Below are 439793 nucleotides of genomic sequence, written 5' to 3'. Positions count from 1 at the left end.
AAAAAGTAAAGCAAAGAAAGTTTGGATGAGGTTGGTGAGACGATATCTCAAACTCACATGTCCTCTGGCATTCAGGGGCCTCAAACTCACAAAGCTCGACCAATTAGGAGCACATTGCATCAAGCTTGAGATGGAAACGAGGAGTGTGGGAAAAAGAAAAAGGAAAAAATGGAGAGGTACAGTGAGTGATGCCCATATGAGCAATTACTACACGTTTAAATTGAATTGATTTGTGATCCAGGTAGTCCTGTGAAAGCAAGAGTTGTGTGAAATCAATTTCAACCAGAAAATGTATTTACTATATAAAATGTTGCTGAAAGCTGAAATTTATCTGGTGCATTGCTGAAAAAGCTGGAAGCTAAAATGTAACAGCAGCAGAGATGGAAGCTGAAGTGTGTTGCCTGAAGAAGCTAAAAACTGAAATGCTTTGCTGGTAAAGACGAGAGCTGGAACCTGAAATCAACTGCCTGAAAATGCTGAGTAAAAACACTGGGCATGAAAAGCAGGCAGGTGAACTGCATTTCTGAATGCTTTGGAACTCACAATGCATTGCCCTAAAGACAGAGCTGAAATGTTTGGTCTGAGAAGCAAAGAACTGAAGAGAAAGCTGCAGGATGAAATGCATTAATCACCAGCATGTTACAATAAAGAAAATACAGAAAGTATTGAAGGAGATGAAATAAGATGAAAAAGCAGAACGATCAGTTGAAGAGTAAACAGTGACAGGCATCGAAATTGTATTTGGATTATAAGAACAATACAGATATGACCTGTAGTTCACTGGTTGAACTTTCAGCTGAAGTGTACAAATGTGCAAAATAAAGTGTAACAAATACAATTAAAATCCCAAATCCTGTAGTTTTGAGTTGTGAATGAAACCTGAAACAGCTGAGGTTTTGAATTTATGAACAGATAAAGGAGAGAGAGAGAGAGAGAGAGAGAGAGAGAGAGAGAGAGAGGTCCCAACTGCTGAAAGGTACTTAACAGTAATGGAGCAGAAACAGCAGCAGAATCTGCTGGAGTGTTATCAGCCAATCAAAATCAGAAAAGGAGAAAAGTAGAGAAGAGGTAGAGGTGGACAGGTATAGACACAGAGATGTTTAAAGAAACAGTTAATTAACTCAGTTGGAGCCAATCAACTCAATTTATGTGTGTGTGAGAGAGTGAATGAAATCTGAAGCAGCTGAAATTATTGATAATGAAAATGGAGAGAGGTCTGATTTGACAGATGTTTGTGTATCTGGAGCTGACATCATCACTGCTGGGTCCTGCCTTAAGAAGATCCAACAGTCTGTATACTGAAGGTCATTTAACAACAATATTACTTTTCACTAGCTGGCAGTCACAAAGCCCAGGAACAATGTTCTACATTATTATTACATTCTAAATGTCCAACACCTACAGTGTATTCATCATGGTTTGTCTTTTTTTTACTGTTGATCAGAGAGACCAACGGACTCCTCTGAGTAACTGTGTTCATATCAGAAGAAAGGAGGATTTGTGGAAATTTTAAACCTTAATGGAATGTATGCTGACAGCTAAATGCAAATGAGCAAATATGTCTAAATAACTTAATTTGATGGGAGGAAGTGGTAAGAGTGAGATCAAAATATAAAAAAGAATATTTGGTTGACATAAACCATTACCAAATCTCAGTATTATTTATAAAATATTTTTTTCTCTCTTCTTTGGAAAAAATCCATTATTGAAATTCTGATTAAAACGCTTCAACAGTGACACCTGCAGAGCAAGAGGAGAAAGAGCAGTCTGTGTGAAGTGGTGGTGGGGGGCAGTGGGGGGGAGTGGGGGACGGAGGAGGACGGTGCCTGCTGTCCTCCGCAGGGCGGGATCTCCTACACTGATTTAATGTACTTCATTTTTTTTCATGCTAATCTGTGATTGGCCAAGACACGTAAAATGACGCTTCAAGGGAGGACGTCCTCCCTAACCAATCAACAACCAGAATGCAATATTGACATCACGTTGGTCCAATGATAGTTTCCAGATTTCATATTCAATTCTCTACCAGTGTAACATACGTGAGTGTGACAAACTGTTAAGAGAAGAAGACCAGTAAGATATAGATAAATCACGTTACATTTCTTTTATCGAGCTGTAGATAGCTCCTTGCGTTAGCCAACAGTTAGTTTGTTGTAACAGCCTGAAGGACTCTTTATACATTTATTGAAGGATTGTTAAGGACTGTTGTTAAGCTAATGGGAGAATGGATTTGGACAGGACGCCACCATGGAGGCTGGAGAGAGAAGCAACCGGAGAAACAACCAGGACAGTTAGCTTGTTTGTCATTGTTGCTAATGATATCAGACTGGTTAACCAGCAGCCACAAAGTTCTGTTAACTAACAAACAAGATGACTAACAGCCACAAATGGACGTTATGACATGGATACTTCATCTCCATGATAGAAAGAAGAAGACGTCAGATAACGTGAGTCAGATACAGCTTCTCTCTCTTTCTGTGTCTGTGGTCGCTAATTTCTTCTCTGATGGTTAAATGTCTCTGAGGCTTTTTTGTGAATTTATCTCCTTAACAAGAACGCAGCAGAGATCATATAATGTGCTGTAGGTAACTTAGTTTGCTTGTTGAAGTTACAGTGAGCTGTCTGGACTCACTCATTCATTTGGAATTGACCCAGTTTTTAATTAAGTGGTTGTTCAGTCACCTGTTGATGTTGTGTGATTAGTGAATGAGTGTGCAGGAAGTCTGGCTGCTTGTTGAGACAGTTTCTTCAGTTCGTTTTGAAGCTGAGTCATATATCCAGTAATAGGCTTAAAGTAATTAGAATAATAAGTGTTAACATGTCAGCTTTGTAGACTATATTTTTTCTATAGATAAGAGTGTGTAAGTCATGTATTTGATACATGCATTAATACTTTTTTAGATCTATGAATGTTTTTAGTGTTCAGTCTTTCTAGTGTTCAGCACTGATCTGAACCTGTATCACATTATAAGCTTTGTGGTACTTTATATATTTCTGTACTAAAAAAATATACAGGAAACACGTATAAATCATGTGATATTGTCTGTTTTTGATGAGAACATAAATTTGTTGTCACAATAGAACAATACTATAAATTTGAATTTCACTTTGTTGGTAAAATGACACATTCTGAACCACTCCACGGCTAAAATGAACACTTATTTGTTTAGAAACAATATGTATATGCTAAATGTCTTTAAATAAGCAGCCTTTTCACCACTCAGGGGTTTTTATTTTTGAAAGCAAATTGTTTTATTGGCATATAAAATTGCCCCCCACCCCACCGATTTCATCAGGTGGGGGACAATGATATAGTTTGATGCAGTTTGTTGTAAGATTCCATGTTGGTTTTCCTCCTGTCCTCCCCAATCTTTTGAGTTGTATGTTCAAAGAATACATCAACATTCACAAACTATAGGTTGTATTGCTGAAAAAATCACTATGAACATCAGACGACTTTCCTAAAGATGCTGATGTTCCATTTGTGCAGATCAAGTTGAAAATGATGTTGAGAAATCACAGGTTAGAAATCCACACAAAACCACAACAGCCATGGTTCAGTTCTGGCAGCGGATTTTTGTTGCACGCCATTCTGAGTCTCATTCTGTCATCTCTCAACTGTCACTGTCCAGTAAAGACAATAAATGCACTTTGCTTAAACGGGGACACTGTGTGAAGGAGGACACACTTGTCTACATCTTTATGTATAAATGCTGTATGAGAAGTGAATGTTGTGGGTGGAATAGGATTTTATTGAAAGCAGAACAGGGGAAGATGATCATGTGACACGCTCTCAGCAGCACAATGCACACACATTATAAGAGCAATAAAGGACTGAAAAAAGCATAAAACTAAAACCATGAAAGTTCCCGATCTGTTGTCAGATCAGGAAGTTGTCAAAAAGCTGAATATAAATTTTACAGCTAAAAGTATTTTTACCCATTTATAGTTCAAATGAAGTCTGTGACTGAAATTATGTCGAAATACTAGAAGTTCAAAATCTAGAAGGTTTGAGAGGATTTGAAGATTACTCCCATTCACTGCCATTATATAGAAATAATGAAACAAGCACGTCTTTAAATGTATAAGAGGAAGAAAAACGTTGAATAGAAGCAATAGCTTAACAGCTTATCTGACTGCTACAGTTATGAGTTATTTTGCAGATTAAGATTTTACATACAAAACATATGATTAACTTATAAAATATCATGCACTGTTATACAGTAGATTCAATTACACTGTAAAACATCAAACCCTGGTTCACCATAAAAAACATTATGTTTCCCTGCTGCCTTATAAATGTGAGTTAACTGAACAGAATAGATCAAAGTCCTGAATTTAGTGAGTTAAGTTCACTGAACTTGCAGAAACATGATGATGATGATACTTCTGTTTACATTTTATCAGTTTAAAGGATAAAACTGCTGATTTTCTATAAGGTCAGGTAACATCCCAGACACCAGCACAACTTTTATTTTGAAACAATTTTCAACCATTACAAGATGTCTTGAAGGGACGTTCAAAAAAGAGTTATACAACGTCTCAGTGTTTGCTGGTGTCCGATCTGGTGACCGTTGCTGTATGATGCGGTTGAAAGCTCCGGGAAAAGCTACTAAGTGGACCTTGAGTTGGGATTGTTTAGTTAAAGAATATTCATATTCTTTGTATGAATGAGATTTAAAATGTTTAAATACAGCTAAAGCAAGCAGTTTTGTGGCTGCATTGGGTTTGGGTCTATTTAAACTCTGACTCTCTAAACATTGTCAAAGAAAAACCAAATCAGCTTCACAAAGGTGATGCTTGTTGCATGATATTGAAGTGGACTGACTCTACTGGTGTTCACTGTATTGTGTCCACCCCCTGTGTGTGTGCCTCCTGTCTTCTGTCATCATGCTTGAGCTCTCTGTGGAATTTGATCCAATTCCACACTGTGGAGGTTTAATTGACTGGATTGAACAGAGTTAGAGAGCTCTGTATGAGATCCTACAGTTCACAGTGCCTGTCTGAGCAAAAACCACTTCATGAATACTAAAGACCTCCAGATGGACCTCAGGGAGAGGGGGGGGGGGGGGGGGGGGGGGGGGGGGGACTGTAATGAGACACATCCAGGGATTGGTTTTTATAATAAAATGTTGATAAAAGTTTCCAGAATCACTGTGAGCTCTATACTGTAATGAATTTGGTAGTGACACGACCCCTCTAGATGTGCATCTCTGCAGATCTGTTAGGGTTACAACTCCTATCAGCCAGATAAGACCACAACCAGGAAAGACACGTACCAGTGAGGGCAGAGGATGCTGAATGAGAATGTTAACAAGACCTAAATCTGCTGCTGCGTAGAGGTCATTGTTGCCTTGATTGAGACAGTGCCGGGCTCTAAAACCAGACTGTAGGGACTCATAAAGCTCATGGTTGGTCACATGCTGCTGGAGTTGATGGGCTCACTGCAGGGAAAGGAAAGGGATGATGGAAATGTGACAGAAGTTATTTAGATTATCCAGGTTTAGTGCTTACTTTTTAAAAATGGCTGTAACAGCATGTGCGTCTGTTGTTAGATTATTCAGCCTGATCAGGGTTGAATCAAGGACAGATGACGCCGTGCAAGATCAGACAAAAGATGTTGTTTGAGAGGAATTTGTTCGAGTTGGACCTCAAACTAAGGCTGCTGTACTGTGCTAAATGCTAACGTCAGAATGCTAACACAAATTACAGCTGAGGATGATGGGAATGTCAGTAGTTTTGCATACATTTGGTCATAAAATATAAAATAATAAAAAGTATTGGACAAATTTCAAGCAGATGATGGTGTTACAGGAAAAGTCAGATGATCCCTAAAGTCAGAAGGGTTTATCCTCTCAGGATCATGAATGTGTGGACAAAGTTTCATGTTAATCCGTCCAACACTGAGATATTTCAACTGACTGACAGATGTTGCCATCTCTAAAAAAGCTATGGAAAAAATGTGTCTAATAAGACTTTTTAATGTACAATAATATGGTTATTATTTGAATATGATAATGATGTGGCCTCTGCTTTGTTCTTCTCTTTTCAGTGCTTTGGTATTTTTACATTACTATACACAGTAACACTGTAATCTCAGAGTTTCCATGTCCTGAGTGTCAAAGGCAACCTGCTCATCAGAGGAACACCTTTGATTCTTTTACCATCACAGTCATTAGTTGAAACATGCTTGACCTAAATGATCCGCTGGCTCTGCTGCTGCAGTCAGCAGCTCCGTTGGCTTCAGAATCAGAAGTGACAGAAACAAGGAAAACATGTATGTGGGGTTCACTTGCAAGAAGATGACTCAGTGACCAGAAGAAAAAATCTGCCCCTGCAGGAGTGAGCTCTCTCTTTCCATTTGCCTGTGTGTCACTTCATAAGCAGGTGCATGCAACAACTCCATTTCCACACTCGCTTTGCATGTGAGCAGATTAAAGAGAAGGAGCTTAAAGCGTGTTATGAACGACCATGTGATCATGCGTGTCAGGAGAACGGTTGGAGCATCAACAACACCGCGGAGCTCCTGGCCTTCCAAAAATATCATCTCAAAGCTGAGCATACTATATGATAGCATAAACTTAAACTGAGATAAAATTGAGTCTCTTAATGATTTATAAACACACTGATCATGACAGAAAAATACACAACGTTTTACACTGCAAGTACAAGACGCAGTGCAAAGCAGTAGATCTCGGGTGCACAGACTGCTGTGGTTGATGTCTGTGGGCTGACGATGAGGGTGAATATAGATCAGAGGGTGTGGTGATTCATAAATACACTCTCTGCCAGTCACATCTCTTTTCATAACTTTGAAACAGCTGAGCCAATCGCAGTCTGGCAAGAGAAATGACACCACAAATCTACAGCTAAAGGCAGATGGTTGCTGTTATAGTTAGTTTGAGACAATGACAATAAAAATTAAAGATAGAATAACAATAATAGCTAGTTGAAGCCATTCGTATGACCAATTCCATCTGACAGTATTTCAAATATCACTTTTTGCCAGTAAAGTCGGAAAGGAAGCCACGAGACACAGGATTGATGAGCCCTGCAATCCAACGTCTCCCACCTAAACCAGCAGAATATCGAGCTCTAACCGTCTGATGTGTGTGGAGGTGTGTGTGGTTATTCTGTAGCAGCCTGGTGTGGTTTTCAAGTGATTTAACGTAGGTAAACAGTGTAAACAGCGCAAAAGGCTGCAGATCTATCAACACATGTGTCCTGCTGCCTTCAGATGACTGCAGAGTTTTAATGAAATGAAAGAAAAATGTTTCATATGGCATTATCAGTTCGGGGTGTAAAGATGAAAGCTCTTTCTTTTTTTCTATACAAGATAAATGTAATACTTTGGTCTGCTTACTCACTAACTTGTATGACATTCTTATAATAGCCCTATGGACTTAGAGCAATATTACTGACAGTTCAATATTTTAAATTCATAATTTAAATGATTATTACAGTAACTAGTGATATATTTCAGTCATCAGTTTGTATTTATTCCTATACTATTATATAGTACCATAGTTGTGTTGTAGCTCAGCGGTGAGTTAATTAATGGGACTTGTCCTGATTCCCTCCAGATAACAGAAACGATTTGTCAGCCAGTTGTTTGTCAGAGGTGCTGATACACAAAGTGTAACACTGGCAACAAACCCACATCAGGGACGATACAATCTCCTCCACTGATGTGACATAATTAGGCTGTGAGGGCTTAATATCAGTCGCAAAAGAATTTATTTATATCCTCATGTCCCACTTGTTCCGAACCCATTATACCGCTTCACAATTCTAAAAATGACTACATGAGGTCCTGTTACTGCATAAGTATCTGGAATGAATTTATCTTACTTTGCACAGAGCTGAACATTGTAGGCAGGATTTTGATGATACCCTTACATCAGGATCATCAGTGGGCTCCTCTCCTCCTTTCTCTGATTTCAGCTGCCATCCTTCATTTGAATGCAATTAATACAATTATTAATTAGTAATACATTTGAATACATTTGAATATTAGTTAGGTTTGTTGATTATGAACCTGTAATACAGCAAATGTACACTGTTGTCAATCTGCATAGATTTGTCTCCACTAATGTGAAATAAAAGACATTTATAATGACACCTCTCTTTTAATAGACAAGAGCAATGTGTAAAACCCAAAAAATAAAAGACAAACTGAAAACTAATTAAAGGTCAATTAAAAATAATAAAAGGTCATATAATATGCAGTGCAGTCTTTGTAGACCTAAATGAGGCTTGCTTATCTGTGTGGTGTTTGGATAATGGCTCCTCTTTTTGTACAAACATCGCTGACCTCTGCGATAGTGCATCAGTTTGTCTTTACAGGGAAATCTTTGTTTCCTTGTTGAAGGGACTGAAACAGCTCAGAGCAGTCAAACTGCATTAAGGCTTTGGCAGTTTGGTAAATTAGAGCCAGCTGTCTGTGAAATAAGTGTGTTTCCACCTGCTTTCTTTGTTTGTCCTTAATGTCTTCTTAGAGGCATTCACCCACCTTGGGAAGCAATCCACCGGGTGTCAAAGCACCATTCATAAATATTAAGTACAGAGGCTGAAGAAGAAGACAAGGGATGTATAAAACCAACCTTTAGTGGAAAAGTTTCACTTCTCTTAGTTCAGTCTGGAGCCTGATGCATGATCTTCTGGGAACCAAAGAAATCCACATTTCATGGAATTCCATATAAATTTGAGCATCAGTATTTGAGATACCTTGGACCAAAACATTGATTTAGGGGAACTTAAAATCTGCTGTGGTGATATGGCTAGTCAAAGTTGAACACTAATCAAAGTCTGTATGAGTCATCCTCTGGGAAACATGAATATCCACACCGACTTTCATACTAATCTGGACAGTAGGAGGGAAACCAGCTCACAGCATCATGTTATTTTACACTAGTTGGCTACTTATCTCTACTTTCTTATGTTCAAGTTATGTTATGTTCTTATGTTCAAATGCAGGGCTGTGCAGAGATCTTTAGAGGGGCAAAGTTAAAAAGGGGCAGATGGAACAAGATTTCAAAACACCATACACCAACATAATTTATAGCATAACCAGTTGAATTACAGCAACCCATAATCAAACAGAATGTAACATGGAATATTACAACAAATCGCATCATACTATATATTTGTATACTATATAATCTAAAACAATTTGTTTTCAAAAACAAAAACCCCTGAATGGGGAATGGTTCATAATGTGTCATTTTACCAATAAAGTCATATTTATAGTATATAGTATAGTAACAGTTTTATGTTCTAATTGAAAAACAAACAACATATCACATGATTTACACATGTTTCTTATGTATTTTCTTAGTGTACAGAAATACATAAAGTACCACAAAGCTTATAATGTGATACAGGTTCAGATCAGTGTTGAATACTAGAAGGACTGAACACTAAGGTCTGTGGATTATCTTGAGTAACCGGGTCATGATTTCTGGAAAGAGACATTGCTGTTGAGTTTTTCAAATGTATTTTTTGTCATGTCATCATATCATGACTGTTTTAATCATAAACGGTCCTTAACAGTCTTTCAAGGCTGCTACAACAAGCTAGCTGTTGGCTAACGGAAGTAGTATCTACTGCCTGTTAAATCTGAAAACAGGAAATTTGGACGCTGTTAAAAAAAGTAAAATGTAATTTTTTAGTGATGAATTTAAAAGTGGTTCACAATTTGCACATTACACATGCACATGTATTTTCTAATGCATTATGCTATTGTATGAATCTATCGTTCTACTGCATACAGTGGTAGAGAATTGAAGATGAAGTTTGGAAACTGTCATTGGACCAACGCGATGTCAACATTGTATTCTGATGATTGTTGATTGGTTGGGAGGATGTCCTCCGTTAAAGTGTCATTTTACATGTTTTGGCCAATAACAGATTCATTTGAAAAAAAAAGAAGAACATTAAGAGATCCCGTCCTAAAGAGGACAGCAGGAGTCCGTCCTCCTCTGCTCTCCTTTCAACCCAAGCGGGTAGCTCCTGGTCTGAAAAGTGAGGGATTTTGGCAGTGTGGACACTACTGGGCATATTACTGCCCTCCACAGGACAAAAGTTTAACTGACACAATCACACTTCATATTTTCATATATAACCCTGAGTTATGTTTTTGTGATCAGCTAATGGTTCTCATTTTGGCCCAAAAAGAAGTCTGATTGTATGGAAGTCTATGAGAAAGTGACCCTACTTCACACTTGATTTATTACCTCAGTAAACACTTTCCTAATGAGTTCATGGTCTATATCGCTAGTTTTAAGTCTTCTTGAATGCATCATGACGTTCATTTTGTAACTTATGGTCCCATTTAGAGTAAAATAGTCGATAAGGCAGGGTATGCTTTAGGGCGTGGTTGCCTTGTGATTGACAAGTCGCTACCACGGCGACAACGTTGATTATGTAACATAACCATGGTGTAACCCCAGATTCACAGAGTATTGGCATAGCTGGCGCTATTTCACAGTGTGTTTTCAGTTCATGAAAATTAATTCTAACATTTTGGTCATCTGAAAAAGTCTTGTTCAACGTTTGGTTGTACTAGAAGACCCTCGAAGGAGTCAGCTGTTCAGTTTTTCAGGTAAGTACATTTTGTTTTAAACGTTTTAAGCCTGTTTTTTGCTAACAAAAATTAGCATTAGCATTATCACAGTGAACCATCACTTTATGTAAAGCAAGGAATCTCTGTCTGTATGTATGATTGTCCTTCACATATCTCAAGAACTGTTCATCCGATCTACTTCACACTTGGTGGGTGTATTGTTAAGAAAACAAGGGAGTGCACTGTTGAAATTCAGTGCAATTTGGACATGTAACATGTTTTATAATAATAATCTTGGAACAAACAAGTGAACAGCAAGCTGCTCAGCTATGCAGCAGTGGGGCGGGGCTTATGGCCTCTGCTACTGCATGTCATGATCAGAGCTGTACAACCTTGCAATGAGAGACAGGAGGGGACCACATCTCTCTTTGGTTGGTAACGTTAAAAGTTAGGCTTTGTTGTGTGTTTTCTGACTCATTTCAGACAAGAGAAAAAGAGAGAGAGAGGGCAAGCAAGCTGAGAGCACAAGCCAGCTACAGAGAGACAGGCTGGAAAGCTTTCTCTGAGAGAGAGAAAGCCTGTGGGTGACAGGAATATGTTTTTTTCTGATTATTTTATGGTGGTTACGTTCTTAAGCACAAATAAATAATCATTACTTGACACGTTTAATATTAACAAACTTTGAATAAACAAGCGAACAGCAAGCTGCTCAGCTCCATGTCTGAGCACAGCGGAGGCTGTTTGATATAAATACTGTCACATCACAGCAGGACGGGACTTCTGGGCTCTAACTTGCTGAGCGGGACAAAGGCACACACCCTGCTCAGTTAAACTGTCTGAGAGAGAAGAACGAGCATACACAGGAGGAAAAAACAGAGGTGGAGGCAGTAAAACTAGCCAATAGGAGCATAGACACATTTGATTGGCAGTAGAATCTACCAATGGAAGGCTGTAAACTGCCTCTATGGTTCAACCACTGGTGAAGTTTCCGTCTGGATTTAAACCATTTAATTTATTAAGTCCATGTTGTTTTAATTGATACGATTGTCAATTTATACATATACAGATGGGTTCCAGGTACTTTCAGGTGTTGGTGGCTGTGCTGCTGATTGTGATTGGTCAAGCATGTGGAGTAAATGGAAAAACTAGAAATGGTTTGACTGGATTTTATTTTGAGCCACCAACAGGCGCCAGCAAGGCCCTGGATTCTCCATCAACATCTGTATCACATGTTTAAATATCTTTGAAAGAAAATCAATAACAACACCACTTCTTCTACTGTCTCATACACACACCTGTGACAATACGATCTGGCCAAATATGGACCCAACAGACAGTCACCAGGGGCCTAATTTATAACCGTTAGGTAAGCACAAAATGGGGCTTGAAGGATATGTATGTCTCTTCCCACAAAAAAATTGGAATTTATAAAAACACAATCCACAAAGGTGGAGATAGTACGTAATCTCTGACCCATGTGTATGAACATTTCGGAGACAGGGGAAAGTGGCGATGCAGATGGTGAGGTGGTGAATTGAAACCAGATTGTATAATGATTCCTCTCACACATATATTTTCACTTAATATCAAACATTAATTATAGATCCACTTTATCATAAACATTTAAACTGGCAGTCATGCATGTGTACAGTAGATGCTTAACAAATACCAAGGTTTGAGCTTCAGTATCCCTGTCCCTCCACAAGTCCATATATTGACAGTGTGCAGCAATGTGCTTCTTGGCATCCACCTCCATGTCTGACCACTTTGTTTAATTTCGGGAATTGTTTTGTTTGTTGCACCGACTGCATTACCAGCTGCTGCAGCCGTCAGCCTCTCAAACTGTCTTCTGTTACTGCTGCTGCTCTCCACAGGAACAGCATGTACATCAATATTCATGAGGGCTTTTGCATTGGCCAGTGATGGTTAATTGTTGCTCAGTCCTCAGATATCGCTACAGTGAGAGTGCTCCTCACACAACTTAGTTTTAATTGATAATTCTAATCTTTTCTGGAAGCGTCCGTCCTTTTTTAACAGAGATGGCATTCACCTCAGTCCACAGGGCACCTGTGCCCCAGCTGCAAACATTTTTTCATGCTGTCTCCACTGCTACAGACGCATGTCAAAATTCTTCCTGTAGCACATCTGGACACAGCACTGGTCACTGGACAGAACTCTTCTTCACTGCCACTGACACTCTCCATTTCGCTCACTAGCTCCACCCTCCGGCGTATAAAGCACACACTTTCACTCACAGCCTCTAGCATTCCTGTTAAGATTACTACCAGATTGAATATTAAATATCACAAGCGTTCTGTACTATCATCAGAATTAATAGCAATCCCCCTCTGTCCCACTGTCTCCATGCTTCCTGAGTTTGTACCCACTTCAAACTGCCTTTATAATCCCCATTCACTTAAATACAGGAATGATTTGGTATTCCCTCATCTAGATATTAGAAGCTTACTCCAGCCACAGAAACTAGATTAGCTGAATATACTAGTTTTGCAGGCAGACCCTGATATTTTAGTATTAACTGAAACATGGCTAAAGAGGACTATCAATGACTCTGATGTATCTCTGAACTGTTTCAATCTGTACAGGATGGATAGATCTGGAAGGAGAGGTGGAGTAGCAATTTATGTAAAATATTGGTTTTCATCCATGATACTATATGCTGCTACTATTCCAAAATGTTTTGAATGTTTCGCTCTGAAAATCAACATAGGCTCTAACAATTCAATCACTGTAGTGGGAGTGTACAGCCTCCCCTCCGCAGATCTCTCTGACATAGATAAATAGGCTCAACTGATTTCTCAATTCTGTAACTCAGATTTGCTCATTTTGGGTGACCTCAACCTAAACTGTTCGACTAACGTATCCGACCAACTGAAAGATGTGTGCAATAACCTTAATTTAACACAAGTGATTATTGATCCTACAAGGCTAAATCTGAAAGACCACACAGAAATCGACCCTAATAGATTTAATCCTCTCCAATAGAGATGATAAATTGCTGCCTCTGGTGTATTTGCACTGGGTATCAGCAATCATTGCCTGACAGCTTGTGAAAGAAACACAAAACTGAAAAGAATACAATCTTGAGTAGTCACTAAGAGAATTTTTAAAAACTTTTCACAAACAAGCCTTTTCAAATGGCCTATTTTATGGTGATATTCACCATATTTTTTATTCCATATGTCAAACTATCTCTGGATTACTTCAGGAAAACCTTCCTCTCCATTATCAATAAACATACACCTTTTAAAAGAATTATAATAAAAATTAGACTAAGCCCTTGCTTTTCCTCTGATTTATCAGCTCACTTTAAGGAAAGGAATGAGGCCTGTTCACTAGCCAGAGGTACAGGGGATCAAATCCATTGGACGTCATTTAGACGTCTAAGAAACAAGTGTACAGCTGTAGTTAGGGCTGCCAAGTCAACATACTATTTGGACTTAATTACAAACTTCTATTCAGACCTGTCCAAATTCTGTAAAGGAGTCAAAAAGAACAAAGCCACTACTCTTCTTCCCCCAAGTCTCAAATTTTTGACAGTTGTTTAGTGTCAGGACCGAATGATGTCTGTTCAGCTTTTAATTAACATTTTGCTGCTACTGCCCACTTATTTGAGGATAGACATATAGCAGTGGAGGCTGGTCCATAGAGGCAGAGGAGGTTGCTCCTCCTCTATATTTTGAGAGGCAAGAGGGAGATCAAAATACAAAAAAAGAATATTTGGTTGAAATAAACCATTACCATATCTCAGCATTATTTATAAAATATTTTTCTCTCTTCTTTGGAAAAAATCCATTATTCAAATTCTGATTAAAATGCTACAACAGCAACACCTGCAGGGCAAGAGGAGAAAGAGCAGTCTGTGTGAAGTGGTGGTGGGGGGCAGCGGGGGGAGTGGGGGACAGAGGAGGACAGGTGCCTGCTGTCCTCCTCAGGGCAATCTCCTACATTGATTTAATGTACTTCATTTTTTTTCATGCTAATCTGTGATTGGCCAAGACACGTAAAATGACGCTTCAAGGGAGGACGTCCTTCCTAACCAATCAACAACCAGAATGCAATATTGACATCACGTTGGTCCAATGATAGTTTCCAGATTTCATATTCAATTCTCTACCAGTGTAACATACGTGAGTGTGACAAACTGTTAAGAGAAGAAGACCAGTAAGATATAGATAAATCACGTTACATTTCTTTTATCGAGCTGTAGATAGCTCCTTGCGTTAGCCAACAGTTAGTTTGTTGTAGCAGCCTGAAGGACTCTTTATACATTTATGGAAGGATTGTTAAGGACTGTTGTTAAGCTAATGGGAGAATGGATTTGGACAGGACGCCACCATGGAGGCTGGAGAGAGAAGCAACCGGAGAAACAACCAGGACAGTTAGCTTGTTTGTCATTGTTGCTAATGATATCAGACTGGTTAACCAGCAGCCACAAAGTTCTGTTAACTAACAAACAAGATGACCAACAGCCACAAATGGACGTTATGACATGGATACTTCATCTTCATGAAGGAAAGAAGAAGACGTCAGATAACGTGAGTCAGATACAGCTTCTCTCTCTTTCTGTGTCTGTGGTCGCTAATTTCTTCTCTGATGGTTAAATGTCTCTGTGGCTTTTTTGTGAATTTATCCCCTTAACAAGAATGCAGTAGAGATCATATGATGTGCTGTAGGTAGTTTGCTTGTTGAAGTTACAGTGAGCTGTCTGGACTCACTCATTCATTTGGAATCGATCCCGTTTTTAAGTGGTTGTTCAGTCACCTGTTGATGATTTGTGATTAGTGAATGAGTGTGCAGGAGGTCTGGCTGCTTGTTGTGACAGTTTCTTCATTGTTGGTTTTTAAGCTGAGTCATATAATGAGTAATAAGCTTAAAGTAACTAGAATAACAAGTGTTAACATGTCAGCTTTGTAGACTATATTTTATATGTCGCACATATAGATAAGAGTGTGTAAGTCATGTATTTGATACATGCATTAATGCTTTCTGATGTGAACCTACACTTTTAGATCTGTGAATGTTTTTAGTGTTCAGTCTTTCTAGTGTTCAGCACTGATCTGTACCTGTATCACATTATAAGTTTTATGGTACTTTATATATTTTGGTATACTGAGAAAATACATAGGAAACATGTGTAAATCATGTGATGATTTTGTCTGTTTTTGATAAGAACATAAATCTGTCTAAATGTATTTAAAGAAGCAGCCTTTTCTCCACTCAGGGGTTTTTGTTTTTGAAAGCAAATTGTTTAATTGGCATATAAAATTGCCCCCCACCCCTCCGATTTCATCAGGTGGGGGACGATGATATAGTTTGATGCGGTTTGTTGTAAGATTCCATGTTGGTTCTCCTCCTGTCCTCCCCAATTTTTGGAGTCACCAGCCGCCACTGGTCTATAGATCACTTCCGCAATTAATGATTGCGTGTATACGGCTAGCTCAGAGTCCCGGTTCTTCATTCAGCCTTTCCCTGTTGATCTTGTTCTGGAAGCACTGCAGGCCATCGATATTAGGAAGTTAGTTGTTGAGGGTAATTTGGATCCTTTTTTCTTAAGATTGTCTGCACCTCTTATTAAGGAGCACATCACATATATATTCCAACTTTCTATCTCATCAGGCATAGTTCCCAGCATTGGAAATTGGCCCACGTGGTCCCTATGCACAAAGGTGGAGATATTAATAATGTCAACAACTATTGCCCAATTTCAAAATTGCTGTCTCTCAAAAATCCTGGAATCATTAGTGAATAACCAGCTGAAATCATTTCTCTCAGAACACTCTGTTCTAAGTCCACATCAATCTGGTTTTAGAGCTAATCACAGCACCACCTCAGCTGTCACACTAGTATTAAACAATTTGATTACCTGTTTAAACAGCAGGAAACATTGTGCTGCTATATTCGTAGATTTATTGAAAACATTTGATACAGTTGACCATTCTCTACTTATAGAAAGATTACTCATCACTGGCTTTGATAGAGATGCTTGCAGCTGGTTTCAGAATTACTTATGTGATAGAAATCAGTGTGTGAGGATGGGGGGAGCCCAGTCTGGATTCCTGCTGGTTACAATGGGCATGCCGCAGGGATCCATTCTGGGCCCTGTCCTGTTCACCATTTATATCGATGAAATTCATCTTCCCTGCATGGTTGCCAAATTCATCTTTACGCAGACGATACTATTTTGTACTGTATTGCTGATTCTGTTCAATTAGCCATAGTGAAACTGCAACTCTCCTTTCATGCATTGCAATATTCTCTTACTAATCTTAAATGGATACTTCATGCTAATAAAATGAAATTCCTGGTTTTCTCAAGATCCAAAAACATAGACCACTGTAATCTGCATATTTCTACTGCCAATGGTTCAAATATTGAAAGAGTTACAGAATACTAGTATCTTGGCATCTGACTCGAGGACAAATTTACATTTAAATACCACATCAGGAACCTTGTTGGCAAAAATGGCCAGCTTTCCTTTGTTTTGTAGGAATAGGATTGGTGAATCAGCTTTCCTATCAATTCTGGATTATGGGGATGTAATTTACACTGCTGCTTCCACACTTAGGCCCTTAGATTCTGTTTATTACTCTGAGATTTATGACTGATGATAGCTACAATACTCACCACTGTATCCTCTATGATAAGGTTGGTTGGTCTTCTCTGACTGAGAGGTGCAATAATAATTCGTGTCTGTATATCTATAATGCCCAGATCAGAAAATTACCATCATACATCACATCTATGTTGCACTGGAACCCTGGTCCACTTTTAATTCGCTGCAGTGACCAGCTGGTTCTTCAGGTGCTTCGTGCCAGAACTAATATTGGAAGGATTGCTTTTAGTATTAGTGCAGCAGACTCATGAAATGTCTTGCAATGTGACCTAAAACTGAATACTCTCAGACCTCTTGGATACTTTAGGAATGTAGTTAATAACCGTTCATTACCTGTCTGTAACTGCTTTAACTGAATTTTTATGTCGATTTTGTTTGTATTTTCCATGGTGTAATCTCTGCATCATTGTAAATGAGGGTCACACTCAGTGAATGCTCCGAGGGATATGAAGTTTGTTCACATGCACACCTTTTCAAGTTGATTGTGATCTATAAAGGGAAAAATGTATGCCTTCATGCATGCACACAGTTTTATGAATCTGATTATTTTTTGGTGCAAGCCATTTTCAGCTTTTATTTACACGCATACTTTTATTATTAATGTTACGCACTGTTTTATAAATGAGGCCCCAGCTCAGCCTAATTTTTTCCTGGGAGAATTCTGCTGTCTCCGAAGACATATTCCTTAATGAAGAGCCAGGCTTCCTGAATCTCCTCACTACCATCTGGAAGTGGGACCTTGAGTTTGCTCAAGAAGTGGCATTCTTCAGGGGCAAGTTTTATGCTAGCCCTACTCCAGATCCTGTTTCTTCTGAGCCTGTCATTCTAGCTTCCCCTGCATCTTTTGGTTCCTGCTCACAGACCTCCAGTGCTTCCGTGGACTCTCCCAGCACCTCCCTAGCGGTTCACTAGCCTTCTGCTTGATTCGATGCTGGCTAGCCACAAGCGTGTTTCTCTGCTCTTCCTGCTCCATCGGTCTCAAGTCTCGAGTCTGCCTGTCTGAACTCTCCTGTCCTGCTGGCCCCTGCCTGAGGTGTCACTGCTGTCAGTTACCGTTGTCAGTTACCCGGCTGATCATCTGAGTTTTCCTGCCCTGCTGGTATTCAGCATCCTGGCAACTCGTCTCTTTTGTTCTTCCCTCTGAATCCCACCTCCAGACCCCTTCCAGCTGCCCTATTCAGTATCGACTTCTCTGTTTGCACTGTCCAGCATCCTGACTGGACATCTGGAAGCCATCCCCCATCCCTCTGCCTCTGTCCTTGCCTTTAGCCACAGTCTGACTTCATTGACTCCCTTCATTTCCAAAAAACCTTCAATTAACTGCTATCCACCACATGACCACCAGATGCTCTCTGGCTTCCCCACCTGTCCCACTCATCTGATTTCCACACCCACCTGATTACCTGTTTCTCTTTCTCCAATCACCCTTTACCTGCCTCAGTCACCACCTGATTGTGATCTGCCTGCACACCTGCCCCTCATTCCCTGTCACGCATGCCAGATTGTCATGTCAGTGTTGTGCACTTGTGTTACAGCCATCTGTCCGTGTTTTGACCTGCTTCCTGATTATGACCTGCCTGCCTGATTGCTTTGCCCTTCTGGATTTGTTTGCCTGTTTGGACTGCCTTCTCAAGCCTGACTGTAAGCCTGTATGAACTGTTGAATTGAATTTGAAAAGTCCTCTTTACAAGACCTATTCTGCCTTCAGTGCGTTTGGGTCCTCAATTCTATTGCCTTGTACATGCACATATGACACTTCAGTTGCTGTCTGTCCCACAATGACTTACTTATGTGAATTGTGAATTATGAATTATGACATCAGTCCTGCCCTTGCCCTTTAATGATATATACCTGTCCCATTGTAAAATCATTGGAATTTAGTTTGTGGTGCTCACACGGTATTGGCAAAAAAAAGCCTCTTAAAATGACCCATGTTTAGGGTAAAGCTACTCTGGATAATCACAAGATTACATTCTTTATGCTGTGAGCTCCACACAATTTTTTTTTTTTTTAACTGCATCTGCATGGCTATACCATTTAGGAAATGTGTTTTTGTAATTTGGGTGAACAGACTCTTTGATGTATTTATGGAGCCTTACTTTGATAGAGCACCTTTCTATATCAAATATCACATTTCATTTTATGTTTCAGCCAGAACACTTTCACTGCCTTTGAGATTTTTCCTGATGTTTCCCCCAATGTTGTCATGAAGAATGTGTTTGCCCCCAAACTGGAGAAAATACCCCCCCTCTTGATCTTAGAATGACAAGCTGAAAAATGACGAGGATAGTATTTTTACAGAAAAATTCAAGACTAGTTTTTTGTTTGTTTGTATTCTTTGGTTCTTTTGTATGTAAATACTTTTTGAAATTATTTAATTGTTCGTACTGTTTCAGTGTTTGCCTAGGAGGCCTATTTTTAATCCTTTTGTGTAAGCGCTCTGGGCCGCATCAGTTCATATATGTAGGGTGAAGTCAGGTAACATGGGACATCAGGTAACATGGGACAAATAAGGTTTTACATGTTGGGCTCTTTAAATATTAGCAGCCAATCACCAAACATGGTATTGCATTGTTACTACAAATGTCCTTTACATGAAACAATCATTTTGATTAGTCTGAGGCTGTGGTCGAATAGTCTTTTTTGCTTAGGAAGGTTCCTAACTGAGTGAAATGACTCGGAAGTATCGAAGTGGCAGCCATGATGAGAGCTGGTCGAATTCTGTAACTGCTAAGGAAAGGTGCTCCAATGCTTCCTTTCTAATCTCCTTTAGCATAGGTTACACTTGACCATACTTTACGAAAGGAAAGTGATTCATGTGTTTTTCCCGTTTTTGTCTTCAAATCGGCAATTGGAATAGAAATTAAATCAAAACCAGAAAACTGTTTTTTCACTTTTATGTTATATCTATATTATCTGCCCCTACTGCATCTCTACAAAAACACTGTCATTGACTATGCTTGCGATAGATAGATAGATAGATAGATAGATAGATAGATAGATAATCAATGAAGTTACGTTAGCTGTGCCTCGCACGTATATACATACAGCTTCTGTCTTATTGGGGAAACGCACTTATTGTTTCTACTTTATAAAATACTTGCAGGGATCACCCCACATTAAGAGAGACGTACACATTTACTCACCAGGCACAGCAGCCTAACTTTATTTTTTAAATCTCCAGACACGCCGTTTCTTCACACAAAAATCTGCAACAAAACAATGCGTTGAATATTTGTTTATCATAATAATACCTGTTATCAAACAAGTTGAAAAGAGCTTTGGATGGAGGGGAAATGGACCCACAGCCTGTATCAACCAGAACAACTTTAAAGCACAATCAAATCAACATTTCAAGGTGTTTGGGTTTGTATGTGGTGGTTCTTAAACTATTATATGCATTATAGGCTAATAACAGATTACAATCGGTATATGAACCATAACACAGAAATCTGTCTTTCAAGAAAAAGGGATATGAGACATTTTTAGTCAGATGGTGTTTTCAATTCATCATGTTTGAAACTTAAGACCGATGATTATGTACAGTAGTAGATTTGTAGGCCTAACATGTTATGTCATACATTTAACATTTATTTTCATACAATAATTGGGATTAGGGAGGGTGAGTCTGAGCAAGCATTCTCAATGTGACAATTTTGTTTCAGTTTTGTGACTGACAGGCTATATTCCTTTTTTAAATTCGATTTGACCTTTGTAATGAAGTTATTTTTCAGAGTGTTGCGCACATTTATATAGCCTGCATGAAACAACACGGTAAGAACAACCGGGGCAAATTGTGTAAGATGTGCTTTTTGTAGTCCATCTTCAGAACATTGTAGTTTCACCACGGCAGACCTACGTCAATAACATCCGCCGTCACATAATTACGTGGCCCAGTGTAAGTGGAGTCGGATTCTCTCAGCACCGCAGTTGTCTTTCATTAAGTCCTTATGACTTCTCCTTCACATCTTTCCTTGACCTTGTGATGTTTTCCATCGAGGTCAAAGAAAAGTGGTTAGGAAAAGACGATAGGAAGGACTTTTCGACCGCAGCCTGAGATAACTGGGATGGGTTGAGCAAAGATTTAAAAAATCACTGGTCCCAGAACTTGCAAGATAGCCTAAACCATGTGGCATGATGATTTTCTCTTTTTGGTAATAAAAGTACTGCAGTTAAAACAATAAAGGTATAACACCAAAAATGATTGTAGGATGTTGCATTTTATTCACTGTTTGACTTCAATCAAAATAGTTTCACAATACACTTTACTTTTTATGGGAAAGGGTTTTGAGTGACTATCCCATTTTACCTGAATGCAATAGGTAAAATGGGACAAAAAATTAAGCTAAAATTTTTCTGAAGTGAAATTGGCATGTTTCTAAGCTACCAGGTGCTATAAAATCATGAAAATACTAGCCTATACTGAACTGATAAAAGGATTTAACCATTTAAAAACAAACAAACGTGAAATACAATTGTTCTTCAATGAACTTGAAATGTTTGGGTGTCCTCCATCGGTGACTATTCCATTTTACTTGAACATGTCATCGGACTGAGGTAGGGGTTCTCGATGTGTTTTTTACTTGGCAACACGTTTTCTTTATATAAATATAGCGGAGATCTATAACAAGTTCTACAAGTAACACTTAAAGTAGTCTTCAGAATTTTCGGTGGTTTTCTTGGTAATCTACCAAAAAGTGTCCTAAATTACCAGTCTTCACCTTATGCTGTACTATACGAATTTAAGTTATTACTATTTTTTATGAATAAAAATCTTTGTGTTTGTGTTTGGCCGTGTTCGTAACAAAAATATAACGCGGATTATGCCAGGATACCATTTTGTTGTTGTTGTTGTTGTGACAATCAGATAGTAACGTAAACTTGAGAATTGCACTTCGTCATGCTTCGTCATTAATAATGTCCGTTAAGAGTTAAATACGACATATGTTATTACAAATTGTCAACAAAAACTGCAGTCAACATGCGTTGGTCAGTAACTGCAGCATCACACACTGGTCTACAGCTGATCTACAGTTTGTACAACGCATCTCTCCTTTCAAAATGCCCAGCAGGTCCTCATTAGTTTTCCCACAATGCAATGCGCATCTGTCATGGCTGCTCACTGATGCCACTTGCAGCACATGGGTGGGAACAAACATTTAATATCTGTCTGAGAAAAACGACTTGGCTCATTAATAACGCGACTAATCGCCGGCTTTGACCTGGGACCGTCCTGACTGAAGACAGCAGGCTCAGAGGCGTTCAGTCATGCTGCTGGACGCGCAGATCGGCGTCCTGCGGGGCTTTCTAACAGCCAGCCAGGCAGCGGAGTGGAAGCAGACTGTTTTCACGGCTGCAGGTGAGACACCAGCCTGTCTTTTACTTATTTCACCACATAGCTGTTAACCCAGTGACGAGCAGGTTATGTTATGTGAAATGTGCAAAGCGAAGCGACATGTAAGCGCCGCGGTGTGAATCTTCCCCCGCTGAGGAAACTCACTCACGGTTTTACGTTAACTGCAAAGTCAGTGTTTTAATGTCATGCCGATGAAAGCTACAGCCACAGTTAACATAAACCCACATGGATTCATTAACTGTGTTGAAAGCTGTTTTGTTGTTTGTGTGTGTGTGTGTTAAGCGAGCTGTTAGCCGGTCCCTGTCGTGTGTGGATCTCACGCCAGACCGCATTCAATATCTGTCTGATATTAAGTCATCCTGCTTTATGACCTGAGTAGATACTTTATTAAGTAATACTTGATAGCGGTTTATTACTGTTGTGATGAGCTTTGCTATTCGGCACACATGCCATATATGGATTTATGCTAATTAAAAGAAAATGTCAACTTTTGTTATTGATGTAAGCTAATATTAGCTTGAGTTCGCCCAGTTTTCTCAAGCTTCTCTCAGGATGATAGCGCGGTGGAGTCTTGGGTGTAATTCCGACTGAGCTTTTGCTAACTGAGGTTTAGACAGAGAGCTAGCTGAATGGAAAATCTTCCGTCCTTGTGCCGTCGTTTTGTACATGTGCTGACAAGCAGGCGACTTGATTTTTCACACGGACTTTATAATATCGGAGTATGGCGTGACGTCTTCATTCTATAAATCTGTCAGCATCTGTAACAGTGGACCCGAGCACTGAGCCGGAGCTGCCTGGCATGGCTGCAGACACACACACACACACACACACACACACACACACACACACACACACACACACACACGATAGTCTACAGTACAGGTTACTGCTTTCTGTGTGTTGTGTGACCCGCTTTCATCGCCTCGGTGCCTCTTCTGTCAGGCTGTCAGCTCAGAATAGCCAGACTGATGCTTAGACAGATGGAGGAAAACTTCAGTTATGGCTGAACAGCAGCAGAGCCATTCAACAATAGCTCACAAGACTACCATCCTTTATGTAAAAATATTAGGTATCAGCTAGTCATTATACAGCAATAATGAGATGGTGTCAGTCTGTAAAACCTGAAATGAAATTTGTCTAATTGAATCTTTATTTTTTCTGGGGTTTTCATTCTAATGAGACTTTATTTGAAGTAATATTTTTCATGCTGAAATGGCCAGATTGTCAAATATTTAATTTTGAAAACACATTGATTGGAAAAATACTCAAATAGCTGTGGTTTTAGACACCTTATTGTACTGCGAGGCTGAAGTTGTGTGATATATGGAGGGAGATGAGCACACACACACACACACACACACACACACCATCAGAGCTCTGCAGGCTGTACCACATTAAGGGCTGCGACTAACCATTATTATCATTATCAATTAATCTATCATTCATTTTCTTGATTAATCAATTAGTTGTTTGGTCTTTAAAAAGTCAGAAAATTGTGAAAAATGTTTGACTGTTTCCCATAAACCAAGATGCAACCTTTCATGTTTTGTCCTGACCAACAACCCAAAGATAATCAGTTTACTGTCATAGAGGACTAAATAAACCAGAAAATGTTCATATTTAAGAAGCTGGAATCAGAGAATTATAACATTTTTTCTTAAAAAAGACTCTGAACAATGAATCAACCATCAAAATAGTTGGCCATTAATTTTCTGTCCATTGACTAATTGATTAATCAACTAATCATTGCAGTTCTAACCACGTGTGATTGTAAGTGAGGCAGATTGGTTGCATGTTTGAAAATGAAATTTTCACTCCTCTCACAGCTCAGAATGAGTGACTCTGCTGTTGCTCCTGGTCTGTAAATGCTCCACTGACTCTGGATGATCATGTCAACCTCAAACTGAAGTTAAGCTGCTGCCTCGGTTTGATTCTCAGAAGAAACTATTAGTGGCTGTCATTACCTCCCCCTCAACATCAGCAGCATCCTTTGCTTGTACATTAACAACTCTTTGTAGCTGTAGAAATAAGGCAGCCATGTTGTGTGAGGATATAGTTACCTGCCAGTGGTTTACACTGTTGCTTCAGAAAAGATGGTTTCTTGTTTGAGTCTTGGTTCTGTTTTTTTTTTTTTAACCTGACAAATCATGATGCTTCATCATTTTGATTCCAAAGTCCTCTAAATCCAATACTGAAGTTAATATACTGTAGGGTAATATTGGTTAGTAAGCAGTAGTAATAGTATTATCATAAAACAGCCCTGCTCAGTGATTTGAAACACTGTCATTTGATCATCGTGGGTGTACAAAAAAAAAGGGGGGGGGGGGGGGGGGGGGTGGAGAGCCATAATTGTTAGACAGGCAGTTTCATTTTGGATCTGGTTCCTGGATGAAGTACAGTCGGCCACTGATGTTACGTCAGTGTGTCAGATACACAGGCTGTGTGGCGGTTGTGGTCAGGAGGTAGAGCGGGTCGTCCATGGCGGTTCGATTCCTGGCTCCTCCAGTCTGCATGTCCTTGGGCAAGATACTGAACCCCAAATTGCTCCCAATGGCTGTGCTAGCACCCTGCGTCATGGTAGCTTGCCGCCATTGTGTGTGTGTGTGTGTGTGTGTGTGTGTGTGTGTGTGTGTGTGTGTGTGAATAGGTGAATGTGGCTTGTAGTGTAAAAGTGTTTTGAGTGGTCGGAAGACTAGAAAGACACTATATAAATGCATTTACCATTTACACACAGGTTGTAACATAAATCAGGCTGCAGTGTTTCTGCCTTCTCAGCCAAAATAAAAAAAGCTGATTAGACATCTTTGAGTTGTAGTTCTTTTATTCTTTAGCTACTTGCAAATGTTCAAATGTTAAGCTAATATGTTTTGGTAAGGGATTTGAAAGGATTCAGATTCGATAAAATTCTATCGAACCGAACTACAAATGAATCTAAATGAATTACAAACACACGTGTTAAAACACACAGTATATCATCACTGGTGCAGCCACCTGGTTTTAAAAATTGCATGTCCTAAATGATCAGTTATTGTTTTCTCTATCTCAACTGCAGAGAGAACCAGGCCTTTATTTTATGTTGCATTATATTATTTCCTGTTCCTTGTCTAATGCAAACTCAACACAAACTTGCACCAGCACTAATTCCATAAGTACAACAGTTATGTCATACTTACTGCTCTATTGCTCTGAGTTTCTCTTCTTTAACATTAATAGTGTTTTTATTGACTTTTTTCCTACTCACCTCCATTCAGCTGTTTTTGACTGATATGATATGTCGACAAACCACTTCCTTGCACATATATTTCACATTAAAAGTCTTCCATTGGCTCAGTAGGCATCATTTCCTTTTCTGGGAAGCTGTTAATGTGAAAAATGTGCAGGAAGTGTCAAGTTCCTTTGATGGTAGCTTAACTGCATTTGAAAAAAAAAAAGATAAATTGGAAGAGATTGGAAATAATCATTGAATGAAAACATATCTGTTTAAAAACAGAAAACATGACTGTTTTATACTTTCTAATTATAATACAGATAATTCCACCCCCCTCAGTGGTTTTCAGTCAGACTATATTTCTTGATTTACAGTAATACATTAGATGGAGATCACTTGTGCCTAACCAAGGCGTGATACAATGTTATCACAGAAACACCTAATCCTACCATCATGTCAACCTAGAGGCAAAATGGAGTGGCATGCAGAGAGGAAAGGCCTCTAAACAGCCTGTGATCACAGGACAATAAAACTCTGAATGAATCCCACACTAATGACATTGATTCAGGTGTAATGCAGCTCATCAAGGCTGTGTCACACTGTGGCTCTGTGCAGTTTGCAGTTGAAAGCTAGCTTGTACACAGTAAAGAAACGGCCTTTCTGAGATATTCCTGATCATTCATCTTGGATCTATGTTGCTGCTCAGACCTGTACGCTTTTGCAAATTCTATTCACCATCGCCTTATTAACTGCAGCTCATTGCCTGAACCTTTATGAATTATGGACTAATTTCAGGACCTCTGCCTTGTTTTCCATAATTGCTGCCATTTCATCGGCAGACCTGAAGAGTAGCTGAAATGTCATTAAACATGTGGCCATACCTCAGGCTTTCATTTTCCTCCTCATAAAGCCAGAGCCCTTCCTCCTCCTCCTCATCCTCTCCCTCCCCTCTGACTGTGCTATTATGGCAGCCCCTGGGTTTCATTAGATCAGCAGTGAGATGAAAATCTCCACACCTCCTTTACAACACCAGTCACACTGTGATTGCTTATTAAAGCCAAGGGTACAGTTGACAGATCACGTGACTGACCTGGAGGTGTGCGTAAGTGGGCCAGGAGACCGGGTTCATGTCACATGTATGTGACCCGGTCTTTGACAGCGCATGAAGGCAGGAGTTTGGGGTGCACAGCGTGGTTATGTAAGGTTGACATCAAACAAACAAAAGCGAAGCATGATGATGATAATGATAATAATTGATGATGATGATAATAATAATAATTAGTAATAAGGCACAGTTTAGGCTTTAAAGGAAATGCTAATGCCAGCATGCTAACATGCTCACAACGACAATGTTTGATGTTTAGCAGGCACCATATGTTCGTGCTAACATTTGCATGAAATACAGCTGATGCTGATGAGACTGTCAAAATGTAGGTTTGGTCATAAAACAAAGTTGTTTTTTTTTACCTGCTAATTGCACAAAATGAAAAGTCAGGGAATCATCGAGTGAATACAATTAGGGCTGCAACTAATGATTGTTTTCATTATCAATTAATTTGTCAATTATTTTCTCAATTAATTGAGTAGTTGTTTGGTCCATAAAGTGTCAGAAAATGGTTAGAAATGTCAAACACTGTGTCCCAAAGCCCAAAGAGACGTCCCGTTCAGTTTACTGTCATAGAAGACTAAAGGTGGGGAGAAGCTGGAATCAGAGAATTTGGACTTTTTTTTTTTCCTTGAAAAAAAGACTCAAAACAATTAAAATAGTTAGTTATTATCAAAATAGTTTGTGATTAATTTAACAGTTTAAAACTAATGGATTAATCAACTAATCACTGCAGCTTTAAATCCAGCTCATCTTGTGGGGAACATGAATGTCTGACAGTCCATCCAGTAGTTGTGGAGACAGTTAACTAGATCATTTCTGGTGGCTCTAGATAAACAGTCGGGATCACCAAAGCCAGTAGGATTCATTCTCTGGGGACCATGAATGTTTGTAACTATGTAATGTTTATTTGTTGAGGAAATGATGATTTGATTACCACAGCGATAGAGCAGCTTGAATGACATTTGAGTCGCGATTAAATCACTGGGTTATTTCTCCTGGTTCCGTTGTTGCTGAGCTGTCTGGAGACCGGCTGGATGTTGGATGTGAAGGGCTGGTACTTAGCAGAGGAAAGACAATCCTTGAGACAAAAGGTGTGTCTGGTGTTTGTCAGTACTCGGCTTTATTTTGTGTAAATGTAAAAAAAGATTGTCATAGAGACAATTTGGGCTGTTTGTCAGGCGTCATTATACAGCTCAGAACAGAAGCTACTTCCCTCCTCTCCCTCTGTTCTCTCCCTCTTTCTCTCCCTCTGTCTCTCCCTCTGTCTCTCCCTCTGTCTCTCCACCAGGGGAACACAAAGCAATCAATGCTAATGAGCTAAGCCAGTTTTTCCTCCTCATATAAAAAGCTAATGAAAGGCGGGGAGATGTTGAACCAAGCACACCAGCAACACAATTATTTCTGGTTGGGAAACTGTGGCTCTTCAGCCGCCCCGCGTCTTTTCATAAATCAACATTTTTCACATCTCATCATCAGCCTCTTCAGCTGGTCCTCCTCACCACACAGTGTATGCTGGACTATTAACTCACCAAACACTCACACACACTGTGAGCCTTATCTTAGGGGAATGGTTCAATACGCTCATTGACTTAATGAGAATATGGAGTTAGATTAAAAATCTCTGCAAAACATTATCAGACAAATGAGGGAGGGGAGGGATTGTTGGAGTGTCAAGTTGGCAAGAGGTTTGGGGCGGAGTGTGTGCTCAGTTCTCTCAACCCTGGCTTCCAGTTTGTGTCAGGAGGCTGCAGGGGAAATGAGATAAAATATATTAGCAGCAGTTTTCTCAGTGCTCTCTATTAAAAACTAACACCACCACTGTCCACTTGGGCTTTATCATTGTTTTGACACAGAGCCTTGTCCCAGTTCACATTATTATACAGCTTTATGTTTATAATGTATAATTTATATTCATATACAGTTGGGTCCAAAAGTCTGAGACCACTTTCCCATTCAAGTGAATGGGGGGGGGGGGGGGGGGAGCATGCTGGTCTTGTTTGTGCTCTCTGTTGCAGTTCCTCAGTGTTATGCAGAATTAACTGAAGATGAGCATCAGTTATGACAGTGGAAAAAGGCCAAGAGTTAGCAGGTTTAATTTCACCAAGCGTCCACATTCTGCCCGGGCAAATAACAAGTCAAGTTTCCCTCCAAATGTAGAGCAGATTTAAAGCTAATTTTGAGAAAATCGGTAAAAGGAAAATGCTAATGAATGCACGTTTTCCATCCACTACTGTTATGTGAAGATTAGGAGTCAGTTCATCAAGATAAACAGCAAGTGGTGCTAATTCTCCAGTCACTGCCATTAAACCATCGCAGAAGAACAGGACACAACGAGATGACGTCATTAAAAGAGCAGCAGTCAAAGCTCAAATGATGGAAAACCATGTGGACGTTGTGATGGAAATATGACATTTCTGTTTGTCCATGTATTAATTTGAGGAAGGTTACAGTCTCCTCTTCGCTCCACACAGATCTGATGTTTTCGTCTCTTTAGTGGAAGCTTGAGTGATGATTAAGTAGCATGTTTCTCAACCAAGTGTAAAAACCAATTACACATACTGATAAAACTGTTAGGTTTTAAGTTCAGTCTTAAAGTCACAGTGAAATAAAAAATACATTTAATCAAATTTGAAGGATTTGATTTAAATCCCTCTTGTAATTGTACATCGCTCACGTATTCCGTTTCACTGAGAAATACAGTACATCACATGGTACAGTAGTCATGGATGTATTAAGAGAGCTGGATACGCTGCAGTCACTCAGCCTTATTGCCAATTTCTCCCAGTGGCCACTCGCAGTATTGCCTAAAAAGCATTTTCCCCATAGACCTCTATTATAAAAGAAAGTTCTATTATAAAAAGTTGGCACGACACCTCAAACTGCAAATGAGGTCAGTTATTGGGTGTGTATTCTTTTATTATGATTTTTTTTTTTTTTGTGACATCATCTCATGGGCTGAGCGGGATCTCGTGGGCGGGGCCAGTGGGAGGAACACTACTGTGCATATTCAGTGTGCCACACAACGCGGAAGCAAACCAGGAAGCTAGAAACGTTTTTTTAGCTCATGCGCCAGATGAGCAATTTTCATCTGATTGAATGGGCACCATCTTTGAGTCCAGTGTCCAGTTCCTATAATACATCTATGCTCACAGTGCAGAAGCTAAAGACACTTGACTTTCAAGCGTCTATTACTTGAGATTACAGTTGCAAGACTTCCATTTCCAGGTATCTTTGTGTGGTTATCAGCTGCCACTGTGTTTGCCATTGTTCTTTTGTTATCACTTGAATTGAACTGAATGAGTAAATTCTGAGTTAACGATTTAAAAAGTCAAACATGAAAAATGAATGTGAAGTCACTCTAATCTGTGTTGTTCTAGAGTCGGGCTCTCTGCTGGAGTCTTTGATGGATGGAGACTTTGAGGCAGTTCTGCTGAGCCCCCAGGTCTTAGATCTGCTCTCTGGAGACGGCAGCTGCAATGAAGGGGAGGACGTCGAGGCCTACCTGGAGAGACGGGTCCTGCAATACCTGACTGGTGGCACTAATGATGATCAGAGCAACAGGTAATAGAGCCAGTTCTTCAGAACAATACCAATTTGCTAAAAGTTAAGTCATCATGGTGATGTGTTCATGAGTTTGAGTGGACACTTAATTCCTGTTATCTCTTTGATTCTGATTGTTATATTATATTAAAAGGCATCAGCCTGAGGCGGCGTTCAGACTGAAAAGAGCCCCGTGTTAAAACAGTACAAGGGACTGCGTTGGTGTGGGTGTGTTGTTTTAAGATAACAAGACAATGAAATACGATTCAGGAAGTTGAGTTGGAGTTACAGATGAATGCATTTAAAGGGGACGTATTATGCTTTTCCTTATTTTCAGACATATATGTAATGTCACAATGTCGGATGTTCATGTTAAAACTGGCCGACGTGTCAAATAACGATTAAACGTATGTAGCAGTAATCCCTGTGAGCAAAAAGCAGCAGCTTCAAACTGCTCTGAACGCTCGGTTTCCAATGATTTTTTCTACTTTCGACCCAAGCTGCCGTCAGTTCGTGACGGGTTTCTTTATATGGACATCTGCTACGTGCATGGCATGTAAGTTCACTGCTCCGCTCCGGGAGTAGTTGCGCCAAGCCACGACGCCATTACACAGCACACCAAAGTAAAATAAATAGTTTACCTGTAGGAGGTGTGCTGCTTGTCTGCAGCTCTTCATAAAACATTTCACTGTGGCTGTTTCTGCTTGTACTCTTCCTCCCTGCGTTACTTCTAACTGATCCACTGAACAAATAGTTCCAAATAGCTCCATATGTTGTTGTTTCAACTGGTTTTTAGCGCCGCTAACGAAGCTCCGCTAATTTAGTGAGGAACACGTTTAAAGTCTCCCATTAGTTAGTCATTGAAAAGCTTTTAATTTGAAGCAGTAAAGCAGGAAATGTTTGGTTTGCATTGATGGTAAAGTTACACAACGTAAAGCTGGCCAATAAGAACAGAGTGGGCTCATGGGGAGGGGGGCCTTAAAGAGACAGGAGCTAAAACAGACTGTAAGAGAAACTGTGTATATTGAGGGGCTGCATAAAGGGCCAGTATGAGATAAATAATGAGTTTTTTGAAGTGTGACTCATCCCAAGCCACTCTAGTGGAGTCCAAAAATAAAAATTTACAGCTGAAATGAGCATAATAGGTCCTCTTTAAAGACTCATCAGATGCCAAAACACTGCAATGGTTTGTTATTCTCACAGACAGGATTTTACAACTCTGGAAAGTTATCACAGTGGCCGCTGTTTTATCTTTGATTGTGACAATTGTGAGAAATAGTTGAATACTAATCCACCAGAAATGTGCACTTGCATGTATGTCATTGACCAACACAGCGCCTCACTTGATGATGTCACATTGTGCTGTGGCAAAAGTTGGGCTCAGTTCACTATTTTTGTCAGACAACCGCTGTGGTGTGTTTGGTCCCAGGTGTCTGTGGTGGCACCCCCGCTGCGTCAAACACACTGCCCCCATTCAAATGAATGACAGAGCTGTGTTTTTTTTCCATGCAGAGCTGATGTCGGTCTGAACGCCCCCTAAAAGATCACACATTGGGTCACATCTGCACAGCTCACAGAGAGAAAAGCTTCTCTCCCGGTGCAGGAAAAATGACTGAAATCATTAATTGATTCTCAAAATAGTTACTGATTTTATTTTTTTGTTGATCGATTATTCCTCGCAGCTCTACTTGCATGTATATGATTTGCCAATGCAGTGCCTTGCTGTGCGCAGCAAAAGTTCAGCTCGGTTCAACCGACCCTGCGTTCTTTTGCTGGAGCTGTCTGTGTTGGCCCCCCCGCTGTGCTGCTGGACTGGCCTCATTCAGATGAATGAGAGGGCCACACAGGGCTGATGTCAGTCTGAACGCTGCACAAGCACAACCCAAATTAACTTTCCAGTTAAGGTCTTCTTATTATCTAACAGACCAGTATGGACATGTCTTGTCCTCCACCTCAGTTTCCAAACTATTATTCAATGGGGGGAAAGTGCACAGCTGCTAAAATCAGTTGGTAAGCAAGGTCGCTAGTTAGCTAGTTAGCTAGTTAGCTGTAGCACATTGAACAGTTTAAATTTCCTGCTAATGTCATTTTGGTCAATTTAGTTGTTGAATGGTGCGGTTGTTATTCGTTAATAACACTGATAACAGGATGATATGTGTCCACAGTTGCATTCTCAGCTGTAAACCAAACATGTGCATTTAGAGGATTAGAGATTAAAGGAGAATTTCTTTGTATTTCTTCCTTTCGCACATAAAAGAAATATTAACTGTAATACCATAAATCACTTAGACATGATTGTTGTACTACAAAAAGGGATAACTAAGTGTGTTTTCATTTATATTTTGTTAATAATAAGTTAATAAAAAATGACTTAATTAACTTAATTGCACACTTTGCTGTGATTAATTGTGATTAATGGCATTTGTTCTTCTTAATTTTGAAGCTTGTAATAATGGATATTAAAATGTAAAATCACGGAATCAATGTAGACTCAACACGCAGGAAGTATATTTAAATTCAAATACTATTGTTTAATATCATCTTTTTAACTTTGAGCACAGATTGTCTCCTGTGAACTACAGATTTCCAATTAAACCATCAAGTCCATTTACTGTCAGCTTGAGAGGCAGATTTCTTCTATACACCAACAGAAATAAGAAGAAAACCCAGGCCTGTATGTGAAAGTGCCAGTTGAATTTCAAAACCATCAAGGCCATAGAAGGAAATAATTTCTTATATGCACTAATATAAATAATAATTAAGAACAATAAATGTGTTCCATATTCAAGAATTTTAGTCTAGCTTTGGAGCATTATTTAGCCCCTTCCCAACAAGCTAGCATGACATGGTTGGTACTAGTGGATGTCTTCCGTCATCTAGTTTGATATATCATCTTCATCTCTAGCTTTAAAACTGAGACTGCTACAGCCTCTGAAATACAGTAATGCATAAATTGGATTTTTTTTTTAAAAACACATTAAATATTTCAAATTAATTCAAAAATGAATGCATTAATTTTGACAGCACTAATAATAACCATAATGAGATAAATAAAATGGTATGATTGTGACTTGCTTAAGTGAGCCCTCTAATTAAAATCTCCACCACGTTGACCTGATGAGGTAGGTTTGGGGGTGGAAGTAGTTGAGCGTAGCACAAAGCTGTTCTCCAGAGTGTTTGTTCTTTCTCCTTTCACCGCCTCTGTTCCTTTTGTCATGAATTATTAATTTTTAATAAGGACAGCTTAACATCTCCCTTCTCTCTCTCTCAGGGGAAAACTGTCCATGAGTAAATGTTGAATGCAGGACATATTGCGCCCCCCTCTCCCCTCATCACGATTGGATCCGTTTCCTCTTTTCTATCACCTTCCATCACTTTCTCAGCCTAATAGAAAGGTAGCAAAGCATGTCGCTGCTCGCCGCCTGCTTTTAAAACAACGTAATTGCTCATAGACGGAGGCGGCAGCTAGAAAAGACTGTTGTCACTAAGCCTTTCTGGAAAGTTGTATGTGCACCTGTCAAAACCCTAGAATGATATTACTCAGTTCTTTTGATATAATCCTCTTCTCTCCAGTGTTTTTTTTCCATTAAGTGCAGTGTGTGTCTTGTCCGTCCTGCTCCAGGGAGCTGGCAGTGATGACCCTGGCTGCCTCCTGCCTCCACATGTTTGCCCAGAGTAACTGGACTGGTCCTCCGGTCTCCATCCATATCTCTGACCTGCTGCCCTCGGCTCTGCTCTCCTCTCAGGTATGATACCATCTCATTACTCTCCACTGCTTTTGTGTCATACTGGGTCCTGCAGTAGTTTTATATTGGCTAGTTTACTGAAAAGTTAAACTAACTTCTGAGAAGTGTTGATTTTTATATGGACAAATTTACCATTATAGCATCACTAGTGTAAAAATATATTAAATTCAATCCATTGACTGAAATCATCATGATTAACTGACATGTTTCCATTTTTTGTCAACTTTGGAAACGTTTCAGGATGCCAACTGTACAGCTTTGACAAGTCATATGTATTCTGTCATGTTCACTCTGTGACTCCTGACATAATGAATATAAACTTAGCACAAAAAGTGAGGAAATTTGTGTTTGGTAGATTATTTCTTTGTTATAACAATGCTTCTTGGCAATAAATCTTATACCGTTGGAAAGCCTGTTTTTTTCCCTTTTAAATGGTGCCACATTTGTAAGGAACATGCATGCAGCTCTGCTGCTCATCCCACAAATGCATGTTCCCTACAAATGTGGCACCATTTAAAAGGGAAATAAACAGGCTTACTTTTTGTGCTATGTTTAGTAAGTGAATGGAGGACTGGAGAAATACATTTCTGCTCCATAAAGTTTTCAGTAGCCACATAATGTCAATGTGATTATCACTCCTAGAGTTAATATGATGATCAGGTCTAGATACATTCATAGAGTATCAGCAGTACAGCTGCAATGTTTAATAGGTCTGAATAATTACTATTCATAATAGATTTTATCGAAACTGCAATATAGCCTACCGCAATGTTCAAATTGCAGGAAGCACAATATTTGTTAAAGGTGAAATGTGTGTCAAAATAGCATTTTAGATTAAATATTGTGGTGCTGCAGAGATGTCCTGGCTACACATTATATTCTACAGACTTAAGAAAACATCACACATTATCATTTTAATATGTTTTTCCATGAAAATGAGAATAATAATGTAAAAATGATCGTTCCCTCTAATATTGCAAATAATATCGCAACTACAATATCAGTCAAAATAATCACAAAAATCGTTCAGCCCTAAAGTTTAGTTGATTGATTAGTTGATCAACAGAAAATGAATCAGCAACTATTTTGATAATCAATTAATCGTTTAGAGTTGCTCTTTAAGGAAAAATGCCTAAATTCTCTAATTTCAGCTTCTCAAATGTGAATATTATCTGGTTTCTCTAGTCCTCCATGATAGTGAGTTGAATATCTTTGGGTTGAGGACTGTTGGTTGGAACAAAAGAAGATATTTTAGGTTCCATCTTGGGCTTTGTGAAACAGTCATCAACATTTTTCACCATTTTCTGACATTTTATAGAGCAAACAACTAATCTGTTAATTGAGAAAATAATTGACAGAACAATCGACAATGAAAATAATTATTTGCAACTCTAATCAGCAGTGTTGTGAACAACACTTATCCTAGTTAGCAAGCCAGCTTGCTAGGAGAGCTTCTTTTTCTGAGGACACGTGGAAGAACTTTGCTGTATCACTTCGTGGTGTGATCTGGCCTTAAGGCAGAATATTTGGCTTCTAACCCACAGCTGACCAAAAGCTTATATTAGCAGAGAACTGGAAGCTGTAAACCTGTACCAAGTGAGATCCTGCTGCACTGGTTAACAAGTGGGATACAATGGCGCTTCATCCGTGATCCATCGACTACTGTATTATTGTATCGTTCAAATGTACAGTATTTACCATAGCCCTTATTATGAAAAGCAGCATAAATGCTTAAACTGTATTTTTTGGCTTCCTAAATTATGCTCATTTATGCTTTCATTTAGGTCTAACAAAGATGTAAATGTCATTGTGGCATCCTTTCAACTCACTAATGAATATTTGCTGTGAGCTCATCTTAGTTTGAAATGATGTAAATGTGTTTCCTGCGTTTTAATGATTGTATCGATTGTATATTTTATTATATTGGAAACATTACAGCATATTGAAACCTGGCCTTTGAGTGTGGCAGCTTTAATTCTGTGTTGGTATGAAGTGAACCGAGCCAGAGCAGAACCAGAGAGAGCTGTAGACAGGCACGGTGCAGGAGAAGTGCCCAGTAATGAAGCATCTCTGGGGTCCTAATTACACCGGGTTGAGAAGATTGCTTCCTCTTGGCACTGCGGCTCTGAGAGCAGAATAGTGCATTTCACACCGCTATTACACCAGAAGAGAGGGGCCGGTTCTTTTATCGAAGTAATTCCTTTGGCATCAGTGATTTATCTGCGCTGTCACACCAAGGAGCCTGTGTTATAAAGCAGGTTGTCCATACATGCATGGCAGCACAGGTGAAAGGGAGGACAAACATGGCACAGTGTTATGTGGATTTAATTCATCTAGGGACAAGAGAAAAGTGAAATGTACTCGAACTTAATTCACATGGAAGTATTTCCAAATTAAGTGAAAGTTGCCTATTATCATCAGACCAGACTTTAATGATCACCATGGTGAAACTGACTCATTATGACAGATACAGCAAATAAAATTGAATATATATACTGTAAATCTAGCAAATGTGCTCTGAAACACACATTAATAAGATCTGTATTACAGCATAAAGGTGTGCAGATTTGCGGACATGTATATGAGAATATGTATTAAATATGTATATTCTGTGTAAATGATGATATATGTACTCTAATATGCAGTAGCAATGAAGAGGATAAATGCAACTATTTGAAAAACAAAGTGAAATAGCATACAGTATGCATACTGAATATACACTACCTATATACTTCAACTACTACCCTAACAATGCAGCATTCTCAAATATTGATTTATAACTAGGGACAACATGCAAACAACCTGAAGGTGTTTGTTACTCATGCAAAGGCTTCTATAGTTCTGAGGTCAGACTAGAAGTTATCAGCATTCATTCTTTGGAGAGACTGTGCTGCTACTGTGTATGAAGAGATAAATGAGACATCTGGGAGGTTGTCCAAGGTAAGGTGCCAAGATCCAATGACCACATCTTCCATTCTGTCAGTAGCTCTTTAGTTGCACTAATTAATGCTTGTTTCCTTTGTGTAGAGAGATAGTATAGTAATCAGAGCATTGTAGGAGAGATTAAGAACGGGGATGTCATATTTCTACATAGCTTACAAGCTCCCTACTAGCATGATAGTGGCCATAAACATGGAGACAAGCGCGGACGAGATTGATGCAGCTGTACAGGTCTTATATTGGCAAAGTTCTTTGATTATTATGAAGAATGTTCAGTACTGCAGTTTCCATGTCAACTGAAAATGACATTGGTGGGATTGATACTTCACTTGCTACTGATTGATTAGAGTAAAACAAAACAGAAGGTCTGCTAAACCCACTGTGTTGTACCTGCCCAGCACCAAACAGCAGACAGACAAAATTAGCGAGTAGCTTAAACGTCTCTCTGACCTACAAACTCTGCTCTCATCAGGATCGTGTATTTTTAAAGCTGCACTAATCAATATTTTTATACTATCAATGGAACAAATGTGCAGTGTGATATGCATTGCTTGTGGTGAAGAACATACAGAGATTTGTCTGTGCAGTTCCCCTCAGCACTACAGAGCGTTTTATCATCTTTCAGCTCAATGTTTTGGTTTTTATGGCCCACAACTTAAATGTTTTAGTTCAGTCTCACTGCTCTCATCAGCCTTGTTTCCTGCAGCAACAGCCGCACACACTAGAACTCATCTTCACAAAAGGCAGTGTTTGCAAGCATTTTTTGATTCAATGAGTAAATTACCTTTTTACAAGATGAACGTGAACATTAGCAGAGCAGTGAACTCCAGCAGTAACAAACAAGACCATCCGACCAACACACGCTGCAGATTTAAACGAGTTAAACCAACTCCGAGGTGAAGAAAATAACTCTGTGTTCAGTCTGTTTCACCTCAAAGACCCTGCACCTGCTCAGCATGCTGGACAGCGATGTCTTTCCTCCGAGCTAATGGTGCAGCAGAGACGCTGCTCTCCACTGCTGGAGACATGACGTTAATAACACAGCGGAGCACTCTGCCTCCTCCTCGTTTTGTTATTCTCAACCAAGCAGCAGACTGTAAGATGCTTTCACATTAATTCATTAATGCAGTTAACTTTTTAAAATAAAAAGGTTGCAGTCCATTTATCTGCCAGTTATGTTTTATACTGTATTTCAGTGGACTAAGGACAGCAGTGAATGGTTTGGCACACAGTGTACTGGAGCAAGAGACTGAAAATAGTCCCCCCTCCTTTTCTATTCATTCAATCAAGAATCAATTTTGAATTGAATTGATCACCAAAGAATCGGAATTGAATCGAATCATGAGATTCCCAAAGATTCCCACCCCTAGTATAGTATAGTAGATTAAACTTAAATTAATCAGGTGGAGAGAAATACAACTCCTAATAAAAAAATGAGCAGCTGTGAGACTACACAGTCATACTGAATTTTTAACTGTGTAATAGTTTGAAGTCGGTTGGTTGGTGTTCTGCTCATGGCTGCTTGTGTTTTCTGTAGACCGTCTAGCCTCCTCTGTTTGTGGTTCACTTCTGTTAGTGTTTGCAGCTGCTATTTGTTAGAAAAATGCAAACAATATAGATAAATAAAGATAGATAAATAAAGATAGAAATATTTCTAAGCTGAGGCTGAGCAGCAGAGGCAAAAAAAATCCTGTTTAATCTCTTTTTCTATGATATGGATATGATAAACATATACTATATTATGGTATATATCACAGCAAGTGATGGTAAGATGGAGCACAAGATCAACATCAGCCTGGAATCCACTGTCATGATCTTTCACTTTAGATATCTTGACATGTCACAGTAGTGACAGCTGAATTCCGTTTTAGGGTTCTGGTATCGCACATGCTGGCTCACTATCATACATGTCATGGTTTACCGGGACACATTGTTAATGTTACCAGTAACACCTGTGCTTTCCCTACTATGGAAAAACACAAAGTCAAAATGTGTGCTATGAAAGTCTTATTATACTGGATCGTTGTGGAGAAGAGGAAGCTGTTTTCGATTTACTAGTGGATCTGTCCTCTAAGCCTCATTTATGAGTGTGAGATTTTGGTAGTGACAGAAAGGATAGGATCATGAATACAAGCAGCTCATTACATGTCTGGCTTCACAATTCATGATAACATGACATGATACTTGCTGGATGCCTCCCTGTGCAGGTGTGCTTGGCACAGTCGCCTGAGAGGAGAACCTGGGTCATCATCAGAACACAGTAGGGGGGGGGGGGGGGATTATATATCCAGTCTGGCCTGGGAACACCTGGTCAGACACAGACACCATGACGAAAGAAGGAAGCGCCGTAGTATCGACATTAGGAGGAGCGGTGGAAAATAAAGTCAGGCTTTTGCTGTTGGCTTCTCAACTCGTTTGAAGAGAGCGAGAAAGGAGAGAGAGAGAGAGAGCACGAGCGAGCAAGAAGGAGATGGAACTAGTGGAGAGCTAGTGAATAAATAAGAGAGTGGGAGCATTTTCGAGTGCACTAGTATGGGAACGAAAGCGATGTTGAGAGAACAAAGTGAATGAAGGGGAGGAATAAAACATTAGCTGATAGTTTGATGGCGGTTAAGTTCTAAAGCTGAAATAATCAAACACTCAGCAGATCGTCTAATGTGGAGAAAGAGTTTTCAGTCTCTCTTTTCACACGTCTCTCTTTCATTTATTCATTACAAAACATCAAACATCAGTCATACAACAACACTGTCACTCTGTTGTTTTCTCTTGTGTGAAAATGATGTCTCTTAAGTCGCTGTTGTTCTTTAATCTGTCATGGGTCTAATTTGTGTAATCTATGCATTTAATATGCAGTGGTAATGCAAAAGGGACTTTTGATTCCTACTTTAGTACCTGAGATTAGTTCCTCTGGTTCTATATTTCCTGGAACTTTTGGGTTAAAAGGGCTGTTAGACCACTATTGGATGGTTGTGACTTGTCCAGATGGTTAAAGGTTAAAATGATTGGAGAGGCTTCTGTCTTTTTCCAAACTCAAAACTTGTCTCAGCATATTTTTTTTCTTCCATAACCCTGGATCCCTAATAATAATAGACACTTTTACCCACCTAATTCCTAATCCCTGCACTTACTGTATACATTCTCAGAAAGCTGTAGAAATGGTTCATTACAGTAGGATTGATTTAAATCAAACGTTCATCTCTTTGTCAGACCCAGACCCTGGATGAGACTATCCACTCCTGTCTGCTCCTGGATGGAGAGTCCGTGTACAGCCTGGTGGCCAACCCCTTCCTCCTCCTGCTGGCCAGGGTTATTCTCACCAAATGCTCCTCCAAGATGGACAGCCTTCAGGTAAGACTGTCTCTGTTACAACCACCTCTTATTGAATTATACAAGATCATTCTATTAAATGGTAACTAAATCCTTAAAGAAACATTTCACCATTTATAACGCTGATACTATTTAATAAGGTAATTTTAGTCCTTTGTATTTACAACCACAGAGAGAAGGCTTCATGGTGCCTCTAGTTATCTGTATGCATAGTGCATGAGCTGTTCACTGACATTTCATCAGGCCAGCCCAGCTCAAAGACTGCAATGTGTTATCAAGGCTGTATAGTGGATAGTATAGGGCCTAGTAGAGCTATATATATATATATATATACGTTAAGTCTTTCTCATACAAAGTACTTCAAGTTTTAATTTGTTCGAATTTGGCAAGTGGAAGTGGAATCTCCACAGAGTGAGAGGACATGCTCTGTTTGTAAGGGACAACAGTTCAGCTGAACTCTAGTGATTACACTTCAACACAACTTTCTACTTGCCATGTGACCAAATAATCTTAACTCACAGGTCAACATACTAGCCTTTTCTACACTCTCAACCCCATCCTGTGTGATTCCATCAACAGTTAGACTTGTTATCCTCACTGTAATATTATATACAATAAAATTAAATTTTATTATAATATGTCACTCTGCCTCTTTTCATTTCTTAATTTGTATATATCAAAAAAGAGCCAAAAATACACAGCAACCTAATATTCACCTTCGGCCAAACCAACGACACGTTTAATATAAATGAACTTTTGAATAAAGAAGTGAACAGCGAGCCATTCAGCTCCGTGTCTGAGTGCAGCGGGGGCTGTTTGATATAAATACCGTCACATCACAGCAGGACGGGACTCCTGGTCGCTGACTGGCTGAGCGGGACAAAGGCACGTGCCCCACTCAGTTAAACTGGAGAAAAAAACAGAGACAGAGGCAGTAAAACTAGCCAATAGGAGCACAGACACTTTTGATTGGCAGCAGAATCAACCAATGGAAGGCCACAAACTGCTTCTACAGTTCAACCTCAGTTTAGTCTCACTGATGAAGTTTCTGTCTGGATTCAAACTATGTAATTTATTAATTCTTTATCATTTTAATTGTTATGTTTGTCAATTGATACAATAATGTATGAAATAATAAGCAATCAGCCCGTTCCAAACAGGCACGTTTTGAACGGGCATCGCGCTAGTGTATCTTAAAAAGGAAATATAACTCATCTTTAGATCATCAGAGACATGAGATCCAGAAAATTATTAAAGATTGCTCCTCCCAGGATGATCATAGATGTTGTCTTGTATGGTTTTAGGGTATTTACATCTCCAAAAATATTGGAACAAATTTTTTACATTACATTACATTTTGAAGAATTGACTGAATCTAAATGATTAATTTCTTGCCTGAAAAGAACTTTAAACTACATTTGGTGACACAGTAACAGTTGTAGAACATATTACATTAAAACAGATGTAGGTTCGTCTCATGTCTTCCACCTTTGCTGCTGGTTGATGTCAAATGCATACTGGGATACTTAGTTCACAGCTGTTGAAGCATTCTTGATAAAATGGGCAAGTAAAAACACTTCTGGGTCAAATCCATGAGAAATGAGAACACAAGTACAGACAAGAAGACAGATTGAGAGAAGCCAGTTTATAACTGAGGAGTGGCTGGACTTCTACCACCAGGCCAGCTAACAGCTAACGTAGCCAGAGAGGCTCATCATCTGTCTCTCAGTGAGTTTCCAGCAGCAGACTGCTGGTTGCTGGAAGGCGTGTTTTTTATTAAAGAAAAGCCACTTAACAAGCTCTGTTTCTCAGCTCATCCTTCACATTTACTGTCTTTTTTTTTTTTTTTTTTTTTTTTTTAATCATTCCTCCAATCTTTCCTGTATACTTAAAAGCAAAAATAAGTAAGAAGAAGAAGTAAACTATGGCAGTCATTCTCTTGGCTCAGCTCTCCTGCATTGCCTCTGAAAGAGCAAATCAACATGAAGTCACATGTCACAGAAAATCATTGCTGCGCTGATGTCAGAGGACGTGTTTTGCATTAGCTGTCAAAGGCCCCGCTCTAACAGCTCCAGCAGGGGATGTCGGCACAAATGCAACAGTACTTTTCTACCATAGGTGATTTATTGTTAATTTGCTCTTTTAAATGCTAATGACGGATAGGGGAATTAATTACCAGCACTGTTCTCCACCAAGCATCAGGGAGTTGGGACAGACTAGCTTTAAGTGCTAGGTTTAAGTGCATAACCTCAGCACCACTCCCCCCAGATGTTTTCCACCCGTCCCTGCCGTAGCCAACTCTGTTCATCCATATTCCTCTCCCCTCTGGCAGCCGCTCACAGCCTATTGCACAACAGTAAACACGGAGGGAGAAAGGGAAGCTCTGCTGCCCAGGAGACAGGTGTACATGTGTATTCTGACATGATGAATATATGTGCGAACACGCTTAGCGAGAAGGTGTGTGTGTGTGTGCTGGAGGATATTGATTCAGTGAGACAGACAATTAAACCTCCATATAACCATGCAACAGAGGATTGGGTCATCTTGCATTGGCAATGAGGCAGGAGATATCCTCCCTGACACACAAATAAGCTTTTTACATGGTTCACTTGCACTCTCCCAGTGCCAAACGAGAACAGGAGGGTAGAGAGAGGGTGATGGGGTTTCGGTGTAAGAAGAAATATAGCACTCACATGGCTGCAAGACATTCCTTTTTTTTTTTTTTTTTTTTTTTTTCCCCTGCCGCTTTGAGTTCTGGTCAGAAGCAAAAAGCAAAGGAGTTGGCTTTTTTTAATGCGTTGTCAGCACTTAGCTCCAGCATACAGCACTTAGATGTTGGTGTGTTATTTGTGCTAAAGGGGCTTCAAGAGCAGCATTTTCTGTATTTATTTATTGAAACTAAACATGTACTTTCTGAGCTTAAAATATGTATTATTAAAATCACAGTGAAATGAAAAACTAAATGTTTTTAAGCAAATTACCATTTTATTTAACAGCAAATGCTAATAAGAATTATTTTCTTGCATTTTCTAATAAAATAACCACAATTGAACTCCAAGCCTGCATTTTTGGTTTACTTAGTTTTAAACAAGATACCAAACGTAATCACAAACTTGTCTTGTTTGTCCATGAAGAGAATCAGATAAAATAATGACTTGTTTGTGAGCTTGAGCATTACTCAATACTGATACAGATACTGTAATGATGTTCAAAAGTGGGGGTATGTGTGTTACTAACTGCTACATCCTGACCTATTTATGGTAACAGTGACAAACTGCTGATTTGGACAAGTGTGTATGTTGTTTAATGATGGAATAAAATGTGGCTTCTGGGGTGCTCAAGTTGTGCAGTGTTTAAGGCGTGTACCATATAACTGCAACGTTCAATTCTAACTGGGGACCTTTGTTGTATCTCTCTCTGTCAACCTTGTTTGTGTGCCTCTATACCAGGTGCCAAAAAATGTATAAAAAAACTAAATGTAACTGACAACCCTTAATAATACGCTTGACAACTTTGCACTTTAGCTGCTTAAGCTAATGTTAACGTTAGCCTCACAGCCTTGAATCCTGGAGGTGTCAGTTCAGAGCTTTTAAAGTGATGAGCTTGAACAACAATATCATGTGCTTGAAAGTTTAACTGGGAAATTCCAAGAAATCTGTTCACCAACTGTCTGTCATTAATACGTGACAACTACTGAGGTAGATGCTAGCTACCTGTCTGAAACTGACCTGAGGAATGGTGAGTCTCCTGACAAAAGCATCTTTTGCCGAGCATAAATAGTAAGACAGCAGCACACAGAGAGCATTATAACCATGAAACAGCTGAGTTTCATTTTTGTTATTCGGTCAACTCACAGAATTAATATTAATAAACTACAGCTGAGTAAATTTGCCAGTGACAATTGTCATTATAGCCCGGTGAGATCAGTGGTCGCCAACAAAAGCATTAACCTCTCAGCTTGTAATCATGCTTTTTGTGTTTTTCTGTCATTTTTATACTGTTATTATGTCAGATGTGTGTTAAACATGGTCAGAGTTCTAAAACATGAGGTGAATGTATGTTCAAGTCAAAAGCCAGGGTTTCAGCCTGTGCTGAACGCTTCATTTGCAAAGTTACCTCTACTTCCCCATCAAACTGATGTCAGATCATCCAAACATGTATGGCTGTATTTGAGTAGTTTATATTTTGAGTAAAGACCAAGAAAAAGAAGCAAAATCCGACTATTGGCAAACCAATCAGAACAGAGTGGGCTCATTGGGAGGCGGGCTTAAAGAGACCTGATCTAAAACAGCCTGTTTCAGACAGAGGCTGAACTGAGGGGCTGCATAAAGGGTCAGTAGGAGATAAATAATTAATTTTTTGAACTGTAAATCATACAAAGATATTCCAGTAGAGCCCCAGAATAAAAATTTAATTAACTGTGTTAACGAGGACATATTATGCACACTTCCAGGTCTATAGTTATATCTTCTAATCAAAATCATTACTTTTGAGATTTTAAAATTGCAGTTTCTAATTGCAATTTTTCAATATATAGTCTTCAGCAACAGCCTATGTGTGTACCAGTACATAGTTAAATTCTAGCCAGATACATAACTACATCTTTTTGGGCCGTGTTGCCCTTTCTCAATGCCCATCAATTAAACCTGCCCCCCCCCCCTACTGATATTCAACTGGTTGAACTGGTCAAACTGTTCTTCCTCACTTTAAGGTGAAATTCTGATTTATTGCCATACTGATCCCATTTTTTGTATTATCATCCTTATCAGTAATAATAACATTGTAAAAAAAATTGCTGAGGTTTGTTTCCATTACAAACAATGTGTGGACTCACATAATAGCAATGTGGCTAAACTTTGTTTCTTGCCTTATGACAGTGTTTTCATAACTGATTAAAAGATAGCTGAAGATACAAAAATAAAACCCAAATTGTAACTAGCCAAAATCTAACATTTCCACACCTTTTATCAGATCATAGCTTTCAGGTAATGGAAACTGATATACAAAACATCAGCTGATGGATGTTGAAGTGTCAGACTGACCCATGAAAAGAGCTGCTGTATAGTCTGTGCCTACTTTCCCCATCACCTTTCCTTTATAAACAATCATTTAATTTCATGTCTGAAATGTATGAATTGAAAGGGTTTGTAATTTATCCTCACATATGTTTTATTTTATCATATGTATGTGTAGCTGCTCCCCTGGTGGACCCTGCGCTACATCAACCTGCACCAGCAAATCCTAGAGGCACGTTCTCCACAGCTCCTCAACTTGGCCCAAAGCAGCATGGACCAAGGTCAGTAAACATGTCCAAACTAATGGATCAGACTGTACAGTGTGAAAGCAGAACCATAGTTGTTTATGTCTATGGCAACATTGAAATGCTACCATCAGTGTGTAGGCTGTGAACAAGTAAGCCAGATGAAGATGGTGGTTTCACTGTTGATCTCTGACATCTGAAAGTTGATGCAGCTGCCTTATTTAACAACATCTGGGTAGCACATGATGGTAGCACTACATAGCACATATATTTACAGTTAGAAATCAGAAACTCAAATTAAATGGATTTAATTAAGTGCAAAAAAGGGAGCTATTTCGGACACAGCCTACACAGTAATAAGAATGATAAATGTGTAGATCATACTTATGTAACAGGTGCAACAAAACTAACAGAAGGTTGAAGGAGGTGTCAGTCAAGCACCCCCACACAATCCTGAGGATAAAGTAAGTGAAAACACCTGTGTGGGTGTGCTGGGGGTGCTTGTTGGCTTTAAAAGTTTTAATCATCTGGACTGGCTTAAAACAGCTGTGTGTTTGGTTTGGCTTTACTAATGTTAATGGCTCTGCAGTGTAGACATTCTTCACAGCTGAATTGTTCTGCATTAAGAGAAGAAAATGCCATAGCTTTCCAGAAATAGTGTTTTGTGTATTTTTTTAATAATACATTTGTGTACTTTTGGTCAGCATTTTGTTTGTTTTTTTGGTTGGATTGTTATATTCACCCGTTGTCACCGTACTGCTGATAAAGTATTTAATTTCCAGAGCTTCCATGCATTATTTTCACGTATTATCAGTGGAAATTTACATAAAGCTAAACCTTTCTCAACTCCTCCATCTCATGCTGCAGGGAGACTTTTGAGTGTTGAATTGTGGAGGGGAGTAGTCAGGATGCTATTTACAGGATCCACTCACCATGAATGGCAGCCTGTAGTATCATGGGTTACTGTATGCTTCATCAGAAGTGCTTGTTGGATGGTCAAATAGCTTTGTAACTTTCTGAAACTGACAATCATTCACACCCACTTTGCACTGTGATTGGACAATTGTGTGAGAAAGGAGCCTGGGTTTGAACTTCTATCTCTGTTTTTGTTTGCTACACAACTATTTCTATCACTGTTTTCAAGATTTATATCCCATTTCAAAACTATTATTATTCCATTCTTTAAATAGATTTTAAGTTTTACATTTTTCATTTAATTTTAGTACTACTTTGTTTATTTTATTATTATTATTATTCTTGTTCTATTTTTATTCTATGTTGTGTTCGTGGGAGCAAACGCCAAGACACATTCTCTGTATGTTTGTATACTTGGCTAATAAACAGATTCTGATCAGATGGTACGTTACATTCATTACCAAACAGGAGATTTATGAAAAATATTTATGCACACTATAAAAAAAATGCTTTCACTGTGAGAATAGGATTGGAAGGCTGGATTTAGCCCACGGGTCACAATTTGATGACCAGTGTTTCCACAGAGCTCACAGTCACATTTGTCTTCTCGCATGTGAAGCATGAAGTAGACATTAGTTTCATACAGTAGCCTTTTACTTTGAAAAGCCTGGGCTCACTCTTCCTTGGGTACTTACTTAAACTGTGGCATTGGGCCATAACACACTGAAGAAATGGAATTTATTCAGAAGCTATTGTTTACTTTCATTAAAATAATGGCGTTTGATTAATTGGTTTAGAGAATATTTTTTTGCCTCAGTATGTGAATTTACTCCCCTCTTCATAAAGCAAAGCTAATTTCCTCTTTTTATTGTTGGAACCAACCAGCAGGGCTGTTATCAGAGGACATTTAAGATGATTGTTCAAATATTATTGGCTTTTTCCAAATCTTTGGAACATTGCTTGCTGGAGTTTATTGTTGAAAGGCATAGGGTGTGTTTGTTGGAGTGCAATCTGTTGTGTGATGGTTAACAGAGTGTGAAGGGTGAGCAGTATGTGCAGGCTACAAAACAGCCCAATCCATATTCCAGACGAGCAGTTGGCCACACAATCCTTTTACAAGTGACGTGAGGAGAGAGGTGAGGGGGATGCTGTGAAAAGCATGCAGATCTGTTTCCCCCCCCCCCCCACCACCACCACCACCACCACCACGCTACACAGCTCTGTGGAGGTGCCCCCATAATGTTTGGTTTGGTTCGGTTCAGTTCAGTCTGGGTGAGATTTAATTTTATTTTTTTATTCCGAGTGCTTATTAACAGTTTGACAGCTTTAATTAACAATAGGCAGTCAGGACTACACTCACTGACTTATTTTCTTTGTTCTAGCTTTCACATTGGCTGAATCTAATTTTCGCCAGCATTCAAGGGATTGTTTTAATTACTCAGACTGGGACTAACTCATGAATGCCTTTTGTGCCTGCATACTGTTTGAAGGTTCTGAAAGAAAGAGTCTGTCCACTGGGTCTGGCCTAACATCTCAATTGTTCTATTACAATATATTTGTTGGATCAAGGTAGAAAAAACTCATTTCTAATATCTCCAAATGTAGATGGTTTGTACAAAGCTTGTAATTTATATTTTTCAAGTTGCCAGTTTTACTATGAAAGGAAAAGACTGATGTTATTCTCTTTTCTTGTCAACAACTCTCTTAAAGACCAAAACCAACAGTCAGTCTGTCAAACTTTCTGACTTTCCTACTCTATCTGTGGCACTCAGCCCCAAGCCCATTGGTTCCAACTGAAGACATAAATCTTTGAAAATGGCTCACAAATATAAAGTTTTATTTTGAAAAATGGCTGCATAGTTTCATTTAACAGCTGGTCACTGTAGTTTTTAGCACACATTACTCAAACAGGAGGAAATAGTGCATTTGTTGGGGACTACTTTCAGCGGCATTGTCAGCATAGTGACATTCTCATGGTGACAATGCTAACATGCTAATGTCAAGCAGCTATACTGTTTGCCATGTTCACCATCTTAGTTTGGCACGCAAGAATGCTAACATGCTAGCAAATTAGCACTAAACACAAAGTACAGCTGTGGCTGATGGGGATGTCATTAGTTCTGCAGGTATTTGGTCATAAAGTTGGACAAATTTTGACCTGAGGATGGCACTAGACGAAAAGTCAGAGGGTCATCAAAGTTATTACATTGCATCCTCTGGGCACCATGGATATATGTACAACATATTATGGCCATCCATACAGTAGTTGTTGATGCATTTCAGTCTGGACCGACTGAACTCAGTTCCATACAAGTTTTTAAACCACTGTTGATATGCTTCTTTAAGAAGCGAAAAAAGTCAGTGGCTCGATCCCCAGCTCATCCAGTCCATATGTCTAAGTGTCCTTGGGTAAGATGAGGAACCCCAAATTGAGCATGGGTGTGAATGGGTGAGTGAGCATTAAAAACATTGTAAAGCGCCTTGAATAAAAAGTGCTATATCACTCCTGATGAGCAAGTTGGCACTTTGCATTGCAGTCATCAGTGTATGAATGTGTGTGTGAATGGGTGAAATGTGGGCATGTGTTGTGAAGCGCTTTGAATGGTCGGTAGACTAGAAAAGCGTTATATAAATGCAGTCCATTTACCATTTATTTCCAGTGTTTGGAGCATCTCTACCTGATGAGTTTAGATTTTAACCAAAAGCTTGAAATAGCAAAGGTACTTCTGTCATTCGGCTAGAGCAACTATACTTTTAAGTTGTAAATATTAGTGAATCTCCTGGTTAGTCCACATTTGGTGATCTAGTGAGCAGGATGGTGTTTGTGGAATTGAGTCAAAATAAATTACAGTGTGTGTGTTCATGGTAATGAAGGAACATGTCACCCAGTGCAACAGTGTGACTGATGTGTTTTTAATAGTTTCTGGACAACAGTGGACCTGTATGACACAGAGGAATAAGCTATATCAGGCTTTGATACACACACAATACTTGTAAGTAGATTAGTTCATTGTTGGTTTGGCTCTGTACATGAGATTTGTTGACAACAAGTAAACTATAGACTAGTATACTACTAGTTAGTAGATCAACTCATTGTTGGTTATGGTCTTTTCATGACATAACAAAATGGGAAATATAGAATATCACCAGCTTTATCCATCAACAAAGAAACTATGTGAATCAAACTACAGTATTCCCAAACAATAATGTAATAGTTACAGTTTTTTATGAATTACTTATAAAATGTTGAGAAATAAAGAAAGCCTCTACATTAAGTCTAACTCTGGATTAATAGGTAAAATATTACAATTACATAAAATCCAAACTGCCGCTTTAGAAGTTAGATAATTCTGAAATCTGGCTTTCAGTGTGTTTTCCATCCCTTCACTCGACAGCTCACACAACCACCAGAGAGTCATTTTCCTGCAGTGTGAAATCGCTGGTGCTAAAGGTGACACAGACGTGTTGCATGTAGATCTCCTCTCTCTCTCTCTCCTTGCTTGCTCTGGGCGACATCGGCACCGGTGTCACTCCATTAATGATGAATGGGGATGAAAGTGTATGATTTCTGATCATGAATTATACACCTCCTCTCAGCCGGGAATAATCTCTCTCTCCGTGACAGGGCCTTCATCGAGGCCGAATTAATAATCAGATCAGATGGAAAGAAAGAGAAGGAGCCACGCAGCTCAGAGAATGAGACGAGACAGAGCTTTCATCCTCCCTCGCCATCACCTCCACGCTCTGTTTGTCTTTTTAATGTGTCACCTCAAGGCCTGAGTTCTTTGGGCTGGGACTGTGAAGAGTGCAGCTGCACTCACTTCACATGGATGGTGCTTAAGGGAGAACTTGGGCGTTCCTTATTACTCCTGAATTTCAAACATGCCCATGAGCTTCTCAAAACTGCATGTTTACATTGCAGACTGCTTGATTAACAGGATTGATTGTATCTATGCAGGAGGGTTTTTTTTATCTGATTGTAATTATCTCTCTGTAAAGCACTTTGGTCAACATTTTGTTGTTTTCAAATTTGCTCTATAAATAAGTTGTTTAAGAATGGCCGGGACCACTTATGAATAAAAATGTCATGAAATGGTTGTTGGAAAATGTGTTTGTTCTGCTACCTGTTCATATCCTTAGTATAACTTGTTATGAACTGACTCCTTTGCCAATTTAACAACCCACAACTAGACAGCCAAGTCTGTGTTTAACTGAAAGGAAGAGTAAGACTTAGTTAAGTGTTATGCTAACACTTGCTAGTTAGCGCTAAATACAAAATATAGATGAGGGGAATGTTATTAGTTCTGCAGGTATTGATCATGAACCAATGTACTGAAAATGTTGAAATGTAGACCTAATGATGGTATCACATGAACATTTGAGGATCACTTAAGATATTTAGATTAATTCTCTGGCAGCCACATACGTCTACCAGATTTCTCAGCAGTCAGTCCAATAGTTGTCGACCAACATTGCCATCCTTAGAGCCACACTGCTAAAAATAAGAGAGCACTAAGGAAGCATCAGACAGTGATATGGATGTCACCCACCCTGAGTCAACCTTGATTTTTCTCTATACTTTTGTGGTGCAGTCAAGAATGGCGTGAACTACAGTGTTTACATGAGCATAATAAGAAGTCATATTTCACACTATATGACCATACTAGTTATATATCCAAACTAGAGGTCCTGAGCTGATCCGAAGAATAAGTATCTTGGGCAGATCCAGACATATTGTTAAGGATTGGTATGGGCTGAAATAAAGTGGATCAAATGCAGCTCCTGTCATTACTGTACCTTGTTTTGTTCACCTCAACCTGCTAGTGCTGCTCTGCTACAACAACAACAGCAGCCTACATGCAGCATTTCACTCTTATATGTGAATGTGAAAAATATTTTGGGCACACTGGGGTGAGTGATTCAGAATTCTGACTTCTTGTTTGGAAGAATACAGATTCACTAAACTGACTCTAACTTGTTTTTATTTGCAAAAAGTAGCAACATATAAAACATTCAACTAGCAGCAGCAGATCATTGGCTGTAGCTAATCAATGTTAATTCTGTGTATTACTTGATGCCTGGCCAAATTTAAACTTGGCTGTTATTGATTTGCATGTTCTCTACAGCCAGTGTCTGTACTCCAAAGATCTTTTGTGAAGAAAGAAGCTCCACTCTGTAACAGTAACATGGTTCTGTTTTTCCAACAACTCCAAACAGTGTGATGCATCTTATCTCTAGAGGTTTGCATTACGTTAATTTCAGGAGTCACACTTTCCGGTTAATCTTTTCATGGCAGATCATTAATTTAAGCTTTAATAGTTTTGAATCAGGACCCTCAGTATTTGGATCAAGAATCTCATTAAAAAGTGCCAGATAAATATTAAATCAACATTGCATATCTTCTCCTGCCATGTAAATATAAGAATTGGATCAGACTCGATATTGGCAGATACCCAATATCAAAGAACCTGGATCGGGTTAAGGGCCAGAAAAACTTGACTGGGATATCCCTAATTCAAGCTGCATTATCCAAAATTAAGTAACCTATGTTTACCTATGTCTAAACTTTACAACACTAGTTTAGCAGACATACATTGTTCCAAAACTTCCAACAAATAGGAAAAGTTTACCAGCAACATTCCAAAAACTCAATGTTCTAGCAGCTATGGGTTCAACACAGATGTTTTACAATTTTTACACAGGTCCTTGGCAACCATGCACACAATCCTGTAGAAAGATAACTATTCTTTCAAGAAAAAACAAGGTAGCATGCTTGTGCGTCATAGCCTGTCATACATACACTTGGGATTTTCTGGCCTCAGTAATTGGCAAAGATGGTGTTGAGTGGTAAACTGAAATCTAAGCCCCCTCAGAGACATATAGTGTAGGTGAAATCATATTCATCATACAGTTGAGTGTTTTCATGTAACAATATTGAAAATCTGAAAATGTTTAAGGTGAAGCAGAAGTAATTTGAGTGGCTGTTTTCAACTGATAACCATGAAAAACTTGATTGTGGTTAACTGGGGTAAGAAGCTTGTTGACAATCCACACATGTTGCTCTCTTCTCCTTTTCTCTATCAGAATAAAATACTTTTGGAGACTGGATTGTTGTTAGTGGTGAAGAAGTTAGAATTAGAAATGAGTTTTTCTCTGTCCTCTTTTCACAGTGCTGAAATGCAAGTCTTTGTTCTTGGAGCACAGAAACCTGGCTATCCAGTTCCACTTGGAGTGTGTCTACACTAATCTGACCTACTATGAATATCAGCCAGCCAAGGAACACATCAACGCGGCCCAGGAACTCTCAAAGCTGAATATCAACATGACTGGTACGTAGAATGCAGCAATACCTTGTCTTGGAGAATTGGATAACTGATTGACTTGTCAAAAATGGCAGAGAAACATAGGGGGAGGTACCATACATACCCACTGACTCACCAAAAATGTCCCATTTAAGTAACTGCCTCATTTTAAGACCAAGTACGACTTAGTGGTTTGTCAAATATGCCCCAGACTAAAGGCTTCTCCAAATGTGTCTAAGAAATGTGGCCTCCTTTTGCTAAACTCAAAATTCAGTTCAGTTCTATGTGGGGATAGCAGTGAAACCATAGACTGTAAAAAATACGGACCTAGTCACTGGGACTTCACCCATTGGTTTGACCATTTGACCTTCGCCATCTTTGACTTTTGGAGCCAGAAGAGACCATAATTGGACGAGAGGGGGGAGCTGACCCTAGCACTAGCTTCTAGCTTGGTTAGCACTGGTTAGCACCATGGATGTATTATAAAAGCTGGATAGGGCACTGCCGCTCAGCATTGCAGCCAATTTTTACTAGTAGTCACTCACGGTATTGCAGTAAAAAATCCCCCTGCCGCCCAAAAAGCATTTCTCTCAATAGACAACCACTGGAAAAGAGACATCTGTAAAACTGTTGACAGGACACCTCTTGAGCTGCAAACATGGTCAATTACAACTCTTTCTATTATGATTTTTTGATACATGGAGTTTTTATATTTGTAAAACTTTCCTTGAGCTGAGAAAAGCAATTTAAAAATTTGTGACATCATCACAATATAATGTCTATGGGCTGAGCAGGAACTTGTGGGCGGGGCCAGCAGGAGAAACACTACTGTGCATATTCAGTAGGCTGCACAATGCGGAAGCAAACCCAGAAGCTAGAAACTTTTATTTTGGTGTAGGCGCCTGCTGAGCAATTCTCATTGGATTGAATTGGTGCCATTTTTGGTCTGGTATCCAGCTCTTATAATACATCCATGGTTAGCACGGTTCATTTACAGCATTAATTGTGATAATGCTAATGCTAATTTACACTACTGTAAAACAGGCTTAAAACCATTAAAACAAAATGTACTTACTGGAAAAACCGAACAACCGACTCCTTGGAGGGTCTTGTAGTACAACCAAATGCTGAACAAGACTATTTTAGGTGAACAAAATGTTTCAATTAACTTTCATGAACTGAAAACACACTGTGAAATAGTGGCAGCTACGCCTATACTCTGTGAATCTGGGGTTATGCCTTGGTTACGTTACGTAATCAACGTTTTCACCGTGGTAGTGACTTGTCAATCACAAGGTAGCCACGCCCTAAAGCATACCCTTCTTTATCATCTATTTTACTCTAAATGGGACTTTTAATTTACAAAATGAACATCATGCTGTATTGAAGAAGACTTGAAACTAATGAGAAGTACGGTCATTCCCTCATAGACTTCCATACAATCAGACTTCTTTTTGCAACCAGTGGAGTCGGCCTCTGCCAGCCATTAGAAAGAATGCAGGTTTAAGGCACTTCCGCATTGGCTTGACTTTTCAGACCAGTTCCACTTGGTTGGAACTGGAGATAATGATGTGGTGAATCCTCAATAGATCATGCCATTTAGAGAGGAGGTGCAGGTTTAGCCTAGACCAGTGATGGAGGAAGTATTCAGATCCTTTACTAAGGTAAAAGCACTGGTACAGCAACGCAAAAACACTCCATTAGAAGTAAAAGTGCTTGAAAAATCCAACTTTAGTAAAAGTATTATCAGCTTGATGTATTTTTAAAGTATTGCAGTAAAAGTACATAAGTATTATGAACTTGATGTAGTTAAAGTATTGCAGTAAAAGTAGTGGTTTGGTCCCTCTGACTGATATATTATTATATATGACATTAGATTATTAACACTGCAAGCATCAGTGTTAGAGCAGCATGTTACTGTTGTAGCTGCTGGAGGTGGAGCTAGTTTGAAATATTTTCTATACAGTTATGTAGTTTAGTCCAGTGGTTCCCAACCTAGGGGTCGGGCCCCTCCAAAGGGTTACCAGATATTTTTAAACTTTGGATGGAGCCAAGCTAGCCGTTTCCCACTGTTTCCAGTCTTATGCTAAGCTAGGCTAACTAACACCAGTTCCGTACTTAATGCGCAGACATGCGGTTGATATCAACCTTCTAACCTCACTCTCCATATGAAAAAGCATCTTTCCCAAAATGCTTAAGTATTCATTTAAAAATGCTGAGTATTGTCTATGAAACTCATATTGAATAAGATCAAGATACATTTGAACAGTGAGTGTAAATGGATTGAATGTAACAACTGTTTGCATCTGCTCATTCAAGGTGCCCTTGGCAAACGTACCCGTTTTCAGCAGAAGTATTTGGCTCAGCTCATCCTTGAGGTCAAGAGAATGCAAGACCAACCGAGCCAGACAGACACTGAAGCGACTCCTGTCCCCACACCTCAAGCAATGCTGCCCAAGGTATGAGCCTCTGTTGTCTTCTTTCCAACTAACTGGTCACAATATTTACCACTTGTCCATTATGTATGGATGTTAAAGCGAGAAACTGTGACTTGCTGAACAGTGGCAGCACTGTGACCAAGTGGTTTTTACCAGATAATAGTAAATACTGTAACAAAGCATCAACAAAGTATCAGTAGCATAGAAGAGAGTAGAGAACAGTTACTTGGTTACTTAGTTACCCAACAATATATACCTAAAGTTTGCCAAAGTTCTGTTCTCAATTGATCCATTAGTGTTTTGGTTCGTAAAATGTCAGGAAATGGTGAAAAATGTCCATCACTGTTTCCCAGAGCCCAAGATGCAACCAAAAATGTTGTCCCTAACCCAACTAACAGTCCACAACCCGATGAAATTCAGTTTACTGTTACAGTGGACTAACAAAACAAAAAATATTCACATTGAGGAAGCTGGAATTTGGGAATTTTTTCCCCCAAAAATGACTCAAATTGATTAAAATAGCTGGCAATTCAGTTGATCGACTAATTGATTAATTGACTAATTGTTACAGCTCTCGTATTGAATTAAGCTGTGTTTCATCGTTTATAAATTCAACTTTTAATTTGTAAAAGGAAGAATATGTTAGTCTTGCTTAAAAAAATCTCACCATGAACTCTGGTGTTGTGAAAATTTTCCCAGTTTACCATTGGAACTTTCATTGGTATTTAATCTTTAAACATGGTTACATTTTTAACATGATCATTTTTGACATGATCTCCTACTTGCTTGATGGACTTTCAGTATGTAAAAGAATATGAACACTTCATTTAATGTATTATATTGGCAGGTAGGAGGACCTACAAATGCATTTCACTGGTAAGATTTGGATTCCCTGGATGCTGAGGTTAATTCAGTTTGATAGTGCACGATTAAAAGGCATCCATCTGTTGTGACTTGTCTTTAACAGCAGGAGGGATAACTGGCTGATATAAAAACATCATATGAAGATTTGATTCAAGAATAATTAATCTAAACTCTCTCTAAAGATGAAGCTCCTGTTGTAGCATTGGTTTATCCAAATATTCAAAATAACAATTAGGTGCCAGACTGGAGAATAATCATAATTCTAAACTTCTTGCATTAAAACACAAATAAATAGATTTGATAACCCAGATAGCTTCGCCACTAAATTACACAACAGAATGATAAGAAAAAACACAATTCATCAATTCATTTTCTTCAATGATGAAATATTATCATAATGAAATAAATACAATGTAATTAGATTAAATAAGTGTGATGCTTATTGATCAAACACAAAGTCTTTCACTTGTTCAGTCCATTAAATCAAAAGAAGTAGGTGGGTGAAGGTCCGACCAAGGAGGTAATGAGCAGGGTAAGGTGTGCAAAATAGATTGAAGCCTGGAGAGATGTAGGTAGAGAGACTTAACTTCCTGTTTGTTGGTCCAACAAAGACAAAGTTTTAAGATATGTCTGAGTAGGTTGACGAGACAATAGGAAAAGATTCATTCAAATCCACTCCTTTCAAGGTTGTAAATTGCCATTCTGCACTTTTTCTTTTCCCTTATTCTGCTACATTGTTGGTTCTCTCTGATTGACTGAATTGGCTGCTCTCTTTCCATCTTTGGTCAGTCAGGGATGTCCTTGCCCAGATGCTGCTGTTTAGGATCACGTTAGCCTTTTCTGCTGCCCAGAATGTACAACAGGGGCAAATCATTTGTAATACCAAACATCATCAGCAGAGGGAGATGTTCAACTCTGGACCCTTAATGCCATATGAAGCCTGTTGCTACTGTTAGCCCAATGGCGTCCACATGCACTTCACTCCTCCTTCCTCTTGTCTGTTTGGTTCAGTGTTCAGATTAAGACTGGTGTCCCTTAGGTCCACCAACTGATTATAGATTTTTGTTGATAAATGAAACTAAAGAGCACCTTGGTTTCAAAACACAGTGTTCAAACAGGCTTCCACACATACAGACTGATGTCACAATAGTAAGCCTAATTCACAAAAACTATTCTTGGATCCAACATTTAGCTTTGGACATTCCATTAACTAAAGACAAATGAACGTCCAAGCCAAAGTGTGTCATACTGACATGTCACTCATAAAACGTTTTAAGGCCATTCAAAATCCAAAACATTGGCAAAAAACGGCAAAGATTGTGACGAGTGGTCAAAAAGTTTGGCATATTCCACATTAAATAACGCTTGTCAACTGGATTAGACAACTTCTCCATTTAGACTGTTCTTTGTTCTTTTACTTTAACACCGCCTATTTTCAAAACTTTTATGTCAAACATGTTAAACATTTAATGTTATTATGAAAATGTATCATTTAGCCTCATGGAAAACAGAAATGTGGGGACTCATACATGAATGATACATTTTATTATTTGATTTGGTCTTTAAGTTAAAATAGATAATAATACAAACTGAAAACAGATTAAACAGCTGCAAAATAATGAAATTATAGCAATAACCAAAAAGATTACATTACACACATACAGATATACATATATATAGTCATATACATATAAATACATTATTACACATATACATGCATGCATACCTGCACGTATACAGTATACACACACCCACTGGTGCACTGTATCAGCACAGTGAATAACAAAGCTAAACTGATCATGTACACAAAACACGCAAAGCATTTTTAAATGGCTAGTTCAATATTCAGAGATGCAAATTTATAGGCATGTCAACGTGTTAACACGTGCAAATTATCATGTTACATCGTTAGAAAGAAGACGAAGAATAAATAAATTCAGATCACTCAAATTTCCTTCCTAGTTCAGTCATTGTGTGCACTATGTCCCCTTTTGTGTTATGTTAGACTGTGGCAACCCATTTGTCATGTTTTATATGAAAAAGGAAAAAGCAGTTTGTTGCTCTTCATTGGCATTTTGCACAGCTGCATGGTTATAGCACCAGCACCCAGACCAGAGTGTCAGTCACATCGTGATGAAGTGCTGGTCAAAAGCCCACTATAGTTGACACACACACACACACACACACACACACACACACACACACACACACACACACACACACACATACACACTCGCATCAAAATACCAGCTAGCAAAAAAAGAAGAATGGCCACAGACTAAATGTTTCATCATGCTCTTTGGGCTCCAGGGAGACAAGAGGAATAAATGTGTTTTTGAAGGGTCTTTAAAGAACACAATTTTGTACAATCCCACACACACTCACAGTGCTATGATTGTCTTATTTTCTTCTGTCATACCTCATAAGTCTCCCATTCATCCCTACTGTGCATTTCCTCACTCTACACAGGTTCTTTCCTGTGCAGTCAATCACTCTCTTGCTGACTCGCTGTCCCTCTCGCTTACAGTGTGTGCTGATATCCAGCAGGTTCATTTACCTTCCACTGCTTGCTGCTGCCATGCTAGTTTAGTACCAAGCATCACATTTCAGAAGAGCAGACTTCTGGTCTGAGAGAGATTTCTAGGCTTTATCATTCCCACTGGCTTTTCTTCATACTTTTAATATTTTGGTTAGTATGGCTGACACATGTATTGAATTGCATTCTATGTGGTAATTTAAAAGGTCTTAAGAAATCTTAATTTCAACTCGGTGAACCCTGCAGAAATCCTGTTAACAGCCACCATAGCCCACAAACACCTCCACCTTCAGAAAACCTCATCAACATGAAATCCAAGAGAAGAAAACCACAACTTCGATTCATAAAAATATCAATCAAAGAGCGCATACTTCCACCAAGGCTGCACAATCCTAAAAATGTAAATAATGTCCAGATCAATTATGCAAAATTTAAGCAAATCCTACACATGGTCAATTTAATAGCCACTTAAATTTCTCATGTGGTTATAGAACTATCTGTGGGTGAATTGCCATAAAATTTTGCTAGATGCTCAGATGTAATGTGCATGTCCATGTTTTATCTAAATCTCACTGCAGTTGCACAGTGAATTCAAGAATTACAAGAATTTATGTCAAACAGGGCACATTGGAAGAATTTGGCAGCTGATTGATTATAGAAAAAGGTATGGCATTAAAAATAAAGGAAATCAAGAAAATATCTTCTTTTGGTAGGTTTTTTTTATCGACCAAATTAGTTTAGGACTGGATATTTTCTAGGCTGAGATAAGAAAACATGGCATGGCTTATTGTATAAAATTGCGATTACCTTTGGTATGTATATAATGATATATATATATATATATATATATATATATACGGTTTATACAAGGCCACATGGTGGCACTCTTTTCACGACAAAGCAATCAGTTCTTCCTTAGTCCATGTCCTAACATTTCACCAAATTTCACTGAAATCTGTTCAGCAGTTTTTGTAATATCCTGCTAACAAAAAATGAAAAAAGCAAACATTGATGCCGGACGGAAATCATAACCTTCTTGGTAGCAATAGAGGAACTCGAGCCTTGATAAGTTAGTGCTAAAGAACTCAGGAATGAGACATTGGTTCCCTCCTTGTATATTTTCTGATCTCTCAAACCTTTGCTGGAGTGGGTCCATGGAGCTCTCAGTCTCGTGGCCATGGCCCAGCTCCAGTTCCTTGTGCTGTGCTCAGACCACTAATGCCCTCATTACTGGAGGAGGGGGAGTAAATGGGCTCAATCAAGGCTGTCATTAACCAGAGCTCACTGACTTCCTATCTAGAATGGATAGAAGGAAAGAAGAGAGGGACGAAGAAGGAACCCTTCATCACTGGCCAATCAAAACCACTGCCAGTAGGGATATTGGGCCATATCTGTCGCTGTGGGTCTGACTGGACTTGGCACTCTTGTGTTATTCTAATGAAAGCAAGTCCGATCCAGAGTTCGTGTTGCAGGTGCCAAACCACATTGTCGCAATGTAGGATTTGGATTGAATTTTCTCTTTTTTTTCAAGATTGGACAAGAATAATGCACTTGACTGCATTGACCAAGTGTCATGCATTGTTCAACCCTAAAGCTCTGAATGCCTCACATAAGGATTTTCCTGAGAAGATTTGAGTGTTGTTTTCTAAGAATTACAAAGCATACTGTAAGTGGGAAGCAGTAGCTTAGGTGGTTGAGTGGTTGTCCATTGATCACAGGGTTAGTGGTTTGATCCCCCTGTCCACATATCTTGGTGTGCTTGTTCAAAACACCGAACCACAAACTGCTCCTGATGACTGTGTGCACATGGGTGAATGTGAGACATCGTGAAGTGCTTTGCTTTACTCTCAGGTTTAACGTGGTGCACCTGTGAAGTCCATTCTTCATTTAACTAGTTGTCCAGTCCCTCATAACCAACCAAGTTGGTTGTTGGGTATACGTCATCCTTGTCTTCCTGAACCAAATTTCAGTCTAGATCACCAAAGTGCTGTGTAGGTGAGCACATCTTTGGGATCTAAGTGCTAGATTTATATACATGAATGTTGGGCTGTACCTTTCATTGTGTTTTCTCACAATCTGTGAATTTAACATCTGATATACTATGACCTCATCTAAAGCAGTCAGTAGAGATATCAAAGTACACACTATCCATGGTTAGGTACAAATCTCAGTTTTAGGGTAATTTAGTTATAGGCTCCATTGTTACTACAACAGACTCTAACCTACATAGAGATGCATTCAAGTAACAAGATTCCTTAAATATTTCTCTCAGCTACAATTGAGAAAAATTACTCCAGCATGTGGTGGACCCCAACAAGTGAAGGAGTTGACCCAGATAGAGTTCCAGCTCTGACTAAAACAGGTGAAAGATGTGATAGGGCCAATCACTTATTAGAATCTCATGGTATAACAGCAGCTGAATGCACACTTAGTGCAGTCACCTCGGTGCAGTCGCAGCTCAGTGAACTTCAAGTTAAGGTAGCATGTGGTCATAACTCTATGATTTGTCTGAGATTACTTTTCAGTGTAATTGTGTATTGTTACCTCTCAAATTATGCGAGTGAATCACAAGACATGCAAAGAGTAAAATGGACATGTATCTTTAGGTAAAATAGTCACCTTTGTTTGTCAGGTCTTTGTTACTGTAAATTGTAACCAAAAGCTTTTTTATTTGATATCTTGCATCTAGTAATTCTTCATAAAGCTGACTGTCTGCAGTTGGCTGCAATTTTGAACTATTTCCAGCTTATCAGTAAATGTTAGATAAAACACCATCAACACCATCAGGTACCCACTCTCCATTACCCATTTTCAAGAAATTACCCACTAAGCAGCAGCATGCATGAGGAATACAGTCTTATAGTTGTGTGTCTCACAGGTGTAGTTTTAAAAGTTGTGGCTGCAAGTAGTTTCTCAAAAATATGTAATGCTTAATCCAAAAAAGAATGCTGGCTCACTTGGTGGTGCTTTGTTCTTTTCATGTGCCATGTTTTATGACTGCTGCATATGTGTACACATCTGACTCCATGTGTTTCCATGCTTACAGGACTGCAGTCTGGGTGATGACACCGTGTTGGATAAGATCAATTTAGCAGAGCCAGATCAGTATGAGCTGCCTGACCTCAGCGCTGAGGAGCAGGCCGTCATCCTGGGCATTTGGTAAGTCCACTACCAAAGTTCTCAATCAAATCAGTTGATTTAAGCTTAAAATGTGACAATAAATGCTGTATGCATTCAGTTCTTCACAAGGAACATACTTGTATGTCATGCTTATCTATCAATTGTGTGACCTGAACTTCAGGAAAAACTTTAGATGGTCTTATAAAAATTTGAGGATTATATGTTTATCTGTCACACCTCAGGAGAAATTGCCTCCAAAGCCTGAAGACTGAAATCATTTCCCACCATCCTGCACATCAATTTAGAGCTAATGAACCACTCGGTTCAATCTGCCTGAGCATAAATAAATCCCATATTCATAACTGCTTTTATCTTACATGTCATTCTGACTTTGATAACATCTTGTAAAAGAGTGAATACTCTATTTTATCAATGCTGTAACCTTTTTAGATGGTCATATCACGAGACCACTTTCCCATTCAATTGAATGACTTTTGGACCCCACTGTATCTGTTCACTGGATTATTTTTGGACAAACTTAACAACCTAGTTATAGACAGCTGGTCTGATTTTGTCTCCCTTCCCCTTTTTTCCCTTTTTGTTATTTTTACTTGTTAGAACAGAAAGCCTGCTGTGTAGTAGCCTCACCTGTAGAAGTCAACATGGAGCTGAATTAAGCTAAATCCTCTTTATATAGACAGACAGATGGACTTTTTATATAGACAAAGTGCATCTGTGTGAGAACAGTAAATAGCAGGCTAGTCAATGGCCTTTGAAATTCTAGAATAGAATTGTGGGATAAAGATCTCATTATGCTTCAACCACACTAAGTGTTAATACCTGTTTGGAATAGCTGCACTTGAAGTTGGGATGAAAAGCCTGCTGTATTAGGGTCGGTTTATGCTTGATTAGAACCACCTTGTAGGCGAAGTGAAAAGTCGGCTGTCATTGAGAGGGTGAGTCCGTTGAGTTGCCAGTTGGCCAATCACAGTGTGAAGTGGGTGTGGGTAAAGTAATGCAGTAATGGTCAGACACAGCCCCCCTAATCTGCCCACGAAAACATATTGAGGGAGGGGGTTTCCCATGGTATTCGACCATCTGACAAGCACTTCTAAAGAAGCAAACTGGCAGCTTTAGTCTCCTCCTGGTTTTGTAAAGTTACAGGATTGTCAGATGCAGCCTCCCTCCAATTCCCCTGTCACAAAGAGGGTAAGAGATGCTGTTAAGCTTCATTTATAGTTTTGTGTTAAGGTGTTATGCTTAAGCTACAAAGCCTACCCATATAGGAACGCTGTACTGCACTTCCTCAAAGTTTAACTCCACATCGGGGCTATGGAGATACCACATGGGGACAGCAAGAACTGTGCTTGCTGCTTGTGTTTTCCACTTTCTGATGTCAGTAGAGATTGTTTATAGTGATGCAAGTTGAAAAAGGGCCGGTTATTGTCTCTCTTTCAGTAACACACATCTAGCAAAGACATGACATATCACAGTTAAACTATTTAAGTATCACAACAGCTTGGAAATAGTCTCATATTCAGTAATGAAACAGGAGCACAGAAGTTAATTTTGCATCACTTTTACCTTGAGAAAGTCATGTCATTGAATAAAATTTGCTGCTTTTTCCCTTCCTGTTTTTTGCAGACCTCATTTTATATTTTGTTTTGTTTTATTTTCCTCTGGATTTATGATGCACCACTATGGCTACTGTAAATTGTGAACTTGTTTGTAGTGGTGGTTTCATCCAGAAAAAGGGTGAACAGAAGACATTCAACATGATATAAAATTAGTTAGCTTCACAGCGAGTCAGTGATGAATTCCCATGCTGCTGCTGGGACTGGAAGGGTCAAGTGAAGGTCAATGGAGCAGTCATTGAGATTGCTAGGAGATGATTGATGAGCTGCTGGTCTGTCTAAATTAATGGGAGATCTGCACACCTGCATACTGCTCCAAGACAATGTCAAATCCTGTACCTCGAGTTTTCCAAAGAGTAATGTGAAAATTTAAATGGGTAATTGTTGTTACTTGATCCATGGAAAACACCTTGAGAAAATATATTTTCTCCACTAAAGTGACATTTATCATCACCTTGTTGATACATGGTGTTGGCTTAGCACAGTTTGGATGGAACTGTGGGGAAAACTGTAAATGTACAGGTATGCTCATATACTGATGCCAAGAAAGGTAAAATTATCAGTGGACACTGTACACATATTGCTGGATGAACCACTGTTACTGGATCTCTTGAGTCACAGTGCTGCTGTGAACTGTTTGACAGAGGTTACAGCCCAGTTCATAATCAGTTACTTGAACCTAAAAAAGACACTGGATAGCAGTTATGCACAAAGAGGACCAATGAGAAGTGGGATCCTTTACGCAGCTAGTGTGAACACCAGCACAGGTTAAAATGGAAACATATTTCTTCCATCATATAAACGAGATAAAGATGTGTAGACGGTGTTAGTGAAACTGTTGCTGACACTTAAAAGTCACTGGGTTACACAGTCTAAAGTAAGTGGTCAGTTTGACCAGATGCACTGTGCTATCAAGTATTTTAATTGCCTCTTCAATGTCAGAGCTTCTTGTGTTAATGAGAGCACATCCCAGAATGTGATTACCTTTTATTAGATTTTAGCCAAGGGCTTAAAAAATTGAAGAGTCCCTAGTCAGGAGGATCTGAGAACTGAGTTCTCCTCAGCCGTTCAAACTCTCAGGAATTTGACCTTGTTTGGATTCTCTTCTCTCCATTTGTGGATGTGTTGGGCACTTGGCCGATCTTATATTTACCTTGTAGGTCAGGTACATTTAAAAAGCTCATATCGGATTCTGTACTTGACATGGAATATAGAAACCATTTGTGTTAACATGTGATATGTATCTGGATAAGGAAAACTGCGTGTAAATGCACCCAGAACATTTTGCAATCAGAATATGATTGGTTTAGTCAGACCACATCTGGAGGTGGTCTTCCATTGTAATCGAATCTAAGTCAGGTGTAAATGATATGTGTACAGTTTGATCTCATTTTTAAGGACAAATTGTGGCCAACAAGTTGAAAGGTCAGTTACCTTCAGCTTTTCCTGCTGTCTCAAACTTCCTTATCAAAAAGCAACAGAGGACTTCCTCAGCAAAGGACAAATAAGTAGAGCCCAAACAGCAGCATCACTTCAGGAAACTCTGCTACAATGTGTAAGACAGGCTTGCTAGCAAACCTCTCCACAGTATAAGGAGTGTTTGACTTGTTAGCAAGGTCACTGAAGAGTAGCCAACACATGTCTTTGGTTGTCTTTGCGTGTCATGTACATGTTGAGATCTGATCAAAATGGAAAAATGGAGATAACAAAAACTTACAACAGGTATAAAAGCAGAGGCCTGGTGATCAGATGTCATTAACTAGATAATATATCCAGATACAGATTGCATGTAAACACCAGCTGTAAATTAGGTGTAATTGTTCTTCCTAAACTCAAAGACTTTATGGATAATGCAGTGTGAAATCTAATAAAGGACCTGACGTGGGAAAGGGGTCCTGTCAGTCAGTCAGTGAACACATTTCAGTAGTAAAGAATTAGTAACTTTGGCCTCAGGCTACACCAGTTTTTTCTCCCTGTCCATTACTGTATCTTGGCAAGGTGCCAGGTGTCAGTTACAATTAGCTTTTGTATCCTCTGTCATGAAGACAACACTGGGGAGTTTAGTATATCTCACTCTGTTTCCCTGCAGACCCTGCAGCTCTTAATCCCTAAGTTCTCTGCAAGCCAAGCCTAATAAAGATTTAAGTTCATGATAAACACTGGCTGGCTTTTAAGGTCGAGCAAGTAAATAAATTCAAAACAAACTATTGGGATCAGTCTCCTTCAGCAAACTATTTGATTTATTTAAATCACATAAGCTAACCCAAGTTCACAACTTGGCAAAAGTAGAAGTAAACTTACTTGATTTGTGTGTTGTGATTGTAATGAAATGGGAGGTAACCACAATAAATCTTTAAAGGGAATTAAATTTGTTTGGTTTGTCAGAATTTGCAGTTTATCATATGGAAGATTTGTCTGTAATGATGACTGTGCCTACCCAGGATCAGCATAGTGTGCCAAGAGAAACCTGGCAAACCTAGAAAAATATGTGGGTTTCCCACCAAACGCACTTTAACTTCAGATCACTTTCTTTCATCACATAAAGGCCATCCTCTGAAGATCTGATTTATAAAAGCTTATATAGATTTATTAGATTTGGTCACTTTGTTCAGACAAAATCTCCATATTGGCCTCTGTAAGATTGACTTCTCCAGAATTCCTCTCCACAGCTGTACCTTTAGGCCTCTTTGGCCTTCTGTCCACTGTCTGTCTTTCCATGCTAATGTATTGATCACTGCCTCTGAATCAGGGCTGCCTGGAGTATTGAATGCAAAGGGGATAAGTGTGAATAGTGGTAAAGGACTTGGTAAACTCCTTGTATTGTATTAACCTGACAGATTTTTTAACACTGTTGGAAAAAAAGAAAAAAAAGCCCACTGGTAATTATTGCACCTAATCTCTCTGAAATTCAAATCCTTTGCTCTGGATAGAAGTCATCTTCTCTCAGCCAAGGCATGTCTTTCTGGCACCACCTGCACTTTAACTTAACAGGAAACTTCAACAGTGATTCCATCAAATTTGTTTCATTTTGATGCACTTTTTAAGCAATGCTAGTGGAGAAATGTTAATGTTGGTCAGTCACTCATTTGGTCCACTGCTTTGGTCAACACTACAATCAAACATCAGATCGCTTGACATCCAATTTGCCAATTTGGTACAATTATTAATGATCCTGATATGAAATCAGTAATAGCTTTTTTATAATGATTACTTGATTATATTGAACACTGTAAAAGTCTGTAATTACTCCTTAGTGAATAGCTTAGGTCTATGGATGGCAATGTTTCAGACTGAAATATATCAACAACCATCAGATGGATTGGCATAATCTTTTTACAGACATTAATGGTCCCCTGAATATGAATCCTAATGATTTAAGTGTTCCTCTGACTTTTCCTCTTGTGCCACCAGTGGGTCAAACTTTTCACTTATCTAGTAAATTAATCTATTTGATGGATTTACCTGAAACTTTGTACAGACTTGTATAGTTCCAAGACAATGAAACCCGAAGACGGTGATTCCTTGACTTCCTCTAGTTAACATGGATGGATTGCCATGAAATTTTGTACAATCATTCATGGATCCCCTAAGGATGAAGTGTAATCCCTTTAGTGATCTGCTGACTTTTCCACCTGGTGCCATCATCAGGACAAAATTTTAATTTGTCCAGGGCTTTGGTTTGCAGAGATAATGGTATTCCTATTGGCCTCAGCTGTACTTTGTGTTTAGTGCTAACTAGTAAATGTTAACATCCTAACACACCAATCTACGATGGTGAACATGGTAAACATTATAACTGCTTAACATCAGCATGTTAATATTTTCTCTATGAGCATGCTAGCATGTTGACCTTAGTACCTAAATAGAACCTCTCAGAGCCGTGGGCAAGGCTGTAGACTGTGTCTTGACCAAGAGTGTTGTCTTGCAGCACTGACTTCCAGAAGAACAATCCTGTCCACAAACTGACAGAAGAGGAACTCCTGGCCTTCACATCTGTAAGTCATTTTTATTTGTGTTTTTATGTTCGCCATTTTTAATGCTTTTAACAATTTGATCATATAGACGTTGTTATTTTTGCTTGGTTGGTATCCTATTGCCTATAAAATCAATTCAGAAATATTGAGTAAGATGGACTTCCACTCTTTTACACTTGAAGGTTTTGTCTTATTTAACCCAACAGCAATACACAAGAGACTAATAATGTTGTCTAAAGAGTGTAGGTCAGATCAATTTCCAGTGACCATGTCCTGCATCGTCAATTTCTTGCTGTAATAGCGGTGGCTGTTGGTTTGAATGAAACCTGCTCATGATATGAACAAGCTCAACAAATGCTGAAAGATTTCCATGGCAAAGATATGCACAGCCACAATCTCAATCAGTGCCTAAAAAGGCTTGAATGAATATGTCCCAGTTACTCCCAAACATTGCTCTTCTTCTGGGCACAGACCCTCTGGGTATCACACAAGCTTTTAGACATTTCTGTTTTGAATGGTAAATAAAGAATGGTAAAGTAAAGAATGGTGTACCAAATAGACACCACAAACGTATCAAACAGGATATCTATCCTAGTCAATCTGCTTTAATGAGGGACTCTACCGATTTAACACAGAGTTCAGTTGACACATCGTGAGCGATATTACTCAGCCTGTGAAAACAGTTGTATAATGTCTTCCTTGGCTCTGCAGGTAGTTTGAAAAAATAACCCTGATGATGACGTCATCAATTATTCATCAGGATCCAGCTTTTTTGGAGCTTGACCCATACTGAGGACTAAAAGTCAAGATATCTCAGCCTGCTGCTTCATTTTTCACCATTCTTTTTATAATCTGTCTGTCACAAGTGCCCCAACTTTATGGAAACGCAATACTAAATCACCAGAGTAACTCTTTAAGCTTGTTAAGCAATACTTTATTGATTTTATTTCATAAATCAGACTGAAACCTAATTAATTATCATAGTCCTCCTGTTCATATTGAGTTATCACTTCCATGCTGTAGTTCTCAACAATCTGGGGGACAGGGTGCAAAAAATTTGGACAGCTTTTACATTTTACTGACATATTTATATTTTGCTCATAATTATTAACACACTAGATCCCTTAGATGTTGATCATTATGTAGATCTGAATTGCAGTTTAGTACAAATTTTATTACATATTAGTCCAAAATGTACATTTTAGTACAAAAGTACAAATAATGACATGATCGTACATGAGTTTCTAAATGTATTGAATTGGTTTCAAATGTTTCTGGGTTGGCTCACAATCATGGCCACATTGGATTTCAATATCAATGATTTATTGGTGTATCCTCTATATCTGACCTGGCGGTTTAATTCTACTACTCCAGCTTTTTCTTAGCAGTGTCACCAAGATGGTTGTTAAGAAATATGATCTTAATTCTGAAGCTGTGGAGAATTTTACTAAGCATATGAATCATTTATGAACACTTTTCCTTTGCCAGCAGTATAAGTCAACAACTCCAATACTAAGCTAAAGGCTATCAACCGTTAATAGTGTTGCACCAGCAAACTGAAAAAGACTACATCCAAACACAAACCACTGTACAGGACTGATGAAATGACTCACCTAAAGGAGAACTGCAAGAAAGCTGAGCACAAGTGGAGAAAAACAAAACCATAAATCCATGTTGACAACCCCAAATACCACCTCACTATTTTTATTAAAGCAGTTAGAATTTCCTGACAAGCTTAAAACTGCTTGTCAGGTACTTCTTCAGTGCCAGTGAAACATTATTTATCATGGAACACTTATCTACTATCCTTTGCTGTTGTTAAGGCTTGGCCGAACTTTTCTTTCCCAGTCTTTGGTTCACTCTGGAATAATTGTACTCCCCAAGCTACAGCTTCAGAATGTATTTGCCATCACAATCAGAGCTCCATTAATTATTTCTCCAGCAAAAGTACAGGCACCTCTAGAGTACCTGAATACAGCATGATAATTGTGTTCTTAGGAAGAGGTGTCCATAAAGTAGAATTGAAATTTGAATTTCCTCACTTCTTCTGTAAGGAAATGCAAACTAATTATACTATAGCTATTGTGCATGTTTTACACTTTTCAAAAGATGATAAAAAACATTTTTGGATGAATTTGTGGAAACAGTGTCTAAGGGACTGATCACACCATAAAGTGGCACAACAAAATTAATCTGCATGTCTTTGCAAAATATTTGGTTCTAGAAGCTTGGTGATCAGATTTGCGTGATGAAACTTACTGCTAACATGCATGCCAACGAGGAACATGTTAATGCTAGTCGGGACATAATATATATAACAAAAATAGAGTTATATTCAGCTGCATCTCTCCATTGAGAGACGCTGCATGCACTTGCGCACGAGACACAGCAGCATAACTTCATTGATTATTTAAACCTCCTGACATGCTGATGGACAGGATTGGTCAGGATCTAGTGCTCATTAAAGATCTGTGTTCTTCTACACATCCACAAGTTGGCTATTACTCAGACAGTTCAGGTTGAACTTGACAGGACAGAAGAAACTATCCTATCTAATTGTCAAATTGAAGAGGAAAATGAGTTAGGGGAACAGGAAAAACAGGAAAAAACGAGAGGTGGATCATGTTCTTTTAATTCACATGAAAAATGTAAAAACAAAATAACGCATTTCTTCATCCTGTCATCAAACAAGTTGAACACAGGAGGCAGCAGTTCAATTCCTGTGCCTTGTCTGCAGGAAAATAGAGGACGTCAGTTGAGAAGGCGGTCTTTCAGTGCAGCCCAGGACACATTGTGTTTACACTGCTAAATAAATGTGGCCACATGCAGCCCAGACCACCTCTAAATGTGGTCTGAGTGATCAGATCTCAATGCGTCCTCAATGCATCTTTTGCCAATGCGTTTTTTGCACAGAAGTTTGTCCTTTTTAAATCTAATATGAAGAGGCTTTAAGCTTCAAGCTTCAGGGTGGGCATTTCCCATTACATCAGCAGACTGACAACATTGCTAGGAGACGCTCTGACAACCTTTGTGGTGTGCTACTAAGTGGAGAACTTTATAGCCCTATATAGCCTGTGTTTGTTCTTCTTTTCACATTTTGTTGGCTATCAACCATTAGCAATTTAATCTGTATGTCCCTTTACAACAATCAATATTTTGGAGAACTCATTGTATTTCACCCAAGCAAGCAAGCTAGGCTAACTATCTTCTTTGGGTAACTACAATTTTGACCAACTAAGTGCACAAGTCAAAACAAATGCCAACAATATTTAGGAAAATGAATTTCAGTTGACGTTAACCTTTGAGTCCAGATATGGTGTCGAGTTTTCAAGAGAAGAATCTTTTAAGGGATCGATGCATCAATCTCTGTATCTGCTTTAAAAAACTTTAAATCAGACAGTGTTACTGTATCTCAGCATCCAGCGCGCGAACCCATTACCCTCAGACACAGGTGAATGTAAGGTCATCTTGTTGCGATGAGAGGAGTTCCTGATCCACACAGTTATTATCCCAAGTGCCACATGAGAGAGCAGGGCTGGGTACATTTTGACGCAGCTGTTCTTTCCCATCACTGCAACTTTGAAACCTAAGCCAAAATTGCTAAACATTGTAAGACAAGCCAGACACCTTTTTTCAACAGCTATGAGCTTGTTTGGAGACGCTCCCTTACTCCAGAGACGTCATAGCACAGTAATGGGATAGCTTACTTGGCCGATTCAGTGAGTATCCTCTGAAAGCACTGTGAGGGTTAGGTCCATTCAGGCTGATGAGAATGCTTGGCAGAAGGAATTTGACGGGACAGGAAATTAAAATAAAAAACCAGCAAATCTCTGGAGGCTAACCCCAGGGCTGGTATTGTCTTGTGCCAAAAGGTTCTGTTGCCTATAAAATAGTAAAAAATAGTCTCTCTTAAAAAATAATCACATTATAGCTTCCTTTTGCTTTTCAGTGGCATCTGTACCCCAGGCAAGTTTGCAGGCTGGCTCTTTGTGCTTTTATTACATGAACCTTTGAATATCTTTCTTCCCATTAACAGCAAACACATTTTCCCTAATTTTGCTGTTATCATGCAGGTAAAATGATGTAGCTCAGATCTATTGATGGGACATAAAGACTTAATGATAATAACCAGTTACTGTGGGCATTTTTCATGACATTTAATAGTGAAGGCAATGTATAAAGTTGAATGACAAGACATGACAAGTTCGGATACAGAAGCAGAATCACATTGTCTGAGATTTTCATGCCTATGGTATCATTTCATGATATATGGACTGAAGGCATGTATGCATATGTTGGCATGCTGGTGTCTGACTGTGTATGTGTGAGTTTCATTGTTGAACACACAATAATTTAAGTATAGTACTTTACAGAAAAGAAATGCCATTCAGACACTACAGGTCCCACACATACATACATTCTGCTCTGATTAGCGTTTTGAAGACAAGTGTCATGACACAAGTCCAGGAGATTTGCCAAGGTTTTCTGGCTGTACCAGCTGCTTACAGGCCACAACATAAACTGAATGCCTCTGGTTCCCACACATCCTGGAGAACTCAGCCCACTTTCCTCTGTCAGTCCACCACAGCGTAGGTATAGGCGAACCTCCTCTTGGGTCAAGAGCTGAGCACTGAGCTCACGTTGGTTTCAGTTCATTTAGGATCACAGATAAACACGGAGAGAAACACTCATGCATCGTGTCTCTGTTCCCTCTTTTCAAGTCAGGGTTAGGGTTATCCCAACAGTGGAAAAAGAGAGGAAATTCAGAATTCCCTGGGGGTGTATCTATTTCTTTAGCTGGTCGTTGCTTTTGTGCTAACTGTTTTTGTGGAGGAGGCAAGGTGGAAGGAAAATTAAATGATGGCCTAATCATGCTAGCGTTTCTGCTCAAAATTAACCCCAGGAGATGCCCATCTTTATCTTACCAAAACAATAACATCAAGCCACTGTATATGGAAAGAATACAAGTTGTACACATTGTATTACTTCAAATTATTGATACTGTTGATGTTGTTAGAGGTCCTGTCTTCTCTATATAACAGCCTCTATAACCTCTCTATAGCAAGAGTATAACAGTAAAATTATTTTGAATCACACTATGAACATATTCCATCACAACTAGTAATTCTTTGTCTTTGCTTTTTGGTCCTTTGAATCCGTGAGTTAATTTTTATGCAGTGGTGCCTGTGTTTCACTGAAAGATTGACCCAATCTCACATAACAGTTTCAGCCAACCAAAGTTTAACTCGTGTTTCTTATCTTCTTTTGATTCAGGATGACTTCTGTAGGTCTTGGACAGTGGGGACAAAATTTGGGTTGTCTGTATGTAAGCAATGCTACTAAAAAGTTCTCATTACTTAAAGTTAAACTGTGAGCCTTGATCGAAGTTTTCAACATGTAGAAAGTTGCATAACACATCCTGATCTGGGAACAGAAGGGTGTCTCTCCGGTGAGATGGACAAGTCGTGGACACCTGGAACTCTCCAGAAACAGATCAAAAAGAGCAGTCGGTGTGGATTTTAAAAGAAAAGGAATATAGTTGACTCATATTTTTGACGTTAATCAGAGGAAAAGAATATTAAATTAACAAAATAAATAATGCACCAATCAAATCCCTGCTTATTAAGATATGTACTTATCTGCTTCTTCGGTACTCTTGAAAGTGCTGTGACAATTTCCTTTTGAAAGATTCAAAGTAAGCCCACAGTGCTGCAGCTTTGGGCTAGTTGTATCTATCATGTCTTTTCTTTGTGTAGTTGGGGGTAAAGCAGAGATTCTGGCTGCCAAATGTTAACACAGCCATTCTAGAGAGTTGAAATCTAAATGTGATGAAAGTTAATCAGTTAATCTCAACACAACAAAAGTAATTATCTTCTTCAGATTCAGTAAGCACTGCCACATTGCCTAAGGTAACGCATACTGGAGGCCACTGTCGATTCAGAAGTTTGAAAGAGATCACTTGCTGCTTTGCAAATGAGTTTGGCATTTGCAAAATGTTGAATTTGATGATTGACGAATTATAAGAATAGAGAACTTGGAATCACTACTTCACCACCAGATTACTATATACTATGATTTTCTGAAGAAAAAATGTTCCAGCCTTGATTCACCTGCTACTTATAGTGTCACCCAGAACACATTGTAATGCATAAAAACTGTCAATGCATTCCTGGTCCACCACTTGGGTCCAGACTTCAACATATATGATATCTCGACAAATGTTGGCTGGATTGTGATGAAATTCGGTTCAGATATTTATATATTGGCCTCTATAAGATTGAATTATCCAGAATTCCCCTCCGCTGCTGCAGCTGTAGGCCTCTTTGGCCTTCTTTTGTTCAGAAGAAGGAGGACTTTCCAGTCAATTTCATCTTACAAGCATGAAAGCGTGACGACTGAAATAAAAAAATACCTGAGTTTTGCCAAATAGGGAAGCTTCATAAAGTTCACATTGCGTTTCTTTGAACTTGCCTTTTACGTGTTAATGTCAGTTGTTGCTCTGCAACAGGGCTGGAATTATTATGTTAAAATATTTATCCTCATTGTTTTTGTACATAACAAAATTCAATACCTCCCCTATTAAAATATCTTCAATGAAGATATTTTGAGACATTTTTGAGCCTTGAATTACAAAAAAATCTATTTTAAGACTTTTAAAGGATCCACGGGGACCCTGATTTTGACGGAGATGGCTGTCTTCAAGAAAAACCCTGGTATTGATGAGTGCCTGAAGGATTCAGTGTAAAGGGGATAAGTGTGAATACTTTTAAAGGACTTGGTAAACTCCTTGTATTATATCAACCTGGCAGAATTTTCAACACTGTTTAAAAAGGAAAAAATGTAAAAGCACACTGGTAATTATTGCACCTAATCTCCCTGAAATCCAAATCCTTCACGCTGGACAGAAGTCATCCTCTTTAAGCCAAATCCTGCTTTTCTTACAGGAAACTTCAACAGTGATTCCATCAGAGCTTTTTATGTTTCATCTTGGTGCACTTTTTAGCCATGCTAGTAGTGTTATCTTTAAGGGTGGCAGTGTCTGTTGGTCAGTCTGCTGCAGTGATCCATACATCTTTATAGACATTCCTGGTCCCTAGAGGATGAAGCCTAATAGCTTTGGTGATCCTCTGACTGTAGTGCCACTATTGCAAGTTTGACATGTTTGTTTTTGCGTAAAATATCCCTTCAACTGTTTGATGGATTACCATGAGATTTGGTAGAGATATTCATGTTTCTTGAGGGAATAAATTGTAATGACTTTGATGATCCCCTGACTATTCCTGTATTGCCACTTGACATTTTTGGTGTCTCATCAAATCTCATCAAATATTAGAGATATTCCAGGTAGAGATATTCCAGGGCTCAGGATCTCAGAGACTGAACTTACATTATTCTTATCGATGATGTATTTCCTGTTATTGACCCTTTTTTAACCAGCTATGTCTCTACATTATATTTTCTATTACTGCTGGAGTAATAATGGTGGACTGTGACAGCCTTGGACCCCATTTGTTTGCGTGCTGCTTCTGTGGTCTGAATCCACTTAAACTGCCCACAATCCTTGATCTCATTGGACACATGCACACTCACAGTATATACAACCCTATACTGCAGTGTGGAGAGGTCGTTTTTCCTTAATAGACCTGTGTCAGAGGTTTGAGATTTTTGGAGGTGGTTACACCTTACTTGCTGTTAAAACATTATTGTGGTGCCATTTTTTATTTTTTATTTTTTAAATGTTTTATTTAAATGTATTTATTTGAAAAATTTAACCAGTTATTTTAGCTCAACCTTGGGTGTCTGGAATACAGACTGTCTGAAAGGGATATTTTAAATGGTAAAATCTCAGTAGTCTTGATGTGGACAGAAATAAAAGGCTCTAAACTCTGACTATCCTCGACCCAACTTTGTGAAATGGCAGTTTTCTCCTGAAGGAAGGTGTTGTCGGTTGTAATGCGCTCTATTCTTTGGCAGTTTTTCTTTTCTGTCCTGCTAAGGCAAATATTTTCTCCATCTCTTGCCTGGCTACTCCCACCCTTTGCCAGACACAAGTCAGTTAATTAAAGAGGAAGGAGGTGAAGGAGAGTGAGAGGAGATAAAGACACTAATTGAAAGGTGTGAGTCTCTCCTCTCGCTCTACTTTCTACACACAGTGACTTCTTTTCACATGTTAAAGAATATGTGAACAAATCTCATATTCAGAACAAACCAACAATGAATTGATCTACTTACAAGTATTGTGTGTATATCCAAAGCCTGATATATCTTATTCCTCTGTGCTGTACACTTCCATCACTGAGCCACACTGTTTTTATGGGTGACATGTTCCTTGGCCTGGATGACTGTTAGTTTGTTTAGGAACTGCTCCAAAGACTAATGGCAGTGATTATGTTTTCAGTGAGAGTAGTTCAACTTCAGGCAGACACTGTGCATTCACAGGAAAGCTGTTCTGTGTCCGTTTTTGCTAGCTTGTTGTGCTACTTATCACAACCTTGACTTTAAACTTAAATTATGTACATTGTACAATGTTAGACACGCTGCCAAAATCTTAAAACTTCAAGTCAACTGAAATTAGATTGCATGTTTTTGTCTGCTACAGCAAACCAAACCAAACCAAAAGGGAGAAATTTTAATATGGGGGGCACTGTCATGAGGTTTTGTTTTCATGATGGTGCCTTCTATATTTGCATTAATTAAACAGAATACTGTGAGTGATCTATCTACGTAGATGGAGAGCTTGTTTCCATACAGCCAACAATACTTGAATTTTCAATACCACTGCTAATGATACAGTCTGCCCATGACTTGTAGTTACAGCAGGTCTGTCATTCCTGTGCTGGAGCTCAGCCTGCCAGCTGCTGCCAATCAAACAGATACCGACCCGCCCCTCCAGCCACTGAGAAGAAAAGGCCTTTTTTTTCTTTTAATAAAAAAATAATAATGATAAAATTTTAAAAACACAAAAAAAAGTGTTTTCAGTTAGACTTTCAGACTTGATAAAAGCTGACTTACAACCTGAGTTTGATTTTGACTCCACTGACTTGTGAAGTTTTGGCTCAGAAAGGTTTTAAAATTCTGTTGTTAGAACAGATATACTTCAATCAATCCAACAGCTGCCAGAGAATAAGCTGTTTGGCAATGCAGGCCAGCAGACAGACAACATATGATACCAGATTTAAAGACTTTTGCATGTTGTTGTCTATTTTTGTTAACACAGCAAACATTATATTTACAATTTATTGTAATTTTGCAAAAGGAAGGAATAATGTACCAAAAGCACACCTGATCATTTTGCATTCAGATTTTATGAAGTTAATTTGAAAGCAATACATACATATATACATACATACATCAAAGGAATCAATGTGCATGTATGATCATGCACATTGATTTTTTTGAAAATAAACTGTAAAATACATTTTTGCTCATCTCAGAACCTTATTTGAATTCCTTTGCTCTGGTTTCTGGTCAGAAAATCCAACATACATCTAATCATCCATATTTTATCTAATGCTGCTATCCAAATGATACTTTGGGTTGAAAAATACATTTTTGTGGGTACAGTTTTGACATGTAGTATTCAGCCTATTTTGTGCTCACTACTTTATCCAAAGTTGGACTGTGGGTTGTCATCCATCCATCCATCCAGCTGTGAGCTCAGTTTGAACAATGAGCTGGCAACATATGTTGTATTGTCACTGCGTGGGATTGGAGTGCTGCAGGCAGCTGCTGGCTCTGTGAGCAGGCATCTTCCCAGCCTACATGTAGATCCAGGAATCTGCAGGCTGGTTAGATGGTTGTCACATGTCTGGCTGTCTTCATCAATACCCGACTTGTGCCGCCTTCCTGAAGGACCATCTGGACGTAGCGCTGATGTCAGTTATTATGCAGGCTTTCCTTGAAGGCTTTTCACCCACATACAGCAGCAGTCACTTTGCAGGCACTATCTACCAATATGAATCAGGTTATGTCATCTCCGAGAGGGGAAAGCTGCCTGACTGCCAAGACCTTTTGGATTCTATCCACATCTTGTAGAGAAGAGGTTCAGAGGTTCCGTCAGCAAAGGCAGTGGGTTGATCCAGCTCATCAACATACCAACAGCTGCTGGAAGTCAAACAAAGAGGCTTTAGGCATCTGACTTGCGTCCAGGTCTATCTGTCTGATTGTCTGTCTGATCCAGACTATTGTACTGCTCATAAGTGGCTCATAATTCAGCACTGGGCTGAAGGAACACGTCCATTTTGAAAGACAAATATTGATTTTGGATATCCAGCGTCAGAGAGAAAGTATAAGTAGCTGTGGAGGTTAATTTATTGTCCTGGAGTTGTTATGGCGGTCATACCATAGATCTCTGGACATCCCAGCTCACTGCTACTATCATGTACAGAACATTATTTATACATATCATGTGTATGATATAGATAAATTAAAATTAGTTTTAGAAGTTTCAAGTGAAATCTATTAGAACATTATTATCAATCTTAAATTGTCCTTAATGCTCAAGCAAGAACTAAAACAATTAATAGCAGAGTCTTAAATTTGCAGGCATCAGTGTAAACAAATACAGGTCAGTCGTTACAAGTGCTGTGTAAAACCATTGAGGATAGTGGAATAACCTATACTGTGATCACATGACAGATCACACATCAGTCATGTCATACTCACTAATCCGTTGCTCTCAGTTTCTCTCTGTAACAATTATACTCTTTTTATCCACTGAATACTTCTTATTGGTTCCATCTTGCTGTTTTTTGCAGTTGCTGTAAAGATACTGTCAATGAAATCCAACATTTCCTGCAAATATTTCAAATTAAAAGCCAACAAACAAGGAAAGGGAGGGATTATGCTCTCTGAGCCACTGGAAGGCTTTTCATGTGAAACGTCTGTCAAAATGTGTTCTTCAATGATAACTTAACAGGGATCAAAAAACTATAAAGTAGAAGCGAGTGGAAATAATGAGTGAATGAAAACAGTATTTCTGAAACTCAGAGCAGAAGAGCGGTTAGCATAACATGACTCTGTTATTGTACTGAAGGATTTAGTTATGTGGAAATGTAAATTATACTGACAACAGCAAATTAAAATGGGATAAAATACACATTTAAAACAGGAGAAATTAGAAATTAAGACCTGGTTTTCTCTCTAGTTTTGGAAAATGAAGACCCGGCCACTATTTGAGAATTTACGGTCTTCTGCACTTAATGACAAATTAATAGACTGTACATCATCTCTATATTCCACTGAAAAATCACAGCCAAGTCACAAATTTCAGTGTCGCTCCCATCTGACACAGCTTGCCATGTCTCCTCTGTCACATCTGAATGTATTTATACAGCTCAGTGCACACTATGCAGCCCGTCCCAGAAGGTTCAGTCTGGATGCCTTTCACGTCTGCTCAGTTTTGATCACCATACCCAGCACCTCAAAACAAATTATTCCTCACTCTGCCAAGCCAAGTCTGCTACCAAACAAAACAGTGTCTCCTCTAAACTGAGTCACATCATAGTTGAGAGAGGTGCTTTGGGTATTGAAATGCGTCCTTGTCTCTTAAAATTAGACACTCAAATGAGGCTCGCAGACACTGAAGATGACGGTCTGAATTCTGGAGACTTTTTTTTTTTGGTGCTTTAAGACTACTAAGTAGCTGTAATCTTCATAAGACTCAGACAAAACCTCATTGAAGTTGGTGATCTTATATTTTTTTAATTCCAGTCATTGTAACTTGGGTCTTATTTCTATAGTTTTGGTTATTGCTGTCAGTAATTCCATTGCATACCAAATTAATTACTGGAGATCTGGGAATGTGGTGACATTACTAAAAAGAAGTCATGTTGGGATAGGACCACAGGCAGTCAGACAATCAGAAATGCAGGGGTTGGCAGGGGCACCAGAGCCTAAAGACGTCACCACAGAGTTTTGCCAGAGTTTTCTCTTCTTTGTGCACCATGGAAGTAGATGAAATTGTGCCAAAAATCTGTCTCTACTCAAACATCAGCATGTTAGCATTTTCATTAAGCTACCTGAGTGTTGTAGTTGTAATAGTTCCAACATCATCAACAATGATAAGTCTGGTTTAGTAAAATGATCTACCTAATCACATCATGTTAACTTCAGGAGTCACATTCTTTCAGTTAAACTTATTCATACCATATCAATAACTAAATTATAAACTATATAACAATAACTTAACTTAATAGTGTTGAACAAGGATCCTTAGTTTTAGATCCAGTAACTAAAATAAGGTGTGCCATATTTGGTTAAGCTGCACCTGCATTTCAGTGTTCAGTATACATATTTAACCCACTGGGCATCTATCTAATTTTTCTCTCTTGTCTCATTTTTTCAGATTATAGCTTGAGTGTGCACCAGGTAGTTATGTAAATTAGGTAAATATAAGTGTCAGATCAGACTTGGTGTTAAATGTCTTGGATCAGAGCCCAAAAAACTTGATGGGGACATACTTTAAAAAAAATCTCTGTATTTAGTGAGGCAAATATTTTGAGCTTTTATTCTGATAATATCAAACAACGCAGCATATACAATATGTCATAATCAATGTACTTTATTTTAACGGAGGCTGATGATCAGTGCAACAAACTGAGTGTTTAAAGCTGGTCATTCCTGTCGTTTTCCAACATGTCTGGTCATGTCATGTTAGGAGAAATGAATTCCAAATGAATTTGATCTCATGAAAAGTTTTTTTATATGTTAGTGTGATAATAACTTAACTCTCATTGCTTTTGAGAAGCGCTTATTGCTCATTTGTGTTAATAGTCGCGTGACAAATGCTTAGCCTGCCTTATCATTTGATTTTAATTGCTCTATGATTGATTTTGCTAGAGGAATAACTGCATAATTAGGACAATTTACTGTTGCACTAATGACTCCAGCAAGAGTCGCTAAGCATCCACAAACATCATTAGTGTTTGTTCATCTCACCTAAAACCATGTATCACTTTCATTGCATATTTCCATTGTCATCAATATACTGAATGCATAAAGTCATTATTGTATAACTTGTTCTCATTAAAGTCATGCCAAAACCTGAGTAGAGATAAAATAGTAGTCATCCTCCCTGCTGTCTACCTGCCAGTGTATCTGCTGGATATCCCTCTCCCCTGTCTCTTTAATCAGCTCATCTAAAGCTGCACCACTAAGCTGCCACAGCTATTATACAGCAGATTATCACCACAGCACACAGATAAAGACTTTCAGGCTGTAATAGGTTTTAATAATTAGGTGTTCTCACTGAAGCTGGTTGCTTGACTTCTCACTGCAGAGCACGCAGACAGCTGAGCCCTGTGTTGCTTTAGATGTGGAGAAGGAGAGGATAAGGGAAGTTAGGTCTTATGTATTGTAATTGTTTTCCTACCAGGTTGTGTGTTATCGATCTCTGCAGTACCTCACTGTTTCTCTGTGATTTTTTTTTCCATTTAAAGAGGGCTAAGAAATGGTAGTAAGCAACAGCTGTGGAAGCTTGTAACAACTTTTTAAATGAGCTCCTCTCATGCAGTAGAGTGAGGTTCTGGGACACTGTTGAGACTCTTAGTTAGTTTCAATAGGATGTTACTTGGCAGCTGATCCCCCAGTTCACAGTTCTCAAGGGTGAAATCTGAGGCTATGAAGATATACTTAGGTAGCTAGTCTTAAAGAGGGTACTGAAATAAATGCTGTGCATTCAGATTGCATCATAGCACTTTACTGTTGAATATGTACCCTGCAAGCTATGTGACTTTGAGCTTTGGTTTTACAGTGCCATTTTTGGAAAAACATTTTTGTATATCACAAAAAAATTCTCAAAATGAAACCAACTCTGGTACACCAACCCTTAATGTGCTCCAGATATACCAAGCCAGTTTTGGTGCAAACGCAACATGTGGCACTCATTTTTGAATATTTAAGTCACCAATACATTCTTCAAATGGCAATAAATGTGTAATGCACACTAGGTATATGCTCCAGATTTTTCATACTAAATTTGTTCAGTTGGCTACAACACAAATTTTCTCTTGGATCACATTGTACATTGTTCAGATGTTGCCAAATTTGGGATTCAGATGTGTCATGGCACAAGGAGTACTGGTAAACTGATTTGTTTTAGGTCAAGGGGACTGAATCAATTTGAAGGAAAAATTGCTCTTGCTCTCACATGCAGTTTGCCACTCTCATGCATCCATGTCTCACATTTAAAAAAACAAACAAACAAACAAACAAAAAACTCATAACATTACTCAGCCTTCCATTGTCTCATGGTTGTACCCTGTGCCCTGACCAAACAGATAAAACTATGGGTTGTAGAATTATAATTGATAAGTAATTGATATAACTGATAAATAATCTACAATTTGGAGGAAGATTTTGGCCTTATGTGTCCAGAGCAGACCAGGACTCTTAGAAGACTATACTCTGACATCATGTAAACAAGCCAAACCTGACTTCTGTTAAATCACTAGAATTGGACAAACCTGTATTCTCACATCATGATTTGTTTTGCATCTCCAATGATTTAATACTGACTAAAATATGTTGTTTCTCTTTGTGTCTTTCTGCAGTGTATACTGTCTCAACCTAAATTCTGGGCTGTACAGGTCACAGCGCTCTGCCTCAGGGCCAAACTGGAAAGAGGGAAATCTCGGTGTATTGAGAGAGCCATGATGCAAACCCAGGTAAGGAGATATGTGTGAGGGTTGTGTTTATAGATTCATCAAGAGTCCAAGCATCAGGAGCATTTGAAACCTTTTTTTAACATGTAAAATCAATCTGCATTTTCTACTTATAGATTGTGTTTTTATAAAGACAGAAAAATGAGCTACAGTCTGAGCTACTGGGGGAAAACTTTGGCCTGTACGTGCCTACCATATGGAGAGAGTATTTTCTAAACCAAAACAGGTTATTGTAGAATTCATTTTCTGATATACTGTATGTTTCATGTGCCCACAAATGAAGCCAGCATATGGGAAGCAGATTTTGAGTTGCTTCTTCCCACAAAGCAACATGACAGGATAATAACCAGCCTTAAACACCTGTCCAGTGGAGATGTTAGGCAACCATTATGAATTAGGCAGTGAAAAAATTATGACTTTTAGTTATTCTCTACACCTGGTTTATGATACATTTTTCAGTGTGCTTACTGAAACATAACCCCAGCAAAGCTACTTGTTTACATATAAACAAATGAACAAGCTAATTTATTCTACTGAGAGTCCAATGCTTTCAAATTCTCCTGCCTACTTGGCTTTTATATCAATTTTTGTATTTTGTGAAGTAAAACACTAAAGTTATTAGCCTACATCCAAATATTTTGGAGGGATAGTGAGAAATAAATAAAACCCAGCCACTGGGGATGCACAAGCCAGTGCATTCTTAGTGCCGGTCCCAAGCCTGGATAAATGGAGAGGGTTGCGTCAGGAAAGGCATCCGGCGTAAAACCTATGCCAAATCAAATATGCAGATCATAAATCAGATTTCCATACCGGATCGGTCGAGGCCCGGGTTACAAATGGCTGCCGCCGGTATTGATCAGCAGGGTGCCAGTGGAAACTATGCTACTGTTGGGCGAAGGAGGAGAGTTGGAAAGCATGTCAGGAGGCGGAGGAAGAGGAGGAAGGGTAGGAGTGTGGAGGTGAGAGTCGGAACTTTGAATGTCGGCACTATGACTAGTAAAGGGAGAGAGCTAGCTGATATGATGGAGAGAAGGAAGGTAGATACTGTTGTATGTAAAAGTTTGGGGATCCTTTGACAAATAATAATTTGGTGATTTTTTTTTTTTTTAATTGAAAAGATGTAAACACAGCCTCCATATGGAAAAAAACATAATATTTTCTACAAACATTAATGCATAGTTACTTTTTATGTCATACATTGACAAAAAAATCATTGTGGCATGTGCAAAGGTTTGGGCATCATAAGTGTTCTGAAGTCTCAGATTCTTTTTAGAAGGTCTCAGACCTTAATCAGCTTTACAAATACTCTGACTCTTCAAACTTTGTGCGAACACTCAGCAACTATGGATTCCTCTAAGCAGCTGTGAAAGACTCTGAAAATGAAAGTTATTGTTGCCCACAATGCAGGGGAAGGCTACAAGAAGATAACAAAGCGTCAGCTTGCAGTTTCCACAGTGTGAAATGTAATTAATAGATGGCAGTTTAGGGCAACTGTGGAGGTCAAGATGAGATCTGGAAGACCTAGAAAACTCTAGGAGAGAACTGTTGGTATGCTGGTCAGAAAGGCAAATCAAATCCCCCATTTGACTGCAAAAATCCTGTAAGATGGTTTAGCAGACTCGGGAGTGGTGGTGCACTGTTCCACCTTGCAGTGATGTGTGCACAAACAGGACCTTCATGGAAGAGTGAGTAGAAGAAAACCTTACCTGCATCATCATAAAATCCAACGTCAGAAGTATGCAATGGAATATCTACAGAAGCCTGATGCATTTTGCAAACAAGTGCTGTGGACTGATGAAGTTAAAATAGAACTCTTTGGCCACAATCAGCAAAGGTATGTTTGGAGAAAAAAAGGAGCAGCATTTCATGAAAAGAACACCTCGCCAACTTTTAAACATGGGGGTGGATCTGTCATGCTTTGGGGTTGTGTTGCAGCCAGAGGCAAAGGAAACATTGCATGGGTGGAGGGAAGAATGGATTCCACTAAATACCAGCAAATTCTGGAAGCAAAATCATACCATCTGTGAAAAAGCTGAAGCTGAAAAGAGGATAGCTTCTACAACCAGATAATGATTCTAAACATACTTTGAAATCCACCATGGACTACCTCAAGAGACGCAAGCTGAAGATTTGGAATGGCACTCACAGTCCCCAGACTTAAACATAATTAAAAATCTGTGGGTAGATCGTAAAAGAGCTGTGCATGCAAGACGGCCCAAGAATATTGCAGAACTAGAAGCCTTTTGCAAGGAAGAATGGGAGAAAATCCCAAATACAAGAACTGAAAGACTTTTAGCTGGCTACAAAAAGTGTTTGCAAGCTGTGATATCTGCCAGAGGGGGTGGAAGGAAAGATGGTGGTGGATTTTGCAAAAAGGATGCAAATGGCTGTGGTGAATACATTTTTCAAGAAGAGGGAGGAGCACAGAGTGACATATAAAGCTGAAATTATAGTTTCCACTAGGGTCCATGTGACATAAATTTCGTCATCAGAGGGTGTACGTGTAGGCTCTGTGCAGACATCCGTGTACCTGCAATTTGTTTTGTCCGTGTGGTCACAACACTGTCTCCCTGTAGATGCCAAAATATACTGCGCATGTGTGGAACACATCCCCCAAGCGGACCCCAGAAAGAAGTATAAAGAGAACAACTACCTGTCTGTGGTGTCCACAACTGTCCGTGTGCACGTCCACTCCAGAGTATAAATGAAGCTTAAGATTGGAGCAAGGTGCACACAGGTGGACTATGTCTTATGCAGGAGATGTAATCTGAAAGAGATTAGAGACTGCAACGTCGACTTTGGGGAAAAGAGGGAAGGCCGAGCCAAGGATCAAATGGTGGAATTTGAAGAAGTAAGATGGTTGTGTGGAGTTCAGGGAGGAGTTAAGACAAGTTCTGGTGGTAGTGAAGAGTTGCTTGGTATGTCATCTGGACAGAGATAGGAAGACAAGGAGTCTTGGTGGTGGAATGAGGAAGTGCAGGAAAGTATATGAAGGAGGAGGTTGGCAGAGAAGAAGTGGGATAGCCAGAGAGATGAAGAAAATACAAGAAGATGCTGCATAAGGTGAAGAGGGAGGTGGTGAAGGCTAAGGGAAAGGTATATGGTAAGTTGTATGAGAGGTTGGACACTAAGGAAGGAGAAAAGGACTTGTACAGATTGGCTAGACAGGGACCAAGATGGGAAGGATGTGCAGCAGGTTAGGGAGATGAAGGATAGAGATGGAAATGTCCTGACTAGTGAGTCTCCACACACAAATAATATAGCTACAATATTGTCTCCATAGATTTGCCCCATTTTACACATTATGTACATCCATTATCTACACTACGAACAAAGGGCGTATTCCTTTTATTACACTAAATTAATACTCAGCACTGGGTCTTATTCTCAGTGCAAACAGTTTAAAAGCCTCAGTTTTATTCTTGTTAAATGTATTTCCATGAGTAATCCCAGTTTATCTGCACGTGTGGATGTTTTAGACTTTACTTCCCAGAACAAGATTACTAGTGAGTCCATTAACAAAGTTAAAAGAGCTGCAGAGCTCGATTCGGATCACACTGCCAGTGAGTTATTGAGTAACCTTGTTCTCCTTTTCAGAACAGCCCAGAGAACAAACAAAACCATTAATCCACCTCAGCTCTAAATGTTATTTTGGATGTTGATCAATAACATCCTTGAAAGACGGAACACAGGCGGCATTATGGGATTTTGAAAAAGCCAGTGAAGAAGCTATAAGACTCAAACACCTGGCAGGAAAAGGAGTCGCTGTGGTCATGCTGAAAGAAATAAAACAAGGATTGTTCTTTTTTTTTCTCTGAACATTTTTAGGCTTGAGGCTGGGCACTGGAGAGTACAATTGTAAACCCTAAATGTCATTTTCTTAGATGTACTTTATGTAGTTGTGCTTTCCTAGAAATGGTCCAGACTGAACAAGTGAAACACACTCCATCCTTCTTTTCTCTGCACAAACTGGAAATAACCTGTACTTTTGAAATATATCATAAATCAACATAATGCTGTATTAAGTAATGAAAACATTTGAAAAGGGTTAATGTGTTTAGAGATTATACGGTAAGTTTTTTTTTTTTTTTCCTTTTTCCTGGTGGTATATGAATATATGACCTCTTTTTTAGGTTCAGAAGAAGCTATTATGGCCATTAAGTTGTGAGTGGTGTGAAAAGCAGTTTTTAAAATTTCTTAAGTAAATAATAAACATGATACCTTGTGATTTGTGAGCTTTTGCTTTATGCTTGCGTTGTCTCAGTTATTGGTTAGTCTGGGTCACTTTACCACCCCAATGAAGAAATGTCCCATTAAAATACTCCCTGAAAACATGTCACTGAGCCATTTGTCTAGACATTTAACAGTTTGTTAACATGAGCAAGCCGAACTTGGTCTAGTTTAGCCAACTAAGATGTACAGTATGTCAGTAAGCTTATGCCCTAGGCCATGTTCAGACCAATCAATGCAGCAGGATGCTAACAAAAGGACTGCGGGGAAAAAATGTTGCCAAGTGTTGGCCAATCAAAAACATGCAGGCGCACATTCCTGGTAGATTACTTTGTAACGTGAATGCTGTATTTCTGCTCTTTTATAAAATAACAGGTAGTATTTGTGAACTCTGATTAAATCATAATTTCTTACTTGTTGTTTGACAACAGAAACGGAAAAATATGCAAATGAGAACAACTATATTGCATTAAAACACGGTATATGTGATCACAGAGAGCAGGAGGAGACTGAACGGAGGTTTAACAGGCTGGACATCAGCTTCCTCCCTCCCCCTTTTGCTTTTCTCTCTTTCATGCAAATTTACATACACCAAGTAACAAATGAAATGTGTCATTAAATATTAATTCAAAGTCAATTGCCTACAAATGTAGGCATTTACATATATCACAAGTAAATTTTATGCATCAGAAACGTGAGATGCTCCACTCATGGAGCCGGTGGACATTGCCACACTGACTAAAAGAAGTCGATCATCTGCAGCAGCCCCTGCATAGCTGGTTCTCGAGTACATTGTCTCCAGTGTAGGTTCACATTGATTCTATTGTAATTTTATGACTCAGATGTTTTTTGCAATTGTAATTTTGCAACAGTGGACGGGTACATAAGAGGGAGCTAGAGAATAACTGAGAATCTATCAACAAGGTGAGAGCTGACTTTTGAAAATAAGCCTCAGTTTGAAAATCTGTTTTTGGCTTATTTTAAGACAACATATTGAAAAACTAATATCACAAATACCATTTCAGTTGTACTGGAAATCATCTGATCGCCTTTAAAGATTTACATCTTGATCAGTGAAGAGCTCCCATCACATCAGCAGTGAATGCACAAATGTAATTTAATGGTCTTTATTTGACAAATGCATCTGCAAACTGGTATATTGATTTCACTGTAAATGTACACTATAATCACTGTGAAATATGGTACTAGTCATTTAGTGGAATGATTCTCAGCTGCATTAGTTCCCCACATTGCACTGTCACAGTGTGTACCCTTGTGTATAATAAGTATGTTCTTTGTATGTTCACTGCTGGTTTACCTGAATTTCTTAAATGGCACATTGTGTTTATACTGTGCATGTAACATTAAGAAAAAAAACCAGCTGCACTAGATAGATTCATGTTAATCCCCCAAATGAGTAATCCTCATTGTCCCCTGTTCCATTTACTTGCAAACAGCTTGTCATGGAGGCTTTTATCTCACACAGGAGTCAAATATATGCAAGTTCAGCCAAAATTTGTGGATAAACTGTATATTTCTTGTCTCTCCACACTCAGAAATGTGCTCTACATTGACTGAGATGCAATACCTGCAGTTAGCAATATGTGATTGACATATCCGATATTTTTGAAAGGTAGGAGGAGCTACAGAAGAAACATTTTAAGTGTCAGAAAGCGTTCTCCTTTTCAATCTTGACAGCTGATCAGTTTTAGCTTTGTGAGAAGGATGTTAACCTGCTGCAAAGATCATGGGAGAAGGAAATGGCAAAGAAGCATCTGTTTCTTCCTTCTGTCATGTTTTTACAGGGAATTAGTGTCCCACTTGGTATGGAAGAATATGTGTATCGCTGATATTCTAGGAGACTATAACAGCTGAACAGCTGTGGGCAATTTGACAAGGCAGCCTCACAAAAGAGTTGTGTTCACTGTTTGCTCTTTGTCTCAGTGAACGTTCCCTGTCGTCGGCCATTTAGTACCTAATGACCCCTGTGTTCATCCTGTAACCCTGTCAATACTCAGAGGCCGATCACAGCATATATCAGACATGAGCAGTACGAGTTGATAGAGGAGGCTGGTATTGTATTTGCTATAATCACATCTCAGTTGAAAGTGAGTTTCAAAGTCATTTTGTGACATGAGGTGACTGAATCTGCTATTGAAAAAAAATCACTGTGGTGTGGTGAAATAATTGTTGCTCTGCTGCATGTAGTACATTTTGTGGACTCAATCTCTCATCTCATTTTTCTCTTCTAGGCGATAGTAGACCACTTTGAAGACAAGAACTGTCCCGTGACTGAGCGCCTCAAGGTCTTCTACTGCTGCCATGCTCAACCCAGATGGGTTGTCCAGGTATTAAACAACGTTCAGTTATTTGTCTGATTCAGTTAAGTGTTCCTTAACTGCAACACATAAAACACACCACATATTTTAATTGACCAGGCAAAATTCAATTCAATTTTATTTATATAGCGTCAAATTACAAAAGAAGTGTTCTCAGAGCACTTTTTACATAGAGCAGGTCTAGAACGTACTCTTTAATTTATAGAGACCCAACATTCCCCCATGAGCAAGCACTTGGTGACAGCAGCAAGGGAAAAATCCCCTTTAACAGGAAGAAACCTCAAGCAGAACCAGGCTTTAGGTGGGCAGCCATCTGCCTTGACCTATTTACTAAATAGTGTACTATATTTTCTGTCTGTGCTGATGGCTCTAGAGCAAAAGTCAGGGGATCAGCAGTCTTCCGCTGGGGACCTTGAATATATTTACCAAACTTCATGGCAATAGTTGTCGAGATATTTCACTGAAAACCATAAATGTCAACCTGCTGGTGACGCTTGAGGAAAAGGATCACCAGAATCAGTAGAACCTTTGAAATTTTTATGGCCATCTATCCAATAAATATTTCAGTCTGGACAAAAATGTTGGACTGAACAACATTGCTATTCCTTGAGCCACGCGGCTAGCATTGCTAATTATAATAAGAAATTGCTGAAGGCTTAATTATTGCAGACACAAATACTGACCACAAAGTCATGATATTTGCTGTGGATATTCCTCACAAGATGATACCTCATGATTTTGGTGACTTTTTGTCTTACGCAACCATCATGTCAAACTTTCCTCTTGGTCCAATGTACACTGTAAAATTTACACAAGACATATTAAAATGTAATGGACAGTTTGCAATTCAGTTGACTGTGTACATTAATGCCTCTCGGAGGGCAACCCCTTTCCATTTTGTACATTTGTTTGTTGTCAATATGCACTTAAGATATCTCATAATCTAAAAGGCAGATTACATTCATAGCCCCGCTACTGAGAAGACATAATATAAGATCAGCTAAAACCATTGGTATGTTATCAATTCTGTCCTTTTGTATTGTGAGTAAAATGAACAGTGCAGTGATGGGGTTCATGGCTGTTAGTGAAGAAGTTTTTTTTCTACACATATCCATTTTCTCTTCTTCTCAGGGGCTCAGAAATGACAGCTCTTTGGCTGGTCAGACCTAGGGCATTCAACATAGCTCTCAAGATCTCCAGGGTTCTTTAGCTATTTAGAAATGTATAAAATGAAACCTACTGTGTGATAACGTTACTTCAGACTGCATTCAGAGTTCTGCCACTATTTATCTGCATTTCTAATGGAATTACAACTCGCTGAAGAACCTCAGCTGCTCTCAATCGAAATTCTTTGACCATCTCAAGACCAGGCTTGGTTTTTGCCAGGCCTCTGTAAATATGCATCTGTTCTCCACTGACCTGCTCAATGGAGTGAAGAGGGCACTTGTAGCATTTATTTATTAATGAACTGGTGCCAAGACATTGATGAATGGTACTTCAGTTTGATTACAAAAAACAACTGACCCTTTGCTAAGCCCCCCTTCAGTTACTGTTGCTACACTTGTCAAGCTTACTAATCTAGCACCACACATATGCAGCTTACAATAACAGTGGTTTACCACTTGAAATACATATTTATTGTAAAACAATGAGTTCTTGATACCTTGATGCTTATAAAAATAAATATGTATTTAATGGCTCCATACATTATAAAATGGCAACTCATCATGTTATGATGCAAAAAATAGGGATAAAGCTTAAAGGCTAAAGCTTACATGTCCCAGGTAAAGTCAGCATCAACACCAGTTGATGTATTTAGGAGACATGGAAGAAAATAGCCAAATTGTTTTTGAATTTCAGGGAAGGGACAGTTAGCCCTGCAAGTTCACCATAATAGGAATATAGATGTTTCCTGTAGAAATACGTTTATTAAGTGAATATGCAACACAAGGGTTAGATTTAGGCTTTATTGTATTTTCAAACTATGTGTTTCAGTTTAACATGGCTTTGAGGATAAGGTAAGGACAAACCAAGGTCATCTCATTTCCCCAAATCCAGTACAGAGCAGAACGAATTAAAAAGAGTCACTAAAGGTGCCCAAAACTTGATTATACAGTAGTGGCATCTGAGATGTTGAGATGTGTTCAGACAGAAAGCAAAGCTCAATTTTAGCCTAATCCTAAGAATTGTTTGTAGCGCATTACGTGACGCAAATGTGATATGTAAAGGTCTCACAGGGGCTGTAGAAAACTGCATTAATAAGAATTTGTGACACATTTGCTGAACCACAAAGCATCATAAGATCTATGAAGACAAACATTACACACTGTAACACAGCCCAGGATAGGGAGGAGAATGAAATGGAAAGAGCAGTAAGTAGAATTATCAGTAATAGAAAGATTTAGACTTGTCCAAGAGATTGAAGGGGGAGGAGTGTTGGAGAGGAGGAGAGATCAGATTGGGAGGAGACATCACCCAGGCGGCGCGTAATAACTGATAACAGCAATAAAGCTGGAATTGAAGAGTCCCTATTGCTGCCTGGGGACTTGAAAGTGGGTTGAGGCAGAGGATTGCAGCAGGCATTGTGATGCATTTTCTCCATACTAGAGAGTCAAGGCCTGCATGTAACAAAGGACTGAAGGCCTTTTTATAGCTGGGGTGGCTTTATATTTGTGTGTTGTGCTTTGTTTTCATGTGAAACTATTTCATTTTTACACCCTCTGGAGTGAGGGCATTTTTATTGTTTACATAATGTTGGTTTGGCACAGTTCAGGCCAATAACTACACATCACGTACAGTATATTTTACATTCCTGCTGACCATTATCTAAAGCATGGTGTAAATGTTTTTAACTGATTTCCTACCTTCCAGTCAGCCTTTCGTTTCCATTCATTTCACAGTGGTATAAAAATTAACTTAAAGTGATTTTAAACATACATTACTACAGAAAGGTAATCATCAGAATGAAAGTCCTTGTCAGAATTTTTAGCCATTCTTGTGACATGGCTCTAGGGACAGCAAGGTCAGCTGGTCAGTCCACCACTTTGGTCCAACATTTCACAAGATATTTGATTGATTGCTGTAAGATTTTGTAGACATTGAAGATTCCCAGAGGATGAATCCCACTGATCCCCTGACTTTTCAAGCGCTATCATCAGGTCAAAATGTAATTTTTTTCCGTATTTGAACACAGATAATGGTTACATGAAAAAATACTTGCAAACCAATGACATTCCAAGTAGCCTCAGCTGTACTTTGTGTTTTGTGCTAATTAGCACATGTTAGTATGCTAACACACTAAACTAAGATGGTGACCATGGTAAACATCGCCATGTTAGCATTTTCATTTTGAGCATACTTAGCATACTGACAGCTTCAGAGAGCCACTGGTGTGACTGTAGCCTCTTAGGATATCCAGATACAGATCGCATGTTAATATAAGGTGTAAATACACTCAGAACGCATCTGGACCACATCACATTGTGATCAGATCTCAGCCAGGTGTAAATGCAGTCTGTGCAGCATGACCACATTCTTAAGAAGAAATCCACTCAAAAAGTTGAAAGCTCACCTAACTCCAATTCTTCCTGCTGGCTTAAGCAAGCGTGGCAAAAGCTAGAAGTAGTACTGCTTGCTGTAGCTATTCCCTTGTGAAAAAATGAATGACGCCCATCTACAGCATTGTTTATATTGACCTAGGATGCAACATGTTTGTTGACATGTCTGCCAGCCCCGCCTAACTAATTTACAAATTGAGATCTGATCAAAATGTTGGTAGAATCAAGATAACAAAAGAGCTTATTTATAGCAGGTGTAAATCCAAAGGCTCACAGATCGGATGTCATTATCCAGATAATATATGAGATACAGATCACATGTTAATCCAGTGGAAATTGGGCCTCAGTCTTGTTCCCTCCTCTACAGAAACAGCTGGCCAGCCTGCTGACAGACCTCGGCTGCACCAGTTCAGCTCTGCTTATGTATGAAAAGCTGGAGCTCTGGGAGGATGCAGTGATCTGCTATGAGAGGCTGGGCCAACATGGCAAGGTATATGCACACACACACACACACACACGGGTTTACTTAAGTCACTTTTGGGGTACATAGACTTACATTAATTTCCTGGAGACTTACCCTAACCATAACCACTACTTGCCTAAACCTAAACCTAACCCTTATCCTAACCTTAACCTAACCCTAAGCTTAACCACTGACCCAAAAATCAGTGTTTTACCAATTGGGACACAGATGTTGGGTATCACAGGTTGACCACATGTTTCAACACTCTAAGAAACAAAGGGAGTTCTTAAGAAACTCAGTTTCCCAGAGTCCTTGATTGTTCACACCCAAGTGTGAACTCCGCCCGCAGACCCAAGCTAACAAAATTAGAGGTTCCCCTCTTCTCTGTCTATTTTTCTCCTCACGGCTCAGCCTGCAGCAGAGTTGTTGCAGCAGGGCTCCAACCCTCCTCTCTCTCTGCCAATGCTCTTACCTGCATGAGCTACTCCTGCAGCCTGTAGCTCCCTGACCAGTGTGGTCTGCTCCAAGCAGACACACACAGAACTCTCCTGAACAAGCAGCGACACGAGAGCCTGATTAGATTTAGATTTTTTTATTTGCACAGAGGATACAATAAAGATATTAAATAGTAAAAAGTTTTATTAAACTGTGCAGGAGAGGAAGGCAGCCCAAAGGGCTTATACAAAGTCCTCCCCTTCATTTCAACAAATCATAAATTATACTCATTGTACGTATAGAGTCATAAAACAATATAACATCAAATAGACAAAGACATGTTTATTGCAAAAAACAAGAGAAAAAGATTCAGTAACAAAGGCAAGTTAGCATCGAGCTGCTAACTCTGACAACAGAGGGACAATCAGAGACCTCCTCAGCGACATGGGCCCTCTGACCTGCACAACTGGAGTACCCACTACCCAGCAAAGCCAGCATCATTCAGCCTTGGAGCCAAACTCTTCTCAGCCTGACTCACCCACTCACCCAGCTAAGAAGCAGCACACCACAAAGCATCTCTCGTTCCATTCGGTAACATACAGGGCATATAGCATAGCATAGCACGGCTAAGCATAGACTGATCTTGTGGATGTACATGTACTGATTTTGGTTTAACATTGTCCACTGAGTTTTATTGTTGTGATGCATTTCCATTGTTAAGCTATTGATTAGCCATACTGCCAAGTTAAGTAGAGCTTATGTTTCACACATGCACTTAAAGGACTGGAGTTATATCCAGCAACTAACACATTTTGCATGCAAACTAACTAACATCTCTCTTAACCTGCCATCAAATCTTACATAAATTGGCCTTAAACAGAGTCCCACACAGTGAAGAGGTTTAAATCCCAGCTTTGCACACTTTGCTGGTCATGGTCTGGCCTTTTGTCTCTGTAGTTTTCTCTGTCGGCCATATTGTCTGCATGCCATGTGCTCAGTCACCATGTGACTTCAGCCATCTTGCTATTGTTTTCCCCTAATTGCAGTTCACATGCTAACATAAACACATACACACACCCCTCCACATCTGTGTATAGGTACACTTAGTTAGATTCCATATTGTGTATCTTTACTGTTTTAGTACGATTTAGCTAAGATTACAGATTGTGTGTTTTACTCATTATCTTTTAATAAATGTCATGGACACACATGCTAACTATTATTTTGTTGCACAATAATGAGTTTTGCCAACCTCTGCTCTGCAAAGAGCTGTATTTGAGAAGTTGAAATTTCAAGTAAAGAAAGAGAAAAAGTGGCTGTGTAAAGAACCAGTATAAGATAAATAAGGAGTTTTTGGAACTGTAAATCAAGCAAAGATATTCCAGTAGGGCCCCAGAATATAAATATAGACTTGAAATGAGCATGATACGTCCCCTCTTAGGTCATCATTTCGCTGTTTATCAGTTGATTGATAAAATATAGGAATGTTTTATTGTGAAATGCTGGTCCTTTCCACCCTTTGTGCCAAGACAACAGAAGAAGTAAGACGTTCAGTTCTTTTGTCAAGGCCATAACAGGGTTATAGTCTGCCTTTATATGAATGGATTCCTGGCTTTATCTACCCATCGATTCCATTTTTGGCTGCGGGGATTCACATCTGGTGGTAGCTGGCTAAGTAAGGTGGCCTAGGCATCCTTTCTTCCCAGCTATGCCCTCAGCCTCCTCTTGATGGATCCCAAGACATGCCCAGGCCAGATGCCTGCAGCGTGTTCTTGATCTGTCCAGGGTTCTACTCCCAGTCGGACGTGCCCAGAAAACCCCTTTAAAGGCCAATTCATGCTTTCCACATCCACAGACAGCTGTGACGGGACTGTGGACGCACACGCAGTTCCATTCACTTTTCTGGGGTCCATGGACACGGACACTTTTCCCGTGTACGTACAAGTAAAGTCGCATTGTTATAACTTTACAGAGTTGTAAATCCAGTCTTTGAGTATTACAAACTGCTGTGCACTGTTTTTCTGATCAGCCTTTAAACACAATAATCTGTTACTCCAGCCGGACTTGTTGGATCATATTCCATTGTCTCTCCAGCACTTTAAACAGCACGCCCACGCCAACGCAGCCCCTTTTATTGTTTTACACAGGACAGGAGTACAACATACAGGAGGAAGGGGGAGGAGGAATACATACATAAAGTAGACGAAACAGGCATGATGATGACACAATTACATCACACGGACCCTTGTGGCCACACGAATGCAGGAAGTATGAATTGGCCTTTAAGGAAGTGTCTGAGGCATCCTGATCAGATACCTGGACCACCTCAACTGGCTCCTTTGAATGCAAAAGGGCAGTGGTTCTAATCAAAGTTTCTTCCTGATGTCTGAGCTCCTCACCCTGTCTCTAAGGGTGAGCCCAATCAGCCTGCAAAGGAAACTCATGTTGGCAGCTTTTATCTGCAATCTCATTCTCTTTTTGCTACCAAAAACTTTTGACCACAAGTGAGCATTGGAACGTAGATCAACTGGTAAATCAGTTCATCACTACAGCACTGTACAACACCGCCATTACTGCTGACACTGCACCGTTCTGCCTGTTGGTTTCATGCTCCATCTGACCCTAACCTGTGAACAAGACCCTGAGATACCACTTCACTTGGGGCTGCAACGACTCACAATCTGGAGTGAGCACTCCACGTTTTCTGTGGCCATACCATGGCCTCATACGGAGGTACTGACTCTCATTCCAACTGCTTCCTACTCAAGCAAACATAACCACATCATCTGCAAAAAGACTAAGCTTCCATCATGAGGCCATCATACCGGACACTGTTTGCCCCCTGGCTGTTAGATTCCGTCTATCACAAACATAATCGGCCAAAAGGTACAGCCATGGCAGAGCCTAAGATCCACTGAGAATATACTTGATTTCATGCCAAGAATACAACAAAACTCTCACCCCGATTGCACGAGGACATCCAGACCTTGTATTTTGGCTTTTTCTTATTGAACATCATTAGGATATGTATGTTCCTCTCCTGACACTGTAGAGGGACTTGAATGTCTCTGCCTCTTTGCTTTCCATAGTGGGTGGGGGGCTGGCGGTGGGCGGGGGAGGGGGGCTGAAAAACTGCAAACAAAGTTGGAAAGAAGTTTCATGACGCATGGGATTAAAGACCTTGAGTAATATGATGTCTCCTGCGTAACAGGCAGAATGCAGAGTCCAACCGACCAGTCTGAAGTGTATAGAGGCTGCAGATTAATTAACACATGTCCTGCTGCCTTCAGATGGCTGCGGGGATTTAATGACCTGAAGGAGAAGCTTTTCATACAGTATAAAGCAGCTGTGGACAACAGATACTGTAAGAATCACTCATATTAATTTATAAATCAATGCTTACTACTTTACTGCTTTAACTACATTAAACTTTATATTTTTTATGCCGATTTAAATCCATCTATTGGCTGGGGAGTGTTTGATGAAATATACTTTATGTTTTAAGCATTACTCCGTTATTTCTATGCATTTGCTGAAAAAATTTAGTTTGCTCTTGGTGATAAAATCACTCAAATGCCAGCGGAGTGACATTGCTTCAGAAACAGACGTGGTCCCGATACATCTATTCTCAGCACAGCAACACCAACAACTCACTTTGCACTGCTTCATCCGAACAACGCTTGTTCCTCTCCTCCTACCTGTGCAGCGTGCGTGCTGCGCTTGGCACCATAATACACAGATAGGCAAAACAAGGTCGTTATAAACAGTAATAGTAATACAGCAGCTAGTCTCTCCTACTTGGTTTCTGTCTCTCCCGCTTGGTCTCTCAGCTGTCTCTTTCACTTGCTCACTTTCTTTCTCACCAAAATAACCTGTTAGCAATTGCAGCCAAATAAAAATCAGCAAGCCAAGTTATTCGCAGGAAACTTCAGCATAATATTTACATGATCATTTTGGGTAGGCTTAGCCTCCCCTAGCCTCTTATTAGTGGCACCTATGAATAGAGTGTAAAAGAATGTATGGCCATCGTCCACTCTGTCAACTACGTTGTGGTCGTAGAGAGCAGGTGAGTCAAATAAATACTCACTAAAACCCCTTGACAAATGCAGTATTTCTCCAGGAAAGATGGGGTGACTTTAATTTTGCATGCTCTGTTCAGTGATTTTAATTCTGTATCACCTCTGTGTGAGATTTTTTCCTATGTCAACGTTAAAAACAGCACAAACTGTTTTTCGGCTCACTAGTTGAGTTCAATTTGAGTGCTGTGGGGTATGACGGAAGAATTTGGGAAAGGTTTTCAAGTTCAAGTGAAACTTAATTATTCATGAATAAAAACTAATTTGTTCAGTGGTGCAAAAGCATTTACACAAAACTAATACAACTACAGAAACAGTACAAAAACTGCATCATCCACAGTGGATGTATCCTATGTAGCCCTTTCTGTTGTCACACACCCTACTCCATTCACACACATACACAATACAGGAACAATAGTTTGCATTGATATTACTGTTTAATTTTCATTTGTAGTCATCTGCCCCTCTGACTCAGCTCACATGTCTAATGTGGGGAATGAGTATAGTCATTAAGAATACACAAAATCTTAAAATTACATGCAGTGGATACTCGGTTACACCAGTAATTACACCAGTACACCCGCCTGTTAATACAAATATCTAAACAGCCAATCATGTGGCAGCAATTGATAGATGATTGATCGATGCCTAAAAGAATAGGGTGCTTTTCATACGCTAACGTGTCTCCTCGCTTCCCTCACTTGCGTCTCTTCCTCACCTCTCAGCTCCTCTCAGTGAGGATATGAGAGAGAGATGCGAGGATGGAGGAATTTCATTCATCAAACAGGACGTATGTAGAAGTCAGCTCTCAATATGTAGAAATTATAAGTAACAGTTTAAACTCTAAAGTTTAAACTTAAAATTCATTCATACAACTGATTAACACTTTACACTGTTACTACTTTAATTTCTACATATTGATAGCTGGAAGGACCACACCTGATAACTGCTCCAAGTTTTATCATTTGATTATAGATCTATAGCAGCGTCTGGCTGTCGCAGATTAAATCACAAATAGACAATTTAAATATGTAATTACTGAAAGAACAGAGCCAACATAAAGGAACAATAGAAACAGTTGCAGCCTGCAGAATATGTCTAGGTAAATAAAATGTTGCTTATTTAGTTTGTGAAAGTCTGATGTGCTTTTCAGGCTCTGGAGGATTTTACAGGAGACATGCAGCTGTGTGACATCATATTTTCCTGAAGGAGCAGAGACGTACTGAAACAGAAAAGAGGAAAGCCTTTTGGCTTATTAAGGAAAAAAAACAAAGTAACAAAAGTGTTATGATTGATTCATGATTTGACAATTTTCATTTTATGAATAAATATGATCAGCTGCCATTGGTGCTTTTATTCCTGTTCCACAGGTAGTTTTCCTGATCTGCTGTATTACAACAACAGCCTGACTGTTAACTGTCCCGTCAGATCAGCTTACCAATCAATAAAAAGGGGTGTTGCCGTCTGATAAAAAACTTCCGCGTAGGATACACCTGTGGTTCCTCGCTCTAACCTCCTACAGGAGCCTCCTCTCTCCTCCAGGTTTATTTAAGGGATTAGAAGATCCTCCATAATGGCGGAGGGATATCAGTTTTTGGGTCAAGGAGGAGAGAGGACAGAGGTAGCGTAACAAAAAGCACCCATAGAGTCGTGGTCAAAAAGTTCAGCTGATGTTCACACCAATCATCAGAAATTTTCAAAATTTTATAAACAAACAAGAAATGTGCTAATGAAGGAAGAGAGGGAGAATAGCCAGACTGGTTCGAGCTGACTGGAAGGAAAAAGTAACTCCAATAACCTTGTCTTACAACAGTGCTTTGCAGAAGAACATCTCTAAATGTTTCACTCCTAAGCTAAGAACAGGAAAGTGATTGTACAGTGGGCACAGGCTCACTAAAACTGGACAGTAAAAGATTAAAAAAACATTTCCTGTTCCAACAATTCTCAATTTGTGCTGTAACGCACAGATGGAAGGCTCAGAATTTGCTACAAACAGCATCATAAGCATCATTTAGATGCCACAGTCTACCTGACTATTGTTACAGACACTTTTTGCTAATATGATGTACGTGAACCTGTAACATCATTATTCCATGGAGTATCCTTGAGATATCTATTGTCTAATGTCTGTTACAAACAATTGTTTGTGATTTGGCACTTGCTAAATAACCATCCAACTCCATGACTAATGCTTTTATTTACTTGCATCTCCACTGTGCAGACTGCAACTGTCCAAATGTATTTTTTATTGCATTATATTGTATTTATCTTTATCAACATCCATATGTAATATACACTCACTGGCCACTTTTTTAGGAACACCCTCTACATTTACGAAGCTTATATATTTTCAGTTTTTGTTGACATTGTCAGAAAGGTGATTATTCTACTTTGTTTATTAATGAGGTCGTAGTGGGTGGTGGTTTACTGGAGTGCATTATATTGAAAAGTGTTCCTATTATTTTGCCTCCCTCATATATGTTAATGGAGTGGACAAAATATTACGAACACCATTCGATATAATGCCAGTACTCCAGTACACCACCACTCACTATGACCTCAATAACATAAAGTAGAAATATCACCTTTCTGACAATGCCAACAAAAACTGAAAATGTATAAGTTTCATAAATGAAGAATTTGTTGCAGAGTTGTTGTACTGGATTGCATTAGATTGCACAGGTGTTCCTAATAAAGTGATCGGTGAATGTACTGGCGTGAGGACCTACAGACACAGCTCAGAGAATACAGTATGCAGTGTTCTTATAGGCCAGTAAACATGTTGCTCACAGCTACTTGTGTTTGCATACAAACACACTCTGCATGTGTACAGACGTGTGTGTGTGTGTGGCGGCTGGTCTCTGACCTGAATGTCTAACCCCTTCTGTCTGTCCAGAGCCGTCAGTGGAACTCCTGCAGGCTGCCAGGCATCTGTTATTCAATTACAGCCTGCTTTATCTCTCCAATTTGATTATCCAGGTGCTTTTGGCTAATAATGAAAGTCTCCTGCTCCCCTCTTGTCTTAAATCATGTGCTGTGGTAGTTCTAGCCAATAGTCCATGTTACGTAGTCACTGGGGTCCAAAATAACAAGGCAATCCATTTGTCTGGAGTGGTTTGGTCTCCGTCCAACACTGCTCCTCTTTTCTGGACTAGACTTACTGCTCTTCTTCTGCAATGTTATCTGTGTCCACTGGATGCAGCTGTAGCACTTATCGCTTGCACAATGGCTACGAGACGTGGTCTTGATTAGAATATCCACTGCAAGCTTTTTATGCCAATAGATTTCTTTGTTTTACAAGTATATTGAATACCCTTTTGCAGGTCATTTATGATCGATGTGGGAAACAGATACTTGGTTGGACTTTACTCTTTTGAATTACTGTTAGCAGGATGCTTCTTTGTTTCATCTTCATTTTGTGCAGTATCTTTGTTTTGTGAAGTATTTATTAGCAGGAAAACTGGACAGTAGCATTCCTTCTGCTACTTCAGATTTCTTCAAAGAAGTGACATAAATCAGAAAGAGTTTTGTTGTATGCACACCAAGTCAATCACTAATGATATGCATCACTGGATATAAAATTCAAGGCAATTGACAGTAAAAACAGACATTTACATACATTCACTAGTCAGTTTCACTTAGGAATGGGTGCTGCTCTGGATAAAATAGAATAGTCGCATAAAAATAGATGAACTGAGAAACAAGCTTCTGTGGACATTGACACACTGGCCGATATCAGCTGATCATGTCTGCAGCTGTAACGGAGCCAGAACATAACACAGCAGCATCCAGTTGACATTGAGAGTTAAACACTATGAACTTGGACAGATTGAATATACAAACATGTGTATCTTTTTTTTCCCATGTTTGAACAGTAGTTTGAATTCCAGATACAAAGGGAGTGCCCTGATATTTTTATATCAAAGTCACAAGAACGTGACATTGTATGGTCAATTATGTTCAGGGTACAGGGTGTAATCAAAGCTTCGTATTATCTTTAATTGCAGAATGCTGTATCTGGTACAACCTGTTCAGAGATGTGTAGTTTAGATAAGAATGATGGGGTTTCTTGTTTCTAGGCGGGGTAGATTCTTGGCCCAGAGTCAGCCCCCTGACAGTAGGATTCAGCAGAGGAATGCAGTGAAACTAAGGCTCTGTCAGGCCTCAGAGGCCCTCAGCCTTGCAGTGGTTAGACTGGCTCACTTCACAATCTAAATCAAGATACAGGGATTTGGAGAGAGAAAACAATCTGTTCATTATTCCCCCCTCACAACAGTGTGAGCCCCAGCTCGTCCAAGAGCAATCCAAAGCATGTAGTGACATGGTGAGTGCAACGAGTGCAAATGTCCACAGGTGATTTGATAGTCACGTCACTTGTAACATAATCCCTACCTTAATTTTTCTGTTTTTCTGTCAAACTCTGTTACCAAATCCCCACTATTGTGTTTTTACACCTCATTTTCTACTCATGACTGCATTATTCTTTCTTTTTTGTTCATGTTCTTCTTGTACTTATCACCTGTTTCACTTTGTTTACTCTGTCACTGCTACATCCCCAACATTGCCCTACAACCCTTTACATCTTTCCCTTCATCCCTCACTTCTTTCCTTCCTTAACTTTACCCTTGCAATAACCGTGTCCTTCCTTCTCCATCTCCCCATCCTTTCTGCCATCCTCTGCACAGGCCGAAGAGATTGTTCGCAGGGAGCTGGAGAAGAAGGAGACACCCAGTATGTACTGCCTGCTGGGAGACATCTTGAGGGACCATCAGTATTACGACCGGGCATGGGAGCTGTCGGGCCGACGCAGTGCCAGAGCCATGCGCTCCAAAGCCCTGCTTCACCTCCGCAAGAAGGAGTTCCAGCAGTGTGTCGACTGCTTTGAGCAGTCACTCAAAATCAACGCCATGCAGGTACAAGCAAAGCACGGACAATGTTGGCGTTAGGATTCACTTGATGCATGGAATGCCAGGGTACAGGTGGTGTTCATAATGTTCTGTTTTTTGTAGAGAGACTGTGGATACTTGATTTTTCAAAACTCTGTCAGAATTTAAGGACCGGTGAAGATTGTTGTACCACAATTTGATCAGTTACTGAACACTTATGAAATGATTTTAATCCGACTCTGTGTCTCCCCTGAGGCCTTCTTGCTTTAATTCATCGAAATTAATTAATTAGAATTGTACCAACTGAACACTTTCTCCATTTTCTCTGTAAGTAGGATCAAATGACATAGTTTTTCCCAGGGAATAGCTTGGGAATAATAAGAAGATTATGGACCTTTTTTAGTGCACATTAGGAATAGTTAACATGCTAAATTGTAAACTCAGATGGTGAAACATTATACCTTCTATATATCAGCATATTGCCATTGTTACTGTGTGCATGTTAGCATGCTGACATTAGCATTTAGCTAACAGTCTCATGGAGGCTTGTATCTCAGGGTAGCATGGTTGTAGACTCTTAGTCTGGTTCAATTTAAATCATCTGTTACTTTTACTAACAAACATCCTTTGGATTTTTTTGGAAATATCTCTGCATAGATTTAATACTTGGATTCACTTTTACTGTTCCGCCCCCATTTGTGTTGTGTTGCGTGTGTGTGTGTGTGTGTTTGTGTGTGTATGTACAGCTTGGAGTGTGGTTTTCTCTGGGTTGTGCCTACTTTGCCCTGGAGGGCTATGAGGGAGCTGCCAAGGCTTTCCAGAGGTGTGTGGGACTAGAGCCAGACGTAAGTACCTACATACACACACACACACACACCTAAAACAAAATTTCTCCAGCCTCATCATAACATGGAAAAATAAAAAGCAGTGAGTGCACTGAGAAAATGACATCCCATCAATCTCTCACTTTAACACACCTGGTCCTTCATTCACAGTTGTTTTCACATACACACACACACACAGGTTTACTTAAGTCACTTTTGGGGTATTTACAAAGACATACATTAATTTCCTATAGACATACCCTAACTATAACCACTACTTGTCTAAACCTAACCTTTAACCTAACCTTGACTGCTGACCCAAAAATCAGCACTTTACCAAATGGGGACACAGCTTTTGTCCCCTGTTGCTCAAGGTGTCCCCAATCAGCTAGTCTTAAGTCTGGTTTGTGTCCCTGCAAGTGACTTAAGTCTCTCTCTCTCTCTCTCACACACACACACACACACACACACACACACTCTCTCTCTCTCCAGTCAAAATATCTTGACTTTAGAACACAGAACCAAACACACAGAACGCAGCAGAATCCACGTGTTTGGTGAAGTCTTGAATAGGCACCCTGTGACAGCTTCTGCACATGATTGTGTGGATACTTGGAATATAGCGTTTTCTCTGCCATTCTTCTGTATGTTCTATTATTATTCTCTACATCTCTTCCTTATTATCTCCCTCCCGCTTCTTCCCTCTGCCTTTCTCTTTTTTTTCCCTCTTTTCCCTCCTCCTGCTTTCAGAATGCAGAAGCTTGGAACAATCTCTCCTCAGCCTACATACGCCTCCGCAAGAAGTGAGTACAAGTGTTATCCTGGAGATTGTTGTGTGCATTGAAAATGTTCTTGGTGAAGTATGTGTTTACTTGTTTGTATTGGGAGTAAGACTGTGTGTGTATCGACCATGAACCAAGAAATATCCACAGCAAATCCCCTCATTAATTTACAAGATCATGGATCAACATTTGATCTGAGGTAGAGCAAGCAGAAAAGTCAGGGCCATGAATATCTAAAGCATTGTTTATGACTCAAACCACCACCACTAAATTTATGAACACCAAACTGAACTTCTTGTCCATGTCTGCATGCCTTTGATTAGTTGATTGACATGATTGGCTGATTAAGATACTTGCATTAAGGAGTGTTTTTGTATCTCTTTTTTTGCTGCAAAACTTTCACTGGGCAAGAGAATTATTTGTGCTGCAACGTAGGAAAACTACAACTGGACAAAACACAAGCAAATGAAAGAAAACACCCTCAACACTTGGACAACATATATGCTTTTAAAAAGAAAAAATGCTGCAGATAAATGAAACAACCAAACTGAGAAACGCATTCACCAATTTGGCTGTACATACACAGCATAAAGAAACACACTGAACACAAGCAAAAGGCAAAAAATAAATGATGGACAGAAATGTTACATGTAAGAGAGGACTGTGTCGGGTCAACCAGCAGATAAATCTGATGAAGATTCTAAATCACAGGTATGTATGGGACAAAGTCTGGGCTCTTTATGGCTCTGGTCTGTGGAAAGACATGATGATGTTCACAGAGACATGGCCTCTTGTGCTGTGTTTGTTCCTAGCGAAGAAGGCTCTCAGAGTACTGAGATATCCAGTGAATCCTGAGTGTCTCTGAGCCTTTGTTCAGACTCATGTGCTTTCAGGCCTGAAATTGAAAAGCAAAGCAGGGAAGCTTCTATTAATACCTGGTTAGCACCACTGTCAATTCAGCAGAAGCAATTTTTTTACCGGCAGCAGCATTGCATCACCCCTTCACCAAATGTTGAAGTGAATATTACTGTAACTGCTGTTAATGGATTTAACACATTAAATCTCTTATTTTTGTGTGTTCATTCCCTGATAACTCTTTTCTTTCTTTCTGTCTCGTCCTGCTGCCGTCACTGACAGAAACAAAGCCTTCCACACCCTGCAGGAAGCCCTGAAGTGTAATTACGAACACTGGCAGATCTGGGAGAACTTCATCACCGTGAGCACTGACATTGGGGACTTTGCTGAAGCCATCAAGGCCTATCATCGTCTGATGGACCTCAGGGAAAACTACAAGGACATCCAGGTGAAGAACTGCACTCAGTGTCATGTTAGGTGACACTGTATTTCAATCTCTTACAGTATGTGTTGTAAGGAATTAATGTATCTTATAGTTGTGACTCTCAAAAGGATGTCATAGTGACCCAAATCTGCATGTTTTCCTTACAACCAACCAGCAGCTGGTTGATTTGATTTCACTCTACTTTCATGAAATTGCACTTGTACTTCTTGACAATACTGTGAAATAATCGCAGGAAAGGACAAGAAAGTGAAAAGATACAAGAAGAAAGTTTACTATTACAATATTAAGATTTACAAAGGAAATTCTGAAAAAAGTCAGAATGCACTTGGGTCTGTTTTTACTGCCCACCAGATCCTATATACACGTAATGTATAGCAGGGAGCAACCGGTCAACTTCTGGCCAGTCCAACTCTGCTTACACCTACCTTTACACTAGGTGTAGAAATTGTGTACTAGAGAAAGTGAGCCACGTTCTGTATCTGTGATTTAGGAGCTGATGGAAAATTCTCCGGTGTAACGTTAATGCGTGAACTCAGCAGGAACAACACACAAGTTTCTCCAGCAGTTGACGTCACCATGACGACAACAACAAGGGAAATAAACCACATTAAAATCACATTTATCTGGGGACAGGATCACTGCGAATGATCTTCAGCTACACTGTCGCTGTGTCTTAATTCAGGGGCCACATCATTCAAAGGCTGCATTTCAAGACTGAATGCGTCACAGCGGTGCAAACAAGGCTGTCCCATTTTAAAGGCTCCTTCAAGTGTGGCTGAGAAATGTGGCCTTCTTAGCCTGAATTTGGAGGATAGATGAGAGCAGCACATCTGGGTACTTTGCCCTTGCGTCATGGCCCCGCCCCTTTTTGGTGAAAACAGTCAGTCTCTAATTTGACTGGCGGTAAATGCAAATTCTGCAGTCTTTGACAATTTAATAGCATAAAATAAGAAAACCATATTGCTTTTTAGTTATTAGGAGCCCAAATTCTATGACCAGTCAGGCAAACAATTACGTTATGTCATTGGCGATCAATGATCAGCGTCGTTATATAGAAAAAAATTAAATAAATAAGGGTTGATGAGTGTAATCACTAATTTCTCAGCTAAAGTAACTAGTAGATCTGACAACTGGCAACTGTTAATGAGACAATATGCTTATGGCGGCACGTCAGGTCACAACTTCATCTGGGCAGAGGTTAATGCAGCATTTAGACACACTTTTAATTTGGATTATTATGATTATAATCATGACATGCAATCACTTCAGGGAGCAGGCAGGGGAAGCTGTTTTACTCGATAACTATGTTTCAACAAACCAGGGGAAAAGCCAGCTTGCTGCAGCCAATGCTAGCGAGCTAGCTTTTACAGGCTAACATTGACATTTGACAGGCTCTTTCAATGCAGCATCAGCATTCACTACTTTGACTTTTAACATTATAACTGTTGAATTTAAAACCATTAACTAACCTGTGATGAAGAGTTTGCCATAGACGTATCCCATAATTTACCATTTTCATAATCTCTGCAGATGGCCTGAAGCCACAGATCTTTTTTTTTACTGTCCTTGCTCTTTGGGGAAGTAAAGGAAATCTTTTTTTTTAATTGTTTGATGTGAAAAATGCGATGCAGCAGCTTTTAGACATGTTGCTACAGGATTTTCCAGCCGGCACTTTTACAGCGCTTGTTTTCACCCGAAAGAGGGCATGGTTGTTCCGACGACAGGGAAGTGATGTATACCTGCTCTCATGTATGCAGTAAATGGATCCTTCGCGGCCCAACATATAACAAAATGCATTTCACACCAACCAATAAGGATATGGCTGAGATTTTGAGCCAGGCTGAGCTGTCATAATTTTTGCTGTAGGACTGTTAATATGTCACTTTATTAAGTTTGAATATTTTTTCAGCGCGACTGAGATGATTGGCCAGTCAGTGTCATCATCATCTTTATCATCGTCTGCAATTTATTGATCAATAGAAAATTTATTTCAAAATAGAAATAACGTATTGTATTCAGAACACAAGGTATTGGCTGGGTCCAGATTGACTTGCTGTACAGTCTGCCTTTGAGAAGCCCTGATGTATAGGGTCCAATAGTAATGAAACTATTGTTTTTGTTTTTTACAGGGAAGTTAAATAAAGGTTAAATCGCTTGTTAAAAATCTGCTAGAACACACTCCATAATATCTTATGTCCCCCTCACAAATTCAAAAAGTACATTCATACCCAGACACACACAGCTTTAATTTTACTGGCTTCAGTTAAGTTACCTCCGCATACTGGTCTGAGTTTTGAATTTTTAATTAGTGTTTTCTTGTAACCGCTAATACTGCTGCTAACACAAAAAAGCCAGCCAGTAACCAGCTAGCGCTAGTCAGTCACAGTAGCTCTCCTAGCTAGCTATGTGGCTAACTATCAGTTAACCTGTGCCTTAAAGCATGACAGTTGGCAAGCTAGCTAGCTTGCTCGCTAACCGGACTATAAATTAACACAGTTCATTCAGTTGAACTGAACTTCATTTATTTTGCTCAAAAATTCAGCAGTTTAAATGAACAAAACTTAAAAGTACATTTCATTTTTTAAAAGTAAAAGTGTGCATAAACAGGGCTTTGTGTTTTAGTAATGATAGTATTCCCCATGAGCCTCAGTACTCAAATTGAGTAAATTATGGTACATGGCACATAATACACCCAGCAGGTGCAATCTTCTCAAAAGAAAGACTAACTGTTTATTTTTCCCTGTATTGCTAATAAATCTTTTTCATTGTGGTCACATATGCAGAATCATTTACAACAACTGAAGGAAAAGCCTCTCTTAATCACATCTCAGTAATTGCACACCCACCATCGCATTCTAACTAGAAAATTAACCATCGGCTTTGAATAAACAAACCCAAACAGCCAGCAGTACCATTTTCATTATAAATTCTCTGCTTCAGACATGTAATAATTTTAGTCTTGTAGTTCTGAGCAATTAATTTGAAAGAAGACATCTTTGGGCCCAGTGGGAATTAAATCATTCTGCCTCAAAAAGACATACTGCGTTTTCAGGCCAAATATCCAAACTACCTCAAATTCAACACTTTTTATGGTAATTGCAAATGCTTTTAAATGATGTTTTCTTCCTTTTGCTGCATCTTTTTTGCTGTCTGTGTCTGCCTTGTTGTAGACAATTTTTCTTCCAGCATGGTCATTTATGCTGTTCGTGTACGTTGCGATCAGTCTCATCAATTAGGCAGCAACATGTAAAAGCACACAAGTTGAAAAGGTCAGCAGCAGCCCCATGCTTCTCAAGTAGGCTTTGCTCTGTTTTCCTCCTCTTCTTTTTTTTTACCTCTTACGGCACTAATGCATTTACAATGTAATATCACTCACATCCTGATACACATAAATTATAGACGGCTTCCAATTACATCAAATACTTGTTAGGTTTGACACTGTTCAGTCCAAATTTGCATGGAGTACTCTAACATTAAGTTCCTCTCTGAATTATTATATTACTTACATCTTTGGGCCATTATGAGAGGGTGGGTGGGACAGTCTCCCTCCACTAAGTTTGCATATCTTGGTGAAGTGAGACAAGGGCAAGTCATGCATCCCACCTGGCCCAGCACCAAACTGTGCCATAAGGAAGACTGACTTCTGTGCCTGAGTAACTCAGACAAACTGTTAACAAGAACAAAAGTGTAGCAGCCATTACACCCACAGTGCAGAAGTCTTGGATAGCCAGATAGAAAAAAACAAAACAAAAACGTATTTTTTACTTGACCATGGAAGTTCGTTCTTGACCTTGGGAAACATATATGCAACAAAAAATCTCAACTTAAAGGGTCACTTAATAGCTTTTTCTGAACTTTCAAGTGAATCTCATGGTCTTGATCAGCGAGCTGGCTGACACTAGAGTAAAACCTGTTACAGTATATGACCACTCGTTAACACCGAGTGAAGACACCTGACACTTAAGTGTTCTGAGAATGGTCCAGAGGAAAGACCACTAGGTCATTAAAATCCCCCTCAGAGCCTGAATGTACTCAACAAATGTTATGCTAAGCTTCATATTAGATTATAACAATTCAATGACAATTATCTGAATTGACATTTTGTTTTGATTTGGACACTAGAGGGAAAGTGTGTCTGAAGTGGAAGGTCAAAACAATCTGTCCATTTCCTGTGTACAAGAGACTTAGTGGTAAAGCTAGATGCAAGAATAGGTCATTAAACAAAGTGTTGTTCAAGGGACAATGTTGCAACAATTTCCTACTTTGAGAACACACACACAGCGAGGTGAAGACCAGTGGGAGCTTCAGTGCAAGTTCTTCAAAACACATCACATCTTATTCTTAATGTCCAACCAAAAATAGAAAATCTGTCCAAACTGTAATCACACCTGTTCCAGGTGGAAATTATAAATTTGGGGCTAACACACTATGTAACCACACAACTAGATATCTTGGAAAAACAAATCAGACCAGCAATTTTATACAACACATTCATTTATTAACACGTCCTTGTGGAAAAGGATATATTGGAAAAACATCAAGAGAACTCAAACAAAGAATAGCACAGCATAAAAGTATCATAACATGCAAAAAAAAAGATCTATCCATTTGTAGCACATTTCATGGAAATTAATCAGCCTTTTCCCTTAAATATATGAGAATTAAGGAGGTATGTTTGTCAAAGAGAGGGGGAGGTTTGGAAAAATTGCTCATTAAGAAGGCATTTTATATTTCTAAATTGGGCAAATTAAGTCTGAGTGTTAAATGAGGAATTAGACTTGGAGCCATTTTTATAGTCAACTGGATTCATTTTGTTTTCAAGTAAAAGGAATGCTATAGAACAGTTGGACATTTTGTTTTGATGGTTTGAAATTAATTAGGGTTATTCATAAATGTTAAGAAATGGAAGTGATTTGAATACACTGATCAGTCTGAACGTTGTGGTTGAAATAATACAGAATTTGTTTGCTTATATGGAATTTAACAATTTTACTCATTTACAGGTTAAGATGAAAGAGTGTCTTTGCTAAAGAATAGTGTGAAAAGATGATTGTAATGTTATGTTCTGTATTTATGGTCATCGATATTCCTCTTGCAATATTTGCATCAACTAAGAGTAATGATATTTTGTATGTACCATGGCATTTTTGAAGAAGATGATGATTATGATGTTTTGGATGTATGGTATTTACAATGATTTCAGTCACATGATGCATCAGACACCACTGTGATGAAGGTGAGATGGCCGAAAACATTTGGTGGATAAAACATGGTGGACTGGAGAGGACATGTTCGACTTAATTTTCAAGGGGAAATGTTGACCAGATGATGGTGCTAAATGAAAGTCAAGGGGTCATTTAAATCAGGAATATTTATCATTCAAAATTCAACTTCAGGGTATCAACACTATTCCTAGCAAATTACAGTACATGGCAATATGCCCAATGGTTGTTGGGATATTTTGCTTTTGACCAATGTATACATCTCCAGGCAAACTTATGAGGAGCACAAGGTCCTTGTGTTTACTCCATTCTGGTACGAAGCAAAATCCTTCTTTTCCAGACACTCATTTTTCCACATCTTTTCATTTGTGCACTCGTTAATTGCACAAGAAGTGGAAGGAGGTCATTCTGTCAGTTTCTACAGCCTTTGTAGAGCCAGTATAGAGTACTCACCTCTCGTCCATGTTGCCATCCAAACCTGAAACTGAAAGCGATAAGATAACATCCCGTACACTGTATCAATAGTCCCAGTAATTTTAATTTAATAGAATATATCACAGAGCTGTTTGTCAGGCCAGACTTTGCTGGACATAATTTCACATTCCTAAGCTACCCTAGCCAGCACTGGATATTGACAGTTAAAAGATAGACATGTTTATTCCTTTACACCAGCCTGTCCAGTGTTTGATAGTTTACACCAAAGCAAAGAAAACGAGATGTATTTTTACATAAAATGTTCATTTTAACATCGCTGTTTTGTATGTGTGTGCAGCTTTAATTAAGCGTACCACCATCCTCTTTTCCTTCCACCCCTCAGTGAAACAAACCTGTCAAAACATCACGTCTTTTTTACTTCAAATGACTATTCCATTTTTACTCCTCTATTTTTACCAACATCCATCTGTTTTTGCATGAACAGTGGTGACAGTCAGTGTTATGTCTCCTTTAACTGCATAATCAGATCACAGTCACATTTTTAGAAGCACTAAATTATTAGGCTACATTTCTGCCTTATTCTGTTTCATATTTTTCTTCCCCGTGGTTGTTTTTAGCACAGACAGAGCGTGAGAGGTGGAGAGATAGTGTCAGGGACCACCATGAATTCCTCTCTTATGGAATGTGTAGAGGGCTGGTGACAGAAGTGCTTTGACTGGCTGATAGATTTCAAAGGAGCTGAGGGTCACATGGCTGAGCTTTGTGCCTTATGGGGTTTATTGGGATACACAAGAACCTTACAGTCTCTCTCTCTCTCTCTCTCTCTCACACACACACACACACACACACACACACACACACACACACACACACACACACATTCATGCACATATAGGCATCATACACTGAACTGAATCCCTTGAGAGAAAAAAGTGAGTTTTTCTTCTTTCCCATTGTTGCGATCTAAAGCAAACTTCAAAATGAGCTTCATAGAAAACGTCTGGCCTGTCATTTCTGTTATTCTCCTTTTTTCTCAACAGAGAGGTTATTACTTTTCCACTTAATTTCACACACTGGATACAGCACTCATCCATTCAGTTTCCACCTTAATATGTCACTTTTCACCACAGTGAGTGACAGCATAGGAGGATACATCAAACAAAGTCCTATTAATGGATTTTAATGTCATTTTCATCTCAGGAAATGTCACATGAAATGGACTGACATCAGAGACACTCAGGCAGATTTTACCCACATGATGAGATCAACCCTTGTGTTGGTCTTTGGCCTCCTCTGCTTAGGGAACATATGCCCTGATATGTCATCGAGGATCCAGTTTCCGGCAGCCCTGTGTGTTGAGCTGTGAACAGATGTGGAGCATGTCTGCCATTATGTTTGAGAGTTAGTCTGCTCCGTAGCCTTCCAGTTGATTTATCTTAATTGTCACAGCAGTGAAAGGCCTCCCAGTCTCACACCGAAGAAGCCTGACAGATAGTTCATTAGTTACTGGTGGGAGGTGGAGAACTTAAAGATAACAGAGCTCAACTCAGGAGGCCGATAATGTTCTTAGAGCAAAAAGTAAAATATGATCTACTCTTAACATATACCATATATACATTTTATTCTAATGTTACCATAAACCCAAATCTTAAAGCCGCATTATATAGGATTTAAAAATTTCTAGTAGTATCAAAAAAGACATTGTGGCAGACAGGAGTGCACACATCGAGTCCAGCTTACCCTTCGCAGGCAGTTCAACTTAGTCTGTAAAAACAGCTGTAGCATTTATTCTGAACTGATGATGTCATTGAGGTTATCTCAGCTTGAGCTCATAAACTTGGGGTGTGGAGTTTAAAAGATGTGGGTTTTAACAGGAAGGGAGGGTCTAATGAAAGATGTTGCATTATAGGAAGAGCCAGTGTTTTGGAGCTTAAGCCCATTTACACCTTGCAAATGCATGCAGAACGTATTGTGATGGGAATGCCATCGGATCCATATCCTCAGGATTGGATCTCAGCCAGGTGTAAATGTAATCTGTCCCGGGGATCACATTTTAATAAGAATGTCCACCCAACAAAGTTGAAAGCTCACTTAACTCTGCCTCTTCCTGCTAACTTTAGCAAGCCTGGCAAAAGCTACAAGTAGAAGTGGTTGTTGTAAGTCTTCCCTCAAAAAAATGAATGACGCCCATCCACAGCATTGTTTATAAAGACCTGGGATGCACCGTGTTTGCTGACAAATCCACCAGCCCCGCCTAGCTAATTTGCATCTATATCTAATCACAGAGTAGGTAGAATCAAGATAACAAAAGCACTTATTAATACCAGCTGTAAATGCAAAGGCTCATGGATCAGATGTCATTATCCAGATAATGTATCCAGAAGCAGATCACATGTTAATACCAGGTGGAAATGAGGCATAGAAGTCTCAAATCAGACTCAAATGTAGGGCAGACTCAAATCAGAAATTTAGTTTATGTTTCAATAAAGAAAAAAGGCAGATGCAGTATAAAGTACATTTTTAACCTTAACTTGCTGGAAACCAGGCTCTATTTTACAAGAAAGCCGTGATCATACATTAACACATTCACAGCTGGAAATCTACCACCAGTAGAACCACAGTTTGATCTGATGGCCACTGAGTGGCTCCACTACAGCAGCTGGAGGTTAAGGGCCTTGTTCAAGGGCACCTCTGTGATGGTAATGAGGGGCAAGCGCTGCTCTTTGCTCATCTAGATTTATCCTGCCAACCCAGGGATCACATAGATGATCTTATGTTCACATAAACATAAATCAAAGAAGAGAAGGGAAAATAAAGAAGAATCAATGTGTATGAATTGTTGTATATGAATTATAGAGACTACAAATTCATTGTTTAGTAAACTTGATACAATACAGTACAGATATTCACCACAGCATAAAACAGCCAAACTCTTATGTATATTCTGGAGGCTTGTTTTATAAGAATTAAATTAAATTAAGTAAAACATATTCCTGGAAGGCAATTATATATTCACACTTACAGTAATCTGAGGCTGAAAATACTCCCCAACAAATGCTCTATCTCTATGCACCTTTTTTACAAATAAAACTATATATTTGTGAGCCATTTTTCAATTGATGGGTTTGGGGCTGAGTGCCATTCAGAGGGGAGGGAAGAGACAGTATTAAGATGGACTGACACATTGAGGATTTGGGGTTTGCATGGGATTATTTGACAATAAGAAAAATATTAAATAATGCCAGACTAATCCTTTAAAAGCTTACCACTGCCAATCACAGTGAAGCAGTTCCTCTACAAGACCTGCAGTGTTCTTGTCACCAAGGTTAGCGCTGACTGCTGTTGTGCTATAAAAAATGGGTCTACACAACTAGATATGCAACATTTGCAGCATCTTTTGTCTTCAGATCAGTTTTAAATATTTAATGAATGCTGAAAGAAGCAGCAGCAGCCACAGTGAACTGTAAACAGGCGTTTACTACGGTTTATATGAACCAGTCACCAATTAATACCCAGCCAGACCCAGTCAGGATTAACAGTCAACCAAAAGATCTGCCTAAATTTAAAAAAAAAAAAAAAAAAGTATCACATTAGGCACAAAAACTGTTGCTAAAATGAAAGCAGGTCTCATCATTAATAGCTGATTCAGAACACCAGCTTTGACATCAGTGAGCCGGGTGTAACCACAAGTATTACATGCTAAATAGTTTGAACTCATGACAGCGAGTGCAAGTTCAGTGTTGACTTATTCTGTCAACATCAGTGTAGCATTAGTAGATAATTGTGGTACATTGGCATAATTACTATAAACCAGTGAGACCATGGTGGTGATAATTTGCCATCTCATGCCAATGTAATTATGGCGCAAGTGTTTGTAAAATTAAAACCACATTACCAATAAACCCAGTTACTTTCCATCCTGCCTCTCCGTCATTGGTGGGTTTGGCAATGCTGAACCATTCTGCTTTTTAATAAACAGTAATACAAGGATTGCATGTTGCAAAGAATATAAACCCATGACATCACCCATACAGTTGAGACATCATGACTTTTCACTTCAACATAAATCTGCCATTGAAGTATCATTTATTTTTCCTTCTGGCAGATTCTACAGATCCTAGTCAAGGCAGTTGTGGAAAACCTGACAGACAGCCATGGTGAGCAGGCAGGATCTCTCAAGCCCAAACTGAAGGAGCTCCTGGGTCGGGTCACTTCCCGCCACAGCAGTGACGCCGAGATTTGGCGGCAGTACGCGCTGTTGTATGGTGACGGTCACAGCTCCAACCCAGAAGATAACGAAAAGGTCGGTGCCACAACCAGCACTTCTGCAACATGTTCTTCACATTCTCCCCATCACTCTCACATATTCCACATAGCTACCCACTCCAAGCCATGACACTGCGCTCTGACATCCAGAACACATAATGTATCTCATGTGGCTTGAAAGACTTCTGTCATTTGAAAGAATGTTTCTGTTTCTGTGTGGCTTTCAGGCACTGCAGTTCCTGTCTAAGGCCCATCGCTGTGAGGTTCAGGCTGGCGGCTGGGAGAAGGAACCTGCTCTCTTCAAGGAGGCGATCAAAAGAGCCATCAGTATGGGCAATGGTGAGAGCACTGCCCAACATTACACAAAACCACCATCCACACATAAACACTGCTGTACTTTACACAAACCACAACACATATTTAAATAAATGTATTTGAATAGAAAATCAAGATCAAAAATCACAATTATATAAAATTATATCTACGTAAAGTTAAACACACAAAGTTAAACAAACTGGAATAGTTTTCAATTAACAGGTGTGCCGTGTCAAAGTTAATTGGTGGAATTTCTTGCCTCCTCAATGTGTTTGAGACCATCAGTTGTGTTGTGCCATGATAGTGTTGGTACACAGCAAATATCCCTATTCCACTACTTTAGTTATCCATATTGTGGCAAAAACCTCTCAACTAAGTAAAGAGAAACGACGGACCATCACTACTTTAACACATAAATCCATCCATCCATCCATCCATCCATTCGCTAAGGACCAGACCAATCACTGACACAAGACCCATTCATAATGTATTCACCTGTATTTGATTCAGTAAAGTTATATTAGAGAAATCACACAATAAATTTAACCTAGTGCACTCTGGAATACAAATCCCCAAACCCTCTTCCATATAGTTCAATCATTTTTGTCCATAAAGGTTTTATCACTTAGAAGTCCCACAAAACATGAAGGAGAATGCTTTCTATTCTCTTACACCTCCAACACCTACATCAGTTAGCTCCATTCTTTCTCATTTTACAGGTGTGTAGTGAACTCTATGAAGGGCCTTACATAACACACTGTTCCCCTTGCCTCTCTAATATAAGCCTGTCTTTCTTTATGTCTTCCTCCAAGTCCCCAAGAACCCTTCAGTCAAAGTGGGACCTGGAACAAGTGTACTTCCACATTTCAGAGAACCATTATTCCCATATTGCAAAGACACAAGTGATCAGCTAGTGGATTGGTCCATCCACCAGTACAGTGCTTTGTTCCATCTCTCCTAATTGTTTTGGTGACCCTTGACCTCTCCTCATGCACCACTATCAAGACAGATTTCCTCTTCAACCAACACTTTGGTCCATGACCAGACAGCTCTCTGAGTTTATATGATAGATTAAACTTTAAACCATATCAGAAGAAGCAGGAATCATTGTGAGGGATTACCACTCCATCAGGCTGTAGGTGGCGTCACCCCTGGGTGCCTCTGCATTGGCAGCTGCTCCTCCAGCATCCATGATAGATGATTGTCCAAACCTTCCTATGAAATAAAGGGCACTTATCTCCTCTACCCCTGGTTATGTAACCTCTAACCAAACAGATTCAAACAATCAGTCCAGGCTTCTCAAAGGGACAAAGGAGGTTAAAGGATGGATGGAGGGGGAGAGTGGGAGAGATGTATCTCTGATTCCAGTCTAGTTGTTAATCTCCACAGTCCCTAGATGTTTTCATTACAGCAAGACACACACAGCACTGAATTAAACATTAGAGAAGTGGCTGACAGCTAGCATGAAAAGAATAGCAATGTGGCCGGGTGCTAATATGTTTGCTCTGTGTGTCAGATGACCTGCTACCTCCACCTTTTTCCTCTCATACTGTGCATAGACCATACATAGGACCAAAATATGTAGATACTGCACTGATACTTCAATCAATCTTCAGTGAATGCAAGAGGAAAATGCAGTGAAAATGTATTCTTCATGCCACCTTGTCCATTTGAACTACTGTTTAAGAATTGATTAAAAATATGCCTTATTGTTCATAGGAATTAAAATATCTCTGTGTGCTATTAATATTTATAGTGAAATTATACAATAAATCTACAATTAAATAGATCTAAGTATCGATTTAAAGGTATCTTAATTACACTAAATCGTGTGAATTACACTCAAATTAGAAGCTGAGTTAGTGCTACTCTGCCAAGCTAAGCGAGTTACCTTATAACATGATTAGTTTAGCTTTTATTCCAAATGGTGACTCACTTTTAGGTACTGCGAAATTTATTCAAAGATTTCAGTCCACCAAAATGGATATTTTTCATTTACAGATAAAATTAAGCAAATTTAGCTAAGATTAGCTGTAGCAATTTTCCCAGCTAGCATCTTTTGTAGTCACTGAAAATTCTGTGTTTTTACAGAAATAATACATTTCTGTGCAGTAATATTTTTTAATGTGGTAAAACCTGTTTCAAAATGTCAGATTCTGATTGTACCCAAATATTCAGTTAAAGCATTTTGGTTTTGTAGGGCAGCATACTGTAGGAGCCATCTTTCTGGTTAGCAGGGCAAAGTAATGCAAGTACTCGCTGGCATTTTATTCTGGTTTATTACACCGAATCCTGGAACAACTACCCCATAAGAGCACTGTGACAAAAGACAAAGCTACCTCATATATTTCAGTAAACCTTGTTCAACTACTGCTGTGATGTAGTAAACCGTTATCCAGCTGCACACTGCACTGGCCAATCAAATATGTGCAAGCTTACATTCCCAGTAGACTATTTTGTACATGAATGGCGTAATTCTACTGTTTACATTACAGTAGCCAGGACAGAGGATGAAGTGATTGCCTCGAAAGAGCAGTATAAATTATAGAATATTCTTGAATGCTAACAATGTGGTGTAACAGTAGCACATGTAAAGAAGAGTCATTGAGTCAGTGAACTGCCTCAGTAATGTCAGTTACACAGCACAGTGTACCTTTAAGTTTATAACATCAGCTAACATTAGCCACCATAAGCTACTGGTCGTACCAGACCAAGTACATCTGGTCCATCAAAACCACTGAGTGTATTGCATTGAACATCAGTGAATTTTTTGGTTACGAATACAACATTTTATATGTAGGGAACAAATGTTTTATTTCAAAAGTTAGCCTCACTTTAATGGAGCTTTAATCAGAAATGTTTCAACTAAAACTGTCCATTGTGAGTCCAACCCAATAACCCAATAGGAGTACAGTGTCAAATTGCTGGAGTACTCTTTTAATAGCTTTTGGTCAACAGTGGAGCAGGCTTTGGACAAACACAACACTTAGTAGAGCCAATAATTGTTGTTCTGGGTCTGCACATGAGAGTTGTTGACAAAAAGAAAAATGTATGATATGTTATCCTTTAAAGGCTAGAATGTTGGGTATGGAGATGTTCAATGATTATCATGATGTAGGGTTTTAGTGCAGTTTTTCCTGTGGCTGAAATGCTGTTTGAGGGGTTTTCCCCCTCTGGCAAGAATAAAAGCCTTTGTCTTTCTTTTGTGTCAGGAAAGTTGATCATTTTAACTTTTAGACAAAAGAATATATCAGTATATACAGAATATATTAGTATTACGTCAATACACCACAGTGGAGCCCCGGTGCACAGTGATGAGTGTTTCAGTATAACCTCCGCCCTTCACTACACATTCCACTCAGCTCCACTGACCCCACCATGGGAGTGGGTGCTGCAGCCACACAGATGACAAGACTCCAAAGAAAAGAAAGCAAAGGACAGATAAAGCAGAGCAGGAGGGAAGTGCCTTCATAAATCACAGCAGATTGACCTTTACAGTCAGAGCTAAGGCAGGGACAGGCTGCACTGCCAGGAAGGAGACAGAGACAGAACGAGGAGACAGGAAACAGCTAGTTTTCCATCCAAGTGTGAAAGAGGAAGATTTAGCTGACCTGTTAAACAGTCAGATGGAGGAGGGTGACACTGTCAATATTCTGACCTCAGAGCAGCTGCTGTCATATAGAAATCACTAGAATAATGGATAATGAAAGTAGTGGTAGTTGCAGCTGTACTGATACATGCTGTTTATTTAGATATAGTATATTAGGGGTGTAAAACCTGGTACACTCTGTACCTTGTTTGCAACGCAGTCTGAATTTAAAAGAATATAAAAGTCAAATGGAGTTAAAATGCAAAGCTGCAACTCAACCTTTATTTTAATGAGTTAAGGTTTTTTTTTAAGTTTTCTTAGAAACATTATAAAGTCAGTCCATGTTTCTTGTTGTCTTCTTCCTCCATAACATCAGCTGTAGCAAGGCCATCACCTACTCAGTGCTTTGAAACAAACACCTGAGGCTGTCAGGGCATCAGCTGAGTGCTACACATAGATGTCTGTCATCAGCCACATCTCAGAAGATTTTATTTTTAGATGGAAATTTCAAATATTAAAATCACTCAATTTAGATTTTTTATGAAAGAGTTTAAATGGTATAATTTTTTGTTTGTATTTGTGCAGTCTATGTGTTACTTTCAGCCCCATAATTCTCAGGGTGGAGGACGGGAAACAAAAACCACAGTGGAAAAATACTTCATAAAGGTCAAATTTCTGCATTCAAAATGTTTCTTTTATGTTAAAATGCAGAAGTTTTATGAACAACATATACTAAAATATTAGATATAAAAGCATCCATAATGCAGAACCCATGCAGTCCCTCTCACAGTCTTATATTATAAGAGATAACTGTTAGTGATGCATTTAAGTATAAGCATCATTTAGGTTTGTATCTGGTCTATGTGGAGCTAATTTTAACTACTTTTAAACTCCTTTTGGGTAGTTTAATCTTTGACAATGCATCATATTTTATGAACTGATATTGATCTAATATAATATTCTAATATTGTGAACAAGATAAATACATATCTTTCAGGACTTTGGGGGTATAAACATGTAAAAGAAATAAGATATATAGATTACAAATCCTGGAAAAGCAACAAACAAACACAAAAGCAACTGATCCAACAAGATGACTGTTGAATGACTGGATGTCTGTCTGTCCCTCAGTGACCATCAGCTGCAGTAAGACGAAGAGTAATCCAACAGAAGCTCTTCAGATGCTCTCCTCCACCCGCCTCAGCCTCAGGAGTCTGGCCACCAAAGCTAAGGTACAATCCACCAATAACAGTCCACTGCTCGCCCTGAAGACCACTCCCCCTCTCCATGACATCACTGCTTTCCATTACTCATGGCTGATGGTAGAACACGCGCCATCAAGACATCGTTGAGTTTAATTGCTGTTTTCTTACATCTTGAGTCTGAATAGGACTACTTCACTGTCTTTAAGGAAATATTGATGACGTTTTCTGACAAAAAATATTATTAATATAAATCTACATAAAACAGACAGATTGATTTCATAGTTAAAATCAACTTTGAAGTTTTCAGAGACTGTCAAACTAAATAATTCACCCTGTTATATGACCACTGTTCTTTGCAACCAGTACCACCACACTGAGAGTGACACATGGTCATATAATTCCAATAATTCACTTTGTCCAGCTCAGTATTTGGTATTTATAAATTTGGTATTTGTATCCTTCATAATTTAAAAATGTGTGTGTGTGTCATGCCTGACAAACACATGGTCAGTTTTGAAGTGTGCAGACCTTCTGGTTCATTAACAAGAAATGTAAATATGTGTAATATGACAGTATGCTCTTGGCCAAATATTTACTAGAAAATAAAACAGATTGCTGGTGGCAGCTGGCTATAGATGTCAGCTGCCTCTTTGCTTAGTAATATTTCAGGGGTGGGAATTGAAGTATCATGTGCAAGCTCCACAGCGCCACCATAAAACCTCCCTGGCTCTTTATCTTCCTGCAGTAAGGTACAAGCAGGTAAAGTGTATCAGCAGCAGGAGCTCATTTACTCCGTCCAGCTGGTGATGTCAACATGCAGGTGGACACAAAATCTTTGCCAGATCACTACATCACTCAAGTTGTCTGTCTGAACAAGTTCCAAATCCTCCAGTCCATGGAGACAAATGGTCGACATGAAGATTTACCAGCTGAAGGCACCCAGGTCACTCAGGGAATCCTGCCGTTTCATTCGTCAGGAATTCTTTTAAGGGTTTAAACTCTAGATAAAAGCCCAACCGGTATGTCAGATATATTGGTATTAACGTAAATGTTGGCTGAAATTGCAGTACAGAAATCCAAAATAAATGTTTGAGGTCCTTTAGAAAGTGTTGCCAGAGAGCACTGACGATTCTGTTTTACACATTTCTAAACGTCCCAGGCAGTACGTATCTTTGTTCACAGTAGGCCTTTTTCAGTGATGTTTCCAGATGTCACAGTAGGAAAGGCACAGATGTAAATAATTAAATTAATGATGACTGAACTCCATGTAGCTGCTTCAGTTTCAGAGTCCTGGTATTTAGCATGCTGGCTCACTGTCACACTGTCATGACTTACTGGGACACTTGAATAGAACAGAGCTTTCATTAATGTTAGTAAAAGCTGCTTTGTCTACTATATTAAGACAAAATTACTCTTGTCTTTAATGACCAGATTTATCAAAAATGTAAATGTTATTTACTTATATATATATTTTTAAAAAATGGTTTATATATCATTATCAGATTTTTTTAAAACTCAAATATGAACATGAGCCTCAAAGATCCACTCAGTTGGTTTCCACTCAAGATGCAAGAAAAATCAGTCAGATCTAACAAACTGTAGCACCAACTTTTACAGTGAATTTCATATTAGATTATTCATTCCTTTTTTCATTGTTTACTAATAAACAATTAGTTCTAAATGCTCTTATTAAGGTAAAACTCAAATTGACAGTACAGCAGACAGTATTTAACTCACTGGTACATAACATAATACTCTGGCCATTTTTTAACATAGTAATATTACCAACAAAACTAAAGAATAACTGATACCACTTTACATTATGTCCCCCTATTTAGCATTTATTAGCAGAATGTAAACATTTAATAAATGCTTTATAACAAACTGTAATATAGTTCTACAGAGCTAATGAGTAAAATAATAATAAGCACTACATCATAGTTTCATCTTTTCCTGCGTTACTGTCTTCCAGCAAATGCACACCGACGTGGCCACAGGTCAGATCCACACTGAGCTGCAGGATGGAGTCACTGCGCTGGAGCAACTCATCACAGAGCTGCAGGAACTGAGTGGGAAGCTGCGTGACCAATCACAGTGACCATCCTCACAGACACGCCCCCCCTTTCTTCATCTCTGAAGGCTCCTCAGCAGTGGAGACTAACAAGAGACAGACAGACTCTACATCTGCAGTCTGCAGCCTTGTGTAATGTTGAACCCCTTTAAACCAAGAGTACAACTGAAGAGGACTCACCTTATAATCACGAGGTTTTTATACGTATCAGTCCACATTGGAGTCTTAACGGTGACTGTAAGGCATCAAGAAATAAAATATTTTAAATTTTAAATGCTTGACTCGTAATCATTAAGAGGAAATGTGAACAGGTCAAAATATTCTTGATTCATTAAAGGAGGAGCTTATCACAGAGTTAGTGTCAGTTTTCATGTGTTGGTTAACAGTACAGAACTTTTGCTGCCTTTCTTCAAAGTTGATCCTTTTGTTCTGTGTTGTCTAAGAACTGAAACATCCAGCTATGATGCCACTGCAGGTCCGCCTGCTACCTCTGAGTTAATATATAACTCTTTAGAGCTGCAACGATTAGTCAATTAATCTGTTAGGCAACAACTATTTTGATAATTAATCCTTTTGAGTATTTTTTTTTAAGAAAAGCATCAAATTCTCTGATTCCAGCTTCTCAAATGTGAATATTTTCTTGTTTCTTTAAAGATTCCCTCCCTACATGTATTAAGACATAGAAAAGTACTCTGCTTGGAACAGTAAAGTGTCTGATATGGTTTTTACACACAAAAAAAGAAGAATTATCCTTAAAAGGGCATCTACTCCCTCTCCCTAGTTAAAGAATCTATCAATATGCAAATATCTTTAATTTCAGAAGTTTAACTGCTGGTCAAGATGTCTCCTACTTTTTAGTGTTTGTGAAGTGAAGGCTTCAAGTTTCATTACATCACACTTGTGTAAGTTGAATATTGGACCAGGATTGTCTTTCAAACTAGTTGTGATGTCACAAATCATGCTCATAGGCCCCGCCCCTAAAGATCAGATTTTCAATAAGCACAGAGAAACTTTCCTCCTTGAGCAGATGAATGTGAAAACAAACTCTGTACATACATCATTCTGCACAGTGAAGCTTAAACATCCAACTGAAGGAACAAGAGGAAAACCATTTTTGCGTAGAGGGGGACTTTAAGTAAACTGAATATCTTAGGGTTGTGGACATTTTATAGACCAAACAACTAATCGAGAAAATAAAAAATTCCTGTAGCCACAGTAGCTAAGGACATTAAAAGAACTAGAAGCAGTTTGTTAACAAGTGAAGTCCCTTACGAACAATGTTAAGTTCCTTTTTAATTAGCTGAGTCGACTGAATTAGAATTAAGATTGTTTTTCGACATAACTGCCAGTGATGGTGGCCTGTAGCAGCCATTTTGTTGATACTAGCTCTTTTCACTTAGCGGGAAATATCGTAGCTGTCAGAAATAAAAAAAATTCCCCAACTTGTAATTACAGCTGGGAGAATGATGTGAACAGTTTTTCCCACTGGGCTGCTTGTAATTCCATTCTGAACAATATGACATAAACGCAGCATTAGCCACAATCCCACAACTACCTCTGCCAGTGAGGACGCCATTTTGACTCTCTGCAGTACTTTAGTACTGAGTCTTGGAACAACTCCACTTTGTGTGCTTTGAGTTTTAAAACAGCTATTAAAAACCAGAGAGCATGCTCTGATGCTCTCAGAGATCATTTCCCGACTCATCCAGAGATGGTGAGTGCGCGCACACACACACACACACACACACACACACACACACACGCTCTAATAGTCAGAGGTTGCTCATCCAGTTAGTGCAGGGAGGATCCCACAATCTTCCCTCCAATTTGTTTTCTCACCCAGCAGGAAAATGACCTTGACATTGCTCAGGATTTTTTTTTTTTTTTTTTTTATCTCCATTGTTCTTTTTTTTTTTTTTTTACTATAATGGAGCTCATGTTTTATTTTGCTGGGCCATTTTATCACAGCACACAGAGCCACTGCCTGTGCTTTGAAGGAAAAGCCTATTGTAACACACTGATAAGGATGGAAAGGACTTGTTAAAGATAGGGATACATGAATGCCATTTATGACACCACTGTTTGTGGTAGATATGGCTGTTATCATGCGAGGGATGGAATGCCACAGCAATGTGAAACATACAGGTACTGAATGCTGAATAGGTATCAAGACATTGCACTGATTACTCTCTTCTCATCGCTGCAGATGTCTGCATACCAAACAATGTGAGCTAACGGGTTAGGGGGCATTAAGTCCACATTTCCAGCCTCACACAGCAGTCATGGAACAAAAATGGCAAGAAATAATGAGCCATGTCAGGCTCTGTATCATTCATTTATCACCACTTGATATCACACTCACAGATACAAGATTACTCACCAGTGGTGGCTAATCTCCTTAATGGGACTGTAAATTTCCCAAATGCTGTTCCTAGATAAACCATATAAGAGTGATTTGCTGCTGTTCTGTCATCACCCAGAGGACAGCTTTAATAGAAGCAAACACAAGTTTGCTTGTTCTACCTCAGACTCACTCTCCCAGAATTCTTGGTATTCTTCAGTGAAGCGCTGATGTCACCACTCACAAAACTCCCATTACGTCATATTTTAGTTAACTTGGGAGAGAGACTATTTTAGTTTGGACAGATTCTCATGTAAGGGTTGATTCATGGCCAGTGTTTTTTATGTTTTTATTGGAGCTGGATCGGAATTAGTTTCCACAGAGAATCATTTCCTGACTGGTCTGAACATTTGAATGCCCTCAGGCTTTGCTAGTTCTGATCATGTAATGGCTTCCAAAAGAATATTTTGTATTTTTTAAAACACTACCATTAGCATTTACTTTTAAAAGTTAATGTTACATTTTTATGATTACAATTAAACAAGAGGTTCTCTCAGCTTCCTCTGTGGTCCTCCGATCAGTTTAAGACTATCATTATCACTATCTATCACTATCTATCTATGAATCAGGATTGTATGTTGTTTGACTGTATGTTTCTGTGTGTGCACAGATTACACCAAACCACATCCTGCCTCAATGAGCCCTCAAAACTAAACAACAAAAGAATGTCCTTTGTCATGACCTTCCAAAATGACCCATTTGTGTGTTCTCGGATCTGGTGCCTCCATTGGCAGGAAACATTGTTTTGTCATGACCTCCAAAATGTAAATGGCCATTACAGAAATCCTTATCACTGCTTTTAGGTTGGGAAAGTGTGGTCATGATTAAATAAAGAACAACTTTGGTAAAAGCTGCATTCATTGATTTTTTGAGCACTTGGGGGCGGCACTAGAGGTTTTCAGTGCATGTACAAACTTAACACTGGATCTTTAAACTGCACTGACAACTAAATCACCATTGTCACTGATCAAATCAATAGATTTTAATGGTGGAGCTCCCCTCACTGCTGACTGACAGCCGGGGACGGCTCAGCTCTGATACACAGCATGTTACTTTCCTGGTTAAAAGCTTATTAAAAGACTGCAAAGCCCACAGAATCAATCATAATGTGATGATAACTGTCACAAATAAGTGCTTGTACAGGTCTAGTTGACCTGGAGTCTGAGCCAGTACAGAATGACATGGTGGTATGAATGGTAATGTGTTCACTGATGTTATCGCTTAGCTTAGAACAAAGTAAGTGACTATGACTATTTTAACTGAACTGAATAAAATAATTCAAATCAGCAAAGTGATTTGTTATTTATGCCTCACGGCAGTGCAATAAGCCGTAAATACGACATCCATACCAGTGGAGGCTGGTCCATAGAGGCAGAGGAGGTTGATCCTCCTCTATTTTTTGAGAGGCAAGAGGGAGATCAAAATATAAAAAAGAATATTTGGTTGAAATAAACCATTACCAAATCTCAGTATTATTTATAAAATATATTTTCTCTCTTCTTTGAAAAAAATCCATTATTCAAATTCTGTTTAAAATGTGTCAACAGTGACACCTGCAGGGCAAGAGGAGAAAGAGCAGTGTGTGTGTGAAGTGGTGGGGGGCAGTGGGGGGAGTGGGGGACAGAGGAGGACGGGCTCCTGCTGTCCTCCTCAGTCCTCATCAATTTAATGTACTTCATTTTTTTCATGGTAATCTATGATTGGCCAAGATACGTAAAATGACGCTCCAAGGGAGGATGTCCTCTCTAACCAATCAACAACCAGAATGTAATATTGACATCGCGTTGGTCCAATGATGGTTTCCAGATTTCATCTTCAATTCTCTCCACTGTAAGGCAGAGTAGCAGCAGTAGATATCGAGCTGTAGATAGCTCCTTGCGTTAGCCAACAGTTAGCTTGTTGTAGCAGCCTGAAGAACTCTATATATCCATGGAAGGACTGTTAAGGACTGTTGTTAAGCTAACGGGAGAATGGATTTGGACTGGGCGGCGCAGCAGTGACAGGACGCCACCGTGGAGGCTTGAGAGAGAAGCAACCGGAGAAACAACCAGGACAGTTAGCTTGTTTGTCATTGTTGCTAATGATATGAGACTGGTTAACCAGCAGCCACAAAGTTCTGTTAACTAACAAACAAGATGACTAACAGCCACAAATGGACGTTATGACATGGATACTTCATCTCCATGATAGAAAGAAGAAGACGTCAGATAACGTGAGTCAGATAGAGCTTCTCTCTCTGTGTGTGTCTGTGGTCGCTAATTTCTTCTCTGATGGTTAAATGTCTCTGAGGCTTTTTTGTGAATTTATCTCCTTAACAAGAATGCAGTAGAGATCATATGATGTGCTGTAGGTAACTTAGTTTGCTTGTTGAAGTTACAGTGAGCTGTCTGGACTCACTCATTCATTTGGAATTGACCCAGTTTTTAATTAAGCGGTTGTTCAGTCACCTGTTGATGTTTTGTGATTAGTGAATGAGTGTGCAGGAAGTCTGGCTGCTTGTTGTGACAGTTTCTTCAGTTCGTTTTGAAGCTGAGTCATATATCCAGTAATAGGCTTAAAGTAATTAGAATAACAAGTGTTAACATGTCAGCTTTGTAGACTATATTTTGTATGTCGTACATATAGATAAGAGTGTGTAAGTCATGTATTTGATACATGCATTAATACTTTCTGATGTGAACCTACACTTTTAGATCTGTGGATGTTTTTAGTGTTCAGTCTTTCTAGTGTTCAGCACTGATCTGTTCCTGTTTCAGATTATAAGCTTTGTGGTACTTTATATATTTCTGTACACTAAGAAAATACATAGGAAACACATGTAAATCATGTGATATGTCGTCTGTTTTTGATGAGAACATAAATCTGTTGTCACAATAGAACAATACTATAAATTTGAATTTCACTTTGTTGGTAAAATGACACATTTGATCCACTCCACAGCTAAAATGAGCACTTCTTGGTTTAGAAACAATATGTATATGCTAAATGTATTTAAATAAGCAGCCTTTTCACCACTCAGGGGTTTTTGTTTTTGAAAGCAAATTGTTTTATTGGCATATAAAATTGCCCCCCACCCCACCGATTTCATCAGGTGGGGGACAATGATATAGTTTGATGCAGTTTGTTGTAAGATTCCATGTTGGTTTTCCTCCTGTCCTCCCCAATCTCTTGAGTCACCAGCCGCCACTGATGAGTTCATCACTTCGAGTGAAACTTTTGACATTACACACAGTAATACACATAATGTGACCTGTTGTTACTATGTAAACACTGATTAGTGCGACTTTAAAAGTATTAAAGACTTAGTATAAGCAGTGAAACTCCATGTATTCAAGATAAAGTTTCTTTAAGGGGCTTCACCTACCAGTTGTAACACACACAGAGGTTTACACACCACCTTAATCTATAATCACTGGCTCCAATCAGTAGGAGTCGGCAGTTCAGTGACTGCCTTGGCTGGGAGTTGGACCCAGTGCAGTTGCAGCCAAATGTGCCTTCAGCCCTTGATGGTAATCCCAACATTCAGTCATCACTTCCCCATCGCTGCCAGCAAGACTCAAGATTCAGGTCATGTTGCTGAATGGTTATGGGTCTCATTCCCATAAAAAAGCATTAACCCCTGATGGAGTCTACACCAGAAAAACTACAGGTGATTTACTGTGTATTCTCTCACTCCTCAGTGCTTTATATCTTTTGGCTAGTCTCTCCAGACTGAACTTCTTTCATTTTATGCCCTTGGAGCAGTCTCTGTGCTAATGACCCAGACCCTGGCTGACTGAATGAACGAACAGCATCTGCCCAGCTTTTAAAACATTGCATCATCTGTAATAATACATCATGGTTGCAGCCCCTCCTCAGAGCCTTGCCATGTCTTTCCCCACAAGTTTGGCAAACAGCTCCCAGCCTCCACCCTTTCTCTCAAGCAAGCTGTTACACCAATGCTGGGCTCTGCTTACCATCACCCTTCATGGGTCCAAATTGGTCAGCGGGGTCCACCGCCCAGATCTGCCTCAGATCGTATGTAACCATCAAACAAACAAAAACACACACTTTCCATTCAGATTCTGTGGGGGGAAGTTTTGGTTAAATGTGTGAAACTTTCTCACGCAACTAAAATGAGCACACATTCTTACATCAATGATCACATCTAGTAGATGTAAGAAACCAGCATGGGTGGTGAAATGAGACTCATATGGAATCCATTAATTGTTTAGCCATGATACACCCACAGTTGTGCCTACTCTGTGGCATGTGGTGATGGAAAGTGGCAAAAGATCCAAGATGTAGAAAGTTTTGGTTGCAGAGGCTCACTGTGGTTGCAAAAGAAGTATGTGGTGGGATTAAAGGTGGCAAGCAGCTGTTAACTGTTAAACAACACAGGGACCAGATCTATGAAGGAAGCGTTTGCACAAAATGTGTGCATGAAATTGTAATGCATTTAATGTTTTTTAAAAGGATTAAAAAAAAAAAGATCCATTCTTCAAAGAGTACTCCACTGATTTAGCACTCCTACAACATTGTCCGACTCATGATGGACAGTTTGAAAAAAAAAAGATCAAAATTGTTGCGGCAGAACCACAGATATTGTTGTTTTTATGTCACGCGTTCTTCTTCCTTGCTAAAACCTGGCGCCTACATTACTTGCAATGCAGCTTGACCACTAACAGTGATTCAGTTGTGTTATGTTTGTAGCGGCTAATGTAGCCTGCAGCTGCTAGCCTCCAGCAGAGATGAGGAGCTACAGGTAGTGAGGTTACCAGACAGGAGGTCTCACTTCTTTCTAACTCCACACCCCCAGTTTTTTTTTTTTTGACTTTTCAAACTTGTAGTCTTCAGCCCCAACCTATGTTGACTCAAGTGACATCACTTGAGGCACTTTTTCAGACTTCATACAGCTCCCTCTGGAGACACAAAAAGCTTTATACGACTTTTTTCACACATGCAGTAGTACTCCCCAACATCTGGAAACACTTTGATGTGTAAAATCAGTGTTCACCTTTCAGACTAGATCACTAAACAATCTCAGCAGAGACTGTTCTTCCTCAGACTACAATATGTTATGTCTGCCTTTATGTTGTGCTGTTGACACTGTGCACTGAGCTTTTTTCCGTTCTTTACCGAAAACAAATTCCACCGACTGGTCACGTGGTTATTAAAGTGAAGCAGAGTGAAGTGAAATGGTGCATCTGGCCCCTGAAATGTATCTCTGAAATGCACATCAGACTAACCAACAGATTGGATTGACAGCAGCTCCTATCCCACCTGACATGTGCTATATGGAAGACACTCTCACAAAACTGCACTGCTGCAGTATCAAGATCTTCATCCAACACATTGATAACATCAACCCATACATCAGGTTCACTAGTAAACAGGGAGAGGATGGTGCACTACTGTTCCTAGACACGTGTTCATGTAAAGGCTGACACGAACATAGAGACCACAGTGTACAGGAAACCCACTCGTACAGTCCAATATCTCAGTTAATACAAGATCAGTGGTGAGGACCCTCCGACACAGAGCACAACTTCTTAGTGAGGAAGAGGATAGAGAAAAGGAGGTGCAGCACGTCCAGGGATTACTGCTGTCTGGTACAAGGAGTGGATGACGAGAATCCGAACCAGACTTAAGATCAGAACTGACACTACTAACTCAACAGCGACTCTGGCTAGGACATCTAGCTAAAGTCTTCAAGTCACAAGGAGTCAGCACTTACCACAAACCATTCAACACCTTAAGATGGGATCAAGACAAGATCCCTCCCCCGAGAAGAACTGGATGACATCACATGCCACAGCTCTGGGAAACACTACATCAGTGAAACACAAAGACTGAACAGCAGACACAGACAACATCAGCTGCCTGTAAACACCAGACCAAAAACCACTCACAGCCTCTAGTGTGTGTGAAGAGGTCAAAGGTCATCGACCAAGAGTCAGTGGACATTCACATCTGACATCAGAGACCATCTGTTAGACAACTGAAGTCTTCTATCCACTGAGGAAGCACATGTGACGCGTTTGAAAGACAAGAAGAATCATCTGATCATTAACGCTCTTGTCTAGTTCTCGTCACATCAGCTCTGTGTTGGCTTTATGAAACAGCTTCATCCCACTTCAGTTTGTTAAGCTCATTCAAGACAAGCTTTAAATACGTCCACAGAGATATGGTAAGCTAACTGGCTGAATAACAGCTTTTCCATTTAAATACTCTTGTGTATAATGGCCCGGGAGAGATGTAAGGCAGTGGTACTTAGGCCTTCCATACCAAAACCTAAAATCTAAAACATTTTCACAGAAATGTGAATCGAATCCAAAGTGAGGAACACAGTGTTAATCCTCTGAGGTGTGCAGGATCCCAGGCACGCCTGAGCGCTGTGTTACTGATATGATCCTGGCAGTCATTGCACTGGTAGAGCACAGGTGCAGCAGTTATATTTGATCCTTGATCTGTGTCGCATACAACTTTGTTCACAACAGAAGCATTTCAGCACAGACACAAGCTGGCAGTGATGTAACTATGATTATCTTCACTGGTTGTTGGTACAAGCCGAATAACAGCCATTGTAAGTACTCTGCTCTTCAGCTGGTTCTTCTGTGTAACATGATGGCAAGTAACTGCAATGTACCTTAAATGTAACTGCAACCTCTTGATGATCATTTATGTCAGATATAATCTTTGAAATGTCTCTGACTAAATGCTGCCTCTGTGTGGCTGTTTTGTTACATTTTACATACTAATAGCGTCATGAAGCACCAGTGGGACATTACAATTAGCTTCCATGCTTGAATGGCTCCGGTGCTGAAGTTTAAACCCCTGTTCTGCAACTGAGCAGACTGGCCTTCCATCCCGACAACAAATAGTCAAGCATTTGTGAGATAAGGGGGATTTCAGTACGGCCAGCAGTTGCCTGAATGCTGCAAAGCTTGACAAACTTTATTTCTTACCTCTGGTGACATCCATGCTCATAGTGTTATTGCAGAGAGGGTGTGCCACTTTTCTTGCTATCATATTCCACAGTGGCAATTACTACATTGTATGTGATCATCGGTGGGATTTTTGGCTGTTGTCCCAACTATGTTCTCTATTTGTACTATGTTTTTGCCTTGATATCTGCTGTTGGGAGCAATGACCTTTTTTCATATTAACTTAAAATTAGAGACTTTATAAGGAGAAAACTTCAATGCTTATGAACTTGAACTTAAAAAAACATCTTTATTACTGTTTTGGAGAAGGATACTACACAGATTACAGCTATAGTGCAATTTACTGTTGCTATTGCTGTTAAGATTTCCGTTCCCACGCAACACATATGATGTTGTTGATTCACCCTCAAAATTTGTCGTAATTTTAGACCAATCAAAAAAGCTCTGCCGACAACATCATAGGCCAATGAAATCATTATCTTGGCATAATAGTTTTGAGACATAAATATGAACAGTGTTTAATAAATAGGATTATATAACTGTTAATATAAGCATCAAAACATAACGGTAACACTTTACTGTAAGCCCCCCTATTTAACATAAGCAGTATAAACATATTTAATAAATGGTTTATGACAACAATTACAATTTCTTACATGAAGACAAACTTTATATGATTAAAACTGTGTTTTACTATATTGTCATTCATGACCTGTTCATACAGAAGCCCACAGGAAGACTTATAGTTGTTGACAAAAGCATTAATAAACAGTTATATCTGTTACAACTACGTTATAGTGTGTTATAAATCATTTATTAACTGTTTATATCCTGCTTGTAAATGCTAAATAGAGGGACTCGTCTCCATATCTCCATAAAAATCTATTAACTGTTATGATAAGTATGGTGTGTGTGTGATCTGGAGGCCAGTCATGGTAATTATTTATGGTCAACAGACTCTTTTCACAGCAGACGCTTTGACCTGTCAGAGCAGGAAAAGCACAGGTGTAAATAATAACATTAACAATGGCTCCATTCCATCAACTGTCCCAGTAAGCCATGTCAGTGAGCATGCACAGCACTGGAGAACTGCTTCACCTAAATAGAATACAGCCATCATTCATGTTATTAATTCCACCTGTGCTTTTCCTGCTCTGACAAGCCAAAATGTCATCTATGAGAAGGGTCTATTCCTGTGAATGTTACTTTATGGGCCCATATTTATGATCTGAGGCCATTATTCAGATATGCTCTTATAATAACTTTTAATTGTCTTCTTATCTTGAGATATTCAATTGTTTTAGCGTGGCTATCACTTAATTGTGTTGGATATAAGTGGTTGTCACATGTAATAGTTATTTATCCTCTTGCATTTTTGCTTTGGGTGCTCCCTTCTCTCAAAACTCAGTGGGAGGCGTGACTCACATTCTCCTGAAATAAAGTTGTCACAAGAAAACAATGTTGGTTAACTTATGTTAAATTATCTTGGACTCCTTAAATGGTGCTCATTAATACATTTTTATGTTGAGATAATGAGATAAGTTGAAGCTGTGAACATATGATAACACTTTGATATCTCAAGATAAGAGGATAATAACATGGTGAGCTGAGAGATAATGAAGCAATTATCAGCAATTATCAGCAAACATTTCCTGGGATGATTACCAACATAGGCTACTTGTGATATTTGTGGAACTAAACCCAGTCTGCTTATATATTTTAGTTTACTCATTTAAACTGGAAGTCAGTATCCGCTTACAGAAACCTCACTGGAGAATGTGTGGGATGTGTGGGTGTTGGGGTGGGTCAGTCAGTGAGCGAGTGCGTGGGTGGGGGCTTTGGTTTGGGTCCCCTGACACCCTTGGGCCCCAAGAAACTCCCAGCAAACGTTCTTGGGGTTAGTGTGTAGACTCCCCCTCCTGACGTCACGTCTGGAGGCAGGCTGCTGGCGCTGACACTGTTCACCTCCAACAGAGAAACTTTCCTGGAGTTCAGGCTCTTCTGACTGGCGACCAAGTCAAGTACTGCTCACAGGAAGCCGCAGCAGCTCGGAGACCCTCCGTGCTAGAAGGAGACAGAGCAGGCAGCATTCACCTCTACACTCGAGGAACATTTTACGTTACATGCCCTATTTAATTTCAAACTTTTCCAAGTGAAGCTAACGTTTTTCTTTGGGTTGGCTTATTCAGTGCATTCCCATACCGGGTTGGAGGTCGATACATACAGGAATATGCTCAGGAATACAAAAGTTTTTCTTAAGAACTGAAAGGATTTTTTCACTGAGCCAAACCTCTTTTTTCCTCAAACTTTTTTTTTTTTTTTTTTTTTTTTTTTTAAATAACTTCGTATTGGCTCGTATTCGGTGTGGATATGGCTTGGATTAGATGGGGCCTCTTACTTTCCTTCGGTTTATTTCTCTCCCCGGTATGTGTGTCAGCGGAGCAGCAGCAGAGCCAGAGCGGCTTCAGGAGGCTGTACGTGCTCCAGCCCGGGCCGGGGCCGGGGCCGGGGCCGGGGCCGGCGGGAGCGGACGGCGGGGTGAGAGTCAGCTCCATCTCGACGCGTCACGGCTCGGCGGGGCAGCCGCACACGTATAACGTGGAGCTCACCGCCAACTTCGGCGGCCAGGTCCGGACCCGCAGGATGGGGAACCAAGCGGCTTCAGCCCCGCAGTTCAGTCAGCAGCAGAGCGGACAGGAGCAGAAGCAGCTGATGAAGCTGTCTGGGTAAGAAACTCTGGACAAGTGTCAGGAGGGAGGAACCTAACTGTTAAGCTAGTGGGAAAATGAGAATGAACCTATTGACTTCATGTCAGCTTTTATCACAAACCAAACAAGCTAAAACGGTTAAACTTTTTAGGAAAGTGTCTTTAAAATTACATTTCTGTAAAGCTGGTGGACACTGGAATTATACTAGCATAGCCTCACCTTATCTTAATGGCACAGACCTAATTTCATCCTGCAAATTAAAAGTGTTTGGGTTGGTCTCCCCTTCAGTGTACTCAAGCACACAAAATGTCCCATTGTTACCAGCTTCTGACTTTTCAGTGACACTTAATCAGAGTTGACAGTGTTGATTTGAGTTGTTTGCACTGGCTGGTCAAAACTGCCTGACCTGTTAAATGAACTATGTTTGTGTTGGATTTAATTAATGATATTGTCTAATTGCATTTGGTTGATGCCAGGTGCAATTATTCTTAACTCAAAAGACACATGAATGTCAGCCATAAAAAAAAGTAGAAACTGTATTCCTGCGAACCACTACTGTGCACTCGATCCCTGGCTTTGTCTCAGAGGAATCTGACTACTTCCAGCAGTATTTTGTTAGGTCGGACCCAGGCATTTCTACAGTCCAGAGTAGAGTCTGACTGAATATCTGTAAATCACTGTTACACAGTGTGTTAGTGTGAGTATGACAGAAAGAATGTGTTGTACTGCAAAGTCACACAACAAATCAACATACAAAAAAATAGGTTGTAAAGGCCCGTCACACTCTTGGAATACACAGGTGTTTTCACTTATTTTGCTTAATTAGACTCCCCTGAGAGCTGTGTGGGTGTGTACAGATTGTGTTTGATTGACATTTCCCTATTAGTTTACTGCACCTGTTAGAGAAGAGAACTTATAGCTTTATCATCCATATTGGTTCATTGAGTTTGGTGATTCCTTGTAATTCTATCATTGCTCCACCCAACTTCAACCTGAATAGAGTAGTAGACTTTTTCCCAGCAGACATTTTAACTTGTCATAAGACCTGAGCACACCAGGGTTTAAAACAGTGAAGTTTCACAGCAACTTCAATTCATTTCAGTGGAATTGCCATGATCAATGGATTTGTAGCTGCACTGATTTATTTTTTTTTTTTTTGCATCAAATTCAATTTTGTTGAAGTTGACCCACATATTTGCGCAGTTGACCACTATCAAGCTGCCTTGACTGTGCTGACAATTTAGGGGATAGAGAGTCCAAAATTGAGAAAGCTGTTGTCGCTTACTAGCTTTGTTTGCTTTTATTTAATCTCCTTTATTCGGGTACAAACTGTTCCCATAGAAGGGCAACGTTTGCAGACAGTTAACAGGCAGGAGTTGATGGTACAAATAACACTTTTGAATTAACTGTGTGAAGATATTGTCCCATGAGTGTCTGAGCTAAGCTCACAAGCTAACAAGTTTGTTAACTGACCCTTAGCAAGTTCGTTAGCTGGGAGAGCTTTATTTTCCCTCCTCAGTAACTTTTTTTTTTTTTTTGAATGAAATGGGGTGAGCTTTTCTCTGTGAACAGAGAGAAGCTTTGGGAGCTACTGTGACTGAGTGCAAGCCTGGCTGGGCTGGCTAATGAGTTAGCGCTTAGCTTGCCAGCTATAGCAGTTCACAAACTAGCACTGTCAGTAGTCACCACGTCACCAAGCTCTCAGACCCAACTATGTGGAATGGACGAGTGAATGTCACTTTGTGGTGTGTCTGCTGGTATAGCAGGAAAAGCACAGGTGTTACTAATAACATTAACGGTGGCTCTGTTCTATTCAAGTGTCCCAGTAAGTCACCCAACTTCAACCTGAGCAGGGGTCTAATTAGCCTAAATAAGTGGAAACACCTGTGTGGATATGCAGAACCTTTAAAATCAACTTTGCAATGTGTAAATGTAAAGGAATCAATTACAGTTTTTACTTCTTTTTTAAAGAAAGAAAATATATAAATACCTGCTTGGTACAGTTTCCTTTTATGTTAAAAATCAAACTTTTAATGGTCATGCAGAGCAGCTACTGTGATACACTCACAGAACTCTTGAACCAGGTTATTGTAAAGACCAGTTAGCAATCAGAAGTAATCACAAACACAGACATCACAGTTCCAATGGTGGATAAGAAGCAAAACTGATGTTGTGTTTCAGAGCATGTTAGCCAAATGGCAACCCATCTCGAAGTTAGGCCCCAAACATGCTCCACCGAAGTACGTCAATGCACAAACTTAAAGCTACGCAAGATGGATTTCACGTGTTGCTACGTTCTGTTGCCTTTGTCACCTGAAATTCCAAAAGTGAGCTGCAGTCTTGAGCGTTGCTGCTAAGGGTCGCTATAGCATGAAACAACAAGAGAAAGCTGACCCCTTTTGTTTGGATTCACTTCCGCTTAAGCTCGAGCTGAACTTCACCATTTCAGACAAGAGTTTTCCGTCCTTCCTCTATGAGAGATTCAAAGGTGCATGTTGAATCTTCTGGGTTTACTTTTTTTTCTGTTGGTGCAGTAAGTACAGCAGTACACATTTCTCTACACACGCCATGTTTGTTTACTACTGTGGTCATGGAAATGCTCTGACTAGCTTTAACTAGCTTACATCGCCTCCTTGAGGACTGAGCTTGATCAGCGCATGTTGAGTATGGTCACTTGTTTGTGCTGGCTGGGCCAGATGTTGCCATTGTGTTTGTGTGCTTGTGTAGAGCATGTCTGGGGCCTTGGGGGCTGTGAAAGCTATATGTTTTTCCACTAACACAAATACATATAGTGATGTTTTCAGATCAGTCATCACAAAGAGTTCTACTCGCCTGTTGAAACCGTTTCACAATGTCTTGATGACATCAGGGTGTTACAAACTGTGGGTGTGGAGTTTTAAAGACTCACATTTACCAGTTTGGAAGAGTCTATTGAGAGATGCTATGAGTTTCGCTATTATCGTGTTTATATAAGAGACATTTGTATCAAGAAATTGAAATGGAAAATAGAATTTCCTACAGTGTATACAAGGAACACATTTATATTTAATGTTAACTGCAACATCATTGTCACTGTGTGATACAAATAGGTCTCATTGAATATACTATGTAGCCTGTTTAGAGGGGTGCAGTTCCTATTTTCATGGTGTTGTCGAAAAAGGTCCTAATCAAAAGGAAACCAGGTTCCGGTCCATTGTAGACAACATCTTCATGAATGTATAAAATGCTGCTATTCATGCTAAATTAGACACAGCAGTCAACCTTTGAAAGACCATTAGTTACAGTATGAGGTAATTAGGATAGTCAACAAAGAACACAGCTCCATCCACACAGGGAATGACATTTCAACGGACCACTTTATGAATCAAAAACATGTTAATTGTTCCTGAAGCTATCGGTCATTCTGCTTTGTTTTCTACCCACCATGTGTATTCATATGCCATGATGATGCTGCTCGGAAGCCAAACTATACAGTAGCCCTGTAATACACCACCTTTGTAAATGATGATTTATGTACAGTATTTAACACCGTGTCAGAAGGAAAACGGCATGAAGATGGCATGGAATTATGTAAATGAGGATAGAGGAGAGCAAGGACAAATATAGGAGTGTTCAAAGGAATGGACATACACTTTAGTCTTGTGTGTTCCAACTGAATACATCTAATTAACTAAGTTACTGACCAGTGTCTGAAGTTTGAAACAACCATTACAGTAGGTTAGTTTTGTCCTTATTTGAATGCAGGCTGGACCTATCGCCTGCAAGGCTCCATGTATTTTAATTCATGCAAACACAGCTTCAGTCAGAAGGAGAAGAGGGAAAACAACCTGTAGAGTATCAAGAGCCCACCAGGCTGTGTGTGGTCCAGCAGCTTGACTTCAGCCGCTCAGTTTGTTGGCCCATCAGAATGTTTTGATGTGTGATTAGTGAATACAGTTTAGCTATGAATTGCTGTCAACCCCACCGAAAGCAAATGACACAATCATTACCAGGGTCAGTGTGGTGTTTGTGTTTGTGTGTGTGTGTGTGTGTGTGTGTGTAATGTGTTTTCACCTCATTTTGTTGAAAGGTAATGATACAAAATGACCTGTAACAGAAGTGTGTTTCATTTACAAAGTGGCACAAAGTTGCTAAATGCAGCAGATGCTGCTTATAATTTCATCAATGTAACATTAGAACTGCTTTGAGTGTTACGGCCCCCCGTCCCATGACTTTTCCTCAATGCACATTGTGTTAAACCAATCTTTTTTTTTCTTGTGTAACAGCTGAATATGTGATGACTCAGATTTAAAAAAACATGCCAACTATTTTGAAATGTCCACTTAAAGTTTTTGAACAAATCACAGGCAAGACGTAATGGCAGCACTGTGTCACAGCTGACTCTCAAGTGTTGGAGCTTCTCACCAGTGCATGAACAACCCTCCCCCATTCACTGGGGTCGACCACTGCAAAAAAAAAAAAACAACTGTGAGAAACACTCTTCTTCACTCACTTCAGTCACTTCAGCCTGACAGCGTGACGCAGGTCAAACCAGCATCGGTGCACTGTGTTAATGGGTCAATGTGTTTCAGCTGATCCTCCTTCCTCCCTCCTTCCTTTTAACAAACTCCCAGAAAAGAGAGAGGGAGAGAAAGAAAAAGATAGAGAGATGGACATAAAGAAGATAAAGAGAGTGAGGAAGAAGAGAGTAAAGAATGCATGTGCGGGTGAGTGAGAGGGCGTTTGACAGAAAGAGAAGGCGAGTGAAACTAAAACTAAACTGGTAACTGTGTAAAGCAGGCTTTATGTTACATGAATGAACCTATTACTGTATGTCCACAGTGATTGGTTGAAATATTCATCAATACACAGGAGTATGATGACAAAGACATTAAATAAGATACATTATGATAGTTAGATTCATTTGAAATATTTTAGATATTATAATCTGTCACATGAAGAAGTCAAATATGAACTTGGACAGTGTATCTTATATTAAAGACCATGTGCATGTTGATACTGTGATATTTTTTCTTTTCCTTTGATGGGATCATTCTAAGTATTGTGCCAATTTCACTAGATAGTTCAGTGATAGCCATGAAATCATCTTTATTTAATTCAATTTGTGACTTTTTTTCTGAACACTTGAATGAAATGTTAAACAAATTGTGGTCTGGAGAGAGCATTTTAGGTCTGAATATTTCTGACAGAAGGCAGAGAGATCACAAGTTGATCAGCAGTAGTGAGGATTGGTGCAAACCGTCATCTCTGTTGTTATTTGATTGTTTTGATCAGTTGGTGAGCTGATAAGATCATTGTTTACTTGATGGCATCAAAAATATGCTAGTTTCCCCTTGTTGTATTTTTCCAAATCATGACACACCGAGGTGCATCACCTGCAGCAGCTGACTGATTTTGAGCAGGTCTTAGTGACTTGGGAGTCTCATGGAGTGCCTTGGACTTCTCAAAGACTTTAGGCCAATCCACATAGAAAGTGTTTTTAGAAGCATCCATCACTTTACTTTGTAATGTGTTACAGTAATGTAATTACGTTTTGAAGTAACGAAAGTTAGTAAGTAAGTAAGTGAAAAATGTGTAAGGGATTACTTTTTTAAATTTAGTACATCAGTTACTAATCCCACTAACAATCCGTTACATTTACACTTGGGTGTTGGTGTGCTTGCTGAGCAAAAGTCAGCAGCCGCACATTTCTCTGTTCTCTATTTCTAATGTTTAGCGTCGTCAGGTTAGGCTAATCCATTGTTGCTAACCTCGCAGCTAACCCCCTTCACTTTTCCAGCAGTTGGGGAAAAAACAGACGTGACTTTTCTTGGTCTTGACAAGCTGCAGCTTTTAGTAACTGACACACTGTAGTCTGTACTGTACATTTACTGTCAGATTGACAACTTACTGCTAATTTTTTCCTCTGCTCCGCTCACATTCACGTCACTTTTCTGCTGCTCGCTCTCTCACTCTACCACTCATTCACCCTGTATGCAAACATATTATGCACTGCCCCCTAGGCAACCACACAGAAGTTAAATCATGTTTCAGAACAGCGCTGCACAGAGACTCCCAAACGCTGTTGATTTCCAAATGAATGGAAATAATTAATAATATAATTATAGGGGAAACACTGAGTAAAGTAATTTAATACTTTTACATTAAATAATGTGTAATCACTAATTCATTACAGTTTTCAAGTAACTTGTCCAACACTGATGAATGGTATCTGTATTGATTGATCAGGGCTCCCAGTATGGCTCTGAGTTCTCTGGTTTAACTATAGGCAGATTCCCCTCCCCCAATAAAATCACTGAATTCAATAAGTTAATACAATTCCCATTTCTTCCTTTGGAGCCTATGTGAAAACACTTTTGGTTTAGTAGATTTCTGTTGTCAGCCTGGTGAAGACAGTTTGGTTGGCTGCTGTCCTTTCAGCTCCCCACAGTGACTGTAGTGAATATAATCAAAGATCACATATAATACAGCCACCTGGTGTTGTGGTGATATCAACGGGGTAACTATAAATCAAAACCTACACTCCAGGTATTTATGTTTCTGTGTGTTTACCTCCTAAAGATACAAGTGCAGTGACCAGTGTTGGGCAAGTTACTGAAAATTAGTCACAGTTACTAGTTACTTCTCTCAAAAAGTAATTGAATTACTTTACCAATTACTGCATATAAAAAGTAATTAGTTACGAGGGAAAGTGACTTTTGCATTACTTTTAATGCAAAATTGTAACTTGTCCCACAATCTCAGAGTTTAATCCACTCAGTAAAAGGTCCATTTTGTCCAAATCAGTTCAGTTGAATCCAGCTTCACAAACATACAAGAAAGAAAACGCAAAAAGTCTGCTCGGGGTTTTCCCACAGATCCAAACTCAAACCAGGAATAGCAGCAGCAGCAGTTCAGTAACAGGTATTATTTACAATATATAACGTCATTACTCCAGAGACAAAGCCTATGTTTTACCGAGAGTTGGCTGCAATGACGTGACTTTTCAAATGATGTGTTTGTGTTTATCTGTTATCCTCTGCAGCTGTCCACTATTTTCATGTAAAACAAGAGTAATGAGTAAGAAACCCATTTAAATTTCAGTAAATGAAATTGTGTAATTTAATTTGAAAATGTAATTAGTTACGTGACTATTTACCGCCAAAAGTAGTGGAATTACAGTAATGCGTTTATTCCCAACACTGGCGGTGACTCATCATCGTTTAAGATGTGATGTGAGCTCTCAGATTGGTCGAGCTTCCAACAGCTTGGCTCTATTAAGTCTCTGTTGACCTTTCCTAAACCAAAGTTTTGTAGTAAAACAAAGTTTGTGATATTCACATTGGCTTTGAAAAGCTAACAAACCTGCCACAATAAACACTACACCTCAGCAACTTGGGTATTGTATATACTGCCATCAGTCAAATTCAGTATCACGAGGCCAGACCACATCTCATGAGCTCTGTGTTTGTGACAACATCCAAGTCTGGAAAACATCCGGCCGGCAGATTGTGCCAAAATCACTTAACTATGGTGAACATTTAGATGACGACATGACTTGCCTTTAAAAAAAAACCCCTGGTGTTGTGGACGAAGCAGTCAAGGTAACACAGGTTTAAATTTCAAAATTGGGTTTTATTTTCCCAAAAAAAGATTGAACAAATACAAATAAATGAAGGTAACTGAATGAACTAAGTTATCAGGCTCTTAAAAAGCGGTCAACAATACATATCTCTACAGAAAAATAAGGTTCATAAAACAAGAAGTTAACTCAATTAACAGACCTAACAGAATGAGTCATGAGGGAGACGTATATATACTGGCTGATCAAACCAATAAACACACACACAGGGGGAAGACAACATAGACAATAACTAAAAGTCAGCACAAAGAAACCCTGATCCTCCCCATGCTGTCTGAGCTTTTGGTTTGATCCTTGGCTCAGGCCTCCGCATATAACCAGGCTCCACCCTCAGATACAACTTTTTGCCAGACCAGGAAATAGAACTCAGCAGGTCAGGTAACTCAAAGTCAAAGAGAAATTAATTAACATAACTTCGTTAAACAAACTAATAACATGATTAAACAATGCCAACTAAATGTGTACACTTTATCTGGCAAACAGTGTGGTGTCAAAAAGTTGCACACCACAGATGAAATTAGCATCGCCTATGACCTCAACTCCAAAGTAAAAATCAGAGGTAAAAATGTGTCCAGTCAGGTGTAGGATGGTAGTCGATGTTGACATCTGAGTAAAGGAGATAATCTATTTGAAATGCCATCTCTTTTAAAGGTCAAAGACTTGTTTACCTGTTCAATACAGACACCTCAACTCTCAGTTTTGATACACTGATGGCAGCAGGAGAGGAGAGAGGGAGAGGGGGGGGGGGGGGGGACAAGCTTGTGTTCCTTTCTTCTGTCATTGAGTTCCATGTCTCTCTGCTTGTTTTGTATTTGCAGCGTGAATGTCTGTGGAGGGCAGTGCTGTCATGGATGGAGTAAAGCTCAGGGATCGCAGCGGTGCACAAAGCGTAAGTGTAAACCGACCCCCTTACAACACAACAACGTCTTCACATTATACAGCAGCTCAAGTCTACACATAAACTCTGGCAAAAGTGCTCCAGGCACTGAAACCATATTCTTTCCAATGCTTAACAGCAACTTTGAAGCTCTATGTTGTAGGAGTTTCTCTTGTTTCCTCTTACACTATGCTCCTTCTTCAGAAATGTCCTTTTTGTTTTTTTCTTTTTCTTAATTTAGTGAAATTTTTGTTCATCATGACAGTGAAATAAGTCAAAGCAAATAGGGATGAAAAATGAAAGGCACTCATCAACTTTTAATGTCTTCTGTCAGCACATAACCATAAATTCACTTTGCCCTTGTCAAGGAGGTGTGAATCTACTTCTTAGAAATGTCAGTTGATGAAGAAGTTCCACTTCACCCTGCTGTTCATATAAAGGTGACATCACCTCGGAATTCGGAAGCATCATGAGGGAACTGAATGTTAAGCTAGCTCATAATTATAAGCCTGTGGTTCTTCATCATATGCATATGAATGGGCATTTTCAACTTTATCAGTGTTAAAATGGGATGCATATTTTTAGTCACAGTGTGTTGGGAGGATACAGTAGAAATGTTCTAGAGGCAGCATAGGCAGAGGAGCGTGGTTGGAAACCTAAAGTCGGCCCAGTGGAGGATGGCTGTAGGGGTTTTGTCCCTGTTAACTGAGGTGGGAGGAGGAAGAGGAGGAACCTGAAGCACTGTGGGTTAGAAGAAAGGTGAGTGACAGGGCCCAAGATAGGTAAGTGCAGAATCTTGATAGCTGGTGATGCTAGAAACACAAGTGCATGTTGGGTGGCTTGATAGGTTACCTGGTCGGTAACATAAGAATTAAGGTATTCAGAAACAAAAGTACAGCACCCTTTAGGTTAGCCAGTCTCAGGGCTCTAGTATTGTGCTCGCTCACTCACTGACATGACTTACTGGGACAAATTAATGGAATGGATCCATTGTTAATGATATTAATTACACCTGTGCTTTTCCTGCTTTGACAAGTCAAAATGTCTGCTGTGAAAAGAGTCAACTGAGAGTTGGAGACAGTGATGGTCATCTCTGTTTGAGAGGCAAATACACATAAAAAGTAACAAACTACAAAATAATGGAGAATAGGAATCATAAAAATAAAATCGATATAGAATCGATATGTGTGAAAAATGAGTGCAAATCCACTGATAGTGATGATTGAATTGGAATAAACTGATCTGTAAAGATGAGATGTGTTTTGCTCGGGTGAAAGCAGGATTTAAAAGCAGCCTTAAGCTACGTGAGGTCGAGGCTAGAGAATGGTGTCACCTGTCATGAGGCCCAGTAGATTTATGACAGCACAGCCTGTAACTCACTGTGCAGCATAGTGATAGGTCAAAACATCATTTAATATGAATCCTGGCATTCCACAGGAATGCTCAGCCAACTTTTGTCACATTTAACTATGTGTATTGTCACTGTCAACCTGGCTGAGCCTGGCTGTCAGCCATACCAGACATCATATGCAATTTCTGCATTTTGAGCTTACAAAAATGAGTCTAGATGTCACTGCAGTGCATATATAGATTTATTTTTTTTTTCTTCCAATTTTGGTTTCTACATAACTATCCCACACCCTAATTCAGAAGGGATGACATCCTAAAAATTGGTCTCTGCTGAGAAATCACACTCTTAGAAATCACTCTAACCTCCAAGATTGTCATCAGGAAATAACTGTGCCAGATTTTTTGCTAATGACAGAAGGGTGTGAACATTTGTGCACTGGCTTTGGCTACAGTTCAACAGCAGCCTAGCTATAAATTAAGAAAAGTACACAATATTCACACTATCTTGCTCAGGGTGAAATGGATATAGTGAAAAAAATAAGATACAAAATTCCCCCTGCACACACACATACTTGTTGACTCTTTGTACCCTCAACATTTTAGTCCTCTTTACTTTGAATCATATAGCTTAGAGCAGAACACAAGGATTTGTGCTTGTCTGTTTCCAAGTGGTTCCAGGTAAACATACATTTTGCTCTTATATACAAACATTTCATGATTACAAAAATAATGATAAATCCCGTAATAGTTCTTGTGCAAATGCATAAGTTCAGATCAAATCAGTGCAAACATGCATTTTATGAATGAGGCCCAGTGTCAGGACCCTCCATTGCCGAGTCATGAGAAGACTGTTATTATACAGTCCGACTGGCAAAAGCACGTGTCTCAGAGTGGAAGAGAAACAGATTTGAAATGGATTATACGTCTTGGCCCAGACCCATTGGCCAGATCATTTTCTTATTTGCAGTGTCTCGCCAACTTGTTATTTAAGAAGTAAACAGCCTTTCTCCAGTGCTGTGCCCATCTGCTGGAGTCTTGGGAGGGAAAGACTACTAGTGTTCTCTGGAGAGCAACAGGACTCCCTCGTGTTTGTGTTCAGCAGATCTCACAGTGTGGCTCTGCCACTCTGTAACCTGCACATCACCTTCCACCACAGCAGAGGAGCACAGTGCAAAAGTGTCTGACCCACATTTACCATTGAAAAGAATCAAAATAAGTACAGGTGGTGCTAAAGTTCAGTGTCATCATGACTACCATTGCAGGGCTTTGAGCCCATATCAGCTGAACACTTGAAACTTGTGGGCGGAGAGACTCCTTTTGTTTATACAGGCACAGGAAACACTGTGCAAACCTTCTGGACAATGACCAATAGGGGACATTCCTCTGGTTCTTTGGCTTTGACAGTCTGTGTCATCCAGTTCCCCCCATCCAGATGCTAAAATTGGAGATATAATGAATGGAATGAACAAAGCAGTAGTTTATATGTTTGTATGTGTACACCTGCCCCTAAAGAGAGAATTAATGAGTAATTAGAATGTTTATCTCAACCTGTGAGTGGTGTGTATTTAGGTCAGTAAGTGGTAAGTTTTCTTTTTCTTTGTTTTTGTTTTAGAGTTGTTTTTTTTTTTTTACAGTATTTTAAATGAGGGGGCAGTGTGCTATGTGTTTTTATCATTTCTTAAAACATTTATAGCAATTGAGTAGAGAAAACAATGCACAGATTTGAAAAGATTTTTTTAGGCACAAAAAACAGCATGTACCACTGTGCTTTTTTGCCTTTAGTACTGACGTTTTACCCATTCATTTCATTGTTCACATAGAAAAACATGACAATAGAGAGCTGAATCCTAATGTGGTGCCACTGCCACATCCACTGCAGCATCCAGCATTGGAATTTGAACTCTTTCTATTTTTTCAACAAAGTTTAACAACAACAACAATGATTTTATTAACATCCAAGAAATACAGCTCCCATGAACCAGCAGAGCAACATGTGGAATCCGTCATTGCTTGTTATCGTGATGAATTTCCAACAGATCCCTCCTCCGCTCCTTCATTACAAACAAGTGATGCTGTCAAACAGAGTAACAAAATGAATTAACAATGGACTGATTTTGTCCTGGTGCAGCCTTACACATAGCCACAGGAGCCATTTAGTCCCCATACATAAAGTGTTCTTTCAGGTTGTCGGTTCAACCCCCATCCCCTCACCCATCCTAACCACGACAGGCTTTCTTTTAATGTCATGGGAAGACTTAAAACCAGTGAAAACAGTAACTGACATTTTCTGTGTTATGTCACACATGATATACACTCAAGAGGACTTCAAAAGACATACCTTGTCACAAATAACGCAATGACCTCTTTCTATGGCATACCTTGCTATTGCTGCAGAAGTCAAATTCTGAACCTTCTGTTATTAATGGTGGTCAGTCAGGAATGTTCCTTGTGCTCTTCCCTGACTGCCATAAATAAGACAGAAATGGACACAGATGTATGTTGGACCTTCACGTGTTGCTGTAGAGCACAGCTTATTTTGGTTTGCTTCTTTTCTTGGTAGCAGTGGTGAACATGTGACTCAGCGGTACAAAACTCATCTGATTCAGGAGAAATGATCAGGAGACATTCCAGTTACTCCTCCAGACTGGATGAAGTCAAATGTTGGCCAATTATTGAATTGCAGGGCAGAATAGCTCTTTGTCGAATCCGCCTAAAGTGTCTACATCACGGCTATCTCGCAGACAAAACATCTTTGTAATTTTGTGGAATTGCTCAGTTTACTTTCCTGAAAGAAGGCAGCCAAAGTTTGAGAAAAACACTGGTGTATGGACACTATAACTGGGTATTTGTAAAGTGAAATAATAAAATGGACACAGGGCACTTCTACAAGACAGGATGATATCATTAGGTACTGTAATAACATAGGAGCCGTCTTAGTTGATATTGTACTTTAGTTGTACAAATTTGCCATTAATCATGGTACCAAAACCAGCTGACATGCAGTGAATCTTGGACTTTTGGGGGACCTTGGGTGTGTGGTGCCCTCTTCGCCCAGCTGTTAATCTAGCCTCACCATTGTGTAATGATGCACAGAGAAGGAATGTCTTCTCATCTTCATAGTTACTTCATAGTAACTAGAGCCCAAACAATACTGATATTTGAGAGTGAAAAAAAAAAAATATATATATATACCCCCCCCCCCCCCCCCCCAAAAAAAAAACAAAAAACAAACCCATTTTCTCTCCATGTGGGTTGGCCAGAGGAACACCTGGCAATGTGCTGACTCAAGTAGTTTGCTCTTCATTGCCTAGTGGCCAAGCCCATTACAGCTCATTATAATGTCCATCAGCAGCACTGACACTGGAGGGCTGCGTGCTGAATGCAGGTGTTATAAAGTGAAAGGGGAGGTGCAGTAAACGTTCAGCAATGTGCTTGACACCTCAGTTCACAGGGCAGTGGGGGAGTCAAGTCGATTAAGATGTGACTGTCGCCGGGTATTGTATCTGGATGATGTCCACGCTCACCTCACTTAACCACCTTTGCAGATACAAAGTCTCTGAATGAGTCACCCAACAATGGAATGCTTTCCTGCAGCAAAGGCTAATGGCCCACTGCAGGTGGTAACGTCACTCAGTATTCTCAGGCGTTGGCCAATCTCATTGTCAACAGGAGAGGCTGATTTTTCCATGATAAAATCTATCATTGTTTCCGTCATCTCATTTTAATTGCTTTCCTTTTTGGTAAAGAAAGGGCATGCTGGTTTTAAAGATAGGAAGAGGCCATTTTTAGCAGAGAAATGCAAAGAACACACATGTAGAAGGCAGTTGATTCAGAGATTTAACACATACCTGGAGGCAATGAGATACTAAGGAAATATGAAAAAATATATAATAAATATAAAAAAATATGTACAGAAGTCAACAGGAGAAGGCTGGTATCATTGCATAAAGCATGTTTTCCTGAGAAAAAAGGAGGAGAAAGACTTTTGGATGATGAATTGTCAGACAGGACTGTGACTCACTGAATTGCCATTTCATTTCACTTTAACTATTCAGTCTGACCTTGTGTTCATGTTAGCCAACTCCTGTTGGGGAGGGTGGGGTTATCTATTTTCTCCTTACCAATCAGTAGTGAGTGATGTCTTTCCTGCAGACATCATTTCCCTGGATGCAGATGTTGCAGTGGCCGTTGTTAGGGACAATTCAGCTTTCAGCCCAACCATTGAAGAAATCTGCTGATTGAAGAGTTATATCAACCCGTACTGCTGCATCGATCTCATCCACACTTATGGCCATTTTTCTTTCTCTACTTTTCATGGATGTAGTTGTGTAGCTATCTATGTACGAATATGACGTCTCTACTCTTAAAGAAACAGTGAAACAAAAAATACATAATTCAGTGTTAATTGTTCATTCATCTCATGTTATATGCCAAATATATTCAAAAATCATCTATTTTCTATTCCTGTAAAACATTGACATATTTTTTCATGACTCATCTTTGATTGCAGTGTATACATACAGTACATTTATTCAATCACATGTGATTTGGGTCATCGTATAAAACTTTTACATGACTATTAGCTCATGGGTCGTGGCGTAGTAGCTAGCAAAGGCAATAGGAGAAGGTGAGTATTTGAATTTCCCAATTTCGTAGTTTGTGTAATAAAATTTTAAATTTTATTTACATTTTTAAAAAGTGTTTCATGGACAAAAAGACAAATATACACATGAACATAAAAGAACAGAATAACAAATACTACAAACTGAAACCAACAACAAAAATAATGAAAAAAAAAATTTGTTTATATTTCCAAGTATGGTTGAAATTTAATTCATTTATGTTTCCCTCGTCTTCCTCCTCCTGACCTGCTGTACATTGTGCTCATATGCAGAATATTTACAAATGAAGTTCATTCAAACACAAAAAACAAACCTGGGGCCAGGTAACATAGGTTGGTTTTTGGGTCTCTGGGTATATAATGAAGCTGCCATTTGGTGCATGCTCTAATAAAAACCATGGTTACAACTTGGATTTATTTTCATTGCTCTAGCCATCAATTACACCAGTTATAACCTCATACTCACCAAAGTAATTGATGAGACTTGTGAACACGGCAACAGGGCAACTAACACAAATGATCAGACAATCAAACACAAACTCCCATGTTTACCAAATACAAAGAACAGAAAAAATGGTAAAATTTCAAATCAAAGTGTGTAGACTCAATTTTCTTTTGCAATGATGAATTATTAGAAATGTTATAGGCCTCCCAGCCTTCCGTGTGTTTGTCGCCCATTTGAGGACCTATATTTAGGGATGTCACCAAGATTTCAAGATATCAGCAATTTCTTTAGTGATTACAGTGTTACCAGAACTGATGGCTAGAGCTACAAATCTAAAAACTAAGTTGTAATAAACTAGTTTTCGTTTTGAATTGAACTTCAAGTTGACAGAGTGTACACAATGCACAGAGAGCTGATGGTGGGAGTTGGAGGAGTGGGGGTCAGTAGTGAGTCAGTAGGGGTTCAACAGCCTGAACGGGCATTGGACCCTTTGTATATAAGATGGCAAGCAATATTAACCAAAATGTTTTTCCCTAGTAGGTGTTTCATTCTGTTCCGTTCTTGCCATATCATACAGAATTAACGGTTGTGACTTTATTAACTTAGACCATCTTCACATTGCATTCAGTTCTAGCCAGCGTTACTCATGGTCAGTGTCCCACTCTAATTGCTCCCTGGAACAACACAAACTAGGAACAACAGTACTTTTTTGCCTAACGATGAATACATCAATGGAGTCGAGTCAAAGTAGATTTAGTTGATGACTGTGAATAACTTGGATATGTCATATGATGGTGTCTCAATACCGTCATCATTGCTGGCCAGTGAAAAGATAAGTGTTTCTCTCACCCAGAGGATTAGTGAGGCCCATCGATTCTCAACAGACAGCCTTATCAGAGCTAATCTGAACTCTGAGGGCCAGCAGTGACTCAGATAATGTGGAATTCAATACCTCATATATCGATGTCATATCTTTCCACCGCTACCTGCTTCTGAATTCAGTGAACATCTGTCCCAGCCACATGCAAGGTTAAACAGGCTGTTGCAGTTACCCATAAAGTTTGAGCAATTTTCTTTCCCTCACTTAGGAATTTTAAGATCTTGCAACAAGGCAGTGACACAAAGAAAATCATTATGCCTCTCAGTTTTTGCTTCTCACCTTGGATCCCTACCACATGCACATAGCCCCACACACACACACACACACACACACACACACAACCCCCCAAATATTTTTAACTCTTACAAACCCCTAGCAGACCTCAGTGTGAGTGGGTGAGGGGTTCCCTGCATGCCAGGCCCAGCATACTGTGATCAAAAGAGTGAGAACATCACCATGACTGATCTATTTCCTGTCCCCAGCTAACAAGTAAATTACCGTCACTTAGTCCGTCACCCTCGTCACAGAACAGAGCCCTTATGTAGCTGACCTCAGTCTGAGAGAGAGGGAGAGAAAACTATTCGTAGAACAGATGGCAGCCTCAGCTCCAGGCCAGAGAGGGGTGGGGGAAATGAAAACTATTTACGCTAGTCGGAAAAGAAAGCAAAAAAGCTTCGCCCAAAGTGGAAAATTAACTGTGGGGTTATTTCAAAATGCTAACATAACTCAGCTCCGGGGGGGAAAAGACAGCAATGATGTAATCTTTGAGGTAATCTTTCTATGGAGGAGGGTTGTTGGGGGGTGTAACTCAACTGATATTAGATTTTGAAAGTAGACACTAAGGCATATACTTTTTGGACTGAGACTGAATTTAGACCCTACAGTACAGTATATTGTGTTAGAACATAGAATGGTCTGAAATTTGAGCACTTCCATGCTAATGCACTCTTTTACACTATAGGATCAAAGAAAGCCTCAAATGTGTTGAACACGTTCCAAAAATGAATTTAATTTTTAGGTGATATCTTAGAGTCTTTTTGAAAGTGTCATTGGTTCAGTTTTAGGATGGTTATGCCTTTCTAGACCAGGCAAAGAGATGGGAGTCGAATGTCAGAGGCGACAACAGTTACAGAGTTAAGGCCCAGTCACACCCGTAACTGAGATCATTTAATTTCAATAAATTTGCTGTGAGTAGTGGATTCACTTGTGTGGGCAAAGTTGACCAAACGCAAACCATCTTGACAGCGCTGACCATGAACGCTCTTAATACATCCATGACCTTTGAGACAACGGAGACCCAGAGACTCATAAATGGAGGAGGCTATCATATTAGCTTTCAAGCACAATTCAATATGATTTAACACTAACCTTGCTGTAACAGAGTAAAAACTGCAGCATGGTTTAGATAGATCTACAGTATATCAATACATATACAAAATTAAATACAAGTTAAAGGTAGGGCCACCTGGAATATGGATTTTAAGATTGGTCAAGGTTGTACCTGAGAATGTTCATACGTGACATTTAATGTAACCTTGCCTGATGAGATGTGCAAAGTGGCCTTGAAAATAGATACTGTGTGTGTAACCAATGCCATAGTCTGCAGGTTTACACTTTGTACTAAGTTTGGGCCAAAACCTAAAAAAAACATTCTGGGACGAGCTGTTCTGCAAAGAACACGATGGCTGGCTAAAAACAAGTGTACCTCTACAGAAGTCAGACACAAAGTATAAACTGAAGGAGGGTGTAGACTCTGAGGAGGAGTGCTCCTAGTACAGAAGGGTGCGCCAGTGCTCATCACTATCTCAGAGATGCTGCCGCCCACGTGAACATACTGCAGCTGGCCACTGAAGTATTGCTCAGTAGGCAGCTGCATACATTGTAGGTATGAGGCTACCATGTTGGGTGTAGATGAATTGCTAGATTGCATTGGAACTGGATGGTGTTGAATGCATTGTAGAAATCAGAGGACATGACTGTCAAGGTCTTGGCATGCCTCAAACAAGTGACAGAAGTATTTGTGTGAAGAATAAAAAAGAAGGCTTGTCTCAAAATGCTGCCCACTTTCACACCTCTGCACACCTGGACAGTCACTGTGGAAAGTGGACGTGATTATAACTTTACAAAACATCCAATGAGACATAGATTGTTAGATAGAACCAGTGCAGTGCCCATACAAAATGTGCCTCTTCAGAATGGGCCGATTGCTTAATATTATAGAACCACATATACATGTATGAATTAAAATAATAAGGATTCAATAAATTAAATGGTTTAAATCCAGACAGAGACTTCACCAGTGAGACTAGACTGAGGTTGAATTGCAGAAGCAGTTTACGGCCTTCCATTTGTTGATTCTGCTGCCAGTCAAACATGTCTGTGCTCCTGTTGGCTAGTTTTAGTGCCTCCGACCCTGTGTGTGTGCTCGCTCCTCCATCTCGGGCAGCTCAACTGAGCAGGATGTGTGCCTTTGTCCCGCTCAGCAAGACAGAGCCCAGAAGCCCCACCCTGCTGTGGTATGACGGTGTATTTATCAAACAGCCCCCATTGCACAGGAGCTGATCAGTACACTGTTCGCTTGTTTATTCAACATTAATTAAACATTTCACATGTCCAAACAACTTCACACTCGACAATGCACTTCCTTGGGTCCTCACCAGTACACCCGCCAAGTGTAAAGTCAAGTCAAAGCCCAGAAGCCCCGCCCCACTGTGATGTGATGGTGTTTATATCAAATAGCCCCTGCTGCACTCAAACACAGAGCTGAGCGGCTCGCTGTTTGCTTGTTTATTCAAAGTTAATTAAATGTGTCACTTGTCCAAATTGCACCAAAGGAGCATCTGTCTTTACAGTAAATCATCTGTTGAGTGTCTGATGGGTGTTTTATTCGTGCTTTAGAATGTAACCGCTGTGAGACAATCAGAAAATAACGTATTTCTGTCATTCACGGGCTTTCTCTCTCTCAGAGAAAGCTTTCCAGCCTTTCTGTCGCTGGCATGTGCTCTCGGCTCGCTTGCCCTCTCTCTCTCTTTTGCTCTCGTCTTTTTTAAAATGAGTCAGAAAACCCACAACAAAGCCTAACTTTTAACGTTATCAAACAAAGAGAGATGTCGTCCCCTTGACTCGTCTCATGGCGAGTCGAGTCGTACAGCTCTGATCATGAAGTGCTGTCGCAAAACCCAGAGGGCCTGCCCCACTGCTGCAGAGTGGAGCGGCTTATTGCTTGTTTATTCAGAGTTTAAGTTTATTAATATTAATTGTGCTGCGTGTCCAAATTGCCCCAAATTTAACACTGCTCTCCCTTTGTTACCCAGCCATACACCCACCAAGTGTGACGTCGATCTGATGAACGGTTCAAGAGATATGCGAAGGACATACAGACATACAGACATACAGACAGAGATTCCTTCCTTTACCAGACAGACTAGTGCCCATTCAAAATGTGCCTGTTCATAACAGGCCAATATCTCAAAACCTAGAGAGAACAGTGCTCCTCCCCTAAACACCACAAATGTAGTAGACGCTACAATTACCGATGTTCCCTAAACGCCTCACACACAGGCTATCAGTAGACGCTATAATTTACCCGTTTTCCCTAAATGCCTCACATGCAAGCTATCGGTAGATACTACAATTTACCAATGCTCCCTTAACACCTCACAGAATATCTGGAAACTACAATTTTAAGTTGAACTTAAGAAACTTCTTTCAATTCATTCTCTATAGTTGTTCTTATCACTACAGGTGATTATTCTTATTACTACAGGTACATTCTACCTGTACATTTCAATGGCAGAATGGCGCTGTCCGTATTTCCGCTTGTTGAATCCACGTACAGAAGAAGAAGCAGAAGCAATGTTGTTTATGGGGTATTTTTATATATTTCTAAAAAACCGCTCAGCCAAACAACTTCACACATTGACATTACACTTCCTCGTTTCCCCAGCAATCCACCTACCAAGTACGAAGTAGATCGGATTAACAGCTCTCAAGATACATGAACGACAAACACACATACATACATACAGACAGACGGACACAGACCGAGAGATAACATGAACTCAATGCCACAAGTCTGAAGTAACGGAGAGCAATGAGAGGTCTTGTTTTTGGTTCTGGGACAAAGCTAGAGGTCTTCACCGCTTAGTTACCCTCCTTAAACTCCAGAAGCTTACAGAAAAACACAGTAATCAGTTGTCATTGCCACTTGGATGTTGAGCTGAACCATAATTAGAATTTTTCTCATGCAGTGTAATGCAGTACCTTCAATATGACTCCAATGCAGCATGGATTCCACACAAACAAAATGTTTCTTCATACTACACAGAAAATCATCATATTACAATCAGATCACTTCAGGTTAGTTTGCCCCCAGGCTAGTGATGTTGTATAAATTCTATATATATCGTTCAGTCATATCCATCATACAGTATGAGGGGTGTCCCAGATCTGATTTTTAATAGAAGATGTTATACATCAGACAAAAAAAAACTGCTGGTCTGGAAGAATTTGGACAACCTCAGAGAAAGGTATCTTTTCCTCGTGCCAGCAGATGTCTTTCATCAACCATGTAGTTTTCCCTTCATTAATCATTTTCACAAATCTCAAAGTCACTAATTAGACTAACAAGCTTAGTGAGGTGGTGACACACCCTCACAGACCCAGGGGAGAGTGAGAGGGGCTGGCCTCTTTCTGAGTCATTTCTCCTGCTGGCTTTATACACACGCACACGCACACACACCACACACCACACACCACACACATACACACAAGTGCACACACACACACACACACACACACAGCAGGGCGTATCATTTGAAGGTGGCCTGGTGTGTGTGTGTGTGTGTGTGTGTGTGTTCTGTCCCTCACTACTTCAGCAAGTCAGTTTAGGGTTAGGACTTTAGCTAGTTAGTTTTTGGTTTAGTATAGTATTACTTATGGTGACCATTAAGATAACAGTGTGTTTATGTTAAGAAATGAATATAGTCAGAGGAAGGTCCAGGCGTGTGCGCGTGTTATCTGTGATCAACTTCCTTTGTATGGTTTCTCCAAACATATCTTTGCATGTAGGTGCATGTGTGTGTTGAAATACAGCATGTAAACCTCTACCGTGTTGTCTTTGAGGCAGGCTTTGTAGATGATGAATGGATGCCCCTATCATCTGCCTGCAGAGAATAGAGCCCTGTGTAATTACAGGCTTTTTACTGGTCTCTTTAGCCCCCCTCAGACATGCACCCCTTTATGTTAATCTGGTGGCAGTTTAACATGTTGATGTCACGTCTGAATATGCAACATGGTCACTTTTACTTGCACTTTGCACAAGGGCATTCCTACTGCTTTGGACCTGTAACATTTTCATCACTTTTCATGATGATATAAGTTTGAACTGAATGCTGTCAGATGAATGTAAAGATAAAACAGAAAGTTATTTTCACTGTATTTAATTTCACTGTTCAATGAAAATTCTATAAAAATGTATAAGTGGATTCACTGTGAGGAACGGTGACATAGTGGTCATTATTTATCCCTATGTTATCCATGCAAGCGCACAAGCTCAGCGCGGTAGGTCTCGGGCGCAAGGGCTGTGTGGGCGTCTCCATTCACACCTGCTATTTTGGTTCACTTATGTGCAGCAGCACAAAGTGCAAGGGTTGGGTGAAGGTGAATATAGATCAGTGAGTGTGGTGATTAGTAAATACTCTCTCAGCCAGTCACACCACTGGTCTCATAGCTCTGAAATAACTGAGCCAATCACAGTGAAGAATGACACCATAGCTCAGCAAATGGAAATACGCTTTTTCAGGAAATCACACTTCTGCAGCCAGAGACAGATCATGTGGGTTTTTTTTAATGATTTGTACAATGATGATAGAAATAAATAACAACATTTGTTGAAGCCATTAATATGATTGCATCAAACTGATGCTATTTCAGTTTTATTTCTACTGCATCTTACATCGTAAATGGCTACATCATCCAGGACACAAAAGCTCTCGCACCTCAATGCATTTCAAGAGCAAAACATGAATTGCTGCTTTTGTTCAGAAAAAAGTTGGAAATGAGACTCTGATGAACTCTGGTAACCCCACGTAAACAGACAAGTTATAACCAACCAGACTGATGTGTGTAGGTGTGTGTGGTTACTCTGTAGCAGCCTGATGTCATTTTCAGGTGATTTAATGACAGTAAACACAGTTAATGGCTGTACATAATGGCTAGGGATGGGGGGAAAAAATCGTTTCTAAGATGCATCCTGAATGCGGGCATGGACAATTCTGCATCGATTCACAAATGTCAAAAGTCAATTTTCTAAATGTTAGTTAATAACGTGATATTGACAGAACAAAAAACTCAACTGTGAGGGCAGGGCAGCTGCAACAACCAGACAGTGTACAGCGCACGTGCTAGAGTTCATCTTCACAAAAGGCAATGGTTGCAAGCATTTTTTGATTTAATTACTAAATAAATACCTTTGCGAGATGAATGTGAAATATATTGTGAACTTTCTAGCTTCCAGCTTGAATCAAATCGTGACATTCCCAAAGATTCCCACCCCTAGTAATGGCACTGTGCTTTGGTGTGACACTTCTCTAATCAAAGGCTGCAAGGATTTCATGAACTGAAGGAGAAGCTTCTCATACAGTATAAAGCAGCTGTGGATAACAGATACGGTAAGAATCAGCCACATTCATCAATGCAGAATGACTTACTGACGTTCCTACTTTAATCTCATTAAAGTATTCTTTATGCCAATTTAAACACATCTACTGGTTGAAGAGTGTTTAATTCACCAGATTGGCTGCGAAGAGACGTTGTGCCTTGAGAAAAATAGAGCCCTCCTCCTTTCTATCATACCAGCTTTAACTCACCCCTCACTCACACTCTCCCTCTGTCCGCCAGCCAGTTGTTTGTCCCTCAACAACCACCACGCTGCCTGTTAGATAATTCTGCACAATTCTAGTTAAAATGAGAATCATGATTTTATAGAGATCACAATTTTCTTCAAAATCATTAGTATCAATTATAAGTGTGTTGTCCACTCCTTTCAACACTTGAAAAATGTCACTTAACGTTCAAGTATAATATTAGAGCAGTAACCACAACGTGAAGAACAGTTGTTTTGCAGTGGTGACCAGAGCCATATTTTTGTATCACTAAGGTAATAAGTCCTCATAGCAACCACTGTCTGTTTCTTTCAATGTCATATCTCTAGAGTGGTATCTCTCCTTGATGAAGCATTTTAACCAGATAACTGCCCAGTTTCTTTTTTGTTGTTTGGCCCTGACAGTTGTGATTATACTAAACTACACTAAGTGTACTACACCTTTCACCTCCTACAGCTTGCTGGACACAGTTTTATTATGTACATTTTAATTAAAAGTGCAGAAGTGATATCACAATGTTTCAAATTGTGACATGATATAAAAATGATTCATTGTTAGATTACTGGCCAAACCTACATGACATCATGTAACATGACAACCCTCATAGTTTTTCTCCCGTTGTGACAATGGAGTTTTCATAAAAGAAAATTATGCAACAGAAAATAAAAGACATGTTTTTTTTTAACCATGCTATTGTTGCCTAGTTGTGTACATGATATTATTTGCATTTGATTCGTGTTCAACTGAAACTGACTTTGGAAAAGAACCTCAACAACATGTCATCCTGTTTTCCACTCTGAAATGCACATGAAGCTCTCCTGCTGTGTGTGTGAACATGTGTTGACATGTATAGTAGCAGATAGTTTTGGAGGAGGCTAATAATGGCATTGAAAAGACCTCTTCAACCAGCTTTAGTGATAAATGACTGAAAATTGTTGCCAGCTGAGATTACATCATACATGTAGCATTGAGGAAGTGTCAGAATTTGTATAGTGTGTGTGTGTGTGTGTGTGTGTGTGTGTGTGTGTGTGTGTGTGTGCATGCGCGCACATACAATTATGCTATGTACATGACCTAGGGATGCACGATGGCAAAGATGGACTCTTTGCCGATATTTCCAACTCATTGTGGCCAATTGCCGATGCCGATACCGATATATACACATATTTTTGTATGTTCAGTGTTATGCATGCAAGCATAGATTGTAGTAAGTATGATCAAGAAAGATAATATATGAAGGAAGAACTTAGGAAGACTGGAGTTCAGGAGCTCAGCATTAAAACTTTAATGAACCTGCCAAGTTGGTGGAGCAGTAGAGTTTTCTTTGGGTTTATTAGACAGACAGGATTAATGTGGAGGATTTAATCTCTGGTTCACACTCCGGAGCAGAAGGTGGCGGTCATGCACCTAATACGCTGGTTGCCAACTGCCGTTATAAACCAAAACGAAGAAGTTTGGTTTCTTTTCCATACAGAGCATGAATGTATAATAAGAGTTGGATAGGACGCCGCTGCGCAGCCTTGCAGCCAATTTTTCCCAGTGGCCACTCGTGGTATTGCAGTGAAAAATCCCCCTGCGGCCCAAAAAGGATTTTCCCCATAGACCACCATTGTAAAACAGACGTCTGTAAAACTGTTGACAGGATGCCTCGAATTGCAAACAACGTTAATTATGACTCTTTCTATAATGAACTTTTGATCCATGGAGGTTTTATGTTTGCAAAACTTTTCTCGAGCCGAGAAAAGCAATTTAAAAATCTGTGACGTCATCACAATGTAAAGTCTATGGGCTGAGCGGGAACTCGTGGGCGGGGCCAGCAGGGGAAACACTACTGCGCATATTCAGTGGGCCGCACAACACGAAGCAAACCCGGAAGCTAGAAACTTTTTTTGGCGTATGCGCCATGCGAGCAATTCTTATAGGACTGAATAGGCGCCATTTTTAGTCCGGTATCCAGCTCTTATAATACATCCATGATACAGAGTGATACATGTATCATGTAGTTGTGCTGAAATTACATCACGTTCACACCTGCAGTTGAGTTTACTTGGTCTACACCAAAGAAAAAAAATTATTGTTGCCTTTTAGCTGTCGCTCCATTTTGTGCTCACACTGCCTCAGCTTTATGTCAAAATGTGAGTTTAAGCTCCTTGGTAAAAACTTCTCACTATAACCGTGTGCTAGTGACTTCATCCCTCTCTCAGTAGTCCTGTCTATTGAAGGACCAAACAACCAGACCAAGACTGGTTTGAACTCAGATTTGTCTGATGCATGAAGATTCCTTTATCTTCACGTCTGACAAAGTCTGATATCACTGGCCATCATTAAAGGTACAGTTGACATCTCTGCATTTTAGCAGCTTAAGCTAACATTAGCTTCAAACTGACAGGACGAGCTGTGTGTGTTTTAAGCTTAAAACAATAATATGATGTGCTTAATAGTTCAATGGGAGATGATGATTCAGGCCTGTCATTTACACTCAAAAACTAACTAGCGACCTGTTAGCTACATGTCTGAAATTGATGATTGATCATTTATTTAGATTAAGACCCACCACTGTGTTGGGTTTGTATTCAACCAAATTATTATGAATATTATTAGTAAAGACTGCAGTCAGACCTCATATGTCATAAATAATGTTGAATAGGAAGGAACAGGACAAAAAAAGAAGACGGGGTATGGGAAATTTACTTTTTGGCTGCTATGCTTCACTGGTTTTTAATGATGATCGGCCAAGATACATGGAGTAGGACATAAGAACAACACATCTCTGTAACCCACCGTTTCAAGCAGTCTCGGTCTGGTTGTTTGGTCCGCACCAGTTCCATTGATGGCTGTCACACCAGCCTAAACAAACCAAGTCAAATGGCAAATGCACCAGAGTTCCCTTGAAGCCCTACATTTAAAACAGTGATGATGTATGATATTAAATTCCTGACAGAAGTGTGATTTAAGCATGTTTCATACTTTTACCTGTGTGTGCATTTAAAATCATGAAAAGTCGGGTACAGTTTATCCATATGCTTACATCTCTTTCCCTGTGTTTTTGTATGTGTGACCTCTTACCATCATCACTCATTCTCCATCTGTCTCTCCTTCCTCTCTGTCTTTTCTTCTCTCTTTCTCCTCTGTCTGGGTTTTGCATTGTAGCCAACTGCTTCCCTCAATGCCAGAACGGAGGAATGTGCCTCAGGCCTCAGCTCTGTGTCTGCAAGCCTGGCTCAAATGGGAAGGCATGCGAACAGAAGACGGTGCCCACACACCCCTTTCCAGCACTGCCTGGGAACGGACCCACCAACGGCCACACCACTGGTCACACGAATGGACACAATGTGGTACCCCAGCGGCCCATACCTCAGCAAGTGCCTCCTAATGGTTATGCCTCTGCCCCCCCTCCGGCTAACAACATGGGCCAGATGAAACTAACTGTCAAGCCGGCCCCCCAGCTCGTACGACCACATTACATCCAACAGCACATCCAACAGCAGTAAGTATCCCACTTTGATTCAGCTTTTACTTGTCCATGCTGTCTTCTGACTATTGGAAAAGGTGTTAGAACAACTCAGTCCTCCACTGTGGAGCTGCTACTGATGTAGTACATGTCAGAGGAACTGAGTCAATCAAGCATTACAAAACTACAGAAAGATCACAAAATCATGTAAAAGACAACACTCACATCCCAAAAACACAACTCATTCACAAATGTTTTCTTATTTTCTCTAAGATTTATTTGAGAAAACAGAGTAACTATACATTGTAATAATAAATAACTGTGTTTTTCCCCCTGTGGTAATATTTGTGAATCAGGATGCTTTATAAATTTGATGTCAGTCATTAGCATAAGGAAATGTCCAAATACAAGCAGTCTGATTTAAATTTTTTAACAGAAAACCATTGTCGGCTGTCAGGCTTAGTATGAAGATCAGGACATAACACTTGTGTGCCGTGGATACAGAACTCACAAATCTGTTGCACTCTCAAATGTGTGACATTGCACATCAGAAAACTCAAATGAAATGTGGTAGAATCATGTTTTCCATACATAACCTTAACTACTTTAATCCAGTAGTTATTGCAACCCAACCCTTTCCCTAAGCCTGACCAAGTAAGTTTTGTGCCTTAGCCTTAACTATAGCTGTAGCAGATGAGAAAACATTAATATGAATCTTTTTGTAGCATGGTTTTGAAAGGCATTATCAAACTATGTCATCCTTCTGGTAGGAATGTGAGAACAGAAAATGCTTGTATGGGATGTTTTGGAAGGCATTTACTACGTTTTTGTTTAGTTTGGATGACTTGTTGAGCCACAAACCATAAGAAGAATTTGTGCACATCAGTTAATGGGTTCTCCTGACCATTTCTACACTTTGTTTCTACTTGTGAACATTTTGGAAAGAAAGAAAATGTTTATGAATCTGACAAAAGTTCTTAATTTGTTCTTACGCAAAAGTTAAGGTCAAAACTATACACAGACATTTCATTAATAAGGTCCATTGTCTGTAAATCACAAGAGGCAGATCAAGTACAATAATACTGATAAAATACCATTACATATAATACAGTGAATACAAGACACTACAATGTCAATCTGGCAATAAAAATGCCAATTACCAATCTTACAACAAAACCAATGCCAATAAATCTATAATACATACAATATTACATAGAGCCATAAATGTCCAAAAACATCCAATCTAACATTTTGTGAGCAAACTGTAATATATAACAAACTACAGCTGCAGGCACAGAAGACTTTCTGAAAGTTTTTGTGGACCATCTGTTGGTGTTTAACTGAGTTTACCATCCAGAGGACGCCCATCATATTGAAGAACTGAACCTTTCCCTAGGTTCTACACTTCATGACTATTTTGAGCATATTAGGAGCAGTGCCAAATATAAAACCAGCCCTCTTAATCAGCTTCTTAATCCTATTTCTATGATTAACTGTAATGCTATTACTCCAGCATACCACAGCATAAAGCAGCCACTGACCATGATGCTTTGATAGATAATATCAAATGGCTTACCTCAAAACAGGAGTTTATAGCCTTTTTTGGACTGTGAATCGTATTTTATATGAATTCATTTTTCATTTATATTGTAAAGAACCAAACCAGGACATGATCAATTGAACAGGAAAAAAAATCCACTCTTCATTGCCAACAACTCTTAAGAAGTCCCTCAGCCAGTTTTATTGTTAGAGTTAACAGTTTGGTTTACATTGTTTCCAGTTTATTAGTATTATTTGCTTGGCTGACAAGCCAATAATCTAATGTACCATTTAGAATGTAAAGTGGCCATTTTTGATCCAAGTAAATAAACTATTGGACATGGTTTGATATTAAGAATACATGAAAAATTTTCAAATACATCAGCCCAATATCTCTTTACCAGTGTACCTTCCACTCACAAACCTTTATATCTGATGCAATTAACAGCTTTGTAGCAGTAGTATACTGTTTTAAAGTTGCAATCAACAAAAACAAAGCACAGCAGCCTGGACACTGCTGAAGCTGTACCTCTACTGACAGCAGCTTGCCTCTGTTTTTCTTCAAGGTCTTTCTTGTTTCCTACATCTTGTCTGGTTGAGATTGGATGCATAATTCTACACAGTACATACAGATCAAGACGGTAATGACAGACTACTTACCTTGAATATTGATCAGCGATACATCAATCAGATACACCAGATCAGTATTAGAGCCGACACAGATCATATTGAGCGGATCGGATATCCACCATGACGATGATCCACATTATTTCCTTTTTCAATGTCATTATCAAATTAAGTGTTTCTGCTATTAGTAACATTCATCGCATGCCAAATGCTAGCTTAAGAACCACAGCAATCCTTGGCCCCATATTATCTTACATTAAAATGATCTAAATGTGAGTTCTACCTCCGACCTTTAGGTTGGAAATCTCTGCCTCGAATGACTTAAAGGTCCAGTGTGTAGGATTTAGTGGCATCTAGCAGTGAGGTTGCAAATTGCATCCAACTGAATATCCCCCCTGCCTTCCAAGCGTGTAGGAGAACCTACAGTGGCTGAAAAACTCATGAATAACGTGACAGACCCGCTACAAAGTCAGTGTTTGTCCATTCTGGGCTACTGTAGAAACATGGCGGTGCAACATGGTGGCCTCCATGGAAGAGGACCCGCTCCCTTTGTAGATATAAAGGGTTCATTTAAAGGTAACGAAACCACAACAATTCTTAGTTTATGTGATTATACACTAATTAAGACATATTAAATATTATATTCCATTTTTGTGAAGTCCATTCTGCTAGATGCCACTAAATTCTACACACTGGTCCGTTAAAGAGCATGTAAGAAATATTTTATATTAACAGTGAATCACATGACTGCTTGTATGTGAAAGGGGTCAAATCACAGTGACAAACCCACAGAGAATTATCACTTGACTTTCTCCTCAGCTCTACTGGGACTTTTAACCTCTTTAAGCTCTTTGTTTTGGTTTTATGACCTGCAACTTCACTGTTTTGTCCCTCTGACTGCTAATGTCAGTGTTGTTTCCAGCAGCAGCAGGCCACTGTACACTACCTGCCCAGTACCAAACTGCAAGTGGACTGCTAACAAAATGGCCATATCAACTTAAAAAGTGATATGTCAGATGTTGTGTTTATAGCTTGTTTCTGCTGCCCCCATGTTGCCAGAAAATCAGTTCATGCAGGTTTAAGTGTCCTGGGGAGAAAAAGCTGGATTGTAACTGCAGTGTTTGTATTCTCTGTCCAGTTCAGGTTCGTATCAACATGAATCACATCCAGATGTTTGTTCACTTAACATTTTGTCAGTTCTGGGATTTAATTTCTGGGATCTTGGCCTTCCACTTTTAGTTTAATTATCTGTATGGAAAATCTAGTATAAGGAATCAATCCTCACCAATGTGTTTTTGCTTCACACCTTGTCATAGTTTACCAATGGAGTCCAAATGGGATGGTTTCTGTCAAACATTACCCCAAGCTGGTATGAGGGTTCATCTGTTGATAATCACACAGACAGTGTGTTTAGTAGCATGCTGCCTGTTTGACAGCATGGTGAATGGTAAAGCCTGCAAGCCAACTCTGCACAATTGCTGATCCGAGCTCAGGGAATATTCTGTGTGTTTTAAAAAAAACATGGATCCCTCAGTGTGAAGGTTCTGTTATTGCGGTTTGCCTGGCCAATACACTCTCATTATCACCATCCATCAGTGTAATAATAGGTAGGATTTCTCCCTGCACTTTCATAAGTGGAGTTGAAATGTCACCAACTCCTGCTGTGGTTAACTATTGGTTTGTTTTGCCTGTCACTACAGCAGATGATTGGAGAATGTGCAGTCGCATCAGACACAGTGAAAATGGCCCCAACACCTTGTCAGGTCCAATCGGTGAATATAGACTCAAAACCAATCCCTACGCCCCAGCTCTATGTTAATTGCAACATGTTGATGGAAACATCCAAAATGACCCAGCAGTGTCAAGTTAGATGTCATAGATTAGACCAGACCTGTGATATTGATGAATGATATTTAAAATATTAATGAATACATTTTATGTGCTCAGTTTTACATGCACTCTGTAAAACGATCAAGAGGGGTTTTTTATGCACTGCTCCGGCATCAGTAATTGCTACCAGATCTGTGTCCTCGAAAGCTGCTCTCAATTTGCAGAAAGGATTTATCTCTCACAAGGAGCTATTCTCCTATTGGTTCTAGCAACAGAGCGTTTTGTCATCTGATAGGATAAAAAATAGGGCAATAAACCCCAGGTAAGTAACTTCTCATCAGATCAGTTGGGTGTGCACAAGCAGCTGAGTGAAAGAGAGAGAAGTTTTATGACAAATCTGCCTAAAAGCTGTGCAAATGTAACAGATTTGAGATCATATCTAAATACATGATTTGGCTGATATGCCCACAAAAATTATCCAGTGTTTTGGTGCCTTTTTCTCAGAGACCTCACAAGAGAAACTGTTCAATGTCTCAGTGTAATTTTGAAGCCTTAATCTAATCTGTGTGCTCATACTGTATAGATAAGATTGCAGATTACAGTTTTTTTCTGCTCAGGATAGTGTTTTGGAAATACTTGAGAAAGTGTTGTCAGAATTCCAGAACAGGGTAAATCTGAAAACGTGTTTTCATTTTGTCCTTTCATCCCCATTTATCTGGCATTGTCCACCATCGAAATCGTCATAAAAATGTAGCTCTCCACAGTGGATAAAATGCACAAGAAAAATGGCTTTAGTGTGGGTACCTCTGCATCTCTGTGTAATTGCTTATTTTGTCTTTTAGGGTTGCAATCCAGCAACTGGAATTACAGTTAGTCTTGATTAGTCGGTGGAATTTAAGAAATGCTTTAAAATACAAATTTTATTCTGCTATACAGCAGAAATGGAAAAGTAGGTCAATGACAACACTTGTGTTGTGTGATCAACTATACAAGAAACATAAAACAAGTGATCAGATACATTAATAAACTGATATCTGTCTATCCATCCAAGTCAGTTGTTTGTCATTACTTTTCAGAATGACTAATATTGGGGTTTTCTGATCTTACGCCCTTAGGATGACATCATTTGACAGTGCCTTCCAAAACCATTACAAAAGCAAGCTACAAATAACTGTTACAAAAGATCATAATGATTCTTATGACTGTTTTCTGATCTGCCACTTCCATGGTAAAGGTTTGGTTAGGTTTATGCACAAAAACTGCTTGGTTAAGATTAGGGAAAGAATGTCGTCATGGTTAAAAGAAAGTATTGAAAACTGGAAATGAGCAGGTCCCTGATGTAACAGTCACATGCATTATTGACCCATCAATCTAACCCAAACCCTCCACTACAAGGTATTGTAGCTTAGTCGCTTGTCCGTTTAACGTTAATATAAGTCATATTTAGGCATTTGAACAAATGGCTGATGCTATTCTTGGGAGGACAGTTTAGTTTTGGCAAGTTGATGAATGTCTGCCCTGTGCTGGATGCTGGTCTTGAAGAACTGGAATAACGCTGGTCTTGAAGAAGTAGAAGAATTTGGGAACATTTTAGTATTTACAGACAGTGTGCAGTGCAGTGTTTTCAGACACATTAAAAGCAGATCACTTAGCATTAACAGACTTCAAAAGGTAAATCCCACACCATCACATTACTTCAACCACATTACTCCAGTTACAGACAAGAGTATGTCTATGTTTCCTTGTCAGGTAAACATAGACATACCGTAAGTCTTTTTAGATATTTGAACAATACTGTTGCTGTTTACTGGAGTTAACTGGATAACCTTTTAAAACATCTGGTTTTGGGATTTACCATGCGGGTAGCTCCTTAAACTAGTAAGTGCCTTAAACCTACATTCTTTCTAATGGCCAGCAGGGGGTAACTCCACTGGTTGCTAAAAGAAGTCCAATTGGAAAGATCCTGCTTCTCACTTGATTTATTACCCCAGTAAACACTTTCCTAATGAGTTTAAGGTCTTCGCTATCGCTAGTTTCAAGCCTTCTTCAATACATGTTCATTTTGTAAATTATGGTTCAATTTAAAGTAAAATTGACGATAAAACAGCGCATGCTTCAGGGCATGGCTGCCTTATGATTGTTGTTACCGCAACAACAATGTCTGTAACGTAATGTGACATGGCGTAACCCCAGATTCACAGAGTATAGGCGTACTTGCCATTATTTGACAGTGTGTTTTCAGTTCATGAAAGTTAATTATAACATTTTGGTCATCTAAAAAAGTTGTGTTCAGCATTTGGTTGTGCTAAAAGACCCTCCAAGGAGTTAGATGTTCAGTTTTTCTGGTAAGTACATTTAGTTTGAATGGTTTTAAGCCTGTTTTTCGCTAGTGAAAATTGGCATAAGCATTATCACAGTTAACCATATTCTGTAAATGCCCCGTGCTAACCAAGCTAGCAGCCAGCGCTAGGGTCTGCTCCACCCTCTGGTCCAAATATGGTCACTTCTGGCTCCAATAATCGAAGATGGTGATGGTCCAATACAAGATGGCAATGGTCAAATCGCTAAACTCAAGTCTTCCAAAGGGCAGTCTGCAAACCAATGGGTGGAGTCATTGTGACTACGTCCATATTTCTTTACAGTCTATGGGATTTAAGAAAAGTTATCTAGATAACTCAGTTAACCTGCTTCTTAGAACAGACCCCTGATAACAGTGGCAATGACCCAGTTTTTTGCCTTATACCATAAAACTTTTTCCTTTAGAAAATCTTTAGAAAACTATCTGAAAATGTAGTATGGATCAAACCTTGTAAACAGAATTTTCAAATTAATCTGTTGTGGTTATTTTCCACAATGTGTATGGAACTGAGATGACAAAACTGATTCCCTTTCATTATTTCTTGTGATTAGCTAAGGCAGGCTGACAAATCCTTTAACATGTATTTAGTTGATGTTTCCATTTGTAAACCAGATAAAGATTAGGTTCCACCAATATATATTGAATAATTGTTATCAATACCAGTGTACCTTTCATACACTCAATACCATCCACTAGACCAAAGTGAATTAAATTAGCTTTTACCAGGGACCACAGGATCAGGAATATTGCTATTAGATTTTGGGGACCCCAAAATCAGATGCATTTGGGCTTTGAAACTAGGGTTTATTATAGTGAACTATAGTGAAACTGTAATGGTTTTACTGTGGGTCCTTTTTGAAACCATTCTCATTTATTTAAACTGTTAAGTGATGAATCATATAAGATGTGGCCAGTACTTGAAGAAGGAGAAAAAATGAACAAAAGGGCAAACACAAATGTCCAAGTGTTTTTGTGTGTCAGCAGTAAGATGAGCAATTGCATTGAGATATCAGTGGCACTTTGCTGCAATTCCCATTTGGTTTATGTGTGCTTATAAGACTAGAATGTGATGCAGAGTGCTTCCCCATCATTGCAGTCCAGCCCATAAATCATGGACGACAGGTTAATGCTATTGTAATGGCTGTCACTGTGGTTCAGCTGCAAGGATCAAATGTTGCAGCTGAAAGTATGGCAGCTCTAACCCTCAAAGGTGTGACACTCGGCAAAAAACGAGAATACCGCTCAGAGTAACCCAGTGCTGTTTCCCTCGTGAAAAAAAAATACACTTGAGTTTGATATAGAATTGCAGCTAGAGAAGACCCATTATTTTTACAGGGGTGTCAGTTGTGGCCCTGGACAACCCCTCAGATTAGCTGTTCTGTACTGTGTGACTGAGTAAGATTCATTGGATGATCTGGAGAAAATAACTCTTAATGAAATGTTGTACAATAGTTGTGTAATGAATGGCTAGATCTAGTTAAGCTGCACTTAATTTAATATCCCAAGATATTGACTCTGTATTTAGGATTGTAGCCTTGTGTGCAGTATATTGTATAGGCAAATATTTGTGCCAACTGGTAAATTTGGTAAATCAGAATTTTAAATAAGTATGCATGAATTTAAACTGAATTTGTATGTCCTGTTCTAAATTTCAGGTTGACAAAATTAATTTGACAAAAAATGGGGCACAACAAATTTCAAATTTAACAGTTTAAGTAAAATTGAACAATACTGATCACACAAGATACAATGCCACACATTGCTGAGATGTAGTAAATCAAGCAGTTCATAAACAGTGGCTAGTAGCAAAGTTAACATTCAGTCATTAGGTGGAGGAATGGCTGCCAAATCTTCTGAAACATTTCCTCTCCAGCAGATATATTACACCAAATTTTCTCCAGATGTAAGTTTCCTTTGCCACAAGTAAAAAGTAGAAACCTGTTCAGATGTCCAGGATTGTAGCAGTAGCTTTCTGGCAAACAGTATAACTATTCTACACAGTACCAGTTCAGACAGTCCAATCAGAGTAGTTAGTGGGGCTACAGTGAAATTATTGCTAAAGACTTTAACAAAATGATCAAAATGATTGTCAGACAGACAGAGATTGACGGACTGATTGGTGCAGCGTTGGCAGTAATACGGCCATTGTAGCGGACTGTAGAGTTGAAGAGGTAGCTGAGCCTGAAGGTGAACCTCTCAATTTACTAGTTTATCAGTCTGTGCTCCAACTCTCACCTATGGTCTTGACCTTTGTGTAGAGACAGAAAGAATTAGATCATGAATACAAGTGGCCAAAATTAGTTTCCTTCACAGGTGTCTGGGCTCAGCTTTACAGATAGGGTGAGGAGCTCAGACATCTAGAAATAGCTTGGAGTAGAACCACTGCTCTTTTGTTTGCAAGGAGCCAGTTGAGGTGGGTTTGGGCATTTGATCAGGATGCCTCCTGGACACCTCCCTTTAGAGGTTTTCTGGGGATGCCCAACTGGAACGAGACCCCGGGGCAGACCAAGAACATACTGGAGGGATTTCGTATTCCATCTGCCCTGCGAACGCCTCAGGATCCCCCAGGAAGAGCTAGAGGACATGGCCAGGGAGAGTGACAGGCTGCCTTACTTAGCCTGCTGTCAGCGCAACCCAGAACCACATACTTTCCCAAAAATAGATGAATGGAAGGATGAATGATTGCAACTTCTGACATAACAGAAGCTGATGAGAGAATTATGCTCATATTTAAGTTTCAAAACCTAACACACTAATTCAGAACATACAAGTTCAGTCTGATCAAATTCAATTTCAAAACTCAAAATTCAAATTCAATTTTGCAGGTCAGGTCTCTGAAGTCAAATCATAAAGAAACTGGCACATTGTACTGCATTCTAGCAATGATGGGCCTCAATCAAATGTGTATCCTGCAGATTATTAAAGAGACAAACTTCAGTCAACCAGTCAAACAGCCAGTTACCCGGAACAAAGCACTGGTATACAGTGCAGAGATATTCCTCCTTTCCCTCCCTGCAGTCTGCCTGCCATCAGCTGCAGTATTGCTAATACATGAGAAGGCTCTGGTGAGGTTCAGTGGGTTCATTACGGTAGACCAGAGTATGTCAGCTCTCGTGGGGAAGAAGACTTGGACAGCCAGAGTGTAGAGGTCGGCGGTGGATTGTGATTGTGGCCAGAGCAGTGAAGGCCGAGACTGAACAGATTCAGCCCCCTTTACACACACACATACATATACACACACCCTACTCCCTCAACCCTGACTCACCGATCTGTTTATGTAGAAATGAGTAAAATCTCCTCTCTGATATTTAAGACTAGCAGGCTCTTGTAACCATTCCTTGGATACCCTCCAAGCTCTTCTCTTACTTTTTTCATTTCATGGCGCAGTCGTTGCCAATGCATGCAGCCATGCCAGATATTTTGTTGAGACTGGAATGAGATCTTATGTTTATAACCTTTCTCTTGCCGTTACTATTCTCTCTTTCTCATTGCTTAGGTTTGAAGCTCTTTGTTGTTGCCATATTTAGGACCAAGCTTCTATAGAAGTAGTAGTTAATCTGGTACCATAACTATTGTGTACATACTGTACAACCAGTACTGAAATCCCTTACTGTTTTGCTATAATGAAAAATGTCAGGAAACCCCAAATTCACAAACAATTCTGCATCACTGACAACAGTGTTGACCTGGACACAACCCTAGAGTACCCCACAGTTTCCTCCTTCAATTTGATATGAAAAACCAGATGAAGTCAAAAAATACTGGATGAAAAATCAGTGCAGGTAAACCTGTACCAGATGTAGACAGAAAATGTGGAGGAGGTGGAAAGGAAGTGGGGTAAGGCTGACGGAGATGGAGGTAAGTGACAGTTTCAATGAGTATGTAGTGTGATTGGTAAATGGTGCCCTCCAGTACCTTTATAGTGTTATAAAGGTGTTACCTCTAGGTACTGAGAAAAAGCAAGAGACCCCAGACATTTCTCCGTTCTCTGTTGAAGAGCGGCTGGGATTGACACTAAAATGAGAATACCTGGTCCACCTTAAAGGTAAATCCACCTTAAGTGAGTCTGGTCAGGTTAGGTTAACCCATTGTTGCTAACTTCGGGGCTAACAGTCTTCACTTTTCCAGCAGTTGGGGAAACAACAGACAAGACTTTTGTTGGTCTTGAGAAGCTGCAGCATTTATTAAAGCCTGTACTGTACATTTACTGCCAAATTGACAATTTACTGTAGTAGCCCGCTGATATTAATGATCATGTGAAATTTTAGGAGTGGTGCTCATAGTTCTGCAGTCGCCATGTGCTGCTGCAGAATGAATAAAGGGGAAACTCTGTGATGGTTTAAAGGGCCATGTGAGGAATTAAAGATATGGATGTTAACCGTGCATGTTGACAGCTGCTCTGGCATTGTTGGAGAACCCCACTGGTGAAGTGACATAAACAGAAAGGTAAAAATGGACATATATGGTTTTAGGGGGAGGTGGTGCTGTTAGGTGCTGTTACTATTTTGACTAGTTAGTGAAAGTTGTGGAGCAGTTAGCTTAAGAGCCAGATGTTGTTCTGTTGTCAGGTGGACAGAAACACAACTCACAAATTAATACTAATGTTGCTCTTTTTCTGCTAGACGTGTCAATAGGGAATTTGTGGCAGTTTAGATGTTAGCCATGTCAACTTTATAAGCTGATAATAAGTCAGTGTTGTGTGTTCAACTTTTTTGGTGTCCCCAAGTGACCAAAAAAATCTTCTAATGGTGCCCTGTGGAGTTTTTTACCAAGATACACAGTGCGTATGTTTGAGGTCTACCACTATGGATGGATTTCTTTTCTCATAAAACATTTGCAACTCCAATATTGAAAAAAATATGAAACCTGTATTGTTTCCATGCTTTGCTAGCATTTGTCTGCTTCTCTGCCTTTGCTGGTGTATTCTTGTTGCGTCAGCTGTGTCCTCGTGCATGTACATGAAAGTAAACAAGGGCGGCTGTGGCTCAGGAGGTAGAGCGGGTCATCCACTAATCAGAAGATCGGCGGTTCGATTCCCGGCTCCTCCAGTCCGCATGTCGATGTGTCCTTGGGCAAGACACTTAACCCCAAATTGCTCCTGATGGCTGTGCCATCAATGTATGAATGTGTGTGAATGGTTAGTTTCCTCTGATGGGCAGGTTGGGACCTTGCATGGTAGCCCCTGTACTCATTCAGCGAATATGATTTATAGTTTAAAAGCGCTTTGAGTGGTTGGAAGACCAGAGAGGTGCCATACAAGTACAGTCCATTTACCATTTAACAGGGACTAACTCGCAAAAACATTTCCCCAACAGTGCAACTTGGGGTCAAAACCTCCACTACTGAGATGTTTAAAACAAAAATGTTACAACATTCAAAATAAATGTGCTGTAATCAAAATCTCATGTGATGAAATATTGAACTTTTTTGTTGTGTTCATGCAGTGCAAATAAAAACAAAGGATTAATTCTTCGAGGCTATAGATTTGTTAGTTGACACGTTTAACTAGAGCATTCATTTTTAGGGTGGATCATTTGAGGAAGCCAGTGGTCAGCTTAAAAATGTAAATAGTGGTAGTAAAAAAAACACGCTTCCTTTGCCTGTCTGAATATAGATTCTACCGCTCCCCGCCCCCACTTAACAGTAGATGCTTGTGTGTACATACTGTACTTGCACTTGTGTAAACATGCTTGTGTGCATGCATGTTTACACAATCATGTTCACTGTGTGAAGGCATGAACACAAATAGGTTAATAATCCTAACAGAGTGTCCAGAAGGTTTAATTTGAGGATGTTTTTATGACTGTATAGTGGAAGTGAACATCTCATGCACACAATAATACATGTGAACACATCACTGTATATCATGGAGATTCACATACTCTATACATAGATGCATAACCTAAACAGAAGAGCTATTTAAGGCATTACAGGGTCATAGCAGAGATATTTACAAGGCTATCATTTTCTGTTTATTTATACTGTGGCAGGGGGCCTATCATGTGAATGGGATGAAAATATGTCCAGTTGACAAATGGTTTTTCCTCTATGTTTATCATCTCCTTTCTGTGGCCCTGCACTCTCCTTGTATGCCTTCATTTGACAACCCGGGGAAGGCCATATCATTTTTCCATCAGTGAATGTTCAATATGAGTATGTTTTGTTTAATGTTTTGGAGACATCTTGATCCTTTCTCTTAGTGGCACCATCAAGAGGAATTTTGTACTTAGAAGCAATAACAGAATATAAAGATTGCAATGATATTTTAGCTAGTTTAATTTTAATTTCCTATATGTATTGTTTTTGCAAACAATAGGCACAGCTGTGCTTTGAGCTTAATGCTAACACAAGCATGGTCACAATGACTGTTAACATACAGATATTTAGCAGGTAATGTTCACGGTCTTATGCTAACACACTCAGTTTATTGTGTTGGCATACTAACATTTGTGAATTATCTGCTGAGGCTGATGGAATGTCATTAGCTTTACAGGTATTTGGTCATAAACCAAAGTATTAGACTGAAAGTTTGGCCTGATGATGGTGCTAGATGAAAAGTAAGGGAATCACAATTCACCTTGTGTTGAACATGAATGTTTGTACAAAATTTCATTAATCGTTTCAGTAGCAGACATTTCAATGAACTAAAAATGTCATTAAACCAAGAGGATACATTGCCTGGGAACCAAGAATATGTGAAACAAATTTTGTGACAATCCATGAATGAAAAATAACTGGATAACTGAAAATTTAACCTGTTGGAGGTGTAACATGGATAGTCAGCAGGTCACCAAAGTCATTAGCATTCATTCTCTGAGGACCATGCATATCTGCACCAAAGTCCATGTCAATCAATTTATGAGTCGTTTGAGATATTTCAATCAAACCAAAAATGTCTAACTCATGGTGACTCTAGTTGTCCGGGGATCCACTACAGTTATTAGGTTTCAAACACTGGGGATCATGAATGTCTGTATAAAATTTTATGACTGCCAGATTGCTAGTGTTGCTAAGACTTTGTCCATTTATCCCCCACCGAAACCCCATTCAAGAAATAATTAAATATGCCTATATTGGTTTTCAAAAAGGGTCCCACTGTGAAAGAGAACCAAATATGGTGAGAACAGGCTTTAAATGAACCAGAAGATAATTAGACTTGATCCAAATTTATACAAAACAATTTTTTCCTCCTGTGATGATGATGCACCACTTGGTCAACGCTAGTAACAAGTCAACTCAGGACTTCGGTCCACTCAGGTATGAAACATATTGACCCACAGATCTGAGACCGGCGGCAGCAGACGGGGATCCTCACATACACAGTAAGACTGAATTCACTTTGGATCCAGCCCAGCTTGGGTCCTGGATGGGTCTCCGTCAAGACCGCTTCTTTAAAGATAATTTTCTTGCACAGGGACAGGTTCCTCTGATTTAAAAGATGGATGTGTGTAGACAAGATGTAGCAATTATTATTCCAATATTCATACATTGTTAACACCAGAGAATCCCCTGCATTCATGTCAACAGCCTTCTCCTCTATATGTCTGTTAGGAATTGATCTCTGTAACTAAGTTGAGATAAGCTGCTTATCTCCACTAATGTCAGACTGCATGATCACAATTCACATCACAAGCCCTGTTTGGCTGACTGAAGCTCTGGCATTCAGTGTGCAGTAAACAGGGCTTACTATGTAACATTTATTTGACTTAACTGAGAAGATGAAGGATATGAAACACAGTATATCTCCAAACAGACCACGGGCATTCACACCATTAGTTTTAATATTAGAGGATGTAGAGGATGCCTGGTGGTTCCGATCGCTAACAGCTGACCAAACAGTGATGAGCACAGATAGATATATTCATGCTGACTTTTATTTATATCATAAGCCCATGCCAGGAATTGGGGGCTCAAGTAGACCTTCTATTTTAGCTATGCACACAAAAGTAATACACAAACAGTGCCATCTGGCAATATCTCAAGACAAACAAAGTGTCAAACTTTTAACTGTTGACAGTAATTTCTGTCAGTGTTTGTACCTTCAGCTGCTACTCCATCCCAGTAGTGATGAAACAGCAAATTTTCCTCCAAATGTCTGGTGCTACTAACTCTTGTATTACCATTAAGAACAAGACTCAAGGCAGGTATATGCTTGAAACAAAATAGTTTTGTCCGACCACGTCTAAAGCCAAAGGTTATTTATACCTGTTCCGAGTGGCCACACTCGAGGGCAGGCCAAAAAGTCTCTTGCCCTGGGGAGGGTTGAGACACGATGAATCGTACAGATGGGGATAACACCAGGCACTTTTGGACAGTCTCTCTTTGAAAGCTTTCATGATGATGCCCTGCTTTGTACACACAAAAAGTGACAAAAGAAGTTGTGGAAAAATCATATTTTCTCACCTCCGCATGCCTGGCTAACTACTGTGTGAAGGGGGGAGTGCTTGTCGGATTGTTGGTTTCAGAAGTTTGCAACAACTGAGGGACACAGCCACCCCCTTATCGCTGATATATTGGTACTAGCGTATATGTTGGCTGATAAATCATATTTAGTTGTCTGATTTAAAAAAAAAAAAACAACAACAACAAAAAAAAAACGTCTTAAATATCCATACTGGTATCAGCCTCAGAAATACAGTATCTGTAAGGCTATAACCTCTTAATGGCTATATTGAAAAGTTTATTTCCTACTTCATGAAGAACAGTGGCTGTAGACATTTTGAATTTGACAGTTACAATGGATTCCAGTTGTGTTTTCATGGTCGTAAAAAAGTACCCAAACATCCATAGAAACTTCTTGAACCACTCGTTTCAGTCATAATCAAAATATGGCTAAATACACTGCTTCCGTCTTGGCTTATGGGATGGCAGTAGTCCAACTGAGAAACAGTTTAGTTACATAGATGGTGACATACAGTATGTTTTCCCCTTGGGGAACAAAGGGAAAACATACAACAAATTCAGATGCACCAAGGTGACTACTGGTTTAACCCGTATACTGAAAGGTTACACTTTGGTGGGCACGGTGGTGATACTGAAGATAATGTTAATTTCGGGGCTTACGGTGCTTAAATGATTAATTCATGTACATGTAATTAGAGAGTCAATTCCCAGACTTTGACAGCTGCCAGTTACCCCAGCATCTGGTATTAGTCACACTAGTGCAGTGCCTGTTCAGAATGGGCTGATTGCTCATTATCTCTTGAGAACCGCATATATATATATATATATATATATATATATATATATATATATATATATATATATATACATATATATATATATATCAAACATATGACATATTTACAAACATATCAATTAAAACGATAAGGACTTAATAGATGAAATGGTTTAAATCCAGACAGAAACTTCACCAGGGGGACTAAACTGAGGATGAACCCTAGAAGCAGTTTATGGCCTTCCATTGGTCGATTCTGCTGCAATCAAATGTGTTGGCTAGAGATGCACCAATCAATTGTCCACCGATCAAAATTGGTTTTCAGTTTTCAGCCAATCAGCCATGACCGGCCTGATCAGTCTCATATATGCGTTTTTTGCCGATCATATTTTCCACACATAGCCGCACTATGTTTCATGTAGCGCACAAAACTGTTGCGCCACAGACAAAACACACACACACACAACATGCATGTTACGCACACAGTGCACTGACAGCCACTGCCACACATTCTTATTAAGAATTTAATAAGAAAGTCTTTCTTTCTTATTAAATTCTTACAAAGAATTGTTAGGAATTGGTAGGTCAGACTTTTTAAAAATCAGAAATCGGAATCAGCCAAGAAAATTGCAGTCGGTGCATTTCTAGTATTGGCACGTATGCCTGTTGGCTAGTTTTACTGCCTCCACTTCTGTTTTTTTTTGTGTGTGTGTACACACTCCTCTGTCTTGGGCATTTTAAGTGAGTGGGGTGCGTGACTTTGTCCTGCTCAGCAAGTCAGAGCCCAGAAGCTCCATCCTGCTGTGATGTGATGGTGTTTATATCAAATAGCCCCCGCTGCACTCAGACATGGAGCTTAGTGGCTCACTTTTTGCTTGTTTATTCAAAGGTTATTGATATTAAACATGTTGCACGTCCAAATTGTACCTAAAGAGCATCTGTCTCCACAATAAATCACCTGCTAAGTGTATGATGGGTGTTTATTTGTGCTTTAGAACGTAACCGCTGTGAAACAATCAGGAAATAACGTATTCCTGTCATTCACAGACTTCCTCTCTCTCAGAGAAAGTTTTCCAGCCTGCCTCTCTGTCGCTCACTCCTGTTCTTGGCTTGCTTGCCCTCTCTCTCTCTTTTTCTCTTGTCCTTTTTAAAATGAGTCGGGAAACCCACAACAAAGCCTTACTTTTAATGTTATCAAACGAAGAGAGATGTCATCCCCTTGTATCTCTCTCATGAAGGGTTGTACAGCTCTCTTCATGACATGCAGTTGCAGTGCCCAGAAGCCCCGTCGCACTGCTGCAGACTGGAGCAGCTCGCTGATCGCTGGTTTATTCAAAGTTTATTAACATTAAACATACCACATGTCCAAATTGCACCAAATTCGACACTGCACTCCCCTGTGTGCCCAACCATACACCCACCAAGTGTGGAGTCGATCAGATGAACAGTTCAAGAGATATGTGAAGGACAAACATACAAACATACAGACAGAGATTCCTTGCTTTATATAGAGAGATGTTAATAGTGATTATTAAAGCCTATTAAACTATTGGGTGACACCCTGTTGTAACATGGCAGAATCTTCTCAGGCCACATTTTGTGCTGCAGTTGAGAATGCAGTAACACTGGATGACTCACTGCCTCAGGAAGCAGCAGCAGACCAGGGAGTTAGATCATAGGAATACCCTCTGCTATCATAGTGCAACCTTTGCTCACTGCTATCCTCGTTTAAAATGAGCAGTATCAGGGTATCCTGTTGGCTCAGTGCAACGCTACTAACTACAGCCAAGAATGACTTCAGAGTTGAGTCAACACCTCTCTGAATCAGTCTCAACAGAAATTGAACAGTACAAGTTTCACAAAAAAGCTCTTTTATAAAAGGTTGAATTTGTTGAAGGATTACTGAATTAGGTTGCATCATGTTTTACTAGAGTTAATGTCAATGTCAAACCCTGGTACTTAGCTCAGGTGTGAGTAACATGAGTTGGATGAGACATATGGTAAGTAACCTGTGTAAAATTGCTTTTGTAAATATAACTATTATTTTTTTATTGGAATTAGATGTGAAATCTTTTTGTTTTATATTTTGATTTAGAATATCATCGAAATATGTTATTGTCATATAGTTAATTATGTGTCGTTCCATGCGACTAGGAAGATGCTAATAATGTTTGCCAGGAATACAAGATCACCCAGTGTAGAGATGAGGGTTGGTGGGTGGCTCATTACAGTCCTTGACCTACATTTCTGATGTACATCATGGTGGAAAAATGCACTACATGGCCAGTACTTTGTGGATATCCTATCAAAGTATGTGAACGTACAAACATTCTACCCACATGGGCTTGTTGAACATGTCATTCCCAAACCATGGGCATTAATAAGCTGCTCTAACAGCCTCTATCCTACTGTTTCTCACTTGGTGTTCCAGTTCATCCTGAAGGTGTTGGATGGGGTAGAGGTCAGGGCTCTGTGCAAGCCAGTTCTTACACACCAAACTGAGAAAGCCATTCCCATATGAACCTGGCTATGCGCAGGGTGTGTTATCATGTTGAAACAGGAAAAGGACAAACACCAGCTGTTGCCACAAAGTTGAAAGAACATTACTATTGTCTAAAATGTCATTGAATGATGTAGCATTAAGATTTCCCTTCACTGGAATTACAATAACAGCCCTATCTCAAATCCAATCCCCTGTGTGACCTCAGCACTCCATCATATGTCACTCTGTGATTAAGTAACAATGTTCACTACACAAACCTTAGTGGAAAAGTCAAAATGTATTTTTTTTAGCTGCTATCCAGCAGCAAGTTGCGTATTGAAAGATATTTCTTGATCCAGCCAGTGACTACTTCAAGCCTGAAAATGATTCAATGTTGACACCAACATTTAAATCCACAGACTGCGCACTACACTCTGCTCTTCTTCTTTCTTAGATGTACGTTAACTGCTGTTGGTTTCATTCAGGCAAACATTTTATCATTCCACCCATACAGTAGACATCTCTGAGATTCAACCCGCTGCAAGATGACAGATAAACAAGACTAAGGGCCCTATTTTAACCATCTAAAGTGCACGGTCTGAAGCGCATGGCGCAAGTGCATTTAGGGTGTGTCTAAATCCGCTTTTGCTAGTTTAACGGTGGAAAAAATGGTCAGAGCGCCAGGCACATGGTTCAAAGGGGTTGTCCTTAGTCCCTTAATCATGGGTGTGTTTTGGGCGTAACATGCAATAAACCAATCAGAGTGCCATCTCCCATTCGCTTTAAGAGCCAGGTGTGCTTGCACCTTGGCAGATTGCTATTATAATGGCGCATTTGCCAAGTAGTAAGAAGGAATGCCTCTCTGCAGAGGAAACAGATCTGCTTGCACACAAAGTTAAAGCAATCGCTTTCCACTGCCTCAATATAGCAATGCACCACCAATGCGCCAGACCACACCTCATTTTAAGACCAACACGCCCATGGGCGCTCTGATGGGCGCAAGTGCATTTGCTATTTAAAAAACGTGGGCACTGGGCGGGAAAATTACAACTGCGTTGGTCTTAAACTAGCAAAGACACTTGCGTTGTGCTACAGTCTACAGCCATGTTAGTGTCTCTCTGAGACTGTACTTCTGCACAGCGGTGCTGATGTTAGCATGCTAACAGTGACAATACTAAAATGTTGATACTAAGCAGATGTAATGTTTACCGTGTTCACCATCTTAGTTTAACTTGTTAGCATGCAAACATTTACTGATTAGTACTAAACACAAAGTACAGGTGACGCTAATATGATGTCATTAGTTTGAATCAAAGTATTGGACAAATTATAATTTTGACCTGATGATGGCACTAGATGAAAAATCAGAGGATTACCAAAATGATTGCAGACATTCATGTTCCTGAGGAGAACATGACTGTTCATACTGAAGTTCATGGAAATCCATCCAAAAGTTGTTGAAATATTATAGTCTGGTCCAAAGTAGTGGATGGACAGACAGACTGACATTACCATCCATAGAGCCATGTTGCTAGCATGGCTTACAATAATGTTTTGACTTTTCCCCTAAGATTTGCAATGGGAACACGATGTGACTGAATCACAGAGTAACACACAGATTGCTGATGTCCTGCAGGGGTGTCCACATTCTTTTGACCATACTTTTGCCAAGCACCTCATGCAACCTCAAGCTTTGAAGCATCTTCAGGCGAAGTTCAGGACTCGTCACTCAAGTAGACCTGATCATCACAACTTTTGTTGAGAAATGTACTGTACTAAGATGTGTGTTGTGATTTCTAAAAACTGTACCTTGGTCCCATCTTTGCTTCTACTTATTTTAATGTCAATGGCACAATATTTCATGAGTTTTCATTTGTCAGTACTGGTAAGTTGATAAATGTTTGCCCTGTACTTTGCACTGTACTGTATGCCTGTGTATCTCTGCAGCATTCAACAACATCATTTAAGATATTGGTGAGGTTTTAAGCCCAGTAGTCTGATCCTGTATAGGCTCAGGCTGATAAGAAGTGAAGGGAGTGGTAAGAGGAAAGGAAGGAAGATGACGCCGTTCTTGAGGAACTAGAAGAATTTGTGTGTCAGAGTGATGTCATTTGAGCGTATTGATATAAGGACAGCGCGGCGAATTCAGACGCTGATCAGTATGTTTCTTTTATGAAAACAATTTCATTAAAATCAGACCGTTTAGTGTTATAAGACTGGTGCTGGCAAAGGATCATTTCCTTCAAAGGTGAAATCCATAGTGATTCACAGAGGGCAGAAAGATACTGCTGCACTGCTCTCTGTGGGCTGAAACTTTCAAGCACCTCTGGCTACACCCCAGTCACTGCTGTGACAGCAGCTGGTTTCCATCAGCTGTCAAAGGAAAACACCTGCTGTGACATTTAGACGACAGATTTAAAGGAACGCAGTTTTTTGGAGACTGTACAATTGGTCTGCTTAGGCAAAGAGTGACAAGAACATTGATACTGAATAATACTGAAGGCTCATTTATACCTCGTATTAGTGTATACACATCAAACATACCCATGTGGGTGGGCATACTGTATGTCATGTTTCAAGAAGTTTGTGTTACCATTTAATTTTCCAAAAAATCTATTCTCTTTGACACCTGATTGTTTCCTTCTTTCCCTCCAGGATCCGGCCCATGCCCATGCACCCAGGTCAGAGCCAGCAGTATGTTATAAAGCCAAAATACTACCACACACACACCACGCACACACAGACGCACATCCAGTCCCAACCTGAGAGGCCAATCCCCCTGACAGTGGGACACAACCCCATCAATGGTGAGTAAGTCATCCCACACACCACCTTTTGACTTTCATTTGGGTGTGTTAATGATGCTCTTGAAGAGTGAACATTTCGAGTGGGAATTTCAATATGATGCTTTCGAAAAACGCATCCTCCTGCCCTTGCTTGTTACTTTGCTTATTTTTTAAGTCTGTCCACTCACTTTTTTTGCATTACTATGCTTTGTTAACACAATTTTCATAAATACGAAGTCAGACACGATGTTCATTGTGATGGCTGATTTGTCTCAAGAAAGCTTCATGTCTTTGCAAGTAGATTTTGTATATATACGTGAATCATTTGAAAAGCTGGGGATGCCTGCAAGTGTGAGCAATAACTTAAATTATACATAATTTGTATTCAATATGTTACAGCGTGTGTAATAAATAATAACATATTTAGTTTGTACCACACTTTTCTTTCATCGTGAAACTTAAAGTACTACAGTATTAATAATATAGAACACATAACATGAAGAAATGATGATAATAAGAGTTAAGATGAATAAGCCTTCCTGAATAGAAAGGCTTTTTTAAAAGAGTCTAGGGTCTGTGATGTCGTCAGTTGGTTAGGAACGCTGTTCCACAAGCATGGTGCAGCAGAGCAGAAGACTTGATCCCTCATGATGCAGAGCTTGGTACTGGGGGCCCAAAGGAGCAAGCTGCTGGCACATCTGAGGCTGCAGGTGGAGATTTGTGGTGTGATCAGTTCCTGTAGGGAGGGAGGCGCATCTCCATTGATGGATTTGTATCCCTTATGGTGTTAGACGAAGCAAATGGAATTTTCGGCTTGCATTACTTGCATGAGTTTGACCGCGGTATCATTTGTGTTTATTCGCACCAAACAGCCAGCGAGCAATGGCAGGCAACGACTAGTCCCCACCCGGACAACAGGAGCCAGTGCAGTGATGTTACGGAAGCTCAGCCTGACCCGCCATTATAACGGCTCAGTCCTCCTGCTAACAACAGTCATACCAACACTTATCTGTAAACACTGAGAGATACATAATCAACTCTTCTCTGTTCGTTTTGCTGTGATAAACCCGTCACACAAACCCCCCCCCCCAAAAATCCATTACTGCACTTCCCAGATGACAGCTACAGACAGCATGAACCCAAAATAAACTTAGGTTTTGCTGTGATTTAATTGCAATAAACGGATCAAAAGGATGCTGAAATAACTACATCATGATGCAGATTTGGAAAAAATCTGAATTTGGAAAATTTGGAAAAAATTCTCTCATGCTTTGTCCGGTCTGTCAGCAAGATAACAAGCAAACAACTTAACTTAAAATGCTTGTTTTTCTGAATGGAGTTCAGATCGAACAGAGCTGTGCTTTGAAAACTCGCTGGTAAACGGCTGTGGTTTACAGCAGAATCTGGTGAGGTGGTCCAATGTGTGTTTATTCCACCAGAAATCAGCAGCAGCAGCACCAACGTGCTCCCTGGCTCTCTCTTCCAGAGCTAGCCAGTACTCAACAGCTTAAACTTGAGCAAAATTTTCACTCAAGTTGAACATTTTCAACTCACGCGAATATGCAAATTTTGTGTATACATGTCGAGAATTTCACATATTCGCATCATTGGCATTGTGTCATTTGCGTCGCCTGGCGTGAATAGATGCGAATGACTTTGTATGTATTCTCGGCACGCAAAAAATTTGGTTGGCATTTGGTGTGAACACAACATTATGCTCGGGATCATAAGGGAATACTGATTTAGGAAAAACAGATTTGATTGCAAGTTTTGCAGACTGACACTCCTGAAAGTAAAATTCTCCATAATCTCAATAAATTATTTCTTAGATGTCTGATATTTAAATAAATATGTAAATTGTGTTAAGAATTAAGACTGTGTTAGGCTGATATCTGTCTTTTAATAAAAGGGCATTATCAGCCAAATAAACTAAATCATGGAACTAATGTCTTAGTTTAAACCAAAAATATTAGCAGTGGGAAAATCAATGACAGCTTTACGTCACATAAGTTAGAAGTCAGGATAAATTCAAGGATATGCAATTGTGATGGAATATGTGGAGGTTTATTATTAATGATCTGAACTTCCTGTTTGAGAGTTCCATGAGTTACATCTGAGGGTAGCTTACTATGAAAATCTGGTAGTAATGAAAAAACGTGCGAGTTGTGAAGATAAATAGTTTCTTCCAAAGAATGCCACATTTTAGCTATAAGTTTCCTGCAATTTAATTTTGTTCTACAGTTAAAAAACATTCAGTCTGCACATTCTTCTCTTTGTCTGCTGTGACAGCTTAAAAGCAGAGGAAAAAGGACTGGAACACACTGATAGATTTGCAGCCTTTAATAGTGCACACTGTCCTTGTACTGAAAAGCACCTGATGCAGCTGCACAGTGCTGAAAGATGTGCAGAGAACCCTTTTTTAAATTAAAAAGAAGCTCCTTGTGGTGTCTATGTGGCCTAGTGGTCTGAGACACATACATGTGATTGTAATGTCCCCGATTTGATACCAGCCAGGGACCTTTACAGAGATTTTGTTTTTTCCTGAAAATTCTTGCCAAAAATGCTCTCGTTACCCTAGAACAATGCCTGCGAGACGCCCTCTCCAAATCATTGACATTACCATGCAATACCAAAGATTGGATCTGACCTTAAATTGCTGTGATAACTGTAAGATACCAATTATATTGTTATTTTTCATGCTAAAACAGCAGCATACAGTTAAACTGTGTGGCAAAATCTTTAATAGATAAATGAACGAGGCACAGAGCAACATCAGCAAATAAACTATGCAGACATTCAACAAGACATGGCTCAATCGGATACAGACCTCTATCTGGAATCAGAACAGTAGGGCAGATTGCAGAGTGGTGTTGAACAGGTGGAGCATCAAGTTCAGAAGATTGCTCTAATGTTACAATGTTCAAGAACAATACTCCTATTCCTCAAACCACCAAAATGACATACCAAAATTGCTGCGTCTGACACATTTTCTGACATAGCGTTGTGTTTTTTCCACCTCAGAAAAGTGTACTTTTAAAAGGAATTGTTGCTCTGCTAAAATATTACCACATACTACACAAACATGAAAGAATAACATCAAACCATACCATAAATAACAAAGAATAACATCAGAAAATTAATTAGTTATTTTATAATCAGTTATCAGTAGTTCGGTTTTCAAAATCAAACTTTGTCTTATAGTGAGAAATCCTGGGAATCCTGGGAAAAGGGTGATATATTCCTGGGAATCATAATCATTTTAAAATCGCGGGAAAACCCTTCAACCCTAATTTATACCAATATACACATACCACACAAAACACATCACATCTGCTCTAACAGTATGAGGATATGGAGAGAATGTGGAGCTCGCAGTAACAGGATTTGTTCAAATTGCAGCTCCAGCGGTAATGGCATAAAGACTTAAGCATTGCCTGCTGCTTGGGGCTGTCGAAAATGAATTATTAGTCTCATTTTCTGAGGGCAATTTCAGACAAAGGCAGGGAGTGTGAGAGTTAGAGTGGAAGAGATGGAATAAAATAACTGTGTCATCCGGGGGAGAACCCCTCAATTTGCTGAAACAACAAGTGCCTCGATGGATATGAATGGGAGGAGGCTGTGTAGAGTGGAGCCTCTGAATACCTGTTATCTACCCCCCATTTAAGTCTCACAGCTACTCAACAGCCTTGCCACAGAAGACACATTATCTCCCATTTACAGTTTAAGGTGGAACCCAGTGGTAAATGGCTGCAGACACACAAAAGCATGAATACACCACTGCAATTTACCCAGAGGCCAGCTTTCAATTTATTACTTCACTGTTCATTCTATGTATTCAAAGACAAACAGCGATATATAGACATTCAGCATATTTCCTCACACCTTCAGTTACATAAGGCTTGGTTTCCTATGAAGAGTCCCGCTGGCTTGTGGCATTCACATTTTTATGAGACTCTTCATTTCTGAGCTGCTTCAAATGATTCAGAGAAAAAAAAGTTTCTTGGACCAAGTTTGGTTGCCAGTCAAACTCTTATAGATCTGACAGATTAACAGCAGCCATAATTTACCAGCTCCTGCTTGGTTATTGCGGCTTGTCATAAATTCAAGGCCAAACTCCAACATCTGACTCGCCAGTATGAATCTATGAATAAGTCAATATTTTTCAAAGAATTTGTCGACTGCAGTTTGAGTGGTTGTGCCTGTGGCCACAGACAGACGGACCGATGTGGGCATATTAATGGGGGAGGTCAGCAGACAGAACAGTGTTGATTCTTGGCCTGCAGTGCTGCAGTCTCAAGCAGACCCAGACCTGGCCACAGTGACCCAGACCCAGTTTCAAAATAACCTCCTCAGTTCAGTTTAATTTCAGCTAGCAGTTTGTAAAAACCCAAGAAATGGCCAGACATCAAAGGTAAAGAGGGAAATGGCACACAGGCACATATAGACAGAAACCAGCCACCTACATTTCCAAATTATTCATATTCAATATGTTTTTGAAAAACCAGAGAGAAATAACTGGTTTTATATATGGCTCCCAAATAAATATTTAGCAAAGCCTTGTCTTATTTCAAAGCTTCCCTTATTTGAAGTACTGTGCATACCAGTATATGGCCTTAAATGGTCTGAAGGTTCATATACTGAACTAGTGCTTCTCCCTAAATAAGACACTAGAGGATTCAACATAGAGTCAACAGACACTGGCTTCAATAAGACCAAAAGAGGACCTATTATGCTCATTTCCAGCTCTAATTTTATTCTGGGACTCCACCAGAGTAGCTTTGCATGATTCACTATTCAACACCTTATATATCTTGTACTGGCCCTTAATGCAGCCCCTCAGTTCAGCCTTTATCTCTAACAGGCAGTCTTAGCTCCTGTGTCTTTAAGCCTCCCCACCGGTGAGCCCACTCTGTTCTGACTGGCCAGCTTTCAGCCGTATCATAGTCATGTTAAGTTACCGCCGATGCAAACCCAACATTTCATGCTTTACTGCTTCAAATGACAAGCTTTCAAATGATTAAATAACAGGAGACTTTTATTGTGAAGAATTTACAGGACATTAAATGTGTTCCTCACCATATTAGTAGCGCTTCGTTAGCGTCACTAAAAACTGGGCGACACAACATATGTAGATATTTGGAGGTATTCGTTCAGCAGATCAGTTAGAAATAATGCAGGGAGGAATAGTTCAAGCAGAAATAGCCACAGTGATGATGATGTTTGTTGAAGAGCTGCAGATGACCAGCACACATCCAACAGGTAAACTACTTATCTTACTTTGCCCTGCTGTGTAATGGAAAAACAGTGTGACAGTGTACCAGCTCGAAATCGCCATGATATCCCCAAAACAATGGAAAAATACCATAATGTTAGTGGAGCAGTGCAGTGAACTGGCGCTGTGCATGGAACAGATGACCATATACAGATATCCATCACGAGTTGACGTCAGCTTGGGCTGAAAATAGAAAAAACTGTTGGAAACTGAGTGTTCATAGCAGTCTAAAACCAGTGCTTTTTGCTCACAGGGATTACTTCTACATATGTTTACCTCATTATTTGACACTTTGGCCATGTTTAATATGAACATCCAACATCGTAACATTAAATATATAACTGAAAATGAGGAAAAGCATAGTATGTCCCCTTTAAACAAAGACTTATGAGATACTATGGACTACAGCTGATGAAAATACCTAATTGCAATTTTTCTGACCAATATTATGATTGCATTTTATATTGTAAGTATTTTCTGTGAATTACTCTCAAGGCCTGTATTTGATGTCTGTGTTGTTCAAATACTCTATCTACCAAGGATAACTACAAAGCTATAGTTTCCACATGAAAAGGATCAGATCCTTGTGACAACCTCACAAGGATCTGATCCACTGGAAGGAACACTGGTTCTTCCTTTCTTTTTCAGCCAGCTAAAGAAAAGTCAACTTCAAAGTAAACCTGGATTATCTGTAGAAAAATATGTACGGGAATGGGGTTTGATAGCATTTTATGGAGCCTGAATCTAGTGTCAAATCCACTTTTCATATCCCAAATTTTATAGCTGATATTATCTGCCACCTGCAACACTTGCCATTTCAACTGCCGAAAGCAATGCTGTGTGCCTGCTGAATACTTTGTATGTTGTTGTCCTTTGCTAATATTTTGATAAAAGATAGTGAGTGATAAAAGATTTGATAAGAGATTTGTTGTGGGTATTTTGTCACCTGAAACTGGATCTGAAATGGATCCAGCTATTGGAGCCCCAACCCTACATATATATTTTAGTTCACATTTAGTAAGATATTACATGAATGGTATACTAAACATTCCTCAACATTTTTTCTGTCTATGTGTATAGAAAAATGTCTGACTTTGGCTTCTCCCAATGGATGTCTAAGAAAAAGACACTGTGGCAGACAGTGCTGCACATTGATACCATATCTTTTTTGATGATGAACTCTTGGTGCATTATATCTGACAATGTAAAGTCTTGCTTAATGTTATCTGACTGATGAGCCCTAAATGATTTTAAATGAACTGTTTGTTGTGCTGAGTGATGCCAAAGCACCAAAGCCCCCACAAGACCCACTAATTGTACCCGTTCTCTCAACCTCAACATTGTATTTGTGGCTCATTGGCTTTTTGAAATTTTTTCAACCTCCCTTAAAGCAGAGCAATATGACCTGTCATTTCAATCACAACATAGTACTGAAGGTTCAGTTGTTGAACTCTTGCCAGGCTACGGTTTGATTCTCCAGACACTCAAAGTAGAGTTATCCATCTGTGTGATGGAGGAGGGGGATTGTGCATCTGTTGGGGTCCAACAAACATTTTCACCAGAACCCCTGTAAAGCATGTCACAACCCTTCATTGTGTACCTCTTAGAGCAAAGTTGTGTACCTACAAATAGCACTTAAGGCCTCTGAGCCTAAATTAATGGAACTACCACGGCTGGTTTTTGCCCAGCATGCAGTCAGCGCTACACTTTGTGAAAGTAGCAGACGAATTTGCTCTTCTAAAACAGGAAGCCCGCAGCCTTTTTGTCAGCCCTGTCCCACGCGACAGACAGCCTGTCAGCAACCGGCTTTGGTGCCACATCTGGGAAAGCTATTCCCCGTCTCCCCTCAGCTATCCCTCAGCTCTCCTACACTGCCAAAACACCCTCAGACAAATGTTAGTAGTCTTGGTCCTGACTGAAGGTTTGGGCAGAGAGGATCACCTCGCCATCACCGCAATGACCAAATAAGAATGCCTGAAGGTTTGCAATCAGGGTGGGGATTCTGGAACAACCTCATCTAGCTCTAAGGTGCATGGAGAAGGGAAATAGTCTTGAGAGGTCAAAACTTTAGCAACACTTGCAGTATAAAGTACTTCTTAATTGAAGGACTCAACTCATTTTGACTTGTGCCTTTCATTAGGGTCATCCAGAACTTAGAAAACATCACGAGGAAGACTTATTAATTAAGAAGTCCTTATTCATGCTTTGTAACACTTTTAAAGTAAAAAATCATTATGTGTCTCTTTGCCTACTTTACTTCTATGTCATGAAAACAAGCCGAAATGCAGTGGTCCCTAAATATGGTTGTTCTTTATACTACCAGTGTTGCTGGGTTTTTTGACATCCCATGATGACAGAAAAAGTCAGGATATCGTGATGCATCCTCAATACTCACTTGTAACAATATTTCCATTCATTCTTTTGATATATAGGTACCAGTAATTTACATAGATTCCTATAGTACACACACCTGTCAAATGACTCTGTGTATCAAATCCATTCACAGGTGCTTTTACAAGATTTTACACAAAAAGTTTGGTCTCCTTGAGACCAGAGCACAATTTAAAAAATTCTGCATTAAGTAGCTAACAGCCAAGAGGTGCAAAAACATCACAAATGACCCTTAAACAGCGTTCTACGAATCCTGACTTAAGTTTCTTTGCTGCAACACTTTATCTCTCAGGCGTCTGCACTTTAATTCCCTTGCATGGCTCACACAATCCCCCTGTGGTACAATGGAAAACATAGGAAAGAAAGAAATTACCCCCCTGACTTCAGTATTTACGCTTTCATTCCTCCCTGCTACACTCCTCCAGCCTCTGCAGTCTGGATCCTCAACATTTTTCTTCCTTCAAGTTGATTGATGTCTGTGTTGTGTCTGAGATGCTCTCCTGACTCCCTTTCCATATGCTCGACACAACCAAAGAAATGTGCCAGCAACGTGCGCATATTTACAGAAGCATAGAAGGGAAGGGGGGTTTCAGATGATTTAGAAATGTTTTATCTTCACTGTGGCCAGGGACCTGCTGCTCAGAGCCTTGTCAAAGTAGCTTTGACATGCCAGGATTGGTATGATTGTGAACACAGAACACAGAGCTGCTTGAAAAGCTGACAGCAAACAATACATTGCTCGACAGTTTCCGTATGTTGAGAATTGGAGGCTGTTTTTGAGGCGTATTTCTCCCCTGCAGCACATATCTATGCCACCTGTCAGCAACCACATTTAAGCTCACTGGGGTGAAATGCCATGAAAACTCCCACTGAGTGATTGGATTCTGTGTGACACTCAGTGTTATGCCTAAGGGTCCTGACATACTAAGCTGCCATTTGGCCATCAGGCATCATTGGGCTGTATGTTTTTTGTACTTTTTGCCATGTGTCCTGCACCCTTGGCTCTAATCAACCTTTATCAGCAGCTGCTCTTTCAGTCGCCTCAGCATGTCGAATCAGAATTTGATGAGAGAGAGGGAGCTCCGACTGGCTATTCAGCTTAGTGAAGCAGTGAGTTTACCCATTTAGAGCAATTTCTCCTTACTTTTCGCCTCCTCCTTTTCTTATTTCCTCCACAAGCAAAATATTTTGAACTGGCTACAGCAGTGATTAGCAATGATAGCAGTGTAGCATCAGTTGCATCTTTCACATATACTCAAATGAGACCGTCCTCACCAGAAAAACAACAGTTTTTTTTTTCACAGGCCGAGTATAACTCCTCATTACAAGTAAACCAAACTTCATGAGTAAAATTGAGTGACTTTTGACTAGTCTTAGTTGCCTTAACTGACCAAACCTTAACCATAGATGTGGTAGATCAGAAAACAGTTAAAGATCCCCTCTAGATGTATATTGAGACATAAAACAATAATATATGTCTGATATGGTTTTTCCACAAAAAACGTATAATTACCTTCCAAACTTGTTGTGATGTCACAAATCATGCTCATTGACCCAACCTGTAAAATCCGATTTTCAATGAGCACAGAGAAACTTTCTATTTTCAGCAGACGAATGTGAAAACAAATTCTGCACATCCAACCTTCTGTACCAGCATTCTGCTCCAACGTCCTTCACAAGAGGAAAAACATATTTTTGAGTGAAGCTGGACTTAAGATTAATTCCTTTTTAACAGTCAGATGAGTTTTGGATGGCACTGAGAAGCAATGTTGTTCTGATGAAAGAGGCACCAAATCGTTGGCTAGTTTGATTTTCTCTCCACTATGTTCTTCTGAGTACATACATAATATAGACTTATTACTAGTTTGCTGTCACGGAGGCAGAGAAGTGAAGTGCATGTCTCTACAGTGTGTGAATTTCAACTTTTAGCAGAAGACGTAGGGTAACGCATCAACCAACTGTTGTCAGTGCTAGTCCTTTGAAGTCAGTTTTGTGTGTCAGGGTGCGACATTGTATTTTCAAAAATCAGATCTGATTAAAAGTTTTTAGTTAGGGTTAGAGTTAGGGTTAACATGGTTAAAGACTTGTTGATCAAGGCTCCTTTATAGACCCTTAACACAAGTCTTAAAAATGGAGGTTGCTCAAGACCCAGTCTGTAAGGTTTTGACTGCTGAAAAAAGTACATTAATATACACAATTGAAGCATTTAGTGTTTTACCACAATTCTTACAAACATTACTGATGTAAATAAACCTTTAACAGCATCATTAAACATTAACAACTTGGATTTAGTCGTTGTCTAATGTATGCCTTGAAAACAAATCTGTCAATTTGTGAGAAAGTCGTCTCCAGTTCTGTGTTTTGGAACCTTTTGTTCACATTTGGCTCACGAATTGTCAAAGAAGAGAAAACCCTCACTTTCCCCATCCAGAGCTACCTTGCCACACTCTTCGTTCCTTGTTTATTTCTTTTTGGAAATAATCTTCCCACCAAAGGGAATTGGGCAAACCATGTTTAGACTTCAAATCTTGGACGTCCATATATGATCCTGGCAACATTTCTAAAACCACCTTTCCATTGGCATTGGGTTTAAACCACTACATCATATTAGGTCCCTCTTTAATAGTTAATTTTTGCACCTATTAGTGAATGTTTAGGTAGCCTGGGACGTCTTATCCAGTGGTTTTTCCTGCCTCTCAGGTTTAGAAAACATTCCTCTGGCTGCTTGGCTTAGGTCCATGCGTCTGCACTCTCTGGTGTGAACAGCTGACAGCCACAGACAATGCACTGAGCACTGGAGACAGGGGTTTGGACCTGACACAGGGATGCCAAGAACCACCGCACAGGGAAGAGATATTAAAGGATCAAGAGAAGTAAATACAGTTGAGTGAATTAGAGGAGAAAGCTAAATGTACCTGAAGAGATGTATGTACTGTAAGATATTGTTGTACATTAGATAAAAAGATTAAATGTATGGTACTTTGATGTGGGGTGCAAGAATCTTTGTCAAAGTTAGTGCTCTTCACTCATGTCTTCTTCCTGTCTGTCTGTACTGAGGGCTGGGTTTCACGAGGGTGGGGAAGAGGAGTAGGAGTACAGGGAAACGGGTAGATAAGCTTTTGTCTTACAGTACTTCTAAAGGCAACTCTGACTTCTTCCTCATCTCTGTGTGGACTTGCAACAAAGGATTTTTGGAGCTCATTTTCTTTATTTGAGGTTGTAAAGTTCCTGAGCATATTTTGGTAAACCTCAAGAGTTAAAACTAAGAGGAAAGAAAGAATGAGAAGAAAACCGAAGAGCAAGAAAAGCAGGCACAGGAGCTGAAGGTGGCATGCCCGCTGTTTGTCTGTTTTGGAATAAAGCTTGGTATGGTAATATGCCAATATCCACCTCTCAGAGACTTATGATGAAGAATTGGAAGACATCCCAGAGTTTTGTTTGCTGACTTCTCTCTCTCTCCCAGATTTTTTTTTTCTTTATTCCTGCTCACGTTTCAGAGGCGCCACTGGATTTAGGAGCAGTGGAAGAGGAGGAGAAACAGATAGAGAGGGGTATTTGGAAGTATATAAGTGCAGGGAGGAGACACATCACAAGTTTTTCAAAATTGAAAATTACATAGTAGATTTTTTTGTCATTGTTTTGACTGGAGCCTCACCAGTTGATTGTGACAAGCTTCAACTTGAAAGTGATTTAACATTTTCTAATGGATCAAAGAATAACCACAGTCCGTCTGCTCTCCTTCCCCCTCCTCTTGGTTTGCACCATATTCTCGGTGGCAGTGGGCAACCATACAGGAAGGATCAAGGTGGTCTTCACACCCACCATCTGCAAATTAACCTGTATAGGAGGCAGATGTCACAACAACTGCGAGCTAGGAAACACCACCACCATCATCAGTGAGAATGGCCATGCGACAGACACCCTGACAGCACCCAACTTCAGAGTAGGTAAGTGATCCTGATTTTTATTGCTCACTTGGTTTAAGGACAAATCAGCACTGGCTTACACATGATCTCTCATCTAAATCTCTTAGCTAACCTTAGGAAAGCACTTAGCTTCAATTAAGACTCTTCAGAGCTGGCAAACTAGATAGTACACTTGTGCAAAATTATAGTGCACAGAAAGTGATCTGTTGTTGCCATTCTGCATGATTTTTTATCTCATATGATCTGCCAACACAAAGCAGCCTACACTTGTTTTTTGTCAGCTTTATTCAAAATGTAAGAGGCTGCATTTGCAAAATCTGGTCATCTGCCAAGGGAGCTGCTATTGTGCCAGATTATCATTTAAAACTTTAAAGCTGCATTAGTCAATATTTCTATAATAACAATGAATCAAATGACTTAAGTTTAAAGTGTAAGGGGTCACTTGTGGTGACTGACCTACAGAGAATTATCACCAACTCTGCAAGTCCCCTTGGTTTAATGGAGTGTTTTAATGTCTTTAAGATCATTGTTTTGGTTTTATGGCCTACATCTTAACTGTTTTGGTTCACTCTCACTGCTCAGGAAAGAACTGGAATAAAGCTACTTTATGCTACTTGCTCAGCAACAAAAGGTGGACAAACAAAGTTAGTGACAAGTTGGTGAACATAGTGGAGCATTTAGCAGCTTAAGAGCCAGATATTTTTCTCAGGAGTTGGTGGAGACCAAAAACTGAATGAGTATTACACTTTTCATCAGGTAGAAAGAAACAACTCGAAATGAAAGGAAATGTTGGTCTGTGTCTGCTTGGTGTGTAAATAGTCATATGAACTGGTGATAATATGGTGATAAGATTTCAATGTTGTGTTTATCCAAGTGGCCAAAACATTGATTAATGCCACTTTAAAGATTACTGTATTTTCAGCAATTGCTGGTGGTGTGATAAGCTTGAATTTCACCAAATATCAGAATCTAGTTAAATTGAATTTAGATAATGGATCTAGTTCATTGAAATGGTTTAAATTTGATCTAGGGCAATCACACTGCTGAGACATTGGCCAAGAAACATCTTGTCTGAAATTACAATGTTTTGTCTCTACATTGTACAGGTTGGAGTTGTTAGAAGGTATGTTTTCTTAAACTTTTGATAGTATCAGGCCAGCAGTTCCCCCTTGCTTCCACTATTTGTTTGAAGCTAGGCTAAATGCTATAGCCACACTCAAAGGCAGACTGAAAAGTCTGCCATCATAGCTTCCTCCTGGCTGCATCTCACTGCCTCCCTGATCTACCTCCAAGAACTTTGTGTTTTTTGCACCTTCGTAGCCTCAACATGACAAATCGCACAAATGGGATAACCTAAGAAGGATGCTTAAGAGAGAAATTCAAACCCCGCCTTCTTTCACACCTCCACACACCTGGCCAATCACTGTATAAAACTGGTGTGATTGCTGTGTTGTCACTTTTTTGGAAAGTTAAATGATTGTAGGAAACAGCCTTCCCAGAAACAGCCACCAGAAAGGTTGTTACAGGTGCTGTGTTGATCGCAGAAACCACAACAGCTCTATAGGAGATTCATGGACTTGTAACATGTCCAGTTGATCAGTTTGCTTGAACACGATCATGCAATACATCCCCAAAGAGATGGTGGAGTACAGTATGTATACACTGTTTTGGTTAGCCCCTATATCCATCATGATACCTGTCAAGTAATTTAGATCACAGCTGTTGCAGTCTGCTTTAGAAATCTTCATGCATTGCTTGGATTTTAGGAAGAAATTGTAGCATGATTTAATTTGCTGGTGGTTGGTGTCAGGCAGCAAATTAAAAGAACAACAGGGTGTCCTTGAACTGAGTGTATACAGTAAGATCACACCCTCAGGATATCGTGAAACAGCTTCTGTGTAATGGAGCACATGACTTGGGTGTTCTTTAATGTGTTGCACAGACCCATCAAACTGTGTCTGAACCTGCCTCAGACCTTACATGGAGCAGATCAGAGTCTCCGGCTCTGACACATGCAGAAACATGGGAAGAGCGGAACAAGATGAATTCCTGTCTGACTCAGCTGAACAAATTAGTATAACTGGAGTTACACCAGCTCAAAGAGAGAGAAAAAACACCACACTGTTAAATATGGATGACCCAGAGGGATGGTTTTCTCCTGTTTACTGGAATGGATTTGTAGTGATGTCTGGATTCACTCGTGGCAGTTAAATAAACCCTGTGGTGCTTTTCCGTCAAGATCAACATTTGCGAACTATGACGTGAATTTGAGCCTCTGACTAATAACCAAATATCTTTACCATGATGAGAAGGTGGTCACACTGAGAGTCCAAAATGGGCAAAGCTATCTTTTTGATGATTCAGTTTTATTTACTTCTTCTCTGGCAGAATAAAATGGCACTGAAAGAGACCTTTGGTGTGGTTTGCCATCAGTCATGATACAGAATTGAGTGTAACTGTGTGATGATGTCTTTTGTAGTAAAAGCATGGATTTAGCTCAGCTACAACATGGATGTATTATGAGAACTAGATACTGATGTTCCAACTCACCTGCCAAATGCCCCAAACAAGACGAAGAGTCTACAGCCATGCAAACAGTGTGAGGCTGTACTTGTACTACAGCAGTGCTACAGATATTTATTAGTATAGCACATTTCATGCACAAAGGCAAATAAGAGTGCTTTACGTTATGCATTAAAACATAAAGTGAAATACACCATGAAACATTAAAATCCAAAATAAAACTTACAAACATTCCAGGAGAAATTAAAAGATTAAAAACTAAGGAAGAAATACTAGATAGGTAAAGTGGAAGGTGGATAATAATACGGTCTGTAAATTTTGTCACCTGCCCATATCAGTGATGGTCCATGTGAATGTCCGTGGCAGCCCAAAATGATGCACTGTCTGCATACACACTTTCGTTTGTTTATCAGAGCCTTAAAGGGACAGTTTGGATATTTGTGGGGTTGTATGAGGTAGTTATCCATAGTCAGTTGTTGGAACTCAGGAGCAGGTTTGGTTATTAGCAATAAGTAATAATTATTGAAGATAATTATTAATTATTAAAAATCAATACAATTATTGATATGGATTTATAATAACGGGGCACCACCCTGAGGTCAGGGACCAATCACCAAACAATGAATATCGTCTCAAAAGGGATGTTCATCCAAGAATGTCAACACCTGAGAGATATTAACATTATAGGATGAAGTGGAGCACTGACCCCGTCACCAAGATGTTATCACAGTATGAACGCAAACAATCACAGGAAACTTCTCTTTAAATGCACAACAGAGTTTATTAATATTAGCAATATCACTTATAAATCAATAATGTTTAGGGAAGGAGGAAGGAAGAGGAACAAGATGGTGGATGTGAACTACTGCGAGATTTGAACAGAGACTGCAATTAAATGGCGACCACCATTCAATATGTGCCTTTGATCACTAAGATGGTGTCGGACACAGCTAATTGTCTGTGTTGCCTAGCAACACATGTCTGACTACGAAATAGCATGTCAGAAAGTGTGTGTGTACATGCAAGTGGGGTTAGTAAAAGAAAGAGGGTGAAAGCACCAAAGAACAAAAGATCTCAGTGATAGTGGGGAGACATGGCATTTGCTTTATTCCACAGAGACGTAGTGTGTGAATGTCGTATCCGCCACACGCGGTCTGATTACAACAAATAAAATGCAACCCACAGTCTCTCACATGATGGCGAACCAACACAGACCAGCAGTCCAAGCAGTTAGACAAGCACCAAAATCAGTTAAGCTTGATAAAAACAACCAAAACCAACAACAGCAGCAATAATCCTTCAAAAGCATTCACAGTAGTACAACCAGACACACAGTCTGTGGTATCACAACAACTAGCAATCAAGCGTCAAATAGCATACTATCAATAATCTATTAGTGCCCAGATGGAGCCTCTTACTTGGACCGTTTAGGGGAGCCAGTAGGGTAGGGTGTAGTCTGTCAGTTAGGTCCAAACTTGGTTCTTCAGCTGGATGCTGACAGAAGCTGATGTCCTCGCATTGTCAGAGTCTTGCGGCGGCTGGTATTCTCGGCAGGTGAGCAGAGAGAGTTGACTCAAAGACGAGGAGGGCATAGAGGTTATTCTTCGCCTTTCTTCTGCAGGAAGGGTAAGATTGCTGGGTTGCACAGCAGTCTCTCTTCAGGTCTGGGGATTATGTTCGGGATGAACACAAAGAAATCTCAAGCTCAACCAGCAAGGAGAGATTATAGGCCTTAACAAGAACAACAGTACTTATGTGTTTTGCTTTCTTAAACGGCGCAAGCCACACGAAAAGCATTGATTTCTGCTTGTCTCCCAGCTTTATATCTCGGGTGACGTCATGGAACCCCTAGTTGGTTGCTGGTGGGTCTTGTTCAGTGGGGGACGAGAGTTTGAGCAAGCGGGACGTAACATGTAGGTGCGAGTTTGCTAAGCATGCTGGGAGCTGGAGTCCGTTTCGAACTCTTGTATTCTAAGTTGGCGCTCTTTTCACTGGTCTTAGGCAGTGGGAGCCCCATGAAGGCCTGGGGTCAGGCTGCTGTGTGGACACACAGGCCTGGCACTTTGTTCTGGCCATGTACATGGCCCAACACAGCGTATTAGCTGCAGTAGATTTGGGTCGGCACGCTCCTAGTTTGGAAAAGCAGACAGGTGTACCGGCACGGAAGGTAAGCACTGTACTGCACTAACGTATTTTAGCTTCCTAAAAAAAGGCCCACTTAAAAAAGTAAACATCAGTTTAAATGTAGACTATACTCAGAAAATTTTCACGGCTTTATCTTGCCGTCAGACAGCCCTTTCCTTTGGCACTACATTTTCTCAACTGTAGAACTTACATATTCCTACGCGTGCCACGCACCGCATATCAGCTGTTTGAGTCAGAAAGTGCTGCTGTGGTGTAATACAGTGCGTAATTCAGTCCTGTCCAGGCTTGCTTCATTCCTCCCCTGCCCTTAGCTTTTCTTTCTTTCCTTCCTCCGTCTTTCTTGTCTGTGTGATAGGGTGCAGACCTCAGCCAAAGAACTGGGAAGATGAAAGTTTATTTGCAGTCCAGGCCAAGCTCAAAGAGCCGAGACACAATAAATCGCACTTGTCTTGTTTATCATACTTACCTGATGAGAGAGGCGGCGAGGGAGGAGTGTTGATTCATGATACAATGGAAGGAAGGGGTGGATCTGTTTAAACTCGCCCACAGCCCATGATGGACATGTTGGCCAATTAACAGAGGTATCAAGTCCAGAAGATAAAGCTTGGTGATGGATTTATCAGGGTTTCAGCAGGTTCTTATAAACTAAGAAAAACTTTACAGCTGTAGAAAGTATGAAAATGTAATTTTAGATTGTCTTGTATTGTGGAGTATTTATTACTTACTTAAAATAATAGCCATATCACAGTGAAATAAACTTTATTTTCAACTAAATGTAGTCTGGTTATATGTTAGATAGATGCCTAAGGGCTTTTCACCAGCTAATCAACAGAAAAATGTTGACTGGGACACCAGCCCAGTTCTTCATCCATCTGTCTGATTGTCTCTAAGCCCGACTGGCTGTATCTCTGCTTTTAATGTTTCTTTTTCTGTCACTCTTTCTCTAGTTATATAGTGGTACGTTTGAAGAATGTGTAAACGACAGAAATATAAAGTCACCCAAGTGTTCAGCTTTTAGCACTGGTACTCCACTTTTCTAATTTTAATTTCTTCTACCCCACTACATTTCAGAGGGAAATATTGAACCTTTTAATGCACTGCAATTATCTGATGGGTGTAGTTACTGCTGTAGCTACTATTGTTTCCCTGTGGTACAGTGAGATTGGCCTTCACTCCTATCTTATGACATTAAGATTCATGTTTTCCTGTTGTTTTTAGCTGAATGTAATGCTTGATTATTGTCAAACTTTTTCTGCAATTGCAAGGCGTGAAGTTGCACCATGCACTCAAATGTTAAACTCAGTCCAGACAGCCCAGAGTGCTCTGAGCTGTTTTGCCTGACAGTGTGCGACTTGTGTGGCTTGAGGGAAGGCAAAGTTGGTCGGTTGGTTGGTCCATGAAAATTTTGCACAGACATTTATGCTCCCCAAAGGATGAATCCTAATGACTTTGGTGATCCCCTGACTTTTCCTCCAGCGCAACGATGACATTGACATTCTGGGTTCAGAGTGAAATGTCTCAATAACTTTTGGATGCACTGGCACCAAGTTGGGTCCACACATTCATCTTGCCCTCAGTATGAATTGTAATAATTTATACTGTAATGACTTTTCCTATAGCAATGTCATTACATGAAATATAAATTTGTTTGATACTTTGGTTTAATACCTGCAAAACGTATGATATTCCCAGCATGCTAACACACTAAACTAAGATGGTGAACATCTTTAAACTTTACCATTAGCATTTACCTCAAACCACTGCTGTGCCTCACAGAGCCGCTAGCACGGCTGTAGTTCTTTAGTGTTGCAAAGCTGACATGTCTGTGTGCTCACCCTCCAAAGGCTTCTGGTTGTTCTGACAGTCCACACTGGAAAAACAAATCTGTCATGCAATATACATTTTATACTTCTTTTTCAGCTACTGCTGCTACAACCTAGTCATGCTACAACTTCATCCCCTGAACTACAGTCTCTTCTTATCTTCACACTAGCCATTACTGCAAATGTGCAGCAAGTACTTATTTTTCAAACACTACAATTAGCTGTTATTACTGCTAAAAAAGTAGTTCTGGATCTTTAACTCGAAGCATGTGCATCACAGAATATTTTCCCCTCCTCTACTTCCTGTTTTTCCCTTTCCTTGAAAACAAAATTTCCACTATCTTTGACAATCAGATGTATAGGAAAAGATGAGTTTTCTTGTCCCATGTCACAATGTGTGTGAAGAGTTTGTTTCCCCTGACGATATAAAAATTGGTGTAGACATATTTTTCACTCCTGTCATGGTCAGTTCAGCAGATGTTGGGAGAAAATCTAGTTCATGGCAAAGGTGAAAACTACTTTGCCAATTGATGATAGTTTGGTGATAGCAGAAAATATTCAGGGAATGACTCGACAGACCACTTGTGAGGATTATTTTTTAAATCTGAATGATTCAGCCTGTGGTATGTGTATCCCATTTGGCCTGCCGCAGCCCCTGGAGAGTGGATTTAAGTGGTGTTTTTCCAGATCCTCTGGCATATTTTCTCCCAGGTGAGTGCTAGAGCTCGCCAAGTGCTGAGAGCTTTCTGGCTCTCAGCTCATGCTTCCTTTATTAAAGACGCCTGTAGCTGCCAGCTCATTTGTGTCAGTTGCAGTCCAGACAATATCAAATCATTTGAGGCTGGATTAAAACAAATTGATTTCGGGGGTAGGTATGGGAGGTGAGTTGAGTGTGGAAGGGAAGGCAGGAGGGCTTAAAGGAGAAAGACAGGTGTAGCGCTTATTTAGTGGAAAGTAGTTTGGCATTCTCCTCGACATGCCTTTCATTTTATATGCATTGAAACCTGCGTATATGTGTCATTTTTGCAGCAGCCAGAAAGCAACAGACTGATTTTTTCCTTTAGTTTCTCTGTTCCTCAGGTAACTATTTTGAGTTTATGTTGAGTGGGGAATGGCAAGACTGTAGTCAGGACATTAGAAATACAGAAGTACCAGGCCTCAGAGAATAATTTGAATGATATAGCGTAAAGTTATCCACTGTACTTCAGAAATATTGGCTGGCTTGGCTTTTTTGCCCTGGGTTAGCCTATCAGGGTACATACAGTATCATCTGCTCCAACCATCTGAGTGGTGGAGCTTGTGTGATTATATTATTTTATAAGAGATGCTAAAATTGAAAATCAATTAAAAATAAGGTAGTAAAGGACAAGTATTTGGTTTCTATCAGTGAAGCTATACATGATTTTAATTGGGGTTAAAACATTATTAATCTACAGGGAATTTTTAATGTTTTTTGACAGACTGTATTATAGATGGAAAACATATTAACTATTGTTGTACGGAATGCATGATAACGAGTTTTTTGCTAGGTAGATATTCATGTATGAATGCATGAATGGCATTCACACAGATTTCAGTTTGGTTTTTTGGTAGATGAACACGATATGACTTAATTGTGTCACCTCACTTCTGACAGATCTTGTGTAGTTGCATATAAACCATCTCTTTTGGTGAGCAAGGTTTGAACAGTCATGAAAAATATAGAAAATGTTTTTGAAAATAGGGTTTTTTCCAGGTCTGGAAAAGTTTTGGAAAAACTTGAAATCCCAAAATATTTTGGAAAAGTACTGTAAAATAGATTCAGAAATATTTTTAATGTAGTTCATTGAATATCAGTTTTAAACATGACATGTCCTGTACATTGTTTTTGGCCAGACAGGAACAGTGGGGCCAGCCCTGAATGACTGAGTCACTGACTGTACTGACTGCCAAAGCTAATTATCCCAGAATGCATTTCGAACCAACCGACAGCAAGCAGAGATGGTGGAGATTAAGCTGTTGTAATTTTCACTGTAGGACTGTTAATTTGTCACGTTCAAGTTTTAATATTTTATCAGGAGAGAATAGTGCCAAGATTACTTACCGAAGGAATTTCCACGTTACATGCTTCTACTGTCTTTTCAAAATAAAGCATGTCTGTATTCATGGTAAATAAAATAAAAGCAATATAACAATTTCATTTATGAATCCAAACTTTACACACATGAAACACACTGTATTGGGGTCATTTACACTTTAATGATTAACTTGATACATTACTGCATTAAAACTATTTTTTGGGTTGTGGGTAAGTGGAATAATATATAAAACACATTAAAAATAGCCTTAATCTTAACTCAACTCCCTCTTAACTCTTAACTCCCAAAATCTGGTGTAATGTATTTTAAGTATTTTTAATGTTTTTCTTATGTGTACAGCACTTTGACTGACAACTACTGTATGAAAAGTGCTATACAAATAAATAAAGTTACTTACATAAAAACAAACATCTTAAAAATGCTGCGATGTCTGATGGTAACCAGGTGACGTACAAATTAAAAGCCCTCTAGCCATATTCCATGTTTTAACCTCGTCTTGTTTTCAATCACACAATGTTATTACAGAGATGAGATCACTCAGGTATGATCATAGTAGGCTAGAGGTAGCACCTTGTCTTGTCTGGAGTGACGTCCACAGACAATATACTGTATACCATCATTTTGGAAAGACCACATAAAAAATGGATTGTGTGGAAAAATATTCGGCATTTGGACCAGAGGAGAGGCAGCCGTGGATTTATCATATTAACACCGGGGGTCGGAACAGTTAAACTAACCCCTGCTTCAGCAGACAGATTTTGAGCTATTCTTGTCACTATATATGGAGGAGTCATCAGAGAACTTTTGGTAGCAGTAGGTTTGGGAGTTGAAATGGAAGTCTGAGGTGTAGGGCATGAAGATGTTTTATTATTATTATTATTATTATTATTATTATTATTACCACCTCCATCCAGGTGAGGTAGTCTGTAATCTGATCCATGATGTCCTTGTGTTCTTGCATATCAAGAAGCTTTCCACCCAGCAGGATCTTGACCTGTCAAACTTAAAATCTCAGCTGGCTTAAATCACAAAAAAAAAGACTCTTGAACAGGAATTGCATATATGTTGTATAAAATATACAACAATATTACTCTCCTGTGATACAATCATAGATCCATATTGAGCTCAACTGAATGAAGTTTTTTCTGAGGAGTTATCTATTTTTTTCTGGTATAATATATTTGCTGGAATCCCCATGATGATAAATTGATGGTGAGTTTGGGGGTTTGGACAGCAAGCTTAATGTTTAATGTGACATGGCAACCTGTGGTAGATGACTTTGGGGTGATGTGAGTAATGACTGCTCTACAGGTACACTAGAGCTTTTGCATGTGAATTATAAACATTATGGCTTTCCTGTTTTGTCATTTCTTGAGATTTTTTGCTTTTTTTGGAACTAAGAGATAAGAGAGGAGAAATTAATCAGCAAGAACTGGGAGAGATGTCAAATAAAGCTTTGAAACATGAGTCTGTTTTGTCTGTGTGTCTGGGATCTTGTTTTTAATTTCTTTGGAATTCATCACAGGATTCAAACAGGAAATGTAACTGTACTTGGATGTGTTTGGAAATGTCCAGAAGCGTTTCTAGTTTTTCTCCAATATACAACTAATGTACCAATATAGACCAACATTACATTGAACTGAATGTGGTTCTTACATATTTTTATCATCACCTCCTTTCTGTGTGTTAATGCCTTTTGGCTACAGAACAGTGAATTCACTGTATCCCTCTCTTCAGTCTGGTGTCTTACATAAGCACCACACTGGTGTTTGTACTTGATTTATCCCCTCTGGAAAGAGTACTGCCTCCTGTTCTCTGTGTATGTACTGTAGCTGACACCTGTTGTGCTGTGGTGTGTTCATGGTCTGTGGGAACCACAGCATTTACGTAAGGGATAATACCTGACAAGTTGTACTGCAGAGGCAAACCACCCTCCCTCAGCCCCTACGTCAACTGTTACAATCATGGCGCAACAAACTTGGAGAGTATTATCCTGCTTATACCACAAAATGCCATATATAATCCAATTAATAATATCATCAATCACGTAGCTAATTTTGATCTCACCTTTCTATTTTAAATATGATAAAAGCAGTGGTGTAAAGTAACTGAGTACATTTACTCAAGTACTGTAGTTAAGTACAATTTTTAGGTAGTACTTGAGTGTATCCACTTCATACTTTCTACTCCACTACATTTATTTGACAGCTTTAGTTACTTTTCAGATGAAGATTTGACACAATGGATAATATAACAAGCTTTTAAAATACAACACATTGTTAAAGATGAAACCAGTGGTTTCCAACCTTTTTAGCTTTTGACATCTTACAAAAAGCAGTGTGTAGTCGGGGTCACATTTCACATGTCTATGAGTTGTTAACAGCTCCACCAAATAGTTATTTTTCCCTCTAAACTTTTCACATGCTTTCATTTCAATAAATGTTCAAATGATCCAATATTTCAGCAAAAATCAAAGATTAGAGAAAAAGTCCAAAAACTGAAAACAGATTTGTGTATCAGAACTTTGTTTTTTCTTCTTTCCTCTCCCATTAATCATCTCACCACCCCTCAGATTTATCTGCTGACCCTTTGGAGGGCCCCAACCCCTAGGTTGGGAACCACTGGACTAAACTAGCTAACTGTATATAAAGTAATTGAAACTAGCTCCACCTCCAGCAGCTACAACAGTAACATGCTGCTCTAACACTGATACTTCAGTATTAATAATCTAATAATGTCATATATAATAATATATCAGAGGGACCAAACCACTACTTTTACTGCAATACTTTAACTACATCAAGCTCATAATACTTATGTACTTTTACTGCAATACTTTAACTACATCAAGCTCATAATACTTATGTACTTTTACCTAAGTATTATTTTTCATGCGCACTTTTACTTGTAATGGAGTATTTTTACATCACAGTATTGGTACTTTTACTGAAGTCAAGGATCTGAATACTTCTCCCATGACTGCATAAAATATAGTTCCTGGGACTCAGAATCCCTACCATCCAGATTTACGCAAAAAAAAAGTAGTAGTTGTTTTTTGGTAACACAAATAACCCTAGCTCTAAGCTCTTTTGCTATGCTTCCGTTGCTGTCCTTACCTACAGTTTGATACTAGAGCTTTCATTTAGAGCTGCAATAGAAACACCTGCTTCATAGGTCTCCAGTTATTCTGTCAGGTCACTAAAAGTTAATTCCCACCTTCCAGCCAATAAAATTGACAATTCCTTGTTGCTGTCATATAAAGTAGAAGGAAATTTGAAATTCACATTATCCTTTTGATGAGATGCATATTTGCTTACTGTTTATTCTTTTTGATTTCTGACAGCAAAGCTTGTGAATGCAATGTCGTTGGACGGCTGACATGCACATTTTGGATTCCCTGTGCTTTACATTAGGACTGAATGTATCACACAAAGCCACACAGACACAGAGCAACCTGCATTTCACTTTTTCCCATCTATGTTTACAAGTGCTGGGGCTTGGCTTCCAGATGCAACCTGATCTGACTATGACGTACTTAAGCCTAATTATAGACAGATGTGTTGAAAAGTCACATAAATGTGAATCCAAATACACTCACAGATGTGCTGATAATGGCATTCCCTTTTTTGGTTTGTTTGTGAGTATGTGGTGCAAAGCATCAGCATCACTCGCTTCCTTTTTCTTTTCTCTCCTTAGTGGTGTGTCACCTGCCATGTATAAATGGTGGCAAGTGCAGCGCCAGGGACAAGTGCCAGTGCCCCCCCAACTTTACTGGAAAGTTCTGCCAGATGCCGGTTCAGAGCGGACACCAGCAGCACCAGCAGACAGCAGGCGGCTACAGTCAAACTCAGGTCCACTCCACACACACTCTGCCTCTGACCTACAGCAACGGCCAGAGTCCTGGTGAGTGAAAGGGAATATTGTGATTCCAGTTTTTACAATGAAAGACTAAACAAGTGGTTTTGTGACCTAAATGCAAACTGCATGTGGAAAAAGTGAAACAGTAACACTTTCCGATTTCTTATCAGTGAACTTCTCTAAAAGGATGCATGTGTTAGCCCATTTATTTTAAGTCATGCATTGCAAAAGCTGCCTGGAAGATTGGGAAACACAGTTCACATATCTAAATTACTACAGCTCTGGAGGGTGGTCAGCAGTAATGTGAAGTGTAAATGATTTGTAGTAAATGGGCTAAAACGTGTGTAAACATCAGCCCTGCTTCCTACAGCAGAAGTGCTCAGGAACAAAAGACTGATTGAAGAGGAAAAGGATACATTCTCAATAAATCTTAAGTTACTAATCGCACGATCTTTTCCATTAAATAAACGATGAGAGCATTACACTGTGTTAGTCAGTGTGTTAGTCATTGTAATAGTTGTTTAGTCAATTGTGGATTTCACAACCATTTTCTCTGCAGTTGGTTCTGGCGCAGTGTTAAAACAAGCAGTGAAATGTGTATAATAAGAGCAAGCAATTCAATGTGTTACTTCTACAATAGCTATATGCTAGCTGTAAAAGTTCTGCACTTTTTCGGTAAAGTAATGTTTTGTTTGGTTGTTAAAGGGACACTGCAGTGCACTTCTAGTAAGTTGGGGGGGCTTCTGAGACACGTCTTCATTGATTTTCATACGTTTTATTGTCATTGTGTTCAATTGGCCATAGCCGATATATGATGGTGAAGGGACTGAGCGCGGGACTGGTGCTGCACATGTATACATGGTGCTTGTGAACCCTTTAGAATTTGCTCTATTTCTGCATAAATATGACCTAAAACATGATCAGATTTCCACTCAAGTCCTAAAACTAGATAAAGAGACATCAGTTAAACAAATGAGACAAAAACTTTACACTTGTTCATTTATTTATTGAGGAAAATGATCCAATGTTTCATATTTGTGTGTGGCAAAAGTATGTGAACCCCTAGGATTATCAGTTCATTTGAAGGGGAAATTAGAGTTGGGTGTTTCAATCAATGAGATGACAATCAAGTGTGAGTCTGGGAGGCCCTGCCTTATTTAAAGAAGAGAAATCTGGGTCTTCACTGTCAAACTCTGAGCTTCACAACACAGGTTTGTGGACGTGTGTCATGGCTCAAACAAAGGAGATTTCCGAGGACCTTAGAAGAAGAGTTGTTGATGCTCACCAAGCTGGAAAGGGTTACAAGACCATTTTTGAAGAGTTTGGACTCCACCAGTCGGCTTGCAGGCAGATCATATACAAATTGAAGACATCCAACACCATTGTTGCCCTCCCTAGGTTACTGGTTGAAGTTATTGCTGCAAAAGGGAGTCACACCAGTTACTGAAAGCAAGGGTTCACATACTTTTGCCTCCCACAAATGTGTAAGATTGGATAATTTTCCTCAATAAATAAATGAAAAAGATGAAAAAAATTATTATTTTTTGGTCTCATTTGTTTAATTGGGTTCACTTTGTCTAGTTTTAGGACTTGTGTAAATATCTGATCACGTTTTAGGTCATATTTATGCAGAAATACAGAAAATTCTAAAGGGTTCACAAACTTTCAAGCAGCACTGTATAAACACACAAAAAAACAACATGCAGCCAGAGTGATTGAGACTGACAAGGCAGCCAGCAGAGTACAACACAGTCTCAGCTGGATTAAATTGATGTGGACTCTAATTTAATAAAAAATCTGACATCAACTTTTTCCTTCTGAGAAAGTGGAGGTGTAAGTAGCATACTGAAGACACAGTAACAACAAAATATACAGTAATGAACAGAGCAGATCTACAGTAGATGTTGAGAATTTGAACATTTCCATAACTTCACTTTCCCCACAGCACAGCATGATGCTTTTTGTCAGGAGAGGAAAGTGACTCTGTTTGTACCTGATTGCATACTGGACACGTCTCCACTGATTTATTACACTAAACAAAATCACACTGATTGACATCATATTCATGAGGTTTTTTCAGCCTAGTTAGTTGTCCCCTTCCCAAAATGTGACATCACAACAGTTTGTGAGAGTAGCAAACAAACAGCTGAGTGACAGCTAGTACTGGACTTGCCCTCTGATAAATGCTCAAAGGTGCTGACACACAGGAATGACACCAGAGGGAGCAGAGCTGAGGCTGCTTTATATCCTAGTTCTAAATGTAAAACACACATTAGGAAGTTATTAGCGGACTGGTTTGGATTTTTATTCAATTCATAAATACATTTTGACCAACCGCTTGAAAAATAAACTGATAAAATTGTGATTTCTTCTTTTGTTGGCATTAATCAATATCAAAAAAGTAGCAGAGGCTGAGATATTCTGACTTTCAGTCCCCAGTATGATTCAAGCTCTAAAGTCACTGGATACTACAATTCCCATACTGCAACTCAGTCGTGAATTTCATTAGACCCTCCCTCACAGGCTTTATGTTATAAGTTTGTAGTCTCCAAGTCCAAGCTGAGATAGACCCTGATGACATCCCTATGACATCATTAGGGTTATTTTCTTTGACCTGTCATTGCTCCCCCAGAGCAACCAACAGCTTTCACAGGCTAAGAAGTATTCCTCATGACATCATAATGTGTAAAATCAGTGATGTTGTGTTAAAAATATTGCACATTCCTTCCAGTAACACCCACAATTCCCTTTTCATGATAATAATAATAATAATGATAATGTACTGTAACTTTCCTGTGTGCCTTCAGTGTTCAGCCCAAGCATTGTCAACATCCATATCAAGCATCCTCCAGAGGCCTCTGTCCAGGTCCACCAGGTGTCTCAGCTGGACAACTACCACAATAATGGACACAAGATGAAAGGTTCCCAGTCCCGCTCCTCTTCATCCACCAGTTACACCTATCACCACACAGAGAGCAGTCAGAAGATCCAGCATCATGGCTACAACATAGTCTATCCCGGCCAGCATGGCTACCAGGTTCCCCCGTACCAGCCCGTCACTTCCAAGAGCACGCTGGGACGCTGCTTCCAGGAGACCGCAGGGAGTCAGGTACATCGACAGATATTAGTCTTTTGACAAGAATGTATATCGTATTGTCATTAGATTTTTGTTAGTTTCAGTCAACAGAAACTAAAGTCATTTTAGTCTTGTTTTGCTAAGAATTTTGAGGCTACAAATGTCGATACCATTGTTGTGTACCATGGTTACAGGTATTAGTTATCTATCATTTATTACATGCTCAGTGGAGATGGCACTGTTTACTTAACTTACACAGGGCTAATTCATTTGTTCATCAGTCTGTCTTTCAAATGATCCTTTAGGTTTTATTCATTGACAAAAAATGTATACATTTCATCATAGTTCTTATTTTCATGGTTCCTTTTTATTTGTTTCAGTCCTAGAAAAAAGGTTGTCAGTAAATATTTTTCCCCATATTTTTCAAAAAATGAATACAACCAAAATATAAATTTATATATAAATATATAGTCTATTCAAGTCAAAGCTGGCTGGTTTTGGCTATGATGTGATTGCTAGCATCTTGGCAAATTATTTAAAACAATCAAGCCCTACCGTGCTTTAACAAAGCATGGTTAAGCTGGGCTCAGACTACAGGAGTTTTGGGCCAATTTATCTCTGATTCACCTCCCCTGACAATTGGAGGCGAAATCTGGTCTGGGGCCTTGGTCAGTACAGATGTTCTGGTAATGTGAGGGGTGTACAGATCCAATCTTAAACCTCCAGAACTGCTTGCAGACTCATCGGGGCCGCCCCAATAATATCAAACATGTTCGATATTTAGGATTCAAAATCTGGATGATTATGTCACTACTTTCCGAGTGAGACCACAATAGCCAATGAAAAAGACAAGGCTCAGCAGCAGACGGTGTTGTCAAGCAACGGTAAACATTCTAGCCCTTGAGGCTGATGTTAGCTAGCATACTACTGTTGACAGATATTAAAACTGAGTTAAAATCTCACGTCCTGTTCTCGCAGAAGAACAGACAACCCATGTTGACCGTATCTTCCCACCCAATTTTTCATCCAGATCTGTTTAGCCTTCCGCTTTTGTTTTTTCTCACTGTGAAGCTTTACTAAAGCAAGTTGTTGCACCATGTCAGTCTCCATTTTGTTTACATCTGCTTCCCATGAGATCACATGAGATGAGGTGGTACATTGCTCCCTCTGGCACAATAATCTTAATAATATCCTGTAGTGTGTATTGCGCCATTATTTTCAAACCTTGTAGTAGAGAGAAGAACATCTGTGAAGTTTCTCCTTATGTGTGTGATGCAACTTGATTTCAAAATTGGTTTGAATTTTAAAGCTGTGAATCCATTATTAAATTGGGCAGGTGTCCACCCTCTGACCACTCATCTCACACACAGCAGTAAAATAAGGGAAATACATGTAGAGTATGTGATGCCAATACTGTCCCTGCTCAGGTGTTTACCTGGATAAAAGTAGCAGCATGCATCCACATGAAACCTTAGCTCAACATTAGCAACATCTGAATGTATTATTATTATTATGATAACATTTAATTCTGGGTGTGTTAACTCTTCTATTTGTTCTTTTTTTGCATGTCTGGCATAGTGGAAATTTACTTTAATAAGATCTCACCTGAAACTTGCCATCTGTTTACATGCTAGCCATAAAATGGTGTGATTTCTGTCCTCCAGTATGAAGGCCGTTAGAGGCTGTGGTGTCAACTGCAGAAGTGTGCTTGTTTGCTGTCACCCACCCAGTCATATGAAAACATTGCTATCAATCTCATCCCTGGACAAGACCAGTTTAGCCTAGATTAGCGCAAAAGCTGGAAGTAGAATCACTAGAATAGGCTTGTAAAATTGACACATTTATGGTGCCACCTCCAAAACAATACAACTTCAAGCTGGGTGACTGGAATTAATATCAAGTCCTGTAGATGAGGAATGCAAAATGAACAACAGATTTACTGCCTGACTGTAAAAGATCCACAATTCTAAATTTAAGTGAAAGTAATAAATCACAATTCGCTCCATCACCTGGTCACATTTTGCACTGCAGTTGTTGCTATAAAGATACGTGTCTGTCAGTAGGTGGAGCGTGGAAAGGAAGAGAGAGATATGCATGTGTTGATCTGACTGAGGGTGGATTAGCTATGTATGTGTGTGTATGTGGAGATCAGACATACAGAGGAAGCAGAAAGGATACAACATATTATTTAATTAAGATAAAAATAATATTTCACCCTCTTCTTTCTTTCTGTCCTACACTGTGTTATTGTCCATCTGTATGTGTCAGTGTGGGAAGGCTCTGCCAGGTCTCACAAAGCAGGAGCAGTGCTGTGGGACCATTGGGACATCCTGGGGTTTCCACAAATGCCAGAAGTGTCCAAAGAAACCATGTAAGTACAGCTGTTTTTCTCAGACTTTGTTCAGGCTTTTTGTTTTTAGGACATCTGATTGATTAAATTCTCTCAGAAACATCTGCATACCCCTTTCAGCGACACCACCCCATAAAAAGGGCAGAGGATGTTGTTTGACACTGAAAACTTTTAAAGGGATGTTAATGAAGCGGGTCAACAGGCAGGAGTATGTGCAAAAAAGGGGATGTTTAACAAAAATATTAATTAAACAGGTAAAATGAACCCTGGCAAACTCAACAAATAACTCAAGCCAAAGCTATTCCCTACTCCATTCAGTTGACCAGTGACTGGCCTTTTACCTTCTCAGCCTCACCTAACTGGAACATACCATCTACTCAGGTCACACACACACAGAGCTATGTGTGTGTATGTGTAAACATAATTATACAGAATGTAATTTACTACAGAACAGTTTTATCCTTCTTACATTAACTTGACAGTGCCCAGTCACTCACTGCTTAGTGCAGCTAATGATGCGCACCTGTTGTCACTATCTTTTTTAAGCAGACGATCTGCCCTACCATCACAAGATTAAAAAATAATCACAGCAGGACTGAAACCCTTAAACAAAATATATTTGTGAAACACAAAATACTCAACTGAAAACTGTATTCCATTATTTGTGCAACATGGCTGATAAATTAACAGAAACATTGGACTGAAATGAGTGACTTGAAACAAAAACACTAGTAATGTTGGGAATCAGGGCCTAGTGAAAAGTCAGAGGAGCAACCTTTTCACACTCCTGTGTGTGTTGTCCTAATTATTACACCCCAGTGTACATCTGTAGTTTTGTCAAGTAAGGACTTTATAGATTTCATTGAGGTTCAGCATCAGCCTAAATGTGCACATTTTCAGATTATTATATAACTTCTTGAAAACAAATAATGTTAAAGGCCTCTCCTAAATCCCTGTTTACTGTATCAATCAGAGTTAAATTAAGCAGTGTATTTTATTTCCTTTTTGGTGCTAATGTATACAGTATGTATGTGCTAGGTATATATTTTTAGAAACAGTTGCTGATTGTCATCGTAGTGAAAAGGTGTTATTATACAAACACAGAAACATCTATAAAGATTACCAAATGATTCAGTCTACATCCTGTGATACGTAGATTGTGATAACAATCTAACCCAAGCTGGTGCTTTCAATTAAATCCAATTACCTCTGGATATGTGGCCCAGTATGAGTTCATGTAGCACTTACTCACACTTAAATGTTAACACTGCTACTATAGACCGTAAATGCCGACGTCATACTTTTAATCAGCCAATCCACCAATTCTATATATTGCAGAGGCAGTGTGTAGAATTTAGTGGCATCTAGCGGAACAAACTTGGCAGAAATGGAATATAATATTCATAAGTATGTTTTAATTAGTTTATAATCACCTAAAAATAAGAATTGTTTTATTGTTGTTACCTCAGAATGAGCCCTTTATATCTACATAGGGAGCTGGTCCCCATCCACAGAGCCTGCCACGTTGCACTGCCATGTTTCTACAGTAGCCCAGAATGGACAAACAAAACACTGGCTCTAAAGATGGCCTTTTGCATTTTACGTGAGTTTTTGCTTCCACTTTAGGTTCTACACACTTGGAAGGGCAGGAAGACAGGTGTTCAGTTGGTTGCAATCTGCAACCTCACAGCTAGATGCCACTAAATCCTACACACTAGTCCTTTAAGATCAGTTTAATAGTAAACAGCTAATGTTTTCTATAGCTGAAGTCTGAGAAAATGACCCAGATAATGTCACAGTGATGCCATGAGGGTTATCTCAACTTAAGTTTGGAGACTACAAATTTTCTAATATAAAGTCTGTGTTACAAACTGAGGGTGTGAAGTTTTAAAGACATGGCAGTTTACCATGCAGGGAGGGTCTAATGATTTGCATTATGGGAAATGTAGGATCCAGGGTACTTAAAATGACAGACTGACGAATGTCCAGCTGGTTTGAAACCTACACCTTCTAATGTGTCTTAACACAGCTCAACGAGTATCTCTCTCTGTCTTTTGCTTCAACTAGCAACGGGCAAAATAAAGATGCTGAGCCAGAGCAATTAGGAAACTTTATATGACCCTTGTACTTCTATGGGTATTAAAAGACAGGTGACTTTCACCCAGGGAGTTATTTCCAGAGAGGAAAAGCACTAAATGCCTTGGTGGCATGCAGTGCCGGCCTCTGCTTCCCAGCTCTTTTTAGAGAGGTTGTTACCAAGCCGGAGCGTGTGTTTGTGTGAGTGTAAGGGGGTGTGTGGGTCAGGGAGGGGGTTGCCAGCCTGAATGAGGCTGTGCTTTTTATGTAGTAGCTGGCTATTCAACCCTACTCCCTTTATAGAACTATGGAACTTCTCTTTGAAGCCAAAGCTATTAGATCTAGAGCCTGAAAAGATATGCTCTAGAGTAAGAACTACAGTGCAGTGTTTTTTGCAATGACAACGCTTTTGGAATTTGCTACAGCTCTGATTTGCACCTCTCACTTTCTCCATAGAAACAGCAGTTGAAGATTTTTGGTATTGCAGGCCATAGCATGAACTTATAATATCATGAAACCATTCAGGAGATTACTATATTGGGCAATCCAGTTCTTTATTGTAGCTATTCCATGGGTTGGGAAACTCACAAGAGACAGATAAAACAAAAATGGTCCAAATTGATGCAGCAGAGGTTGAGACATCCTGACTTTTACTCCCAAGTATGGATCAAGCTTCAAACACACTAGGTACCTCATTTCCTATAATACAATTTAATAACATGTTTCTCTCCCTTCTTCATAATGCCATCACAAAAGACTTCACATGGGAAGAACGTTTTAAACCCCCCCCACTTCCCAACCCACTCTCCCCTACAACCACTGAACCAGTATAACTATGAAAGAGGCAGGATATTACAATCAATAACTTTTGAAATTAAGTAGCTTTTGACCACCTGCATGTCCTGCATGCTGGAATGCATGTAGAATATTTGATTCTACACTGCGGATTCTTTGATTCTTATTCCAATCAAATTTAAGATAGCACTAATTCAGTAAAAGAGAGAGATTAGACAAGATGTTGTTAATATTAAGTAGCATTTCGTCTGCATACAAAGAAAGGTGATGGTCACTCTTAAAGACTAAAATGGCAGTGTGACGTTTGTCTCTCAAACTTTACACCGCCAGTTCATAATGCAGGCTTTCTGTGATAAATTTATAGTGTTCATGCCCAAGCTGAAATGACCCTGATGATGTCACAGTGATGTCATTCAGAGGGTTATCAGAGCCAAAGAAGACATTGCACAGCTGTTTTCACATGGTGTGTAGTACTCGCCATGAAGAGTAATTGAATGATTGAGGTGTAAAATCAGTGAAATGTCTCATATGCAAATTACGGCCGCAACAGACTAGTTATACTTGCATAGGGAAGGAGACTGGTCAGCCTTATTATTCACACATTTCAGTGGGAGTTGATACAAAGGCAGAGGTTTGTCTTTCCCTCTGTTCCTCCTCAGGAATGGCAGGGGCATAAGTTCAGTTTTTTTTTTTTTCATTTTACAGTGAAGTGTGAAACAGTCCATTGTGCCATGGAGACACTGGTAGCTGGTAAATACATTGGCTTTATCGGTCAAACAAACATTGCCTTGTTGTTTCCCATTGAGCAAAATATCAATCTGCTTTCAGGTATTTGGGTACCAACTCCCCACTGGTTCCTTTGTCCACCATTACAGCAGGGCCTAGTCTCCAACCTGCAGCAGAGATTTACAAGAGTTTGACTTCAGTCTGAGGGTTTATTGTGAGCTACTGGCTGTCTGAACAGCTTTCAACACTGTAGCCTCCTGCTCCCGGAGTCTTTTCACTGCATTGCATTAATTCTTTTTTATTCATCACTATCTCTCTTTGTCTGTCATCTATTCATCTGCTTCTTTATTAGTTAATTTATTCTCTTTTCAGTTTTATTCAAGACACTTATTGATTGGAGGGCATGAGTTGACGTTAATATTAATGCAATAATTCTTTTTACCATCAGATTTTTAATTTCAGCCTTTTTCCAGTATGCACTTGTTTCAGTTTAATTTTCTTAAAATATTGTGTTGAATAAGGTATATAAATACGAGTATGACTGGAGGTGCTTTTGAGTTGTGTGAGATACAATTACTGCTCATGCTGCTGATTTGGATGCAGCTAAAATGCACTTGCTTCATTTTGAATCTCAAAAAAAAGAAAAATTATAATGAGATTTTATTTATTAATTTATTTATTTAACAAAAGTATGTCTTTTTCTTAATTTTCTGCCCTCTTCCATAACAAAATGTACCTGATTCGTTTAGCACAAATAATTTGGCTGCTAACGCTGACACTGAGGAAAAATAATGCATGATTAAAAGATCGCAATGTACTTGCCAATCACACACATACACAAAACATGATAAAATTATAGTTATAAGTTCTGAATAAGAGATTAAACAATGCAAACATTAAAAAAAACAGGCACCTAACAAATACGAACCCAAGTATGAAATGTGTTTGAAATAAAAAGGTATTGAATCTGACCAGGCTTATATCAGCCTCCCATGTGAAAATATTGAACACTCAGAATATATATATATATATATATATATATATGTATATGTATGTATGTGTATATATACATATATATATATATATATATATATATATATATATATATATATATATATATATTTAGCTTTTAAGATTTTTTAAATAGTTAAGGAGACATCTTTGAAAAATTAGGGAACAAAGAGTTAATTATTTCAAAGATTTTAATTATTTCAAACATTGATGGGGCAATTTGAGACACAGGACATCTGAGAAGACATTACAGTACATGTGGAACAGAATTGATACTTTATGTAAATGTATCATTGAAAAAGATGGAAAGTAAACTTTTGTTTGAAACTGATCTGAGAGGCTGGTGCTTGCATATAGTTGAAAAGCTGCTTTTATCACAACTAACAGGGGTTTTACTGAATTTTGAGCTGCTTTGTGGATCAGTAGCGTGACAAAAATACCAACAGATCCTAACATTTCAGAAAAGTTCAAGAGACAGTATGACTATCTCACGATGAAACCTGCTACTCTGCAAGAGAAATGTCACTGATGATTACCTGTGAATAATAGGGTAACACAGGAAATCAAGTCGAACTGAAACCCAAGAAACATGTTTGTAATATATTTGTTTATGATTATTTAAATGATTATTATTAAAATGCCTGAATAAAATGACTCATGTTTTCCCCATCTTCTTTCTTTTATTCTCTACATTCTCCTCACATCAGCTATACCTCTGACAGATTGTCCCCCGGGTTATAAGAGAATCAACAGCTCTCATTGCCAAGGTAAGATGTGCTTTTTTGGTACTCAAACATGCTGCATTTTGGCCAATAATGTAGAGTCTTTCTGCATGTATGTACCATACACACATGTAACAGTACTGATGTCTGATTGTAGAACAAAGGTAATAGTCTGAGTTCAGTCAGTCAGCTGATGAACTCATAACACAACTAACAGAGACTATAATGCCCCATTTACACTTAGCCACTTCATGCATCTTCGGTGGATCTGATAGCTTCCTGAAAAAGTTTTTTAAAAAGCCAAGAAGTATAACAGATGCAGGATAATCTGATTGAGAAATTGGCAGTTACAATACAGCTTCTGGTGCATTACCACCACCCTCTGGGCTGGAATGGGGCTTACCCCAAGTCAGATTTGTGAGAGAAGCATATTCATTAAATTACATCTGGATTTTATCTAGATATGAGACACTTGAAATGACAAGTATAAATGGGGCCTAAATTATCTGTGCCCAAAATTGCAGGTGCTTTAGCCCGTGTAAACTATTTGAATATGTCAAGGAGAACATGCCGGCATTCTTCATCTGGCTTGGAGCAGTGGTTACAAGTTGAAAGTAAGCAACAGGGATATGACAGACATGTATGCAATTTAAATTAGGTTGCTGTTATGCAGGGTTAGTGCTAATCTGAGGCTTAATTTGAACACATGTCATGTCCATCAAACAGGTGGGCCAATCTGTGGGACATTTCTTGGGTAGTAACAGTCTAATAAGCAGACATGTTCTTTATATGAACTCACTCTAGTGTAAGCAGTGAAGAAGCTTTGGAACAAAACACCAGGACTGAAGCTTCACTTAAAAGAAGTGTGCTCTCAATTGCTTAATGGCAGAAGGCCATGGAATAAGCTTCTTACTGCAAAACTCAGCTGGGCATAGTCCATCTACTCATGAAGATCATGTGACTAAAAGCTCCAGATCAGCTACTAAATGGACCTTGAGGGGAGAGTGTTTTGTTAACTGTTGTTTCCAAGGTCATGAATGAACTTTGAAGCTCAGTATTTTTATGTTGTGTACAAGTGGGAAACAGAAGTCACCGGCCGCAATGATTTGTGGTTCCTTACAGTACCAATAGAGGGCGCTGGACTCACCTTTACCACCAGCAATGGTGGCTTGGTGCCATGTTATCCATGGTGTTCGCCAGCTCTGTGGCTGGAAGCAGAAGGGCTCTGACAGGGGAGAGAGGGTCTGCTGCCGATACGGACTGCTGCCAGACGTGTGTGTGTGTGTGTGTGTGTGTGTGTGTGTGGAGCCCTAGACTTGGCTATCCCTCAGGAGGTGCTGGGACTCACTATAATTCACCACATCCTTTTCTTCTTATTTATTATTATTATCGTTTTTCTTACAGCCCCCTCCTTTCTTTTAGTCTTGGAACGACAGTATGTCCAGTTGGATCTGCATTCTGTTTGGTTTGGAATTCGGTGTTTATGTTTTTTTTAAAGCACATTTAGAACTTTTTATTTTTGTAATGAATGAGTTTAAGTTTAGTTTTTATTTTGTAGTTTTTTGTACAATCATAAGTTCAAAGCATTTTCAAAACACTGTTAGTCAAGGTCAGTTAAAGTCAACAGTCTGGTTTGAAATGAGCCATTCACAGTCTTATTATGTCTGACACTCTGAAACTTCACTTTTATGTGAAGTATGTGATGACTTTTTATGATACAAGTGAGGTTTGATTGGAATTTTTTTATTTCAGGATGGGGATAGGTTTGGGGTAGACATACTCTTGCCTAAAATTTCTACATAAAATAACACATTTTTATAAACGTAGTGTTAAAGAATAAACTGACAGGAAAATAACAATATGTCTAATGATATATGGGATTCTAATATGGCCCATCCCTCAGACATCAATTGAAAAATTATAAGTTAACATATAAAAGTACTTCTCTTTCAGGTACCCTACTTAAGTGACCTTTATACTCCAAACTGTCCAAGCAAGGGTTGACCTACCTGGAGATCATGCCCAGTGCATGTAATATGTGTTGTTTTGTGAAAAATGGTTGATGAAGAATGAGTGATAACTGGCTGTTCACAGTGCAGATGATGTGACGTACTTCTGACGCACATCCCATGCTCTCATCTTGTGTACCCAGTTTTTCCTGTCCTATGCTGTAAACTTACAAAAGCTTGTATGGTAATAAAAGTGACTTGGATTTTAGTAACAGGATAATGTGGACAACCTAACTAATAAAAGACCAACCAAGTAGGCTGTCAACAGCCTATTAAAACATACTGGTTGAAAAGCTTGTGCTCCCTTTCACCTATAAACTGGATGTCATGGTGGGATACAGACATGAGTCACAGTCTGTGATATGGGCCAAGTCTGTTCTCACTGAAGGAATTTGACTTTCTAAAACTCAACACATTTCATAGTTGAGTTTCAAAACATCAAAAGTGAGCTGGGATAGGACAAAAAAATATTTCTGCAACATTTGACATACTAGAGGCGTTACTGTAGGGATGACATTGTTGTTCTGTCAGTTGGGCCACCACTTTGGTCCAGACTGATTTATTTCACCAACTACTGGATGAATTGCTGTGTAAGTTGGGGCATATATTTATGGTGCAGAGATGATAAATCTCAATGACTTTGGTGATCTCCAGACTTTTCCTCTAGAGCCACAATGAAGTTTGTATGTGGTTTAGAGTGAGATGTCTTAACTATTGGATGGATTACAATGACATTTGGTACAGACATTCATGTTCCCCTCAGGATGAATTGTAATATCTTTAGTGGTCCCATAACTTTTCATCCAGCACCATTATCAGGTTCAAATTTCTGTATGACAAATAACTGCAAAATTGTTAGCACTCCCATCAGCCTCAGCTGCACTTTCATTAAATGTTAGCATGCTAATGTTCTAAACTTATGGTGAACTGATGGTGAACTGTGGGTTCATCACAATGAGCGACCCCTTTTCACATTACACATAGTCATTTGTTACATTGGTAATATAAAAATATATATTATTGCAGCTTTAAAGGATGAGGCTGGCATTATTCTCTTTTTTTCCTATTGTCAATAAATCCCATGAAAAGGCCAAAACCATCAATGCTTTAGTCTTTCTCTCAATACTTTCTGACTTCCAACTTACTACTTAAGACATAAATCTTTCTATATTGTTTCATTTTAAGAAAAGGTTCAGCAATTTCCTAAAACAGCTGGCTGCTGTGGTTTTTAGCCGTTAGTCAGGAGGTAATAGGGTATTTGGTGCTCTAGTGAGTATTGCTGGCAGTAGGACGTGTATGAATCAAAATAAACGACATTGTGTGTGTTCATGTTAATGAAGGAACATGAGCTCTATGGCACACAGGAATAAGATATATCAGGCTTTGATAGACACACATTATGTGTTAGCAGATCAATTCATTGTTGATTTCTGTCTTTTCATGAGATTTGTTGACAGTATTGCTACTTATTCTTTAAAGTCATGGCTACATCTTCTATATGTTGATTTAATTGTTAGAATGCACATACATGACGTGGATGTACCCAAAACCCACGTTTTATGCTGATGTTGAATGGTAAGCAGAAATTCTGCTGCTTGTCTTTGCTGATACTGCAAACCACTAAGGGCAGTTTTTCTGTTAGCTTCCTTCTCTAACTTAACATGCTTTGTAAGCTCTTGCCTTATTTCTTGGACTAATATTGATAAATGGTCCAAGTATGTTCAGAGTTAACCCTTAAATTGGCAAAAAGTAATATTTTTTTTTTACCATTCAGTAACCCGTAATGACCATGATGTATCTGTCAGGGTTTATAGGTGTATTGATCAAAACCAGTGCCGAGATTTCTGGAATTTCTTTGTTTTTAAGACTGAAAAGCAAACAACAAAAAGCACTATTATTCCAGTTGAATGGTAAAACATCACGTGTTCTGTTGGATCTTTGCTCTCTGTTGTTAAAATGTTGTTTGTGTCATTGACAAAACAATCTAAACTCAAGGTCAACTACATGCTTGTTCACACAGTATCACACAGTCTTCAGTCTTAATCATGTCAACTGTAGATCTTTAAACTTTCCATTGGGAAATGAAATACTGAAAGTTGTCAGGAGGTTGTGTTGCAGCAGATGTCAGTTCCTGGTCAATAGCCACAGGAAACAAGCAGTCTCTCCATCTGAAGTCCTGCTCAATAGCAAAAGTCAAACACCCCAAGGTCCTTAATGATTTTAGGCCAGTTGACCTTACATCCCAAGTAATGAAATGCTTTGAGGTACTAGTGAAAGAAGAGTTTGTGTCAAAATCCCTAATCTCCTGGATTTACATTACATACCACTGTCAAGGGCCAGGTGGTGTAGAGAGTTGAGACTTCCTACCATTGTGCAAAAGTGAAACCAAAATATCTCCTTTCCGGGAGCTGCCATCTTGCTTGTGTGATGTCATTTGGAGCCAGAGTCTGCGCAATAGAATTGTGTGGCGGGATGACAGCCTGACAGAGGTTTGAGAGCGGCTGTTAATCATGAAGTCACACCCCTTCTTATATTGTCAAATAACTAATTAAAAACAAACGTATCAGAAAAATGGGCAGTTTGATAAACATCAGCATGATAAGAACGACCTAATATGAAATCCATCTTTGGGAAAAATGTATTTGATGTGGACTTTTTAGTTTGGCTCATGTTCCATCTGCTAACATGGAGGGGACGGGGTTTATGACCTATATTGCAGCCAGACACCAGTGGGCAATGAAGATGTTTTGGCTTCACTTTTGGGGAGCTGTCATGATGTCCATCTTTATATACAGTCAATGGTTGAGACGTATAAGTATCTAGGAACTGTCATTGACAGCAAATTGTGCTTTGACACAAATACTGATGTCTTATGTGAGAACGTTCAACAACACTTGTTTTGCTTGAGGAAACTGAGGTCCTTCAGTGTTGACAAGACACTAATGACCATGTTTTAAAAACCTTTTATTCAGTCAGTATTGTGTTTTTCTATGTTTTGTTGGTTCTAAGTGTGAAAAGTAAAAACGCTCTTAGCCAGATCGTGAAGCACTGTGGGAGGTTATAGGAGTCAGGCTGGTTTGACAAAATTATTCAAGAGACAAGCCCCGCAGAGAGCCCATGTCATCCTTCTTGATATTGACCACCCACTGCACTCAGTGTTCCAGACTCTCCCCTCAGGTACTCATTTCAAGATACAAAGGATTAAAACAAACAGACACAAGCACTCATTTGTTCCAACAGCTATTACCTTGTTAGATAGGTACTCGCACTTTGCTCTAGTAATGCTTTACTGTAATGCACTTTACTTTACCCCAGACTACAACCCATTGCAATGTGTGTTTGATTATGTCTTTTTTTTAACTTTGTATTGTTCTTTGTGCTGTCTATTGCTGTGTTGCTCTTGGCCTGCAAAACAGTTGCCCTCTAGGATCATAATAAAGTTGAAATGAAACTGAACTGAAATGTTCAGATGTGAGCAGAAACACACAGACCATAGAAAATCAACAACATTTGATATCATGTTCCAGCTTGGGTCCCAAACTGCCCTAAGGCTCCTGACAATTGTATGTTTACACCACCACAGTTTACACAGAAAATGTGCTTAAATGTACTTAAATGTCCGAAACAAAATTATTAAATTCAGCAGGCTTAAAGTGTGATATCAAATGTAACTTTCAATAAATTAGGCTTTGGTTTGTTTTTTTTTAACTGGAATGAAACTGTAAAGCAGCACACACATCTGCTAAGGTGCACAATCCTCAAATTTTGTTGACTGACAATAGGAAATGATTAGAAATGTTTAACTTTCATATGGATCTGGGAATCCATATGAATCCTAGGATACAAGTGCTGATACATGTTCTTTGAAAAAGTAGTGAAAATGTCTGTGTCCCATCTCGCAATGTTAAGCAAAATCCTTTGAGAAATCCCTGAATTGATCATGCTTTTCCTTAATTCACTGATTCACAGATTTGGATGAGTGCCAGCTACAGGGCGTGTGTCCTAATGGGAACTGTCTGAACACCGTGGGCAGCTTCAGGTGCATGTGTAAACCTGGCTATGTCCCCGACCCCTCGCTCACCACATGCATATGTAAGTCCTGCAATCTAACATTTCTTTCTCTCATCACTTTCTTATTCATTATCATCCAAACCCAGAACATCCACCGGTGCAGTGCCAGACTGAGCAGAAATCCTATACTGACAGAAATTAATGCATTACATTTGCATGCTGGTTTCTGACGTGCAGATTTGCTCATTCAAAAGCTTTCCTATATGAGTTTGATATTTTCCCATCACTTCATGACAGAAGACATGGGAAATATAAGTCTCATTATTTCCCCTGCCACCTGCGCCAAAGTACAAGCATAGCAAGGGCTGCTAGGAATGATGCAAGTGTGTGTTTGATGATATGCATATGAATACAGTGCATGTATGAAAGCATGATGTTTATTGTATAATCAGATTATCCCTCAAGCATGCACTCCAAGGCAGAATGTATAACTAAACTCAACATATCTCATGTCTGTCATATAAAAGGAGCAGGACAGATGTCACAATTGCTAAAGTGATCAGCGTTGAACATGATGTTGACCCTTCGTCTTGACATGCTGTGGGCACGTGTTCCCTGGTTCTGCAGTGCTGCAAGTTTCTGTGTGCACATGTGTTTGTGTGTGTGTGAGTGAGAGAGAGAGAGAGAGAGAGAGAGAGAGAGAAGAAGATGGAGAAAGTGTGAAGGGGTTGGGGACTGGGGTTGTGTCCTGGTTCTTTTTTATCTTGTAGCTAATGAAAGCCAAGTGTCCATTCATCAGCATCAGGGCTTAATTCAAGGGGCTCAGCAGAGGAGACTTGAAAAATTCATTATTGTTACTGCTGACTTCCAACAGCTGTGCAAACACACGCGCTCCAAGCACATAGCTCACCTGTAACTGAAAAGACCAGTGATTTACTTGTATCTTCTTTATATTCACTGTGACCAAATGTAGCTGAAGAGCAGGACCAATGAAGTTAACACAAAACAAATCGGATTCCTTTTGCCTTTTACTAAGCATGATGGACTTATCTGTGCTTCATGCGTCATCCATCCAATTTCATTTTTTTCATCAATCTATTTTCTCCCATTTGTTTGGGTCCAGGTCATGGTGGCAAAAGTCTAAGGCTGTTTCTTCTGCCCCAGTATAGCCTACTTTGCTGCACCAAGTTGTGAACATGGCCTCACAGCTGGGAATAACTGCGCTGACCCATGCTATTGTGGCCCTGCTTGATGGCAGGGCGGACCAGCCCCAACCTGTGACCATCCACTCCTTCAAACCACCAAACTGTTTGGCTGAACACATGTGTGGCTGTACTGGCAACATTTATAAAAGTCTCGCTGTGCTGAACTCTCAGCACCCTCGAGGCTTGTAACAGAATCTCTGTGGTTTGGAGTTTAGTTTAACCCTTGCGTTCCTTTTCATTCTTTCATACAGTATATATTAGTCATACGCAAACTGGCTCACATTCCAAACTTTGTACTGATAAACCATCAGGAGACTTTGTTGTGTAGCAGTTATAGTAAATTCATTTAAATATTGAAGAGGAAGTAGAACAAGAAGAAAAAGCCACAGTGAGTTATTAGACAAGGATCTAAAAACTTGCCAACACACAGCCAACATGTAAACAAGGTAAACACATTTTACTTGGCTGCCCAGTACAACCACAGTCTGACCTGCTGCCCACTGAGCAGCTCCACTGGAGCAGCTTGGGTGAAGGGTCTTTTTCAAGCACACCTCACTGGTGGTAATGAGGTTGGGACAAGCACTGCTTTTTCACTTGTCCCACCCAGATTTATCCTGCCAGTCCAGGAATTGAACTGCATTGTACAAGTGACGGAAGTCATTTGTAGAATTTAAAAAAAGAGAGCATAAGAGAAAAGTTTAAATCCTGCTTGAAGCATATGAAGACACACCAAGTCTGACATTTTGAATGCTCTGGAGCAGGGTTTTTTTTCGAGGAATTCTCTGTATTCATGTTTTTTCCCTAAATCCTGATCAGACAATGACTCCTTCATGATGAAAAGCATAGTCACTGCATGATTCTGCAACCACCATGCTGTTTTTTGGCACAGCATTAAGACCAAGCACCAGCATTAAGAGCTTAATTCTTGTCTCATCAAACCACAGAAACATTTTCCTCATGCTCTCACAGTCCTTTAAGTGCAGTTTGGCAAACTCCAGGTTGGCTGTCATCTTCCTTTTACTCAGGAGTGGCTCCATCTACTCACTCTGCCATAAAGGCCAGACTGGCAGAGTGCTGCAGGGATAGTTTTCCTTCTGGCAGGTTGTATCATTTCTGCAGACGAACCCTGCAGTGAGTGGCCATTGAGTTCTTGGTTACCTGCCTGACCGAGCCTCTCCTTGCCTATTTACTCATTTTGGCCAGATGGCTTACTGTAGGAAGAGTCTTGGTGGTTTCAGACTTCTTCAGTTTCACAATAATGGAGTTTACTTTGCTCCTGGGAACTTTAAATGTGAAAGCATTTTTTATACCCTTTGCTGGGACTATGCCTTGACACAATTCCATTCTGGAGGTCTATGTCAAGTTCCTTGGACTTTTTTTTTTTGATCTAACATACATTGTGAAGAGTGGGACGTTATGTAGAAATCATATAAATTATGTAGATATATGCCTTTCTAAGTCATAATGGACTCTAGACACCGATTATGAGGAGTCAGGAAGCATTAAAGGAGTAGCTCAACATTTTGGGATAAATAACTATTTGCCTTCTTTCCAAGAGTCAGATGTGAAAATTGATACCACATTCATGTATGTGCATTTAGTATGGAGTTGGAGTCAGGGAATGGTAGCCTAGCTTAGCATAAAGACCTGAAGAAGGCGGAAACCACTAGCCTGTCTCTGTCCAAAATGAAAAATAAGCCTGTCAACACCTCTAAAGGTCACTAATTGACACATTGGATGTTGTGTGTTCAATCAGTACAGGAACAGAAATGTAAAAAAACAATATGTGGTATAGGAAGAGTTGTGTGCTGGAAGAGAGTGAATGGAGCTGGAGAGAGTCAATATTCTCATCTCACCCTCAAACAGAAAGTTAATTAGTATAACTATTCCTTCACGGCTCAAGTTAAAGTGTACTGGCCAATGGTTTGATTGTGTACCCATTCACTTAACATATATAATGAAGGGACTTGAGAATCCTTTCTGTCTGTTTTGACAGCATCAATACAGCACTTAAACTTCCCACTTGACTGAATTTTAGCTGAATTAGCTGAAGCCTTAAAGTTTCAGTCGGCTTTTTACAACAGTCAGTCCTGGTGTTTTGAAATCTGATTATTTGTTGGGGAAATAGGTCAAGTATTTAACCAGTAATTGAAATGATTTACTCCAGGTAACATTTCTGGCAAAAAGGAAAACTTGAACTGAGCATTCTTGGGTCCCCTTGGAGGTCATTATTTTGTCTCTGTTCCACTTAGAATTATTTCCAGTTAGCATTTGTTTGTGAAGATGTTTGATTACACAGTAAGACTTGGAAAACACAAGCTAAGGCAAACTCTCCTGCATGCCAGCGCTTGACTTTGATAGTGCATGAAGCATTGGCATGGAAACATAGATGGAAACATAGATGCCTTTCTAAAAACATGTAGTCTGCGCTTTGTTGTTTAAATGTGTTTCTGTGTTTAGCTTTAACTGTTTCAGTATTGTTGTCCATGTCACCACAAAATGTGGTTACCTGACTTCTCACTGTTAAATATAGATTTTTATTAATGCACTCTGGTGTTGTTTTAGAAATATGTTTAGACTGTGTTTGTGGCAGAAGTTTGTGCAGGTGAGAAGGGAAGGTTGCTTTGGTGAAGGGGACCTCTTTATTTCTTCACTCTCTGTCCTCTCTTTCCCCCATGTATGTCTCCTACACTCTGGTGCACCACTTCCTACGCCTCCCCCCTCCTCCTCTCTGTCCTCCTCCTGCGCTCCTCTTCAGCCAACACGCCTGCCATCCAAGAGGAGAAGGGGGCTTGCTTCCGTTTGGTCAGCTCAGGGAGACAGTGTTTGCACCCAGTGTCTGCCCAGCTGAGCAAACAGCTCTGCTGCTGCAGTGTGGGCAAAGCCTGGGGCCCTCGTTGCGACAAATGTCCCCCTCCTGGAACAGGTAAGGTCCCCAGCCACATCAGACTTTTATCCTTTCTCAAAGAGAACTAAAGACCCCAAACTTTTTTTTCTCATCATTTTGGAGAAAACATCATGCCAAACACCATACAACAATCCTGCAGTTTAATTTGACCTTGCAAATCAGTAGATGTTAATACCTCAATGCATCTCAGAGGCACTGAGTTCTGCCCAGTGGGCCAGTGTTAACAAGCCACAGGCATAGGGAAACTGAGTACCATATTTCTAAAGTGTTATGCATGCTAGCACCATGACTCTAGAGATGGCAATGTCAATCTGTTGTTTTGTTGGTCAGTCCACCACTTTTGTCCAGACTGAAATATCTCAATACCTATATCTCAATAACTATTGCATCTATTGGATAGATTGGCATTAAATCTGATCTCCTGACTTTTTCCTAATCAAATTCACATTAGTGAGATGTTGAAAAAATTAACATCTTTGTTGGCACAAGGTTTTGTTCAGGCATTCATGGTTCCCAAAGAATGAACTCTAATGACTTTGGTGATCCCCTTATTTTCTTCTAGAGCCACAATGAGGTGGTTTGTGGTTTTGAGTGAAATATTTCAACATCTGTTTGATAGATTGCAATTAAATGTAGTTCACACATCTATCCTCAGGATGAATTGTAATAAACTTCCCATCTTTTCATCTAGCGCCACCATCAGGTCAAAATTTTTATTTGTCCAGCACTTTGGTTTACGGCCAAATACCTGCAAAAGTAATGATATTCCCATCAGCATCAGCTGTACTTTGTGTTTAGTGCTCATTAGCAAATGTTAGCATGCTAACATGCTAAACTATCATGTTCAACATTATGCCTGCTAAGCACCCGCATGGTAGATTTGTCATTGTGGGCATGTTTGCATGCTGACATTAGCATTTAGCTCAAAGCACAGCCCAACATAGCCGCTAGCATGGCTGTAGACTCATTGGAGTCTATTGTTAAAGTGGGGTTAGGTATACTAAGCAGCACTCTTTCACTAGAAGCTTACCATGTTCATACCACTGCCATCCAGAGTGTATTTTGATGAAAGATTACTGTAATAGTAGTAGCACTCTGGACTATGGAGACAGGTGTCCTTATATATATGAAAATAATTGGAGGCAGAGGTGAAGCCCAACATTTCTTGCTGGATGAACAACCCAATTTTCTTTTTAATGAGTTACAACAGCCAATTAGTGCTGCCTTAAACATCCACAGTGCCACATGTTGCTCATCTGTTGCTGTGTATGTTTGAGATTGGTTGGTTATTAGCTCTGCCAGTCAAAACTCTGTGGCAGGCTGACCATTGCATGATGAATTGACATCCCAAACTAAACAAACCAGCTATAAACATATTTTGGATAACTAGTGCTGTGTAACCTGTAATATAATGTAAAGTCTATTACAGTGGTGCATTTTTTTAAAAAGCAAGGCCACATGAAATTACTGCTTTTGTGAATGAATTTTGGTATGATTCATCATCAGCGAAATGTTCTGTTTTTGGGGATTATACTGTTATAACTAATGACAGAGCCTGTCAGTAAATATTTAGAAGAGAAGAGAAGAGTTATTTTAAACTGAATGTGAATTTGATCAGAATTATGGAAGGGCACAACATAGACCTCAACATATTCAGAATAAGAGGGTTTCACTGTAGGGTTTCTCTCATAATGAGAACTCACAACTTCTTGAAATATTATGTGTTTCAAACCTGATGAACTTTTAGTGTAACAAAATTTGAACTGGGGCAGTATTATGTAACAATAAACTTTGAAACATGGAAGTAGAAAGCCTTCGGCAATATAAATTTATGCACCAAGAGCAAGAGACCTCTTAATGAAGGCATTTGCATGTATTTAAATACATATCTATATTGTATTAAAACATTCTGTTTCCAGCACTATTTATTACAAAACAACTTGATCTTTCAGGACTCTGCACATGAATAAAAGACAGGAAAGTACAAAAAAAAACAAAAAACTTGTGTCCCATTCTTTTATCTCTAATACTTTCTGTCTGCATGGGTTTCACAGCTTGGCTAATTAGTTGCTTTTAGAGTTACTTTAAGATTACATTAGCAAAGCCTTTTGCAGTAGTTGCAACCATCCACTTTTGCCACTTTCCTGTTTATCTTTATTTTATTTCCACAGATTTCATAATGTCAGGGCAGTTAGGCACTTATTGTTAGTTTTGGGCAGTTGCAGTTTGTTACTTCTCTAAGAGTCCTGTGTATTGTAAATGATGTATTTGAAATGGTTTGGTCGTGGTATGCACATGGCTCCTTTAAAACTTATGTTTTGTCAGCAATATGTTTGGTGATGATGTGTGTGGAGATTTAGGTGGAATACATGGTTTACAGTTTTACTTTCTCTTCGTCAGATTGTCAGTTTGTTGGTGAGTAAAGTTCATTACTCAGTTAAAGTTAAACTTGTTCTCTGTCAGAACTTCTGACTTCTTGTCAAGTTCATCTCTATTCATATGTTCAGTAATCTTCTTTATTACTTCAAATGATCTAAATAGTGCTAATAAGATAGCTTGTCAGTCAATATAAATCTATGTGATGGTAAGTCATACAATGCTCCTTGTGCCCTTTGACCTTTTATTTCCTTTACCAGTGTTACCAACGTCTCTCACTACTTGAATGAACTGCATATTGTTTTCCACACTGAGCACTGAGGATAGGGGGACGGGGGAAGGGGTTGCTGCTTCCTCATGCTTACAGTTACACAAAAATATTGTACCATTGCGGGTGATGAAACCAAGCCAAGCATTCCATTACGCAAGGGCATTTAGTCTTGGAACGAGCATAAGCCTTGTCTCTGTCAAAGCCTGAACTCTCTGCACTAACACATTCTTGGATGCCTTTTGAGATACTTTGAGTACAAGTGATTGTTTTTAGTTTAAACCTTTTTTTTTATTGTGGAATCAGTCATAAAATATGTTCATTATTACAAATTTGTCCTTGCTTTAGAGTTAGAGATATAACAAACAATCAAAAAGAAAAAAGAAGAGGACAGAAAAAAACTAAAACAAAAGACATGTATACAACAGTCCAGTTATCCCACCACCCTCCTCCCTACCCGGGACTTCACATCAATATTGTACAACTGATCAGTTTGAGCTATAAATGTATTGGAGAAGGGGATGCCAAATCCTGTTGACCTATATCAGTTTGTTTAATAGCGAGAACCGTATTCTTTCCAATTGAGAAAGTTTTACAATTTCTTCCAGCCATAATTTGACAGGTGGGACCTCTGCCTTTTTCCAAAACATTAATATTAAGTATTTTTGCTATGATAAGTGCATAACATAGCTGTTGTTGTTGACATTTACTAAGCAGGGAAACTGATTGGAGACTTCAAGTACCACCAGAAGCAGGTCAGGTTCCATTAATGCAACATATCTGATAAAATTTGCAATATATTAGTCCAAAATGGAGTTAACTTAGGACAGTGAATATACTGAATAAACTGTGGAGAAGAGTGGCCTCTTCAATATGGTATTTGGGGATACATCTGGAAAGATTATGTGTGTAATGAAGACAGTACTTAAAGTTGTCGGAGCGTTTGTATATATTCTCTTGAGCTCAAAGATCACCATCTACCTCTGTACCCAGCTTATGTTCCTCGTGTGTTTTTATATTATATATAAAATGTTGTGTTTATATATACCCTGCACAGAGGGTGTGATTCTGAATAATGAGTTATAAAGATAATAGGTGTCTATTCCTGCTTCCCATCTTAAAGAATCCATCAAACTTTGCTGGTTCTATTTTCTCTAGAGTAGGTACGTATTTTTTAACATAATTCTTAACCTGCAAATATCTGAAGAAATTGTTTCTATGGAGACCATATTTGACCTGAAGGTGATTGAAGGAGGCAAACAGGCAAACTCCCGTCTACAACCAGGTCTCAAACCTGCTGGATACTCAGATCTCTCCACTGTGTCAAACCTGAATCTAAAGTAGAAGGGACAAAACAGGCATTCCCTGCTATTGGTAGGAAAGTGGATATGAACTCAATTTCGAAATGGGATATAATCTGTTTCCAAGTGCTTATGGAAATTATGTTATTGTGGGTTGAATTATGAATTATGTTTGTCGGTGATAAGATCAGTGCACCTATCTGATAAGGGGTATATTCCTCTCTTTCCATTTTGAGCCAGGTGGGGTAAGTAAAAGTATGATCTAGCCACTTAATAATAGTGTGAAGTGCACAGACCTAGCAATAAAGTTAAGAAATTTCCCCATCTAATTTTGATTTATAGGGGTGAACCTTATTAATTTTGTGAGCCTTATAGTCCCATAGAAATGGAACAATGATGGAGTCAAGTTTCTTAAAGAACTTCTTAGGTTAGAAAATTGGAATATTTTGAAATAGATAAGGAATTTGCAGCAGAAAAACTATTTTTATTGCATTGACCCCTCCCGCAAGGGAGATAGGAAGAGACTTCCAAACCTGAATGCTATTTTGCAATTTTGCCACAAGAGGGGGGAAGTTGGCTTTGTAAAGTGACTGGAAATCTGTCATTGTGATTTTGAAGGGAAAGTTTTGCGGTACTAAGGGGTCATGCAGTTTGATTTGCATTAGTTCAGTCTTAGACCAGTTAATCCTATAGCCCGAAAAACATTCCAAAATGAGAGATGGTGTCTAAGATAGCCCGGATAGAACATTGCGGTTTGGTTCTGTAAAATAGGATATCATTCGCGTATAGTCAGATTTTACTTATTGTATCTTTTGATTCTAGCACAAGGCCCATGGTAGAGGAGTTTTAGCCATTTTTCAAATTGTTTGCCAACGCCATAACTTCTCAGGGTTGCAAAAAGATAAGACCATTCCAGTTGGTCGAAAGCCCTTTCTGTGTCGAGGGAGAGGACAGACAAATCATTTGTTTTCTGGCTCTTAGAGTGAAAGACGTCTTAGATTAAAGGAAGAATGCCTGTTTGGTACGAAGCCTGTCTGGTTGGGATTGATAAGTTAACCAAATAAAGAGCTGAGTTTTACCCAGTATCTTTTGGTCATATGTCAAGAGTGATAATGATCTATAGGTACTTACTTCTTCTCTTCTTTCCCTGTTTAGTTATTTTTGTTTATAATGGCTTCCTTCAGAGTAGGGCACAGGGTACTGTCTAGGTTTGCTTGAGTTTACATTTTATAACAACCAATAACAGAATATTTAATCTTTAAAGAGAGCTGATTATTTAGCCTAATCAAAAAATGAACAAAAATATGTTAACATTGACTGGCTAAATGTTATAACATTGCCCAGATCCTAGCCTACTTTACCAACAAGATCCAATCACTTGCAGCACTTGCAGCGTCTGTCGTGGGATCCTCTGCATCTTCTTTGCCTGTGCCCAAATAAAGGTTGGCGAACTCCTGGGCTTTCCTCGCATCTGTAAACACAGTCCCTGTGTTTATAGAAGCAGAGAGTCACCCTCAGCTTCACTGGGTATAGCAGTCCATACTGAACTCCTGGCTTATCCCAAAGTATCCCTTTGGCTCTGTTAAATACTGCTCTGCATTTTGCGACCTCAGGAGTGGTCCTTCAGGGTCGCGGCTCTCTGGAGAATCGTTGTACCTTCAAATTAAGCTGTGTCTGATGGCTGTCCAAAACAGGAACATCATCAGCATATAGGTCAATTTTATGTCAATTGTTATCTACTTCACATTCCCATGGTGTCTCAGTGATTGTAGAACAATGGAATACATCAGAAGACATAACAGACAGCTCTGCCAAATGTTCAATGTGAATGCTTTTAGATAAACAACTGAAATGCAAACTAATCCGCCACACTTGTTTTTAACACTAAAGCCCCCCAGTAATTTTAGGTTTATCAGTTGTGGTGCAGCTGAAGTTTGAGGGAGAATGCTTGGCTTGGAAACCCAAGTTGCTTTTTTTTGTTTGTTTGTTTGTTTGTTTTTTTGGCTTTTCCAGAAACTGGATTATTGTTGTATTATTGACTCTCCATGTGACTTAATTTAGTTTGTAGTTTTCTCTCTTTTCAGATGTCAGTATCTCATTAATGTGTTTACCTTATCCCATGTAAGACTTCTGAAATACGCTCGTGTAAGGGTAGAGAGGTGGAAAAAATGTGGCACTTTGTAGCAAAAGGTGGAGTTTTGTTTGCTGCCGTGAACAAGTTATTAGTTCCATATAAAATATCCTCATCTTAGTTTCTTTATCAGGATTTTTGGAGGAATTGTCTCATATTGTTACTGAGATCAGAGCTGCAAAGTAAAGCAGGTTTAAGGTAGACCCACAAAACACAACGTGCAGTTAAAATATTGAGAGATTAATTCTAGAAAGTGTGCTACTGTTGTATTTCTCGTGAGGTTTTGGTCTAGTAGCAGTTTTTTGGAGTTTGTTATGAACTAGTTAGAAGTAGTATATCCAAAACCCTTGTAGTGTGTCCAACCTAAAGAAGCCATGTAGACCATGATCTCAGAGAAACTGTCACACCAGAAGTCTTTATAATAGATGTTAATGTGTTTACAATTGAAAAGAGTGTTTTTTTCTGCACTTCTAATTTTCAATTGTATCATAAACTCTTGTATTTTTTTGTTATGTAGCTAAGTTCAAAGAGATCTGTCCTGGTGGAATGGGCTACACTGTTCTACCAAATCCACCTGTCAATAAGCCAGTTTACCAGGAGCCCATTGATCCACTACCCCCCCAACCCCTGCCAACGCCAGAGAGACCAGTGGAGGCTTTTGGGAAAGCAGACGAGATTATACCAGGTGAGTCTCTACAGTGCAACATCCCCAGTGCATGTTTAGTTTGGCAGAAAGAAGCTGTGTGTAATATTCTCCGTTTTATGTAACTTATAACTTGTTGATTTGGTTTAGTATTGTACAGTGAATTGGTGAAATTGCATTAGCTGACCTACACCAAAAGTACATTCGACCTTACAATTAAACAAGGAACTATATTATGATTAAGCTCCTAAAACTCAATAAACATAAAGAAGCAACAGAATAGTGTTTTAACTAATTCTTTGGATTGTTTTCAATACTGATTCATATGTTGATTCATGAAAAAAAACCAACAATCAAATCTAAAAGACTACAAAATGAAATAATTACAGAATGAGCTCTGGAAAACTGTTGGAAATCACAATTTCTATGAGTCCAATGTGATGTTTTCAAATGGCTTGTTTTGTCTGACCAACAACAGCCAAAGATAATAAATTACAAAACAAATGAGAAAGTGCTTCTTGGATCTGACAGCTATATATCACAAAACAGGTTCTCCTGATGCACGAGTAGGCAATCAGTGTCTACAAATAAGGAGAATAAATTTGCCAAAAAGTCAAGGAACACTGCTTCGTCAAGGTACAAAAGGAAGACTGATGTGTTGTCAATAATCATCCAGCCACTATAGTCGCTACATGATTAAAAAAAAACTATACACTATAGGCTTTTTAACTTTTCTACCATGACAAAGCAATGTACCTTGACTTTTTGGATATTCATTGGTTAATCAATCAAGTCATTCATTTTTGCTTGATAAAGGATCTAATTGATTTTGCTCAGTGCACACCAAATGTAAAAGACAAAACCATACACTTCTTTGTGTTCTATTTGATTTTATTTTTGTACATCTGGTCAACAATGGAGACTCCATGCTCCAGTAGCCATGATGATCGTTTGCTGTACATGCTTCTAAGCTAATTAAATTTACAGCAAAAGACATTACTAGGTTCACTCAGTCTGGGCGAGGGACAAGAAAGTGGTGAATTTCACTGACTGGCAGAGTCTTGAGCTAGGATAATGTTTTTATTTGTTTGACACCAAAATTTCAGAAGAAACAATACTCCAACCCAAAGTGTTTTGTGCAAATAGAAATAGAAGCACAATGATTTAACAACCTGATTGATTTTGTGTGAATATCTCACACATCAATTTGGACTTTATGTAGAAACACCTTGAAACCATTTATTGATTATCAAATAATTTATGATCAGTTAATTAATCACTTAAGCAATAGTCAGTTTCCATTGTGTGTTGTGTTTGAACGAGTGGATGGAGTTGATTTATGTCCACCACCTTCAAACCAGCCTGCAACTTGCCCCTTAAGTGGTAAAATACAGTCTAATTCTCTCTATTGCAGAATTTATCCTGCAAGAGTTAGATTTTGGAGATATTAAGGCATCAATATTTTGCATTGTAGCATGCTTTTAAGTGTCTGAACTCAATGTACTGTCAAAGAAATTAATATTTTTGAAGGATTGCTGTAGGCAATGCAGAGGGAGAAATGCTTTTTTGTTCTCCTTTTAATAAATGATGAATAAGTAACAAGTATCAAACAGTGTAACAAATTACCCCCAGTTTCTCTTGTTTGAAGTGTGGTTGTAATTTATCAGCCTCACATTGCCAGTGTCACACTAAAAATATCTACATTGTGGGATGAACAGCAATCTCACTTTTGCAAATTACAGCTCCAAAGTAGCACTACAAACCCTGATTTATGATCCCTCTTGCATGTGATTAAGAACCCAGATCTTAAAAGAAACATCCCTCTTGTGACATTTGTTTGTAGAGGACAAGGATTAAAGTGCTTTGGCTCACTTCACATTCCCTTCAAACACAGCCCAGCCCACATCCCTTCAAAAGAGGGAGAGAGGGGAGGGAGATGAACCTGGCTGTTGCTCTAGGAGGCAGAGAAAGGGAGAGGAGCTTCACCCTCTCCTGTTATTATTCAGGACATGCTTGGCAGCCACTAAGGGAAGGAGAAACTTTGCAACATCTTAGCCAAAGCCAGACACAGTCCAAATTACTGCTAAGCTTCTCTGGAGCAGAGTAGCATAGAGTTTTCCAGGCACACAGGACAGGCCTCAAAAAACAATCTGACAGAAATCCACCACCCAAAACCTGTGCAGATTAGTGTTTGGATACCACCAGAAAGTAATGTGGCGCCTGGCAGCCGTACACACTGGCATTTTGGCACAGCAGAAAGCCGTGCTGGGTGGGAGGAAGAGAGGAGGGATTTAAAAAAAAAAATCCTTCATGTTGTTATATTTCAGACCTAAGAATGTGGTCTCTGTTGTTTATGACCTTTTCACATCATGGAAACCTGGGCCTCTGAATGATTAAAGGGCGCAAAGGGTTTGCTTTAACAAAGGTGTCGTATTTATGAAATAAAAGTTGTTTGCATAGCTGAGATTAATTGCAAATGACTATGTCTTTGCATTCCATCTATTGATGATTTATGGAGGGCCATAATCAATGTTTTTTTTCTTGTGATCAAAGAATGATTGCTTTATGATTTTTTTAATTCCAAAAACTGTCTTTTTATGATTATTTTATAAAACTCCAACCAGCAGACATAAACTTTTCAGGTTTATACAGTAGTTATGGACATTAATGGGAAATCTCCACACAAAAACTGATAAAGTAGACCAATGTCAGCAACTAGGTTCAACCATGGGCCCCTTTTTTTCAGCACTGTTTATTTAGGGGCTGATGTTGTACAGGTGCAGTAAAAACACAGCCCAATATACTTTGTAATTAATAATTTGTAGGGCTGTAGTCTCCTGGTCAATTATTTGGTTGATATGCTCTCGTCTGACCAAAGTCTCATTGGTCATATAATCTCTGTGTCACTTTCAGAAGTAGAAAAGCAAGCGGAGCAGAGGAAAAGGTTAGCAGTAAGTTGTCAGTCTGGCAGTAAATGTACAGAACAGACTACAGTGTAACAGTTAATAAATGCTGCAGCTTCTGAAGACCAAGAAAAGTCACGTCTGTTGTTTCCTGTTAGCCTAGTTATTAAGTTAGCCTAATCTGAAGACACTAAACAGAGAAATTGAGAAGGGAGAAATGTGTGGGTGCTGAGCCCCCCACCCCCTGGCGACTAATAGATTAGTTGAAGATTATGGATGATTTCAGTCGACCAAGATTTTCTTTGGTTAACTACAGCCCTATTTATTTGTTTTTTTCTTGTTTATTTCTTTTAATTAATTCAAGAAACCCTGGATTTATAAAACAGTTGTAGGGTATCTGAGAGCAGATGTCATAATTTCCATTAGTGAGTGAGGGCTAATATGACAGCAGCTTTATGTTAATACTCATATGGCAAAAAATGACTCAAAAGCACGACTAGAAATGTAATTAATATCTCATCCACACACAATAAACAGTGGCTTGATTCATTTATGGTTGAAGCAAAATGCTGTTATTGACACAAATCTGTGTGAAAATTCAAATCAATTTCATTTTCTTTCATGAGATGAATAAACTGTGTTAACTTATTGTCTGGTTAGTAAGTAAGCTAGCTAGCTTTGCTGAATGACAGTTAGCAAGCTAGCTAACTGGGAGACCTATTGGGACTAACTAGTGCCAGCCTGTTCCCAGTTAGCTAGCATGTTAGCGGTTAGCTTGCCAGCTACAGTAGTTTGCCAACTAGCCCTGTGAGTAGTCATGTCGTCACCAAGCCTCTGGCACATCCTTTCCTGAGCATGCGTGGGTGAACATAGCTGTGCCACTAGCTGTGCAGTGAGAAGCAAACACAGTGATGTCACAGCCATCATCAAAATCTTTAATGTTTATACACAGGTATATTGTTTGGAATAATAGAATGTAATGTGAAATCCACTGACAGAACAGTTAGAGTATATTATATTACACACATACACTTACATTTTTTCACACTATAAATCTTTTTTTTTCCTGTGGTTCAGTAGCAACAACTGCACCAGATCAGGTAGGTTGGACACATTCAAGAGTGAAAATGTAGAAGCAGTTTGCATGCACACAGACACTCCTCTCAGCCGCTGAGGAGTGGCAGAATCACCTTTGCATGAAGTCAGCAACATTGCTGCATGACTTTGAGCTGGTCAGCACTGAGCAGTCCATCAATATGTACTTTTTCAATGTGTATATGTATACGTAAGTACAAGTAAAATAGATGGAAATCCTTGACATTGTCACAAACAAATCCAGACAAAAGTCTGTGTTAAAGTGGCAAACACTTTTTGCTTTCTGGCTTCCCTGCTGAGCTTTTCATTCTTGCTCTGTTATTAAACTGCAGTCAGTTGCCATGCAAGCTGAATGCTAATCTGCTTCCCAGCACAGCACTTGCGTTGCATGACAGAAGCAGTGTGCTTCCATTGCAAAGCTGAAATGATTACATTTGGACTTAAAATATGCATAGAGTGCTCTGTTGACCTTGTTCCTTTGGTATTATTGTCTGTGTCTTGTCGTTGAAGGAGCTGGTAGTTCCTGTGGTTAGTAATAGGCCAGTAGTTGAACCTATCCTGCCCCAGCTATCTCCGGGTGTGTCCACTGTCAAGATGGAGGCAGCCTACCCAGGTGTCTGCTTCTCTACCCTTTATACTGTATGGTATGGTAGCCAGTGTGTGACATATCAGACTCAGCTTGTCAAGCTCAGAGCAACTTTATTAGCCTCAGCTGTTCGTTAGTTCAACTAATGTTTGTCAGGACCAGTTGTACTGTAATACTACTGTTAAAATGCTAATGTTAGCAAATATCTGTAAAAAGAACAAAATAACGTGTATATGCTAACATTAAGCTAAAAGGACAACTTAGCCTGAGGAAACACAGTTGAGAACACAGAATGCAGCTGAGTCTGCTGCTGACCAGATGAGTCTGATGTCCTAAAAAGGCCACTGTACTGTGATCTTTTTACAGTATTAGTATTGATTATTTCATTCATTCATTCTTTTATTTATGCCACATCTTCCTCCATTGTTTTATCTTTTTCTAAGCTACAATCATGCTTTCAGAACAGTGGAGCTCTTTCACTGACCGAGCTGGAAAATTTCAGGCTCTGTGATGAGGTTGGCAACACTCCTCATATTCCCTCCAGTTCTCAGTTTAGGATGAAGCCAGACTGATATTTATATGATCATAAATTTCTAAAACTTTTACAGTAGGATTGTTAATTATTGCACATAAACCAATACTAAACATTTTAATTTAGAGAAAATCCAATGCATCTGTCATCCATTGCCAAATTGGTCTGACAGCCACAAGGGAACTTTATGCCATTAATGTCCATCACTCACATTCTATAGGAATTTTGTAATGCATGCAGGAAGTGCAGAGCCAAATGATTCAATAAGAACTAAAAAAACAGTAAAAAATTGTTGATTTTTTTTTTTAACCTTTATTTTAGGGAAAATCTGTCTTTGGAGTAATATAGCCAATGTACATTTTTGAATTTCATCAGATTGTGTTTTAAAAAAAAAAAAAAAAGAATGACTGTTATATGGTAACAGTTATGCACTTATATATTTTAACACTAGGGGCTTAATTAATTAAAGCAGGCATAGAACAAGTTCTAAATGTGTGTGTCGGTTCTGTCCATAAACAAGAGAATTGATATTTATCAAACATGCACATGGATAGTTTCAGATAATGAACAATGATAAATCTCACCTATTTTACAGCCATCTGCTCCTGCACATACAGGCTCATTTACATATAGAATCGCCCCCAAAATGGCAGATATGGCCAAACCACATCCTGTTCCAAACCACATACATGTGGTGTCCGGGAGCAGGCTTGTGGGCAAGCTTTCCAGCATGCACCACATCAACGGACTTATAGACATACAGTACATGTAAGTCTCATTTTATGTGTGCATTGTCACTGGTGTTCTTGTATTTCACGTTGTGTAAAATACACAATCCACTATTATCCACTATTTCCACATTTCATATGATGTCGATGTCAATTATTTATTCCGTGTAAAGCTATTTGAGATGATGTTTTTATGACTGTTTTATTTGACACTTCCACAAATGGTTTGTGCAGAGATAGATACATAAAGATATAGTATGGGGACAGGTGATGGATCGTTCACTTTCTGTGATGGTCAAATAATAAATTGCAGAACCCAATGTAGACATTAGGCACAGTACCAATTCAGTGTAATTCATAAAATATGAATTTGCTTTAATTTTTATTTTAATTGTTGCACTTTTTAAGTTTCAGCAAAACAGAAAATATACATGACTTGGTTGAATCACATAAATTAAATAGTACCAAAGTGTAACAGTTCATTATTAATGTAGATCGATTACAATTGAATGTTGCCAACAGATCCTATGTATGTAAGTTTACATGACGTCACAGGTACTCAGTGAGGCATTAATGGCATAATTTCACTGTGATAGAAATGATTACCTTGCTTTTCAAATAAAAATGGAGATGCGCGTCTTCAATAACAATAGTTTATAATCTATCCATTATGGTTGACAGTAGAATTGGTTTGTGTATCTATAATTCAGGAATCACTTTGCCCACGATTACACTTATGCACTGCTAGGGGTTTGTTGGTGCGCTTGGTTAGGAGCAGTTCTAAATGCGCACATTCTCAAGTACAAGAAAGACATGGGCACAGTTGATAATGAGGCCCCTGATGTTCAAGCTTAGATGTGATTTTTGAATTTCCCATTAACCTCTGAATATGAAAATGGCATTTAATAACATCATACAACAAAGGAAGTCCATGGGTTGTGAGTTAATTTTCTTCTTTATTCTTGTAGTGATATACAATAATGATGTTCAACACAATCCCTGTTTGTCTCCAGAACAACATCCAGTTTCTGTATAATTATCAGCTGTATGTTTATAATGCCATCTTCTTGTTAAAAGATATGGCTGGAGATTTTCTATATTTTTCTTACTGTCAACATATCTCATGTGCAGAACAATGAATTGATCTTATTTACAAGTATTGTGTGTGTTTCAAAAGCCTGATTGTCGTATCTATCTATCTCTGTGTCGTGTTCAAAAACTATTTTGTTAACGTCAGTGAGCCACACCATTGCACTGGGTCACATGTTCTGTTCACAGTGCTTTGGTAGCTTGTTGTGCTACATTACAATCATGATACAATGCTACATATCTTTACTTTATACTACATTGTACATTTACTCAAGTACTGTACTCACCCACTACATTTATTTGACAGCTTTAGTTACTTTTCAGACGAAGATTTGACATAATATAACATATTTTAATATTCTAAATGTTATTTAGATTCTCTCCTAATTTTCAAAAAAATTGTTAGGCGCTTTGTGTGACAGGTGCTATATAAATGAAGTGTATTTATCATTATTATTATTATTATTATTATTATTATTAAAAAACAGTACTGTTACTATTAATCTACTCAAAGTATCTAAAAGTGGCTCCACATTGATGAACTACAACATTGAAATGCTCTCATGTGTGTCTCAAGTGATACAAACAAATGTGTAGCTAATATAATATACTGTAATAATATAACACTCTGCATAATGAGTACTTTTACTTTTGTTACTTTAAGTACGTTTTTCTGCTAATTCTTCTGTACTTTGACTTAAGTAACATTTTGAAATCTGGACTTTTACTTGTAATGGAGTATTTCTGGACAGCAGTATTTCTACCTATACTTAAGTAAAGGATCTGAGTACTTCTTCCACTGCTGATTGTAAATTTCTCAAAGAACTTCAGTACATCAAGTCAAGAGGTTGTGATATGTAGCACAACAAGCTAGCACTGTAAACGAAACTGCATTTCCAAGCATTAGCAGTGGCGTCTGCTGTCCAAGGAACCTCTCTCCTGAGACTGAAAATGTGATCGCTGTTATTAGTCTTTGGAACCGTTTCTAAACAAACTAATGTGACCGTAATCTTCATGGTGAGGGAACATGTCACCCAATGCAGTGGTTTGACTCACTGACATGTTTTTGGACAACGACGGAGCGCTAAAGCACAGAGGAATAAGATATATCAGGCTTTGGACACACACAGAGTATTGTAAGTAGATGAATTCATTGTTGGTTTGGCTCTGCACATGAGATTTGTTAACAATAAGAAAAATATAGATCACCAGCCTTATCCCTTAAACTTCATCCTGAAAGTGCCCCCTTACATGGAAATTGATAAGGCCATCGGACTGGATGTTTGTAGAACTGTGCTGAGGTGATGAGTTCTTGCTTGTTACATGGCATGTTATACTTCTGGAAGTCTCCATTTCAAAAGAGTGTACCATTGACCATGAGGGCATGTAACTGGTCAGCAACAGCGCTTATGTATGCTGTGGCACTCAAATGATGCTCAGCTGGTATTAAAAGTGTAATATGTACTCTTCCACTATTTTCAGTGGTTCAGTTTAGGTGATCACCTGCTCATTGTAGCCTTGATATTGCTCTTAATTGCTGCTATATGGATGGTCTTCTTCAGCGTTGCCCTTCTACAAAGTAGAAGTACTCCGGTTTGCATACTTGTGGCCTTACTGTTAGCTTGACAGAGTGTGGTCATTCTCCTCTGCCCTTTGTCATCATCAGTGTGTTTACATTCACAGAATTGCTGCTGATTGAAGCATTTTGCCATGCTATCAGCGAAGTCAATGGGTGGCATAGTCATTTTGTCTGTCATCTGTCAGTCTATTCAGTACTTTGATACGGAGCACAATATCTCAACTGCTCAGAGTATGACACTGACCCCCTGACCTTTCATTTAGCATATTCAGAAAAAGAAAGTTGGGCAATGGCATCACCAATCCCACTGAAAGAGCAAAAAATTGTATTATATTGTTTTTCATATTGTTGAAAATATTTTATCACTAGATAAAAACGTCAAAATACTTGCAATCACTCTAACCTTAAAATGGAGTTTTAAAACGTTATGAGAAGTCACCCACTCACTGTTGCCAAGACAGTTTCTGAGAAAGGCTAAGCTGCTGAAATCAGTAAGGGGTTAAGGATTAATACAGCTTGATATCAACTGCATAACAGATGTGTAATCTATAGTATTGTTGTATTTAAGCCAACTGCAGTAGAAGCAGTTAGTGATCAAGATGTAATTAAGAGTCAAAGTACCATTTGTTGAATTATTCAAAGATATATTTGATGGAATTAATGTCCATTGCTTTGTGTTTTCTCCATCTGGTAGAGGTTTTTGAGAGGAGCTCTCCTCCTGCCCCAGTGGAGATCCTCCCATCTAATGCAGGCCAGGACATTGCTCCAACCCAGTCAGCTGGTAAGATTAATAACATTTTTTACTTTTTTCTTTTCTTTCTTTTCTTTAAATTTTGTTCTTTCCTACTGTGCTCTGCTGTTCTGGATCAGGTTGCACCTGCTATTCGTAAATCCCTTACTAAGTTCCTTTGTAAAGTCCTAAGTTGTAGATGGTTTCAAACTAGTGATTTTCTAAATGGGTTGTACTGTTAAAACTCAAGATATATCTTAGCTCGTAAAGACCTTAGTAATCTGTCAATCGGTTGCCAGGAAACATTAGTAGCAGTGAATTATGTAAACAGGATGTCAGCTAAATTACAATTACAATTATAGTTTTAGGGGGGGCAAACAATATATTAAACACAACTGCCAAAAATCTTTTCAATTTACATTGTTATTCCTTCTTCACTCAAATATTAGCAAGCTAACAAGAATTTTGTCAGTCAATTCAGTTAACAAAGCAACAGCTCCCTCCTCGGCAGTTAGTGTTAATTTTAATTTAGTGATGTGTAAATCTACACTAAGGAAGGCTGGTGCAGCCGGCTTCAGGTCTATTTTGAAAGTTACATTCTAAGGTAGTGAACAGAAGCACAGCTGACCAGTTGCTAATATAAATGTCCTTGGTACGTACCTGACCCCTTCTACCGTGTCTCACACAAGACACACACAAGCACAGACATCACTAAAAAGGCTTGAATAAAGTGAACTATACTGGGTGGCTGGTTTCATACACACACATTGTTAACTGATCCAATAATATGTCCTTGGCATGTACTGAATCCTAAAAGTGAGTTCCTGACAGGTCATATGCTAAAAAAGGTGATATAAATGGAATTAACACAGATTTTGACCTCTGATCTAATGGTTCTGTCCTTTGCTATTCCTCTATCTTCCACTGGGAGAATTTTTTTAGCTCTGATATCTTTAGCAGTGTTGCACCTCTGATAGGGAAAAACACAACCTTCATTTTGTGAATCTGTCATTCATTTGTTGGCATACCCATTTCTCTTAACTTGCCTTTTTCAATAAGGTTATGTCCAATATGCCTCCAAAATCCAATTATGCTATGGACTTTGGATATTTCTTCCCTTTTTGATGAAGCTGGGCAAGCTTGGAAGTTTCCTCCTGCCTCTGCTCTTTGCTAAGCTGGCTAAATGTAACTTAAACTTATATTTGTGCAAGCCACAGAAAGATTAAATTGATATTGATCTTGAGTGTAAAGGTTTGTTCTTGATCTTGGAAGTAATAGTTTGACAAATAAACATTTATGACCTTAGTTGCCTGATAACCAGCGGAAACTGCAGAAAGTTGCTGGCCCTGACCAAGACATAGTGTGGCACCTAACCCCCCATTTACACTTCTGTTTTTGTACAGATTAAACAACCAAGACATCATGTTAATTAGTGAGCTTTAGAAGTGCTAGTAGGTGGATATTGTTACCTTTGAACAAAGCCAGGCTAGCTGTTTTCCCATTTTTTCAGTCTTTGTGCTAAGCTATGTTAGCTTAATTTTTTTATTGTGCAGACATGAGAATGGTATCAATCTTCTCATTTAACTTTTGCAAGAAAGCGAATAGGCGTATTTCCCAAAATTGCCTTTAACAAAAATGTAAATCAATATATAAAACTCATGAGTCATATGCATTAATTGTATCCATATTTGGTTAATCCCATTGCAGTCAGCTGCTGGAGGCTTCTTTTTGGTATACATTGTGAACATGTGGTACTTTTATATTAAGCATTTAACTTGTGGTACAGTGGTATGTTGTGCTACCTCACAACTCTTCATGATCTTTTGTAGGACCCATTATTAGTTCTAAAAACTGCTGCTGCATAAATACTCTCTTCTCTCTCTCTTCTGGCCCAGAGGTGGATGAGTGCCAGATCAACCCTTATATTTGTGGCATGGGGATTTGTTACAACACAGCGGAGGGCTACACCTGCCACTGTAATGAGGGATACCGCCTGGATGATTCCCAAACCACCTGTGTAGGTGAGGAGTCGAATGGTCAAAGTTGTTTATTGAGATCAAAGGTCATCTTTTCCATGTCCAATAGATACTGTACCAGTAAGGTCAGTGTGGTTCTAGGATTATTTGTAATTACTTCTTTGTATGGGTGTAAGGAGATAACATGTCACAATCTTTTGCAATACAAAAATGTGACAGGATTCATTGTGGAACTGGAAAGGTATCATCTATGACTTTCAAAAAAGCTATGTAAGCAGTGCAGAGTGAAAGCCCAAATATTACCATAAAGCTCATTGATTTTCGACATTGTCCACAGTATACATGCAGAGATACTGAAGGGACAGCTACCTTATTATAAACAGTATGGCAAAATATTTTGTCATATCCCCCACCCCTAGTTCATTTCAATTAAAGCTGCTTACTCTGTGCATGTGCTGAAAAAGTTCTTCAGGCAGGCTTCAACTCCTTCCTTTCTTAAACACTTGGTGTGGGAGGTCAGAGTTTCTGTGACATTCATGTGTGTGAGACCATTTTGATGCAGTGGTCACAGTAAGAATTGCAGAACAACTCTTCACATACATAAGTGAATGGCTCTGAAATTATGAATTTTTCTGATCACAAACATCCTGAAATGGAACTTTTTGTATGATAAACTTTGAAGGAATTAGGTCCAATTAAATTTGGGAGGTCTAGAAAAGCTGTATCAGTGAATAGTTTTTAAGCCACCCTTGTGTGCAGAGAGCCGACAAGAAGCCACCTCGGCTAGAGAAGGACCGTAGTGTGTATGCTGTATGGGCCCAAAGATGCTGAAGCTCGAGGAAGCTTGAAAAACGTCTTTGCATATGTGCTCAGTGAGCAGCTTTCATTGGAATGATTAGGGTGCCATCTTCGAATGCAGTAGAGTTCTGCACAGGTCCAATTTTCAAACCTGCACCTAAACTGATGTCTGATCACATTGCTTAAATTAGAATATAAAAAAACACAACAGCAAATTTCACCACTAACTGGATTAGACAATGTTATTCTCACAGTCTCCTATCACACCAAATTTCTCCCATACATCCAACTTGGCCTTCGACAACGTATTGCCCACAATTTTGTATTCACCGCTGGGTATTTTCTGTGTTTAGGTCGTCCATTTTTCTTTTTTCCACTAACTGCTAGCATTCACTGCTATTTCATCACTGACTTCCTATCACTTGACCGGATGTGAATTGAGGGGTGAAAGGTTGTGATGTGGGAATTCAAAAAAAAAAAAAATCATGGCTATTTATTGGGCTTGATAAGGTTAATCTGGTTTAGATGTTTAAAAAACTGCTGCTTTATTTTAATTTCTATTTTATTTTTTCTCCTGTTAATTTCACCTGCTGCCTGTCAACATTTTGTTCATTTTTATCTGTGCCTGTACCCGTGAATTAAATATTATTTTTTACCCGTTGGGTACCAGACCCGTCTGAGACTGCCTTCTGGTGGGTGAACTGAATAACATATCACAATGCCAACAAGACACTGCCCTGATATCTCTGTATGAGAAATTATTCAGTTTTGACATTTTCTTTTAATATCTTTTTACTACAAAATTACAAACATGGACCTAGCCGCCACAGTTGCATAAACAGGTAAGCACTGAGTTCTGTCTAATTCTTCTGTGTCGCTGGTGTGTGTGTCCAGATGTAGATGAGTGTTTGGAAAGCCCATCTTTGTGCTTTGGCGGTCACTGCAGAAACACAGAGGGCAGTTTCCTGTGTGTGTGTCCACGGGGATTCCTCGTCGATGAAGACGGAACCAGTTGTGTGGGTAAGTAGTTGCAACTCATTCTGCCAAAGGAAAGATGTTTCTCTGAAAGACTATATTACATGCACACTGTTTGTTCTGTCTTATTCCTACACACACACATATCCCATGCATAAACCCATACATACACACAAACACACACGTGTAACATACTGTATGCAAGACACACCCAGCAGTTGAAGCACACATTGATGTAATAAGTCCTCAATTTGGAAAAGCAATACTCATCGGTCTCTTCCATCTGAAAAGGACTGAAATCACATAATGAAAAATAGTCACATGACAAGTTGAACGTGAACTATGGGTATCTCAGTCTTTTAGATTTTTTTTGTAAGCATGTTTTCTGTTGCTTTTGTTCCACACTGAGAAGTTTTCTTCATTCCACCACTTTTTCCATCACCTTGAAAATGAAAACACATTAAATCCTACCAGTGTAATTATAGACCTTGCCTTCAGTAGGAAATAAACAAGACTAAAGCCCTGTTTACACCTGGTATTAACATCCGTCTTGAGTGATCCGATGAAAAGTGGACAGCTCTAAGTATGTCTGTTTACACCTGGCATTGACATACGTCTCCACGTGTCCTGAGTGACCACCTGTGATTGGATCTCACTTCCCTGCTCTATATGCAAATAAACACGTATATCATTTCCATTTTCAAAGACAGAGGCAGCAATGCAATTCCCTGCCGAGTCTGCTGGAAAATAGAGGACATCAGTTGGTGGTCCGTCAATGTGGTCCAGGATGCATTGCGTTTACACTGCTAACTGAATGTGGCCACATGCGGCCCAGACCACCTCCGAATGTGGTCTGATTGATCGGATCTCAATCCGTCCTCAATGTGTCTTGGGTGCATTTATACCTGTATTTAGAGCTGTCCACTTGTGATGGAATTACCCGAGACAGATGTTAATACCAGGTGTAAACAGGGCCTAAAAGTGTAAGACTTGCCAGCAGCCTCCCTACTGGCACCGTTCATTACACTGCAGCAGGAATGTGGTGGATGGAATAAGCAATTTTGCTGTCCTCTGAGCCTCACCAATTGTGGGCAAAGAATGTTTTTGCCACATTGTATTATTAGGGGTCCAAGCAGTGAAGCTGCTGGAACCCCATTGTGTCTGTTAGAATTATTAACAATTATTATTATTAATATTCTGCCCTTAAAGTATCTGGGTCTCAGTAACAGTAAAAGCCACAGTTCCCAAACTAACTTGGCTGATAGGTTGAAAATCTCACACTACTAAGACAAAAAATTTTTACCAATTAGCCAGATGGTGGCGTTATAACTACAAACTTTACATTTTGGCCTCTAACTTTTGAAATGTAACACTGTGTCCTAACAGCAAGCGAGCATCTGACTATCACATCACATTGCATAACATCGGACGCTAGCTGTCCACACCGAATCCATTAAATATGCACTCCTGTTACATCATATAAACAAACCACGTACCAATGAGCTGAGCACTCAAGATCAGACTGGAGACGTAACTACTCAAGTAAAAGATGGGTGGGTACTTGCTATCCTACGTTTGTACTTTTTAAACAGAAAACATACATTTTATATTGTGATATTTAGATGATTCTTTACTGGAAATGACATACAGTACAGCCAACAGCAACTTAACAAGAAACTTCCAGCTCCCTGGTGATCTCCCTCCAGCCAGCTGCAACCTTATTTAGGTTTTTGTAGTGAATTGAGTAGGTATCGTGGAGATAACTTCTCATTTCAGCTGAATGAATCAGTTGTTCCTCATCCATGACGCACTTTCAATACTAGCAACAGGAAGTACACAAAAATAGGGTGTCCAACATAAGTTCAGCTCAGTTAGGACACGGTGTAAGTCAATCAATCAATCAATCAATCAATCAATCAATCAATTTTTATTTATATAGCGCCATATCACAACAGAAGTCATCTCAAGGATCTTTTCACATAGAGCAGGTCAAGACCGTACTCTTTAATATACAGAGACCCAACAATTCCCCCATGAGCAAGCACTTGGCGACAGCGGTAAGGAAAAACTCCCCTTTAACGGGTAGAAACCTCAAGCAGACCCCGGCTCTTGGTGGGCGGCCATCTGCTTTGACCGGTTGGGTTGAGAGAGAGAAAGAGAGAGGGAAAGGGGGAGGGGGGACAGAAAAAAAAAATCACAACAACAACAACAACAAGCACAAGCAGCAACAGCCAGGGAAGGATGCCATCAGGACTGTGAAGGACCGCGAAGGTTCGGCCCAGGACTCAGGTTTTCCTGTGAGATGAGAAAGCACAAAAAACTCTGGGGAAGAAGCAAAGATAGTGACATGCATTGATGTTACATGAATGCATACAGATGGAGAGGAGGAGGAGGAGAGAGGAGCTCAGTGCATCATGGGAAGTCCCCCAGCAGTCTAGGCCCACAGCAGCATAACTAAGGGCTGATCTAAGGCGAGCCTGGTCGGCCCTAACTATAAGCTTTATCAAAAAGGAAAGTTTTAAGCCTACTCTTAAACATAGAGAGGGTGTCTGCACCCCGGACTGAATCCGGTAGATGGTTCCATAGAAGAGGAGCCTGATAGCTGAAGGCTCTGCCTCCCATTCTACTTTTAGAGACTGTAGGGACCACCAGTAAGCCTGCATACTGGGAGCGCAGTGTTCTAGTGGGATAATACGGTATTATGAGCTCTTCAAGATATGATGGTGCCTGACCATTAAGGGCTTTGTAAGTTAGGAGAAGGATTTTAAATTCTATTCTAAATTTTACAGGAAGCCAATGTAATGAAGCTAAAATGGGAGAAATGTGGTCTCTTTTTCTAGTTTTAGTCAGAACACGTGCAGCTGCATTCTGGACCAGCTGGAGAGTCTTTAGAGACTTGTTAGGGCAGCCTGATAATAAGGAATTGCAATAATCCAGCCTAGAAGTAACAAATGCGTGAACTAGTTTTTCTGCATCTTTTAGGGACAGGATGTGCCTGATTTTTGTGATATTACGTAAGTGAAAAAAGGCAGTCCTTGAGATTTGATTTATGTGGGAGTTAAAGGTCAAAGATAACTCCCAGATTCCTTACGGTGGTGCTGGAGGCCAGGGTAATGCCATCCAGAGTAGCTTTATCATTAGATAATGTGTTTCTAAGGTGTTTAGGGCCAAGCACAATAACTTCAGTTTTATCTGAATTTAGTAGTAGAAAATTGCAGGTCATCCAGGTCTTTATGTCGTTAAGGCATGTTTGGAGTTTGTTTAACTGATTGGGTTCATCTGGCTTCACTGATAAATATAATTGGGTGTCATCTGCGTAACAATGAAAATTTATGGAGTGTTTCCTAATAATATTACCTAAAGGAAGCATATATAAGGTGAATAGAATTGGTCCAAGTACAGAACCTTGTGGAACTCCGTGTCTAACTTTTGCCTTCACGGAGGATTCATCATTAACATGTACAAACTGAAATCGGTCTGATAAATAGGACTTAAACCAGCTTAATGCAGTTCCTTTAATGCCAATTAAATGTTCCAGTCTCTGCAAAAGGATTTGATGGTCAATTGTGTCGAATGCAGCACTAAGATCTAGTCTCAGAAACAAATTTCTTCCTCTGTGGATCCAGACAGTTCTATCCATATAAGCGATGTCCATTTGTGCCTAGATAGATTTTCAGCCATTTTGAATTTTTTTCCAAATCTGTTTCCTCCCACAAATTTTGAGCAATTGGCATCAAATTTGGCACATAGCATATCTGGACCAAGCCAGAAAAAGTACTTTTTTGGATTTTTGCTATTCCATACCATTTTCAAATGATACATTTTTAAACCCATGTCTTTAAGTTCAATTTTACCTAAATGCTCAAAAATCAAAATTGGCTTAAGCTATTGGTGCACACATTCAGATGCTAGGTCTGAGCTTTGCTGCGCAGTCCTGGAATATTCTGCCACTAGGGGATGCCACAAATGTGAAAAGTTTATATCTTGTAATCGGCTGCATGGATTCGTAAGAAATTTGGTTTGCACGATCTAGGGTGATGACTCACTCAAGGCATGAAATTTGGTTATGATTTATTTTAAGTGGGTGTGGCTTATTACAACAAATCTAAATTTCAAGACATTTCACAATCCAAATTTCAAAAAATCAAAATAAATCACCCATACATCCCACAGAGATGAAATGTTTTCAGTACATCCTCTGAATTGTGACAAAGGTTTGCCTCACTGCCACCTATAACCCTAACCCTAACCGTAACACTATATTTTTCAAAATATGCAAAATAAATTAACTTATATATCTCCACAACTCATATGCTACCAAAATTGAAACAGACATTCTCTAGATGGTAGATATCAAGTGGTTCAAATGGTGTTCGAATCAGTCAAACAGTGAGTCCCCGGTGATATTCAGTATCTTGTTGTAATTTGTGCTGTATGCACAACATTTTCTGTTTCATTATATTTTTAAACAAATTTCACCAAAACATTTGACAATACATCCGAAACCAGAAGAATGTTGGAATGAATGCATTCAGATGGAACACGAACATGCACATTTTTGCATTGTTATTAATGCAACTTTGACCAGAGTTTGGAGTTTTCATAGTCTGTTTATATGGCCAAAACAGTCAATGTACCAACTGTACAGATGTAAGCTGTAGCTAGATAGACACATGCACCCCCAATTTGTGCCTCACAGAGCAAATTTGCATATGTTTGGGCCTGCTCTCACTTTTGCATTTGCCCATCACATTTTTATCTTTTAGATTAAAAATTAGATTTCTTATGGATAAATGGAAACTTTAGCCTGATGGTGGCACTGCAGGAATGGTCAGAGGGCTATTAGTTTTTAACATTCCCTGACAGGGACCAAAGTGCTGGTCAAAGGGAAATTCTGATCTTATAGCAGAAGCTAATGGTGTGTTCAGACAGAATCAAATTTTTGTGTCATTTGCGTGTATTTTCCTGCTGGACCATTTGTGTTTATTCAGCCCAAACAGTCAAAATACTGTACATTACTGTACATTGGTTGTAATAAGCTAGCTTATTGTTTCTGTTCAGTTCAGCCTCTGACTGAACTCTAGTTCTTTCTGTTATTTCCCCTCAGTCTCTCTCCTTTTTGCTGTCCTCTCTGTATGTTTATGAAGTACATTCATAAAGCCCTGTGATGCATGCAAATATCTTGCTCAAGTTGGAACATTTTCAACTCCTGCGGATGCATATTCACATCAATTTGCGGTGCCGTGGGTGAATTTGCGTCTATTCGCTTCTTTGCATTGACATTGTATGCAAATGCTCCATGTCTAAAATTCGCTTCACGTTCTGTCTGAACACAGTAATGAAACCAAACCTTTGCAACCACAAATGTCCAGAACAAAGTTTTTGGTAATTAGGCAGTAGTTTTCGAGATACTGTATCTTTTTCTGGACCAGAGTGTTGGATGGATGTATGGACAGACTGACATTCGCTCCCGCTGCGAGAAGGGCATAAAAATGATCAGTACCTACATGTCCATTTCATATAAATACAAAATGCAGCGTCAAGCATCAGAACACTATGTACAGTATTCTATGTAAAAGCACAGCCTCTGGCATTGGTCAAACATAAGATTTGCATACTAACAAGTGCATACTAATAGAATTAAAACTCAGTGGAATTTTGGACAAGACCAGCAACCACACTGTTACCAGCGTCTGCACCACCCTGCTCTCTGCTTCATCCCCCTTATTGGGATATAAATATGAAGCACTCTGTCATTACGTGGTTTCCTGCCATTTCAACGCAGCTTTCCCCACCCACCAAAATGATACTGAATTAGGGCTGTGAGGGCAAACAGGCCTGATGGTTATTTCCCCACAGCTGTAATAAAATCTCTTCTCTTCAGATGAGGGATAAGATTATGACTTCTCTGAGATGTTTATATGCATGTGGATATGCAACCAAGGTATCTATTAATAAGATTAATACAAAAACAGGCTCAGGAGTAGGAGTTTTTAGACATAGAGTATTTTGGAATCCTAAAAAAAAGAGTCATTACAATGTGGTGCAGAGTCAACTAAACAGATTTCCTACCATACATTTTTGACTCTTGAACCTGTCTGCACTGGTGCTATTATTATATAGAGTTCAAGTACTTGATTTTAAATGGGTGACAACCAGCATTCAGTCAAAGCTTCAGCTTGACTGAATGCTGGAGATAAAAACAGATTCACCACAGTCATATGTCCAAAGGAAGCTTAGTCTGACCCCAGCATATGGCTTTCTAAAAACACCAAAAACCATGATGGGACTACATTAAAGATGTTTCATCCCTTCCTTAAATGTTCGTTATTGTTCGATGTAGCCAAGTACAAATGGTGGTAATTATACCACCTGTCTGAGGAGACTATTACACATACAATCATAGATTGTACAAAGTATGATCAAGAAAGATGATATGTGAAGGAAGAATTTAGGAGGACTGGAGTTCAGGAGTTCAGCATTAAAACTTCAGCAGTAGTAAAAGTTCAGCAGTAGAGTTTTCTCTGAGTGTATTAGACAGACAGAATTAATGTGGAGGATTTAATCTCTGATCCACACTCCAAAGCAGAAGGCAGCAGTAATGCACCTAATACGCTGGTTATTATATATATACATATACATACATATATAATATAAATATCTTTGAAACTACTCACAATTATCACCCTGCTCTACTTGGTGCGTTTACTTGCAATAACCCAGTTACTCAGAGAAACCAGCTTACGCTAATGGTTCATTCTCACTGCTCTCATGAACCTTGTTTTCAGTGTAAAAGCTCTGGTGAACCCACTGTACACTACCTGCCCAGCACCAAACAGCAGACAGGCAAAGTTAGTGGCATGAACATAGTGGAGCATTTAGCAGCTAAAGAGCCAGATATATTTCTCAGGAGTTGGTGGAGACCAAAACAAAGCTAAAAAAGTGAATATTTTACTGCGGCATAAGACATAAATTGACCCTAGTTTATGAGCCATAACAATTTAAAACTATGTGCTCAAATGGTAAAAAACATTGTCATTGAACATAATCTGAACTGCATGATATCAACATTCTGTGTGGCGTTGGGGTTGGAATTGTTTAGGTGCTAGATTTTCACAATTCACTAAGTTATGTGTGCCCGCCCACAACCCACTCTTGGTGTCAGTGGGACTCAAGAAGGGTTTATGAATTCTGACTTCAGCAATACAGTGTGTTAGAAGGTATCAAGACCTGGCTGTATATAATAGTATTTTTTTGACAGCTTTATATATTTTGTTTTACAGATATCGATGAATGTGCAAACAGGACAGTGTGTCCATCTGGTATCTGCTTCAATGTGCCTGGGGGTTACAACTGTGGCTCCTGTCCGCATGGGTTCTTGGCACAGGGAGGCCAGTGTGTAGGTAGGTCTAACTCTGTATTTGTGTATTTATGTGTCTGGGTGGTAAAATGAAACCTTATCACAATGCATGTACGCCTTTAATTTAAAGCTGCTATACTCATTACTTTGTCCTAAAATAAGTTTGGCTTATGTGGAAGAATTGCATCTTTGGTTGTGTACACATCCTGCCTCTTTGGCTCAAATATAGAGTGTATTCCTAACACCTGAACCAGAGGCAGTCTGAATTTAATGTACCATTCTTGGAATAGTTAGATTACATCCTAACCTCATGGTGCGTAATGTCTGGCCATCAACACATAAGAAATCAGCTCAGGAAACACATGTAGAATAAAATATCCCACCAATCAAGCAGTAAAACCAATGATCCATTCCAAAGAACACACAGTATGGGCCCACATTTTCCTGGAAGTGGTATTATTTCTACCAGAAACCAAAGGTGTGCCCATCTCTCCTCTTTCAATAGTTTGCTGCTCCTGTATCCCATGTGACACAGGGTTAGCTGTGAGGTTTTGACTACTCACACACCATGCAGGGCAAGCCAAGCCACAATGGGGTGGCAGTGAATGGTGGTGGTGGCGAGAGGAAATAATTAGTCCATGCCACAGAGTCCTTTATAGAAGTTAATAACCCAGCTCACAGATGTTTGCATGACACTGCCAAACACAGGGAAATGTCACATCTCCTAGACTAACGTATGTGTTTGTGTGTATGTGTGTGTGTGTGTGTGTGTGTAAGAAGTGAATTTAAAGTAGCTCCAGATCTTGCTATGTCAATAATGAACAGGGTTCTTATTGTCCGGTGCTGGTATTATCTCAGTATTGTATTTTATTGTGTCGTGTTTTTCACTGCTGACTTCCTCATTCACCCAATTTAAATGTGTGAATGAGTTTTTTTCCTTTTGCAGTGTTTGCTGATATGAATGCAGACAGGAAATAAATATGGATTAAAGCCTTTTTATAGCAACAGAATACTAATGATCTAGCTTGTACTGATGAATGGAGATCAGTGGAGTTGGTGACACCAGTTGTTTGTGAGTTCAAACTTAACCTGCTTACAAAATATGTGTTTACCAAATGGAGATTTACACATCAATAAATGAAAACAGGTTGCACCATACAAACTAGTTGTAGTTAGTAGTTACTGAATATTTATACCTAAATAACTGCCATGTTTAACTATTGAGTAGCTTATTGACCATTACAAGAAACGTGCTTGCTAATATATTAGATTAGATTAGATTTAAGGAGTAAGAGCACATCCTAAATTATATTAAACAAAACCATCAATATACCTCAAATTAAAAAATGTTATGCCAATACCATTAGACTAAATGACCAAGTAATGTTGATTATGTTGCATAATCTCTATGTGCATATAAATAAAACAAAGTCATACCTATCTTAACATATGATTGTCAGTTAGGTTTAATATTTTGTTAAATTGTTATTTTTGGAAGTTATGGTCTTAAAGGTCTTAATTAGCTTTAGGATCACTAGCATAAAGGATAAGGCTGTGATTTTCTATGTTTTTCTTATTGTCAACAAATCTCATGTGCAGAGCCAAACCAACAATGGATTTATCTACTTACAAGTATTATGTTTGTATCCAAAGCCTGATATATCGGATTCCCCTGTGCTGTAGATCTCCATTGTTGTCCAAAAACTATTGAAACTACGTCAATGAATCACACCGCTCCACAGGGTGACATGTTCCTTCATTACGAAGAGTTTTGGCCCAGTAGGTTGTTTAGGAACGGCTCCAAAGACTAATAACAGCGATCACATTTTCAGTCTCAGGAGAGTAGGTCTGTATAAGGCAGATGCCATGGCAACAACGGAGGTCTGAGGCACAGAGGAATATGATATATCAGGCTTTGGATACACACACAGTTCTTGTAAGTAGGATGAGTTCATTGTTGGTTTGGCTCTGTACATGAGATTTGTTGACAGTAAGAAAAACATAGAAAATCACCAGCTTTATCCCTCAAAGTTACACTGTAGTTTTATATTAACAGTGAATGACTATGTGTAATGTGAAAGGTGTTGCTCATAGAGACAAATCCACAGAGAATTATCACCAACTCTGCAGTTCCCCTCAGCTCCACACAGAGAATCAGTGTTTTTCAGCTTGTTTTTTTGGTTTTTACAGCCCACAGTTTTACTGTTTTGGTTCACTCTCTGCTGCCATTAACATTGTTTTCAGCAGCATCAGGCAGCTGTTTTCAGCTTAATAGCTCTGCTGTACACTACCTGTCCAACACTAAACTGCAGTTAGCAACTAGCTGGTGAACGTAGTGGAGCATTTAGCAAATAAAAGAGGTTGATGTTTTTCTGGAGTTGGTGGAAACCAAAACAGAGCTAAAGATTTGCTAACCTGTTAGATACAATAACTTTATAAGGTTATTGTATGTCAGTGTTGTTGTTGTTCTACCAAAAAATATATTATTACTGATTTCAATTGTAACGGTGTAACCTTATTTAGTTAGTGTATGAAAAGCTGCTGCAACCAGTGGAACATGCACTACCATGAAGGCTCCTGCCTTGTTCATGTAATGGGGCTTTATGTAAAATTGTGCCAAGACAGTGACGTCTTTCAGTCTGTGCTTCATTTGTAGACCTCAGTAGTTTTTATTTGAGTTTCACCAAGGGTTCTAAACCAGTGTGTGCTTGATTTTGAGTCATTTTGGGGATTGCGCTGCAGTTTGTCTCTGCTACAAAGCTAATCATTAGAAATACTTGCCTTGAGTCAAAATGATTAAGCTGTTGGTCAGGAACTGTGGTGGTCAGACTACCCTATAAATATAAACGGCATAATAACTGCATAGTCAAGTGCCATTAAATATGTTGTTACCTCATAATCATGTATTAAGTCATGAAATTATGGCTTTAACATTCAAAAAACACTTTCCTTACTTTACTGCTTACCAAGAGGACTTCATCCAAAATGTTGTTCATGTTCCACACTGAAACTGGATGAATCTGGAGACATCAATTCCTCACTTTATACATTTCTCAGGTTTCATTGTTCAGGATCAACACATCGTGGAATTTCAATATTTACTCTACAGTTGATTTTGGTACCAAATAAACAAAGTTTAATTATTAAAGGCCACTCAGTTCTGACATTGTATATCAATATAATATTGACCAATTACAGTATGCTCTGCCTGTGTTTACCTGAAGTGTTAGCCCTCCTCCATTTAATTAGATCAGCTCTCAACAGTGTGTAACACTCAGACTATAAATCAGATCCCTCACTGCTGCTATAGTACGTGAGGAAACAATGCAGGAAGTTGTTCAGTGTTATAGGAGCAGCTTCTTCATTATTGTTTACAAATTGCTTAATTAAGTTAATTAAAAAATGAATTCATTTACCTCTTTTACTCTTGTTTATCTGTTGTTAAAAAACTAAAGTGCTGGGCAAAAATATGTGAAAAATCAATTGCTTGAATCTTTGCATGCTTTGTTTATGTGTTCATTGTTTGTGATGTTTCAGATATAGATGAGTGCCAGGATCAGCGAGTCTGTACCAGAGGCCACTGCCAGAACACCGAGGGCTCCTTTATCTGTCAGTGTGGGCCCGGCTTCAGAGTGTCGCCGGCTGGAGACCAGTGTGACGGTAAGATATACAGCACTACCGGTGCACACAATATAATAATAATAATTAACTTTATGACATGTTTTACAGCACAACACAAAAACAGGCTGCTGGTTTTACATTAGTAACTACAAATTGCTTGAACCTTGTATTGTTGTGGATCATTTTCCAAAACATGTAGTTCGATGAATCAAATTTTCTACCTTCCAGGGAAGTTTGATTTTTTTTTTTTTTTTGATACATACCAAAAAAAACCAACAAATTGTCAGAGCTCAACTAACTGAATACACCAACAACAAGTCTACAATACTAATCTAAATGCACAAAAATGTAATAATAAAATGTATGTAAATACACTTGAGTTATCTTATTATTAGATATTTTACAATTTAGTAGACAACAATAAGATTCCTTCTGATTAATAAGCTGTAAATAACTTCTTTTTGTCTGTTATCATTGCCTCATTGATATCAAAGTACAGCACAGTATGTTGCAGGTGTTAATCAGGAAAACATGCGCGTGATGTGTTTTTGTTTTATGGTTTCAATTAGTTGCTGATGGAAGACATGGCTTTTAATTTAGCAAGGACACAGTGTCAAAGACGTAAATCACTGCAGTAGTGCAGAGAGGAGAAGGGTGAATGATCCTGGTGTCTTTAGATGTTGATGTGTCTTAATGGCCACAAGGGGGTAGACAGATAACCACATTCATCCTGATGCCATTGCATCTTGTTTATAAATATAATTGCTTGTGTTTTTGTGTGCAAATTAGATTTTGAGTGATGATATCAGTTCTACAAAAATTGTCAATAGAACTGCGCTCTGAATAAATTATTTGCTAATGCACAGACATTTCAGGCAGATGCACTTCACTTCAACTGTGTAGCAACCAAACACGTGTTTTACACAAAATTACAGCGTGTGTGTAGAGTCATCGTACTGTACAAAACTGTCACTCATAGAACAACAGGTCACTGAGAGGCTTCATTTATGTCAGAAAGTGTTCAAGTAACAAGGTAATGAATTCAAAAATATTCTGTTTTGTTTGACAAAACAGTCCTAACTCAAGGTTCACTCTCCAGCTTTTTCTGAAGCTTTCAACAGTGTTACATGGCCTTCAACAGTGGATGGAGTTTGCTCAGTTGTCATGGAGTTGGATTTGTTGACATGTAAGCTCAGTAGCTGTTACTTTTAGGACCTCTCATCCTTGTTGGCTTTGGAGTAAACATCCCAGTTCTTTTATGACCTTGTAAATAATTATGATGATTGACCAAACAATCCCAACTCAAGGTTGACTCACTATATATACTATGTACTGTATATTTCTCTATATAGTTCTTTTCACTGCTTCCTCTCCTACAGGGGATGTGGGTCAACTCATGAATCAAACTGCCAATAACTCAAAGCTCATTATCACTCTGATTATAAGCACTGTGAATAGAATATACGCAGACTCTAATTTTCAGTTCCTTTTTTTGTGCCAACGTAAAGTAGATTACAAGGACATTTCAGTGAATAAACGAAGGCACTGTTAGATGATAATGTCAGTTAAGAGATGATGATAGAGTGTCTATCTTTCATTAAAGAGTAACACTGTGCAATTATGACAAGGAAAATGACCAGTGGGTATATTTAATAAAAAAAAGGGTTACAAAATAGCAGGCCAAACTTCACCAAATAATCTGTTAAAATAAGCACCCTCTTGTGACAGGTTGTAATTCAACCTGCCAGTACTAGGATCAGTATTTACGAATCTTATCTTAAAGTGACTTTGAAATTTTACCATAAACTTTGGTTTTAGGCTATTAAAAGGTTTTTTTTTGTCAATAAAAACATTCCATAGCTATATTCCTCAGAGTACTGACACATATTCAGCTTGTGTTATGAAATAATCATCAGAGTCATATATTGTATGCATCTATATTATATTGAAGGGGACCTATTATGCTTTCCTTATTTTCAGACATATACATAATGTCACAATGTCGGATTTTCATGTTAAAAGTGGCCGATGTGTCAAATAATAAGTAGAAACGTATGTTGAAGTAATTCCTGTGAGTGAAAGCACCAGCTTCAGACTGCTCTGAACGCTATGTTTCCAAAGGTTTTTTCTAGTTTCAGCCCAAGCTGATGTTGGCTTGTGACGGATTTCATTATATGGACATCTGCTCCACTTACAGTGTGCAAGTTCACGGCTCCACTCTGCTAACATTATGGTGTTTTTCCATTGTGTTGGAAATCAGGTGGTGTGGTGAAAAACACCAGTCCTCCCATTCATTTGAATTGGATTAGTGCGTTTAGGCTGCAGATGTTTTGGCCGCAGCGACCTGCGAGAAACACAACCTGATGTCACACTGTGGTGGCCAATCACAGCTAGCTTTGCTGTCGGCTTCCCGACTCACCAGTGAGAGAGAGAGAGAGAGAGAGAGAGAAGCTGTGGTCAAGTGAGCTAGAAAGTGAATGAAGAGAGGGAGCGGTGGTAGCGAGAAGGCTGGTGAATCAGATCAAAAAAAATGTTATTCTCTGATTGATTCACAGCAGTTATGTCCTAGAGCACAAACACCCCCACACACCTCTGCTCAACCCTGCAGTGGTGTGCCGCAACACCTGATTTGATATGGCCTTATACAACAGGGCAAAGTAAAATAAGTAGTTTACCTACATATGTTGTTGTTTCGACTGGTTTTTAGTTCAGCTAAGTGCTGATAATAGGAACATGCTTCACTTCCTGTAAATTCTTCATAATAAAAGTCTCCTTTTATTTAGTCATTTAAAAGCTTTTAATTTGAAACAGTAAAGCAGAAAATGTTGGGTTTGTATCAGTGGTAACTTTACACAACTGATACGTAAAGCTGGCCAATCAGAACAGACTGGGCTTATCGAAAAGGGGGTCTGAAAGAGATAGGAGTTAAAACAGACTGTAAAGAGACAAAGGCTATACTGAGGGTCTGCTTACAGGGTCAGTAAAAGATAAATAAGGAGTTTTTTGAACTGTGAATCATGCAAAGCTTCTCTAGTGGAGTCCAAAAATAAAAATTTAGAGCTGGAAATGGGCATAATAGGTCCTCTTTAAATGGTTTCTGTATCCTGGGGGATAAAGTCCTTTGACAGGCTGTGGGGGAATCGGCATTAAATGGGATGGGTGCATTTTATATCATGAGAAACACTGAAGGGGGGATGGGTCAAGTACTCAGGTCATGTGGCTTCATGCCAACATTCAAAAATACTGTATACTCACCATTTGTATCAAAATCCAAAATGGCAGCATACATGGACAAAGATACTGGCCATGAGGTTTATTCGATTTTGTAGGGACTTATTGTTTTTAAGGATGATTTTATATGTTCTTGTTGAAAAATAATGAATTACATTATATACATTGATAATCAGGCATCGGATGTCTGTATCCTGTAGGATACATTGCCTAGATAGGAGTATAAAACAGGGATAATCACTCATAGATATACTTATATTGAGTAATAAGTTGAGGCTTACACTCTTCAGATAGAAATATAAAGGTTTAAAATATTTATTACTCTTTATTTTGCTCTGTATGTGATTAATTTACCAGTGCACTTACAGTATGTTTTCAGGGAATTTCTGTCAGCAGCATTTCAGTTCACAAAAGAGAGAGTTTTGCCACCTGATGGTTCCTCAGATTCAGAAGAGGGAACCAGTGAGGAAGATGAGCTGTTTACAAAGGGCCAGTGTGAGAACAGAAGCACTGACAATGGTAGCTCTAGTGATGAGGCAGAGGAGGGAACAAACCATAGTTTGATAAGATCAGATAAGTAATGCAAATTGTTATGTAAAAGATCTAGTGGTTTTGCTGTGAGTGGAGGGAAGGAACCCCCACGCGCTCTCTCTCTCTCTCTCTCTCTCTCTCTCTCTCTCTCTCTCTCTCTCTCTCTCTCTCTCTCTCTCTCTCTCTCTCTCTCTCTCTCTCTCTCTCTCTCTCTCTCACACACACACACACAGGAGTTTGTAAAATTACATATAGTTAGGTGGTTTGTTTTGTTGATTGGGGGATAGGGTTGGATATGTTTTTTTTTTTAACATTGATGACATTTTTTGATTTTCAGTAGTTGCAAAAAACAGAGTTTGAGCACCAGTCTAGTGATACATTAAAGCTGCTTCACTGCACCAGATGAGTTCTCCACCCCACTAATGTACTTCTCCAAATTCTTTGACAAGGACATCTTTCTCACCTGACAAATTTGTATTTGTGTCAGTTCATTGGATGCAGCATCAACACAAATGCCTCTGAAATCAAGGCCGTCATATGAATAAAGCTGATTGTGGGTATAGTCAAAATGCCTGCAGTGGAAATTACTGGGCAATATATACAGGATATGACAAAGTAGCAGATGTCATGCCACTACAGAGGTACAAATGTTTAACCAGGATGCTCCACTTTCAAGATGACATGAGCTCTGACTCATATAGGCCTATACTTGACCTATGTGGTCAAGTATAGGCCTTATTGAGGCCTATACTTGACCACAGGAGGAGCAAGTGTATGGAAACTGAGAGTGAGAATAAGTTCTTAATTGATGAGACGATGGTTCCTTTCAAAGCCAAAAAAACTGGAAGTCTGTGACAATATCTACCCAGCAAACCCAAGAAATGGGGGTTCAGGATCTTTGTATGTGCTGGTGTGTCTGGCTTTGTGTATGACTTCATGGTGTACACGGGGAAGTCTACATTTGATGGTGCTACTCAAACTCCAGGGAAAGAGTTTGGGTTAGTTGCAAATGTTGTTCTGCAGCTGTGCAGAACCATCAGAAACTCCTCCCGACTGCATCGTCTACTTTGACAGTTGTTTCGCATTGTTGGGTTTGATAACTCATCTAAAAAAAAAAGTCTATGGACCTCAGAAGTTTGAGCACCATTCGAAAGAAACACTTGATGAGTTGTAGATTGGAAGAAGAATGAAACCTCCTACGAAGAGGAAGAGTCAGCTTTGACTTTCGTGTAAACAACAGAGCAAAGCTTGCTATGGTCAAATGGGTAGACAACAAAACAGTCACCTTGGTGAGCTCCTGTGCTTCTGTCAAACCTGCTGGCCAAGTGAGACACTACTCTAAAGAGGAAAAGGGGAAGATAAGTGTGCCTGCCCTAAGATTATGTCTGAATACAACACTCGCGTGGGAGGAGTGGATTTGGCATTTCAGCAAAGTCCCACCAGTGGTACCTGGGCATATTTTGGCAGATGGCTGACATTACTGTCATTAACGCATGGCTTTTCCCTGGTGTGATGCAGCAGCACTGGGTCAGAAAAACCAGGGTCTGAAAGACTTCAGGTTGGATGCTGCCAAAGGACTCGTCTACCCCAAAAAACAGAAAAGGGGACGGCCCTCCAAAGGAAATGAAGAAAATACACCACCAAGAGTAATCAAACAGCCAAAAGTCCCCAGGCCTTTGGATGATATGAGATATGACGGGATTGACCACATCCCTATCCTGTCAGTGTAAGGCTGATGCAGGACATGACAGGATGGACAGACCTCTATCATGTGTCAGAAGTGCAAAGTGAGGCTTTGCATTGTCACTTGTCAAAATGCTCACAACTGTGAGCAACTGCTAGTGTAGGGGCAACACAGGGAAGATGGTAGTATGAAAACAGGAATAAAATGTTTTGTTAATAAATGTTAATAGCTCATTATTTATTCAAAGATTAGATTTGTTTCCATTGTTCAAAACATATGTGATTAACTTTTTTCAACTTTGTATGCAAAACATGAAAGAAAGTAGCTAAATAATTGTTTATAAAATGTTTTTAATGTTGACACATGAACTGTTAAAAAATGGGAAAATGTTAAATGTATACTCTAAATGGACAATGTGTTTCAGGAGATACAGAGTGTAAACTGGAAAATAAAGGTCATATTTTGAAAAAAATCACAAAATTGTGTTATTTTAGCCTAGATACATTAGAAAATAGCAATTAATTAAACTGCCAAAATATTTATATGTGCTTTCCCATTTACGGGTTAAAGTAATTGACTGTAAGGCAGACTTTCCTCAGATCGGGGGAATAATAACTTTGTAATCTGTCTTAGTACCTCGGTGTGAATGGAATCACATGATGTTTTCCAAACGGTCCAAGAATATAATGCTGTCCAGACTTTAGTTCAAAGTGAACAGTGAATTTTGATGCCATTTTTGTGTATGATTGCAAATGAAATTCTTTAGTGTATTCACAAAACAACCCGAAAGGAAAAATAAATCAATGTACCAATATATTTTAAAAATGTATGATATGTAATCAAGCTCAAATCTACCCATGAATATGTTTGCCTAATTTGTTGCTACTGGAAACTATTTGTCAAAATCTAATTTGTCAGCAAGTACAGTCGGATGTCATTCCCCTCTTTATAATAGTTTCAACCTGAGAAACCTACTCTCATTGGACTAATGTGTGTATGTTCCAGATGTGGATGAGTGTTTAGAGGAAGCCAGGCCCTGTGAGGCCGTAGGAGAGTGTGTTAACAACATGGGCTCCTACACCTGTACCTGCCCCAAGGGATACCGACAGATCAACGGCACCAGCTGCAGAGGTGAGCACTGGAGCAGTGATACATTCTCTCACTCTGTTTATGATCCGGGAGATTTAGATTTTCAAGTGTAACAGTGACATGGTGTGTAGTGCTGCTTTTTCCACCTCTGAGTGGATTTCTCTCTCATCCTCTCAGATGTTGATGAGTGTATGGATGAGCCAGAGCTCTGTTCCCCTCACGGGGAGTGTCTCAACACAGAGGGATCCTATCTTTGTATGTGTGAGAGTGGATTCACTGCCAACCTCGACACGCCCTCCTGTGATGGTAAGACAGAACTACAAAGAAAAGAAATGCACACACACACACACACACACACACACACACAGACTGCTCAGATAATCAGGAGTTCTGCATATGGTTGGGATTTCATTAAAGAGTAACTGCACCAAAAAAGCAGTAAACTTCTATAAACAAATACTTGTCTCACATAGAGTGAAACAATACAAGTCATTTTGTCAACAGTTATCACATATGTGCTGGTTGAACAGGCTCAATACACAACCTAAAGGATGGAATGAGAAGAAGCTATTCATTTTGAAATGTTTGTGTGTACAAGAACTGTTGTCCTAAGACATGTCATCCAAGAGGAAAAAAAGCTCAGTATAAAAGCAGATGGGTGAAAGCATGGCCAATCACACAGATGTTCACCCCCACTCCTCTTTTGCAGTTTTAAACTGTAATCTTTGAGAATGTCCAAGCAGAATTTGAGGGTGGATGTACTCTTTGAATAGAACTGAAAGGCTTTTGAAGTAAACATTCACAGACGGGTGACAAATTAAGGGAAAAACCAACATAAAGTGTCTTAGTAAGGTGTTGGGCCACCAGAACAGCGTCAATGCACCTTGGCATTGATTCTACAAGTCTCTGAACTCTACTGGAAGGATGAACACTATTCTTCCAAAAGATATTCTCTCATTTGGTGTTTTGATGATGATGGCGGTGGAGAGCGCTGTCTAACACGTCAGTCTAAAATCTCCCATAGGTGTTCAATTTGAGATCTGGTGATTGCGAAGGCTATAGCATATGATTCACATCATTTTCATAGTCATCAGACTATTCAGTGACCCCTCGTGACCACTGTCATCCTGGAAGAGACCACTCCCATCAGGATAGAAATGTTTCATCATAGGATAAATGTGATGACTCAGAACAACTTTGTATTGATTTGCAGTGAGTCTTCCCTCTAAGGGGACAAGTGGACCCAAACCATGCCAGCAAAATGCCCCCCACTGCATAACAGAGCCTCCAGATCCCCTCACTGTAGGGATCAAGCATTCAGACTGGTACTAGTTTTTCCTTTAACTTGTCACCTGTCTGTATGTAACTAATTTGACTCACAATATCTGTATCATATGCAGAGTTTGGTTCCAAAATCTACTTCAGTTTTGGATCCGGTTGCTGTTTGGCAAAATACCCAGATTCGCTTAACTCAGGCTTTTATGAAAACTTTTTATATCTCCTCCTCCAGGCAGCGATAGCAGGTATCTCATTTTTATCAGCTGTTGCTAATTAATGTTAATTCTGTCATGGCTAAAACAAATCTTTTGGCTGTTGTATGGTTAATGTGCTCTCTGCAAGCCGGTGTCTGTGCTCGGCCAAAGAAAATTACCGCCACTCAAAGCTGTAGCGTTTCTGCCTTCTCAGCAAATTAAAGGTGACTGCATGTCTAAACTGGGTCTGAGTTCTAGCTAAACCCTAATGCATTTGATAGGAGATTTGAAAGGTTTTGGATTTAATAAGCAGATTTAATATTAGAATTTAGTGCAAATTCTGTCAAACCCTTAAAGGGTGCAGTGTGTATAATTTAGTGGCATCTGCCAGAATGAACTTGGCAAAAATTCATAAGTATGTTGTAATTAGTGTATAATCACCTTCCCTCCCATCCACGGAGGCCTCCACCACCGTGTTTCTACAGTAGCCCAGAACAGACAAAGGGTTGTATTCAGTTGGTTGCAATCTGCAACTTAACCGCTAGATGCCACTAAATCTTACACACTGGTCCTTTAATCACATGTAAATATATTTTGGATAAATGTCCATGCAGTCCATGTTTAGGGCTCAGTGGACTGAGCTGGAAGAGTCCATACTGCTCTGGCTTCCTTGTGTTTTGGATAATGAAACATCAATGGAATAAATATTTGAAATGGTCATTTGAAATGCTTTTTGGGTTAGGGTATTTCATTTTAGATAAATGCTGCTTATACTCATTCAATATCAAGACTGAAAAACAATATTTAAGTATGAACATTAATATTTGTCTGTTCAAAATGTAAGCACAATTGCACGCACCCTTACAGGCACACATGTAGTATTTAATTTATCAATATCATGTTTACCTTCATCACTTTATACTATTTTGTTTTCTTATCTCTATCCCCCCTTTTCTACCATCTCTATCTTGTTTTGTCACTGCCTTTTAAATTAGAAAGAAAGATGAGGATTGAGTCTCCAATTTCTTTCACACATGCTGCTCCTATTTTCTCCACTGTGGCAGGAGTCTTGGCCTCTGTGCCAGAGCTGTTTTTAATGCCCTTTCCTGCCTTAAAAAAAAACACAGAAAAGGAAAAAACGAGAGGAAAAGAAACAGACGGAAGCCTTTGAGCTGGCTGTCTAGACATGGAGGGATATTTGTTGCTTTCTGCCTCATGATTTATGCAGGGGGCTCAGACTGAAATGTAAGTGTGTGTGTGCGTGTGTGTGTGTCAGTTTGCAAATGATCAGCATTTATTTGTTCAGCATATTTCCATACACTGTAGAGCTGTTTAAAGTGCTTCACAGTGAAAACATCAATAATAAAGTAAAGATTTTGCAGAAAAAGATGATTCTGATGATTCTTGTGGAGTGAACTGTGAGTGCAGTGCTGTTTCGGTTAGAAATGAAGAAACTGGAATGAATGAGTCCAGGAAAAAATGTTTGACATCTCTTGGCTTTGGTCTACAGATATTGATGAGTGTGGACTCAATGAGACTTTGTGTGGTCCTCATGGCTTCTGTGAGAACAGACTGGGTTCCTTCAGATGCCTCTGTGACCAGGGCTACCAGGAGTCCCAGGATGGCCAAGGCTGTGTGGGTAAGTGTTGGAGTTTTGGTGTGTGCATATAAAGCTGGAGGTATTGTATTTACATATAATATGTATACAGTCTGACCTCCATGAAAACTTCACATAATGTGCTTACAGTGATAGACAGAAACGTTATCTTAGTTACATTTATTAAAGGGCAAACATATCAAATAAGAGTTCAGTCAAAAGTACAATCAATACTTCCTACAGTACTTAAACTGACACTTCAACTCATTTTAGTGTGTAAACTTGATCTGACATTTCACAGTCCTTTTAGAACTTTCATTTCAATTTACACACCAGCTTGACCCTTCAGCTACTTCTACTGTGAGGCAGTAACGTTCCAAATATGACATATCTGCCCCTTTAGTCTTCTATGTTAATAAACTGATTATTTTGGTTTGGACTGTTGGTTGGACAAAAGAAGCAATTCAAAGACATCAACTTGAGCCCTTGAAACAGTGATAATTACTTCACTGCACAGACTTCAGCTGACATGCTCTTTCAGTTTTTACACTTGAACTGACATCACCGCCCATCAGGACTGAAACCTCAACTGACACCAGCTCCTTTTATCACTTACTCCTCATTTTATCCTGGTTCAGTGCTCACTCTTCATGTTTACATTTCAGCAAACAGCCCAACTCTTTTTAGCACTTTCACTTCAACTGATACCTTAAATTCACTTGTTACTGGTGTAACACTTACATTTAGGACTTAGTCTAAAACTGAAACCAGCTCCTTTAAATGCCACCTCACCTTCAGTATTTCTGTTTCAACTGCCACTTAAACTTCTTTTAGTGCTTGAACTTTAGGCTCAACCTCTTCTCTTGCCATCCAAAGACTTTTCAATGGCTCCAAAGACTCGACATGTTTTAAACGTTTTAACAGTAATTAGGAGGAAAGCAAATGTAGACTTGTTTCAGACAATTTGGCATTTTTGAAGTAATAATAAATTTAAATAGGTGAAATAAAGGCCTGGTTTCTGCAGGTAAATAAAAGTCCCAAACACTGTTTGAGAATTTAGCATTTTACATTGCTAGTCATTTACAAGCATATCATACTCACTCAGTAGTTAACTTCCCTCTTGTTACTTTTGGCCTCAGTTGTTTCAGATTATCTTTTAAAGCAACATTGCCAAGAGTTGCGGACACACCATCCCAATGAGGAATACATGGAACTAATGTTTAAAATCAGAGGTTTTCCTTAAGTTTGGTTTGGAATGAGTAGGAGCTGATGGGTGCTGGTGGTTTCCCTGGGCTAACTGGGCCCATGCAGATCCCATCTAGTCTAATTTCCTCCTGCAGGAAGGACCGTCAGAGCAGACTCCCCCTGCTGAACCCTGATAGAAAACTTCCCCAACACACACTTGCGACCAACCCCACCATCACTTGTGTACAGACATATAAAATACAGCACCGTAACTACCAGCATGCTCTCATTCAATACAGTGTGTGCTTTATACACACTTACACACACTTCCCATCTGTCCTTTGGCAGTGCTGCTGGGTCCCACCCAAGTTCAGTCCAGCCAGCTGCCTCCTGTTCACTGCCAAACCATCACTGTACTGTGGCTAGCACAGATGGACTCACTTACACACACACATACACACACAGTGGCGGTGTACCACTAACCATTCAGAATGCGTGTCGTCTCTCTGTCTTCCTTCCCCTCCATCTATCCTTTTCTTCTTATCAGCCTGTTTTCTCTGCTTCCCTCTCTCCTGTTCCTCCTCTCTATCCTGCCTCAGTCTCTTCTCCTCTTGTGGTTTCCCCTTCGCACCTCATGGATTCTGCCTTCACTCATATCTCCCACCATCTCTCTTCTTCTTCCACTTCATTCTCTCCATGGAGGCTTTGTATCAGTGTTGCTAGTTTGACAGCTTTATTCTTGTGTTTAGCAATAGTTTAAACTCCAGCAACTTCAGCAAATGTATTTCTCATTAACCCATCCAGCTGCTTTGTCTTAATATTGAGGAAACTATTAATGTGTTGATGTCCAAAGGACTTGGCAATATGGCTTATGAGTCACACATTTATTTAAAGTTGTTACTTCCAAAGAGGTGCAATTGCAACTCTTCCCTCTCACAGCATGATCCTTCCCTCAGCCAGGAGGGTGAGGAGGTATGACAAAATATTATAATATGAAAACTAGTGCGTGATGTCACTTGGCACCTTCCAGGGGTGATTTTGGATGATTGTAACTTTTGCAGTGGGTTGATTTAGGGCTAAGGTTTGGATTTAAGATTAACATTGAAATGAGTTTTGCCTGAAAAGTTCATATTTGTCAATGGTCAGACAGTTTTAGATTAAAGGACAGATCTGGAATTATTATCTTGATTTAATGTTCATTGCACCTGTATATTTGTACGGGAAGGGTACTTGGACATTTCAATCCTTCCTCTTCTCCATAGTTGTCCTGCAGCATTAGCACACAGTACGAGCCCACTATCAGAAATAAAAGTGTCCCTGCTTGTATTTCTGGAATCAGCATACTACAGACATCATGCTTACATAGCCCATCAGAGCACAGCAATCTTCAGAACGTGCTATAAAACAGGCCATTAAATCACCAAATTCAAGGAGCTCTTTCTCTTGAGAAAATGACTGTGCTCAGCTAATGTCATGGCAATTAGACTATGTAATGGAAAATACTTTGTACAAGTGAACATTTTGGATTTATCTCTTGGGATCATTAATGCAAATTCATGACAATCCAAAACAATTTAGCAGGGTATGGCACTAGAGGAAAACTCCAAAATGGAGTCAGTAGTTGTTGAGATATCCTGTTATGGAGAAAAAGGGTCTAACCAGTCCAATGGCACCATCCTGAGGACCTTCTGCTAGCTGGGCAAAAGCACATGAATGTAAAAACAGTCCAGCTCCAGACTTACTTTACTGTCGTCCAACTCGTTCCAACTGTACATTTTGGCTTACATTTAAACATCATCTCCACAAGTCAAAGGGAGAATGTCTGTTGTTTCCACTGTGACTGTGTCGACTTCTATTGATCTCATCTTAGAATACACCATCCCAGCTGATTCCTAAACACTTTATAGCTCATTAAGATGCGGGCACATGAGATAGTGCACTTGACTATTAGAACATTTTAGGAAAATATGGGGGAAATATGCAAATATGTAAATGATCTTGCCAATTTCTCAAATAGATGGATTCAGCCTGCATCAGTGTTCACTGAATTCATCAAAATATAAGTCAACAGGAGTGTCAAATAGCTTTATAAATCTATTTTAATTGGAGTTATTACTATTCCATTGTGCAACAAGCTGAAACAAACTGTGCTTGTTAGGATCGCTACTGAACTGGCCCAGCCCTTGAACATTGCCCTACACCCAGAGCTGACGGGATATTTATGTACCTCTTACCATCCTACCAAAATCAATCAATGTCCAGGCTAAGTAACAATAACATTTATCATCATGTTGCTCTCTTCCTCTTCAACAGATGTGAACGAGTGTGAACTTCTGAGCAGTGTGTGTGGAGAAGCCCAGTGTGTGAACGCTGATGGTTCCTTCCTCTGCGTGTGTCCCAGTGGCCAGGAGTACAACGTAATGATCGCCAAGTGTGAGCCCATTCCCACAGGTGATCCACCTTCATCTTCTGTACAAATGAATAAAGAACCTGAGGACATCAGGAAGTACACACTGTTTCATTACGTAGTCATTTCTCCATAAAAATGTGGAAAGCAATGTACACAAACATAGTAGATAGGGACAAAGATGAATTCATTTCCTAGTTATTGCTAAAGAAGACCTGCAAACTGTGATATAAACAACAGTGGATCTCCTGTAACCAAACACATTGTATAAAACTGCCCTCATGAGAGTATAAAATGACTCCATAATCAAATCCAGTATCTGCCAGTATCTCACTGAAGAATATCTGATCAATGAAGCCAATTTCATAACAACTTAAAATTTTATTTATAATAAATACATGATTTGTTTTATTTGATGTCTTACTACCAGGAAAGAAGATGAGGAGATATGCTAACTGGCTGCTGTAGTTTTAAGTTGCAATGGAAATTAGCAGCCTGCAGAGTAGATGTGTTCACAGTTTGTAACTGACCTGAAAAGGGTTCATGACTATTTTACCCAAATTTGAGAATGACCTTCCATTGCAACTTAAATAAGTGAACGGAGCAGACAGAACAGCAGCTTGAGCATTAACTTTGGTTAAGTCGTGGGTCCTTCACAGGGCCAGCGCCAGAACTTTTTCTCTCCTGGTGCGAAGGGGGAGCTTGACCAGTACGTGAGTGTGCTAAGGAAATAGTCGATTTCCATGAATTCAGAGTAACTTTATGGGGAAGTTCTTGTTTTTTCAATAAAAGCAGATATGGCACACAGCACATTCACTATAAATGTAGTTTTTGATTGAATTTGGCCAAAGAATATTCAACAAAATAGCGATAAGCCTAATACAAGTGACCACAAGGCAATGACAAAAATGTCTTTCACGTGCACCAGACAACGCCCATGTGTCCACAATTAATAACAACACAATACATCCAAAATACGACAACAAGAAGAAGTGCATTTTTTCCACATGCATAATCAGACAACTGTGCATTGGTGATAATGTTTCGGATGAAAAAGCTATCACAAGGTCAGAAATGAAATTAATAACATCCTAAAGTGCAATGCATAAGGCTATGCCTGGTAACTGTGCACACACTTGTAAAAAAAAAACTGGCTATCATCACAATCTTAGTGATTATATTTCTATTGCAAACAAAAATAACAAGTCTTACAATACAAATACATGCTGCTGAAAACTTGAGTCTTGTTACCTTATAGCATCTTGCTTTGAAAAATCTTCATGTGAAGATGAACTGGCTCTTCACTGGTACATTTAAAACTTGTATTGTGTGTGATGTAGCAGTATAAAGTCTCTGTGGCTGCACTGCACATAAACACTACACAAATATGACATGTATGATATAAAAATGGTTGTGGGGCGAGTGGAATTCAATGGAGCTTGAATCTCATTAGCCATCATGGCTACCTGTTGGTCAAAATCCAACACTCTGCAAAGAAATGCTAAATTATTCATTAAGCACCTGACTCATGTAGCTATTGAAGTTGGAAATAACTCACTGGAGTTGAGAGCAGCTCTGGTTTGGTTCTCAAGTAATCAGGTCTGTCTTATAAATGCTCATGATTTCATATGAATTGCAGCCACTGGCCACTAATCCAATTGTATTTTTCATCTGACCCTTGCTCCCCCGCTGTCTGTGTTTCCCTCTTTCTTTTCATCCTTCAGCATCATCAGTGGAGCGTAAGGAGTGCTACTTCCGTCTGAACAATGAGAACCTGTGTGAGAGTGTGCTGACCAGCCATGTCACCCTGCAGGAGTGCTGCTGCACACTGGGAGCTGGCTGGGGTGACAACTGTGAGGTTCATCCCTGTCCTGTCAATGGCACAGGTGAGCTGTTGGAGGAGAAGGAGGAATTTCAACATTTAAGTACAAATCAGGGTCCAACATAACTGATGGCCCAGGGCCAGTAAAATTTTCTACAGGGCAAGTTGATTGGCCAATCACTGGCCCAGACTGCCAATCAGAGTCATAGGTATACCATTTAGGAAGAGGGGAGGACATTTCTCTTCGTTTGATAATGTTTAAAGTAAAGTTAGGCTTTGCTGTTGGCTTCCCAACTCATTTTAAAAAAAGACAAGAGAAAAAGAGAGAGAGCTTGAGCAAGCTGAGAGCACATGCAAGTGTAAGAGCAGCCGTGGTCGAGCGAGGAGAGGGAGCGGCGGTAGCGAGAACAAAGCTAGTGAATGAGAGAAATAAAATGTTATTTTCTGATTGTACACAGCGGTGACATCAAAGCACAAATTAATAACTATCAAACATCAAACAACTATCGCCTTTTCATTCATTTATTACAGTTATTACAACTCCATGTCTGAAATATACATGGGGCCAGTAAAACTCGGATCTACTGGCTAAGTTGGCCAGTGGGGAAAAAATGTTACACTGGACACTGTAGATCCACTCGGTGTCTGGTCAGAAACAGTTTACCAGCAGCATCATTTAATACTTGGATAACCTATAGTTTTATTATGGAACTAGAGAACAAAAGCTTTGTTGAGATAACATAGTAAAGTGTTCAGGTTGCGCTATCTCCAATGAAATAAGCTACTGAATATCAGGGCCTTGCTCTTTTTATGTGGATAACTGAGTTAGCTTGATTTGATTGATTTTTCAGTTCTTTACAGCCGGCTTAAAATGTATTAAGAACTGTTGTCTGAGTAACAAGTGCAACTTATTCAATTTATGACCATCAAGGTGAGCCCTTTATATGAAGTCATTTTCAGATACAAAAAACTCTTAGAGACATCAGTAGAAAAATATCAAAATCTGTCAGCGCAATCATCACAACTAAAGATCAAATGAGCTGTACAGTAAAATAAAACTTTAATTACACTTTATAATATATATAGTTCATATTTAGAAGGATTACTGCTTACACCAGGCAGCATGGATACCTGGATTCAGACTTGAATATCAAAATGTTGCAAAAAACCTGGATTCAGTTTTGGGTCTCATGTGGCCACAGTATCTTTATCTTCTTGTTACTTGACAAGAGTGGAAGCAGACATGATCCATAGGGAACCCTACACATTACTGTTGTCTCACCGTTCCTATCTGACCACTTAGTGATGCACAGGAATTTTCCATTTTAATAATTCTTGCTAAACAGGAAGCATGTATTTCTGCACCATAGTGGCTTAAATCAGTGTCTTAGTTATTTTAAGATGAACTGTGCATCCTTGCATGCTGATGTTTAACCTCCATGTGCACGTTTCTGTCCCCTTCAGACCAGTTTAACCAGATGTGTCCATCAGGAAGAGGTTTTATCCCCAATGGAGATTTGCTGTATGGAGTAGCTACATCTGACAGTTACAAAAGTAAGAGTTCATTCATTTACATCGTAGAAATGTCACAGCTGAATCTGAAGTTTTATTCCTGCTACTGTGTGTTCCATCTACAAGGGTAACTATATCAGGTGTGTCTCATTCATTCTGTTTTGGAAAGTTTATCAGCTCATTTAAAACTGAATGACAAGCAGAAAAATGTCCAGTCTTTTCAGTGGCAAGTTTTCAACTCTGGAGGTGGCCTTTTTCATGTGAAATGTGAGGATGGGCACTACATGGTGTATGCTGGCACGGCGAACATGAAGTTTTGAGTTAATGTGGTTCTCTCTCCATCATCACCACCCGAATCTTTCGTTCTTTCTTGATCTTTTTTTCTTTCTTTCAAAGACACATCACACAAGAAGGAATGTTAAAGATTTATTGTGATCTTTCTTTGTCTTTCTTTCTTTCTTTCCTCTGAAAATATAGTATAGTATACATATTGTAAAAATGCAACAATTATGCAGTGTAAGGATATTATATTTTGCACTCTAAAAATAAAGTACAAAAAATGTTGCTATGTAGAACTGTTCCACTGTAGCTACAGGGAGAGTGAGCATGTATACTAATGCTACATGAATGCTACTTGCACATTATATATAAGTATGTAAATTTAACAGCTACCCCTGGGAGTCATTGTATTCCTACATAAAGCCACAGCACAGTTACTCCTGGCTCTCCTTTGTAACACTCTTGAAGCCAACAATAAATTCTCATTTTCCTCTCTGAATACTGAACATGTGTCTATTCGCTGGCTCTTTGCAGATGCAGATGAATGTATACTGTTTGGCCAGGAGGTGTGTAAAGGAGGCTTTTGTCTGGATACTGTAGGCGGCTACGAGTGTTACTGCAAAACCGGACAGGACTACGACCCTGCCAAACTGGAGTGCAGAGGTCAGAGTGATGAACAGCAGAAACAAAGACTGTGTATGTGTTTGTTTGTGTCTAAATGATGTCAAAAGTTTCCTCGTTACCTCAAATTCTGTCAGCTGATAACTTGCTTTGATATGGTGTATTTGAATATTCTGCTGACTCAGCAGCAGCTTAGAAAACAGCCGCTGCATTAGCAACACATTATTGAGGCGCAACACAGTACCCACTGCAGCAGACACAGGGTGGACTGCACATCCATGTTTAATACCTCTCTGAGGAACACATGGCTGTATGTCTGAACTATAAGAGGGAAGACTACACAACAGTCTGTGGAGGAACTGAAGAAGTTATAAATATTTCAATTGGAATAAATTGAGAAGAGACTGAAAGACTGAAAACAACACTGTGGAGCATGAAACTTTGACTTCACTTTGGGAACTCAACTTAAATGTTTATATAGCACTTTCCTATGCACCCTATCTATGTTAACTTCAAATTTAAGCTAGTTTTTAAAAATATATTTTTATGCATTTTGGCCTGTACTGACAGTAGCTTGTTGTAGAGTAGTAGGGAAAGAGAGAAAGCTTTCCCCAGAGGCTTCATCCCATCAAGAAAAGCTTGTAAGTGAAGTGTTAAAATATTATTTCCAAGGTCAAGAATGAACTTTCCTGTTCAAATTTTAAGCCAATGCAGAATGTAGGTCATAAAAATGCTCAGGAAAGTTGAAAAATGTGCTTGTGAAGACAGAAACAACTAGTCAGTGGCCCTTGAGTTAAGGTTATTTTATTTTGTCAAATCTCCAATGTGTTACTTTGTCATATGTGGTTTTGGAGTATTTCTCTGTAATATTCAACTCTTCATGATCATCCAGTTGTGTATCATCAGTCCTGATAACTCAGGAAGCAGACAACAGAATCTTCTTTACTCAACAGACATAAACTGAATCCATATAAAATTCCTCAAAGTGGAAAAATTGTTGAACATTTGAGTTGAATTGCTCAGGTGTTTCAGCTCAATTCTGTAGTTAGCTAGAAAGTTGTGTTGTTTTTCCATTAAATGTCTCTGTTTGCTTTTCTTCCTGTAGATATCAATGAGTGTCTGGATGAGTCGGTGTGTGTCGGTGGACAGTGTTTGGACACAGATGGGTCATACATTTGTTTCTGTACACCTCCCATGTTGTTTGACCCCAACAGTAACCGCTGTGTCATCATTCCCGAGATGACCGGTAAGAAAAGCTTTTTTTCCCCCATTTATTTGCCTGTTTGATCTAAGGGACACCTACTGTGGGGTGAGCGTTCAATTGTCCTTGTAGGATATTTCTTCCAATCTCCACATTATTTGTGTGTATCAGTTTTGCCTAGTCATTTCCAATTTGACATTTTTTTCTGAAATATTGCGAAGTACACTTTTGGTTGTAAAGCATTTGTAGCCTCCTTCCAAAATATAGCCATCTCAAACCTAACTCCTCAAACTATGTATTTACATTATTACATGGAATTTGTTGGGAGCAGTGCTACACCACTCTACTGCACCTGACAAGCTGAGTGTAGGCAGAAAAGCTCCTCAAACATGCTCATCTTCCTGATCCTGAGCAAGTCTGTAAACATATTTATATATTATTATATATTTATGTAATATATTTTGAAATATTATATACAGTCACTTCTTGAAGCCTGTTATTCTAAGATAATGATTTAATTACAACATTATCTTGAGATACAAAACATCATTTTCTCATTACCTCAATATAACAGGTTTCTGTATGTCATTCTCTATCCTTGTATCATTTCTTTTGACCTTTATAAAAGTAGACATCGTAAAAGAGAACAATACAGTAATGAAGAAGGATAAAGTAAGTAAACATAATTGTAATTTCATGACCAAATGGCTAATAATAATACCATGATAATGATAAAATGGTATTGAAATGGAAAGATAGAGATACATTATGTTGCAAACCACATATAATGAATAAATAAAAATGTTAAATACTATAGAAATACTGTGTAAAATAAAGGATTTCTTCCATCAAGCTTCAGTGTAAACATACTTACTGTGTAGAGTTGAGGAGAAATACATGTAATACAATCCAATTTTTATACTTTGAAATGAGCTAGTTTTAATATTAGTTAAAAATGATTTAATGAATATATAAATATAAAAATGTATGATCAAAATGTCATTTTGGCATTATTATAGAGGGGATATTGTAAAATGTTAGTTTCTGGTGTGTTTTGTAAAAATGGGGAGACACAATCTAGTCTACACCTTTCCAGTCTGTAGAAAGTCCCAATGTTACTATATATGGGATCACTCTCTACGGTCCTTTGCCATATTGTTTGGGTAATCATTTACAGACCAAAGTAGTTGATTTACTATTTTAAAATCTGTTGTGTTGAGAAAAAAAGTTCATAATTAAGTTTCAATCTCAAAAGACAGGGTTTAAAGAACATGCTAGCTACAATAGCTGCTCTTGGCTTCGGTACAAATAACACTAATGAAATATTTGAAGATTAGCTTATGTGCTTCAAACCAAATTATGGAAAAGTACCTCAATACCTTTGTTATCAATTAGTTGCATCAAACTCATTTGTGTGTGTGTGTGTGTGTGTGTGTGTGTGCAGAGGAAGATGAGATGGAGGAGGGACATTTCCAGGGTATCTGCTGGCAGACTGTGACAGAAAGCAAGTCATGCACCGAGCCGCTGGGTGGCGACAGGAAGACCACATACACAGAGTGCTGCTGTCTGTACGGGGAGGCGTGGGGCATGGACTGTGCCCTGTGTCCACCGAGAAACACCGGTACACACTATACAACACACACTGCTCTAACCCTGTAGTGTCAGTGCAGTGCAACCCAGATACACAATACTCGCATGTATCTTCACACACCACCTGCATCCATATCAGCTGTAAACACAAACGAAACTTCCAGCATACATAGCTGACAGTTCTGTGGAATCAATGACTAATGAGTTGACTGGTCAGCTGTGGGAGCTCAGAGCTGTTCATTAGTAAATTATTACAGCACTTGGCAGCTCCTGACATTTCTCATTCAGTGATTAATGTCTTTTCTGTCTCTCTCAGAGGATTATGCGGCCATGTGCAACCTTCCTATGGGCGGCGGGCGGCGGCCGTACGGTCATGACGCCCTTGTTGCTGGCCCGATCCATGAATATGAAGTGAGTCCAGACTATTCACCATCACCGGAGCAGCAGGCCATCCTGCCCTTCTATGAGAACGAGGAGCGTGAGTATCTGTATATCTCCTTTTATGTTCATTCCTATTAAAGAGTTACAGGGCTGACACAGGAATATTTAAGACAAGACAAACAAGACAGTCAAGAAAAGTATTTTTCAAGATTGTGATCAGGTTTTTACAAAGAACAGAGGCCTTGCAAGTTATGTGGCTGAGGTCAAGAATAGTGTGTGTGCATATAGATTTAAGTCAGTGCTCTCAGGTGTTCATCAGTAGATACCAAGCTGAACAATTGAGAATACAGCAGAAAATAAGGTACAAACAATTCTTGGAAGTGCGTGTGACTCACTGATAGCACTGCTGAATGGAGTCTACAGTGTTCAGTGGTTTAGGAACTGAATGAATAATACTATGAATACAATACAATACAGTGTAAGTCTGAGATATTTGGTTACTATTATTGCCATTTGGACTGACTTTCTTTGTCTTGGATGAAAGCTTGGTGAAGCAGGATGACATAAGACCTGCTTGTAGCAATTTTCCAAGTTAAGTTAAAACATAATATGCCCACTGGAAGTAATTTTGACCAAATTGTGGATTATTTCTTACATGTTTAAAAAAGGACCTCAAGATTTGGTACAGCTGTTTTGGCCTGTTAAGCGTTTTTCCACTCGTAGGTTGTTTGCAAAGTATTTAACATGTAGGAGGAGACAAAACTTCATGGAAAACTTAAACAACTTGAACTCCTACACAAGTGTCAATGTAGGACCATTTGTCTGTTATATATATCAAAATGTATTTCCTTACTTGTCCTTTATTCCTTTGTCTGAGTGTAATACATGTTGGTTCATTGGATTAGAGACAGTAATAGCCTCTGTGGCTCCCTGCATCAGTTGAATTAAAACGCCACTACAGTGATGCCGGGGTCACTGCCCTCAAAGGACATGTGCTTTTACACTGAATAAATAAATACAGTATGATACAAATTTTTAAAAAATACTGTAGTGAAACTTTAGTGGTCCATTGACAAAAATAGGTATTGTCTTTTTACATGGTTAATGTTTGAAACCCCTATTAAAAGTACTAAAAAAAGTTTAATAAAAGGGGCCTAAGAATATTTATTTAAAACCAGGAAAATGTAGGGATGGATCTGAAAATGTGATCTGGGAGGAGTTAAAAAGTAAATCCATTGATATAAATGAGGTGGAAACCTCTCAGTATAACACATCAGCAACACAAAGCCTCAAAAATGATCATAAAGTTGAAAACAGTTTAAAACCTGAACATTATAACCTTCATGAAACTCTACTCAACACAGCTTTATTTATATCGAACCTTTTATATAGACATGCAGCCCGAAGTGCTTCACATTGCAAGATTAAAACAACACAGACAAAAATAGACAACAATGAATAAAATTTTGAAAGACTGAAAATTACAACAATAAAACAATAAAATTCTAAAAATAAATAAAAGTCAATAAAATATAAAATAAACACCAGGGATAAAATTACATAAAAACCGATGAATAAAACTTAAAAACTAAAACACTAACATTACTGCAAATGAAAAGCCAGATTAAAAAACCTAAGTGATCTGGCTAGAATATAAAATTAAAGAATATCTCTGATGCAGAGAGGAGCAAGATTACTTAAAGCTTTATAAACAAGTAAAATAACTTTTAACTCATTTCTAAAAGGTACAGGTAGCCAGTGCAATGTCTCAAGCAGTGATGTGGTGTGATCCATTTTCTGGTTGCAGCATTCTGAACTAGCTGTTGTTTCCTTATAGGCTTTTTAGGTAATCCAGTATAAATGACTAGTAATAAAAGCATGAATGAGCATTTCAGCATTTTCTGAGTTAAAAAAGGTCTGACTTTGGCAAGATTCCTAATGATGAAAAAAAGGATGTTTTAATGACCTTGTAAAAATAACAATTAAAATTAAAATCTGAGTCTAGGTCTAGGTTTGCTAAGACCACCAAGCACTGAGTGCAGTTTTTCTCTTGCTGCTTTGGTTCCTATTAAAAGAATTTCAGTTTTCTCCTCATTTAGTTTTAGAAAGTTGTTACCCATCCATACATAAATGTCAGTGAGACAGGCAATGAGAGCATGCAGTGCATTGGGGTCATTTGGTGATACAGAGATGTACAATCGTGTGTTGTCAGCATAAAAATGGTAATTGACATGGTGATGGTTAATAGTGTTTCCAAGTGGGAGCATATAAAATTAAAACAAAACTGGGTCGAGAATGCTTCCTTGAGGAATACCATATTTAATACCATCTCTGATACATAAGCACCCAGGTTGACAAAAACTGTCTACCAGTTAAATAAGACCTAAACCAAGCTAAAACATGGTCAGAGAGATACACCCATTTCTCAAATCTGTCAATTAAAATTTTGTGGTCAGTTGTATCGAATGCTGCACTGAGGTCTAAGAGAAGAGGGACAGCCACGTTGTTTGTATCCACAATAATTCTCAGGTCATTTACAACTTTCAGTAGGGCTGTTTCTGTGCTGTAGTTGGCTCGATAACCAGATTGGAGTTTTTCTAAAATGCCATTGTTGGTTAGATGAAAAGCAATTTTTCCCTAAAAGTTTACCAAGGAAAGGTAGATTAGAAGTGGGTCTGCAATTGTTTAATTGTTAATTACTCTTGAGAAGAGAGATTACCATGAAAGCAAGATCTATTGCAGGGTTGTTTAGCTCAGTGTACCAAATAAATTGTGTATTATAGTCGACATCTACAGTTTTGGCAGGATATTTATGAGTGCTACAAACTGCTGGAAGTGATCCACTGTACTGCAGAGCTTTTCATTATTGGATATTATACCATAAATATGCAGGTTCAGCTTCTGTGATGACAAACATAGACATTTTATAGCGCTTTGCTGCCATCTTGTGACAATAAAACTAACAACTTGTTATGTAAACCATTCATTTGATCAGTGTACCTAAAATTTGAATGCATGTTTTTGGACCATGCTGGGATTTATGTATGGTAAAAACATTAGACATTGAAGATCACATAGAATCTTCTAGCTAAGGCCAGTGGTACAGTATGATCAGTTCTACTTTTTCCAGGATTAAAGCCAGCCAGATTTTACATGAACCCAGTTTTTTCCTGATCCCCCTCCCTACATGTAAGACATTTTCCATCGGAATTTTTTTTTTTTTTTGATCTGCCATCACCAAAACCTCTAGCTGTGCCCCACGCAGCCTACAGACGTGGGTCCTGCAGAGGACTGAAGTCTAGTAATCTGAATTTACCCCTCTGTCCGAGATGTTCTACAGCTCAGTGTCATCAAAAGTTTTAGTCTTTAGCTTCAGAGACTAAAACCATACAAGTTAGTGACATACAATCTGTGAATTGAAAAGGATACACTGGTTGTGAACTCTAAAATCTAAAATCTTTCACTGCCAAATCCCAAACTTTTTAAATAATAACATCTCAATTTGTGACTTACTGATTTCATAAGACAACCCCTTGTTGTCCTTTTGTGATGTAGATCCATACAAGGCATTTGAGGGTTTGCGAGCAGAGGAGTGTGGGATACTGAACGGCTGTGAGAACGGTCGGTGTGTGCGGGTTCAGGAGGGTTACACCTGTGACTGCTTTGATGGATACACCCTGGACCTGTCCCGCATGGCCTGCATTGGTAAGAGAACACACACAAAACACAATCAACACAAACTTTGGAACATGTTGTCATGTTAATATTCAAGCATCTCTCTCTCCTTCTCTGTCCCCAGATGTGAACGAATGTTCAGAACTCAACAATCGCATGTCACTGTGTAAAAATGCAAAGTGCATCAACACAGTGGGCTCCTACCAGTGTGAGTGTTTGCCGGGCTTCACTGCCTCCGACAAACCTAACTACTGTGTGGAGGCAGCAACACACCAAACATCAACACACACACAGTGAGCATGGATGGACACTAGGGGGCGACAAGAGACACTAAAACCACACGCACAAGCTTGTATTACTATACTTGTGAGGATGTTCACTGGCTACATTCAGTTGTTGCCAAATCTTCAACACTAACCTTATCTCCCTGGTTTGGTTACAGCATCAAACAGCACTCCCAAATCCCAAAACACTTCACAGCTGAACATCTGCAGTGACCTGGAGGTACATTTGGGATTTGGGGCAGTGTGGTCAAATGAGGGAGTGTACCTTTAAACGTAAAAATTTTGGAAAGCCTTCAATCTGATTTTAATCTTTGCCCCAAATCTAAATTAAACCTACAAAACCTGAAACATTGCCTTGAAATTAATCTAATCCTGATTCTAATCTTAATCCCTAAACATTGATCCAGCTCCACCCTCAATCAGTGTGACTCACTTCCTGCATTCCCCTTCTCTGCTACATCCCTATGGATTGTTCTTATAGTACTTCTGTTGTATTATATTTGATATATTGTTCTCTTTTTAGTGTTTGTCCAATGTGGATATTTTACAATAAACTATTTCTAAAAAAATATATAAATTACTACCAATGTTAAGGCCTATTTAGTAAAGAGCAAGTAATTTTTTAATTTCAGAATATACTGTAACGTGTTTGTTTGTTTAGCTTGTTAAAGGAATAGTTCAACATTTTGGGAAATACACTCAGTCTCTTTTTTCCAAAGGTGAGATGAAAAGATCTACATCACTGTGTGTTAAAGGGTACTCCACAGTCGTATTATATCCTCTGTGGATAACCCTGATGATGTCATCAGAGTTATGATGACATCATCAGATAACCCTAATAATGTCATAAGGGTTATCTCAGCTTTGACTTGAGAGTCAAACTTGTTAACAGAAAGCCTGAGCCACAAAATGAAGGTGTGGAGTTAAGGCAGGTAGGGAGTATCTATTGAAAGGTGCTATTAATTTGCATTATGGGAAATGTAGGATCCAGTGTCTTTAGAGGATACCAGTCAGGACATCCTCTGCTGCTGCTGCCGCTTCAACCACTTAAAAAATCTGTCTCTTTCAAGTCTCCCAATTTCATGCAAGTGTAACACTAAATCACTGGAATATCCTTTTAATTTTCTTGCAGAACAACTGTCAGGCACATCAACTGGATCAACTGTTTGTTAAATAGTCCCAGCATGTAACTCCTCCTAAAAACACATACTGTCATTTTTATATTTGATTGTAGCTCTGTATGTAATGCACAGACATTATTGATATCCATCTTCTCATCCAAGTCTTGATAAGAAAGTGAATAAGCAAATCTTTTCAGAATGTTGAACTACACCTTTATCTTGACAGACCCTAATTATTTGTTAGCTTGGAGAAGCATTCACAGTAACTGTCCCCTGTCACTGCCTCCTCTTACACTAATGAAGTGTTGAAACATTAATTGCCAAACCTAATGAAGAAAGCGCTTCCTACTGTATAAGTGTGCTCCAGATCTATGGGAGGAGTAGAGCTTTTGCAGGGGGAGCACATATGTCCAGGGAAAAATGCAAATGAAAGCTAAATAGACCTTGATTTTTGATGTTTTTGTATACAGTACTAACTACTATAATGGTATACAGTTACAGTATGTAGTAGTATGGATTCAGGAAGAGTCTACAGCCATGCTAGCAGCTCTGTGAGGCTGTACTTCCACATACTGTGGCAGCGCTTGAGCTAAATGCTAATATTAGCATGCTAACATGCTGATAATTAGAAGGTAATGTTTACCATGTTCACCATTTTAGCATGCTAGCAGGCTAACATTTGCTAATTAGCACTAAACACAAAGTACAGCTGAGGCATTTCCTTTTGCAGGTACTTGGTCATAAACCAAAGTATTAGACAAATCATAACTTTGACCTGATGATGGTGCTAGAGGAAAAATCAAGTGAATATAAGTAATTCTGACGGGAACATGGCTGTGAGTACCAAATTTCATGGATTCCATCCAATTGCTGAGATATTTCCGAAGTAGTGGACTAACCAACCAACATTGCCCCAGAACTAGTGTAGCTAAAACATTTGGGAACCACTGCTTTATGGAATCTTGATGAAATTACAACCAACATATTTATTATGCTGCCAATCACATCCCTACATATATGATGTACTCTCTTTTGTTTTTTATTTAGCTCAACATTTGGTAGATTCTGAGATGTCACTTATGTTTAATCATGGTATACTGTATGCATTGATAATGATAACTGTTACATGAAGGGGATGATAAATGCTGTGTTTAGGCCCAACTGCTTTAACCTTAACATTATCTTGCTACTATAAATATTAAATTACAACCTCAAAGATGTGTTGATCAACCAGTCTGTCTTCAAGCAAAGCTTTCTAACCTTTTTGATCCCTGACAGGACATTTGATCCTTAAAAGTATAGAAATACAACACACACACACACACACACTCACATGCGCGCGCACACACACACACACACACACACACATACACTCTCTTACTTAATCCAAGCCCATATATTCTGCACTGTATAAGATACACACTAAATGAAACAAACAGTAATTTACTTGAGATGAAGATTCAACTTAATCTACTATGTGGTGCCTATGTGGGGAATAGAAACACAGAATTGTATAAAATGTATGTTTTGTCTGTTGCTTTTTTTAAGTTGTTTTCTTATTGTTTTTAAAAGGAGTTTTATGTGCGTTTTCAGAGGCCATTTTATTCATGTAACGTTTTGACAAACCCTATGGACTTGTGCTGGGTGATCCAGTTGTATTTTCTACCCAGTCAAACTGATTGTGGATATTTAATTCTGTGAAGAGGCCAGCTGTCTGCTCCCTCTCTTCCTCCATCGCCATCCCTCTTTTTGCCGTCAACAAAAGCTTGTTTCTACACTACAGCACCACCAAATAGCAGTATGCACATTTTGATGTACTAAAAACCTAACTATGAGTTTTATGTTTCATACAAAGAGCTAAGACTTTTTTGTTACCTGGTATTCCTTCCCATCTTCCTCCCCCTGTGTCTATGTGTTGAGACTGAAACGAACATTTGTTTTATTTTTCATACTTCTCTTATCTGCGTTTCACTGCAAAGTCTTGCCAGGTTGCAAAGCTGCTATGGGACAGCGATGGGAGAGAAGAAACTTGTGTACATTTAAACAAAAGAGTGGAGAAAACAGCTGTTGTATTTGTAATTTGTACATGAATAAATAGCTTTTTCTATGAATTCATATTACAATGTACATTAAACCCCTTGGTAATAAACCACAAATTGTGATATTTACATTGGCTGGCCTGTCAGTTTTTACTGTTTGAAACATGTTGCATTGCAAAATGTGACACTTGCATTCCAGACTGTTGTCATTGCAAAGGTTATTCAGGACTTTATACTGTATCTTCCAGTGTATCATCATTTACAGAAATATTGAATTTGCTTATCAAAGCTTTATTAAAGCTTTAGTTATAAGCTGAAAGCTACATTGAAATGAATTTAAAGAGTTATAAATAACTAAAAGTCAAAGATTAAGTTGGTTAATCTGTCGGCTGAGCAGGCAGAAACACCTCACCATTGAGTGGTAGCCCTGATTAATGTGCACAAACTGTAAAAACAACTTGAAAATGAGAAGAACAGCAGGAGATATGAAATGTTGAATAAATATGTATCTGACAGATGTTGCCGACAATAATTACTGAAAGTCCTGATTTATAGTGACCAAGTCGATAAGATTACATCACAAGTGAAAGTTTAACTGGGAGATCCCAACTACTGAAACTGACATCAGCAAGACTCTGTTTTCTCAATTTTTTGCTTTTGCACAATGTGTAAAATGTTGAAATTGTGAAAGAGTTATTACAACATGCACAAAAAGTTTAGTTTTAGTCAAAACCTTTTTCAGGTTTTCCTTCAATAGTGAAAATGTGTCACTGGAATCTATTGCAACTGAATTGAACTAAATGAACTACAGTTCTTTAACAAAGAGAAAATTACAAACTTTGAAAAGCTGTAGGGGAGACCGGGGACAACTGTAACATCTGAATTGCACCAATCAGAAACAAGACATAACCATGCACATGGTCTGTGATGATCCCTCTATGCCTGCCAAAAGACAAACTGGTGACTCATAGTTTACTCGTCAAAGTTCCTCTGCCAAGACTCATTTTTGTAACCTGACGTGCCAGATGGTTTGTTACACAGAACCATCTGAGAAGTCGTCCATGGAAACTGTTTGGAAAACGGCAGGCACTTTCATAAAAAATTATTGATTGGATGAGCCATCTGTCTATTACCTTCTTACCTCGCGACGGTGATTGGTCCGAACCACCTGCAACTGCTTTGATGGATACACCCTGGACCTGTCCTGCATGGCCTGCATTGGTAAGAGAACACACACAAAACACAATCAATACAAACAACATAACTTTGGAACATGTTGTCATGTTTCAAGCATCTCTCTCTCCTTCTCTGTCCCCAGATGTGAATGAGTGTTTAGAACTCAACAATCGCACGTCACTGTGTAAAAATGCAAAGTGCTTCAACACAGTGGGATCCTACTAGTGAGAGTGTTTGCTGAGCTTCACTGCCTCCGACTAACCCAACTACTGTGCGGAGGCAGCAACACACCAAACATCAACACACACAGTGAGTATGGATGGACAGGGAAAGGGAAAAGGAGAAGAACCACAGCAGTCATAACTGATACACCTGTCTGAAACTCTCTGCAGCTGGAGAAGGACAGAGCCATTGGATTCAAGTGTAAGAAGAAGATGAATTTCACTGAATCCAAACCCGAACCAAGAAGAAAGTACATAACAGAAGAGCAAATGATGAGGAGAGTGAAGGGGAAGTATTCTGCATTGTCTGTCTGGACTCCAGTTCAATGGAGGTTTGGATTTCCTATGTATCATGCTACTCCTGGGCCCATGAACACATGGGAACAAGTACTATTTGTGCCACAACTGAGCGAGACATGCCGTGTCCTGCCAACCTCACCTCAGAAAATGATAAGAATAAGATTAGAAAATAAAGAGTGACTCCATATGTTGAGAGATTGTGTTCCAATCTCCAAAACCAAACTGTGAATTGACCCCAAGCTAGAAAAAAATTATTTTTTCTCCACACATCCACCCCTAACACAGCCCACTCGCAATCATACCTTGGTGTTACCGACCGTGTTTTACTTTGCAGATGATCTCAGGCTCATTAACTAGACAACAGCCAAGTCTGATTTTAGTTTCTATGGAATTAATGTTAATTAGCTACAGCTCATATGATATGCTGCAGATGACACTTGTCATATATTATGATATGGATTGTATAGATGGATATGAATGATTATGCTGCTGTGAATGGTGGTCAGACATTAAGAGAAGGTAGGGAAATGAAAAATTCAAAGAGTAGTTTTGCAATTGTACTGGCCTGAACCCAAATCAAATCTTGACATACGTAGAGAATGTCAGGCCTAATATCTACAAGAAAACATTTCCTTGAAACTTGATCTTATCGTTCTCAGTGTTATCTGCAGCCATGCCACCGAATGATAGATGTAGTGTTTTTCCTCAAAATGTTATTATATTATGTGTTATGTATGACATTTACAAAACCTTTAGGAAGGTGCCAGAGTGTCTTCATTGTGCCTGGTGTTTCTGTGTCAGTGACTTTTATTTAGCCTTATCCAAACTACAAACATAAAGACCAACCAACTGGTGGTTACACTGAGGAACATTCCTGGAAAGGCAGGTCAAAGATTTCAATAATCGGCGCTCCTCTGTCCGCTCGTAATACTTGTATTTACACCAAAACATTTCTACTTGCACCACTTCTGACTATTTCTTTCTTTGCCTTCTCTTTTCTAAACAGACTGAGAAAGCAGAGTTTGGTATATTTAAGCTCTCTGATGGTGTATTCAGACAGAACACAGAGTTATTTTCAGACAAAAGGTAAAGTGGTGTGATTGTCAATGTGATCAAGTCAATGGAGTGGATGTAAGAAGATGTGAGATCCTTCTCTTTTATGAACATATAGATACAAGAGGAAAGGAAATGTTCTTGAGACAAATGAGAAAGAACTGGAGTTCTTGTAAGGTTTCGGTTGAGGGTGCTGCAGTGTGTGACACATGCACCATTCACAAGGTCACATACCAGCCTTATCACCACTTTCTGTGAACAAAGCTAATAATAGTATTCTAGTTTTGTTAATGACAAACCACTGAGTGACTGAAAATAAATTAAAGTTAATCAATACACAACATTTGAGAATGCACAACACATCTCAAGTTAGAGGAATACAATCCTGCATCCTGCACCTTTTTCTTTAGCCGTTATGACAAATGTTGGACAATGTGAGAGGACAACTTTTGGACAAGTCTTACAGAGCATGTCCATATGTGGCTAGTAGGCTTGAGTCTCACTTACAAGCCTTTTGGCCAAATAGAAAAGCTGTTTGTTCAAATGGCTAAAACTACTATGGAAAAATTTTTAGGCACTTAAGATGTTTAGATTCTTATCTATAATGCAATACCATCAGGGAGGCATCTGATTGGTCCCAAATTTATTCTGCAGTATGACAACAACCCCGAAATCCTAGAGAACTATCCTCAACAAGAAGAAGAACAAGAAGTCCTGCAGCAGATGGTTTGACCCCCACAGAGCCCTGATCTCAACATCATGGAGTCAGTCTGGGATTACATGAAGAGACAGAAGCAGCTGAGACGACTAAATCCACAGAAAAACTGCGGCAACTTCTCCAAGATGCAGGAACAACCAACCTGCCAACTACCTGATAAACTGTGTGCAGGTGAACCCAGAAGAACTGCTGCTGTTTTAAAGGCAAAGCTGTTTATTGATATATATATATATACATACATACATACACGTGTCTGTACATACATACATCATACATACATATACATATATATACATATATATTCTTCCTCAGCAGATGCAGTTTTCACAGTTACCATGGAACTGTAAATGTTAAAATTTCCACTTTTCTGAACACTTTCTGAGAACTATCATCCTTGTTGGCTTACAGTCCATCAGTTAAGGAAGATTATGGGATATGATCAAAAGCTACAGAAATGGCTCTTGTGATGAGATTGTTTTGCCAACTACTGTTTATGGGGTCAAGAATGAACTTTCGGTCGCAAACTCTGCATTTACCTGACAATGATCTCTGTGAAAATGATGATGTGCGTGTCTTGGAAGGAAAGTTGGATGTAGTGTGACAGTGTTAATCTCATTTTTCCTCTCTCTATTTTCCTCCTTGTCTGTCTGTCTCTCCTGCTTCGTCTGTCTCCTCCCCTCTGTCTCTATCTGTTGCAAGGCTACACACTGATATTTGCAGAGCTGTCCTGCACACCAACCTTTGTTTCCAGTAAACTCTGAATCTATTAATAGACTGTGTGTGTGTGTGTGTGCGTGTGTGTGTGTGTGTGTGTGTGTGTGTGACAAAGACAGAGGGAGAGTGTTTGTGGAAGTTATTGGACAGACAGAGTTAACCCCCAGCACTTAAAGCAGGATTTTGTGTATCACTGGCTGTCCCTGTGAGCACAGATAATACAGGATCATGATTTACGTGGCAGAGGTCACCTGGCAGTAATGTTTGTGTGGATCAGAGAAAGGTAAGTGCATCCCTAAACACTGCTGTGTGTGTGTGTGTGTGTGTGTGTGTGTGTGTGTGTGTGTAGGGAGAACAGAACTTTCAGCTATGAATTACAACAACTGTATTTGGGTGTTAATCTTCAAGTTCCGGTTTATTGTATTTTGACATATTTTGCCACAAAGCAGGTGACACTGTGGGCTTTTTTGAAATTTTGTCTCCATTTTTGGTGTGTTTCTGCATTGCACTTCCCAGCACTGTACTGTATCATTTGTATTTTCTGTTGATGAAGTTTGTTGGATGGTGGCGAGCGTATGATGACAAAAACAGCATCATTGTAGGTTTACCAGTGAAGTCAAAGATGAAACCTGGCGGGTGATTGTCAAGATTAAAGTAGAATGCAGGTTGACACTCATCTAACCCCAGTGATAATTCCCAGGATTAACAGAAAATGTTCTCAGCTTTGCCAAAACACTTGGTATTGTAATTATGATGTCTTTCTGCTGCCACATTTAACACTGATGAAACAGTATAACTTACATTTACATATACGTTTGCTTTGTTAAATACAGCTACATTGTGTGTATCACATATTTTGTTTTCTAGTTCAAACTTGATTTCCAGTGCTAACTGCACAACTGTGTCTTTTTCAGGAATGTTCATTTCTTACATCTGATCCTAAAATAAATAACAACAAAACTGAATCATAATCATAATCAGTATAATTCAAGGTTCCATACCAACAGTGGAATGTATGTGTGCTTGGCATTGAGTGAGTGGTCAGGGTCATGCCTCTTAGCAGCATGTCATTGTAGTGGATTGTATAATTAGACACTAGAGTAAAGTTTATATCTCATTGGACAAAGGCCACAGTAAGGCTGAACGGAAATGTTAAGTTGACCATTGTTAGGTTGTGTCATGTTAGTTCATATAAAGAGTTATTTAAAGCTCTATTAAGCGGTATCTTTTAATATTAACATTGAGGTAATGCTTCTACTACCACAGAGACCTGAGGCCAGATGCATAAAACTCTGTGTACGCACAAAGCCAGAAATATGCAAATGCATTCTTTTCCACTCCCATAATTAGCCATAAATGGATGAAGACACGCCCTGATGGACAGACTAGCCATTTTCATATCAGTTCACCGCCTGCTCCACCCGTCTGTACACCTATCAATGAAACAAACAGGAAAGAAGAAGTGCTGTTTCACCTGATTGTGTTGCACCGGTGAGGTTCTCCAACAGCAGAACAACTGTTATTATGCACAACAATTACGCATGGCTGTGTGGCTCTTTTTACCCTCCATATCATTAATCATCACATGGACTGTAAACCATCGTCAGCAGTGATATGTCAGAAATATAATCAATGAGTAGTTTGTAGCTCTCATATCTAAACCAACGATAAAATAAGAATATTAAGGCCAAAATAAAATGTGGACTCCTTTGTGAATTAAAGAATAATAAAATTAGTCACACAAAAGTAATCAATTAACGTTACATTCATAAATGTGCCTTTGATTGGCATTTTATAAACCCCCAAACAATCAGTGCAGTTGGTTATCAATCTAAACAACGTTTTACGAAAAGATTCTCTCTGGTACCTCATATTTCATCTCCACCTCATCACATCACCCTGTGTACGCCTGGTCTGAAGAATGTGTGAGCTGTGCACATTCTCACCACACATTCTATGTTTATACCAGTTAGTGTGCAGGAAGTGGTGTATGCATGGTTTTTGTGTGTATGCATTGTTTATGCATCTGGCCCCCGGTGTATGACTGCCGATAGCAGTAAGTCTGGTTTTGTCATGCTTTCCAACGAAACAAACTGAATGCGGTGACGTTCCTCGCTGGTGAGAAATGTGGTGACACAGATGTAGCACATGGCTGTCCACATCCTCCCTAGGCTGTTGCAATATCACAGAGACAAAGTAAATGAGTGGCTGGTTAAAAAAGTTAGCAAACTAAAGACCCTGATATAGTATATCTGGTGGAGACCAATACAGAGAGGAAATGAAGAGTAAATATTGAACTCACATTTGTCAGATGGACAACAATACAACAGATAGATACAAATGATACAGGCTGTTTCTACCAGACGTGTTTCAGCAATGTGTTTCAGTCATCCATCTCATGTGCATTTGAAGGATCAAATTTGTTTCAGTTTCAATCAGTTTTCTGGGAACTTTTCATCTACTCTGGCAGGGAAATTTTGTTTTGGATGGGTTGTGATAATTTAGGCTACTTTTTGTACTATCTGGGTGGTTTCCACTGATTAAAGTTATACTATATTCCAATAAATCAGCCCCTCCTCTCATCTGAGTAGGACGAGATTGACACTGCAGTGAGTTCAGTAGGCTGATACCACCTTCATGTCATAACAGAGTTATCGAAATTATGAGTTTATGACATATAAATAGCGTTCACGTCAACATCGAAGTTGCAGTTACAACTAGGATTTTTTTTTTTCTGAAAGCTCTGATATATCTGACTAGACACTGAAGTGACTGAAAACTAAACAAACATGGACACCTCACATCAGCCAAAGACTGACGTTCAATGTAATGAAACCCACATTTAATTGATATGGTATTATATTGTCACTGCACAGTGTTTTAATCTTTACATGACCAACTCTGTAATCATGCTCACCTTCTTGATGAATTCACATTTGCAAGTTGTTTACATGGGAATTTCTCCATCTCTATCATCCAACCTATATGACATGAATACAGCATCAGCATCAGACGTAACTTATGATCGTCTAAACCAAATGTCATTTCAGTTTATTAAAACAAAACTGAAACTAACTTTTTTCTTGTTCCAATTATTATTCTGTTTCACTTACAACAGATGTTCATGAGTGAAAACTTTTTATGTTAAAGCAGCACTAGGTTTACCTTAAAATAACAGCTTCACTCCCACTCCATGCCCCAAATGCCTGTTCTTGCATTATGTAACTTGGGTTAAGTGGGTACGATCTCCTGCAAGGAGTGTGCAGCGCTTTACGGCAACTATGGGTCTTCAGCTAACTATAAAAAGAAGCTAGCTCAGTATTCTCAGTATGGACTTCATGGCAGAGGCGAAGAGACTGAAAAGGACGTTGATGGAGGAAGCTAGGAAGAGATAGAGAGAGAGTGAACCGAGCAATAGGCCAGACAAGAGTAAATCTCGGACTGCTTTTTAGTCGTTTGCAAGAGCTTTGTGAAATAAAAGGCTGCAGGACAGATGCTGAGCTAACTCTCTTGCTGTTGGGCTAGTAAGTAATAATAGCTGGCTTTCCAAGTCTTATATTGTCGCACTTGCTTGATGTTTGGCTGTGGTAGCAAAGTTGTCGACTCGCTAGGTTTTGATCATGACAAGTCAGCCCATGTCAACAGAGGTTTAGCCGCTAGCTAGACATCTCGTGGTGATGATGAGGGACCGTTTCTGCTCTGTAAGTGCACAGAACAGTATCTGTGAGTGGCGAAGCATCCTTGCGAGGGAGCATTTCTGCTACTTACGCAAAATTGTGGTCCCGCAAACGAAGGGCTGTGACGAGCGCAAGCTTGACCCTCCTTATGCGTTCACAACTGTTCAACACTCATTCACTCATCAGGTTGACTTTTGAGACTTTGGAGGTGGGGATGGAATAGACAGTCTGCTCCTTTGATTGGTCACTTTGAATACTGACCATGACCTTTGATTAGCTGTTTGGTTTGATCAAACTGTCGAAGACGGGCAGTTGCCTGAGAGAACAAAGGGAAACATAAATAATGATATTTAGAGGCTGCTACTCTGTTTTTTTACCACTTACACTTAAGAAAAAGTGTTAGACATTGTAGCAAAAGCCTTAACACAACTGCCTGTCTTCGACTGTGTCAGTGATCAAACCAAACAGCCTCATGAGGATGTCTTTCCGCTTGTGGATAGTGTTCTGTGCGCTTGTATCATGTGTATACACCTGGTTTTTAAGTGCATGAGTTTTGAGACTAATTAAACACTATACCCCCCCATTTTGTAACTTACTGTAGACTGTAATAGGAAGCTTTTAATGGAGAAATGAAAGACTTGACATGATGTGTACTCAGCTCCCTCATATTCTTAATATTCTGCCAGTACCTGCAAACTTGCGCAAACAATTCAGGTTGTTATCACAGTTGTTAGAGCTGAATATGCAATTGACATGCATGATAGAAGGAAGACTGTCTGGGGAAACTGGTTGTGGCTGGTAAAGGTGTGAACACATATGCATACTAATAGTGCAGCTATTGCTGGTGGCACCAATCCGTTAAGCTAATGCCTGAGTGCTTTATGCGGTTAAAGACAAAGAAGATCTACTGTAGGTTGGGTACAACAATAACAAAAACCATGATTTGATTAAATAAAAGTTATTCTGCAGGTCTGATATTACTTCCATCTCAGGCTAGCATGCAAATAAAAAAATTCATCTCAAGTCAAAAAATTTGGTCAGTCTTTGTCAGTCTCACACCAAATAAACCTTGAAAATGTGCAACTTTGCACCCTTTATGTGCACTGTAGCCTATATCATATCGCCAACATTCTATTACACACATGCTCCACATTCAAATGCTTAGCAAACAATGTATATGGGCTGAAAACGCTGGCTGTATTTCAGCAAAACTACAACTTTCTCACATTCTTTTTTGTTATGATCACCAATGTCACAATAAATTAAACTGCGGAGTCATATTTGTGTAAAATCCTGTAATATTACTCTACCTTGTCAGTCGACATGGTTCTTTGGCTTTGTCTTGAGACCTTCCCCAACATTCTCAGTTGCCTGTAACAGCCTGTGGAGGGTGATTTCTATGTGAACGACGCGGGCCGGAAAATCCAAAGGATGGTACATCTTTGCGCGCTCCCAAGTGCTTTGCCTCTCTCCTGCTACCATCAACAAACAACCGGCACCCACCACAACAAATACAGTGCTATCTGAATAGAAACACCCTGCAGATATTAGCTCACCAGCTCTGCTACCCACCAGGTTAGCTAGTGGCTAGCTGCCTAACCATGCCAGCTATCACCATTTCTGGCTACAGTACCTTTGTTTTTTGGGGGGGTTAAGACGGTTAGCTGCCTCTGTCAACCACCACACATTTCACGACAAAATCACAGTGCGTTGCTCTCTGGCCACAGCTTGCCAAGCCTACCGGTGTTTAGTAAACACGGTTGGTAACGGTGGTGGTTTGTGAGTCGGGTTCAGGTGGTTGATTAACACATATTTTAGCAGGTTGGGTAGTGCGGACTGGTTCTCATAATGGGTTGGGTGGGTGCGGGTATTAAAAAACACTGACCCGCGAATCGCTACCAGCCAACAGCCACAGCACAGAAGGAGCCTCTGTGTGTTTGCTCTGTGTGTGTTTGTGTGTGAGCCATGGATGTAGAGCTGAATACAGGAACAGCGCTGGGCTTTGAAGCCAATTTGACATAGCGGCCAAACCATGTAATTACAATGTCTCTTGCTATTGGACCCAAAAAGACTTTTTCCCATAGACTTACATTGTGAAAGAGATGTCTGTAAATCAGTGGATATATTTTTTTGAGCGTCACAACCCCCGCGAAATGACTCGTCTCACTATCAGAATTTGATCCATTCAGTCCGATCACATTTCGAAAATTTAGAAGAGCTGCATAATTGAATTGTTTTATCCCCATTCAAGTTAGCCAGAGGGCTAAACTGGAAGTGAGCGGTCTTGGCCGGTGCAAGTCTCTAGTGAGCATGCTCCATGGGCCTGGCACATCAGGGGGGGTGCTGACTGGGAGTGAGAGATGCTTTGCTGAAGCACGGTACAAAACACAACATTAGAGATCTTTTATGTTATTATGAGAAGTGTAAGCGAGGAAGAAGACGTCACCTGCAATAGTCTTGCACCACCGTTCAAGCGTTAGCAACAGGATGCTGACTGCAGCTCACTTAACGGCCACCGGTGTCACTAATGAGATGGAATTTCTGAAACCTACATATAGAACCTTTAAATTTAACATCATCTAAAATCTAAACTTATTATAATTTATATAATTCATATAAATGTTTCATTATTGCCTAATTATACAGACAAATAGAAGACCAGAGGCAATAGGAGTGGTATATGTAAAAACTGGGCTACTTTTATGACGGGGTCTATGACTGGGCTACTTTTTGTCAGTCCTATCTGGCAGTACTAACAGCAGTACTGTGACTGAACACATCCACTGTTGACATGATGGAGGACTGCTGACATGCTGCTATCACTACACAGCCAGTGTTTCTGTGTATCTGCTGGCTGTATACTGGAAGATGGCGATATTATACTACCACAATAGCCATAACAACTTGATAAACCTTTGATATGACAGGGGGAAAGAGGACTAACTGTGGAAGACTTGAACATGATTTGGCTAAGCCAGTCAGCTGAAGCCTCATATCAGCTTCAGCTGAACTTAAAAATGGATTTTGGGCATTTTTCTTACATTAGTATCACGTAACGCGGGGATCTCTCCATAGCCTGTATGAACAGGAGGAACAATAACACTGTGTCTACAGAGAGCACTTCATCTGCTCTAGCTTATTTTTACACTTCAAGTCTATTTTTTTCCCCCGTTTTACTCAAATAACTTCTACTGTGATTGTATGTTGGGGTCTGAGCACCGTCACAATGTACCTGACCTATAAATACTGTGCCTGAACACATTCTGTATAGACACTGAGCACTAAAGCTGCTGCTCTGCACAGTGTAACTCTTTAAATGTATACATTTACTTGAAAAATGTGAACTGATCCTTTAAGAAATCCTTTGCAAGTTTGAAATTTGGGTTATTCATAGCACCTTCACCACACCAGGCAGTGTAAATTGTGGAATCAATAAACTTAAACCAATTTGACCCTGTTCTAAATAACTCACTAAAGTCCAGTGCACTACAGCAGTCATACAAGACCTTACTGAAAATGTGTGAGAGACAATAAGAACTGGAGTTGAATTCTTTTTGTTCAGCCAGGCAGCAGGATGTGCAGTCAGTGTTTTTGTTTAGGCAGACATTTTTAGAAGCCCAGAGAGACAAAACAATGTGTGCAACGTCATTAGAGTGGAATATGGGATGGGTTGACCCTCTCACACAAGAACAGAGCAACAATGCAGGAACACATGCACACGCACGCACTCACACACACACACATACACACACATATGCACTTTACCCTACTTGTTAAGCTGTGATGTAGAATATTACTCAGAAATCTTTAAAGAATGAGTCACTTAAACTTTGCCGGGTTATAACCATGCATGTCACAGGGCATTTACTGGGTTAAGTTATCATGAATGTTGCTCAGATTTGAGACAGGAAGACGCGCCGAAACAAACACTAACGTGCGCACAAGCATATTGTGATACATTTCCTGCTCTGCTTTTTTCCACTTTACCTTGTGTGGTCCCTATATTTAGCTCAGTGCAGGGAAACCAACCAACACAGGCAGGAAAACTAAGTTGGGAAAGAATTGAAGGAAGTCTACTGGCCATTTAGACAAACAACTCACACACTGGGATCAGTGCTAGCTGTACTGTATGGCTGAGACAGACAAAGGGCTTCAGAATGATAGAGGGGCATCTAAAGAAAGGGATGGGAGATATTTCGATCCTGCGCTGACAATTGGAGAGCTATGCTGGGTTTAGTAGCAGCCTTGAGGATCCAGGTGGATTTGGGTTTTGATGTGGATTTGAATGTTCAGAAGGTGGATTTATGCATGTTTAAAAGGTGGATCCATGTGGTCTGTTGGTAGATCTTGGCAGACTGAAGGTCTCAGATGAGGTAAGATACATATGTAGTTGCCTAAATGTTTGAATGGGAACCTGCAACAACATTAAAAGCTAAGATGAAAGCCTGTAGTCATTACTATCTGAATTAGGACCTAAAATATCTGGCTGATATCATTTGTAAAGTGAATTTTAATGTGCTACAATAGAATATTGACAGTTTTGTGCTGGTTCTCATGGACATCATGTGAAGACTTGCCTGTTGTTGCACACTCAAATCTGTCAGATATTATGCAGGACAGTTGTTTTTGTCAGGACTTTAAAGGATAAGTCCACAGTTTTACTGTTCATACTGGCTGTTCAAAGATCCCCTTCTAATGTACTTTCAGTATAAATGATGAGGGCCAAAATCCACAGTGTGTCCACACAGTCATTAAAAAATGTATCTGAAGCTTATATGAGGCTTCAGCAGTCTGAGTTAGTCATATCAAGTAGATATCTGCCACATTTACAGTCTTATTAGCATCAAATTCCCTCTTTGTGTTTCCTCGGACAGTGTTTCCCTGTTGAGCTGTGGTGGAAGTATAGTAACAAAAAGAGGGACTTTGGCACTAAAAAGACTAACGTTCAAAGATATCTACTTGATTTGACTCATTTGGACGCTGAAGCTTCATATTAGCTTCACATAAACTTTTAAAGACATCTTTACACAGGCTTGTGGATTTTGTCCCCCATCACTTCCATTGTAAGGTCATTATGAAGGGATCTTCTAATGGTCAGTATGAACAGGAGGAATGATTACAGCAAGAAAAACATGTTTAATGTTCATTTGGGCTCCTGACTGTTGTTTTAAGACACACTTGAAAGACTGTGAAGTCCTTTAAGGGGCTTGTTTGATTATAGTTGTATGTGCTTGATAGTCCTATGGTGACTGTATATAACACATGATATGAACACACAGTCTGTCATTTGTACAGTGTGATCCACTCCATTGTCTCCCAGATGAGTTAAAGGGAGTGAAGGCACTCATTTGCTCCATTTCTAATGAGGTGATGTTCTGTTTGACAGTAAATTACATATTCAAATATTGTCAAACATGCACAATATGCACGTGTATCAGTTCACTAGTAATAATATCTTCTTTTATCTTCTATTGTTCGGTATTCATGAACAAACCTTCATGTTATAGTAGTGTGGGGCTTGCACATGATGCACATGGTTGCTTGTAGTTAATTTCTACCTGAGATTTGAACACTTGAGTTACAGCTATGGTAGTATTCTCTCCTATGCTTTAATCTTTTAAAATATTGTTGCAACTGCAGTATTTTACTCTGGACAATGACATTTCACCATCGACAGCTTAATTTCAACATTCAGCAGTACATCGTACAACCTTCTCTGGAGGTTTATCTAGCTTGCTCTCTCTATTTCTTTCCCCTCTAGGTAGCAAGTTATATAATACGCACTTATTATTTCTTGTGTGTTTGGTGAGAACTGGAGCACACATGGTTTTTGAGCAGACAGCATGTTGCAATGTGCCACCATGTGTCTTTAACTGCTCTGATGACCCCCTGACCTTTCCTCTAGAGCCACAACCAGGCCAAAGTTTCTTTCCACATGAGAAATGTCAAAATCAAATTGGCAGTTTGCCTATTCAGCATATTAATGCTCCTCAAAGAATAAATCCTTTCCATCATGGACACTCCATGACTTTCCCCTAGCACCGCACCTTGGACCAAATGTCACGTTTGCATAAAGGGTATCTCATTATCTAGCAGGCACATTGCCGTGATATTCCCTGAGTGCATTCATTCATATCTCCGATCTCTTTTATTTTGAATGTCTTTCTCCTAAAACCATCCTCAGGACAAACTTAACATTTTACTGCTTATAATGTAACATATAGATCAATCTTGGTATTAATTTAAATTATATAACTTAAATCTAAAGAGGCAATGCTACAATACGGAGAGATGGGAGTTTGTGGACGATCTCATTTCTTGTTGATAGATTTTAACACCAGTGTTTAGTTTAGTTTAGCTCTCACAGGTTAACGTGTGGACAGCTTTTGTGACAACATATGAAAAGCTCACAGCTCGTCTGCTCTCCGTTGTGTTTTGAACACAGTCGACTGGAGTTACATGCATTCGTAATGAGTGGCAGCACGAAAGACACATGCGACATCTAATAAGCATAATTATTTCATTGGTTGTCACCTAAGCAACTACTCGGAATACACTGACGGTAATCTGACTCTCTATGAATTTATGAAACAATTCCAATCACCTGGCGGCACTTTGTCCGAACCAGAGTGAAGTTACCACTGAGTTTAATGAATAACCCCACTGACTGCTACAGGAGCACTGTTTCCCACGCTTTTGCTCTCTTTACAGAACAAGCCTACATATCATGTTAGAAATGGCATGTAGTCTGAAAAGTTACTGATCAACTCTAATCAACTGCACAGAGACACTATTATTGTGCCTATGATTTAAATTCTAGGGTTAGTGGAATAGTGACCGATAAAGACATTACTATCATCATCATCATACATTATACTGAAAGGTGTTTCTAATATTTTGCCCCCCTCATGTATGTAAAATATTAGAAACATCTTTCAGTATAATCCAACAATTTTAAGCCTGGTCAGAGCCCTCTACTGTACATCAACAAGAAATGTCTCTTTCAGCCAGCTACAGTCTAAATTTAGTCTCCCTGCTCATAGTCATGTTGTTCTGTTACCTGCAGGTAAACTTTGATAGACATTACACCTCCAAAATACTGTCTGTTTCTCAGGTTACACAGCCCACCTCCTCTAGTCATCTCAAGGAATCCAGGATTAAGGGGTGTTTGGGGATATCTGATGAGCTTTTGGGATGACTGGATGGAGGGAATCAAAGACTTTTCCATTAATGCTAGACTTCAGCTTCTACAGTTTAAAGTCATGCTTTGCATTCAAAGACCAGACTTTTTGCATTGGTTTCATCTATTTGTGACAAATATAAATGGAAGTGAGGGGACCCTGACTTTTTTTTTTCCCCCTCAACAGTTCAAAAACCTGTTGAGGAAATATCCCATTTACTGGGAAAGACTGTGGACTTGCTGTTTTAGGTTGTTCTGAATATCCCTAAAACTGCTGGATGAGACAGCAGGCTTTAACGTTTTGTATAGCTAAAAGGGTCATTTAAGAGAATGAAATCATCCTCCCCTCCGTGTTTTAAGAAGAGGCTCAGTGATATTTATGGTTTCCTGTCTTTATTTGGAGGAGATTAACCAAGTGAACATTTTCCCGTTGAAAAGACATTTAAACGGCTACGATCACTGGTGAATAGACATTCGAAGCAGATTCACAAGTGAACGTTTTTTCACTGACTATTTAAAGACGTTGATTAAACGTTCACATTTAGACCATATTTCACTGGGATTTGCAATACTGGCATTCAACTGAGACGTTTGGATGTGGTTTCTTAGTTAGGCTCCAAAATGACGATATGCTATTATTTGCACATTGTAGAAAATGAAAAATTTCACTGTTGCAAATCCCAGTGAAATATGGTCTAGCGGAGGAGGTTTCCCACACTGGGTCTCAAACCCCAGTCTGCCAGACCACAGATGACTGTGCTGACCACTCATCCAAAGCTCAGCTCTGCCAGACACACAGACCTGCAGCTATTAATACATTTGTGACATAGAGACAGACAGCAGAGCAGAACAGAGGAGAGGGACGGAGACAGCCATGTAAACCTTGCTATGCTATGAGACACGACCTGCGCGCTGTTATTTCTTCTTCCTGAAAACAAATCATTTCAAAATTATTTGTACGAAACAAATATTTGTAAAAACCCACTATTTATGCTTTTCTGTGCGTATCACAATTTGGCTCCACCCCTACTATATAGTTGCATATTTATGTCATTTTATATGAAACATTAACTGTGTTGCGATTACGTCTTCATACAGACCACATTTCACCTCTTTCATCATCTCTCTTTCAAGCTACAACTGAACAAAATATCAAAATGATGAAACCAATTTGTGATTTGTGACACATTGATGTTGTAACTGCTTTTTAGCTGGTTGAAAAGAGGGCGAAAAGAGCTCTTAGATGTTCAGACCGAATAACACCCAATTTTCAACAAGAAATCAATATTGAAATCCCAGTTGGTGCTTACAGGGAATCATCTGACTCATAATGTGAATCTGGGAGGTCCCTTTATTGATTATATCAGATACAGATTGACTTGGCTGCAGTTAAGTAGTGTTGTGTATGTTGATTTATTTGCTCCTTTTGGGTGTGGCTCAATGTACAGTTAATCTGAAACACATTTTCATGGTGAGGTATGGACTTTGACTGTGTACAGAAAACATCAGCTTGTACTCATCTATGGACATTAGAGGCTTCTGACCTGTGTGTAGCAGTCTCTTAGCTGTGTTTGTGTACTTGTTCTAAAAGTTCAAAATAAAATGATTACAAAAAAAGAACATTATGTGGAGTGTATCCTCAGATGAGTTGATCGGTGCTCTTTGAGAAGGATGAGTGAGAGTGTTTAGGTAACACAGTCCAAAAGGAAAGTGGAGCACACAGGCTTTTCTTTATTTGCTGGGGGTTCAAATGGATGTCATGTATGCTTTGTTTTATCTTTGTCAGATTCCAAAAAGAAAGTAAGGCATTTGGTGCTTACACTTAGTAAATGAAGTGAAGCTGTGTGCTCCAGTTCCATTTGGGTTATGTGCAATAAGTGTCCTCACCCTGCAGAATGTCAAGTGGCTCTGTGGAGGGCTTCAGAGGGGAACGGTGGAACAGCACATTGCACTGTTATTCATGTACACATGAAATTTGTGTGTCAGAATCATTAGAAATCTGACTAACAGTGTTAGTAGTAAATATCTCAGTTGAAAGAGAGATAATATACTCAGGTAAAAGTTATAAGCTGAGTTAATGTTCCACTGTAGGACACTCAACTGTTTTCCCACTATGACTCATTTATTGCTTAGGGTTTGATCCAAAATGATATCCGCAAAAGCTGAAATAAGTCTATACACTGGCTTGTATTTATAGCTTTGTGTGCGTGTGTGTGCACACCTGTGAGTACATGTCCAGGGATCAAATTGAGCTGGCTTTTTTCCGTCACTGTGACCTGCTGATGACACATCAGTTGTACTTCGCTGTCTCTGACCTTACTCTGACCTTACTCTGACGTCACTGTCTGCAGACACGATTCACAATGTCGCACCCACACACACACACACACACACACACACACACACACACACACACACACACACACACACACACACACACACACACAGAATGTCTACATTAGTTTGAACTCATGTCCAGTCAGAGTGGAGCACTAAGTTGCACACAAACAAGAAAGCGTGCACAATGATATGATTAACTGCAGGTACTTCACTCGATTATTTAATTCCTGTTAACACGTCAGCATCCCAGAGAAGCAGCGGTTTTACCTGATTTTCTTCTTGAATCTGCACATTCATGCTTACATACCATGACTACTCTAAGTCCACCATGTGCTATGGTTGTCAAATGTCGCAACGTGGCTGGTTTGTTTATTCTAGAATGTGTGTTTGTTTTCAATAATTTAACCTGTTTGAGTGTATTTTGGTTGCTTAATATTAGACATTATTCTGATATATCGGGGTGGGGCACTGCACAAGAGGAATCAAACAGTAGTCCAAATCAATATTTTGGAGGAAAAACTATGTGATGGTGGTTTGAATCATTTAAAAGCAATGTGATGTAAGTAAATGTAGGGTAAGTTTTGATAAACAGGTGTATCGCAACTGGAATTGATTTTTTCTTTGCAATTTGCGATTCATTAACGTGATTAATATTTTTCATTTCAGCTCACCATTAGAAGTAAGAGAGCTCATTCAAGCTCAGTTATTGGATCTTTCTTGCCGAAATGTACCTCGGGAGTTGTAGTTAATTTTGAAACTTACTTAATTCGAAATTTTTACGTACACAGGCTTGTCCCTTCAACTTTCTTTTTTTTTTTTTTTTAATCAAAGAACCAGAATGTTTCTATATGTTTTATAGATATATCTATATAACAGCTGTTCATCTTATGACAACTTAGAATATAAATGGAAGAATTTCATGCTGATCCAAGCCATAGGAGAGCTCCAACTGTGAGTCACATGACATTGTCTACGGGAAAACTGAAAGGGATTTTAACTTGCAGAACCAGGAGCTCCCACTTTGCAACTCTATGGCAGTGATCACTCTGTTTAGTGCAGTACATTTACTATTTGGCATATTTTCTGAATGTATCCAATACATAGTTACCTCAAAAACTCCACAGTGGAACTAAAAAAGTGTCATCCATGGCATGTTAAGTACTGTCTACAACAATCCCACAATGAAATGCACCATATTTTATGTGCAATGTGAAAATGACTGACTACACTTGTCAGTGAGAGTATTGCTCACTACTGAGTAAGGTACTGACTACAGAGTGTCTATTATATAGGGAATAGTGAATGAGTCTATGGCATTATAATACACTGTTAAAGACAACAAAACATGAACTACATTTTATAGCCCATCACTACTACTACTGATGAAAGCATCATCTTTATAAGTTGTTAATGAGATAGCATTACAACAGTATTTACTCAGAAATTACATATAAAAAAGAAGAAAAAAATAGTAGCTACAGTCATAGTGACAATAACCATTTTTAAAGAATGTGCAGTGTGGCTATAAAAACCTGTTTTGTAGCTGAAGCCATTGGATGCTTTGTAAAGCATATGCAGCAGACACCAGTCTTCGTCCCCTTTGTTTAACCTCACTTACTCTGTTTGCAATGCTCTTCAAAAATGAATAGTGGTAGTTGTTTATATTTTACATTTCTTTTTTTATTGTGGTAGGGGAAAAACATTATTTTAAATACTGACCTTATGCCTGAAGCTGAGACATGTGCTTTTACAGTCAAACAGTCTATGAAATATTCATAGTGCCTACTGGAACCACTCACACATGAAAATGCAAGGTTAAAGCATTATGTTGCAGGTTATATAATGCCTTGTCCCTCAAGACTCAACATGCTTTAGTATTTGTGTTATAGCGCAGGATGTATTTGTTATGCAAAGAGGTTGCAGAAATGCATTTCATTAGACTTACTGGTAAGAAGAAGATTTAAAATGTATACCATTTACCATGACTTCCTGGCAGCAGTGCCTTGAGCTCAGCCGGTTGCTCCAATCAACAGAAATGAGCCACTGTATACTTAAGCCATGTTCTGCTCAGGGGACACATTGTCATAGTGAAAATACATCTAAATATGTAGTAAGATTGCAACTAATAATTATTGTCATTATTGAGGACTCTATTAATTATTATTTCTTTGATTAGAGAGCCATGGTGATGTCTTCAAATTGGTTGGTTTTGTCCAATCAACAGTCCAAACCCTAAAGAGATTCAGATTCCATTATATAAAACAGGGAAAAGCAGAAAATCCTCATATTTGAGAATCTGGCACCCATCGCTCTGAAACAGACTGGTGGGTGTGGTCAGAAGTGCATGTTATGTTGTATATGTACGTGATGTTCCAGGGTCATGGAGTACACCTGTCCATCACTGCAGCAAGGTTAGAAGTTAAACCACTGGAGGTCAGAAGAAAAGGAAATTATTAACATGCTACAACCTATATTTGACAATGTAGCTAAACAGAAAACTAACATATATACACAGTGAGTGCAACAACAAGGTGGACAGTGCTGATAACAGCAGAAGAGCTCCAGTCCAGCGTTGCTTTCCTAACTTTATGAGCTAAATCCCAGACTAATTATTACCCAAACAGGGTACATCTTATTTAGACAGTGTTCTTTCACTTGTTGTCTCTATATTGACTTTTCACATCAGACATTTTGACTTGTCAAAGCAGGAAAAGCGCAGATGTAAATAATAACATTAACGACATGTAACACTCCCTGGTCTGCATAGACCACACACAGAATTCAAATATGCACAAGGAGAGTAGCTTTTAGGCTACTTGTGTATCTATCACCACAGATACCACATTATAACTTAAAGGACAAGTCTGTTCATATTCTATATTTTTCTTACTGAAAGCTTCTGTGACATCTTCCTTTATTCTGATGAGCATGGGCACTGTAGTTTATTGTGAAATACCATAAATACCATAATACCCATAAATACCATTTTAGTGGTGCAACTGAAAATCGTCCTCAACAATTTACACCAGTTTACATTACATTACATACTTACATCTTTATTAACAAATGGGAAATCAGAATGTATTGAGAGATGGAATCAATACATTGTTTGTTTTGGTCTTTTCTTGGGATTTGTTGACTTTAACAAAAATATCGCAACTTCCCAGCCTTCCATAGGTGTGATAAATGGTGACGAGGTGACCTGTCCAGGGTGTAAATACTTGAGCTCTTGTATACTGTGATAGGTTTCACGTACTGCGACCCTGAACAGTTTAGCAGAAAATGGATGAATGGGTCAAATAATAACTAATAAGCAGCAATGCATGTAAATGTGCTCAGTGGCTGACATCCTTTGAGGTTGACTTTGATAATGTGGGTGAACATAACTTTTCTTTTTCTTCATGCATGCCACTGGTCATCCAAGTAAATCCTCAGTTCCACTATTAGCTCAGTTCAGTGGACACAGATTGCTACAGTTGGATGTAACGCATAAACTCTCAACACAGCTCATAATCCCTCAAAGTCCTGTGTACATAGTTCCAACATTCTTCACAGTGTCAGCAGTTTATTTTCAAAACTACAAAGCCACATTTTGGGGATTTCTGGTAGAGTTCTATCCCAACTGAGCCCCCCTGAAGCAATCAAACAAAAGCTGAATAAATGAATCTACCTTGTAGCACCTGAGGCCAACAACTGTAATAGTCATTTTTGGTATTTCTTTCTGCAGAGTATTAGAATTCACCAAATGGGAAAAATAACAAAAATAAGAAGAATGGAATCTGCACATAAACTTGCTAAATTTGTATATTTTGTACATGGAATTTGCACTTCCAAGCAAGTCTAACTTTTCTACATTCTCTAAATGAGTTTGACAAGTTAGCAGTAATTACCTTGAGAACCATGTTAAATCTGCACAATTACTTTATTCATTATTTACTTTTTTTTTCTTTTTTAAATATTACTTGTCTTATTTATCTCCCAGGGCAATGACATGTTTAATCCTGTGTTTATCTTCAAAAGACAAACTTTCAAATTTATGATCAAGAAGATCATTTACTTTCTGTTTATGGCAGTAAAGCAACAGATAATCAGCCACACACAGCATCAGGTTTGAGCCACTCGCTTTCATTTACCGATATATTAGTGCGGTATGATCGTTTCAACCTATTCAATGATGCCGACACAAAAAATGTTAAGCATTACTGCATCATTTTTTTGGCCACTTGGCGGCAGCATTGGGGCTTTAATGCAACTAATAAATTCAACAGCAACCAAAGAAAAAAATCATGCAGCCTTTTTTCTGTTGCCTTTGCCGCCCTCCGCCAAAGCACCTAGGCATACTGCTGCAGGTAGAAAAATGACGTCACCTTATGTAGTCTTTTGATCTTCAGGTACATAATATTTTTTTCTGTTACTTGCCGGCAATTATTTGGATTCTGTTTTCCCCCAAAACTCATCAAAAGGTCACATTAAAGGATGACAGACATTACTGGGGTTAAGTGGATATTGTTTAATGTTCTATCCTTCTATCTGTACTATGTCTTTTTATTGCTACAATTACAACTCATTAGAAGCTAATGAAGTACAGTGGGTTGGATTAACCGGGCTGTGGAGGTTATGTACTCACTGATGAAACAGGACATATGAGTTGCTGTGAACACACACATGCGCACACACACTCATAGACACAGAGGCCATCTGCTTAAGCCGTCCTGCCAGCTGCCTGAACTCAAGGTCGGTGTAACATCTGTCTGCAGCAGTAGACTAAACATGAGTTCAAACCTGTCTAGTCTGCTCTGACCATCAGATTCATTCCAAACCCGACACCTGTTCAGTGTGTCTGCTTGCCATTGCGTCCCTGTGAGAACAACAGTGAGTTTTAGATGGTTATATTCAAGCAGCTACATTAGAAGTTTAACTCTGTGAGGGATTAGGTCACAGTACAGTCAAGTGTACACTGTTAAAGTATGATCAACCGAGGGCTGTAAATGAGGCATTAATATGATTTGATTACCATGAAAAACCTCTGTGGTGAATTTTACATTGTTTACATCTGGTTGCTTAAAAGGTACAAAGAGAGATTTGCTTTACTACTGAGAACTACAGCAGCAATTCATTTGTAATCATTTTGACATAAATGAGTATCTTTTTATCAGCTAAAATTCTATATTAAATAAAGAAACATTTCTATCAAAAAAAAGGAAACTGGCTTTCTTTAGTGATTACAGAACTTTCTAGAAATACAAAAAAAAACTTTAAAAGCTGCACTAATTAATATTTAATAGATCAAATCACTATGTGCAAGATGAAAGGTGTCACTAGTAGTGACTAGAGATTTATCACTGTAGTCTTTTACTTACGTTTAGCTCATTGTTTTGGTATGATGGGCCAAAATTTCCATAGAAGCCGCAGGCAGCAGTTTTCAGTAAAAAAAAAAAAAGGCTCTGATAACACTACCTGCTCAGCACCAAACAGCAAACAGACAAAGTTAGTGACTAGCTGGTGATCATAGTGGAGCATTAAGCAGCTAAAGAAGCAGATATTTCCCTCAGGACTTAGTGAGGTGCTAAAGGGCGAACTGAACCTAAAAAGGAGAGTGAATTTCACTTAAATGTATGGATTGACTTGGGACATGATAATTGAGAAACCTAATTTATTGTTTTTTTGTTTCAATAAGGATCACAAATGTTAATGTTAAAAGTGTTAAATGTTCATTTTAGCCCACTGAAAGGTCAAACTAAAAAATATAAATCAGATAAATTAAATGATAAAAAAATTCAATGATCAAAAAAAAAAAATACTGACAGGGTCTTTAGGAGCAAATTTCTCACCTCAGTCTCACTTTAATCAACAATTTTTATTATTATATTTTTATGGAGTTCCCCCTTTCAAAGTGTGCAGGTTAGAATTTACGCATGTAATGATAGTTAGATAGAAGATTAAGGCCAGGTTTGTTATCAGTGGAAGGTTCTCACAAATACAATAAACCTGATGTGTGTGTTCGTGTGTGTGTGTGTGTGTGTGTGTGTGTGTGTGTGTGTGTGTGTGTGTGTGTGTGTGTGTGTGTGTGTGTGTGTGTGTGGGTTAGGTCACATGGCAGAACTGCTGCTGCTCCAGGCTGCTGTGTTTACCAACAAGAGGAGGAGGAGGAGGAGGTCATAGCGTAGTATACGCTATGGGAGTCTCTCTGCTTGACAGCCAGTAGCAGCCTGCAGCATCTAGCAGCAGTTACAGTTATCTCAGTAAGGGGACTGCTCTTTAGCCTGGATGGTTGCTGGTACGCTGCTGTTTAGGGGGTAAGACTGACTTAAATATATACTGTATAATATAGACTGTGTAGTTTGTGTGTTTGTAATTGCTAGTTTCTGTGACAAGATTTAAAGGCTTGTTGTTGCCTTGCAAGAGGAAGAAACTAGATAACAGTTGACTGTTTTTAGCTATTGCTTCATTTTGTGTCATTAAGGCCGTCGGTCTTGGGCTGAGGCAGTGTGTGGTAAGAACTACAAGTCAAAGATGACATTTTAGTACAGTTGCATCTCTTAAACTGGACTTTTGTGGACAACATTAATAGACCTTCATGTGTGGCAGGACAGAGTAGTGTATTGAGTATGTGTGCAGGTGAATGTCTTTGCATATGTATTATACTGTCTGACTGTGCATCTGTGTGTGTGCACCTACAAGCAGTTTATGTCACTAGGCTATGCATAAGCACACAATGACGCATCCGCAAACCAGAGGCAGAGACACAGTGACCCATTGTGGAGGCAGAAAAGCACAAGTCATGCTAAAGGGCACAGCTGACTGTAACATGCACAGCCGAGCTGTGAAATCAAAAAGGAGGAAAAACATAAGAATGTGTTAGTGTGTGTATCCTGTAGCAGTTGACATATAATGCATTAATGTTTGACACACCGTGAAAGCAGTGTGATGTCCACACAGACGACGTGAAAGGGAACATTTTGAAAGTTTCAGAATGGCCTGTTTGTTGTTGGTGTGGCATCTCTGCGTCACACTGTTGAGACTGGAGGTAGCAAGCGGCATTAAGTGTCAATGCTTAAATTGTGGATATTTTCTGTGCTTACTCTGTCATTTTACTTTTATTGATGCATTCATTTGAAAGTTATACTTTTCTTTAAGCACTGACCCACATTTAAAAACACACTAACTTCAGAGGCCTCTTATGACAAGTCCAAAACCACACAGATGAGATTGAGTCAAGATCAAGATCAAAAAGTGAGTCAGACCCAGCTTGAAGTACAAGTTAGCTATCTTTTACACTCAAGATACCGTTCTGGAGACTGACAGGAACAGGAGATCACTGCTGTTGTGGTATATTGTGAAATTATGAGATATATTGCTGGTGGGGTTTTTGTGAGGATTTTGAACGTCTGTGTGGGTTTCCTCTGGTGGCTCCAAAAGGCATGAAGGTAATGTATTTGGACTGTAGGTGTGAATGAGAGTGTGAATGTGTTTGTCGTATTATGATGTACCCTCCTCTGCCTCAGGCCCCTGCAACCCTGAACAGGATTATGTTTACAGAATGAAGGGACAGAATTGAAACTTGGTAATGTAGAATTACCTAGAGAGAAATTCTGTTGACGATCCTCCGAATTGAAGTGAACATGCTGCACATGGCTGTTATCCTGCTGACCGCACCACTGGACTTTACAGCAACTCATAAACAGAAATAACTCACTGAATTAGATACACTTCATGCCTCTGCAGTCAAGTAAAAGCAAATAGGTCAAATGTATTACTTTAGATTGGACCGATAATGTAACACTCCATCTCCTTCAGTAGTCACTGACGTCTGTCATTGTCTTGGCATCCTTCTGTCTTTTTCTTACTTTTTGCTATCTACTGTTACTGACATTACTGATGTATGAGCCACACTGGGGAGAAGAAGAAGACGTTGTCGAGAGGGGTTTATCCTCTTAGGCGCATGAATGTATTGAGCAAATTTCAACTGCTTATTAGATGATTAGAAATCCTGTGTATAAATTTCACATTTTGGCCTTAGGGTGGTGTGAGAGAAAAGGTCATGTCCAGTGCCCGTATGACTCATTACTCAGGATAAGATAAGCAATTATAACACCCGACTGTCGTTTTTGTTTGCAACGTCCAACGTCTGTCGGGTTAGAGCACTGTCAGTAGTAGTCTGAGTAAAATTTTACAAATAAGCATTTCTAACTTGGTTTTGATTTAGCTTTAGGCTGTAAAACAAAAAAGTACCTAGTTTGTTCTACTAGTAATATGTACTTCACTCTCAATACTAAATGTCAACCCCAGACTCACTTCTGGATAAGTAGGTATAAATAACGGACAGGTGGAAAATCTATTTGGAGCTGTCTCCATGCTCTTGAAAACAGAATTCAAAAGTATGCCAGACTCAGATTTACAACTCTTATTGCTTGGGTCATGACAACTATAGTACCTTTTATATTAACTATAGTACCGGGGTCGTATGTCAGAAAAGGTTGAGCAACCCTGACCTTGGCTGTTCCTTGTCACATGGCTAAACAAGGATTAAAAGAGGATGCAACCAGTGGATTCACCAAGGCAATGTCCCTCACAAGCACCTAGCAATGCTGGTCCATAAGATTATTTTTTAAACAGGAAAATGGGAAAAACAGTTACTTGTAACAATTGTGTAAGACACTATCCATACCATCCCGCTGCTTGCTCGTTTACCTACTTAGCTTAGCAGCCAGCCTTTTGCAATCATCCTCACAGGAGCCTGAATACACTGTTTGTATACTGTATGTTCTCTTCCAGTCATCACTATTCAACTAAATCCTCCAGCTTTACCCTTGTGCCAGGACACAGGATATACAATCAAGATCAGTTGTCTTAACAACCATGTAATTGCTCATGGCTGTGCTATGGATCTCTCGTCAGCAATAAAATGAAATGATTTTTGAAATGGATTTCGCCACAAGCAAGCCAGGCTGTGGTAAAAGCCAGTAACTTCCTACGGGTTTGTACCACTTTTATGACTGTATTTCTACTTGTATGTCAGCAGGGATGTCCTCAGCTGATCAGCAAGAATGTCTTCAGAGCTGATCAAGACTTATTTCAAATCAGAAATGCCTCATAGGCCGTGTTGTGTGCTGTGGAGATGGCAGTGTAGGTCTATCACTTGGCCAGTGAACAACTTTGGTCCAGACTGAAATATCTCAACAACTATTGGATGGATTTCCATGAAGTCTGAGGCTTGATCCTCAGACTTCTTTCATGATCCCGACTTATACTTCTAGTGCCATTGTCAGCTCAAGACATTAATGCATCCAATACTTTGGTTTATGACCAAATACCTGCAAAACTAATGACATTCCCATCAGCCTCAGCTGTAATATGTGTTTAGGGCTAATTAGCAAATGTTCCTATGCTAACATGCTAAACTAAGATGGTGAATATGGTAAACATTACACCTGCTAAACATTAGCATGTTAGCACTGTCACTGTTAGCATGCTGATGTTAGCATTTACACAGCACAGTCTCACAGATCCACTATGTCTATAGGCTATTAGGGCCCTATTTTAATCGGGCAAGCTTCTTCAAAGTGGTGGATCTTGAGTCCATAGACTGCAAGTGCAAAGTGCAAAAAGGGCTGGGTGAAGTAGAACACAGTTCTGAGGGTGTGGTGATTAATAAATACACTCTGCCAGTCACATTACTGGTCTCATAGCTCTGAAACAGCTGAGCCAATCGCAGTGAAGCATGACAACAGCTCAACAAATGCAGGAACAGCTGCTCTATGAAATTATATTGTAGTCTGGAGGTGCAGAGTGTCAAGACGTGAACACACAGCACCGGACATCGAAGAAAATAATTTAAGGAACTTCAGTTCTGGTAAATGATGAGTGGACTATAACTATAACTTATTTCTAGCTCCACTGGATTAAAATTGAGGCTTTGCCTTTCTTTTTTGTTACTAGTTGCCATACTGAATAATTGCACACGGGCTTAGCTCAGAGTTAACATACTGTGTGACCACCTGTTTTGGAAAATTGGAAAAGTGTTCATAATATTTTGTCCACCCCATTAACATATACTAGGGGGGCAAAATATCAGAAACACTTTTCAATATAATGCACTCCAGTACACCACCACCCACTACCACCTGAATAATAAACATAAAGTTGAATTATCACCTTTCTGACAAAGTCAACAAAAACTGAAAATGTTTAAGCTTCATAAATGTAGAATTTATGGCAGAGCTGTTGTATTGGATTGAATTACATTGCACAGGTGTTCCTAATAAAATGATTCGTGAGTGTATTTCGAAAAGTTATCTGACCTTTTAAGTCGTTGGTGTAGTTCATCTTGTTCATCAAGGCAGGAATTTCATTTTATTAGCACGTACCCATTCAGTTTTACTGACTTTAATGTACTTGAAGTATATAAGGACAATTGTATGTGAAAATATATAAAATTGTACATACATTTATAAAATCAAAATACCAAATTGTAACTTGTATCAGCAGATACTTAACCTTAGTCTTAGATCAGATACGTAACAGTTCTGCCATGATATCTGCTTGAAATGCATGTTGGTGGGATAAGGCAGGGAGAGATCATTCAAAAGTGTCTGATTGTGTAACAGAAAAACTTTTATTTGCTGAGAGAGGTCAACAAGTTGCGCTGGAAAGTACGTCAGCACCAGTCATTTTGCTTTCTATTTAGGTTAGCCAGCTGTACGCTGATAGACTATTCAAGGCAGCACAGCTAGAGTATGGTGATCGGTTGCCCTGTGAAGCCGAGAAAATGACAGCATGGAGCTTTAGTGAGAAGAAAAGGTCACGGTTCATGTAATTGAAAACTGCAATAGCCAATGATCATAAATTCTACAATGACAGAGTCACTTTATTATTGGTGTGCTGACGCAGATGAGAGCACTCATCTGACTCGCTGTTTCAGACGCCACTGCAGTGTCAGCAAAGACAGAGGAGAGAGAGAGGGGATCCCTTCACAACACTGACATGGGATTATTGTGCACTTATTGCGCTTTTCCAGTTAGCAAAGGGAGAGGGATATTTTAACATATATTCAATTAATCATAATTTGTATATTTTGCTAGGGATCAAATGACTATATATAATGTGAAAGGGTTTGCTTGTTGTGATGAACCCGCAGAGAATCATCACCAACTCTGCAGTTCTCATCAGCTCGATGAAGCAATTTTAGTGTCTCTCAGCTCGTTGTTTTGGTTTTTTCAACTTTACTACTTTGCTTAACTCTCACGGCTCTCATCACCCTTGTTTTCGAGGAGTAGCAGCCAACTGTTTATGGTGGTAAAGCTGTGAGAATGCTAAATGTCCAGTACCAAACAGTAGACAGACAGAGTTTGGCTGGATGCTGGATGAGTAAATAGGCAAACAAAAAAAGTGAATTCAGCTTTAATAATAATAATAATGATAAAAATAATAACTATTTGAATAGCATCTTGCATACAAGAAATACAGCTCAAAGTGCTTTACACCAAAAGAAACTACACGCACCAAGTTCTTCACATGAAATAAAATAGGTCTGTTAGCTAACAGGATGAAAGTTATTCAGCTAGTCAGAAATGTTTGAATGCTACACATAGAGGCTTTAATCTCTAGACCTACAAGGCCTTTAACAAACCCCTAGATTCAGAAGCAGTGGAATCACTCCCAAATATATTACCATATACTGGTTGACCTATTTTAGGATTTTCCTACAAGTGTATGTAACTAACTATAACCATATTTAACATATCAGTTAGGTTCCCACCAATGGACAAATGTTAGATATCATGATGCTAGTAATCATAACAACCACAGGATCTGAGACTGTTCTCTAGCAGCACAATCCACAGTTATTCACATTTATCTAAATGTTTATGAAATAAAATGGCAGAGTCATTCTTGATGAAGTCAAAGTCTTTCTGAGTGCTTTTAGTATTTTATATGAATAAGAATGTTTTAGTTATGTTAGTACTAAAATCAGACACAGTAGGAATTGCCATGTCTAAGCCTAGTCCCTTTTCAGATTGCATCCATTTACGCATCAGTTACCTACAGTCAAGGAACAATGCTTTCATTCATTCAACTCTGTACACACACACACACACACACACATACGCACGTGTGATGTTGACGCAAGCGTCACAAAATAAATTAGCTGTTGGCCAGTGACGTCTTTTTTTGCCTCACCAGCCTCACCAAGGTGATGGCAGCTGATGACATACTTAGCCATTAACAACATCAATGTCAATTCAGCAGCCTGAATGATGTGTTTGGCTCCTGAACCTACGATACACATATTCCAGCAGCCTAGCACCTCAACAAACCACAGGATTCAATGACGTGGGAGTTTTAGACTTTTTATGGAGACTAGACTTGACTGAATCCTGTTCTGTCATATATTCTTTTAATCCAGTATTGTATTTTAAGAGTGTCATATGTAACATTAAAAACTGAAAAATCTTTTTAAAAAATCTATAACGAATATATATTTTTTTATAATAATAATAATAATAATGTATCAGATGATAGTGTGTAGAGGCACAGCTTGTAGGGATGAACCTACAGAGGATTATCAGCGACTCTGCTAGTCTCAGCTCATTGTTTAGCTGTTCGGCTGCAATTTTAATGATTTAGTCCACTGTCAGTGCTCTCACAGTCATTTCAGATGCAGCAGGCAGCTCTTTACAGAGAAAAAGCTCTAAAAACCCACAGTACACTACTTGCTCAGATTCAAGAACAGCAAACAGACAAATTCAGTGACTACCTGGTGAACATAGTGGAGCATTTAGCAGCTAAAGACTCCCTCAGGAGTGGATAGAGAGCAAAAACAGAGCTAAAAAGAGAGTGAAAAAATCAGTTATTGCAGGTTTAAAGATGATAAGTCTGAAACATGCTCTGAAATATACAGTATGTATACCTAGAGATGACGGGTGAGAGTCTATGTGTATGTTCTTGAAATTGAAATAAACCCCATCTAATTTAAACATAAAGCAACGGCATTGTCTTGAATGACAACTGAGCAACTCCATCCACTGGGGAAGACCATGAGATGTGGCGGAAAGTGCTGGAAAAAGTTGGGGAGTGGACCGTGATAATCTAACTTTATGTTTACTACTGAGGTTGTAGTGGGTGGTGGCGTTGCATTGGACTGTAATATATTGAAAGGTGCTTCTAATATTTTCCCCCCCTTCAGTTAAAACAAGATGTAGTTTACACTACACAAAGTCTTCTGGAGGAGGACGACTCAGCACAGTTCATAAACTTCAATACAAAGTGTTGAGAGAAATTGGGAAAAAAACACAAAAGTGTCTTTTAGTAAACTAAAACGCAAAATTTTGCTTCTACTACTGCCACAACCTGGATTGGGTTGAGCTGCGAGCTTCTCAGGCAACAGGCTTCAGATGTGGTCAAATGTTACAGCAGCAGACCTGCAGTATGCAGGTAATCTGGCAAAGCAGAGGGCAGTCTGGACTGCTAATTAGGGAGATGAGAAACAGATGTCCAGGCAAGCAGCTAATGAGGAGACAGGCAGGGAGGAAACACTCAGCTGCGGTAGAGTGGACAGGTGATAAGTAGGCCTTCTTCACGGCTATGCAGCTATTCAGAGTTTCTTGTAAACAAATGCTTTTATTCAAGGCGACTTCCAAGCGAGGCAAGACAATCAAGTCTTGTCCAGGTTTTTTAATTAGTAAAACATGCTGTACATCCTAAAAGTCCACATATGTGCTGTTTGGTAGATTAAATTCATCCGTTCTTGCGTCTCTTCCTCACGTTTCTCTTCATCCTTGCTGGGAGGAGCTAAGATGTGAGGAGGAGACATGAGTGAGGAAATGAGGAGCCACATTAGCCAAAAGGGAAAGCACCTCATGTATACTAGAGCTCTCACACATCCTCCCTCTCACATTTTCCTTGTCCTTGAAAATATTTTGTGCCTTGATTAAATGAAGTTAGTGATGCTGAATTTCTGAACAGGATTGACCTCTTCAATTTTCAAGTTGTTCATTTGCCATTACTTATTTTCCACTCCAGTCTCTCTGGTAGCTGTCTAATTCATGCTCTCACCTGCATATTTTGACATGTCAAAGCAGGAAAGCACTGATGCAATTAACAACATTAATGATGGCTGTCTCCCATTTAGTTTTTTTTCCAAATTCATGATGTTTTTTGGGGGGGTTTTTTTGTTTAAGATTTTTTTTAATGTCATTTTTGCCTTTATTGGACAGTGGGTAGTGAAGAGGCAGACAGGAAACAAGGGGAGAGAGAGATGGATATGACATGCAACAAAGGTCCCTGACTGGAATCAAATCAGGGATGTTGCTGTTATGTAGCATGCACAGTAACCATTGAGCTACCGGGGTGCTCCGTGACCCTTGTGATAGTTCACCAGTATGGCTTCCTTGTACACTTGAATGGAACCGATTGTTAACATTATAAGTTGCACCTGTGTTTTTCCTACTATGACAAGTCAAAATGTCTGCTGTGAAAAAGGCCTACCAGAGACACAGTTTTAGTGCAGTGCATCATACATATACATATTTAACAAGATGCAGAAAAAGCAATAGAGATGGACCTCAACCAGATCCAGATTCTAGTCACATTAGCTCATCAAAGTGTGAGAAACAATGAAGTGTAGCTCTTTCACTTTTTTATCAGAATAATAAACTGAGCATGTGCATTCCAGCTGAAAGAGCTGAGGCTTGGTCCAACAATAAAATAACATAATTAACATCTTAAAAAATATATGTAGATATTTATTTCCCCCCTTTTCATTAAGATATTTAATAAACAGAATAGGAGCAGATGTCGACAGCTAACTTCTTTCAAAAGACATTAGCAGTCAACAGCCTTTCCTCACCAAATATGACTTAACTGCAGTAAATAATACTTGACAACTAGACATAAGGAGTAGCCAAGTGTCTCATTTCCCTGCTGTTTCACCCTGTCTTGAAGCTGTTATGCAACATTTTATTTTGGTAATACTTGCATTTCTTATTGTGAATTCTAGATCTTAGATTAAAAAAAGAGGTGTGACAGTAAATGTTATGCAGCTGTATATGGTAAACTGGAGAGGAATTAAATTGTTACAGGTGGCCTCACTTCATTAAAAGGTCAGAAGATCAAAGACCAAACTCACTTCCATCACCTCCTCCAGTGAAGCTGGTTATTGGTGGGATACTGTTGATGGTCTAGTCTTCTATTCTCATTGATTGATTTGTTTGATTATAGTGTTGGATGCAGTGGCGGCTGGAGGACACTTACAACAAACCGCATCAAACTATATCATTGTCCCCCACCTGATGAAATCGGAGGGGTGGGGGGCAATTTTATATGCCAATAAAACAATTTGCTTTCAAAAATAAAAACCCCTGAGTGGTGAAAAGGCTGCTTATTTAAATACATTTAGCATATACATATTGTTTCTAAACCAAGAAGTGCTCATTTTAGCTGTGGAGTGGATCAAATGTGTCATTTTACCAACAAAGTGAAATTCAAATTTATAGTATTGTTCTATTGTGACAACAGATTTATGTTCTCATCAAAAACAGACGACATATCACATGATTTACATGTGTTTCCTATGTATTTTCTTAGTGTACAGAAATATATAAAGTACCACAAAGCTTATAATCTGATACAGGTTCAGATCAGTGCTGAACACTAGAAAGACTGAACACTAAAAACATTCGCAGATCTAAAAGTGTAGGTTCACATCAGAAAGTATTAATGCATGTATCAAATACATGACTTACACACTCTTATCTATGTGAACGACATACAAAATATAGTTTACAAAGCTGACATGTTAACACTAGGGGTGCAATGGATCACAAAACTCACGGTTCGGATCGTATCACGGATTTGAGTCACGGATTGGATCATTTTTAGGATCAGCGAAAAAAAAAAGATTATTCTGTAACACACTTACAGCAAGGAACTGTTGCCCATGGTCTTAAATGAAAACAACATTTAAGATGTCCAATGTTTAAATAAAATCTTAAAATATATAAAATATTCAATGCTCAATTATTGTTAAATCAAATTGCAATATGAGGCCTGATACCTTCCTCTTTTAAACACGGTAGTGAATGAAACAGCCTATGTCCACATCATCAAAACTTGATGATAACTTGAACACACGTCTTGTCCTGCAGCTTGTTGAACGAGCCACAAAACAAACACCCACCGCTAACGTCAGTTAGCAGCTACGTAGCTAATTGCCTGCTCAGCTGCAGACACGCTGTCTGCCCATGACTTGTACTTACAGCAGTTTGTTTACTTTGTCTTAAATGAGACATTTAATTTTGCAATTAATCTGCAGTTCACATGCATATCACTTGTTATTCTAGTTACTCTAGGCTTATTACTCAATATAACAAACTGAAGAAATTGTCACAAGCAAGCAGCCAGACCTCCTGCACACTCATTCACTAATCACACAACATCAACAGGTGACTGAACAACCACTCAATTAAAAACTGGGTCAATTCCAAATGAATGAGTGAGTCCAGACAGCTCACTGTAACTTCAACAAGCAAACTAAGTTACCTACAGCACATTATATGATCTCTGCTGCGTTCTTGTTAAGGAGATAAATTCACAAAAAAGCCATTTAACCATCAGAGAAGAAATTAGCGACCACAGACACAGAAAGAGAGAGAAGCTGTATCTGACTCACGTTATCTGACGTCTTCTTCTTTCCTTCATGAAGATGAAGTATCCATGTCATAACGTCCATTTGTGGCTGTTGGTCATCTTGTTTGTTAGTTAACAGAACTTTGTGGCTGCTGGTTAACCAGTCTGATATCATTAGCAACAATGACAAACAAGCTAACTGTCCTGGTTGTTTCTCCGGTTGCTTCTCTCTCCAGCCTCCATGGTGGCGTCCTGTCCAAATCCATTCTCCCATTAGCTTAACAACAGTCCTTAACAATCCTTCAATAAATGTATAAAGAGTCCTTCAGGCTGCTACAACAAGCTAACTGTTGGCAAACGCAAGGAGCTATCTACAGCTCGTTATCTACCGCTGCCACCGCCTTACGGTGGAGAGTTGAAGATGAAATCTGGAAACTATCATTGGACCAACGCGATGTCAATGTTACATTCTGGTTGTTGATTGGTTAGAGAGGACGTCATTTTACATGTCTTGGCCAATCACAGATTAGCATGAAAAAATGAAGTACATTAAATCAGTGTAGGAGATCCCGCCCTGCGGAGGACAGCAGGCACCGTCCTCCTCCGTCCCCCACTCCCCCCACTGCCCCCCACCACCACTTCACACAGACTGCTCTTTCTCCTCTTGCCCTGCAGGTGTCACTGTTGAAGCGTTTTAAACAGAATTTCAATAATGGGTTTTTCTCCAAAGAAGAGAGAAAAAAAATATTTTATAAATAACACTGAGATTTGGTAATGGTTTATGTAAACCAAATATTCTTTTTTTATATTTTGATCTCCCTTTTGCCTCTCAAAAAATAGAGGAGGATAAACCTCCTCTGCCTCTATGGACCAGCCTCCACTGCTTGGATGAATGATTATCAACTGTCAGTCCTCAAAAATAAGATGGGGGGGGTTTCCTTAGACATGCAGTATTGACAAGGGAAGGCAGAAACAGCACACATGACTTTCCCAATATTGATACCTTTTGAGAGTAGCAGGAAAATTGTGCACAAATACATTCTCTGTCATATTTGTGAGCAAAAGATGCTGTAACAGTTTATTCATTAATGTGGTTACAAACATTGCTGACATTGTTGGAGTGAAGCATTGTCAGGGGTGGAAATATCATGACCAAGTATACAATATCCCAACCTGCAGGTATAAACATCATCATATTTGGACGAAAATGTCATTGTCATTGGTAGAAATGTCCTTGTTGTGGATAGAAACATCATCAGTATGAATAGAAAGGTCACATCTAACAGGGAGACGCTGTCTCTGCAAGGAACAGATGTTATAAACGACGCATATAGAGTATGTTCCCTGACATGGTTCAGGTGTGGAAGGAATTTGAATTGTCACATGCACTGCAAGCAACCTCCTGCGTGTTAACCATTGCAGCTATTAATTTAGGCAATGAACACATGCTCACTAAATTATTGTAAGCACTTTCTTTTGCACTAAAACAACTGCACATTTGAAGGCTAAGAAAATATGGTTGAAGAAGTAAAAGCAGTTCTACAGAGGGAGGACGGAACGATAACAAAATCGCTGTTTCTTCCATAGGATGTGGTTTGATTTTTAAAAGTTTGATATTGAATAGAATACAATTACACTATTTACAGAGGATTCAGGCATGACAGCTGTTTCCAAAGAATGGGGAATGAGCTCCAGTTCCAGAAGTTAACTTTTTGTAAGAGGTGGACTTGTTTTCTTGCACATGTTGTGGAGAAATGTTACCTAACTGATGGCAAGGTGGTACACCAGAGTCGTTAGCATCCCACGTTAGCTTAAAGTTGCTATGCGTGGGAATTGGTATCATAGAATTTCTTTAGAATCATTGAAATTATTAAAATCGCTCCCTCATTCACATATGCACTGTTCCATACATCATAAACACTCAGTAGTTTACTCTATAGTGAGCAGTAAATTGAAATTTTAGACTACAATTTAGATACAGTGTAGCAGACAGAAAACGTAATGTTCCCATCTTTCAAATGCAACGCGCTGCATCGTGATGTTTTAAGAAGAGAGTAGTGTACATAGGAAGGAATCTTATAAAAGCACTGTACACGCAAATAAAATGGCAGACAGTAATATACCGCAGTAAATAGTGAGTTATTTCAGACACATCCCATGTGTTGCTCATTTGGATGGGATACTTTTGGGTGTGTTGTTGTAAGCTACATAATTCTTATTTTTAGGCATGCTAGCAGCATGGCTGTAGGGCCGGCAATGTCAATCTGTTTGTCAGTCAGTTGGTCCACCACTTTAGTCCAGACTGAAATATATCGACAACTAACAAATGAATTGCTATAAAATTTTGTACAGACATCATAGTTTCCAGCGGATGAATCCTAAACTTGAGGTAGACAATCATGGGTCAGAGAGAGAGTTCAACATGTATATGATGGATTGAATTTATCGTTTGGATATATTCTAAAGACTTGGACAAAATTTTCACTTATGCTTTTATAAAGCTCAACCTTTACTCAATGAATTAGTACAATTTGGTACAATTGCACAAGTTTCACATACAATACCTGTAGTTGTGTTTTTTTTCATATGTTGTTGGTGGAGACAGAATTCAGTAGGTACTTGCATAAGTGCCCCACCTTGTCATTTTTCTGCTTTTGTTGACATTGATGTAGACTGAGTGCCTCCCTTGTCTATTTTTAAAGAAGACAAAGATTTTTGATAAATGCCGATGAGCAAGTGTCCGCTTAAAGCTATTTGATTAATGACTGATTACACATGGACAAATTTGACTTCACATGATCATAAAACTAGCCATATGTATTTATTCTCATACATACAGTTGGCTACTTGTTATATTTCTATGTTCTCTTACTGATGACTGACACTCTCTTGCTCCCAGGAAAACCCTGATTGGTCCAGAGCAGTGAGCAGGAAGTGTTGACCTCTGTCCTTCCTCCAGCTTGGCACCATGGGATCATCCACACTGGGAAAGGCAGCATCTCTTGATGCTCTCTTAAATGAATGCATTCATGCATTTGGTGAGTGACACATGTGAGTGAATTGCAACCAAGGCTGGATTATCTATTGGACAAAGCAGGCATAGACACTCAGGGGCCCCAAAAGCCCCAGGTTCACTGTGTGGCAACTAATGTGTGGTAATTTTATTAAATGATTAATTTAAACTGAAAGGAAAAAATGTTAGGGCAACTTGTGCATTTGTACATATCTCATGAAAATGTACTAATGCCTGTTAAACATGTTTTAAATATGGTGACATTTTTTCTTCATAGATGACAATGGGGAGCTGCAGGCCAGCCTCCTTCCTCGCAGCCTGCTTTTGATGCATCGCTGGTACGTTACATCCTCAGAACTAGCGGGAAAACTACTAATAATATATCCCATCTGGCAGAAACCCTGCAGGCTAATACCCAACAACACAGTGTGTTAACAATATGTTGAAATACTGCTGGCTTTGGTATTTTAGCTGACTGAGGATACATATGTACTTTTAATTCAACACATTGTAAAGTGATGCCTGAGATAAATTGCCCCTCTCCTTACAGGATATCCAACCTAAATCTTTTCTTTTGCTATTGGAATTCCAATCAATCCCTTTCAGTGATGCTAGCATAGCCATTAATGTTCTGCTTAAGTCTTTCCTCACCTTTCCTCTTGCTCTTCCTCTGTATGTTGATGTGAAATTACAGTATTGATCCTTTCCTGGATCAGTGTACTTGTAGCTGATCAGTAAGTGTTGTGTTATGCTGCCAGACATCAGACAGCTGTAGGAGGCTTTCTTTGTCTTTACCTCCTGGAAACACATGACAAGTCATTTCTGTTATTGTTATTACTGTTCTTTACCTCAGGTGTCACACATCGCAGCACAATACTGTATGTGTGTTTACAGTCAAGTGTGATTTTAAGACTTCCTCAGTGAATTGTAAGAAGGGTCTTTATCTTTTGTGCTATCTTTGAATTGAAACTCTATACAGCAAGAATACCAGTGCCAGATGCTGAGAGGTCTGCTTGAATCATAGCATTTAAAACATATATAACACATATTGTGGTGCAAAGCCATTCAGGGCTGCATGCACAAGAAAGATAGAACCATGAAACGTTATTCTAGTGTGTACTTGAAGCCAGTGCATTGATTTGAGTACACTTGGAATGGGGATGTCTTACAGTCTTTCACAGTGGCCCTACAGTCTTCTGAGCAGGACCTGTCCTACAGGTTCCAAAGCATATGCTTTCCAGGTGTACTTTTCATAAGAAGCCTGTTATGGATTTTATTTAAAGCTGATCTTGTGATATGTTAATATAAATTGAGTATGGCATCAAGTTGGAGATGCAGTTGAAGAAACAACAAATCAAGTTGAGACTTATTTTATTGTCAGTTCTGCCATTATTATATAAGAAAGAATAATGGATCATCTACTGCTCTCCACACCTTGTAAGCAACATTAAAAAAAGGACAGATCAGTTGGAGGTGAGGTTGGAGGAGAAAAAATAGCAAAAATGTACTAAACTGCCTGTACTAGTGAATGCAAAAGCCCCAGTATGCCTCAAACAAACTAGATCATACAAAACGTCTAAAGGTGTAAGTGTTTATCCTGTTCTGCCTGCCACCATAGAGAGTGGTCATACAAATCCTCAAAAACAGTCTGGATGTCGCACTGAGTTGTACAGGAAGTGATTGTCTGTTTTTAGAAAGTCACAAAAATTGTTGGACACAATACGAAAAATTTTGGCTGGGAAGTTTTTGAATATCACTTTCTCTCTGCATGAGGATGTTTCACATCAGTCTGTTATGTGCGTTGAGAACTGTTGTCAATATCATATTAGTAATATATTAATATTAGATTAATAACAGCCACTGCTGAGGAAATGCAAAGAAAGAAGCAGACAGTCAGGGTGCTCATAAGCTTTTAGTCCATACAGTAGCAGCGGCACTGTCAGCTGAAACGATTCTGCATGATGTGGAGAGGAGAGCTTCCTGTTTGTCAGTCACAGACAACAGCAAATTAAGCAGTCAAGTGTTGTAAATTATTTCCTTAACATACTGTTTTTTCTCAGTCAGGGAGTGAATAGAGAATGAAAATGATTTATCATATATTGGAGTGTGTTAGTTTTTCAACTCTTGAAAAAAGTCCTTAACCTTACCCCACGTACCGTGACTGCAAAGGTGACAACTGCCAGAGAACCAGGCTGAAGATTTGTTATTTAATGAGGTAAGATGCCACATACACATTCATCCATTTCTCAGCTGTGGGCAAATCTAAACCCAAGACTACAAAAAACCCCAGGGCTAATGTAACGTCCATTCAACTCATGTCACACTTTATTTACTGCAGTTATTAACCCCAAGCTCACAGTTTCACACAGTTTCAGTTAATACAGATTTAATGTTTCACACTTGAGAATCACAGCCCATTGCTTCCATCCTCATAATGTGCTCTAAATATAAAGTAACTATAACTAAATATATTCATAACTAAATTTTAGTAAATTATAACTATATATTTAGTTACATAACCATAACTAAATAGAAATTACAAATATATAACTAAATATACAGATTTTCAGTTGTTCTTTAGTGGAATATCCAAAACAACATGTGCAGGATGAGATAATATTCCAAGGTACTAATTGATGTATGTAAAACAATAATGATGTTGTTAGTGAAAACACAATGAGGTTTGAAGGTTGTTAAAGGCATCTATTTGGGTTTGAACCATTAATGCACAATCAGTGTATTCAATTATTTAAGATATGTCTTTCTGTCATTATTACCCAATGAAATAATATATCTGTGCTTTATTTATTTAACTACATAGCTCATTTTATTAAAGTCTAATTAAGAAAGCAACCATTTAAAGCAAGAATGCTCATTGCTTGTGACTTGTTAAATTTGATAATGAACATTGAATTGATTTTGTTTTAACCTTATGTTACACCTGTGACCTTGTGTTTTAAGGACAACACAGCTCTGGAGCAGGGTTTATTCAACCCTGCACCAGTGGGTGGGGACACCACAATGTTGTTAATGTGAAACAAGCTGTAGGGAATTCCTGCACAATAAATGGACACAAGACACAAGGTCACCAAGGTCGTTGTCTGGTTCAGTTGAGAGAATTTGGGAGCTAAAATTACATGCACATGTTTATCATATCACAATAGTTTGAGTGTCAAATTGCTACCAAATAGTAAATGTCAGTGTGTGTGTTCAGGTACTGGATAGTGACATTCCCTGCGGAGTTCAACCTGGACTTGGGTCTCATCAGGATAACAGAGGAGTTCAGAGACGTGGCTGCTCAGCTCGGCTGTGAGGAGCATTTCAAACTCATCGACATCTCCACCATGTAAGACGCCTAGAGCATGCAGATACACTTGTAGAAACCTTAAGCTGATTTTACACGTCAAAGTCTCTTTACAGAAGCAGAGGGAACTGTGTGAACTCTGATAAATTGCCTCAATTGATGCCACTTGATTCAGGGTTGGTTGGGGCCCACTCCTCATCTCTGCTTGAAGCTACAGCTTCAGGCTATAACTGCTACTAGCATAACACACAATAGAATGCAAGGAATAAAAAAGACTGTATTGCATTTTGATGGCAAGAATGATATTTGCAATTAAAAGTGTCAGAAATTTGTAGTTACTGGGCTATCATAACCGGCTCAAAAACCTTGACAAAAAACTGGAGGTGACACAAAAAATTTAAGTAAGACACCACTAATTTATTGGAAACAACTAAAAATGTCAAATTGCTATTAGGTGTGGCAGTCAGTATGTTAGTAGTGTTGGCATGTGTGTGTGAGTGATAAAATAGTGAGTAGAGTGTTGTATGGTAAAAGGAAAAGCAAAGACAAAGATGGGGAGCACCCCACTTCTCATCATGGAACCAGTGGGGTGCACTCTTATACTACTAGGAACACCAGGCCCAGGTGTTCCCAACAACAAACAATGACCTGACCACACCTGCTGGGCATCTGCAACACAAAACACAAAGACAAAGACAGGCAGCCAGCCCAACAGCCGAAAGAGGCGGTGTCGTCACATGCCAAGAGGAATGACCACAAAGAACTTTAAACAAATTCTCAAAACAAAATATACAACCTGCAGGCAACACTCTCCCTCAACTTCAGCACCAGCATCCCGCTTGTACACTGCATAATGAAGAGGAGAGATTAACACAACACAGGCTGCATTACATCACAGGTGACAACACGTCCGCTACCAGATTATCTGACCCCTTAATGTGGTGTTTGTCCAAACAATGAGACTGTAACATCAGATACCACCTAATTAATCTTTAATTAGGGCATTTCAGAGGGTTCAAAAATGTTATTGCGTTGTGGTCAGTAAAGACAACAGCTGGCACTCCTGAACTCATATACACATCAAAATGACTAAAGCCAAAGTCCCCTTTTTGCTCACAGAGTAGTCAAGCTGGTGTTAAATATCTTCGAAAAGAAATTTACAGGCCTATCCACCTCATGATTGTCAGACTGCCATCAATACTGCACCTGCCGTATGTGACTGGCATCCACCTGCAGCTTGAACAGCTTCTCCACACAGAGGGCACCCAGTACCAGAGCACTACACAAAAGGGCCTTGAAGTTCTGGAAAGCCTGCTGACAAACAGGAGACCACACATATTTAAGATTTGCCTTTAACAAATCAGTAAGTAAGTAAGTAAGTAAGTAAGTAAGTAGGTAAGTAAGTAAATAAGTAAGTAACACCAAGTCATTGGGTCTAAAACCGGTGCTCTCCTGGGTTACCTCCCTGGCTGCCAACATTAGCCACAACAGTTCTTCCTCCCAATCCTTGCCAAACTCTGTGCAAAATGTGCACAGCAGTGATTCAATTGTCTGATGAAAATGCTCCTGACTTAATGCATGATAGGCTGACGACTGAGAGTGCTTTACCCAAAGTTTTTTCAACAACTGCACAAACATATGGGAGGAAAAGTTAGAACCTTGATCACTTTGGGATGCTTAAGATGGAAAAAAATTGCTTTAACCACAGACCTGGTTGTTATTGACCGCAGGGGATTCGCAGCTGGATATCTGGTGGCCTGACACATGACGGTCAAAAAATTACTTTGCTTCTGACCTAGGAGGAGGCAGGAGTCCAACACAGTCAATGATTATGTGCTCAAATTCACCAGTGGCAGGTATTGGGTCAGTGGGGCAGGCTTAATAACCTGGTTTGGCTTGCCAGTCATTTGACATGTGTGGCAAGTTCGGACGTATTCGGACACTTCCTTTTTTAGCCAAGGCCAAAAGAAGTTCCATAAAATATGGTCATACATCTTCCTGACCCCCAGATGCCCTGACTGGTCATGAGCCAACTGCAAAACCAAGTTACAAAGTCTGGCTGGTACAACAATTTGGAAAATTAGTTTTCCCACACCAACCTCACTACAAGGCACCCACCTCCTCACCAGCACACCATTGTCAAGGAAATAGCCATGTGCCTTGTCCTTCACCTCTGTGACTGGGATCACAGTCTCGAGCAGCTCCTTAATGGAGGGATCTGATTGCTGCTCTGCTACCAGCTCTACATGTGAAACAGACAATAGAAAGTCAGACAAGTTCACACATGATTCTTCTATCACACTCACTCTATCAGGTTCACCACCAGCATAAGACCCAGCACTTGTCACAACACATCCTGCAAACACCTCCGGGAAGTTCGTTCACTCTCATCTGGTTCACTGTTAATCACAGGAACTGGGGTAACAACTGGAGATGGCAGAACATCCGGCCACACACGTCCACCAGCTAGCCCATTCCCCAAAATGAGATGGACTCTTCCCACCGGCAACGCCAGGCACACTGCAATGAACACCTCCCCCTTCACCAGATCTGAAAAGAGATGCAGCCTGTGCACTGGAGCAGACAAGATAGACAATCCCATACCCAGAACTAGTGCTGAATCTCCAGTATCAGACTCCTCTAAAAAAGGGAAAACTGACTCCAGGATAAACGAACCCAATGTGTCTGTGTCTCTCAGGATTGTAACAGGCACTTTCTCACTGTGTCCTGACAGGGAAATATAACCACTTCTTATGAAAGGCAAATAAGCATCATCACAAGGAACTTTCTCATACACTTGAGGACAAGGTAGGTCCTGGATGAACAACAAACCCAGCAGTCCGTTAACTGTACCATTAACCGTAAACTAATCCAATTTTTAATCTTAATCTGGATCCAGCACCTTGATGGAACAAGTGATGGCTAAAATGACCCCCTTTCCAAAAATGTCATCACTGAAGGAATAAAATCAGGATAGTACAGGAACAGTACAGGAATAGACACCCACACATTCCACCAGTTTCTGAGCACTGACTTTCTAAATTGTTCTCCTTGTAGCCCATCGTATGACTGGATGCGTAAATTAACCCAGCGGAAGAAACAGGCAAAGAAAGGCAAAGCCTCATTGCTGTTTGACCACCTGGAGCCCATGGAGCTGGCTGAGCATCTCACCTTCCTGGAGTTCAAGTCCATCCGGAGGATATCGGTATGTCTACAGACAGCTCTTACCTCTGTTTCTCTGCTTCTGGTCAGGCCTTTAAATTACTCAACCACTAATAACAGCTGTGCTTCTATCCAACAATCAAATAGATTTTATTTTTAAAGAATATTTCTCACAAAATAAAAACGTGTTACGTTTCCATCAGCTGGGGGGGAAAAAGGGACTTGACACATATATAAAATAAGTTGTTCAAGTCTTCCAAGACTGATAGCATTAATATACAGATTTTCAGTGGACCAGTCGTGGCACAGCCAGTGTATTTAATTATTTAAGATATTTATTTCCATCATTATTACCCAATGAAATAATGTATCTGTGCTTTAATTTAAATAATTTGAGCAATTCAAAATACATAGTTATTTCAATAAAGTCTAATTAAGAAAACAACCATTTAAAGCAAGACTATGTAAGTTTTGAAAGAAGAATTAAATTTTTCCTCTTACAATTGAAAAGCTGATTTTATAAGCATTAAAATGCACAGTCGCACAAGAGTGGGGAAGTGAGATCTGGTCACTCATGACGCATGTGGAGACACATGTTAATACCAGGTGTAAAGAGACGTACTTAGAGCCGTCCACTTGTGATCAGATCACCTGCGATGGATGTTAATGCCAGGTGTAAACAGGGCCAATGTGTTGGTTTCATGCAAGTATTGAACTAGTTTCATTAGAAGCAGTGTTTGAGTCACTTATTAGTCAGTTGTTGAGGTCAATAAAATTAATTTGCTAATGAAAAAAGCATGGTGAATTATTTCATGCTAGGTTAAATATGATGTCTTTTTCCTGAAATTTCATAATCTACTCTGTGAACTGGTGACACTGTGTTCAGCACTGCTGAAAATGTTCCTGAAAGCCTCTTGGGAAGCTGTACATCTGCTGTTGAGCTTTGATGTGAAGCTCGCTGGCCTCTGGGTGAACTTCCCTATTCACTTTCCAGGTGGTTGATTGGTAATAATGGCAGCATAGAGATCAAGGTGTATTTTCAGGGTGTTATTGGAGCTGCGATAAGAACATGTGTCCTTGAACATGTAATGTAGTGATGTGGAAAACTGCTGCTTTAATTCACATAATAATAATTTTCCACACATGGCCAGAGTTTGTCTTCTAAAGATAAATTTCAAATACCCTTTAGTGTCTTAATGTCCATGTGACGTGCGTGAACCCTTGATCTCCCTCTAGTGCCACCATCAGGCCAAATTTCCTGTTAAACACACAGAATATCCAAATCAAACAGGCAAAAATTCATTCATTCATTACATTCAATCTTCCCAGAGGATTATCCATTTCCATTCTGGACATCTCTCCAGTGTTCCTCAAGCACCCGTGTAAGATCATAATATCCACTTTGCTTATGAAACATTTTATAATCTAACAGGCTTCAAATGAGCCCTGAAATTAGCACAACACTGGTGCAGGATCAGTCCCATTCCTTTTCCTGTACCACCCTCATTTTTAGACCTTTAGGCTCCTAAAGATAAGAAAATTGTCATCTGAGTGTCTCATCTGTACTTCCATGTTGTCCCCAGTTCACTGATTACCACAGCTATGTGATCCACGGCTGCCTGGTGGAGAACCCGACTCTGGAGCGGTCGATTGCTTTGTTCAATGGAGTCTCGCAGTGGGTCCAGCTCATGGTGCTCAGCAAGCTAACACCTCAGACCAGAGCAGAGGTCATCACCAAATACATCCATGTGGCTCAGGTAAGAGAGAGGAGGCACAGTGGGGGATTTGGAAATGACATGGCTAACATACAATTTAACATATATATGCAACAGTGGTGGCTGGTGACTCAAAAAATTGGGGTGGGGGGCAATTTTATATGCCAATAAAACAATTTGCTTTCAAAAACAAAAATCCCTGAGTGGTGAAAAGGCTGCTTCTTTAAATACATTCAGCATTATGCAAGCCCCCTGCTGACGAGACCAGCATATAAGTCTCACATGCTCTTGGTTTCAACATCCCATACCAAACTCCCTCACCAGCCAAGAACAGAGTCCTCCTGATTGAAATACACACTGACTGCACATGACTGTGTTTATCTGGACAAATACAAGAGTAAACTCTTGTCTCCTCCCCTGGACAAAACTCTCTTAGCTGTGTTTGTGCATGTTTTTTGCAGGTGTTCTAAAGGGCCATCACTATTTATTCATAATTTAAACCACCATCCAAACAAAGGCCAAAAATGAAATACTCAAACCTTGATGGTATAATGGAAATGGTAAATGTTCATGCTATGATTATTGTGGGTAAAAATATTACAATAAAGGGTATTATCATGATAATCTTTCCTACTATTAGTCTTGATTGTCATTGATTTGATGAAACCTAACAACAGTGAACTGGATATTACAGCTTTGTTGGACAAATACAACAAAAACACCATAAACAAAAGCAGGTTGGTGGTTAAAAGTTTAAGACATTTGACTGGAAATGACTTCAAATGTAGCTCAGAGTCTCTTCCTATTCATCGATTCATGTTTTCATACGTCCTCTGCTTTCTTTTGAATGTTAATACTTGTGAAAGAAACATAAAATCCTTCACACTGTTGATCACTTGTATTTATTTACTTACTTTTTCCGACCTAGCCTCACTTTGGTTGATCAAATAGCCAATGTTAGTGTAGTAAATCATGGCCAGAGTATCTAGAGCTAGATGTGTAGCCTGGTTCTCCGGTGCTGCTGTGTCTCTGGTAGAAATGTGCTCCCTTGTGGTTAATGAAAATAAAACTTCTAATGAAGACAAAACAGAAAGCTGTTCTGTCCTCTGGAAATGGCAATAATTACGCTATTACATTCATTATGCTAGTCATTAGTTATGCTAATACTGTCCATTTGTTGAGGATGCTGCCCAGTGTCCATGATGGTCCCCTGCTCTCACCACCCTCCCCCCTACTCCAGTATTTTATCTTCTCAGTTTTACTTCCACCTAATATAATTTCAACACCCATAAAATGATCTCCTGAAGCAAGACAAACATGGTTAGTGCCAGTCTACAATGTGATCTCAGAGCTTCGCCAAGCCGGCATGTCATTACAGACTACTCTCATACATTGATAGTGATGCTTGCAATCAATAACACAACCTTTCATCTATGGAAGACTAGCTGGGTCATAATTATATTAATAAAATAGGTAATGAAATAAGTACATACATTATCTAACAATGAAATAAGTGAATAAATTATGAAATATATTAATAAGAAATTTAATAAATAAATACAAAATGAAATAAAATAATAAACATATATTTATTTATTTCAATGGATACTGATTATTTGTATTTATTTACTATTTATTATTATTATTATTATTATTATTTATATAAGTTAATTAATTCATTTTAATTGCCTGTTTTATTATTATAATGAAGACCCATCCAGTCCTTGATAATCATCACGTACTAAGCCTCTTATTTGTTTTTATGTTATATCTGTTTAGTGATAAAGACATTTTTTTCAAGATGATTCTTGTCACAATAATGTCTGAATTTACTCATCTTGTTGATAGTTTCTAACATTAGTAACAGCCATCTCTACTTTTTATTTTAAAAAAGTCTTCCATGGAGCCAACATTGTCAATGTTGCATCCATTTATAAACAAAAGATGCACTTGAGTTATCTGTCAACCACTAAAGCTGTCTCATTAATATTCATGGAAGGTGTATATATGTTATCGGCAATTGTGTTGCATCTCCATCTTATCAGAGCACCTAAGAGTTTCTCCATTTATCCTCCATCAGTATTGAAAGGATTGGATCAGTGTCCTAATGACAAGCTCTCAGTGATCTTGTCTCCTGTGAGACAGCAGACTGTCTGCACACAGGCTCGAGGATGAATGCATTTAACACACTGCTATCAAGTGTGTGTATTACATGTAATAATACTGAGTTAGTTTTTAAGACTGTTTGATTTGTTAAAAAAGAAATTATCATTTGTCTGTTGCTCCCAAGATCCTGTTATCTATACCTGCCCCCTACATAAACTCTCTATGTATTGTACTGTATAATAGCCTTAATAGATATCGTTTCTCTTGTGTTATAATCAGAAACATGAACAGTAGTCCAAAAGCATGCTTGGCAATTACACATTCCTGCATTAAGAAAATATAACATGCATCACAGCTTTCCTTTGATATTTAAAAACACCCTCCAGGCATGGTTTAACATAAAAATACTCTGCTTTGAATAATAATTTGTGTCTGATATGGTTGAAATGTTCCCCCATCAGTAGATGAATGCATTAACTCAAATAAGCAGCTGAAGGAACAAGAAGACAAACACATTTTTGAGTGGAGGGGCACTATTCCACGAAATCTCACTGTGCAGCGGAGACTGTCCTTCCAAGAAAAATGACAGGGTCAGTTGATTGCCCTAAAGCAACATATGTGTACGTTCAAGTGACAGCACCCTCTAGTAGCTGTGGTAATTATGACTGGAGCAAAGGAGGAAATCAGATGACATTATTATAGAGAGACAAAGTCCACCTAAGGAGGAGGTCAGGGTGGATGGATAGGTCAACAAAACAGACTTTCACACAGTTGTTTCCCGTATTCAACCACAAGTCAACAGTGTTTTAACTGATTTGTCCCTAAACCTAACCAAACCTTAACCTTTGCATTGTCACATCATAAACATCATTATTTTTCAACAGTGATGGGTAACAGTTTTGGTCCTGCTGATAGGAGCATCAGATCAGAAAGTGAAGGGGGCATTCAGGTTTCATTATCACCTAATTGGGATCTTTTGCAATAGAACAGCACCAAGACAAGACAGAATGTGTTTGATGAGATCAGCTTGACAAGATCAAAAGTGAGAGTTTAAACATGTAACTCTCTGTCTCTCATCAGAAACTTCTGCAGCTGCAGAACTTCAACACTCTGATGGCAGTGGTGGGGGGGCTGAGCCACAGCTCCATTTCTCGACTGAAGGAGACTCACTCTTATCTAGCTGCAGAGGTCGTGAGGGTAAGTCACTTACTAATGCACTTTTATGTATATACATAAAATTCAGTACACATGCATTCCTACATATGAACATACAAATCAGTATAACACTATATACAGGACTTAGTAATATATGGTTATAGGAGGTTCAGTGGTAATGTGTTAGTAGGCTAACCAGGCTTTGCCATGTTTTGCCATTTTCCTTCCAGGTAGACAATGTTTTCTTTGACTTAAAAATGTAATAACTTGAATAACAAAATTGGATAAAAGAAATGTGAAGGCGTGTTTACCAATGAAGTAGTAAAGACAGGCAGCTACAAGTTGAAGTTACCAACAGAATGCCTTTAGTTGCAGTTCTACTGTTGACCATCAGACATTGGCTCCAGTTTACTGTATTGAAGTCAGCATAAAAGTGAAGTCAATACAATCCTTCTACAAAACTTTGACACAAGGCTCCCACTAGTATGGTCTCTGGCTAATTTCAGGTATTTACAGATATTTTAGTGTCAATTTTGAGACTCATTTATCTGTTAAAGTGATACATAATCCAAAATGTATCCTTTTAGTCCCATTCGGGACTCAGCTGAAAGCTATCAGAACTGGTATTTCCTTCCACAGAGAGAAGCATCTGTAGTTAAAGGGAAATGTCAGTATTTTTCAACATGGACCCTATTTTCCCATCTTTTTGTGTCTAAGAGACTAATGGAGACAGCAATTGTTAAAATTGGTCCAATATTGAGTGAGGGCGCTGAAGCTGGCAGTCTTGAAACGGGCTGTGATGTAATCCGATGGGGCAATAGTGCACCATCACTGTACGTCCACTATAAGTGCTTGTTTTTGCCACTGACAGGTTCAGATTGTTATCATAAGTGTCTGACAACATTATGGAAAGTTGTTGTGTCTAACCAAGTCTCGCTCAAGGAGAAATCTTGTTCTGAAATCTTACAAGAGTTAAGTTGTTGTTGAAATCATCTAAATATTCAGCCAAGACTTTGAAAATTTTTACATAACACTAAGCTACGCTTTCGCTATTGCCCCATCTGATTACATTGTTGCCCGTTTTACGGCTGCCAGCTGCAGTGCTCTCACTCAATACTCAATAAAAATTGGTGTCACAAAAAGATGGGCAAATAGAGTTCAGGTTGAAAAATCCAGAAGTTTACAGTTTGTAATTTGATTATTATACTCACACCCAAATGTTCACCACTCCCCACCTCAGATCTGGAGCGAGATGACGGAGCTGGTCTCTTCCAACAACAACTACTCCTGCTACCGCAAGGCCTTCAATGAGTGCCAGGGTTTTAAAATCCCCATCCTGGGCGTGCACCTCAAGGACCTCATTGCAGTACATGTGGTCTTTCCTGACTGGGTTGATGACAGTAATAAGGTTAACCTGGTGAAGATGCAGCAGCTCTACATGACCTTCAATGAGCTGGTGTCATTGCAGAGCGCAGTGGCCCAAGTGGAGCCCAACATGGACCTCATCTACCTGCTAACGGTGAGGGAAAACCATTCCGCACATAACATCTTGGATTTCAGAGGTGCTTTCCTGTGTAAATGTGAGGCTCATGTTGTAATAGATTTACAGACAGTCCGGACACCTGAGATGAAGGCATTGCAGTAAGAATACTTGCAGTCACAAGTTACTTTGTACCTGGTGGAGAAAGAAGATGCGGGGCAGTATTTATCAAACTGCTAGAAGTAAAATTTTGGACTTGAAATTAAAGATAAAAAATGATAAAATTATTGTATAAAAATGATTGTACTATATATCATTAATCATGATGTATAATACATTAGCTCAAGCAGTACCATTAAGAATAGAGTGGTTTTAGTCTATTATTTGCATTTGATTTGAACATTTGATAGAATGTTACACCACTTTTTCTTTTTTTTTTTTAAATATATATTTATCAGGGGTACAAACAAACAAAAGAATAATCCTGACATTGATTTGATTTGCAATCACTTTCCAAGCATCTTAATTGTCTGCACTTGTCAATGTGGTGTAATTCTCCTTGTTATATGATTTCTGTAACGTACCAAAATCCTATTATTTCCTCCTTCTTTATTGTTTCATACATCATAAATATACTAGATTGTTATTCATTTTTCATGTGAATTATACCCAGAGATTTAAAGATTTCACACAAATAAAATTAACTTATATTAAATTAAATTTACAGTATATTTTTTTGCAGAGTGACATACCATTGAATAAACTGTAAGGATGTAAGAATGTAAAGAATGTACAATATGGCAGATCAGATATCTCTGATGGGTTATTCCAACATGTGGTAAATCATGTGATCACTTGAGAGTTGCATTACTGTACTTTACACTGTAAATGGGAGCAAGTCTCTTGATAAATGTGTCTTATGGCTCACAGCCAGCAAAGAACTTTTTTACTCCTAGGATGACTCCTAGAGAACTGATCTTTCAAATGTATTTAAATAATAGAATGCTGTTTTATGTGGCTGGGAAATTGAATCAGTGACAAGTATAACCCCCATATTTCTTGCTGGCATTGTAATGTGCTGAGATAGTGTAGTTAATTGTAACAGTTTTCCTCTTTGCTCTCTTGCACTAATAAACAGAGTTGGAGGAAATTTTGAGTCATCCATTCATTAACTACAGAGTGACAGTTTTGAAGGCAGTGGCATGAGTAAAGATCCACAGCAGTAACTACTATACAGAGTTGGGGGTCATTCTATAATAGTGGATGATCAAACCAAAAAGTAATGGACCCTGGATTGAGCCTTGAGGTACTTCATCAGGATTGTTTCATTCTGTGATGAGAAGGTCTTTACTAAGATAGAAAAAGTCCTTGTATGATGGATCGAATCAAGACTACAATAATACTTAGCTCCAGAGGTACAAGAATAGTCACAGATAATGGTCATTTACACAGTTACAGAACTAGGTTTCAGAACTAAGCATTGCTCAGAATCAGACTGGTTAAAGAAAAGGATTAGGACAGCACACTTAGTCAACTGATTTTAATTTTAACAACATAAGTCGTTTTTATTTTAATTTAATTTATTCTATTTATTATGATGACTCATATGTGTAGCTCCCTCTGGATGAACCTGTTGTGTCAGTTGTGGATGTCTATAACTAACCTGGCGTGGATTGTATTGATTGCCATCATACACGCTGAGGAAGGGCGTCTGGCCCGAAACGTCCATGTAGCAATTCAAAATTAAAATCAGTTGACTAGGTGTGCTGTCCTAATCCTCTTGTTTAATCAATTTCGGTACTTCAAGGATTCAGCACCTGACCTTTTTGATTTTGATTGTGAGTTGAGTGCGTTGTATTATACAATTTTCAGAATCAGACTGGGACATCTGGGAAACCCGTTTCTCCAGAATCTTGCTGATAAACAGCAGGATAGAAATTGATCCTGAAGTGGTCAGCAGAATCAAAATCTTTGTCACAAAAATCAGTGCTGAAACACAGCTGTACATGAGTGTAGCTTCTTGTTCAGTGATTTTTTAACCAATTATAACCCAAGTCCTTGTATTTTCAGCTTTCTTTAGACCTTTATTACACAGAAGATGAAATTTATGAGCTGTCATTGCTAAGGGAACCACGCAACCCCAAATCATTGGTAAGTTTCAACAGAAATGGTTTGTTTGTTGTGGGTAGGTTTGTCCACATCAAGTATGTCCAATTTCACCAAACTGGATATATTGTAACCTCTGAATTATAAGGTTCTATCTGCGATCTGAGTGGTTTTGAGGTTCAAAGTTTTCTCATCCTGGAGAGCAAAACTGATATACAGTAAAAGTCTGTTTAATTGGTCAAAATAAAAGGTACCCATAACCAGGTAGCGCAATTTTAAATGGGGTTTTCTAGATCAGGTGGATTTCAGATAGAACCTTCTAATTCTCCACTAATTTGTTGTGTCCATCAATGTGGCTATCACTCTTAGTGTAGTCACTAGTACACCAGTCTGAAACAGACACAAGCTCAGTTACAAGCATGGTGGAGTTAGCATCAGATCACTAAACTGTTCAGCAATTATTAGCTAGAAATCTGAATTTGTCTTAGATTTGTACATAATAAAATATTAGTCTTCATTGCTGTCATCTCTAAAGTGGTAAAAAAAAAAAGTAGCACAAGCTGTGTAATTAACATTTTTAGCAAGGCAGCTAATGGTGATAATCAGCTTTTCACCAAGTTCAAACAACATATTAAATGACTCTCAGCTTAGTTGCTGCTTGTATCAGTTAAACATAACTAGTTTAATAAAATAATACATTTTGAGATGAAGACTGAGCAACATTTTATGATATTTTCAGCTTCTTTAACCTCAATCACAGATCAGTGAGGTAACACTTTAGGAGGTGAAACTTGATTCTTGGATCTCCTGTGTACATTCAGAGCACTGATTGGTGCTTTGCAGGTGGAACCTTATAGAAACATGTTAGAAATTGATTTTTATAGAGAGAGAGCCATTTCTTTTTTCATATTGAAGGGTCATTAGTTAATAAAAGTCTAAATAAACCTTTACAAAATGTTAATAACTATTGATAATAATAATATTGCCATGTGAATAACTCAATTTTAACAAAAAAAGTCAGATGGTACCTTATAATTGATGACTTATAATTCATGAAGGACTTGCATGGTACAATAATACCTCTTTCAAAAAACTCAAATATTTTTTGCCCACTTAGAACTATTTGTAGTCTTGGAAATGTGTCCTTGTGGCGTGACAGATCTAAGTCCTGTGCATGCGTCCTTCTTCACAGCCTACCTCTCCAACAACTCCCAACAAGCCCCTGGCTCCACTGGACTGGGCCTCCGGTGTCACCACCAAACCAGACCCCTCTGTGGTCAACAAACACATCAGGAAAGTGGTGGATGTGAGTAGACAATATCCTTATTCAGTTTGACAGATGTAGAGATGTGTGTGGAATATTATTGGAGTAATCTTTTTCTCATCTGGTTTTGGAAAGTCTGTGTTCAGGAATTATGACCATGACCATGATGGCTATATTTCTCAAGAAGACTTTGAGAGCATCGCTGCTAACTTTCCTTTCCTGGACTCCTTCTGCGTTTTGGACAAAGATCAGTGAGTAGTCTACAGTAGAATTCTACAAAATAGTATAAATAGTAAATAAATTTTACATTTTTAATACAAATTACTGGGCTTCTTATACACAGTCCTCATGCTTACGTTGACACTGTGCACATACCACCATCACTCTGTTTCATCTCAGAAACAACTAAATAGATCAGATCCTCAAACGAACATCTCTAACACACTTGTCCATACTTGTACTGTTCTACTTTGACTTAGGTAAAGGTAGTAATATAACAGAATGGCCCCAATCAGTGATATATTATACATTATAATTTTGTACAGTAGTACTGTCATTACTGATGATCTAAACAGCATTTTAATGATGTAGCTGGTAAAGATAGAGCGAACTAATCAAAGTAACTATAGCTGTCATAAAAATGTTTTGTAAAAAGTATACACTCACCAAGCATTTTATGGTGAGTGTATTCTATATTTTCCCCTCATGTATGTTAATGGGGTGGACAAAATATTAGGAACACTTTTCAATACAATGCAGTCCAGTACGTCACCACCCTCCTGACCTCAATAATAAGCATAAAGTAGAATTATCACCTTTCTGACAATGTCAACAAAAACTGAAAATATATGAACTTTGTAAAAGTAGAATTTATGACAGAGCTGTTGTATTGGATTGCATCAGATTGCACAGGTATACCTTATTAAGTGCTCAGTGAGTGTAATATTTGTCTCTGATAAGTAGTGGAGTAGAAGTCAAATAAAATTGATGTACTCAAGTAAAGTACAATTACCTCAAAGTCCTACTTAACTACAATATTTGAGTAAATGTACTTAGTTACTATATATTCCACCACTGCTAGCAACTGCACAGATACTGCTATGAAGTGTCAAAAAACGATTTATGTATCATGAGTGGAGGAAAAGCAGGGGACACCTGAAGCAGACATAACACTCTATACTGGTGCACTTTGATTGCCATTGACCACATTGGTTTAGACTTGACTAGAACATTTGTAAATCTCTCTCTCTCCACTCATCCTCCTTCCTTCATTATCATTTCCCCCTCTCTTTCTCACAGAGATGGTTTGATCAGTAAGGATGAGATGATAGCATATTTCCTTCGAGCTAACCCACTGCTCCAGTGTAAGATGGGACCAGGATTCATCCATAACTTCCAGGAGATGACGTACCTGAAGCCCACCTTCTGTGAACATTGTGCTGGATTTGTGTGTATCTCTTTGACTTTCCTCTTAGCCTTGAAATTGTACAAGCATTTAAATTCAGTCTAATGTCAAAAAACACTGTGCAGATGCTGAAAAATGATGATCAATTCCTCAGAGTGCATGGCATACAAATACACAACAGAAAGACACACACCCCTCCCTCTCATGTGGGGCTACAGAAGAGTCTTTCTGGCTGAATTATGTTTGTTTTTTAATGTCACCCCTCTTCATCATCTAACATCATTTTCTGTATATTCTATACCCACCTTCCCCCTTTCCTGGACCTTACATGGACCTCACAATGGTGGACCTGCTCCTGCAGCTCTGGGGAATCATCAAACAGGGCTACAAGTGCAAAGGTACAGTTTCACTGGATTCTTCTGTCTGTGTTAGTGCTAGTCAACAAGAAAATGGCACAAACCATTTTGAATAGCTTTAGAAGGGCCAGTGAGCTTAAGACAGTCTGTTTCTCTGGTGACCGTTCACATATTTAATTGGCCAATGCAGCATCTGTTGAGCCAGGTTCAACTGTTTTGTCAGACAACCCTCCATTGTCAGGCAAAAAAGCTGCAGTTACTCCTCTGGCCACTTGATGCTGGCTACAAGACTATTTTGTATTGAAATCAACAGCAAACATTAAAAACAACATACAAATTCTCCCTTGAAACTACCTATACCTACATTAACCACTGCAATCATAACACACCCAAATCTGTTCAGTTGTGTTGCATTTTGGGTAACACTTCCTGGGGCACCATGTTTTAACAATGGAATAAAACTGACAATATCTCTAGCTCTGCTGCATTGATTTTGGTTGTTGTACAGAACAATATCAATGAATTCTAAAAAATCACCAGGAAATCTGAGAACTTACTCTTGTACACAAGCCAAATGCATTCTCCTATTGTTACATATTTTGTTACATACTGTGCACATTCATTTTGGTGAAGTGACCCCATATGAAATCTTTCAGGACAAATGCAGTGACTCCACAGATTCTTATACATGATCCCTGTCTTGAATATCAAGACAAAGAACCAACATTAGGTCTGCTTGTCTTGACACTTGAACACCTTCACCCTGAATTTAAGCTATTTACTTCACAGACTGCGGTGTTAACTGTCATAAACAATGTCGGGAGCTGCTGGTTCTGGCCTGTCGGAAGCTGCTCCGCTCCAGCTCTCTGGGCAGTGTCTCCCCTGCCAGACTGACTCACAGCTCACTGCCCAGCAGCCCCGCACTGCCCGTCTGTAAAGGTCAGACATATACACACTGACAAAAAAATGTAGCTTTTGTAGTTATTTTACATATCATCATATTTTCTGCACTTCTTCCTTCAGACGAGGATGAGGTGTTTGAGTTCCCAGCTGTCACACCAGCAGGTCCGGCTCTGGACACTCAGTCCATCACCCTGATGACTGGCTCAGCCCAGAGAATCTCTGTGCGCCTGCAGAGGGCCACCACCAGCCAGGCCACCCAGACTGAGCCCCTGTGGCCCGAACACAGCTGGGGGACCACGGACGGTGGCTCCCACACATTCCCCAAAATGAAATACCGGACTCACAGGAAGACCTCTAAAAATAAAGGTTTTGCACGCTGGGAAAACCAGAATGACGGTCAGCGGCAGGCACTTTCCTCACGGTGCAGCACAGACTCTCAGGAGAAGTCAGGCATCTCTGGAGAGCTTGTACAGAACGGCATCACACACAGAGGGAAGGTAATGGAAGATGTGGCTGTAGATTTTTATTTAATGTTACTATATTACTATATTCATCTTGAGACAATATTAATCTGGCAATTGCAGATGGTGAAAGGAAATCTATGGAGGTTGAAGCAATCACTTCAAACATGTTTAAAGGGGACCAATTATGCTAATTTCTAGCTCTACATTTTTATTCTGAGATTCAACTAAAGTAGCTTTGCATGATTCACAGATAAAAAAACTTGTTTATTATCGAATACTGACCCTTTATGCAGCCCCTCAGTTTAGCCTCTGTCTCTTAACAGGCAGTCTTAGCTCCTGTCTCTTTGTCTCTTTAAGGCCCCCCTCCCAATGACCTCACTGTGTTCTGATTGGCCAGCATTCCGGAAGCTGCTGAGGCACAGCCCATGGATGTATAATGAGAGCTGGATAGGGCTCCGCTGCTCAGCCTTGCAGCCAATTTTTCCCAGTGGCCACTTGTGGTATTGCAGCGAAAAAAAACCCTGCGGCCCAAAAAGCATTTTCCCCATAGACCACAATTGTAAAAGAGACGTCTGTAAAACTGTTGACAGGACACCTGGAACTACAAACAAAGTCAATTGTGACTCGTCCTATTATGAACTTTTGATTCATGGAGGTTTTATATTTGTAAAACTTTCCTCAAGCTGAGAAAAGCAATTTAAAAATCTGTGACGTCATCACAATGTAAAGTCTATGGGCCAAGCGGGAACCCATGGGCAGGGCCAGCAGGGGAAACACTATTGCACATATTCAGTGGGCTGCACAACACGGAAGCAAACCTGGGAGCTAGAAACTTTTTTTGGTGTATGTACCAGTTGAGCAATTCCTATAGGACTGAATGGGTGCCATTGATATTAACATTAACGCTGAGTTCCTGAATCCCAATCTTCCTAAGTTCTTCCTTCATAAATTGTCTTTCTTGATCATACTTAGTACAATCTATGCTTGCATGCAGCTGCTAGCTGGGAAAAAATATGTGCATATATCGGTATCGGCATTGGCAATCGGCCACAATGAGTTGGAAATATCGGCATATCGGGTATCGGTTAAAAATCCAATATCATGCATCCCTAGCAGAAACCTAAATGAAATCAATATTTGCTGTGAGCAGCTTTGCCTTTAAAACAGCAGCAGTTCTCCTCAGTACACTTTAACACAGTTTTTCATGGTAACTTGCAGGTAGGTTGTTGTAACCATCCTGGAGAAAGAATGTTCTTCTGTGGATTTATTATTTAGGCCATCTCAGGTGCTCCTTCATGTAATTCCAGATTGACTCCATGATGTTAAGATCAGGGCTCTGTGGGGGCCAAACCATACCATCTGTTGCAGGACTCATTCCTCTTGTTGCTGAAAATAGTTCTTTATGACTCTAGCTGTATGCTTGGGGTCATTGTCATTTCATGAATAAATTTTGGACCGATCAGACACCTCCCTGATGGTATTGCCTAAAACTTTTGCACAGTACTGTATATATGACTGAAAATAAGGAAAAGCATAATAGGTCCCCTCCAAGTTTATCAGTAAGGAGAAAGATACTGGGACCCTCTATGAGGCCCCTTGGAGGACAGACAGAGATCAATAGCCCTGTATTAAAGCAACACAAGGGGCTGCATTAATCTGGGTGGAGTTGTTTCAGGTGCTGATGAGAAATGAAATACAAGCCCGGTGGTCCAATTTTGAGTAACAGATCCAGATGTTTGAAGGCTTATCAGACACCATAACACTGCACATAATACTATGAGATAGGAGTTTACAACTCTGGAAAGTTATCACAGCGACAATCATTTAATCTTTAGTCACATCGAGCACTGGGGTAACAGTAGAAATACGGTGTTCATGCATTTAATTGGCAAATACAGCATCTGTTGAGCCAGGTTTAACATTTTTGTAGATGACCCTGAATTTTTTTTTTATTTTTGGTTTGTTTTTTTTTGCTGAAGCCTTCTGCATCTGGAGTCCCCATTCAAATGAATGCGATTCTATAGACCTGTGTTTAAAGCTGCATTACTTGTGCTTTATGAGTATTTTCATTTTATGCTACTTTATACTTCCACTTCATTATATTTCAGAGGTAAATATTATACTTCCTACTCCAGATGAAGATTTAACACAATGGATAACATAACAAGCTTTTAAAATACAACAGATTATTGAAGATGAAACCAGTGGTTTCCAATCTTTTTGGCTTTTGATGTCATACAAAAAGCAGTGTGTAGTCAGGGTCACATTTCAGATGTTTATGAGTTGTTAACAGCTCCACCAAATAGTGAAATAGTGACTCTAAACTTCTCACATGGTTTCATTTCAATAAATGTTCAAATGATCCAATATTTCACCAAAAATCAAAGATTAGAGAAAAAGTCAAAAGAACTGAAAACAGATTTGTGTATCAGAACTTTGTTTTTTCTTCTTTCCTCTCCCATTAATCATCTCATGACCCCTCAGAAGTCAGTGTCAAACAAACCCTGAAGATAAATAACAATTCAGCTGATAGTTGTACTATGGCAACCAGTAGAAAATGAATAAAAGGAAAAGTACTTAAATGCGCTATGGCTTTGCAAGATTTGCCAAATTTTGGAAACATTTAAGGAGAATCACTGCAACAGTTACTCACTCTGATTTTATCAAAATCTGGGGCAGTCACATTCATAAACAGTGCTGTAAGTGTGCAAGAGTTAGAAAACATGTTATTTATCATGTGGAGCCTCTGAACAGATGTTACAGTTACCCAGAAAAGATGTAGGAAACGTACATAAGTATTCAGAGCAATAAAAAAGGCAAATAATATCTATAAAGATCATATTGTGTACATTACAGGACATCTTCACATCTTTCATTGCTGTCCTGATTTCATTATGTTTTAATTAGTAACTGACAACACAATGTAATAACTGTATTTAGTAAAAATGCCAAAAATTCAGAAGCAGATGACTTAATATCCCTCCTCTTCACCTCCAGAACAGCTGACTTGGTCACGGTGGTGAGGGCCAGTCCCGGAGATCCAGAAAGCCCCTGATGGCTGGGACCAGGAAGCTATTCTCTCTGGGGGAGGTGCTGGGCTGTCTGAGGTCCCCCTTCAGTGACCTGGAGTTATCATGTCCTCTCTAGACTTTATAATGCACAGAGCTGCATGTGGACACCTGGTAGCTGCAGGGAAGGACGTAACGTGATGTCTGAAGAGGTCTCAAAAATCATGGAGAGGAGCTCAATGGATAACGGACAAACACCCACTTTGGATAACATGGAACCTAACCTCCATCTTGGAGATCAGAGTAGATTACTGCTCTCTAAGTAAGACATAACCTGGGTTTAGGTGTTGATCCAGGATGCACGATAAAATCAGCACTTGACAAACTGAGAAGAAACATTTTTAAACTTTACAACAGTGTAGGATGAGTTGAGTTTAGTGGTTGATCCCGGCCAGTTACTTTACAACACCCAGCTTTAAAATCCAGCCTGGGCACATGTGTCAAGCAAAAGACTACTGCTACAAGTTCTTTGTATTACTTTGGAACAAACACATTGGAATGAACAGAGAAGGGAAGATCCAGTAGATGTGGGAGAATATGTAGATATTTCTACGTGGAGTTGCAAAATAAAGGGAAAGTCAAACAGGAAGTGAATGTTAAGGATGTTAATGATGGACGATTCTGCAGAACTCTGGATTATGTTCAATGATGATGTTTTTTAAGAGCTCATTGCAAACATTTTTTAAATTATTTATTTCTACAATACCTGCATTTGGCAACTACAGTATGGTTAACCCCTTTTGTTTTCTGAAGGGTCAAAGTTAACTCATTCATGAGTTTAACAGCAGCTACAAGTAACAGCAGCAAGTTCATGACCATTCCTGGTTGGTTCAACTTCAAAACATGAATAATTGTCCTTTTACATGTCAAGAATGTCTTTGAGTCTCTTTTGACATTTAAAAAATCTTTACAGATTAAATGGAGTATTAATAAATCATTTGTAACAGCTATAAAGAACACAAATGAGAATGAGTAAGAAAGAGACACCATGTGTGGTGATGCTTTAAAAAACAAAACTGATTTTGTGCAGAATCAACCCTACCCCACACCTGACTCACATAAAATTAGAAACAAAATAAAACCATCTCTTACAGTGGACACAAGTACCAACGTTTCTCCTTTTGCTAAAGCCATGAGCAGCACATGTGAAAAGTGATGAGGGAACTGAATCTACCTGAGGCTGTGGACAGGGTGGGCAAGATGAAGCCAATTCTGACCCCAAAGAGGGACTGTGAAACAAACACAACATGCTGCTAATGGGAGAAATACATCTGTAATGCTCATGCAGGAAAACATGTTAATGAGAGAAATAGACAGATGCTTCGTAAAATAAGAGTTCAAGAAAGTTATTACTGTGTTTCCAAAGTTATCACAATAGTATAAACATTACACATCAATGACAGCAAAAAATGTGTTTTGTGGTGAAAACTAGAGGGGTAGCCTACACTGAATAAATAATAATCTTTCTGCATTGTGCAGAAGGAAAACACTTATTCTCCAAGTTGTTAAGTGAAAGGTTGTTTATGCTAAAATGATTTTTTTTTGTAGGGCAAGGAGAGTGTACAGAATATGAAGACATCAGGAGGGTTAGATTAGACAACTAAACACTTTATTAAAGAGGAACTACACATCAAAGTGTGTTGGGGATTACTACTGAATGTGTGAAAAAATGGTATAAAGCCTTTGTGTCTCCAGGGGGAGCTGTGTGAAATCTGATGAACTGCCTCAAGTGATGTGACTTGAGTCAGAATCTGGGGTTGTGGAGTTAGAAAGAAGTGAGGTATCAGACCACTGTAGCCCACTCTTCATCTCTGCTGGAGGCCAAACTGTCAGTGGTTCAAGTTGCGTTGTGGGTATTGTAGGCGTCAGTTTTGCCAAGGAAGGAGAATGCATGGAATAAAAAAGACGATATCCCTTGTTCTGCTGCATCAATTTTGATTAATTGTAAAAAAAAAAACATTGTGAGTCACATAGGACATACAGCTCTGTGTATTGGCATTGAATTTTTGCAATGGATGGAAATTAGATGAACAAATTATCTTTCAAAATGCCACCACACACCTTCTCACACTGGCTAATCAGCACATTATATACAGTAGTGTGAAATGGGGCACAGTGATGTTTTGGTGGTAGGAGGTGGTAAATCCAAATCCAGCCTTTAAAAAATAAATCTGTGGGTAACATCAAAGACCTCTGTGCTTCTTTACAGTCTATGACTTGACATTAATGCATGACACTTTTCTTACTGGTGATGCTAGTGTTTTAAAGTGCTACAAATTTAGAAACTACAAATTTAGAAAGCTAAAAAGCAGTTCATACACAGCTTCTTAGGAAAAGAAACAAAGTTGAACTCAAAACAGCTTTGTCCTAACTTGTAATGTGACAGTTTAAATATCATAATAATTTTAATGCCAAAATGATGTGTGTGTGTTTTTTTAAAGCATATTGAACCAATAAACAACTGACCAATGGTTTATGGGATTCTGAGTGTGTGACCACTGTTCTCAGCCATGGTTGTGTATACATAAGAGTGACTGTTATCCAGACATCACAACTTCATTATGTCTCAGTATTTTAGAGGGCCATTGATCTGTGTCTGTCACAGTTCATCTTATTAAGCAGGAGGGAAGATCCAGTGGGCTTTGATGAAGACAATGAACTGAATTTGGTTGAAGACCAACATTCAGATGTTATTCAAACCTATTCAGAACAATTTCAACAATGTTAAAAAATATATGAATGTTTGATAAAGGTTTTCACAATTTTGTATGAACTGCTGCCTGATTTGCAACACTTTAAATGGTTGATGACAAAAACTGAACTAACTACAACCTAAAACGTCTGTAAAACCTTTGTTTCTGATTAATATGCTACTCAACATTCTGAGACAACATTTGGCCAGAGCGAGGAAATCAAATAATAGGAAATCAATTGTTAAAACATTTATTTTTTATCAGTTATTACTGGTAAATGTTTCACAGTGTACTGGTTTTTGAGAATTGTAAATGTATGCTTCTACATTCCAGGCAGCCATTAGTTTCCATTTCAGTCATACACAAAATCAACTTTCAGTGACTCGAATGCTTGGGATAGAAGAGTAATTACAGTGAAACTTTGTTATTGTAAGATGTTAATGCAGCTGAAAGCAGAGAAATCTGCTGTGGTTGTCTGGTGTGATGCTTTCATGTCTGAGTAAGAAGCTTATGTAGCAGCAAAGTAGTCATATAAGTCAGAGTGTAACCTGCTAAAAAGCTTTCATACTGTCAGGTGAGACTGACATGAAGAGAGTCAACAGCAGATGGCTCTGACACAGAGAGAGGAGATAACAGGTGGGGGATCTCAGCAGGAACAAAGAGTCAAACATTTTATGGGAGCGGATCTTTCAGTAGGGAAGAAGTTATGGAGTCATTTGAAAGTACTGTATATTGATAATATTTTGAATGGATGATTTCCTTGTTCCCAGACGACAAACCTACAGACTAAACTGAGTAATGTGTGGTCCAAATCTACTGAATTAGTGAGTGAAATGAAGAGGAGACCCACTTCTCTCCAATGTAAACACCTCTTTATATACAGTCTGTGGTAAACATAGACAGTCATCACCAGCTGTCAGTATGAAGCTTAGTCTGACAGCAGGCACTCTGGCCAATCAGCAGAGAATATGAAGTTGTGGCCAGTTGACCTGAAACACTTCTCATATAAATACCACTTTGGCAAAAATACATTCCTATTATGCTATGTTTTCTTTATCTGCTTTTACAAGATAGGTTCACAATTTTTCAAGCAGGTGTTCATCTGAACAGTGAAAGAGGTTTTCCTCGCTGTAATCATTCCTACTCTTCATACTGACTATTGAAAGATCCCTTTCAAATATGCTGTCAATGTTAAAGACAGGGGTCATAATCTACAGTGTGTCCACACAGTCAGTCTGAGTAAAAATGCATTTAGTTGACATGAAGCTTATATGAGGCTTCAGCAGTCTGAGATAAACATATCAAATGGATATCTGTCACATTTACAGTCTCTTTAGCATCAAATTCCTTCTTTGTGTTTCCTCAGACAGTGTTTCCCTGTTGAGCTGTGGTGAAAGTATAGTAACAAAAAGAGGGACTTTGGCACTAAAAAGACTGAAAATTGAAAGATATCTACTTGATTTGACTCATTTGGACACTGAAGTTTCATATTAGCTTCACATCAACTTTTAAATACATTTTTGCACAGAAGGACTGTGGATTTTCCCCCCATCACTAACATTGTAAGTGCATTATGAAGGGATCTTCTAATGGTCAGTATGAACAGGAGGAATGATTACAGTAAGAAAAACATATTTAATGTTCATTTGGCTCAAGACTGTTGTTTTAAGACAGACTTGAAACTTGTGAACCCGTCTTTTAAGAATGTACAGTATGAAAATGCATAGAGGCCATGTTTTGCTTCAGTAGTATCAAGTCTATGAGGCATCTTGTAAACGTAACTGGAATACATGACAAACACTGTCCTCTGATATTTGCCAAAAGAGGATTTCTTGCACCACACTCAGGACAAACTGAATTTACATAGCAATTCACAACATACTGAAAATTTCTTTTGATCAGTTATAACATGGCCTTTCTAGCACCACCTTGAGGACAAACATTTCCTAACTTTATGTTTATACTGTGAAGTAATGAAGTGCATCGAGAATATACAGTATACAGAAGGACACATTAAAGGAAAAATCTGCATAGAAGTCACATCAAAATCACAAGGACTTCAAATAATAGTCTTCTTTTCTGGGGACACATTTGTAAAAAAACAATTCTACATGTTACAGTCAGAAAACCGTGTGTTTGCTAGGTTAACATTGCCCAGTCCTTTAGAAAGTATCACTTCACTTTGCCTTTCTCCTCTTTAGACACAGTAAGTCTGTAAAAACATCTGCCTGGATGGTTTCTCAATCAGTTTGTTGGTTGCACAACAGGTATTTACCATTAAAGCAGTGTTTTTAATGTTTTTTTCCTCTGTGTTTGCTGGGGTGATGTCATGGCTCAGGGGTAAAGATGCTGAGTAATGTTTTTGGGTGTCCGATTTCCATCGAGTGGACACAACACTCATCTGGAACAGACTGATAAACCAGGGTTTTAGGGTGCAGCTGTAAGTACATAGTTTAAGTTTCAGAGGTCTAATTGGCCAGAATAGAAGCATTCCACTGTATGTGCATTTAAAACAACTTTCCTTAAAATCAGCTGCATTGAGGACAATTCTTACTCTATGGTCATGTCACAAGCTCACTCAAGAAATGTACTATACCAGCCAAACCAACTTATATGTAGTCTTAGTGTTTAAAGACTTATTGCTGTGGTGTGTAATGAATGACACTTTGCTTGGTCTTTTCACAAAGTTCCTGCCAAGACTGATGATCAAACTACAACTAGACATTGATAAAAACTGTGAGGTTTCCAGTACCTGTTTCTGCACTACTGTTGTCATGACTACTGCACTGTACTAATTTGAGATGTCTACTCATAGTGAAAGCAGGGCTGTGGATCTTTTCATCAAAATATTTTGACAATTTTAATAATTTACTAATATTTTATTTTAAATGCAACTTTATTAAACTTCACTGAACTTCTGTTGTTTGTACCTTTGCATGCACACTAGTGCCTGTTATGGATGTTTCTGATTTCAATCATGTTCTGTATGATATATAACACAACCTGCTAATATTCCTTTGATTCATGAACATTATCCAGGTTATTGATCATCTGTGCAGGAGTGTCTTTGACTCCTTAACATCCAAAACAGTGTCATTTCTGTATTCATGCCTTCCCTTCATTATACAACTTGCAGTGCACACACACCTCTGCATTAGGAAAATATTTTTTACTTTAATATCTTGTATAGCTCTGCCTAGCTTGACTGCTTGAAAACAATGTGAAAGACTCATTTCAATTAGTGAAATAAAAGATCATTCAAAAATCCATAATTGTATTAAGATAACTTTATAAAAATCCAAAATTAACAAAGCCTTTAATAAACTACCTCTGAGGGTAACAGCAAAGAAAGTGTTTTGACATTACAATGTAATAAAGACAACTGAATAGATACTTATCAAACATTTTAAAAAGCTTTTATTGATAACTCATTGATCACTCCCTCAGAGGGTGATATGGAGTTAGCTGGCTACCTGCATTTCACCTTGATCATTTTATTCCTCAAACAGAAATACACAACTATGAAATTTAACTGAAGCAGTAGTAGAAACTTGATAAACAGAAAAAATGTAAAGTACCATACATTGCCAAAATTACACAACGTTACCAGTGCAAGCATCTGCGTGTGTCCAGTGTTACCCAGTAAGCTACAACGCAGGCAAAAATATCTGAACTCTGTAGAAAATTCATAAATGAACGTTGTGACTGATGACATGGCTCCAGAACTCAATGGACAGAAAAACAAAAACCTTTAGTCTTCAGCCTACAAGTCAAACAGGGATCTAAAAGACAGACAGAGCTAAACCATTCAAAATGGGTTTTCTATAAAAAAAACAAACAAACTCATCCTTTGGCTTTTGAGCAGTGGCTGTTAACTGCTAATAGGAATGCACTGACAGGTAAAACACAATCCACACACAGGAAAGAAACCTTTGTGGGCCTGTTGATGTCTGGCTGAGAGGAGTTTCCCTAGTATGCATTCATTTATCAGTCCATGCTTACATCAATATAACGTTTACACAGCCATATGTGCCTATCCATTCTGTTTGTTCTTTGGTACATTTACAGCATGTCGTCTTCTCCTCCTCCGTACATGTCTGCCAGTTTCTTGAAGCGGGGTCCCCATTCACTGAGGCAGTCGTAGTCCTGGTCTCCGCTACTCGACGAGTTCAGAGATGACAGGCTTCCTGCGTCAGAACCACCTCCCTCATAGTCAAACACCAGCAGGGAATCATAGGGGGGCGCTGTCGGGTCATTGTCGGCTGCCTTCAGGTTCTGAGAGAGGAGCAGAGAGCATGTTTTTATTTTAAAGAATTTGTTTTTTTTATAGAGTACATAACCAACTCAGGAAAGATGGAAAAAGAGGATGATGCAACAAGTATCAAACAATGTGAAAAAATTACGTGAATCCTAAAAAGTTTTAGAACAGAATTTGGAATAATGAAAGTGGCAGCATGGGATGGTGTTTTTTCCCCCTCAAAAAACAGACAAATTTATCAAAAGCAGTGATTAGTTTTAACCATGTTAGATTTGAATGTGTTCACATGAGCTCTTGAATAGTAATTTCACTCACATCGTCGATGAAGTTGCCGATTTCATCCGGGTTGGCTGGGCGGGGCCGGTACTGGTACTGAGCAGCTGGCATGAAGTTTGGCACCACGTCGTTCCTGAACACCTCGGGCCTGTTGTCCAGACCACGGTGGAGAACACTCAGATCAAAGTCCTGATGGAAAACACATGGAGGGGGTCACACAGGAGACACTGCATCTCTCAGGTAAAAACAATCAGACATCTGTTTGTGCATTTCTACAATAAATATAATCCATGTTTTTGGAGATGACTTTTGCATGGCACAATAAATGATTAGTATGAATTACAGCTTTAACCCTGTGCAGAAATACAGCAGGGGAAAGACATTTTGAATAAGCCTGAGAGGACCATGATATAGATCACTATTTGGGGAGCCAGTGTAGCAAAAATGAATATCATAATAATAATGATAACAATAATGAAAATATGTATGCAAAATGATCAAATGAGAATGGCAAGGTGTGTCCAAACTTTTGACTGGTACTGTACGATGATCTAATTGACATCCAGTCCAATGAACCGTGTTCCACTGTCAATCTTGGAAAGTAACTATGTGCATTCAATCAAGTACAATTTTGAGGTACTTGTAGTACTTCCATTGTGTGTAACTTTATACCTCTGCTCCACTACATTTCAGAGGGAAATATTGTCCTTTTTACATCAAAGTTTATTTAACAGCTGTAGTTACTTTGAAGAATCTGACATTAAAATGAGCTCTACCTCCACTAGCTTTAACAGTAAATGCTGCCAACATGTTGCTTAAAATGCAAATCAATCATAATAATTCAGCAATATAATATACTGTAATATTCTGACAGGAGTCATTCTGTCAATAAAAAAAATAATCATAAATGTATTCAAATTTATTTATGGTCAAGATACAATTTCACAGTGAGAGAGGGTGATATTGAAAAAATATCCCCCAGCCCTAGTCACTGCTGCACTGACTCAAATGTGTTGACAGAGGTGGCACCTGCTTTAAAAACAAAACTCACGCTCTGGTCTGTGTCAGTGTCAACCTCTGTCTGTATTTACCTGATCGTCCTCTCCGCCTCCCTCTTCATCATAGTAATAGATGTTGTCTCTGATATCGTCATCCTGCAGTAGAGGCTCCTTCTTCTCTGCTCTTCCCCGTCTTGCAAACACCAGCAGCAGCAGCACCAGCACTGTACATACAGAGCACAAAGCTTAATAAAAACACACCCATGTTATTGATTCCACCCATTTCCTACACAGCTGAGAAAGAAAAGCCGCGGTGATTTGTTGAGTCGAGCCTGTCAGCGCAAGAGTTTACCATGGTCATTATTGGATTGTTAACAAAGACACAAACCAACAACGAACTGATCTAACAACAAGTATTGTGTAACAAGTGTTATCAAAGCCTGATATAGCTTCTTCCATTGTTCCTGGAGCTCCGCTGTTCTTCAGAAACTATTACATCAATCAAAACTAACATCAATGAGTCACACTGTTGCACTGGATGGCATCTTCCTTCATTACCATGATTAGTTGTTCATTGAGTCCCACTGGACTACGAGTGAAATATCTTACAGGATTCCCACCATGGTTGTGATGCAAAGCTTCATGACATTTCTTTGGCCTTCCATCTCCATTCACATTATGATAAGCATCTTTCTATTTTTAATCAAATATCAGACTCACTGAGCAGCAACAGGATGCCTCCCAGTATTCCCAGGATAACGGGCAGGTTTGCGCCACCTGCCTCCCTTATATCACTGCAGTGCACGTCTGCCCCAGTGCAGTCGCACACTGTGGCCTTCAAGGTGCTGTCCTGATCCATGCCCTGGTTGTCTGCAACTCTCAGGACCACAGTGTACACTCCACTGGCCAGGTCAGTAACTAAACTCAGGATGATGCCCGTTTCTGCAACAGAAGAGGAAAATTTACTTTACAAATCCTGCCTTGATTAGTTTATCATTTTGCCTAAATCCAGTAATATTTCCACAAAAACCATACATTTTATCACTGCCTTGTTCCACAAATAATTTAGAGAACACCTTGGCCTATATAAACTAGATAAATGGTTTCTAATCTTCTGTCTAAACAAGCATCTGTGACCTCGTACTTGAAACTAATCATTTCATTTATGAAGCTTCCTGGGTATGGTACACAGGCTGAGAGAAAGCACTAACCTGATATACTCAATTCAGAGCAAAAACATGTCATAAACATTACACCTTCTGGTTATCTGAACAGCAAACTGGCAATTTGGGAAAAACTTTCTGCCCCAAAACATTTGATAGTCATACTTTCTCTCTTGATTACATATTGTTGATGGTCCTTTAATTGGTTCTTTTTTTTTTTCTCTTGACTGACTTTTTAAAATTTTTTAAATAAACATCTATCAGGAAGGACCTGGCCATTTCTCCTGGGACTGGCTATTTGGCTGGATGTGTAAAAACAACTTTCCTGAGGTTTTATTTTCAGTCATGTATTAAAAATGTACATACTGGTGTCGTTCATCCTAGCAGTCCAGTTGGTCTTAGTCGTGCCCTGTAGAGAGACTCTGTATGGAGCGGCAAAGCCTGGCCCGTCTTTATCCGTTACCGACAGCAGTTGAGGAGCCGATTCCTTGTTACACACCTGAGAAAACACAAAGTCAGATTCAAAATTTTTGGCTGATTTTACCCCTTAAATCAGCAATTTATTATGTTTTGATTTTCCATTTGATCACATCCTGAATATCAGTATATATTAAAATCACATTAACCCCTTTTCAGTTTCATCTGCATTAAAAGTTTTCAAACACATGACAACTGTTGAGCATTTGGGAAAGGACACACACCGTGATTTCACGTTCATCAATGGTGGGTGCGTTGTCATTAACATCTTCCAGCTGGATGATCAGAGTACCAGTTCCTGTGGCTGGGACTTCATCTAGTGAGGTGACACGCAGACAGACAGACACACACGGAGGGCAAAATTCATTAAATTTTGGGGAAGGTTAAACCATCCTAGTAAGATGAAGTCCATATTTAGATAACATTTTTGCTCTCAAACATTTTTCGAACCCAAGAATGTCAAGCTGATATTATTGGACTTGGGCAGAAATCTCTTCAAAAACAGGTTTGAGCCTTGAAACTGAAAGCAAAGTGTGTCATCTCAGTTACAGAATATGTTTATCAGTGTTAGGAAAAACACGTTACTATCATTCCACTACTTTTGGCGGTAACTAGTACTGTAACTAATTACTTTTTCAAATTAAGTTACACAATTATAAATACTGAAATTTAAATGGGCTCATTACCCATTACTTTTGTCTTACATGAAAATAGTGGACAACCGCAGAGGGTAACAAATGCACAACCAACACAAACACATCATTTGACCTTATTGTGTCTCAGAGCTGCGTTGTAAAGTCACCTCATTGTAGCCAACTCTCGGTAAAACGTAAGCTTTGTCTCTGGAGTGATAATGTTATATATTGTAAATAATACCTGTTACTGAACTGCTGCTGAAAAGTTAAGCAGGAACACAGCAGTGTCCAAAGAATCTTTGGCCTCATCAAGCCAGCCACCACCATGATAACAATATTTTTGTTTGTTTTATTTCCTACCTAAAACCAGATAAGCATGTAGTAGTCATCAGTCTTGTCTCCCACCTACCATTGTCATATGCACCAATGAGTGCTGTGTATTTGTTGTCTAGTACAAAGTGGGACTCTCTGTCCATCTTGCTCTTCACTGTAATCAGGCCCGTCTCTTTATTCACAGTCAACCAGCCCGCTGGGTCGCTAATTACTTTATACCTGGACATGAAGCAAATAAACACATATAAATGTTATGCAAGCAAGTTGATTACAATTAACATGCTTCACGATGGGGCAGCAATAGACCAGATAATTTAAATAATATATCTACAATATACTGCTTTGTGTTTCGCTTGGACATGTGGGCTGTTTAAGCTGGAGGCATTTCATATTTCATTGTTTTCTTTGACTAAATACTCAAGCTTGCCAGAAATCTACTAGGAAGCCACTCTTAAAACATAGAAGAGCATTTAGGACTAATGCTGCAATTACTGAATGATTGAGTTACAGTGATTACAGAAGCTAACCATGTTGTTTTGTTTTCACCTCAGGTTAATGCTCTGCATTAATTCTCAAATAAAAGCAAAGGAATGCAATGGATATCTACAGCTACAGATCGGAAAGCTCTGAACAGAAACTATACCTGACAGAAATTTCAGTGTTTGCTAATGCTGTCTTTTTCCAATATTCTCTGGCAGTGAAAATCTTGCGTTTAAATATATGTTCAAAATAAGGAGTTTGACCTTACATGACTGTCTGTTTGAGTGCAGTGTCCGGATCAGAGGCAGTGTACTGCACCACTTCACTGTTAATGGGAAGGTCCTCTGGTTTTGACACAAGCTTTTCCACTGGATCAAAGACTGGAGCTTCATTAACGTCTAGCACATTCACCACCACGGTGGCGGTGGCAGTGGGCAGCGAAATAGCAAAAGGAATCTCATTCTCCACTGCAATCAACAGAGTGTGCTGGCGGCTCTTCTCAAAGTCAAGACCCTGGTTGGATGGAGAGAAAAGTGCAGCAGCGCAATGCATCACAGAAATGTCTTACAACTCATTCTTGCTGTACAACTAACATCTGAATTTAGTCCCATTCAAGTGAATAGGAAAGTGGACCTCACTGTATATATTGACAGACATCACACACTTTGATATTGTGGCTTATTTGAGAAGGTCTGGTTTTCTTCCTACCTTGGCAGTAGTGAGGATTCCTTCATGTTTGTTAGTTCCTGTTTTCACAGTGAAAAGTTGTCCAGGATCACCATCAACAATCTTGAACTTGGCATTCCAGGCGGGAGAATGTGGCTCATCACCATCTGTTACTGACATCGTAAGGACCAGAGCGTCCACTTTATTTTCTGCAACTGATCCGTCATACTGGGAGAATGCAAGGGATGTGATAAAAGTGTAGGAGTGAAACAGAGGAAACAAGGATTAGAAAAAAGGCTGTTGTTGCTAACTAACAAGTAAATTAATTTGTTTTAAACCTTGGCCTTAACTTTATGGTCTGTCACATCATGCAGCTTAGTTCATTACTTCCCTGTACAGAATTCTTTGTTAAATATGGTCTACCCACTGTAAGCCAAAAAAAATTGTTAAAACTTGCTCTCTAAACATCAAATAGACATTTGTCATCATATGGGAAATGTATTGTTAAAAATGCAAATATGTTTAGATTAAAACCAAGATGCAACTCTACTATCAAGAAAAATGAAAAAAGGATCAGTCTGTATTGCTTGCAACTCATTACATTACAAAAAAATTATGGTGAGCTACCATCTCCACCAAATCTGTTGTTGCCTTAAGGTTAACCATGTATGTTAATGTATGAACTAACCATTGGTCCCACTCCTCACCCTTAGTTACTGTGCCTGTCAAGCTCTTTATTCTTACACTTCTTACTGTTCAATTTTATAGTCATTTTAACAAAAGTAGCTTCTCATTTTCAGCAGGTGATTTCTGACCAATATTAATCAGCTGAAGTTAGCTAGCTATATTCCTTTCATTCAAAAATGTGAACCCTGCAAAAGGGTCTTAAATATGCATTTGACATCTAAATACATAATACCAGTGTTATTGGCTCCCACCTAGTGGAAATGCCAGTCCCAAGCAACTTTTCAAATGTTGCGTGGTGCACCTAGATGTGTATTAGAGCAGATAACTCACTTCACTATGTTGACAACTCCAGAGCTTGACAGACCTGCTGTGCCTGGTTATGGTTTTTAAGCTGTGACTGGACACTACTCTTTGTGGGAGGGGTTTAACAAACAGGCAATTTCCAGTCATAAGTATTCTGTACTTACGGAGGGCTGAGTGAAGGCTGGAGCGTTGTCGTTGCTATCTGTGACAGTGAGGATTACTTTGGCTACGTTACTCAACCCTTCTCCCAGCATGTCAGCTACCTGTACCACCAGAGTATACTTTGGGTATTTCTGTTAGAAAAGACACATAAGAGTTTAAACATTAAAACATTTTACTGCCATTTAACAGATTCAGTTGGAGCAGGAAACATTACGAAACGTATCACTTTAAAGCTGAATATGACAATTGAGTAAATGTGTTTTCATAGGATTTGTGTGTATTTTGAGTTACTTGAAATTTCTAGCAAGCTTCAAGCTGAGCATAAGACCATGAATCTATGCCAGGCCTGATGTACTGTTTCAAACAATTGAACAACAGAAAAGTACATCTAATTTTTTTAGCCACACTAGAGGCATGCCTCCATGGATGGCATTACTTTGATACAGACTGAAATGTCTCCACAACTATTGGATGGATAGCCATGAAATTTTCTACACACATTTATGCCCCCCTTTCAGAATGAATTGTAATGAAGCTTAGCGAAAGGTCAGTCAGGAAGACTATCTTTTGCATGCTAAGGTCTGTAGTATTATTTCTCACACCATCTCTCATTCCCATCCCTCACACATGCTCACGTATAATTTCCTTACTGTCATTTCCCTGGGCCTCAATTAAAACGTCAGCTGTTCACATCTTACCAAAAGCACAGTGACACACCTTCATTGTCAGCCTATCATATTGCGGCTGTCTTTTTAAATATGTTCCATCGTAATGCTTCCATGGTGCTGTTTTATGTGCCCCACCACCTCCCCACCACCGGCCAATCTTTGCAGATTCATCAGCGCATCACTTCATCAACCTCATCAGCCTTATCAGTCTCAGCAGAAGTCATGAACCACCACAACCACCAGTGTCTAGACTCCATGGGGGTGGGAAGTGGGGGGGTTATCTTTGTGATTGTGAGCATGTTAGCATTTAGCTCAAAACTCCTCTGTGCCCAAGAACAAATGTTTCCTCGACAGTTTCCAAGATTGGCGGAACAACTTTGTGACTTTTAATGGTTTGGCTTTTGAATACATACTCATGTCACATGTCTGCTATCAAACATTGTGTCTATGTCTGACCACTTTGCGTTCACACCCTAAAAACGCCACCGGCTTGGAAGCTGACTTAAAACCTTTTCAGGCATTCTTGGTGCAGTTGTTTTGGTCTGTATGAGAGTTTGCATGAAAGTATTTACACTGGCCTAATGGGACCAAATCAAACAGGAGCAGTTGCTAGAAACGCAGACCATTTCAACAGCTAGATGTGAAACTGAAATCTGTTTTTATAAGACATACCTCTCTGTCTAGCCCAGGGGCATTGACTCTGATGGCCCCAGTGTTTGCGTTGATGACAAACATGGATTTGCTGGGCAACTCTGGGTCCTGGCTCATAATACGGTAGCGGATATCCGAGTTGTCAGTGTTTGGCTGGTCCAAATCTACAGCCACGACCTGAATCACTTCAAAACCTAGAGAGAGGGAAGTACAGTGCCAGTCAGTTAAGTCATGTTGCCATTTTGTGGTGTTATCTGAATGTTGTATGAGAATTATTAGGCTCAACACAAAGGACTCACATTATCCCAAATAACAAAAAGTAGTGTACAATCAATGATCAGTAACCAAGAGCTAATTACCATCATGCATTGTGTAAACAGAAAACAAACTGCCAGATCAGCAGTGTCCAAAGTTGTTTTTGATTTTGGCAAACTGATGCACCACATAGTCCTCTATGAAGACTTCCCTATTTAGTGAGTAAGAAGGGAAGATATCTACACAATTAATGAGGTGAAGGGGCTTGGGCTTCAGTGGAGGCCACTTACATTCCTCAATTTACTTTACTCTTCTGCTCCTCCTTCTTTCCTGTTCTTCTAACTCAACTTTGGTACCCAACTAGTCCTATATACCAGAAACTTTGTTCCAACTTTAAAACTTCTTTCAGCTTCTTGAGGACATGTGTGCATCTATTCAAATGTTTGATAATCTGTCCTACTCTGTATTGGATTTGGGCAAGTTTACACTCCAGCAACCCCTGCCGACTCGTTAGAAGAAATACAGTTATATTTGCAAAAGACATTGGTTTATCATCATCCTCAAAGCCTCGTCTCATGTTAAAGTGAAACATACTGTTGTTGAAAGCTAACAGACATTTTATTCAGGCTTAAATGAAATCCACTGACAATACCTATCGGTGAAGCCTCAGCAACTTGTCCTAAGAAGGTGTCTTTCTCAAAAGTCGGTTTGTTGTCATTCTGGTCAATTACATTCACTATAATGTCCATGGGCTCCTCAGCATTTCCTGAACCCTCTGCCACAGCGTGTGCTTGAAACTGCAGAAACACAAACACATTTGTATTATAGTACAGTACATGCCAGAATAGGCAATGCAGTTGCTTTCATTCCTTATCACTAGAGCTGCCATAGCATCAAAGTACAAACTTTACTTTGTATACTGTATATAACTGCTAAAAACATCAATACATCATTTCCAAATAAATTTGCTTTGTTCAACATATTGTTAAGTCATAAAATTGTAGGACAAAAGAGATGAAGTATTAATTATCTATAATGATTTCTATCTAGTTGTCATTAACAGACAATAATTGTCCAGTGGAGGAAAAGTATGCCATATGCGATCCTACCAGCCTATGAAAACTCCATCTGTTTTTAAATCAGAGCGGTGTTTAATTTCCTGAAAATATTTGTGTTTTGGACAAGAATTAACATGGTAGGAAATCTTGTAGCAGAAATGGGCAATTGTGTGGCAGAAATGGGCATGGATAATATACAAAGTTACATAATGATCCAAGGAATCCAGATGTATTGACTAAAATGTGAAAGTTGTTATTAGTGCCACAAGGTCATCAGTAGATGTAGTTTTAGTTGCAGTTTCTGCACGCAGAATAAAACTCGGGAGACTCAGCAGCCACACATTTCTCTGTTCTCTATTTATCGGTTTAGCGTCTTCAGATTATGCTAACTCATTGTTGCTAACTTTGGAGCTAACTCCCTTCATTTTCCAGCAGTTGGGGAAATAACAGACAAGACTTTTCTTAGTCTTGACAAGCTGCAGCATTTATTAACTGACACACTGTAGTCTGTACTGTATATTTACTGCCAGATTGACAACTTACTGTTAACCTTTTCCTCTTCTCTGCTCACACTCAACGTCACTTTCCTGCCACTCGCTCTCTCACAATATGTGCACAAAATACACATTGCCCTATTCCTTAAGAGGAGCTACACTACCAGGAGTTTCCCAGGAAATGACACAAAGGTTAACTCACATTTCGAACAGCACTGCACAGTGGCTCCCAAATGCTATTGATTTCCGAATGAATGGATATTTGGCGTTATTATTGGCATTGAAAAAAATATTTTTTGGCCTGGCGGGGGTTCTCGTTGGCCTAGCGGCCCACTAGGCCTGTACAATTATAGGGGAAACATTGGTGTATATATAAAACTAACATCTGAGAGCATGCTTACAGTGTACTTGGCCTGCTTCTCTCTGTCCAGTGGTTGTGTGACATACAGAATACCCGTGTTTCTGTCCATGCTGAAAAGGCCAACAGGAGGCTGATCAGCTCCTGGACCAGTAATGCTGTAATAGATCTTCTTTATTTTATCTTCATTGGATCGGATCTGGAGGATTTAAAAAAAAAACAAACAAAAAACAAAAAAAATAAACACAAAAAACAGGTTATAGGAGTTATAACAGGAGTTATACCACTCTCACTACCCACAACGATAGTTACAATATTGTAAAGAAAAAAACAAAAAAACTACAGTTGAGGTAATGAAGTGTTTTAATTATATTCGATGCTGCATTTAAATTTGTGAAGTAGAGAAGCAGACTTGTTATCACAAGTTGATTATCTCAAGATCTCCACACAACAACATTGTTTTCTCATAACAGCTATGGTCAACCTTTTGATTTATACTGATAACAGCATAATTAAACCACTGTAATGAGAAATTGGCCTTGCTGTCCCAAGAAAACAAGGTAAATACCTCGATATATCCAGGTATCAGGTTTTAATTAAGAAGCATGGCTTCCTTAGGGATGAGTAGGGAGAGACGGACACAAGAAAACTGAAAGCTCTATTTGAACATACTGTAAATAGTAAGATTGTAAAAAATTAAAATCAGAGGTCAAGGCAGTGGAAACTGTCAGACATCCTTCCTTTGCAGAATCAAATATTCAAAATGAAGTTCAGTATCAAATTCTCAATCACAAGGGGCTGTAGTTCCTCTTACTTGAGATACTTTTAGGGGGTATGGTCCTCTGTCATTCTCAGTAACACTGAGGTCAGGGATAACCCAGTCTCTCTTGCTCCTCTTCAGTCCTTCACCAGACTTGGGAAAATGCAGAACAGGCACCTGTGGATCGGCTGCACTCTGGAAAAACACACACGTTTGTACTCAGTTACAGTGCAACATTGTCCAACTATTTAAATATGTAAAATCACCCACCCTGCCTTAGGCAGACACAAGCTCATCAGCTGTTTACAGATGAGTGAATATGGGATGCTAATGCATTTCTGTATCCGGTGGATGTATAAGTAAGCAAATGCTTGTTTTAGGGCTGCTTGATTAATTGAATTTTATTTTCAATTACGATTTTGGCTTCCAAAGATTATGTAAACAAGATAATTGAGATAAATTGATCACATTCTGTTTCGCAATGATGCTCTGGTTTTGTCTTGTGTTCAGTGCATTGTGTGTCGGAGCACAAAAAATAAATTCAATAATGGCATATTAAATTGTCTAATATTGTGTGACCTACAAGATATGTTGCCAGGACAACTTAAATATAAACTTATATTATGCAAAAGTTTGGTTTTGCCTCCACTGTTAAGACACTGGGAGTGTTTGGTCAGCTGTGATTAAGAGATTGAAAAGCTGCACACTCCAGCAACAGACCGGCGCTTTGGCTCGACAGCAGTTAACTTTTTTTTCCTCTCAGGTAATGTTACATCCAGCACTGGAACAGTGAAACAAATGGATCAGCCTGGAGCTCCTTGGTTAAATAACATGTAATTGATCAGTAGGAGGTTTAACTTTTCACCGGCCCCAGTGAGAGGCAGGCTCAGGGAGACTGCAGCAGGTGGAGGTGGTGGCGGAACTGCAGCTGCGGGCTGCCCGCATGGCTACATTTAATTAACAACAAGAACAGCCTATTTGTTATATTTTATTGTTGGAGCCTTTATGATCAGTTCAAAAAGTTTGTGAAGAGTTAACTCTGTTGACTAAAATGCATTTGTTGGATCATAGCGTTTGTGTTTTTGTGTTTTATTGCTGTTTAAATATAGGCTATTATATGGCTATTTAAACATATGTCCGGTAGTTGTTCTATATGGCTGGAATTCTGGAATATTAATGGACATATTGGCTGTCAAAAAAAAGGCTAGCATCCAACCCTGGTCTGTAGTCTGTTATTGTTCAAGGAAATCCACTGTTAAAAAGATACGTTTTTTTTAAAAGTTCAAGAAATGCACGATGTTTCCAAAGTCAGTGAGTAATCGTGTTATATAATCATGATCTCAATATTGACCGAAATAATTGTGATTATGATTTTTGCCATAATCCAGCAGCCGTAGTTTTTTTACACTAACCAACAACTTGGTGTATACAGGCTGTTTTTCTGAGAGAAGTCTGTAAGATTTGTACCTATTTTAAGCAATCCTACCACATTTCATATGGTGGGTCCCACATACCTACATTCAAAAAGTTAGTATAGGGGTAACCATTTCCTGAAACTACAGAAAGGACTAAACACAGAGGTGGATTGAAAACTAATGTCATGTTGTAAGCATTTCTTCTTTAAACTACAAACTAGACACGTGTCAAGTATTTTCCAATCTTACTCCTGAATTCTTCATATCTGAAAAACATATCTCCTGGAATTTGTATACACAGAGTCTTTTACAGATAGTGCAGCCTGCATATTATCTGTCCTGTAATATGGGCACCAAAATAAATAGACTACTACTGATTTTAATTACACATGCAGAAAGAAAAACTACATTCATAAAATTGTGTGGATTAAGTTTAAAGTATGGCTTTAACCTAATATGGCTTTAACAACATACAAAGAAAGTATGAAAAATATTAAAGCAAAATATATATGTTGCTCATTCATAAATAGCCACAAGGGGGCAGTGTTTGTTAAACTAAAAACAGCTCTTTTCACTGTAAACTGCCTCTCATGAGGTCATTACTACCATCTTCCAGGCCCTTGATATACAATGTGATTAATATGGGATCTGCAAAGCCTATTTCCCAGTAAATGTATTGTTTGTTGAAAGAGTTTTATTTAGAAGTTTCCTTCATGTCCCCTCAATAGTGCCTTAATCCTACCTCTGTGTTATTTGCAGAGTCTACTTCAGTAGGATGGTGCTGATGGTTGTGGTGTTTGTGGTCTCCATGATGATGCTCAACATTTTGGTGGTGGTTGCCATGGTGATGCCCATGGTGATGCCCGTGGTGCAATACCCTGACAGGAACGGTTATCTTGCGACCTTGTGAGTCCCATGAGTGGATGAAGAATTCTGTGTGTCCGTCATGAAGAACAACCTCTCTCTTCACCTGGAGGGAAAAAAAAAAAAAAAAAAAATCAATCAGCAAAGAGCAACATGTTGCTGTTCAGCTAATTCCCTCAACATTTCAGGTGGGTTCAGGTAAAGCAAAGAAAACATAGCTTACACATGTATGTGCATGTGTTAGTGTGTGTGTGTGTGTGAGCTACTGGTGCAACATGTTGGACTTTACATTGGTTCTACTCAGTATAATGGATATCACCCACACATAATCCATCTAAGTCTAAGTCATCTAAGCTGTGCTTTATTACTACACATTGGGCATAATTGTTGTTGACAATTTATATTTCAGTACTACTCACTGTCAATATGCCGTCTGTCTGTACCATGAAACGGCTGTCATCACTGTTGAAAAGAAATCTTGTGCGATCTGAGCAGTCAGTGAAGCCCACTGGGAAAGAAGAAATGATTATCCATTAGGAATGAAGCCCATACAGAGAGAACACAAAATTGCTTCAGTACATAACAACAGACAGAATACTCATTCCTCATGCCTCTTCCAGCTAAACAGTAATATAGATTAAATCTGCATCTCCTACATGGGGTATAAGTGGTTGCTTTTCTATATGGCTGAACTACAGTATAATGAAATGTGGCTGGTAGCACTTATAGATGGTAGCAGCAGTGTGCTGGAAGTCAGATTTTTGTCAAAACAGTGCAGAACAAACTTATGCCATGTTTTATGGATTTAATGATTCCTATGGCAGACTATGAACACATGAAGACTGCCTTTTGGAGGCTTAGGTATATAAGACAGTACCTTCCCACCATAGAAATTTTACAAGCACACTTTCTGATTCTGTTCACGCTTATATGTTGACTTAGAAAGTAAAGCTTTGTAGAGCTGTGTGCTAATCGTGGTCCTCATGCATTCCTGTTGTTGCACAAAACTATAATTTGCTGTCAAGTTTACACAAAAGTACATGTGTTGTACATGTTTTGCTTTTTTTCTAAACAGTTACATTCTATAGCATTACTATACTATAGCTTGCAGCACCAGGAAGAAACTATAGGTCAAAAAAATATGATGAGTAAGACAAACTGTATAGCACTTAATTTTATCAATCAGATTAATTATGGTGCCTCTTAGGTGTTGATGAAGGTGTAAAAAATTCCATTCCATTTAGTTTACATTCAGTTAGACTCCACATTACTAATATGTAGGGCTGGGTAATATCACCTAAAATCAATATTATATTGTCACAATTACTTAATGATTATGAAACAATATCTAATACACGTGTGCACAAGATTCTACATCCTCACAGTAAAGTTGCTATTTATTATTTGTGCAGATATTTTGTTTTTCATCTGGGGTGAATGCCTAATTATGGGCTTTAGTGTTGAGCTCAGGCTGTGATTTCAGAAGCAGAACAACAGGTTTGACATCTCTGGGTGAAGTACAGACCCTTCACCTACCTGCACACCCAGGAAATGACTGACTGATGATGCACTGTTGATAAAAATCACCCTGACAAACATATCAAGTAATAATCAAGAAAGATCTCCCAGGACAGGACTGATGGGCTATAATTCTGGTAAACAAGAAACAAGACAGTTCAGACTGTGATAAACACCCACTTTACCAGTCTCTTATTTTTTGTTTTTCCCAAAAGTACCTGAACTATGCCAGCCAAAGAGAGGGCAGCACAGTCACTTCTCTGCAATGCTAAGCACTGATGTCTCAGCCTTCAGTTAACCACTGAAATGTATTCTATCAATCATTGAAAAGTCACAGGTAAACCTCTAGCATCAATAACTGATTTTGAGGAGTACAGGAATGAGTTTCTACAGCAAAAACATTGTTTTACCAAAATAGACAAATTAAATTCTACCATTAAGGATTTATTGGTGGAAAAGTCAGTTTCCCTTTGAGGTATATGGTTTTTTAAAATTCTTCTGTGTCTAGGACTGCAATCTGAGATACTGTTCCAGTGTCTAGCATCAGCCACAGAGACATCACTTGTTTGGGCTTACTTGATTAGGAATACTGTTATCATCTCATTTATTTAAAAAAAAAAACCAACCAAACAAAAACTACTACTACTAATAATAATAATACTAACAACAACAACAACAATAATAATAATAATAATAATAATAATAATAATAATAATAATAATAATAAAGTAATGATGAGACCTACTAAACAATGTCTCAGCTGGGTTCGCAAATCAGTCATTAAACTCTCTGAAATAAGCAGTGCCAGTGCCTGACCGATACAGCGGCTGATTTTACGCATCTTTGTTTATGTTGGCTGATAAGTAACAATGAATTAAGTTATGGAAGACCAGAGGTAAGAATTTGAGCTCTTTATTACCAGCTTTGCCATTTCTCAGCTCTCCAAAACAGAGCAGAGAGTCAGCGTTTGTGGATCTATTATGTATCATCATTGGAAGGTGCTCATTTGTGGCATTCATAATTCACATTAATAATCTCTACATTGGGCCCCTGACACTTTCGTCTTAAAACATCTTTGAACCGGACCAAGGATTTTAGTCATCGGGCATCTGGATCTTAAGTTATTAGAGAAACAAGCTGAGCAAACGTTAGCAGCAGCTTGGCTATCAGCCCCTCCCAGACGTCCTGTGTCCACCGAACAGCATTGGAGAAACACTGATTCTTGAAGTGAAACTGGTTTATTCAGTGTTTTTACTGTTTTTAATCCCTGTGTACATTTGTTTTGGAGAGGAGGAGACCTCCGTGGAAAATTCGGCTCCCAGTAAAAACTTCCTGAACAATGAACACTAAAGGAATCCTAACCAGGAGAAGCTGGTTGTTAAACAATGAAGACAACAACTCCCATAATCCACAAGGTTATCAAGGTCATCAAACTCCATCTTTTGTTATTGTTTTGATTGAGAGACCCCTAGCAGCAGAAATTACTTATTGTGTGTTTAATGCAGTGATGCAAGAGTCTCTCTGAGCATAACCTGACTAATCCATTCAAATTCTTGGTTGACAAGGTTTTCTATGTTAATCAGTCCTACAAACAATCAACCATCGCTAAAAATACCACTTAACCTGTATAAGTATAATACTGTATCCCTCCTGCTAAGAGCAACACTTTACTTAAATACCTGACATCATACTTGTTCAGGAGGATATTGCTATGCATTAGCCACTAAACAGACAGGCTTTGTTGACTGCAAACCAGCCATAGCACAGATCCAAGCAGCTGACCAATACCAAGCACCCACTAGACAAATGAACGGCTGGTTTAGTTATCTCAGACTAGTTTACACAATCTGGATGTCAGCATGTTCATTATGGACTCTCCATCCTCCAAAGAGTTATGTTAAAATTTCAGCTTGCTTTGACCACGGCATGTGTCCTTCGGTCACAAAAGACAATCCTTCTACTTAAAGATATTTCAGTAGATTTTCAGATATTTCAGACTAGAAACTCGGTTCATGACAGTTTAAAGATTGTATGCCAATGTTTGAAGAGGTGACAATCAGACAAAGAAAGGCCACATCAAAGAGGTAAGTTGGTTGCTCTAATAGGACAGTTGCAACTACAGAAACGCTTAAAAAAAAAAAAAAAAAAAAAAAACTATTCATGAAGGTGACAATCCAGTGAAAACAGACTGATATAACCTGTTCATATAAACTAACACAAAAATTAAAATCAAGTGCTCCCCTTCTTTGACTACTATTCTACAACCTTTTGAAAAGCAAGGCCTGCAAAACAGGCTTGGGGACATTGTTTTGCCCTGCAGGTAAGAGCATCAAATGAGGTGCAGCATGAGTGCAAGCTGAGACCTGAGGTTGTTTGGGCTACGTGTGTGAACAATGTGAACAGCTAATCTGTAGAAGGCCATCTGAGCCAGAGGAACACTTTATGAAAGGCTCAGCAGTTGTATTTATGGCTGTGAAACTTCTTTTACTTAGGTCTAAATGCTCCCATAGCTAAACAATTTTTAGATTGTAATTGATTAATACTTTATAATATGACAAAAAAACATCACAATTCACCACAGTCAATATCCATATTTGATACTAAGTTTTGAAATTGAACACCACAGTTTTCCTCAGGTCCGTGTGCATTAGGCGATGAGCTAGAAAACAGCATTCTTACCTTTGCCCAGCCTCATGCCCTGTCGTAGGTGCTTTCTGGTCACTTTGAAAGTCAACATATCCAACTCGAATCCAGGTACACATGTTGGATCCTCAGCAGACACTAAAGTCAAGGCCTAGGAAAAGAAAAAAGGCTTCTCATAAATCATAAGATCAGCAACGTGAAAAAGTGTAGTAAGCTAAGAGAAAACCTTTCCTGTCTAATTTAATGGCATTTCATTTGACATTAAAACTTCTATCCTGCTGCTCCAAGTCAACACTAATACCCAACCAAAGCAGATAAACTGAGTCATAGGGGTCATTGGGTTTATTCAAGGTTGCAACTGCCAAATATTTTCATTACTGATTAATTGGTCTATTATTTTTTCAATAAACAATTAGTCTTTGAAACTTCAATAAATTACGAAAAAATGTCTATCACAAGTTCTGAGAGCTTGTCTTGTTTTGTCTGACCAACACTTAAGTCAAAGATATTCCATTTATAATGGTATAACAGGGAAAAGCAGCAGATTTTCAAATGTGAGAAACGGGAACTGGCAAATAATTGGCATATTTGGTTGAGCAACTTCTATTTTCACTTTCATTTATAGTCAATTATTTTTCTGTTCATCATTAATTCACTAATCGTCCAAGGTCTTTCAGTCATTGTAACTCTGAAAACTGGGCCTGATTAAAACTTTAAGATGAGCGCGTTGACAGTATGTTCAAAGTAACATAAAATAATGGGATTATGTGAACACTATAATTAATAGCTTCACAACCAACGTCTTGAAATAATTATACCTGCGAGGTAAAATTCACGGGTGTGAACAGAAATGTTCGACGTCGATAAAAATCGAAATATGTAGAATAGGAATTTAACCTGCGACAACGTCATCAACGGAACAAGGGCGAGGCTCGTGAAGATCCGCTGATATCTCGAGGGGAGGAAGACAACTGAAAAACTATGACTAAGAGCCGTGTTGTGAATTAAAGCCTAGCTAGGCTACTCTTTAATTTACAATATAATTTCACCATTAACAGCTAAATACAGTAGAGAGCAGCGACGAGTTGTGTGACTAATCAAAGTTATACTGAAATACAAAGCCACTTGCTTCAAAGCTGATACACCAAAATTATTTTCAGAAATTGTCAGAAGAATCCTACAAACACTCACATAGTGTTCTGTCAGAGATAAGTAAGACAACAATATGAATTACTGGCTTTTAAAGTTACAGCAGAACGACAGAGATAGATGGGAGCCGTTTGTAGAGTAAGGAAGCCACTGCAGGAAGTCTCACCTGAAAAACGACGATTAAAATGCCCAAAACCGCGAACCGAGCGCTCCCCATCTGTGATTTAATCCTCTTTGGAAGATCCTCGCAATGAAAGTTAAAAGAAAAACTCAGTGAGAATAATTATTGATATATTCCTTTTCGTCGTTGCTTCTTCGTCGCGTCTCTTCTAGGTAGTTTCAGTAACTGAGTGACTTCAGCTGTACGCAGGTACTTAGCCCAGCGCGTGACGTCAGCTCACAGGTGCGCGGGTTCCGGGTTCCTGATATGGTCACGAAGGCTGACACACCTGAGGAGACAGATACCAGTAGTTTCTGTTACTTCCAAGTCACGGATAGCTAACAGGAATACAGCAGTTACAAATTAATATGTAAACAGCGTCCTTATTAACCAGCATTTAGCTGTGTATGAGCTTAGTAAACTGCATTGTACAACTTTCTGTCTCATTTCCTCTTCACTGACAATCACTAACCTCCCCCCACCCTTCATGCACACAACCCTCTGTGTCTGTGTCTCTGTCTGTCTGTCTGTCTGTCTCTCTCTTTCTCTCTATCTATCTCTCTTTCTCTCTCTCTCTCTCTCTCTGACACACACACACACACACATACACATACACTGGACAACTAAAAACAAAATGCAAATTTGACACGATATATTGTAATATTGTCAACACTCACTGTAATATTTGGTGAAATAACAATGCGATTTCAAACTATGATGTAAGAATAAAGATTCAGTCATGAAGAATAACTAACAAAAGATATATACTTAGTGGCAAACTGCTGACAGAAACTATAACTCATTTGTAGAGTCATTTGTGTGAAACCAGCCTGAAAGCCACTGAAAGCCTCTATACAAAACAGGAAAAGTTTCAGGTTCCCCATTCTCATACAGCTAAATAGATCCTTTCCTAATTCAAAACAGAGACTAGACAGATTTAAGAATGTCTTGCAACAGAGATTTTAGGCTAGATTTAAGGTCATGCTGTATTTACACAGTACACAATTTAGGCCTACTGTTGCACCAGGACAGTCCGGGTGACACACAAAAACTTGCCTGTCAGAGAAAATAGACCTGTCAGAATACTTATATGCAACCAATACAGAGTTAATATGGTGGTTGATACTCATTTCAGGATGTGTCTATTCAACTTGCTTTTTTTACCTCTTATATTCAATGTCCGTCAAGTATGCAACATCTCATATAACATTTGCTAATAAGCTGTAGAATGAAGTCTTATAAACCATTTTCTTAATGTGCTCCTTGAAGTTTTTCTCTATGGTGAAAAACCATCAATAATTAATCCCTAAGAAAAGAGCACTTCCTTCATCTGTCCATCATTTTCTTTCCCCTTACTGTCTGGGCATCAGCTGACTGAAAGACTAGTAGATAAACAGCCTACACTGTGACCTGACCTGCAGTCAGAGTGTCTAAAGGACTACTGACTGACTGTGTCAAACATGCCTGACAAAAACAAAAACACGGTCTGCATCTAAGTATTTGTGTCAGTTGTATTTACACAATTCAAGGGGGCACTTACTGTGAACGAAGTGTAAATACCATTAAAATAATAATTGTAAACATTTTAAGTGACTCTTGGTGGAACTTTGTGCATTTCCCTCTCAGCGATGCTAGCTAGGAACCAGATAACATTGTCATTAATGAACTACTTTATATTTAACAGAGGATTTTTTTTTCTCAACAGAAGTTCAATATGTTGAATAATAGCCTCCTATAAGTGTACAAAGTTTAATTAAATTATGATTGTTGGCAAATGAATGATGTTGGTATAATGTTAGCAAGGTTAACTGTTCTTGTAGCAGGAAGTCTTGCTGAGCGGCTAGCAAGTCCATGCTAATGTTTGTTAAATTGAGCTAGACTCACCTTATTCGGTTTGTAGACAATTGGACAGCACTGACAACATCAAGTCTTTAGCAAAATATTCAATGGATAAAAGCAAATAAAGCAGTTAATCTCAATTTACTTACCATGAGTATCAGGCAGTCTCTGGAACTGGTAAGCTAGCTGCTGTGACTGATTTTTTTTTGGACTTTCTGACTTGGGGGCAGAATGCACACCATAGTCATAGAATGTACACAAATTCACAAGCAACTGTAGTATTAATATTTTCATATCACAGGGTGCAAAAAAATAATAAAAAATAAATAACATTAAATATAGTTTAAAAAAAGAAATGAAGATTATAAGTGTCGTGCGTTATTTTTTAATGTTTGATTCAACAGTCCTTTACTCCTTTTGTCTTGAGATTGCAGGGATGTCCATTAAATTTAACAAACTCGGAGCCACATTTGTAGTGTGGCTCTAGGGAGGGAAGGCAGTTAGTTCAATATTCAGCTTCAGTTGTACATTGACCTTAAAGGACAGGTTCACAATTTTCAAGTCTGTCCTAAAACAACAGTCAGGAGCCCAAATGAACATTGAAACATGTTTTTCTTGCTGTAATCATTCCTCTTGTTCATACTGATTGGAAGATCCCTTCATAACACACTTACAATGTAAGTGATGGAGGACAAAATCCACAGTCCTCCTTCTCTGCAAAAATGTATTTAAAAGTTTATCTGAAGCTAATATGAAGCTACAGCTGTCCAAGTGTGTCAAATAGATATCTCTCAATGTTACAGTGTTTTTACTGCCTAAGTTCCTCTTTTTGTTTCTATACTTCCACTGCAGCTCAACAGGGAAACACTGTCTGAACACAAAGAGAGAATTTGATGCTAAAAAGACCTTAAATTTGGCAGATATCCACTTGATATGACTAACTCAGACTGCTGAAGCCTCATATAAGCTTAAGATAAACTTTTAAAGGCATTTTTGCACAAAATGACTGTGTGGACAACCCACTCTCACATGAAATTGTGTAATATTAGTTTCGCAATTGTATTGTATTTATTTATCGAGACAGAGTACAGTTTTTAACATGAATTATGCACTGTACCAGATTTAGCTTCAAGCTAATTTTCATCTGCAGTCCCTTACATTTAAAACATACAACAGCACAATAGCAAACAGTACAAAGCAAAAAACACACATAACACATTATACAAAATACAAAATACAAAGCTACACACAATAGCACATCACATACACCCACAATGTCAACTAGAAATGAATAATATAAACTTCTCAAATTAAAAGAAAGATTATTCGTGTTAATATGAAGACCATAGATGAAATTTAGATTCAGTGGTTACAGAGCTGAGTGGTTTTTAGCTAGATTTTTTAATGGTTTTGAATGTATTGATTGGACTGCAGCTCTTCATATCATCAGGAAGGGCATTCTACTGAGTTGTGGCTTTCACAGAGAAAGCTGACTGTCCAAATGCAGTGCAACAAAATGGTATGGTACAATCATGTATAGAGGATATTCTAGAGAATCTAATAGAACTTACTGAGCGAGTGTACGCTAGGATTGGAAGATGCCTAAGTTTTGTACGTTTCTTTTTTAACCTATCTTATTGTTGAGATATCAAGGACACTTATGTGTTTTTGTGTTGAGAAATGTTAAAGACATCATTAAGAGACAGACGCAGACAGGCCTATAAAAAAAGAATAGGCTAAAAACAAACAATGTAGGGATGTTACAATTTTAGAGCCATTATTGTGAAACTAGCACATTTTGCACTGTGGACCAACGTAGCTATTATACATTTTGATGTGAGACTGGGTTGGTGTGGACACACTGTGGATTTTGGCCCCAATCACTTCCTTTGAAAGTGCATTTGAAGGGGATCTTTTAATAGCCAGTATGAACAGGAGGAATGATTCCAGTGAGGAAAACCTCTTTCACTGTTCATATGGACACCTGACTACTGTTTTAAGATAGATTGAGTTGTCCATTTTTTACAATTCAGAAATTTTGTTTTCTAGTGTGAACACAACCATGGCTGCTTACATAGACTATTAGTGTTTTTTTTGGATTAGATTAATTTACAATTACAGACTCTTTCAACCGACCTTGTAGAGCTGGACTTTCAAATATTCCAGTGAAGGATGTCTCCCACTGTTCATAGTTCATTCAGTTATAGTGACATACATCATGTAGTAGCTGATTATTATCCCAGTGCTCATACAATGTAGTATCTATAAAAAATATCTATAAAACTGCATGAATTAATATTTTAATTCATGCTGTGGAAACATGGGGGGTTCCCAATATTGACCCTTTGCTGCCTGAAGGACAAGAATAAAGAAGAAAAACATTCAATACCCATATTCATATCCATATTTGCATGTAATGTAACTGTGAAATCCTTTCACTGCCATGGAGGGAACAGTAAATATATGCCTGAACACAAGCGATCATTCTAAGATGGGAATTAAAGAAAGAAAGAGAACTATGAAGTTTGTCATTTCAAGTATCATTCCATATGTCCATATGCTTATTATTCAATAAGCTTTCTGTATATTCTCTATTCTCTACAATTGAACTCTCTCACAACTTCAGAGCAAGTAAGCATAAAAGAAGGGGGACTTTTCAAAAAGCAATTAAGTGATGTTATCTTTTGCTCTTCCCCCTCATCAGTCATCCATCCTTCCCACAGAAAGACAGACGGATGTGGAAGCAGAAGAAAGACAGGTCAGTTTACAGTGGCCACCACTTAGCCAGTATAAAGGGATAAAGAGGGAAAAAAGAAAAGAGGAGGAATGGAGGGAGGGGGCAGTGAAGGAAGGAGGCAGAGTGGGAGGAAGGCAGTTAGCAGTGTCAGATTACACTGTTGAGTTTGAAGAGTGAGTGATTCACTTCCTTATGTGTGACAATTGGTGCAATCACAACAAGAATTGTATGTCTATTAGTAGGGTTACACTTTCAATGTAATGTATATTTGAGTATGTAGTTAATTTGAGTTCAAACTGCACACTGGCAGTAATACATGCACCTTCATGAAGAAACAGCCGTGCATCATTCCTATTATAGACTAAGTCTTCATTAAGGCATAATGTAACCAAAAACAAATTGCATATTCAATTACACATCTTCAGATTAACATGAATGTATGGGTCTAGATCTCCCTCTATTTGGGAGTAATGATTCCAATTGCTAGTGCTATTCTGTACACTTTACAAATCTACAAACAGTAATCCAGTAAAATTGGAGAATAATTAAAACTGGAGAGAACTACAGTCTGAAAAGACATCCCTAGAAATGTTTGTCAGTCCTACTTGTCCTCAAGAAACATAGATAGAAATTTTACTGGTTTTCCTCTGCACCCAGTGTTTTCTGCAAACTTAACAAATTGAAGTTCAACAGAACTGAAAACCAGATAAAATTTTTTTTAAAAAAACATAGAGGAACCAGCTAGGAAAATTGAGGGCTCCAACACTTCAGTCACAGAATATGATATCAGTGCCACAGTGGGGTCACAATGTGTAAAATTGGTAAGCAACAGTGTAGTCTGCCTGTCTCCTTGGGCTCTATCAAGGGGTTAAGTTCCAGAGCTAACAAATCTCAGTCCTTCCCCCACAGAGAGGTGATGCTCACATTCCTTTCCATTGCCAAGGTCCCATTGACTAAATCTGCTCCAACCATGCCCTTTGCCCCTTACAGGTGGTGAGCATTCAATTAAATTGTTCCTTGTTGCTTTCTCGACATTTTCTGGCCAAGCAACCTATAGCTGACCTGGCCACCAGACTCTCCTTGTGAGCAGGACTTCCAGGCGTGGCCCCAGTGTCCCAGCTTAAGGCAAGCTTTTTTGACTCCTCACCTGCAGCCAGTTTGCCTTGGGTGCCACTACATCAGGAATGTAACCGCTAAAAAAATTCCATTGGTCACTGAAGTACACCCCACCATGAATAAAGTTGTGATTCAAGAGGGCAATCATGTTTATTACCTGTTGAGAAAAGAAAATCTTCTGTTAGATATGAAGCAGTGCCTTGTTATTTTCTGTTTACATGAAACTCTAGTAGTGGCACACTTAAATGTGTTTGAGACATGGGAGTTAACCTGTTGGGGGTGGAGTTGTCCAACACCACTACTGGCCGTCCCTCCATCTGGTTCCTTTACCAGTAGGGACTGAGGGATGAGCAGATTATATCATTGTTGAATTCAAACCCAAATGTGTACAATGAGCCCTATTACTTGTGATTGCAAACTGAAACCACATTACAACAATCACCTTTAGTTTTTTTTTCAGGTATTCTCCAAGGGCGACTGTTGGCTATAAAAAATTAGTATTACTAATTACTCATTATTCTCTTAAAGTATAATTTCTTACTTTACTCATTAATTAGTGAGGAAAGTAATCTTATTACTCATTACTTTTCTGTTACTCTCTAAAACTGATACCATTCCTTACCTGCCATTGGCATCTCAATCAAAATTGGTCTGATAGTGCTTCTACTGCAAACCCTTTCAGACCTTGTCACAGAAATGTAAGGGCTTAACATGTCGGTCTCATGTCTGAATAAGGCCCAGAGCCACTGTTACAACTGCAGAGCTAGAATGGACCTAATATCATTTCTGTAACACATCCAACACAGCGCAATCTGAATTGAATGCCGTCATATTAACATAAAGGCTGCAGCAAACAGGGAAAATTGTGACTGAGCCCATTTGAAGTTGTTGAGGAGATTCTTCAATGTCAGATCAGTTTAAGGAAACAGGTATTTCTGACATGCAACTTACATTTTATAGTGATATTCTGATCTTTAAGCGACATCACTTCTAAGCATCTTCACAACCATTAGGTCTTTTCTGCTGACTTGTACCTACTCCCTAAATAATTAAAGCTAAACAAACAACAATGGTGAGGACTTTTGAACTGATCCTGTAAAAAATCTAATGGTATTTTGCATTTCATCTGCAGCTGCACATTTCTTTTTAAATCATACTGAAGCTGTAACAGTTCAGTAAAAGTAGAACATGAGGAAAATCTGGAGAAACAGAGCAGTCTATCAACCATCCTCCTGTTCAAGTTGAACACGTACCCCGCTGACCTTGACTGTATTTTTTTTGTCACCAAAGAGACAAAGTTTATTCTAACCAGATTTCTTATCGATTGTGGAATTTCTAACAGTGAAATATTCTCTCTATCTCACACACAAACAAGTACAATGTCCTTCCACTATCATACTGGAATGTATAACAAGCTCCCAGGCTCCAGATGAACTTGGTTAATTAGTAGAGAAAGCAAACGGGTGGGAGTGTGAGGAATGGTGCCAGAGAAGAAGCAAGCAAGCAGATGCTTTTAAAAACAGAAGTAACACAGTGACAGAGCTTTACAGGAGGACGAAAAAAGAGAGCGGAAAGTAAAAAGACAGAGAAGACAATATATAAAAAAACTGAATTATTACTTTCAGCAAAAAAGTATAAGATCATAAAATCAAGAAAAAGCAGGATGAATTGTAATAAGTTTGGTGATCCCCTGACTTTTCATCTAGCATCATCATGTCAAATTTAAATTTGTCCAATACTTTTATTTAAAACCAAATACAAAACTAGTAACATTTCATCAGCCTCACCTGTTTAGTGCTAATTAGAAAATGTTAATGCTAATGCTGGTAATTGTGGTACACATTACACCTGCAGAACACCAGCATGTTAGCTTTATCACTGTGAGCACATTGCCAAGTACAGCCTCACAGAGCCACCAGCATGGCTGTAGCTGTATGGGCTTGGTGTTTATAACCTAACCGCTCTTGATCAATGAGTAACTGCACTGAGATCAGATTAGGGATGAACAGTGGGAAGTTTCCTTTTCTTTCGCTTTTGATCTTCAACAACAACACTTGATGAAAAGAAAATCCTGACTCAAGGTCTGATTACTAGCTTTTTCCTGAACTTTCCACCTTATCTCGTTGTCTTTGCTTAGTTTTCATGGCAATGGCTCAGATATCTATTTGATCTTTTTTTGGTCAAACAACTATTTCCAAGGCCAAGAATGAACTTTGACACTCAGCAAACACAATGCACAATACATAATTCATAATTCCTAGTTCCACATGAAACATGAACTCGTTTAACTCAGATAATTCACCAGCAATACTCTAAATACCATCCTCCTTTGTCTGTTTTACTGCCCAGCAGATTGTTTTCCTCTGTTAAGGCCTGTATCGCTGGCTGCTAAAGGGACATCATGTCAATTATTAACTGTCAGGTCAATGTTCAGAGAATCTAGTATCTGCTGACAGCTACACAGAAGCTGGTTGATTTAAAACAACAGCACTGTGAACTTTCCTTACGATCACACCTTTCAAAATATTGAAAATCAAAAAAGTATTTCTACGCATACAAGGATACCAGGAGACCAGGATAGACACTATTTTATTAGGGAATTACATTAAGATACAAAAGGAGCCAACTACGCATTTCACATGTTGCTTCATCAGATTCGCTCTGTGCTTGATTGCCATCACGTGTGTCTTTAAATAATCAGGTGTTGATCGACAGAGGATCCAACAGGTTCACACGCAGCATCTCATTTTCTAATACAAATGCACAAAAAAAGTAAACAACAGGCAACAGTGACTATGATTACACCTTACAAAATCAGATATAAATATACATTTCCATAAGACTCATATCAACAAGATAATGAGATGCAATTAATGTCAGAGCACAGTAAGACTATGCCATCTCTAATACTAAAGAGGATGAGTACATCCATGCACACCTTTACATAAAATGCCATATATCATGGAGTACAAAATATACAAATGTCTTCATAATGAGATACATATCAAAATAAATAGAGAAAAGAGAAAATATATATATCAGACAAAAAAGGGTACTGTACAAAATACATTATACATTTCATAATAAACATTTCATCATAATACATCTTAAAAATAGAAGGAAGTGAATACTATTACAGACTAGATATACCTGTCTTAATGGGGTATGTGGTCTCAAAAAAAGACTAATCCAAATATATTATGTGAGAAATCTGTGCCCCAGAAAAGACAAATCAGACAATTCAAGTATTTCAACTTATTGTCATGGCTCACCATGTGACCACAAAAGTCAAGGTCATTAAACAGTGATAATAGTATGAGTTAGCAAAACTTTCTGTATTCATCATGACATTATTGCTAACAATTTTCTCTACTTTAAGCTACAACCCGCTGTATTTTGGCTAAGGGATGAGGTTACTGTAGGTATATAGCAGCAGCATGTAGTGTACTGGACAGGTAGTTATTGGGGTCAAAGGTAGCTGGCGGCTGCAGTAGTGAAGTTGTTTCCTACTGAGGCAGATGCAGCAGAAACTGCTAACTGTCTGACAACACCTTAAGAATTTTGCTTCTCCATCTTACAGCTGTGATCAACCAAAGATGAAAGCTTTATAAAGGGTGCATGGTATGTACGGTATGCAATGTACAGTATTCGTCAACGACTATAGCTTCTCTTTTGTAAAGACATATTTTATATTATTAAAACTGTGTTTTACTATATTGATATTCATTATCTGTTTATATAGCATGCTCCACTCATGGGTGCCCACAGGAGGAGATATAGTTGTTGAAAAATACATTAATAAGCACTGATATCTGCTAACAACTACATTACTGCTCGTGAATGCTAAATAAGGGGAATTAAAGTAAAGTTTCACCACTTCATCTAATTATGGTGGATAAAATTGTAACTTACATGGATAGTGTCCTACTCTAAAGCACTACCTAAAGTGTGCGATGCACTTACATTAGTAAATTATTAAAGTCACACAAAATTTCATGTGGATCAAAAAACAGTTTATCTCCATTTAAAACTGAGAGAAGGACAACCAGATGTTTTCTTATTATTATTTAAGATTTGATTCTTTAAATTTCAGTGTCACTTTTTTGTATCTCATCATAAGTAAGACACAGTATATTAACATATATCAAGATATATATTTTTTATACAACTTGGTTGAATATTCTACCAATCATACATGCTATCTTAGACCTGACATTACCCATATTGTTCTTCATGTATACTCTGTGGTAATGATTGACAGATTATATTTGTTTTAATTTGTTATTTTTGAGGCAAACTAAATATGGGTAAATGCTCACAAATACTGTCAATATACAGTATACCACATATTTTGAATGCCAATCAAAGAAACTAGCAAAAATATGGTCAATAATGGTCACTCATGCATAATAAGGGTGAATGTATTGTTTAGAAATTCTGCAGTTTAGATAGATAGACCACAGATTCATTTATCCATGTTTCAGTCAGAGTTACAGTGTAAAATCTATGTTCCAGACATGACAGATAATGGGTCAAATTGTCTTAATTCTTGGATAAGCTCCTTATATTGAGATAAAAACTAGGAAATGTATTAGGAGTAAACTAGTAAACCTGTGACTAAATATAATATTGACATATTCACTATGTGGTTTGGGTTAGTTTGAGTCAGGATCATAATGTTCATTAGAACTTGAGTTTCATCTTTAACATACATTTTTTACTTGCATCTATCATAGAAATGAATTCATTATTATAAGGACCATGAAAAGAACACTCCAACAATTTGGCAGGTCCAGTTAAAGCACTCTACTGCATTTGAATAATTCATGAGAGTACATCTTGGGTGATAATCACTATTAAGGATCCTTCATTTTAGGAAGTTTTCTATGTAATTTGGAACAAATTACAGGGATAATAGGAATTCCCTGTAAAGAAAAGTTCTATTTAAACCTATGTCCATACTCAATCGTAACTCATTTATTATTGTAAACGTTATCCTCTATATACTGTATGTTGAATTATTTGCTTTCCTGTCAACGAATTTCACGTTTGCATGTTCACCTGACTTACTGTGCACTGACTATAAGACCTTTAGGCTAGGAATTAAGTGGAATTATTTAATTGAAAATGTACCATGAGAAAAGTGTTTCTGTTTTTCATATGAAAGGACCAAATGACGATTCTTTCCTGGAAGCTTCTTTGAAAATATTAGTAAAATACAGACCTGTCGATGAAAGCATTACCAAAAAAAAACTAATCTTATACAACTAAAATCTCTTTAAATAATTCATAAGTAGATTCATTATGAATCCACATTTCTGAACAGTGGTAGTATAGTGTGAAGCAGTGGGTGCTCAGCTCTCAGTTCCTGCTCGGTAATTTATCAGCACAGCGGGTTTACAGGAAATGCTCCATAGGGAGGACAGTATATGTGTGTCTGCCTGCTGGTGGGGATGTAAAGCAGTCCAGTGTTGTTTATCTATACATCTGCAGCTGACTACAGCATAAAAGCACTTCCATCATCCAGTAACACTTGACTTCCTGTTAAAAGCCCATCATCAGGTCACTCATAAGCTTTTAGCTCCCATCAAATCTTTATGGCAGCATTCACTTTCTGTTTAGAGGTTCCAGGCCCAGGTTAGAAGCTTCTCTTTCACATTTACATAAGTCACATGATCACCACTGTATGCATGTGCTTGCAGACACAAACAGCACCAGCTTTCCAGGGAACTTCTGCTAAGTAGAGGCATCGCTAACCACGATAAACAGGAGTTTCGATTATATCAGGTTATGGTGTATGTACAGGGGCTGGACAGGTTGTGTATGCACTGGGGGTGGACAGGCCCAGTCATGATTGTTTTTCCTGGAATGTGTGGTGATGTGGTTCACCCGAGGTGCCTTATTAATGCAGTAGAAGAGATGACAGAGAGGAGGAGGGGCACCGATCTCTTCCTCTTCTTGAGAAATTGTTTTAGCACATTTTTGTTTACTGCCTAACCTCTAAACTCAGTCTAATGAAATTTCTTGTCTGCATTCATGGATGGAAGAGTAGATTGAAAATGGTGCTAAACCTCAGACAAATGAGTAAGTGCTCCAGCCAGGGTGAGCTGGAGTTGCCGGCAGTAACCTAACCTCCACCCTACCTAAACACACAAAGGACATTTAGTTTAGTCAGCAGCTACTCATATACCTTGCACTGCCGTCTTGAGCTATGTATGTTTTAAATCTACTAATCCATTGTATAATATTATGTTATGTCTCAATTTTAAATGATCACCTCACTGATGGGAAATCTTTTGAAATATTTTCACATTTTTTCGCAATAGTTCCTCTGAATCACCTTTTCACATCCCCACACCCACCCTCCTTTTTTACTCATAGCTTGCACTATCAGCAATTCTAAAATACCCAGTTGTTGATGTGAAGTAGTGACAAATGATGAAACCACATCCTCTGGATTACTGTACATTACACCATCAACATTTAATCAGATTGGTCTAGAACTAGGAGTTTCAGACTGTACCCTGTGGTGACCTATGAAGTGCGTGGGTTTTTTTTTTTTTTTTTTTTTTTACTTTTTGGGAAATAATTTGGCTAAATCAACTATTAAATAATCCAAGTGATAAAAACTAGAGAATAAACCAAAAAAAGAGCGGTAATGCTTCATTTTATACGTCAGTGTATTGCTGCCATCATGACTAAATAAATGTGCTCAGTTACTCAATATAATGAGAAAACTTTCTCATTTTGAAAAAATAGATTGTGTTAATGAGAAACAGTATCTCTTTATAAGAAGAACATTTTCTTGTTATAAAATGTATTTCCTTATCAGGAAATTTGTTATAATATTAGATGCTTTTTCTGTGACCAAAGCAAAACAGACCAACCACAGTTTCTTATTGACAGATATTTGATTTAGGATTAAAAATTTAAACTGCTATTAAATATATAAATATATAACTATGTTTGAATTATTGGACATACAAATGTCAGGAATTGTGCATTGATTATTCTTAAATATGAATTATAAATTAGTGATGAGATAAAGTAAGCCACATAGTGTAATTCATAGACTGATGAAAAAGCAGTCTATACTTCTAGGAATAATAGATGAGTTATGGAAGGTACACGTATTATATTGTTCATAATGTTTTGTTTTATCTTTAGATGAGGCCTCAGCGCCACAGTCTGTGATTAGTTGTTTGGTTTCTGGAATAGGGTTTACAATGTTAGACTACAGTAAAACAAGTTTGAATTTCTTGGTGTCTAAATAGCTTTAAAGCAACATGGCACAGTCACTATATGTGTCACCCAGGTATGACATATATTCCTTTTTTCAGTTTGGCTATTCAGAAATGTCATCATTTTGCATGCGAGTAGTACTATAGATGCTCTAGGTGGAAGAATGGAATGGATAGAGGACAAAAACTCAATTTTCATTTATTCTATCACTCTGATTGTTTTGCTCATTTTAAATGTTCTGTATCAGCCAGAAGGACATGAATACGTTTTGTGACATCATTCTGATGGATGTCAAGTTATGATGTCATGTTTTTTGGAAAGAAAACAGTTGAACAGTGAATCTGCTCCACAGAGTTATATGCTACGTTTGCTTGTCAACACATCTGGTTTACACACAGGCATGGTAAGAAAAAGTCAGATATCTGATGATTAAGACAAGATCTCAAGTTATTAACAACATCTTTTTTCTATAATTTCTAAGACTTACTGATGTTTATCCTCAACCAATTGCAGAGTAATGTGCATTTTGTGCACATTTAAACTCTGCAATAGTTCTTTTCAATTTGGAAAATAATTTACAAATCTTAGACTGTAAATTTCAATTTTATATTTTTGATTACTTGACATTTGTTGTACATGTATTTTCTCTCACTTAGTATGTTTTGATCATTATATTCCTCAACACCGAGGTGAATTCCTTATGATGTAAACCTGTTTGGCAATAAACCTGTTTGTGATTCTGATCTTTGTAAAGGGTAGGTTCCATTGATTTTTGTGGTGTGTGTATGATGTCTGTCACATGGGGCTGCAGAACAGGTGAACCCAGGTGTAGACACAGATGAGGAGACAGGAAGAATGTGAAAAGTTGTTTACTGCAGAGCATGGGGATAATGGGCTGCAGGCTTGGGGAAGCTTGAGCTGGTAGCTGAGAGCCAGGAACTGAGGCTGGGGCAGGGATGGTTACAAGACAGGACTACAAGAAAATGGAGAACAGGATGACTACTGGAGAACAAGCAAGAAGAACTAAATGCTGAAAGCAGAACTGGTAATAAATTGGCTCGAAGTGTATAACACTAACTAATGGCAGAATCTACAATCTGGCAGAGCGGAAGTGGCAGGGCTGAGTATTTGTAGAGGCTTGATTACAGAGATGAGATGCAGCTGGTGTTGATGGCTGGCTGACTCCAGCACACCTGCAGGCTCACACACACACACACACACACACACACACACACACACACACACACACACACACACACACACACACACACACACACACACACAAGGAGAGAGAGGGAGAGAGCCATTCAGGGTGTGGCATTAGGTTAGAGAGGCATTGAATTAGAAGTAGTGTGTGTGGCAGATGATGTCCCAGGGGCAGATGTAACAATGCCCGTGCATTCTGCTTTGACAGTTATGATTTTAAGATTAGAAGTATGAATTTCGAAGCAAATCGCATCCCTCAGACCCAAAGGTTTAATAATGACTATTGCCCATTTAGCAGTGGTGGAAGAAGTATGCTTTACTTAAGAAAAAATAACAATACGACAATGTAAAAATACTCCATTTTAATTAAAAGTCCTGCATGAAAAATCCTATTTAAGTGAAAGTACATAAGTATTATGAACTTGATGTGGTTAAAGTATTGCAGTAAAAGTAGCTTGATGCAGTTAAAGTATTGCAGTAAAAGTAGTGGTTTGGTCTCTCTGACTGATATATTATTATATATGACGTCATAAGATTATTAATACTGAAGCATCAGTGTTAGAGCAGCATGTTACTGTTGTAGCTGCTGGAGGTGGAGCTAGTTTACACTACTTTATATACAGTTAGCTAGTTTAGTCCAGTGGTTGTGCCACAGACCTTTGTCTCTTTGTTTTTTCATTTAGGTTTTGTACCAGGTAACTTTGCCCCTCCAAAGGGTCACCAGATAAATCTGAGGGGTCAGTTTTTGGACTTTTTCTGTAATCTTTTTGCTGAAATATTGGATCATTTGAACACTTATTGAAATGAAAGCATGTAAGAAGTTTAGAGGGAAAAATCACTATTTGGTGGAGCTGTTAACAACTCATAGACATGTGAAATGTGACCCCGACTACACACTGCTTTTTGTAAGATGTCAAAAGCCAAAAAGGTTGGAAACCACTGGTTTCATCTTTAACAATGTGTTGTATTTTAAAAGCTTGTTATATTATCCATTGTGTCAAATCTTCATCTGAAAAGTAACTAAAGCTGTTAAATAAATGTAGTGGAGTAGAAAGTACAATATTTCCCTCTGAAATGTAGTGCAGAGGAAGTATTAAGTAGCATCAAATGAAAATACTAAAGTGAAGTAGAAGTTCCACAAAATTGCACTAAAGTACAGTATTCTCCGCCACTGCCATTTAGAGGGACACACACTGCATTTTCTATGTGTTTTTACTTAAAACATTTATTTTCATGGTATTCCAACAACCTGGATCATTGTTACTGCATATAAATTCTTTCCATGTAATATTTTCAATTATTTCATACAGTGAATATATGTTTCACACATTTTCACTTTGAGTTGTGTTATTATTTTGCAGTCCAACCAACTTGTACAATACATGCCATAACCTACTATTTTCTCCAAAGACATCCCCTACACCTAAAGATCCAGGCAGCACTTGTGTCCATGTTTTATTGTATTGTGATGATTTTTAAGATGATCAGGATAATCGAAGACAGTTCTGCTGTACCAAGTGTAGACAAAATACACTGGGACAATCGGGAAGAGAGAGATAAATCATTCATCATCATTCATTACGCTGTCTGAGTTAATGTGGGAGAGGAGAGGGATACACATGAGTGACATTCATGTGATACTCTGATACTCTCCCTCTATACAACTTCCTGTTTTCTGTATGTGTGTGTGTGTGTGTGTGTGTGTGTGTGTGTGTGTGTGTGTGTGTGTGTGTGTGTCTGTGTGTGTGTCATGCCCCTAAGGCTTTGTGAGTCATGCTGAGATGAGTCTGTCTGATCATGCTGTGATGGGAAGAACTCAGACTGAAACTCTGCTGAAAAGAACCTACCACCTACTCCTGTGGTGGGCAGGGATTTGATCATATCATCCACAAACATAATGTATTGTCTATTTTTATCTGTTATACAAATGACACCCATCTTTACCTTTAACACCCTGAATCTCAACTTTGGCCATGGCCATGGTATGTCTTTGTATTTTGCATGTTTAAGTTTCCAGCTGCAGTGGCTTGGCAAACAATGGTATGGAGCCAAAAGTCACATGACTCACAAGTTTATATACTGGCAATGTTGTGACAGATGGCCGCCAACCCAGAGCCCGGTTTTGTTCAAGATTTCTTCCCGTTAAAGGGGATTTTTTCCTTGCCGCTATTGCCAACTGCTGTTCATGGGGGAATGTTGGGTCTCTGTAAATTAAATAGTACAGTCTAGACCTGCTCTATGTGAAAAGTGCCCTGAGATAACTTCTGTTGTGATTTGGTGCTATATAAATAAAATTTACTTGACTTGACATTAGCTGATTAAGATGGACATGTCGGGGGCAGACACCCTCTCTGTGTTTAAGAGTAGGCTTAAAACTTTCCTTTTTGATAAAGCTTATGGTTAGGACCAGCCCAGGCTTGCCTTGGATCAGCCCTTAGTTATGCTGCTATTGGCCTAGACTGCTGGGGGACTTACCATGATGCACTCAGCTCCTCTCTCCTCCTCCCCCTCTCCATCTGTATGCATTCAAGTACCATTTGTGCTTTCTTGTCCCACAGGTTCCTATGGATCAGGGTTGTGGACCCCCTAGTTATGGATGGCAGGCTGCCATGGACCGTGACTGCACGGACCCCATGCTGACGTGGTCCTGTTTGACGCCCAGGCCTGCTATTATTATTATTAGTCATATTTCTATTATTATTATCATTGTTATTGTTATTATTGTTGTTATTGTGCTTCCCTGTGTCTCTTTCCCCCCCCTCTCCTCCTCCCTCTGGCTTTCTCTCTCAACCCAACCGGTTAAGGCAGATGGCTGCCCACCTAGAGTCCAGTTCTGCTTGAGGTTTCTTCCCTTGAAAGGGGAATTTTTCCTTGCTGCTTCATGTGAAAAGTGCCCTAAGATAACCTCTGTTGTGATTTGGCGCTATATAAATAAAATTTAATTGTCTGTAGTATGAAAGAGTGGCTAAATATGAGCATCATTTTGTGCCTATTCCCACACAGGCCATAAACCTCTGATCCAGGGTCACTTCCTGTCATGAACTATGTGAGAGGAACATCTGGTTCCCTTTTGCTTGCCATTGTAGATCTTTAGTGTGTTCAAAAGCAATATCCACTTGGATAATTAATTATGCACAGCAACTGACAGCTGGGAAGCAAAGCAAAGTTACCTGGTACAAAACCTAAATGAAAAAACAAAGAGACAAAGGTCTGTGGCACAACTTGCTTGCTTATAGAGTTTATTTTTTACCCAACATACATTTAACAGACTAATAATAACCAAAATTCACTGGACAAAAATAGTTTTCAAGTAGGCTCTGGGGAGTAAACAGGAAGAACACGATTGATTCATCCATTTTATTTCCTCCTCTGTAGTGCTGTGAAACCACAAAATTCACAGTCGAACTGGTGGCCTTAATCAATTCTTATAGATGATAATAGTGATTATAGTGATTTAAATGTGTATGACATGCATGTCTTGAAGGTGGTATAACTTGTTATGTTTGATAAAATGGAAATGTATCTGTTGTATGTATCAGACAAGTGACGGACGTCAAAAATGCCCCCAATTTAACCTCAGCTGTCATGATTTCTTCAGCTGTGAATATGTGTAATATGTAACTCATATCCTCTCCTGACTTTACACATTTATTTCCTCCAAACATCTTCAAAAACTTGTTCTGGTTAATAAACAATGTATCCAGCATCTGGTTATGAGGGACAATTTGAAAATTCAGCAGTACAAAGATTTTCTAAGCTACAATGGAGTTATATTTTCTTCCCTCAGGGAAATTAAGTGACTTGTGCACACCAGAGGAATTCCTCTGCATTCTTAATTCCCCCTCTAATCCCTGAGAAGGTGAAGACTGCCTGAGGACAAGGCTTGTCTGCTGTTTTTCTCCAAGAAAGCTCCAGACCACACCCTACACCTTAACCTCTCTTTATCCTCGCTGCGTGTGTTTAACTACTAGTCTATTGTCATTGCTCTGTGAGTGTAGGTGTGGTTGCTCTTTAGAATTACAGTCATTGACATTTGTAAACACAGGGAGCGAATCCACATTAAAAACAGAGAGAGCAGGGCAGGAGAAGCAAGAATTACACTTTACTTTGAATTTACTAACCCACAGTCATTTAGAATACAATATCAAAGATAAAACTATATTTTAAGCTGTCACGATAGTAACACTTTCAGTTTTTCCCAAATTTTCCTTCAGGCTCAGCCACATCTCTTCTGTCTGAAGAGCTCACAGACAAGTAACACTTTCAGTTTTTCCCAAATTTTCCGTCAGGCTCAGACACATCTTTTCCGTCTGAAGAGTTCACAGACAAGCTGGACAGGGCCCCTCCTCTATTCCAATGCAAATAGAAATAAGCACACACACACACACACACACACACACTGAACCAGGAAGATGTCTTATCATGTTGAGCCATAAAATAACGTCATTCAGGTAAGGCAGTCAGCAGCAGGCATCAGCACACCCAGAGGCCTGCTTTACAGGAACTAGTGGTTTGTTAATCATTAAACATGACGAAATAAATGAGAAAATGGCGTCTTTTACAGTTTAGGACACAACTGCCTGGAGGCACAAACAAGTCGAGAGCAAGTATTTAAAACTGCTCTAATCAATATTTTTATATTAACAATGGGTTGATAACTATGTGTAATGTGAAAGTGGTCGCTCATAGTGACAAACCTACAGAGAATTATCACCTAACTGCAGTTCTGCTCAGCTATGGAGCGTTTTACGTCCTGCAACCTTTCTGTTTTAGTTCACCAATATCTTAATGTTTTGTCTACAGCTCATTCCGTTGCGCCTAAGTGGCTAAATATAAATGAACATATGTTTAAGTAACTTTTTTTTGTACGTCTCATTTTACTTTTATTATTTAGATCTGTGTTAAGGGAAAAAGACTCCAAAACCAACTTGTAGTAACACATCCCCTATACACAGTTAGCTTATCAAGTGTCTAATCTGGCCAATAACCTGCTAGCAAACAACTGCATCAACACCCAGCAGACAAACATGTCTTGAGTTAAAGGTACCCTGTGGAGTTTTTGACCACTATTAGCTCGATAGAACAATTCCTTGTGGATCCCTGTTTTGTTTGTTTTAGTGGGTGACATAATACACATTCTTGCCAGTAGTTTCACTCTATTTCACTGATCTATAGGGAGTGGTAACATGTAAAGAAATGCAGCAATGTGCCAATAGAAGCTGAAAAGAAGAATGCTAACAAGGAAAATGTAAACAAAGTTTATGAAATATTCAAACAATTGGCTTTGCAATTGTTTTATGAGGAAGGAAATGCATTCAACATGTTTGTTAGACCCCAAAGATAAAGAAGATAAGATTAATGTGCTTTGGTGAGCAACACTGAATGCAAACAGAAATTTTGTTTACAAGAAAACAAGAGCACATTCAAATCATACATGTTACAGATGAGCAACATTTTTAAGTCTAACAATTACAGGCAGTTTCGCTCAGGTTGGTCCAAGTTCCAAGAAAAATATCAGTTTCACCTTCTTGCTAGGTGTCCAGTTTTCTTTACTTGTTTACTTTAACTCTACCTTTCTATACATTTGGCTTGTCTGATCTTGTTTGTTGGAAACACTTAATGGAGGTGTTAATGAGATTGGTGATACTCAACCATAGAGTCTGTATGTGAGCTGGAAGCAGAGTAGGGTGATGATTCTCAGTAGGTTAGGCAGTATGAAAGACCCTTCCAGACTAAAGGGTTATTTAATTCAGTGTTAGATATTTGTTTATATATATGTGTATATATTTTGTTTTGTGCTGAGATCACTTTTTCAAAACATCTTCTCTGCTAATTTGTTGTATTTCTTTTCAGACAGGAATGACAGACTGATAAATTGTTTGAAAAGTACCTAAGAGACACATGATATTGGTCTTGGGATTCTGAGTGAATCAGCTCAGGGTGCATGGACTGATACAGTCTGTTGTGAACACAAACTGGCCTCTAAATGAAAGTAACAAAGCCAGCAGAATGGACTTTCCCTATTTAAACAACAAGCTGGTACAGAAAGGGGCAGGTCGTAACTTGTGATGACACACAGATAGGAATGTAGCAAAGCCTGATTCATCAAACTATCAGGTTTTATGTAACATGTCACTGAGTGGACATTTCATGACAAACCTGTGAAGTATTATTATGTTTCTTCTCAAGAAGTTAAGCATTACATTTTTAGTCAGCCTTGAAATTCTTTATTCTTTCTGTGTGGAAGTCACTGTGAAAATGAAAGTAATTTATGTTTCACTGTTGTTCCTCTCAGCTGTGTTAAATGCAGTACATTGCTGTCTGGTATACACTGTGGATGTATATGGTTGCATGAGAATGTATCTCCACCTGCTGGGCAAGCATGGATATAACAGCTTGGTATTGCCCTGTATGGCAGATTTTCTTCACTCTTCTTCATGCACAATAACAGCATTCAGTATCTTGTAAATTTCTCCTGTTTGTGTTTTCAAAGCAAAAGGAATCCTTTGTATATGGTGTTTATTCAGTTTGTATTATGATGTAATGATGAGACATTCCCTGTGTGTTTGTCTTCTTTATGTGGACCAGTTTAACTACTTCAGAATGCCAAGAAATAAACTGGTTTTGTTAACCTCATCTGTACTGTGGTTAGTGTTTTTTAAATTAGAATTTTATAAGCATTTACTAAGTTATTACTTGGTAATTATGACACCAACAATGATTTTAATATCATGGTTCTGTCTGTCCTCTGCAGTTGAGTACTCAACCAGAGCATAAACTCTTATTTTGTACCTTACCTGTCTATTGACTTTGACTCATGATCTTGAGAATGAGTTGCAGTTGATGGCCTTGTGGCAGATTACAGACAAAACCACAAACTATATTAACTTAGCTGTTCTGAACCAGGGCCTTTGAAACATCATGTCCAAACTGATCCTGGCTGAGGATGCTTCACTGTGATGTAAAATGAAGTCCTGACACCCTGACTGTCTGTAAACTGTAAAGGTCTTCAAGAGACTGAGCGCACTAGAAGATGGGTAATAAATTCCACTGAATACCAACAGCACAGGACTCTGATACAAATGACAAATTATTTGATGTGGCCCTGAAGTTTGGAGAAAATTACTTTCTGTAGCAGCTTTTCCTTTTCCAGTCATGTCCTCAACACTACTCTGTACTCTCTCTTATATATCAATTGGTACAACCTGCCAACAACTATGTAAAGCTCCAGGTAAAAAGTTACATCAGCCAAAATGTGCAAAAACACATCTGCCATCAATCATTTAAATCCTCTATGATACCAGGTTAAAACACACAAATAAATAAACGAGCCAGTTCAGACATAAGTTTGTTTTCATTTCACTTTATTATGACAAATTTCCAAGCATGAGAGGATCTGTGGCTTATGAGATGTCAATGCTGGTCTTTTTCACACCATGAACCCTTATATTTTATTAGATATGCAGTTATCTTACCTGATTTATCCAGCAGCAGCAGCTTTTGAGGTTAGCCTGGTTCAAACTCAAGGGGCTATATATATATATATATATATATATATATGTATATATATATATATATATATATATATATATATATATATATATATACACACACACACACACACACACACACAGACACATATATGTACATGTATCCACATACTGTATGTTCATCAGTCTCTCTGTATATGTGCAGTATATATACAGATGGCAGCTGAAATGAAATGTGACTAATGAAGAAACATAAAAACAATGCAATAATCATGAAATAGCATAACATATGTACTGACAATATAAATTTTTATTTATTAAAAACAAATGTTAACCTCAGGCCCCCCAGTTAGTACTGATTAGTATGACTAAATTCACAGAGTTTAAATTTGCTGTTGTCATTGTTTTCCCATGAAGAGGAATAATTTTTCCATTTTCCATAGTCCTACACAAATAACCACCACTCACCTTGACAGGAAAATCATTGCTTTTGGAGGCTCAATTGGTTGAGTGGTTGTGCTGGCATCAGAGATCAACCTACAAGTGTAAAAAATGTAATCAAAGTCTGTTATCATAAAGGTGTTGTCAAAATAAATTTGAAATAATACATCACAAACAAGATTATCAACCTGTCAATCATTAGTTTAATATCCTCTGTCTTATAAAGCACTTTTTCTTTGTGCTCCCTCCATGTTACATGGCTTTGATCAATATCTGGATATATTGTAACAGTGGACAGTTGAAGTACAATTAAAGGACTGGATTATAATACAGCCACTGATTCAACTGGCTGATTTACTGTAAGCAAAAGTTTCAATTTTTAAGTTCTCATACTTCTTTGGTTTGTCCGTCACCCAAACACAGTTAATTCATTTACAAATTAACTGTTACTTTCTCTTCATACAGAATGACCTTGATGGCAGAATATTGCCACAGGACTTTGCATGGAAAAGCTGCTTCAGCTCCTCTCCATCAAGTTACCTCTAAGGGCCAAACTGAGAAGTCAGATACAGTATGCTGTCACAGAATCCTTTGCTTGGTCTATATCAACCCCAGAAATCCTTTTTCACTTTTTCATGGAAGATATTTTGATGTCACAGTAGGAAAAGCACACGAGTAATTAATAAAATTAATGATGTCTAAATTCCATTTAGCCGTTTCAGTTTCAGGGTGCTGGTATTGTGCATGCTGGCTCACCGTCACAGCTTACTAGGACATGTTAATTAGTTAAATCTGTGCTTTTCCTGTCAAATCAAAAGCATTTATTATAAAAGTTATTTAACCAGCAAGTGTAAATTCAGCTTTTTTGGTAATTGATTGTGACCACAGAACTGCAAAGAGATTATGTATTCATATGATCACTTCAATTTCAAAAGTATTTTTCTTTTTAACACTTTATTAAATTGTACGCATAATTCTGTATTTCACCACAGGAGACGGACTTGTGTGTCATTTTGTATTTCACATAAAAATGCAGATAAGTAGAAAGAGAATGAGTCAACTATGAAACACATCGCATTTCTAAACACTACAATGCTGTTGGTCCTTGTAAAATATTCATACAGTAGAAATGGTACAGCCAAAGATGAATGTGTTGACAAAAATAACTCACTGCTTATTTTCTCAAATATTTAATTAAAAGATGAAACTGGCAGTTAAGGGCATACTTGAGACAATGCAATGACACCAACATATTCATTAAGTCATTTTTAATTGTCATTTTAGGTAGCCACTTAGCAAAAGGAGTACAGTGACATTTTGGAAAATGTACTTGTTTGCCAACATACCAACAGCCAAAAGAGAACATTTATCACAATTTCATCTACATGTGTCCAGTTCAATGATCAGTCTGGGGCTCATTTAGTCTGGGTTGGCACAGACACTGGAGACAGCTCCATCACAGGAGTAAAATTAAACCTCCAAAAAATCAAAACCTCCCTCTGCTTCCAGTCTTTGTGTTCAACTCCAGTTCAGACCAATCTCTGTACTGGAAGCGCAAGGATGAAACTGATGTGACATCTCTTTTGAGTATGGTCGAAAGTAAACAAATGCACTTCCTCACCCGTCAGACAGACAGTCCCTTTAAACATGGAGATGAATCACCTGTTGATCCTACCTCCATCTTCTGATCACACCACCAAAAAAACAGGAGAAAAGAAAACAATAACATGGTTCTCAGAACTGTAATTGTAAAACTCTGAACTTTACATTCAGAAATTTGGCCAGTAACAATCGTCTTACGGATCTGTGTGGTATGGATATGAAAACTGACTAGGATAATACAACACTCAGGACTTATCCCCCTTCTCCTTCTTCTTCTTTTTCTCCTTCTTCTTCTTCTTTTTCTTTTTAGGTGATTTTGCATTACGTGTTTTTCCTTTGTCATCGTCACTGCTGTCACTGCTTTCATCTTTTTTTTTGCCATCCTCTCTGCTGTTCTTGGAGCCCCTGCTGTCTGAGTCTTCCACTTTGAGTTTACCATGGCCCCTGACAGCCAGCTCATTATTCCCCTCCTCCTTGACCCTGACGTTTGGAGGCGGTGTCAGTCCACGGGACACTGTTATGAGCATCCTCTCCCTCCTCATCTCCTCCTTCAAGGAGATGTTTTCCTGCCCAGCCCTGAGATTTCGGCGGTCATTGTCATGATTGCTTCTGTGATCTCTCTCATCCCTCCAGTTTCGTTGGTATTCTCCGAGATTCCTGTGGTCTCCTGAATCTCTATGGGAACCGTAACCCCTGTGATCTCTTCTCTCTGAGGGGTGTGGGTGTTGGTTACTGCTGCTGCTAGAATAGCGTGAATGTCCTTTGCTGTCTCCAGGATGCTTGTCCATCTGCACTTTCTCCTAAAGACAGATAAAAACATTTTTTGAAGCATGAAGATAAAGAAACCACCTCAAAGCCACTCAAAGTGCTGGACTACAGATTTTGCTTTTCTTAGGGCCTGATCAGTGATGGGGCTAAAGTGTGAACTTCAGAGAGTAGAAGAAAAAACATGATTAATGAAATCAAAGGTGTTATACCTTTTATGCCTATTAGAGAATCAATGTCCTTGTACAAAGTGGACATACGTAAGGTCTCAGCATGTGTTAAATGAATATCATCTAACAGCTTCTGAAACCCCCTTTCTAGCAGTCTTATTGGGGTGAGATCCATCCGACAATTTTTGTAACTTTCTGAAACAGACAAGCAAAGTGAGAAGCACACCCACTTTTTGCAGTGACTGGCCGGTTGTGTTGAGGTGTATAAGTAGGCAGAGTTTGAACTTTTTCTCTCAGGGTCTTTTTCATTTTTCAGAGCTACTGTCACTTTTCATGTGTACAACTGTGTGGAACGCTATGAACGCTTCTGGGTTTAAGGGGGCTCCACAGTGTCAGACTTTGAAAACCTGTTTTCAAATTCTGGGAACCCCCTCAGACAAGACCGAGACAACTGTGCCTCACCAACACCCACATCTACCGTCATCCCTCGGGCCAATTTAAAATTGTGATAATTACATTTTTTGTCTGCAGGTTTTTAACAAAGGCCATATATCTGTATATAAATCGATAGAGGAGAGTGCCAGTGTTTCAGGAATATAAGATTCAGAGTATTAGTAATGTCATAAATACACTGTTTGAAAAAAGCGAATAATAGTAATAGTACGATTTTGTCTCTGGTCTTGGTCCTGGTTCCTGGTCTTTGTTCGATTTGGGAGATAATCATGTTCTCAATTTTGGAAATACAGTTCCTGTAATGCTTTGGTGGATGTAAACAGGAAGTATAACATTGCAATGGATTCAGTGGGTTAGCTTTGGCCTCATGTTTTAGACTATATTGGTTTACATTTTGATGAATTGGCACCATTAAAAGAACGCTGAATTAGCTATTATCAGTTCCTGTTTACAGTGTACTCATGGATGTACAGACAACTATCACTGGATTACCTTTGACACTAAAGCAGACCTGCCAACACTCCTGTTTTTCCTGGGTTTCTCCCATATTATCACCCCCTCTCCTGCTCCTCAACCTTTATTATGAATAACTGTCATACACACGGATCCATATGTTATGTATGTTTGTCTGATGTTACCAAAGTTGACAGATCATCTATGAAACACAATCTACACACACAATCCACACACGACATACAATTTAACCCATCTGTCACCACAGTGGTTCCAAAATTTTTTCTGCTGGGGTCCCCTTTGTTGGTAAAACTATTTTCAAGCTCCCTCACCTACATGCACACAAATAAACACACATCTTACTAAATAAAATAAAATAAGGAACAAGTCACTTTCAGAGTTGAAGCATTAAAAGTGACACTGCAGCATAAATGCTCTAAATTTTTGTGCACATTTTAATCTGAATCAGTTGATTTGTCTTATTCATAACCACTACTACCGGGGTTTTGCTGGCCATTCATGCAGCAAACTTTCAGACTCCTTGGAGTAAGAGGACTGCAGTGCAGAAGAGCTACAAAGAACATTCTGGAGGCTGCTGAAAAGGCCTCGCCTCGCGGTGGCTGTGGATCCGAAGTCGGATCCGTGGAGCAGTGTGCCATTTGGACACAGGTTGGGTACTGATCACCCCCAGCTGGGTCGCTTGGGTGAGGGTGTATGATGATTAAAGACTCAAAACACCTTATGACCCCGGGTTCATCAAGTCCCAACCCCTTGAGAATACACAAAACCTGCACATTTTCTCTGCAAGAATTACATTTAACTGGGAATTCACATAGAAAGCAAAAAGTGAGTGGCAGTGTTCTACTCGTTCAATCCACACCGACTCTGACCTGTGTTCAGCATCTCTGTCCACAAAAGCAGCCATCTGTCAGCAGCAGCTCCTAGGGAGCTGAGAGGATAGCAGCAGGCCAGACTGCTTTCACCAGGCTGATTGACAACAGAAATTTACTGAACCAAAATAGTTTCCATGTTGGTTCTATGGGAAGAAATCACTGATTTTATTTCCCCATCCACTGCAGCAAGTGTGGGGAAGCTAGCTTGCCGGTAGTGAAACCAGCAAGCTGAGACGGACAAACGGACTGAGAGTCCTGATCAATTAATACAGATATAGTTCATAAGTAAAATAATCAAAACATATAGGGGCTGGTTTGTCTCAAGAACTTGCCAAACTTTAAGATATGTAGTGAACTTAGATAAAGGGCTACATATAGACAGCTTTCGTGTTATTAGCTTAACCAGTGCACTGTGGTTGTGTAAAACATACTGGCGTTTGATGGGACACTGTGGGTAAATCCGGTGGAAATATTGCTTTTGTACATGTTTATGCTTGTTGAACAGAGTACTTATTGGCTTTTTACTTTCTACCGTTTTGTTGCACCTACAGTAATGAGTTTAGTTGCCGTCAACTTGAGTAAATTGTATCTTTCACTTTAATGTACTGTACTTTGTGTTTAGTGCAAATGTTAGCATGCCAATAAGCTAAATTAAGATGGTAAACATGGTCAACATTAAACCTGCTAAACAAGAGAATGCTAGCATTGTCATGTGACACATTAATTCAAATGACTGATTCAAACTCAAGAAAAATGCAAAAGTAAGAACAGTTTTGCATTCCAGAAGGAAATATACAGGTACTCACACAGCTAGAGTTACTATGGCAGTGGATGGCTGCATGGTTTTCAGCACTATTCAAATCTCCAATGAACTCCTCACATTTCTGGCAGTAAAACCCAATCACTGGTGTCAGAAAACTCAATCCTGTAAATGGACAAGAAAAGAAGTGAAGCAGATGCAGTATGTGTAATACAATGTGTAAGACAATTAAGAAGACAGGGAGTTTAAGATTGCCTTAAGAGGAAAATACTTTACCATCCAGTTTCAACAGTCCCTCCATTTCTTTCATTAAAAATTCCATTTTACTTATTCTGGCTTTTTTCTCCTTGCTGCGCTCATCGTCACCTGCCTGGGAAACATGAGTGACGATTTCAAAAATCTGGGGTTTTTGCAATTCTTTTATGTGTTCAACTTTATCACTCAGATGTTGATTAGTCAATGACACAGCTTGGAAATCCTTTACCTTGTGCTTATCAGAGGACGTCTGAGATGTGCCACTGCCATCGCTTTTTGTCCGCTTATCCTTGGTTGCTTAAAAAAGAAAGACAACAACATCATCCTTTATTCTATAACAAAAGGTATTACTCAATAAAGACAAAGATAAAATATTAGGTCAGTTGGGTACACCTTTGTGGTCAGCAGTCACAAAATCTTATCCTTGACAACTAGAGAGAAACAGATCCAAAATCAACTTTACACATCAGTGCACACCCAAATACACAAAGCAAAGACCAGCTTTTAAGAAGTTTAGACATTAACCTTGCCTCCACACTTTCCATGCCTTTCCAACTTCTCTATACCAAGCCATTTGCAAATACAAAACCCAGCAAAACTCGAAAGACTCGGCAGCCTGACATTTCTTAATTCTCTGTTTAGGAGTGGATGAGATTGACACTAAAATGAGAATAGTTGGTCCACCTTAAAGATCAGTCTACCTTAAGTGAGCCTGGTCAGGTTAGGCTAACCCACTGTCGCTCACTTCGGGGCTAACACCCTTTACTTTTTCAGCGGTTGGGGAAACAACAGACAAGACTTTTCTTGGTCTTGAGAAACTGCAGCATTTATTTACTGACACACTGTAGTCTGTACTGTACATTTACTGCCAGACTGACAAATTCCTGCTAACCTTTTCCTCTGCCCCACTTGCATTTCCCGTCACTTTTCTAATGCTTGCTCTTTTAAGGCCAAAACTCACCACTGCCGAAAGATGCAGGTCAAAACAGCCACCCCAAATATTTTCTATGTACAACCCCTCCTCTAGTGGTGGTTAGGCACACTTCATACCACTGACCTATTTCCAGCTTTGCTCCCCCTGAAAAAATGCATTTTTTCCCAGAGAAAAAGCTGTTTTGTACTTCAATACTTCACTGTAGTTTTAACTATTTCACCTGTGCCTGTATCTACAAGCCAAAAATGAATTAATTGTTGATTGATCTGCTGCTTTCAAAACATAATCTCACTGCTCAGGTTATCATTTTTTCTGACTGAGGCGAGCTACCATCCATCACAACTAGCCTACGGTGCCAGGGGCCTGAAAGATGGAGAGACACAGTGATCATCTCAAACAAAGTGGCTCAAAAGTAGGCCAAGTCAACCAACAACTGAGTACAGTAACGTAACGGATGTTGTTGTCGACTTGACTACTTCACTGTCTCTCCTCTGCTCCACTGAACTTCATACGTGTATGGAGGTGCAGCCCTGCCTGTGGTGAAACAGAGGAGAGGAGAGAAACTCAGCGCAACCACAGAGTCTCACACTGAGCTGAAATTAAATGAGGTCACATAAATTAGGTAAATAGCATAAATAAACATAGTCTCTACTGCGTTGTGCTGTGTCATTTATGGTTGCGCTGAGTCTCTCTCCTCTCCTCTGTTTCACAGCGGGCAAGGCTGAACACTGTCTGTCTTTGTGTGTGTGAGTGTGTGTGTGTGCGCGTGTGCTCCACAGAACAAGGTGAAGCACTCAAATTGATGACAACTAACTACACTCGTTACATTACTGTAAGTGCAATAAAAGTTTTGTGAGTAAAAAGCAAATTAGAGTTATTTAATCCAAGTTGTGAGTCTTTTTCCAAAAAGGAGTCTTGAAGAAAGGGGGGTGGTCTTATAACAAGGGTCATCTCATATTCGGGTCAGTACGGTACTATATTGAGGTGCTGCAGCATAATGCTTCCTATTGGTGCTAGGGACGGCACTTGACGCGCTGTGGTGGCAATGTCTTTTCACCTTCACACTCACTCAACCACACACTTGCTACACACACACACACATTATACACTGCCCTATTCTTTAAAGGAGCTACACTACTCTTATAACAGTACCTTTCACATAGATGTCCTTTGAAGAATGAGGAGAGGGAGGATTCTGGGATTTGAAGCACTAGTTGATGACTCAAAACAATTGCAATGAAAATCATTAGTAGCCCACTGACATTAATGATTGTGTGAACTTTGGCATAATTTTCATAATTTCTCATAATTGTGCAGCAGCGCATGGGGAAACACTGCAGGTCACAAATACATGGTTTGATTTAAAAGAAAAAACAGCCGGGCACTGTAGTTTTTATCGGACGTCACTTGAACAGACGGACATAGTGCGCATTTGTTGGAGACTATATTGAGCTGCAGGATAATATGTTTCTTGCAAATTGAGTATTTATGGCAGGACAACGGTATGTGTGGGTTAGACACAAAATAATCATTGGCTGTGTTCAATGTTATCCAGGACAGACGGGATCAATTCATAAATGATTTTAGTCTTTTTGTGCAATTTGTTGACAACTGCAAAAATACTGAATTTTCAAGTGACTTGGCATAAACTACAGTAATAATTGTTTTAATATGAAAACAACAACAGCAACAACAAAAGAACCTCATTGTGCCTATCAAAAGATTTGTAACTGGACATATTTGAAATAGATTCTGTTCAAACTTCTGATAAAACCAGAGGTCGGTCACCATGAAGAAACAAATCAATAAAATAGTGAATATAAAATATAAAACATTTTGTATCTGGCAAGTTGAATAAGGAATTTGAATTTTTCATTCAATACAAGATTTATACCTTTGATGAGTGACTGTAGAGACTCCAAAGCTTGCCGTACATTGGGGTTACTCAGTGCTGGCAATCCCACGGCTGCTACTGCTGGGTCTGGACCAGGAAGTTGTGCAGGAGACAGATGCTTCCCCTCCTTCTGCCCCTGCATCTTTCCCATTATCTCACGGATGTCCACTGTGCCTAGACTTTTCAATATGTTTTTTATCTTCTCACACTCACTACTGTCCAGATTAGCAGAGGCTAAGCCTGAGGAACTGATTTGAAGGGGTTGCTTCGAATCAAGCAGATCCCCACAGTTACTGAATATGGACTTATTCTGATGATGCTGACTGTCAAGAGCGCAACTCTCCATTTTGTTATGCTGCGGTTTGACGTGTTCTCCAATCTGGGAATATGCTGCAAAAAGTGCAGTATTGGATTGTTTTTCTCCAGTGTCTTCATTCCCATACAAGAATGACTCTTCGTCATCAAACTCTGCAGTTTTCCTGACCACAGTGTCTTCCTGACTTTGCACCTGGAGCCAAGAGAAGTCACTGCCTACTCTGTCATGGGGAAGGAGCATACTGTCATTTTCCAACGATGCTGAATTCTCCTGACTGTCATGTTGCTCCTCAGACACATACTCCACTTTTTTGCTTTCATCCGACGCCTGGAGAGAGGAGATCAAAATAATGACATTCTTAACAGATGGTACCCCCTTCACTTTCTTTTCTTGCATCACTACTGATACCTCTGGGGGGAACAATGAGCTACAGCTAAATGACATTGTATGAGTGAAAAAGCTTTAACTGTCAGAGTTCACCCATGCATTTAAGTGTTCACAGTTTGTGGCACTCTCAGTTAGCTGACAATTAAATCGTTCACGGGTGCAATACTTATTAATTTGTCAAATCCTTGAATTGTTAAATCTGAAGATTAATTTTGTAGATGAACATTAAGAAATATATCATCTTCTGACATTTTTGTAGTTACAGCCACTCAATGTATTCATGTTTTAGAAATGCTTTACTATGTAGAGTTTCTATAGTAGGTGGTGAGGGAACACTGTGCATAATTCAAATATAATATGTGGGCATACACGAGGAAACACAACTCTACTACTAACGAGTAAAAAGCTGCCTCTGAGCTACACTCGAAGACAAACCAGCAGTTTAATCTTTCTGTGGCATACAACTTTAAAGTTACTGATCTGATTTTTCTACAAACATCAATTTATGCTATCAGAATTATTTGAAATATGGTATTATATAGAAAAAACAAAAAAACAAAATCAAGAATTTTTGGGGGAGTAATTAAGTTCAGATCTGGTTTAGCAGTATCTACCTTAGCCAAATTCCCCTGAAAACGTGGTAATTTAATATAATATTTAAATTCTTTATAAAAACAGATCAGCATTTGACAGAAGCCCACTGCATCACCAAAGAAAAAGGAGGCCTTTAGGAGAAAATTATCACATAACTACTAGATCAGGTTCTCATAATTATAATAGAGGTATCTCCTAATTATGGAGATTGTTTTCTTGTAATTATGGTTATCAATTGGCATGATGGTGTTACCATTTTAATTTTATATTATTCCCTTCTTGGCTTGAGACACTGAAATATATTAATATCACTGAGTAATGTGGAGGTTATTTTTATTATTAATATGTAAACACTGCGCAGGTATCTAAAGTCCTGAGGATTGTTAGGTGCAGAGCACACACCGGCAGGATCACCGTGTTCCTTCAGGAGCAGCTAAACCAGTACCAGATGCTTCATGAATACAGTCATGCATCTGAAATGCATCCATGCTGGCTTTGTGGTGTTACACTGTATTCAGTGACCCATTTCATTCTGTGACCTGAATATCATACATTGCAGTTTTGATAGGATAGTATTTAGTGAAGGTCACAAATGTTGATAGCTTTTAACCAAAAAGTGGGACCCTATTTATTCAGATATTAGAAACAAATATTTTGATAGATGTGATAGCACAAGCTCTGGTGCATAGGTCTGTTTGTAAAGCTCACCTTATAATATTCAGTTGACACTTTTTCATATTCTGTAGTTGATCCTCTAGTGTTACAGAATTTGACTGGTCACGAATTTCTGTATACCGAAATCACAGCTATCAAAATTTGTGTGTTTATCTATATACTATGGTATCGTTTTATTACAGTTGAACAAAGTCTCCCCCTACCTCTTTATCTCTCAACCCAACCAGTCAAGGCAGATGGCTGCCAATCTAGAGTCCGGTTCTGCTTGAGGTTTCTTCCCGTTACAGGGGAGTTTTTCCTTGCTTCTGTCAACAAGTGCTTGCTCATGGGGGAATGTTGGGTCTCTGAGAGTATGGTCTTGACCAGCTCTATGTGAAAAGTGCCCCGAGATGACTTTGTCATGATTTGGCGTTATATAAAAAATTGAATTGAATTGAATTATCTGAATCTCCACTTCTATTGGTTTAAACGTGCTAATTGTTTGTAAATGTAGCTGTGCAGATTTGTTTTCTTCCTGTGAGTTTTTGGCACGCAGCATACTTAAAAGGCAAGCTGCTGGTCCATGTGGTTGATACTGCTCTTTCTACTTCAAACTGAATTCCTGTATTGGATTTGTATTGTGAAAATACATGTGACTTAGGTATAAAGTTACCCAAAAGACTATCTATAATAATAAAAGTTAGATTTACTTCAGATTAGATTTACTCAAATATCCACTGAAAAGAGACATTATGTAAAATGTATGATGAGCACTACCTGAATAGTGAGGATAGCATCTTTGAGGGTGGGCAACCTGTCTTCCAATTCTTTGCTGTTCATGACCAGCTTCAGTCCCTCTAACAGACTACTGCCTGTCAGATTATTACTGCAGCTAGCATTGCTGCTACTGCAGCTGTTGCTGGGGCTCCTCTTTCTCTTTCTGTCTTTGGCGTAGCTTTTCTCATTACTGCTACTTCGTGACTTTGACCTCCTGACCCGGCTTTTGCTCCGTGTGTGACCTTTCTTGCTTTGGCTCTGGCTCCAACTCCTACTGCGAGCCCTGCTTTTGCTTCTACCTCGACTTTTGCTGCCAGCACGGCTTTTGCTCCTTCCTCTGCTTCGGCTGCGCGCTCGGCTCTTGCTCCGTGCACGGCTCTTGGCTCGAGATTTGGCACGGCTTCTGCCACGACTTCTTCCGCGACTTCTGCCACGACTTCTGCTGCGACTTTTGCTCTTGGTCAGATGTTTCTGGAACTCAGGGTCTGATTTGACTGCTTCCTTCAGGACATTAGCTGACTTAAATGCATCAGCCAGGTTGTATGCCATGTTCCCTTTCAGATAGTCTGGGAGAGGCTTGTTAGCAGCAATACATCTCAGGAATTCCTCGCCAGCTCGGTCACTGAAAATTAGTGTGTATGTGTTCCAAACACCAGCAAAAACAAAAAGTACATCATTGCAACTGTGCCAAGCCAGATTTATCCAAAACATTTAATTAACACATTGACACATTTACCTGTTGTCTGGTGGATGATGTTCCACAGGAGTGGGATTCCACTGTGGGACCTGATGGCGCAGTGGTTCTACAGGAGGGACAATCTGCTGGTTGCCTCCCAAAGCAATCATGGTATTACGGTCTATGGAGAAGCTGCTACAGTGGGGCTGAGAGTATTCAGAATTCATGTTATACAGCTTCACAAGACAGACCTGCAATAGCATATTTATAGATCTTTTACTCCAAGTGTTAAAGTTGCTAAATATATTAAAAAGGGGCTCCCAAAAAACTCAAACGTATAAATTTGATTTACAAATGATCATTTGTAAATCAACACAGACAATGTAGCTACAACACAGACAATGTCCAGTACGTGTCACAATTTCCCAAGGAGTCATATCGCATCACACTGTCGACCAAGTGCATCTTGCCACAATTAGCATGTTCAACAGATTGAAAATGCTAGTCAGCACTGGTGTACCTGAAATTGAATCAGGATTTCTTAAAGTCCCCCTCCAACGAAAATTTTTTTTTTCTTCTTGTTCCTGCAGTTGAATGTTTGAGCTTCACTGTGCAGACGATGTATGTGCGGAGTTTGACACTGCAAGGCTGTTTTCACATTCATCAGTTTAAGATGAAAAGTTTCTCTGTGCTCACTGAAAATCTTATTTTAAGGGGTGGGCCTATGAGCAGGATTTGTGACATCACAAATAGTTTGGAAGCCAATCCTGGTCTAATATTTAAATTACACAAGTGTGATGTGGAAACTTGAAGCCTCCAGTGCACATACACTGAGAATGGACTTTACAGTGAAGAGACATCTTGTTTCCAACAGTTAAACTTCTGAAATGAAATATATTTGCATATTCATAGAATCTGGAATTTGTAATGAGTTTGAAGAAGGAGATTAATTTTAAGGATTTTACCAATACCAATTATATGCAAACATATAGTCCTAATGAAAGTATTGAGTGTATTTTCTGTAATTTGGTTTATATTTTCAGCCATGTTTTTTCCAAGTCGGTTTATCTTTTAGCATTAATTAGCCCTTACAGTGTTAAGATAACACTGATCAACCTACGGGAGTTTCTCACGGCTCATATACCACGTTTTTCTGCCACATTCTTGTCAAGTGAAAACAAGTTGAAAGCATCTCTCAATGTTGTTTCAGAAGAGGAATCATGGAGTCAGAATAGTCAAAGGTTTTGAGATACAATTTAGGATGAGGGATTTCACTCACTCACCTAAATTGTACTTCTGAGTCAGCATGTCACATTTTTACATTCTGACAAAATACAAAATGTAAAAACATCACTTGTCTATGCCCTTTTTGCCGCTCGACACAGCATGTATTTCCATTGGTGGCAGTATTTGTTAGTGGTATAATATGGCATGTTGGGAGAGAGGAGGAACGCACACCATTGTTGGAGAGGTGATGACCACGATGAAAGTACAAGTGTGAAGGAAGGCAGATACACACTTATAGCCACAATGCAAGAATAGTTAAATAAGTTACCAATGTTTCAACATGACAGCCTTCTTCAGGGTACTCATGTTGAAATGTTGGTAACTTAAAATATTGTTGCATCGTGGCTACGAGTGTGCGTCTACCTTCCTTCATACATAATGTAGTGTGCTACCAGTAGTGCGACCAGGGACCGCAGTAAGACAAAATGGACCATCTTAAACAGGTTTTCTTGAAACTTATATTTTGTACCAAGGCTATTGTGTTCCCTTTGTGAAATAAAACAAAACACAGCAACAGAAATACATTATTATTGGGCAATACATAGTGTATATATACACTATATATAATACAGTAGTATACATATGAAATATGTTATAAGTAGCTTTGCAATACATAAAACCCTTATTTCATCCTTCTCAGATCTCCTCTAGCTTGTAGAAGCTGGTTTTAAACATTTACAGTAGCAAATGTCAAAATTGTGCCTTTTACCCAACAAAAAGTATTGATATCTCAAGGAATTCTGGGGGTTTTCAAATGAACTCATGCTCAGCAAATGACATGCAAAACTGAAGTGTAGAAACTTTTTCAAAGCACTGTTAAAGTTCATATTTTAACAAGATGTCAAAGAGTTACATGGATTATAAACATTGATTATAAAGCATTTTTTTAGATAGAAGTGTTTACTAAGAGACCAACATAAGCATCCTTAAGGCCCAGTCACACCAGCATTTAATTCAGCAAAATTCTGCACTGAAATCAATTAATTCCAGTGAAATCACTGATTGGTGGATTCACTCACAGTGGTAAAGGAAATCTGTGCAAATGTTTTGCACCAACTTTAAAGTTAAACAAATCTGCAACATTGATCAATATCATGTCGTCTTGACAGTGCAGACCTTTGAGAGCCAGAGTCCAAAATGTAGGAAGCTATAGCTTATTAGAAGAAAGTAAGCAAGCTCACTAGCTTGAAGAACTTCCCCCCCCTCTTCAATAATGCTATTAAATCATTTCATTCAATAAAAAAAATATAGTACAATACTGAAAATAAGATGACTGGGGAGTAAACAGTCCAGTGAAAAGAAGCTCAGAGAGCTATTTTGACTGACTAGCGCTCACATGTTTCCAAATGGCTACATCAAACTCCAAGAACTACATATTTTACAAAGACGTTCAAATAAATTTTGCCATGCAACTTTCTGGTGTAACCAGGCCTTTAGAGTCATGCCACTAACATGGCTAAAATTAGCAGAAAAAATGACTGGGATGACACTTTTGGCTTTTGTAAAACTAAACTAAAATTGCATCTAGATTTTAAATCCACAACCTCTGTTGATCTTAAGCATAACTTCAAAAAGGAAGTATCACTCAGTATAAACTGAAGTTTTTTTCACATGGGTAGAACAAAATAGACTAGTAGCCACAAATCAAATGGATTCATCTCCACGTCCATGTCTGAATCACAAAATAGTGGTCCATTTTTGAATGCTGCTTTGAAAGCGATGATGTTCCCTTTTCTTCGCTGCTTTTTTGACTTCCAAAAGTAGTTTTGGTCTTCATTGTCCGTTCTGGATCCTCCACATATAACTCTGCTTGAAATGAGTTAAACAACAACCAACAGGCTTCAGGTCACATACAGTACACCTACACATACACCGCGTATGAACAGACATGTGTAAACCAAGTGTGTGATAATTTCCAAGCAAAGTTAGGGAATTGTCAATTTGTACTTAATGATGTACAAAAAGAACAGTAAAATCAATCAAATGGAAATTGAATTAATACAAGAAGCTTTATGAACAAATAAAAATAAAGAATATAAGTTGTTATTCTATTTACTAATTCCTTTTAGACAGTGGTGGGAGGTAAAATGCTTCCTTTTGGAGATACCTCGTACTTTTACATCACTAGATGAACATTTGTCACATTTCTTCATTTGGCAGAAGCTTGTCCAAGTGACAAATGAGGTAAAATCCAGGTCACAGTAGATCAGTAGTAGTTCAGTGCACCTGCTAGTTCTATCCTCCTTTTTCCAGTTATAGAAGGATGCTGCAAATATCTTTCTGCATGGTCCAATTGCTCTGTCGATTGTCCCTCTTTTCATTTTTTCACTGTAAAATATGGGAAAAAATGTATAGGACAATACCTGTTAAACATTTTTGATATTAATTTAATAAAAATATGTATTACCATATCGGAATTTCTACAAAATAACACAAAATGGAAACAAAGCCATTCAAAATAATAATGCATCAAATAATAACCTAACAACCTAAGTTAGTACAATTAAGAAGTCTTTTTTTTTTTTTTAAAAGTTCTTCTTTTAGCTGTCAATAGCTCCTTACCTTCCCTATGTAATATGTGGTTGCAAGGCTATACTGACAAGCTGACAAACATCCTTGGCTGATATTTTTCTTTGAAAAGGAACAGATATTGTTTTTGTTGACTTACCCATTGTGATGTAAAGCATGCATGTCAACGTAAGTTGCACATCCATACCGTGCTGACAAATTCGAACATGCCGTCATGAAATTGAAATGATTGCTGTGGTATGATTGTCAGGAAAACGAGAGGCTTTGTTGTAGCTGCTTAGGCTTTGTAGTATGTAAAATTCAGCAAACACAGTAAGTGTTCTCTACTTGTGTGTGCCTTCAGTCATCGTAATCAGCATATATCCAGCAGTGTAGCACAACTGGGGATGAATATCAATTTATTGATAGTACTACTATTATTGATACTCCTTATCGGCCCGGTTCTTTATCGATACTCTTAATGGTTCTTTTTCTTTATTAAAGAATTGTTGTTTTTTTAAAATTATTTAAAAAAAACAATTCAGAACAGGATTAGAATTTATATTTTCAATATAATATTGTTTCTAGAGCAGCAACAGGAATGTTTAGAGCAGCAAAATCGCTATATGAAATCAATAACATCTCACTGGAAACTAATCTAAAATGTCAATAAAATAAATAATATTTCTGACATCAAAATACTGTGTGAAGTTTAGGAAGAATGAGGCAGGTTTGTCTCAGCCAGTAGCTTAGTTTACAAGAATTTGCCAAATTTTAAGATATGTTACAAACTAAGCTAAACACTTAAGGCTACATACAGACAGCTTTCATTTTACCTAGCTACAATTCCCAATTAGCTTAACTATCGCACTGTGGTTGTGTAAAACATACCGGCGGTGGATGGGAGACTGGGTCACTCCATGTCAAATCAGATAAGGTTGTTGCAGCACCGTCTCAGATTTTGTTCACACCCAAAACCAAGGCCTGTAAAATATTTCTGTTCATATCCTAGGTTTTCAAATTTTTTCAGCCCTTGATATCATTTCTTATTTATATCTTCAAAGACGCCTTATCTGGGAAGCCATGTTTGGGCATTAGCATCTTGACAAGTATTGTTCCTAGCCTCACCAAACTATATAGGATGGAAGATAAACATGTTCTGTATGCTAAAATCATTAATAGCCTTTACTGCGTGCCATTTTATTTTTATGAGGCCCTAGATTTGGAAAAAACTGCAAAATTCCTAAACTCAAATATTGGCACAAAATGAAATAAAGATTGTATTTGAAGAAAAAATAATGATTGATACCATATGGGTGAAAAAAGGTTGTTATAGTAACCTCAATATCACTATTGTTTGGGAATTTTGTTCTTTTTTCCAAATCTTGGGCCTTATAGAAAATCAATAGGCATGCAGTACAAAGTTTTAATGGTTCAGTCATACTGAAAACATTTGTCGTCCATCCTACAAAGTTTGGTGAGGCTAGGAATAATATTTTTCAAGATATTAATGCCCAAACATGGCTTCCCAGATCAGGCGTTTTTGAGAGCATAAAAGATGTCAAGAGCCAAAAAAATATAAAAACATTGGAATTGAACAAAATATTTTACAGGCCTTAGTTTTAAGACCCAAACATCATATAAACATCATACGACAGAAACTGAATCTGAGATGGTGCTGCAACCACTTTCCTGGATTCTGTCTGATTGGACATGGAATGACCCAACAATGGGCAAAGCAGTTGACAATACTGGTTTTCTATATGTTTGTTGAACAGCTGGTTTGATGAAGTACTCTTATTGGCTTTTTACTCGCAAAGGTTTTACTGTACTTATAGTAACTAGCGCAGTTGTCATCAGCTTGAGTAAAACTTTTTTCCTCACTTCACCTGGTTCACTGTGTGTGTGTGTGCGAGAGAGGAGAGACTACAGCGTGACCGAAGTTACACCAAAACATATAAAATTACTCGTAAAAGAACCAATCTTGACAATACCCTGGATTCTTATCATACAAGGTTGGGTTGTATTTTGAGTCAGTAATGTGTGGTTTTCTGCATAATGCCATTCAAAAATTGTCTTAATCTGCATGCTGCCAGGTAGGCTTGGGCAGTGTTTGTTTTCATACCTTCCTTACATTTCACTGGGGTATGCGGTATACAATGGTATTTGTGTTTAAAAAAAAAAAAAAAGTAAAAGCTGAGCTGCGCTAGTGATAGATAGTCATTGTAGCATGTATGACATTGTCTTGCTTACAACGCTGTGTGTCTAATATGCAATTAGCCTACAAGTCTTGCTGGGTTTAAATAGTTATGGCCCATCTGGACTCTGGCTGGACGCACCTTTAGGCTGTATGATTTGTGGAAAACTACTTTACCTTGCAGGTTAAATGGCAGCCTGCTCGGCTGTGCAGCGACCCGGGAGAGTTTAAACATATAACCAAGACAAAGTATGCATACAGGTATGTTTTTCATTGTCCCCCGCCCCCTCCTCCCCCTTTCCCTCTTTCTTTCTCTCTCTCAACCCAACCAGTCAAAGCAGATGGCCGCCCAGCAAGAGCTGGGTTCTGCTTGAGGTTTCTACCCGTTAAAGGGGAGTTTTTCCTTACCGCTGTCGCCAAGTGCTGGGGAATTGTTGGGTCTCTGTAAATTAAAGAGTACGGTCTTGACTTTATGTGAAAAGTGCCCTGAGATGACTTTTGTTGTGATTTGGCGCTATATAAATAAAAATTGATTGATTGATTGATTGATACCAAGCATCAGCACCGACTCCTAGTCAGCTCACCCCTCTGTTCACCCTGACCCCTGGTGCACCTGGAGCCCGGCTCTTTAACTTAGCTTTTTTTTTTTTTTTTAGCTTTTTAGCGTGGATGCTAGCTGCGCGAGGCTCAATGGAGCTCCACAAGCGAGAACTCAGCACATGAGACGCTGTGTGCGGCAGGCGGGATCCTCTGGAGCTACCTAATATTCAACACACATGCATTGTAAGTGTAAAACAAGAGGGGCCTAGCCTCATGAAAAAAAGAACAAAAAACATAAACATAGCGGTTTTGGCGGTTGCTTGTGTGGTATTGCAATATTGCATTTATCAATTCCATGCCACTCGCAGTCGCCATCTTTGTCAGCTCAGCTGCCTGCTCCACTAGTGGAGACTGACCTCTGGGGGCACACTACAGTACATCACTTTAATACAGCATCTCCTTGTCAGCTTAATAGAAAGAGGAGTGTCTGTATGTTTGACAGTATTGAAAATCATACCTTCAGGATTTCTAAATACACTGTTATATCTTGATACTGCCCAAGCCTACTGCCAGGAATGAAAAATCTTAGACTACATCTATATCAGCTGGATAAATTCTAAAATGCTGTTTTCGTGCAAAAACGACATGCGTCCACAGCAGGAGTTTCAGCTTGTTTCTGCAATACCTCCATCCACATTAAATCACCAAAATATGCATGGAGGATAGATGAGCGAGTCAGCCACAGAAAATAAGCAAAGAAGAAAATGATATACTATTTCCATTCAACAGTGGCTTCCTGACATTTTGTTTATCACAAACAAATTACAACTATGTTTAACTCTAATCAAGCGGTCAAAGTACCAATAAAGAAAACAACACTTGCTTCAAGCCGTCCATCATTGTTGTTAATGTTGTTGTGTTTCTTCTTCGTCCTCTTTCAATGAAATGCTACACTACTCCCACCATCTGTTTTGTCAGCAATATGACAGTGTTTCTACAAAGCTCTGTTTTCTCGGTACACACTATGACAAGCCGTCCTTTTCTGATTTACACATTCTGGAGGCAGTTTTGGAATAGCTCCCTTTTTGGTGGAGAAATGCTGTTTTAGTCTGGAAAGATGGCCAAAACAGAGAGAAAAAGATGCGTTTACAAATTAAGCCGGCTTAGAGTGGACATAGTGTTAATGTGAGCCATGAAATCATGGGAGCCAATGCAATCATGAGCCCCCTTTCCACCAAAAGTTCCAGGTACTTTGTGCCCAGAGGAACTAATCTCAGGGACTAAACTTGGAACTTTAAAGTCCCTACAGTGCAGTCCTGTTTGCATTTCCACCGCATCTGAGGAACCAGGTAGATCATGCAAATTACACCCATGAGGAATTTAAAAATGATGGACTTCCTGTGATTTCTCATGAAAATTCTTCTGATGAAAAGCTTAAAAATGCTGAATTGCAACTGCAGTGAACTTTTTGCATCATGTCATGCCTTCTGCACCCCTTGCTTAAACCAATTGGAGTATTTCCAGTAGCTTACAATGCATCTGACACGGACAATCTGAGTGCTACATGTGTGAAAGGGAAACTCTGGAAGATGTCCAGACCTGATTCTCCAGATATTGTGTGGAGTCCATATGTGACTAACCCTAATCCTTACTGTTGCATTAGTTGGATGTAGCGTGATTGAATGGAAAGGCGAAATGCAGAGGAAGAAAATGAAAATGAAACTGAAACTACGAGCGTCTACAGCTAGCCCACTGAGATTCTGTGTCATTTAGGTAAACATAAGTATTGGTTTAGCTTTGGTATTGGCAATATTAAAAAGGTCTCTGTTCAGGATTGTGGACAAAGTAACTATATCAGAACATCAACAACATAATAATTAAGTGCAATTATGTTTAAGACAATACTTAAACATAACATGTTCTTAAAACAATATGTATATTATCATATTTGAGTACCATTACATGCAATTTGTGAATATGGCCACTTGGTTAGCACTTACATATATATATATATATATATATGTATATAATACCCACTTTAAATAAACAAGTAATTACTGAGAATAATATCTAGTAATTATTAGCATTTCATATTGATATAACTATATAATTCTAAAACAGTGAAACTTGCTAATGTGCCATACAAAGTGGAAAGCAAATTATTATCTAAATGATGCACACAAAAGGAAAGCCACATAACGGCAAAGCAAATCAGGCTGGGATAAAAGCATGGTTTTGCTTAAACAAGGCAGGTCTTAAATGTTTCATCAAAGTCTGTTTTGCACACATTACACTCCTATTTCAGCAGAGGACCTGAAGATTCAGACACCTGGATTTGTAAGCGGATTGTTTGTGAGGCCTTGCCTGATTGTTAATATGAGGTAAGGGGATCATATACCAACACAAATTATCAAGCGTAAGGTTGGAAATTGTTATGCCTAACGCTAGATATCTAACGTTATTAGATCAAAGATCGACTAACTTACTTGGCACGTGTCATCAAATCTAATATGCCTTATCATATTATCATTATCATTAGTGAATAACTAGCTACCTCTCACGCTGGTCTGTTGAGTTTACTCTGCTTAGCATTAACCTAGTATCTAAATCATGCAATGTACCGAGCTAAGCTAACTTTATTAGCCAGTCCGGTACGTAACTTACACGGATGAAATGTCCTCTTGGTGGCCTGTTGTGGAGAAAATGGCTATCCGGTGCTGAAGCCAAAAATGGTCCGCAAGGTCCAGGTGGGGGCAAGTGTCCAGGTGGAGGAACACCACAGGGCCCCCCGAGTCTGAAAGGAGGGCCATGGGGAGGAGGAGGCCCAAACGGCGGAGGTCCGTGTGCAGGTTTACCGGGCCGGTACATGCTCGTGTTCAGCAGGGCATTTCACCTCAAGAATCACTAAGTGAGGAAACCAAATCAAAGGAAAAACAGGATCCAAGCGTGACTGTGCGGAGCTACTGCAGCAGTCCGCAGAAATGCAACAGTGACGTAGAAAAACATCCGGTATTGAAGAATTCAAAATAAAGGTCTAGCTCAGTTTTCTCATAGCTTTCAGCTGCTCATCCAGACATACAGTCATGGATACATACATGACATACACCGCGTATATATAATCTACAGGACCAACCCATGAACGACATCCGATGAATTTGTGTAGATAGAAAATATAATGGACGAGAATCAAAGTCACTCATTAAAAATAAAAGCTTATCCAATGGACAGGTGGAAGATGATTGTTTAAAGGACCAATACAACCATGTAAAAACACTCCAATACAAGTTTAAGTCCTTCATTCAAAATTATTTACTTCATCTACAGCAACTTGACCAGCCCCTCTGCCCTCTTCACCTCCCCACCTGCCTTCCCCCCATACCACCCAGCCCCTGTCTTTGTTTCCCCTGTGTCTCCAATGGAGCTGTCCAACTTTATGGCAGGAATGAGAATCTCCACTTGTGTTGTGGGTCCCATCCCATCCAATCTTGTCAAGGACTGCCTCCACACTATCTCCTCAGTCATCATTACAGAAATAAATAACTCCTCCTTTAGCTCTGGTTCAGTCACCCAAACTCTCAATTTGGCTGCTGTCACCCCCATCCTTAAAACATCTGGATATCTTGAGCAATTTCCAGCCCATCTCCAATCTCCCCTTTCTGTCAAAAATACTGGAACATCACCTCCCAACTCAAAGCCTAACTCATTTCCAACGACTTGTTCGAACCATTTCAATCCAGTCCTCCTCAAAGACCTCCTCCTCTCCTCAGACTCTGGTCACACAGCATTCTCATCCTACTCAACCTCACTGCAGCCTTCGACACAATTAACCACACCATTCTTCTCTCCTGTCTTGAATCCTCCCTTAACATTACTGGTACTGCCCTTTCCTGGCTAAAGTCTTATCTCACTAACAGACAACAGTTCATCAACATCAAAAACGGTACCTCCTCCACCGCTTCTTTGTCCCAAGGCATCCCCCAGGGTTCGGTGCTTGGTCCTCCTCTGTTCATCCTCTAATTGCTCCCCCTTGGTAACATCATACATCATCATGGTCTCCACTTCCACAGCTATGCAAATGAAGCTCTACATCTCCACTAAATCCATCACCACTGCAACTCACTCCATCCTTACCAACTGCCTCACTGAAATTAAATTATGGACTGCCTTTTTCCACCTAAAGAACGTAGATCCATCTATCACTCTCCCTCTCTGCTGCCAAAACTTTGATCCATGCTTTCACAACATCCAGAATTGAGAAAGAACATCCAGAGTCCTAAATGAACTCCAGTACATGCCGAACTCGGCCATTCACCCACTCCCAATCCTGTGACCACATCACTCCTGTTCTCCACGACGTCCACTGTCTTCCTGTCCCATAACGGATCCAATTCAAAGTCCTTCTCCTCACTCACAAAGCCCTCCATAACCAGGCCCTCTCTTACCTTACCAACCTGCTCCACCACCACACTCCCTCCCACGGCCTTTGCTCCTTTGATGCCAACCTCCTGTCTCAGCCACTCAGGACCAGTCAATGGACCTGGGGCAACAGAGCCGCTGCTCCCTTCCTCTGGAACTCTCTCCTCAAACACAACCGAGACTGCACAGATCTGTCCATGTTCAAATCTATAATCAAAAGACATCTTTTCAGAACTGCTTTTGAAATGTGTGATTATTAATGTGTCATATGTTTTTTAGTGTTGTTTTCTAAGCTATATGTTTTTAGTCTATGATATATGCTTTGAGTATTCTTTTTCTATGATCATGTTATCTAATGTAAAGTGTCTTAGAGTATCCTGAAAGCGCTCCATAAATAAAATGTATTATTATTATCATTATTATTATTAAGAGTCCCTCAACTGCACACAAGGGGTCACAAGCCAAAACTGTTGGAACCACTCGTTCAATCTTTATCAGTGTGTTGAAATTTATGTTAAATTTTGATCTTAAAAGTAACCAGTAACTATAGCTATCAAATTAATGTAATGGAGTAAAGAGAACAATTTTCTCCTTTGAAGTACAAAGTATAAAGTAGCAGACGACAAAAATACTTACAGAATGTACTATTACCTTAAAAACATACTTGAGGAAATGTATTTAGTTACCTTCCACCACTGCTGAGTGACATACTCACATTGGCTAAATGTTGTAGAATATTAATATAGTCATATTTAACATTTTAATAAATGCTTCTTTTCCTTCAGTATATTATTTAAATCTAGAAGCCAAATGATATACTGTACATACAGTAGTAAGAGATGATACATATTTTTAACTTACTTGTTTATGAATTATTATCAGTTCTTATTTAGGCTTCTTTTTTAGCCTGTGTAATATATATCTTTTGTACAGTACAGATTTTAATGAGCTCTCTGCAAAAGCCTAATTTTGACTAATCATAACATTTTACAATTCCAGACATTGACAATCAGAACTCTGAATGAAAAGAAAACAATATTTTCATTTTAGATTTTATTGCTCAGTCACACATTCATGCAATCCAACATCCATATTTGTATGCACACAATCTTCCATGAGCAGAACAAGATGACATCTCTTAAATAAGTAACAAAGGAGACTCCAGTCAAATCTATTGAAACAAAATGAAGACTGCAAAGATGAAGCGGTTTTCAAGTAATCATCAAATTTAATTTAACTATTAAGGATTTCAAGAATCCTACCAGTAATAATGATGTCCACTTCTAATGTCAGATATGCAATAGGTGCACCAACACTGAAATCTGAGGAATCTTGGCTGTCTTTCAAAGGGTGTCCAATATAAGGCTAATTAAGTGTCAAAATGGGGCCAAAACAACAGAGTCCAGTTAATCAACTAACTTTTTATAGCAGAGAGCTGTTGGCATATTGAGGAGGCAGAGAAAAAATTAACACACTAGTATGGAAAAGCAACGGGCCAAATTAGAACTGCCCTCTAGCAGGAAAGCAATAACTCCAAAAACAGTCTGTAGAGTGTAGACAGTATCTGTATGTGTGTGACTAGTGACCTTAGCCAATTTTTAACCATGCTGAAAATTCAAGATTGTATAATAAAATAAGGCATTTTAGATTTGTTGACACATGGCAAATAGTCGATCTTTGAGTGGACTCTGCTGCAATGCCCCACACTGTGTCTTCAACTAGTGTAGTGTCGACCTTGATTAAAGCCTGCTTGGTTGTAGTGCTGCCCGCCATGTTGGAAGAACTGTTCAAACTGTCCTCCTTGGTTGAAATTCTGGCCACCTCTTCCTCCCCAGCCTCCCCCTTGTCCTCCTCCTCCTCGGCCTCCTCTTCCCCTGCCCCCCCGACCTCCTCGACCCCCACCTCTCTCCTGATGCCAGCCTCCATCTTGGTGGTAACTGTCATGGTAACCACCTCCTCCACCTCCTCCATGGTAGCCAGAGTCCTGGAAGCCTCCTTGGTTGTTCCCTCCTCCTCCTCCGTAACCTCCTCTGCCTCCTCCCCCTTGATGACCTCCTGCGTCTTGATAGTGGCCTTGGTTGTAACCACCTCTCCCTCCACCACCTCCATCTCCCCAGCCACCCTGCACCTTCCCCCCTCTGCCGCCCCCTCCTCTACCCCCCCTCTCTCCATGTCCTCCTCCTCCCCTCTCATAGCCTCCACGGCCACCTTGGGAGTAGTGATCGTAGCCCCCCCTACCGCCTCCATGCCCACCCCCACCGTAGTGTCCTCCGCCTTGGGGTGCATCCTGACGCTTCTGCCAGGAAGGCATCTCTGGAGGTGGAGGCTCAATCTCACAGGGTCTGCCTCCTCTGTCCGGCACTCGGCCCATTAGAACCTGAGAAAAAGGACATGTATTAAAGTAAGATGGCTCCTAGTGAAGTGGACAACTATGGCCTCATTTTTTTACCTTGCTTGTATGAGATTAAGTTTTTCAGTATGAATGAACATGTCAGGCAAAAAATATTTAAACTTAGGACAGATGCTGGAGCTTCTGCTTAAAAAGTTTTTTATTTTTCTTTGGACAGCTGAAGAAGTTCTCAGTGCTTGAAAATATAAAGTTGCTTGAAAAGTACATCCTGAACTTTCTGAATGTTTTATACAAAACCAAATATTTGTCTGAATAATAAAGCTAGTAACATCTTTTTAAAAAAATGTTTAATGTCTTTAACAAGATGAAGTAAGTTTTGCACAACAAAATGATCATGATCTTTCAGAACTGGGCAGATGACTCCACAAGTACTTGCCCTAGTAAATCCCAGCGCAGCCAAACATTTACAAAGATCAGTCTGGTTAAAGGACTAGTCTGGTGATAATCTATATATCCTTTTTTTTTTTTTTTTTTTAAATTGCCCACAAATCACCAATTAAATCATCGAAGCCTGATATATCTTCTTCCTCTGTGTCATAGAGCTCCATTGTTAAACTATTAAAAACACATCAATGAGTCACACTGTTGCACTGGGTGACATGTTCCTTCATTACCACGAACACACACTGAAGTTTATTTTGAGTCGATCCCATACACACCAGAAATATTCAATAAAGCACAAGACGTGAATTAATTCTCTGCTGAAAATAGTCCCCAACACATGCACTATTCCCTCCTCTTTGAGTAACGTTTGCTAAAAACTATAGTGACCAGCAGTTTGAGGAAATAAATGAGCCTTTTTAAAAATGTGACTATAAATTTTGACCCATTTTTAAAGAGATATATATATATACACATACACACTGTATATGCCAGCGATCAGTGATGGAAATGCTTACTTCAAAAATCTGCTTCAGCCTTTGTAGGTTTCAGTACACATCAAATTTTTTTGTTTAGACCACACACCGACCAGTCTTGAAACTTTTGCATATCCCGTAAAAAATAGTATAAAATAACCAATAAAATTCTATAATTAGCATTAAGTAGAAAAAATGGTTCACCTTATTAATAGCACAAGCAGTCTTCTCTCTTATCTTGCCACTGCTTGTACGTAGGATTTTTGAGAAGTCTTGTCGAGCAGAAAGAAGGTGGGCAACAGAGATTATGCTTTTGGTGTTGAGGGCAGTACGCAGAGGCTGGTAAACTTTGGCCAACTTTTCAGCCTGTGTCTGTAGAAGGACAAACAAAAAAAGGAATCTCATTTACTTTTGGAAAGCAATGGATCAGGTACATTAGTCATATGTCGCAGAAAAGTAGGCCAAAACACAATATTTTGAGTAACAATGAAAACAGGCATGCAGGAGCACTGGTACACTGCACTGCAAATCATGCTTGACACATGTACTTGAACAAGAACAACTGATCTTAAATACTAAGAGGCCTGAGAGGAGACTCAAGTAGTAGAAGTCTTGAAGTGTTGGTGTCACTCGTGCCTATTCGACCTAGACGTTCCAAGAAATATGGAACCAGAGGAACTAATTTCAGGAACTAGGAGCTAAAAGTAAGCCATGTAGATTATGCAAATTAGACCCATGGCGGATTAAAAAAATGACAGCATTGTTTAAAACACAGTATTAACACATGAGGAAACAACACAGAGTCCTACTGTTGTTTTTTGTATTTACTGTTGTGTGACTGATGTGTGAGTTAGATGTAATGAATGAATAAAAAGGAGAAATGCAGAGGTACACATGGATGAAACAGTACACGGGTTGAAGCAGCCCCGATTTATGTGTTTGACCAGTCAGCGATGGTTAAAAACCCCGCCTGTAAACTTCCTGAGAGTTTAGAAAGTAACACCCCCAGACCAGGGACTATCCTGCAGGAACTAAATTTAGTCCCTGGTCTTCTGGTCGAAACACAGGTTTAGTTCCTGAGTTCCTCAAAATGTTCTTGGTCCAGTGGGGGAGTTCCTGTGATGGAAAAACCCTATCTATCTATCTATCTATATATGCACATACATACACACACACACGAGTTAGAAGTGTTGGTGTGGCTGCACTCAAGGTCAGAATATGATCAAATTAGCAGAAACACTTATTTTTTTTATTTCTCTACATGCTTTACGTGTATAAGCTTGACTATTTTCACTTCATCTTCTCTTTGTTAAACAAACTCCGCATCCATAACCAATTCTCCTTTTTCTCCTCAGTAGGACAGCAGATCTGATTGACCTAACTATTGCTAAAGCAAACACAAGTGTACAAAGGAACCCTGTTAAAATCCATTGTTTGTTTCAGATTCAAGTTTCCACATACCTTTGCTCTGTCAGACCAACCAAAAGACTGCACTGTCACATCCAGACGTTTCAACAACATCTTCCTTCTCACTTCATACTCATTAACAAGTGCTTGGTTTATAGCTTCAATTTTTTCCTGGCAAAAACAAGGAAAAGAGTCATTTAGTGATGCACTATCCCACTGATATGTTGTATGTCTTCGTCATTCAGTATTTACCATGTGCACAGGTCCAAGGGCCTTCTTCATCAAAGGCTCTCCAACGTGATTTGGTGGGACTCTACTCATGGCTTCTTTCAGCTAAGAAAAATGGACAATAGGCAGATGTAGTATATAGTATGGACAAAAAGTCACAACTAAAACTACAATTAAAAAAAGTGTGTGGGGTTTGCAGCTTTTGAAAGGGACTGGCCAGCTTGAAATACAGATTTTTTCCTGCTAGATGCTGTTTTGTTTTTGTTGCGAGTACACACCTTCTTCTCAATTCCACTGAAGAACTGGAACATGGTGATGTTGGCCGGAGGCTTGGACATTCCCAGCGCCATGCAGATGCCCTTCAGTTCCTGGAACATGGGGCTGCCTGACTCCTGGGCTTTTTTCTGAGGTTTGTTAACCAGGATCATCCTCGCTGCCTCCAACTCAGACACCAGAAATGCTGAGATACAAATTGGATTTGGTTAAATTCCTTCCCCCGTTACACCATGTTTAAGTTAAAGAAAGTAAAATTTAAAGAATTGGGAAAAACTGTTAAATAAGGCCAGAAGAAATATAAGAAAGTATAGCAGAGAAAGTCCTAGGACTGAACATAGCTAACAAAAGAAGCAAAATATAACAAAGGACACCAGTAATTTAATTATAGTATATGAACTCTATCTGTGTTTGCTTAAGCATAGAGGAAAGCCATTAGCCCTGCACTGCCAGACCAATTCGCAAATGCAAATTAGTCTGGGACCTCTCAGTTCATTTTTGATTTCCAAGGGGCATTATCAATGGGCACAGACCAAAATGACACAATTGGATAGACCTACAACCAATCAGGGCAATGAAATGTGTGACAAAGTGCTGAGCAACATAGCCCTCAGTATAGTCATCATATCAGATAAACAGGTCAGCTGGAAATCTGTCTGAACAGGAGGGGAGCCAGACGCCTCTGCCAGAGAAAATAAAATGAGCTTGCAGATTCGTCTTGTTCTCAAGATAGAAAGCCTGTAAAAGACCTTTCTTGTGCCTGACATTAAGCTCGTTTGGGGTGAATATCACCTCTGCTGGAAAGTGGATGAGAGCAGATGGCTGTAGCTGGGGAAAGTGACAAAAACTCTGACCAACTTTAAATCCAGGTTAAAAACTTTTATGTTCTGCACTGAACCTTATAAGAGTACTCCACTGACTTAGCATTGCACTCCTACAATGTTGGATTCATGATGGACAGTTAAAAAAGGGATCCAGAGACACTGTCTTTTTTTATTCCATGCATTCTTTTTACTTGTCAAAACCTGGTGCCTACATTAACTAAAATGCAACTGAAATCAAGTCACTTGAGTGTTTCAGATTTGGTTGTGTTATGCTAGTAGCGGCTAATGTAGCCTGGAGCTGCTAGCCTCCAGCAGAGATGTGGAGCTACAGAGGTCTGCTAACCTCACTTCTTTCTAACTCCACACCCCCAGATTTTTTTCATTTTCAAACTTGTAGTCTTCAGCCCCAACCGATGCTGACTCAAGTGATATATCTTGAGGCAAATTTCACACAGCTCCCTCTAGAGACATAAAGGGCTTTATACTACTTTTTTCACACGTGCAGTAGTACTCCCCAACACCTGGAGACACACGCTGATGTACAATTGGTGGAGTTGTTTTTTATCCTTGTGTTCTTTGATGTTTTTCATGGATTATATAAAGTACTTTAAATTGCCTTTGTGTAAGAAATGTGCTATAGAAATAAACTTGCCTTGCCTAGTGAGTGAGCCAATAGCATTAGCTCAAAAGTGACACAAAATAAATGCATTTGCAACTCTATGTCAGATAATCTTAAATGATTCTGTAGATAGGTCTGGCAGCTGTGTGGGATATTCATTCAAATATTTTGGGCTACCAGATGTTACTTTGCCATTTTCCCTTTGATTATAAGGTAATGTCCAGCTAGTGAAGGTAGTTTATCATCACTGCCAAATTTAAACACATGGCCCCTAAAATAGTTAAAGAAATAAATCAACTTTTTTAGTTACCAATACTAGTATTTATCCTGCTATTAGTCAGCAAAATGTATTCAAATGTTATCAAGGGGCTTACTATCACACATGATTTAACAGGAAAGGTTTGAAAAAGTTTCAGATTTCATGAAGTGTTATTCACCAAAATGCATTATATGTATCCTTGAGGTAAAATGAATATGTTGAATGCATTTCCTCCCTCATAAAACATCTGCAGTTTTTAAATATTTTAAATCCTGTATTGTTTCCATCCATGTTTGCTTGCTAGCAGTCTTCCTTTTAATGCATTTCTTAATGTGTTTCTTAGTATGTTACCCCCACCTGTAGGTCAGTCGAATAGTGTGAAACCAGGCAGCAATGTGCATCACGTCTCCCTTGTGCTAGTCCACATGCACGAGACAAGTGAAACGGGGAACCACATCACATAAAAACATTGCTCTATCACGTTATTACTGGTCAAAATCTCCACAGTGTACCTTTAAAAGGTGGTTATCAAACTTGAACATGAACTAATACAAATGGTTTGCTCTTGTTATTGAAGTACTGGGACTTGATGTGTATAAGTATGGTGTAAAATACGAGTCAAAGTATCCTGGTTTGGCAATGACACAAAACATAAACAACACCAAAAAAAACAACAACAACAAAAAAAAACAACAACTACCAGAACCTGCCGTTTAAAGCTCCTACACACCCATGACACACCCACACAGGTGTTTTCACTGATTCAGGGTTTTCCCTGGATTTTTTTTGAGACAAAGGTGGCAAAGGTTTGAGAATGTGCATGGTGCGGCATACAGTTTCTGCACCTACCTTAAGAATGTTGTGTACTTAAGTGAAAAAAATCATGATCTGATTGACAAAAGTGCCCATAGGGATTTAAATTTGATCCCAAGATGGAACAAATGGACAGATAGACTGTCTGGATGCTGCACTGCCCTCGCAGTTGAGTTCCGCCTTTTATCTCATACCATCAATATCACATGCCAGAATTTTCACCAAAGGCGGTGGCCAGTAATAGAAAGGCAGCTGCCTTTGAGTTAGACAGGCAGGGAGAACCCTGCTTATTTTGCCTCATTAAACGTCCTGGCAGGACTATGCCTGAGGTGATGGTGAGGTGGGAATATTTATTTATTTAACATTCTTATCAGTACTTGCAGTTTGGTAACCTCACATAATTCGCAGCCTCCCTTCACTTAACTTTAACCTGAGCAGAAGTCTAACCAGCCAGAATAACTGAACACATCTGAGTGGGTGTGCAGAGCCTTGCAAAACTAACACAGGCTGAAAACACATGCTTTTACTGCCATCTAATGGTTGCTACATGTTATGTTGACACCCTGTGCAGAATGACGCCTAACAATATACAGTATGATTGTGCAATACTATATCGCAGCTGGGTGTGGAACCGTACATGAAAAGTGTAAGAGACTTTAACCTTTCAGCCCACAAGTCAATGCAACAATACTCGTTTCCATGAAAGATTCAGTGTTAAATTGCTCTTTTAAAAGAGGTGTTTCAAAGTGTTGTTATCATACTGAGCAACAGCAGGCAGTCGTTCCTGTTGAGAAGCCTCTGGGTGATGTCTCCGCTAGTGAGGGCAGAGTAAGGACAGGCAAGCTCTGACAGTAGACCGCTCATCTCCAGCTGGAAACCCTCCGCCTCGCTCGGACCTGGGATGGGTACAATGACAAACGCAGAGGACATTATGTCACAAGACAGAAAATAGTCTGGTTAGAACTCACACATACCCAGTCTAAGCCATCAGCTAGTTACACTGGTGGTGTTAGCAGCAACTTGACAGACTTCAAACAGAAACCTTCAGTGCTGAAGATGATATTCATGTATAATTTCTATTTTTGCCAGATTGTGCTGTAGCTCTGTAATTTCTATCTGCTCAGCCACATAAATACATAGAAAGCCTGACTACTTACTCCAAACTCTGTTTTTTCGGGGTTGAAAAATCAAATAAACTAAATTTGGAGTAATGAATCAGGTCTTTCCATGTCTCTACAAATGGCATGTAACAGGTGTGTGTGGTTGTCCAGTGACATGAGAAATGTCAAAATGTAGGTATGGACTAACATCAGTTAAAATCTTAGAAATCTAATGAAATTCAGTCCCAAGCACGCGGTAATTGAACGTTTTTGTACAAGCTATATTTTCAACACGTCACCTCCAGCCTGATTAAGTTAATCATGGTATTTCCTGCTCCATGACAGTAAACACAAAGCATAGCATGTGTCATTCAACAATGTAGTTTACTTTTATTTCCTTGGGCATCCTCATTGTCAATAATTAAAAATGATACTAGAAGAAACATTTGGTGTTAATCTTGTGTCTGAATTGTGCATCAGAAGCAACTTAAGACAGAATATGTCTTACAGTTAGTGGCATGGACATTTTCCTCCAGCTTGCTGTAGAGTCTAAGCTCTGAGACGATCCAGGCACAGAGTTTAGTGAATTCAGGTGAAGCTGCCCCTCCACTCACAGCAGAGTCCAGAGACCCTTCCTCCAACAGTGGGCCTTGGTACCTTCAAAGACACACATAGCTCACATTAAAACACATGCAATCTGAGCCACAGCTCTTTGTCAATCTACAAACTAATTTGTAGTTGTAAGCCAAACTACGTTTAAAAAGATGCTTATTTAAAGATGTCTTTATCATTGCTAAACGTAAATGCCGCACAGAAATTAGCTAAGGACCTCCAGTGATTTGAGAGCAGCTCCAGGATATTTGAGCATATCAATAATTACAACAGATAGATACATAACGTAGATAAATACATAGATAGATAGATAGATAGATATTTTTAGAAAGTGGGGCTGGAATTGGTTAACAGAAAGGAATGTGTTGGAACTGATCCTGATGGGAATCATGACGGGGGCAGCTTCTGCTGACACAGCTTGTGGCACAACATGTAAAATCCGTCTGTATGTCGACTGCTTCGCATGTAGATAGCTATGATGCCATGAATAGTTATGGAAAAATTATAAACTGTCAGACCAACGTTGGCTAGCTACAACAGCAGGTTAGCTAAAGCACGCTCCATTGCATTGCGCTGGATAAAATAACAGAGACTAGGCTGGTCATTGTTGAAATGCGAGCATTTGCAACTCATCTTCACACAGCGGTATACTTATTAGGTTCCCTTACTTACCCTAAATCTTCAAGAGAGACGAGTATGTCATTCTCCATCCCAATAATTTATAGTTATGTTCTAAAATAACGTAATGTCAAACCGGGTTTTCACATCAGCCAGCTCAGCTGATACACGTTTAACTTCTACTTCTTCTTCTTTAGATTTATTGGTAGTTGGCAAACCGTCTTATAGGCCCATTACCACCATCTACTGGAGTGACTAGGGCAGGGAAAAAAAACATCTCTGCTAAACATGTTTCTCTTTAATTAATTAAAAATAGATGTTACATGATTCCTTCCCAATAAGATTTCCTGACGTAATATAATGTTTTGTTTCCTTTAGTGCTGATGCTATTTTATTATTATAATCAGTCTTTATTAAACAAGGACCATGCATAAAAAACATTAATCTCAAAATGAGAAGAGATGTTTTATGCCAGATTTAGCTATTAGCTAATTTCCATCTGCAGTCCCTGGGCAGGTACACAGAACAATTACCAGATAATAAAAACATTAATGTACATGTGACACTATTGCATAGTCTCTGTCACACTAAGAATTCTACAAACAAATCTAAAAACACACATCAACATTTACCAGCACATTCATGCAGTACAGCTATAGGATTACAGTTCATTACAATTTAAAATCTAAATCACTGTAAAATAAATGTTGACATGACTGGTTGCTCAATATCCATTTTTTGCACCATGGGAAAAAGAATGAAAGTCTGTGCAAGTTTTAAACTCACCTGGAAGAATATCCCAATGTTTGATTACTGTAAATGAAAAAGCAGATTATGCAAAAGCAGTCCACCACATAGGGATGTGTAAGTCTGAGTTTAGAGCAGATTGAGAGGTTCTGCTCATTTGCTCAGAGCAGAGATGAAAAAAGCTCTTCAGTGGTGGAGGAGCAGCATTGTGAATTATCTGGAATACCAACTGAACTTCTGAAAACAGAATGAGATTTTCATGTAATTTAATGATTTAAGGCTTGTTTAAAAAGAATTTCACTTGGTTTCAGCACAGTCTTACTGGCCTGGGACCAGCAGGATATACAATAATGAAGATGTGAAAAAATCATTGCATGCAAAAATGTTTTTGATGCTTCTATTGTTAATGAGTTCCTAATATGTCTTAATTTAACCATGTTATATTTCAATTTTTGACTCATCTTTTAATATGGCTTTCAAAAGTCAAGTTGGAATCCAAAGTCATACCTAAATATTTAACCTCATCAACATTTTTGATTATTTGTCCATTAACACTATGCTGTGGATACAGTTTGTTTTTGTTTAATGAGAGCTTAGTGGCCACTTGTTCAGCATCTTTCCTGTGTCACCAGCTGCTTTATTAGGAACATTTGTGCAATCTAATCCAATCCAATACAACAGTTCTGCCATAAATTCAGTTTTTGTTGACACTGTCAGAAAGTTGATTATTCTACTTTATGTTTATTATTGAGGTCGTGGTGGGGATGGTGGTGTAATGGACTGCATTATATTGAAAAGTGTTCCTAATATTTTTGTCCCCCTCATATATGTTAATGGAGTAGATATTAAAAATGCCCCAGTGACAATGCATTGGGTGTGTACTTATTTCATGAAGTGTTTGATTAAGCCTTGTATGCCAGAATGTTAACGACGGTCATCACTACCAACATGCATTGGTTCAGACATAATTTGGTGAAATCTTTGTACATTTGGAGATAGAATAACCAAGACGACGTCACCTTTATATCTGAAAAAAATCTTGATAGTTATGATCAGTTCATAGATGTATTCAACTTCCCTTGCCCTTAGAGAATTTAAAACAAATGAAGGTCTTGTCATTGTACAGTTTCATAGTTAATACCTTAGACTGTATACTGTATAAACATCTTATAAACAGTACATGGTTTAAACAGGTATATCATATAACATTTCACCAGAATCGAATTAGGAGGCCTCAATTTAAAGGCCCCCTTCAGACATCTTTTAAGATGTTTGTAAACTACTCTACTGAATAATAATTTGTGTCTGATATATTTTTTCCACAAAAAAGTTAGTTTGTTAAAATAACCAAAAATACATCTCCTCCTTCTTCCTCATTAAAAATTACTCAATCTATAAATATGCAAATATATTTTATTTTTATTTTATTCAGAAGTTTAACCATTGGACAGAAGATGTCTCCTACTTCACTGTAAAGTCCATTTTCAGTGTGTGTGCACTGAGGGCATCAAGTTTCCACATCACTTTTGTGTAAGTTGATTATTGGACAAGAATTGGCTTCCAAAATATTTGTAATGTCACAAATCATACCCCCCTTAAAATCTGATTTTCAATGAGCACAGAGAAACTTTTCACTTTCAGCAGATGAATGTGCAAACAAACTTAAGAGTGTTAAACTCTGCACATAGATCATTCAGCACAGTGAAGCTCAAACATTCAACCGTAGGAGCAAGAAGAAAAACACATTTTTCGAAACAACACTTGAAAGATGCTACATAAATAAAATTTATTTTATAATCAACTCTGCACTAACATACAAAACACCTTAAAAATGAAATGTCTCATGAAAGATTAATAGAAAAAGATTTAATCCAAATGTTTAAATGACTCAGAAACACACCTTTGCAATATAGTCACATTCATGAATGTGACCTGTGAATTCTGTTGTTATTGTGTTGAAGCCCTCCTACAAGATTGCACTTGTTAGTCCACTACATTCATCTGATGGCAGCAGTTGCTATTACTTTACGATGACTCACATGAAGTTTGCATGCAAATCACACAGTCAATTTATATGTGTGTCTATGGATTAAACCCCACTGGTAAGAACTCAGTTTGGACCAGCTGTGACCAAAATGCTGCTTAACACACAATTTGCAATAACAGTCTCCTGTTTAACCATTGAGTTGAGCCGAGTTTCATATCCAGCCACTGGAATTTAGCCGGGATCAACAAACCAGTGCAATGAGATGAAGAGGGCCAATTTGAAAAGCTAGGTGATGATTTTCAGGGAGAACAGAGGTACTATAAAACATATCATGTTACAGGGAGTATGTTGGATTCTATGTTAATATCAAAAATATCACACAGTGGATAATTCATACTGAAAAACATGTGATGGGCCCAGTGCACCAAAAGCAGTGAAGCAGCAGTGTAGAAAACACACAAAGACAAGTGATATTATTCTTACTTTCCAGATCTGCAGAATTTCAGGTGAGTGTTTAGGTCTGTTTGTTCAGTAAATGCAAACCACTCTAAATTGGAACTATTTTCAATAGAGGAATAAATTGTATTTGAAGCAAAGTTCTGTGCATGATTGTTCTCAACAGCCAGTACTGATTAGTAAACACAAGAAGCAATCACAATAATCCAATCCTTGTAGATATATCGTGTATATGAAAAAGGGGACTCTGTGGGTTTACAGATGTAATAATCCTGTGATTATATCCACACACAAAATCTTCGAACAAAACATTAAGGATAAGTTACATTTGATTTTCCCCTTTATGTGAAATGTGTGACGAAATTAAGTTTGCCTTGCCAAACATAATGTCATTTACGTGTCTATGGTGTTACCTGGTGTTACATATAATGTTAAAATGGGATGCGTTAGCATCATCCTTTTTAAACTGTGAAACCAAGTTGTTCCACCTCATTTCACTTCCCACCATAACCACTGATCCCCTAGTAGGACTACAGACAGAAATGTAAGCATGAATACTGTATATGAGTAATGCATATGGGATAGATGTCTTTAAAACATATCATCTTAAAACAACATATTCTCCCAACCTACATTATTTGCAAAGTAAGACAGAGAGGACAGACTTCAATCAAATGTTTTATTGTGTAAAAAAAAACACAATAAACTGATGTTTAAAAAACAACAACAAGAAAGCATCTTTATTAACTGTGTTTAGTCAGTTCAGTGTTCATGTTCACAGTTTTCCCTGGAGCCCCTTCTTAGTCTCATAAACAAGCTGCGCCAGCTTGAACTCAAACTCATCCAGTTCGGGCGTTGGCAGAGTTCTGGCAAACTCTATCAAAGATGTAAATCGCTGTGCAAACTTGTCCTCTTGTGGCTGCCTCAACATTTGCAGCTCCTCCATGTGTTTACGCTGCCTCTCCACCCATGACGCACTCCACTCTTGAATAAATGACAGGAGCTGCGAAACAGATGCCTCCTCGTCGCTCTCTGCCCGCCGCTTGGCTGCCTTCCTCCTCCTCCTTGCCACATCCAACTGTGGTGAGGAACACACCAACGGTGCCCCCTGGTTGTCTTGCAATGCCCTGGTGGATTCCAGGACTGACTGCCTGCTTGTATCACTGCTCTCTGACAGGTGGCTGTGCTGGGTGGGTGTGTAGTGGTGCTGGCCACGGCTCACTGAGAGGTCAGTGTCCCGGCTTGCCAAGCAAAGGGGCTGGCTGCTGATCTCTGGCTGACTCGCATTGATGACTGACGACTGTGGCCCATCAGACGATGTAGCAGTCTCTCTCTGCAGAGACAGCATTGCAAGTTTTACACTCAGGAATTAAAACACATCCATTGTTGTGTCAGCTCCAGTCAGTTGCTTTGTGCTAGCTAGTTAGTAATATTAGCAGCATGCTCAGTGGCAAGAAAAGCAGCATGCTAGCTGGCAGTGGGAAGTGGCTATCTTTGAGGAGAAAAAAACTCTTTCGAGAAAAGAGCAAAGACAGAACAAGCAAAAAACACAGCAGACCTATGTGGTGGTAAATGCACATTCATGAAGAAGACAAAACATAATTACCTCATCCTTGACCATGTTGTCCACTGTCTGGCGGTGTTTGACGAAGGTGCACAGCCAGGACAGTTGGGTGTAAAGAACAGGAGTCTTTTCCCCTCCAGTTGTTCCATTCTGCCTACCCTTCAGCGCCCTCTTTTTTGCTTTTGCAAAGCGATCACGAAGCTTGTTCCACTTCATTTTCACCTCTTCTGGGCCACATCCCACTATCTCGCCAATCTGTCGCCAAGAATTCAGTGTTTTCTGTGTATCTTTGTAGTCACGGAGGGATGCATCATACAAATGAGGATAAAGACGCACAGCCTCAGACAGTCTCTCCTCGAAGGGGTTCATGTCGCAGGTTGCAGGTTTAACACAGAAAGCAATGGAAGTAGCTGTGTGAAGAATGAAAAACAACAGTTTGAGAGAGGTGCTAAATAAATACAATTTTCACACCTTCATACACCTGGCCAGTCACTGACTTGGGTGTGATTGTCTGTTTTGGGAAGTTAAAAAAATGTCAGACAATCTCCCCTCCTCCACCATCTGAAAAGCAGCCTATGATGGGTGGGGGTTTCAGATGCTATTAGACCACCTGAAAGGAATTTGGTTTGAAGTATACAGTAAATCAAACTTAATATAGCCACTAACTTGAATTCTTAAGTTTAACTTGTTGGGGTACTTAAGCTGACCAAACTTAAGGAATGTTTCAGGACAGCCATTCAAGATCATTTGTCACTGTGCGAAGAATACAGTTTTAACATTTTTGTCAAAGTCATTGACTTGACTATTGAACTCAAAAATTGCAACTTGTTGAGATGCCCCTCCACTCACAGCACAATCCAGAGACCCTTCCTCCAACAGCAGGCCTTGGTGCCTATTAATCTGCAATACAGATTTGGTTTAGCAAAGCCAATATTGACTCTGGAGACTTGTTGCCAAATACCTCCAGCGTTCACCAATACAGCCATACTATATTTAAAAATCTGCTTATTTAAAGATGTCTTGATTATTACTAAACATAAATACCACACAGAAATTAGCTCAGGACCTCCAGTGATTTGTGAGCAGCCCCTGGATGTTTGAGCATATTAATAATTACGACGCATACATAAATAGATATTTTCAGAACGTGAACGTCATTTTATCAAAGTCCATTTTTGGCTCAACAAACTCAGTCTGGCCGATATTTACATATAGAGAGCTATGATGCTCATACACTCACTGGCTACTTTAATAGGTAAACCTGTGCAATCTAATGCAATCCAATACAATGGCTCTGCCATAAAAAATCTACATTTATCAAGCTTATACGTTTTCAGTTTTTGTTGACATTGTCAGAAAGTTGATTATTCTACTTTATGTTTATTATTGAGGTCGTGGCGGTGTATTGAATGGTGTTCTCACATTTTGTCCACTCCATTAACATACATGAGGGGGAAAAATATTAGGAACACTTTTTTAATGTAATGCACTCCAGTACAACACCACCATCCACTACGACCTCGATAATAAACATAAAGTAGAAGGTACACCTTTCTGACAACAAAAACTAAAAATGTATACGCTTCGTAAAAGTAGAACTTATGGCAGAGCTGTTGTATTACATTCAATTAGATTGCACAGATGTACCTAATGAAGTGGCTGGTGTATATAGCTAAGGAAAAATCATCTTACGACGTGCTGTCCGACCACGTCGGAAATCAAATGTGTTTATAGTTGATCCGAACGGCTTCACTCAAAGGCGACTGTCACAGAGAGGGGAGGGGGCGGGGAGACCTGATATCTTTAAACAGGCAGATAAGGGCGCAGATTTTCAGACAGGCTCTCCTGGAAGACAATCATAATGTTGCACTCAGCTGTTCACATGAAACGTGAAATAAACAGTTGTATCAAGAATAAAAAAGGAGAGATAGACAGAGAAGTTGAAACCGTGGCTCCTCTCTCACCTCTGCACAGCTGGCCAATCACTGCGTGAAGGGGGAGTGAATGTCGGCTTGTCCGTTTCGGAAAGTTACAGAAATGACCGTGCACCTATTCGCCGTCGGAAAGGTGCCGGGGGAGGGGGGTTAACTGGATTTTCACCGTCCGTTAAGCATGTCTGAGGGACTATACAGCAGCCTTAACATCACTAACGTATAACAGTAACTTAGCTGTTTAGCTAAAGCAAGCTATGTTGCATTGCGTTGACTAAAATAACACAGCAGTATACGTATTAGATTCTTTTACTCACCCTAAATCTTCAAAAGAGACAGAATGTCCGTCCCTATAATCTATAGTTATGTTCTAAAAACACATAATGTCCAGCAGGATTTTCACATCAGCCATCTGCTGCTTCTTCATCTTTTTCTCTTTGGAGTTTTACGGCAGTTAGTATCCTTCATGTTGCATTACTGCCACCTCCTGGTTTAGTATCCAAAAAAAAGTCCCTAAAAAAACAACCGTCTTCTGCCCTCTCCACTACCTCCATACTATAAAATACTTTTTGGATCATTCAATTTCCCATCCACCTCCGGTATGTTTTACACAACCACAGCGCGCTGGTAGGTACCACAATACATATCCCACACAGAAACTGAGAAACAATTGTATTGAATTTGTATCACTATAAAATTGGGAGAGTAATGGGGAGCCCCTGGGACAAAATCTTAATGTAGGTCTGTGGTCTAATTTGTCAGCATAGGGGTCCTTGATGTGAAAAGGTTTGAGAACCACTGGCCTAAATTCTCTGCTTCCTGACACATGTTCACAATGGCCTGTTTTCCTATAATGAAAAGTGTGCTTTTAAGATTACTATGTTCCATACTCGTTCTTCTAGTTGTGGCACGCTCTCCATGTTTACCCCTGCTTCTTGTCACCCCCAACATTCTATGTTGAATGTAAATGTTTTCCTTTGGCTGCATGATCCCAAATTTGTTGCCAGTCTTGATAAATTTCCTCTCTGATTTTGACAGTTCAATACTTACTTCAACATTTCTTTATTGCTTGTTTGGCTAGTGTTGTGTATCACAGACCTTTGCGGGGAAATATATCTCCTGCAAAAAAGGACAGAGAGAAGAAGTTAGCAAACCACCATCCTACTTTATTATGCTACTTGCTACTTTATTAACAGGCAGGTGAACATAGGTTTGCACTTGAGCAGCTCCCTACATACACTGAGCACCCCCAAAGCACCTTAGCGCCACCTTCAGGTGATAACAGATAACACATAGTGCCCCAAAACAGCACTGGTATTATAACAGTGCATCTTCTCATTGTTAAGCATTTTACGTAATTTTCTTTTATACACCACAGCTAGCTTCTCTGCTTTCTTGTTTCCAACTGTGTGTGTAGGAACCCACATGAACATGACCATTTTAACTTGATTGACTATTCTTGATTGTGTTGGCAATATTCCATATAGAACATCCGGTAACACTTTATAATAAGGTGTCAGGTTACTTGAGTTTTTCCCACTATGTTCTGTGAACAAGCTCTAGCAGTGAGTTTGTTTCAACTTGCATTTGAGCACGTTACTTGATCTCCTCTGTTGAGCCTATAAAGCAACCAGTAGGCTGTTGCATAAGGCTCTATAGTGGGGCAGCTGACTGCAAAATCAATCAGATGATGATATAAGCATGAAATTTTGCATGTGGTTCACTATTAGTCTACTTATTAAGAAATTAACATTAGTCAAGCAAAAATCAAATATGGTCACCATTTTTCAAGATGGCCTCCAAATTATGTCTACTGGATGCAATTATCTTCATCCATTCAAAACAAACTGTTGAAAAATTAACATTTGATGGGTCAATTCCTATATTTGGAAAGATGGAGATTCTGTTTTTTCACCATCTGTGTTTGTAGGATGGATTTATTGATCATTTTTAAGAGGTTTGAGACATTTTGTGTCTCAGTTGCCTAATATTTTACTTGATGATTCCGTTTTCATGGGAAATGGTCATCTGGATGCATCACTGTTTATTTATTGAACCTTAGAACTGGCACACATGGCTACAAAGTGCAGTGCATCTACTGCCATGTTATTCAGTCTTACATCCATATTTTGTCAACTGTTTGCAACACTTTATGAATTAAAGATGGGAAAATCTGTGCACCGCTTTCGCTACTGACAGGATGCAATTATTTTAATGTATTTCTCATGACATTGATGGCAATTCAAGTTTTTGTCATGTCTGTCTAGACTGTCATCATTATTACCCTAACACAAACACTAACTTTGGTTCTCAATGCAGTAAGTGCTTGTTGTTGGGGTAGTTGTATTGACCACTGCATCTTCAGATGTGTGATCTGTGTGTGAATTGAAAACCTCAGTAAGAGATACACCTCAACTTTAGCCACATTCTTTGAACAAAACAAAGGAAAGTGCTTTGAAGTTGGGGTGTGATTCTATACTGTGTCACTACCTAGACTTTATCCAGATTCACAATTTGTATACACATGCCCCCCATGTCAGAATGAGTTTTTGGATCTTTTTTGGGGGGTCTTTTGTAAGATATCCCCTTTGTTGAAGTAGCCATTCAGTGCTAACTCTACTTCTCTGTATTGATTGCAGTTCTTTTGATGTAGTGTCAACTAGGTCCTCCAGGTGGCAATGTGTTGCATCAATGCAAACTCACTGCAATCTAATTGACCACTCAACATCTGCTAATGGCCTGCATGAATTTGAGATGACGGTTGTCTATTCACGTACAAAGAATGTGATTGTTTCCTGACCGTTGTCACGGCCATTGAAACTTGATGAAAATGAAGGCGGGGTTGGGTTGAACGGTAGCACTGTGTATTTAAGATGGGCAAATCTGTGCACCACTTTCACTGCTAACAGGACGCAACGCAGAAGAGGCCAGAAAGAAACATCTCTAGGCTCCGAGGGAACCTCATGAGTAAAGAAGATTTTTCACTGAGAGTTTGAGTTATTGGCCCAACTTGAGCATTGCCTTGTATTTTGACTACAGTAAGTGCTACTTGTTGGGGCGGTTGCACATGACAAATGCTACAGATTGCAAATGAAGAGAGGTACTATCGGAATCACGTTCAGATCACCTCAAACAGAGACACTGATGATTCTGGTTTTCATAAGTGCTTCTCTTTGGGGTTGTCTTGGTTGTGAGTTCTTCAACAGACATATCATCAGATAAATGCAGAGAGTCATTTCACATCAGTTTTACATGACACGGGAAATGTATGAATCGGTCACTAACATTACCTGAACAGAAGCACTGACTTGGGTCCTGAATGCAGTAAGTTCTACTTGTTGGGGTAGTTTTTCTGACCCCTGATTTCCCAGGCTCCTTTCAAGCTATTTTTCCAAACGCCCATTCTAAATCAGTTGTTACTTTTTCATTAATGCTGTTTTGGCACTGGATGAGTTTTTGGCTTTACCCTGACATGAGCACTGAATGTTCAATTCAGTAAGTGCTACTTGTTGGGGCAGTTTTCATTGACATAAGTAACTGTACATATGAGCAGACATTTCTTGCGGAAATCACTCTCAGATCACCTCAAATACAGCCACTGATGATTCTTGCATTCATAAGTGCTAGTTTTTGGGGTTGTCTTGGTTGGGACAGATTCCTTCATACATATATCTCTACAAAGCGGATGGAAGAAGAAGAAACCACTTTTTTAATTCAGAGACAAATTTCGGTGAGAGATACACTTCAACTTAAGCAACTCTCTGACTTCAACATTAAGAAAGTGCTATATAGTTGGGGTGTATTTCTCATGACATTGATGGCAATTCAAGTTTTTGTCATGTCTGTCTAGACTGTCATCATTATTACCCTAACACAAAAACTAACTTTGGTTCTCAATGCAGTAAGTGCTTGTTGTTGGGGTAGTTGTATTGACCACTGCATCTTCAGATGTGTGATCTGTGTGTGAATTGAAAACCTCAGTAAGAGATACACCTCAACTTTAGCCACATTCTTTGAACAAAACAAAGGAAAGTGCTTTGAAGTTGGAGTGTGATTCTATACTGTGTCACTACCTAGACTTGATCCAGATTCACAATTTGTATACACATGCCCACCATGTCAGAATGAGTTTTTGGATCTTTTTTCCCCTTTGTTGAAGTAGCCATTCAGTGCTAACTCTACTTCTCTGTATTGATTGCAGTTCTTTTGATGTAGTGTCAACTAGGTCCTCCAGGTGGCAATGTGTTGCATCAATGCAAACTCACTGCAATCTAATTGACCACTCAACATCTGCTAATGGCCTGCATGAATTTGAGATGACGGTTGTCTATTCACGTACAAAGAATGTGATTGTTTCCTGACCGTTGTCACGGCCATTGAAACTTGATGAAAATGAAGGCGGGGTTGGGTTGTACGGTAGCACTGTGTATTTAAGATGGGCAAATCTGTGCACCACTTTCACTGCTAACAGGACGCAACGCAGAAGAGGCCAGAAAGAAACATCTCTAGACTCCGAGGGAACCTCATGAGTAAAGAAGATTTTTCACTGAGAGTTTGAGTTATTGGCCCAACTTGAGCATTTTGACTACAGTAAGTGCTACTTGTTGGGGCGGTTGCACATGACAAATGCTACAGATTGCAAATGAAGAGAGGTACTATCGGAATCACGTTCAGATCACCTCAAACAGAGACACTGATGATTCTGGTTTTCATAAGTGCTTCTCTTTGGGGTTGTCTTGGTTGTGAGTTCTTCAACAGACATATCATCAGATAAATGCAGAGAGTCATTTCACATCAGTTTTACATGACACGGGAAATGTATGAATCGGTCACTAACATTACCTGAACAGAAGCACTGACTTGGGTCCTGAATGCAGTAAGTGCTACTTGTTGGGGTAGTTTTTCTGACCCCTGATTTCCCAGGCTCCTTTCAAGCTATTTTTCCAAACGCCCATTCTAAATCAGTTGTTACATGAATGCTGTTTTGGCACTGGATGAGTTTTTGGCTTTACCCTGACATGAGCACTGAATGTTCAATTCAGTAAGTGCCACTTGTTGGGGCAGTTTTCATTGACATAAGTAACTGTACATATGAGGAGACATTTCTTGCGGAAATCACTCTCAGATCACCTCAAATACAGCCACTGATGATTCTTGCATTCATAAGTGCTAGTTTTTGGGGTTGTCTTGGTTGGGACAGATTCCTTCATACATATATCTCTACAAAGCGGATGGAAGAAGAGGAAACCACTTTTTTAATTCAGAGACAAATTTCGGTGAGAGATACACTTCAACTTAAGCAACTCTCTGACTTCAACATTAAGAAAGTGCTATATAGTTGGGGTGTATTTCTCATGACATTGATGGCAATTCAAGTTTTTGTCATGTCCGTCTAGACTGTCATCATTATTACCCTAACACAAACACTAACTTTGGTTCTCAATGCAGTAAGTGCTTGTTGTTGGGGTAGTTGTATTGACCACTGCATCTTCAGATGTGTGATCTGTGTGTGAATTGAAAACCTCAGTAAGAGATACACCTCAACTTTAGCCACATTCTTTGAACAAAACAAAGGAAAGTGCTTTGAAGTTGGGGTGTGATTCTATACTGTGTCACTACCTAGACTTGATCCAGATTCACAATTTGTATACACATGCCCCCCATGTCAGAATGAGTTTTTGGATCTTTTTTCCCCTTTGTTGAAGTAGCCATTCAGTGCTAACTCTACTTCTCTGTATTGATTGCAGTTCTTTTGATGTAGTGTCAACTAGGTCCTCCAGGTGGCAATGTGTTGCATCAATGCAAACTCATTGCAATCTAATTGACCACTCAACATCTGCTAACGGCCAGCATGAATATGAGATGACGGTTGTCTATTCACGTACAAAGAATGTGATTGTTTCCTGACCGTTGTCACGGCCATTGAAACTTGATGAAAATGAAGGCGGGGTTGGGTTGAACGGTAGCACTGTGTATTTAAGATGGGCAAATCTGTGCACCACTTTCACTGCTAACAGGACGCAACGCAGAAGAGGCCAGAAAGAAACATCTCTAGACTCCGAGGGAACCTCATGAGTAAAGAAGATTTTTCACTGAGAGTTTGAGTTATTGGCCCAACTTGAGCATTGCCTTGTATTTTGACTACAGTAAGTGCTACTTGTTGGGGCGGTTGCACATGACAAATGCTACAGATTGCAAATGAAGAGAGGTACTATCGGAATCACGTTCAGATCACCTCAAACAGAGACACTGATGATTCTGGTTTTCATAAGTGCTTCTCTTTGGGGTTGTCTTGGTTGTGAGTTCTTCAACAGACATATCATCAGATAAATGCAGAGAGTCATTTCACATCAGTTTTACATGACACGGGAAATGTATGAATCGGTCACTAACATTACCTGAACAGAAGCACTGACTTGGGTCCTGAATGCAGTAAGTGCTACTTGTTGGGGTAGTTTTTCTGACCTCTGATTTCCCAGGCTCCTTTCAAGCTATTTTTCCAAACGCCCAGTCTAAATCAGTTGTTACATGAATGCTGCACTGGATGAGTTTTTGGCTTTACCCTGACATGAGCACTGAATGTTCAATTCAGTAAGTGCTACTTGTTGGGGCAGTTTTCATTGACATAAGTAACTGTACATATGAGGAGACATTTCTTGCGGAAATCACTCTCAGATCACCTCAAATACAGCCACTGATGATTCTTGCATTCATAAGTGCTAGTTTTTGGGGTTGTCTTGGTTGGGACAGATTCCTTCATACATATATCTCTACAAAGCGGATGGAAGAAGAGGAAACCACTTTTTTAATTCAGAGACAAATTTCGGTGAGAGATACACTTCAACTTAAGCAACTCTCTGACTTCAACATTAAGAAAGTGCTATATAGTTGGGGTGTATTTCTCATGACATTGATGGCAATTCAAGTTTTTGTCATGTCTGTCTAGACTGTCATCATTATTACCCTAACACAAACACTAACTTTGGTTCTCAATGCAGTAAGTGCTTGTTGTTGGGGTAGTTGTATTGACCACTGCATCTTCAGATGTGTGATCTGTGTGTGAATTGAAAACCTCAGTAAGAGATACACCTCAACTTTAGCCACATTCTTTGAACAAAACAAAGGAAAGTGCTTTGAAGTTGGGGTGTGATTCTATACTGTGTCACTACCTAGACTTGATCCAGATTCACAATTTGTATACACATGCCCCCCATGTCAGAATGAGTTTTTGGATCTTTTTCCCCCTTTGTTGAAGTAGCCATTCAGTGCTAACTCTACTTCTCTGTATTGATTGCAGTTCTTTTGATGTAGTGTCAACTAGGTCCTCCAGGTGGCAATGTGTTGCATCAATGCAAACTCATTGCAATCTAATTGACCACTCAACATCTGCTAACGGCCAGCATGAATATGAGATGACGGTTGTCTATTCACGTACAAAGAATGTGATTGTTTCCTGACCGTTGTCACGGCCATTGAAACTTGATGAAAATGAAGACGGGGTTGGGTTGAACGGTAGCACTGTGTATTTAAGATGGGCAAATCTGTGCACCACTTTCACTGCTAACAGGACGCAACGCAGAAGAGGCCAGAAAGAAACATCTCTAGACTCCGAGGGAACCTCATGAGTAAAGAAGATTTTTCACTGAGAGTTTGAGTTATTGGCCCAACTTGAGCATTGCCTTGTATTTTGACTACAGTAAGTGCTACTTGTTGGGGCGGTTGCACATGACAAATGCTACAGATTGCAAATGAAGAGAGGTACTATCGGAATCACGTTCAGATCACCTCAAACAGAGACACTGATGATTCTGGTTTTCATAAGTGCTTCTCTTTGGGGTTGTCTTGGTTGTGAGTTCTTCAACAGACATATCATCAGATAAATGCAGAGAGTCATTTCACATCAGTTTTACATGACATGGGAAATGTATGAATCGGTCACTAACATTACCTGAACAGAAGCACTGACTTGGGTCCTGAATGCAGTAAGTGCTACTTGTTGGGGTAGTTTTTCTGACCTCTGATTTCCCAGGCTCCTTTCAAGCTATTTTTCCAAACGCCCATTCTAAATCAGTTGTTACATGAATGCTGTTTTGGCACCGGATGAGTTTTTGGCTTTACCCTGACATGAGCACTGAATGTTCAATTCAGTAAGTGCCACTTGTTGGGGCAGTTTTCATTGACATAAGTAACTGTACATATGAGGAGACATTTCTTGCGGAAATCACTCTCAGATCACCTCAAATACAGCCACTGATGATTCTTGCATTCATAAGTGCTAGTTTTTGGGGTTGTCTTGGTTGGGACAGATTCCTTCATACATATATCTCTACAAAGCGGATGGAAGAAGAGGAAACCACTTTTTTAATTCAGAGACAAATTTCGGTGAGAGATACACTTCAACTTAAGCAACTCTCTGACTTCAACATTAAGAAAGTGCTATATAGTTGGGGTGTATTTCTCATGACATTGATGGCAATTCAAGTTTTTGTCATGTCTGTCTAGACTGTCATCATTATTACCCTAACACAAACACTAACTTTGGTTCTCAATGCAGTAAGTGCTTGTTGTTGGGGTAGTTGTATTGACCACTGCATCTTCAGATGTGTGATCTGTGTGTGAATTGAAAACCTCAGTAAGAGATACACCTCAACTTTAGCCACATTCTTTGAACAAAACAAAGGAAAGTGCTTTGAAGTTGGGGTGTGATTCTATACTGTGTCACTACCTAGACTTGATCCAGATTCACAATTTGTATACACATGCCCCCCATGTCAGAATGAGTTTTTGGATCTTTTTTCCCCTTTGTTGAAGTAGCCATTCAGTGCTAACTCTACTTCTCTGTATTGATTGCAGTTCTTTTGATGTAGTGTCAACTAGGTCCTCCAGGTGGCAATGTGTTGCATCAATGCAAACTCATTGCAATCTAATTGACCACTCAACATCTGCTAACGGCCAGCATGAATATGAGATGACGGTTGTCTATTCACGTACAAAGAATGTGATTGTTTCCTGACCGTTGTCACGGCCATTGAAACTTGATGAAAATGAAGGCGGGGTTGGGTTGAACGGTAGCACTGTGTATTTAAGATGGGCAAATCTGTGCACCACTTTCACTGCTAACAGGACGCAACGCAGAAGAGGCCAGAAAGAAACATCTCTAGACTCCGAGGGAACCTCATGAGTAAAGAAGATTTTTCACTGAGAGTTTGAGTTATTGGCCCAACTTGAGCATTGCCTTGTATTTTGACTACAGTAAGTGCTACTTGTTGGGGCGGTTGCACATGACAAATGCTACAGATTGCAAATGAAGAGAGGTACTATCGGAATCACGTTCAGATCACCTCAAACAGAGACACTGATGATTCTGGTTTTCATAAGTGCTTCTCTTTGGGGTTGTCTTGGTTGTGAGTTCTTCAACAGACATATCATCAGATAAATGCAGAGAGTCAT

General features: G+C 39.0%; 7 protein-coding genes and 1 long non-coding RNA gene across 20 annotated transcripts; 3 read left to right on the top strand and 5 right to left on the bottom strand.

The window, feature by feature from the left end:
- The first annotated feature begins 18681 nt into the window (after positions 1-18681).
- On the top strand, positions 18682-122398 carry ttc27 (tetratricopeptide repeat domain 27). 2 transcript variants are annotated; one of them, XM_042432846.1, is made up of 20 exons: positions 18682-18839; positions 30248-30431; positions 34033-34156; positions 40304-40444; positions 45617-45719; positions 52769-52927; positions 55220-55359; positions 61785-61897; positions 67421-67487; positions 82019-82132; positions 88612-88707; positions 92623-92745; positions 101915-102142; positions 102862-102960; positions 103690-103742; positions 104859-105024; positions 114784-114981; positions 115172-115283; positions 119980-120080; positions 122026-122398. In XM_042432846.1, the coding sequence occupies exons 2-20, from the start codon at positions 30274-30276 to the stop codon at positions 122149-122151; spliced, it is 2421 nt and encodes an 806-aa protein (XP_042288780.1). In that variant the 5' UTR covers positions 18682-18839; positions 30248-30273; the 3' UTR covers positions 122152-122398. The 2 variants fall into 2 exon arrangements, with proteins under 2 accessions (XP_042288780.1, XP_042288779.1); XM_042432845.1 differs by lacking the exon at positions 18682-18839 and adding an exon at positions 22274-22557.
- A 4305-nt stretch (positions 122399-126703) lies between these two features.
- ltbp1 (latent transforming growth factor beta binding protein 1) lies at positions 126704-282958 on the top strand. 6 transcript variants are annotated; one of them, XM_042433005.1, is made up of 31 exons: positions 126704-126737; positions 142599-142669; positions 159988-160324; positions 180959-181110; positions 192532-192699; positions 204944-205150; positions 207913-208214; positions 210450-210552; positions 215847-215906; positions 221840-221962; positions 225845-226012; positions 232588-232755; positions 236694-236716; positions 237222-237324; positions 241920-242006; positions 243851-243976; positions 245624-245749; positions 252988-253107; positions 256602-256724; positions 263137-263262; positions 263398-263526; positions 266203-266331; positions 269788-269925; positions 271606-271767; positions 273168-273257; positions 274029-274190; positions 275221-275361; positions 276761-276937; positions 277223-277384; positions 280843-280992; positions 281087-282958. In XM_042433005.1, the coding sequence occupies exons 1-31, from the start codon at positions 126709-126711 to the stop codon at positions 281257-281259; spliced, it is 4335 nt and encodes a 1444-aa protein (XP_042288939.1). In that variant the 5' UTR covers positions 126704-126708; the 3' UTR covers positions 281260-282958. The 6 variants fall into 6 exon arrangements, with proteins under 6 accessions (XP_042288939.1, XP_042288935.1, XP_042288934.1 ...); XM_042433001.1 differs by lacking the exon at positions 126704-126737 and adding an exon at positions 133509-134177 and having other exon boundaries at positions 274029-274157; XM_042433000.1 differs by lacking the exon at positions 126704-126737 and adding an exon at positions 133509-134177.
- LOC121911483 lies at positions 131721-133939 on the bottom strand. Its single transcript, XR_006099867.1, has 2 exons — positions 133850-133939; positions 131721-133515 (listed from the first exon to the last, which is right to left on the bottom strand). It is a non-coding gene; the product is annotated as an uncharacterized LOC121911483 (long non-coding RNA).
- Positions 282959-288217: 5259 nt separating the features above from the next.
- rasgrp3 (RAS guanyl releasing protein 3 (calcium and DAG-regulated)) lies at positions 288218-346365 on the top strand. 3 transcript variants are annotated; one of them, XM_042433010.1, is made up of 17 exons: positions 288218-288871; positions 321311-321449; positions 321702-321804; positions 323577-323639; positions 324639-324770; positions 327786-327933; positions 329474-329647; positions 332792-332908; positions 334107-334385; positions 336417-336497; positions 337645-337758; positions 337852-337967; positions 339016-339163; positions 339483-339519; positions 340267-340416; positions 340501-340877; positions 343842-346365. In XM_042433010.1, exons 2-17 carry the CDS (start codon positions 321380-321382, stop codon positions 343848-343850), a joined length of 2118 nt encoding a protein of 705 aa, XP_042288944.1. In that variant the 5' UTR covers positions 288218-288871; positions 321311-321379; the 3' UTR covers positions 343851-346365. The 3 variants fall into 3 exon arrangements, with proteins under 3 accessions (XP_042288944.1, XP_042288942.1, XP_042288941.1); XM_042433008.1 differs by lacking the exon at positions 288218-288871 and adding an exon at positions 296354-296638; XM_042433007.1 differs by lacking the exon at positions 288218-288871 and adding an exon at positions 308000-308081.
- A 3640-nt stretch (positions 346366-350005) lies between these two features.
- Positions 350006-371123, bottom strand: LOC121911672 (B-cadherin-like). The gene is made up of 19 exons (XM_042433420.1): positions 371025-371123; positions 369043-369325; positions 367764-367878; positions 363986-364074; positions 363445-363672; positions 361342-361482; positions 360571-360726; positions 359270-359414; positions 358384-358556; positions 357046-357174; positions 355934-356119; positions 355494-355738; positions 354822-354964; positions 354002-354093; positions 353667-353799; positions 352858-353079; positions 352231-352361; positions 351179-351328; positions 350006-350880 (listed from the first exon to the last, which is right to left on the bottom strand). The coding sequence occupies exons 2-19, from the start codon at positions 369091-369093 to the stop codon at positions 350668-350670; spliced, it is 2742 nt and encodes a 913-aa protein (XP_042289354.1). The 5' UTR covers positions 369094-369325; positions 371025-371123; the 3' UTR covers positions 350006-350667.
- Positions 371124-392281: 21158 nt separating this feature from the next.
- si:ch211-195b21.5 lies at positions 392282-412227 on the bottom strand. Of its 2 annotated transcripts, XR_006099845.1 has the most exons (9): positions 411887-412227; positions 402751-402896; positions 402015-402636; positions 399287-399929; positions 396688-396755; positions 396480-396573; positions 396250-396368; positions 393687-393835; positions 393419-393509 (listed from the first exon to the last, which is right to left on the bottom strand). XR_006099845.1 is itself a non-coding variant. In XM_042432804.1 (8 exons), exons 1-8 carry the CDS (start codon positions 412088-412090, stop codon positions 392955-392957), a joined length of 2451 nt encoding a protein of 816 aa, XP_042288738.1. In that variant the 5' UTR covers positions 412091-412224; the 3' UTR covers positions 392282-392954. The 2 variants fall into 2 exon arrangements, 1 of the variants encoding a protein (XP_042288738.1); XM_042432804.1 differs by lacking the exon at positions 393687-393835 and having other exon boundaries at positions 392282-393509; positions 411887-412224.
- A 2449-nt stretch (positions 412228-414676) lies between these two features.
- Positions 414677-423835, bottom strand: fam98a (family with sequence similarity 98 member A). The gene is made up of 8 exons (XM_042432805.1): positions 423713-423835; positions 422937-423085; positions 422090-422224; positions 418819-419000; positions 418565-418645; positions 418367-418483; positions 417110-417277; positions 414677-416015 (listed from the first exon to the last, which is right to left on the bottom strand). Exons 1-8 carry the CDS (start codon positions 423748-423750, stop codon positions 415353-415355), a joined length of 1533 nt encoding a protein of 510 aa, XP_042288739.1. The 5' UTR covers positions 423751-423835; the 3' UTR covers positions 414677-415352.
- A 3678-nt stretch (positions 423836-427513) lies between these two features.
- Positions 427514-430822, bottom strand: LOC121911741. 4 transcript variants are annotated; one of them, XM_042433543.1, is made up of 4 exons: positions 430661-430822; positions 430377-430536; positions 428455-428822; positions 427514-428181 (listed from the first exon to the last, which is right to left on the bottom strand). In XM_042433543.1, the coding sequence occupies exons 3-4, from the start codon at positions 428779-428781 to the stop codon at positions 427624-427626; spliced, it is 885 nt and encodes a 294-aa protein (XP_042289477.1). In that variant the 5' UTR covers positions 428782-428822; positions 430377-430536; positions 430661-430822; the 3' UTR covers positions 427514-427623. The 4 variants fall into 4 exon arrangements, with proteins under 4 accessions (XP_042289477.1, XP_042289480.1, XP_042289478.1 ...); XM_042433546.1 differs by having other exon boundaries at positions 430377-430461; XM_042433544.1 differs by lacking the exon at positions 430377-430536.
- Between the last annotated feature and the right edge of the window lie 8971 nt (positions 430823-439793).

Source organism: Thunnus maccoyii, chromosome 14 (assembly GCF_910596095.1).
Source record: "Thunnus maccoyii chromosome 14, fThuMac1.1, whole genome shotgun sequence".
NCBI lineage: Eukaryota > Metazoa > Chordata > Actinopteri > Scombriformes > Scombridae > Thunnus > Thunnus maccoyii.
This window is presented reverse-complemented; position numbering and strand designations above follow the sequence as displayed.

Excerpts from the sequence above, each read along its gene's own strand:
- ttc27 (XM_042432845.1), top strand. The coding sequence starts at position 22,467 with ATGCTGCTGGACGCGCAGATCGGCGTCCTGCGGGGCTTTCTAACAGCC. Across the intron at positions 34,157-40,303 it reads CGGCTCTGCTCTCCTCTCAG|ACCCAGACCCTGGATGAGAC; the intron begins GTATGATACCAT and ends TCTCTTTGTCAG. Across the intron at positions 105,025-114,783 it reads AAAACTACAAGGACATCCAG|ATTCTACAGATCCTAGTCAA; the intron begins GTGAAGAACTGC and ends TCCTTCTGGCAG.
- ltbp1 (XM_042433000.1), top strand. The coding sequence starts at position 133,822 with ATGGCTTGGATTAGATGGGGCCTCTTACTTTCCTTCGGTTTATTTCTC. Across the intron at positions 192,700-204,943 it reads AGCACCCAACTTCAGAGTAG|TGGTGTGTCACCTGCCATGT; the intron begins GTAAGTGATCCT and ends TTCTCTCCTTAG. Across the intron at positions 208,215-210,449 it reads AGGAGACCGCAGGGAGTCAG|TGTGGGAAGGCTCTGCCAGG; the intron begins GTACATCGACAG and ends TGTATGTGTCAG.
- rasgrp3 (XM_042433010.1), top strand. The coding sequence starts at position 321,380 with ATGGGATCATCCACACTGGGAAAGGCAGCATCTCTTGATGCTCTCTTA. Across the intron at positions 321,805-323,576 it reads GCGGGAAAACTACTAATAAT|GTACCGTGACTGCAAAGGTG; the intron begins ATATCCCATCTG and ends ACCTTACCCCAC. Across the intron at positions 339,164-339,482 it reads GTGAACATTGTGCTGGATTT|CTCTGGGGAATCATCAAACA; the intron begins GTGTGTATCTCT and ends CTGCTCCTGCAG.
- LOC121911672 (XM_042433420.1), bottom strand. The coding sequence starts at position 369,093 with ATGGGGAGCGCTCGGTTCGCGGTTTTGGGCATTTTAATCGTCGTTTTT. Across the intron at positions 359,415-360,570 it reads AGAAGCAGGCCAAGTACACT|TTTCAAGCACACGCTGTGGC; the intron begins GTAAGCATGCTC and ends GTGTTTCTGCAG. Across the intron at positions 354,965-355,493 it reads GCACTCAAACAGACAGTCAT|GTATAAAGTAATTAGCGACC; the intron begins GTAAGGTCAAAC and ends CTTCATGTCCAG.
- si:ch211-195b21.5 (XM_042432804.1), bottom strand. The coding sequence starts at position 412,090 with ATGTACCGGCCCGGTAAACCTGCACACGGACCTCCGCCGTTTGGGCCT. Across the intron at positions 396,574-396,687 it reads CGTCCTCTGATAAGCACAAG|GCAGGTGACGATGAGCGCAG; the intron begins GTAAAGGATTTC and ends CATGTTTCCCAG. Across the intron at positions 396,369-396,479 it reads GGGACTGTTGAAACTGGATG|GATTGAGTTTTCTGACACCA; the intron begins GTAAAGTATTTT and ends GTCCATTTACAG.
- fam98a (XM_042432805.1), bottom strand. The coding sequence starts at position 423,750 with ATGGAGAATGACATACTCGTCTCTCTTGAAGATTTAGG. Across the intron at positions 417,278-418,366 it reads GTTGGTCTGACAGAGCAAAG|ACACAGGCTGAAAAGTTGGC; the intron begins GTATGTGGAAAC and ends GTCCTTCTACAG. Across the intron at positions 416,016-417,109 it reads CTGCTTGTGCTATTAATAAG|GTTCTAATGGGCCGAGTGCC; the intron begins GTGAACCATTTT and ends CCTTTTTCTCAG.
- LOC121911741 (XM_042433543.1), bottom strand. The coding sequence starts at position 428,781 with ATGAACCCCTTCGAGGAGAGACTGTCTGAGGCTGTGCGTCTTTATCCT. Across the intron at positions 428,182-428,454 it reads ACAACATGGTCAAGGATGAG|AGAGAGACTGCTACATCGTC; the intron begins GTAATTATGTTT and ends CTGTCTCTGCAG.